The sequence below is a fragment of the Thamnophis sirtalis genome, unplaced genomic scaffold (genome assembly GCF_051295495.1).
Source record: "Thamnophis sirtalis isolate CommonGarterSnake01/CBP01778 unplaced genomic scaffold, rThaSir2_p1.2 scaffold_2, whole genome shotgun sequence".
NCBI lineage: Eukaryota > Metazoa > Chordata > Lepidosauria > Squamata > Natricidae > Thamnophis > Thamnophis sirtalis.
Genome location: NW_028261382.1, coordinates 159,099,426 through 159,676,141, shown reverse-complemented (window position 1 = coordinate 159,676,141; position 576,716 = coordinate 159,099,426). Strand labels below are relative to the sequence as shown.

At 37.9% G+C, this 576,716-nt stretch overlaps 4 protein-coding genes across 4 annotated transcripts; 2 read left to right on the top strand and 2 right to left on the bottom strand.

Moving 5' to 3' along the window:
- Window positions 1-162,948: 162,948 nt before the first annotated feature.
- Window positions 162,949-186,766, bottom strand: SOCS6 (suppressor of cytokine signaling 6). Its single transcript, XM_014051628.2, has 2 exons — window positions 185,473-186,766; window positions 162,949-166,861 (listed from the first exon to the last, which is right to left on the bottom strand). The coding sequence occupies exon 2, from the start codon at window positions 166,726-166,728 to the stop codon at window positions 165,127-165,129; it is 1,602 nt and encodes a 533-aa protein (XP_013907103.1). The 5' UTR covers window positions 166,729-166,861; window positions 185,473-186,766; the 3' UTR covers window positions 162,949-165,126.
- A 12,593-nt stretch (window positions 186,767-199,359) lies between these two features.
- RTTN (rotatin) lies at window positions 199,360-300,233 on the top strand. Its single transcript, XM_087707317.1, has 50 exons — window positions 199,360-199,666; window positions 200,745-200,932; window positions 202,490-202,679; window positions 203,211-203,301; window positions 203,774-203,862; window positions 208,028-208,118; window positions 209,048-209,162; window positions 211,027-211,177; window positions 213,214-213,379; window positions 214,754-214,935; window positions 217,261-217,376; window positions 218,327-218,497; window positions 221,458-221,670; window positions 221,984-222,096; window positions 223,851-223,977; window positions 224,697-224,822; window positions 225,674-225,790; window positions 227,252-227,388; window positions 228,513-228,684; window positions 229,753-229,852; window positions 230,651-230,739; window positions 232,155-232,272; window positions 232,560-232,656; window positions 235,162-235,230; window positions 235,744-235,932; window positions 236,563-236,802; window positions 237,491-237,635; window positions 239,203-239,357; window positions 239,825-240,044; window positions 241,405-241,533; window positions 243,178-243,285; window positions 249,735-249,893; window positions 250,882-250,953; window positions 261,753-261,945; window positions 263,366-263,448; window positions 265,701-265,806; window positions 266,849-267,047; window positions 269,814-269,904; window positions 274,998-275,154; window positions 276,186-276,323; window positions 277,976-278,184; window positions 281,844-281,949; window positions 282,925-283,022; window positions 285,442-285,519; window positions 286,184-286,310; window positions 289,081-289,283; window positions 292,677-292,944; window positions 294,668-294,771; window positions 297,657-297,726; window positions 299,830-300,233. The coding sequence occupies exons 1-50, from the start codon at window positions 199,600-199,602 to the stop codon at window positions 299,910-299,912; spliced, it is 6,825 nt and encodes a 2,274-aa protein (XP_087563443.1). The 5' UTR covers window positions 199,360-199,599; the 3' UTR covers window positions 299,913-300,233.
- Window positions 300,234-305,883: 5,650 nt separating this feature from the next.
- On the top strand, window positions 305,884-328,820 carry CD226 (CD226 molecule). The gene is made up of 6 exons (XM_014064239.2): window positions 305,884-305,963; window positions 306,342-306,686; window positions 315,022-315,357; window positions 322,987-323,074; window positions 323,913-323,979; window positions 328,035-328,820. The coding sequence occupies exons 1-6, from the start codon at window positions 305,912-305,914 to the stop codon at window positions 328,146-328,148; spliced, it is 1,002 nt and encodes a 333-aa protein (XP_013919714.2). The 5' UTR covers window positions 305,884-305,911; the 3' UTR covers window positions 328,149-328,820.
- Window positions 328,821-334,227: 5,407 nt separating this feature from the next.
- On the bottom strand, window positions 334,228-514,805 carry DOK6 (docking protein 6). The gene is made up of 8 exons (XM_014064247.2): window positions 514,579-514,805; window positions 431,988-432,095; window positions 406,637-406,751; window positions 388,205-388,324; window positions 379,633-379,822; window positions 375,837-375,975; window positions 364,012-364,129; window positions 334,228-336,941 (listed from the first exon to the last, which is right to left on the bottom strand). Exons 1-8 carry the CDS (start codon window positions 514,642-514,644, stop codon window positions 336,808-336,810), a joined length of 990 nt encoding a protein of 329 aa, XP_013919722.1. The 5' UTR covers window positions 514,645-514,805; the 3' UTR covers window positions 334,228-336,807.
- Between the last annotated feature and the right edge of the window lie 61,911 nt (window positions 514,806-576,716).

Sequence of the window (576,716 nt, the reverse complement as noted above, 5' to 3'; positions counted from 1 at the left end):
TTCAAAACAGAGTCAAGATAGCAAGTGTACTTGCAGAAATAAAGGCAAGAGAGGAAGCATCTTGAATCAGTAGTTTCATAAAGAGCAAGCAAAATAAAAGGTGTGCAAGGAACACTGGGGAAATTTCTTATTGTTTACCCCTTGTGGTTACTAGGTAATATGGCACTGGGAACTGGGACAATGACATGATACTTCCAGAAAAGAATATTAACAGATATTTCCTCTTCTGCAAATAGCACTAGACTCTCTCAAATACACCAGTACCATTCAGTGCGTTTGTGATGTGTAGGAAGTCAGCTTCTATCATTCTCAGCCTGTGCAGATACTCATAATGTATTACCATAATGGAGCCTGCTCCTTATTGTCATAAGTCATGATGGTTGTAAAACAGGTCACCCACACAATTAAACTGATTTTATGATCTTTTTTGTGGTGGTTGTTAAGCCAATGCCATGGTTGTTAAGAAAATGTTGCAGTCATAAAGTGAACACCACAGTCATTAAGTGAACCAATTGTTCAGTGCCAATCAGGTTTGCTGAAAACTGCAAGCAAATGCCAGTTTTTGGCAGAACTGTTGTAAAACATGATCATGTGATCACAGGATATTACAAACAGCTGCAAATACTGTCCGATTGCCAAGTGCCTGAAATGCAGTCATGTGACTGTGTTGGGGATGGCAGCCATCAGAACTTCAGTTCCAGATCATAAGTACCTCCAAGAAGATCTGCTGTAACTTTGAACAGCTGCTTAAATGACTGGTTGTAAATCAAAGACCGCCTGTATGGGCAAATACTTTTCCATTGGCAGTATTGAGTTTCTGGAATTTAATGGCATCAGAAAAATATAAATATGAAATAGCATAATCAGTAACTATTGAAATCTCCTGCAACAAAGCCCATCAATGCAGACTAAAAACCATAAGAGACTCCTTTGGTCTACCTTCTCATAGACATTATTTGTCCTCTTGGACTGCCGAGAAAAAAACAGATTACTTCAGAAACATTCTTGTTTGCGCAAAAGTCCACCGTGCATATTTCTAGTAAGCAAGAAAGGGCAAACCTACCTTCTGATTTATCTACTGGTGAAATTGATTTCAGATTTCCAACCCAACTCAACAAGAAAATAATCTCTAAATGTTGGCTTTTGCAGAAAAGTCAGAAGAAACAAGAAATCAGGGATGAAGCTTTACCCTCAAAAAGAATCATACATGCAAGTGGGAAAGATAGGAAAGTAATAGGAATAACTCTGTTGCATCATTGAGCTGATTCCTCTTCAGTGATGGTGGATGAGCAATGTAGTCATGGCTAATACAAACCACCAATGTCAGATTCCTCCTGTTGATGGTATTGCTTCCCCTGATAAAGAGATGAGAACAATTCCATACACCTTTCCATTTAGGACTAAAAACTGAATTAGAGACAGGGTGACAGATGGGAGATGATGGGCAAAGTGTTCTGAAGGACTCTTTGTGTTGCCATTTTGGATTTTATTCATTTAATTTTAATTGGAAAAAGTGGAAGCACCACTGTAGTGCTGCTTTCCAAATGAAAATGGTCTGTGTCATTGACATCTGAGGTCCTGGATGTGACAGAGAAGATTAGACATTATCTTGTGTATCAAAACCACTCTCTGGCCTCCAATTTAACAGGTACTGTTGACCGAATGGTCTATCCACCCCTTTCACTTCAATTCCGTTTCCCCTCAACTGGAGCAAGAGAAAAAAGGAAAGAGACATCTGAATTGTGAATAAACATTTGCTCTCGTAGTGTTGAAACTCCCAAGTTTGTAAAGTGTCAATAAAATATTATGTAGAATAATATCAGCCAAAACCATTTCCAAGCTGGATTCTTTCAAATTTAAATAGTGAAAAAAATATTCTCTTCCTGTCAGATGGACTAAACTATTGTTTTCTTAAAAACTTACTTGCAAAATGTTTATTTCAAAACCATATAAGAAAGAAGCACAGGAAAAAAGGGGAGGAATCTTTATGGTAAGTTTAAAAAATGATAACGGTTCCCAAATGTAATGAGATGCTAGAGAAAACAGCTCTTCAGATTTCTCTTGGGAGCTCTAGTTGCCATAGACAGACATAATATTTCCTCATTATTAGCTCTTCAACAAAAGAAAACATGGTATCGTGTTTTGATTTGGTTTTTTTTTCTCCCGTCACTGAGAAGAAGGGGCATTTTCCACAAGTAATTTAGAGAAGAAAATATGAAGGCACAGTGGCTTTACAACTCATTGTGATGCATAATTGTCTTAGCAAAATAGACAGGCTGTGAAGAACACTGTTGATTTCACCATAGTTAGAAAGCTCCAGAGAAATCAAATTTAGGTGGGTAGAAGATGAAGGGATGGTTCCACAGATGACGTGCTGCCAATATAACTTCAGCCCTTCAGGCAAAATATTTGCATGTAGGTCTCAAACCTGAGTAGCATGTCTCCTTTCCAAGTCTTACCATTGATGTTATGGTACAGGACATTTACTTGCAGTGAGGAGCCTTCAGTCATTTCCCCCAAATAAGTATACAGCTGAAATGGCTAAAGACTCCCTACTGCATGTAATTACTGTATGCAAGTTTTCTCTAGCTTTATCAATTCTTGTATTCATAGAACAGTATTTAATAGGAATGGGCTTTACATTTTCTCAGTGATGGCTGGATAATGTTAGAAGATCGTCTAGGACGGTGATTAATAAGAAAACTAATAAGCAAATATTTAGTTCATACAGGAACCTTCACAATAAGGAAATCTATTGTAAACAAGTGGGCTTGTACCCATTCTTCCCCATGACCAACATGATTTGGAATGGAGGAGTGACTCATAGCAATAGCATTTAGACTTATATACCACTCCATAGTGCTTTACAGCACTCTGCGCAGTTTATAAATGTCAGCATATTACCCCCAATAATCTAGGTTCTCATTTTACCAACCTCAGAAGGATGGAAGACTGAGTCAACCTTGAGCTGGTCAGGATCAAACTCCTGACTGTAGGCAGAGTTGACCTGCAATACTGCACTTTAACCCACTGTGCTGCTATGGCTCATGGCAACAATAACGTTGTGCCCAGGACTATTGTTTGAACAGTATTGTGTCCACATCTCTGATCTGCTTTACTCCAACAGTTAATATTTACTCACATTTACTCACTCACTGATGATATAAGGCCATGACTCTTGGAATTAAGAGTTTAGAAGTTGCAGACAAAAGTTTTAAATAGATGAGGTAATTTCAATTTGAAGAAGGAAGATCCCATAAGACTAATAAAACCAGTGTCTAAAAATATTCAACAGGACTATTTTAAATGAGGGGTTAAATGTTCATTCCAACTGTTATGTACTTTTCTAATTATAATGTTCTTAAAATGAAATGAGATTTATTTCAGAGTTTAAAATGGAAACTTGTTCTCAAAAAACAATCTGCTAAAGAACATTCTTGTGGAATTACCCTTTTTCTTTAAATCACAGGCATTTGGTATAATCTGCCATAAATCCTTCCAACTTACCTTTAGACTTTAATATCTCCCCAAGGACACCAAGCCCAAGAAGAATTAGAGCCGAGGAGGAGGAGGAGGAGGAGGAGGAGGAGGAGGAGGAGGAGGAGGAGGAGGAGGAGGAGGAGGAGGAGGAGGTGGTGGAGGAGGAGGAGGAGGAGGAGGAGGAGGAGGAGGAGGAGGAAGAGGAGGGTGGGGGGGATTCTATATGTTACAATTTTTGCATATAAAATGGACATACAGTATTAGGGGTAGAGGAAACTTCTCCCAAATTTAAAAAACAATTTATTTAAATAAGTAAAGCCTTAGAAACCAATGGAGCAGGCAAAAAATTAGATTAAGGATGAAGGAGAAAGGAGGGGAAAGGGAGGGAGGAAAGAAGGTGTCAATAGCAACACAACTGAGTGAAGTAAATAAAATAGACACATCAGATTCAGTCTATTGGTCTTTAAAATAATATTTTGAGTAAATAAGATTCTTAATTTTTTATAAAATGGCAAACAAACTTATGGAAGGAAGTATTAAGCAACCACTATCAGAAAAAGCTTCTCAAGTTAAATAGCAATTAAAGTATACAGTATATATGATTGGCTTTCTACTCCACTTAGTTTTAACTCTTCGTTTATTTACTTTTACTTTATTTTACTTTACTTTATTGTCATTGTACATATATACACAGTTTACACATACAACAAAATTCACATAAGTCCAGGCCCAACATACATAACAATCCCCAAAACATCCCCACCCACCAAAAAAATTCCCCACCCCTAAACCACCCAAGCATCCACACAGCAGACCAAGTAGTGCTGTCCAATAGCTCACTGATGGTGGCCCTTTAGTTCATTGTTGAGTGCAATTATAGCTCTGGGATAAAAGCTGATTCAGAAGATGTGTGGTCCTAGTTTTAATTGTTCTGTATCCTCTGCCAGAAGGCAACAGTCTAAAAAGATTGTAAGCAGGATGGGAAGACACTTTGAGAATGTTATGCAACTTACTCAAACAGCAAGATGTGAAGATGTCATCCAGGGCTGGTAGCTGGAGCCCGGTGATATTCTGGCCAGTTTTAATGATTCTCTGTAGAGCTTTTTGGTCCACTGCAGAGCTGCTCCCATACCATGCAAGAATGTCCTATGTCAGGACACTCTCAATAGTGCTGCAATAGTAGGACAGAAGTAGATGCTGAGATAGATTTATCTTCCTTAGCATTCTCAGGAAGTACAGCCTCTTCTCTGCCTTCTTCACAAGCATGTTAGCATTCATCGTCCATGAAAGGTTACTGGGGTTGCCCACCAATTGGGATACAATCCCAACAGATTACTGATGGAAAAGGTGACCCTTAAAGAGAAAATTATTTCCCAATTGCTAAATTAAATGACAGTGCACAAGATTATAATGTAAATTCTACAAAATGAACAAAGAAGAACAAATATGCTTTCAGTTAATCATAATTATTGTCATCATGCTAGCCTTTGGCATGCAAGTACATTTTCTCCATTTCAATAGATGTGATTGGTAAGAATGATTGAATACAACAGAATGTTTTGGAGGGAAAGAATAAAGTAAACAGATATTTTTCACAATGTCTAATGGCATTAGAGGTGAGAGAAAGTTTCAACTAGCTATGCTATTAAGCAGGTGGAGGTAAACATGCAATAAATAATTGGACCTCAAGAAAAAGTCCATTCCTGATCCCTCCTGGTCATTCCATTCTTATTTACTCTCCAATGATTAATTAATGGAAATAGGAAGCTTAGACCCACATAAAACACCCATGTTTGGGCTATGGAGCTATAGAAGAGGAAAAGAAGAAAAGATGAACATTTGGAACTAGCAAAGCACAGTATTCCCTTACTCCAGAAAGACTACTTCTGAGTAAGAGGTAGAAGGAGAAAAATTCTTTCTCATGCAGCATTTTGCCTACTTGGGATTCTATTTCCTACAGTTAACAAAGGTAGAGGGCAACTTGAAGTAAGCAAAAGATCCAGTTAAAGGAGTCTTTAATAACTTAGCTAATTAGCTATAGATAGTGAGAGAAACTGGAAGCTTCACCAATGAGGACATTGCCCATTGAAAGGAAAGGAAAGTTTCAACAGCCAAGAAGAGGAGAAATAGAATAAGCTCAGGCAGTCCAGAGAGCTTGAAGACCTGAGTCTATTGGAAGGTCTTAGTAGACAGAGAAAACAAACTACCTGATTTTTTACAGTGTTTGTTGTTTCAATATATCTGTTTTTGACCATTAAGGAAAAGGATTCAGTCTGGGACATGAAAGAGAGTACTCTGAGGTTTCAGCAAACCTCCCTGAAGGATGTTGTAGACACTTCCAGTTTCAGTTTTCAGTTTCAGTTTTCACTTTATTTGTATGCCGCCCTTTTCCCTGGGGGGACTCAGGGCGGCTCACAGTTCAAAGGGGGGGGGGGGAAGGACAAACAATTTACAACATAAAGGCACAACATCATTTAAGAACTCAACAGTCATACAATTCGAGTAGGGGTTAGAGTCTTTAACCCCAGGCCAGCCGGGACAGCCAGATTTTAAGGGCGGCGCGGAAGGTCTGGAGGGTGGTGAGGGTCCGGATCTCCACGAGGAGTTCGTTCCAGAGGGTCGGAGCAGCCACCGAGAAGGCTCTCCTCCGGGTAGTTGCCAGTCTACACTAGCTGGCTGATGGAATTCGGAGGAGGCCTAATCTATGCGATCTTATCGGTCTAGTGGAGGTAATTGGCAGTAGGCGGTCTCTCAAGTACCCAGATCCAATACCATGAAGGGCTTTGTAGGTGACAAGTAGCACCTTGAAGCGCACCCGGAGACCAACAGGCAGCCAGTGCAGCTCGCGGAGGATAGGTGTTACGTGGGTGAATCGAGGTGCACCCACGATCGCTCGCGCGGCCGCATTCTGGACCAGCTGAAGTCGCCGAATACTCTTCAAGGGCAGCCCCATGTAGAGCACATTGCAGTATCCAGCCTAGAGGTCACAAGGGCACGAGTGACTGTTGTGAGGGCCTCCCGGTTCAGGTAGGGGCGCAACTGGTGCACCAGGCGAACCTGGGCAAATGCCCCCCTGGTTACAGCTGACAAATGGTGTTCAAAAGTCAGCTGAGGGTCCAGGAGGACTCCCAAGTTGCGAACCCTATCTGAGGGGCGTACAATTTGACCCCCCAGCCTGAGAGATGGAACACTTGGCCAATTCGTGGGAGGGAAGCACAACAGCCACTCGGTCTTTTCTGGATTGAGCACAAGCTTGTTAGCCCCCATCCAGTCTCTAACAGCCTCAAGACCCTGGCTCATCACGTCCATCGCTTCATTGAGTTGGCACGGGGCGGACAGATACAACTGTGTATCGTCCGCATACTGATGGTATTTTATCCCGTGCCGTCGGATGATCTCACCCAGCGGTTTCATGTAGATATTGAAAAGAAGGGGGGACAGGACCGAACCCTGCGGCACCCCATGCGTTAGGGGCCTAGGGGTCGATCTCTGCCCTCCGACTAACACCGACTGCGACCTGTCCGAGAGGTAAGAGGAGAACCACCGTAAAACAGTGCCTCCCACCCCCACCTCCCGCAGTCGTCGCAGAAGGATACCATGGTCGATGGTATCGAAAGCCGCCGAGAGGTCAAGGAGCACCAGGATGGAGGCATGGCCTCCATCCCTGGCTCTCCAGAGATCATCAGTCAACGCGACCAAAGCGGTTTCTGTGCTGTAGCCAGGTCTGAAGCCGGACTGGAATGGATCAAGATACATTACATTCAATAGCTTTATAGCCCTTTCTAATGGGAGATTAGGCTTAATGAAAATAAATTCTGGAAGAACTGAAAAGTATCCTGCATGGGGGAATTTGTGGACAAGTTAGTTCTCAAAATCATGGCCAGCTACTGTGTTACAGCATAACATGTTAAGAAGACAAAGTTGGACAATCTGCCAATATTTGCATTGGTTAGAAATGTTACAAAATTAGTACAAGGAAGGGGAATTAAGAAAATCATGGTAAAAGTTCCCAATGGATCACCCAAGTTGGAGAAGAAAATTTACTGATGGTTTCTAACTGAAACTTATTGGGTTTTATATAAACAAGTTACAGTGGTGTTCTTTTTCTTTTGTTACTAAGAAATATTGTTTTTTTCTTCTTTGAGGATTTTTTTTCCTTAATAACTTTTACAGCCGTCAAAATAAAGCCACAAACCATTATGTGTGTTTACAATACAAATACAGGAAGGGCAATGGCTATCTAACTGTCAAATGCTTAATTAGCCCAGTTCTTCTATTTACAGTACAATACTGTTGTCTAAGTATGGTGACAAAAAAAGTCACTCAAAGAACTTTTGCTTGACTTAATGAGCTGAGTTTTAAAAATTGAAATTTGCAGAAGGAAAAAAAACCCTGTTTAGGACTTGAAATTGAAAATAATTATGTTTGATTCTGCAGTTCCAATTCATTTTATTCATGCTATAAAAACATATATGATATAAGTTGGGTAGTTGTAGTATGTGGTATACTTAGGGAAAAGAAAGGGAGAGGGGAGGATGAGGAGGAGGAGGAGGAGGAGGAGGAGAAGAAGAAGAAGAAGAAGAAGAAGAAGAAGAAGAAGAAGAAGAAGAAGAAGAAGAAGAAGAAGAAGAAGAAGAAGAATTATTTTACATCTTCAGTGACTTCTTGGATATATAAGAAGTCAGTTAAAATTTTGTGGTTTATGCAATTAAGGCAGAGAGGAGTATTAACTCTGATACAGATGTTCAGTTAATGCTTGAGGGAAGGACTATAATTCAAGAAAAACTGGGAAGCCAGAAAAAAATGTCCCTATCATGAGAAATTTGACTTTCATTAATCTACTCAGAAAGCTGACGAGTGAAAATCAGTAGCTTTCAGAATATTTGAAGTTAGTGAAGAAATAGGAATCACAACAGAAAATTGCAAGCTAAGAAGATGGTAATACAAAATAATTTTAGTTCAAGTTGTTCAGATGACAAATCCAAAAAAGAGATGGGGAGAAAACACAGAATAATAAGACTGGGAACAAAATATCACTCTTAGTTTCATAGAACATTTCTAGTTACAGATCTCCATGTACTTTGGTTTTTTAGATCTGACGCTGAAGTTGAAGAGACTCAGCTCATTCTGGAATACTTACAATACTGAGAAAGTAGGATATAAATATTAAAATCCCTGCACATTTTTTAAACATTGCAGATGAATATAGAGACAGGATGAAAGAGATTAACCATGCAGTAACTATGGAGAAATAATTAGGACTGTCTTGTTATTAACATGTTGTTGTTGTCTAACTGGATAACTTGTTCTTGAAATATTGTTTACTTGGTTCGTGACCAGCAAAATTTAAAAATTAAGCAGGCTTTTGAGTAAGACTACTATTCTATCTGCCTCCTATCATTTTTCAATTGCAAAAGGCTTTCTAAGCACAAATATGTAGCATTTCTCCCCACTAAACTCCCTAAAATGCTACTGAACCTAAAGTTTGTTGCATGCAAAGTGTATACTCAGATGCCATACCACTGGCTGTAGGCTTTATTTCATTACTCTATTTTTAAAAAGCAATATTTTTATTTTGTATCTGAGGACAAATCTCCTCTTCACACCCAGCTAAGCCAGCAGGGAATTCTATGTGCCTATTAAAGGAAAAACTGCAGAGAAAAATCATAGTGGCACTTTAAAAGCAATGTGTACTCTTCACTCATAGCAGTTCTAATTTCCTTCATGGGGTTTGATGTGCACCGCATTAGTAGCACAATAATTGTATTGTATCTCACATTCTCCAGCTTTAACTCGATTTCTGAAAATTAACCCAGTTCCAATGGAAAAGTCATTTCCCATTTTCCTGCCTCATCTTATTGAAACCTTTCTTAAATGAACTTGCCGAAGGATAAAAGACGTGCTTTTTTCACTCTGACTTCACTGATTTTGTTTATCTTCCTGAGAAAGTAAATTTAAGAATAATTTTAGACAAGAAAGAAATTAGACCTCATACCTGAGAACAATTTAATCTGACAGCAGTGACACCTCGAAGTAGGAAATTGCACCAGTCATTTTTAATACTCTGTCAAAATTTATTAGCTTTTGACGAATAACTTGTTTAACATTTATAAATGCAACTTCTAGCCCAGAATACAAGGTGGCTGCTCAAACTGCTGGAAAGAAATATTTTATATTAGGTTCAAGAACTGGTTGTTAGAGCTTAATTATGACCCCCATGCACTAGAAAATCTTGGAGAAAAATAAAACAAAAAACAAGCTGAAACCTTAACTTTATCTACTTGCATGGCATAAGACTTCTAAGATTTTTACTTATTTATTTAGGAAGTCATAATTTTATATGTGACAGGAACTCTTCGGAAAAATGTCCAAGTCAGCGTTTCTACTGATGGCCTACTCAGACTTGACACATTGTACTAGCTCTCAGGTTCTTTGAAACTTTTCAGTTACAAAAAAAAAATCCTAGAAGTATATAACCTCTGCCATCTGCCAACCACTTGCTATAATTTTATAAGTCAAATCTTGAGCTTTCCCTTAGGAAACTCCATAATTCATTTGATTTTGACATTTTATATGCCATCTTCTTCTCTCAACTTAGGCCCCTGCTTTGGAATTCCAAAATGTTCCTTCTAGTTCTAATTTCAGATGTATTTGCTCCCAATTTAAATTCAGTTTTGTAACTTAAAAGGTCAGCATTAATTTTTTCCCATATCATATAAGTGGCACATATTTTTTTTAAAAAACTAGAAATAACACTAACCATATTTGTAGACCTCCAAGAAGTTTTGAAAATATGGCTAGACCTGCCCCAAAGTATTGTGTTAATTCACACTATCTTAAAAATATAGGCAGTTTATTCTGTCATAAATGAAGAGTGGCACAGTGGCCTAGAGGTAAAGATGCTCACTTCCCACCCGGAATGTTGAGAGTTCTATCTTAGGCAGCAACAGATGTTTCTCTATTAGAGTGCAATGGGAAGATATCTGCTGGGATCTCCACATAGGCATAAGAAAATATTCATGATTGAGAATAGCAATAGCAGTTAGACTTATATACCGCTTCATAGGGCTTTCAGCCCTCTCTAAGCAGTTTACAGAGTCAGCATATTGCCCCCAACAACAATCCGGGTCCTCATTTTACCCACCTCAGAAGGATGGAAGGCTGAGTCAACCCTGAGCCGGTGAGATTTGAACAGCCGAACTGCAGAACTGCAGTCAGCTGAAGTAGCCTGCAGTGCTGCATTTAACCACTGCGCCACCTCGGCTCGGAAAGACATGAGAACAAGGTCAGCCAATGCCAACTTAAACAGATCTGAATCTGTGCAAAGAATTGAAACAGAAACTAAAGGAGTCTGCTGTTCTGAGAAGTAAACTAGCAGTCTGTCTGGGCGTGTCTGCTGAAATGAAGCTAACTGCTTGTGTTTGCCTGTAATTCTCTTGCCTTGTGTTTACCTGGAAGAACCACCTGTTGGTATTGCACATTTATTCATCTATTCTTATGTATGTAAAAAAAAAGTTAATGAATCCAGCTGAATCAGTTATCTGTATGTGCTTTCTGGATTTGATTGTATGCAACAAACTCTGACAGGAAGGGCATCCAGCCAGTAAATGTTCAGCTCCATTCAGTTGTCCCAAATCAAGGGATTGCAGGATCATAAAAAGAAAAGAAAAATCTGTCATGAATTAGAGGTCTATGTGGTTAAGGAAAACATCTGCAATTAAAGATGTCTGAGCAGTATTTCTTATAACAGCTACAACCTTTAAACACTGCTGTTTCTTCCTATTTGTGTTTGAATTGTGCACGGACACTTCCTGGTCCATAGAAATAATTCAACTAATATTTGAGAGGGAAGACAAAAATCAGATAATAGAACAACTCAACTCTTCAAAAACTCAACAGCACTCATGGCAAAGCGGAAGGACTGTGCAGATGATTACTACAAATCATTTCAACAGCATGAATGAACCCAAAGAAATACATTGTCTTCAAATTATCTGGCCAAATTTCTATTGACTTCAGACTTGCTGTGTCAGCCCATACTAATGCACTTTACATGCAGTAAGTTTTTTTTTTAATTAAAAGAGTATATTAGCTCGATACATAGGATGTTCGGAATTTTATTGCTTATTCAAGTTCCAATGCCTGAGCCAAACTCCCTATAACTATAGAGGAAATTCCTTTTTCTGAAATGCCTGCTGCTTCTTGATTTCAAAAGTGCAATTATGCAAAATGGTTTATCATCCAAGCAATGCCTTTCTCACTCCCTCCTGCTTTTATTTTAAGTCCAGAAGTAATATTACTTGATGCTACAAATCCACTGAACAGATTACACAGGTGTGCGACTAAAAAGCTGTTTGATTATTTTCATCTAATTTCCATGTATTTTGGTGTGCTGAAAACAAATAAAATATTGAAAAAACTCCTAGACATCATGATTTGCCACAACATGCAAAATTATCTTCAAATTTATCATTTTTTTAAAAAAAAATTGTATTTTTTATATTATGAGTTTTTAACCAAATTTAAAGTCCAAATTACTATTAATTAATTCACATAAGTGCATTTAAGATATAAAATGCCAAAAAAAACCTTAAAGGGTTTGTCTGAGTTACTTAAAAAAATATAGCACTGTAAATCTGATGGTCAGCAATATATACATAAGCTAAGCAAGTTTTAAGTCTGTGCTTCTAATGGTAGAAGGGGTTAATCTTTCCTGAAGACTCCAGTGGGAGGGAGACAAAGGGCAGATAGCAGCATCTCCGGTCAGTGCAGGGGGCGTAGCCAGCACTGTGACATCTTGTGTACAGACAGAGAGCTGCTCTCTCCTGCATGCCACACTTGTGCATGAATCATCATCAGGTTCTTGGTTCTAGGTTGTTCACACTTTTTCATCACAATTCATGTTAGCTCGTCATTCTTCAACCGTTATGTTATAGCTCTGCGAAAGTGTATTAATTTGCCAGACAGTTTCTGTTTCATCTGTGGTGAATATACAGTGTTGCAGCAACAGCAGAATATTACAGACTTTGTGAAAAAAGTATACTTTGCATACTTTGGACTAAAAATTGGAGATCAAGATAAAGTTTGGGTGTCTCATAAAGTGTGCAAACAGTGTGTTGAGGACCTCCGAAACTGGTTCAAGGGTAAGAAAAAATCATTCTGTTATGGGATTCCTATGGTATGGTGAGAGCAAAAGAACCATAATGATGACTTACTTTTGTTCATGCAATGTGAAAGGGTTTAATTCCAAATTGAAGCATTCCATTTCATACCCCAATCTTCACTCAGCAATTCGTCCTATCCCCCATGGCACAGATATACCCAAGCCCCCTGCTACCTTGGAAGAGATACCTAGCTCCGATGAAGGTGAAGTCATACCTGAACCAGATGACGAATCAAGTTCTGACTTTGAAGATGATACAAGACCAAAATTGTTTTCTCAGGAGGAGATGAATGATTTGGTAAGAGACTTGAATTTTTCCAAAAGTGCCCCTCAGATCAAGGCTGAAAAGCAGGAATTTATTGTTGCCAGGAGTGTCATCTTCATGGTTCAGACATCATGAAAAGGAGTTCATTCCTTACTTCGCCCAGGAAGACAAGTTGGTTTATTGCATCGATGTCGAAGGTCTGATGGGTCAATTTAAAATCCAATATGATTCAGAGCAATGGCGTCTTTTTATAGATTCTTCAAAAAGAAGTCTCAAAGCAGTTTTACTCCACAACGGTTTTTACACTTCCATACCTGTAGGTCATTCCGTAGACTTGAAGGAAACCTTCGAGAACTTGGAATTGGTTCTTCGTAAACTTAAATATGAAGACCATGGTTGGCAAGTGTGTGGGGACTTGAAGGTCTTGTGCATGCTGCTTGGGCAACAAGCTGGGTATGCCAAATACCCTTGTTTCTGTGTCTATGGGACAGTCGAGACCGACAAAATCACTGGACCAAGAAGAGTTGGCAGCCGAGGGTTACCTTCCCATAAAGTTCTTCTACTACCTCTCCACATAAAATTGGGATTGATGAAGCAATTTGTAAAATCACTTCCAAGAGATGAAGAATGCTTCAAATACTTGGTCACCAAGTTTCCATGCCTGTCGGAGGCAAAATTGAAGGAAGGTGTGTTCGTCGGACCAGACATTAGAAGACTTATAGTTGATCAAGAGTTTGTCAATACCATAACGGATCCTCAAAAAGAAGAGTGGATTGCATTTAAAGAAGTCATACAGAAATTTTTAGGCAATAACAAAGATACTTACTACAAAAAGATCATTGGAAGAATGCTGAAAGCATTTCAAGCTTTAGGTTGCCTGATGAGTTTGAAAGTGCATTTCCTCCAGTCCCACCTTGACTACTTTCCTGAAAATTTGGGGGCTGTGAGTGAGGAACAAGGTGAACGATTCCACCAAGACATTAAAGAGATGGAAAGGAGATACCAGGGAAAATAAAACATTACAATGATGGCAGACTACTGTTGGATGCTTTAGAGAGACATTCCAGATGCTACTCACAAGCGTAAATGCACCAAGAGGAGCCTCACAAGAAAGAAGAATTGAGTTTAGTGTGTGAAGGTGAGCTCATTTCAGTTCAAAAAAGGATTTTCATGAAAATATTGTAATAAAAATTTAATTTTATAAGTCTATTTCCATTTATTTTGAGGTATTGTCTTATTTAACATAGTTACCTAAATTGTCAGGAAATGTGATGTCCTATGACAAAATGGAGGTCATTTTTTGATTCAGCGCACCAAAAAACATAAAGATTACGTGGAATAACCAAAACAGCTCTCAAAAAAATTTAAACTAGCTGTCGGCATTGATAGCTAGAAAACTAATTTTACTGAGGCATCTGATATTTCATGTTCATTTTAAAAGGAGCAATAGAACAAATAAACACCATGCCAGATGTTCAGTGTCAAAGCAACTGAGTTGTTTTCAGCTGAGCCTAGCAATTCTCGCAGGGTATCATGGGAGTTGACATCTCTTGCAGGGCAGCAGATGAAATCAGGTGTTGAGCACAGAGGGAGCACAATTTACTATAAACAGTTTTATCAGTCTCAGCAAAAAGTTTGTTTCTTGAAGAATTAAAAGAAAAACCACCCTCCCTACAAACAAAGATGTTAATATCTACACAAGATAAATGCTTGCCCTTCTGTAGACATTAAGCCATTTTTTGTGCAGTCTTTGCAGAATTTGTAAAGTGAATTATAGAACAATTTGCTGTGTCTTTGATGTAATAACTTTAAAGTTGCACTCAAAGATCACATAGATCTGCAGGGGAGGTACAAACATGACTGGTTTTAATTGGCAAACAGTAGAGATGGCATTCAGAGAAATATTGCTTTTCGTTAGACAGGGCCTTGGTTGAATTCATTTCTCCATGGGCATTTGCCAAGAAAAGCTGACATAACTTGAAAAAACGTAATTGCAAGATCCACTGATAGACAAGATAGTTAGCATGCTGCGTAAATGCCCACATTGTTAATTCAAACATCCAAGGAAAAAAAACCTTTCAGTTAATCTTAGCCGCATTTGCCCTGAGCTAAATTGTACAGTATTGTATTTACCCTGAGCTAAGTTGTCAATAGTATTTCATTCCAGGTTGTCATATTTATAGGATTATCATCTTTATCTTCATTGTAATGCCCATAAATTCCCTTCAAGGTATGCTAGCCATCAAATCATTGAGCAAACACATTCATTCTATTTCAGGAATGCAAGAAGCGGTATAATTTTGCAAAATAGTTTATCTTAGTTAGTTGACCTTTAATGTATGAAAGTTTGACAACTGTTCAATGTTTTGTGTCCTGTGACACCAACATAAGCAATGTCTTCAGGCTTTTAAATTGTAGTCCTACTTTCTATAATTTATCACAGTAAAGAATACTTAGCATTTGAACCATACTTATAATTTATCATGGAAATCTTACCAGAAATGTCACAGGAAGCTAGAAAGGTACTTTAATGTTTCTTTCAAAATAAACTTAAAACAAAAGAAATAGGTATAGGGCACTCTTGACTTCCTGATTCAAATGTTTAACAACCCTAACTATACAGCTGCCTTTAAATAAATAAATAAATCACACTTTTTCAAAATGGACCCTATTACCAGTTTTACATTGCTAAATTTCAATGGTTTCCAAATAGGTTGAGCAAAGAAAATAAAGATTTCAACAACAATATTGTGTTTTGATATTTTTTTGTGATTGCTTTGATAGAATCCCTTCAAAAGCATCTTTGATTTAGCTAGTTATTTTCTTACAGAATCCTACAGTTGAAAGACGCAATGAAGTCCTGCCTCCTACTTGATGAGGGACCCAGTTTAAAGCAAGTCCAGCAGCATTTTCCAGCATTTCTCTGAACAGTTCCAGCAAAGTGAAGCCCACCATCAATCTGGATAACTGGTTCCATCGTTGAATTGCTTTTGCTATTATAAAGATTTTTTGGGGGGGTATAGCATTGGGTTAGATGCTGTCGCCTTCTTACTTAAAAATTTTGTTTTGTGGCCTGCCTAAAATGATAGAAAATGAATTTTGAACTTTATGACATCTTTTCAGGCATTTGGAGTGTTATCATATCACCCCTTCAGTCATCTCTTCTCAAATTGAGTTCCATCTCTTTCCATCTCTTTCTTTATAGGACTTGACTTCAAGTCCCTTGACTATTTCCTTTGCTATTTTCTGAAACATTCCAGTTTATTCTGTAACTTTTTGATAGTGTGGTTTCCAGAATAGGACAGAGCATGCAGATTAATGTGAGTGAATAATAAGTAAAACTTTCATTTCCTAAGATTCTGATCATTCCCTACATTTTAGTTGATAAAGTTTAAAATTGCATTAGTTAATGTATTTTCCTCTCTGCTTGTTATTTCATGATCTACTATTACCAAACTATGTTTCCATCACCTACAACTGTGCATTTCATCTCTGTGAAGAACTTTTCATTTGTCTATAATATTTTTTATTCTACTATTTTCCACCTATTTGTTTTCTAAAATGTTATCATTTTGAATGTAGCTACGCATGCTCTCCTACCCATGTTTATACTAAGTTGCACCCATTCTTAGACTGAGAGGCCCTGCTTATGGTTTAAGCCACACTTTAGTCACTTCCTGACTGGACTATTACAATGTAATCTATATGGGACTTCAATTGGTTCAGAATACAACACTGTGGGTAATTATGGGTTTATCTCATTATGCCCATATAATGCTATTCTGACAGCTGCACTGGCTCCTGATAGACTTCCATATGCAATTTAAAGTGTTGGTGGTTACACTGACAGCCCTACATGGCCAAGGACCAGGTTATTTGAGGGACTGCCAACTCCCAAAAATATCTGCCTGTCTACACACTCCCACATGGACAGCATTCTCCAGATTCCTTCCTTTCAAACTTTTCATTGTACGGCTCTAGGAAGTGTGACTTTTCAGTGATTACTCTGAACAATTTCCCCCAACCAATATACAAGAGACCCAACTCTGCTTGCCTTTAAGAAAGTCCTTAAGATCTTGCTTTCCCACAGGATTAGGGAATCAATTAATTGGGATCCCCCCCATGAGGTTTGCTTACTTCTGTGCTTAGTCACCATTTTATACCTTAGCATTTACTTGTTGCATTGATAGATCAACTGCTTGTTGTTAGTTATTACTAATGTCATTATTACTGTGTGCCAGTGAATCACATTGTCTGAGTTGAGTGACCTTGTAAATTTAAAATAAATACATAGATAAGTTTTCTAGATATTTCCTTAAATTTGTTATGCAAGTCATTAATAAACACATTGAACAATATATGACTCAAGGCTAAAAACTGTCACATGGTGGTAGGCCAGTGCTGAGGCAGCTAAGGTTATAATGCCAGTATTTTTTTTATGTTATCCCCATCCAGATGGCTATCACAAAATCACATCTGGAAGCATCCTGGTCCCTTGTAGCATGGCACCTCTGCCCTTTCATATAAATCTTTAAAGTTCCAAGTATATTTTTTACACACACTCCTACTTAGAGGTACTGTCCATTTGAACTGAAGCTAAGTTGCAAAACAATGAAGAAAACAAGACAACTGATCCAGGAACATGGGCAAAGGAACACCAGAGATGGTGATGGACGGAGAACCAGGGGTGGAAGTAGAAAGCATCTGTAAAGTTGCAAATTGTACTATAGTAGAGGTTCTAGTTGATGAACTAGTGACAATTGGCTTGTGAATGAGCCTGAAAAATGGCAGCATGGAAAATGCAAAACTTCAGAATGGTGAGCTGAGAACCAGTATTTCTGAAGAAGCAGTTCCACTCCAAAGAGAGAAGAAACCTATGAAAGGTGACTGAGGTGCTGGTTTTCAATAAGGGAAAGGAATCTAGGCTACTTTAGTAGAGAAGATACTCCAGGCAAAAGTGATGGAGGTTTTTTTCCTATTTCCTTTCCCCTTTTTTACCAAATCTGGGGAAGCAATTAGATGAAGGGAGCCGTGGTGGATTTGTACTGGTTTTACTACCAGTTTGCTCAGGTATGCACACTCTCGCACGTACGCGATGCTTCTGCACATGCGTCCCGCTGCTGCCACTACCAGTTCAGCTGAACTAGGCCGAACCGGGAGAAGCCCACCACTGGAAGAGAGTGGATAGAAAAGTGAAAAGACCTGAGAAAAAAGGGGAAGGTGTCAGAGAAAAAGAGAAAGTTTCTAGAACTTAGAAAAATAAGTTATCAAAAATAAGTGCATGGAAAGAAATAGGACTAAAAATATAGACTGTTTTGAAAACTGGAGATTAGACATTGAAAACAAAACTGCAAATCTCAAAACTTAAGGAATAGGAAATGATTCAGAATTAAAGATTCACAACATTGTAATGTTACAAAATGGTTTATTCTTTAGTGCCGTGATAGTTTTTGCTGATTTTCTTTTGGGGTGAGAAACACCTTTTTCTTTTGATTAAAACAAAAGTATATTCTTTATATCTGTTGCCATCCATGAGCCTACATCAGGTATCTCACTCAATGCTTTACTTCACCTTGATAATGAACTACCAATGAGACTGTTGGAGAAATTTGAGTGAGATATGTAACCATTTAATTTTCATGCGTTTCAACTCATGCTTAACTTGCTTGCTAATCAGAATGTCGTGGAATGCTAAATTAAAAATTGTGCTGAAGTCAAGATATAGTCTAATCTACATCAAGGGAGTTTGCCAATCAAAACATGATTAATCATTAATCGGGAAAGGCCTCTTCTTGATAAATCCATGTTGACTGCTGATCATTATCATTGTTTTCAAAATGCTTGCACACTGATTTCTTCCTACTTATTCATGTGTTTGATAAGGCTATACAGCACTTAATAACTGCTTCTAAAGAACCTTCAAAATAAATGTGAATATAATATATATTTACAACTCTTTAAAGTAGATCTGTTTGTAGTTTGGGAAAAGATGGATGGTGGCTCAACATTTTTCTATGGATACAGAGTATTTATAAAGAACAAAAAACCTAAAATAAAAGTAAATGTCTCTTTATTACAACGTTATATTGAAAAGGACAAGACAGACTTGTCTCCTTTTCCCCTCTTAATAATTATTGGCATTAGACTCTTTTGAAATCCAACTATTTTAAGAAAATAAAATTCCAGGAGTCAAACTAGTAATGCAAGAACATAAATTGAAATGATTTCCTGACACCATTATTGTTACAATTACTCAACCTGAAGACTAACACCATTAATGGAACATGTAATTTTGTTTCAGGCTACCTGATTAATTTTTTAAAACAAACACTGATCTGACAGAAACAAAAACAATACTTGTGTCAAATAACATACTGTAACTGCTGTAAAGAAGATCAAATATTTGGGAATTTATTTGAACAAAACACATATTTTTTTTAAAAAATCAGATTAATGAAGTAATGGAAAGTATGATAGCAGATATTTCTAGATGAGAAAAAAATCTAAATTTATTCTGATTGCAAAGAATTGCAGTAATTAAAGTGAGCATTCTGCCAAGGTTAACTTCCTCATTCAAATGAGTTCAATTCGTGTTAAACATAATTTAGTAAGTAACAAGGAGACACAAGTAATAAACTGTGGTTCAATAAAGAACCAAGGATTAAATTCAAGATATAGCAGGAGAGCTAAAGGCTACTATAAACAGCAGTTTTAAATTGTACTACAGTGCTACTTGATTAATATAGATTTTGAAATAGTTTAGATCACCTTATGTTATTTCTATGGAAGGAAACAGAAGTGAGAAGTTAGTAATTTGTTTAGATTGCAAGACTTAATTATTAAAAAATATCAAGGTGAACTCTGATAAGATTCTTTCACACATTAATCCAGTCTACCTGGTTCAGTACTTTCAAATAAGTAGCAGAGCATTAAAGAACTGAAGAAACAAGGTATAATAATGAGGTAAGGTAAAAGTAAAGGTTCCCCTCGCACATATGTACTAGTCATTCCCTACTCTACGGGACGGTGCTCATCCCTGTTTCAAAGCTGAAGAGCCAGCGCTGTCCAAAGACATCTCCGTGGTCATGTGGCCGGCATGACTAAACACTGAAGGTGCATGGAATGCTGTTACCTTCCTATCAAAGGTGATTCCTATTTTTCTACTTGCATTTTTACATGCTTTTGAACTACTAGGTTGGCAGAAGCTGGGACAAGTAACGGGAGCTCACTCAGTTATGCAGCGCTAGGGATTCGAACCAGCGAACTACTGAACTTTCTGATCAGCAAGTCAGTGTTTTAGCAACTGAACCACTGTGTCTCTGAATAATAATGAGAGACTTAGTTAAATTTTAGAATCTTTTAACATACTATTCCAAACATTTATAGGGTTTAATTTAGAAACTGTTAACAAAATGCAGCTGAACAATGTATGATTAAATGAATGCAGAACAATAACAGATATTCAACAATAACAATGTCAATTGAAGAGCTTTAAATTTACTTGGAATATTATACAATTCAGTTGTAAGTAGAAACCATTCCTGGAAAATAGCTTAATATACATATTTGTACCATATCCCAAATTTGGATTTTTCTAAAGTTTGTAATTCATTTTCATGGGAAATTAAATTTTCATTACTGTTACAATTTCTTGCAGTTGCAATTTAAATTAGTAGTGTATACATAGTTAACCAGGTATTCTTTGCTCAAAGCTTATTGGTGATTTTTAGATCTTCCTTGAAAAAGTGATGCAATACATCTGATAAATTATGAATAACTAAATGTCAGGCATGAAAGACCAGATCCACATGTGAAGTAACAATTAATCTGATTTGTTGCTAAATAGCCTTTCCATTGGAATCTTCTCAAATAACGGTTACCACCTGCTAGGAGTTAGATAAGGATCTGTGGAATTCAAGGTGGGTTGGATTTAGTCTGCTTGAGGCTATTAGGGATTATAGGCTGATACCCATTTTAACTCCATTCCTGGGTTCTGCCACTCCTTCTCCTACATCAATGCTATATTGAAAAATATACTTTCCATGGCGGTTCCACCACAAAAGCGTGTAGGACAAAATCGTGCTCGACAAAAGCGCGCTGTGACGTCATCACAGCGCGACGAAAAAGTTCGAAAAATGTAAAAATAAAGCGAAAACCTTACCCTAAGCCCCCCAAACCTAACCCCAAACCTAACCCTCAACCTAACCCTAAACCTAACCCTAAACCTAACCCTAAACCTAACTGTTAAAGTAACGAAAAACCTAACGCTAACCCTTAACCTAACGCTAACGCTAACGCTCTAAAGCTAACCCTAACCCTTAACCTAACCCTAACCCTAACCCTAAACCTAACCCTTACCTTTATGTGAATCGGCTTGCTTTAATTTAATTTTTATTTGAATTTTTCGATCTTTTTCGTCGCGCTGTGATGACGTCAAAGGCGCGATTTTGTCGATCGCGCTTTTGCCGTCCGTGCTTTTGACAGGTCACGTCCATGGCATTTCAGATTCCACATTTACTTTTTTTTTCAATTTTTCATTGAAAATTACTTATTTCTCTTCGCTTCAGTATCAGCATTCTGCTCATAAGGAGTTGGCAGCTAGAATATATACATATTATTGGAGAAGACAGTCAAAATAAAGGTTTAATAACTTGATTCATTCTTTATAATCAATGAGCATTTTGCAAGATTCACTCAATATTGAAAATATTATTTTTCCCTTTTTATTTTACTAATGTATCTTCTCTGTCATTCTTCACCAACTAGTTCTTTGTGAACTTTAGTTTTCCTGATACTCTGTTTCTTTCTGTCAGTCTATTTTCTGTCTGTCTGTCTATTGTTAGGCCATCTGTGCACACACAGTACTCTCTCTACATAACTGGTATCTCTTTTTTGGGGGGGGGGTCTGTTTTCAGTTTTCCAGTAACCCCACTGACATCTATTTCTTTTCAATTTAATTTGCCATTGTGCTTTTAGTGCATCCATTGTTTAAACCCCTAACCTTCTTGACCTCCTTTGGTCTTTAGTACTTTCTATCTTGGACTTTTATGTAATGGTTTGTTTGTTTGCTTAATTGTTTTAAAAACTCTGAGCAGCAAAAAAAGGTAAATAAATGTATTTACTATTGACTGTTGCTTGTTTATTTAGTTTTATTTACTATTGCACAGTTTTCATGAGCTTTAAGAGTTCACATCTACAAAGCATTAAAGACAACTATATAAAACCAAACCAATCAATACTGCATATGTGCCCTGACAGAATGTGCTAGCGGTGTTTTACAAGTTCTAGAAGGAAGAATCTTCCAGATAAGTTGTTTTATGTTGCAGAAACCATGACAAAACACAGTCACATGTCTATGAGACACATGTCTATGGAACACATTAACCTGTTGTTAATGTGAGCCACTTTCCAAGTGCCTGAAATGCAATTGTGTGACTGGGGGAAACAGTGCGACATTTTACAATGGCCAGAAGTGCATTACAGGCCATAAACATACAGTTTCTGCAGTCTGTTGTAACTTCAAACAGTTGTTAAATGTCCAGTCATCAGTCAAGGATTATCTGTAGTTATAGAAATAAGATTTCTTTGATGAATACTGAATCTCACTACATTTACTTTCAACAGACATAACCTACATTCTAATTAATGATGGAGAATACATCCACAATAGCTATGATTTTCTATCACTCCCTTTTATTTTTTTATTTTTTTTAAAAAAAAACAAATACCCACTTCTCATTCTTCTACTGAGATATATCTTAGAAATGTTTCTTTTGTTCAAACTCTGAATCTAGGAATCAATGTGAATGCCTCTGTCTGCCACCCATAATACAATGGGAAAGCTGCAGTATATTCTATTTCACAGGATTAAAATAAAAATGTCCATTTGTTATCATGTCATGGCCAATATACAAGGTTCCCCTAGAATCCATTTTACCCATTCAAAGTATTTAGATGGATATTCATGTCCTTGGCATAATTTTTTTAGAACTTGTGAGGCCATCCATAATAATGAACCAATTCATACAATTTCCAAAGAAATTTACAAAACTATCTGTTATGCTGCTTTCTCTGCCTACTCATTGATTTTAATAAAGACCACTTTGAAAGATGCTGTCAATGACTTCCTTGAGCCAGAGTTTTCTGTATTGTTCTGGGAGGTTTGGTAACCTTGGCACCAAAGCAACTTCGTATCCTTGTTCAGAATTTCACATCGATCATTTAATTGGGCTATTGCTCCTGGAACTGAATGCGTTGATGCTTCTATTCTCTAAGCTATTTGCCAAGGCATTAGGCTTGTTCTTTTGAAGATATTTCATTCTACCTGACTTTCACTTTAAAGTTTCTGTATGTGTATTTTCAAGCAAGTCCTCTTGCTCGGTAGACAAGTTTGCATATTTTTTCATTGCTATATACATCATATATGGTTGCTATATGTTATAGTCTAAAGCAGAGTTGTCAAACTCCCGGCCCATGGACCAGATGCATCCTCCGCTAGCCACGCCCAGTTTAGCGAAGGGGGAAATGTCCCAATATATCAGGTGACACTGCCATGATGATGTATTCTGACCCAGCTCCCCAAACATGACAAGCTCTGGAGTTAACTCAAAAATTCCTTTATTAGGAGTGCCAGCAGCCCCAGCAAAAAGTTTCTCTCTCACCACAGGCTAACAAGTCCATCTGGCCAGAAGATGAATGGTTGTCTGCCACATCTATTCATATCCGCCCCCTGCCTTTTATCCCCAGAGCTAGGTTGGGGCTTTGCTAGCAGCGGAGATTCTTCCTTCCCAAGGATCGACCCACAGATTTCCACTGCTCTCCTCTCCTCTGCCTTCTGTATTTAACATAAAAAAACCAGATCTGGAAATGTGATATAAAACATAAATGAATGTTTACATACTTTTGTTAATTTTTGCCTATATACAATACAATAAAAACACTCACTATATCATGAATCTTAAGAAAAAGAGAAAGTATTATAATAGGGAGGAAAATCAACCAAAACATTAAGTATGATAGCTACCAAAATTTAACCCAACAGAGACTTCAAAATCAGACATCAAAAAAGTTCCAATATTTAGACAGAGAACAAAACATATGCTGACATTTCTCTATTATATTCTATGGGTGAGGGAATAGTTTGTCCAGACGGTAATCATATGTATATAGTCCTCAATTTATGACTGGTTGGTTAACAAGTGTCCACATTTGCAACTGCCTTAGAACAGTGCTTTATGGCCCATAAAACACTTTCAGTCATCATAAAACATCACACATACACCCAATCCCATGATCACATTTTGGATGCAGGGCAACATGTTCACATTTATGATCAGTAGACAGATGCTTTGCAATCATGTGATTGCTGTTTGAAATATGTTCCCTCAGAAAGTCAATGGGGAAGCCTGCATAGGAGGTAGCAATGGGTTTAAGATTGATTTCCCCAGCACTCTGAGGCATTTCCCCTACCTTCTTTTCAGGAGGAAAAAAAAACACTAGTGAATACCATTCCAAAGGGATTTGCTAGCCAATGCCAGTGTTCTGAAGGGAGAGTGACTGGATCTCATGGTTGTGGTGGGAAGCCTCTCACTGCTCCACCACACATGGGAGACTCAGGACATCTCTCCAGCATGACCCACATGTTCACTTAACAACCACCATGGGACAGCTGGGATTACAATCATTAAGCCAAGCGGTCACATGGCAACTCATTTAATAATCACTCAATGACCAAGATTCCAACCCAGTTATGGCATAAGTAGAGGGTTATCTGTGCATTTATAAAGCACGACAAATAGAAAATGTTGTCCACCTACTAACATTTATTTTGCTAGAGTAATCTATAGTTTCCCAGTCAAATGGAATCTTTAGTTACTCTATATTTTAGTTGGATCCAGATTGAGTCATGCTTCAAGCAGACTGTAAAAGAATGCACATTTTCACATATGTGTGCAGGGATGTGGTGATTTAGAGTCTCAGGATGGAGTCCCTGGCTTTTCACCATATTGTTGCAACACTTAGTATCTTCTTGTATGTATTTACTACCATCTCCACTCTTCTGAAGATATTTGCCTTCTGAACTTTCTTTCAAGAAGCAAAAAGTAGGTCTTTCTTTCTTTCTTTCTTTCAGTTCTTGATTTTTGTTAGGAGGCAGAGTGGTTAAGATGCAAAGTAACCTCTCTGTCATAATGCAATTATTAAGGTCATAATAAAATACAAGTTATTTACCGTGGAAACTAAGATTAGGGAAATAATTGAGGACTGAAGGCAGAGAAAGAGACAGAAAAATCATAACTTCTGTCTTTGTTTTTTTTAAAACTTACAGCTAATCTTCCAGGCGTATAACACACAGTAGACATAGCCATAATGAAGGCAAAACTAAACAAAACAAAGGCCAAAGAAACAAAGAAAGCATTCTGATCATTCAATCGTATTACTAAACAGAAGATCACAATTTATATCTAATTCTACATTTTTCTAGATCACAGGTCAGCAAATGTCAGCCTTACCAGGCAAACCAGGCAGGAAACATGACCAGATATGCTAATTCTACTTCATTGTAAAGCTACATTAACAGAATCTTGCAAGTCTGAAGGTTCAATTTCCTCCTGTCTTCTTTACAGCCCAAGAAACTAAAGGAGGAGGTTTCCTTCTAATTCTCTTGCCCTGTCCGGTATCTAGCTGTAGGCTATGCAGTCTCTTATCTGACCAATCCCCATGGTGGTTGTTAAGTGAACATGTGGGTCATGCTGGAGAGATGTCCTGAGTCTCTCATGTGTGCAGTGAGAGGGAGCAGTGAGAGGTTCCAGGCATCTTTTTACCTTGTCTCCCAAAGTCTTCCCCTCATACCACTACAGAAAACTATAGGCTGCAGGCCAAATTTGAGCCATTATGTATCCATAAGCTAGGAATGGATGGTTAGATGAGTAGATAGTAGATCATCAGGCCTAAGCATCAGCTAAGCTCCCAGGATAAGGCATATGCTGAGGATTGGGGGAAGGGGTTTCCTGGGTGATAACTTCTCAGCGGTCTTCTTACTGGTGGGATAGCCCCATCCAATAGCTATCACTTACTTGACTTGCAGAACTGCACCAGTGGTCAGAAAAAGGGGAAGGATCCAATCCTTTTCAGAAAAAGTTTGCTACTATCTACCCTAGATGATTATTTTCTAGTTCTCCAACCCTTGTCCATGCCAGGGCTCATGTTTACCAATCAGGAGACAGAGTGGAAAGCCATATGTCTTCCCATGGTAAAATTCAAAAGAACAAAGACAAGCTGGAGCTGGTTTCCTCCATTTTTAAATGTGTACCTGAGAATAAAGGAAAGCATCTTGCTCCTCATTGATTGTCAGAGTTGAGTTTCCTATATTTTACTCATCTCTATCTAATTAGATGATTCCATTTTGATTGATTAGCTCTTTGATTTTGATAGTTTTGATTAACTTTCATGGTCTCATCTCCCTTTCATTGAAGAGAGAAATTAAAAACATAGCTTTTATTTTTTTTCATATCTATGATTTCTCCAAATATGGCTAAATCTCAATTGAACTTTATCTACTTTATTGCTTCCCCTTCCAGTTTTTATTTCCAATTATTGAATTCACGCTTTATCCTAAACCAAGATTCATTCCAACAGTATTTTGTTTGTATTTTATCTGTGGCTTTGCCTGACATGTAAATCCAATCATTGTGAACAATTATGTGAAATTAGAGCCTGCTTTTATTCTTCTTTCACTCTGGAGTTTTTATAACAAGTTCCAGTTCCAGAAATTATTCAAAAAAATAAATTTGGATAGGTTGATGAATGCTCAAAACAAAATGTCAGTAGTATTTGAGAAATATTTAAGCTACAAATTGCTCCCTTGATAATGGTGGTTGTTTACTTTACATAATCATCCATTGAGTTGGGGCTCTAATGGCATTTTTCTAATTAAAAGAAGTTGGAACAGTTTATATTTTCCAGTCCCAGTCGCAAATCCTATGGCAGGCAGTATTGAATAGTTGAAAGAGATGTAGCTGAATTATTAACTTAAACCAAGAGATGGACTAGCAAGCCACAGCTGACTAACTGCCTCAGAATAAAAGCTGGCTACTTAATTTGCCTGCCTCAATATATTAAACAGAAGCTAAGGATATTAAACAGAATAGTCTTTCTTAAACTGAGCTCCAAGCTTTCTTCAGAATATAAGGGGAAAAAAACATTTGGGCAAAATAGGGGGGGAGGGTTAAGCTTTTCCATGGTTAATATTTCGTTTTGGACAGGAGGTCTTTACTACTAATCTCGTAAAAAAAGGATTGTTTCATGGTTTTCTGGAGAAAACAAAATTTCAGAATAAATTTAAGTTTCATGCTTTTCATTCTGGATACTATCAGGCTCCAAGCTGCTTATTCACTTCTGTGTCAGATGTCCTATTCAGTTTAAAATCTCTGTCATACACTAACGCTCAGAGAAAACGTGCCTAACCACACTCTATTCCCAGAAAGCTGCTGTTTCATTTGAACATAGCTGTATTTTCTTTGGGTGAGATAATAATGTTATTGAAAATAATATCTCCCCATTGTACAGCTCGAGGAGAATAGAATAGAGAGTGACCAGATCGTCTTGTCTTAGTAACATTTAAGAGTAGTTTGCTTTTAGCATTCTCTACTGCCTACCTTGCTATAATTTCGTGACCTACCATAAAAAGACCTTATAACTTTTTTTTCTACCATTAAAAAATAGCATTCTCTCACATAAAATTGTAACTGAGCAGTGAGCCTGGAGGCATGATAAATGTAGAACATTCTTAAATATTTAAAGTTCAAAGCCACATTTTCATTTCTGGCTCCAAGCACTTCTTTATGGTTGCCAGTTCTGCATTTCTTCCTTAGAGTTCAGCACGAGCAGATCTTAAGAAAAATAACGAAATCCATTTGAATCCAAAAATACATTACATTACATACAGCATTGAATTGCTAATGTTTTACCTTCTCAAATTATGCCATGAAGTGATATGGTGCAGCACAAAAATCAAACAAAACTTTGTGAAGCTCAAAAGCCAAAGGTGGTATTCAGCAGGTTTTGATCAGTTCTGGAGAACCGGTAGCGGAAATATTTGAGTAGTTTGGAGAACCAGTAAATACCACCTCTGACTGGCCCCGCCCACATCCATTCTCTGCCCCCTGAGTCCCAGCTGATGGGGAGGGAATGGGGATTTTGCAGTAATCTTCCCCTGGAGTGAGGAGGGAATGAAGATTTTACAGTCTCTTTGAGAGTGGGCGGCATACAAATTAATGAAATAAATAAATAAATAAATAAATAAATACAATATCCTTCCCCTCCCACGCCCACCAAGTCACACCCACCAAACCATGCCATGGCCATCAAGCCACACCCACAGAACTGGTAGTAAAAAAAATTGAATCCCACTACTGTCAAAAGCATATTTAATTCTCTGCATCAGGATTCTGTATCAGATGGACTCAGTTCTATCTCTTGTTTCTCTTTTTTAACTTTTTTAATCAATGATCTACTTTACCTACACTTAAGAGACTAATATGCCTCAAATTAGAATATCTGTACTGTAGTGCCTCTCAGTATTATGAAATCTAACGTGCACTTCATATAAAAGACATGCTTGAAAACCATGTACTGTATTTTTCACCCTATATAATGCACCAAGATTTTGAAGAGGTAAGTAAGAAAAAAAAAGTTTTTGCCTTCTCCCAGTCCCCAGCAGCACTCTGCAGGCTTCAGCAGGGCTGGGAGAAGGCAAAAACGCCCCAGTTTTTGCAAAAAACAGATGGAAAACAAGTCATTTTTCACAAAAATGGAGGTGTTTTTGCCCTCTCCCAGCTGAAGCCTGCAGAGTTCTGCTGGGGGCTGTGGGAAAGGCAAAAACGCCTCAATTTTTGCGAAAAACAGCCTGTCTTTCACCTGTTTTTCGCAAAAATGGGATGCAGGGGGTGAGGCTTCGGGAGGCCAAAAATGACTATATTCAGTATATAAGATGCACGAACATTTCCATGCTCTTTGGGGAGGGGGGAAGGTACAAGGTGGCGCAGTGGTTAAATGCAGCACTGCAGGCTACTGCTAGATCAGCAGGTCAGCGGTTCAAATCTCACCGGCTCAGGGTTGACTCAGCCTTCCATCCTTCCGAGGTGGGCAAAATGAGGACCCAGATTGTTGGGGGCAATATGCTGACTCTCTGTAAACCGCTTAGAGAGGCCTGAAAGGCCTATGAAGCGGTATATAAGTCTACTGCTATTGCTATATTACATTTTATACTCCGAAAAATACAGTATATATTTTTTCTTCAATCATTACATAGAACTATTGTTCTGTTAGGAGAACAGAACCCCAGTTATCCTGCATCTATTATTCAGGAAGTTCATTTGTTCTGTGTCAAAAACTGCTCTTATGCTTTATATAAATATTTAGATTTTATATTATACAGTACATACACACACAGAGAGAAGGTAGATTATATTGAGAGAGAAAGAGGGGAGGGTGTCAAAGATTACCCACCTGAAACAAATAAAATAGTTTTCCCTGAACTTGTTCACTAAAACCTTTCACCTGTTCATCTTGTTAATTTTTGCTGTCTTTCTAGTATTTTAACCTGCTGATCTCAGCATCCTTCTGAAGTCTCCCTGAAAAAAAAAAACCACTTTCTTTGCTGACAGCTTACAGACTTCACCTTCTTAAATTTTTCATTTACCTTCTCCGCTACATTACATATAGCTCATTTTTATGTCTTTCTTTTCCAAGAATAAATTTTGAAATCTGCTATTCTCTAATCAGGTGGGTTGTCCAAGAAAGGACAAGAGATTTTTCATAAACTATCCAGCAAGATTGATATGACACATCAGGGTGAAGAATCACCATAATTACCTATTCAGATTCCAAGCAACAAAAATGAGTTAATTCTGCAAATGTACTTCAGATGTCTATATAAATGCATGAGGGTGTGGAATGGACAAGGGATGAGATTACATACATAAACACAGCCCCCTTCTCTATTCACTCTGAAAGAATATGGCTTTGTAAAGTTTTTTTTAATATTTCAAACAATTTAGGGGTCAAAATTTGGCGTGGCACGACATAACCGCGATGTCAAAAGCGCACCGACAACAGCGGGCCGACAACAGCGTGCCGACAGAAGCGTGATTTAACTTAAGGTAAGATTTAGGGTTAGGTTTAGGGTTAGGTTTAGGGTTAGGTTTAGGGTTAGGTTTAGGGTAGGTTTAGCGTTAGGTTTAGGGTTATTTTTAGTATTATGTTACAGCGCGCTTCTGTCGGCGCGCTGTTGTCGGCGCGCTGTTGTCGCGCGGTTTTGATGGTGCGGTTTTGTCACCGCGCTTTAGTCACACGTGCTTTAGTCTACCGCGGTTTTGTGGTGGAACCAAAATTTGGGATATTTAACCACTATGCATGGCATTTTGGCAAGTCAGAAGACTATAGAATTGTTTTCCAGAAGCCAGCTATATAATGGACAGTGAATTCAAGCCATAATTTCAAAGTCATTTATTTTTATCATCTTTTATATTTTGCAGAAAGCACTCTAATCCATTCACAACACATCTAAAATAAACTTGAGTGTAGAAGAATATTTGCCTGTCTCAAACATTTTCACAGGGAGGTCAGGCTCCAAGTTCCTGCTTTTAAGTCTTATCATCTTATATATGCCTTTTCTAGGTTGCCTCTGCTATCTGGAATGGTCTTTCCTTTTCCCATATATAACAGACCCCCCACTCTCTTTATATTTAGGATGTGATTTTTGCCTCACTCTGAGAGATTAGAAATTCCCCCTCTGGGCTTGGTTACCACTTTAAATTTGGGCTTTTAGCTTTTGTACTGTATTTGGGTATTGGTTGTTTGTTATTATTTGCTTTTTATTTGTCATTGTTTTTGGTCACAGTGTCAGCCAGATGTTTAGGCTGGATTTGTCCTTAAAGGGTAGATAAAAATGCCAATTCTATTGTTATGTGGTAGCTTAGAATTAGAATGACATTCTAAAGTAGTCTAGAAAGGAGCATGTTCTGGTCAGGGACTCTGCACTTAAAGATCATGATGATACCTTCTCTGTTTTTCCTGCTTGCTTTCTTTGACTGTGTACCTGCCCTCTTTATACACTGTGACCAGTGACGTGCAGTCAGGGGAGGCAGGGAAGGCAAAGCCTCACCACTGTCACCATGAAAAGAAAAAAAATGTAAAAGAAAAAAGGCTAAGGTAGTTGCTGCCAGATCACAGTGGATGACTCTGCTTAGTGCTTAACTGTTTAAAAAAGCCTCTAAAAGTGCCCTCTACAGGAGGAGGCGAGAGAACCACGTGCCTCATTTAGTCTGACTTTATGATCACTCGAGCAGAGTTAAGCAAGGGTTAAAAGTCAAAAAATCCCTTATGTAGATGAGGCACATGGTTCTCTTGCCTCCTCCTGTAGAGGGTGTTTTTTTAGAAGTTTTTTTAAACAGTTAAGCAGAGTCATCCATTGGGGACTCTGGCAGCAGCTAACTCAGCCTGACCTCAGCAACTCTTGCCTTTTTCCTTTTATATTTTTACATTTTCATGATGGCAGGCAAGAGCAGAGTTGAAATCCTCTGTGATTGTGAAACAGATGGAAAAGGTATGTGGGTTGGAGGCAGGGGGAGAAATTCAAAATTAATGTAATTTGTAAGTAATTGTAAGTAATTTGTGTTTGTGTGTGTGTGTGTGTTTATTTCTTCACTCAGAGGAAAGCGGGTAGGAGAGGCAGGGAGGGCAGCCCATCAGCTTTCTTTCTCTGTGTCGGGGCAGCCCGCCAGCAGAGGTGGGTCTTTTACCCACCTCTGCTGGTGGGCTGGCGCTTTCTTTCTTTTGCTGCAAAAGAAAGAAAGTGGCTTTTGGCCGCCCCAACGCTATGTCCAACATGCCTCTATGCCTCTATGTCGAACATAGCAGTGCGGCGGCCAAAAGCCGCTTTCTTGACATAGAGGCGTCCAACATAGAGGCATCCCGTCGGGGCAGTGTTTGTTTCTTCACTTAGAGTGAAGGGGGTAAGAGAGGCAGGGAGGGCAGCCCAGCAGCTTTCTTTCTCTGTGTCGGGGCAGCCCACCAGCAGAGACGGGTCTTTTACCCGCCTCTGCTGGCGGGCTGGTGCTTTCTTTCTTTTTGACATAGAGGCGTCCCGCTTTCTTTCTGGCGCTTTCTTTTTTTTTGCTGCAAAAGAAAGAAAGTGGCTTTTGCCCACGGGGCTCCTCTATGTCGGACATAGCAGTGGGGCGGCCAAAAGCTGCTTTCTTTCTTTTTGCCTCACCAGCCATAAACCTCACCGCATGTCACTGACTGTGACCTATGATGTAATCAAAGTGAGGCAGCCATATCTTTAACCATAACTCTTTATATCTTTTCCAAGAGCTTATACTATCCTTTCAAAAGAAACCAAAATTCTGTGGATCTCTAGCTTATTAGGGAAAAGTAATTTTTGGACTTACAGCAATGGGTTACACATTAATGATCTGAAAATATTTCTCTTTTCTTCAAAGATAGGAATCAGATGTCATTTCATTGGGTTGGAACCATTAGATGCAATTAGATCCCAAGAAAATATTTTTCATAGTACATTTTAAGTATGAGATTTGAAATTACGTGTAAACTCTTGAGACACTGAAAACTTTGGAAATATATTTATTTTTGCTACCTACAATGGAAGAATGATTGGTGAAGATAGAATTTGCTGAGATGGCCAAATTGACCTGTTTGATTAAGGAAAAGACACATTGACATTTATTGCTGACTGGAAACCCTTCATGGACTTTTAATGTAAAATAGAAAAAATGAATTCATTATCTATAATTTTGATTAGATTAGATATATTATAGAAATAATTCATGATGTTCTGAAGAACTGAACAATTGAAGAAGCTTCTTGGATGACAAGTGAAATGTCTTCAAGGAAAAACAAAGTCCAGTTACCTTTTGAAAAAGCACTTTTGGGCCAGATAAACCTACCATTGTACTTACAACTGCTGTAAAGATCAGAAGCTACTTTTATTTTTTGTTCTCTTCTTTTTTCCTTTTCTTCTTTTTATTTTGCATATCAGTGATAGATCCCTGAAGGCATAGAAGTATATGCTTATAGATTAACCTACTTCAATGATATATGTAGTGAGACAGTCAAATATTTTTTGTAAAAAGGGATGAACTTGATTGTTGGATTTGACTCATGATAGTTTTTATTTGGGCAGTTAAAAGAACCAGAGTTTTTTCCCCCTGGATTGGATGGCAGTTGGCCAATTCTCTTGGTACAATGTTTGGCTCCCATATTCACTTTCGATATAGTAAAAGTCAACCCAAGATTATTTTACACTGCTAATGTCATGTGGTGAATATTCCTTATGAATGCAATCTGTGCAGTAACAGCTGATGTTTACTATGCCAGAGAAGAGGAATTAAAGCTCCTAATATGGTAAATACCAGCTGTCAGCATTGAGGATATATTCGTAAGCAATAATCACCAGGAAATATTGATACTAAGATTATTTACAGACAATTTCAGCAGATCAAAAGCAAATAGAAGATTTGGGAGTTAGCCAACTGATTAGTCTCATGACTACAATCATACGATGAAAAGGGTTTATGAATAAACATATTTACAAGTCAAATTTGAATGCACCCAGCTGTTCAAATCTTGTGATGCCTAATTTATTGTCCTTGGATTAGATGTCTGTGGTGGCAGTTTTAGGTTTATTTGCCTGGGAGTAAGATCTCTTGGTCAAAGTACAGTGTGAATCTAAGCACATTTTGTAGATCCACTTAGGTGCAAAATACCAAGTATTGGATGATCTCTGTTATAGGAAATAACCAGGTAATAGGTTGGATTTAAAAATAAAAAAGAAAGAAAAAGATGAAGTCAATGGCAAACATTTTTTCCCTTGCCAAGCAAACAACATGAATTTATTTGTCTATGAAGTTACCATAAAATGAGTTCCACTTAAAAAGAAAATTTACCATACTTCTCTAAATACCATAGAATTGGCCTCTAACATGAAGTGAATTTATTCCCTTATCAGAAGAAATTTCAAATCCTCTTCAATTGAAAGACTCCCCTGCACTGCTTTCTGCGATGTGACAATTGGCAGTGCAGATTTTCTGCAAAAAAAACCCCGCTCTATATATCTTATGGGTTTAAAGTATTCTTCCAGACACCTGTTTACGTTATTGAATACAGAAATGTTTGTGAAACAATAACAAATATACTGTAATATCTCTTAAAAATTAAAAAAATGGCACAATGAACTTTCCCACTTTATATAAAAAAAGAATTATCTAATCATCAAATTTAATAATACTGAAAAAAATATGACTTATTCTAGCACCAAAGATGTTACCTAGTCAGGCAAATGAAATAACTGCAAGCAAAACTAAGCTCAGAGAGCACCAAGAACTCCACAGGTCAATGCTGAGCTACATATATATATTACCTTCTATTGGTAAAAACATGTGAACCAATCAAATGCTGATGCTGTTTTGTGTGGAGGCAGCCAATAAAATTATTGGGGGAATAATAATATGTCCCTGTAATTTCATATATTCATTGGCATTGCTGTCTTCCAAAAAATTAGTTCAGCTGCCTGAAGTTTGTTGGGTATAAATATATAAATTTGGTGTAGAAATATAGGTAGTCCTCATTTAACAACTGGTCTCATAATAACCAAAGTTACAATGGCCTCAATAAGGGTGGACATTACTGGATGTGTACATTCTGTAAAGCACTTCCGATCATCCAATAACATCTCACCCATCCCCTCTCAATCACATGACCACGTTTTCTGACATTTTTGTCATTTTCCATTGCAAAAATGATCATAACATTGAATCATGTCACATGGAGATCTGCTTAAGGACTGCCCAACAACAACCAAAATTGAAGACTATGTGAATTCCATTATAATGACATTTCTATTTCTGTAGCACTAAGTGTTAACAATAAAGGAAACAGTAGAAACCATGTGGAAGGCAGGAATAAGAAGCCCTTGTTAATCACATGTAAAAGCAAGTAGTAAAAACAATTAAATAAGGAAAGGCATTTCACACTTTCTGTTTATATGTCTTATAGGCATTTCTAGCAACTGCTTTGATAAAAAGAAGAAAATCACTAGCTTTACAGAATAAAAGAAAACCTATATGGCTAATCTCAGCCTGAAAGACAGCTTTAGGTCCTGGATTTTTAAATTCAAATCTAGAGCCTGTTTTTTTTTTAATTACCTAGCAATTAATTTAAATTTACTCAGAGACAAATATTCTATTTCATTTAGGGAAGGCTTAAAAACAGTTTGGACAAATCCAATTGCTTACAGCAGGAGTGTCAAACTAAAGGTCTGTGGACCAGATCTGGTCCACGATGTAGCTAGATATGGCCCAAGGGGCTGTCCTGGAGAAAATGAAGGACCGGCCCCTGGTGCCTCAGCCCTGGCCCAGGCCAGCTGGGTGCAGATCTATAACTTGATGGCCGCCATCCAGGCCAGAATGTGGTCAGCCTTAGATCTGTGGGGCCACTCTGGAGCCAAGGAACCACCCCGCCATCTCAGTCCTACCCCTGGGCAGTTGCCACCTATGTGCACTCCCAGGGTGCGAGGCCAAGGCAGTGGGGATGGATCTAAGGCTGGATGGCCACCATCCAGTTATAGATGAGCGCCATGCCCATCACCAGCGCCTCCATGGCTGCTCACCAGCCTGGCCTTGAAGCCCATGTGGCTTCCCTTTCACTGGGACCGCTCCTACCCTGCCTCCATGAGAAAGCCATAGATGCCGTAAGCACGACCACCACCAGCACTGCCAATCTCTCCCCCCCCTCCCCTTGTCCCTCCCTGAGTGCGAAGGAAGGAACTCAGATACGAATGAGAAGAAGGCAGGCAGGAACTCAGATTTAATAAGAAGAAGCCAGGCCACACCCACCCTGGCCATGTCCATCCCAGCCACATCCACTTCAGCCATGCCTATCCAGTCTCCAAGGTCAAACGCAACCCTGATGCAGCCCTCAATCAGGTTTGACACCCTTGGCTTGCACTAATTCAAGATAGTAAGTGTAGAATAAATACATCTATAAAATTAAAAAAATGAATGTTTACACAGCCTAACCTGTGCCCTTGCACCAAGGGTTCGAGTGTCTACCCTGCCATTGTCCACCATTGCTCTGTTTTCCAGATCAGGCAAACCACTGCTCTTTATATTTTGTATGAAAATGATTCATTTAGGGTTCCTAATCATGTGTTCGTGAGATGAAATAAGTGTTTTTTTTCCTCATTATTTAATGTTCTTAAATGAAAGTGCCCTCTATACCTGGAACAATGCCCTTCACCTCTGTTTAAGATTGTAGTACATTTACATGTATTTGGGTGGCACATAATCACAATAGTACTGAACAAAGTCATTGCTTTTGTCAAGCCAGCATCTCAGTTTTGCCCTAATATTTATAAATTGCTTGAATTCTTTTCTGGATTTCCCTTTGCTTCAGGTTTACTAGTTCCCGCTAACGATTACCAGATTATTCAGCAGTGCTTGTCTATTATAAATAATATCTTACCATTTATAGTATCTTCTAGGTTTTATTGATTTATTGGTATGATTTGAACGCTAGGAAGTATTAACTATTACATATTAATCTATGCTTTAAATCAGGGGTCTCCAAATTCAGAAACTTTAAGACTTGCAGATTTCAATTGGAACTGCTGGCTGAGGATTTCTAGGTGTTGAAGTCCACAAGACTTGAAGTTCCCAAATTTGGAGACCCCTGATTTAAATCACTGAATAGCGGAGTAAAACAATACGATATTTAAAGAAGAAATATTAAATTTCTGGAAAACGTTTTTCCCTTCTGGGAACAAGATATAAACTTGTTGGTAAGAAATAATATGAGAGGATCCATTTTCACATCAAACAGTAAGAAAATTGGTTTTTCCTCAGCTTTAAAAGAGAAGCAGATGATGTATTTTAAGGTGCATAAAATATTTTCTTACTTTCATCATTTAACACAAAAATAGTTGCTTAAAAGTTTTCATTTATAAGAAGCTGTAAGTACTTTGCAAAATTACTTATTGACTTAGTTGTTGCAACTTTTTTGAATTTCTGCTGTCATATATCAGATTTTTTTAAAAAAAATATTGTTTTACGGTAATATTGCGAGATGGCCTAGCATTGCTAAAAAATAGCAATCCCATATTAAACACACAGCTATTTCCAAAGCTATTTTCCTTCAGAAATCAAAGCCATTAGCTACCTTTAGTCCTCATGAATGATCACATAAATGGCATTTGATTTATTGTTAGTAGTATTAGTATGTATTGATGTTTAAATGTTTAAATTGCCCTCATCCTGAGAGGTTGCAAGTTTTTGAAAAATAATAAATGTATGTAATAAAAACATCAACTTCCAAATAACAAAAAAAATTGAATCAGAACAATTAAACTATGCAATAAAACCAATGTAACATGCCAAGACAAATTAGAAGATCTTGAGCAGAATCCACAAATAATGTAATGTCTCTGCTAGACCAAAATGGTACACTTAAGTCAAAGTGCCCCTTCTTTTGATAATAAACCACGAGTTTTCTTAGTGCAACATGTTATGCCTACCACAGATGTTTATCAAAAATGATTTCATCAAATAACTTTATATTATGGCTTGTATAGTATATTTACTGGGGAAAGAAGTATCTTTAAAAAAACACCTCTATCTTCCAAGTATTTTTCAGAAATAGCAAATTTGGATTAGTTTCCATTCTTCTACACAGTCATTATTATCTTTTTGTTTAGGTCTGCTTAGGTAATGTTCCACAGTTCCTTTCACCAAAATATTCCATATATACCAGAAGTAATGGACAATTATTTAGATAACTACTCAGTCAAAAAAGTGAACAATAGATGTTCAGACAGCAAAGTGGCTGGTTGGCAGGCCAATTTCTCCATGGGTTTCCTCCCCAACACATTATGTAAATTTCAAAAGAGAAGGTGACTTTAGAATTTTATATCACACAATAATTTTGGACTGATACTCTATGGTTTTCTGAACCAGGAAAATAGATTCTGCTTTGACCACGTCAAATCTACTATTGTTATCAATATTGTTGTGCATGAGCTGGCTCTTATCAAGAGTACACGCTCATTTATATCAGATAAAACACCCACATTACCAAATGCCATCAGAAATTAATGTAAAGAGGTTTGTATGCAATTAGAAGCAAAACTTTTCCACCTGATATGGAGTCCTGAATCATTTTTGAATAGGCACACAAGACGCTTCTTCCCAAAAACCTATACATGCTATATCTATTCCATCTTTTAGAATTTCCCCCAAAATTTTCTTTTTCCACTGGATCGCAAGTGCTCCTTCTTTAGCTACCATAATTCAGACCAGCAACTCAGTTGTTAAGTAAAGTGATCCGGTGATTGTGCTTATGACCTTACTTCAGCTTCATTCGCTTGTCCCGAAACCAGGAGACTGTGAGCTGTAGGCCTACTTTAGGCATGAAAGCTGGCTGGATGATTTGGGCCATTCGCACACTCCCTCAGCTACACCCACCTGGTAGGGTTGTTGATGTGGGAAAAATAGGAGCAGGAATGAGCTCCTTGAGTTATAAAGGCTGACCTCCTTGAGTTATAAAGGTGAGATAAAAATCTAATAAATGAAATAAATGAATAAAGTTGTAAATATGAGGATTTGTCATAAAATTACTACTTTATCGTTGTTGTAACTTTGAACAGTTGCTAAATGAGGACTACCTGTATTTCTTTGTGCCTCATTCATACGAACTTTTAACTAGAGAGGAAAGTCTATTGAAATCAAGGTGGCTTGTTTCTGGCCACAATATATGTTTTTATTTCTGACTTTAGATGTAATTTTAAAAGTGTTCATCTTTTCTTGTTATCATTTTCCAATGGTAAAATATTTGACATGTGCATTTTATCTGAGTGCCTCTGCAATCATATCTTTCCCAGGCTGTTGCTCATTAGGACTGCTGCAGTTACTATGCCAGGAATCCCCCAACTAGCTTCAATTCCCTAGTTAAAGAGCTACAGATTGGAAAAAGCTACTAGGAAGTATAATATCACATACCTTTAATTAGCAATAGTTGGAGTGATAGCAGCAACTGCAGCAGTAACCGCAGAGAGAAATGCAACTTGCTTGCATTGTTTTGGCTCGGCTCTATTTCCTGCTGAGCTGCTAGTTAATGTGCATCTGCTGACAAGAGTTTTCTTTCAACATCTTTTTCCTGCCTTTTGTTGCACTCAGAAAAAAACCCAACCAGCCTGCTCGTAAAATATGTTACTTTTATGTTCCTTGTGAAAAATAACAGAGGGGACTAGAAAGCCTTGGCTCAGATAGGAGAGGAATGAAATCAACAAATGTGTGACGAAGGCTCTTCCTGACAAATATTTGAAGTAATCATGAGTGGCCTCCCATAGAACAATTAACAAGAAAGCAGCTAATGGACAAGACAAGACAGGCTGGTGCTCTTTTTTTCCCACAGCACCCCTCCCTACATTGTATACATAAACACAACAAACAAATCTTTCTTGAAGCAGGAGCATAAAACGACCTCACCACTATTTCAGCTAGTCTATTACCATATGGTGTCATGCATTACTGTTCCTCGAGAGAATAGCAGTGTGGCAGGAACATTACATTCCTAAATAATACATCAAAGCAGGGCTTGTCATTTATGGCTATTATTGAGCCTCTGGGTAGATGAGTTATATCTCTATCGTCTTATTAATTTAGAATCCCAATAGCCGTGTTAAGTAAGTTGCGAAATACAGGAGGCAGAAATGAAAGGAATCACACAGGGGAATCTGTCTCGGGGAAGGCATCCATTAAACACAAGCGTCTGAAATCAACCAAGAGCTGTACAAGAATTTGGAGGCAGAGGAAAGGAGCCTCCTTGCCATGATCATGATGAATTATACCTCCACTTCAGGGTAACCTGGGTAATCTAATGGAAATGCATCCCTTGAATTCATGCCACCCCTTTACAGAAAAGTGGAGAGGATGACGCACAGGTTTGGGCAAAAAATAAATAAGAGAAACACACCTGCAGAAATGTCAGTCACCAGGGGGAGAGAGAGAAAGATGTTTCTCTAAAAATAACTATGATGGGAGAAAGCCACGATCGGAATAAGAGATTGTTTTGTGAAGACAAGAAACACAACCTTTGCAAGTTTGGAGGCCATGGAAACCTTTTTGAATAATCCTTAATGGGGGTGGAGGGTGTTAATTAAATTGTTTAGTTATGGAGAAATATGTGGAACCAGGGATCCTATCAGATATTCATGGATTCAAATGTGCCTGCCGATCCATCCCTCTGCGTGCAAGGCTTTCTATACACTTGATGTAAAGAAAGAGAAGTGGGAGGCTGCATTGCGGTGGTTAATATATCGATGGACTCCCAGGGTCTAGGCCAAAAGTAGCAGCAGCATTCTGGTAAATGGCATTGGGGAGGGGGGGAAACTAACTCTACAATTTCTGATAGCTGAGAAGGCTTTCAGGCAGCCATTTTGAAAGGGCACTGGCAATATTTCTTCTAAATGTGTTGTAAATGAATCCATCCTTGCAAAATGGTTTGTATTCCTTCTGTAAATGGTTACATTAAATTGACTTTATAACTATTAACATCATGCTACTGATTTAATATGCATGTATCCCTTAAGAAATTTCTTTCTTTATTGGCTGGGGAAGGAAGGAAGGCAAGAAGGAAAGAAAATACATTTTATTTATTTGTAAAGCCTTCTCAAGTTTTTACATATAAATCAATACCTTATTTCTGGATATGTAATGCAACATAACATTTATCCTACAAGAACAACAGTTTCCAAATCCTTGAACAATAAAAAAAATGTTTCTTATTTCAGCAGGAATACATAACACATATAAACTGGCCATGCTACATAAGAACTGAATTTGAGCATCATTTGAAGGACTGTATATATTATCCATGCCTCTTTTAGTGGGATTTCCAATCAAGGAGGTTTTTTTAATATGTTCTGATATTTTTCATATATATACACCATATATATATATGGTATATTTCAAAACTGATTTTTCACATAGGCCCAGATATTATATTTGATATCTTCTATAGACAGAGAAATGGTGAAGGGATTAACTTCACCTATTCTTCACTTCAGAGGATGGGTGGAGAAGGCTGGATTCAGATTGGCACCTTGTAAGCTTCTGCCTCTTTCATCAAAATGATGAAAGCAATGTCATGCTACAAGCAAGCTCCATCCCTTTTGATTATGTATAGGATGTCATATAATGAAGTTCCTTTTCACAGATGCATTTGTTTGACATAGACATGTGCTCTACGGATGTCACTGAGTATCTGTACTTTTACATTAGAGTTTAAACATTTAAACAAAACAGAAAGTAATCTTTCAAATAATATGCAGTATGAATTTTAGAAGTCACAGAATAATAAAAAAGGATGCTTTTATACTGTATGCAGTGGTACAACTTTGACTTACTTTTCAGAAGATAAAAGAATCTTAAAGGCATGATCAAACTTCACTTGTATAAAGATAAAGGTTCCCTTCGCACATATGTGCTAGTCGTTCCCGACTCTAGTGCTCATCTCTGTTTCAAATCCGAAGAGCCAGCGCTGTCCAAAAACGTCTCCGTGATCATGTGGCTGGCATGACTAACACCCAAGGTACACAGAACGCTGTTACCTTCCCACCAAAGGTGGTTCCTATTTTTCTACTTGCATTTTTACATGTTTTTAAACTGCTAGATTGGCAGAAGCAAGGACAAATAATGGGAGCTCACTCCGTTACGTGACGCTAGGGATTCGAACCGCTGAACTGATGACCTTTCTGATCGATCAGCATCTTAGCCACTGTATAATGTCTTTAAAAATCGCCATCCATAGAATGTCGTATGGATAGGTGTTGGGTGAAGTTGCTAAACAGAATCTGTTTAATTTCTAAACATATTTTAGTGTTCAGAATAACAAATGACCTGTAAAAAGAAGTCTCAAATATTGTTTCTTTCATTCTAAATACAGATACAAGTTCTCGAAAAATCATAAGTAAACCAAAATTCTAGTAAAGTAATAATACGTTAAGATGCACCACTTCTCTCTGCTCCCTTAGCTGCAGAATAAAAGTTGTACACAGCAGGAAGCAGAAAAGTTAATCAAATGGTTCTGCTGTCTCTGCTAGGTTGGGAAAATAATAACATTTGGTGAACCTAGGAAAGAGCCTTTTTCTTCCTCCCATATCTTTTCCTGTGACCCAAACTTCATTTCCACAGCCTCCACCCACCCACTCCCACCTCCAGTTTTAGCTTCTGTAGAGGCTGGTTACCAAATTGAGGAGTGAGGCTTCAAATAAGAAAGCACCTACCACCCTTACTAGGTAGGGACTTTGGATGAAATGCCAATTCAGTTAGGAGACATACAGAGCACTGTGTTTGTATCAGAAATTCCATCTGATGTTATTTGCTTGGGATGCTTGCAATGTCGAGATTCTTCTCATGCTACCATCCATCTGTGTCTCTTAGAATAGGCCGATAAGATGGAGAAGAGATACTGTGAGATTAAAAGAAAGTTAAAAGAACAAGAAACTAGGCTTGAGGCAAATGAGAAATTGCAACATTAATTGCTTGAGACATAGTAAGTAAAGAGCTAGTAGCCTGTAGAATGTTTTGAGTTATATCCAAGCGGAACTATGAGAGAATTTGTCCTCTCAGATTCACTTATCTAGAATATAAATAGGCTCTAACAGAAGTTACAATTAAAAAGCCTTTTGGATCTGTTTCAGATAAATGACTGGATTTATTGGGGGCAATTATAACATGCGTCATTGATATTGGCCCCATAATTTCCTGATCTTGTTGCTATTGAATTTCTTTGGATCAACATTAAATATTGCAAGCAGCTAGAATGCCAACAAATGTGAATGTGAAGAAAAATAACTTACTGTATTTTTCAGAGTATAAGATGCTCCGAAGTATAAGACGCACCTACTTTTTCGGGAGGAAAATAAGAAAAAAATCTACTTCTGCCTCCCAGAAATTTGCTTCCTTGCAGCAACAGCAAACAGCCTGTTTCAGTTTCAGTTAAGCCTGATTAGCACAAGGAAAAAAATTGCCTCCCAGCAATTTGCCTCTTGCAGCAAACAGAAAACAACATGTTTCAGTTTCCATTTCAGCACAGCCTGATTAGCATAAGCAGCAGTTTGTCAGTTGGATTGGCCTCCCGATGATCAGCTGTCCCGCTCATTTCAGGCAGCGGAGATCAGAATGGGCGGAAAATGGGGCATGCGGAGGCCAAAAATGGAGCACGCAGAGGTGGCAATAGTCAATGGCAATCCATGCAGCCTGAAACAGCCGATCGAGGTCGATCCAATCTCCTGATGATATCAACTAATCAAACTGTGCACTAATCAAGCTGCACTAAGCCAGCTGTGCTGAAGCTGAAACTGAAACAGGCTGTTTGCTGTTTGTAGCAAGGAGACAAATTGCTAGAAGGCAGAGACCAAAGGGTGGGGGCAGGACTACATTCGGTGTAGAGGTTTAGAGGTTTTATTTGCATTTGTAGGCCGCCCTTTTCCCTGAGGGGACTCAGGGCGGCTCACAGAAAACCAAGGGAGGGGGGAATACAACATTGAGATTACAACACATAATAAAATAGCAAACAACATGCATACAACATTCGGGCGGGGTAACAGTCCTTATCCCCAGGCCTGACGGGCGAGCCAGTTCTTCAAGGCTATGCGGAAGGCTTGGACGGTGGAGAGAGTACGAATCTCTACGGGGAGCTCGTTCCAAAGGGTCGGGGCCACTGCTGAGAAGGCCCTCCTCCTTGTGGTTGCCAGCCGACACTGGCTGGCCGATGGAATGCGGAGGAGGCCTAATCTATGGGATCTTATAGGTCGTAGGGAGGTAATTGGCAGAAGGCGGTCTCTCAAGTATCCAGATCCACTGCCATGTAGGGCTTTATGGGTGATCAATAGCACCTTGAAGCGCATCCGGAGACCGACAGGTAGCCAGCGCAGCTCGCGGAGGATAGGTGTAATGCGGGTGAAGACACACCCAAATTTTAACCCTCTTTTAGGGGGGGAAGTGTGTCTTATATTCTGAAAAATACGGTATATTGTTTTCAGTTCTATAGTGTGAAACAGATTTCCACCAAGCATGCTTAATGGATGGCCAACAAAAGATTAAAAAAAATATTTTTATAGCATAAAGTATTTGGCTTATTTTTGGATGCTGTCATAAGGAAATTTTATGATACAAAAAATGGCTGTTCATTTAAAAAAGCAAAGGCAGCCATAGAAATATCACAAATCACAAATGATTCATTGGTTTGGAGGTCTGATGGATCTATTAATCATAAAGGATTATTTCTTTTACTTCTCTTCCCTCCCTTCCCCCTACCCCCATTCTATCTCAGCTTCTGAAATGTTTCAATTTCAGAAGGAGGAATCTGAGTCCTCTCCCTACCAAGATATCTGATGTTTACAACATTTTTTTTGTTTTTTTTTAAATTAATTTTATTTTTAATACATGTCTATTTAGGATTTTCAGTAAGCAGTTTAATTGGAAGGAATAATTTCTTTTCTAGGGTTCATATCAGGCTCATATCAAAATAATTCAAAGTTTAATTACACACACACACACACAGTGCATATATCACAATGCAACACATACAGGATGCTTTTTATGATATTAAGATATGCAACACCTTTTTATGATCAAGTATAAACAATTAGTTTGTTCATGTTTAATTCTATAATTTTTTTTTTACTTTCCTAATAAGGCAGAGCCAAATTTCTCAAGTTGAACTCTGAAATCAGAATACAGCTGGAAGGGAACTTGGAGGTCTTCTAGCCCAACCCCCTGCTTAAGCAGGAAAGCCTATATCTTTTTAGGCAGGTGGCTGTCCAGTCTTTTCTTACAAGCCTTCAGGGTTGAATCACCTACAATTTCTGAAGGCAAGCTGTTCCATTGTTTAATTGTTCTCACTGTTAGAAAGTTCCTCATTGATTCCAGGCTGCTTCTCTCCTTGATTAGTTTCCATCCATTGCTTCTTGTCTTGCCTCCTGGTGCTTTGGAAAATAAATTGACCCCTTCTTCTTTGTTGCAGCCCCTCATATACTGGAATACTGCTTTCATGTCACCCATAGTCCTTCTTTTCTCTAGACATAGAGAACAGAGAGACATAGGCATAGAGAATATAATTGGCACATCTTATCTCTGTTGCTAGAAGCATAAACAGTTTCTTCTCGTTCCTTTCCCAGCTTTTGCACCTCTATAATGGTGAAACATCTAAGCCTTTGCAGAAGGTTGTGTTGGGGGATAAGCACCACTCTCTATAGTTATTTTTATAATCACCATACAATTCATCCTTATGATAAGACACATTTTTTCCATAAAAGATATGAACATACATGAAAAGGAAATTCAGCTCTCTAATAACTACTTTCAAGCCTTTTAAAGAAACATCTTTTAAAGGCTCACCTTGTCTTTATACTTATCATCAATTTTCTACTTAATTTCCTGAGTCTTCCTGTGTTTAAAGATAGCAAGTTTAGCAGCACACACTTTGCAAAATTTTAAAAAGTTGGGATGATTGGTAGGCAAATTATGTCCACACTGAAAACAAGAAGAATCCAAAGTACAAATGATTATTCATAGAAAAGTGATGTCTTTTAGGGTTTTTTTTAAAAAAAAATTATTTTAAACACATAAACACATCAATAGAAACAGACACATGACTTAAAACAACATAGGAACAAGAAGTTCCATCATATATCATACAGCAGTTCCGTATGGGTTTCTTTGCAGTTAGTGTTTTCCCTTCTATACATTTCTGTCTTGCATTCATAATCTCCTTATTCGTTATCCATTTTTATGTACAATTCTATATTTATTTATATTTAACTATTTATAACCAAATATTGTTTACCTATATTGTGCTTTATTTACTGTCATTTATTCTCTTACATACAATTATAGGTATACATTCACATAATTATTCCTTTTCTTTGCCATTCTTATACTATTGTTATTCCATTTAAAAAGTTATAAGGAATAGTTTGGATTGCTTTGTTTACCATCCCTAGCGCCTGTTGTAATACCACCTTATTTTCCCTTTCTTTTCTTTTCTCCCTCCCTTCCTTCTCTACTTCCTTCCTTCCTCCTCTCCTTCCCCTTCTTCCTTCCCTTACCTCTCTCCTACCCTCTCTCTTCTCCTTCCTACCCTCTCTCCTTCTTTTTCTCTCCCTTCCACCCACCTCTCCTTACCTCTTTCTTCTTCCCTTACCTCTCCTCCACTCTTCCTCTTCCTTTCCTAATATCTCTCCTTCTCTTTCTCTCCCTTCCACCCTCCATTCCTTTCCCTTCCTTCGTCCGTCCCTTCTCTACTTCCTTCCTCCTCTCCTTTCCTTCCTTCTTCCCTCCCTTTCTTTTTCTATTGTTATAGGTGTCTCTTTCAAATCCCAGTTTATGTTTTCTTGGGGATGGTATTTCCACAAGCCCATATAGTTTCATATCATTTCCTTTTTTTCTCTTTCGTTCTACAGTCTATATGCCAGCTATCGTCCTGATTTGATTTCACCAATATTAACCCTCTTGTTTTACTCATAACTATTATTTTTGAGTGTTGTTATATTCTTTCATTGCTTTTTGTTTCTTTCCTCCATCCATCTATACCATTTATCCCATATCTGGTAGAATTCTGATTCTTCAGGGTTTTTAAGCAGCCTAGATATGAAAACCACAAACTGAGCTTTCCCCACCATGAAGCAAGGCTCCAGCTGGTATCATCCATGGGTACATGATGGAGATTAGATGCCAACTGCTGGATCTTATGGGTCTTTTTGTATCTTGGAGCGAAGGGAAGGACGCGACAAGAGATATGAGGAAGTGACTTTATTCAGCTCATAATAAACTGCGATTCAACGTGGCGTGGTTCGCGCCAAACATTTATACCCCCGGGTTTGAACGAGGAGCCAATGGGGCGTCGAGTAGCTCGACCAATCAGGGCGAAGATTGAACCGGCTCCGCCCGGGAACCAATCAGGAAAGAGTCCTTTGTTCGCGCGCTTGTATTTCCCGCGCTAGTATTCAACACCCCTCCCCCCCCAGTCAAAGAGTTCCTTTATGAAGGGCAAACATAGTCTTGTAGGTAGGCGGGACGGTGGCGTTCTCGTCCCGATCTTCGTGGCTCCCCGGCGGTCGTCGACGGGGGGGAACCGCCGGCGGAGGCGTGTCCGTGGTGGGGCGGTGAACCTGCGGCGCGGCCCCGTGAGAGAGCGCTAGCCCCAGGTCCCGTGCCCGATGTCCATCTGTCCGGGGCGGTGTTTCCGTGGCAGCCGGAGTGTCCGGTAGCGGCCCCGTGCAGTCCGGTAGGGGTGTAGGTTCAGAGTCTCGATAAGGGCTTCGAGGAAGGGAGTAGCCGGGTGAGGCGCGCCTGTCCGGAAAGTTCGCATCGGCTTGTCTCCCGTTCCCCGGGTGGAAACGGTCCGTAGGGAAAAGTGTCAACGAGGGTGGCTCCTGCCGAGAGCGGGTGTCTGAGGGGCTCGGGCCGTCTGTTTCCGTGGGAAGGCGTCGCCTTAATTGGTCCATGTGGCGCCTCCATTGTGTTCCGTCGGCCAGGCCGACCCTGAAGGAACAGGGGCCGGTCAGAGCTGTGATGGTTGCGGGAGCCCACCGTGGATCCCCAGAAAAGGAGCGGGCCCATACAGGATCCCCTAGCTTAAACGCGTGGGAAGGAAGGGCCCCCAGGTTGCTTGGCGGATCTCCCGCGTAAAGTGGATGGAGCCTGTCTAGGGGGGTTCGCAATCTCCTACCCATCAAGAGCTCCGCGGGACTTTTATTTGTCGTAGGGCAGGGTATGGAGTGCTGGCTCAAGAGGTAGGCCGCTACTCTTTCTTGCCAGTCGCCCTGGCCCATGCGGCCCAAGGCTTCTTTCGCTGAGCGAACTGCGCGCTCCGCCCGGCCATTACTAGCTGGGTGATAGGGGGCTGTGGCCGCGTGTCTGATTCCTTGCTCGGCCAGGAATTCTTGGAACGTGGTGGAGGTAAACTGGGGCCCGTTATCGGAAACTATCACATCCGGTAACCCATGGGTAGCGAACATCTTACGGAGGGCCCTCACTGTACTCTCTGCTGTGGTGGAGGTCATGATTACCAGCTCCACCCACTTGGAGTAAGCATCGACTACTATCATGAAGTTCCGGCCGTGGAAGGGGCCGGCAAAGTCGATGTGTAAACGGGACCATGGGCCTCTAGGGATCTCCCACTCACGAGGGGCGGCTGTGGGGGGATTCGGCCTAGAGTTTTGGCAGATCCTGCATCGGCCTACGTAGTCTGCAATTTCCGAGTCTAACAAGGGCCACCACACGTAGCTACGGGCTAAGGCTTTCATTCGCGCTATGCCTGGGTGGTTTTTATGGAGTGCGGGTAGGATTCGTGCCCGCAAGGCCGTGGGGATCACTACCCTATCCCCCCAGACAAGACACCCCCCGTGAAGGGCGAGTTCGGCTTGTCGCACTTTAAATGGACGGAATTCTTCCGCTACCTTTTCCATGGGCCACCCCCTCAAAACCCATGAAGCAACCTGAGATAGGACGGGGTCAGCCTTTGTGCAGGCTGCAATGTCCGCGGCCGAGACGGGGAGGTCGGATTCGGCAATGGACAGAACAGAGAGCGCGGGCACGTGGGCTGTGTCCGTCTCTGGCAGAGGGCAACGGCTCAGCGCGTCTGCGTGCCCTAGCTGTTTGCCCGGACGGTATAACAGCGTATACAAATACGCCGTTAGGAACTCTGTCCACCGAGTCATGCGGGGGGACAAAATGGGGGGAGTTGGCTTGTCACCCGCCAGTAGCCCCAGGAGGGGCTTGTGATCCGTGACCAGGGTGAATTTCCTACCGTAGAGGTAGTCATGGAACCGCTTAATGCCGGACACTGCAGCCAGGGCCTCTTTATCGATTTGGCTGTAGTTCCGCTCCGTGGAGGAGAGTGTCCGGGAATAGAAGGCTATGGGGGCTTCTGAGCCGTTCGGGAGGACGTGGCTCAGGACCGCCCCTACGCCATAGGGGGAGGCGTCGCACGTTAGAATTAGAGGCATCCTATCGCTGTACTGGATTAGGACTGCCGCTGAAGTTAAAATATCCTTTATAGCCGCGAACGCGTGTGCTTCACGGCCACCCCATTTCCAGGCCGCTGACCGGTCAAGTAGTCGGTGTAGCGGCTCAGCTAGTGACGCCTTGTGGGGGATAAAAGGGGCGTAGAAGTTTAAAAGCCCCAGGAACGCCTGTAATTCTGCCCTAGAGGTGGGTGCGGGTGCGTTTTTGATGGCGGCAACTTTGGACGGAGTGGGGTGGATGCCTTGGGCATCAATGAGGAACCCCAAGAACTCAACTTTGGGAACAGCAATTTCGCATTTGCTGCGCTTTAATTTCAGTCCTGCCTCCCTAAAACGTGTGAGGACCTCCCGCAGTGTTTTCAGGAGTTCCGAGTGGCTGGGGGCTGCGACCAGGACGTCGTTGAAGTAGGGAACGACGCCTGGGAGCCCATGGAGCAACCGCTCCATGAGGCTCTGGAAAATCCCAGGGGCAACCGAGACGCCGAATTGTAGGCGGCGGCAACGGAAGGCCCCGCGGTGGGTGACGATGGTCTGGGCTGTAGCCGCATCGTCGTCTACGGGAAGCTGCTGGTAGGCCTGTGCCATGTCTAGCTTGGCGAAAATGCGGCCCTGTCCTAAAGAGTGGAGTAGGTGCTGCACTACGGGAACAGGATACGGGTTTGCCTGCAGGGCCAAATTGATGGTCGACTTGTAGTCGGCACATATCCTCACCGATCCGTCGGGTTTGACCGGGAGGACTATGGGGGTTTCCCAACGGGCGTGATCTACGGGCTCGAGTACCCCCTGCTCGATAAGTTTATCCAGTTCAGCGTCTACCTTTGCTCTCAGTGCGAAGGGGACCTTGCGTGCCTTCAGCCTAACGGGAGCGACCTGGGGATCAAGGCAGAGGGAAATGGGGGTGCCCTTGTAACAACCCAGTTTCCCATCGAACACATCCGCGAACTCATCTAGGACGCTATCTGCGGAGAGGGGAACTACCCTATGCACCCCTTCTATGGTGAGGCCCAAGGCAGGAAACCATTCCAACCCCAGGAGAGCGGGCAGGTCGTTCCTGACGATTAGGACTGGGAGTTTCCCCTTAAAATTCCCGTATTCCACCCGGATGTGGAATATCCCTGCTGTGGGAATCCCATTTCCCTGGTAGTCTAGGAGGGAGACCCCGACGGGGCGCAATCTGCTCTGGGGAACCCCGGGGCAAAGGCGGGAAAACAAAGCCCAGGATAGGAGAGAACGGGAAGACCCGGAGTCCACCTCCATTTGACAAAGCTGACCTTCGAGTCGGACGGCGGTGCTTATCTTGCGGCTCCCAGCGGGAATGTGGGATGCCTGGTAGACCACGCAGTCGGCGCTGGAGGGCTGGTAGGTTGAATGGCAGTCCTCAGCTCGCCTCGCGGAACGTGGCTGTTGGCGGCGTTGCGGTTGCGATGCCTGGCGCTGATCGCTGGGCTGCATAAACGATGGGGCTGGCAGGAGAGCCCGGCAGACCCTGGCGAGGTGCCCTTCTCCTCGGCAGCGGCGGCAGACGGCAGAACGGAACGGGCAGGCTGCGCGGCTGTGGCGGCCGCCGCATCCGCGGCAAGGTGCGCTTGCGGCTGGCTGAGCGGGCGTCGGTGGTTGATGAGGTGGCCTCCGCTTCGGCTGCGTCCTCATTTGCCCGACGGTTTCCTCCTCCTCCTCCTCCTCGTCTTCGGCAGGGGAGAGGTCGTCGACGAGGTTCGTCTGGGTGGACGGCCCCGCGGCGGCTTGCGCAGGGGGGTTCAGCTGGAGGCGTTCCATGTCGGCCGTGGATTGTTCGGAAAGTTCGGCTGCTCGCGCTGTCTCCACGGCTTGCAACAGGGTGATTTTGTGGTTCCGGAGCATGCGGCTGCGCAATTGCACGTCGCGGACCCCGCACACAAACTGCTCCGCGAGGTTCTCCTCCAGGTCTGCAAAATCACACTGGGCGGCCACTGTGCGCAAAGCCTCCAGGAACTGGCTGATGGATTCGTTGGGCTTTTGCACTCGGCGGCGGAAAGCGAAACGGCGTGCAAATAGAGAGGGTGAGGGAGCGTAGTGGTTCCTCAGCCTGGACATCAGCTCGTCCCACCCAAGTTTGTAGGCTGGCCTCGGGGCGGCCAGGGCTCTCGCAGAGGCGAACATGGAAGGCTCACAGCAGGACAGGAAGAAACTGCATTTCTCCTCGTCGGTCTGGGCCTGGTTCTTCGAGGCGATCAGGTAACACTCGAACCGCTCCATGAACCCGTCCCAGGATTCTCCGGTGGCTACGCCGAATGGCGCGAAAGGAGGAAGCGACGATGCCATCGTGGTGTGGAGGCGGAGAGAGAGAGAGGAAAGGCGGAGGAAATTTCGCGTTCGCTGCCGGGGTTCTCAGTCTGAAGATAGCGTTCGAGCTGGTTCAGACGCGGTGGCAGCTGGCTGTTCTTCTCCGTGGTCGCGGGAATCGGAATCCCACCTTCGTCGCCAGTTTTGTATCTTGGAGCGAAGGGAAGGACGCGACAAGAGATATGAGGAAGTGACTTTATTCAGCTCATAATAAACTGCGATTCAACGTGGCGTGGTTCGCGCCAAACATTTATACCCCCGGGTTTGAACGAGGAGCCAATGGGGCGTCGAGTAGCTCGACCAATCAGGGCGAAGATTGAACCGGCTCCGCCCGGGAACCAATCAGGAAAGAGTCCTTTGTTCGCGCGCTTGTATTTCCCGCGCTAGTATTCAACAGGTCTCTTCTAACATGCCATCATTTCTTTCCACATATGTACAGCAGCAGAGGTCATGTTCGGCAGGTTCTGACCAGTTCTGGAGAACTGGTAGCAGAAATTTTGAGCAGTTCGGAGAACCGGTAAATACCACCTCTGACTGGCCCCACCCCCATCTATTCTCTGCCTCTTGAGTACCAGCTGATCAGGAGGGAATAGAGATTTTGCAGTAACCTTCCAATGGAGTAGGGACGGAATGGAAATTTTACAGTATCCTTCCCTGCCATGCCCACCAAGCCACACCATGCCCAAGCCAAGCCCACAGAACCAATAGTAAAAAAATCTGAATCCCACCATTGAACAGCAGGAATCAAAGAACATGCCCCATCTTGCCATGCAGATCTAAGGCCATACACAATTCTGAAGGACAATATGTGAGACATAGATTGTTTTATTCTGTAATTTCAAGAAAGCATTGCCACTAGTACTTGCAAAAAGTTCTAGAGTTGATTACATTTTTATCAGTGAGTTTTTATGTCCTGCTACCCCACATGGGGGAATCAGCCAGAAAACTAAGGAATGCAAATTGCTCAACCTCTCAATTAAAGGATTGGCTCCAGTTTAGAATCTATAAGGTCTTCAACTCGTATTTGGAATGACAGGTTATGATGGAAATTACAGTGCCCATAGTACCATATCAAGATGTAAGCAAGTGTTAAAAGGTGAAAGCAAAAATTTATATGAAATTATCAGGATGACTTTCAACAATGGAAGCATTTGTTCACCCAAATTTAGTAAATCTGAAGAAAATCTTAACATATAAAATATAACACATATATTAATTGTGTAAGGGAAACTAAAAACCAAACAAGAGTTACAGAGAAAGTGTGTTAATTTATCATGGTGGACACAAATGCAATTGAGACATGAAAAAGATGTCAAGAGTTACAGTTTTTATAAAGAGCAAACAACATTTGATCAAATACTGTTAGTGGTGGATGAAAAGTTAATTAAGAAGCTATATAATTTCCTATTATGCCTAAACATACTACCACATGTGGTGGACATGTCCAAAAGCAAAAAAAAAAAATATATGAACAAAAATACATACATAGTTGGGAAAAATGTAAAAAATTGAAAAAGACATTATTTTGTCAGGCATATCCGAAAATGATAAAGGGAATGTATATTTAATATTACATGTTTTGATAGCAACAAGAATGTATTTGTACAATATTGGAAAAATGAGGAAACACCCACAGAAGAAAAGATAATGAAAAAAATATTAGACCATTTTTGGATTATTTGCTTGAACCTGAAAACAATGAAACTTTAATCTTTGAATTGATTGACTAGAACAGTTTATGATTGTTGAAGTATGGTATCCTATAATCAGTGACGTGCAGTCAGGGGAGGCAGGGGAGCAAGGGCTTCACCACTGTCATCATGAAAAGAAAAGAAAATTAAAAGGAAAAAGGCTGAGCTAGTTGCTGTGAGAGTCACAGTGGATGACTCTGCTTAGTGCTTAACTGTTTAAAAAAGCCTCTAAAAAAGTGCCCTCTGCAGGACGAGGTGAGAGAACCACGTGCCTCATTTAGTCTATCTTTATGACCACTCAAGCAGAGTTAAGCAAGGGTTAAAAGCCGAAAAATTCCTTATGTAGATGAGGCACTTGGTTCTCTTGCCTCCTCCTGTAGAGGGCACTTTTTTAGAGGCTTTTTTAAAACAGTTAAGCAGAGTCATCCATTGGAGACTCTGGCAGCAGCTAACCCAGCCTGACCTCAGCAGCTCTTGCCTTTTTCTTTTTACATTTTTTACATTTTCATCAAGGCAGAAAAGAGCAGAGTTGAAATCCTCTGTGACACAGCTGGAAAAGGTATGTGGGTCAGAGGGGGGGGGAGGAATTCAAAATTAATGTAATTAATTTTTGATTATTGTAAGTAGTGTGTGTGTGTGTGTGTGTGTGTGTGTGTGTGTTTTACCTGCCTCTGCTGGTGCGCGGGCTGGCACTTTATTTTTTATGTGGGACATAGCAGCTGTCAGGGCTTTTGGACATAGCGGCAGGGCGGCTTTTGCCTCTAGCGCCGGAGCAGCAGGGTGGCTTTGGTTCCATCCAGCATTGATTCTTTGAAGCTTTCCATAGATCCTCTCTGCTTTTAAAGTCTTCCGTTGGTCTAAGGAGGTTTTTCCTCTATGGTGGACACGGCGCCGGGGCTTTAAAGGCCTGCCGCCGTGTCCGCCATAGAGCGGGACACGGCGGCAGGCCTTTAAAGCCCCAGCGCCGTGTCCATCATAAAGCGGGATAGGTCCCGCTCTATGGTGGACATGGCGCCAGGGCATACAAACACCCTGCCTCTGTGTCCAACATGCCCGCTTGCCTCACCAGCCATAAACCTCACCGCACGTCACTGCCTATAATATATTCTATCTCAATTAAGGTTTATTGCTTCTTATGCTTGTATCTGTAACAAAGAAAGTTGGATGTTACTTTTTTCCCTTTTCTTTTTGTACACCCAGTTTTCCTTTTTTCTTATTTCAATTTTCCCCCTTTTAACTCTTTTTGCTTTGTATTCTAGCTTAAAAAAACTAAATAAAGCTTTGTGAAAAAATACATATAATATCTACAATAAATTAGAGTGAAACATTTTATTTCAATTAGGAAAAAAAATCTGGCTGATGTTAAGTTTTAGTTGTTGTCTCAAGTCTATTAAACCTCCATTATGCCCATGTAAATATTCCTCTTAATGGACAAGAATTGTTTAACATGAGTTACTCAGATGAAACAGCATACTATGTGATAGATAAAAATTCCTCTAAATTTGTGGAAAAGAATTACTGCTGTAAAAGTTAATTTTACATCAGGCTAATATATATTTTGTAATCAGTGCCTAAATTTGTTCATAGAACATAGAATGACAGAATTGGAAGGGAACTTGGCAGTCCAACACCCCGCTCAAGCAAGAGACTCTATACCAGAGGTGGGTTCCTACCAGTTCGCACCTATTCGGTAGAACCGGTTCGTCAAATCTACCGAACCGGTTAGAAGAGGTTCCACCAGTGGACCCGGAAAGCAGGCCACACCTACAGAAGAGGTTCCAAAATGTTTTGAAACCCACCACTGGTCCTTGGATATGTTTATTCTACACTATCATGCTCATATTTATAAAACTCAGTGCCTCTGTGGAAGGTAAGGATGACTACTGCGTTTGTGGTACAATCAGAATATTGCATGTGTTGAAGTTGTTTTAACGCAAACCAAAGATGCCTTTTAAAAAACAAGTTTACATCATATTCTTATGCATGCCAGTGCCATGTGTGAGGTAATTTAAGGTGGTTCTGACAAGTGTCGTCGGCATCTTCATATCCGGTCACATGGGCGGCAAGCCACTCCCATCCGGTCACATGGGTGGCAAGCCACTCCCACAAAGGAGGCCACACCCACAGAGTAGGTTCAAACAATTTTTGAAACCCACCACTGCTCTATACCATACTAAAAAAAGTGGCTGTCCAGTCTTTTCTTATTTAAAAGCTTCCAGTGATGGAGCATCCACAACTTCTGAAGGCAAGCCATTCCACTGGTTAATTGTTCTCACTGTTAGGAAATTTCTCCTTAATTCTAGGTCACTTGTCTCAACAGCTTCTGAAGGCAAGCAATTCTACTGGTTAATTGGTCTCATTTAAGAAATTTCTCCTTAGTTCTAGGTCACTTCTCTCCTTAATTAGTTTCCATTGTTTCTTGTCTTGCATTCTGTGCTTTGGAAAATAGGCTGACCCCTCCTCATCTTTGTGTTAGCCTCTCAAATATTGGAACACTGTTGTCATGTCTCTCCTAGTCCTTCTTTTCAGTAAACTAGACATACCTAATTCCTGCAACTATTCTTCATAATTTTTAGCTTTCAGCCCCCTAATCATCCTCGTTGCTCTTCCCTGCACTCTTTCCAGTGTCTCAACATCTTTTTTGTATTGTGGTGACCAAAAGTGGATGTAGTATTCCAAGTGATCTTCCAAGACTTTGGAAAGTAGTACTAGAGCTTCACGTGATCTTGATTCTATCCCTCTATTAATGCAGCCTAGGGTTGCCTTGACTTTTTTGGGCTGCTGCTACATACTACTGGCTCATAGTTAAATGTTTGTCCACTAGAACTCCAAGATTGTGCCAAGTTTCACTTAATTGTACCTGTACCAATGGTTTTTCTTGCCTAAGTATAAAATCATACTTTTATCCAAATTGAATTTGTTAGATAGAGCCCAGTGTTCAAGTCTATCAAGATCTTGAGCATATCTTCTGGGGTGTTGACTATTCCTGCCAGTTAAGTGTCATCTGTAAATTTGATGAGGTCCCCTTCTAAATCGTTTGTGAAGATATTTAAGAGAAATGGGCCTAAAATGTAACACATGTATTCTGTTTTAGGCCCAATACTTTTTTATATATATTCCCCTCAAATATTTCAATAAATCAGTTAATGTTTGGTCAAATCAGTCATGAAATAAACAAATATGCAGTAACTTCTTGTTAACATTAAAGTTACAGCTCTAATAGTGATGGTGCTTTTAGTTTTCCTGATTTTAAACAGTACCACTGAATGTATGCATTAATCTCAATCTTATTAGGCCGGGGGGAAAAATGATTCCCTTCACATGCAAAACTGACAGTTTTTATACTGTACATATATTTAAATTTGCACCTTTAATAAACAACTAAAAATGATAATCCAAATGCTTCATATTTTATTAATGGAGTTTACTATAATTTAGCTGAAATGGCCAAATGGCAATACTTGTAGTACTTAGACCTGTTTTTTTCTGGTCCAATGTCCTTGTGTCTTTTGAAGGAATTGTAATTTGGATTGTGATGTGTTTACAGTGTGTACATTTTAAAATGCATTTATGGAAATAGGGTACAGGAGCTGCTCAGAATCAGAAATAGTGGAACATGAACCCAGTAAAATAAATAAATACAATGATTCTGAAAATGCTTCAGCTATTTAATTTCTGTACTTCAGTCAGGTATAAAATATACATGAAAGAAATGAAAATTTGGCACTGTGGTATTGCATAGAAAATACAGCTTTTGAAAAGACTCACATGTTCATTTCTAATTAATTCTTCAAATTCATGAATGAAGGAAAATCCATCTGAAACTATCTAGGAAATGAAACATATCTACACAGGTATATTTGTTCTTTTGAGATTTTTCTCCCAGAAGAGCTTTATGTAAGGCATCATTTGAGTTGAGTAAATGGTTTCTTTTGGGAAAAAAAAGTTTTTGGAAAAATATGAGTTGAGATGTACACTTCAAATGATTGGAAGTTTGATACTGTTAAGAATTTCACAAATAGCCTTTCAATAATAGTATCATTGACTATTTAAGTACCGTATTTTTCAGAGCATAAAACATACCAAGATTTGAAGAGGCAAATTAGAAAAAAAGTTTTTGCACTTTTCAGACCTCCCAAAAATGGGCCTGTTTTTTATTTCAAAAAAGGGGCATGAATAGCCTTTAGGAGGCTTGTAGAGTGTTCCTGGGGGATGCCCCCCCCCAAAAAAATGAGCAAAAAACAGGCCCCTTTTTGTCAAAAAAAAGGGCATGCATATCCTTTAGGAGGCTTATAGAGTGCTCCTGGGTGCTGGGGGGGGGGCAAAATTGAACAAAAAACAGCCCATTTTTCACTCATTTCTGCCCTCCCCAACCCCCAGGAGCACTCCGAAAGCTCCTAAAGGCTATGTACAGCCATTTTGGTGAAGGGGGTGGGGTTTCAGGAGGCAAAACATGCTGTATTCAGTGTATAAGACGCACCCAGATTTTCAGCCTCTTTTTTCAGGGAAAAAGGTCCGTCCTATATTCTGAAAAACTGGTAGCTATGGTTATTATTATTATTTATACATGACAAAAATAAATAAATCTTCTGATGAGTATACAAATATCCACAGCATGCAGAGATTAACCCCTTTCTTTGAATTCAAGAGCCAATGGAACACAAACTCTATATTAAAGTCAGCAGTAAATTAGATAATGTTGTGCTTTATATTCAGGCTATTTCTACTGTTCAGTTAATTTATCTTGGCTGCCAGACAGGTTGACTAATTAACAGATGTTCAAGCATTAAATAAAATTGCTTTCAAACATTCAAGGAAACCATCTAAACCATCAAGAGAGAAGCAGGAGAACAGCCAAGGTTATATGCAATTTTGTTAAAAGAAAAACATGGACTGCTTTGTGATAATGTATTAGACTGGATCAGCCTATGATCAGGCTACAGGAGTTGTAAATACACAAAAATGAAGGAAAGAAAACACATTCCAAGAAAAGAAAATCAGTATTGGTTAAAAAAAGATGGTTTATATACAGTTTATTTCCTTTATTCATTTCATCGTTCAGTGCTACATGTACAGTTACTGAACTGTACTGAACACTGAAACTTTGCAACCTTCCTTATGACTTTCTTGGAAACATTTAGTTGATTGATGTACCCAAACATAGACTAAGTAGAATTTTGACCTGGAAAAAAAGGTTTATTTTCCTATTTTCACATGCAAGGAAAAGCAATTTTACTGACAATTGTTCCATACAATAATAAATGTGGAAACTATATGATAAACCTGTATTAGGTATGGAAAGCATTGTCTAATGCTACTGAAAGAAGTTAGGCAAATAAAGAGACACTAAATAATAATAAAATGATCAGATCACTACTGTGATCTACAGATCACATTTTCTAATATAACAATAAACTAGACTAGGTTACAATCCTAGATTAGCAACCCTAGCAGATTATTTAATTCGCTATAGTCATAATTAATAATCATGTTTCAGGATATAATGAAGTTCAGGAAAAGAAGTTCAAGAAGGAGCATTTACAAAATATCCCCTCCCATAAATTGCTTGTTCTTGTGCACCTAGTTAGGAATGCTACTTTAATAAATACAATATTATTATTATATATACTTGATTCATTAAACATGAAACTCAGCCAACTGAACATTCAAAAATGCATCACAAATACCATTGACTGGTGCTAATGGTTGATACCGGTTGCTGCCACGTATCCTAGGTATCAACCAAGTACCTTCTTAAAATATACAATGTTCTGAGCAGCGCAGTTTTTTGCAGTTCTACTGGCGTTATTGCAGGAAGCAATAACAATTTGTTGTATCTTAAAATTATTATTATACAATTGTACCACAGCGGCCAGTTGTTTCACCAGATTTGGCATTGGTTACTAGTCGGGCCCCATCCAGGCGCCTAGGACGTCATAACGTATTTTCATAATATGCGAGCAGATCCAAGCAGTGCGGCTTTTTGCATTTGACTGATGGTGATTTTGTCAATTTTTAACTGTTTTAAATGTAATTCCAGTGTTTTGGGAATAGCACCCAGTGTGCCAATTACCACTGGAATTACCACTGCTGGTTTGTGCCATAGTCGTTGAATTTCGATTTTTAAATCCTGGTATTTTACGGTTTTTTCATGTTCCTTCTCAGCGACCCTGCTATCACCTGGTATTGCGATGTCTATGATTGTGACCTTATTTTTCTCAACCAGTGTGATGTCTGGTGTATTATGCGCCAGTACTTTGTCTGTTTGTATGCAAAAATCCCACAAGATCTTGACCATCTGATTTTCGGTGACTTTTTCAGGCTGATGTTCCCACCAGTTTGTTGCTGTTTTAATATTATAATTTTTGCACAAATTCCAATGGATCATTTGTGCTACTGAATTATGCCGCAATTTATAATCAGTCTGCGTGATTTTTTTTATAGCAGCTGAGTATGTGATCAACCGTTTCATCAGCTTCTTTGCAAAGTCTGCATTTGGCATCATCAGAGGATTTTTCGATTTTGGCCTTAATGGCATTTGTGCGGATAGCTTGTTCTTGCGCAGCCAGGATTAGTGACTCTGTTTCTTTCTTTAATGTACCTGTTGTTAACCGTAACCAAGTTTGTTCACTGTCCACTTTATCTTTTATTTTTTCCAGAAATTGGCCATGCAGTGCTTTGTTCTGCCAACTCTCCATTCTTGATTTTATCACATCTTTTCTGTATTCTTGTTTCGTCTGTTGGGCCTTCAGTAGTTTTTTCTTCTTTACTTCAATTAATAGATGTTCTTGACTTTCTTTTAAATAATCAGCCAGTGCATGTTTTTCTTCTTCAACTGTTTGCTTCACTTGTAATAATCCTCTGCCACCTGATTTTCGGGGCAGATATAGTCTATCAGTATCACCACGTGGATGTAAACTGTAGTGCATTGTCATTAGTTTCCTGGTTTCTCGGTCCAAAATGTCCAAATCAGCTTATGTCCAGTTAACTATACCAGCTGTGTATCTTATAACTGGTACTGCCCAGGTATTTATGGCCTTGATTGTATTTCCACCATTCAATTTAGATTTCAAAATTTTCCTAATTCTGTTGGTGTACTCTCGTCTGACAATAGTTTTTACTTCTCCATACTTGATATTATCCAACTGCAGAATGCCTAAGTATTTGTAGGCTTCATTTTCATTGCATTTAATTAGTTGGCCATTGGGCATTTCAATTCATCATCATCATCATCATCATCATCATCATCATCATTATTATTATTATTATTATTTTATTCATTAAAGATGAAACTCAGTCAACTGAATATTTAAAAATATATTACAAATATTGTTGACTTGTTGTTATTTTGTTTATTTTATATTATTTATTTAAATCAATGGACTTAACTCTGTATATTTGAATGTCTGGCATGTGATTTGGAAGAGGTTACTGGGGAAAATTTACTGGGAAATGCAGAGATAAAACTATTCTGTATTCATAGAGTGATTATTTTTTTTAAAATACCCTCCCTTTGTAAGTAGTCTTTTATAAAAAGTAAGACAAAGTATTAGGCTATGCATTAAGTGTAACATATAGCTTGATCCTAAGAGCCCTAAATGCATTAGACTCAGTCCCACTTGGTTCATGATATGTGCTCTTAAACACTTCTGTTCATTGTCAGAAGATTTCTAAATATGCTGCAAAACAAAGCTCATTTCCTGGTGAATGGCTCCCTAAAGACACTAAGGACTTAGAGCACTTTCTAATGTCATCCAACCATTGTTGAGCCAAAATAACAGTAAGTACAGCAGGCTTTCTATCACATAGCTGAAGGCTGGGTAATGCTATGAAGATGCTAAAAGTCACTCCTGGGGAAATGATGAATTCCTGCAGATACTTTGTTTTCTACTGCAGTATAAGTGTACTGTAATATATGGCTGTTTGTCATGAATGTATATGGATCCTCCACATCACGCAGTCATAGTGAATATCCATTGCCAGCAAATAACAGAAGACTGAAACCTTGCACTCTTCCGTATGACTTTCTTCAAAACATTTAGTTGACTGATGCAGCCAAACGGAAACTAAGTAGAATTTTGACCTGAAGAAGAAAGCTTTCTTTCCTATTTTCATATTCCAGGAAAAGCAATTTTACTGGCAATTGTTCCATACAACAACAGATATGGGAACTATGTGATAAGTCTATGTTAGCTGTGGAAAGCATTGCCTAATGCTAGACCAGCCCAAGTACAAAGAACTTGTTGGGTACAACTAGGTCATTCAGTATCTCTCTCCTCTGCTACAAATATCAAAACCTCATTTTGGCTATGAAGTGTTAAACTAATTCATTGTCCTAGTGGAAAGATGTTCTCAAAGAGAACATCAAAGCATGGAAAATTGACTTGTTTGGTCCACTGGAGTGAAGTTGCCACAACAAATTCCATTCTTTGTTCTGCTGTACACTTTATGATTGTAGCATTTATCTCAATTTACCCTGTCATAACAGTGGGAAGATTTTGTCCCATCGATATATTTGAGTCTAAAAATTATTTATGCCTTGTTGCTGAAACAGTATTATTTTTTCAAAGCCGGTAAAATGAGGTTGGTCCCATTTTTCTTGGATGATGAATGGGAAAGAAACAGAAAATGGAAATGAAAGACTATCCAGAAGTTTATGGAGTTTATAGAGATGACCACAGAGCTCTCTGGAGGATCAATTCTCTAATAAAATATAATTGAGGTCACCAAATATGTAGAACAGCATGTAATTATTCAGAGCTCTCGTTCTCTGCTTATCAGATGGAAATTAATATTAAAATGACCATTTTTCTGCCCATATTAGGTCCAAGACTAGATGAAGAACTTTACTTATGAGAAGAAAAAGCTACCTGTCGGCATGGGGAAGAGTAAAGAAGAACTTGGTGTCCATATCTATCTCTTCTCCATGAAAGAAAATTGCCAATGCTTCAATAGTTTTCTTGTAAGATCGAAACAACAATCCTTTACTGACTTCCATGCAACCTTGTTGCATTTTTTGGAACTCACTTCTGCACAAAATATCTCAATTGATGGGGGATGCCAATCTAAAGGTAAAGAAAAATAGTATTAGGTTTATATAGTACATTTTTTCATGTATAAAATTGTTGTGCATTTCAAATTGAAAGAAGCAGTGGCTCATAATAGTTAAAAAAAATCATACTCATCAAGGAGAAATAGCAAAACTCAAGGGGTAAAACCCTATCCTGTTGTCCCATTTTTTATTTGATGAACCTGAATGCGAAGCAGGTACTTCTAGAGCAAATGATAAGGTATTCTTTTCTCGGCTGGACTGTTCAGAAGTTAATTTAAGATGACATGGAAGATAAGCTACTAAGTAACAGCAACTATGGGTTAATTAGGTTCAGCATCCTAAGGGAAAGCAAATTACTGGAAGAGTCACAGTGCCACTAATTTTTATTATTGATGGATTCAATGAAGTGGATGGGAAAAACAAAATGATTTATCATCTTTGCGTGGAGAAAGATTTACTAATCTTTGGAGCATTTCAGAAGCTGCGCGTACATTTTAGCTCTTCATCTCCAAAATGAAAATTAACGGAGAATGGAAATACTACAATACAAGCAGGAATACGTCACGCAGACTTTCTCAGGTCTGTATTGTTACATGGGACTGGGCGTTGCGCAGGTTGGACAGAGGTCTTTTTATGTTTCTTGACAAACAATGACTGAATTGTGTTGGTGAATTGTGGTAGAAGAGGGGTTTTGAAGGCTTACAGATGTAAAGGATGCAACCTTCAAAAACATCCAGGTTTTGATTAGCAGCCACTGCTCATCCCAAACTATATCTGTATCTATTAATGAGCTTTTCTTTTTTTTAATTTTTTTTTCTTTCTCCCAGAAATGTAGAAAAAGAAGAGGGGGAAGAACAGACCTATTTGTTCCCATCCATATGAAAATCCTTTCCTTGTCTCCAGCCTCAGATACATACCATGTAGGAGTAATAAGTTATCAAAATTATTATTCTGGCAGTCAGAAGTAAAGAGAATGAATCACTCCGTAGCTTATCTTCAAAGAAGACCTGCTGACTTTTTCCCCAGTATAGTCCACACTGGAGAAATATTTTATCGGTTTCTCTCTTTTCCCAGCATTAAGATTTCATGGATTTCTGGTCTGAATAAATTTAGTATTGGCAGCTTAGGTATCCCATGCATTAATCCCTCAACCATCTTTTCTTCTCTCAGGTTAAATGTATTTATTCTCTACCTAAAATCCAAAGCACAGTTGGGAACCCTTTCATTTGCCATTTGCCATCTAGCCAAGCACCTCCTCTGATCTCCAAAAATATCTTTCATATGTCTTGCTACTGATCTTTTAAATTGGAAATCTTCCGCTTGAAGATAGGGGCTTTACAGGTAGTCCTCAAACAATCACAATTGGGCCTGGGATTTTGGCCATAAGTCAGGGCAGTTATTAAACAGATCAACATGTGACCTGACTCAATTTTTATGACAATCGTAAAAGAAAGTCACCATGGGTATTAAGTGAGCCACATGGTTGTTAAGCAAATTCAGTATATCCATGTGCTTTTTTGCTATTTTCGGAGGGAGGGACAAGTTTTGGTCACATGACTGTCATATCATATATCTGAGCCAATTGCTAAGCACCTGAATGCAGTCATGTGACTAGGGAGGCAATATTTTATAATGGTCAAAATAGTACCCCACAGCCATGATGTATCATTTCCATGGCTGACTATCAAATAAATGAAACTAGAAATGACATATTCAGAGTGAAAAGTGTACTGTTGCTTGCCTATATACTGGAATCTTGCCTGCATAACTATTAGATAAATTCTGCAATGTTTTAGGGAGGCTCACTTGTCAGCTACTTCCCCCCCCCCAAAAAGGAACTCAAAGCTGCTCCACTCCTCCCTTCAACTCAGTCCGGATTCTACCACATTATTGTGGTTTCCAGTTGCTCCTTTAGATGGAACTATCTACACCACCAGCTACATTTTTTTTCTTCTTAGCATTTTCCTGCAAATTCAGGGTTTGCTTTTTTGTGGGGGTGGGATCAACCAAGTGTTGAGGCATTGGTTGCAACAGGAATTGACCAACCAGCATGCTCCCAAGCCTGACATCATCATGGGCTCAGAGAGTGTGACTGGCCCAAAATCACTTTCCTGGCTTTCATGTCTAAGACTGGAGTAGAGCATACAGTCTACTGATTTCTAAACTTTAATTATGAGACCAAACTGGCTCTCCAATGAAGTATAATATACACATTCAAATAATCTTGACCAAAGTGGGATGTGGCGAGAAGAGTTAGGTTTTCAAGCAGTGATGAGCTTTTAGGTTAAATGACCAGATCTACTTTTTTGTTATCCCAATGTTTGTTATGACAATCGTAAAAGAAAGTCACCATGGGTATTAAGTACCCATGGTACTTAATACCCATGGTGACTTCTAATGGTAGAAGCCATTTTAAGGCACACCCTGAGCAGTGTTAAGGGTGTCTTACCCCTACAGTATTTGTTTCCAGAGAGTAAGTAATCTGTCTGCCAAGTTTGGTTGAAATTGCTTGAGGTATTCCAGAGTTATGCTGGAACATACACACATAGCCATTTATAGATAGCTAGATAGCTAGAGAGAGGGGGGAGGGAGGGAGGGGGTGATGGATGGATGGATGGATGGATGGATGGATGGATGGATGGATGGATGGATGGATGGATGGATAGATAGATAGATAGATAGATAGATAGATAGATAGATAGATAGATAGATAGATAGATAGATAGATAGATAGATAGATAGATATGGATGGCTAGATGGCTAGATGGCTAGATGGCTAGATGGCTAGATGGCTAGATGGCTATGGATATGGATATGGATATGGATATGGATATGGATATGGATATGGATATGGATATGGATATGGATATGGATAGATGTAGATGTAGATGTAGATGTAGATGTAGATGTAGATGTAGATGTAGATGTAGATAGAGATAGAGATAGAGATAGAGATAGAGATAGAGATAGAGATAGAGATAGAGATAGAGATAGAGATAGAGATAGAGATAGAGATAGAGATAGAGATAGAGATAGAGATAGAGATAGAGATAGATATATACAAAATTTATATGAAGAATTTTTTTTTCAGTTCTGTTCCTAAATCTTTCTAATCTAAAATCTCCCTTTTTCTATAGTTAACACATTTCACTGAAACTTTCATTGAAAATGACATGCCATTTTCATAATACTTAGTCAGGTAACTGTAACTCAGTAAATTATTCAGGAACCCCCATGAGGTCTCTTTTCATTTCCCACAAGCAAAGCACTGACCCTTCATTTTAACTACAGTCACCAAGACTGCATTCTTTATTCTGGCACTGATAACAGGACGTTTATTCTATTTGGTAATTGTATTGCTGTTCTCTCTCTATTATAATAATTACTCATTTGGTTTTCAGCCCTGGTCCTTGAGACAATGTCCCCATGACAACTTCCCCGCACCCCATGTAATCTGTCATTGAACACACATTGTTATGTGTGTTTTCTTTCACTTGAACAGACTTGCTCTTTTCTTCAATTAACCAGAGACACTAGTTAAATATAACACCTGATTCCATTACCAAAAGCAATCTAAACCATGATAATGTGTAAAGTGACTATGTTCAGGGCGGCCTCCCTCAGTAACCAAGAAAGAAACCACTCAACTCCATTTTGAAGAATTAAGAGTACTTTTACTGGTTATGAGTAGATAGTAGCTAAGCAAAGCAAGATCTAAGGCAAAAGCACGCGTAATCATAGATATCAATATGTGACCCAATCCCCTCCCCTTGGTAACCCCATCCCATAGTCCAATCCATACACCCCACAGGTGTCATGTGGGAGACATCTTCAAAAAGCATCATCAGGTTGGTTATGCCGGACAGTTGGTCCTGGCGGCAAAACCTCTATCTGCAACATGCGCAGTAGATGGTGAGAACAACTCCCTTTTTACAGTCACTCCTGCACTGAACACTTCCCCACCCATGCCCCTCTCCCCATTTCAATGGCAGCCAACAGCAAGCAGCAAAACAGAGGCTGACGCTATGTAAACCAAGTCTCAGTCTATGCCTCCTTGTCACTCTGCCCATCTTAGTTTTGTTGGACTATTTAAGGACTAAAGACAGCCTCATTTTTAATTTTCAATTGTACAATTCAATAATGATTGCCCCATTATCTTGTCTACCATGATGAAAATGTAAAAATGTAAAAGGAAAAAGGCAAGAGCTGCTGAGGTCAGGCTGGCTTAGCTTCTGCCAGAATCCCCAATGGATGACTCTGCTTAACTGTTTAAAAAAGCCTCTAAAAAACGCCCTCTACAGGAGGAGGCAAGAGAACCAAGTGCCTCATCTACATAAGGAATTTTTTGGCTTTTAACCCTTGCTTAACTCTGCTTGAGTGATCATAAAGATAGACTAAATGAGGCACGTGGTTCTCCCGCCTCCTCCTGTAGAGGGCACTTTTTTAGAGGCTTTTTTAAACAGTTAAGCACTAAGCAGAGTCATCCACTGTGACTCTGGCAGCAACTACCTCAGCCTTTTTCCTTTTACAATTTTTTTTCTTTTCATGATGACAGTGGTGAGGCCCTGCCTCCCCTTCCTCCCCTGCCTCCCCTGACTGCATGTCACTGGTGTTTAGTCTGCTTAATGGTTAATACACCACTGAAGTTGAAGAATGACTGGATCATAGAAAACAACAACAGCTGCAACACTTCTCCACTGCATCACAATAATAAATGAACATGTTATGTTATCAACATAAATTTCAGAGTCATTCCAAAGCAACTTGAAAATGAGATAGAAACATAGATTGTTTGGTAGGAAAAAATTGAGGGTGGATTTTTAAGGAATATTAGTGCACACTGTATGATCAAAGATGTAGGACTTATGAAGTGGGAGACCATTATATCAACTACCTCTCCTTCACACCACAGAAGAAACCTACTTTCTACTTTCTTTTCTCTTTCTCTCTCTCTGTGGGTCTCTTATGCCTTGGGTGTTGTTTAATTCTGTTAGCTTCAGCAAATCCAAGCGAAATGGCAGAGATACATTATTCAATGCCAATCTTTTAGGACATGTTTTAGTGTAGAAAACTAGTCTTTGACAGCACTTTGTGGCTTATAAAAGAATCCTACAATAAATGTACAAAGTAATACAGAAAATTATATTTTGTAGAATGAACTATAAGGGTGACTACATAGAAGTTCCAAGCTAGTTCTATTTGTAGGCATCATTCTTCTTCTTCTTCTTGTCTAATTTGAGAGATTTGTTGCAACCTATCTTTGTCAAAGAAGGTTTTTGTAATAGCCACAGGAGAGGAAGGAAGGAAGGAAGGAAGGAAGGAAGGAAGGAAGGAAGGAAGGAAGGAAGGAAGGAAGGAAGGAAGGAAGGAAGGTATTACAAGCTGCCCAAGACATAACAAGGATAATAATGTTTGATATACCTGGGCAATGCAAAAAGCAAAAAGAAGTGATGCATTTTTAAAAGTATTGTCAGTCCCATTTGAGACTGAAGCAACAGTTGTTCAGAGAACTCTGTCACTAAAATGTCTGTCATTAATGATGATTTATAGATATGGATATTTGCAACAGCTGTGTCTTCACCTTTAAGTACTTCATGCAATATTTAGAAAGAACTGGGAGATACTGCAGCAGGGAACCAGCTAAATTGCTAGATTGCTAGAAGGCACTGCTGGCTTAAATCGTTTAATGTGTCTCCTCAAAGAGAGTACACCAACTTTTCTTTTTCCTTTTTTTACTCTAGAATGAACATTTATTTTCTGGCAGAAATTCTAAAGCAAACAAAAGACAAGAAGATTATCTAGCCTGTTGTCTTTTGGGAAAATTCCAGATTTCTGACCATTAATGGGATAGATAAGAACTTCAAACCATGTGAACCATCTATAAATCTAGTACTTTGCTATAGCTCAGTATGTTTTGTAGTATGCTGAACAACAACAACAACAACAACAACAACAAATCCCATGTATGTTTATATGTAGAAAAATACAGCTGTTTTCCTACTGCACCTCCATTTCCCTGACTCCATTGCTCTCTTTGCTTGCTTTGTGGCTACAGTTTTGAGTTTAGTTCCCCACCCATCCCAAATCTGCTGACAACTACTGTGCATCAGTATTTGATCACTTTTTCCTTATGGGAATTTATGATAAGAAATATCTTGGCAAGAACTTTTAGAGTGAAAAATAGGAGAGGGGGTTAGAAGCTGGCATGCACTGGCTGCAGACTTTTCAGACTGAAATCAAGTCTTGATTCTGTGACTAGCATTAGACCACACAAAAATGTGTGTTGCTTTTCATCTTCAAAGTATTTCAGGACTGCTTCAAAGTGAAACCATTCATACCTTTGAAGCTAAAGACATTTTACAGCTCTGAAATAGACTGTGATAAACTGGCTCAGCCACTTGATCCTTAGGCCGTGGGGTCACTGTGAAGAATCCTGACCTAAGCATAGAATTAGCATTAAAAATGAAATGATGGGCTTTTCCAGTTTATTTTTGAAATCTTGGGGGAGGGGAAAACTGAATATAACCTAAAGAATATCACACTTTTTATTAAAGCATATTTTGCCATCAAACATTGATGAGATTTGCTTAATGTCCGTTAGGTTTCCCTAAAATTACATATATCAGCATAACATCTTGCAGAGTTTGGAGAGAAAGTGTTGGACTCAGATCGCATCAATTAGAAGAGACTTAATTTGGTTGTGATTTAAGTCTTATAAATATCAATAGTCCTGGATATTTTCAATGTTTCAATATTGGATTATTTAATAGACACTGCTGAAAATCATCAAATTAATCCCAGGGACAAATTATACATACCAGCCATAATATAAGTAGACTATTGAAGTAGTGAACAGCATATACAGTGTTTATTTGTCAAATATTCTTTTATGTTGTAAAGCTGGGCTTTAAAAGGTTTTTCCTTGTTTAACTGCCCTTTTTCTTTACTATTATTATTAATCTGATACAAAGTTATATAATTAGAATATTTTTTTAAAAAAATTACTAGATAAGAAACTTCATTGTCTACCCTGTGTTAGAACAGGATTTATATAATACAATTTTGATCAGAGTCCTGCTGAACTAAATAAGCATAGTTAGGTTTTAAAAATTGCAAACTTTTTATTCAAACTTGAGAAACTTGAAATTTTTCATTCATAACTATTACAATTATGTTTATCATTTTCCATCAACATCAATACGTCAAAAGAAGTTAAATTCTTTATAGAGCCAAAGTTGGACAGCATCCTTTCTCTTCTACTTGGATAAGCCAACTTCTTCAGATGGAGGAGGGAAATGTGACTTTTTAGTTTAGCTGTAACAATTAAACAACAGCCTCTCACAAACTGGACCAAAGAAAGAAAGAAAATTGTCCTAGAAATATTAAAACATGTACACAATTAACTGACTTAATTTCTTATAGCAAACAAGAACCTAGATCCATGTACAATTTCGTTTACTTGAAAAAATATGGAAAGAAGATAGATAAGTTTAATTAAACTTGGTAAACTTTCTTAAAACTTTCCCAGAAGACTTATAGAAAGCCTTTAAATAACAAAATATCAACTTTTGACTATTTTGCTTCATTTTTTAAAGGTCTCTTGCTTGGGTCAAACATACTGCCTCTCAAAGTTAAAAAGATGACTTAGAATACCATTTAGACATCTTCCTATTATCCAAGACTCTTCTTAAAGTTGGCTAAATTTGTCCAACTTAAGCTTCTAAATGAACCCACTAGTCAAGAAAGGTCAGGACCAACAAACTAAGTTGTATAAACATTTAAAATTCTTGTTCAAATTTGATGGTGAAGCTTCTTTCTGATTATTTATGAAAAATGTTCATATTGATTTAAGCTCAATATTTAAGTATTTGGCTAAAAAGGATTGGAATATGCAACTAGGCACTATCAATAAATTTAGGGTCTAAGAGTAGGAAAACCAAGACCCAAATGCATACTAAAAAGTATAAAGCTAGATCCCCAACATGGAGAAATGATATATACTCATCTTCACCTCTTTTCAGTCCCTCAGTTGACATTTTACCTTTTTAAAAAAATCATTTTAAAAATGGTTGTAACAAAAAATGCCAACTTGTGGCATAATTTTTCAAAACTGGCTCTGGGCTTCATATGGCCCAATGAGCTTCCTCAAACTATAAAAATGATGGATGGCTGAGACTTCCTTTCCACCAAGGATGGCAGTCAAGATTGCCCTACAGTCGCCAAACATTGATATCCTTCACTATCCTACAGTATTGATAAGTATGTTGATAAGTATTTATTACTTCTTTTTTGGGTACCATCAGAATGCGAAACAGGTGGTTCCTTTGCATTTTGATGGGCTGAGGGGGCTCGTTTGTTATTCATTATTGGACAACACCCAATAAAATTCTGTCACCATCTTCCCACACACAGTCAAGGTGTTCAAGATACAGACAAGATTTCTGCAGCTACTGAGATAGATGTGGTACTTATTCACTTAACAATGAGACAGTATATTAGAAAGCTATTAAGCAGACTTTTAACACTATAAGCACCAGATAAGATATGACTGAAATGAACAATTCAACTGGAAAACTAGAAATCAGTGCATACACTTATATGTATGCAGGCAATTAATATTCTTCAGGATGAAATAACATTCCCAGAATTTTATTGCTATCAGGTCAATTCATACCCATTGGAACGCCAGAAGAATCTGAGACAGTTCATTTAATGGAAACTCCAATACAAGTTTCTTTATTGGATTTAGTGAAAGTTATCAGCTAGACATCAAGCGTACTCACCAGGCTTTCACTTCTTCTTGTACAGCTAAGCCGTACCAAAAGCCACTTGTTGTGAATTGTCTGAAATTTGCCCCAAGCAAAGACAGTTTACAAAAGCCCAATGTGCCTGTGTAAGTAACTGAGGAGGATAAAAGTCTCGCTTTCTTTCAGTTTCCATTAAAGATGTTGGATGGCATAGTTGTTGTTTTTTCTTCAATATTTTTGTCTCATATTTCTACCCATCTTTATTTTGAAATGATCAAATGGCAGTCAGGGTCCATATCATAATAGTGTAGAAGTGGAAGACCATCCCTGAAAGACCCTATTGAATGAGGGGGGATATTTTAAAAATCATGCGTTGCTATTATTCCTGCTTGTTTCCAAGCTGTTAAACTTCTTTAGTTCTTAATTGCACATTACTTGTATGACCTTGGCCAGCCAAGAGAAAGATTTCAAACTGCAGTTTTCTTTTATAGCTAGGCTGTCTTTCTTTTTCTCTACTCACTTCTCTCTTATTTTTCCTTTTTATTTTTCTCTAAGTTAGCCCGCATTAAAGATACATATATATTTCAACAGATTGATCAGTAGAACTTATTTCTCTTTCCTCCCACTACTTGTTTGTATAATATTATCAATCATAATTAATTGATTTTAGTAGTAGCAAGGTTATTTAGTATGTTTTATTACCAGTGTTTGGGATTTATAGATTTTAATTTAAACACTATATATGGTTATTTTATGGGGACGTGGTGGGTCAGTGGCTAAGATGCTGAGCTTGTCAACAATTCAATGGTTTGAATCCCTAGTGCTGTGTAATGGAGTGATCTCCCATTACTTGTCCCAGCTTCTGCCAACTCAGCAGTTCGAAAGCATGTAAAAAATGCAAGTAGAATAATAGGGACCACTTTGGTGGGAAGGTAACATTCCATGTGCCTTTGGCATTGAGTCATGCCAGCCACATGACTATGGAAGATGTCGTCAGACAGCACTAGTTCTTCGGCTTTGAAGTGGAGATGAGCACCACCCCTAGAGCCAGAAACAACAAGCATGCATGTGTGGGGGAACCTTTACCTTTATCTATGGTAATTTTTGCAAATACTCCTTTTTCATTATGGTTCAGATATTCATTAATGGATATGGTATATGCCATTTTCCCTACCTTTCCACAGAGTTTGATATGACTAATATATAATGGCAGTTTCCTTTCTAATATGGAATGCTCTAGAGAAATTTTAAGTAAAACATATTACAATATTACATTAATATAATATTTTAATAAAAATATTAAAATATTACATTAATAAAAGAAACTGAAATCTTTTTTTCCAAAAGAACTTTTTCATTTATGACCAACAGCTTATCTAGAAAGTTTGCCTGCAAAAAAAAAATTATGTACGTCATCATATGTTGTGATTTAAATTAAGTTTTCTAAATGGATTGTTTTTTTAAAAAAAAATCATATGGAAATAGTTATATTTTAATTCTTATTATTACGCCAAGGACAGGAGACCACATAACATTACTGAATTGATATGGTCTGACCAAAGATTTGCCAAGTTATTTTAACATTTTATATTAAATCCATAAAGCATACAAGTTCTTGGAGGTGATTTGAATAAAGTTTTTGTCCCTTTCATATCTTAACATTTTATGTCAACCAAAATAAATTCCAGATTATTTGTATAAATTTAATTTAATGGATTATTTTTTATTTTAATTTAGCATACAATAGGTTCTTCGAATGCCAATATGCTTTTCTTTCTTCATATGTACATACCACTTGTTTTGATCTAGATTATTTCCTGATACTTTCTTCTTTATTATCCAAAGTTAAAATTATCCAAACAGTGAGACTGGTATTATTAATTCTATTCCATGCTCCTGTGACACTAATTGCTTTGTTTGATTAAAATTTAAATATACTCATTAAGGTGTTCTTGAAAGTCTCTTTGCTGAACAATAAAATTTTATTAAACAGATGGAACAGGAAATAGCTTTTTTTCCCCATTTTAACACTGACTCCTTTCCATCATTGTCTTTGGTATGGGACATGGCCAAACCATTTACTGAAGATCAAAGGATCGCATATGCTCCTCATAAAAAGAAACAATGTTAAAGTTAAACTTTAGAGAGGAAAATTGAAGAATGATTAGCACTCCATCTCCTGTCAGATGTAGATATCTGGATCTGCTAAATATGAAAAAAATGTTATGTTTCCCAAATAGATTGCATCAGACCACAATGCTGGAAAAAGAGGAAAAGTGAAAGAAGTCAAATAAGTTATAGATCTTCAAATTCAAACCAAGCAATATTAAGTACCTGTTGGATCCATAAGACACACAGGACAAATAATCTGAATAGATCCAGCCTTGCAAAGACAATGGGTGGCCATCATTCATATCCAGGCCAAGAAATAATGTGCCCATGATAAAATAAAAATGATAATATCTTCCACGTCGAGAAGATATGGGGACTGAAATGATGCTTGTGATCACTTCGATAGCCATTCTCAATGGAAGTCTCAGGCAGGGAATAGTCACACAATCACAATTTATACCAGAGAGTTTCTTTTTCACAATTGTGCTGAGAAACATTAGCAGGAACTGAAAATTCAAGAGTCTAGAGGTACACAAAAGGGAAGGGAGTAAAACTTGAGTGGTAACACAACCACCGCTGCAAAAAATGGAATTGCTGTAGCTGTGCATGCAGCCCTTCTCTGAAATTAAAACGAGGAATCTTGGAGTTAAAGACTTCAGGAAACAGAACTGTAAAAAATTGCATCATGAGAAAGAAAGGAAGGAAGGAAGGAAAGAAAGGAAAAGAAAAGAAAATAGAAAAGAAAAGAAAAGCCCTTGGAGAAGCTTGGGGATAGAGAGATATGCTTATTTTATAAAATGGATGACATGATCCCTTTTTCAATCTTATAAAAGCTATCCACTAATAGCAATGCTGTTTTATTTACAGGGAGGGACAAGGACTCCTTTGTTTTTCCAATCTTTCTTGGATTAATCATACACTATATAATCCAAAAAATCACCTCAAAGAGGTAGCTCATGTATTTATATTCCTTACTCACATTACTATAGAACAGAGTCAGAGGTGGGTTCCTACCAGTTCGCACTTATTTGGTAGAACCGGTTCGTCAAATCTATTGAACCAGTTAGAAGAGGTTCCACCAGTGGACCTGGAAAGCAGGCCACACCTACAGACGAGGTTCCAAAAAAATTTGAAACCCACCACTGGTCCTTGGATATGATTATTCTACACTATCATGCTCATATTTATAAAACTCAGTGCCTCTGTGAAAGGTAGGATGACTACTGCATTTGTGGTGCAATCAGAACATTCCGTGTGTTGAAGTTGTTTTAATGAAAACCAAAGATGCCTTTTTAAAAACAAGTTTACATCATATTCTTATGTATGCCAGTGCTGTGTGTGAGGTAATTTAAGATGGTTCTGACAAGTGTCTTCATATCCAGTCACATGGGTGGCAAGCCACTCCCACAAAGGAGGCCACACCCACAGAGTAGGTTCAAACAATTTTTGAAACCCACCACTGAACAGAGTGCATGTTCAGGATCTTCACATTTGTGTTCAGGATATAAATTACACACAGAACTGAAATAGATTATTTGTAAGAAGTAAAACTGTGCAGCAGTCAACATTTAGTTAATAAATAACAAACTAAGATTTAGTTAATAAGTAACAAACAAACAAAGAAACAATAACAACAATATTCAGGAACCATTCTCTTCTTCCACTTCCATCTGTTCTCTTCCATTTTCACCCTAAACTTGTAATGGGCTATAAGAGTAACCACGAGAAACAAGAGGAAGACAATGGTCAGATTTTTAAAAAAAACTTTGCAGCAGAAATCTAATTTTAAAAAATGTTTCATACCTGACCCTCACCAATTCTCATAAAGATAAAGAGAAGTGGGCATGCATTCAGATTTGCAGGACTGATGTCAATCCTTTAAGGTAGACCAGACCAGCAAATCAAAGTTATGAATGCCAATGCTGCTTTTATTACAAGGTTATAGTAACAGACTCTTTCCCTCAATCTTTATTATGGTCAGAGACCAGCAAATAAAAGCATTAAAACAACAATAATAGTAAAAATAAAAATAGAAGGCAGACATATTAATACATTGAGATTGGTGGTAGATTAATACTGGGCAGTTAAAGTTTGCCTAATTTCACATACAGCATAGCAGAATTTGCCCAAATTCAAAGAAACTACTTCTTACTGATCTAATAACAGCTACATGTAAAAAACAAAATATTTCCCAGATAGTTTATTAGGTAAGGTGTTATAAATTGATTCCCTGAGTCCTTAGAGATGATGCAGTGTAGCAGGACATGAATCCACACCAGAGGCTCTGACCCTTCTCATTGCATATCTGACTCTATTTATCAATTTATAATGCTGTCCTACAGCCAGATTGAAACATGTCTAATTACCTTTTGTGACTGGAAATCCATCCTTCCAGATTTGTTCAAATTTGTTCTATTTTATTTTTTAAAGGAACAAATGACATGCGAAATACAAGCTGATTGTTTGCCCTGGAAAAAAGCCAGCTGGCATGGTAAAGTGTCAGAGTTCCAATATACAAAACAGAAACATGTTGTTTTATTGACACAAAATGTGATCCTCATTGGCAGCACAATGAGAGGAAAAACCTATGACCAGAATTAGTTCTGGTCAATTTAGCCATGTTCAAACATAGAAGGAAACTATTAGATTGAGAGCTAGTTCCCCATGGTTACATGTACCTACCAGGCTGTTTAAATTATAAATGAGAGTAATTAGCGCTATGAGGTACAAGAAAAAATATGGCCACTAGTCTTGCTTACCTGCCTTGGGGAGTGTAGGAAACAAAATTGAAACCATCCATAAAAACTATTTAGAGCCTATATTTTACTATTAGAGATTATGCAGATGCGTAAATAGTCCATGGATCAGTAGTTCATATTATTCATATTATCCAGTCATTATTATTCATATTATAGTCAAAACTCATGCCTGGTTTAATCTGTGAATTCCAGAATTCATTATGAAAAATAAAAGTAGATTCCTCCATTGTGCTTTTCAGTGATGCTGCTGAAATCTTGTTTAAGCCGGAGTTCACTAGCTGATTCTGAGTTCTATTTGTGCAGGATTTATCAGAAAACTTTTGCAAGGAAGCATCTTAAAGTATGCAATGACCTTTCTCTGATTTAATGGTTTGGATTGGATCCAATACACAATGGAGACCAATTTCCTGAGGTACACTACAAGTGAAAGCTCCTCTGAACACAGACCAGGCTTTTGTGGCAGGCTTTCAACATACATACACTAATGAATGTCAACAAGAAAGCACATTGCCGACAAAATTTAGCTTCATGCCCTGAAATATAATATATAAAATGTTCCCAATAAGCAATTGGCAATTCATAGATAATTCATAGCCTTCTGGCTACATGTGAATCTGAACTCTTTTTTTTAAATCCCTACAACTACCAGAATTTCATACAATCACATAACATTTCCAGTGCACTTTCTCGTAGAAAAAAGAATATAGCTATCCTGTGAAAGGAAGAAGAAAAATTTAAAATCCGAGCTGTGCTCATTTGTATAACATAACTTCACCAACGGATTTCTTTTTGCTCCTGGCCATTTAAAGTAATGCTATTTTTAAAAAAAAAATGTTTTTACTCGTTAACTGGAAAAATGTGTCCAGGAAATACTATAGGAATAAGCAAGGAAGTATAAACTATGAAGCTACCATATGACTATAGAGAGGAAAGAGAGATATAGAAACTGAAGATTGTTGTAAAGTAACTTGGGCAGCATTAATAGTATATTCCTTAAGGTGAAAGGAAAAGGTTTTAGGACAGTGTTTCCCATTCTTGTACATGTCAACACCCCCAAATTTTCATTGCTTGCTGATAATACTGGGAGTTGAAGTCAACACATCTGAAAGTCTATGGAGCTGCTAAATGTGTTAGCTGGATTGGCAGTTGATTTCCCCAGGTTTATGATCCTGGGGGATTTCAATCTGCCTTCCATTGGCGAGACATCCGAGTCAGCTCAGGAGTGCAGGGCTTCCATGACAGCTATGGACCTAACTCAGTTAATTCAAGACCCCACCCATAATGGGGGACACATGCTCAGCCTGATTTTTGTCTCTGGGTGGTGGATGAATGATCTAGATTTAGGGGATATTTCTATCCAACCCTTGTCATGGTCGGAACATTTCCTCATCAGGCTTGACTTCCATACTGCTACCCCTCACCGCAGGGAGGAGAAACTGACTAGATGGTTCCGCCCCAGGAGCCTGATGGACCCTGAAAGGTTTCTGATGGAGCTTGGGACTTTTCCTGAATCCCTTGCTCACAACTCGACCAAAGCCCTAGTGGAAGCCTGGGATAGGGCGGCCATGGGGGCCTTGGGTCGTGTTATGCCTTTGCGGCCTCTGACCTGGTGACAATCCCGGGTAGCTCCCTGGTTTACCAAGGAGCTTTGGGAGATGAAACACCAGAAAAGACGCCTAGAGAGTGGTTGGAGGGCCAGCCGGTCCGAATCTGATCGAACACTAGTAAGAATTCATATTAAATCCTACTTAGTGGCAATAAAAGTGGCAAAACAGCAACATTTTTTCACTCTTATCATGTCCACAGATAACTGCCCAGCCACCTTGTTTAGGGTGACCCGCTCCTTACTCAGCCAAGGAACTGGGAAAGACCCCTTGCAGGATAGGGCTGAAGAATTTGTTCAGTATCTGCAGGATAAAATCATTCAGATCTGGACAGGCTTGGACTCTGACTGGGTAAATTTGGGTGAGTTGACGGGGATGAATTTTGTGGAGACCATCTGGGATGAGTTTGACCCTGTGACCCCTGAGGGCATGGACAGGATTATGGGGAGACTCAGTGCTGCCACTTGTGTGCTGGACCCATGTCCCTCTTGGTTAGTCTCGGCTTCCCGGGAAGTGACACGAGGCTGGCTCCAGGCGATTACCAGCATTTCGTTGAGAGAGGGGTTCTTTCCCACCGCCTTGAAGGAGGCGGTGGTGAGGCCCTCCTTAAGAAGCCTTCCCTGGACCCAGCTTCTTTAGTCAACTATCGTCCAGTCTCCAACCTTTGCTTTGTAGCGAAGGTTGTTGACAGTGCGGTAGCACGTCAGCTTCCCCAGTACCTGGATGAAGCTGTCTACCTGGATCCATTTTAGTCGGAGACGGCATTGGTCGCATTGGTTGATGATCTCTGGCGGGCCTAGGACAGGGACTGTTCCTCTGTCCTGGTCCTATTAGACCTCTTGGCGGCTTTCGATACCATCAACCATGGTATCCTACTGCGACGACTTGGGGGGTTGGGAGTGGGGGGCACCGTTTTACCGTGGTTCTCCTCCTACCTGTTGGTCACAGTTTGTGTTGACTGAAGGGCAGGGATTGACCCCGAGGCACATCACTTGTGGGGTGCCCCAGGGGTCGGCTCTCTCACCCCTCCTGTTCAACATATATATATGAAACCACTGGGTGAGATCATCCATCAATATGCTGATGATACCCAACTTTTCATCTCTACCCCAAACCACCCAAACGATGCCCTCGACGTGATGTCCCAATGCCTGGAGGCTGTGCAGATCTGGATGGGGAGGAACAGGCTCAAGCTCAATTCCTCCAAGACTGAGTGGCTGTGGTTTCCGTCATTTGTGCATCTTGTTCCATCTTTGATGATAGAGGGAGAAATTTTAGCCCCCTCAGAGAGGGCCCGCAATCTGGGAGTCCTCCTGGATACACGGCTTAATTTAGAAGAACACCTGATGGCCATGACCAGGGGGGCCTTTTACCAGGTTCGCCTGGTACGTCAGTTGTGCCTCTTCCTGGATCGGGATGCTCTGTGCACAGTCACTCATGCCCTCGTCCTTTCTCGCCTGGACTACTGTAATGCTCTCTACATGAGGCTGCCCTTGAAGAGCACCCGGAGGCTTCAACTGGTCCAGAATGTGGCTGCGCGGGTTATCATGGGGGTACCCAGGTGCTCCCATGTTGCGCCCCTTTTAGACGGCCTGCACTGGTTGCCGGTTGTCTTCCGGGTGCAATTCAAGGTACTAATTATGACCTTTAAAGCGCTCCATGGCTTAGGCCCAGGATACCTGCGAGACCAGCTACTCCCACTGGTAGCCTCCCACTGTCCAGTGCAATCCCACACAGTTGGCCTCCTCAGGGTGCAGTCGGCCAGACAGTGTTGGCTAGTGACCCCCAGAGGGAGACCCTTCTCTGTGGGAGCGCCTTCCCTCTGGAATGAGCTGCCCCCAGAGCTTCGTATAATCCCCAACCTCCGGTCGTTCCGATGTGCCCTAAACAGTTGGCTTTTCCAGCAAGCCGGCCTGGCCTGAACAAAATAAAATAAATGATTGATTATTGTTAATTTTAATCGAATTTTAAATGTTATTGTTAATCTTAATTGGGTTTGTTTTTTGGATACTCTATCTAATTTTTTTTAACTTTTGTAATATGTGTTTTTTTTTTAATGTTGTACGCCGCCCTGAATCCTTGGAAAAAGGGTGGCATATAAATCCAATAAATAAGCAACAAACATTAAACTGCAACAGAATCAATAGTTTTCAACAGCCTCCTATTTTTGTCCTCAATTACTTTTGGGTTAACCACATTAATGCTAATGGGATATGCACAAATGAAAGATAAAATATCATGTTTTCTCATTTTAAATAATATGGTGCTGAACTCTTTTTTCAAGATGTAATTGAAAAACACTTCTCTCAAATCCTATGCACTTGTTCCTTTTTGTGAGATCTGAGCATTTACAATTCCCTCAGGCTACCTATTACCATGATGAGAATTTTTTTTTTCCATCTGCAGATTTGTGGGATGAAGAAACAATGTAAAAAACTTGGCCTGGTTTTAAATCAGTTACTTTATAAAAACTAAATCATTTTCTTTTGGGTCTGTAATGTATTACAGGGAGGGGGGGTGAATATTCTGTGCTTCTTTGAGAAATGGTCTTAACTCTTACCTTGTCTGTTCTATTTTATTAATCTTATTGCATTGGACTTAAAATTGGGTAGAGTTTAAAAGCCTGATATCAAACAGGGGCATCTGATGGGGCTTGTCAAGATGATAGCCACAACTGCACAATCAAAGCCTCACCCATTTTCATGTAATAGATATATGAAAAGGTAAGCGTTGTTCATATAGTCACCATTTGAGCTTTGGCTACTTCCCTTGTAGACTCTTGGTATAAAAATAGATGGCGGTTACCAGTTTGGGATAAACTGAGTTAGTTGTACTATATGTTGTACTACGGACATCATTCTTCCTGAAATAGTTGTGTTGATGGGCGTTACTTTAATGCTATTAATAACAACACAGCCAGAGTTAGCACTGTTTTTTCTGCAACAATGTATATTGAGGATCTGAATAGTTAGAAATTAAAAATCCAGTGATTTTAATTCACAGAATTGGAATGCTCTTATGGTGCGGGAATGCTGTAAACTTTCCAAAAGTGTACACAAAATATCAAGAGAAATTGGAGCTTCTCCATAGCTTTTTGAAAATCTACACAGACTTTTATACACTCTCTTTTCTTCAGTATTATAGATGACAGGCTTACTTCAGAGAAGAGCTATGGTCTCTTTGCTTCAACATCAGTTCCAAACTCCAGTATTCACTTGTTAGTGTTCAAGAGTTGAGGAGGGGTGTTGTTTTTTTCTGGTTCATCATCACTTTATCCAAAACTAGACTAAAGCTATATGTTTTTTGTTTATTTGTTAGTTTGTTTGCAGTTCTGCAGAGTTTGTGCATAGGAACTCTTGACTCATTCCAGTTGCTTTCTGTGGGGGTCAGAATCCTATTCCAAACACCATCAATGCAGTAAACATATGGATAGGAGTACTAGCAACCTATTTTATTTCCCATTTGTTTTGCATTTATTATCTCTCAAAAATGTCAGTTCAGGAAGAAGAAAGCTGATTGGATGACTTTTCACACTCCCCACTTCTTAGTTGGAGGTGAACATTGATTGGCCCTGTTATCTATATTTCTTCTTTCAGAATTGGCAGAAGGAAAGATGAATACGGCTTGGCTTTGGTGAGATTAGGAGCAGGGGATGGGGGATAGTGGTGTTGAAATGTGAATTAATCTAAAAATGGAGACATCATTTCTTAGTGAACAGGCATAATGTGCTAAGGCATAGCTCATATTACTATGGTCTACTGAATTCACTCAATTGGCTGGATTCTCATTTAACCTACTTAATAACCATAAGGACTGCAATCATACAATACACTGATTTACAAACCCAATTTTTAGCTGAGTATGATATAGAAACCTAGTCTCTATCTTGACATTTGAAAATCAGCAGTTTTCTATAGCTTCTTTCACATGGATAGCTTTTGGTGTTTTTATCATAGTAAGCTATGAAACAGAATTTCATAGTATATAACTTATCCTGTTGAGTTCCTTCCAAAGTCAATTGCTCTGCTTGGGCCCACATGAAGCTCAGATTCATTTGTTATTTACTCCTTTTTTTAAAAAAACAACAACCCATTTTTAAAATAATCTTTTAATTAGTGCTAAAATATTGTTCCTGTTATGTTTATTTTTTTAATCAAAATAGGTATGATTCCATAACACCATAATGCTATAACACTATTTTTATATAATGGTGTTACAGTGTTATTGCACAGCACTATAGTTCTGATTATTGAAGAAAAATGCTAAAACAACTTAATGCATAATAAAACCTGTAGCACTCATGAACTGAATGTTATAGCTTTTCTTCCTTCCCATATTATTCTATGGAGATCTATTTCCTATAGACTTTCAAGTGCTAGACATAAATACAGTATGTGAGTGTTGGCATGGTATAGTAATGATGATTAAGGTGTTATTGTAGGCCCGGAGAGACCAGTGTTCAAGTCTACCTGTAGCCATGGAAACACACTGGATATTTTGGGGCCAGTTACTCTCTCTATATAAAATTGTGGGAATAAAATGAACAAAGATATCCATGAGCCCTTAAAAGACAGGAGGGCTATAAATCTAAGAAAGAAAGAAATGGATTCGATAAATACTTGTGTCTCTATGCAACTTTTCTCTAGTGCTCCCAAATCTGTCCTCAGCCTCTTCAGAGGTCTTTTAAAGTTCTCATCCAATATGATTCAATCACATATATTTCATTTTTGAGTAAGGCCATTGAGAAAGTTATGGCCTTGTAGATCCAGATGCATCTTGTCCTTTGGGGTTGAATTTTGACTTGATTGTAATCGCAGCAATTTTATTGCAATGTTTTCTACGCTGTATTTTGGTATTATTATTATTATCACCCACCTTAAGCATCGAATTAAGATTTTAAAGAATAAGATATAAATACAGAAATAAAATAATTCTGTCTAAATGGGTGATCTTTAGATTTCTTAAAATTATATGCTCCTTTTTAAACTATAGTGTAGTCAAAAATATTTTATACAGTTGTAGTCAATGAGCACATTCCATCTCAGGAGGGTCAATGATGAAGGAATGACAGGAAAAGCTAGCTTTTATCTGTCAATCTAGGCACTGGTAGATACAAAGCTCAGGAAAACCAAACATTAAAGAGCTGATCAGGAACAAAATATTCCTTCTCAAGTGAGGTTTCAAGGCGGGGGAGACAGAGCTATATTTTGCTTTGCTCTATGCTTTAGTCTCAAGGGGGGGGTGTGTTCTCCTTGTTGACTTCAAGCCAGATAAACCACATCCTAATTTTCCCCAAGAGAAAATTGAAACTGGTTGAAACTTCCCCATCTATCAGAGATGATAGATGGATGGATGGATGGATGGATGGATGGATGGATGGATGGATGGATGGATGGATGGATGGATGGACGGACGGACAGATAATGATAAATAATAGATAGATAAAGAGAAAGAAAGAGACAAAAAGTCAGAAAGGAAGGAGGGAGGGAGGGAGGGAGGGAGAGAGAGAATGAAATCTTATTTTGGTCCTATGAAAATGCAGGATATTTGTTTTCCTTTGTTGGCCTTGTATTTCTTCCTGGAAGAGCAACCATTAAGATAAACCTTGTAGATGTTAAATTTATTTCCCTTTCACCCCTTGACTTTGACTCCCATTTCGTTCCCTATATTTGATATACATAACAAAGTCTGCAGTTTGTTCCTGAATCAGTCCTTTCATTTGGAATCTTTTTTCTTTAGTGTGTAATCCTGTTCAGTTAAGCTACCAAAAAGAAAGGAAAGCAAAGATCTTTGCTATTTTTCTCCTGACTATACCAGTTTGGAGAAGGACTTTCCTGTGTGATTAAGTAGATGGGAACAATACAGGCAATCCTTGACCTACAGCAGTTCGTTGAACGACCATTTGAAGTTACGCTGAAAAAAGTGACCTGATCATTTTTCCCACTTGCAACCATTGCAGCATCCTCATGGTCACGTGATCAAAACTCAGATACTAGTTCTGAGCGGGCTTCCCAAGAGCATGAAGCAAACTCCTTGTCCCGACAAAAAAATCTCTTTTTATTAATTTACTGTGAATTCTGCTCATTCACACCCAGCAAAGTGGGAGGATTTATAATCACAGACCTTATCTGGCTTGGAGAGCTGACAGGCCGATACCTGCAAAACTTGGCAAGAAGTCTCAGAGAGTCGCGAGCCCATTAAGCAAACTAATTATCTCCTGCAAACTCCACTCCCCTTTCTCTCTTTTTTGATTTCCTCTGGGAGGGGCTGTTCATTGTCCACCTATGGTAAGGTGACCAGATTTTAATATTGGTAAAGCGGGACACCATAGATCGGGAGGGGGTGTTCTTGATTAATTTTTTTTTAAAAAAATGGGACTTTTTAAAAATGCTGTGGGACGCGGGACAAATTGTTAAAAATTGGGACTGTCCCGCCAAAAGCGGGACACCTGGTCACCTTAACCTATGGCATTACTCTCAAGTCGACCCCTGTTCTTTAGCTGTTCCCTTCGTCAGGCAACTCTGCACATGCACACACTGGGAACAGGCTCCAGCTGTTCATCTGCCTCAGTGATTTCTGACTCTGAAGGCAGCTGATCACTGGTATACGGCTCTGGCCCTCTCTCTGCCTCTAACACACAGCCCACATCAGAGCCTTCCCTAGATTCCAGGACTGTCCTATGTTCCTTCCCAATCTCCTCACTGTCCAAATTTGCTGACAGCTCCCCTGACGGGCCACAACAATGCTTGGCAACTGATTTGTATTGCTGACAGTAGCGGCGATCACCTTTTGCCACCTTTCTGACAAACAAAGAGGAAGCCAGATTCATTTAACAACATGTTACTAACTGAACAACTGCAGTGATTCACTTAACAACTGTGATAAGAAATGTTGTAAAATGAGGCAAAATTCACTTAACAACTGTCTTGCTTAGCAACAGCAATTTTGGGTTCAGTTGTAATCATAAGTTGAGGACTAACTGTACTGTCTAAGTAGGCTATGGGAACTGTAGGAGAATGCAGGAGAATTGTAAATGCAGGATTTCTCAATCCTTTATAATGAAGCTGGTGGGTGGCCATTGGATACGGTTACAAATGTCATTTTCTATCCACAGATATTGAGATCTACAAATGACTATAATGTAAGTCATAGACTTTTGCATTAAACTTATTTTACAGAATTTTACAGAAACGAACTCCATCACCATTAGATTTTTCCCTCCACAACTCCAACAATGCTAGGAATACGAAGAATGGGTTGGCGTGAATTGAAAAATGCATTGGATCCAAAATCCTCTCAATTTCAATTTATGTTCCAATACCTAGGGGGGTGGAATGATGACTGATGCTTTATAAGTGGCAACACGGAAGAACAAGGGAGTTTTATAAGTTTTGCTGGGATTTTGACAGTTTTTCAGAGTTTGCCTTGCTAAGTGGCAGCACTTATCATACCTTGGCTAATTTTTGAAATGTTAAGCAGGATTATGTTTGGAACTTGCAAAGGACTTCAGCAAGGATATAAATCTGACTAAGAAGTTGAAAAATATCCTAGAACAAAGGAGTAGCAAACATTTTCCTATTGTTGCCAAGGAAACACAGAGACATATGTGTTTTCTCCAAATACATTTTTGAGACATAAACTAATAATCTCATGACAATAACCCATTATTCAGATAACTCAGACCAAGTAGCTCCACACATGAATGAGCAACTTGCTCTCTTTAGAGGCACAGGGTAGGTTTCAACGTCAAAATAAGAAGGGGTCTTGTGGTTTTGTGCTCAGATTGAAAATACAGAATTCCTTCACAGAAATTCCTCCCAATTAGCAGCAAGACTGTAATTTAGCTCTGACTACTTCTTCAGATAAAAAGTAATGAAGAAAAGCAATCATATCCCTTTGAGGGGTGGGTGGGTTTTAAGATAACAGAATAATGGAGTTGGAAGGGACTTTGGAGATCTAACCTCTATACCAGTGATGGCTAACCTTTTCAACACCAAGTGCCAAAACTGAAGTGTACACACGCGCACATGGTAGAGTGCCAGAACCCTGAAGAGAGCAGCTGGCTGGTGCACATGCGTGCGGCGGCCAGCTGCTCTGGCACGCATGCGCACCAGCCAGCTGCTGTCTTCCAGGTTCCAGCGTATATATGGTGAAACCAGCTGGCCAATGTACATGCGCACGATGGAACCCACATGGAGCCATGGTGGCACAGTGTTTAGAATGAGGTATTGCATGCTAACTCACTGCTTGCTCACTGACAGGAGTTCTATTCTGGCTGGCTTAAGTTGGTAAAATGAGGACCCATATTGTTGGGGGCAATATACAGGTTCTGTAAACCACTTAGAGAGGGCTCTAAAAGCCCTTTGAAGTGGTATATAACTCTAAGTGCTATTGCTAGTGAAATTGTTAAATTCATGATTTAAAACTGATGCTATATATAACAGCGCAGATTTTACCCTGCTACTTTGTGCCCCAACGTGGTCGTGAACTGCTAGGTTGGCAGGAACAGGGACAAGTGTGTATATATATATATATATATATATATATATATATATATATATATATATATATATATATATATATATATATATATATATATATATATATATATATATATATATATATATATATATATATATATATATTACTGGGATTCGAATATATATATATATATATATATATATATATATATATATATATATATATATATATATATATATATATATATATATATATATATATATATATATATATATATATATATATATATATATATATATTCGAATCCCAGTAAGGATATGGCTAGCTGATGAGAGCTAAATAGCTTGAAATAGATCTATACTAGTCTTCCTTTATTTATTTATCAGCACAAATAAAAACACACATATATATATATATATATATATATATATATATATATATATATATATATATATATATATATATATATATATATATATATATATATATATATATATATATATATATAATTTAATTTTGCAGTGACCATCCCAGCATGGCCATTGGCCAGCTTCCTGTCCATTCTCCCCCTCTTCCTATCACAATGCATCAAGTACTTACCAAACACTGAGAACTGGATCAACATTTTTGTGTGAAAATGTGTTGAGTATTAAATTTAATGAGTTTGAAGCAGTCAAGTACCAAGGTACCACTGTATCTCTGATTTATATTTTAACAAAGAATCATAGTTGCCTCTTAATTTTGGAGAAAGGTTTCAAATTCTCTCATCTCTCTTAAGTTTCCTCTTTCTTTCTTAAAATAGCATTTTATTCCTCCAGTAATTTATAAACACATTAGCTCCTAATGTTCCTACCTTCACTGAAGTAGATCAAGGTATATCCCCTGCCAAGAAAATATATTTCATTGGATAAATATTATCATAACTTTAATCTTTCTTAATCTGAAAATATCATATTGACATATGTGATTAAATTTATCTTGATATAATTATCCTTATAATAAGAAACATTCCCTAGTGATGCTAGTGATGAAATTACTGGACTTATTGTCAGAAGATCCCAAATTTTTAATAGACCTTATTTTATAATATGCTCTTTTTATCAGAGCTGAAGAAGCTTCTCGGATGAGAAGCAAAACGTCTTCAAAGAAAAACCAGAAAGTCCAGTTGCCTCTTGAAAAAAGCACCTTTTATTTATTTTTATTTATTTGCTCCTTTGTACCATAACACCACTCTAATGATGTGACCCAGTGCTGGTGATATTACCAATGAGGTATCATCATCAGTGCTGATGATGGGCATCATGATATTACCTAGTCAGGTAATGAAACATCTTCAAGGAAACAATCAAGCTCATAATGTACTGAGGACTCCACGGATACTTTAATTCTTTGCTGTCCTGTAGACCTCACTGAAGCTACAGGTAGTCATCATTTAGCAATTACATTTGGGACCAGCAACTTGGTCATTAAGGAAAGTGGCCACTAAGCAAAACTGTGGTTATGTTTACAATCTCACTTTAACTTTGCAAATCTGTAAAGATGATAAATGCAAAAATTGCACATTTACTTTTTACAGCTGAGAACAGTAGCTAAATGTGGACTATTATTATAGTACCTATAGTATAGCTATAGCAGTATAGCTATAATAGTATAGCTGCTGCATCAGAGGTGGTATTCAGCAGGTTATGACCAGTTCTGAAGAACCAGTAGCGGAAATTTTGGGTAGTTGGGAAAACTGGTAAATACCACCTCTGACTGGCCCTGGCCCCATCTATTATCTGCCTCCCAAATCCCAGCTGATCGGAAAGGAATGGAGATTTTATAGTATCCTTCCCCTGGAATGGGGTGGGAATAGACATTTTACAGTATCCTTCCGCTGCCATGCCCACCAAGCCATGCCCACCAAGACATACCATGCCCACCAACCCACGGCCACAAAACCGGTGGAAATTTTTTTGAATCGCCTAAGAAGCCCCAATATTCATCTTTTATCTTTAAAAATGTGTTTGTCTGTTTAACAATATTAAAAAAGCAATATAAAATAATATTGGCCAAGGAATAGAACAGAACAGAACAGAACAGAACAGAACAGAACAGAACAGAATAGAATAGAATAGAATAGAATAGAATAGCAGAATTGGAAGGGACCTTGGAATTCTTCTAGTCCAACCCCTGCCTAGGCAGGAAACCCTACACTACTTCAGACAAATGGTTATCCAACATCTTCTTAAAGACTTCCAGTATTGGAGCATTTACAACTTCTGGAGGCAAGTTGTTCCGCAGATTAATTGTTCTGTCAGGGAATTTCTCCTCAGTTCTAAGTTGCTTCTCTCCTTGATTAGTTTCCACCCATTGCTTCTTGTTCTATCCTCAGGTGCTTTGGTGATTAGTTTGACTCCCTCTTCTTTATGGCAACCCCTGAGATATTGGAACACAGCTATCATGTCTCCCCTAGTCCTTCTTTTCATTAAACTAGACATACCCAGTTCTTGCAACCGTTCTTCATATGTTTTAGCCTCCAGTCCCCTAATCATCCTTGTTGCTCTTCTCTGCATTCTTTTTAGAGTCTTCACATTTTTTCTATAGTGTGGTGGCCAAAACTGAATGCAGTATTCAATGTGGCCTTACCAAGGCATTATAAAGTGGTATTAACACTTCACGTGATCTTGACTCTATCCCTCTGTTTATGCAACCTAGAACTGTGTTGGCTTTTTTGGCAGCGGATACACACTGCTGGCTCATATTTAAATGGTTGTCCACTAGGATTCCAAGATTCCTCTCACAGTTACTACTATTGAGCAAGATACCACATATACTGTACCTGTGCATTTTGTTTTTCTTGCCTAAATGTAGAGACTTGCTTTTTTCACCATTAAATTTCATTTTGTTAGTGCCCAATGTTCAAGTTTGTCAAGATTTTTCTGTATCTTAAGCCTATCTTCTGGAGTGTTGTCTATTCCTGCCAGCTTGGTGTCATCTGCAAATTTGATGAGTTCCCCTCATCCAAATCGTTGATGAAGATGTTGAAGAGTACTGGGTCTAAAACAGAGTCTTGGGATACTCCACTGCATACTTCCCTCCATGTAGATGCAGTTCCATTGTAGAATACATGTTGAGTGTGGTTGGTCAGCCAGGAATTCTAAGAGATGGTGTGATTTGGCTGCTAGCAAGTATAGTGATTTTTTTCTGATAGAATATTATTTTCAAATAAAAGCTAAACATACAAGCAACAAAAAAGCAGAACGCATATGATAATACAACAGGACTGATTCACTGAAAATAGTCAAACTCTTGTTAATTTTAGTGAGTACTTATCTTAGTTTAGTTTCTAGGAATAGTAATGGAAGATTCAATATAATGGCATGCTTCTCCCAGGAGATATCTCAAAAATAAATTAGATTCTAAAGGGAAAACAGTCCAGTTGTTAAGTTTTCTTATCTTATCTTCTTTCAATCAATATTGCTTACAAAATAATTTGGCTTTCTTTCAAAGTATGGACAAGAAACTTAATGGTTTGACTTAATGGTTTAGATTAATGTCAAATTTTCCTTATCTCCTCCTCCTTTTCCTTATATACCTCCAAACACATTCTGGTATTATAACTCTGAATACTGGATAAATTTGTAAGTTATCTTAGATGATATATCTGTATTGTACCCTCAGTCTATAGTGGTATTATGAGGAGATTTTAATGCTAGGTTGCATCCTTCTTTGTATGAGTTCACCCAGAAGAATGGAGTTCCAAGGGAATTTTTCTATATAGCCTACTTTAGAAAGTTAAAGTTCCAAGAGGTGGGGCTGACGTCATGATGATACGATGTACTATCTTGGAGCTCCAGGATCACTGTCGATATCTCTGCCACTGGACGGTCCTTTTGGACCTAAACCGTCCAGTAGAGACGATGATAGAGAAGGGCACATCCTGCCAATCCCAGGGACATTGCAAAGTCCCTGGCAGATCCAGGAGAAGCCTTTTTTTCCGGCCACAGAGAAGCAGCCATTGAAGCTGCTGAAAGTTGGGACAGCTCCAGAACGGAAGGAAAGCGGGAGAGAAAGTGTGTCGAATTGGTGAGATAAATTTTATTATTAGAGAACACCCAAGAAGATCAAAAGTAAAGTTAAAATTGAAGACAGAAGAGAGTAAGCGGCGAGATTAAGCCTGAATCAAACTTAGTGTGTTATTTTTAAAAAAATCTTTTTATTGATGGAATTTGTACAAACGCTTCTTATTTTTTAAACTGGACTGATTTTTCTTCTTCTATTTTTCCTTTTTTAATACTTATTGATTAAGACTTTCTTTTTCTTTTCTCAATGCTCTATTGCATTTTCTCTTTAAGAACTTTTCTTTTTCTTCTTAAATTTGGAATATAAAGAGGGGAGTAAAAATAGAAGAAAAGAAGTAATACTGCCACTTAGAGGCTTTATTTTCTTTCTTTGAACATTTGATTGACATTTCAAGGTCTTTAAGCTTATTTATTGAAATGATAGCGGGAGGAGCATGGATTGTTTATACAGGTGCTCTTCTGGAATACTATCAGTAGCTGGACTGGAGTGAAAAGAAAGCCTTGATTTAAAAGAGAGAAGATTGCAGTGAACTTGTTTGGAACTTAATAAAAAAAGCTTTGGATTCTATATAGTGGCGGTGTTTACTACCTGGAGGAATGTTGCAGCATGAAAAGAAAAGGAAGTGACATTACAGATGATTATGCAAGAAATTCAAAAAATACAAGAACAGAGAGCATTGAAAATAGAATTGAGAATATTGAACAAAGAACAGAAAAAATAGATGAAAAAATTGAGAATATTTACCAAATGATGATGAAATATGAGGACAGATTTCAAAAAATTGAAGAAAAAGATGAACAAAAAGATAAGAAAATTGGTGATATTAACTGCAGATTGAGCATGGATGGAAAAGACAAGAATGGAATATTGGAATGGGAGATTAACAGATTAGAATTTTACCTCAGATTCCAGAATATAGAAGAAGAAAAAGGAGAAAATTTGGCAGAAGTAATGATAGAAATTTTGGCAGAAGCATCGGTGATAACCAAAGGGAAGTTGATGGAAGGAACAGATGAGGGTTCTCGAGTCTTTACAAGATATGCAATGGAAAACAAGTTTATAGCAATAACAGTAGACTTATATACCGCTTCATAGGCCTTTCAGGCCTCTCTAAGCGGTTTACAGAGAGTCAGCATATTGCCCCCAACAATCTGGGTCCTCATTTTACCCACCTCGGAAGGATGGAAGGCTGAGTCAACCCTGAGCCGGTGAGATTTGAACCGCTGACCTGCTGATCTAGCAGTAGCCTGCAGTGCTGCATTTAACCACTGCGCCACCTTGGTTGCCAAGAGTTGTCCATATAAGATCTACCAAGAAAGCAATTAGAACACAAATACTACAAATGGCAAGAGATATAAGATTGCACTACTATTGGAAAGATACAGGGTGATGTAATGAAATGCTATAACAAAAACTAATTTAAATTTAGTTAAACTTAGAATATTATGCATAAAATGAAGTAATAATAGTTATAGTCAAATAAATGGTTAACAATGATAATAATGCACACACACACACACACAGATAGATAGATAGATATACATACATACACACACACACACACATACATAGAGACATATATACACATACTAGATTGATACTATGAAATTTTATATAAATTGTAAGTGAGGACTATGGAGAGGATGCACAAAAGTTTTGTAACCAAAGATAAACAATTTCATATAGAATATAATATAAAGATGTAATATTACTGGATGGTTTTAGGATGATGTAATAAAATGCCATAATATAAATTTATTCTAAATTTAGAATATTTCACATAAAACAAAGTACTAATAGTTATAGTCAAATAAATGTTTAATAATGATAATAATTCACAAGACATTTTCTAAGAGGCTAAGCAGAATTCTCCTTCTGTTGCCCTTTGACAGAATCTAGAGAACTGGAGTATGCATCTCTCATCTTTCTTTTGAGTTGACCAAGGCTGTGTCTTTTGAACCATTTACTGTGATAACTATCTTAAATTTAATTTTTTCCTACTTTGCTTTGAAATCATTATTCTACATAACCATTTTATTGATTTAAGTATGTTTAATATTAAATATGGACTTTTCTAAACTAAGTCAAGGAGTTTTAACAGAAGGAAAGAAAGTCAAAAGCAGATCAAATATTTTTGGGGCAACAAGAAGAATGTACAGGTATTTTTTAAAAACAATGGATGCCATTGGCATTATTATTCCTTTGTAACACAGGTCCCAAACTGAAGTGTACAACTACAGTATGTTCCTAAAGAAATTTTGAGACATGGAACTCATTCAATCCAAGCATTAAGGCTTCTAGACAATAAAAATAATATGAAACACTTCTTTTTTATGTCTAACAATAATTTACATATGATTCCATGGCAGAACTAAATGGGAAGTGAAGTGTCAAAATGTCCATAATGGTTTCATCATGCAAGTTCCATGACTTATGTAATGGCAGTGTTTCATTAGGATGTCACCAGACATTTTGAAAGTTTACAATGCTATATAGAAAACCAATACATAATCTTATATTGATTAGCAATGTAATATATAGTCCTCCCACCACAACAACCCCATGCGACAAATTGAGCTTTATAGATGGCAGAGAGAATGGTCGTAAGGGACAAGGCTAGAGCTGCTACCAAGGCAGATAACAGGACTGTGAGTCTTGTGCTAGAATGTAAAATGAGTAATTCCAAAGGTCCTTTTTTCAAAAGACAAATGGACTTTGTTTTTCCTTAAAAACATTTCACTTCTCATCCAAGAAGCCTCTTCAGTTCTCAAGTTCCTTGGATGGGAAGAGACGTTCATAAGAAGAGAAAGGGAAGGTAGGAAAAATACATTCAGATTTGCAAGATCCTGTTACTATAGCTTTGCAATAGAAGTAGCATTGCCTACTACTTGACATTGGTTTCCTAATCTGATCTATCTTGAAAGGTTAACAAGTTGAGAGAAATGATTCAGCCAAAATCACCCACTGAAGTCCATGATCAAGTTAACAGTGAAATCTACCTAGTCTCTTTCTGGTCCAAACCCAACATTTTAGCTATTACAGGACTGATGGAAAGAAGCCATAGACTAAAATAAGTATTAACCCCAGAAGCAATTTATCTGTTTGGAAAAGGCCCAAAATGAATTTGTTTTCCTTAATATTCAATTGCGGTTGAATATGACTGAGAGCTTTATGTTCCTTCAAAGGTGAAAGACAGAAAAAGAACAAGATATCATTCCCTTCCCTCTAATTTTCACTGAACTTGGGTGTGATCCCCTCCCCAAGTCTATCTCATTAGTTTTATCTTAGTGGCAAGGTAACCTACATATAGATGCAGAGAAGCCAAGCAGTTTGTTTGCAAGCAATATTAATAACATACATATATAACAGCGTCTTGCTACTCCTAGGGGAGTGATCAGTCTAGAACCCAATTGTTTTACTATACATGTTATTATGGAGAAACAGCAGTAATTAAGTCCTGACACCTAAGGGACAAGGGTGATCAGCTAGCAGACTAAGAAAGCAAGGAAAGATCCCACTTCTCTCTTATTTAGGGGCTTTTTATATTTGCTTAAAAGGTTTTTCTGAAAAACAGAAGTGTGTGGTATTTCTCAGTGCAATTAGTTATGTACTTGAAAGGTCAATAATTTAAATCTAAAAATACCCAATTTAGAATCCTAACTCACATAAGAAACTATAGCTCGTATGCCTTCAGTAACTTGCTTGCTTTGAGGAAATTTAAATCCAATTTAAATGCCAATAGTTTTCCACTTGTCTATGTATTTTTATCATTGCTATTATTATTTATGTTTGTTTTGCAGTAAATTCAATACTCTGGAAATGGAATATCTCAGAATGTCCCATTCAGTCTTGCTCACCCTGTGAAAAACAGAGGAAAAACAAAGCTTATATCTTCCTTTAAAAGTAGCAGCAGCTACAGTTCAGGATTCCACTACCTATTATGTCACATCAATCCATGTAAAATAAAGCAAAGTGTTTGACTATAGGGAACTATAATTCTAGACTGATGCTGTAGGTGCATAGATCTACTAAACAAGTAGACCTAGGCTTCATCATTGGGTGACTTGTAATAGTGTATAGGTTTTAGTTTAGTCATAGACATACTACAACAATTATACACTTGTCACATGCAATTATTGCAGAAAATCAATTTGATATAGCAATTAAGGTGTTGGCCTAGAAACCAGGAGACCATGAGTTCTAGTCCCACTTTAGGCATGAAGGCTGGATGACTTTGAGGCAGTCAGCCCAACCCATCTCATAAGGTGGTTGTTGTGCAGAAAATAGAGAGAGGAAAGAGTATTAGATATGTTTGCTACTTTCAGTCATTTAAAAAAGTAATAAGGACAGTAAAATAAATAAATAATAAAATAGATTATATACACAATTCATTCCGAAAACTCCATCAACATATTATTAAGGGCCACGTCTGTGCAGTGGTTAAAGTGCAGAAATGCAGGCTACTTCTGCTGACTGCCCGCTGCCAGCAATTTGGCAGATCAAATCTCGCTAGGCTCAAGGTTGACTCAGCCTTCCATTCTTCCAAGGTCGGTAAAATGAGGACCCAGATTATTGGGGGCAATATGTTGCTTCTGTAAACTGCTAGAGAGAGCTGTAAAGCACTGTGAGGTGGTATGTAAGTCTAAGTGCTGTAGCTATTTCTATTTCTGGGTTATATTCTGAAATAATCGGTGACAAAAGGAAGAATTATGTATTTCTAGATTAGCATGAGCATGGCACATAATTTGAAACACAGGGATCTATTCATGTGCTCCAAATTTTAGAATCTTGTCTTACTAAACATTAGGCCCTTTTGGTTAAATTGTCTCCCTTAGCAACAGAAAGTTTGGGCTCAATTGTAGTCATAAATTGAGGACTATCTATAATCTGAGGCCCAAATTGAAGCTGAAGTCTATGGGTTTATAGGTTTCCCATCCTTTTTTAAGCAATTGTACTGAGATTCTTAAATATTTTTGGTTCTACCTATATTGATCATCCTTTCTGTCTGCCCTCTGCCTACCATTATTACAGTTATTATGATCCAATAAAAGGCTTTCTGCTCTGCTTGATCCATCCTTGCTTAGCCTTGGGAAAGCTTAATGTGTTTCCACAGGATATGCTAGGGCACGAGTAGCAATGCAACCTTTTGACATTGCCCATATTTATTTCCAGCTGGATAAGTCATCTTATGAAATGATGAGGGTGTCTGGGAAATGCCTCTCTCTCCCCAGGAGCCTTCCTTTCCAATTCCTCCCAATACAGAGACTCAGAGGAATACTACAAGAATGTACTAATTTACTTTTACTGCTTATGTAGCAAAGCTAAGTGTGTGGCAAATGGCCCTGTCAGTCTTAAGAACCACATTAATGCTTGATACTTAGCTGCCCTTTTAATAGTCCAGTGGTATCTAATTAGTACAGGAAGGGCTTCTTCTAAAGTTAAGCTGCTCATGTATTGAGGAAAAGGTTATTTCAGACATAAGAAATGGTAACTGATATTAAACCCAGTATTTGTATGTTGATTGCACCTATTTTCTCATATGCCAATGAAATACTATTCTTCGGATGGGGTAAATATTGCAAAATAAAATCTGGGAAGTATTATTCTACTCCTTTTTAAAAATGTAATAATGGCCATTACACTTATTAGGCAATATAATAATTACCCCAGACTTTGGAGCATGAATCAGGAACAAGCGAGCTGCATTCTCCCATTATTCAGTGGGAAGAAAACATAAAATATCTTACAGAGCTGCCAACCTTTTTGCTTTTCATCAGTGGGGTGAAAATGAAATGAATGTTAGAATGTTATATGCAGATAAAGCAGGTTAAGTTTTATATGAATCAATCCAGGCTCCTTCATGTTGAAATGCAATTTTGTGTATTTATTGATCAGTTTTTTATAGCTGCTCATCTCACCACAAGCAACTGTGGGTGGTGCACAACAGTAGGATACAGACCACAAATGACATACAAGTTGTCCTTGACTTACAACCACAACTGAGCCTTGGAATTATACTTGTAAGTTGTGTCAGTTATTAAGGGTCTCTCGGCATTCCAAGTAATGCACCCTTCGAAAGCAGAATTCCGAGGCAGGTGTATTCCTCAATGAACAATTTATTGGATACATTATATTGGCACAACTGGTGAAAACCAACTCTGATATTTCCCATGATTTTCACCTAGTTAAAAAGTTAAGCTCTTCCTTTCACCTTCCCCAGACATCAGTCACATTGTCCAATAGAATTGGTGGTCAGCTATGCAGCTACTCTGTTCCTCCTCTTCCCCACCACCTGTTGAAATGTCCTTGATTCCCACAAGAAAACTTTTTGTTTTGACTACAAAAACCCAGCTAACTATTCCCCCCCCCCCTTTCCCTCTCTTGTGGCAAATTTGAAGCCATAAAAATGACCTTACCCAGGTTTGCTTCAGGATTGACAGGGTCACCGTGTGACTGTGCCTAATGTTACAACATTTGTGGTGGTGGTCTTTAAGCAAAAGTGATAGTCAATCTGATTTCCAGCAAAAAATGCTGGTATATGACTGTGGGACAGGACAAAACGCCATATACATGGGCTGGTTACTAAGCGTCCAAAATGTGATGATCTGACAGTGGTGGGACTTGTCTCCCACCACAGATGTTTCAACACCAGGCTCTTACACATGTCCATATACCCTGTTTCCCTGAAAATAAGACCTCTCAAGACAATAAGATCTATCGGGCTTTTGAGCGCATGTGTTAAAATAAGCCCTCCCCCCCAAAATAAGACCTCCCTGAAAATATTGCAACACAGCAGCAGCCATGAGGTAACCATGCTCACTGCCTCCTGCACATCAAAAATAATAAGACCTTCCTGAAAATAAGGCCAAGTGCTTATTTTAGAGGTCAAAAGAAAATAAGACCCTGTCTTATTTTCGAGGAAACACGGTACATGCACACCTATCACCTACCATAAACAAAACCAGATGCAAGTGAATATAATGCTTATAAGGCCCAAAGACAGGAAAAAAGACTTATAAAATACATCCCTCGTGCAGACATTAAAAAGGCATTCCCACTGTCTTCTCACTAAGATTTTTAAAGGTCATATTAAATGCTATCTAGAACTTATTTGATGTTAATATCCACTCTGCCATGCATTTAACAAAATACCCATATTTGCTCCCAGGAGAATCCAAGGAAGAATTATTTTATCATCCTAATGAAGAATGATAAAATATATATAGTAATGTAGAGTTGCTGAACATACTGACTCTCAAGTATTCTACAGTATTTGACTGTAACAAATCTCTATCCTTCTGTGTACAGCCATGATCTAGAGAGGTAATCCTTGACATATGACCACAATTGAGTCAAAAATTTCTATTGTTAAGTGAGACAGTTGTTAAGTGAGTTTTGCCCCATTTTACAACTTTTCTTGCCATGGTTGTTAAGTGAATCACTGTAGTGGTTAAATAAGAAACATGGTTGTTAAGCGAATCTTGATTCCCTCTTGACTTTAATTGTCTGAAGATTGCAAAAGATGATCTTATGACCCCAAGACATTGCAACCGTCATAAATATAAATCAAGTTGCCAACCATCTGAATTTTGATCATAAGGGACGCTTTAATGGTCACACGTGTGAAAAATGCCCATAAGTCTCTTTTTTCAATGCCACTATAACTTTGAACCATCATTAAGTGAACTATTGTAAGTCAAGAACTACTGTACACACATTTCAGTACACATCAGAGGTGGCATTCAGCAGGTTCTGACAGGTCTGGAAAACTGGTAGTGGAAATTTTGAGTAGTTCGACGAACCTGTAAATACCACCTCTGACTGGCTCTGCTCCCATCTTTTCTCTGACTCCTGAGTCCCAGCTGATTGGTAGGAAATGGGGATTTTGCAGTAACCTTCCCCTGGAGTCGGGAGGGGATGGAGATTTTACAGTATCCTTTCCCTGCCACACTCATCAAGCCGCGCCCACCAATCTATGACCTCAGAACTGGTAGTAAGGATTTTTTAATCTGACCACTGGTACACATCATAGGTGGGTTGCTGCCGGTTCGGCCTAGTTTAGCCGAACCGGTAGTAGAAGTCAGGCCTGGGTCGCAGAATTGGCAGCAACCCAGGCCTGCCAAGCCCCCAAACCGGTTCTCTGCTGCCACTGGGCTGCTGTCATTTTATATTTCAGTGACTGCGCATGCGCACTTCACTATAAATTGTTCTGCGCATGTACGCAGAAGAATTTACATTGCATGGGTGCACGCAGAGTGCACGGGTGCATGCAAAGTGTGTGGGTTGTGAACTGGTAGTAAAACCGGCAGCAACCCACCCCTGGTATACATGTGGTATTTCCACAAACAGCATGAAAGCATATATTAGAGTCCAAAAAGAAACATGGACCATTCATTTTTCATACATCCACATCAATAAATAGAACTACACAAAAGAAGCAAAATATATTTTCCTTTGGTAATAAATTATAGAAATGGATGGTATTATTCTCCTGCACATATTCCTATAAAACTCTGGGGAAATAGGCACTGCTCTATTTTTTTTGTTCCACTAGCTCTGTATTGATGTGTGTGTGTGTGTGTGTGTGTGTGTGTGTGTGTGTGTGTGTGAATTGACAAAAAGAAAGAATGAGAAATGAATTGGCAAAACAGAAATATAATATTAGCTGTGATACATTTTTAGTCTTCCAATTCTGTTTGCTTTAGTTCATCTTTAATGGAAAATAAGACACAAAAAATAAATCGAAGGTGGATGTTTAACAAGTCATAATTCTTCATTTGAAACATGGGTCCTTTCCAGAAATATGAAATGATTCGCCTTAGGAAATATCAGAGGCTTAACCCTGATATCAGCCCAAAATGACATTTATATCTCTGAATGATAATCAGTTTGTAAATATATTTTCACTTCAGTGCAAGTTAATTAATTTTCAATGTACATTTTATAAACAGGTCAAGTTGCAGCATAACAATGTGTAGGTCATAACTGAATGCTGCTCAATGGGTGGTTTTCTTGTGTGAAAATACCTTGTGGAAATGAAATGTAGGAGGAAAAATATCATTTTTTTTCCTGTTTGACACAAAGACCTTGCAAGCGAAAGCGGGGGAAAGAGTGTATAAATATCAAACAATTCCCTTATTTGTTGCTTTAGGAGACTGGCAGCCATATTTGATGCATTAGGTGGACCACTGACAGCCCTGCAGCAAAAGGTTGAGATAAAAGAAGGACCTTCGTCCTACTCAATATGCATTTATAGAGCCTCTTGCAAGTAATAGGCGGTAATGGAAAGTTGCACCATTCATTAGGGTAAAATGTGTGCTACAGATGGGATACCACGGTGACCTTTTTCAATGGTTTTTGGTGCATTTCTTACATGATATATTGAGTCAACACAAGAACATAAACTATAGCTCCGACCTGGTTGTCTTTATCCCTAACATTAAATCTTTCAGCCTTAGACCTACCGCTGTGAGCCACACTTATTTTCACTGTTCAGCAAGAATTCCATCCTATAAAGCCACAGACATAAATCTGTGTTGGGCTTCCATAATAATAACTCTCCATCCAATGTGCCCAGCAGATTCCATGAATGCTTCTCTTACCCTTATGGTAATCAAAGCCAGATCCTTGCCTACCTTCCATTTACCTGGCCCTGTACTATTACAACAGGATGCATTGGGTTTTTTTTTTCATTTCTTTTTTCTTTTCTTTTCTTTTCTTTCCATGATGGTGTTGTAGCTACTATTACAACAGGATGCATTGCTTTTTTATTTCTTTTTTCTTTTCTTTTCTTTTGTTTTCTTTCCATGATGGTGTTGTAGCTACTATTACAACAGGATGCATTGCTTTTTTTTATTTCTTTTTTCTTTTCTTTTCTTTTCTTTTCTTTTCTTTCCATGATGGTGTTGTAGCTACTATTACAACAGGATGCATTGCTTTTTTATTTCTTTTTTCTTTTCTTTTCTTTTGTTTTCTTTCCATGATGGTGCTGTAGCTACTATTACAACAGGATGCATTGCTTTTTTTTCATTTCTTTTTTCTTTTCTTTTCTTTTCTTTCCTTTCCATGATGGTGTTGTAGCTACCATTACAACAGGACGCATTGCTTTTTTTTTCCATTTCTTTTTTCTTTTCTTTTCTTTCCATGATGGTGTTGTAGCTACAAATGTATCCCTCTTTGGATCCCCATCCAGAGTGTCAGAAACTTGAGCACACAGTATGTGTTTTTCACAAGGTTTGTGATGGACAGGTGTCACTTATTGTTGAACTGAGTTCTGAAATACCTAAATCGTATTTCCAGAAATTTAGAAACATATCTATTCAAAGAAGAAGAAAAAATAGGCACCTTCTATTGAAGATCTATTTATGGCTAATATAAACACAAAAAGGGAGAATTCAAAAGCATCCTATTGATTGTTGTTTTTTTTTTTTCTGGAGGAAGATTGATGCTTTATTTATGAGGCAAATATACAGAGGAAGGAAGGTGGATTTATATGCTCTGATTGAAAAGAGGCTGATATGAACTAGCAATAATTTCACTACTATTAGGGCAGTGGCCACTTCAAAAAATAACTTGTAAGAATCCTTTGGACATCTGCACACAGTGTATTACAGCAATGTTACAGTTTCCGAACTTCTATGTATATTTGGTGGAAAAATACCACTGTTTCAGAAGTCAGGTTATTCAATTTAATTGCTATTCTTAAATTACAAATCTCCTTTTTAAGCTTCCATAAAAAGACAAAATGCCTGAATGAATAGCACCTGTCCTAGGTGCTTAGGAAGGACTTGATAGGTGGATAAAAATGCCAATCCTAGTCTAAACATCTGGCTGACTGTGCGACTAACTATAATAATAATAATTAAAAAATAGCAGCCATACAGCTAGTATCTATTGTTTGTTCCTTTAGAAATTAAGAAGAAATCTGCTTAGAAAATTGGATGTTTGAGAAGAGATGCAACACAAGTCTTTCCAAATTTATCCAGGTGTGCTATTTGCAAATAATCTTTTATGCATCAGTCCAGTAGAGTTTTAGACAACTAAAACTGCAAGGGAAGAAGGAAGAACGGGAGTTGAAAATGAGAACCTCAACTATCATTATATTATATTAATAGTGCCTAAAGGCCGAAGAGGAAAACTTCTCCACAAAGCAATTTTGCTCCCATTTTGCCTCCAAAATCATATATTCATTCTCCTGCCCGTTGTGAAAAACTGCAGGAGACAAACAGCTGGGATTCTTCATCATTCAATCTATATTCAGCACATTAAAAGCTCCACGTACCTCAGAGTGGATGCTGAAAGTTTTAATCACTGTCACTTCTTCTTGGCGTGTATCTGGAGCATACTGTGGAGACTTTAATAAATATTTTATGGATACCTTCAGAAGCTTATCATTTTCACCCCTGAAATGCCCATCGGCAAGTGTTTTATTATGCCTCCCTTTATTAAAGAGACCTACCGACAGGTGCACTAAACATCTTAGAAAAAGTAAATTCAGCTGGTGCATTTTTTAATAAAGTAACGTAAGTGAGAAGAGCATCATCAAAGTGTGATTTAAATAACATTTAGGAGCCACAAATACATTTTCTTAATTAGATTGGCATAAGAATGTAAGAAATTGCCTTATTCTGAGTCAAGACCATCAATCTCAATATTGTTAACAGCAAGTGGCAGCAGGGCTCTAGACTTTTACACAGCATTTTCTAAGAAGTTCCCAGCAATGGGTCAAACTACTCATTGTCCTTCTACCAAAAGGTACATACAAATGAATGAGGGGTGTATGAGGTGTTCAGGGCGGGATAGCATCTCTGGTGTAGGGGCATGCCATGTCCTTTTAGGGCAGCTCCTTTTAGGGCAGCTTTTGGGACAGCTCGTCCACTTTTGGTCCCCACCTATCATTCAGCTATCACATGTGGCTCCTAGTAGCTGTAGCATGTGCAGCAGCCACACCCTGAGCAACAGCTTCGACAGGCTGGCCAAACCAAGTTGAGAGTAGCTGTTGAGTCATTGATCTTCGATGAGATAGGGACTTGTCTAACCCAAGCATGTGAAGACAGATTCCAGCGGATTGAGCAGATGAAACCTACTGGAATAGGACAACGGTCATGAAGGCGGTCTCTCCAAGCAATGTGGTATACTAAGAGCATTACATAGGTGTGTGTAGTCAGTCAGATTACCTTTCCATTGATCTTTTCTTTTATATAATTACTAATCATAGTATCCAGTGGGGCGGGTCTTGATGTCACAACGACACGACATGCAATCTTGGAGCTCCAGGATTGCTGTCGATATCTCTGCTGCTGGATGGTCCTTCTGGACCTAAACCGTCCCATAGAGGCGATTATAGAGAAGGGCACGTCCTGCTGATCTCAGAGACATTGCAAAGTCCCTAATTGATCCAGGAAATGCCCTTCTTTCCAGCCAGAGAGAAACAGCCATTGAAGCTGTAGAAGATTGGGACAGCCCCTAAATGTAAGAAAAGCAGGAGAGAGAGTGTGAATCATGCAGCGAATCGTGGCTTGTTGGCAGTTGAGCACACTTATGTTGGGTGGGTTATTTTGGAGGGCGTGCTTCAGAGGAGAGAGAAGTGGGGGAGAAGGAGGAGGCTTGCTCTTCACTGCAACATGTATGTATTATTTGATTGGTTCACTAGTTGAAACAGAAATAGTTCCCTGAATCCCTGAAGAATATTTAAAGTGGTAAAAAGAAGCTGACTTCTTCAAATGAGGAGCCCACAGCCCAGAGGAGGCTGGAGCAAGAGCCGCAGAGGTGAAAGGCAAGGAGGGGTGGGGTGGGTGTTCCAAGAGGCCCCCTCCCCTTTTGGCACTCTGCAAGCCAGGCCTGCAGCGGCAAGAGGCTCAGCTCTGGTTCTATCCTCCCCCTCTGCTCCAGAGAAGCCGGCCGCGGGTGGGTCTCCACAGCCCCGGTTCCCTCTCCAAGCAGCCCCAGGAGGAAACGGGCCAGCCCCGCTTCCCTCCCTAGACTTTCCGGCAGCGGAGGACCCGCATTCCGCTCCCCCTTCCAAGCCCCGAGTGGCCAGCTTCTTTCAGAGCTCTGGCAGGCCTGCTGAGAAGGAGCCCAGACAAGGCTGGAGCGAGAGCTGCAGAGGCGAAAGGCGAAGATGGATGGGTGGTTGTTCCAAGAGGCCCCCTCCCCTTTTTGCACTCCACAAGCCAGGCCCACAGCAGCAAGAGGCTCAGCTCCACTTCTATCCCCCCCTCCACCCCAGAGAAGCCAGCCGTGGGCGAGTCTCCACAGCCCCGGTTCCCTCTCCAAGCAGCCCCAGGAGGAAATGGGCCAGTTTCACCTCCACGGCTCTCGCTCCAGCCTTGTCTGGGTTCCTCCTCGGCAGGCCTGCCGGAGCTCTGGAAAAAAGTGGCGGGAGCCGAGGCTGGCCACTCGAATCTGGTAGCAACTACCTTGGCTTTAATTATTTTTAAAAAATTATTTAAAATTCCTTCCTTTTCCTGAGGAGACTGGTGAGGCCCTGCCTCCCTTGCCTCTAGTGACTGCACATCCCTGGTATACATATATATTAGATTGATGATATGAGACTATGTAAATTGCAAGTGAAGACTATAGTGAGAAGGCACAAAAGCTTGGTAACCAACCGACACACTGTAGGAAATTGGAGGATGGTTTTTATATTTTGTGTGTTTCTATGTTTGTTTGTTTTATGATTGTTTAAAAATATAAACTTTTTAAAAAAACAAATACATATCCAATTCCTACCTATCACACATTCTTAACACCAAAATTTTCCAATTCTTAACTTGTCTGTGTTTTTCTGCCCCGGCCTTTTTCCCTCATTTCTAACCATCGGTACCATTATACAAATGTATTTTCATGGAGTTTAATCTCCGTTTATTTTCACCTTTATATATTTATATAAAATTGAAAGTTCAGTGGTGAAAAGTCTAACCCACTTGAGGAAATAGTTTTGCATTGTCCAACTGTTCTCATAATCAAGTAATAAGTATTTTGCCCCCAAAGTGGTGCGAAAAGCAAAGCATTCATGTTCAGCCATTCTACCTTGGAAATGCAACAGCCTGTTCCAAAGAGGCTCAAAGATTCTGGGAGTTGAAGTCCACAGGTTGTAAAGGGGCCTCAGTTGTCCATCCCTGCACTGGACCAAACTGTCTTTTATCATTTGTAACCCATGACTCTCAGAACACTGGAGAATGAGTGACACAAAGAGAACAACATGTTTCAATTGTAGTCTTTCTAAAAGACTTGGAAAGATTTGGAAAATATATATATAATTGAATTAAATGAAAAAATTCACATCATTGTTAATGGGCCAGTAATTTTTTCCAATTAATGGGCTGAAAAAAATGGCATGTGATGTAATGATATTCTACCTAAAGCCGTTTGTTTCAGCTACTACCCATCATTTAGCCAAAATATTCTGCATATTTGTGTGTAATTTTTTCAGAACAGTCAACTATTAGAATGTCAATAAATAAACAAAGCCAATAATAAATTATAAAGCACCATTGAAACGAAATGGAAAGGAAAAAATGAAAAAGTAGATGGAAACTTCTTAGCTTTAGAAATAACCAAAAAAAAGTACATACTATATACAGTTACTGTATTACAGTAAGATGTTTGATACATTTGACTGCTAACATTTCAGTCCTTTTGTAGCAGAAAATGAGATTCTTACATTTAGGAGCTGTCAGGATAAGATGTTTACCACATTGTTTCAGAAATGTGAAATGTTAGAATATATCTTCCTGCCATGGAAGACTTGATGGAGTAAATGGATAAAAATTATGAACACAGAAAAAAGCTGCAGTATACTAAATAGTCAACTTCTGCCCTCCTTCTGCCCTCCTTTCAGCCAAAACTCATTCAGGATATCAAAGCCATTATGTATTCATTCACTCAAAAAAGTGAGAGGGAAACGTCTAGAAATTAAACCCGGAATATAAATGTACTATATGTAATAACTTTGATTTCTGTGCACTTCATTGAATGTTCTGCATGTTTGCAGTGTATCTACAATAAAAAGACCTAAAGGTCAATTCCTGAATAAGGGCTTAAGTGACTGGACAGCTGAGATTTAGCTCTGAGCCAGTGGTGGGTTCCGGATCCCGTTGCAACTGGTACAAGTGCAGCACGTGTGCACGTGCACACGGAGGCTTGCGTCCTTACCTCCGTGATGCCTCCGTAACACTCCAGCTGCTTGGCGGAAGGTCGCGCAGGCACCATAGGTCCCGTGCACGTGTGCAGAAGCACCGAAGAGCTCAAATAGTACCTGGTGCTCCCAGCAGGCACTGGTATGCCCGTACCGGGACGTGCCACCTGCAACTCACCACTGCTCTGAGCCTGCTGTGAAGCTTGGTATCTAAGTGTTCCAGGGGTAGGTTTATGCCTGTATTACTGCTGGTTCGGTGCACGTGTGTGCACAGTTGCCTGTAAATAGATCTGCACATGTGCAGAACATTAAAAATGTCAAAAATACATGCCACGGCAAACAGAAAACTGGTTCAGAGGCGTGGCAAGCCTGCCATCCCTACCGGTTCGGCAACCCAGTTGCAATTTCCACTACCAGTTCGCCTGAACTGGTGTGAACTGGTAACAACCCACCTCCGAACTGTACATACCTACTACTATAGGAGAAGCAGTGGCACAACCTGGTGGCAGAGTTAAAAGGGGAATCAGCCTAGAATCCTTATGTAGTCATAAGTGAACCAAGTCAAACCACTATTACTTCTATTGACCTTTATTTAACTCCAAGCAGATGCTAACCATTAATTGAGAAGATTACTGTGCATAAGCTGTTTACCAATAAATCCCTTAAATTGGACCTTCACATGTGGAATTGGACTTTCACACCTGAAAACAACTTACCTGTCTGTCTATCTACCTAGCAGGAGTCACAATCCTATCCCCAAAAATTGTGAGGATAAAGCAAAGAAAATCTACTAATTCAATTAATTACCACTGATTAATTGTTATTGATTAGCACTGACTGTTTACAATTCCATTAATAAAAGTAATTGATCTATACATCTATCCCAATGATTTGCTCTCACAAACAAAACACAAAAGTACATGTCCACACACAAAGCAGCAAATGAATAAATTAAAGCAGATGATGCGTATGAGTCTAGGGGACCAGAGAAAGAAAGAACAAAGGAATTACAAAAAATAATTAAGTTTAGCCAACAAAACTTTGTCCAAACAAAGACAATCATCTAAGGTATATACATTTGGCTAGCATTTGCAGCTTCCATGCATTGTCTGTTTTCCACAACATTTTCTATTCTTCTCTAGGAATTCTTCTTCCCCACTGTTTCAAATATACACTCACAGGTAATTTTTGTTTGGGAAACAGGAAATGTTCAATCATATAGAAGTGATTTTTTTTTTCATCCTGAGAGTTATACACTATACCATGTGTATGTGTATCCTGTTCATCAGGTGATTTTAGAATCAGTTCTTAATACAAAATGATGCTTTATGTTGCATTCTTGTTTTTAAAATGTTGTTATCCAGTTTGAGTACTTGCTGTAAGAGAAAGACTGGGAATAAATCAAATCAATAAATGTAATAAATTGAAGCCAGTGCTTTTTCTGCAAACTGCTAGGTTCTCTTAAAAAACAAAACTTAAGACTAATGGGAGATGGAGGCTAATAGGTGGAAAAGATGAATCATCTGGCCATGAGTATTACTTATTTTGTGTATTATTTTTAAACCTTTGTATGATACCAATTAAACCAAATTATCCCAGGAGAATTACAGCACACCAATAGCTCAATATTCCAAAAATATTAAGATGCCCAATAAAATACGGTCATTTAAATACATGAAACACTAACCAGCTTGATTATTTTCTAAACTGCAATTTTTTCAATGACTCAACACCTGGATTAGTTAAAATGATTTCAATGCCTAAGAGAATAATTATATGCCTTTCCGGGAAAATATGAGCCACTACTAAAAAGGGCCATCCTAGCACCCAAGGCAGGACCTTAAAATTTTATATGTTAGATGTATATCATGCCACTTCCTGCAAAAATTCAACCTTCTCCTCCTGTCCAGAGTTTCAGTCCAGAAGAGGGTTGCTGCTGGTTTGGCCCGGTTCGACTGAACCGGTAATGGAATTCAGGCATGGGTCGCAGAACCATTAGTGATCCAGACCTGTCACGCCCCCAAACCATTTCCCTCACTGCTGCTTGGATACTGCCATTTTGGATTTTAGGGACTTCAGGTGTACAGTTGACTGTAAATTGTTCTGCACATGCACGCAGAACAATTTACATTGAGCAGCACACATGCGTGCGCAAAGTGCACAGGTTGTGAACTGGTAGTAAAACCGGCAGCAACCCAACCCTGGTACACATGTGGTATTTCCACAAACAATGCATGCGTGCACACGCACATTGCATGCAGGTTGCGAACCGGTAGTAACACCGGCAGCAACCCACCCCTGTTTCAGTCCTAAAACATACACTGAGTTGAGAGAGAATGGATTGCTGGAAATCAATTGAGAGCTACCATAGTTGTTAGGAAATGTCCTCTTATGATGAGCATGGGGTAAATCAGGGGCATTCAGAAACAGTATGGCTGTTAGCTATTAACATGGGTAATTACAGAAGTGATGGGACCAATGATTCCACTCTGGTTGATGCAGATCCAGCAAGCCCCAAGGGCTCTTTGATGGCATCCACTGACCAATCCTCAGACTCTGACGTTTAGCCACCTAGTCCTACTTAGAGGTGTATAAGAAATTAAAGAACAGAGAGCAGAACTCTGTAGATCTCAGAGCCTTTCCAAAAAACAAAACCACAGCGCTGAATAAACTGCCATGGCTGTGTATTTGATAGAGGCTCAACTTATTTATTGGTCTCACTGCTTGAGAGCAGATGCTGAGAACAAATTTTTCAAACTTAATTTCTATCATTTTTACCTTTCCAAACTCTTGATTCCACCTCACTGTTTCTCCTGGCTTTTTCCTTGGATTCATTGCTTGTTTACTGGATTCCTTGTCTCAATCTATGCCAGGCCTGTCAACTATATTTACAATTGCCCTCTTAAGATACCAGACCAGTGTGGGTTCCTACCAGTTTAGACACGTTCTTCCGAACTGGTAGTGCTGCCTTCAAGCAAGAGCGAACTGGTTCTCGGTTCCCTTGAAAGTGGGCCCATCCATCCACCCCTGGGTTATACTTACCTTTGTTTCAGCTTCTGAAGCCCAACTGATCCATGGCGGCAGCTTCAATTACTGCTTCTCAGCTATTTTCCTTTTTTGCTCAGTATTTTTCATTCAATTGCTCAAGAGGACGATCACCAAACCAGTAATGCCGGTAGGAACCCACCACTGTACCAGACACTTTTCCTCCAAAGATTCTGTCTGAGTATTACCTAACATTGGACTATTGCAGGTATCCCCTTTCTTTCTTGTTGGCTAGCAACTAGCCAGCAGTGCCAGCAGAGAAAACTAGGAAAGATTATATAAAACTGGAATATTATTCCTGCATAACACAGTTTCAGCTATTATTCTTGCTGCTAAGTTAAAAAAACAAACAAAGTTAGTTCCATGTATTGCAGAAATGTAAAAGAAACTTACCTAGAATGTTTACTATATTGCAATACTTCTATGAAATAGGATTTAACTGGCCCTTTAGCTTTAGTTAATGCTTTAAAAGCCCCACTAATGTCTTTAAACTTTGGAGGTGCTTTAGGTTTAGAGCTACACATCTGATCATATAGAGGACTATAACTTCTTCTAAAAAGGACTGAACACTATTCAGTTTAAGAAACTGTTGAACATTAAAAACAATTATGTTCTACCTAGGTGGAACTTTAACCCTTTAGCCCCCATCCAATATACCACAATGACAAAGAACTAATGCAGCATTTCACTGCCTCACTAAAGGGTCAAGTTGGATGTCATTGTGCATACTGATAATACTGCATTGTAATCCCTGAATGATCTCATTTATGAACAATAAAATGAAACCACAGGAAAAATGCCATCGTGTTTAGTTGAAACTCCCAACATTGGCTTCTGAAGCAGTCATCTATGCATGAGTAGAGCCATTGCAGAGCTGAACCATCCACATTCTAACTCAGGCAAACTTAGCAGAATACCATGGTTGATGGTTTCCATGCCAATTGTCAACTTTGAAATGACTTTGGCTAAAGCCATGTTTACTTTCACTTCATTTCTTAGTTGCCACTTTTTTGGGGGGGAGTTGGGAATTAGAATGGACTAGAATGTGGTGCCTTAATCCACTAGACAAAACATCGACCAGAAGCAGTGTGAGAACCAAGATCATGGCAACGAACATCTGCTGAGATCGAGGGGGAAGCTACTACTGAATTGATTGATTAACATGACCTGGGACACCTGAGAGGGGTGGGACGTTTCTTTTCTTTTTATTATTCAGAAGCATGGGAAATACTCAGAGCTAGCTTCACCTTTCTAAGTGCCGATATGATGTACTTAATAAAAGGTTTTTCAAGCCTGAATGGCGCTTCTGGGTTCTGATTGAATTGGGTTCATTGCTCAGAACTATGACAGCATTATTGAGAAGTCCTGGAAAAATCAGTTCTCCCTTTCTTTCTCCCACCAAAGAGAATCCTATGGCGAGTCAGAGGTTGCAAAATCCACTCCTCAACTTTAAATGAAATACATTAGCTATGACCTAATCAGCTGTCACTTACAGGAGCACCCTGCCCAGGAAAAGAATATTACCACCAGTTCTACATCTGATTTTCTGTTCACAGAGTTTCTGTTTTCAGGAATGGTTTCGTATTGACCTTCTTTAATCAGATTAGACTCACTCCTGTGTATAAGAAGAACCAAATGCCTTTATACTCTTAAATATATATAAAAAAACCATGATAGCCATCAATTAGCCAGGTTTAATGCTGAACCTACTGAAAGGCACTGGCAAGCTGCTAAGAGGATATTAAGATATCTCAAGCAAACGATGCATTATGCATTGTATTTAGAACCTAAGGATGATCTGAGTTTAACTGCATATGCTGATGCAAGTTTTGCTACAAATGTGTCTACACGGAAATCAACATCAGGGTTTGTTGTATTCCTGGGAAAAGCACTAATTGGATGGCATCTATTAGACAAAAACATTTAAATCTATCAACTATGGAGGCTGAATTCTCATGTTTGTCATTATTATGTACAGATTTGGTTTTTTATAAACAACTCCTACTTGACATATGAGAGCCTATTGTTGTTTATGAAGACAATCAAGCAGCAATTCAGATGGCATCCAATCTTGCTGTAAAAACTAGGTCAAAACACACTGATATAAAATATATAAATGTAAGGCAAAGTGTGAATGGTAAATTAGTTTCACTGGAGTACTGCATGTCTGAACATAACATTGCAGACCATTTTACTACGACCCAAGGTAATATAAAGCATAAACATTGTTGCAAGGAATACAGATTAAGATTGTAAGATTTATATATTGTCCTACCCAAAGGGGAGAATGTTAGGAATATAATCTAATGGTTGGGTTGGCAATATATAAATCATGTAACAATGCTGTACCTGATTCTTTAAATCATGCTGTAAATGTGATTTGTTGCTGTTTCCTCAATCGGCCATAAGATGGAGCCAGAATCACTATTAGATGCTGATCTGATCTGAGTGTTTGGAAGCTGGCTGTTAGAAGTGCCGTATATTGATCAGCATGAGCTATTGTAAGTTTTGCAACTGCTAGCAAACTTTGTGTACCAAACTGTTTGTATGATTATGGACTATGGTATTTGGATTATCCCTTAACTGAAAGACGTTAGACTGTCTTAACTGTGTATGACTTGGACTGTTTGATGGACTCTATTTCCACGAAAGTAAAGCCTATTTAAACTGCAGTGTCTCTGTATGCTGGTTTGTGTGTTCTCCAACAACACTCTCACAATGTTTCTCTGAACGCACTTGCTCTCCCAACGAGGAGCTTACCTAACAGGCATTAACATGATAGATAAGTTAAACAAAAAGATGGTTGGACTTCACCAAGCACTTCATCCACGTTCCTTGGATCTTAATAACAGAAAGCTATTCAAAACCATTTCAATAGGCAGTGCTTTGAACACTGTTATATATTGAACTGCCAAAACTGCAGAAGCTAAGTCATAACTAATATGATCTCAGCCCAAAGGCTGAAAAGTGATACTGATAAGATCAATATTATCCTCAAAGCATCTTGTCAACATATAAGATGAAGTAACTGAGCTTTCTATATGATCTCATGTTTGACCAGATCTTGGAAATCTCCAAGCCATTTGTAAAGCTATACTGAGGATGCTGAAGGGACTTATGTCTCTTTTACTTCTCTGTGTGCAACAGACAGGGGTGGGTTTCAACCGGTTCGCGGCGGTCCCCGTGGACCGGTTGGTTGGTGAATCCAGAAGTAAGTAACTTCCGGGAACACTGAAGGGCCCACCCGCCCGCCCACACTCCTTACTGGTCTTTGAAGGCTTCTGCGCTTCCACACAGGCGCATGGCACATACAGCGCCTGTGCAATTCTCTGCAAAGACGCATGCATGAACTGTGCGCATGCACGAGGACGCCGCCAGCCCCATTCCAACCATACCAGTTGGAACGGGATGAGCAACCCACCATTGGCAACAGAACACATTTGGGAGTAAGCTGTTACTTACTTCCAGACAGATTCCAGATGTATTTACTTCCAGCAGTTTTTTAGGTGTCCTTCCACTTCCTTCAATGTTGTGAAGTGGCATATGTATCAAGCATAGTGACAACATCAGGACAAGCCTTGTTTAACTACTGCCCACAATGGACAAAGTTTTCATAAAAGGAGTCCCCATCTAAGAGGGACATGCCTGACTCTTTGGAACATTATATACAAGACAAGTAAAGACAATCCACGGTTTGGCGTAGGCAAAACAAAAACAAGAATCAACAGGCTAGGCCAAGCTAGATCTGTAGCATGTTGACAGATGATGGGGTATGTGTCCTTTTTATAATTCCCTGAAGCTAGAAAACTTGCAAAAATGGTGTTCCCCCTAAGAGTCAGGAAACTCACTTTCACACAAAGTTTTCATCCCTACTTTCTAGTTCTTTTGTCCTTCACATCATTTCTTAAAAAGTTTTCTCTTAAGGAAGGCTAGTTTTCTCTTTGCTTCAACAAACACCCACATTTTAAATGCAAGCCCATTTTCTCATAACTCAGACTAGGCATCTGTTTAAAAAGCACGAGTTTTCCTTTATCCTTGCAAAGAAACAAAAAGAAAGCAAGAAAAAGAAGAAGGCAAAAGTTGGATGGAATGATGAGTCATACACAGCAAGAGAAAAAAAGTATTTAACAATACAGATTTCTTTCTTTAAGTTAGGAAAGTTAGCAGAACAGACATTTTGCCTATCCTTTTTTGTTTCTTTTTAAAGCTTAAAGAAAGCAATATCTACTTTGTTACAAAACAGAAAGCAGGCAATATTTTATATTGCTGCTGTCAATTACGTGATCCTATGTAACCTTTTCCAGCTATTATATTCTTCAAATCTTTCTGCACAAATATTGCCAACAGAATACAGAAAAAAGCTTCAAAGCATCTTGGAAGTATTGGAGATGGGCGACAGCTGGCATTGCTTAGAAACTTAAAATGAGATGACCAGATTTCTAATTTATAAAACTGGGACAGCACATGTCAGGAAAACATCATGAGGGGTTTTGTGAAGCTATACCTCTTCCTGTCATCCTGAACTGAATAGCCTCAAAGTTAGATAACAAGCTAACACTAAAAGCAGATTGCTTAGTTTATGTACCTTCACACATGTCTTAGACATTTCACAAGAATGCACAAATACTTGTGAATGTCTCGGAAATGTATCACAATGCATCAGAATTATTATTTTTTTCATTATGCACAAGGCTAATATTAAATGTGGCTGTGGGAATCAAGCTCACCATGACCTCCTATAAAGAAGGGAAAATAAAATAGCTGTACAGTTATGAGGTATGAAATAAATGGAAACCCTGTTGAGGTGAAGTCATTGTTTCAGGTAGCAGATGGAGAAGAACAGCAAATTATCAGGATCAGCTTCATCACTCCATTTACATAGCTCCATAGCTTCCTTGCTGAGCAGTTTGATGGTAGCAGTCCTATTACTTTCCCTGCCCAGCCCAGCCCAAGTGTCCCTTTCTATCAGTGATGGGTTGCCAATTTTTTACTACCGGTCCAGGTAGCGTAAGCGCAGAAGCATCCAGGCAGGTGAGCGGAGCATCCTGCCACCATTACTACTGGTTCGCCCAATCCACGCCAAACAGGGGGCAACACACTTCTGCTTTCTGTTGTGGCCCACCAGGAGCCGTTGGAGCTGCCACCAGACTCCAACAGTGAGGGGCCCTATGAGTTGGGCCTGGAGGATGTGGAGGATCCTGGACAGGGTTCTGACTCCGAGCAGGGCACAGAAAGACTGGTTGGACCACCAGGTGGCGCCTGAGCCTTGGATCAATGGGGAGGAGGCAAGGGAGAGTGATCCAGAAACCAACAGTGAGTTGTTCCAGGATGCACGCCGTCAAAGAGCTACTCCACGGCAAGAACAACTACGTAATTACAGGAGGTAATTACACTCAGCTGATGGTCATTAGGCTCCTCTCCAGACTATATAAATGACTGCTTGTGCCACGCCCTTCTTGCAGAAGTCAATGCTTTGACTAAAGAGAAACTAACTTGGCAGGCTGGATTGCTGCCAGAGTTAGTCTGAATTTCTGCCAAGGTTTGTCGGCCTTGCTGCCAAGGTCCTTATCTGTTTGTTTACTTGGCTTTCAGCCACCGAGATTCTGGTCTTGTTATTAAAGGACATTCTCATTAAGCATGTCTCGGCTTTTGTTACTGGACGGAGGAGGAGGTCAGAACAGCTTTCTATGTATCCAAGGTCTTCTTTATCACTGTTAAATCTGCTATACCATCAGTTGAAATCTCTTATCAATTTGCAAATCTATAAGAATGGGCCCATTAAAATCAAAGTCAAAAAGAAATATAAATTCATAGCATTAACCTCTTCCCATTTTCCTATGTAGGTAGATTGAGTTGACAGAAAGAAAAGAAAGCATAGTCAGGAAGGAATTTCCATGGATGAGGGTGGATTTGAATCTGGATTTCCCTCAGCCCATCAACACCTTGCCCATCAGAGCAAATGTGGTTTTAATATGTTGTGGAGAAGGTCATATAGTGTAAAAACATAATCTAAATACAAGCCAGAAACTTTACGTACTAACCCATTTTATTTTAAATTCTATAGAATATGGAATAGATTACCGTATATACTCAAGTATAAGCCGAGTTTTTCAGCCCACTTTTTGGGCTGAAAAAAGCCGCCTCGGCTTATACTCGAGTCAGTGAAAAATTTGCCCGAAATGGAGGAGAAAAAGGGGTGGGGCCATGCCGCTGGGTGACGCTCATGAATGGCCCGGCGCCCCTGTGGGTTTCCCCTCCCTCTGTGTCAGTTTGCCGCGCAGCGCGCACCGCACCGCACCATCCCCCCTCCTCACGTTCTAATGTAATGCAGGGCTGTCTTATGATTCCCCTTCCTCCCCCTCCTGCCGCTCTGCAACGATGTCCCACCTCCTCCTTGTTATGGCAAGCAGCCACATAGCGATGTCCCACCTCCTCTGGTACAGTGATCCAATGATAGGAATCACTGTGCCGTGTGTCATAGGAGGCGGGATATCGCTCCCGCGGCTGCACGGGACATCATCATCACAGCGGGACATCAGCATCATGAGGTGAGTAAAGTATTTCATTGAATACACCGCTAGTTTACTGTTTTTCTTTGAAATAAATATTCAAAAACATTATTGGTATCTATTTTTATTTTTGAAATTTACCGGTAGCTGCTGCATTTTCCACCCTAGGCTTATACTCAAGTCAATAACTTTTCCAGGTTTTTGTGGTAAAATTAGGTGCCTCGGCTTATATTCGGGTCGGCCTATACTCGAGTATATACGGTAGTTAGATGGAATAGGGTTAGGGTGTCTTATAAGTAAATAAGAGGATGGAATAGACAGATTTGCTCAGATAGAATTAGCCAATAGTCATAAAGAAATCGTAGAATATCCTGGGTTAACTTAAACTGTAGTCAATCTATTATCATATGGATTTTTAGCCCTGAAAAGAAATATGTTTGAGGAAGAACTAGTGATGGGGGACAGTGAGATGCAATATGTAGAGTGCAAAGAAAATCTGATTCATGAGAAACAGTATTAAAACATTTTAAAAATTCAGGTCATCTGTTCTACAATAAAATCGGAGGTGGTATTCAGCAGGTTCTGACCAGTTCTGGAAAACCGGTAGTGAAAATTTTGAATATTTCGGGGAACTGGTAAATACCACCTCTGACTGGCCCCGCCCCCATCTATTCTCTGCCTCCCGAGTCCCAGCTGATTAGGAAGGAATGGGGATTTTGCAGTAACCTTTCCCTGGAGAGAAACAGGAATGCAGCTTTTACAGTATCCTTCCCCTGGAGTGGGGTGGGAATGCAGATTTTACGGTATCCTTCTCCTGCCATGCCCACCAAGCTATGCCCACCAAGCCATGCCCACAGAACCATTAGTAAAAAGATTTGAATCCCACCACTGATTCAAATCTGTTTCTTGTTCTTTACTTCAAGCACTGCCATTTTGATGGAATGTTCTAAGGAATGAATGTTCCCCATGACTAAACCCTAATTAATATCCCTTTTTTGTATAAAATCAACCTATATTCCCCTGCCAGCATATATGACATTATTACATCCATTGGTAGTGTTGCTAGAACAGATATAAGAACAGTGTTAATTTGCCACTGGGCTCAGTTCCTGTTACTACGTTGTGAATTGTCACTGTTGTTGGTCAGTAATTGCTTTACATTAAGCGACTTGCCTTTAAGCAAGCTGATCTGCACTGATCTGCAAAATGAATGTTAGATCTATTTCTGTGTCTCTTGGCAGAAGGTGTATAGATATAGTAGTGTCATACTGCCCGATTATACAAAATGGTGCCCTTTGCCTTCCAGGTCCTACATGTCATTGCAAAGTATGAAGACTTTCAGAGGGGAAGGTCAGTGTGTGTGTGAGAGAGTTTGTGTGTGTGTGTGTGTGTGTGTGTGTGTGTGTGTGTGTGTGTGTGTTTTCAAAGGCATGCATACACACACACACACAGACATACCAGTAGTGGGTTCCAATTTTTTTACTATTGGTTTGTTCATATACACGTGTGTGCGCGCACAATACTTCTGCGCATGTGCAGAAGCATCCAGGTGGCTGGGTGGAACCTCCCGCCCTCACCACTACCGGTTCGCCTGATCTGGGCCGAACTGGCAGAAAACCACCTCTGACACATACACACACACACAGGGCAGATACTTTAGACTAACCTTATTATAAGTATTCATTGGCCCACCACTTAATTTTGCCCACAATTATATTCATTTATATCATCTGTCTCGTGTTTTTTTCCCCCTCTGCTGATGGGTTAGGGTTAGGATTAGGGCTATTGATTGATGGTTGACTATTACAGTGGTGGGTTTCAAAAATTTTTGGAACCTCTTCTGTAGGTGTGGCCTGCTTTCCGGGTCCACTAGTGAAACCTCTTCTAACCGATTCGGTAGATTTGACGAACTGGTTCTACCGAACTGGTGCAAACTGGTAGGAACCCACCTCTGGACTATTACCTCTGAAAATCTATGTACCCATGTCATATTTACCACAAGGACATTTTATATTTGTGGCCAGCAAAAACATTTTGGATATGAGATTTTAACACTAATGGTGATCAAGAAAGAAAGTCCCGAATTCTATCACCTTCATGCTCCTTCTCAAGTTCAGGGTCCAGAGATCTGGACTGCAAAAATACTTACTATTATTAAGTGGCAGCAACCGAATAAAATTTTTCTGTATCACTTGCTGTTGCTTGTTGTTCAGCCAGATTTCTGCAGCTCAAATCTAGGTTTTGCTACTCCAAAAGCCATTGTAAATAACAAAAAACAACAAGCAAATTCATTAAAGAGAGTCAGACATATCTAGTTTTGCTCTTAAAAATGTTTGGCCTCTGCACCACAAACCAACTAGGCAACAGTTGGGGCGTGCCAAAAGTTTGTTGTGACCTGAACTTTATTTGCAAGCTACAAAAAGCATCTTTCTTTGAACACTTCATTTGTAAGCGGTAAGTAATCCCATGACACTCGCCACTGAAAACACAGTGTGTGCCTCATGCATCATTTCAAGATGTTTTGCCAAAGGGGAAATCCTACTGTGGTTCAATATTAAAATGTTGGGTTTATGGAGAAAAATGTTCTAAAATTGAAGCAGATGGATTGAGTTTGTTTTGGTGGTGTTTTGTATTTAATGCTCCATACAGCTTTATTGTTTGGTAAGTAGCTTGGATCAGCCATTCTCAACAACGCTTCAGTGTGGTTCCAGATCATGTATCCCCTTTTCCTACTTTTTTCTCATCTCTTTTTCTGTTTAATCAGATGCAAATGGAGCTGTGAAGATGCTTACCAATCTGTATATCAGATGAAACAGTTATTTAAACCTATTCTCAGCAAAGTTAAAATACTCCTGGTAAATGGGTTATCTGTGACAGGTCATAACTAGTTTGTTTTTCCTTATGTCTACATTTTAGTTGTGCTTAGAAACATATGTTGACCAGTTTCATAATCTAACACAGTAATATCATCAGACCCAATCCTTTGAGCCTCAAGCTCAGTGGCCCGAAGCACCTTTTACCAGCTATTATGGTTGGTTGCACAGTGAGTCAGATGTTTATACTGGATTTGGCATTTTTTATCCCCTATGAGTCCTTCACATGGATTTGGGATAGGCAGATGTTGTTGTTTAATAATTAAAGATATTGTTGCAGGATGTAAGCTGTTCCAAGTACAGATGCCTTTTGCAATTGACTGGTGGTGATTTTGTTAAGTCTGGACTCTTATCTGGCAGTTACTTGCCTGTTTGAATTCCAGAGTCCCAAAGTACTTTAGCTTCTTCATTTTTGGTTACTTTGTCTATTTTGTGGTCCCGCTAGTTCTTGCTTGTAGACAAGTGGTATTGCTTGCAATTCCAATGGACCCTTGTTGCTACTTTGCCATAGCGCTGTTTGTAGTCAGTCTGTGTGATCTTGCAGCAGCTAACTAGGTGGTTCACTGTTTCCTCAGCTCAGAGTTGCTATTCAGCAGGTTCTGAACAGTTCTGGACAACTGGTAGCAAAAATTTTGAGTAGTTCGGAGAACCAATAAATACCACCTCTGATTGGCCCCGCCCCCATCCATTATCTGCCTCCCGAGTCCCAGCTGATCAGGAGGAAATGGGGATTTTGCAGTAACTTTCCCCTGGAGTGGGAAGAAAATGGAGATTTTACAGTATCCTTCCCCTGCCACACCCACCAAGCCACGCCTACAGAATCAGTAGTAAAAAAAATTAATCCCACCACTGCTTCAACTTCTTTGGAGAAGCTCTCTTCTCCATTCTGGCTTTGTGTACATTTGTTTTTAAAGGTTGGTCTTAGAAATATTGGGAAGGAATAATCTAAAGCAGGTAAAAACCCTGCCCATTTGTCTTCTCCTAGAGTCCTCTAGCTATCAACAACCACTTTATCATGTATAATATCCAAACCTAAAATTTCAAGTCACATGCTGGACTCACTCCAATTTATTCCAAATAGCTCCTCCCTGGACATCTACCAGTCATCATGCGACAGGTTAAAATGGATGCATTTTGTCTCATTTTTATTTCTTTGGCATGTTTATTGCAATGCTCTTATGGCCTTACAACATTTTCATTGACTTAAGCCTGCAGCTGTTGATAAAGCTATGTCTTGAAGGATATTGTAATAACCTGATAGATATTGATGCAGCTTGGATTCAAATAGGTTCTCAAATAGACAGATTCCCTCCTGCCTCGAAAATACCTTTGAACTGATGGAGGGTTAAATTGACAAAGGGAAAGAGGGTTATTTTTTTGCCTAGGTATTCTTTCCTTATATAGCCCCTCCAGGTATATTCTATATTAACAACCTTCCAGTGAAAATTTCATAGAAATAGGCTATGCAATCGAACGAGAAACTATCAGCAAAAATAGTGCTTTTTCACTATTGCCAGCCAAAGCATTCCATTACCAAAATTTTCTCTTATAGGATTTCTGGATCCATGTCATTATTATAATAAATTTCCATAATAATGATTTGGTTAATTTTTATTTTGTAGACTGCCTTGAACCTAAATTGAATGGCCACAAAATAATAAACCAAATAAATGAAATTAAGCTATACTGCTACAATATGTTTAATTACGAACAGCAGGCATTCTATTATTCTATTGTATGCTAAAATGTACACTCTTATCACTAACTAGCAATTCGTGCACAAACATATGCAGACCTGTAAAAAAACATCATCCTTTCAAAGTAAATTCTTTCCTTCTTTCCTTGCCTTTCTCCCTCCTTCTCTCCCTTCTATGTGAGACAAATACAGATTTTTTAAAAAATCAGATTGTTATTTTATCTATTCAAAGCTTCCTTTCCTTTACAGAGGCTTCATGTACATTGACCCAGCACTACAATAAATACTGAAAAGAATGGAGCTTTTCAGTGGAGCCCTTGGAGAAATGCACTTCGTGGTTATCCACAGCTTAGAAAAATAGATCATGATCAACCGGAGGTGTATGGCCAACCTCTCAGGTGGCTTTCCACCAAGAAATGTTTTAAATTTATCCACTTTCTTAAGAGATTGTTCTGAAGATAAGACTTCTACAGGGGGGAAAGCAGGTACATAGCAATAGATATATAAACTTCTGAAAGTGACAATGGATTTAAAAGCCGGTGCTATGAATAAAAGGGGAGGGGGGGAAGATATTCAAAATTCTAGGTCTGCTACCTGATATTGATCTTAATATTAACTATCAAAACCAAACAGATGTTCAAATGCACTGCAATATTTTTTCCCCAGATAAAATACTTTTGTTTGTTATTAACAAAGTCTTTGATACCACTCGCAAATATTGTGTGTAAGGTCTCTCCATTCTACAAGTCATCCTCTTTTCTTCCAGAAGGATAGAACCCTACATCAAGATCAATAATAGAATGAAACTCTGATGGCACAGTGGTTAGAAGGCAGTATTACATGCTTCCTCTGCTCACAGACTGGAGTTCAATCCTGATGGGTATAAGCAGGGATGGTATTCACTTACTTTCCCTACCGGTTCGCAAATGTGCACGTCTATACATGTGCTCGGTCTTTGGCTTGAAAATGTGCCTAAATAGGGTGAACTGGTCCAACCGCAATTTCCACTACTGGTTCCAGTGAACCAATCCGAACCAGCTGAATACCACCTCTGGGCACAAGGTTGATTCAGCCTTCCATCCTTCTGAGATTGGAAAACTGAGGACCCAGATTGTTGAGGGAAATATGCTGATTCTGAAAACAGAGAGTATTGTAAAGCACTATGGGGCACTCTATAAGCCTAAGAGCTATTGCTATTGCTAAAACCCATCCTCTTATGATTCAGTAACATCATGTCCATATGTCCGTTGATGGCTGATTTGTCAGAATGTCCTAGGATTCTGAGGTGTTCACATACAATTCATTTTCATTTTAAAAAATAATTCTTGGATGTTCTCCATTACATATCTTGTAGTACATTTCTCACTTCAGTAAAACCTCCTGGTGACATGCAACCATCCACTTGGTTTGATTGAAAAATGTGTAAATGTCTGTTACATCTGGAGCCTCCAGAATATGTTAATTCAATATCATGACAGGCAAGGTCATAAAATTATGATAGTATAGTATGCAAATATATACAGTATATTTAGATCAAATGACATAAACCATTTCTGGATGCTTTGAAACAGGCTTCTCTCTCCAGGTACTAAATGAAAAAAAAAGTGAATTGAGTTCTTTTCTTACAATTGTTTTTTAAAATGTAAATGTATTAAATCAATTAAACTGTTTGACCCAATTGTTCTTTTTCTCAGACTCAAAATAATGTCATTATCTCCATCAAACAAAAAAATCCCACAAAAACAGTTTTTGTTGTTTAATAAAAACATCTTGGCAATCCCAAATTGGATCTTTGGCTCACAAACAAGCATTTACAAACTACTCCAATACTCTCAGGATATGGACAGATTATTTTGCCCCCAGTTTAAGAACTATTGTATTAAATCATTTGTAACCTAGAAAAGTCTAGTAAATGCCATTTCTTGCTGAAATGGAATTATATTAGACAACATAATTTTCTTTGGCTTTTTTACTTTTTTATTTATTCATTAAATTTGCATGCCACCCATATTACTATTAAATGACTCTGGATGACAGGATTAAATTTCAAGATTAAAACATAACGCATTAAAAGTTAAAACATTAAAATTAATGTTGAAACAGATAAAAAGAACCAATGCATAGATGGAGAGGACATGGGACCCACTGCCAAAATGGGATGCGTCATTTAAAAATAGTCTTTCTTTCTTTTAATAAAATAATTTTAACCTTAAAGAAAAAATATTTTTAAATATTTTTTAAATCTTTGACCTTAAGGAGAAAAATCTTTTATTGTAGATCTTTTAAAAAAAGTAAAAGTACAAGCTAAGAAAATAAAATAAAGGGGGAAAAATATCTTATTATTTATACTTACCAATGGTCACTAGTTTATCAATTAATTCACAATTCTAATATGAATAATATTTCTGGAAAAATTAAAACCTTTTTTCTGGAAAGAAAAATAACAGTAAAAATGATAAAGAATAACCAGAGGATCACAGATTGAGTCCAACTTCATCTTCCAACCTCATAAAATTCAGAAAACTGCGTGTCTGATTGGGCAATAAAAAATTTCCCTGGCGATATCTTATGTGATAAAGAATAATTCACTTCAAGTAGTCAATTTAGCTTCAGCTTATACAGTTTGACTCCTCCAGCTATATTACTGCAGAGTAAAGCAAATAAATTTTGAATATTTTTAGATACATGAAAAATGTGCTGCTATATTACTGAGGATCATGCTGTACAGACTTGGTAGACAATAGTTAGTGGTTTTGAAAGGCATGTTTAGATAGTTGATGGTTAAAAAAAGGAAAGGGATGAGATCACACGCAGAAACAAAGCCTCAATTATGTTTTCTGAGTTTTGTAGAGAATAAAGGAGATGACCTTGTCAGAAGACCTGTGCAAGAACTATTACCTAGGCAAAGAGGTGAAATATTATTCAAGTCTTGAGAAACAAGATAATATTTGGAAGCAGGTATGGCAAATGCCTCCCTGATTCAATGGGGTATAAAAAGAAGAAGTAAAGCATACTTGCCATATTCGGTTAATTATATCTTAAACTCAATATAATTCTAGTCTTCCTGGGAAGCTGATTGTCTATTCTGGTCTCCTAATTGGAACTCACAGGTTTTAATTGGCAATGGTGAGCTGCTACAGGTTTGCCCAGGTTCGGGAGAACCCATAGCTAACGTTATGGCCAGTTCGGAGAACCTCCAAATCCCATCGCTGGCTGGCCCCACCCACCCCTCCCCTCTCACCCTGTTCCATCCTTCCCAGGAGTCTCCATGCAGCCTATTTTGGCTACAAGGTAAGTGCAGGGCCCACGTGGAGGCTTGGGAAGGGGGTAAAATGGGCCTCCCGAAAGTTCCAGAAGGCTTTGAAAACTGAAGGCAGTTTTTTGCTCTCCCAGAGGCTCAAGGAAAGCCACAGGCACCTGGGGAAGGCAAAAACTCCCCCCCCCCATCGCCATGGTGTAGGAGGCTGAGTAGGCCACGCCCACCTAGCAACCAGGCAGAGAACCCATTGCTGAAAGTTTGAATCCCTGTTAATTAGGTAAGTTTTTAAAAGGGAGGCTATGTGTGACTTTTTACTATCAACAAGAATTTGAAGAAGGTGAGGCCTACACTGAAAATTCAAAAGGCTTAAAGAAAACATTATAATGTGAAAAGCTTTTACGTGCCATAACTGTTCATGCCAACAAGATATAGAAGCAAATGCTTCTAAATAAGATAACAGAAGCTGCATTAAACTTTTAATGAAAAATACACAGACATAAAATAACTAAATTCTACCCATGTGTATGCAAGGAAATACTATAAAGTGAAGTCATTCAATATTTATTTTTTGGTTGATTGATTGATGTTATTATTCATTTTATATTTATTTTAGACATCACCCCATTCTGATTTTTATTGAGTATCTGTCCCATTTTTCCATTTATTAGTTTTCAAGCTAAAGACTTTGGAACCATTGAAAGGAAATAATCTATTTAAGTTAAAACACATTATTAATGAACACCATCCTGCATTTAAAACCATATTGGCTGGAAGAAGCAAAACCAGCTCTGGGCTTCCCATGCAAAAGCAAATCTAGTTCATTCTCCCTTTCCTCACAGGCCACCCAACAATCCATTACATCCACCAATCACTTCTGTTAAGGGAACCAGACAGACATGTTGTTTCCTCTGTTTGCGGTGTCCTTAAAGTGGGAACAATATCTCACAGGAACCGTTGATTCTTGGATGCCATTCCCACTACCCTCACATTCCATTCCACTCCCTCCCTTTTCTTTGTCAAGCTGTGAGCGAAGCAGAATATTGGTGAAAGTGTGAGTCAGTCTTGACATAAACAGACGTTTGCAATCTTAGTGCTCGATCACCAAAAGCCTATACCAGCCTTATTGAAAGTTCCATGCAGCAGTGTCATTAAAGTATGCTGAAAATCATCACACCAGGCAGCAAAATAAAAGTCAGAGTCACCTTGTCATGGCACAGAGAATGCACAAATTAAGAATGAAATAGATTAGAACTCAAAAGAAGACTGAAAAGAAAGTATAACCAACACTAAGTTTTCTGACTCATAGGAGACAACATGAAGAAATGGATATAAAGATGGTTGTGATTCATACACCATTAGCAAGACTGAGCTACTGTAGGTACTCCCTATGGTAATTTAAAAAGTGTTTTGTAGTCATACAATTTGTCAGTTCCAGTATTTTTTTCTTTATTAATAGAATGCATAATGGTTTTTAAAGGGCCTACATATAAAACTATAGAAGGAAAGCTCTTGGTATAAATTTATTTAATCAATTTTGTGTTCTGACCCCCTCCTCCATCCAGTAACGAAAGCCGAGACAAGCGTAAAATGGAATGTCTTTTAATAACAAGACCAGACTCTCGGTGGCTGAAAGCTAAATAAACAAACAGATAAGGACTTTGGCAGCAAGTCCGACAAACCTTGGCAGCAATGCAAACAAACTCTGGCAGCAATCCAGCCTGCAAAGTTTGTTTCTCTTTAGTCAAACGTTGACTTCTGCAAGAAGGGCGTGGCACAGGCAGTCTCTTTTATAGTCTGGGAGAGGAGCTTAATGACCATCAGCTGAGCGTAATTACCTCCTGTAATTACGTAGTTGTTCTTGACGCTGAGTAGCCCTTCAACGGTGTGCATCCTGAAACAACTCACAGGTGGTTTCTCGATCACTCTCTCTTGTCTCCTCCCCACTGATCCAAGGCTCAGGCACCACCTGGTGGCCAACCAGTCTCTCTGCGCCCTGCTCAGAGTCGGAACCCTGTCCAGGGTCCTCCGCGTCCTTCAGGGCCGACTCAAAGGGCCTCTCGCTGTCAGAGTCTGGTGGCAGCTCCAACGGCTCCTGCCAGGCCACAACAATTTTGTATGTAAATGATCATGATGAAATACTGGAATCCCACAAGGCTACCAAAATCATGTAAAAAGAAAAGGAAGTTCAATATCAGTCAAAAATTAATCATTGATTCATGATTTGGTCAATGCAAATATTTTAAAACAGGAAAAATGCCATGAAATCAGTGGTGGGTTTCAATTTATTTTACTACTGGTTAGCTCGTGCATAGGTCCTTGGTTAGGAATTGAGCTGTTGAACTACCAACCAACTCCAAAGGCTGTGAATCTCATCAAAGATTAACCAATAACAACAACAACAACAACAACAACAACAACAACAACAACAACAACAACAACAAGTGAAATTGGGGGCAACTTGAATAAATACAATGTTTTCTAAAAAATGGGGCAGGGGGCAGATTCAGACCCAAAATTCAAGAAATACATGGGTGCTTTCTCGAGTCACTAGAAAGTCAGATGAGGAAATCAAATGGGACATGTATACTTTCCTTGTGAAATAAGTATCTTATAAGCATACTTTATGCCATTAGATTATTTATCTAACTCAAAAATGCCTGCCAATTAGTGACATTTTATGCTCTGAAAACATTACATTATATTATTAATTTTATATTAAATGAAATTTCTTGACATTGAATATGGGATATAATGCACCCAAAATTCTACCAATAAATTATCACCTTATCCCCTGTATTTTACTAAGGTTGGGCTTCAATAAATTATCAAAGTGAAATATCTCCAGGGTTTTAAATTAAATGAAGTTCCAAAAATAAAAGAAAGAATATGCAATCACGTTACTCTTGATTATTAATGCTACCAGAACTATGTTTCAAACAATCTGTTTTGTTTCCCATTTCTTTTTCTCTCATGTTACTTTTTAAACTTACCCATCCCGATTATAACTGGGATGACAGAACCAATATTCTGCAGTTCTAAAGATGTTTGAATCATCAGGACTCTCCTTAAAATAAAACCAAGGAGACATGAAAATCGGTGCACAGTGCCCTCTGCTGGTCATTTGATTTCAAAAGCATTACTGTTTTACATTTTTGTGAGAAAACCAGCTGGCCTTTCCATCTTAAAAAAAATAATAGTAGAGTTATGGTATGATTAAAGAGCAACAGAACTCTGTGCTGCTATTGCCATTGTGTCTTTCATCCCTGCCTTCATGGAAGTTTTAATGAGAAATATTCTAAATAAACTAAAAATGCTAAGTGATGGTAGTAGAAAAGTCCTGGGAAAATGCTAATGTTTGATGCAGAGAGCAAACTTCTCCATTCACTAGTGACTAATCACATATCCAAACAACCTGTTAGATATGTAGATGCTTCCATCACCAGACGGGAGACAGACAAATTACTCCAATCATCTTCCCTTTCTGTTTCCTTTCTGCTTCAGTTCTTAGTGTTCTTCTGAGATCCAGGTTTCTGATTCACCAATCAGAAAGGGACATTACTTATATAGCCCAATGTATTAGTATGAATATACTGGACTATATATAATAGTGCTTCTTTTTCTATGTTTTTTCAACCATAGAAAATCAGTTTGATTAAACCTAGTGGTTAAAGCAAAAAAAAAGGAGAAAGTAAATTTTAACCATACTTGGGCATACACCCAGATGGCTGACCTTGGGTTAGGCATAATTATTACATTACTATATTAAATAATGGTATTGAAAATGACGTAGACACTGGAATTTGGCAAAGTAGCTTGCAAACTTCAGAATTAATTGATACTTTTGGTAATAATAATAATAATAATAATAATAATAATAATAATAATAATAATCCGCACAAATGCCATTAAGGCCAAAATCGAAAAATCCTCTGATGATGCCAAATGCAGACTTTGCAAAGAAGCTGATGAAACTGTTGATCACATACTCAGCTGCTGGAAAAAAATCGCGCAGACTGATTATAAATTGGGGCACAATTCAGTAGCACAAATGATCCATTGGAATTTGTGCAAAAATTATAATATTAAAACAGCAACAAACTGGTGGGAACATCAGCCTGAAAAAGTCACCGAAAATCAGATGGTCAAGATCTTGTGGGATTTCCATATACAAACTGACAAAATACTGGCGCATAATACACCAGACATCACACTGGTTGAGAAAAATAAGGTCACAATCATAGACATCGCAATACCAGGTGATAGCAGGGTCGCCGAGAAGGAACATGAAAAAATCGCAAGATACCAGGACTTAAAAATCGAAATTCAACGACTATGGCACAAACCAGCAGTGATAATTCCAGTGGTAATTGGCACACTGGGTGCTATTCCAAAAGCACTGGAATTACATTTAAAACAGTTAAAAATTGACAAAATCACCATCAGTCAAATGCAAAAAGCCGCACTGCTTGGATCTGCACGCATATTACGAAAATACATTACGACGTCCTAGGCCCCTGGGTGGGGCCCGACTAGTAACCAATGCCAAATCCGGCGAAACAACTGGCCGCTGTGATACAATTGTATAATAATAATAATAATAATAATAATAATAATAATAATAATAATAATAATAATTACTACTACTACTACTACTACTACTACTACTACTACTACTACTACTACTACTACTACTACTCAAATTGTGCCAGAAGTTTGGATTTGAGTACAGCAAAAACCACTGGGAACATCAGTAGTTGATGAAAACTACAGACCAATAACACGCTTGCCAACAACCTTCAAATTACTCACAGGCATTATTGCAGATAACATTATGGATTATTTGGAAACTAACAACATCTTGCCAGTAGAGCAAAAAGGCAACAAAAGAAGGATCAGGGGCACAAAAGATCAGCTCCTAATTGATAAAATGATATTAGAAAATTGTAAGAACAGAAAAACGAACTTGAATATGGTCTGGATTGATTACAAAAAGGCATTTGACTCACTGCCACATAGTTGGATCATAAAATGCTTAGAAACAACTGGCATTAGCAAAAATATTACATCCTTTACTGAAAAGGCGATGAAACAATGGAGAACTGAGTTGGCAGTAGGGAATGAGAACTATGGAATGGTTAATATCAAGCAAGGAATTTTCCAGGGTGATTCACTTTCACCTCTTCTCTTCATCATCGCAATGATCCCACTATCAGTAATCTTTAAAAAAATGAAATTAGGCTACCAAACAGCCAAAGAAGCTGAAAAAATTTCGCATTTATTATATATGTATGATTTGAAACTCTATGGAAAGTCAGAAATAGAAATCCAATCACTGACAAACACAGTCCGAGTATTCACCACTGATATTTCAATGCAGTTTGGCATGGAAAAATGTGCCGCTGTATCCATAAAAAGGGGCAAAATCACTGCATGTGAGGGAATTGAAATGCCCAATGGCCAACTAATTAAATGCAACGGAAATGAAGCCTACAAATACTTAGGCATTCTGCAGTTGGATAACATCAAGCATGGAGAAGTAAAAACTATTGTCAGGCGAGAGTACACCAACAGAGTTAGGAAAATTTTGAAATCTAAACTGAATGGTGGAAATACAATCAAGGCCATAAATACCTGGGCAATACCAGTTATAAGATACACAGCTGGTATAGTTATCTGGACACAAGCTGATTTGGACCTTTTGGATTGAAAAACCAGGAAACTAATGACAATGCACTACAGTTTACATCCACGTGGTGATACTGATAGACTGTACCTGCCCCGAAAATCAGGTGGCAGAGGATTATTACAACTGAAGCAAATAGTTGAAGAAGAAAAACATGCACTGGCTGATTATTTAAAAGAAAGTCAAGAACATCTATTAATCAAAGTAAAGAACAAAAATCTATTGAAGGTCCAACAGACGAAACAAGAATACAGAAAAGATGTGATAAAATCAAGAATGGAGAGTTGGCAGAATAAAGCATTGCATGGCCAATTTCTGGAAAAAATAAAAGATAAAGTGGACAGTGAAAAAACTTGGTTATGGTTAACAGCAGGTACAGTAAAGAAAGAAAGAGAGTCACTAATCCTGGCTGCGCAAGAACAAGCTATCCGCACAAATGCCATTAAGGCCAAAATTGAAAAATCCTCTGATGATGCCAAATGCAGACTTTGCAAAGAAGCTGATGAAACTGTTGATCACATACTCAGCTGCTGTAAAAAAAATCGTGCAGACTGATTATAAATTGGGGCACAATTCAGTAGCACAAATGATCCATTGGAATTTGTGCAAAAATTATAATATTAAAACAGCAACAAACTGGTGGGAACATCAGCCTGAAAAAGTCACCGAGGATCAGATGGTCAAGATCTTCTGGGATTTTCGCATACAAACAGACAAAATACTGGCGCATAATACACCAGACATCACACTGGTTGAGAAAAATAAGGTTACAATCATAGACATCGCAATACCAGGTGATAGCAGGGTCGATGAGAAGGAATATGAAAAAATCACAAAATACCAGGACTTAAAAATCAAAATTCAACGATTATGACATAAAACAGCAGTGGTAATTCCAATGCTAATTGGCACACTGAGTGCTATTCCAAAAGCACTGGAATTACATTTAAAACAGTTAAAAATTGACAAAATCACCATCAGTCAAATGCAAGCAAACTGCTTGGATACGAAAATACGTTATGACGTCCTAGGCCCCTGGGTGGGGCCCGACTAGTAACCAATGCCAAATCTGGCAAAACAACTGGCCGCTGTGATACAATTGTATACTAATAATAATAATAATAATAATATATAAGAAAGGCAAAAGGAGTCTTCATAGGAGACATTATAGTACTTAAAGACAAGAGAATATATTAAAAAGAACTGGAGAAGATCACAAAATACAAAGACCTGCAAATAAAAATAGAATGACTGTGGCAGAAGAAAGCAATGGTAGTACCAGAGGTGGATTCCTACCACTTTGCACCTATTCGGTAGAACCAGTTCGTCAAATCTACCAAACCGGTTAGAAGAGGTTCCTCCAATGGACCCAGAAAGCAGGCCACACCTACAGAAGAGGTTCCAAATTTTTTTGAAACCCACCACTGATCCTTGGATATGATTATTCTACACTATCATGCTCATATTTATAAAACTCAGAGCCTCTGTGAAAGGTAAGGATGACTACTGTGTTTGTGGTGCAATCAGAACATTGCGTGTGTTGAAGTTGTTTTAACGCAAACCAAAGATGCCTTTTAAAAAACAAGTTTACATCATATTCTTATGCATGCCAGTGCTGTGTGTGATGTAATTTAAGGTGATTCTGACAAGTGTCATCAGCATCTTCATATCCGGTCACATGGGCAGCAAGCCACTCCCATCCGGTCACATGGGTGGCAAGCCACTCCCACAAAGGAGGCCACACCCACAGAGTATGTTCGAACAATTTTTGAAACCCACCACTGGGTAGTACCAATATTAATAGGTGCCTTGGGTGCAACCTCAAAATATCTGGAGTACCATTTCAACATCATAGGTCCGTGATGGTGAACCTATGGCACGTGTGCCACAGGTGACATGCGGAGCCTTCTCTGCGGGCACATGAGCTGGCACCCAGTTCAACTCCAGCATGCAAGTGCGTGCATCTCCTGCCGGCCAGCTGATTTCCAGGTCTCCCGCATGTCACGCATGTGGGAGATGCACACGTGTGCACAGGGGGGCAGGGGGTTCACATGCGTGGGGGCAGGGGAAGCATGAGGGGTGCAATGTCCCCCACACACTCCATTTTTGATCCCAGGAGGATTCAGGTAAGTGCAGGGTCCACGTGGAGGCTCTGGGAGGGTGAAAAATGGGCATCCCAGAAGTCCAGAAACATCCTGTTTCCAGGCTCCAGAGAGCCTCCAGAGCCCAGGGGAGGCCGTTTTTGCCCTCCTGGAGGCTCAAGGAAAGCAGAAGGCCAAGTAGGCTGCACAGGAGGGATTGTGCGCATTGACAGCAGGGAGGGGTGCATTGCATTATGGGTGTGCACAATTTCAGCAAGCAAGGAAAAAAAGGTTAGCCATCACTGCCATAGGCATTGACAAAATCACCATCAATCGATTGCAAAATGCAGCTTATATCCTGTGATGATACTTTTAACACCATGAAACCACACCATCTGCTCATCCATGTCATTGGCAAGGGCTTGCTAAGTAGACAAAAGAAAATGCCAAATGTTGTCTAAAGATATGGCTGATTGTGCAGCCAACCATAACAACAACAACAACAGCAGCAACAACAGCAACAACTACAACACTAGAAGAATATAAAAAGAGAAGCTGATAAAAACCCTACATAGAGTTGATTAAGATCAGGTTTTCAAAGAAAAAAGCTAAAAACTTTATTTTAGCAGCTCAAGAAGAAGCTTTGCAAGCTAATTGCATGAAAGCGAAAACTGAACATGTATCAAACTACAGCAAATGTCACCTTTGTGTTTTGAATAAATGAAACAATTAACCATTAGATCAGTGACTGAAGCAAAATTTCACAAGCTGACTGTAAGCGACATCATGACCAAATTGCCCAAATTATCCATTGGAAACTTTACCAGAGGTTTGGGTGTGAATGTCATAAAAACTACTGGATGTGTGAAGTTGAAAAAGTTTGGGAAAATAAGCAGATTAAGATGTTGCGAGACCTTAAGATCCAAAACGACAGACATCTTGTTCATAATTTGCCTGATATAATGTTATTGTTATAACTGATATAAAGTTAATGAAAATAAGGAAGTCTGGTTCCTTTATGTTACTATACTGGGCAACGGTAGAATTGAGGAAAAACAACTGGAAAAACATTACAAAATATCGGGACTTGCAAAGTGGAACCCTCACGGAAAAAAGAAATCCATTCTTATACCAATTATGATTGGAGTCCTCGGAGCAATACCTAAAGGACTCCCTCAATATCTGGAAATATTGAATGTATTGGATCCGAATACCCCAATTTTACCAAAAAAACAAATCCTAGCTTAGAATTGCCTGTATTCTTAGATGCTGTTGTAATCATTCTTCGTCCTTGGTTAGAACTTGAATTATTAAGTTTCTACCAGTCTTGCACTTATTGCCAAGAGTGTATTTAAAGGCTTATTGATCAGGGGTGGGATTGAAAATTTTTAGCAACCATTTCTCCCACCCGGTTGCTGGATGGGCGTGGCCATGGTAGGTGTGGCCTACTTGGCCTCCTGCACCATGGTGGGGAGGGGGTATTTTCCATGGCGGTGCCAGCCAGTCCTTGCAACTACCAGTTCGGTGAATCAGATGTAAAATTAGCATCCTGTTCGCCCCGGCCAGTCTGAACCGGCTGAATTCCACCCCTGATATTGATGCATATAGGTTTCAGCATGCTTTCTTTTCTGTATTATCCCTGCAAGGTAGCTATTGGCTTAAAAGAAGCTCCATTTGACTTTCCTATCTGGAAATAGAGGGATACAAGAGACATAAATAGGGATTTCATGTCTCAAAAGAGAAGAAATCACGGGATAACTTTGGAAGCCTTTCTTCCCTCTTTTTCTTTCTTAAAATTTAATGACACCTGACAGAAGAATAATCTCTCTCTCCTATGTTCAGACAGTAAGACTACCACCATCACACCTGACACCCTAAAGAACAGTATTTTTTTATTTCCTCTGATGGATTTCAACATCTTTCAGTCCATTATGAACATTTAGTTCTGAAACTGATCTGATTTATTGCAGATGAAGATCATCCAGTGGCTGCATGGTTTGTGAGCAGCGAAGTCTCTCATTTTTTGCCTCCGTGTTGGAGCTGCCAAAGTTTCATATGGGAATTTATATAGACTATGATATTATTAGTTGTTGCCTGGAAGCGAGAGTCTCAGCAAGGCATTTTGGGAGGAAAGACACATCATGATTCATTAAATGATGTTTTATTACTTGAAAGAGTTTCTAGAGGTGCTTTCCTCCTTTCCCAAATGAGTGAACTTTGTCCTCTCTCTCTGTCTCTGTCTCTGTCTCTGTCTCTCTCTCTCTCTCTCTCTCTCTCTCTCTCTCTCTCTGTGTGTGTGTGTGTCTCTCCCTCTCTCTCTGTGTCCTTCTCTGTCTGTGTGTGTGTGTTTGTGTGTCTGCCTCTCTCTGTCTCTGACTCTGTGTGTGTGTGTGTGTTTGTGTCTGTCTGTCTTTCTCTGTCTCTCCCTCTTTGCCTCTCTCTTTCACACACACACATACACAAACACACACCTCTGACAAATAAAAAGAGTTATAATAATAAAGTTCTTACCGTATTTATCGGCGTATAACACGCAGTTTTAAAACTAAAATTGGAAGCTTAAACCCTGCCTGCGTGTTATACGCCGATCTCAGCCTGGCGGCAGCGTCACACAAACTGTGGAAGGAGGGGGAGGAGGAGGGAACCAAAGAGAGCTTTTACCGAGTCTGCGCCCCACAGCCAGGACCGTCCTGGCGCCTCCAGCCGCGTTTCTTCCTGCAAAGCCCTTCGGGCAACCCGAGAGTTCCGCTTGACGGCCTCCCCCCAGCCGCCGGAGAAGTTCCCTGCGCGGGGAAGCCGGTGCGCGCCGCTGGCTGCCTGGCCGCGCTTGGCTGAGCTCGCCGCCTTCCTTCGGTTTTTAATTTGCGAGGCCGTTGCGGATTGGCGGAGGGCGCCGGCTAATGGGGAAAGTCGCTCCTTTTCCAGCTGGCTCCGGCGGCTTTTGAACTTTTCTCCCCCTCGGTTTCTGAACGGCGGGAGCGGCATTCCCGGGGACCGGGTTGTGTGGGTGGGGGTTAGGCGTCGTTCCCGTCCCCCTCTCCCCCCCACCCCGGCTTCTCAAAGGCGCAGCAGTCCTGCAAGGTGTAGAGGTTGGGGATGGCGGAGACAGACAGACAGACACACACACACACACACACACACACACACAAGAAACGCGGCGTTTCTTCCTGCAAAGCCCTTCTGGCGTCAAGCGGAACTCTCGGGTTGCCCGAAGGGCTTTGCGGGGAAGAAACGCGGCTGGAGGCGCAAGGACGGTCCTGGCTGTGGGGCGCAGACTCGGTAAAAGCCTCTCTTTGGTTCCCTCCTCCTCCTCCTCCTCCTCCTTCTTTCTGGAGCCCCTTCCTCAAAGATTTGGTACCAAAGCAATGGCGGTGAGGAAGTTGTGTCTTTTGGATTTTGCACTGTTGTCTTTTCAATGGTTCTCAGACTGGTTGAACCTTTAGCAGCTGGGGTGATATTCTTTACTGTTAAGGTTACAATTGGATGTGTTGGACAAATCTTAAAAGATGAAACTTTTATTAAAACGTTTGACTTAACTAAAAACGTCTTCCTTTTTCTTCTTCTTCTTAAATATGATTTATTTATTTATTTTTACTTCAGAAGTTTGATGACCGTTGTACAAACTAATCCAACCTAAATGTAGAGGAGGAGAAGAAGGGGGGGGGATTTAAAAAGAGCAGAGGAAAAAGAAAAGAAAGCATGAAGAAAACATAAAGAAAGGGATGGGAGGGAGGGAAGGAAGGAAGGCACTTTATGTTGAAACAGAAAATATTATATAAGGAAGAAAATGGAAATAACTTTTTGCTCAAAGAGGTGTTTTTTCATTTCATATTTGCCTTTTAAGAGGAGTTAATGTTATAATTCATGTTCTAATGTTATAAATTTTAATCCAACATTAAGTTCCGAGCTTCCAAGTCATTTATTTTTAATGAAAAAAAATTTTACTAAAATTTTTGTGTTAAAATGGGGGATGCGTGTTATACGCCGGTGCGTGTTATACGCCGATAAATACGGTACTTTGAAAACAACTGGAAAGCAATTCTAAGAATATCTTGTCTGACAGGCGAATGTCAGCTTTGCATGTGAAAATCTCTGCCTAATTGACAGCAACTGTATGTATAAATGTAAAAAAAAAATCTTCTCATTTTTTCCAATCCTTCCCGATCTGGTGTCAATTGGATTATTGAGATACAAGCATCCTTCTGCTGAAAAGCATTTTCAATACCTAGACAGATATCACTTTACCATACAGGATATATCAAGTGATACATAAAAAAATTGTGTGTGTGCGTGTGTGTGTGTGTGTGTGTGTGTGTGTGTGTTGCATGTGTATATTGCATGTGTAATGATTAAGGTACTGGACTGGGATGGAGACTCAACTTCAAAGGCTTCCATAGGCATGCTAGCTACCCAGATGACTTTTGGGAAAGTAAAAATATCATTACCAACTTATATCAGACTTATATCTCAGTATAATTGTGAAAGTAGGACTATATTAAATTTCCATTGCAAAATGAAGGTGTGAATTAAAAGTTATGGATCATAATCGATCATGTTATTTCAATGTGGATTTAAAAATTGGAACTAACGTGGTCGATTATGATCAGTGGTGTGTTTCAAAAATTGTTCTAACTACTCTGTGAGTATGGCCTCCTTTGTGGGAGTGGCTTGCTGCCCATGTGACCAGATGGGAGTGGCTTGCCGCCCATGTGACCGGATATGAAGATGCCAACGACACTTGTCAGAACCACCTTAAATTACCTCACACACAGCACTGGCATGCATAAGAATATGATGTAAACTTGTTTTTTAAAAAGCATCTTTGGTTTGCGTTAAAACAACTTCAACACACGCAATGTTCTGATTGCACCACAAACGCAGTAGTCATCCTTACCTTTCACAGAGGCACTGAGTTTTATAAATATGAGCATGATAGTGTAGAATAATCATATCCAAGGACCAGTGGTGGGTTTCAAAAAAATTTGGAACCTCTTCTGTAGGTGTGGCCTGCTTTCCGGGTCCACTGGTGGAACCTCTTCTAACCGGTTCGGTAGATTTGACGAACCAGTTCTACCAAATAGGTGCGAACTGGTAGGAACCCACCTCTGATTATGATCCATAGCCTTCAGTAAAGACACCTTCATCCTGCAGTGGAGATACATATACATGTATTTTTCCAATCTTATTCAGAAATATCATTAATTCACTAATTCTCCCTTTTGTGTGGTTTGAGAAATAATAAGATATCCAGTGCTGTAGAGCTGAAAAGGCATTTAAACCCAAAAGGTTCAGATCTAAAGCATTTCTCTTTATATAGAAACAGAGGGTAAATCAGATGAATATTAAAGCTTGACATTAATGCAGAATCATCCTATCTTCAGAAAAATTTATTGATAGTTTCATGAACACTGAACTCTGGGCATAGGTAGGGTTTCAGAGACCACCAGTTCACCTGGAGCAGTGGTTCCCAAACTTGGCAACTTTAAGACTTGTGGACTTCAACTCCCAGAATTCTCCAGCCAGCAGAGCTTGGGAACCACTGACCTAGAGCCATGGCAGCACAGTAGTTAGAATGCAGTACTGCAGGGCTAACTCAGTGCTCACTCCGGGAGATCGATCCTGACAGGCTCAAGATTGATTCAGTCTTCCATCCTTCTGAGGTGGTAAAATGAGGCCCCAGATTGTTGGGGACAATATGCTGACCCTGTAAACTACTTAAAGAGGGCTATAAAACACTGTGAAGCAGTATATAAGTCTAAGTGCTATTGCTAGCTCAGGTTAAGTCCTGGGAGAACACGAACAGGAAGGATATAATAAATGACTAGACTAGACTAGACTAGACTAGACTAGAATAGAATAGAATAGAATAGAATAGAATAGAATAGAATAGAATAGAATAGAATAGAATAGAATAGAATAGAATAGAATAGAATGTCAGAGTTGGAAGAGACCTTGGAAGTCTTCTAGTCCAACCCCCTGCCTAGACAGGAAACCCTATACCCGGGATGGCAAATCTATGGCACACGTGCCACAGGTGGCACACGGAGCCATTTGTCAGGGCATGCGAGGCATTGCCCTGTCAGCTGGCCAGCTGAGTTCAGCCTTTTTAAAAGCCATTTTTCGCCCTCCCCAGGCTCCAGAGGCTTTATCCTGAAGCCTCCAGAGCGCAAAAAAATGGCCCCATGGGCAGCTGATTTTCGGGTCTCTGCTTGCATGCATTGGGGTTGGGGGATGCAGTGCCCCCCTACTCACGCCCCAATTTTTGGTTCCAGGAGGCTTCAGGAGGCCTGCTAGCACCAAAACAGGGGTCACAAACACAAATGCGGGGCAGGGCGGAGCAAGGGGGCGTCGCATGTGCATGCATGGGGGTGGGGCCTGCAGAGGTCATTGCATTATGGGTGTTGGCACATGCTATCATGCGCACCTGCACTTTTGGCACCCAAGGGAAAAAAAGGTTCACCATCACTGGTATAAAGGAATGTGATTCTCTCCATCCCTCCCTCCCGCTTTTTGTTAATGTTTCATTCTCCTAAATCAGTGTTTCTCAACCTTGGCAACTTGAAGATGTTCGGACTTCAACTTCCAGAATTCCCCAGCCAGCATTCGCTGGCTGGGGAATTCTGGGAGTTGAAGTCCAGACATCTTCAAGTTGCCAACGTTGAGAAACACTGTCCTAAATCTATCCCTATTTCCCCCCTACTGTCAAAACAGGTGAGGTTCTGCTCCAAATAGTAATATGAAAAATGAACTTGGTAAAATTGTTTGTTCCAGGGGCACCCTTTATGCGAGTCCTGCAGTTAAACGACTATAACAAATAGTGATAGCCTTCAAAGCCCATTACAAAAGGACTCTCGCCTACGTTTTATTGACTGTCAGAAAACAATCCCCATTTTGTACGACAATAAAATCATATTAGTACAAATTTTCTCAAGGTTAGAGCCTGTAACGTTCTAACATCAGACGTGGAGGGTGCCATAGGCCCTTTTTTTTTTTTTAGCTCCCCTTAACCCAGCTTGAAAAGAAACCTGAACTTCTGTCATAAGTTCTGTTTTAGAAAAAGATGTTTTGCAACATTCTGATGTATGACCATCTAGCAATACACAGGCATGGCCTCAGAAAACACTTCCAAGTGCTGGTTTCCATTCATCTGACACATTGCAACTCACTGGGGGAAACTGAAAAATGACACTCTTATACCAATGAAGCTCCCCTCCACCCTTCTCTAAGTAAAAAAGTCAAGATGTAAAGAAAATGACAGCATAAAAAGTCCCTTTCTTCCCAGTGAATGATTTTTTTTAAAAAAAATGCTGTTAAGGGGGCAGAAAGTGTTTATGTAATAGCTAGCAAGTCACCGCCAAGCTTAATTTAATTGTTTTTTTTTAATCCTTTAAAATCTTGTTCATTACTGAACAATTATATCCTGAACTTACTTCTAAACAACTGTTATACCAAGAATGAAAAATATTAAATAGAATCAATTTGGTTTTATTAAGTTGTTACTTATGTATAATACCTAGTTTTTCATGATGTGGAAGCTAAGAACATAATGAATAAACCTGTGGTGGAATGTAGTCTGGAGGCCCAATAGGGAGAGGCAAAATGACAGCAGAGCTTGGAATGTCTGGTAGACAGGAAGAGGACAAAGATGGTTCACAGAATATGTCTCTAGTTATGCGGATACTGATAGTTGCTTTAGGCAGTGGTGGGTTCCGGACCCCATCGCAGCCGGTACACTGTGCTTGGTGCCAGGCATCCTAGTTGGGCACGTGCTCTGTTTAGTGTATTGGTGGATGGAAGACGCAGGAGCCATGGATGCAAAGTCAAGATGTTTATTGAATACAGATGACAGCGATTCAAAATGCCCGGTAACGCGCCAGGGTATTCATACCATCAACAGTAACTGTCAGAACTTAAAAACCAATCAGGTTAGACCTGACATAACCAATCAGGGGCTGGTAACTGGCTAGCAACAGGCTATGCTGCGTCCCAGCCAATCAGGGCACAGCATAGGCTGTTGCTGGCCTTTTAATAATATCCTGGATATTCAACACTCTGCACACGCATATGCCTGCCACTTCCCTGCAATACCCAGCTGCTCGGCAGAGGTTGCGCAGGTGCCATACACTGTGCGTGTGTGTGCTCAATTGGCCCATCATGTTATAAACAGCCATGGAATGCAGGCAGGCGGGCAGGTGGGTGGACCAAACGAGCCACTGTACTGGTACAGTGGCCGCTGCTCCTGGTTACTACCAGTATGGCTGTTCTGGGCTGTACCGCCCACAACCCACCACTGCTTTAGAGCCATAGTGGCGCAGCGGTTAGAGTATAGTACTACAGGCTACTTCTACTGACTGCAGGCTGACTGCAATTTGCAGTTCGAATCTCACCAGGCTCAGGGTTGACTCAGCCTTCCATCCTTCCGAGGTGAGTAAAATGAGGACCCAGATTATTGAGGGAAATATGATCAACAATTAAAAAAAATTACTCAAAATTAACTCCCAGTGCTATTCTTGATTCTTGGACCTGACAAAATCTTTCGGATGAAAAGATAAAGACATGAAAGATTGATTTGTTTATTGTTTATTTATGAAATTTCTGATTTCTGAAACTAGCTTCTTAGCAACCAAAGCATTTCTTTTTCTGAATAATGAGATAACATGGAAATTTATTTAAATGGGCTCATTGACACAGGTAGTCCTCAACTTACAGACAATTGCTTAGTGATCATTCAAAGTTACAATGGACCTTCACAAAGCTACTTATGACCCTGTTTTACAGTTCTAACATTGCCTCCCCCCCACCCCGGTGATCCCATCATCTCATTTTGAGTTCTTGGCAACTGGTCTGAATTTGGGGACTGTTTGCAGTGCCCTACAATCATGCAATTGCAATTTATGAACATTTTCTTGAAAACCAATATTTATTTCTTGTTTCCAGCATATCTGCCCCACAGAGAACTTAACAATTCTGGTATTCACTTAATGGCCACCACAAAAAAGGTCATAAAATCTGATCCAGTCATGTGATGATAATGAGAACCCGGATTGTTGTTGGGGGCAATATGCTGACTCTGTAAACCGCTTAGAGGGGGCTGAAAGCCCTATGAAGCAGTATATAAGTCTAACTGCTATTGCTATTGCTATTTATGACCATCATGACTTCCAATTTTAATTGCCAGGCTCAGTTACAGTCATAGATCAAATACTACCTAATATTTGAATTACACTAAATTTAATCCGCAGTATTGTGTTTGTTGTGGCCAACCAGTGGCCAGCAGAGCTGGCAGCAGTGAGGAGGTTGGGGAAGAGCATGAGCCAGTCCTGGAAGCTAGGGAAGGCTCAGACAAGGCATTAGCAGCAGAGGCAGAGATGGGGCGGAGGCCGTCTGACAGTGATCAGGTGCCTACGTAGTTAGACAGCAGTGAGGCAGAGGAACAGCTAGAGCCTGTTCCCAGTGTGCGCATGTGCAGAGCTGCCAAAAGAAAAGAATAACTCAGAAATCAGGGTTGACTTGGGAGTAAAGTCACAGGTGGAAGGTGATTGGCCCCTTCCATAGAAAATAAAAGAGGAGCAAAAAGGGAGTGGGCTTTTGCAGGAAACAGTTCATTCATTCAGTCATTAGATTATGTTTCAGAAGTATGAAAATCTGTCCGTGAATCTCATAGACTCTGGGCCCAGTCTTTCCTTGCACAGCACCACATTTGGAAAATATTTACATGGCCGCTTTCCAAGATAGATAAGGTCTGTAGTCACAATTACTCCTTTGAAAGACTGTTTGCCAGGCCTTTGCTGAATATGAATGAGAGGAATTCACATTTGTTTAATAAAAGGGGTTTGTCGGGACAGGAGTCTGCTTCGTACTTCTTGGGGAAGCCTAGGTCAGACAATATTTGCCTTCTATAAAGCATTATACACTAATAATAGATCAATATGAGAGGACAACATATGTTGATTTTGTGTGTGTGTGTGTGTGTGTGTGTGTGTGTGTGTGTGTGTGTGTATGTATGTATGTATGTTTATATATATATTTGTTTTCTGATATATATACTGTATATGATCATATATAAAGACACACACAGTATATATACAATGACCCATTCATTTTCTTTTGCAATCTGCAAAGAACCTTGTTTTTAATATGCACAGAGACATATTGTATCTTACAATGAGTATTACATGAAAATGACTGCATATCTATCAATACCATTCCCAATTCCTGCATGCAGTATGTCTTCTAGTCATTAAGCAGAAATAATGTAAAACTCCACTGCTGTAATACCTAGTCTATAGCATTTAAAAAATAAATCTCACTTATGGCTTCTTGTCTTTCCCACTAATGAAAAATAGAGAAATGTGGGTATTTGGAATTCTAAGCAGATACATTATAGAAGGTTTATAAAGGATATTGCACGTTACTTATGTTTATTTTTAGTAATTACATACTTGTATTTTTCCACAAACTTGTCATAAGTCCCCCTTCTTCAACACCTTTTGTAACTTTGAATGGTCACTGAATTAATAATTGACAGATACTGAAACTGAAGCTCACATACTTTGGCCACCAAATGAGAAGAGAAGACTCATTGGAAAAGACTCTGATGATGGGAAAGACTGAAGGCAAAAGGAGAGGATGAGATGGTTAGACAGTGCCTGTCAGCCTCTGCTTTGCTGTTGAAACGGGGAGGGAGGGCATGGTATTTGGGAGGGGTTACTAATTGTGCTGGAGGAAGGTTCTGGAGCTCAGCTGCCTGTCGGACTACGCATGCGTAGGAGATTCCCGCCAGGACTAACGGCACCGACATTCCATCTTCGTGATGCCTTTTGAAGTTATCTCACACCTGACACTTGGGAGAATTATGATTGGACTGTAACTGTGATCAGTCAAGGGGTGGGGAATGGGTTATTCTATATATCAATCGTTTTCGCGCCTAAATAATCAGTCTTCGCTTCGCTATGCCTTTAATCGTTTATAATTAGTAAAAGTACACTTGATTTCTACACACGGAGTCTCATGGTCTTCTTTCCTAATTATCTAATGGAGAGGTTCTGACAGTGCCATTGAGGCAATGAACATGAATTTGGGCAAACTCTGGAGATATTGAAGAACAGGTGGCATGGTGTTCTCTAGTCCATGGGGTTGAGAGAAGTAGGACACGACTTAGTGACACAACAACAACAACAACAACAACAACAAAACACACATGTATACCCTAGAAACTGAATCTAAAGAGAAATCTTCCAGTTTCCATCACATGCACACGTACACACTCCCGTTTCGGCACTCGGTGCCAAAAAGGTTCGCCAATACTGTTATATAACAGTATCTCCCCTCCCCCAAGCATGGAAGTTGTTTATTATTAGTCCTATAAAAATCAATTTTAAAAGATTTTCACTAGTACAGTTAAAAGGTTTCAGTAATTCATGGACAAGCCAGTCCAAGCACAAAATCTTGACTTTTCTCAGAAAGAGATCACAACATTTAAACTGGCTCATATCATGTGCCATAATCACACATTACACACTACATTTGCAGCCAAAACAGAGGTCATGTCACATATTCATTTATTTCCGGAAGACTAGTGATGCCTAGTTTTTTGGAATGATAAACCAGCCACCTGGAAACCACATGATGCCATGGTCTCCAAGAGGTTAATTTTGATTCCCTGCCTTTATCCTGCTGCATTTTGGCAGATATTTGACTAGCGTGCAATGAAATCAAATCCCATTCCAACTATAATAACCATTTTTATCTTATCCTGTTTTTGGCATTGGAGGTGTTTACCTAAATAATGAATAAAGGAGACCACAACAACAGAATATAGCCAGGAAAGGAAAGTAGGAAGCCTGGTTATGATAATAAAAACACTCCAATGAGCAATTTAGGCCAGAGAGTCTGTCAGTTTTATTCTCTCAGCCATCAGGACACTTCTCAGGGTAAAGAATGTCAGTTTGGTTCCTTCCAAACACAGTGTCTTGTGATGGAGTTGTGTCATTTCAATCACCCAGGACCACGTGCTGAGTAGTATTGGAATCCTTTGAGCATGGATACTTATGTAGAAAGAGTGTGATGATCCAGGGCAAGGCACGGAAGCAACACAGCCAGCTGATAGTTTGAACTCCTCTTTATTGTTCCAACTTTCCCACAAATGCTCCCACATTTAAGGCAAGTCCTGGACCAAAGCACTCGCACACACCTCCAGCAGCTTCTGTCTGCCAGTAATCCAGCAAAACTCTGTTAGCACAACGGCTTCAAAGCAAGAAGTCCAATGAGGCAAAGGAACAAGGCAGTAATAAGGTAAAAAGTCTGGCAAACTAGATGTCAGCAATGGCATATAAAACTCCACAAAGTCAGCCCTTATTCCTGACAAGGGCCCCTCCCCACAGTGTCTCCTTAAGATTCAGGCCCCAGGTATGCCTTGTGAGGAGGGGCAGGGTGCTCTCCTCGGAGTCATCAGGTTGTTCTGCGCTGCTCCTGCCTCCTCTTCACTCTCTGTGCTCGCGATCAGGAGGGGGTGGTCCTTGTTCCTCATCTGAGCTCCATCGCTTCTCATCACCACTGCCTGCCCTTTCTTCCCTCCTCTCTTGGTTGTCCTGTCCCCATTTTTACCTGCTGGCAAGGCATCCCAAGCCCAAGGCTGCCTCGTCCTGCTCCTCCCCATGTTCCTCTGAAGCCAACGAGGCCACCCTCTTGCCCTCCATCGGCAACAGATTTTAAAGCAATTTTCATGCTTCATTTATTTTCTCACGTGACGTAAGGCACTTCTTTCACTTGCTTGGCACAACCAGAATATTTAAGCTATCCCTAAATTTGTTCCAAAGCTGAGCATCTTGCCTGACAGAACAATAGCACCAACTTGCTACTACCAGTTGCATCAATTCCTTTTAACCTCTGTCTCGGCTGCTGACTTTTCTTCTCATTGATTTTATTTCAACTGCTTGCTCTTGTCTTGCTCCCATTTCTGACCTTCAGCCGATATTCTCATTATGATTTCTGCCTTTGGGCAATTTAATTGCCTGCCGTTAGTTACAGGCAATGCACAGCTGAGCTCCAGGCCTAATAACCCTTTCAGTGCTTCGGAAAAAATCAGGATCACCATGCATATTTGAACTGTACTGTGGTCTTTGAAATCCTTTTGTTCATTTCAACATCTTTTAATATTATCAAAATGCAAACATACCATGAAAATATTGGATGTAATGTTGTTTCATGTTAGATTGCAACCTTCCAAAAAGAGAATGGTTTGAAAAAGTTAGGTTTTTTAGGAAAAATTAGTAAAATGTTAGCTTCATGTAACACATAGATTGTGTTAATAAAGAAAAGTTATGTTGGATCTCATTCTAAATTTGAACTATCAGACTCAATTTAAGGAATTATAATCTATAAGTGTTAAAATTATCAATATAAAAAATATATTATTTTTAAAATAAAAATTTAAATGCATTACTAGTTACAGTTGAATTTCAGAGTATCCCTTTTAAGAAGGATATTTTGAAATGCTGTACTGTATTTAAGGCTATGAAAGTGGGAGTTTTAAGACAAGAAATAATATAGTTTACCACTAGAGGGCGCCTTTAGTAAACAAATCTGCACCACAGATGGGAGTTTTATATTTTTGTGTGCATTTGTGTGTAATGTGACACTAGTAGCATTTCATGCACATGCTGTATATGGACATGTATATCAAGGCTTCTGATCTACACATCTGTATAGCAATGCAGTTGTAACACGATGTACATGCAGGTTGCTCTCTTTTACCTGCATCAGTATAAAAATTTCCAGAATATAAATATTCTGATTAATACAAGGAAATTTTATTATATGTGAATGTGCAATCCAGGTGTTTCCAAATGTGCATGTGTTTGCTATATTTTAATAATTGTTTTATGTATTTATTTTTTAAAAGAGTTTTAGAAATCGGTTTTATGATATTATATTTCTTGTGGTAGAATGCATATCAGTTTAAAACATTTAGTAATTATTTATCATGCTATGGAAAGTATTAGTACAAGCATTGGTGTTTATCACCAATTATCAATTACTTTTTGAGACTTTATTCCACATGGACACTTTGCATTAGCTTTAAGACCCCTCCACTACTGGAGGAAGAAGATCACATTTTACTGAAACAATGGTTGTTGGATTCTAGATTATTAAGGAAGAAGAACAGATCTTCTCAAAACATTTTTTAAATATCATTTTTAAATTGTGGATGGAAAATTCTAGGGCTCTGATTTGCTGTCAGTGTCTTGGGATCATTTAAGAGAAAACAGGATCGGTTTGATGGTGCTTCTGTAAGGAGGACCATTTTATTCTTAAAAAGCACTGTGTGTTTTAGATGTGACAGGGCGCTGGAAATAGCCAGGTTCTTGTTAGCAGGTAGAGAAATATTGAAAGGATAAGCTGCTTACCTCCCAGTTATTTTGGCTTCTTTTGTTATTAGATTTGGCTTATCCACAGGCATCTTTGCTGCCTCTATACAATTTCATTCCGCCTTTGTTAATAGTAAGAGGTGCTTCTTTCTTTTCAGCACTGTTGGTTATAGCAGTTTCATTTAGAGGCAGAATAATTCCTTTGCACCTGACAGGTTATTTGTAAGGTGGGGAACTGAACCTGGTTCCAGTCGTGTTTTCAAGATCAGGGGAAACTGTCTTGGGGATAAACTATCATCTCATCCATAACAGACTTTTAGTTCATCAAGAAAGTATCTTCCTAATTTGTGTTTCAGAAAGCAGTTAAGTACTATAGAACCACTATGGTGCAGCAGTTAAGGCTGTGACCCGTCAAAACCACGCTCGACTAAACTGCGCCCAATTAAACCGTGTCGCTGATGTCATCAACAGGGCGACAACAGCCAGCGCGGAGAAAGAAGGGCGCTTTAAATAGTGCTTTGAAAGCAAGCCGATTCAACTTAAGGTAAGGGTTAGGTTTAGGGTTAGGTTTAGGGTTAGCTTTAGGGTTAGGTTAAGGGTTAGGGTTAGGTTTAGGGTTAGTTTAAGTGTTAGGGTTAGGTTTAGGTTTAGGTTAAGGGTTAGGATTAGGTTTAGGGTTAGGTTAAGGGTTAGGTTTAGGGTTAGGTTAAAGGTTAGGTTTAGGGTAGGTTTAGGATTAGGTTTAGGGGGGTTAGGTTTAGGTTTAGGGGTTAATTTTAGGTTTAGGGTTTACAGTGTGCTTCTGTCTCCGCGCTGTTGTCGCCCTGTTGATGACGTCAGCGACGCGATATATTCGGGCGTGGTTTAGTCAGGCGCGGTTTTGTGGGTGAGGCGTTAAGGCAACAGGCTAGAAAACAGGAGAATGTGAGTTCTAGTCCTGCTTTAGGCTTGAAAGCTGGCTGGGTGACTTTAGGCCAGTCACTTTCTCTCAGCCCAAACTATCTCACAGCAAGGGAGATATTCACTTACCTTGCCTACTGGTTCACAAATGTGAGCATGTGGACGTCCGTGTATGCGCTCAGTCTTCTATGCATGCGCTTTGGCTAAAGAAAGTGCCTAAATGGGATGCCGTAGAGCCAGGGCAGGTAGGTGGGGCCACCCGTGATTTCTGCTACCGGTTCAGGCGAACTGAGCCGAAACGGCAGAATACCACCTCTGCCTCACAGGGTTGTTGTTGTTGTGAAGGAGGGGAAAAGGAACACTATGCATGTACCTTTACTAACTTGAGTTACTTATAAAGTAATAAAGACTGCATAAAAATCTAATAAATCATATAAATTATGTAACAAAAATGAAGAAGTAATCATTACATACTAATACTTAATGGAAATAAATTTAAGGAGGTTTATCCTTTATCTTGAGAATCCACTCTTGGGGAATTAAGTATGGAAACATGAAAAATAGGGAAGATTTATTTGCATTTTAATCAAATCTTTAATTATCAAGATGCCAATTTACACTGACTTCTATATTTTAGTTGTTGCCAATGTATAAGAATGTCCTTTAGTTTTGACACAATATGCAGATTGTGCTGAAAAACATAATAAATGATAATAAAACTGTAGTTTTACTGCATATGGTTTCACTATCCAAGCTGGAAATCCGATTTCTATTTCCCTGTGTTATATCCATATTTATACTTTTTCTTACTTTTGTTTATAAAGCTAGAGAAAGTGCAATTCTAATCATAACCCAAATTCTTATCATTTAATGCTTGCTTGGAACATTGTGAAAGGATGTAGTCTGTTCATAATATCACTATGCAAGTTTCAGCAGTGTGGTTAGCTGTGGACATTTCTGAATGAATAAAAAAACACACCTCTGTATTAAAAGTTACTTCAGTTACTTCAAATTTCTGTTGAGAATTGGTGCAAAGCAATGCCTTGATGAGTTGTTATGGCCACAGAAAGAATATTTTCTATGGTCATGGCCTCTCAGCTCCGGCGGTCCTTGGATGAAACCGATTATGTAGACTCCTTTCAGTCTGGATTCAGGCCTGGCTACAGCACGGAAACTGCTTTGGTTGTGCTGACCGATGATCTCTGGAGAGCCAGGGACGGGGGTCATGCCTCCGTCCTAGTGCTCCTTGACCTCTCAGCGGCCTTCGATACCATCGACCATGGTATCCTTCTGCGATGGTTGCGAGAGGTGGGGGTGGGAGGCACCATCCTTTGGTGGTTCTCCTCCTACCTCTCGGACAGGTCGCAGTCGGTGTGGGTTGGAGGGCAGAGGTCTACCCCTAGGCCCCTTAAGTATGGGGTGCCGCAGGGTTCGGTCCTGTCCCCCCTCCTGTTTAACATCTACATGAAGCTGCTGGGTGAGATCATTTGGCGGCATGGGATAAAATATCACCAGTACGCGGACGATACACAGCTGTATCTGTCCGCCCCGTGCCAACTCAACGAAGCGGTTGACGTGATGTGTCAGTGCCTGGAGGCTGTTAGGGTCTGGATGGGGGTAAACAAGCTTGCACTCAATCCAGACAAGACCGAGTGGCTTGTGTTTTTCCTTCCCAACAATTGGCCATGTATTCCATCTCTCAGGCTGGGGGGTGAAATTATACGCCCCTCAGACAGGGTTCGCAATTTGGGAGTCCTCCTGGACCCACAGCTGACTTTAGAACACCATTTGTCGGCTGTGACCAGGGGGGCATTTGCCCAGGTTTGCCTGGTGCACCAATTGCGTCCCTACCTGAACTGGGAGGCTCTTGCAACAGTCACTCACGCCCTTGTGACCTCAAGACTGGACCACTGCAATGCGCTCTACATGGGGCAGCCGTTGAAGAGCATTCGGAGACTCCAGCTTGTCCAGAATGCAGCTGCGCGAGCAATTGTGAGTGCACCTCAGTACATCCACGTTACACCACTGGCTGCCTATTGGTCTCCGGATAGGCTTCAAGGTGCTAGTCGTCACTTCTAAAGCCCTTCATGGTATTGGACCTGGGTACTTGAGAGACCGCCTGCCGCCAATTACCTCCCAAAGACCTATCAGATCCCACAGACTAGGCCTCCTCCGAATTCCATCCGCCGGCCAATGCCAATTGTTGACCACTAGGAGGAGGGCCTTCTCTGTGGCTGCTCCAGCCCTCTGGAACGATCTCCCCGTGGAGATCCGGACCCTCACCACCCTTCAGGCTTTCCGCAAAGCTGTCAAAACCTGGCTGTTCCAACAGGCCTGGGGCTGATGAGTTCCCAGCCCCACTCGAATTGTGTGGCTGTTGACTGTTCTTAAATTGTTTCCGTATTTTGTTTGTTTGTTTTTTATTGCTTTTTGTCTGTATTATTCCCTTCCCCTTTGGTTTGTTAGCCGCCCTGAGTCCCTACGGGAATAGGGCGGCATACAAGTGTAATAAACCTTGAACCTTGAACCTTGAAGAAGAAAAGGTGTTAGAACACAGCGAAGTATTTTCATTTTTTTCTCATTCCCCCAGTACAGAAATAACCTATTAAGTGACCCAGGCCAGGCAAAAAGAGATCAGATATGAAGACACTTTCCACGCAGATAAATTTCAGGTGGCAAAAGCAACTGAAGTTTGATGGGTTTTTTTTAGATAATTCATATACTGAGAATTAATTTTCTGCTGATGGAATTTTTTTTTCTTCAAAAGGAGTGTTGTGAATTCACAGAACATGGCATTACTGAAAAATTTCCACCAGATGGTGTAATCCTCAAGAGACTGAAACTGATTTTTCTCTTAGCCCCTTGTTCAGAACTTCAGAAATATACATACAATAGCAAGAAAAATAAACATCTAATTACTGAAAGATTCAAAACGAAAAAAAGTTCATGCACTTAAAGTCTTTTCCTTAAATGTTTAAAAATATAGTACAGGTGAGGGGGGGGGGGAATCCTACATTGGAAGGGGAAGGAGAGTGGGAGGAAAAAGAAAAGAGAAATGGAATAGCAAATTTTAACAAGTGATGAAGGCGATATAATATTTCACTGTTTATTGTCTTTCAGTTCAATATTATTTTTTTTAAAAAAACCACCAGTAACATTTGTAAGAAGCAAATTATGGAATCCACATCCCAAATCTTGCCATAAATAAAGCTACATTTAGACTAGAAGGAAAACCGATATGAACATACGTCAGATAAAATAGCTTGTCCTCCAGTTATGCACTATTCTTAACATTTAGGAAATGGTCTTAGCCAAGGGATCGTTTCCCAAGCTTTCCTAGGAGTGATTAATTAAATCGAACTATTGTAACCTTTGTACGGTTGGCATAATATATGGAAGCAGTGCACACCCATGATATAATACAAATTTGGAATCAGGTGGGCATTCTTTGTCCTCCCTCGAGATCCATGGAATGACTGTGCTGAACATTTTTAGACTGAATAAAAAATTATAATGTAAAAGCAAGATTCTACATTTAGTCAGGAAAAACAAAATGCACATGTATAGTATAGGTCAGTGATGGCTAACCTTTTTTTCATTGTGTGCCCAAAGTGTGCAACCCTCTGTGCATGTGCCCATGACCACCATCCCCCACTGCCCATTTTTGGCTTCCAGATTGGTGCAGGAGGCTTTCCAGACATAAAACAGGTCGTGGGGGGGGCACCCCCATGCCCTATTTTGGGCCTGGAAGGCCTCCTGAACCAACCTGAAAGCCAAAACAGGGCATGGGGGCACTGTGCGAGGCCCCAAAATGCAGTGCATGCATCCCCCCTTGTGAATGCACCCCCACTTCCTGCACATGCACAGCAGAGACCTAGACCAGGAGGAGCATGTGCATGCATGGTGGACCTGGGCTGGGGCGATAGCTGGCATGCCTGCGGAGAGGGCTCTGTGTGAGAGGGCTCTGCGGAGAGGGCTCTGTGGCACTCATGCCATAAGTTCGCCATCACGGGTATAGGTGATACCTGGCTCAATAGTGTTAACTGTGAAGGGATCTTGAAATTCTAGTGGACAATTACTTAAATATGAGCCAGCAGTGTGCTGCAGTTGCCCCAAAAAACTCCCAAGGCAGTTCTAGGCTGCATTAACAGAGAGATAGAATCAAGATCACATGAAGTATTAATGCCATTTTATAATGGTTTGCTAAGACCACATCTTGCTTCAAACTGTTGTGCCTCATTATTGCTCTTAGCTTAAACTGCCCCCTTTATTAGCCACTTTATCAAGGATTCATAGATGTGTCAGCCATGTCATTTCATTTCCTATACAAAGGTCTGAAGCACTTTGTAGGCAGATGAGGCAGTAACCGGTATACTTTTCAGTGCCTTGAATCTACGCAATGCCACTTTTCCCCTCTATTTGGGGGAGAATGCTAAACAATTAAATCCATTACATCTCTGGTTTCTTCCTCAGCAGTATGTCCAAGCCCTTCCTCTTCTACTCTGAGTTTTTTTTTAGCATTTGATTATGGAGATAGATGGACTTCACAATTTATTCCCAACTGATTAGCAGTGTTATAAATACTAACTGCTTGTCCATAGTCCTCTCCTGCTTCCTCTCTTTCAGTGAGGGGTAGATGTGCCTATCTCTGAAAACCTGGATAGAGAGTACGACATTAACAGTTCTGAGGGAATCTTCTTCTCTCTCTATTCTGTAGCACTGCACTCTTCAAGATGGATACGGTTTTTTTAATGAGCAAGCTACATAGAGCACAGTGATAAGGCACAACATTGGAATACTTTTAAATGGTTTTATTTTAAATTATTGTGTATAGAATATTTTTAAATGGTTGTTAAGGATTTTTTTATTAGTTATAGAATATCTTTTTTAAAAAATTATTTTTAGGGAAATTTTTATTTATTTATTCTTTATAGAATATATTTATTACAAGAAATGTTATTCCTTTTTGCAAATGTTTTATTTGTGATGCAATACGTTGCTTTTAAGTATGCAGGTTGATGCATGGTTTATATGTCTCAAACTGGCTGCTTTTCTATGGGCAGGCCAGGTTGGTGCAAGGCAGCTTTGCCAGATTTTGTGTGTTTCTGTGTGATACCTGGTTGTTTAGGTAATTGTGGTTCCTGGTTCTGTGAGCTTCTTGGCACTGTCCTTTACAATTTGCCACAATGCCTTGATGGTTTTTATTCCAGTGGCTTTGTCTTAGGGTTAGGGGAAAAAACTGATTTCATCTGCAGTCTTTTGGGGGGAAATTGTTATTTTTTGGTGTTTTCCTGGCACTGTCATAGTTTGTGTTTGTGGGGTTGTAATGTCCCGCAGTTATCTACATATTAATAATGATCAAGTACTCTTAATATTTCCTTATACAGTTTAGTGACCTTTCCTTACATAATTGGTGTTTTCTTTCATACTTTTAGATTTCTAATTTCTGTTTCTGTAGTTAGCAATTGATAAAACAAATGTCACGTGAAAAAATATTCGAAGCCTTCTTGATTTTAATTGTCAATTTATTTATTCCTGCACATTCTAATATTTATTCATTTTCATATCTTTGTTTTTCCACTGTTGTGCAAACACAATTCCAGCAGCTGTTAACATGTGTAAAATTAAATATGTATTGTATTCCCTTTGAAATGCCCAACCAAATATTACTGGTTTTAAATCCATATCTTGCTTTACCGTTGCTTCTAATCATGACACCACTAACTCTTAAATAGCTACTTGGTTTGTCCTAAGTACTGAACCTAATTCATATATTCCTGTTTTTTGAACTGAGAAATACATTTCAGAAAAAGAAATCTGTATTGCTCTGTGAATCTACCTATGACATTCATTCTTGATCTAACTTCTTAGATGAAAAACTATATCTTTCCTGTTTGTTAGGGGACATGCTTCCTGAAAAGACTGTATATTGTTGGGTGAAAACAGAGGTCCCTTCTGTTACCTGTAGTGTAGTCCTCAGCTTACAACCACAATCGAGTCCAATATTGTTTTATTTCTTCTGCAGTTACTATTATTTAACAAGATGAAGAGGCAACAGAGTATGACCGCTAGGACAGTCATCTTTCCTATGTAAGTAGCTGTTTTATAGCTTTGCGTGCTTGTTTCATCCTTAATATAGTAGTGCAAACAATTAAAGTTTTCCTTTCTGTTTCTCTTTGTGCAGGCCATTCATTGGAGCAAGGTGGTCAGTGGGTGACTTCAACACACAAAAGGACAGTAATCTTCTTTTTCTATTATTTTGTGTGCTGGTTTCATCCTAATGCAATGCATGCAATGAAAGAGTTCATTTCTGTGTCTCTTCTTTGTGCAGGCCATTCATTGGAGTCAGTGATATTGAAGACTGGCAAGGACAGTCATCTTCCTTCTGTAAGTAGCTCTTTTATTGTTTTGTGTACTTATTTTAATCTTATTTAAGTAGTAAGTACAGAAAATAATAAATTTCCTTTTTTATATCTTTTTGAAGGTCATCCATTGGAGCAAAGAATTCAGTGACATCGTCTTGGCCACTCCCACCCGGTCACATGACTGACAAGCCACTCCCATCCGGTCACATGACTGCCAAACTACTCCCATCTGGTCACATGACTGCCAAGCCACTCCCACCAAGTCACATGGCCAGCAAGCCACTCCCACAAAGCAAGCCACACCTACAGAAGAGGTTCCCAAAAATTTTGAAACCCACCACTCATATGTATGTATGTATGTATGTATGTATGTGTGTTTATGTATGTATGTATTTATGTATATAAATATATGCTGGTATTGTGTATTCTGGTCTTTTCCTGTGTAAGATTGTTACAATCTTACAATCTTACATGGGAAAAGACCCGAATACAACAAGACCAGATACCTACACCTGTGAAAATCTACAAAAATCTATGAAAACAAATAAATATATATTTATTGTCATTGTACAAAATAAATACAACGAAATTGGTTATGCCACATATTAAATCAGAGAGCATTCCAGATAATTCCTTTGAAGGGTGAATTGCTTTGTCATGTACTGTATTTACAAAATAGTATTTATTTTAGTTATTTAATGTGATGGTTGCAAAAATTAAAACAACCCAAGGAATGTGACATACTGAGGTTGCAGAAAATTCTCCTGACCAATTCCAAGATTAATGTTTAGAAAGAACTATGGAAATAAGGAAATCAAGTCTGATCTTTGATTTCCTTATTTCCAGAGCAGAAAAGAGGAGGGATTTTTTTTATTTAAAAAAAGAAGTTGTTTCCAATTAACCCTGGACATAAACAACAACAGCCACAATACATTTCAGTGAAAGCAAATTCAAAACTGGAGAGATCTTCCATTTCAAGCAGTTTTTGCTTTGTTTCTTTATTTCTTCTTGCCTTCTTTGCTTTCTCATTCATTCTTTCACTGACTGAGAAACATAACTAGCTTTCCTGCTAGTTAATGTCCATCTCAATCTTCTTGCTGATAAGAAAGGAAACATTAAGAACAGGAAGCTCATTACAGCTCCTAAAAGTAATTTTAGCTCAATAGATTTTTAAACTAGCAGCTGAAAAGAAGGTACAGCCAGCATAGAAAATACAGTGGCCTTTCACCAGAAAATAATACAGTGAATCACAAGATTCGTTAACTGTGGGCCTTATCTTTGGTACTCCTTATACTGCAAGCAACTACACTTTAATAATTAAATCTTGCTGCATTGTCAAATGATAAAACAAACTATAGTTGTTGTTCTATGCATTGCCAGATGGGCTTGTAAAGAATCAAAACTTTATGATTGGCATCCCAATTATGCTGAGGAGTAAAACATTCTACTTTAACACTACCCTTTTTTTTTACATCCTAGGAAAGTAGCAAATATAACATTAAAAAAAACCATACATTGGATTTAAAAAAAATAGGCACATCTGAATGGCACTGGTGTAATCAGCACTCGTTAATTGGAGACAATCTCCCCATATTGATATAGATTAAATGGAGGTATGAACTAAAATTGAATTACTGTACAGAAACACACAGCAGCGGAGTGCCATATAGCTGCTTATACAAATATACACAGTTATTAGCTCTTCAAGCCCCAAAAGGTGCTTTTTCAGGAGGCAACTGGACTTTCTTGTTTTTCTATTTTAAAGATGTTTCACTTTTCATCCAAGAAGCTTCTTCGTGTCAATCCCAATTCGCTAAGGAAATTGAAATATTTCATTGGATTAAAAGATGAGGGATTGCAAAGAGCCATTAAGAGAAGTAAAATGAAAACAAGAATTCAGTATACAGTATACTGTATAGGTATGTATGTTTGTGTGCAAAAAGTGATGAAATTTAGAACAGAAAAAAATATCCACATACTGTATGCTTATAGGATTTAAGTCAGCAGCAATTAATTAGGAAAGGGATTTAGGAAGATGTGCTCATTTAAAATCAAAAGATGATACTTGTTAAACCAAAACTTTTAAGAAGGAGACTAGAAATGAAACAATGAAAATGTAATTGCTAAATTTCAGATAGGTTAACTTGGGAAAAGACAATCAAAATTATTCATGGAATATAAAAACTCTCTTGTGAGAAGCAGTTGGAATATGGGAGAAGCATACAATTTACACAATGATGTATCATAAAGAAAAAAGGGATAAGGATTATTTTTTGATTGTGTCAGAGGGACAGCGGACTGATAAATCACCAAGTATACAGTGGATGCCTACCAAAGAAGCTTTTTAAAAAGAATTGGATAACTTTAATGGAAGATGATAAGAAGGACTCTAGAAAGTGTGCAGAGAAGAGCAACAAAGATGATTAGAGGACTGGAGGCTAAAAGATATGAAGAACGGTTGCAGGAACTGGGTATGCTTAGTTTAATGAAAAGAAGGACCAGGGGTGACATGATTTCAGTGGTCCAATATCTCAGCCACAAAGAAGAGGGAGTCAAGCTATTCTCCAAAGCAAATGAAGGTAGAACAAGAATGGATGGAAACTAATCAAGGAGAGAAGCAATCTAGAACTGAGGAGAAATTTCTTGACAGTTAGAACAATTAATCAGTGGAACAACTTGCCTCCAGAAGTTGTGAATGTTCCAACACTGGAAGTTTTTAAGAAGCTGTTGGATAACCATTTGTCTGAAGTGGTGTAGGGTTTCCTGCCTAGGCAGGGAGTTGGGCTAGAAGACCTCGAAGGACCCTTCCAACTCTGTTATTATGTTCTGTTATAAGCCTAACCATAACTATTACCTTGAAAATCCTTTAATCTTATTGCTGCTATTCAGTATCCTTATTCTTTCAGTGACTACAGAACACTGTATGGGAACGCCATAAGCAGGCCATGAAGTCAGTAAACCCTTTTCTCTTTTGGTTCTCCAGCAATATGCTTCTCTCCTGCTAGAAACAGCATTAGGCATTATGACTAATATCTGCTAATTGTCACATAATCTAGAAACCAGCCTAATCTCTGCTCGAGATGTTTATTCATACTGATTGCATACAAAAAAAAAACCTTTATGACAAACAGCCTATTAGAAGTCATCGGAAAAATAACAAAAAAGCAAGAAGTTTAATTGTTTCTATCTGCAGTGTATCACCTACTCTTTGCCTAGTATTTTCAGGGAGATTTGTATAATGACTTCCTTGAAAGCCTGTAAGAAATTTATTAGTCAGCCCATCTGAATGTGTTTTGCCAATACCCACTTAAGATTAAATTTCATTTTAACTAGGGCTACAGGTTCTGGTTTTCAGAAATCAAGTTAGCAGTAGAGATATTTTTTTTAAAAAAAAACCTTAACACGTTTTTGCGGCCCAGATCTGAATCTATTTATTTGACATTTTATTGCTTGTTATTTTAAGTGGGAGGGAGGGAGGCTAGAAGTTTAACAGCCTACATGTATATTCAATTAATTATACACTTTTTTTCTCCCAGCTGAGTGCTGTTCAGATACCACAGATCAAATAAGAGTGTCCATACTAATTCTTGAATTAACAAGTATTTTAAAGAGGAAATGAAATGGCTTTCCTTTTACCCTCATATGCTATCCTATAATTCATCCTGAATAATGTAGATAACTATGACTGTTTGAAGGCTTTTGTGCTAATTCAGTTTTGGCTTCACCTCACTGCATACCATAGCAGTCCCAGAAGAATGGAGAAAAAAACAGGATCCTTTGAGTGTTCCACCTTTTCTCAAACTGTGAGAAGAGATTATTTGTGCCTGCTCGGCTTATCTTTCATCTTGTTCTTAACCATGTACAGGAACTATTGTTTACACCATAAATTCATTTCAGTTTTTTTAAAAAAAGAATATTTCCCGTGAATTGGCAAGTTTGGGGCCCAGAAACCAAATGTAGAATCCCAGGATTTTGAGATGAAAAGTTGTTGTTAGATTCATAAACTTAATTTTCAAACGTATCCATATTACTTAACCTGACAGATGTTAATATTTTTCATATGCCCCAACTGGGATTAATTGTGACCTTGTTCTTTATCTTTGAATTTATAAAAGATTTCATTGAAAGACAATCTGTTTTATGGATGTTTGTAAAACATACACAGTTAGACCTCTGTCTGTCTTAGAAGTAGGCCGAAAATACTTTGGAGTGTGTATAGAGTAGCCTCCCTCAAACACTGCAGTCCAAATATGTTGGAATGAATGCCTGGCTGAGGATTCTGGGAGCTGTAGTTCCCACACTTCATACAACTGGCATCTGGAGGATGTTTAGATGTAGGTGAGCAAAATAAGAATATAGGTAGTCCTTGACTTACAATCACAATTGACCCCCAAATTTCTTTTGCTAAGTGAGTCATTTGTTAAGTGAATTTTGTCTCATTTTGTGACATTTCTGCTGCTGTTGTTAAGTGAATTGTTGCAGTGGTTAAGTTAGTGACACAGTTGTTAAGTGAATCTGGCTTCCCCATTCACTTTGCTTGTCAGAAAATCACAAATCTTCACATGAGCCCAGGACACTGCAACTGTCATATGAGTCAGTTGCCAAGCATTTGAATTTTGATTGTGACCATGGGGATGCTGCAACAGTCATAAGTGTGAAAAATGGTCATATGCCACTTTTTTTCAGAGCCTTTGTAAGTCCAGAACTATTGGTACTAGTTGCTGGGGTTTGCAAAATTGCTGAGATTCCAAAACCTTATTTTGTGGTCAGTGTCTTGAAAATACTATCAGTTTTTCAACTTGTGCAGGAATGTTCCAGGGTTTACTGAAAAATTATCATAATTCCTTGAATGGCTAAAAGAGCATTTTCCCTTTGACAATAAATATCCATACTTCACCATTTTGATGCCCATTTATCGTAGTGATTCTCTGAAGGGCTAAATAGAGAAGACACTGCCACAAACATATAAGAATAGAATTCTGTTCTGTTCAAGAATGTTTGAAAGCTACATTTGAGGCCATGAACATGCTGTTTCTCATGGGACAGAGCTGCAGGATAATCTCCAAGTATGTTGAAGCTTTGCGGTTCTTTTCTTCTTGGTTGGGACATGGTGAGCAGAAATTAAAAACGGAAAGGAGAATATGTTGCCTCCTGGAGGCCTCATATGCTCCTCCCTGTCCCTTCTCCAAATGAGCTGAGAATTGCAATTTTGAATGATGCCTGAATTTATGCATGAGGTTTTTTGGAGTGCTTCAGGACCTACAAAAGGACTATCTTAATATTTCCTCTTTATGGCAGTTGTTGCACTCAAAAGAAGCCCCTTGTTATTTTTCTGTTTGAATGATACAATAGATCAATTCTAGCTTTGGTTTTCTTTTTCTAGTAGAGTAGAAAAAAGCTTCAGCATCCATTTTGAGATGAGAATGAGCGCAAGTCTAGCATGTACAAAGCATTTTCATTTCTTATCATCTCTCCTGTTGAGTAAAAAGAAGAAAAGTTCAAAGCAGGTGCTCGGTGAGTAAAAAAACTGGAAAAAATTAGTGGGGATAAAGCTAAGATTATATTTAATGCAGAGCATGCTGCTTTCCCTTTTCATTAATTCAAGTCATCAGTTTTGGGAGTTGTCACTGCACATAGGCAAAATGGCTTTATCCATTGTTTTCTAGCTTGATGCTTTTAGAATCCGAGTTGGCATTACACAGTGTTTTATAAGAATCATATAGTCAAGAATCACATGCCAAAAATATCATTTTTAATTGGTTTAAAAAGAAATTTACAAGTTCAGCATTAAGCTGGATATCGAATTATTCAAAAAGAAGAAATAAGTGGGACAAAGTAGTCCCGATTGCCTATTTTCACACAAAAAAATACTTTTGGTACCAATGGGGGGATGTGAACAGGGGAAGCCATCCCAATTAGACAAATTGGAGTTGCTCCATATTGAACTGCATCCATTCCCACAGCACTTGGCAGCTTCCCGACTATAAGTTGCTTTGTTATTTAACTCTGAAGCAGGAATATGAAGGTCTGGTTCCAAAATGTGGACACAACCTCTAGATGTCAGTAAAGTAAAACCCAAAAGCTCAAAATCCAATATCTTGTTTGTTTGTTTATAATAAATGCATACTAAAATTTGTACACTGATATGTTGACACGGTTACTTAGTTGCAATTGGATTCCTTTCTGGATTCCTTTTTTGTCCTTTAACCTTTCTTAATCTTTTCACCGCTTTTACCATTGTGTTGTATTTTTCTTAGCAAAGTTTTCACCCTCAAATTCTGTTTGGGAGAAGCAATTTTCCAATGAACTGGTTTTGTTCAGTCTTTTTCCAGGCACTTGCTCCTTAAACTAAGGAGCAAGGGTGCATAAAAGTAGTTTGCTCAGCCTTTTTTTTCAAAGAGGAGCAGCTTAAAACGGTTGCTAAGTCAAAAGCTAGCTTTTCAAAAAGCATAACAAGATGACAAGCCAATTTTGCAATTTTAATTTGAGGTAATTCTCAATAAATAGTAATAGAAAGAGCCCCTAGACTTACCTCTTCACATTTTCTACAGTCCTCTTGAAGTGATTTAGAGTAGGCATATGGAAGACCCAACAATCTAGATCTTCATTTTACCGATCTCAGAAGTAAGGCTGAGTAAGGAAAATTAGCTAAGAGTGAGGCCCAAACAAATTGAATTTGGCTCACACACTGCAGAATCTTCATACTTTTCTCAGGTTTTGGGAAATGGCTCTAATTTTGGCATAATTTTAATGCCAACCATTTTCCCTAGGATACTAAGAATCTGCAGAGGTTAAAACTCAGTAAATGAATCCATTGTGAAGCAGAACAATTTTTTTCCACCATCTATCGGAGGCAGAGGAGGGACCTAGGCAATCTTTGACATTTCATTAAAATATCCACCAAAGATTTTTGTGAATTTTTTTTTATTTACACACTGTATCTAGAAGCAGATACATAAATTCTTATACAATTCTTTTCAAAAAATGTGCAAGAAATTATTATAATCTTTTTAACAAACCAAAACACATTTAAAATCAATGGACTTTGGATAATTCATTCTGTTGTGTGCTTAATACAAATAGTGCACACATTATTGAAACAAACAGAAAAGTGTAAACTACAGCAATCTGGATTTTAAGTATTATTTTCATGGCACTCCACCACCACTATAAAAATCCCCCCCCCAATACACGGTAATACAAAATGTGATAAGAATTTCCCCTCCCACCCTATTATTGGCATAAAGAGTTTGGATCATTTTCCAAATACTTCAAACTTTACAGTATTTTTTTAGGAACTATCCCAACTTTTGTCAACAAATGTTTAATTCACATTTTATAACATTTTACAATACTAGTGATTGCTGATGTAATAATCTTTTTAGCTTATTAAAAATTTCAGTTATGTGGCTGAAGACCATTCCTTACTGGAATTCACAGTCAGTATATTGCTGGTATTTTGGTTTTATTTAACAATTCCAATATTTACATATTAAGAAATGCATTTCTCTGAAAAACAGCATGTTTTGTAAAAGTCACCAATTAGGCTTCATAAGGAGATAAGCACCTTGATAAACAATAGATACCTGTGGCTTTTTTTATCCCATTCTTGGATTTACAATATTTTATCTCCAGAACTAAACATTGACCACAGGACGGAGATAAGTAAAGTCCATTTTAATCCCTTTTTCCAGAAGATCACTTGGATAAAATTAGAGTAGATCATTATACAAAGCGTATATGGAAAAATATTTCTAAACATCATCTGAATCTCCAGCTTTATCAAACTTCCTTTCTACTCAATGATCTTAGTAGTAAATTTAGGGAAAGTAGTAAATTATCTGATAATAAATTTACAGATAATAGTAGCTGTAACCTGCATTCCCTTTCTCTTGAGCAATCCAATCTAAAAGAAATTGCTTTGTAAAAGGCAAGTACTATTTTTGCAGTTACAGATGTTATGGAATATATTGAGATCTTCACTACTTTTAATTCAAATTCTACGATATGTAAGATTTTCCATTGGAAAAATGGAAATTTCCCACATCAAAGACCTGGATTTAGGTGAAACATCCTTTGAAGTTTATCATGATACTCTTTACAAGCTGCTACAAGATCCTTGAAATATGAAAACCATTGTTTTGGCTCTATTCAATGAATTCCTGTAAGACATTATGTCCAGTGCTAAGAATCAGAGAAGGCATGAGCTGCATGTAAAAGTCTTATACTAGGTGTTTAAGATTTATGGATTAAGTATGTATCTTTGCCTCATGAATAGACAATAAGAAATATCCCTTTGTGTGGTTTGGGGAAGTACTGAAACAAGTAACATTTGAGACTCTGGTGCTCTATTTATAGAACAAATGTAAAGCATTGGCTAATATAGATATATATGGAAAAAGACAAACAGAAACTTGCTGCTTGTCCATGAACCAATGTACCAGAATTTCTGCCTCACAGATAAGTATATATAACACACACATTCTTCCTGATAGATAGATCAGTTTTTCATCGCTATTGCCTTGCATGTTATTTCTGAAAAAAATTAATTCAAAATTATTTTCTAATTTATTAGATAACAGCTAGATAAGACAGACAGATACATGTCAGCAACACTGAAAATATCTGTTGCTTCTAACAATTTAATCTATTAAAAGATTTGGCTAATTTCTAAAGAAAGATTCTCTTATTTTTCAAGAATTCAATCTGAATTCTTCTACCTAAGTGTGCATGTTGGTTCACATGGCCATTTACAAAAAATGATCACTGTAGACTTTTTTTACTGCAGCTTTTTTTAAAAAACTTTTTTGATCTTTGAACACAGAGAAATGCAATCAGAAAAGCAACTTTTGCTATTGCCTTATTTTTGTGATTAACTTTGTAACAGAGTGATTTTTTGTTATTTTTATGTTAAATCTCCTGAAACCTTTTAAAAAAAAATTATATTACTAATATTTTCCAATTGCATTTATTAATTTAAACTATGTTAACATGCAGGTTGTAGTAATTTTGTTTTAATTAATCAAATTTTGGTTTATATCAATACTGTCAGATGGGACTTGTTTCTTCTATCAACATTTCAATAGCATAAAAACTTCCACATAATCTAAATTTCTCATTGTGTTACAAGAAATGTTAGGCAACCAAGAGCTTCCCGTTTTGAGGATGCCCATTTTCTTTTTCTTAAAATGTACTAAACATAAATATGTAACAGCCTTTGTGTTCCCCAACATGAGCTGTGTATTTGCTCAAGTGATGTAATATTTGGGAGAAAAATACCATTTTGTTGCAGCACTTTTTGTAAACAGGTATTTCCATGTTTCAGTTGTTGTTCTGAATTGTCACACTGAATAAGGGAGCACTCACTAACAGAAATGTGCAGAAGAAAAAAAAAGCAGCATATAATTATGCATGGCAAAATATGTGCTTTCTACAATGAGTACACAAGCAAGAAATTTTGTGATGAAATTTTCAATCAAGCCATTGCAGAATTTTCCATTCTTTTTTAAATCCAATATGCAACATACCACTTATTGACACACACACGCAGAGAGAGATACAGCAAAGATCTTAATTGGCACAATGAAGATTAGGTTGTTCAAAACAATTATCAATAGCTATTTGTCTTACTACCTTAAAGAGCTGCCGCCCAGAAGACCTAAGTGGATTATTTCTCAAGTTCTTCCAACCTTCTACCTAACCAGCCGCTGCCATAGCCAACCAAAGCAGAAAACAAAGATAGCACTGCCTTTCCTAGGTTGTCTCTTCATAAGCTAGAATGGAGGTGTCAAACTCAAGGCCCAGGGGCTGGATCCAGCCCTTGGGGTGCTTAGATCTTGCCCATGGAACCACCCTAGAAACAGCAAAGGACTGGCCTGCTGCCCACTGCCAGTAAAAACGAATGTTGGGGGGAACACCCCCACAAGCTCAGTTTTCACTGGCAGAGGGCAGCAGAAGGCTGTCATGACTGAAAATGGAGCTCGGGGGCCTGTTTTTGTTAGCAGAGCAGTTGGGCCACCACAGACGCCAACATGAGTGATGCCCATCCTGGCCCACAACGCTGGTGAGTTTGACACCCCTGGCCTAGAAGATCAAAGCAGATTTGCTCCTATTGGTGAACAATTCTTGCTGGGCCAAATGTAGGTGACTCAGGGCTCATTTCTGCTTCTGATTTTATTTGTTATTGTTCAGTGAATGAGGGACTAGTGCATGACATTGGCTATAGCTATTCTAATCTGGCTCTCTGGAAAATGAAGGGCAGAGAGAAAGGTTAAGGAGGGTACTGAAGAAGGACCTTCTCATTCACATGGCCATTTGCTAATGTATGGTGTCTTTCCTAGTTCTATATAATGAGAAAAACTTGTTTGTTCTGTGAGGGATAGGACTAGGCGTGCAATACAAGCACGTATTTTTAATATTAATGAACTGAAGATGTAAAAAGATGGCGACAAATGTAGTAAGTGGGTTCAGAGTCTACCATATAGCTGAAAATAGGATTGGGCTATTAAAAATCTAAATATGGAATTGTAATACCATCATAGTCCCTCAAATCATTCTTTGTTAAACACTGGGACTTTTTGTCATAATATACATTAGTTACTCCAGAGAACTTTCTTCATCTACCACTAATTAAACAGTCCTTATTTGACATTTCTTAGAGACAAGGATTATACTCTAACATGTACTTTCCTACTGTAGAAAATAATTCCTTTTCTTCATTAGACAAAACATGGTACCGTCATATATCATTGTGCCTTTTATATATAAAATTTGTAATCTTGCTTGGGAGTAAAAATTAAGAAACAAAAATGAAGATTTTGCATAAATATCAGAATGGCAAAGCTAAGATACACACATATATAGAAACATTTTGCGCAGGAATTTAAGAACATCTCTCTTTATATAATTTAGTTTTCAAAATCTATTATTCTGTAATTTGGTAAGAGAGCTGTTTCCCCCTCTATATCCCAGAACAAAAGACATACTTTGTCTCTGATACTCTTAAACATTATGATCTAAAAATATGTTTTTTAAAAATAGAAATTTAGCATATTGACTCACACAACCCAAGATGTCAGGCCACTGCAGCACCTCCATAATATTAATTATATAAATTCATTCAGAAAAATCACAAAACAGGTAGAAGAAGCAAGAGTGAAGTATCCCAAAATAAAGATTTCTCAAATTTTCATCACCCTTTAAATGTTTTAATAATCAGTAAAATATTCAGTATTCAAATTAGAAAAATGCAAACAAAAACAAATGAGACACATTGCAGTGGCACAAACTAATTTCTGTAACTTTAAAACCACTCTCTCAAATTGCATGATTTTATTCAGAAATTTCAGAATACAGTTTCCTACTTGTTAAGATTTTGGTTCACAGAAACTCTTATAAACATAAAAATACTTTGCTTCCATAGTATAATGTTCATCATGGAACAACTTGCAGAAAAAGTCTTTTGACCACAAATATTTTTAAACAGTTAGGCTCTAATTTCTTTATAAACCTATTGGCATTTTTTTTCTACAAAAACATACACAAAACAACACCATCAGACTTAAAGCCTATTGAAGGCAATGGAGCCAATTAACATCAACTTTTTCCAATTTTTCATCAAAAGAGGTGAAGGTGTTCGTCAAAATTGGGTTTAGGCTATAGGGCTTTGAAGTCATTGGAAATTTCTCCTATGCAGACCTCACTAAAGTGAGAAAAAACAATATACTGAGGCTATGGAAATCTTCTTGTTCCTGGCAGATTATCCCATTATAAGTATCCAAAATTGTATAGATTTTCCTCTTTTTTTTTCCAAATAAGAATTTATTTGAATGAAAGTGGCAATGCACTTGAATATTTCCTATGGCGACTATTTTGCTATTTAATGTCACAGTCTTCAATTTTAAAACACGAATTTTTATTTCAAGAATAATATTTGAGGTTAATTTTGGTTCTCTTTATTTGCCAATTAAACTAAATGATAATGATGATAAATTAATGCTGAACAATAAAAGGAAAGGACATTTAAAACTAAGGCCAAAATTAAGTACTTCTTAATCTTTTTATTTTCCATGGGAAAAGATTATACATGTGGTTACCTCATCCAAGGAAATTAATGGAATTTAAATCCCTATTGTTTAAGGTCCAATTGTTGTATTAACTACAGGATACAGGTAGTGCTCAACTTACGACCACAACTGGAATCAGAATTTCTGTTACTAATCCGTCCAACGTCATTATTTTTTTTGCAATGGTTATTAAGAGAATCACTGTAGTTAAGTGTGTGGTCATTAACTGAATCTGGTCCATGACTTTTGCTTGTCAAAAGCTAGCTGGGTGGATCACATGACCCCAGGATGCTCCAACTGTCAGGAATACATGCCAAGCAACTGAATTTTGATCATGTGACCATGGGGATGCTATGGTGGTCCTAACTTCAAGGACTAACTAGTCAGGATTTTCAGGGTCATAACTTCAAACAAATGCTTGACAAATGGTTATAAGTTGAGGACTACCTGTATTTTTAAATTCAATGCTACATCATTTTAAAAAAAATTCTGTTGAGACAAATCTCAGAGTTCTGAAATTACCTGAATAGTTTTATTTAAATCCGATTTCTATAACCCCTTCAAAACATTTTAAATGTTTTAAGTATATTTAACTTTTTGTTTGAATATTATTAATGACTTCCAGTATTCATTTTCAAAGGCTATTTTCAAATTTAAAAATGCTTAAGAATGAACAAAAGAAACAAAGCAACATCTGCAATTATGGAACTGCTTAGGAGATAGGAAGCTTTCAAAATGTATGATGCATAACTGTATTGGATCACATATTCCCTCCAACCCACAGTTATATGTTTTTAATTAGATATTAGGGGATCATTTTAAGCATGTATCCAAATTTGGTACACCAGTATTATTTTACCCCAAACTTTTTTTAAAATTAAGAAAAAAAAAACTATTTGAAAATGACAAAATATATCCCATCAAGTTTCAATTTTTTACGTATGGTTGAAAACACAAGAAATGTGCTTCAAATGCATAAAAATCACAGTGGATTAGCAGCAAAGGAAATGGGGAGTTTAAGGACAATATTTATCATTCACATTGTGATTATTTTGCACACTGAATGAAATATAGTTATTTTACTCTTCTAAAAAATGCTTTGAGATCGTTTAAAAAAAAAGAAAACCCCCAAATATCCATTAAACTCAAAATGCATTTTTTTCTTTATGCACAAAAATGAAATTATGGCAGCAAAAAAATCCCTAGTAATAATTAAGTTTGTAAACTGTGTATCAACCACTCTTTTATTTGTTGTTGTTGTTATTCCCAAAGTGCAAGCTGCAAGTTTCCCATAAGCTTCAGTAGTGCTTTTCTTGTAAATAATCCTTCATTTTGTTTGGCAAAGGCAGTTTCTGAATCAGATCTATTCTGGTATACTGACGTATAACAAAGCGACAGAGATACTGCAAGGAACGCACTTGCATGAAACGAGATACTGGATTAGTTAGTCTGACTGGGTAAGTTGTAGATCCAGGTAATCGAGATCTCGAATAGCAAAATGCACCATTTTCAGAGTCTCTAATCGAGTGTTCAATTAGATCAACTATAGAAGTATGTCCTTCCACATCGGGCTGTTCATAAAAGCTAAACCTACCATTTGAATGCTCAATTCTAGTATGAAGTGTTTTACCATGAGAACGGAAACTCAGACTTAAAAGGTAACGGTCATCAGAGCTGTCTCGTACAAGAAATGAACCGTCGGGAACATTCGCTAATTTCCCCTCTGCTTCCCATCGTGTGATTGGACCCCAGTACCATCCTTGTTTCGCCAGTTTTTTAAGTTCCTCTGTGAGACTTGTTACAACCATCGGGCCACTATTTTGTACAGAATCATAGACTCTTGCAACTCCTGGTGCAGAGTTAGGATCAAAATTCAAATGGCAGCGCATACTTTCAGCCACATGGACATCTGTGCCATTCAGGCTGCTAAAGTTCCTTTGGATTTGATTATTCTGTATTGGAGGTAGCAATGGCGAGAGTGGGGGAACTTCATTAACTCTTGGACTTTGCAACATGATTCCTGTTGTACCAATCAATAAACCGTTTACTGCTTGGTCCACAAAGATATCTGGAGCAACTACTACGTCTTGATTCACTGAAACCTCTTCTTCATGAAACGTACTACTACCCATTTGAGAAGAAACTGTCGAAACCTCCATGGGTGAGGAACTATCCAGACAGTAACTACGTGATCCTTCCAAAGGATACATTCCCTCATCTAAAGGCACAGTGTACTGAATGTAGTCCTGAGGCATAAGTCCAATAACTACAGGCACGTGTTCATCAATATGAAGATGCAAATCTCCATTCTGAGATTCTGTACTTTTGAATGCACTGTTTTGTTCATGGAACCTGCTGTCTGGCTGCAAGTCATGGAAATCTTTGCGTACACCATTCAGTGCAGGGCTTGGGTTTGTCGAGTGGACCAAGGCCTTTACTTTCACTTCCATTTTTATACATGTTTCTTCTGAGTTTGTTGGCCGAAGAGGCCATGGTGTTGGACTATAGTGGTGGTTTCGGAGGGATGTGGACCGAAGAGGTCTTTGAGCTCTTACCTCTTTGAAAGTTATTGGAGCAGAAGAAGAAGAAAAGGTATCTTCATCAGCAGAGCTCACAGATGGTGTGCTGCCCTTTCCACCTTTTTGTTTCTGTTTTGCTGAAAGTCGTCTTTTTAATGTACCCATTAAGCTTTCGCTCTTTGATCTGTTTTTGCCACCTTTCTCATCTTCGCCGTTCATGTCACAGGTAGCCAAATCTTTACCATAACAGCCTGCAAACAAGGAGTCATCTTTTCCAAAATCATTTAATGATGGCTGTGCAACCACAACAAAGTCACTGTCATCTTTGCTTTTATTTAAGTTAAAAGATTTACGAATGGTCTTGAGACTAATTTTCTTCATTATGAAATGCAGCAATTCTGGTAGGGATTGTTTATTCTTGAGTGTACCACAGATCTGTCCCTAAAACGTATGAAACTGATGCTTCCACATTGATGCACCTTATCCAGACTCATTAACTTTCAAGACCCATTTCCTGAAAACAAACAAACAAACAATAAATTTCATGCAGGACATGATGTGTAAAGAAAATGAATAACTAAAATGTAAACTAACAAAATCAACATTAATAATAATGTTAATATCAACATTACTACTGATCAATAATAGGCTATTCTGCTTCCCTGAAAATAAGACCTCCCTGGATAATAAGCCCAATTGGGCTTTTGAGTGCATGCACTAAAATAAGCTCTCCCCTGAAAATAAGCCCTCCATGAAAATATTGCAACACAGCAACAGCCATGAGGTGACCATGCTCGCTGCCTCCTGCACCTTAAAAACAATAAGACCTCCTCGAAAATAAGGCCAAGTGCTTATTTCACTGTCTTATTTTTGGAGAAACACGATAATTTATTGAGCAGAGTTTATTTCATGCATTATGTTAAACTTTGTTCTGTTGTCTTATTTTTGTATAACATATTTTGGGTTAGGATACATTATAGTTCAGACAGTTGCCATCAAACTGTACATTCACATATTTTATAGCTATTCTTCTGCATAATCTTTCTTCTATTTCTATTAATTTTAATATTATTGTGCTAAAATAACTAAAGTGGCAAATTTCAGTTAGTGCCTGTATAATAAATTGAATTTAAAAATATGCTATTTATTCTTCTTAAAATCTGAAAGAAGATAACCACTTCATTCTGTTTCAACCACTCATTAAACTTGGCAAGCATTTTCTGTAATCATCCCAAACTGAAGAGCCTTATGATTAAAAACGTTAGCCCATAATTTGTTTGTATGCCCAAGCTGATAGGCCTCGCTAAGAAAAAATGAGGCAAAGAATAAAGTCCAATAACAAAAAGGAAATGCAACTTGGTGATTGACAATTTTGCTTCCAATAAGCAAATTACTTTACACAAGCTCTCTTTTTCACGTCCAACAACCATGTTCTCTGGAATAATGTAGAGAAATGCAGTAATAAGAACTGTAGAAAATATATTAAAGGAACACTGTATGTTAATACAAAACCAAATCAAATCACACTATAGATCCAAAATTCTAAGACATGCTGTTATTCTGGTTTTAAACCCTTTTTCTATATACAGGTAGTCCTTGACTTACAACAGTTTGTTTAGTAACAACAGCACTGAAAAAAGTGACATGACCATTTTCCACACCTATGACCATCACAGTACCCCCATGGTCATGTGATTTACATTCGAATATTTGCTAATTGTTTCATATTTATGATGGTTCCAGTGTCCCGGGGTCATGGGATCACTTTTTGTGACCTTTTGACAAAGTCAATGGGGAAGCCAGATTCACTTAACAACTGCTACTAATTTAATAACTGCAGCCATTCACTTAATGGTGATAAGAAAAGTCATAAAATGAGGCAAAACTCACTTAAGAAATTTCTCACTTAGCAACATAAATTTTGGGCTCAACTGTGGTCGTAAATTGAGGACTACCTGTGTTCCCTTGCTAACCTCAGCGTGCCCCTCCAATGTACTCCAAAACAAGGTACTGAGAGGGAATTACATAATTATGAAATGTAAAAAAGTAGCAGTCATGGAGATAAAAGAGTCGATTACAGTATGTAGGAAGAAGATTAATACTTTTTCTTTGTGCCAGGCTCCTTTTGAAAACTTCTTTCTCAAAGCTGGTATTGTGTCAGGAAAAAAAATGTAGCTATTGATACAGCTTTCCTCCTGCATAAACAGCTTTAGGGAAAAAGCCTGACAAGTCAAGGCATGGCATGATATAAAAACTTACTTCCTTTTTTTTATTATTATCGACCACTTTAGAGTTGCAATTTCTTTTTGAAAATACAAGACTTGTGAAACATAAATGAAACATGTCTCATGTGATCCAGTGTAACCCTGAAAAAAAAATCAAGAAGTTTCTGAAAAGGAAGAACATTCCTGAAAAGGAAGAACACGTGAAAAGAAAGAATAGCATATATGCAAGTCTGTAGCTCACATTAACCCTAAAGGAAAAAAAAAAACCTATTCTGAACAATTGAGTAAAATGGAGACTTATTTTAAAAAGCAAAACGAGGTCAGATTGGGTTAGCACTTAAACAAGATACTATCATAAAAATCAGGGTTAAGAAATTACAGAAGGTATAATTGCAGAGATCCGTGTGTTTTCTCCCCCAACTACATGCAAATAGTCTTTGATTTATGGCTTTTCATTTAACAATGAAGTTACAATGGCCGTAGAAAAAGTGACTTATAAGCCATCCTCAAAGTTCCAATAATTGCACTAGCCCGACAATCACATGATCATAATTCAGGCACTTGGCAACTAGCTCATATTTACAACAGTTGTCCCTAAGGTGCTTTTTCAGGAGGCACCTGGGCAACTGGAGAAAGCACCTTTGGGACAACCATGACCTGGATGACTGAGAATCTCTGCAGACATTTACAATAGTTGCAGCATTTTGTGATTGAGGGATTGTGGTTTGCAACCTTCCCAACCAGCTTCCGATAAGCAAAGTCAATTAAAGAAATGCGTTTCACTTAATGACATGATTTATTAACAACTATTGTAATCCACTTAATGGCCATGGTAAAAATGGTTAAATGATGAGTTGCTTAACGACTGTTTTCGCTTAGGGATCGAAATTCCAATTCCAATTATGGTTATAAGTTGAGAACTACCTATACCCATTAAATGGAAGCTGACTGCTTGAGAATAGAAGTAGGTCAGTTGTGTCCTTGTTACTGTTAATAAAATAATGTTAGTAATGAAAACACATTTTAAGACCCCCAAATGACTCAGTGTATTGAAGACTTGAGGTTACTTGCAGCTTATGAACAAGTTGCTTGTAGGCATAGATTTAGTGTGGGCAGTTATAATGAAGTGTGTGTGTGTGAGAGAGAGAGAGGGGGGTGTGTGTGTGGAGGGGAAGAAATGGAAAAAGAAATGTTCAGAGGTAAGACCATAGTCACCAGTGAAGCTCAACCTGAAGAAGGCTTTTCGAATTTTGTAAATATAGCAGTAAAGAGGCAAACTGTAATTAGAGTTAGTAAATTCTGATTACAACTCATTTAACATTTCTGTCAACTATACTATTGCTATACTTGAATTAACAGACCAAGCAGGGATATCTGACATGGCATTCCATTAATCCATTAAATCATGGATATGTGAGCCATGTTAAACCATGTTAATGCTAAGTCAAAGTATCTTTTTTGGGATATTAGTTTTACTGCAATTGTACCAATTTATTTAAGGAATATAGAAAATACCAAACTGATTTCTAATTCAATTCACAGTGTGAATCACAATATGAAACACATACACTTATCTTATTTTTTAATGGCTCTAAAGTGACCCAAGAGCAAGTATTCACTATATCATTATCTGCAGAGCAACCTCGTATATGCCATGAAGTTTGGATTATCTCTGAGAAACAATGTAAGTAATTTCAGCCCTAATCCAAAAACCACTGATAAGATACCACTGAAAAACAAACAAATAAACAAACCTATAGTAATTGGATTTGGCTTTCTCTTTGCAAGTATCAGTTTACACATTTAGTAATAACATGACTTTGTAAATAACATTAAGAGCCCAATGATTTTCCAAATATGCCGAAATGAAAACTTTATGTTTGTATGAAAACAGCTAGCTACATTGCAAAAAAATAATCAATACTTTCCTATTTAAAGTCAATGCAATGATGGTGAAAAATATCACACACAAAACTTCAGAAAAGTTTCAGGAGAATTTTAATGGGTTAGGAAAAATTCTTCACTTTCACATAATCACTAATAGATTACAAATCTGGGCTGCCCATCATACTAAACTGTGGTTTAGGGAAGGGGTCAGTAAACATTTGGAACCCTCTGGCTACCTTTAGTCATTCCCATATTAAGTCCTAGATTATATACAGCAGGACTGTCCAACCTTGACAATTTTATGACCAGTGGACTTCAACTCCCAAAATTCCACAGCTAGCCGTGAGGTACATCCGTGATATAGAGTGCATTAATTTTAGAAGCTCTCTAGCAGGGGTGGGTTGCTTCCAGCATTACTGCCGGTTCGGTGCACGCAAAAATTTTAAGATTTTTAAAACAATTGCTCAAAAATGCAAGAATATTCAAAATTCTGCAAATCCCATTCTGAATTTATGCAAGCCTGCAGAAAATATATGGCATGCTAGAGTGGTCATGCAATAGATTGTGGTTCACATGAGAGTTTAGCCACATTTAAATTTTCAGTTTTTAAAAATATTTAAGCAACATCCATCCATCCATCCAGTGTGCTGGTCTCATTTGCCAGAAAATAAAATCCTAGAAGTAAGAGAACAAATTAAAGTCACACTGTTGACAAAACAAATAGCTATTTCAATATAGTTCCCAAGACTGAACAGGTAGTCCTTGACTTATGACAGTTCAATTAACTATGTTTCAAAGTTACAAACTCCTTGGAAAAATAAATGACTTATGACATCTATTTGCACGTATGATCATCACACCAACCCCACAGTCACATGACTGCAATTTGGGCACTTGGCAACTAGCTCACTATTTGCTGTATTTGCTGTAGTCATGTGATTACAACGTATGGCAAAAATACCCATTAGTGAAGCTAGATTCATTTAACAACAATATTTAATCCCGTGCTGAATTGTCTTTACTTAGCAATCACCATGAAGTTGTTGTAAAATTTGGTCCAATTCATCTTATGACCACAACATAAGTGGTGGAACTTCAAGTCTAATTGTGGTTGTAAGCTGACGATAAGCCATAGCTTGACGTACCGCATTGTGATAGCACACAGCAGAATAAGACTAGTTTACTATTTGGGTTGAAGGCTACCAGGAAATCACAAAATTATAGCCCAGACCAGAAGGTTAAAAACAATCCTGAAGAAAATTCCATATTTTTGCCAGGATAAATAAGTGGAGGTGTAATTTACTGATTGAATTGCATGTTGCCTTCATTACCACATTAACGCTAGGCAGGAAGCATGCATTTATTTTATTTATCTGTCAAATTTATATAGCTGTCCATCTCACAAACAACTTGTTTCTGACACTTTTGGTATCAAAATTAGGCTTGAACTTGGAAGTTGAAAACTTGAAGGCTGTATTCCAGAAAGATAATAATAAATAAAAATAAAGTAGAAATCTAAATTTAATCTGAAATGAATTAAAAGTAAATTCATACAGTTAAAATGATTGCTCTTATTGTATTTAAAAAATATCCCCATATCTGGGGCGTGTATTCAAGACTCTGTGGGTCCTTTGATTGTGTCTCTTTGTTCTATCCGTCTTTATCTGTTTTGAATACTGAATATGCAACTTAAAATATTCATCTTTAAAATATTGTCAATTAACAGATATTGTTACATATTCCATGAAAGCACAATGCTTGAAAAATTGTCTTGCTGTTCATTTGTCATCTATTTGACTGGTGACAGTTAAATGACTTTTATAAATGTCCGGAGTACGCTTTGTTTTATCATAAAATACCAATGCAATTATAACTTCTTTTTTTTTAAAAAAAAAGGTCAACTAATTAAAAAGGAAGAAATTTAATGAGCCATTTGGATATTTCCATGTGGTTCTATATAAGAACCATCAGCAAATATAAGTGGACATTGTTCACAAACAGCATTATCAGCATATTTCACTGCATAATTTAGAAACAACCCAGTTGGGATAATTGTCACCCACAGTTCGGGAAAGCTGGTTCAAAAACAGGAATAAATAATAGGGTAAAATGCTTCTTCCCTCTTATCCTTCCATTATGACTTGTATCTGACTAAGATTGCCAATTACATCAAACAGGAGAACTCCGAATTGGATAAATGACTGTCTTTTTCCACAATGGGAGATGGCAAAGAAAACCATTTATGACACCATGAGGAACATACATTTCTTAAAACTGAAAACCAAAACTTGTGTTTAACGTTGCAGGAGCATTTTTATCAAGATAATTTATGCTCACATCCTCTTCTCACAACACATACACACATAACCCACTTTCTCATGGATAGAAGAGGTGTTACAATTTTAATCTGTAAACTATTCCTGGTACAGAAAGACTTGATAGGGATGTGCAATCTGCTGCTTTTCAGATGCTGATATGGCCATGCTGGTGGGCACTTGGGAATATATTTCAACAATTCTGGAGGGCCATGTTTTTATGCTTCACCAGCCTTCCTCTAATCAAGCTTGTAAATCTTACAGGAGTAAAAAAATAGAAAGACATTCAGAATGCAATTTTGTTAGCTATAGTATATACAATAATGCTGGATTAAATGTACAGTAAAACTAACCACCACTAAGGTCATTCCTGAATAGTGGAAGGCTAAACAATTGACATAAGGGTCACAAGCGCCAAGGAAAGGAGGAAGCTAGAATTTGGCGCTCAAAGGCTTATCACGTGCTCGCGGCTGCCCCCCCTGCCTCCACCCCTGTGGGCTGGCCTGGCAGGGCAAGGCTTCTGGGGTCGAAAGGAACAGGGTCCTGGCCTTTGGGAACATGTGGCACCCAATGCACCACCTGGGGAAGATGGCCAAGGCGCTGGGAGCACCCGGGGGTCCGAGAGGGAGCCCATGCTGCCTTCTCTGTGGCTGCTCCGGCCCTCTGGAACGAGCTCCCCATGGAGATTCGGACCCTCACCACCCTTCAGGCTTTCTGCAAAGCCGTTAAAACCTGGCTGTTCCGGCAGGCCTCGGGCTGATGAGTTCCCATCCCCGCTCGAATTGTGTGGCTGTTGACTGCTTTTAAATTGTCTCTGTTGTTTGTTTGTTGTCTCTTCCTTTTGTCTGTATTCCCTCCCCTGGGTTTGTTAGCCGCCCTGAGTCCCTCCGAGAATAGGGCGGCATACAAGTGAAATAAACCTTCCTTTGGGTCCAAGTGGGAAGAAATTCCACAGGAAACCTCAACTGGCCCGTTACTTGGGTAACTCCATGGGCACGTTCGACTTCTGAACAGGGAAGATGCTAATGAGCAAGGTGAACAAAAACCAGCAAAGGATGCACTATGACTGTTCATGCCAAGGGCCATTTTAAGCAACTTTTTGAAACTCTTGAAAAAAGAGAGGTCTTTGGTTTTGTTCTAATGTTCCGTATTAAATCTATACCTTTTCAGAAAGCCAAAGAGGCTAACCAGATATTAGAAATTGAGCCCTATGAAGAGAGTCTGAAAGAGCTGATATATTTAACATTGCAAAAAGAGAACAGAGGAATTGGCTAGCACGGTTCAAATATCTAAACAGGTGTCACCTCAAAAAGGCCAGGACCTATTTTTATCATGGAATAATAGATTTAAATTGTAGAAAATGAATTCAAATAGAATGCTAGAGGGGAATCCTCTCAAGAGTAAATACATTTCAACAGGGGAATTACACAGACTCCTTAATCAGCGTCTCTTTACTACATGCATTCAAGGAGAGATTTGATAACCATCTCTTGGAACTTTGATATCTAGATTGATTCTTGCCATCAACAGATGATTACATTTTAGCTTAAATGGCTATTTCTTTTTAAGGATTCTACTTCACCTTTTATAGAAAAATAATAATTGAAAGTACCATTAACAGAAATTCATTCTCTGACACTTGACTTGAAAGCTATTAATATGGATGCCTTCCCATACCCAATTCTCTTTACTCCTGCTGCAAATAAAGCAAATATGAGAGAGTAAATAAGACTCAGAAGGCTGATAACTCTTTTTTCTCTCTCTTTTTGTGTGGCACTTTTTAAAAGAGCCACACAAAATAGTTTTTAGTTTGCTATTACATAATACATAATACATAATACATCATAATTTCATAAGAATAAATAGCAGTAGCAATAGCAGTAGCAGTAGCAATAGCAATAAAAACTGTGAGTTGGGCAGCCATAGATATTTAATAGACAAACAAATAAAATTATTGGATTATCTGATCCTATATGTGCCTACCCTCCTGGATTATCCAAATAATATATAATAATAACTCTTGAATTGTCTGCAGTGATCCTTAAAAAAAACCCAGTACTTTGGTACTTAAAGGAACAATTCAGAGGAGTGTTTCACAAAGCATCCTTCCAAATGATTCACATAGCCCTAATATTTAATTTGAGATTCTGGCAAAACTCAACCAACTCAAACTCAAAAATAATGATCATCAAACAACACAGAAATCTATTGTTAGGTGCATACAGAAGTAACTGAAAAGTTAAAGTAAAAACCTCTGGCTTAAGCTCGAATCTGGTGAAATTCAGAGCAGCCCTGATTAACAACTATTATGAAACTGATGAAAAGCATACAAATACATTAGTTTCCTTAATTTATCTGAATGAAAACAAATACTTCCATGGATTGTCCTAAAGAAACTTCTAACAAAAATATTTCCAATCTTATCTTTCATTTTTTTTCCTTCCTAAATGACCTTGTGTCACAGCAGATGGATGATCTTGAAAAAGTGATGTGACATTTGACGTTATCCATGGCTTTGTATCCAAGTTAAAATAGATACTTGGCTAAAGTGTTTGATTCTGATGAAATTCCAACTCAGTTGCAAAGCTCGATAGCGTGACCTAAAATAAACTCTATTTTGTACACCTCTGCTCCACTACTTTACTGTAACAATATATTAGGGCACTGGCATAGAAATGGACATTTATGTTTCTTTATATATGGTAAAAAAAAAGAAAGGAAATAAAAAGGAATGGTAATAGTATATGGCAAGAACTTGAGAGACAGGGCAAAGAGATGCTGCCTAGGAAATGGTCAAATAAAGAAACAACATAGCCCACAGATAGTAAGTGGGTAGGGCAAGAGACTCAGAAGGGACCCTCCCTAGTATCTCAACATGTAAAGGAGGCAGACAGCATGAAAATAACCCTTCCAGACTTGCAAGATTCTGTTAATGTAGCTTTATAATAAAATAGGATTAGGTTATCTGGTCATGTTTCCTATTACTGGTTGACAGGAGTAGAAATATTTTTAAGTATTAACAGAGATTTCTAAAGAAACAGCATAGTGTACTCATGTTTTCTGCCTATACAAATTGTACCCAGATTGTAGACAATTTGCATATAACAACAAATACTGACTTATTGTGTTTGAATTAGCAGGCTGAAGCATGCTCACTATTTTTTTGTATGTCTTCTACTACCAGCAGGGAATAGTTATAAAAAACAGCATTTGTTGTGTACTACACATAAGCCAAGATACTAAGGTGGCGCAGTGGTTAAATGCAGCACTGCAGGCTACTGCTAGATCAGCAGGTCAGCGGTTCAAATCTCACCGGCTCAGGGTTGACTCAGCCTTCCATCCTTCCGAGGTGGGTAAAATGAGGACCCAGATTGTTGGGGGCAATATGCTGACTCTCTGTAAACCGCTTAGAGAGGCCTGAAAGGCCTATGAAGCGGTATATAAGTCTACTGCTATTGCTATTGCTATTGCTATTCTTAAAAGAAGCCAAGATGAAGCCTGGTTTTAAATTCCAACATGTCAAGAGAGGGGCCTTGATCCTTGTAGAAGGCTAAACAAAGTATACTTACAGTATGAATTTCCAATTAGTTGTGCCAAAGAAGGAGTTAAGTGTGGATCAGTATGCTTAACCACAACAAACATATACGACTCATGTAACTATAAATCTTAGTTTCTCCAGAGGATATCGCCTTAAAGTTCAATAAATTAGGCAACAATGCAGAATCTAAACCAAATTAGATAGCAAAGCAAAAAAAAAATCTGTTTCTGCATGCAAATAATTTTAAAAGGCCCCTATACAAATCAATTTATAGCATACTGCTTCACCTCTTACCCCATCTAAATCAGATACAACCACTATACTGAATCTGCCTATTGAATGCCTAGATTATTCCATTTCAAATAGCTGTAGGATATTGCAACTGATGCAGTGACTCACCGAGGGAAGACACTATACTCGTAGAGATTTGAATCTATGAAAATTAGTGAGTAATATATGGACAACTCTTTGTTCCTCTTCCATTCACTTGTTTTTATTCTGGCTAGGAAGGAAAGCTTACCCATCTTTAGCTTTACAGACTAAGAGGTTAGATTAGGTTAGGTTTATTGGTTTTGTATGCCGCCCACTCCCAAAGGACTCCGGGCGGCTCACAAGAAACAGGGGAGGGAATAAATAAGACAACACAACAATTTTAAAATCCACAACAGTCACAATTAAGATGGGGCTGGGTGCTTTAACAGCCTCCAGCCTGCCGAAACAGCCAGGACTTAGTAGCTTTACGCAAGGCCGGGAGGGTAATAAGGGTCTGGATCTCCACGGGGAGCTCGTTCCAGAGGGCCAAAGCAGCAACAGAGAAGGCTCTCCCCCGGGGGGTCGCCAGCCAGCATTGGCTGGCAGATGGAACCCGGAGAAGGCCAAGCCTGTGCGATCGAATTGGTCTTTGGGAGGTAATTGGCAGGAGGCAGTCTCTCAGGTACCCAGGTCCGATGCCATGTAGGGCTTTATAAGTAACAACTAGCACCTTGAAGCGAGTCCGGAGACCAATGGGCAGCCAGTGCAGCTCGCAGAGGATAGGTGTAACGTGGGTGTACCTAGGTGCACCCACAATCGCTCGCGCGGCTGCATTCTGGACTAGCTGAAGTCTTCGAACATTTTTCAAGGGCAGCCCCATGTAAAGCACATTAGAGTAGTCCAGTCTTGAGGTCACGAGGGCGTGAGTGACTATCTGAAGTGCCTCCCGGAAACACAAGCTTTTCAGAAATGCAAGCAAGCTACTATCTTTTAAAAATTATTTACAAGCCGTCTTAATTTCTAAGAACATCATCTTAAACACACTACTCAGTGAAGAGATAAACAATCTGGATCCTTTAGAAGTGTAAGAACTCTCAGAATTCCTAACTGCTAATGCTGCTGTATTATGATTCAAAACCAGGATGCTTAGACTGCACTAGAGTTAACTGAACAAAAATAATATTTTTAAATACTGTGCAGCACATTTGCATAAATTATTGCTATTATTTAAAAATAATTATAACTTGTTTGTAAAGCCATCAGACTTTAATCATTTGTTAATCGAATTTATATAGCCTCCTATCTCATAAGAAGTGACTCCGGGCAGTATACAATCATGATAAAAATAATATTGTACGTATATAAAAAGCCATTTAATAGAAAAATCAGCATTAAAATGAAAATGATTAAAACATTACAACCCCCCCCCCACACACACACACCATTTGTCTGAAGAGGTGTAGGGTTTCCTGCCTAGGCATGGGGATTGGACTAGAAGACCTCCAAGGTCCCTTCCAACTCTGTTATTCTATTCTATTCCATTCCATTCCATCCCATCCCATCCCATTCTATTCTAAACAAATCCCTGACTCCTTGGGAACATGAGGCCTGATAGCATAATCGGGTCTTGAGGGATTTCTGCAACAATAAAAGGGTGGAACTACCCAATGTCCAGGGTGAAAATGCTCCAAATGGTGAGAGTCACAGCAGAGAAAGCATGCCACCTGGGACTCGCAAAATATAGGTACCTAGTAGCATACCCTCTCTGCCAGATCTAATGGCCCAACCTGATATAACTGGAAGGAGGCAGTCCCTCAGATAATCCAGTCCTATGTCACAAAGGACTTTATGGATTAAAACCCTTGAAGTGCCTGGAATTGTGTCTGGAAGCAAATTGGCAACCAAAGTCGCACACAGAAATGGAACAAACGTGTAACATGAGCTGTCCAAGGAGCACACATAACTGCCCATTTCATTGCATCATGCACATTCCAAATGCTCTTCAAGGGCAGCCCAACAACAGTCCAATCTGGAGTTGACTAGGGCATGGGCATGGGCCCCTACTGCACAATTCCAAGCTGTGCAAGGGTCCTCCTAGGCACTACTGCCACTTGCTACTCAAGTAGAAATTGTTTTAGGAAAATTTAGACTGCACACTGGGTCTGTCCAGGATAGTGTGACCCCCATCCAGCACAAAAGATGGCATAGTCCTACAACCAGATCCTCATAGCCTCCAGACACCAGGTTAAAACATTCTCAGCATCGCTTAAGGGCTGAGCTATGTAGTTGGGTATCATCAACATACTGATAATCCTTCACCCCCATAGCCTCATGTAAATTTTAAGATATGTGCAAAGAGGCTTCATCACTATAATTCTTTTCCGATTTTTTATTTTTATTTTTTGCGAAGGAATGCATGGATAACTTTGAGGAAAAGGGAATGCTATTGCAGTGCTATTGCCTAGGAACCATCATACAAGAGAGCAAAGCCCATAATAGTTTAACCATCAAAAGAAAAAGAAAAAAAAAACTTAAGGGGGACCTGCCCTAATGGATCTAGCAGTTAAAAGTGGCAGGCGGGAAGTTGGCAATTTCAGATTTGCGATTCTGTTAATGTAGCCTTACAATAAATGTAGGTCATCCAGTCATGCTTACTATCCAATTTACATGGGAAAGTTTCAAATGAACTGAGAATTAATGACATAACAGAAAGCAATAGAGAAATATAAATTGGGTGAACAGGTCTATGAGCAGTTATTTAACGACGATTCAAGTTATGATGGCCTTGGAAAGGATGTCTCCTGGACTGTAAAGCACTTTTGACCATAGTTAAAAGTTCCTGATAGCTTGCTCCCCCATCACACAACCATTTCAAACACTTGGAAACCTGCTTGAACTTATCAACTTCAAGAGCCCTGAAGTCATGTGCTCACCATTTGTAATCTTCTTTGCTGGCCTACCCAGAAAGCCATTGGGGAAGTTGGCAGGGAAGGTTACATGCTGCTAATCCAAGGATACTTCCAACTCTGTTATTTTGTTATCTGCCAAGAGGACACCGTCTCATCTCTAGGGGCTGGCTGAAAGAGCTGCCTACCAAGTCGAGCTCAGCCCTTCCACCAGGCTGCAGAAAGGAGCTGGGATCCCAAAGAAGGCTAAGCAATCACCATAGTTCTTGTGATAGTTTGATAGGTCCTTTCTCTAAATTGCCTTATGACCTTTCCAATGATTGCAAGAACCTGCCTGGAGAACACTACAAGGAGGCCTCACTAGCAAGGCCATCTTCACATTGACTGGACACGCCTACAGCTGCAAAGGTGAGTGGATCTGGTTATTGTGGGGCGGGGAGAGAGCTCAGGTTTTGCAGCATGGTGAAGCATGGAGAGGGCTTAAACATCACTTTGCTCATGGAGAATTTGGTTACAGTTGTGACTGTAACTTGAGCACCACCTGTATATTCTAGATGGAGAACCTATGGCACGCAGAACCATTTGTTAGGGCACGTGAGGCGTTGCCCTGTCAGCTCCAGTGCATATGTGCACGCTGGCCAGCTGACTTCACCCTGGAAACTGAAAATCTGTTCCTGAACTTCTGGTTTGCCCGTAGAACCAGTTTTTTTGGCCTCTGGAGGCTTCAGGGAAGCTCCTGAAGCCTCCGAAAAGCCGCAGGGGGGGGTCTGTTTTCGCCCTCCCCAGGCTCCTAGAAAGCCTCTGGAGCCTGGGAAGGGTGAAAAAAGCGCACCAAAAGCAGGGGAGGGGGAGTTCTGGTTGTGCACGCATGCGCGTGAGGGGCAGTCACATGTATGTGCGTGGGGGCGCACATAGCATTATGGGTGTGGACACGCCCACGCATGACCCCCCCCCTGCGCTCCTTCCACTTTTGGCACACAATCCAAAAAAGGTTAGCCATCACTATTCTACGACATGCAATCAGTTGTATTTTTATCATTCCAGATGCCCTGATTTAGTTAAAATACATTATCCTGCAATCTAGTAACTAATGTTTGTAGAGTTGCAAATAAAATTATAGATGAAAGTAAGCATCTATAAAATTTGTATTGCACAGTAAGTATCTTATAAATAATTATATAAAAAAGGAAGAACGTTTCTTGGCAAATGGAGTTTATGATCTTGTAATATGCTTAACTTCATGGTACCTTTGAACAACTTTCTATATTTCACTGAACTAGTTTACAATATTTCTTACCATTAATAATGGCAATCTGTTGTAAACACTGGAAACATCCATTTTTTTTATTTTACACACACAGCATAACTATCAATTATGGTTTATAAAGATTTTTTTGAAAAACAATTCAAACATCTAAAGCAACACCACCACATACACAGACAGAGAGTACACATTATTTTAGTGTTCAATTTCTCCATTGCTTTCCCCACCTATTATTAATTCCATAATTGTCACATGCAGAATCAAAACAATTGCAATGATTACCGTATATACGGTAGCTTTCTATTCCAAAAGTTGAGGCACAAGGGTAACTTTTAACCTGCAGTTCAGCATTTTGTAAGTGAAATACTTTGGTGTTTAATGAATGATCACAGATCAAGGACCACACCTAGAAATTTCTATTAGTTCACATACAATTGGTTTTTCTACATTAAGCTGAATATTCAAGTAGTTAAGTAAACAAACAATATTCATGCAGTATTCTTTTAATTGTTTATGAATGCATTTTCCCCAAAGAAGAAAAAGATATTATTTAACGCATGCGTCCTTGCCGGAACATTTTAGCACGCTCTATAATACACAGGAACAGGGTGTTTAAATTAAAGGTAATTTTAATGTTTTATCAAATCCTTTGGATGGTCACAAGACAAAAAAAGTCACGCAACTCTGTTCTTGCATCATTTATTATGTAGAAATGTATCAATAGGAGTGTATAATATTGCTAGACTGGTCTTCCTGTAGTTATTTGACTCAAATTTATGCCTCCCACCGAATTAAGTTACTTATAGCAACTTCATAGTATAAAACTATCACCCTCCGACTTTTTAGTTTGAAATGTTTTCACAGAAACAATTTTTATTATTTGAATAAAGTATCAAAGTATTTACCTGCCAGAAGTTCAAAGGGATGCATTTTAAAAATAACACAATTGCCTTAGTTCAACATAACAAATGATTATTTCTTTTAAGTAGCTCAACCTAAGTATACTATGTTAAAGGTCATGCAGTTGTCACCAGATAGCATTTACATGATGCTAGGTGCCCTTCCCTTTAAGGTAATTTTATTGTTTGATGTTACTATGGATATAAACATTACATACATCAACAGATAATGGCTGACCTTTAAAAAGATAAAAAGTCTTGAACTTGATTAGTTCTTGGATTGAAAACCACAAAGAAATCCTGGACACTAGAATATAGTAGGCCAGATGGTTAAACAGATCAATAGCAAATCATTATCTTATTGTTGCCAGGAAAGCAACATAGATCTGTCCACGCAGTCACCATGGATTGAGCCTGACTCCAGGAACCTTAACTTACTTCAACTAAAATGATGGTTGAATAATTAACCAATAAGTTGTTTTATAACATATCAACTTATGTATTTTCCAGATGAATCATTCCCTTGAAGTGCTATTTCAATAAGGTTTGATAAAATTATATTGATTCTACATCCACATCAAGAATAAGATCTACATCTCATTCTTTCATATCAATAAATGAGAAATATTAAACACATTTGAGTACTTAAGTCTATTTCTAAAGCAATTCTACCTATGCCCAATAAAATCTTCTCTAAAGAAGGTGCATATAGAACAGTACAATTAGAAAAAAGGTTGTGTCAACTAAGTTCAGGAAGGCTAAAGGCTGCATCTTGAGTTTTCTGCTATTTAAATAAAGGAAGGTAAAAATCAATCCATAATCTTAAATTTACTACATGAACCATTTCTAGTCTTTAATTAGAAACACTTAATATTAAATTTAAATAGCATTCTACTATCAATATAAAACTATCAAATAGCATAACGTCTAGCTTCTTCTGAAGGTAAGTATATTCTAGTCGTCTTCTTTTATTTTTACAATTATGCTACGACAGTCAATATTATTTAGTTGCTTTGTATCTTCAAACTAACAATTAAAAGAATTGAAAAAAATTATGTCCAATTACTAAAATGTAATAAAGGACGGGAATTTAGGAAGAAAAAACCCTGAAAGTTTACATAAAAGTCCTTTGGTATTAAAGGTGTAGTATTAAAATATTTAATAAATGATAAATGCATAAATAAACAAATGCAGCCAAAGAAAAAGCAATTCATATATAAATATAAATCATGATAGTGGGAAAGTGATTTATAGAACAGAATACTCATTTTTGCTAAATGCAGGAAGTGTAAGAAAACATGAAAGAAACTAATTCTGAAGGCAGGCAGCATGCAATTGCTATTCAGGAATGAAAGAGTATATATTATGAAAAGAAATCCAAGTGCACTTTTAGCATCTTTTTAAATAACTATTTACCAGATAATAGAGAGACAACTGTTATTCGGTTTTTTGAAGAGAACTGAAACTACAACATTTTGTAATTGGAAAAAATATGTTTCCTCCGTTCATGCTCATATATAGCTTTTGGGTGCGCCACTTGTGCTGACATCACAGGAAATCAGGACTTTTTGCTAACCAAAATTATCCAAAGTTACTTTTAAGTTATTTTAAACTTTACTTTTTAAACGAATCAATGTCCCAACAATAGGAGAGCCTCATTCAGTATGTAAGACTAAAGTAAGGATGAAATTAATCACCACCAAATGAACTTTACTTCTGCATAAACTCATTTCCATTTATTATATCTTCATTTAATGTAGTTTACCTTTAATTGTGGATTTTATTCAGTCTTTCCATCTTTGAACTGTATGATAATAAAAAAAGACAACTAGGCTACCCATGATGCAACAAAAGATACCTTACATATGTCATGGAAGCAGAATGGGAAAAATTCTCCACTACAGTTTTCTGTGGCTTGGTGCCTCCATACTTATTAAATTATAATGGCCATACTAACTGGACTAGAATCACTGTTACCTGGGAATTCCCATGCAACTCAACTGGAAGATAGACAATTCAGACAGGTTATTGTCTCAACACTGATTTCAGCTAACTCTATAATACTGTGGTCCTTTACCAGGTAAATAATTTGACACAATTTTTTTACAGATCCAAAAAACAGTATCATTATATCTGCAAATGATATTTTTAAGTTCAAAATAAGCATTACTGTAGTAAGTTGAGGAAGAAAATGGTTAGATGAAGAATCTATGTTAAACATTAAAAACCAAACTGATCAATGAAGTTATCTGGAACTGTTTCTTAGAATTGTATGGTCCCGAAATGGATGAATTTGTTGAACATATTGACACAATTTTGTTTTTAAAAATATTTAAACTGATTTAAATATTGAACGGAAGCAAAACATCTATTCCAGTACTAGTTTTGAAAGTTAACTAAAATCCATACTGTATCACTTGTATGCTTACAATAGCAACATGTAACATTATTTTAGAATAATTATTAGAATGTAGAGATGAATCGTGGCAATATATAGTATTCAGACTGCAAACACACCTACCCTAAAATATTTGTATGTTCACATTATTATTAGGTTTAACTGCAAACAATACACATAGAAATGAAGCAAGAAGCTAAACAAGACCTAAGTTATGTTCTATATAGACCATTTTATACATAACTCTCACCATACTATTTTAGTTTCACTAGAAGTCTTCCTCCTGTTAAAATTACATCAGCACATGAACTTTTGATATACCGTGGGGGGAAAAAACTTTGGTAAAAGTGGAAATACAAATTTAGGATCACCTTCCATGTATTTTATGCATGTTTACACAAAGAAAATAATATAGTTTCACTGAATTTTGTACCATTTGGTACACCAGCCTTACAGCCAACTGTCTCAACTAACAAGTTAAATACACTTTTTCAAGATGGAAGTGAGTGACATATAATGTGCTGTTAATGAATGTTTACTTCAGAGAGATCACTGGGCTGGGATTGTAAGAGGCCTACTTTAGAACAAAATTAATTGTCTAGACTTCATTGTTTCTGATGTGTGAAAGAAGAAAGGAGGCTGGCGTGGGGTTATGCTTTGGATTCACAGGAGTTCTTCAGATCCTTCCACCATCAATCTCAGTCTTTCCCTGTTCTCCCTGCCTTTTCTCCCTGCAGTTCAAAGGGGGTTCTCCAAACTAATGAAAAAGCTAAAAGCACACCCAAGTTTTTTTCTGTCTCTCTCTTTTCTTTGGCGCCTTATACCAGTGCCTGGAACTTGAGAGGGTGGAGGAAGGAACATCAGGATGGTGTTGAAAAAACAAAAAAAAGTGCTTAGAAGGCAAGGACGAAGTTTATAAACCAGACTTTTCCAGGTGGCCCCAAAGTCCAAAGGGAACCCAATTCCAACCCCACCTCTTGGGGGGGGGGGTGATTCAACTCCTTATAGCTCTGGCGCAGCCACCCTGATTTTGGCTGGGGACGGGGGTATTAGGAAGGTGGAGGCTGCCACACGGAGCCGGAATAAAACTGCAGGACGGTCCTCCTTTCCTTGGATGACCACGCTGCGCCTCCCCATCCCCTCTCGAGCGCTAGCGGAGCTCCTTTTTCTTCTTCTTCTCTCCAGGCCTCGGCTGTGTAGCTGCAAGCCCCCGACAGAACAAAAGGGGAACGAACGGGGGCTGAGGAGGGATGGGCGAACTGAGGCCGAGTCAGGCCAAGCAGGAAGACTTCCATGCTGGAGGCCGCCGCTTGGCTTCATCGGGGCCTGAATCCCCCCCTCTTCCCCGCCAATCAACCCAGGCCCGGATTCCCTTTCTTGCACCGCACGAGCGCGCGGCTCTCGGACAAGAGGCGTAAGAACGGCGCAGAAGGCGACTCACCGAAGGCAGCCAAATGCTGCTGCTGCTGCTGCTGCCGGTGGCGGCCGTCGTAATGAACCGAGTGCAGGCCGGCCGGGCTCAAGCGCCGGCTCCGCCTCCGCCAAGCTCCCTTCTCGTCGGTCGCCGCTACTTCCTCCTCCTCCTCCTCCTCCTCCTGCTCCTGGCGTTGCAGTTTCCCCCCGCCTCCTCGTCCTCCTTCCTTCTCCTGCGCCCTCCGTCTCCGCAGGGGCGCGAGGGGGGATAGCGAGGGCGCTACCGCCGCCGTCAGTTCACGTACGAGAAAAGCTTCTCCACACGCGCCTGCCGTCGCAGGGCTGAAGCGAGGACAGAGTCCAGGCCGGCCGTCTCCCCTTGGCGTGTTTGTTGTTTCGCCGTCCGTGTGACACCCGGCCGCATTCTTTACGCCCCCGCTCCCTCTGGTGCCCTGCTTGCCCTCAGACGCTCGCCTTTTTCTTTTCGGTCAGTTTTACCCTTTTCGAGCAGCTTCGTTTCATTCCAACGCTGTGCACCTTAACTGGGCAAAACATGCTTGTATACTGTTCGGTTTTCTTTCCTCAGTTAAGAGTTGAGACGCTGTCCGTGAAAGGGTTAGGAAGATGCACAGTACTCCATTCCTGTATATGCGTGTCAATTCCCCCCCCCCCAACATTTCAGTGGGGTTTGCCCCCTTTGCCAATCTTCGCTGGAAATAATAAAAAAGTACGCCTCTCTAGCTGTTTCCTCTGCAAGTCAAGAAACGACCGTTTCAAAGCTGGGCGAATTGACAGGATTGCGAAATGTTTTTGTAAACTATTAGTTTTTTTGATGGGACGCATCATGCATGATTTGAAAGGGGGGGGGGAATACCAGGAGCTTTTTAACTATTCCTTCCTTGTCCGGGTTGGCTGACCTTCTCTAGATAGACGTAGTGGCTGTATAAGGAATTGCGCGATGTTGTTTCCCATTCGCTGCAAGCATGAACTACGCTTTACGGTGGTATCTGTGGCAGCCTTTCTCAGGCTGATGCTCTCCAGTGGATTTTGACTACAATTCCCAGAATTCAACGTAAACATAGCTGTTACTGAAGGTTTAAAATTTTGGTACTTCTAATCAATGTTAGGAGTCTGCCAGGTTCAAAAAGGCTATCTATCCTGAATATTTATTAGAAACAAAACAAAAACTCTCAAAGCCAGCAGGGCTATCTGTTATTAACTGTTCCTTTTGTCACTATGTTGGCCAAGGTAAAGGCAAACCAGAGTTAAAAATTATGGGCTGTATATAAAGTTTGAGATCTGATTCCTGCCATCTTTGTGCCCATCTGTTTCCATAAAAACTTTAAAAGGTTGAAATCTGAAAGTTTTCCTGTAATTCTACTCCTCTATCAGCTGCAATTTTAACTCAAAAAAGTTTAGTTGTGGAATTAATGTTTTGGTTTGACTCTTAAATCCTTCTGTTCATGTCTTTGCATGAATGTATCTTTTTTTCAGAGTTCTCTAATTTTAGCTGGTTTCAGCATTTAAAAATAGATTTTGGTGTTGTTTTTATTCCAACTCAGGCATGGTCCTACTCAATTTGGGAAGACTAAAGAGCTCAAAGAGAAGTAGTGGATAGTTTGGAAGAAAATAACCATGTAATGCTGGATTTCTTGATTTTGAAGGAGATGAATTGAGTTTAGTCAGATGTGTTCTTAAGAAGCTAGATTTTAATAAACATTAATTATTTAGTAAGATTCCATTACAGAGGAGCTAATAAGGAGCTCAATTATCTGGAGTTTCTAAAAAAGAAATTATCTTTTCTAGAAAGCTGTATGATCCATAGGTAGTTGGGGAAATTGGTCTGAAAGATTAATATTCTGTTTTGAGCTTGACAGAAACTCAATTGAGGAGTGCATGACCTTGGATGAATCCTAATCTCCAAGAGTAGGATTGAACTTAAAGTACTAAAGGAACTTGAAGAACAAAGATTCCTCATTTTCATGAAAGTATTGAGGGGGGGAATGGGAAAAGGGAAAAAAGTCTGCATTCCAATCAATGTAATATCTGAACGTATAGAGATTAATTTACAACATATAATAAAATTATTGAATTGTAGGCACTTTGAAAACAATATTCAACCAACCAATATGTATTCTGTTGTGGAGATATCTATCAACAAAGTGTCTTTTAATGGCATACACAACTACAGTGATCACTGGACTCTTTGCCAATGAAAGCATAAGAATCCCAAAGGCCACAAGACTACAGGTTAGACACCTTCTAAAAACGGTATGGAATATTATAAAAGGAGTATAAGGTATGACATGACCTTTATTGCAGGAATATGGGATGAGAAAAACATGGGTTAATGTTCTTCAGTGCTTTTTGAAATCAAGCTATATTAGATCTACAGTACATATTCCACAAATCCACTAAGGAAGTTAACCATTAAAAAAAGATTAAATCAGCAAATTGTGGGATATAAATAATATCATAGATACTAGGTATAGTTCTAATATAGCTTGATTTCAGCAGAACATTTGACAAAGTATCTGAGTGGCTTGCTGGTTGACTATATTGTTTGCAAACTATTCAAGAAGTTCATCAACAGTTGTATTCAAATAATGCTAATCAAATTGGGAAAAGATAATAAGTAGGATTATTATCAGATGATTTGTATTCTTCAACATTTTAATAATATAGATGAAAAAGTGTGATTGACTGAAAATATAAAATGAAATTGGCTACAGACATATAAGAAAAGGAGGGGATTAGGAACTAAATTGTGTACCAAGTGACTGAGGAAAATTGGTATGTGTAGTTTAAGAAAAAGCGATTGAGGTGAAATATGAAAGTATTCTTCAAGGCCCACCATAAAGAAAGACATATTAAAATAAATTTATGTTAGAGAAAGGTAATTGCCAATCAAGTATCAGAGAGCTTATCGTTGTGGAAAAATTTTCATAGTACAATATATCACATAGGCTATTGGATGTGATCAAGTTGACTGGAAAACTATTTATTAAATTTATATGTCACTCACCTCACTATTAAGCAACTCTGGGTGGCTTTTAAGCTATACATTAGACATTTTAAACCACCCATTATGGTTGTAAGACATGATGGTTGGAAAGCAAACCATCATATAACTGCTCCAATTTTATTTTTGTGATGGTCATTAAATCAGAGTCATATGGCCATATGCTACTCATGGTCCAGACATAGACCTACTTACCGTATTTATCGGCGTATAACACGCACCGGCGTATAACACGCATCCCCCATTTTAACACAAAAATTTGAGTAAAAATTTTTTTCATTAAAAATAAATGATTGGAAGCTCGGAACTTAATGTTGGATTAAAATTTATAACATTAGAACATGAATTATAACATTAACTCCTCTTAAAAGGCAAATATGAAATGAAAAAACACCTCTTTGAGCAAAAAGTTATTTCCATTTTCTTCCTTATATAATATTTTCTGTTTCAACATAAAGTGCCTTCCTTCCTTCCCTCCCTCCCATCCCTTTCTTTATGTTTTCTTCATGCTTTCTTTTCTTTTTCCTCTGCTCTTTTTAAATCCCCCCCCTTCTTCTCCTCCTCTACATTTAGGTTGGATTAGTTTGTACAACGGTCATCAAACTTCTGAAGTAAAAATAAATAAATAAATCATATTTAAGAAGAAGAAGAAAAAGGAAGACGTTTTTAGTTAAGTCAAACGTTTTAATAAAAGTTTCATCTTTTAAGATTTGTCCAACACATCCAATTGTAACCTTAACAGTAAAGAATATCACCCCAGCTGCTAAAGGTTCAACCAGTCTGAGAACCATTGAAAAGACAACAGTGCAAAATCCAAAAGACACAACTTCCTCACCGCCATTGCTTTGGTACCAAATCTTTGAGGAAGGGGCTCCAGAAAGAAGGAGGAGGAGGAGGGAACCAAAGAGAGCTTTTACCGAGTCTGCGCCCCACAGCCAGGACCGTCCTTGCGCCCCTCAAGCCGCGTTTCTTCCCCGCAAAGCCCTTCGGGCAACCCGAGAGTTCCGCTTGACGCCAGAAGGGCTTTGCAGGAAGAAACGCCGCGTTTCTTCCTGCAAAGCCCTTCTGGCGTCAAGCGGAACTCTCGGGTTGCCCGAAGGGCTTTGCGGGGAAGAAACGCGGCTGGAGGCGCCAGGACGGTCCTGGCTGTGGGGCGCAGACTCGGTAAAAGCTCTCTTTGGTTCCCTCCTCCTCCCCCTCCTTCCACAGTCTGTGTGACGCTGCCGCCAGGCTGAGAGCTGCCGCTGAAACAAGTTTGGGGAGGTCCTTTGCAGCCAGCCAGTTCTAGCTGCCTGCAAAGGACTTCCCCACGTTTGCTTTGAAAGAAACCTCTGCGCGGGAGTTAGAAACCTCTGCGCGGGGGTTTCTTGCCATGTGCGCGGCCGCGCGGCCGCGCACCTTAGAGGGAACAGTGGACCCGGCGTATAACACGCAGTATCGGCGTATAACACGCAGGCAGGGTTTAAGCTTGCAATTTTAGTTTTAAAACTGCGTGTTATACGCCGATAAATACGGTATATTTAACACTGAAACCTACTTTGGAAAGTTATCACAGGATGTACGTATAGATTTTTGTTGAGTTTAATTTCAAGGACAGCCAAATCCAAGATGAATCTGGGTAATTTACAAATTAAAAAGAAAATAAGTCACATCAGGAAAAAAAAGGAAAAAACTAACCAGAGGAAAAATGTAAAGAATCTAGCAGGAAAAAAACAACAACTAAAGGGAGTCAACTACCTGGGAGAATAATCAGGTCTTTAGCAGTGTGTATGTATGTATATATTTCCCACCTTTATTACTTTTACTATCAGTTTCATCTATATACAGTAGTTATCTATTCAAAAGAAATGAGATAGTTTGTGATCATTTTGAAAAGATATGAGATAAAATATTGATAAGATTACACATTTTAAGATTCATTATGGTGTGTCTGTAAATAAAGTAAATGGTTCACCAACAAATGTGCGCTCGACAAAAGCGCGCCGACGAAACCGCAGCGAGAAAACCGTGAGGTCAAAATTGCGCTGACGAATGAGCACAGAAGCATGCCGACAACAGCGCGCCGACAAAAGTGTGCCTTCAACAAAGAACTAATAACAACCTAATAACCCTAAACCTAACCCTAAACCTAACCCTGAACCTAACCCTAACCTTAACCCTTACCTTAACTTAAATCGCGCTTCCCTTATCTTAACTTAAATCGTGCTTCCCTTACCTTAACTTAAATCACGCTTTTGTGGGCACGGTTTTGTCGGCGTGTTGTTGGTGCATTTATGACATTGCAGTTTTCTCGCCACAGTTTTGTCGCCGCGGTTTTTTCGTGCGCGCATTTGTCAGGTCACGAAATAAATAAATGTGAGTACCTATATGATTTTTAAATACCGTACCATATTGGCAATGCCCCTTTTAAAAGTCATGTTTAAAATGATCCTTGACCTCTATTTTCACTTAATTGACTAGAGGCTAGAGAACCATGTGTAACATTCATTCATCATTATGCCAATGCCATTACTTTATATTCCCATCTGCATTATCCAGCTGTTTTTTTCTTGTAGTATTTGGATTGCAAATTTGCTGAAATGAATTATTGTAAATTTACATCAGGATGTGAATGCAATTTGTCTGAAAACATGTAAGCAATCATGCACATTTGAGAAAATGTCTAGGTGAAGCAAATTCATAGGATGCTTTCTTTATTTAGACCAACTAAAGCATCAAATTTGTATAATCACCCAGCTATCAAAATGTAATCTGTTAATGTAATTTTAAATTGCATTTAATAAGTAAGAAGCATGATATTCAATGCTAACTTTTACTCCAATCTTATTACATTGTGATTTCCAAGGTTACTTAGACATTTTAAAGAAATACAACTTAATTAGATCAAAAATATTTTCTAATGAGAATGAAACACAGAAAGAAGAATCTTCCCAATAAATCATCATTAAAACATCAATTGTCAATGCAAATTTAATGTGTTGAAGTAGACTGAACACTACAATACACTGGACATTAATTTACAATTTTATATTTAGAAAAACTATCATACCTAGACATTCTTAGTGGGAAATCACCATAACTTACAATTTATAAGAGGTAGCATGCAAACCTTGAAAGAAAGTTGAAAGAAATCATTTCCAAAGCTAAAATTTCCTAAATACAAAATTGTTATAGAAAAGAAAAAAATGAGCCAAGCTTTAGGTAGTTTTTAACTTACAAACATTCATTTAGTGACCATTTGAAGTTACACGGGTACTAAAAAAGTGAACTGTGACCTTTTTTCACACTTACTATCATTGCAGCAACCCCATGGTCATGTGATCAAAATTCAGACAATTGACAACTTGCATACATTTATGGCAATTACAGTATCCCAGGGCCATGTGATCATCCTTTGCATCCTTCTGATGAGCAAAGTCAGATTCACTTAACAACTGTGTTACTAACTTAGCAACTGCACTGATTCATTTAACAATTGTATCATAAAATGGGGCAAAATTCACAACAATAAAAATGTTGGGCTCAATCATGGTTGTAAACCAAGGACATACTGTACAAAAAAACCCTACAAAGGTAGAATGGATAAACATATATAAAAAGGCTATTCAATTATAATGTTGCAAGGTCTACTGGTATCTTTTGATATCTTCAAAAATAATTATTTTCAAAACATGCATCTAAAATTCCATCAGTGTAATTTCATATTCTTCAATGTTTAGGTCCCCAAGAAATAAAAATGTGGGGATTCTTTCTGATAAGGAAAACAAGAATTTGTGCAAATTTCACTTTCACTGTTATGTCTTATTTTTTTTATTTATTTCAAATATCCACATGTTGTTTCATTTCAAGACTCTTTATCATGCCAGGAATATGAATACAAGTAAGTAATATAATAATTTCACTGTAATATTCTCAATGCATGGACTATAAAAGCTATCATATGAAAATCCATTAAAACCACATGTAACTTTGTGTTTCAGGAAAGAATACAAACTAGAAGTCTTGCATGGATTAGCCTAAAACTAAAATTAAAACATGTGGTGCTCTTTACCTACAATGTTTCCAGATGAGAGATTTAATAAGCTATCATCATGTCTTATGAAATTTTATAGACTATCAGAGTGGTTTGGCCTGGATTGGACGAATCAGTAGTAGTGGCAGCGGGAGGCTCTGCCCACCCACCTGGACGCTTCTGCACATGCAGGAGCATGCACAAACTGGTAGTAAAAAAAATTGGCAACCCACCACTGGACTCTATATAACATCACTGTTATATTTTGTGTGTGTGTATCCCTTCCTATTTTTGTAAAGGATGAAGCCAGCAAAGCTGGAAGTCTGAAATCAAACAAACTTATTATTAGAACATTATAAAAGTTCCCTCAAAACCCAAAGCTGAAAAGCAGCAAAAGTATGGTGCCATGTAAGGAAGAAGACAGGCAGGATTTAAATCCTGAAGATGGATAAGACAGACAGTAACTCCTTTTATTTCAGTTACTATTATTTGAACCTCCTTATACAATATTTATTATAAATTCATAAGTGCATGTCTGTGTTTCCAGAGGAAAAAAATTGTTGTGGCCAGTTTTTTCTACATTTTTCATGTATAATTTTAATGGGGATAAATTCATCAAAAGTATGAGTAGATGACAGTGCTGTCTTTCAGAACATTGGTGGGATGTAGTTATGTATACTATGGCTTTATGAAGAGTGTTTTAAGCATTATGCCTCCTAATTTTAGTTTGTCCATACCTGTATAATGTTGTTCCTTGTAACAACCTTTTATTTTGCATTATAAATAGGGCTAATGAAAGGGCTGCCATGGAACCAGCAAGAGATTTTGCATTTCCAGAAAATTTTTTAGGGTACACAAAAATAAAAAGCGCTAATGAAACAATATTCTATGATGGTGACACATGGAGTATTTGTGCAGGTTCTCTATTTCCATGGGATCCCCAAGTTAGCTGGAAAAATCATGTTTTAGGGGTTTTCCAGAAGACTGGTAGGGATGGGGCTAACTTTATTTTGAGGGAATGATATTCCAGAAGGCAAGAGCCACAACAGAAAAGGCATGTCTTCTGGATCCCATCAGATGGAGCTTTTTAGCAGACAGGACTCATAACATGCACTCCTCTTCCTGATCTGGTGGGGCAGGTAGTTGTAATTGGGAAGAGGTAGCCTTTCAAATAACGTGATCCCATGCTATGTATGGCTTTAAAAGGTATATGATTGATCACATACTTTTACCAGTAAGATGAATAATGCAACTGTAGAACTGAGGGATTAATGATCCAGCATCAACACTTGATGCCATTAGCTAGCCTCTTTAGCACTACTGAATCACATATCCACACACTGTGGATTAGGTTCCCATAAGCACTTCCTTGTATTAATGCAGATTCAGTTTATGTCTTTGTTCAAGGTTTTTGGAGCTGGAAGGTAGGACAACTCATGGAAGCAAATCTATTAAGGTGATTTATGCAAATATATTTTGCCTTTGAAAAAGCAAGATAAATACAATGCTTATTTTAATACCAGCATACAAGGATTCATATTATACTTATTTTATCGAGGTGCTTTCAAAAGTTTTTAGGTGTTATTTTAAATATATTTAGAAGAACAATGTTCTATCATTACAATTTAAGTGTGTCATAATAGAATACATATTCAAATGTCTATCTCCTGGCGAAATACAAATTTCTAAGTTTTATCCTTGAGCTAAAAATTGGCATCTATTTTGTAATTACATTTATCTTACAAGGGCAGGATGTGTCATTGGCTAATTTCCCTCTGCTTCAATTTTAGTTTGGAGGATAACAGCAACTATTTTTCAGTAAGCAATGTTGCAACACTGAAATTGAGTTTTGGAAAAAAAAATCAGATAAACAAAGAAATGAAGAACAAGCTGTTCTTTTAGAAATAATCATTTAACAGCAGTTTTAGTTTATGTGTGGATCTTTTGTTTCTGGTTCTGGGAATGGCATATGGACAATTCCTCTTACCCTTAGAGGTCAGATTCCATTATATGTGACTGCCACATTACAAATTAACAAACAATGCTATTTGTGAGCATTCACTACTCTTCTTTGTTAGTCATGCAAATGATTCTGCAGTGATGCTATTTCAGCTTTCTAAGATGATTGTTGTTTCAAAAACAAAATGTAAATAAAAATAAAAACCCAAAGCAGTTAAAGAGTATTAAATGTGAGCAAGGTAATATAATTCAACAATAGTAATGGGTAATTAAATATACAATGCCATATTTTTGTTCTATTATTATGTTGGAATATATTGCAATTGAAATTCAGAAATTAATTCTTGATTCTTGAATGTAAAATTCACAAAAGTGCAAAGAAAGCCTTATCCATCTGTAGCAAACAATTCTGCTCACATAATTTAGCCAATAAGACCATGAAAGCATCAAATGAATTTCTATATTCTGGGGAAGTAAGCTATATAATTGGTATCTCACATCATCACAGCTTAATTATGGTTTGAAATACACTGCATTTATACAATTCACTAAACCACAAACCATGGTTTCGGTAACAACCCAGGTGATACTATGTTGTGTGAATCTGTCTCTAAGTATGATAAAGTAGGCTTCGGTTGCTCCAAATGAAGATTTACTGATATGTTCGAAGTTCTCAACCTATTCTTTCTTTCACCCTGGATATATTTATTGTAACTGTTTTTGTTAATGGCCATTAGATACTTCTTTTAATGGAAGCCCTTTTCATTTATGGAACTAGAAGGGAAAACGTTTCTCTAGCTGCATTCCTCATATGCTTTACTTATATAGGTGAACTTCCTATTGCATTAATCCACTGGCATAAATCTACTGGCATATGCTGGATGCCATCCTTAATGTTTTAAATACCAGTAAAATACATACATACATACATACATACATGTTGTGATGTAATCTTGCTTTTTTTTGAATTCATGGGTCATTTTTACATTTATTTTGGATCAATAAAAATAATATAGTGATCAGTTTTATTGTCAATAATATGAATTGTATAGGAATTGTGCTATTTACTGGTTAGGTCTTCGTTCAGAAAGTAATCTTAGTTTGGGATAGTATGTATGTATGTATGTATGTATGTATGTATGTATGTATGTATGTATATATATATTGCATACATACATAAGCAAGCCATGAAGCAAACAAGCTATCCCAAACTAAGATTACTTTCTGAACGAAGACCTAACTAGTAAATAGCACAATTCCTATACAATTCAGATTATTGACAATAAAACTGATCACTGTATTATTTTTATTGATCCAAAATAAATGTAAAAATGACCCATGAATTAAAAAAAAGCAAGATTACATCACAACTTAAATCTTTGTCTATAAAAATGCTGAAACTATGCCATGATAATACTATACAAATATACAGAAAATAAATAATTTAGGCAACAGATGTTATTATCTTACCCTACAAAATATCTTAAACTTAACTTACATTTACCATAGAGTACATTTATGGCCATTCAGAACTTTCAGAGGATAAAAGGGCAATCAAATTCAACTATTCAAGACAATTAATAATGAAATCACAAGACTTCAGTTGCCTTATGGCTCTCTGCTAGATCTGGCTTTATGTCCTGGATCTGCTGAATCATCATCTGACTGGCAGCTGATAGCAAACAGCACTGCTCTTAAAACACAGAACATTCAGTCTCATATGACTATAGTGTTTCTAGCAAAACAATAAGATTAATTCATACATAACTACAAAATTACATTTTCACGGCAACTTACGGAAACTTCTATCTAGTGGGACAAATGCCCTTTGACAGGTTGTACAGAAGTCTGGCTGTTTTTGATTCAGACCCTGAATAATCATATTCTAACAAAGTCAATCATCCCCTTTATTTGCATCATCACATTGCTTTTATCTTATCCCAGTCCATCAATAAGATACTCTATAAGTTCAGTATTTACCTCTTTAAGTCAACACTACCCCTGTTCAGATTCATGATATATAAAGTCTGTTAATGTTTTATCACTTCGTATTCTGGATACAAAGCTATGAGACTTGGATTTTCATACATAATATACCTGCAAGATGTAGAAGTATAAGCTACCAATATCATACAAATTGAAGTATTTGGTCTTAAATACTGCAGATAGTTTAGAGTAAACATAGGACTGCAAGATGTGGGTGTTTACTTTACACTTAGAGCTCTTCTGCAGGCATGTGTGTATCCTTCCCATACATGCCCTCTACCCTTCCCTAAAGATAGAAAAGGGTGACAGGAAGAGAATACTGCTCAACTTTGCTTTGCAGTGAACTGTTTTCTGGATACATGAATGTTTAGACAAAATATAACAAAAAATCTCATCACATGATTAGCAATCAGCAATCTCTAAATTCAGTGATTTAGAGATATGAAATTATTTTGTTACAATAACAGTATTTTACTTTCATTCAAAAATTTACTGTTGCTTCTAAAATGTTTGCTTTGCACAATCCAAAGAGTTATTCCAATGGTATATTTGTATTGTTTAACTAGAAACTCTTTTCCTCTGATTATATCACCCACTACATAACAAACTACTTTTGAAACCCAATTTTGAAGTTCATTTGAGTACAATTGGTAAAGAACAGTTTGCTGTTCAAATAAACATTTTATAACTCTTGAATATTAAGAACTAGATAAATACTGCTTGGAATCCTGGCAATTTCTAGAAAAGAAAACTTTTAATGAAGCTTGGTACCCACTAAATATACTAGATTATACTAGATTATACTTCCCATAATTCCAGTCAAGAAGTTGAAAATTATGACAATTAATGTTCTCATTAAAATGCCCCTCTTGTATTCATTCTCTAACATAAATAACATAAAGTTTAAAAGCTATTCATAACTAGTGTGGCAATTCTTATCAGATTTAGTGGGGAAAAAACTGCCTGTGTCTATGAGTCAGAAACAACCCAATAAAATACGTCTTTTCTTTCTACAGAAATTTATGAAATTATTAAAATGTGGGAAATATTATTGCATATGAGATTCCAGCTGATTTTGTTGTTTCAGTTCAACTTCCTTTGAACTTAAAACAACTGCTTTTGCGAGGATCCAGATTTCAAGTCATCAGCATACGAAATGAATAACATATTTCCCATTTTCTGAGCTTTGCATTATGTAAAGGAAACAAAAAAATTTAGCCATGGATTCCACTAATACAGATAATCTTCAACTTGAAGAATACTGAAATACAACTGAAAAAAGCACTAAAAAAGTGACTTAAAACCATTTTTCATAGGTATGACCGTTACAGCATGCTCATGGTCATTTGATCAAAATTCAGACATTTGGCAACTGACTCATATTTATAACAGTTGTAGTATCCCAGGATCATGTGATCACCTTTTGCAACCATCTGATAAACAAAGTCAGTGGAGATAGATTCACTTAGTAACGTGTTACTAACTTAACAATGCAATGATTAACAACTGTGGGAAGAAAGGTTATAAAAGGGACAAAATTCATTTTTGAATTAAGCTGTTCCTGACATTCAACCCAAATATTCCCTGTAACTTAAAACCATTATTCCATGTGCCACCATTATTTATTGTGGAATGCTTCTAAAGAGAGATCACAGAGAAAACAGCTATTATTTCCCCTTTCTGTTATATTTTATAAGTGCTAAAGATTTTCAGCTCCCTTAAGTCTCTCTTTGCAAGACTGATGCTTAATCTTCAAATTTGTATTTGGATGACTCACTTAGTCACTGTTAATCCAGTTTTGTGGCTTTCTAAGGTGCATACATTCAGAGAGAAATGTAGGGGGGGGGGGAAATAATCATCCAAGATTATTTAGCTGACCTCTTACTTCAAGTGGGCCTTTAATTTTAACACTTCTGTGGAAAGGATCCTAAGAAGTTTATTGTTTAATTACATTTGTTACATTTTTACTTACAACTGTTTATATAAACTTCTCTGAAATGATTATTCTGACATGTGACAAGTAAATAATTGCAGCTAATAATAAACTTACCCCATGAATTGGATTTGTATACTATACTAGGCTAGAAATAAGGTCGATTAGCTTGTGATTCAATGTGTTGAGTGATCACAGCCAAGAACTGGAGTAAAATGCATATACACACACAAGTAAATGTGCACGTCGAAGTATTTCCAGCCGTACATTTGATTCCAACGCACGCTTCAGTGCTGCTTGGAGTCATGGACATGCACAAAAAAAAACCCACTACTGGAAGCACTCCGCTGCCCGAATGAATGCTACTGCCAGAAATTGAAAGTAAAAAAATTGATTATGGTGGAAATGTTCCATCTGCTATATATTAATATATGCAGTGTTTCTTTTTACCATGTGCAATGACAATAAGTTAAAGTAAAGCCCAATTGGGATATATATTTATTTATGTTTATTTATTTCGTTTGTCAAAGATGTACGAGATAACAGGTATAAGTATAAGCATGGACACGAGCACATGTAATGAGTACAAACATGTTTTGTACTCATTTCATGTGCTCATGTCCATGTTTATACTTATACCTGTTATCTCGTACATCTTTGACAAACTAAATAAATAAAAATAAATAAATATTAAGCGTTATAGACTTCTGCGGTACACTAGATTGCCGCAACTACAACTCTCAGAATTCCCAGTCAGTCTAGAAAATAGAACCAACTTCATAACACGTTATTCTATATTGTTAATTGTGATCCAAAGTCTTAGGTTTAGTGACGGTTCAGAAAAGGTGTTTCATTGGCTTGCCTAGAAGAGACCCCGCTGGCCGCTGAAACAATTGTGGCAGAGATTTCGCCATTGAGAAGACTTAAGTTGAAAGCCGGGCGAATTCATTGAAAAAGGCCGAAGCGGGAAAAGCGGCGCTTCCAAAAGGCGAGAGGAGAAAACCTTGTTCTCTAGGCAACTAGGAAGACTCGGGTCAAAACTCGCGAGAATTACCCAACCACTCGATCTCCAGTATAGTACTCTCTGGTCTGAGAATAATCAGAACGGGTGGGCGGGGAGTCACAGACGGAACTACATTTCCCAGCGGCCTCTTGAAAAAATAGCCTCCCGCTTTTTCCGAGCGCATTCGCGTTCCCTACGGCGCGGCGGTTGAACCTGGGCCGCTCTGGGAAAGCGGTCGCGATGGCTGGCTGCAATGTTAATGCGGCTTCTCCCCCAATCGAGTTGACTCCGCTTATCCGGAAACTTCGTAAGTGGTTGGTTTGTCCGCAACGATAGCCAGTGAGCCTACTCAGAAGCTGGGGTCTTTTGTTTTTTGTTTTGCTTTTGGATCCCTAAAAGTTGATAATGGCTTTGCTTTGGGGATGAAAAAAAGTAACCCCAAATCACTGCTTAACTGCACAAAACATCCCAAACCAGGATTCTCAGAATGTACAAACCCCAGTGTGAATCTGTTTATTGCACGCAGAAAAGTAGCATATTCCGCCCCTATTTCTCTACTTTTGGTGTTGAGTTTGGTAGATTCTCAATACGACCCCCTTTTCAAAGTCGCATCTATTTTTATACGTATTGATTGATTGGTTGACTGTGTCATCCCATCAGTGTCAACTCTTAACGATCCCGCAAAATAAATAAATGTTCTTCACAATCTATACAAAGGGAATACCAAAAAGAGGAAAATTTGATAAAGAGGGTAGGTATGTTAACATTGTTGCAGCAGAACTGCACAAAACTGGCTAGAATGTAGTAAAAGGAGATGGAGTGGAAAACTAAAAAGGAATATTGACACCGTCAGGAAATGGAAAGAATGCAAGTGACAAAAACAGTAATAGAAGCTTTTAACAATAAAGATGATTATTCCTGATACTAAAAGAAGAAGAAAAATGCTTAGAATAATAGATTATATGAGATCATGATTGAAAGATAATGAACAGTCACATGTATTGTCCTCCCTAAGAAAGTATCCTAAATTTTCAGTGTGATGTTTTAACAAAATCAATTCACTGGCTAATTTTGAATATGTATGTGGTATCACATGTACAAGAATAGATATGAGGAGGCACAGTCTCTAATAATCCAACCATAGATACAGAAGCTCATTGGGTAATTTTGGACCAATCACTCTCTCTCAGCCCTAGACTAGGAAGTTAAAAACATCTGCCTGTCACCTGCACTGTGCTAAATTATGGTCTGTAATGTACAGGGAAGAAATTGTTTACTCCACCGCAGATTGTTTGGAATTTATAAAATGTGTATGTGTGTATATATATATGTAAAAAATAACTTTTTTTTTGCAATATTTCCCCCCTTTTTAAAAAAATAAACAGGTCACGAGCTGTGTGAAATTAGAGAAAGAGCGCTTAAGAATATTTTATCTAAATTAAACCATAATTTGATTACGTATGACGATTTGGTTCAAGAAAAGCTACTATTTATCAGTCTTTTAGAATGGTTCAACTTTCCTGTAGTACCAATGAAGGAAGAAGTTTTGAATTTAATGACCAACTTGTTAAAGGTATTGCCATCCGTATTCCTTTATTTCTGAAAGAGTAATAGAAATAGTTAATAATTAATGTCTACTACATTTTTAAAAAAATCACAGCATTACTCAATTTAATTTAAGCATTCTTTTGGAACAAAAACCTTAAAATATACACTTTGGTATATTTTAAAATTTTGCCAACAGAGGTCGTCCTCGATTAATAATGGTATTTGGGTCTGGAATTTCCATCACCAAGAAATATGGTCATAGAGTACAACATCACAGTACTGCATTGGTCAGTGACAGTACAGGTAGTCCTCGACTTACGACCACAATTGAGCCCCACATTTCTGTGGCTAAGCGAGACATTTGTTAAATGAGTTTCGCTCCATTTTATGACTTTGCTTGCCACAGTTGTTAAGTGAATCTGGCTTCTCCATTTGACTTCGTTTATCTTAAGGTTACAAAAGGTGATCATGTGAGCCCGGGTCCTGGCAACTATCATAAATATGAATCAGTTGCCAAGCATCTGGATTTTGATCATGTCACCATGGGGATGCTGCCATGCTCCAAAATGTGAAAAATGATCCTAAGTCACTTTTTTTCCAGTGCATTTGTAACGTTGAACAGTCACTAAATGAACTGTTGTAAATCGAGAACTATCTATAGTCCTTGCACTCCTTGTTGCCATTATTAAGTAATAATCATGAGTTGTTAATCAAGTCCCAGGCCGCTTACAAGTAGGCTGTCTATTAGGAAAGTGGGTACTTTTGAGTGTGAGAAGGTGGATGGTTGCTGAGAAGGGAAGGTTTCATGTTGCATTCATATATGCAACAGGGCTGGGTGTGGCTGCTTCTGGGTGAGAATTTGTGTGAGCAACTTATTTGGAGCAACTTGTGACCTTCCCTTCCCTATTGACTTTACTTATGGCAAACCATCAGAGAAAGTCGCAAAGGCAGTCATGTGACTGCAGGACATTGTAACTATGGTAACTAATCCAATTGCCTAGCACACAGTTTGGATAGCCAAAACTTAGAGAACTGATCCTAAGTAACGCTATTCAGATCCCTTGTAACTTCAAATGGTTGCTAAATGAGGACTACCTGAACAGCATATTCAGAATATGTCTATCAACAAAACTTTGGACACTAATATTCTAGATTACTTTTTAAATTTGTTCATTTGTAAGGCTTTAAACTACCTCTACTGTAACTAAGTTTAATCGATTCAAAATTCTGCACTATAAAGAGCAAAATAATGTTACTATATGCTTATACTCTCTACTATATAGTACACATAGTGAATGTACTATATGTAGTTTAAATCTATGTGCTTGTGTGTTAATAATGTATAAATGTAGAGATGAGTATTAAAATATAATAACAAGGGGGCAAATACTACACAAGACAGTCCAAATATGATACCATGCCCCTGATTCTATATTTGCAACTGGGTTTTTGTTATTGTTGTTTGGCTCCCCCCCCCCAAAAAAAAGGTTTCTTTAATTAAATAGCAAGTACTTATTTTACTCAGAAGAGATTAGTCACTTTTCTGATAATTTTAAATTCAATATTTCATTTATAATTTTAGTGTCCTTCTGTTGTGGAACAATTGGTTGGGATTGGGGCAGTAGAGTTCTTCACTCAGCTTCGTCCCAATGTGGATTGTAGTCTTCAAGCAGTGATTGATGGGATTCTAGATGGTCTGTTTGTGTTACCTTCAGACGTTATGTTGGATTATCACACAAATCTCTCTGAAGCTGGACCAGAAGCTAATTCAGGTAATTTATTTATTAGGGGTCCTTGATGCTCTCTAAGCTTGCTTGTTTTTTTGCAGATGTTTCATTACCCTAATTAGGTAACATCATCAGTGCTAGTAAGGAGTATCAGTTTATATTCTGGTGTCTTGCCTGTCATATTTGGTTGGGGGTGGTCTTAGAGATTCTTTGGCTGGGCTATTTACTTATGGCTCTTTGGCAATTTCTTAATTGGGGTACTGCTTACTTGATTGTTGGTCTGACGTTAACCTTGGAGTTAATCTATGCTGATCTGAGTGCTGATTACTGGTGGAGAGGGCTGGATCTTTTCCTCTTTTGGGCTGGTGGATTGTCCCTTTTCCATAGTCTGTAGATGTTATTGTCTATGTGTCTATTGATGACTGATTTAGAGTACCAGGCTTCGAGAAATTCCTTGACATTTATTTGTTATTTATTTATATATTTTATTTATTTATTATTCACAGTATGTTATTAAGCAAATTTTACTGAATGTAATGCTGTTTGTGTTCATCATTGTTGATCCTTTAAGTACAGGTAGTCATCAACTTACAATCATTTGTTTAGAGATGGTTCAATGTTATGAGATTGAAGAAAGTGATTTACAACCAAATCTCATGCTTGCAACAGCTGCAGCATATCCACAGTCACATGATCAAAATTTGAGTTCTTGGCAACCAGCATACATTTAGGATAGCCCCAGCATCTTGGGGTCCTGTGATTACTATTTGCAGCCTTCCCAGCTGCCTGTCAGATTCAAATAACCAGGAGCATTTGTTGAGTTCAAAGCACAGACAAGTAAGCCAGATTCACTTAACGGCTGTGTGATTCACTTAATGACAGTGATTTGCTTAACAACCAGAGGGGAAAGTGTTGCAAAATTTGGTGTGATTCACTTAACAACCATTTTGCTCAGCAGTAGGAATTCTCATCCCAGACGTGGTTGTAGGTTGAGGTCTACCTGTAATTCTAAGAAGAAAAAAACTAATCTGACAATGTAAAACATTCTTGATAAATAGTGTCACTGGAGATCTGGACTAAAACAATAATAAAAAAGAGGAAATGCTGATATATATATACTATTGTTTTATGTCTTGTTAAGTAATTCTCAAAGAACCTCATGCTGGATATTTTCATCAAGGGAAAAATCATTCACAAGAGTCAGAAATGCCACCCAAACAGCCAACTGGTAGGTAATTGCAATATTTATTTGAAAATATTCTCTTTGTAATTTATAATTTATCAACACAGAAATCCTAGAACATAGTAGCAGATGTTTACAGAGCTGATGTGTAAACAATTGGTTTATCCACTAAGCATGTTTTGTCTCAATATTTAACTATTTCTGCCACTAGCCGCCTAATAAGAAACGATGTAATATTTCTGTATCCATCCAGGAGACTTAGCTAAGAGAAGCTGTTTCTAATTATAGCCCTGTTCTATAAGTATTAGGACAGCAGATGAGCTATTGATTCAGCTTCATCAGCACCAAATAGGTAGATGTGATCCAAATATATAATATATAGTCTATATTGGACACTGCTGCTCAGGGTCAAGAGTAAGTGTATTAAAATGTGCAGATGTGAAAACTGTTCTCTTGAATTTCTCAATTTAGATGGGTAAGCTACTTAACTGTAGCAATGATGTCTCTGGAAGTGCTAGTATAAATCAGGCACTGACTCCTAATAATTGGGATGTTATCAACTGTTATTTGCTGGTTAAAGGTTTTCTCAACTTTAGTAAATCCCAATCACATCACAGAATTCAGGGCAATTGTAGTAGCTTGTAACTTGTCCTCTACTATTTTGCTGCCAACTAGACTAATGGTTTATTTTATGTGTCAAAAGAACCAAAAACAAAGAGGGAGCAAGTAATTTCAACCAGAATTTTTAAAAATACTGTAAACTCAGGCTCTTACCTGAATTGTGTGTCATCTTGTTTTCATCTTGTTATAAAGCTGCATTTAGGACACATTAGATATACCATGCTTAGTAATGCCTTAACATTTGTATATGTACATAATTTGGAGCTATATAGTAGTTGGGTCATCTGCCTGAAATATGTTAAAAGCTAAGATAAAATAATGGCCCTCTACCATGTGAAGTAATTTAAGTAATATGTTGTTTCAGTCCAATTGATCATATATTCTAAATATAAGTAGTCCTTGACTTGTGACCATTCATTTAAGGACAGTTCAAAATATGATGGTCTTGAAAAAGATGACTTATGGCTTGTAATTGCACCTATGACCATCAAGCCCAATGGTGGGTTTCAAAGTTTTAGAACCTCTTCTGTAGGTGTGGTCTGCTTTGTGGCTTGCTGGCCATGTGACCGAGTGGGAGTGGCTTGGCAGTCATGTGACTGGGTGGGCGTGGCAAACTTGTGAAATGTGGTGAAACACACTTAACAACCCTCTTGCTTAGCAACCAAAATGTTGGCTCAGAAACTCTGGCATTTGAAGCACACAAGTCTTAAAGCTGTCAAGTTACAAGACCCTTGCGTGGCACGACAAAACCGCGCTAGACTAAAGCGCACCCGATTAAACCGCGTCGCTGACATCATCAACAGGGCAACAAAAGCGAGCACGGAGAAAGAAGGGCGCTTTAAATAGCGCTTTGAAAGCAAGCCGATTCAAGTTAAGGTAAGGGTTAGGTTTAGGGTTAGCTTTAGGGTTAGGTTAAGGGTTAGGGTTAGGTTTAGGGTTAGGTTAAGGGTTAGGGTTAGGGTTAGGTTAAGGGTTAGGTTTAGGGTTAGGTTAAGGGTTAGGTTTAGGGTTAGGATTAGGTTTAGGGGGGGTTAGGGTTAGGTTTAGGGGTTAATTTTAGGTTTAACTTTTACAGCGTGCTTCTGTCTCCGCGCTGTTGTTGCCCTGTGATGACGTCAGCTACGCGGTTTCGTCGAGCGCGCTTTAGCCGAATGCGGTTTTGTGGTGGAACCAGACCCTTGCACCCCTAACCCTTATAAAAAACCCAGGGGTGTTCAAACTTGACAGCTTTAAGACTTTAAGATTTAGATAGGATTCTTAGAGGTGGATGGTACAATTGGTGAGCCAGCCAATCAGTAAGCAGCAGGCGGGGCAAGCGTAGTGCGGATGGGCAGGGGGAGGGAGCTGGAACCGGTTCTAAACGGCACAGTAGATTTGTAGAATCTCTTCTATAGAAGAGGTTAGAACTGGCAGGAAGCCACCCCTGATCAAGCCACTCCATGGTCAGGTGATTGAAATCTGATGCTTGGTAACTAGCTCTCATTTAGGACTGGTTGCAATCTAAATGCAGTCAAATGATCTCTGTTTGCTATCTTTTTTGCGTATTTCCAGCAAAAGACATCCACTAGGGCAGGGGTGTTAAACTCCCAGGCCGCAGGCCGGATGCGTCACATTTTGGCCCTGGCTCCGCCCGGATTAAGGAAGGGGGAAAAAAGTCCTGATATGTCATGTGACAATGCAAGTTTGACACCTCTGCACTAGGGAGACTGGATTTGCCAAATGACAGTGTGATTTGGTTAAAGACTGTGGTGAATTGTTTAAACCATTATCATAAAACTGGTTCTGACTCAACTTACGATTGCAATAACGTAAGACAGAAATTCTGCTCCCAATTGTACCTGTAAATTGAAGACAACCTGTATGTCCTCCAGGGTATATTAAACCTCCATTCATTATTCAGCAGACAAATTCTTTTAGCAAAGAACATTGTTCTTGCTTTATATTAATTACTTTGCAGTCCTTATTCTGAGTAATACAGAACAAGCTTCTCTAAGCTTCTCAACTCCATTGGAGAGATAAGGACTGTTGCATTCTCAGCATATTAAAAAATCAATATATGAGTTTCTGCTTTGAGGAGAAGTAGATATTAACGATCAGATTGATTCTTTTAAACATGACAAGGAGTGATAAGTTTACTTAATTTTCTTTTAGTTTATTGCTAACACTGAGCTTCAGTGTCACTTTTTTCTCTGTTAGGGGTTTTGTGTGTTCCATTGTTATGGCAGTGAGATCTGTCTGTGACACGGTGGATTGAATGTTTTGATGCAAATAGATTTTTAATGAAAATTTTAAATACCTTTCGAATTAACCTTTGCTTAAAAAAATGGGAGGTTTGGATAAAATTAAAGTTTATGTAAAAAAGGAGACTAGTGTAAGTGTTGATTAAGCGGTGTAACATCTGAATAGAATTAAAGAAATGAGGAACCTGTGGGCAGATATATTTCAGTGTTGTTTAAAAAAACTACTTAGTAAAGCAGTGAACTGAATATGAAAAGATAAGTATTTTGAACAAAAAGGGAAGAATGAAAGAATCTAGACCTTATGTTTGGAAGGAACAGGAATAACTGAATCATTAAGAGAGGAATTGATCCAAGAAAGGAAAAAGCCTGAGAACAAAATCAAAATAATTTCGGATTGATTTTATTTGGCGCAAGATAGAGCAGAGAGTAACTCTCTCAAGTCCTGAAGATTCTGTTCTTCTGACCTATCACAATGAAGAGCATTGTTGGAATCCTGGCTGTGCCTCTTTCCTAACTTTGCCTGACTCAAAAGCTAAAAACAGAAGAGCATTGAATTATGTGGACATTGAGGTAACTTCTAAATAAACAAATAAATATTGAACTATGAAGTGGGAGTATTGAGCTGTGATATGCAGTATGTCAACAATCACCCGTCATCCAGCTCCAAGGTCAAAAGTCCAATTCTAAAAGTCTGTTAAACTATGAGAAAAAAAGGGAAAAAGAAGTTACAGAATTAATGTAAATGGAAGATCGGTGGTGGCGCAGTGGTTAGAATGAAGTATTTCAGGCTAACTCTGCCCACTGCCAGGAGTTCAGTCCTGAGCGGCTCAAGGTTGACTCAGCCTTCCATCCTTCCGAGGTTGATAAGATTGTTGGGGGCAATAAGCTGACATTGTAAACCGCTTAAAGAGGGATGTAAAGCACTGTGAAGCATTATATAAGTCTTATATAAGAGGCCAATGAATTGTTTTGTGGATTCCCCTTAGTATTCCCCATGCTATGTTAGATATTTGAGTGAATTCATCTGAGGTTGAGCCATGCTGAGTTGTGTCTCAGAATTTATGCTAATAGCATAAGCCATCCATTTGTAGGTTTACCAGCATATTTTTCATTCCTGTATTTAAAAGCTGTTCTATAGCAAAATAAGTAATAAATATTTAAAATATAGCTTCAAACTCAATTTCAAATTACATTATTTTTGATGTAGAATTATGAAATTGAGCATTAGTCGTACTAGATTATTTTTTTAAAAAAAATATGTAGGGTGTTGGGTAAACACTGTCTGTTCCTGTAAGGAAAGCACTTGAGAATTTACACATACAGAATTCTTTGTTTTTTTTTTCTTCCAGTGAAACATGTAGTGAAATGTCTGAGGTTTTCTACATTTCCTTGGTTATCCCTGACCACCACAGATAGACATGTTCTTTCATCAAGTGAAAGGTAATATAAAATTAACACTTAATTTATTTCAGAAGAATAAGTATATTTTGCCTCAGCTTATGAATGATTTTGAAGAGTGTAACTTTAGCAAAACTATGACAAAATAAACTAATACCCCCCCCTCCCAGCTTAATTGGAGAAAAGTTCACACCACAATTGGTTTTTATATTCTTCCCAATTCTAGCCCTCTAATTGATGCTCTTGCTGAAGCTACATTTTCCCAACTTGGCTTGATTTCATTGGCAAAACATTAATCTCCTTAATGGTAAGCTCCCATTGATTAATCTTACAGTATGCATTTAAAAGCCTGTGGTGTACTGAAATGAATGGGGCTTAAAAAGATCCTAGATTTGCCTGAATTGTGCTCAGTAGCAGCTACCTGTATTGTAATGTTAGCTACAGTCTATAACACTATATATTGTTTATACAAACAATACAGTACTGGAGAGCCTCAAGACATGGAAATTAGCTCTCACAGATCACCAAGGACTGTTAAGTTACACTATAGGTGGTAAGAAAGCTTGTTAGGAAGAAGAAACAAGGCAATATTTGAAGGTTCCCAGCGGCTAGAAATTCAATAACTTTATACTGTACTAAAAACAGCAAAATAAACATGCTAGTAATTATGTGAGTCAGTGCAGGGGGCTTATTCTTTTTGCATAATATCCTAGACCCATTTCTAGAAAAACTCATGAGTAACAAACAGCAGAGATACCATGTTATAAAGTGATGATTGCTGGAAAGCCCATGGGATACTGAGACAAAACTCTATTCTCAAGCTATGTTTTATGTCTCAACAGTTAAACTATGTGGATCCAAACTATTGATGTTGTTGGTTTATTATCCATTCCAAAACTAAATTAATGAGAAAGATTTAAATAAGTTTGCTAAGCAAATGCCTAGCGTCATCATTTACATGTATTTTTCAGTTCACTGAGAAGCAAAAACTCCAAGTTAATTTGGAATACTTGTGAGCTTCTGCGAGATGTTATCATGCAAGACTTTCCTGCTGAGATCTTTTTACAGAGGCCAAAGATTGTTCAGGTTAGAATGTTTTCATTTAATTAAAATATTTCATTGGTTCCTTTGGGTAAAGTCATATTTGGAAACCTTGAAGTTGTCAGGATCACTGGTTTGAAATACATCATGACAGCAAGACATTTTTCTACACTCAAGCCAATATATTCAAAAGTGAACCTTTCACTCTTACTAACTCCAGATGTAGATCTTAGATTCCCCTGATGATGCTTCCGATGAGAAGGATTTTGCAAAATCACCATCAGTTGATTGCAAAAAGCAGTGCTACTTAGAAAAAGCTTGCATCCTGTAACAATATCTTTAACACCATCAAACATCATCTGCCTATTCAAGATCTTGGGAAAGACTTGATAGTTGGATAAAAATACTAAATTCAAGTCTAACCATCTGGCTGAGTAATATTGTCCTGCATGATTTTGGTTTCATTGGACTAGAGGGGTTTTTTTCCTCCCAAAAGTTTCGCTTCCTGAAAAAGTTGGTTACACCCTTTCAACTAAACAGCAAAGATAGTTTCAGAATGACTATATTACACAGGAATCTTGAGGAATAGGAAATTAACTTTTAATAATTACTATGCTCCATGAGTTCAACAAGGCTAAAAATGTTTTGCTGCTGATTTTCAGTATCAGTACCATATTTTCCCCAAAATAAGGTGTTATTTTCTTTTTACTCCCGAAATAAGGACTTGGCCTTATTTTCAGGGAGGTCTTAATATTTTTGAGGTGCGAGGGGCTGCGAGTGGGGTCACCTCATGGCTGCTTCTGTGTTGCAATATTTTCAGAGAGGGCTTATTTTCAGAGGAGGGCTTATTTTAGCGCATGCACTCAAAAGCCCAATTGGGCTTATTATTCGGGGAGGTCTTACTTTTGGGGAAATGGTATCTGATGTATCTCACTGCAGTATCCAACAATGGTCAGCCACCATTGATAGATTCCAGTTGCCCATTCTTCCATTGTGGCAATGTCCTTGTGAAAGCTTTCACCATGTTCACCAATAGATTCCAGTTGCCCATTCTTCCATTGTGGCAATGTCCTTGTGAAAGCTTTCACCATGTTCACCAATGGCTGCACCTAGATTTTCAGGAAAGAAGTTCACGTGTGAATGCAGAAAATGAATCTTCAGTGACATGTTGCACTGCATGGTCTTGTCTGCTGTAAGAAATGTGTCAACCAGCTGAATGTATTTTTATACTCTGTAGTTGCCAAAACAAATTCTCAACAGCTTCTTTGAATGCTTTCCATACATCTCTGAACCATCTTAAGTCTTCAATTGGAAATGGGAAATAGTGGTTGTCTTCTTAAGCCTGACAAATCTGACATTTGATATTATAAGTAATATGGGAAACAAAGGTAATGTTTGCCTGATACAGGCCCGAGGTTCATCTAAAATAAGAATTGCTTTGATTATATGGATATGATTCCATTTAATGTATAGCCTATAATTTAGTGTATTTATATAGAACTCCAGGGATAGATGTTTATACTCGCATAGAAAATTGCAATCCCTAAGGATGTTTACAAGAGAGTTCATTTCCTGAACAAAATAAAAATCATCCTCCTGGGATATGGTTTCTGAAAAATAAATGTTTTATAGTCAGTCCTTTATATCATGGATGATGACCAAAATCCAAATGTTTTATATTGAAATAATCTATTGAAAAGTACAACTATAAAAGTCCTGAATGTTTGCACTGCATGAATTCCATGGACTCGTGTTTGTCTCTGATTTGCAATATTTTGGCAAGAAATATTTAGGAAAGAAGCTTCAGCAATAAATATTTAGGGTACACTGAATATATTAACCAGGCAGATATGTATAATATTAAAAGTATTTTGCTGAAGTCAACAAAATGTACTTGTGTTTATTTTAGAGTCTTCTGTGTCTAACAACGCTAGGCCTTGCAAAAGATGGACAACACCATTTGGCATTGCAAGCTCTCTTATGTCTAGAGCAACTGTGTGTTTTCTTAAGGAACAGACTGAACTTCCATAGAGATCCAAGTTTTGTCTCAAGTGATACAGGTCTGCATATAGCTCATCAGGATAACCTGAAGTCTGTTTTATTCACTGTGAACTTAATGATTTCTTCTCCCCCACCCTCCCCTGTTTTAAGTAAGATGTAGAAGTGTATTGCTCAAATGGCTTTTACTATGGGAGGTTTAAAAAAAAAGTTGTGGAGAAGAGTGTGAGGATTCAAATTCAATTTACTTCCTGTGGCTAAGGAGTCTGTTCTATCTAAAAATGCTAATAAGAAAATGAAATGGTGGCTTGTAACAGTTAAAATAGTGAAAAGAAAATAGCAGTGTTGGGAAGTAATCGTTTCAAGCAGTTTAATAATGGAATTATAAATATTATCTCCAGGATACCATATATTATCCAATGGAACCTGGATCTGTCTTTATTTTAGCTTTCCCCCCCCCCCCAGGATTTCCTTCACAAATGACAGAGTGACAAGTGGTTCTGGATATGTTGATTGTACAGGTAGTCCCCAACTTACAACTACCGTTGAGACAGTTGCTACATGAATTTTGCCCTATTTTACGACTTTCCTTTCCACAGTTGTTAAGTGAATCACCGCAGTTGTTAAGTTAGTAACAGGTTCATTAAGTAAATCCGGTTTCCCCATTGGCTTTGCTTGTCAGAAGATCACAAAGAGGATTATATGGCCCCAGGACATTGCAGCTGTCATAAATATGGATCCTACTATGACCCTCCTTGTATACAGTGAGAGTATTCAATCCAGTAAAGTATTGCTAAACTTAAAATGGCTTTTTGTTAATTAGCTTTCAGACTATTGTGAAGTCTCAGTAAAATAATTTCACAGAAGGGAGCAAGGAGTAGTAAATATAAAGCAAATTAAGAGATGCCAGAACCTCAAGAGTAAGGTAACCAAGCTTTAGGAGCTGATGAACATTTAGTTGTCCTTCATGATCTATATCCGTGTTGGCGAACTTTTTCAGCACCAAGTGCTGAAACGGAAGTGTACGCGTGCATCCGCAGGTGCAAGTGCCGGAAACCAGTAGAGCAGTCGGCCAGTACGCATGTGTCCACCAGGAAGATGATCTTCCGGTTTCTGGCATGCATGCACACATCAAGATCAGCTGGCCAGTGCACATGCACGTACCGGAAACTGGAAGATCATCTTCCTGGCGCGCTGCTCTTCCAGTTTCCGGCACTCCCATGCATGTGAAGACCAGCTGGCCAGAGTGCCGGAATACGGAAGAGCAACGGGCAATGGCTTGCATGCCTGGAGAGATGGCTCTGTGTGCTACTTCCGGCACACGTTCCATAGGTTTGCCATCACGGATCTATGTGATGAAGACCATCTTCGCTTCTGGATTGAACTTGAAGGTCTGGAAGTTTTCAAAAAGAGATTGGACAATCAATTGTTCGAAATGATGGAGGGCCTCCTGTTCAAGCAGGGGTTGGACCAGAAGACCTCCAAGGTCCCTTCCAACTCTATTATTCTATGTTCTATGAGTCAGTTGCCAATCATCTAAATTTTGATTGAATGACCAACCATGAGAGATGCTGCAATGGTCATGTTACTTTTTCCAGTGCCACTGTAACTTTAAACAATCACTAAATGTTGTAAGTCGAGGACTACTTGTAGCTATTCTCCACACATAGGAAAAGTCTATAGCTATTGCAGCAAGGACTTTATTTGAAGCTCCTTAGCTAATCCCGTAGATCACACCAGCAATTTCTCATTGTGTTTTATCAGTTGGGGTCCGGCTTAGGTATGCATTAATCCTGCCCTATTTTTACACTCATTGTTTTTTTTTCCTTTTTCCATATTTTTTCATCCTCCTCTCCCTCATTTTTTTTGCTGCATTTTGTAGTTTTAGCAAAAGGGAAAGGAATTTTTCCAGCTGAATTTCAAATATCTGAAACACCAAAATCTTCTGAGCATTTTAGTACAGCCCGACAGCAAGGATCATGCCTTCCACGCGTATTTTTTTCCTACGCAGAAAGAAATAGATTTTTCCTTTTAAGTAAAAGTATGTGTTAGTGATATGACAGAGGTGATATCTACATATCTATGTGTGTTCTGAAAGGTACCATTTCCCAGAATTCGTCAATGTCATATTGCCAAGATGCCCGAAGATTTCCTCATTCGCAGAATCCATCTCCTGGAAGCAGTAGCCCTCGACCTTCTGTAATAGGACGTATAGGCCAGCGTCCAAGGGGTGATGGTCAGGATTGGGATGCAGAATCTTCCAAGTAAGAAGACATCTGGGAATATTATGATTATTACAAAAGGAACATGTTCCTCCTCCTCCTCCTCCTCCCCCCTTCCTGATTTACATTATTTAGTTATTGATTTGTAGGTCCTTCAACAATAGTTTAAATGAAATTATATCTAAACTATAAATATAGTTTATCCGAAACACCAAATCTTCTGAGCATTCTTTGTCCTTGTTCTTATTTGTATCAATTATATTGGTGAAACAACACAGTGAAATAGTTAAATACTTGAACAACACAGTGAAACAGAACATACCTGTAAGTTTGGAGTAATTAAAACTTCCTTCTGCTGCCATTGGATTAGGCTAGGATTCACAAATGAAGACCGACAGACATGTCCCAGGATAATGTTGCAGGATCCTATCTGGGCTGGTCATGGGTTTAATCTTCTGAGCTTTTGGACCCATACTGGAGCCCATCCTCAGGGAACTTCTCTCTCACCAGAATGCTCAGAAGCCTAAACCTCTGGTTCCAGATTGTAAAATAAGATTATTTGGAATGGTATTATTTCCTTTAATATAAGTATTTCAGTGTTGCTATTCCAGAAAATAATAAAAAATTGCACAAAAGGCAATTCTATTTTTTAAGATTTCATAAAAACAAGTATTCTCTTGTATGCAATTACACCCTTTTCCAGAAATTTGTATCATTGCATCTACAAGCACGCAGTGAATTCCTATTCTTGACCACATAGGTAGTATAAACAACTTGGGCATACAACGGAGCAAAATGTAGGATGAGCTATATAAAAGCTTAGTAGTGGAAGATGTAGATAAATCATTATGTACCCAATGAATGTGATGATCTTGACTATGAAATCCTAATTGGGTTGGGCAAATGTAGAAGTCTTTGAAGTTGCAGTTATCTCAAGAAGCTTTATAGCCCAACACCAAAAAAAGGGTGGGAATAAGAGGGGAATAAGATTGTCCTGTGGCAGCATCCTAAATATGGAATTATCTTGCCCCAATGGATAAATTAGCTACAATACTAATATAATTTTATGCAGGCAGAAAGAAGGCTTTTGATTCTTCCTTGCCTTCAGTGGCAGTCAATTCTAACCTCTCCATTTTCTTTGACTTGTTAAGGTCTGTTTTCAATTCTATTTGATACATCTGTTTTTTAGGAGGCTTTATAGTATTATAAACCATTTATAAAGATTGTTTTATCCACAGGGGAAGGAACTCGGATGGAATTACATTAGATCCATCAATTGTAGTTTGAATAGAATAAAAAAATTTTAGGCCAGTTTTCCCATTCAGCCTGATTATTGGTTATTTTTATAATATAATACTGGCTATAGAAACATAGCGCCTTTTTTATATATATCATTGTTTTGTTTTGTTTTCATAGTGGAGGCAGTGCTCACGGTAATGTAACTTCTAGAATATCCAATCCATCACCTTTGGATATGGGTCATGTTGACCTGCCAGAACTGGAAAATGTGGACACTTTGGAGTTACAGTTTCAACAATTTAGTCTTCCTCAGTTCTGTGTAGCCATTTTGGAACATGTGATACCTCTTCTTAAAACAGGTAACGTTTATTTTTAAAGGAATTTTTGCTTACAGTAATCATATTTTACTTCCAACCATTCTTTTTCTACCACACAAAGAATAGGCTTGACATGGCAATCTGAACGCTTTAGTTGTGAATCTAAGCACTCCCATTTGCATTTTTCATATCTGTCTAACAGTCGGTGTGAAAACTGTAGTGTTTTGGAAAATTTAAAACTTGTGTTTTGGGGCTCTGCCTTATATTCAGCTTATCTCCTTTTAGTTTATGATTCTTTCTGCACAAAGGGAAGCTCAAAAGCAAGATAGAATAGCAACAGTTTTATTGTCTGTTTCAAACTTTTGTTTATAAAGGTGACTGATGCACCCAATATGATTGTATGGCATCTTTCCTTCATGTTGATTAGGACATTCTGCATGGTTCTTCCTTCCCTCTGCTTCTTTCCTTGTAGCAACCAATGAGCTTCACTTTGACAGATAGTTTATAGTTTATAAAGCTGGTTGAGGTTACTGTTTTATTTTAACATCGAGCTGTCTAGTTTTATTGTCTTTTACCATTTTACTTTAAGATTAAAAGAAAATATTTTGACAAATGGGATAGGGGAGATAGGGGAGCCGTTGGAGGGAATGGACTGGAAGAACATGTGGGATTTAATGGCTCCACTTTCTTGCGGCGTTGCAGGAAAAAATGCCCTCTTTACAAGATGTAATTTGTAACTAGCTGTTTGATAAAGTGGTAGCTGTTTATAATGTATTTTCATGTGGAGAGAAGAACCGAAGAAAGTAGCAGACTTGGTCAGAAGAATTTTCATACTGTTTTCAGCAGGAAGGGACTATCTCAAAAATTTAGAAACTTTAGAAGTTCCAGAACTGAGCAGTAAGATTGAGGCAATGGTTGATACCAATGGGTTTTTCGTTGTTGTAACGCCACTCTGTTTCTAAGGCTAGTTTGAAGAGTTGTTACTGATACTTAAAACTGTCCCCAAGCATTCAATATCTGAAGTGCAGTCTTCTTTCGGAATAACACTTCCTGAATTGCCTCTGAAGCTTTATTCTGGCTGCACACACAAAATGAAATTAGACAGAGAACTGTGAGTAGTTTATAGTGTGGATACTATTTATGGAATGCCTTTGTCCAATTATTACATATAGGCATTCAGATTAAATGTTGATAGCTTGATTTTGAAATGTCGAGTGCCTAATTGGGTTTGAAAGGAAGGTTTTATATACACCCTTCTATTATTTACTGATGTATGCTATTTTTTATTTCTCTTTTTACTTCTTCTAATGGCACGGTACCCTATACTGAAAGCCTTTGTTAAAATATACACATGACCCTCATTTAACATCTATTCATTCAACAATAATTCAAAAGTTACAGCACTGACAAAAATTGACTTGTGACTGGTTCTTCCACTTACGACTGTCGCAGCGCTCCTGTGGTCATATGATAAAAATTCAAGCCAGCTCTTATTTACGGCTGCCCGCCCCCTCCTGCTGACCTTTGTCATCTTTACCTACCTTCTGCTACTCGTCACCCATAAAGCCCTCCATGGTAGTGGATCTGGGTACTTGAGAGACCGCCTACTGCCAATTACCTCCACACGACCTATTAGATCTCATCGATTAGGCCTCCTCCGAGTTCCATCTGCTGGTCAATGCCGACTGGCAACCACGCGGAGGAGAGCCTTCTCGGTGGTAGCTCCGACCCTATGGAACGATCTCCCCGTGGAGATTCGTACCCTCACCACCCTCCAGACCTTCCGCACAGCCCTTAGAATCTGGCTATCCCGTCAGGCCTGGGGGGGAACGTTGTAACCCGCCCGAATGGTATGAATGTTGTGTTTTAATTATGTATTGTCTTATATGTAAAAAGTCTGTTTCCCCCCTTTCCTTTTTGGATTGTGAGCCGCCCTGAGTCCCCCCAGGGAAAAGGGCGGCATATAAATAAACCATCTAAATCTAAATCTAATTCTCTCTCCTGGAGGTCACCATCCTGGTCTTGCCCAAAGAAATGCGTTCTTACTGCATTGCTCAGTCCCAATTGCTGTTATTAACTGAGCACTACTTGTAGTAGTATTGTATAACAGTGTTTCATTTAGGAAATATTAAACATCTAAACGGACTTTGGCAAGAAAAATGTTTAAGACTTCTAAGGTGCTGCTGGACATTTAGTATAGTGCAGTTTCATCTGAGCAACCAGCACCACAACGCATGGAGGGGAAATCTGTAATGATCCTTCTTTTAATACTTCTTTATTTAAGAAATCCTTACCAATTAACATATTGCATTATTCAGCAGGAAGGAACATGACTGCTTCAATCCTTCTCTGTTTATCAATTCTCAGGTAGTAGGAGAATAACCATAAAAGTGTTGGAATTGGTTGCCGAAGACCTGCTACTTATTGTTGATGCTGTGTCTGAAGATGTTTGGGAAGACGAAAGTCTCTTTGGTCAAGAATTTGTGAGAATTTAAAATTATTCTATTTTAACCAGAATAATTTGCTTATTTATTTGTTTGCTAGTTATAGTTATGCATCACCATAATCAAGGACCAATTCCATGCAGTGATTGTAAGCTTATCTTAAATGTGTCATCTTTTTATCTTTAAGATAAAAAATATTATGTCTATTTTATCTCTGTTTTAAGCCTACCATTATGATGAAGGGTTTATAAACAATAATTTTTAAAAATTGAATGATACATTCTGTATTCTTTTTTTAACATCCAGTCATGAGTAAAAGTAAAATTACATAAAAAGTCATTGAGGGAGTTAAGAGTGATCATTCTCTCCGTGGTCCTCTTCAATTTCCTCTCCATTGTACTCTTGCAAGGTCCTCCATGGTCCTCTTGCATGGTCCTCCATTCCATCTCTGTGGTCCTCTTCAATTTCTTCAATACTCTTCTTAAGAGTAGGAATATGCAAATAAATATGCAAGTTATGACAAAGTTGATTTTTTTTGTCTAGTTATCTAAAAAACTCCTTGAAACATAAAGTAACAAAGAACAAAAGAACATTCTTAATGGAAAACATCATAAACTAATGCATAAAATGCATTAGAAGTCCACATCACCTCAGCAATTGCGCTGACATGGTATTTAAAAAAAATAGGTTGGAACATACTTTCTTTGTAGATTTGTAATGATTAAAAAAAATCAATTGTTCAGGAATTTATTTTGGCATGAAATCAAAATAGAGCTCGGAGAAATACATGTTTGTGACTTTTATTTTGGTTAGCCAGCATAAATGCTATTCATTGATGGGAATATGAGATAGAAATTAAATAACTAAATTAAACAATGAATGAATTCTCCAGGGAAGCTTTATCTTCAAACAGTCCCTGCATTAGCAAGTGACTATTCCTGGCACCTGTTGGGAGTATTGATTTGCAACTTTTTTTGTTTCATCTACAGAAAGAAAAACTGACTGGAGTCCTAGATGCATTAGGTGAAATCATTACCTATCACAAAATTAACACTAGCTCAGAAAAACCTGAGCTTGCAGTAGTGCACCACAGGATGGCATTTGTTAGCGTTTCGCTTTTCACAGTTCGACTTCTGCAAGTATTGCTACCTGTAGAGAAGGTGAGATGTGCCCATTTCTTTACAGCTCAAGGTTATGTTGGGAAAAATGCTTAAGATAGCATGCATTTAAATGATAATGTTTCAAACCGGTCAGTCCTAGAGGAGATCAACCCCGACTGCTCTTTGGAAGGCCAGATCCTGAAGATGAAACTCAAATACTTTGGTCACCTAATGAGAAGGAGGGACTCACTGGAGAAGAGCCTAATGCTGGGAATGATTGAGGGCAAAAGAAAAAGGGGACGACAGAGAATGAGGTGGCTGGATGGAGTCACCAAAGCAGGAGGTGTGAGCTTAAATGGACTCCGGGGGATGGTAGAGGACAGGAAGGCCTGGAGGAATGTTGTCCATGGGGTCGCAATGGGTCGGACACGAATTCGCAACTAAGAACAACAAAATTCAATTAGACACAGATAAAGGGAAATACAGTGCAGAACTCTTAAAAACAAGCAAGAGCCCTCTTTCTTAGGGAAAGGTTTTTCCCTATTTCCCTCCAGGTCATCTCCCTGACTCTCTACAATATCAAACAACCTATAGCGGTGATGGTGAACCTATGGCACGTATGCCCATAGTGGCACGCTAAGCCATGTCGCCCGGCATGGACAGCCTTGCCTATTTGTCTTCCGGGCTTATAGTGCACATGCACATGCGATGATCAGCTGTCCTTCACATGCGTTGCATTGCCCAAAACCAGTGTGTGCATGTGCTCCGGCCAACTGATTATTGGGTGCATATGCGTGCCAGAACCCGGAAATTCGGCTTATCCGGAGTGCAATTCCTTCATGTACACAGCAGTGTCAAAAACTGGTATGTGCATGCATGCCGGCCAGCTGATTGTCTGGGCGCACATGTGTGCTACAAGCCAGAAATTCGGCTTTTCCCAAGTGCGGCTCTGACAAGTGTGTACATGGGGGACATTTCCCCACAACCTTTTTGGCACTCGGTGCTAAAAAGGTTTGCCATCACTGACCTATAGCATCTAATATATTACTAGAGGTAGTTGATGCTCTGTTTAGCTTTGAAACATAGTCATCAGTATCTGGTCTTCATTGTTTTGCTTTTGTCATGCTAAGCTGTTGCTTTGACTTAGTGTTCAAATTTTGTACTCCTTATAGTGATGTTTTCAATTGCAGTTGTCAAAGAAAAGCCACTTGATGTTGCTGTTCATGCAGAATAGATTTTTGGTCTGACTTACAGACCTTGTATTGGTGATGTATACATGTATGAATAAATAAGTGGAATGTATTGCAAAACAGCATTTTAAAGGAACAAGTATAAAAATGACAAGTGCATTGTCTGCCCCCTAGTGGCTGGATAGGAATTTTACATCTTAAATGACTGCTACTAATCTTGAGATTTTTCTGATAATTGTCAATTCTGTTGTGTCTGAGAGGTTATTCTTCCGTCTGATTTCAATTAGAAATTAGTACAGATCATCTTTGACATGCAACCATTCATTTAGCAACTATTCAAAGTTAAAGTAGCATTTCGAATTGGGTTAGGACTTTCGACCCATCCTCGCACTTACGACTGTTACAACCTCCTCACTGTCTCACAGGTGCTTGGAAAACGGCATATATTTCTGGTGGTTGCAGTGTCTCAAGGTGATATGATTGCAATTTCCAATCTTCCCAGATGGCTTCCACCAAGCAAAGGCAATGGGGAAGCTGAATTCATTTAACAATCATGATTCACTTAAGAACGGCAATGATTCACTTAACAATTGCATAAAAAGTCATAAAGCCATGTGCAATGTCCTTCCTTAGCAATGCAAGTTTTTGTCCCAATTGTGGTCAAAAATCAAGAACTATTTATAATGTTAAAAAACATTGATGGTCACTTGTGTAATTTTACTGCTCTATATTCCTGCTTAAAAATTGCTTTGCTGCATTGCGAACGTCAGCTGTTATAGATATCATTTGTATGTTTGTAAAATATATAATCATTCTTTTTTCCTTTACAGAACCGTTTAAAATAATATGTACAGGTAGTCCTCAACTTATAACCACAGTTGAGCCCAACATTTCTGTTGCTAAAGGAAGCATTTGTTAAGTGAAATTTGCCTCATTTTATGACCTTTCTTGGCACAGTCCTTAAGTGAATAATTCCAGCTGTTACACTAGTAACACGATTGTTAAGTGAATCTGGCTTCCCCATTGATTTTGCTCGTCAGAAGGTCGGAAAAGGTGATCACATGACTCCAAAACACTGCAACTGTCAGAAATATGAGTCAGTTGCCAAGCATGTGAATTTGATCATGTGGCCATGAGGATTCCGCAAAAACGCTGAGATACTTTTTTCAATGCCTTGTAACTTTGAATGTCATTGAATGAACTGCTGTAACTGCTGTATTTGTGATGATAAATTCATTCCATTTGATGACACAATATAATTGATGAAGCAGCTGAAATAGTTAAGAAAAGAAGGCCAAAATAGAGATTTACCTGGTGGGCGCAGAAATAAGCAAAATGTAAATATTTCTTGGGGGGGGGATTATTAAAATCGCTTTTTGGGGTAAGAGAACTCAGTTCCCAAGAGATAGATTTTAGACCTTTAAAATAATCTAGAAGAAAGCAATAAGAGATTAAAGATCCTGGCATATGCCTGTCCCAGGAAATCGAATAATTACCTTCTTAAATTAAGCATAGTTTATTGGGTTGTTTTTTTTTTTTTGCAAACATTCCACATAAAACCTGGGTTACTACCTTAGCTGGAGGTGCTGAATTCTAAATGTATTTTTAATTCTTTTATCTCATATTAACTATTTTAACAGTAGTTAAAAATTCCCAAGAGATTTACCATCACTTTGATATAATTTGATGTAATATCTCTGCAAATTAAACATAATTTTGTTTGAAGAAATTATGTTGGTCACATATTCAAAATAATCAAAAGTTAAGACTAATATTTATTATATAGGTTGACGTTTAGAGCCTAAGCCTTTTTTCTTTTATTCCCTCCAGGCCACTAGTGTTTTACCAGAGACTTTAGTGACAGCTTTGTTTGTCCTTTCCGTGGACATGCCATTTTCCTTAGAATATCCAAATATACATGAGTCAGTCATCGCTTATTTGGAACAAATGAATTCAGAAAACTACAGTATTTATAAACAAGCTGCAGAAGCTGCCCATTCAATGGAGTGTGCTTGTAATTTTATGCTGGATGTTCGCAAAAAGGTAAGACATTCAGCTTAAGTGAACTTCAATTGGGGGGGGAGTGTAAAATGTCATGTATGCCTCCCTAGACCTAGTTAAATGTTGTAAGAGTACTTCTGATCATCAGCATTTTCAATATTTAATAATTTGATATCGTTATTGATAATTCTACTGGTAAACTGACTTGTCTTGTCTATAGAAGTTTTGAGAGTTGCTGCTACTTATTACATTCATCTTTACTAGATAATTATTTTTGTTGATCGTATGAGTGCAAGTTAATCATTAATTCATCTGTCTATTCTTTAAAATGAAATATGTTTTACTTTTTTAAAAGGGAGAAAAAAATCTTCTTGATTTACTTGAACTGGCGGAACAAGCCATGAAAAGTCTTCCATTTCACCATTATTTTGTTCTACTTAAGGAATACCTCAACATTTGCTCAGATATGTAAGTTGGGCAATTTGCATGCCATATGAAAATCTTATATTAGGATTCTGTGATGACGTTTTCAGCTATTACATACATAAATTGTTCTTTTGACTGAATAAAAATATTGGATAAATTATTTATGTTTTGTTGCTTTTAAAATAATAATAGAAAAGGAGAAAAAGAAATGAATAAAACGCAAAAATACAAGTGGTCTTTGATTTACAACCACAAATGAACCCAAAATATGTTGCTGAGTTTGCCCCATTTTACAACTTTTGTTGTTACATTAAGAGCCGTGGTGGCACAGTGGTTAGAATGCAGTACTGCAGGCTACTTCAGCTGACTACCTGTTGCTTGCAATTTGGCAGTTCAAATCTCACTAGGCTCAAAGTTGACTCAGCCTTCCATCCTTCCGAGGTGGGTAAAATGAGGACCCAGATTGTTGGGGGCAATATGCTGACTCTGTAAACAGCTTAGAGAGGGCTGTAAAGCACTGTGAAGTGGTATATGAGTCCTAAGTGCTGTTGCTATTGTTAAGTGAATCAATGCAGTCATTAAATTAGTAATAGCAATAGCAATAGCAGTAGACTTATATACCGCTTCATAGGGCTTTCAGCCCTCTCTAAGCGGTTTACAGAGAGTCAGCATATTGCCCCCAACAATCTGGGTTCTCATTTTACCCACCTCGGAAGGATGGAAGGCTGAGTCAACCCTGAGCCGGTGAGATTTGAACCGCTGAACTGCTGATCTAGCAGTAGCCTGCAGTGCTGCATTTAACCACTGCGCCACCTTGGCTCTTGGTAACACGGTTGTTAAGGGAATCTGGTTTCCCCACTGACTTTGCTTTTTAGAAGGTTGCACCAGGTGATCACATGACCCCAGGGCTCTGCAACTGGCCTAAATGTGAGACAGTTGTCAAGCCTCCAAATGTAAATTACACGACCATGGGGATACTGCAATGGCCGTAAGTGTAAAAAATGACAAGTCACTTTTTTCAGTGCTGTTGTGGTCACAAAGCAAACTGTTGTAAGTTGGGGACTACCCATATATATTATTTAAAATATATATATGGTGAGTCCGTAAAAATAAATGAAAAAATACAATAGCAAAAAATAATTAAAATATATAATATAATATGTTCTTGCAACAATACACAGTTGCAATTTTATACATACAGTAATTATTTAATTGAAAGATGATGCATATATACATATATAGGTGCATAATCTTTGAATTAAATAATATACATGTATTTTACTATATTAGGCATACAAAATCTGTATCTGTAGAGAATATTGGACAAATTTAAGATAGTATTATTTTGATAATGAAATGGGAAATTTTCACTATATGGTGCCATGTATGTGGTAACATGTTGCAGCTAGGTATAGATGAATACACACATCTGTTTAATGAAAATACATCTTACAATTTACAAAGAGATTTAAGCAAACAATGATCACAAACTTTCCCAAACTTTCCTACCTTGACAATGGTGACATCCACAAATGTGTCAGGAAGAGCTAACAGCGTTAAAGTAAAACTTCTTTCATTTTTCTTCAGAATAAAAGACTACAAGTTCAGTTTAACTGCTGAAATTACCCCAAATCTCTTAGCTTGCCAAGTTTCATCTTCTTGGGGATTTACCCAGGAATGGCAGCGAATAAATAACTCAATAATAATCCAAGGCCTCTGCGGGTCTTGAGTGGAGAGAATTTGCTATCTAAGCCTTGAAGCCATTTCGGTTATTCTCTGTTTTTTTCTGGTTGTAGCTGGAAATCTGCTGGAGCTGACCCACTGCTGCAGAATGAGAGTCAGAAGACGCTTCTCCATCTGTTGTCTCATCCTGTGCCAAATATTAGAACAGAAGCCTATCGCTGCTGCCTTGACATTGTTAAGGTTAGCATTTAACAAGCCCCGTGGTTTCTTCAGAATCCAGGAGTTACTCTTCCCTCCACCCCCGTCTCTTCCATCTAAATTCCCCTCTTTTTCATTTAATAACCTCACAGGTATTTTAGTCAGGTTGAAAAAGCTCAATCTTTTACTATGTAAACTTGAGATTGCCTGATGTGAATTAATTCTGAGGTGGTGTTTTTTTTTTAATTTGCTGAGTTTCAAAGAGGAAGGGATATCTGTTTGAATTTTTCATGTTAAAAGGTGTTATGATTTAATGATATCATTGCCTTATGGAAATAAATTAACTGCATGATGTACTTTTGGTCTTTATCAATTGTCAGGGTTCCCTTGTGTTCTTGCTGTTTTCTTCTCATTCTCTCCCAGCAACCTTAAAGAAGGTTGGCAGGTGGGACCCAGCAGAAAGGTTTTTGCTTATTCCAAGTTATTCTGCTTGCAGATCACTGATTTCTTGCTGTGAGAAACTAGCAGTTTTGAGCTAGATGACAGGATGTATTAGCAATAGGAAACCAGCAGTATTGTGCCCAGTTGTAAGCTTCAAAAGTTTGCAGTTTTAGCGATATGGATGTGTGTGTGTGTGAGTGTGTGTGTGAGTGTGTATTCCAGTCTAAAGGTTGGTGGTTGCTCTATCTTAACTGAGTAGATTTAAGTATTTTTCATGTGTTGTCAGGTTAACATTTAAACATCTTTTATCTTTGTTTTAGGAATGTTTAGGCATTCATAATGCTGTTAAGTCTATTTCTTCACTGAGTTGTGGTGTACATTTTCTCCTTCATCCCAAAGTTCTTTATGAAATATGCACTTTTGGCCTTCAGGATTCCCAGCATGAGGTACATCATTCTAAATATGATACCACTTCCAGAATTAATCTGTAAATTAAATGAAATTAGTAGATCTAAAGCTTTGTAACTTTGTAAACTTCACCCTGTTTGGCTTTTTAATTAATATATAGATTACAAACCTGCATTATATTTATTATCTTTACTACAATTAATGGAACTTGCTTTTGTTTTCAATATGCTTAGGATTGCAACAAGTTTGAGAATTTTCAAAAGTATAAAAATAATTTTAAGTAATGCAGAAAATGACTAAAGTGCAATTAGTCATTTGGCAGCACCAGGCTTACTTTTGATTTTTATACAGTATAATTCTCATTTGTTTCCCTCCCTCCCTCTCCTTCCTCCCCTCCCTCTCTCTCTCTCTCTCTCTTTCTCTCTCTCTCTCTCTCTCTCTCTCTCTCTCTCTCACACACACACACACACACACACACACACACACACACACGTGTCCTAAGATTCAAGTTCAGGTAGTATGTCAAGATCTTTTTCTAATATGCTCTGCTTTTTCTGTGGGTAATAAGCAAACCAATCTTAAGTTGTGAAGATTTCCTAAATGCTTAGGAATAAGAGCACTAGTTTTAAAAGTCTTCTTCGGTGCTTTATTGAAAGCATTTCTTGACCTGAATCACACTCTCTGCTTGAAGACTGTTCAGTGCTAACAGGCAGTAGATTCTTGACAGTATTTTATCGCTTTCTGGTTTTTTTAAAAAAAGAAAAAGAAAACAAACACAAAAGCTATTTGGTGCAATGTCCCAAGGCAAAGCCTAATTTCCATTTCTGACACCAGCAAATTGGTTTGAACACACTTTATTGCGCTATTGTATCTTCTCTCATTAAAACAGGTGTGCTCAGCTGCCACATTTCTACTGATGTATCTTCTTCAGGGCCGATTGATGATGGCAGCAGAGACTTGGAACAAGTTTATTGAAACCCTCTATCCTGTTATTCCAATTCTTCAGGTAATCTCATCTTCTTGAAAAGTAGTTTATCTTCAGATAAGCTTAATTGCTTTGCTGAAAAAGCAGTACTGACATTACACAATAGGGGAAAATATGTAAACACGGTAACCAGAAATAAGAGGGGTCGCCACTGGAGTTGTGGCTTGAATGCTTGTAACTAAAGCTGAATGAATAAGTAACATTAGACTTTTTCAATAGGAAGTATCATCTTGAAATTGGTGATGTGACAGTTTTCTAGAGGAATATCTACTGTTCAGAATTATCTTGAATTTTTGAATGAGAAATGGCTTGTGGGATATAAATGAACTATTTAATATAATCATACCATCAGGAAACTTCTTGCCTAACCATTGCCTAAATCCTTTTCAAATAAAATTCCAAACTCACCTTATTGTGAGATCATTTTGCTTGTTTCGCTTGCCAATATGGTGCTGCCAATCCATCTTTTTTGGCTTTTATGATAGAAGAGAATATTGTGTAACTCAAGGTTGAACCGTGGGTTCCTTGGTGATCTCTGAGCTTGTTTGCTTTCTTGCAGATATTTTATTATCAAACCAGGTAACACTGATGATGTTACCTAGTTTGGTAATGAATGTTGAGAATATTTATTTATTCATTTATTTGTTAAATTCATTTTCAAGTTATCTCTCTGTGGAGCTACTCTAGATACTTGCATTTTTTTTACACCATTGATGTTGATGGGAGACAATTTGTCAATGTCAAAATGGCCACAGTGGCAGACACAATCAGGGAACCCTGTTTCCCTGAAAATAACACCTCCCTGGACAGTAAGCCCAATCAGGCTTTTGAGCACATGCACTAAAATAAGCCCTCCCCTGAAAATAAGCCCTCCCTCAAAATATTGCAACACAGCAGAAGCCATGAGGTGACCATGCTCACTGCCTCCCGCACCTCAAAAATAATAAGACCTCCCTGAAGATAAGGCCAAGCGCTTATTTCAGGGGTCAAAAGAAAATAAGATCCTGTCTTATTTTCGGGGAAACAGTACAAAGCACTAACTTAGTCCCTCTTCTAGTTTCCCCATCACCACTACTCTTCCTATTAAGGTTTCCTTTACTTGGAATCAGAAGTCTTATGTGCACAAAGGGAAAGTTAATGAACCTGAGCATTACATAGGGGACTCTCACTATAGATTGTGCTGGAACCTTTTTTGCTGTATTTCTGGTGGGCAGTGATGGTACCAGGCAACCCTACAAGGCAACATTGCTGAGAAAATTGAACCGCGGTTGGCCAGAAGCTGTCTCCCCAAATTGGAACTTCTCCAACAAACAATGTATGTTTGAAAAACAAATGGCAATTGCCTATCAATTGGTCTATTAACTTCCTGTTGCCAATTACGGAGACAGTTTTCTTGGTAATAAAGCAATGATGTCTCTTTTGGAGCATGATATTTACTTATGGTAATTAACTGCCTGTGTTAACTTGTAAGTATTTATTTAGGGTTATGCAAACACAGAAGAACCTCTAGGTAACTGTGTGCTCACCCTGAGTGAAACAACGACTGAAAATGAAGGGATTTTCCCAAAAACTACGAGGCTGAGAGCTTCTGTTCGTCTTCTCTTCTCAAAAAAGCCACTGTGAGTAAATTAGCAATCAAATTTCAGCCCGGGAAGGGTTATTATCTGTACCCCAGCCTCCATGGAATATAGTTTTGAAGATACAGCCACAAAGAAGAGAGAGTCAAACTATTCTCCAAAGCACCTGAGGGTAGAACAAGAAGCAATGGGTGGAAACTAATCAAGGAGAGAAGCAACTTAGAACTGAGGAGAAATTTCCTGACAGTTAAAACAATTCATCAGTGGAACAACTTGCCTGCAGAAGTTGTGAATGCTCCAACACTGGAAGTTTTTAAGAAGATGTTGGATGTTCAGATATTTGTCTGAATGGTATAGGGTTTCCTGTCTAGGCGGGGTTGGACTAGAAGACCTCCAAGGTCCCTTCCAACTCTTATCCTATCCTATTTTATTCTATACGGTACGTTAATTTGTGTTTAGAATAGAAAAGGCAGATGAAGGCATAGTACTTCCTTTACATGTACTTGCAGGTGATACAACTTTTTCAGCTGCACGTCAATTTAGCCAATTTGCAAAAAGATAGAAAATGGCACACAGCCCAAGTGACAACCCTCCACTTAGATAAATCATTTTAGAGTGAATTAGCACATCCTTGAGGTGCTGGAAACTCTGCCAATCCTTAGAAGGCTGTGAAATGGCTGAAATACACTAATTTGAAAAAAGCAGAGGATTGTAGAAATTGATTATGACTGACTGGGCTGAAAAAGTAGTGACAAGATTGTTTTACTGTTGGGAAAGTGGAGTACAGAAATTATGATGCTGATTGAGGTGACAAGGAAATCAACTTGTAAAACATTGGTATTGAAATCTCATCTACTGCATTTTTATACATTAACATTGAGTTGATATTGGACTATTTGATTTTTTGATAACATAAAATTATTAACTAGCAGCCAGTGTTGTCTGGTGTCATGCATCGAAAAAATTTGATCAGATTTAATTCAGCCAACATGTCTTTTAACAGGAACAACTTGGCTATGGTCATAAAAATGTTCGAGAAGTTAAGAATTATGTGTAAAATCAGAGTGATCCAAAAAAACATGTGGTATGAGATTTAGATTTTTGTGCACCTATTTCTTCAGTAAAAGTTTGGGAACCTTCTAAGGAAATGCTTTGTTCCCCCCCAGAGTTCGTTCTGTGGCACTCAAACAGTTAATGTTTTATCTTATGGAAGAAGAAGAGTCCCATCTGAAACGTCCACTGTTGCATGGCAGCATTCTCTCAAGTATTTCTAACATCCTTATTGTGGAAAAGCCTATTGAACTCAAGCTGGATGACACACGAGAATCTGTTTTTAAGGTGAACGGAGAAAACTTTGCACAAGATTGATAACCAGAGGGATTTCCTAAGCAAGGAAATGCAGTGCAGGTGATAGCAATAGCAATAGCAATAGCAATAGCAGTTAGACTTATATACCGCTTCATAGGGCTTTCCGCCCTCTCTAAGCGGTTTACAGAGTCAGCATATTGCCCCCAACAACAATCTGGGTCCTCATTTTACCCACCTCGGAAGGATGGAAGGCTGAGTCAACCTTGAGCCGGTGAGATTGAACAGCCGAACTGCAGAACTGCAGTCAGCTGAAGTAGCCTGCAGTGCTGCATTTAACCACTGCGCCACCTTGGCTCTTGATACTGTTGAAGTATAAAAGGGCACTGAAAGAAGGGATTAATGAACATTTTTCACACTACCATTCTAGCATCTCCATGGTCATATGATTAAAGTTCAGAATCTTGGCAACTAACTCATATTTATGATGGTTGCAGTTTCCCAGAGTCATGTGATCACCTTTTGCGACCTTCTTACAAGCAAAGTCAATCGGAGAAGCCAAATTCACTTAAGAGCTGTACAATTAACTTAATAACTGCAGTGATTCACTTAACAACTGTGGCAAGAAAGGTCGTAAAATGGGACAAAACTCACCTAACAAATATCTCAGCAATAGAAATTTTGGGCTCAATTGTCGTCATAAATCAAGGATTACCTGTATAAAGCAATTATCTCATATTCTATTAGAGATGATACAGTCACACAATAGGAAGCCCTAGAAGCTCCCCAATTCTCTATAAACCCCTGAAAATGAAATTGGGAAGATTATAAAGCAGCACAGATGAATCAGTTTGTGAGATATCTGGCTCAAAAATGGATATTTGGGCTTTAAAACTTAGAGGCAATAATATTCTAGCTTTATCTGGGGAGTATTCAGTTGTTTGATCTGTTGTGAGAGAAAATTGAAGCCCAAGGTCGTGTTATGTATATTGCTGTTCCTTCTTGGTGACATTAGACTTGAAGTGGCTTTTTCCCCATAAGTGATGATATGGAAAAATAGGTGAACAGATAAATAAGAGGATATGTTTGTTTTGCTTTTAGGCTGACACAGTTGAAAAATTGTACAATATCTTTATATCGGACACCGTTGATTTGACTTTGAGGAAGTCAGCAGCTGAGCAATTAGTCATAATCATGCAAGGTAAAATTCTTCAAAATACAATTTACCATTGAGACACAGAGTTGTTCCAACATGGGGAAAGTCATGACATGATGGGTAATTCAGGTGATTATTTTTCTCTTGTAATAAAATCTGAATCCCCTTAGCCACTTTTTATCTATTGTGTATGTTCTTGCTGCTTAATATGTCAATAGTGTGACCTCCTAATTCATTTTCCTTAAAACCTGTATAAAAGAAGTAATATGAGAAAGGGATGAGCCTGCTGGCTAGAAAGATGAATTGAAACATTTCACTCTGCAACATTTTGTGGCAGATTTCATGCATATTTCTAGTTCCTCTTTCAATTCTCCCAGAGCTGGTTCGAAATACCCATCTTCAAGTATATCAGCATATCCAGAAGGTAGTCAGAATCATAGCAAAAATACTAAAAAGCTGGGGGGGATTCCTATACCAGCAATTCCCACTATGTCCTCTTTACCTCAAAATGGACCAAGGATTTGTCACTGAAGAGTACATTCAATGCATTATTGTTGGCAGAGCAGGGGAGTGGGGTGGTAATTAAAAAGCTATAGTGGCAGGAATTAAGATGGGAATATTTGAAAGATTGACAGGGAATTGAAATTGACCAAAAATCAGGGTTTTGATTCACTATTTAAATGTATTTAATGATTGCAGGAAGGAGACACAAGTACTAATCCATACCTAGTTTATCTAATACCCAGTGCCTATTTAAAGATAAAGCAATTTTGAATCAATCTGAATTCAGTGTTATATGTTGTTGTAAAGTGTGTATATGGAAAGTTATTTTTTTTCTTCCAGATTCTAAATTGCATCCAATTATCAAAAATATGGGGGCAGTGGAAAGAATTCTTGCTTATTTTACTAAGTGTGTTGCTCAGGATGGCAAGGTAAATCTACTTGGATTTTTCTTTCGGAAGAACCATCCCAAGCCTCCAAATATTGTATGTTCAGTCAAATAATTTTAGATAGGAATTAAATATTTTCTGTTTGGAATATGAGGATTATTATCTCAAGATGGTGACTTAAACATGTGGAGTGCAATGAAAGGCAACTGCAGTGTCTAATTCTTTGATTCTATTATCACTTCCAGCTTGTAAAAAAAAGCTAAATAAATGCTCATATAGAAACTTGCCATTTAAAACAGCATGTTTAAATAAGCAGAAGAAGAAAGGAGCTAATATGGAACCCCAGACTCATGTGTCTTCCTCTTCCCTCTCCTCTTTCTATTTGATTAGGAAGCAGAATAGTTTGTTATAATTTAGCTGATCTCCAAGTTTAAAAAGTAGCAGTCATAAGTGGCTATATCACAAATGGCTAAAGACCATTCCAAATTGTTACCTTATTTAGGAATTTATTCATTAAAAATGCTAGGATTTCATTTCTTTTTCTAAAATACCACATATACGAGGTCCATTTTCCTCATAGAAAGCTATATATATATATAAAAAAAAAACCCATCAGCTTACCTTCCAGGCAGGAAGTGAAGAATGATGAAAATTAGGAAAATACTATTTTTTTTTCTTGTCTACACTGGTACACTGTAATATCATTAGTAGCCATGTGCAAAGATAGGTGGGTCATGGCAGTGGGCTGAAGAAAAGTGAGGAGCTCAGAAAGGAATGATGGTTAAATCCTATTGAAATTCAGATGGTACAGGGACTAGATAAATTTATGTGGTGATTCTCAACTCATTGTGGCTCAAGGACTGCAGGAGTAGCCAAATTAGCGCCCTCATTTATTAAATATTGAATAAAGTGTTTAGTTTTTCTTCATGATTTAAATGATGCCAAAACCGATCAAGCCCAGCTTCAGAGATCTTAGAACGATATTACTTGTATATATAAAAATGGTTTGTTCAGTTTCATGATTACAATACAATTTGCCCAGCAGAAACTAATTTTGTAAATAAATTTAGAAGGGTTTTAATTAAAACATTAATAGAAACCCTCATTTAATTTAATTCTATTTATCTGTGAATTGGGGTAAAATATTAAAAGTCCTTGCAAATTTTAATCTATATTTGATGGTTTGTGCCATAAAAGCAAACAAAGAGGCTTGCTTCAAAAATGTGTCACAGATTATTTCTATTGCCTTCCTGTCTTTGGAATTAAATATTAAAATATGGGCTTTTTATGAGAAGTACATTCTCTGGATTTGTGAAAAATGGACTAAAATAACGTACTAAAAGACATTACTGTAACCTTCCAAGGAGTGTTGATTTCAGAGAAGTTTCAGAATGCTTACTCAGTAGGATGCTACTACAGATTTTGCTTAACAAACCATAATTTCTTTTGTTTGACAGATCATGGATTGTATGATGTTGCCATGTCTTGCACTTTTGCGGAAACTTCTCTCTGCTGATCCAGTCAAACGTCTGTCATTGGCTTACCAGCCTTCTGTCTTGCTTGTTTTATTTAGAGGTAACATCATAAAAGCAAAATAAAAAAGTGTAAAAAACATTTGTTTTTATACCTTTGAATTAAGCAATTAAATATCAGGAGGAGTATTTTGTTTCTAAAAAGCTGGATAGATTTGCATTTCCCAGCCTGCAGATTTAGGAGAAAAAATAATATTTCCCATATATCTTGTTGATAGATAAAAAGAGTAAATACTTAATTTTGTTGTTCTTTGAAAATTTGATATTTAGAGTCCTGAAAGTCTTTATGCTGTTAGAAAAAAAACATGTAAATGTCTCTTCTGTTTTCAGTTGCCTTGATATTCCAAGATTATGGTGCTATCAGGAGTGAAACTTCAGTATTACTTTGTCTACTACTTTTTGATGAAGCAGCAAGGAAAGAGATGTGGTAGGGTAATTTGTAGTGATTGGTTCTGTGCTACTTCATTATTCCTGCAAGCAAACTATCCCTTTTATTGCCAGCTACAATATATGTAAATTATAGACAACATTTATGCTTGTATATCATATGCATTCTCTCCCTTCCTCCCTGTCTCCCCCTCTCTTTCTCTCTTTTGCTTGTATTTATCAGATAGTAGACTATAAAGCAGTCGCTGATTGTGTCCTTGCCTTTCACTATAGCACTATTTTAAATTATATGGATGCACACATAATAGTAACATGGTGACCTGCTGACATCTTCGAATAATCAAAACCCTATCATTGCTAGAAATATAATCAGACCTACTTTTCTGCTCACATTAGAGGAAATGTTTCAGGACCTTTTATCCAAAAAAAATCCATCGGTTGCAAGGTGACTAATTAAGATGTGCTAAGGTAATAAATGCAGAACAGAAAGATGTAGCAGATGTTTCCATCCCATGTTAATTGCTGATGGATTAATAAAACATTTGTACTAGAAACTCTTGCCACTAAGGTGTTGTTAAGGGTAATATCTATATTTTTAGTAATGCCGTTATTGCAAAATAGTTTTAGATAACATTGAAATAATAACTCTTCAAATGAAGAGTTGATCCAGATATTCAAACTCGCGTTCTCTTTCCAGTCCTAAGAATCATATTTAAGTCTTTTAGTTAAAATAAATTGTAGTTCTTTTTATAACCGGAAAATTGACCACTTTATTTTAGATAATCTTGCTGGTGTGATTGTTTCAAATACCTTTGGCAGAAATCACTTGATGTTCTATTTCAAGGTGGTCTATTTTATTAGCATCTTGTTCTTTCAGTTCGATACCCCCTCCCCCGAGTTGTTTTTGAAGAGGCACCTATACATTTTATACAAGAAATATTTTAAAAGTTATTTGAAAACAGGATTTTTTTAAAAAAATATTTGTTTACTTAGAGATTTTGTCAGATGTGCATATTCTAGCTTACTGCTTACAAACACTTCTGCTTTGGGATGTTGTATGGAAAGGGGTTTTGCAAGCGAAGAAGCAGGAGGGCACCCAGTGGCAATGAGTGGCAATCTATCTGGTCTTTCATGACCAGACAGCCATATTGTGATTCTTTACGTTTTTCTTCTATCCTGCCTCCTGCTTCCCGGCTTTATATTGCTGATATTACAATACAATACAATACAATACAATACAATAGCAGAGTTGGAAGGGACCATGGAGTCTTCTAGTCTAACCCCCTGCGTGGCAGGAAACCCTATACCGATCCAGACAAATGGCTATCCAACATCTTCTTAAAGACTTCCAATGTTGGGGCATTCACAACTTCTGGAGGCAACCTGTTCCACTGATTAATTGTTCTAACTGTCAGGAAATTTCTCCTCAGTTCTAAGTTGCTTCTCTCCTTGATTAGTTTCCACCCATTGCTTCTTGTTCTACTTCTTCAGGTGCTTTGGTGATTAGTTTGACTCCCTCTTCTTTATGGCAACCCCTGAGATATTGGAACACTGCTATCATGTCCCCCCTAGTCCTTCTTTTCATTAAACTAGACATACCCAGTTCCTGCAACCGTTCTCCATATGTTTTAGTCTCCAATCCCCTAATCATCTTTGTTGCTCTTCTCTGCACTCTTTCTAGAGTCTCCACATCTTTTCTACATCTAGGCGACCAAAACTGAATGCAGTATTCCAAGTGTGGCCTTACCAAGGCATTATAAAGTGGCATTAACCTTTCACAATTACTACTGTTGTGCAAGATACCACCTATACTGTACCTGTGCATTTCGTTTTTGTTGCCTAAATGTAGAACCTTACGCTTTTCACCATTGAATTTCATTTTATTAGATAGTGCCCAATGTTCAAGTTTGTCAAGATCCTTCTGTGTCTTTAGCCTATCTTCTGGAATGTTGGCTATTCCTGCCAGCTTGGTGTCATCTGCAAATTTTATGAGTTCCCCATTTATTCCCAATTTATATGATATTGTAAGGCCTGCAGCTGATGAGATGGAAACCAGAATTTCCCAGGCTAGAAAGCATCCTTATTTCAGTGTTTATCAGCTGTCTTCCAAGATCGTCAAAGAGTAGTTACATAGCTGTCAAATGAGAATGATAAGAGGGAAGAAACCCCGAGAGTTTTCGTTTGGGAGACCCCTATCTTTAAAAAAAGCCTTTGATACTTTTATTCTGGAGATGGTTAAAATCCTCTTTGTGTATCAGGCTTCATTCTCGTCTGGAATGAGAAGTCATGTCAAAGAATCATCTGCTTCTAATTTAGCCACTTCCTGAATAAGAAGAGAGCTAAGGACTTGGATTTGGTACTGAGCCCCAGTGTGAAAGCTGACAGACATAAAGCTGAAATGCAGCTTTCCTTCACTACACTTGAGCATTGCCCTGGGTAGATATGACAGTGCTTAGCTAAACATATATGACATTTAATGCATGTCCTGATTAACAGCAAGTGTCTTCTTTGGTTTTGTTTGAATTCATTTGTTCGTTTTATGCAGGGCTGATACTGTTTCCTGTGATCCTTGTACCATTTCCCACTTCACCTTGCCTGTTGCTGTTGTAAGGAGGTAAAGTTATTATTCATATTAAGAGTTACCCATGCAGAAATACTGGTTTTTGCACTGTTAGGGAAATATTTTAAATAATATGAATGCTAGGCTGGCATTAATTAGAATTATGTGTGAATCTCTATCACTATATTTTGTTAAAAACCATGATTAAAACAAACTTATTCCTTAATTCATTGTGCATATTCAATCAATACACAGAGTGCAAATTATAAATGTTCCTGTTAATTGTTGCTGTTTGTTCAAGGTATAACAAGATGGGGCATAAGAACATTATTTTTAAATTGGATTCTCGTTTATGATGAACTGATTCTACATAATTGATAGATGTAAAGTTGATGTGGGGTACTGTCAGTAACTTGAATAGGAACTCATTTAATATGCCATGTAACAGTAGTGTATAAAGAAATATTTCAGAAGTCTTAAACCCTGACTATAATCAAATAGTCAACAATACAAGTTTTGTTCTCCAAAACTAGTGTCATTTCAATTTGTCCCTTTTTATTCCTAAAGGTATCATCTACCTATTAAAGTCTCTGCATATCATGCTGTCAGTCCTAACTCGGTGGTGTTACCTTTTTCTTGTGAATTCTGGGCCTCGAAACACGTGTCAGATATGCTAAAAATGGCTTGGAACTTGTCTTGGTTCCATGGAGCAGATAATTTAGTTGCGATTGCCAGTTATGAGACAGCAGCAGAACAGTAAGCCATTCATTTTGTTGTTCCAGTTCTGATGTTTCTTCCAATTTATATTTAACAAAGAGCAATCCTGACTTAGTTTTCGGTCTTCACTTGGAAATGTTTATACTTTTGTTTTAATGAATGAAACCATACCATAAAACACTGAAACTCCGGTTGGGAATAGGGTTGGCAATCTTAGATTTCAAATTCTGTCATCTCCAGCTAGTATGATTAATGATCAGGGAGGGAGAAAACAGGAACCCAATAATGTTTTAAAGTCAGCGATTCCTAACAAAGCTTCTAGCCAGTGGTCCGTTCTCCAAATTTTTAGCAAACAATTACACAGGCAGTTCATTTCTACCATATCCTTAGTTTTTCCTTAAACTTTCCATAGCTTCTGATCTTGATTGGGTATATGTTTGTGGTAGTCTTTGTGTATCCAGTGTAAACTTATGAAAAACACAATAGTGAAAGATTTCTTCATGAACTGCCCCATAGAACAAGAAGATCAAATTCTATTTGATGGTTCCAAAAAGATAAAACTTTAAATCAATGTGATGAAAGAAGAAAAAATGAATATGCTATATTGGTTGGTTACTTTAAAATAAATCTTTTAGTTGCCATTTTAATGTTCTTTTTTTTTAATTCCAGATTTTCCAGCACTTTAAAGCTCTCCTCAGAAGATATTATTATCCTTAAGTTAACATGTGCAACCTTCGGTCTACAGGATTGTCTTAATGCCATCACTCAAGCAGCATCTCACGGGGAAGTTAGAGCTGCTGTCACAAAAATGAATTTTTATATTTTGAACGATAGGCTGGCATTAATGTGCAGTGGTAGTCCTTGTGGAGCCACTTTCAAGTCCTTGGCTTGGCAAACAGCATTAAGCAGGTTGGTGTGTAAGAACAAGCTACCTAACTGACTACAAAGCCATCTGTCACTGTAGATTTAGCTTCGACATTTTCAAAGATAGCCAGTTTCTTTAGAATGTTCCCAAACATTTTCCGCAGCAAGAAATGCTTTTGAAAACGGTAAATCAGTTGTATTTAGCAACCAAAAAGGCAGAAGTTTCCACATTCACAGGCTGGCTAAGGATAAAGCAGTGCTAGAAAATATGTTTGGCCCTTTCGCCCTTCCTACTGTAAGCACTGCATTCATCTGCCTGCCAGCATATTGTGAGGCATGCCTAGATCAGTGAGACGTCTGATTTTGGCAATTTTCTGAATATATGATTTGTAAATACAGATGGTTCATGGAGGCTAAATGCATAAAGAATAGGAAAAAAAGATAAAGGCAATACATTTCTTCTTTGACCATTCCTTCTGCTATGTTTTTTTTAAAGTATGGTGTTTAATGGTTGAAACCTTTTGATGTTTATTATTTGTATTATTATGAAAAAAGACCTCTTGCATTCATCTGCTTTGTATTTCTGACATTTATATTTAGCATCAGCACATTGCTGTTTTCAATCTCTTTAAGTTTAACTTTATATTTCACCAAACTACATTAATCATGTAATGCTAGTAACAGGATACTGCTACAAAATGACATGCACGATATCATGGTTTATGCCTAACAGGTTTCTTCAAGTGCTTCCAGCATCTTCAGAGGATGAAAAACTTTTGGCTGATGTCATATGTTTTTTAAACAAGTTTATAAAGGAACAGAAGAATATTTCAGAGTTTGAACACCTAAAATGGATCCTGGATGTGGTCCTGAAGCATGTAAGGATCTTGGGTAACACCTGATTATGTATTTTCACATACAGTGGTAGCTTGGTATTCCACTGCTCTGAAACTTATCAAATCTGGTACTTAGAGCATTTTGATACAAACATTTTGTTCCAATTCTCAACATTTGTTTGGTACTCAGACTTGTTGGTATCGGCTGCCTTGTGACTCACTCACTACATTATTCCTCATGGAAAACATTTGTTTAGTATTCATCATTTTAGGTAGTCAACACATTTCTCGTAACCAATTCACAATGAGTACCAAGGTACTTTCCTGTACTTACATATTTGTGCCTTTGCACTTGTCTCAAAGGACTCTTTATCTCTACTTACTATCTCTACTTACTATACTTACTATGTGTGCATAATAAGTATTAGAAGCAGTTGATAATTTTGTATTTTTTTCTTTTTCTTTTTGGATGGAGCAATCTGTATTGGTAATATAGCTGTCAGTTTCCATTCAGGCAAAGAAAACAAACAAGACGAATAAGCAGGTAGTTCATGGTAAATGTAATCTTTATAAGCCTGTTCCGATACTTCCAACAAAGACACAATGCAAAACACGAGTGAATTAAAGTCAAGCCTGTAATTCCTTACTTCCCTCCACCATTTAAACCCTCCTGTGCCCCACCCTTCTGTGGCCCGCCCTCTCCTATGTGCGCGCAATACACCCAATATACTCCAATGATGTGACAGACCATGCTGGTTTACATTGTCACACGTGTACTGATGCCGTTCCGTATGAAAGTCACTGCAGGATCCGAAGGTCCTTCAAGCTCTCGGTATGGCAGGGAAACAAATGTGGCACAACAGCGATCCAAGTCACAAAGCACTCCAATCACGAATCTCCCCACCAGCAGAATGGCACCAGGACTGACACTAACTTAGGAAATGATAGTTTCTTCCCATAGTATGGTCTCAAATCATGACACTGCATACTGGAATGAATTGGAGGAGAAGGACCCTGATCTTCTGCAGAAAAAAAGACTTTGTCCCATTAGTCATGCATTCATTTATTAGATTTTTATCCCACCATTATTAAAAGTTATCTCATATAAAAATAAGATGCACAAGACTTTCCACAATGAAAAGCACATGCATTAGAAACAATCATGTTTTTTTCTGAATAAAAACCGATTTTAGATCAGGAGAAATGTATGCTTGCCATAGAATGACTATTGTGACAGGAAGTACATTTAAATATATTCACCAAAAGAAAACTCTTCACAAAGTCACTGAATCTGGTAGGTTGTAGCCAAGGAGTTAGTGTCAATTAATAAACCATTTGGTAAATTTGTCTTGTCTCTGCCAGGAAACTCTTACCATCTGCTTGCTTGAATTTTTATATCATTGAAATTAGTTTACTGAATAACTGGTGATCTCCGTCATGCAGCATATTAATTCTGTATAAATTGTTCAGAAAATTTATTCATAAATAGCTTCTTTCTAGTACGAAAAAGCATGTCAACTGCTAGCTTCAAACTGAGTTTTATGCTCTGTTGGAGAATAGACAGTGAAACATGTTCTTTATTGATGTTATGCCTTGATCTCCTGTGCAGAATCCAAAATCTCTATTAGATCTTGTGGTCCCGCCAGAATCTCCGGTCCAAGATGAAGCTGATGAGCTAAAGACAGCTGTAAGACAACAATTGCAGAAAGAATTGATTGCTTTCTTTAACACACTTCTACTCAGGTTCATGTCTGTTACTGACAGGTATGGCATAAAACGAGATACCCAGCAATATAAATCACTAGTATAATTAGTTGATTTTTGAAGTGCAAGATGTGATGTCCCAGGACCACAATCAGCTGCCTCAAAGCTTAATTAGAACCTCAGAAGTCTTTCAGAAGTTTCCTCCTGATTTCTTATCAAGATTTCTGAAGTTGTTTGCAATTGTCTACTTCCTAGGTCTGAGTGGCAATGATTGGCCCAAAGTTACCCAGATAGCTTCCTACCTAAAGTATGACTAGAAATCCTGGTCTCCTGGATACTAGCCTTATGTCTTTACCACTAGACAATCACGTCATGTGATGTAACACAACCTTTTTGCGGAACTGGGGTGGGCGTGGCCTGCACGTGACGCATCTGGCCTGTGGGCCACCAGTTTGACACTCCTGCACTAGACCAAACTGGCTCTCTAATACCCTTTCTTACCATTTTCTCTATTTTTTTTTTAATAGAAAAGATTTGGAACTTACTGGCTATTTCCGAACAGAACTAGCCTTGAAGCTTCTGCAGTATTTGCGAGTAACAGATGCCCCTCATTTCTATGGATTACCTTTCTTGGAAAGGACATTAAATAGTATGGTTCATGTCACAGCACTGCCAGGCTGGAGTTCATACTCTGTCACAGTGGAGCCATTCATGATTTGCAAGAAATACTTAGCTGGGCTTCTTGAGGTAAACAAACAATGGTATTTTTTTTTAATGGTTGGGAAATAAAAAGAGTGGATTGATCCTGCTTTAAACAGAATGGTTGACACTCCAGCCAAGATTTCACCAGAGGGAAGGGGGACAGGTTTCACTATATCCTGTACAATTGGAAGTTTTTCTAGGGAGCTCATCTTTTGAAAACATTTAGTATAGTATTTTATCAGGTTCTGGTCAATGAATAGTTTCATTAATAATTGTTGTATCTTTACATCTCTCATTACTGTAGACTACAAATATGTATCTATAACTAATTTTGAAAACTACACTTGCCATATAATAGTTACCCTTCTGAAGATGAATTAGATATAAAATAGCATATATTGAATAATGCATATTACTTGGTTAATTTCTTTTTAAAAAGCCTAATCCTCAGATCATTTGCTTTGTGAGAGCACCACAAATTGACTCTAAGATTTTAACATAGAGCCCAGCAGAATAGAATATTTTTAATTGTTATGTGTAATTTAAATATTATATGTTCATCATTGTGTTAAAAAAAACCAAACTCACAGCTGAAAAAAGTCTTAGAGCAACTTGTGTGTTATTAATAAGAAAAAGATCTTCCTGCTGGACTGCAGTCTAAATGAGAGATCAGGAAAGAATGGAGACTTACAATGTGAGAAGGGATTTTGTAGCAGTTTTTAGGTTAGTATACTTAATTGCAACAAAATGAGTAAGGGGGTGAGTGAATTAGCTTTTCTCAGCCATAATTCATTTGATCAGATCCATTTCCTGCTACACCTGTTATCTATCCCTTAAAAATAACAGAAATTTTTATTAAAGGCATCCTATGTCACATCTAATTTGAGTTTATGCAGAGTTTAGAAAGTGAACTTAACGATAATTTTAAATAAGCAGAATAAAATTATCACACTCCAGATCTTTAGACATACATTATGCAGGCATAATTCTTTCAAAGGAAATATTATCTCTCACAGTTTATATACCCAGATATATTGCACGATAGCTGTCAGCTCTTCAGGCCTTGATTAAAATTCTACAGGCTTTTAAACTCTTCCACTTTTTGCATATCCCCAAAGTGACACAATTAATACATTTTTTTTGCATCTTACATCTGGCCAGCGTCCAGTAAGGACAAGAATTTATAATTGCTGAATGTATGCGTTGAGAGAGCCGAAACTATTTCCGAATTCAGAAAGAACAGAATTTGCATGTAAACGAAGTTTCATTTCCCCAAGCAGCCGTCAAAACTGTTCCAGAGTTTAACTTTAAGGATTGATAAGCTGATATTTGTGACAAAGTTGTGATGCCTTTGAATAGCAGGTTTTTGTGTTGTTGTTGATGTTTTTTTTGCTTCTCCTGTCAGGTCATCTCATCTTTTTATGTTGAGTGGGGAGGCAATGCCATGTCTTTCATGGGAAAAGGAGTTACCAAGAGTGCTGTCCTTTGTTTGCTTCACTTGTCCCATGAAATGAGTATTCAGGCTCAAGATGAGGTATGAAAACAATAAAATAAACTTCTCTTTGATTAGTACATTGCTTAGTACAGGCCTGTTTGGAACAGGGCCATGCAACAGGTCTATTTGGAACAACAAGCCTGTTTGGAACAGGGCCACGCAAGTGGCGGGTCAGTGTCTGCGTGCACGCAATACTCCCCTCATACCAGTGGTGGCCACTCACACAAATGGAACTATGTGGGCAGGGAACTATCTCCTCTTCTACCACCTGCCCTCCCCCCAAGCGAGAAAGGGTGGGCAATGGGCACCGCTGGCTCAGTATAACTTTTTTCACACCTCACTATTCTTGATACTATTTTTTACATTGCAGCATGAATATTTTATTTTTGGCTTGTAAGAAGTGGAACCATTTAGTATTTAAGAAGGACCATTGCCCTCAGTACTGATGATTGACTAAATATATAGTAAAGTTTAAAATAATGTATGGAGGTTATAGGACTAGATACTTAAAATTGATTGGTTGGTAAATTTTAGTTTTTTTTTTTTTCCTTTTTCCCCTTTAGACACTGATAAACATTTTTAATGCATAACAGTTTATTGTAATTGTCCACTTTATGCATTCAGTGGAATAAAAGTCAGCATACCTATAACTTGAAATTTGACTATGCAACATCTGATCAGTTTGTTCATCTTATATGCTTATATGCAAATTAAATTTTAGTTCTAGACAGCTGCGCCTGTTTGCTTTGGTGCTATATTATAATAGAGATATGAGTATTCTCTGACCCTTGGGCCATATATGGGCTCCATCTAATATCAAAAGTCCTCTATCAGTGATAAGTCCAGTTTTCTAGTAAGAGTAATGTATTATTTCAGCCTTTTGATGATGAGAAGGAGAACTGTCAAAAAGTAAGGTGAACTGATATCTTCATTTGTTTTTTGAAGTCTGCTTTTGTTACATTGATGTGTAACCACCACTATATTTAAAGGAATGTAACTGAACTAAAAATAACAGTGTCCATAATTGTTGGGAGAAACTGAAAGTAAGAAGAATGAGAAGAACATACCTAGAAATTAAGCTTTTCTCCAGTAAAAAAGTTCCAGAAACCTATTATATAGAACCTTTTTGTTCAGTTTCAGAGCTATTTCCTCCAGTGAATAAATATACTGTAAGGACTCTTTTCCAACTAGGCTAGATGAAGTAGAGTTAGTTACATTCCTACAAAAGATATAGACTCTATTTTTTGTTTTGTATTCAATGTTCCTTAGGTTTTTAACTGTATATTCAGCTTAATTTAATAAACAATAACCTTTAATAAAACTTTAGTATTAAATTAGCATAACTTTTTCATACATTTATAACGCCAAATATAAAATGCAATTTTGTAAAGGAAGTGAAATTAGTTCCTGGTTTTATTTTTACGATACCTCCATTTTTCCTAACTTTACTACATTATTCGGTGATCTTTTCCCCTGTGCTTTTAATATACAAAATATACTAGTATTCTTTTATTATGTGTGCTTTTAAGCACTGGTTTAGGATATGCATTTCACTGACTCAAAAAGTTCATAGGTATAAATGGTTGGAAAATATATAAACAATTTGTAGTATATGTAAACTGAGTTCAGAGAGAATCCGAAAATTGTTTGTTTGGTTTTTAATAGAAATAATTTCTTTCATAGGATTGGGTTTCACTCTGGTTCTTGCCATATGATACCAGTGAAGAACAAGGTCAATTTCGACAAGGCTTAGCATGGCTCATTCCATTATGGGTAGACAGAGACCCCGAGGTTAGTAAAAATCACATCTTTTATTGCGTATTTTTCCATTGTCATGGCCATAATAGTGTTGTTCTTCTAGTGAAAATATTATTTACCAACTTGGCTCCCAGGCTTGTAACTGCAGAGGTAGGAAATAATGATCTTAGCAATTGTGTGGTTATTTCTTGATTCAGCATCAACCGTGGAAAGAACTTTAGATTGTTTCGTCCTTGTGTTACTGTTTATCTGTACCACAACCACAGCATACAAAGGAGAAACTTTCCTTTTGTTGCTTTGCAAGCCCAAAGAACAAATGAATTCTCCGTAACCTTTCCTGGCCATATAACATGGGTCCTCAAACTATGGCCCAAGGGCCACCTGCGGCCTGCCGAAGCCATTAATCTGGCCCGCACAGGATCATGAGGCTGCCCTGCCTACATCGCCCCACCCACTCTTTGGTCCCAGAAGCCCAAAAACGGGCTGTTTTCACCCATTTTTTGTCTGCAGAATGCTTCTGGAGTGGAAAATGGAGTGCACAGATGCCCCGGGAGGCCAAAAAACAGGCCTGTTTTTTACCTTCCCCACATTCAGAAGATAGAGAAAGAGAGAGAGAAAGACAGAGAGAGACTTGTTGATTGTAAGCTCCTGTTGGCTAAGAAGAATTGCTGCAAAACTGAATTTCCTGAGTTGGACCATTAGACTCCTAAACAAATGAAAAAATAATCTAGTAAAAAGAAAAGTCAACCTAAAGAGCAACATGCAACAAAAGCAAATAAAACATCCCCAGGAGCAAAACAAATTAAAGTTTAATTTGTGTGCATTGTTTAATGGATTGCTAAATTGGCCACACCCACCTAGTCACATGACCTAGCCACACCCACCCAGTCACATGACCACCTAGCCACACCCATCCAGTCAGTCCGGCCCCCCAACAGTCTGAGGAACCGTGAATTGGCCCCGTTTGTAAAGTTTGAGGACCCCTGCCATACAACATCGGATTAATGCCAATAGAGGCAGGATCTTTTAAAGCAAAACTGATGGCGATCATTTTTTCTTACCCTTTCATTGACATGTACACAAATGATTATTAATAAACTAGCTGCTTTTTTCTGCCTTGAATTTTGGAAAGAAATCAAATGGGAATTTGCTGCATTTAAGGCTTCCCAATTAACAGAAGTATTTCATCTTTTTGAAGAGGCTTCAGAAATCACCTACTTGTTCTTAAAATATTTAAATAACATTGTTTGCTCTGCCGTAGGCCTCAATCACTTGTGAGATGCTTTTCTTTTTTATTTGGGATAGTTAGGGAAAGAATCAGAAGTCTGTAACATAGTCACCATTATGATCAAATTCTAAATTGTTCTGGCAATTGTCAGCTACTGGATAAATAAGGAAGGCAGATGTTTTGCTTGTGTGCAAAGATTAGCATACAAAATGACACAGCTTTTGAAAAACAAGAACTAAAATTAGATAGAAATTATTCCTTTGCACTGCCCTAATCTAACTTCTGCTGCAGAATAAGAATTTTCATTGTGTTTTGCCTGGTATCCAGTGCCTGGTATCCTAAGCTGTTATAGTGTGTGTGTGTGTGTGTGTGTGTGTGTGTGTGTGTGTGTACGCGCGCACACACACACACACTCCATTTAATTGAATGTGTGGATTGGATATCTGGTTCACACTGGCTTTTTGATGTGCTCTTTAGTACTGAAAATGTTCACTCAAAGCTTTTGAACAAGGAGGGAATGGGTATGGAGTTCTTTTTTTCAGTGGTTGTGGATAAATTGAATGAGAGAGAAAAAAGAGAAGGAGTAATTGAAGGGAAACAGTTATTATTATAGCTAAATAATTACAGTAAAAATAAAGGAAGGAACTGGATTAAATAATTTTGACTTTCTGAAGTTATATTGTCCACTTATAAACTAAGATGGCAGTTGGAAGAACAGCTGTTCTAACAATTTCCTTCTTGTCTCTCTGCATTGGTCAATATGAAAAGTATGAATTACAGAAGAAAATCCCATAAGGAATACTGTATTTCTGGTTTCAATTGTATGTTAATCTTTAAGATCTTCTGAATTAATGTATGTATTTGAATCCAATTTTTTTAGCTGTTTTACATGGCCACCAAGGATGATAAAAACTCCCTTGTTGTTCACATTTCCAACATACAGTTGAGGTATCTCTATACATTTAAGATTATGTTTCTAGTGGCAAATACCAAGGATGCATAATTTAATTTTTTTTAAAAAAAATCTTAAGAATATATATGTAAGTTGATGATGGCTAATCATGGATTCAAATCTGTTTATTAGATAAAGTTATAATTTTCTCTATTTTATGTTCTAGTGCAGTGGTTCCCAAAGTGGGCGGTACCGCCCCCTGGGGGGATGACTTAGGGGGGTGCTAAGAGGCAAGGGAGGTGGCAGAGGAGTGTTGGAGGTGTTCTGCTGTACTGTACTCCCGACTCGCCTACCTTAGCGTGTAGGTGCTGAAGAGAATGCGATAGGACCGAAAGCGATAGTCCTTCCCTGCACGGCTTGTGTGGAGGTGGCGGCTCAGTCTTGTCTCACCAGGAACTGGCGATGCCACGCCTTTGGGAAGGGTTGGGTCTCGCACGCACCTTCAATGGGTGGAAGGGCTGGGTTCTTCTTCATCGCACGAGACTGGCAGTTAAAACTGCTCCTCCAGCTGTGGGGGGGGCAGCAGCCGTGAACCCCTAAATGTAGCGATGGAGTTGTCTTCCCTGCTTTTCGCCGGCTTTGCCACCTTCCTTCTCCGCGGCCCCCTGTTATTTAACGAATGGGCATGTGGGTGAACAGCTTCACAAGAGCCGAAGGTCCTGTCCCACCCGACATGAGCGCATGGAGACCCTCAGCCGGTCTGTCATGCTGGTTAGAAACTGAGCTGCCTCCGTAAAAAATTGCAGAGGAAGCTGAAATTTTGGGATGTGATTCTAAGAGGAAGAGCATCTAGGATTGAACAGCGTACAAAAGAGGTTGTGGATTGTAATCCTTTCATGCTGGGGCAGGGCATGATTTTGCAACTACTTCATAGATGCATGTTTTTTTCTATATTATTAGTATTGTTAATAGGGTTCTTTTTAAAATCATCTGGATTAATAAACAATCTTAGTCTTGTCCACTGCTGGAAATACTCCAGAAAATGTGTTTTAAATGTGCCGAGGTGGCGCAGTGGTTAAATGCAGCACTGCAGGCTACTTCAGCTGACTGCAGTTCTGCAGTTCGGCTGTTCAAATCTCACCGGCTCAAGGTTGACTCAGCCTTCCATCCTTCCGAGGTGGGTAAAATGAGGACCCGGATTGTTGTTGGGGGCAATATGCTGACTCTGTAAACCGCTTAGAGAGGGCTGAAAGCCCTATGAAGCAGTATATAAGTCTAACTGCTATTGCTATAAATTAGTAATAATTTTTATAGCATTAGCTGGCTGGCTGATCTGCTGAAAGAGGGAGGCACATTTTGTTCAGAATAGTTTGTGGAATTGAGACAAGTGGTTCTCAAGCATTGACATACCTAATAAAAATAGTTTACAGTGCACTTTAACATCATGTCCTGACTACATCCTTGTGTTCCCCCCCCCAAAATGAATTGTCATTGCCCTGATCTCATTCCCAGTAATGAGTGAAATATCTTTAATCATTAGTTGTACTAGCTATAAAGTGGCATTTGTATCCTTTCCTATTGACTTTGCTTGTCAGAAGGTCACAAAAATGATCAACATGACCCTGGGACACTGCAACCATCATAAATATGAGTAAGTTGCCAAGTATCTGAATTTTCATCACATGGGCATGGGAATGGTGCAACTGTTATAAGTGTGAAAAACAGTCATAACTCAATTCTTTCAGTGCCATTGTAACTTCATACTGCCACTAAACTAACAGTTGTAAGATAAGGACCACCTTTATTTCACAAATTGCTAGGGAAGATATAAACTTGCTCTCTTCCTGCTTACATTCCAAACTCTGCTATCTCTTTACGCTCTGAAAAGCCTTTTCCCCCCTGCTGCAGACTACAGGTAGTTCTCAGATTATGACTATAATTGAGCCCAAAATTTATTTTGTTAAGTGAATTTTACCCTATTTTATTATCTTTCTTGCCACTTGTTAAATGAATCATTGCACTTGTTACTAACGTTGTTAAGCGAATCTGGCTTCTCCACTGACTTTGCCTTGTCAGAAGGTTGCAAAAGATGATCATATGACCTCGGGACACTGCAACCACCATAAATACAGTGTGAGTCAGTTGCCAAGCACCCAAATTTTGATCTTACGACCATGGGGATGCCACAGTGGTCATAACTGTCAAAAATGGTCATAAGTCACTTTTTCAATACCTTTTCAATGATGAAAATTTTGATCATTTGCTGCTTCATACAGAAGTTCGTTGGCTATCAAAAGGCAACTCTGTGAGACGTTTTTACAATTTTTTTGACATTATTGTGGAGTTTTTTAAAGACAAGAATGCCTTGCTCAGTGGTGAACTCAAAGAGATCAGGCATGACATTGCTTATTTATCAGAACTATTTGCAAAGTTCAATGAAGTGAATTTGCAGTTGCAAGGAAATTAGGTCAATTCTTATTAAGGCCAAATCTGTCATCTCTATGTTTATTTCAAAGTTAACTCTATTCAAGCGCAATATAGGCCGTGCCGAGCTATACCAATTTCTGAGTTTCTCTGAGCTAGAAGAGAAAGGTGGGATACAAGATGATGATCTTCAAGTTTTTTGTGACCATTTGGACATGCTACATAAAGATATGTCTGAGCGATACCAGGATCTTCTTTTGATGGAAATTCCAGATTGGGTGATAAATCCATTTTCAGATACTGAGGAAGATGGGGTAGTGGAGGAACAACTCATAAAGCTGCACAATGACATTGAGCTGAAGCCAAAGTTTAAGAAATCATACCAAGAGTTTTGGTTACAGAAAGAAATTTCTGATCACTATCCTGCACTATAGACAGTGGTTAAGAAGTTCCTTGTTGCATTTCCAACATCATATTTGGTGGAACGTAGCTTCAGTGTGGTCATCCAACTTCTCTCCAAGCAAAGAAATCAACTCCAGATTACTGAATGTGGTGATTTAAGACTCCTGCTAAGTGACTTAAAACCAGACTTTGGGAAACTGGTATCACTTCATCAAGCCCATCCATCACATTAAGAATTTACTGAACAGTGAAGTAGTTACCAAATTTTACTGAGTTTACCAAGTTACTAGTCACTAAGGTTCTTGATAAATGACTATCAGACTTTGAAAACCTGGTATCACTGGATCATGTTCAACAATTTTGTTGAATTAACATTAACTGAAAGGTTTTTAAATAGGATTTTGAATAAATGTGCAATTAATTGTTACAGTTTTGAATTTTACTCTTACTATCTTCCTTCCATCGTGCAAACAGCCCAGTCACATGACGCCCACCAAGCCACACCCACAGAAGCGGTAGAAAAAAAATTGAATTCCACCACCGGGTGGGGGGCACTGAGGATCAGTTTGTAGCACCAAGGGGGCGGTAGACTGAAAAAGTTTGGGAACCACTGTTCTAGTGCATAAAATGTTTTCATACATATGATTGTTAGATTTAGAAATATTTCTTTTTGCTGTTTTAAGCATATTGTGGGGGAAGAGAAAAAAAAGATAAAATTAAATTTAATTTACTGAGATTTTAAATTTGGATTTTTTTTAAATTCTCTTGGGTTTAGGATAAAAAGTTTGTCTTCATGCCATGATATGTGCTACTATAGTTTTGTAGGAAAATGATTAGTTTCTTATGTTTGAAAATATTTATCCTATAAGATTTTGTATATGGACTTTGTATGCTCCATTAATTCCATTAATTTCTAAAAGCATATGTTTAATATTAGCAACTAGGTCAGTGTTGGCAAACCTTTTCAGCATCAGGTGATGAAATGAGAGCATGCACACACAGGAGAGCGCTGGAAACCAAAAGAACAGCTGCCAAGTACACATGTGTGGGAGAACTGAAAACTGGAAGAGCAGTTCCACAGTGCACATGCGCTCAGTAGGAAGCAGAGCTTCCGAGTTCCAGAATGTGCATGCGTGCTGGTCATCTGGTCTTCTGGTTTCTGGCGCTCATGCACCCCAGGGAGCTGCTCTTCCGGTTTCTGATGCTCCCATGTACATGAAGACCAGCTGGCCGGAACCAGGAAGAGCAACGTACTACCGTGCCCAGCGAGATTGCTCTGTGTGCCACTTCTGACATGCATGCCATAGGTTCACCAACACTGAACTAGGTTGAGGCAAATAATTTAAAAATGATACTATTAAAGCAGTACTTAATTTAAACAGTTACTTATAAATCATCAACATGCTATATAAAATGCATTAAAAAGTTTAGTGGGAAGATGAGTTATAATACATAGCATCCAGATGTGTGCTTTAAGATAAGCAGCCACACAAATATTTAAATAAATTTAATGTGTTCTTTTTTCATTGCTATTAGGTAAAGTTCACTTCACTTGCAATAGGATCAGCACTTACATCACTAGACGTGGGCTGCTTCGCTTTAGCAGAAAGTTGCCAGAACATATCAGGAGGATTATGGGGAACTGTAATTAACATCCTTCTGGATAAATCCGAATGCAGCATGGTGCGAAGAGAGGTTTGTAAATCCCAGAAATGTAAACATGAATTTTCAACTGATTATAACTTGGTACTTGCTTGGGTTGAATCAAGTGCCTAGGTCATTTATCTAGAAGAGCATGGACTGTGCCCTTAGCTTTTGCCTGTCTCCCTTTCTCTTCTGAAAAGATTATCCAAGAAATAGTGAACAATGAAAACAAGTACAGTGTGGAATTAAAGGCAAAACTTTGTCAGTGGATTATTCTTATATGAATAGTGCTAGATCTGCTACATTAGATAATATTTCTCCAAATCCTAGGTAATCAGATCCCGAACCTGGGCTGTCACCTCTCCTGACAAGACAATGGCTGAGCGATTGCCCCTCCCCCTTACACACACACACACACACACACACACATATTTATTCCTATATCCAATAGGTTCACTGCATCAATTTTTGAATTTGAGTAAGACCTTTCTTACTCCTATTTTTCATAGAGCATAAGATGCCTTTAGACAGGCCATCTAGGTGTTCTGGGATTGCAGTTTCCCAGGAGGGAAATGTAAAATAATGAAACCCATTTTTCATAATAATTTTAAGGGATACCTCATTTTCTCCACAGCGTAAACCAATAAAGTTAGCCATTATGAAAAATTAAGCAACATGAAGCAATTTTCAGACTGAACTGTAACAATTAAAACATTAGCACTAAAAATAAGTTTAATTGTAGCTGAATTACAAATACTTTCATCTTTTTAAACTGTCAATCTGTGTAAGAACTTGTTAGAAAAATTACATTACAGAGAAAGGAAATTTTCCATCTCTGCTTCAATTCTACTAAAGAATGCAAAATTTGATTCCTTTTTAAATAATCCACTCCATGGCCAAAAGCTTAAAACAGAAAAATTATGACGTATTAATTTAATGTATCCTTTGCATTGCATTGATTCAGTATGTACTAGCCTAGATTCTTTTAAATGCAGCCAGATGGCACTGTTGATGTTTGTCTTCTTTTTTTTCTTTGTAGGCTGCATTTATTCTTCAGAATCTTTTGGTTATCCCACTGCCCAGTGAAGAGGCTAAAGACTCCAATTGGCAGGTGACTGGTTGACTTTATATGTTATTACTGCTCATCAATAGGATTATGCACAGCAATTTGTAATTTAGCAAGAGTACAAGCTGTTTTAGATGTACCTAGATGTGAAATTGTACATAATTTAACAAATACCTTGTTAATAGAGAAGCAAAAGGTTTTTTCTCCTAGTCTTGTTGTCCCTCAAACAAAGCTTTCTATATTAGACGAAAACAAAAACTTGGTGGTTTTCAAGTTAAGCTAACTTTAAAAGTAGATTTAGAAATGTCTTGAAAATAGACCCATCATTCAAATAAGATTCACAAGTATTTTCATTTTAAAAAAACATAACTGAATTCAGTTTCCCTGATAAATGTAATTTAGTTGTAATTTACTATCATAGAAGCAGTGTTCCAAGGCCATAGAATTACATGGTTTTTTTCATATAAGGTCAAAGATACAAGTGTGATCTCTGAGAGGAAAATCCACCATCACATTCCTTCTTCCTTGCTCTTAAACTGATTGGATTGAATTTGCTTTATGTATTTTATGTTACAAATATTTGTCAAGATTTTCCCATCAAAATGCTTTCCACAGTGGTTCAGAATTAATTTATGGGTTGATGATGGCCCAAAACAGGGATGGGGAACTATGGCCCTTTTACAATCTGTGAACTTCAAGTCCCAGAATTCCTGAGCAACATGAGATCATGCTGCTTGAGAATTGTAGTGGGGGGGAATTTATGAAACAAAATGTAACACAGCTTTTTAAAGCTGCCTTTGGAATGCCTGATACTGTTGATATAATATGATAGTATCATATTCGCCCTGTCTCTGTTCTCCTCAAAGTTGGACTTAGAAAAGGGGAAGTACTAATAAGCGGGTATTCTTTTTTCAATGATTTTATTACAGTTTATATTATATAGGTCAAACTTATACAACTACAAAATATATACATTAAAGAAAAACAAGTAAAAAATAAGGTGCAGAAGAAAATTAACCGAGATAAAAGGTAAAAATAAAAATAAAAAATCCTCCCCTTCATCCCGAGCAAGTATAATCAATGTTAAGAATTTACCACTGTTGGTTAAAATCAAACAGCTCTTCATTCCATAACTTTCCCCAGTATCTATAAAGCCATCTTTAAAACCTCATCCCTCACTATTTAAACAGTAAAAGTCCAGCAGGGGTTATCAGAAATGACAACCTAAGTATCACAAATTATCTGTTGCACCCAGATGAACCCATCCTTTCTCTTTAAATAAATCTCATCTCTCTTGAAATAATAAAAATTCCACCCCACTCAAAAATAATTAAGCATTGCCAGAAATAGCCATCATAATCCAGTCCTAATCAAGAAGCTTTTCAACATTCCTCAAAATAATCTTTTAACCTTAGTCAAATAAATTAATTTTATATACTTTCTGTGGACAGTCTTTTAAAATCCTCAAAGAAAGTTCTAGAATCAGTCTTTGCATACACTTTTCCTCTCTGAGTTGTTTTCTTCATTTTTATCAAGCCCTCTTTATACTTCCAATGTAGCAACCCCAGCAAACCCCTCTTGTAAATTCAGTGTAAGGGAATAATCCAAATAACTTGTCTGGTTTATTATTTGTTTGTTTTTTTCAATTTTGAATAATCATCTTTCATTTTTTTGTTTCCATCTCTTACAAACTCTGATTTTTAATTCCATCTATAAATCAATTTCAGTTTTATTCAGTGGGGCTGAATCCTCCGTAATTACACCAGCACTGCTAATTAAGAGTTAAATTGGTCAAAAACTTCATGTTACCATGAATGAAATAGAATTCTTTCAAAGTAGACTTCTGGTGCCCTCTAATGTCTAATCTTCAAAGTCTTTTGAATCAGCACAGATTATAAACAGAACATTTTTCCCCAAGGGAGAGAATCCTTTCAATCAATGTCCAAATCTTAAATCTGTTTGAAACTTTCCAAAGCCAAGGGTAATCACCCTCTTGCTGTATATTCCAGAAAATACAGGTCTTTATACTTGTAGTTAAACTGCTTTTTAAAGAAGAAGGAGGCCCTTTGGAACGAGCTCCCCGTGGAGATTCGTACCCTCTCCACCGTCCAAGCCTTCCGCATAGCCTTGAAGAACTGGCTCGCCCGTCAGGCCTGGGGATAAGGATAGTTACCCCTCCCGAATGATGAATGTATGTTGCCTACCATTTTATTATATGTTTCTATCTTGATGTTTGTATTCCCCCCTTCCCAGTTTTATGTGAGCCGCCCTGAGTCCCCTCAGGGAAAAGGGCGGCCTACAAATTCTAATAAAACTCAAAAAAAAAAACTCTAAAGTTGGATGAAGAGTTGGACCAGCGATTTTCATAAAAGTTGCCAGTCTGAAAGTTCTTAATCTTTAAAGAAAGCTAAATACATTTTAAATAAATATTTATTTAACAAATAAATACAATTCAAAGTGATTTTAGAGTTGAATTTAAAGTCCTTATAGGCAATATTAGTGGCTGTATACACAATGTAATGTTGTGACTCCCAGTTGATAGCAAGCCTACTGCAAAAACACAGTTCCTGCCATCCCCTCACAAAAAAAAGCAGCTACATGGAGCACATATGGATGAGCAGATTATCTCTCTTTAACGCCAGATAAATTTCAGCTGCCCTGTTTCTCCAGTTGGGCATTTTCTTTACCACTCACTGGAAGTTTAAGTCCGCATTCTTCAGTCCTCCTTCAAAAATCACTAATATTCTTACTTCCCTCCCTGCTGAAACTCTATAAACAGACTAGAATGGCCTTTGTTGGCAGTGGGAGACTGTCTTTTTGGTTTAGTAATAAAAGTTATAGAGCCAGAAAACTTTTTTCACAGTTAAAGGAACAAAGGAATCTCCATGACAGCAAGACTCGCTACTTGGACTGATGTTTTACTCTGTTACCCTCAAAGGTAGTGGCATCAAAGAGAGACACGTGAAAGCAGGCATTGACAGAAACTTGGTGTTATTCAAACAGTTGTTTGCGAAATTAATTTTAAAACAACTTAATATAGCTACTTGAAGGACATGCAGATGAAAATGGAATTCCTGCTTTGGGGAACAGTGCCAACCCAGATTAATAATAGACAGTTTGGCAAGCTGCCTACTTGAGGCTTGTCAGTGTGAAGCTGTTATCTTAATGCTTTTTAGTATGCTTGTGATTAACTTTTTAAATTTTTCATGGATGCTTAAGAACTCTCTTTCAACAGTAAATCTGTGCTTTTTAAATAAATCTTATTGGATTGGACCCAGTGAGGGGTGGGGGGGGGGTTTAAGAGCAAGTAGCAGTAATCAGCATATGGTGGAAAACGCTAGTTGAAAAATTCACAAAAGGTGTAATAGGTTTTCTAGCCATTCTTCTTTTCTCTTCAGTGAAATTGAAGCAGTATTTTATTTTGTTTTTCCAAGTTCATTGCACTAGTATAAATGTAAAATAATATTACAACACAGAGCTCTTCTCTTTTTTTTTACACACACACACACACACACACACACACACACTGTGTTTCCCAAAAAGAAGATCCTGTTTTATTTTTTTGCCACAAAAAAAGCACAGGGTCTTATTTTTGGTGTGGGGATGGGATGTTGTTCCCTGACTCACCTAATTTGTGTGCATCACCCCCAGCCTCCTTTTTGCTGTCAGAGGCCTTCAGGAACACCTGTGGTCGGCAAGGCTTTTCTGAAGGCCTCTGCAGCTGATAACAGAGCTCCAGATCGATTCGAAACTCTGTTATTGGCTGCAGATGCCTTCAGGAAAGCCTTGCCGGCTGCAGAAGAAATGAGCTGCCAAGGCAGGTGTAGGGGTGTGCGAGGCTTGGTTGCAACAATCCGAAGGTAAGTAGTACGACAGATCCCCCCATCCCCCCCAGCTTAAATTTTACCCATATATCCTGGAGTGGGCAGGGTCTTAATTAGGGCTTATTTTGGCTGTAGGACCTATATTGGGCACATGGGTTAAAATCATCCTAGGACTTACTTTGGGGGTAGGTTGTATTTTTGGGGAATCATGGTATATGATTCAGAGAGAAAGTGGGGGAGGGAGAGAGAGAGAGAGAATGAGAATGTGCATGTACTGTATATATGTATACATATATATTTTAGAGAACTACGTATTGCATCAGCAGACTGTCTGTATCCAACAGAGTCGAAATAGATTGGGTCAACAATTAGTTCAAGTTTCTTAAGTCACTGGTAGAAGAATGGAAATCAGCATCAAAAGGAGACGTACACGTCAGAATTGGCAGAGCCACTGCTTTTCTTTGAATTGTTAATGTGGTGCCTCATTTCACTGAAAACAGATGCAGATCTTGCAGGCACGGTCCTGCTAATCTTGCTCAAATCTTACAGATATGAGACATGGGCACGGTTAAATGCAGGCCTGAACAATCTTGATGATTTCCTAATGTGACACCAACAACATCCTCTGGAATCTCCCTCCACAACTGTCTGAAGATACTATAAGAATGAGATTCAGTAAATAACCTACAAGAGAGGTTGAAAGACAAACATGCGTATTAAGATGGTTTGGGCATGTATGCAGAATGGAAGAACATCACCTTTATAGACCTCAGTGGAAAAAGTAATTCACACAAGGGAAGTTTCAGTGAATAGCACCAACAAAAATATGGCCAAAGCAAATTGAAGATGTACTGGGAAAAAAAACCTAAGACTCTACTTACATGATGCAAAATAAGCTGCCCACAATTGGAAAACATGCAAAACCAGTGTAACAGCAACATACTGATTCTGAGATTATCATTGTCCAGATGCTGACTAAAGAAATGAAAATCAAATCTAAAATTTATGATGGCTCTTTACAACCTAAGGGATATATTGATAGTCTAGACTTTATGACTGATAGCATAAGAATGAGTTTGGCAAGAGTCTTTAGAACAGATTTCCATTTATTGAATGAAAGATATCAGAGTTGTCTGCCAGTTCTATATTGGGATTAATACAATTTTAGAGGCCACTGAGAAAGTGGTGTAAAGATAATATAATTTTAGGTGCTACTATATTGCTAGTGTAAAGAACCGTATTGGCCCAGTGGTTAGAATGCAGTACTGCAGATTACTTCTGCTGACTGCTGGCTGTCAGTAGTTTGGCATTTCGATTCTCACCGGCTCAAGGTTGATTCAGCCTTCCATCCTTCTGAGGTGGGTAAAATGAGGACTCTGATTGTTGAGGGCAAAATGCTGACTCTGTAAGCCACTTAGAGAAGGTTGTAAAGCACTATGAAGCGGTATATAAGTTTCAGTGCTATTGCTATTGCTAAAAATACTATTGCCACTTAAAACAGATGCAACTCTGACAAACTATATTAAACATGTTTAAACAACTGAAACCACATAGGTTTTTCTTAAATGAGGGTAAGAGAACTGAAAAATGAACCCCAGCCATATTTTTTTCAGTTCATTTCTTTTAAAAGATTAAAAGAAAAATTGAATGTTATTTGACTATCCTGAAGCAACCAACCTGAGGTTCTCACCCAGATTTCTGATATCTGACTCATTTTTAAGCTGGTCTGTAATGCAAGAAACTTTATAGAATTCTAGGATGCTGTAATCATTTCATTTTGTACTAATACATTTTGCAGCACCGTGTTCACCTGCCAACATACACAGTCAATCCCAAATTTGCTGAAGTCTTCAATTGCAATTAAGAAGCATTCACCTAGCAATTAAATTTGCTATTTCAAATGGGAAGTAACTAACTATTAATGTACTATTCACCTGGAAAGATGTTGATCGAATTTCTGAGTTTTTAAACAAATTTTATTGATCCAATAGTGTAAGATGATTTTGCAAAAAGCCAATTAGTTAACCATTTTTTTTATTGAGTCTGACGCTAAACAATTCCTCTCAAGGTATCATCACTTTTCAAAGAATGCACCAAATTCTGTAAAAGTCACAGTTGCAACTTTTCAAATAAGGAGTCAATTGTTTTCATCCCACATCATTCAGAACTACATATAATACAATTTTTCAATCATGAAATGAATGCACCCATGTCACAGTTTCTCTGAATCATGCAAGGAGCCCACAGTGGGAGAATATGTGGTGGTTTGGGAGGCAGAACATATATTACATGTAGTCATGCATTCATGATTGAGAATTGGCCTAAGAATTGCAATGATTATTTAAATTATATATTTTATTAAATGTTTGAAGCACTAGAAAGAACAACATCTATGGTGAACACTGCAAAAATAAAATATTATTATAAAGAAGAGCAGATTGAGTAGTGCAGAAGATTAAGATTCATTGTGTTATTATCAGAACAATTAATTTACTAGGGTGATTATTTGGTGGGTTAGTATTTTCTTCTCATACAAACAATATTTTTGAAGTCAATAATTACCACATTTAGTTCCAGTTCAGTGGATCACAAATGTTATATAGTTTCAAGGTGTTTGGTATCATTTCACACCAAGAGTGGGTTCCTGCCAGTTCTAACCTCTTCTATAGAAGGGGTTCCACAAATCTACAGTGCCGTTTAGAACCGGTTCCAGCTCCCTGCCCCTGCCCGTCTGCACATCATCAAGATGAAGAGCGAGAGGAGGAATTCTGGGAGTTGAAGTCCACAAAGCTGTCAAGTTTGAACCCCCTCTAGGGTTTTTTTTCTAAAGGGTTTGGGGTGCAAGGGTCTTGTAACTTGACAGCTTTAAGGCTTGCGTGCTTCAAATGCCAGAGTTTCTGACCTAACATTTTGGTTGCTAAGCAAGAGTGTTGTTAAGAGAGTTTCACCACATTTTACAAGTTGGCCACGCCCACCCAGTCACATGGTTGGCAAGCCACTCCCACCCAGTCACATGGCCTGCAAGCCACTCCCACCCAGTCACATGGCTGGCAAGCCATTCCCACCTGGTCACATGGCCAGCAAGCCACTCCCACAAAGCAGGCAACACCTACAGAAGAGGTTCTAAAAAAATTTGAAACCCACTACTATTTCACACACATGATTATGACTCCAGTGGCTTTAATATACCTTTGAGACTTTAAACTACCAGGCATAAAAATCTAAAATTGGACTCAGTTGAATCAAGTATTTTTAAAAAATTGACTCAATGTGATGATCATTCTTAGCATCTGCAAAGCTGTCGTGCTTGATTTGGTCAGTACATCGTGCTTGGATAGTCAGCACTTGAATTCCCATTTTCTATGGTAGAATTAAAGCACACATGCCCAGATAATTAAGCAAATTCTTTCCTGGGGGCTCATTTGGAACAAAAGTAGTGACAAATATTTTGTATTAGTAAAGATTGGAAGGGGGAAACAAAGGATTTCCATAAATGGGTGTTTATAAATTCCTTTTTTTCAATATCTTATATATATATTTTGAATAAACACAAATAAACACCTTAAAATCATCTTCCATTACAAATTGTAGAAAGTGTGTCAATTGGTTACAAAGAACTTTCGTGCATCCCTTCCACAGTCATCACCTATGATTCATATCAAGTTATATATTTTACATCAAATATATTTATATATATTGCTATCATCATAACTCATACTTCATATGACTATAGTTGTTTTAACGTCTCTTTATAACAAACATTCCAAAATTTTAAACAAAACCACATAATGGCATTCCCTTATCTATTTTCAGTATCATCCAGCCACATTATATCTTTATAACACATTCAAAATAAAAATTGATTATGTTTAATAACAAAATTTTAGACCTCTTTTCTTAATCATTGTTTACCATTTATATCCAATTTCCCTTTTATGTCAATACAAATTATTACATTATTATCATTTTCAGTCATTTATTTAACAATAGTTTGACTAAGTTTAACTTACTTTTTCCCCTTTTTTCACCATTTAAAATTTATACCAAATTTCCTCTTAACAAACCCATACATATGTATACATTGTTATCATTATCAATCATTTATCTAACTTTATCCATTATCACTACATTTTTAACATAATGCTCTAATTTTAACTAAATTTAGCTAGTGTTTTATTATTAATTTTCATATCTCAAACTGTGTCTTTCCAGTAATAGTGTAGTCCTATTTCTTTTGCCATTTGTGGAATTAGTCTTCTGGTTATTTCCTTAATCAAATTTGTTTGGACTTCTCTTCGCAACTTGTTGCTTGTTACATATCTTGTAAAATCTCAAAACCCTCCAACAGCTTCTTTAATCAGCTTATCTTTGGTTATTAATAGTGTTTTTTGTCAAAGTTTCTCTCCTTAAGTCCATAAATTCTTGTTTTTTTTCTTCTATATCTTGAAATCTGGAGTAATGCACCTTTCCATCTATCTTCCCTTTCCTTGTTCCCCTCTTTCCATCTCCAACCACACTCAGTTCACTGTCAATATCCACAGTTATCTTGTCTCTTTGTTCCTTTTTCCCTTGGGTTTTTAGGACTCTAGCCTCCACTTTTTTCATTTGCTGGATATCTTCCATTTTCCCATCAGGTTTTACCACATTACAATTTATATTTTCAATATTTTCCCATCTCTCCTCAATTCTCTCTGTTGTTTCTAATAATATTTGAATTCCAAACATAATCTGTTGTAATGTTATGGTTTCTTTTTAATGTTGTGCCATCCTTCCAATTATTAAACACTGCCACTCTTAAAACAAATGGTTTAAAAACAAATCTTTGTTTTCACTTCTTTCCAGCTACCAACAAGCATCCAAAGAGCACCTTTGTTCTTCTCCTTATTTCTTCTATAAACAAGATGAAACCTTTGAATTTCAAGGTCAAAATGATCAAAGGGAAAAAAGAAAAAGCAATGTTTCCAGGTCTCAACCTCCAACCTCCAAGTGGCAGTGTAACTTCTTTTCCCTCTAAGATTAATATCCTCTTTATATTCCTTTTATATCTTCTTTATGTTTCAGGCTTAGAAGAAACAAAATTCTTAAGTGAAACAAAATAAAAATTCCATCCCAACCAGTATTGTAGAAATAAAGGAAACGATTTAATCCAAAGGTAAAAAAAGAAATAGAAGAAGAAAATCCAATACTTTCACTTTAAAAAGTTTTTAAAAAATGTTTACAAAACTTCCATCCATAGAAAAAAAAAGATAACACACTGTCCAATAATGCTTAATTTCAGCGCTTATTTCCTTTTCTTTACCAGTTTAATTTAACTTCAATCTTTTTTGGACAGTCTTTTATAAAAATAAGATTTCGTCACCAGATGGACACACTTTCTCTTTCCTCTTTCCTCCTGTTGCGGAGCTATCCCGACTTCAGCAGCTTGAGGCTGTGCTTATTGTCGCTGGCAAGAAGAGATTCTCTTGGATCAATCAGGGACTTTGCGGTGTCCCAGAGATCAGCAAGATGTACTCTTCCCTGTCACCGTCTCTTCGGGATGGTTTAGGTCCGAATGGACCATCCAGTAGCAAGTGTTGACTGCGATCTCGGAGACGTCATCTCCTTTCTCCCCAACATCTTGAAAAGTTTTAATAATCAGTTGTGGCCACTGAATTCACCAATCCTTTTTGGGGGATAAGGTCTGTTAAAATTAAGTTATAAATATTTTGTGAACTAAAATAAAGAGTGTAGGGAAGAACAGAGTAAGGAGAACCAAAAATAGTGTTTAACTTATTAATTAAATCCTCTAGATTATAACAAATGTTAAAGTTTGTTTGAATTCTGTAATTACAATTGTATCACAATTAAGAGCTTGGAAGTTAGTTTAAAAAAAAAATGAAGATCCATGAGGAGGAACCCCCCCCCCCGCCCCAATAAGCTATAAATTGCAGTTTACCTGCATTTTCATGGATTTACAATTTATGGATTCTTGCTGACATTTGCTGTGAGAAGAAAAACATGAGAGTTGCCTAATTTGACATCAGATTATTAACAATCAGAGGCCCAGTTTTCTACTTAAGAAGTACAAGTAGACTTTTACTTAAGTAGCTGTTTAGCGACCATTCAAAGTTACAATGGCCCTGAAAAAAGTAACTTTACAACCAGTCCTCACATTTACAACTGTCATAATCTCCCATGACCACATAATTTCCATTTGCATGTTTCACAGCTGGCCTCTGACAAACAAAGTCAATGGAGAAGCCCCAGTAAAATCACAAGTCATGTGATCTTTCATTTAATGACCTGTGGTGACTTGTGTAATGATCAAATGGGAAGTGATGTAAGTCAGACATAGTCATGGGATGTTTTGCTTAGTGTCTGTGTTGCTTAGCAATAAAGGTGCCAATCCCAGTTCTGGTCAATCAGCGAGGACTGCCTGTAAACACAGTCCTCAAAACTGAAAAAAAGTAACATGATTGCACTTGTATACTGTTGCTCTTTAATTTTAGTGTAAAAATAGGACAAGCTGAATATATTGATAGATAGTAGAAATACACCGAAGGGAGGAGTAGAGGGAAAGAAGAAAGAGGGGTAGAGAGGGTGGGAGAGAGGATTGGAGGGAGGATGAGAAGGAAGGGAGGGAGTATATTGGGAGAGAGGAGTGATAGAGGGGAGGGGAAGTAGGGTAGAGGGGAATGTTGGAGGGAAGAACGAAAGTTGGAGGGGGGCGAAAGAAAGGGTGTATGGTGGGTCGAAGTGGTATATTGGGTTTGTATTTTGGGGGGTATTGTTGACAAGAGGGAGGGCTGTGTTTATTGTTCAATGTTATATGCCCCGGTTATGCACAGTATATATGTGACTGTACGAAATGAAATGGAAATAAAACATATTTACACACAAAACTGAAAAAAAGGAGGGGAGGAGGAAATTTCATTTTTGGTACCCTATCTTTGAGACACAGGATAAGAAGCTGTAATGTAAGGAGGAGAACATTTTCACTTCCTTCCTTCCATCCTTCCTTCCTTGCTTCCTTCCTTCCAGGGGCCTTGCGTACATGATGAAGCAACTGGTCTATCCCTGTCTGGAAAACCTGCACTGCAGGCCTTGCTCTATCATTGCCACTTCTATGAGCATTTGAATGAGATGGTGAAGCTATGCTACCTGGGTCGGTATACATTTGATGTGGATTTTTCCTTGGGAGATCAGCTGGTATCCCCAAAGAATGGCATGAATGGTAAGTGATATTTCCAAGAATTCACGTAGTGTGAATTTCACTGCTCTTTCCCATGTTTTCAATAATTTCTCCTCATGATCACAGTTTTAATTGAAAGTATTGTCCTCTATGAATATGTAACACGGCAATACTTGTGCATTTCTAAACTAAACAAAACTTTGCTCCTTAATCTAGTTCAGTGTTTGGGGTGCAGTTAAATTAAAAAAAAATGTATTGGAGATAGAAAAGGAAGGGTTTATTTTTAGTAAAGGTTATTCTTTCTCATTATGAAAAAGAATAATTGAATGTGTTGGATTTCTAAAATGTATATATTAATTAAAACCTTAAAGAGAATACATCTGTAATGTAAAGAAAGGAAGAGGCTGAAAAAACGGCAAGATACTGCCTACAAGAAACAGAATGGCAGTTTATTTCTCTTTGTGACTGTGTTAATGATGTCCTGTGAGAAATTCCATACTGGGTTTATGAAATACTTTTTCATTTCATGAGAATTGTTGGCAGCAGTCCATAGTGCGCAAGGGCCACTTCATATGTATTCTTTGAAGGGAATGTAGTGGAAACTATCAATTCTCAGTGCGTCATGGAGATTTGTTTGGCAGACAATTAGGTTGGATACACGAAGTAAACAGTTGGTGGCTTATTGCTGTCTCTTGTATAAAATGATAGGGAACTTGTTGTGGCTGCGTTTTTTGCAATCAGCATTCCCCCTCTTCTCCATCCTGCTAAATCAAGTGTACCTTCACCTTAAGTCTATTCACTGTTGGGTAAATCAATATCTCAGAGCGTAAAATTATACACAACAGTTTGTCATCAATTTTATGGCATAAAATGCTTATTAGTGAAGATTAATTACTATGCCCACACTTCAGCTTCACAATTCAAGGCGCAGAATATGGAAACTATTGGAAAAAAAACCCATTGAAAACATTTCTATATTTATAAACAAAAAAACTTTCTAAGCATTTCACAAACTGTTGACTTTTGCATACTGGATAATGAAAGGGGCTATTTAAAGGTTAAAAATAATTAAGTAGGGAGGCCTTGTTAGGTCAGTTGTGTGTTTCTTGGTGTTATCAACCAAACCACAAACTGTGGTTGCCTGGATGAGGCTTAGGGATGACCAAGTTATTCTTTGATATCTTGGACACCACAGCTCACTACTACTGAATAATTATGACCTTTATGACTTGTGAACTTCAACTCTCAGAATTCCTGAGCCAGCCATGGTGGCTCAGGGATTCTGGGAGTTGAAGTCCACAAGTCATAAAAGGGCCACAGCTACCCACCTCTGATCTACAGGGAAGTAAACCTATGCCCAGATTTACTCTTGCTTTTGAAATTATGGAGAAAGTGTGGCTCATGTAATGGTGGAAAGAGTAAACTTTTATAAGCATGGAATTTCTCTGTCTCCCTTTTCCAGACTTTGAAGATTCTCTTTCTGCTTGGGGAGTCCAGAATGGTGGGAACCGATCTCCAAGTACTCAGTCAACTACTGATACTTGGGTAAGTTGAACATACTGTGAAATGGAATTGTCTGGAGAACTAGGATTCCATTATACTAGCTGTGTTTCTTCTTGAGTTACTTAATACAGTTTAGTATTTCTTCTGCTTTTTTAGTCCTCTTTTACTCACATTCAGAACCTTTCACCTTCCAACAACCAATGTTACAAATACTTGTGGATGTTTTCAGTGTAGAAGGCATCCGGTCAGTTTTGTTAGGAAAAGTAAAAAATACTTTCGTTTCCAAAAATGGAACTCTGTCTAAAACAATGTTACTGCACACCACAATATTTTCTGTTATGAGAACTGTTTCTACTAATAATTTCTAGGATTGTTTCTATATCTTACATTAGACAAATTAGCATTAGCTATTGATGGTCGGGAAAACCAAATTTTTTCTTCTCCCAAGAACATTGACTCATGTAATTATTTTATATTAAGAAAGTCTGTAGTCTTATGGTGACCAGTGGCAATTAATTTATTCCCATTTCATTTTTTTCAAGAACAAGCCATTAATACAGAAACAATATTCAAACTGTCTTGAGCTTTACTTTGCTCCTGTACCTTGGAATTGGAAAAAAAAAACATGGCCGCTCTCCTGAATGGACTGGTTTCCATTTTGCAATGACTAGATCATACTGTTTTTCACCAACTATATTAGAACTAACTCCCACACTAGCTAGTGAGTGTTCTTGAATCACAGAGGTTAATGAAAATTCCTTCCCTGTGGCTTTTAACTTTTTTCAATACATTTTAATTATTTGGTATTCTTGTGAGCTCTCCTAAGTGGTAGGGCGAAGCCTGACAGGTAGGTTCTCTGTAGTAACCTTGCCATGTTCTCTGGAACAAAAATGTGCCTATGACCACCAGGGTGCACACAAATCTTTGTGTTTGACTAGCTCTGTGCTAGATTCATTAATTTCATCATTGTCATCATCGCTGAGAAGTTCGTGTGCTGAAAAGGAAAACAAAAAGCTTTAGCATCTTTTGTTATTTATAGTATGCTTCTGGGCCCTTCATAGGCTGCTCAGATAGTAGAAATGAAAACCTCTTATTTCCCATGTGTAACAAAATGGGAAAGGAAAAAGGAAGTGCTTTAAATGGCATAGTGCTTAATGGGCACAAGTTATTAATTAAATTGAAAGTGCCTTAAATGACTCTCTTGTTCTTTGTTGCACACTTAGCAAAGAGGAGGAGGCATTTGGATTGCATTGTGTTATAAAGGAATTCCCATCCACTCTGTAAGGCTGTAGAAATACAGTCAAGCTTAAGTTAGAGGTTTTATTACAAATCCTTATCCCTTGTTCTATGAAGGAGACTCAGTTTAAATGTCAATAGAACTGGTTGAGTTTGGCCTCCATGATGACCCTGGATATGAGTCTCAATGTCCCATGTGTAAGATGAAGTTTTTATAGGTCAATTCTATTAAGATTACATAACCCAACATCATGTTTCATGTATACTCGCCATCTGTTTCTAAATACAGTTCAATATGGTGATTATGACATATAGAGGCTTGTAGACTATTTGAAAGAGTCAGTTTGGTATAGCGTTTAAAGTACTGGAGACCATTAATTCTAGTCCTGCCTTAGGCATGAAGTCAACAAGGTGAATTGAAGTGAGTATGTCTTTTTTAGACCCAGGAAGAAGAACATAGTAGCAAATCACTTCTAAAAAAATCTTGCCAAGAAAACTGCAGGGCATTCACCAGGAATCAACCTGGCCCAAAGGCATGTGTGATTCACATGACACACTGCACACGCACATCACATACAATATTTGAAGCATCGTATTTCCTGGAATGGTCTTCAGAAAATACCTTCCCCTTTGCCTCCTTAGCATGCCAAATGTATCAAATGTATTTGGTGGGAACAGGAAAGTGGCAGTGGAGAAGGGGATGGCAGGATTCTCCCCCGCCCTCATGTCTGTTCTCAGACTTTCAAACACATTGCTACGAGAGGCAAGACTCTTACCTGCCTTACTTTTTTCCCTACCAGTAAAAACAATATTTGGCTACAGAAATTTTGTTGAGATGATTTACTTGACTGAATCCCATGCAATTTTCTTTCTTTGTTTACTCCATGGTTTGAATTCCTTTACAGTAGTCTGAATTTATTTGACAATAGTCCCAATTTTAGCATTTTGTATTGCTGCTAGGCACTGTGAGCACCATTTGGGCGAAAAGATGGGGTACCTCAGTTAAAAAGCAAACAAAAATGCATATTAAATAAAGTGATCATGTTGGTTCTTTTTAGATAATTTCAGCACCATCGTCACCAGGATGTGCTATGGACATAGAAGCACCCTCTTTGCCAGCTAGTCTTATTCATGATGCATCATTGAACCGACTTGTAACTCAAGGTTGGATACTCTTGCAACACAGTGCATGCTAGAAATTTTGGAATTGATTTGTTCTGACCAAGCTTCCCAAGAGCATGAAGCAAACTCCTTGACCGGACAAAAACCCCTTTTATTAATTTACTGTGAATTCTTCCCGTTCATATCCAGCAAAATCTTTCAAGAGAGGATTTACAGTCACAGACCTTATTTGACTTGGAGAGCTGCCAGGCCGATATCTGCAAAACTTGGCAAGGAGTCTTGGAGAGTCACAAACCAATGAAGTGAACTAAATGTCTCCTGCAAACTCCACTCCCCTTTCACTCCTCTTTTATTTCCTCTGGGAGGGGCCAATCATCATCCCCCTGTGGCTTTACTCCCAAGTTGACTCCTGTTCTTTAACTGTTCCTTTCATCTGGCAACTCTATGGATGCACACACTGGGAACAGGGTCCAGCTGTTCCTCTGCCTTACTAATCTCTGACTCTGAAAGCAGCTGATAAGCATATAGCTCTGAGCCCCTCTCTGATACAGAGCCCCCATCAGAGCCAGATTCCAGGACTAGCCCATGTTCCTCCCCAATCTCCTCACTGTCCGAATCTGCTGCCAGCTCTGCTGGTCGCTGGTGGGCCACAATAGGATTGTCCAAACAGCAGCCATCACCTGGTAGCTTATTTCTGAAACTCTCAGGTGTTCAAGGTATAGGGTGGAAAAGCAGAAAGATTAGCTCTGCACACCTTTCAGATATCAGCAGCTCTGTTTTGAAATACAGTATGTTTTACCATTTTAAATATTCCGAATTGACAAAACTCTCTTTGGGCCTGTATTGCCCTAGTCTGATGATTCTTATTGGACTGTTGCATATTGTTCTATTTATCCAAACAGAGAATGTTCAGTTTAAGAAACAGCAAGCGACAGGTTGGTTTTTTATGGAAACAATCAGCACAAGAGTAGTTTTGAAGCTTCATGTAGCTAATAGAATTGATTGATTCTCTATGATTCATGTCAGAGTGAGGAATATATCTTATATTTCATGGAGCTTATTTCTTTTGAATGTTATGTTCTAGGTCAGAGTGACAGAACCACAACAGCATCTTCAAGTCCACATGTTTTCCCAGAGTCTGACATTAGACCTAATCAGTGTATGGCAGTCACGCCTCCTCTCCTTTCAGCTGTGTGTGGCGTGTTGGACAACCTGCTTGTTGTTACTCCAGTAGAGACGACAATTGCTCTTCGGAGAGCACAGACACTAACTGCTCTCAGTAGGTAAGAGATCAATAATGAGAGAGCTTGCAAATAGACTGTGACAAATGATATCCCAAGCTTTGTTACATATATTGATAAACTGTTGAGTGTTCTAAGAATTCAAAAGTAACAAACTGGAAGAATCCCTCCCTTCCTGAAAATGGAGCAAATCTAGAACATCTCAAAGGGCTGAAATTGATGGGTTTAGGGCCAGTGTGTGTTCAGGACAGAAAGAAATGTTGTGTACACATTGGAAGCCTCTTAATCTGGTCTGGAGAAAAAAACAAAATCCATTGAGTTGAAAGTGAAAAGAAAAAAAAAGGAGGAAAAAAAGTTAAGGATTTAAAAGAAAGAGAGAGCTATTTCTGGGGATAGGTATATTTTGTATTAAATAAATAAATATTATTTATTAAACTTACATGCTGCCTGAACAGCTTTCTCTATATGACCTCTTGCTTGCTTGCAGTAATGAAACTCCTCTAAGCCATGATAAATTGAGTGAAACTGATACTTTGGGGGTGGGTGGCTGGGTTTGAGATTTATTGTCTATATGGTATGACATTTGACAGTTTTTAACAATTCCATATCTATTGAATTAGGAGTTGGTCAAAATAAAAAGTAACTGTTGTTTTAGTTGAAGCTAACTAAAAGCACACCATTTTCACCTTATTTATGACTTCTTAAGACCTGCATACAAAAAGTAAAACATAGTCTTCTAACTCAGTCATATACACTAAATTTGCATCATCCTTAAATAGTGTACTATATTTTCTAAACTTCCACACCAAGGAAATGTTTAAAATGCACAGTGAAATACATTTCTATATTAAATCTACTTGAGACATGCTTTTACTCTTATTAGCCAATGACTACAAAAGTAAAATAAAATAAAATATATTAATATTAATAAAAGAGTTATTATACATGTATCAAATCAACATCAATAATGCGTCAACATAAATAAAATAGCTGTTGATGTTAAAATTAGTTTTGTTAAAAGTATGAGTTTGGAAGTTCTAAACTTATCTCTGTCAACCACAGAGTCCTAAGATGACTAGGTATCTTGATGCAAATAGTTTTGCTATTTTTGTTAACCAGACTTTGTATATAATCGTTTGCAGTTTGTTTCCAATGAGGCTACTTCCCACTGTTAATTTCAGTAGCCTAACCCACATAACATGAAACTAAAAATGAACTACTTACTTATTCCTTTAAAAATTAATTCCTTACTTTTTCATTCATTGTCAATAGTCTTGGTTTGACATTCAAGAATCATTTCTAGAATCCGAATCCTCTAATGAGGACTAAAGACTAAGAAATTGTGTCCTAACTTAAATAAAAACCTTTTTTAACTACCCTAATCCTAACCTTACAGATGGTCCAATGTCAAATGTAGTAGAATATTTAGCTGGGCTCCCAAACGTTAAGTAGAGCCCAATTGTTGGGTGGGGATGGGAGGAAGGTTTTTTTCCCCATTCTTTTCCCTGCATGTTTCCTACAGTATCCGCCCTCTATTAATTTTATCTTTAACATTCCCTGAAAGTAATGCTTTAGTACTATCATGTCCCTAGACAAAAGGAATACCTGGTTATTTTGCTGGGACAGGGAGAACCTCATAATAGCAATAGCACTTAGACTTATATACTGCTTCATAGTGCTTTTACAGCCCTCTGTAAGCGGTTTGCAGAGTCAGCATATTGCCCTCAACAATCTGGGTCCTCATTTTACCCATATCGGAAAGATGGAAGGCTGAGTCAACTTTGGGACCTTCAGAATTGAACTCCTGCAATGAACAGTGAGTTAGCCCTGCAGTATTGCCTTCTATCCACTGTGCCACCATTGTTGATGGTACACCTATGCTTTCTAAGAAGGCATAGAAACTACTGGATGTGACTGGACTGGTTGTGTGCAAACAGACACTGACTTCAGCTAGACAAATCAGTAGTGCGGTACTCCTAAAATGGGAATTAAAATGTGCCCCGCCCCTCCCAAGTTTTGACTAAGGCATCACTTAAATGTCCTCCAATGGAGAAATTAATCTGGTCACAGAATTCCATATCTCTATCCTTCTGTATCTAGCTAACTATATGAAATGGCCACATCTTTAGAAAATTCGGAATATGCAATTGCAGTATTCAGGTTGCTTTTATGGTATGCATTTTATAGGCAATAAACTGTGAATCTCAGGGCTCCCACACTCAGTTTATATGCAAATCCAGCTCATATCTGCTGCTGGTTCTTACCTGCAGATCCCCAACGTCTAAGGCAGTGCATCTGTGATGATGCCCGCTTTCCTCTGAATCTGATCCAACTGCAAGTTATGTGTCCCACATTCTAGCAAAGGGAAACGTGATGAGTTCGTAGCTCATCTGTGTATAGCAGCAACCAGGACGTGGAACTTCTTTCATAACAAAATAAGAGTATTGTTATTGTTATTTGTTTTTTTAGGCAGCTAAAGAAAACACCATCTTTCTTTCCATATAATTTTAATTGCTTATGCTGCTTTCTGGGTTTATTATTATTTCCTCTTTTTTGTCGCTTCTATATTTTAATGCCCTTGTTATATGTACCCTTTTATTGACTGGGGCGAAATCCTGTTGGTTTCTAAATAAATGTATGCTGGTGATTTCCCCTTTATAGTGGAAAAGGTGCCCTCATGTTCATACTAAACAACAACTTGCCTCTTATTAATGCAAGCCACGGTGTGAGTAACCAAGACCATTTTTTATGATCTGTGCTGGAGTTCATATTTATTTCTTTTAATGTATATGTCTTTGTTTTTGTTAGTCTTGTAAATTCTGCCTTGCTGGAGAGATACATCTTTGAAATGAAAGCTCTTCTGCCTTGGCCATCTCATAAGGAATATTCCAAAATGCAGGTTGGTTGTGGGTGCTTGGTTCCTGTTCCTTTCTATTGAACGGCTAAATTTGTCTGATGGTTTAATCTCTGTTTTTGAATTTAATTAATTGGCACTCTATTGTTCATTTTAATAAAGATGTCAGGTTACCCAGACTTTATTGGTGTTTATTCTGAAAGCTGAGCATAATGTCTCCTAAGGGAGAGCTATGGTTCTCTTCAGTTGATGAGAATCTAGGCTATAGAATATTACTTACTGTAGAAATAAAGTTTAACTACTTGATTGTACCTTGAATGTGTCTCTGCATGTGGAAAGACGCATAATTGTGGAGGAGAAAAGTAAGAGTAATGAGAAAAATGTTTCTTCAGAGGAATAAATGCTTCTTCCTTTTACCTGCCCCTTTCAGCATACTTCTGTTTCACCACAATCCAGGCAAGGTGGCTTTCGATAACCGTAACAAGTTTTCTTTTCCTATTAAAAATGTTGTAGCTCATACAGCTGTTCCAGAGCTATCAAACTGCCTGAGCTGTTAAAGTTAGTGGTAGAATCCAGAATATAAGTATATTGAGCTTGGTGACTTTGCCTCCTGGGGGGAAAATGTCACGCACAAAAGCGCGCGCGCACACACACACAAATAAAGCAGTCTGGTCCATCTATCAGATATAAAGATACTGCTTGGTCAAGTGCCTGTTTTCTCTTTTACCTGAGTTTTTTTCCTTGCCCTTTCTGTAATATCCCTTCAGTTTTGACTCTGTGGGCAGGTACTACCCTACTTTTTGATATATATGGAATGGTGTAGTTTAGAAAAAAAGGACATGTTAATGATAACACTTTTGTTCCTTTCCTATCAATATGCATGTCCTCTAAACGAGGGGTCTCAAACTTGATTTCATTGAGGGCCGCATCAGGGTTGTGTTTGACCTCAAGGGATGGGAGTGGCCAGCTGAACATCACTTGTGTCGGGGGTGCCTGTGGTGGCCCAAGTGCTCTGCCAGAGAAAATGTGCTCTCGATCTCTGTTTTTGGCTCCAATGGCCGCCTTCAACCCCCTGCCAGCGAAAACGGAGCTCGCATGCAGCCCTCCTGAGGTCTGTTTTTGCTGACAGAGGCACTGCGGGCCGGTCCGTCACCTTTTCCAGGACGGCCCGCAGGCCAGATCTAAGTATCCCTGCTCTAAATCATCTTTTTTCAAGCTGGGCTTCAAGATGTGTGGACTACAACTCCTTAAATTCTCAATTTCTCTAAACCAAATTGTCTCCCACCTTTTCCCCTTCCCTTTAGCCCTATTCCCAGTCAGCCCTATATTTTACTAGCCTATACTGATCTCAGCCATAGTTAAGCTTGGTGTCAGTTCAGATAACAAATGTCCTTTCTCAATATTTCTCACTGAAATATTCATTCAGGGTATACTTTCCTTCACATTCACCAACAGGATATTTTAGAATTAGAGGCGAAGTAGACCGTGGCAAGCAGCATGGTGCAAGAGATGGATCACTTCCAATTTGATGAAACCATGTCTCTCTTGATTTCTAGCCTGAAGTCGTTCCATCAGGTTATTTATCTGAACTATAAGATACTTCAGTGTGCTGGTTTCCTTCTTCCTACAAAGCGATCAGGTATAGAGTTTGGCTCGAGTGGAGTAAAACTCCCTTGAATAAATAAAATCCTGCTATTGGAAGCTGCTGTCATTTAAGCAATACAAGCCACAGCATCTTATTCCTTGGAATCTTGCAGAACAAAATTGGTGTTTTAAAATAGTATGTTTAGGTGCTACATCTGTTTTACGAAAGATAGTGGTTTAAAACAATAAATGGTTAATTTTTATTAGCATTATTACTTACTAAACTTAAATTAAATTTGCCCAAGGTGCTACAATTACGAAGAGGGCAAAAAATAATTTCATGGGTTTTTTGTTTTGTTTTTTTTGCTGTAGCTGAGAACTAAGGAATGGGGGGTGAATAGCAAAGTGCAGAAAAGAAAGTGCTTGCCTGCTTAGGGATCTGTGTGCCGTAACATCTCGCTCCATCAATTATTCAGGACCTGCAGTGCCTTAGTTGATTGCTGTGTAGTTGTAAAACTCAGGTAACTGAATTACGTTGTGCAACTGAATACAGAAAAGTGACATCAAAGCTCCTTTGATCTCCCTTCCCCATGTGAATCTTCTTGTGAATGGAAAGGAAGATAAAGTGTGAGCAAGATCAATAATATGCTCAATGAGCGTTTTCTTTTAAGAAAGAAGATGTGTCCTTTTCCCTAGGTCTCTATTAAATCTGGTTCAAAGTGTGTCCACTTGCAAAACTTTGGATATCTGAGACGCAAGCAACAGTTATGCCATAAAAATACTGAAATAATTTCTTTACTCCCACCTTCCACCCCGAGGCAAAAACCTCTGTTTTTAATGGTCTTTACAAGTGGTGCAGCTTTATGCTCATGAGGGCAGGCATCAGGTAGAAAATGTTCCAATTTCAATGGCAATCAGATCATTTCTCCCTCTTCCACTTCCTCAGTTGCTGAACAAAGTGAAGCAGAATATCTGCATTCAGGTGCCCCTCCCAGATAAACAGAACAAGATCTGATAACTTTTCCAGGCAGTAAGACACAATTTTGCAAGCACGAGTATTAAGAATCATTTTAAATGGCTAAAGCCACGTGACAATTTTGAAAATCTATAGATTTTTGCCTTTTTCAATGTTTTTTCTGCTAACTTTCTACTGTTATATACTGTCTTGTGCACAGATGTCAAACTTGATCGTGTCACGTGATGTAGCGAGATGTATCACAACATTTTTTGCCTTTGCAGAGCTGGGATGGGCATGAAGCATCTGGCCTGCAGGCCGCCAGTTTGATACCCATGGACTTGACTATATGAAATATGTTAAATAATTTATTTTACTTTTTACTTTGATACTCTTCTGTGCACAGATGAGTGTTTGTGTAATGTATGGCTGCCATGTTGCCCACTCTGCCCATTCTCCTCCTGACTGTCAATGCTTGATTAATTGGAGTAATTAGGGGCCAGAATTAGAGAGCCAGTTTGGGGTAATGGTTATGGCATCAAGCTAGAAACTGGGAGACCATGTATTCTAGTTCTACCTTGGACACAAAGCTGGCTGGGTTATTTTGGGCCAGCCACTTTTTCTCAACCCTAAAAAGGAGGCAGTGGCAAACTACTTTGGAATCCCTTTGTCAGACCTGAAAGCTATCTTTTACATAGGGCCACATTTTCTACTGTGGGAAAATGGGAGGGGGGATTATATAGACGAGGGGTGATAAATAGTCAAAATAACATTCTTTTTTCAGAGAGTCAAGGACACCTTGCCCTGCAGCTGCGATGATGTAACTGGAAGGCATCTCCAATTTTGGATGGTGCCTGATTGGATCATGTGATGGATATGTGGGTGCTGGGCAGGGACTTGAACTTTCTTTTGGGTGGGGAAAACCTGGAAACTCTCAGATTCGGGTTTTCCCAGATGTGCCAATATGACATCTGTAATAAAATGGAACTTTGAAGAAACTCAAGCCTCTTTCGTTAGGGTTGTTCCTTGGAACCCTGACCCCCTTGATAAGAAAACTTGTCCACAAACTTCCAAGAGTCAGACATGACTGAATGGAAGAAAAAATAACTAAAGGGATGGGGAAGAATGGGCAAAGAAGCTTGCAGATGATCTAGTCATAAATTTATCATATTTATCTCCTAGGAAACCAAGGAAAGTTGCATGTTTGCATCGGGGTCACGGTTCCTTGGCCATATGCATCCATATTCAAAGTGTTTGAATATATTTGATTGCTTTGGGTATACATATTGATGCATCTATGAAATGTTCATGTTTTATGCTAGATTTGGATTCTCTGATTTGTTGATTAAAGAATGAAAAAGAGGGAGGCATAATAAAAGAAATTAATTATGTTTTAGATGTCTAGTACAAAGATTTGGCGTGCACCAAGCAATTTGGCCCAGAATTAGAGAATCAGCTTTAATAGATTAGTTCTGTACAGTTTTTAAATACATGATATGGGGGGAAAATACTATGGCTTTCTACATGGAAGGGATTTTCTATTGAAAAATAGAAGAAATGTATCTTTTTGTTCTCGGTGATTAATGATAATTATGACAATTTTATGCATGCTAATATTTTCAATTTACATAATTCCTTACTAAACAAGCAAACACTTTAATGAGGTAGTAATGCCAGGCTCTGATGCTATCTTCTATTTAATTGTTAGTTTAACAGCATTTCTAGTTAACTTCAATTCAAAATGCTATAAAACTTTCCAAACTTTCTTTTTACAGGACCTTTAATGTGAGTGCCAAGCAAATGAAGTTCAATAACTCTCACACATAAATATCTCTATGTATAGAGAGACAGAAAATTAAAAAGAGATATGTTCTTGTGTCAGGATTTACATGTTGATATTATGTACATTACCAAAGTCTTGTGATAGAAGAGTATGAAAGTTGTTTATATTAGTAAATAAGCAGTCTTAGTGGATATCAATTCCAAATATATTCTGGATTAGAGGCTTACTTTTTAAAGGTAGAATGCTAGCCTTATAGTGCTTTAAGGATTATTTAAAAATGTTTGGATTAAGGCATCAGATGTTTGGTTAAAGCATCAGGCTAGAAACCAGGTGCCTGAGTTCTACTCCCATCTTTGACATGAAAGCCAGTTGGGTGATTTTGGATCAGTCACTCTCAGTCCAATTCACCTTGTACGGTTGTGTATGGAGATTCTCAATCATCCAGATCATAATTGTCCCTTTCAAGAGACAACTGGAATTTCTGATTTTTCTTTTCTTGAAAGACATGTCCCTTTTCATCCAAGAAGCTTCTTCAGCTCTGACCCCCCACCATCCAGTCAGAGCTGAAGAAGTGTCTTGGATGAAAAGCAAAATGTCTTCTAAGGAAAAAAAAACCAAAAAGTTCAGTTGCCTCTTGAAAAAAACACTTTTGGGACACCTTCTAGAGTTGTTATTGTGAAGGAGATAGAAGAAAGAAGGTCTGTTGGATATGTTCGCCGCCTTGACCTGTGTAAAAATAATAAAGGCAGAATAATTTTTTAAAAAAAAAATATTATCCAAATATCAGAATCTAATAATTTTGTGTTTTTTTTAAAGCAGATTTTATTTCTACTGGAATTTGTTTCATCCTTTTCTCAACTGTTGAGGACATGTTTGTTGGTGGACACTCATCTTGTGCTGCAAGATGAGCTATTGAAGCCTCTTTTGGAAAAGTTCTTTGTGATTCTTTCTTTTAGTTCCAAGGACAGCATAGGTAAGGAACAAACATTTGAAAAGGTTGTATAAAAGTTGTATGAGTTGATGTCAACGTTTTGTTTTCTACAGTCTGGAAGCAAAGCAAAGTCTCACTGTAATTCGGAGATAATTGTTGAAGGTTCAATATTTCCAAATAGAAATGGAAACATTTCTACCTGAAAGATTATCTATACAGACAGTACAGGGCTGGATGGAATAATGATCTGGAAAGCTGATGGGACACACACACACATCCCAACCCCCACCCCCTCCAGAATTCATGGTCTCCTCAAGAAAACAATCATTTTTTAAAAAATCTGATCTTCTGAAGTTTCAGGAAACTTTCAAGAAAACGCTTTTTGCACTAGGACCTTCATGGCAGCTAAAGGGAAGAAACAATTTCTAATAGAAATATTCTGATCTCAAATATGGATTGTTTCAAACTCAGAACTCTTTCGGAAGGACTTGAGTTTTCCAATAAAGTCATAGCAATCCGTTTTAAATGTTTTTCCAGTTCTTTGCTCACCCTTGTTTGCAAAGTTATTTTTGCTAGTGCTTCTTGCTTTGTGTTAATTAAGTGGGAATAGCACCGAGAGTGCCATTTAATTTCTGGGAAACAAAGCACGATTTTAAGTCCCAGGTAGGCCTGTTGCTTCCCATTGTTACCATATATTGTACAAAACTATCAAGAACTTAAAAATGCAGTAATACGCGTACTTACTTTGAAGATATCTCTTGAAGATATTAATCTGTGAATACAGTCATAGTCTATGAATGTGAAACACAAAAAATTGAATAAATATAAAGACAGACATAAAAAAGCAAATATTAGAAACAGATTATATCCAACTTCATTTGCATATATTTTATTAATTGTGGCTTCATAATTTAATTTTGGAATATCCATATGTAATATTTGTCATCTCCCTGCCTCTAGGATAGTGTACAAGTCTTGACCTTCTGGTGGAATGGATAGTTTCTTGTCTTTAGCTATACTTAAACATGTTAAGCTGAGCTTACCTTTTTTTCCCCCTTATGTTTACGTGGCAGGACCTGAATTATCATCTGCAGTTCATCAAACATGGGAAGATCTGCTTGTTTTTTTAGCTACACTGTTCAGAAAATGTGGCCAAAGTGCACTACCATTTGTATCTCTTGCGTTAGCAAAGCATTGGGCTTCTGTAATAGGTAATACCTGGTTTTAAAACAATGTTCTGCATAACAGTGTAAATTGTTTGACTTCTTGTTACCAGTTTTGATATCATGGATTATAGTATACTTCAGGAATGCCAGTCAGAGATGAGACTGTGAAGAATTGGGTTTGTGTTCCTATTCTTAATTGGGTAGATCATTGAAAGGTTTTCTCTCTTTAGGTACCATGTAATTTCCCTATCCCGAAATAAGCCCCGGCCTGATTGTTCAGCATGTGCCTAATATAAACCCTATCCCAAAATAAGCCCTAGCTAAGAGCCCATCCCTCCATCCCACTGTCTGTGGAGTGGATTCACTACAACTTCCTGAAACCTACAGGAAAATCAATCCCCTCTTGTCGAGTTGGCATTTTGGTACAGCAACCAACTGAGCCTTGGAGCCTCAAGTGGGTTTCTTGCCTCGTTCCCATTGCAGGAGTAAACTGAATAAGAATGGATGGGCAAAGCTGAAGGATGATGTAGGACGATAAGGGCAAAGCCACCCCCACCCAACCTCCTGCCTCATCTTGTGGTGGCACCAGTTTGCTGGACATGCTATGCAGCCTCCTGTGTGGAAAAAATAAGACATCCCCCAAAATACATCCCCTAGTACTTATTTTGAAGCCCAAAAGAAAATAAGACTGGGTCTTATTTCGGTAGATCATTCAGAGGTTTCGTTTCTTGGATTGAACGATAGCAGAGATGAAGGTTCTTTTAATGTCCAAGAGCCACTTTGTGGTTGAGATAATGATGAAAAGCAGATGGAGCCATGGCTTTATTCTTCTTGGATACAAGACTGGGTTTTCATGTACTCATTCCAAGATGTGAAGAAATTATGCCGCCAATTTCCAAGATGGCTTTGTGACTTGAAAAAATTGCCTGGTGGGCTTTATGCAAACTTGAGGCCTCAGGTTCCCTGCCTTTGCTTTAATGAGTCTCTTACCCTTAAATTATTGGTATAAAACCCAATTATTGTGCTGTTTCATGTAAAGAGTATAGGACACAAAAAGCTTACAGTGAGATAAGTTTATAGGTGAGCACCATCCTACTAACTAAGGATTTTTTCCTTCAATTTATGCAAATCATTAACATACATATATGCATACATAACAGAAGGCTAATGTCAGCGTTCCAAATATCATGCAGAATTAAATCAGAGTCCAAGGCTGACAGCTAACATGTAGAAGAAGTAGTGATAGCACCTGCAATTTTCATGGACATTTTCCAAGAGACATCTGAGTTGGCACACCTTATCAATTGCTTTTTTGAATAATTCAGTGTCACTATTATGGATCCTTTGCTGAGGTTAAAAAAAAATTTCTGTCAGAACCAAAGGTTTTATTCCCCCAAATAACTTAGAAATGCTTCTTCTCTTTCTGATTCTCCAAACAGACATGCAGACTTGGAATAACCCATTTTTAGAGAATTTGTTTCAGCTTTAATGGCTTCTATTTCAGTTCAAAGTTTACTTAAATTAATGTTTTAAATAAAATATGGGTGGTTGAGCATATTCTGAGGTAAAGTCAACATAATCATCCTGTTATCTATTACCTGGTATTTGTTTCTATTGGTTCATTTCATATCCTAACACATCATTTAATATTTATGAAACTGCTGCATCATAAAAGTTTACTCTCTTTGACCTTTTAGATACACTATGTGAATGTATCCATCTTTCTACCAGACAACCAAGTTTGTGTACAGCCTCCTTATATTTCTTAGCCCTTCTTTTTGCTGAAGAAGGGAAAAGAGAGTTCAACAATAAAGAGGACACTTGCTACCAGCCAACAGTGTCTTTCCTTCTTGATGAAAAGAAAAACCAATCATCTGTAACCAAGCTATGTGAATTACTCATTCAGGTAAATGTATAAACTAGTGGTACCCACATACATTTTCCTACAAGTTTAATCACTGTGAATGCATGTCAAGATAGATTAAGGAAGTGTTTGTCAGATGTTTTGTTAAAAAGTGAATAGGGGCACAATTAGGAGCCCAATAAGTTCAGAGTTGTTTAAGACATTTACATCCCAGAGTATTAGAGGCATTTTAGGACTTATATGTATAATTTATAGGAATGTAAGCCAGTGGTTTCCAATTTTTGTTTCACCATGGACGTTTGCTTTAAATATTTTTGTGGCCACAAACTCTCAAGACTTAATTCAAGATTTAAATCATAACATTTCTTCAAGCCTTTGCACAGCCCCTGTGATGATATCGTGCACCCCCCCCCCGGGTCTGCGGACCACATGTTGAGAAGCACCAGTATAAGCAAAATGCAAGTGAGGAAACATTCAAGCGTTTTGGAAGAAAACAGTTTCTAGGGATGATGGATGGATGCAAACTGGTCCTGTAAAGGAGAGGAAAAACTCTGGGAAAGGAGCAGGGGGGGAAAAAAACCCAAACCAAAAATCCAGCAGCTCTAGAACTGGTAGAGGAAAAAAAATGTTTTAAATGTACTGTCAACTAAACCCATGACCCGACAAAAGGGCGAACGTCAAAACTGCGCCTGACTAAACCACATTGCTAAAACTGCGACGTCATCAACGTGGCGACAGCGCGGAGACAGAAGGGCGCTTTACAACAGCGCTTATAACTTAAGGTAAGGGTTAGGTTAAGGGTTAGGTTTAGGGTTAGGTTAAGGGTTAGGTTAAGGTCATTCGTCGGAGCGCTTTAGAACACGCGGTTTTATCACCGCCGCTTAGTCGGGCGCGGTTTTGTCGTTTGCCCTTAAACCTTCATTTAGCTACTCCTTTTCTGCTCTTAATTCTATTAATAGGATGGTTAGTGCGATTTGTAATTTCCATTTTATAAGCAATTATATTTGGTTTCTAATACTATCGGCTGATGCTTGTACTTGCAATCTGACTTCTTTAATTGATTATTTAAACCAGATGAGTAGAATATAGGTCAAAAAGATAAGTAAATCTTACTTAAGATCTTGCATTTCTCAACTAGCTATGGCCTCAAGACTCTTCTTAAGTTTTCTCTCTCTCTTGGTATCAACTGCTAATAGCTTCCTCAGATTCTATTTTACTATTAATGTAACCTTTATTTTTTTTATCACATATACAGTATGTACTATTTCAGTCTAATTATGGTGTTAATTATTCTGGAAGAGAACCTCTCTAACGGATTATTATAATGAAAATAGTTATTTTAGCTGCTGGCCTGGAACAGCATCATATATTGAAAATGTATTTTAACCTAGGAATTCACTTCATAGTAAGAAAGACAATCAATGAGAATGTAAAGGCCAAGGTTTGCACCCTACATTTCAATTTGTATATATAAAGGCGTGCAATGAGGAAATGCTGGATCACAGTAATAAATGAATGAAAAAACAAGAAATCACAGGAATAATAGACGAAATGTTAAGCTACAATGTATTCTTGCTAGAATAGTGGGGTTTTTTTTTTAAATTAAAAGCTTCATACAGCTTAATTTTTTCCCACCGTATCATTATAGTGAATGTCACCATTTCATCTTATGTGCCTTTTGAACTGGCGTGTCTTAGAATTGAGATTTGATGTTGTTACCATTTAACTGCTTAGAAATGTATTCATGATGACATTTCAACAAATCAATTGCAGAATGTGTGGAGAACTGAGAGGTTGGAAAGAAATTTTGAGGAAGCAATGAAAGCGTTGTTTATCACACCAACAATTTGGTAATAAATCTTAGCTGTGTAAAAGAAGGATCCTGGAAAGGGCATGTCAATACTACTGGAGCAGATGGATTCACTTGCTAGTTTTTAAAACACATACAATTGCAAGGGGGGAGGATGAGAGTAGCAAAATCAAAACAGAAATCAGAAGCAGGTACCTAAAATAAAGGAGACAAAATAACTTCTAAAATTCAATATTAAGTGTGGGAAATAATTGAGTGTGTCTCTAAAATGTATTCAGTCAAACCTGTCAGTGTATAAAGGGAGAAAAGAATCTGCTTTCCTTTTCCCTATAATATAGTAGTAAGTAAACCATAATAACATATAAACAGTTTGGGGGCCAGCAATATTTTAACTGTAGAAATAATATTATATGTCTATCAAGGTATCATTGCATAAGAGAAATATTTTATATTTTGAATTGTAATAGAGCTGGCTAAAAACAGTTTTCAATTTTCAATGCATCTGGATCTTAAAGCCAGTCTTTCTCATTTATTTTGCTCTGATAATGAAAAAGTGTCCTTGCCTGTTAAATGTTAAAAAGAAGAGGAAGAAGATGACAAAGAGCTGCGGTGGCTTAAAAAAAATATGTGGAACTTTCTTGAGTGTCTACACCACACGAAAGGCAACTTGCTGTGGCCAATTCACCATGGTAAACTCACCACAGTCAACTTGCCATGGCCATCTCGCTGTGGGACAACTTGACATGGACAACTAGTTACAGGACAATTCAACAATTTAATTTAATTATTTAAAATAATGTAAAAAATATTTTCTTTTTTGTCATTCACTCGTCATTTTATCATCCTTTGTTTAATGATTCTATGCCAATTTTTTTTTTAATTTTAGTGTACAGTATTTTTCAGAGTATAAGACGCACTGGAGTATAAGACGCACCAAGGTTTTGAAGAGGCAAATTTTTTTTAAAAAGGTTTTGCACTCTGCAGACCTCCCAAAACGGCCCGTTTTTCATGAAAATGGGCCCATGTTTTCCACAAAAGGCATAAATAGCCTTTAGGGGGCTTGCAGAGTGCTCCTGGGGGGGGGGGCGGTAGTCGATTTTTCGCAAAAACGGGCCCGTTTTTTGTAAAAAAAAAAAAAGCATGCATAGCCTTTAGGAGGCTTATAGAGTACTCCTGGGGGCTGGGAAGGCAAAATTGAGCAAAAAATGGCCCGCCTTTCACTCATTTCTGCCTTCTCAAGCCCCCAGGAAATCCTTTCACAGGCTCTGCATGGCCATTTTGGTGAAGGGGCAGGGTTTCAGGAAGCAAAAAATGCTGTGTTCAGTATATAAGACGCACCCAGATTTTCAGCCTCTTTTTTGAGGGAAACAGGTGTGTCTTATACTCCGAAAAATACGATAACTCTTGTTCCATGGTGAGTTGTCCCGCAGCAAGTTGGCTAAGGCGAGTTGTCCTCGTAGAGCCCCTACACCAGGGGTGTCAAATTCAAATTGTCATCACATGACATATCGTGACATTTTCCCCCTTTGCTAAACTGGGGGTGAGGGTGGCCAGCATGTGACGCATCCAGCCCATAAGCCACGAGGTTGACACCCCTGCCCTATACACCATGTGCTAAGTTACAGGAATTTAACACAATCCATGTTTTTATTTTTGGTTTATTTAATCAAATTTAGAGAATTCCCACCTCACCCATATAGCAATAGTTGATTATTATGTTTCACTTGCATGTCTATTATTTTTTGTGTACTCCTAAATGTTTCATTTAAATGTAGATGATGATCAATAAAGGGAATTCCAATATATTCTTGCAAAAGCATAATGTGGAAATGTCTGTATGTTGGGATCTTATATTTATTTTTGATAACCCATTCTGCTTTTTTTTTTGCAGACCTATGAAGTAAACTCTTTTCAAGATGTGGTAAAAAGAGTTGCTGCCAGTGCCTTACTTCCCTTTTTAGCTGTTAGTAGAAATGCCCAGAAATGTGCCCTAGAAGGTGAGATGTTATCTATAAAATTAGGGATTTTAAAGCAGGTGTCATTCATTGTGTCATTAAATAGAATGAATGACCCCATAGTAACAGCTGTTGTTGGGTTTATTTCCTGTGATGTCGATGATGGCTTGCTAGTTATGTTCAATGTCAGGCAAATTAAGAACGTGGGAGTCAACAGCAGGTTCTTGTTTTGCCAGGTATGTTCTTGCTGTGTGCACTGAACAGATTCTCATTTCCACCATTATGGCCCATTTTCAACCGATGGTGTCTTAAGTGAGATTAGTGATGAGAAGCTGATGATTCCTATTACAGCTTCTTTTAGATTTATGCATCTTAACAACTGACCAGGATATATGTGTCCTTCTTTTCTACTCTGGTATTAGCTTTTTATAGATATGGGGTAATACTGACTGCAGGAAGCAATGCCAATAGAATGCTTTTGATATTTGGAGTAAGATCATCATGGAAAACCTGACAATTGCAAAATGTTACAGAAATCATGTCCTCAAGAGGCCTGGCCAGTTGTAGAAAGAAAGGGAAGGGAAGGGAGAGGGGAAAGAAAGAAAGAAAGAAAGAAAGAAAGAAAGAAAGAAAGAAAGAAAGAAAGAAAGAAAGAAAGAAAGAAAGAAAAAAGAAATTTGAAAAATGTCCATAAACTTTCTTTCTTTATCTACAATTAAGTGATACTGGCTGGAAAGATGCCAGTGAAGTGAAGAAAATGTTTTGATTCTTTCAAAACAATTAATGTATCCCCAGGTCAAGTATTTTATGTTTCAGAATCAAAATAAAGAAGCAAATCTAAATGTAACACATATTTACATTTGTCAAAGTTTTACGAATGAATAATTCAGCTTATACAATATCAGTTCTTCAATCTATCGTCCAAATTGGCTCATTGGCCCAGTATGCATTTGACCATTGCACATTTGGAGCAGATTGACTAATAGAATGCTTCCCCCCCCCCCCCCCACTTTATAGCCAACCTCATAGAGACCGGCTTGGAACAGATGAAACATGTTTACACAGAACTGAATCTCGCTTCCTTGAAACTTGGAAAAGCAAACCAAAGAAAAAAGGTATTTTACCATATTGCTATAAAAATTGTTGAATATCTGAATGATGTTCTTCCTATGCATTTTATATCCTTCTTTTTTTTACATATGAGTTAGTGAGACTTACTCTCTTGTATATTTAGGTTTTAATAGGCTGGGGATGATGAGATTCCAACACTTCTGGAAAAACAGAATGGTCAATTTTTTGTGGGGGGGAGAGAGCACCTTGTATCATCATCAATGGATGGACTTTGTGGTTTAGGAAGATGAGAGTTGTGGTTCACTTTGTCTGGAGGGCTGCAGGTGCTGTATACTTACTAAGAATGCTTCCTTAAGAATTATTTTTCTCTCCGGGATTTCTTAGCTTGTAGCATTACCAAGGCATGATATCACAATTTCAAATGTTTTGCTTTCAAAGGAGTGCATATTCAAACTTCCATTTGATTCTGAATATCAAGCACTAAAGGTTAACTGTTACATTATGGGGCAACTGCTTTGAAAAATGGCAATAATAGATGGCACAGAAGATGCTTATATTCCCTTTTAGCTACTACTTCACCTAGGTGGCCCTCTAAGGTAGGTTTGAACATAAGTGGGAGAAAGCACAGAATCTGCCTGCAAGGCATTCTCAGGCATGGAAAAGTTAAGTAGCCTCTTCCCCTGCCTTACATTATATTATATCAGTAATCAAGGGCTGGCTAGAAATATTTACATGGTGTTTTACTTTCCCAAATCTTACACAGTATCCTGTATGCTTCAGAGGGGAAAGAAGAGGGATGGAGGAAATAACTTATCTTAAGGACATCTATTAAAATCTTGCACTTCTCACTCTCAAAATTCTCATTCTGATATTGATTATGTGACGGTCTAAATCGACACATAAGATGCTCGCTACAAAGTGTATACCTGTCCATAAATAGGCTCTTATTGACAAAGGGAGTGGATAAGTGGGTGAGAGTAGTTTTTAGTTCAACTGAATATCTTTAAAACGTAACTTGCTAATTAGCATTTCTCAAGTGATATGTGCCACTCTGTGAAATGATTAGAATGCCATTCAACCCAATCTTCCTCCGTGAACCTTTTAATCAGTTATTTTGTAGTCTTTGGGCAAAGAGGAAGGATGAATCCTAATTGGAAAGATATGCCACCTTGTTATGTCAACAAGTTTTTTTAGATGGTATTCAATATTTTAATTTTAAATTTGTTTGGTCTAATTAGAAAAGTCTTTATCTTAGTATGTCCTTCTATAATTATGTCAATAGAAAGAGCAGACCTCTGGCGAGCCTTTTACAATGAGGGTATTTATATTGTTCCATTCATCATATTGCTTTAGTTTCTTTGTTTTAGTGCTCTTTTGAGAGCAAATTATTTTATTGTCAGCCATTAGCTTTGTTCTGGTTGAAAAGATGAAATCCAAAATAGATGTTGGGTAGCATTTGTCTTTCGAATGGTCTCTTCCTGTATTGGAATAGTGTCTCCCTGTGGTCTCTTTGGAATGATCTCTCCCTGTGTTGGAATAGTGTCTCCCTGTGGTCTCTTTGGAATGGTCTCTCCCTGTGTTGGAATAGTGTCTCCCTGTGGTCTCTTTGGAATGGTCTCTCCCTGTGTTGGAATAGTGCTCCCCTGTGGTCTCTTTGGAATGGTCTCTCCCTGTGTTGGATGGCCACTAAAGCTCAAAGGGTTTCCACTGCCCATGAAAGGCAAATCTTGTTTTCTTGATACTGGTGGTATCCATTCTTGTATTCATTAAGATTACGATAACCTTTGTTGTATGACATACATTAAAATGAAATTCTGATGCACGCTCTCAAAAGAAAAAAACATCACCCACCAAACAATGTCACCAACCCAAGTATAACCATAATAATATAATAATAGCAGTGGCATCCAAAAGTGCCAAGTTATACAAAATGGCGGCAAAACGTGCATACATAAATCATTGTCCTGTATGTGTTATATAAACCAGATTCTGCTTATATATTGATCCAAACCTGGGTACTTGAGAGACCGCCTACTGCCAATTACCTCCAATAGACCGATTAGATCCCACAGATTAGGCCTCCTCCGAATTCCATCCACGGGCCAATGCCGACTGGTGACCACCTGGAGGAGGGCCTTCTCTGTGGCTGCTCCGGCCCTTTGGAATGAGCTCCCCGTGGAGATTCGGACCCTCACCACCCTCCAGGCCTTCCGCAAAGCCCTGAAAACCTGGCTGTTCCGACAGGCCTGGGGCTAATGAGTTTTTGTCCCCCCCTCGAATGGTATGGTTGTTGAGTGTTTTAAATTGTGGTATTGTTCTGTTCGTGTTCTTTTTTTCCTATTTGTACACCCACCCACCCCTACTTGGTTGTGAGCCGCCCTGAGTCCCTCCGGGGAATAGGGCGGCATAGAAATATAATAAACTCAACTCAACTCAACTCAAACCAATTTTTTGTTCTTCCAGGAAGACAACCTCAGCAGAGAATTAAAACTTGCCATGCAGCTCCTAAGAAATTGTTTATTTCGAAATGAATCCTGCAAAGTAAGAGACAAGGGAACTGTCTAACCTCCACAGCTAAAATGTGCGGAAGGCCTGTCTTGCTGGAGATGTAATCGTTTGCAATATGGGGAGCAATCTACTGATGACCTTCCTATGACCGTCATTTTTCAATTTCTGCTAATCCAACTGTTATAGAGATGCCTAGCAGTGGTGATGGAAAGGAATTACTTAGAAACACAAAGAAAAAAATTGACATTCTTATTTTATTTCTCTTCCAAATTGTTATTTATTTTCCGGATTGTGTCATAATTACTGTTTAGGGATAAGCAAAGGGTTAAGTACGTGAGTGATAGTTTGGTCCCTTGTTATATTTTAATATAACTGAACTTGTATTCTGTTTGGGATTGGTATGTTTATTGTGGGACATTAGTTAAACAATTTTCACGTCACAAGAGGAAATAATATTTTCTCCCAAGTACTGTTTACACCTCTCTTTCTACCTTTCCAAATTGGACCCTTCCAGATTCATAGATTCCAACTTCCAAAATGGTCAGTTCATCGAAGTTGACATACATGTATATTTGGAGGACGTGGAGGTTGGAAAAGATCCATCTGTGGTCAATGAGCCCTTAGATTTTGTGTTGGCTTCACAGTCACATTTACAAAAGCTCTTTCAGTATTGCAACATCTTCTTGTTATTTGACAGGCAGCAGCCCTTGGAACTCACCTCATTTCTATTTTGCATTCTTTGTGGTCTTGGCTTCTAATGGACGATTCCTTGATGCAAGCAGCCTTGCATTTGCTTTGTGTCTATTCTGCAAACTATCCTTCGGGTGAGTGATGTTTCAAGCATTACTGCATATGGTAGGTGACCATTAGAGCTGGAAGGGAGGGTGGGAGGGAGGAAGGAAGGACCTAACTACCGTTGAGTTAGTCTTTATTCCAAACTCACTTTTCCAGGTCCTTGTGTCACGATAGTTGTATCCCCCTCTCCCGATTTATTTTAGGTAGTCATGTTTAGCAACTGACTCATTCTGCAACCATTCACACTTACAACAAATTATGACAAATTTACGGTTAGGGGCAAATCTTCCAAGCAAAGGAAAGCTGAAGGAAGATTGTAAGCACAGTTGCAGTTTCACTTTGCTTCACAACCAAGTTGCCAGTTCCAATTGTGGTCACTAAATGAGGACTATCTATATTTCAGCAGAAATGGAAACATTTGTGCCTTCCTACCTCTGTAAACAGTTGATTGTACTTATGCATGTGTGAGAGAAAAAGAGTTACTATTCACTTTTTCTAGCATGTTTTTATTCTTTCCCTCTTAGCAAATATAGTCCTTTTCTATGAAGGCTGGCATAAAATACCATAAGCAATTATTTACCGATAACATATTAAAATTTCTTAATATTTAGATGGCTGCCCTTGTTGAAAGATGCAGGTTCTTGGTGACAGCATCTGAGTGCACTAAACATTTCATTTGAAAGAAGCTGATTTTTCATAGTTAATCAGTGGGCAACCTTAGGTAAAAACGTTTCAGGGCTTATTTTTTTAATAAATCGGTAGTTAAGGTGGGTGGATAGTTCATGAATCTTCTGTATCTACAGAATGTGAATAATCTTAGTTCAATCATTCTCTGTAATTTGCAATAGAAATTACATGTTAGCAGTGTTCCGTGGAGAAACTTTTGCAAGTTCTTTTGTGGGAGTATATCGACATCAAAAATGTAACGGAGGAGAGTGCAAAATTTAATTCAAAGCATGACGAGTTATAATAGAAAGCAAATGAGTTTGTATTTAAAAATAGCTTTGGAAGTCTTCAGGAATGCCTTAATTCCTCTTCATCGAAAAACTGAAAAAGTTAATGTGTGCATCCTTACAGTCCTCAATTTCATCAAAGTTGAATTCAGTTTAAATTATATTCCATTTTAAATTATACATCTGTATGATAATCTAAATACTTCTGCATATCCAAGGTTGTACGTGTACATGGCATGTTTTCAGTTTTCAAACTGACTATATTCAAAAGCAGCTTATACTGTGATGTAATATATTCCAGAGAAAAAGCTCCATCAGTTCCATTACACACGTCAAATCCTTGGAAAGGCTTCCAGTAGATTTTTGGGTTACCGCCATGGCTGAGATCTGTGTCTGCAAACCAAATTTTGTTTATCCCTCAAACTAAATTAAGTTCCTTGTGGCTCCCAGCAAATGCTTGTTCCTGTGTAAAAATACATCAGTGAGAAGTCATTAATAGTAGGGAAGCTTTCACATTTCACTATCTCTTGACACAGAATTTGAACTTGGAATTATTTCACTTGAAAGATCAAGCAAGCATTACAGCCCCAAAATTCTTCTCTAACTTGGATTTTATAATCTGATCATAAAAAAAAGTCAACTCCCATATATGCATCCAAATATCCACCACTTAACTTTTTTGGTAACATCCAGAAATGTTTTAAAGTATGAAAATGCTGGTTTAAAAGAAGTAGGAACTCATGCCAGATAATTTTGAGTTCTTGTCATTCCTAAACTGATGTTAGAGATTATTACATGTCTTATTGCATGACTTAATATATGCCATATTCTTCAAAATATTACACATTACTTTAAAAATGCACCATAATAGGCTTCTAATGTCTGGGTTTCCATCATTAAATGATGCAAATTTATTCATATTATGTTTTGTCATTGTTTTATGAAGATGAATGATCAAGCTGTTGGTGGATGTGTCTTCATAGATAATGTTATGCCAATGAATTCTATCACTTTATGTTTTAAAGAAGAAAGCTCTCCTTTCTTCACTTCTTTTAATCATCATGAATCACTCTCTCTAATAGTACATTTAGATGATAAATGCCAACATGCCTCTAGTTAGAATACGGCTAGAAGAGCTGGAGTTGAAAGCCAGTGAAAAAACAAAAGAAATATCCTGCTTGGAAAAAAACCAGATGATGGAATCTAAAATGGGGGAACCAGTGATTTATAACTGTAGCTTTTTCTCAGTTGATTACTTTTAAAACAAACAAAAAATAGTGTAGGTTGAAGGAAATTAGTACACATGAAAGGGAAACTGCATAAACTATTTATTCCCATAAGCCTGGGCATGGGAGAAGGATGGATTTCATATGAGAAAAAGCTTGAAACAAGATTCCTTTGTCTAATCAACATTGTATTCTTGTAGCAGTTGATAAAACGAAGTGTGTTCTGTGATATTTAATGGTTTATATTCGTTTTCTTGAGTTCTTGATGATCTCTTAAGCTTGGTTGTTTGCTTGTAGACGTTTTATTACACACTAGATTTTTTTAAAAAAAAGAATCAATGTGAGTTTGCACTGATGATATTACCTAGTTGAACAATGAAACATCTGCAAGTTCAAAGAGCATCAAGAACTCCATAGTATAATCCTGAGCAAAAAAATACTTTTTTATCTGAGTTTAATTGAAGAGGTTTTTTTAATGTAATTTTAACATGAAACGAAGGTTTTCAAAAACTCTAATTTTAACATGGTATGAGATTGTTTACCGGCAAACAGGCAACTTAATAAAAAGTTCTTTCCCCTCCCTCTCATATTTACCTATAACAATATTTTGATCTTTAAAGGCTGTGCTTCCCTATGTGTGGCAAGTAGCAGCATGTGCTCTTTCCAGACAACCCAAAGAACGGCAGCTGGGAACTCATTTATGCATAACATCATGAAGTTAGCAACTCAAACTCTGTCTGAGAACAGCATCATTCAGCAGATGACCTTTAATCTTCTGGCAAACCTGGTTGTATCTCAAGATTGCAAAGGGGTTCTTCAGAAGGTAGGCATTCAGCGTTCTGAATGTAGTGATAAAATTCAGGAAGTGGTTTTTGTTTTGTTCAGTGCTCAGGGAAGATGTTAAGGTAATCTGGGTCAAGCAGAAAAAAATGTGAATGGAAGATTGAGGTTTATAATTAAGAATTATAATACAAGCAAATGCAAAGTGTGGGGAACACAATTTGTGTGTGTATGTGTGTGTGTACATGCATTCATATGTAAGTATATGTAGATACTGCATCTATGGAATCTTAATGAATCATCTTTCTTACCTTTGAATACTCAATATTCGCAATTATAGAGATTATTACTGCAGCGTTGGCTCAGTTGTAGTCCCTGATTAAAGATATAAATACAAGTGTGTATAATTATAATTTATATTTATAATTTATATAATTATAAATATATATAGTTTTTCCATTACTGATTTCTGTGGAAGAACCTTGCAGATATTATCACATCCAAATACATGTTTTAATCGGCCAGATTACTGGCCCATAAAAGAGTAATAGAAAAACTGTTTTGTCTGTTCTGTTTTTTAGTTAATATTTCTGCTTCTTAGCTCAGCAAAACGTCCATTCCTGCATGTTTAATGTAAGCATCTTGGCATCGTTTGTACATGACTTATGTTTTAGGGATAAATTATATGCATTGTCAGTATAATTTGTCATATGTCAGAAGTGCCTTTTGTGGGGAAATATCTCCTCTGTTCTTTGCTTCTTTTCTTCATGACATGGTGGTTATCCTGAGATGAAATTGTGAAATAAAACTCTGCCCAGAAATGATTGGTTGTATTGAGGCAGAAATTCTTCCTTGAATGGCAAAGTCACTTCCTGCATGTCAGAAACTCTCCCTTTATTTTTAAAACTCCCAAATGCATGGCAAAAACTCTGCCCTTTTTGTAAAAAACAAAAACAAAAACCCAAGCCAGAGATTTCTGTATGGGTATGAATAATACTGTAATGTAGATAGCTAAATGTGACGTCAAAAAGGAAAGAGCATGGGGGAACAAAGGGAAGTAACCAACAAGATAGTGGTGGTGGATGTTTTGTTGTTATTATAGCTGCTCATTGTGATGGAAATGGGCTGCTCACAGAAACAGAGGACACCATCTAGCTCCAGAGCCATGTGTCTTGTTGCTGGGGCTCTGAAGAAAGAGGAACCCCTCTCCTCAGATTGGGCACACCAACTGGAGAAGGCAGATCCTCACCCTCTGTTTCTTCACACCACCGTTTTCCATAGGCATAGAAACACTGTATAAAAAGTTAAAGCTGCTCAGATGAAAAGAAATGAGGACAATTGCAGTAGCTTTTCAATGTGTGGGATTGATTGAGATGTTAACATTTATATTTTGCAATGTAAAATATTGCAAAATGCTGTGTGTGTGAGAGAGAGAGAGAGACTGAAACTTTAAATTTCAAGTTAAGAGATGCATGAGCAACGTAAGTATAAAGCAGTAAATCATTAGATGACAAGTTTTTTTTTAAAAAAAATCATGTAAGTGCTTTAAATTGAAAAGATGCAATGCTGGGAGAATAAAAAGGTCTTTTGCTAGTCTTAAAAGGAGCAATGTAGGAGTTTTAAAAGGTGACAACCATTGCTAGAAAGAATGAATTAGATTTAGACTTCCATAATAATGCAGGTTGTTAATATTTTAATCACTAATTCAGAAATGACTGAATTATTTTCTACCAGATTTTCCTTCCTTCCTTCCTTCCTTCCTTCCTTCCTTCCTTCCTTCCTTCCTTCCTTCCTTCCTTCCTTCCTTCCATATCCTACCCTATTCTAGCCTAGCCTACCCTACCCTACCCAAAAAGCTTTGGTTCAGTTTCCAGTCCTGCAGTTAGAAAGTGAACTTTTCACAACTTTCATAACTGCTTTACATTTGGTCTATAACCTTAGGTAATAAAATTATCTAGAAAGCTATTTCATTTCATTTGTAACCATCTAGCATTTAGAATAGCTGATAGATGGGAAAAAATATGGGTTGCTTTTTGATTTTCTAGCAGAAAATTGAGTTGTTGAGCAAATGGCTTGTGTGCAAGAAATCCCTCAGTTCAGCTCTTTGGCAGCTCCAAGTAGAGCCAAGACATATCGAAAGCCCAGAGATTTGCTTGTAGTTTGATGGAGCAGTCGCCTATCTGTATACATAGCTTTTCCTGACAGCAGCTTAATATACATGCTTATATCTGAAGGAAGTTTCCTTTTGGAGGCTTTTAAATTAATTAATGAATGTTTAATTTTGCATGTCTGACAGGCTCAGGACACATATATTCCTGAAGATAGCTGGCCTTATATATCTACCGGAAGCATCTGGCAATGTAGAGCTTCTACATTTTGTGTATTATTGAGGTTTTTTTTCCTGTAGTTGGAATAGGCAACTTTATGCACAGTTGCAGAAGCTATAATAAGGTCCGTTTGCAGCACATGAGTGTATGTTATGGCTTCTGTATTGCCCAGTGCTCTTTTGCCGGTGGTCCGCTTCTCTTAGCCAAAGCAGTCTTTCAGAAGTGTACTTCCTTTTCCTAAGAGCTTCCTGTGCAAGCTCTTCAAAGGTCTTGTAGCACACCAGAGTTGGCACACTGTCTCTCCTTACTGACAGTATTTCTTCAACTGAAATGTTTCTCTGACAAATTGTTACATTGTGCATGAGGAAAAAAATACAGCATCTTGCAGAAAAAAAAAATCTCGAATTGTTTTTACAATTTTCATATGGGTATCAGTTACTACTAAAATAAAAATGATGGCATACAACTTTTTGTATACAACTCTATAAATAAGCCAACTAATTATATTTCCAGATTACTATACAGTGATAGAAGACAGAGGATTTCTTTTCAGTTTATAAATGACTAAGGTCTTTTGTGTAGGCCTGGATTTTCAGTTGAAGTTCTGACTAGGGTAACACAAAAATGAGTTATTAATTCTCCTCAGATGTTGCTGAACTACAGTTCCCAATATCCATTGCCAGCAACTAGTCAGATTATTGGAAGATCTAGTTTAGCAACTGGATGTTCCTCATCTCAACAGTGGAAAGAAAACGTTCTACAGTTAGAAGGATAATTAAGAACAAAGGGAGCTAATTTATTCAAATGTAACAAGAAAATTTATGCCTTATTCAATATTGAGGGGTGCTTGGTGCTCTCTAAGCTTGATTGCTTTCTTGCAGACATTTCATTACCCAACCTGATGATGATATCTAGTTTGGATAATGAAACGTCTGCAGGAAAACAATCAAGCTCAGAGAGCATCAAGGACCCCGAATTTCAACCCTGAGCTACAAATATTCTCCTTTATTGGTTATTCAATATTTTCAGAGGTGGGAAGTAACATGTTTTGTTAATGGGTTGTGAAAAATAATTTCTTAATAACCACATCTTTTTCTCTCCTACTTTAGAACAATTTTCTGCAGAATTTTTTATCACTATCATTGCCAAAAGGAGGAAATAAAAGCCTCAGCATGCTGGCTGTTGCTTGGATAAAACTCTTACTGAATTTATCATTTGGAGAAGATGGGCAGCAAATGATTGTTAAATTGAATGGTGGCTTGGATCAACTTATAGAGATGGCCAAATATAAACACAAAACCAATCCAGACATGATCCTTCTGATTCTGCACAATATCTGCTTTAGTCCAGCCAACAAACCCAAGATATTAGCAAATGGTAAATACCTATTGTCCGGCTTTTAAGTCATTCTTCCCAATTAAGTGCCTTTTAGACATACAGGATCGCATTATAACTAGTCAGAGTATTTAGTTGAGAATAGTTAGAGTTGGAGCTTATAAAATAACCCTAGTAAAAAATTTCAGGCTCAGAACTACTATGTAAAGTATAGTAATATGTAAAGGTTTTACATATTATTGTGGGCATTGTTCCTTCAATGCCCATATAAGATTCAATTTTAAAAGCAGATAATCCTAGATTTTCTTTGCTTGACTATTTTGGTAGACTATCACACAAGATTTTCTGCAAGGAGTCCTCTTAATCACTCAGCATATGTTGAAGGTGAGAAGGAGGGAGGAAAGACCTATAAATAAAGACAGTGGATGGAAAAATGTACGGTGCTGGCCAAGAAAGGAAAATTTGTATTACCCAGTTACAAAATCTTTTAAAGATAGCTATACGGAAGGTCAATAATTGATGCTCTGAACAAAATCATACTAAGAACTCAAGTGCAATAGACAGTAATTTTTGGAGGCACAATCAGAAACCTTGCAGGAAAGCAGAATTATAGGACTTTTTTTAATACTGAGAAGGGCTAATCAGCATCTTAATCATTGCCCTCAATATATAATAATTGTAATAGAAAATGTAGATTATGTGTAATATAGGATATTTATAGGATAATTAGTACAAGAAGATAGCCAGTAACTTAAGTTCTGAAAACTTGGCATAATTCCTTACATTTAGATTTATTTTAAAACAACTTTTAATAGGGATCTAAAGCAGCCTAGATCTAAAGGGGGAAAGGTAATCCATGGAATACCTCTGGGCATCTTTTTAAAGAAACTGACACATCTGAGTGGAAAAGTTGCCAACTGATGCTGCATGTGTGTTCCATGTCACATTTTCTCCTTCACATCTGGAGCTCTGTGTCTTTTTTAAACACCAATGCAATAGAAGAAGTTACTGTTCCAACCATGATGGCAAACCTATGGCATGCATGCCACAAGTGGCACACAGAGCCATTTTTTCTGGCATGCCAGTCATGAGCTCCAGCGTGCATGCACTTGTCGGCCAGTTGATTTTTGGGCTTCTGGAGGGACAGGAGAGGCTGTTTTTGTCCTCCCCAGACTTCAGGAAAGCCTCCAGAGGCTGGGGAAGGCAAAAACCAGGCCCCACCAGCCAACTGGAAGTTCGTTCCCAAACTTACAATTGGCTTGTTGGGACTGTTTTCTGCCCTCCCCAGCCTCCGGAGGCTTTCCTGAAGTCTGGGGAGGGGCAAAAAGTGCCCCCAATGAGCCAACCGGAAGTTTGGAAACAATCCGTTTCCGGGGGGGGGGGGGACAAGGGAGGCCGTTTTTGCCCTCCCCAGGCTTCAGGAAAACCTCCAGAACCTGGGGGGGGGGGGTGTCATGTTTGCACACACGGGAGAGGGTGTCATGTCATGCATGCATGCGCAGGTGGGTAGGGAGGATTAAATTGGTGTGGGCATGCGAGCAAGCGCGATAGCGTGCACACACACAATTTTGCCACGCCATAAGAAAAAGGTTCGCAATCACTGGTTTAGAGGTTTCTTGAAATGAAATTGTTGTGGCTTTTACAAGCCTATGCATTGCCATAATATTTATCACAGGAAGTGGGAAATTACTGACAAGAATGCATTGGGGAAGCTGAAACTGTGATATTGGTTAGATACATGTGTGGTCTTTTGTCTTCCTCCTAGATAAAGCTGTTGCATTGCTATCTGCCTGTCTGGAAAGTGATAGCCTTACAGCTCAGAGAATAGGAGCATCTGCAATTTGGGCTTTGCTTCACAACTATCAGAAGGTTAGTGTTTTAAAGGCATGAGGATTTTGTTTCTGCTGTATTCATACAGAAGTATTGCAATTTTCAATGAGGCACTAATCCCTTAGTCTGCATATGTATAGTAATGCATACACAAATACATCAGTCTCTCTATACACATAAGGACACATCCACCTAGCCTACATTTTCATAATATGGTCAGTAATACAGTTGATTGCCATTGAATATAATCAGTGAAATCGTTGACAAAAATCAAAGAATCTAAGAATTGGAAACATCCAGTTGCGTCTGCAGCAAACTGCATGTTGAAGTGATGACACTTATGTGATTATGATATGATAGAAATCCCCCATTATGTACTTACACCCAACATCTGAAACAAGTGCATAAATTGCAGCGTCCATCATATGCATATGATAACACAATAATCGAGTTGGAAGGGGCCTTGGAGGTCTTCTAGTCCAATTCCCTGCTCAGGCAGAAAGTCCTATACCATTTCAGACAAATGGTTGTCCAACCTCTTTTTAAAAACTTGGAGTGTTGGAGCATTCACAACTTCTGGAGGCAAGTCATTCCATTAATTAATTGTTCTAACTGTCAGGAAATTTTTTCTTAGTTCTAGCTTGCTTCTCTCTTTGACTAGCTTCCATCCATTACTTCTTGTCCTGCCCTCTGGTTCTTTGGAGAATAGCTTAACCTTCTCTTCTTTGTGGCCGCCCTTCACATATTAGAACACTGCTATCATGTCACCCCAGTTCTTCTTTTTATTAATCTAGACATACCCAATTCTAGCAATCATTCTTTATATATTTTAGCCTCCAGTCCCCTAATCATCTTTGCTGCTCTTCTCTGCACTCTTTATAGACTCAACATCTTTTTTACATCATGGCAACCAAAACTGGATGCAGTATTCCAAGTGTGGCCTTACCAAGGCATTGTAAAGTGGCATTAACACTTCACGTGATCTTGATTCTATCCCTCTGTTAATGCGGCTAGGACTGTGTTGGCTTTTTTGGCAGCTGCTGCACACTACTGGGTCATATTTAAGTTATTGTCCACTAGGACTTCAAGAGTACTACTATTAAACCAAGTAGCACCTATACTATATCTGTGCATTTAGTTTTTCTTGCCTAAATATAGAACCTTCCTTTTTTACCATTACATTTCATTTCGTTAGATAGGGCCCAACATTCAAGTCTTTCAAGATCCCTTTTGTATCTTAAGCCTATATTCTGGAGTGTTGGCTATTCTTACCAGCTTGGTCTTGTCTGCAATTTGATGAGTTCCCCATAATACATCAAGAATTTATGATGCCATGTGTCTGCCATTAGCCCTTTTCTCACTAATCTAAGCACAATGTTGCAGCAGATGAAAGCATGCAGCAAAAATGGCGGGTCCTATTTCAGTCAAAAACATACTATTTAAAATTATTTTGGTTCTTCAGTATAAGTACACTATTTTTTAGAAAGGAAATTTTTTGAGACAGTCTCCTTGTATTTGCTGGGTTCAAATGTTTATTATTAAAAAAGGTCACAGATTTTTTTTTACTTTATGTAATGCAGTGGTTCCCAAACTTGGCAACTTTAAGACTTGTGGACTTCAACTCTCAGAATTCTCCAGCCAGCTCTGCTCTGCTGGCTGGAGAATTCTGGGAATTGAAGTCCACAAGTCTTAAAGTTGCCAAGTTTGGGAACCACTGATGTAATGCATGAAAGAACATCATCTTTAAGTCTGGCAAATAAGCTGTTCTTTTCTTCCATGAATTTCAGGTTATGTTTTTTTTTCTCCTCTAGTTTGATCTGTTTTCCACTCATTCTCTCATTTCTAACTCTGCCGTCTCTTCTTCAGCAATTTCTTACAAAAAAGAAGAATGTTTGTCAATATTTTGTTACACTCTAGAGCTAAAACAACCAAAAAACCCCAAACCCAGTTCAGTCTTCTCTAGCTTTCAAGATGGAAAAAGCACAGGTCACTTGTCCCTGAAAAGCACTGACTGCATAACAATAAGATTATGGCTGTGGTTCAAAATGATTAAAGCTCCATTTAATAGATGAAAGATATATATCCTATTCTTCAGCTTTGATATTATATTTCTCTCACTCTCTCCAACCCTTACTCATTACTGAATGTCAAAATCCAGGTTTGGCATTGTCTGGTTTACATTAGAGCAGTGTTTCTCAACCTTGGCAGCTTAAAGATGTGTGAACTTCAACTCCCAGAATTCCCTAGTCAGTAGTGCTGGCTGGTGTATTCTGGGAGTTGAAGTTCACATGTCTTCAGGTTACCAAGGTTAAAAAAACCACTGCAGTAGACTATGATAGAAATCTCCTTTAATATTCATTTTTCTTGTTGCTACAATCTTGTTCTGAATATAGTTTATGAAGCTCTTACCATTATGAATGCAAGTGATTGTTAGGATATGTCTGATTAAACCATATATTTTTCTTTTCCTTTGCACTAAGTTTCTGAATTATACATTCATTCAGCAAATTAACATGGGTATATCACATCATAAGACTATCTTTAAAACACAATGTTTGTTACAATGTAAAAAAGCACCCTATGCTTGTTCTGGAGTACTGACTGGCTGTAAAGCAGGTTCATATTCAATAGGGAGCATTCTGTTGTGCTGAGCATTGCAAACAGCTATTTTTGAAAAAAAAAAAGCTTCTCCTTTTTATTGTGTTATTTCATTGAACCTGTTCTACCCTGCACTCACCACCACCCACATCAAACAATTCACAGAAGTACCTCCATGTTTTGCATTCTTAAGTTTTTGAATGTCATAGCCTTATGGCCCGCTGCCAAGGAAGGAGTAAGACGAAGAAATGATTTGAAGAGCATCAGCACAGGGGAATTAACAAACATTGAATTATTCTTTTGTTGTCTGTGTGTGTGTTCTACAGGCAAAAGTGACTTTGAAGAATCCATCAATAAAAAGAAGGGTGGATGAAGCTTTGATGTCAGGAAAGAAATGTATGTTATTAACAAGTTCGGTTTCCATCTCAAACAAACAGCATTTGATATGTGAATATGTGTTCAATGTTCAACTTTACCCAAGAATACAATATTGAGATTGGATGAGTGGTGTGTTTGTGTGTGTGTGTGTGTAGACGGGATATTCTCAAAGAAAAGTTAACTTTCTAAAAATTTTATGAGTTCTGGATACTACTTTTTAAAGTCCATTTGCTTGCATGGAGGAATAGATGGACAGGTGGATGGAGAGAAATATGCATGATTTGGAAATTACTTTTTTAGGGAAATGGCACTGGTATACTCTACAGGCAAGATGTTAGTGGGTTAGGGAAAATAAGCAAGGCAGTTGAATCATTGGGTCCAAAATTTTAGCTATAAATTTCACCGTTCTTTGAAGTTAATAATAAAACAAAAATTGTAGGTAGAATGCATTTGTTAGTGATAGGCATCAGGATTATCCAGCTGCACTTATTATTCAAGTACAACAACAACAAAATGGTTGCTTCCTGGCTCTTGCCAGCGGGTGAGGTTCCTATCTGGCAGACAGTAAACATAAAGGAAATTGCCAGGCTAATATCAGCACAGCTGGAAAGTAATTTTGGATAATTCACTAGATAAAAAGCCAATTAAGCTTTCCCCTATGTTTTTCCAGGAAAAACGTTACATTATACTAGATGAGCTGAATATTACAGATGTTTTCATAGTTTAATGAGATTTTTCTTTACAATATATTGATTAAACTTTTAGAGAAATGCAGTCTATAATTGAAAAACAAAAAATAGGTGTATCATGAGCACATTGTATTTTAGAGAGAGAGAAATCTGTAATGTTTCCCATGGATATTCCTGAGCATTATGATTTGGTTGGTGTATATGCTTTAGAAGTATTCCATCTTCTGAGACATTCTTGATTTATTTTCACATCTATTTCTTGATTCAACCATAAAACATTCAGTAAAAGAAAAAAAATAGGATATCAAAATAATCATTTCAAAAGCCAGCTTGTATAGCCTTCTCTAGAGAACCAATTGTGGATTATCTTGATTTACATCCAAGCTAGTTACAAAGTGAAAGAGCTATATAGTGAAGCAAAAAATAAATAAATAACAGGTATAATTAGCACAAGCAGCACTCTCATTAAATCATAATGAGTTGTACAAAAGTTTGTGCACACAAAGTCAATTTAATGCCTGTGCAAGGAAGAAAATAGAATTTCCATGCACAGTGAGATTTAATTCTAGGAAAAGAGCAATTGCCATTTAAAAATTAACATTTTAAAAAAATGTAAGAATTAAGCATGTGTTAAATCTCTTTTATAAAAATACTTTTTAAAAATGTTGATTTGTGCCCTATTTCATATACTAAATGTATAATACTGTACAAATCAATAGTGAGTTAAGAGTTTGCAAACTATAAACAAATCATGGAATGTTTGGTTGTTGGGATAGCCAAAAGTACTTCTGTTCTAGAAAAGATAGATTTCAAACATGGACCATTCTATGTGCAATATAATCTGTATGTTTAGAAACAACAGGAATCAGAGATGTCCAATCTTGGCAACTTTAAAATTTGTGGGCTTCAAGTCCCAGAATTCCCCAGCCAGCTCTGGAAGTTGAAGTCCACAGGTCTTAAAAGTTTCCAGGCTTGGACACCCCTGCTCTAAACGATAGAAGGGAATATTGAACGAGGCATTGTTTGGTTGAAAGACCAATGCAGTCCTCACCCATTCAAATAGATTTGTAAGGCTCTATTTATTATATAATATATTGTAACATTGTCTAAATGTTTTGAATAATAAAGAAAGGTCTGTAGAATAGTGTGGCCCCTCAGTTTAAACTTTAGCATAACCAGATAGGACCGGGAACACCAATGTTAGAAACTCGGGGGAGGCATTGCTAGTTAATGTAGGCGTTCCTGGATCAAGTTCAAACTCAGCTGCCAGATTTTGATGGAAATGTATTTTAATTTAATATGACTAAATAATGGACTATCAGAATTGCAACTATTCACAACAAAATGACAATGTAACAGGTTTGGGTTTTATGTCTCTTTTCAATTCAGACATTAAGCTGTTATTTTAAAAGTTAATGCATTTCCCTTTTAGGTCTTCAACAGCCACAAGAAAGTCAAGAAGAAACGTATCACATAAAGTGCCTGGAAACACTTGTACAGCTTCTCAGCAGTTGATAGACACCATGTTAACAGAGGGCATATCAATTGGACTAGATTTTCCAAAAGGCACGAGAACTAAAATGGCATATTAAATATTAAATCCCTCTTATTGGATTATCTATCAAGAAAAGGAACATTTGCACAGTTTTTGACTTAACAGTAGATGATGTCAATCTGAAGAATGTATAGTAAATGCCACCATGGAAATGCTATCTAGCATTATGGTGTTACAGACTGATATAAGGAAGTAATGAAGCAGCTAATTGTAAATTGTAATTATGTGAATATATATTTTTGCAATGTTTGAGCTTGTATTAATAAATATGTTTTAATAATGAGATTGTAGAAAGAAGTGTTGTTTCTTTAGGGCAATGGCCCAGTTTTGAGATAAAAAGAATGGGTGCTGCATTCCAGCCAGCTTCTCAGATGCTGGAGGACCATGGAGACATGAGCAATTGTCAAATGTTTCTAGAGGAATTTTGAGGATGAACAAATCATGACAGGAAAAAAAAGTCTGAGATGTAAATTATATTAATGCATGTTTAGCCTGTTACATAGTTTGCTCTTTAAAAAAAAGCAGAGCAGGATTGTTTGACCATACTTAAGATGCCAAGTCAAGTAATCCCATCCTTCATTTTTCTATTGATTCATTTTCTGGGAAGATGAGAAGAGACCAAGGAAACGTCATGAGTTCTCTTATAGCAGTTAGAGTTATATACCGCTTCATAGGGCTTTCGGCCCTCTCTAAGCGGTTTACAGAGTCAGCATATCGCCCCCACAATCTGGGTCCTCATTTTACCCACCTCGGAAGGATGTTACCCTGAGCCGGTGAGATTTGAACCGCTGAACTGCAGATGGCAGTCAGCTGAAGTGGCCTGCAGTACTGCACTCTACCCACTGCGCCACCTCGGCTCTTCATCCAATCACATTCTGTCTTCCAAGGTCACATTATTGAATGCCTTGCTTTACATAAATAATATTTTTAAATTATTATTTTTAACCCTGTTTCCTAGCACAATAAGCATCGCTTATTAGTTTTTTAACTTCTCTAAGGTAGAATTTAGGTCACTTTCAAAGACTTCATTTGATTTACCTCCCCCCCCCAAAAAAAATAAGTAGAAACTGGAAAAAAGAAAAGAAAAGAAACTGAAAAGAAAGATTAAATGAAAGATCATTGTCTAAACCAAATGCTTAATTTCTTGCTTGTTCCCTTGATTGATTGATTGTGTTTTGACTGCCACATCTAATAATTTCTATTTGATCATATTCCCACAATCAAACACTGAAGTGAAAGTTTAAAACAAATAGATATAGCTATTGTAAGAAATAGTTTTATAAAAAAAAATATATCAGCATCATATGCAAGACCATAAATGTTGGTGGTGTTTACTTGGTACTGTATAGAAATTGATGCCCGAGATGTACATTTTTGCTACAATAGAGCACCAGAAAATTTACCTCAAACTATTTTTTAACAAGAGATTATTCTCTTTATTTCTTAATACAGTCAAACCATTTTACAGGAAGCTTAGACCATGTTTAGCATCTCTTAATAATTCACCAGTTAATGCTAATCAATCGCAGTCGATTATGTGAATGGATTCCTTTGGAAGATAATGTGCCCTTGATAACAGTTGTACATATAGGATGAACCATCTTTTAAATTTCAGGTTATCTTCATTGGAGATTTTAATGGAATGAAAATCATTTTAAAAATATAAATGAGAGAAAAAGACCTAATAGTAACATGGCATTTTTTATAATAATTGCTGTTGGAAAAAAAATGCAAGTGTCGTGACTACTGTGTTTGAGAGATCTATAATTCTGTGGGTTGTGGAGGAAATTTCTTGCATAGTGGAAATAGCAAGTAACATCTGTGGGTTGTGTGCTGAAAACCATAGATTTAAAGATAATTCGTCAGTTACAACTGTGACAAAGCAAAGGGCAATATAGCAGCTGCAAAACATTGCCCAGAGGCACCAGACAGCATGTCATACGTTAGCCAAATTACTATATTTTTCCCATATAGGAATTAAACATATATATCAGCATTTAGGTCAGAAATGAGTTAGTGACAGGAGTGGCAATCCGCCCCCCTCCCCCCCACACACATGGGAGGTGGAGTCAAAAAATGATACTGGACAAAACATCTCACTTGGAGCCCCAGTTCTTTTTAGCATGCATAACATGGATATAAAAAGTGCAAGCTTTGGCCATGCTCCACTCTCACCTTCTAATACAGGTAGTCCTTGACTTGCGACCACAATTGAGCCCCAAATTTCTGTTGTTAAATGAGACATTTATTAAGTCAGGTTTGCCCCATTTTACAACCTTTCTTGCCACAGTTGTTAAATGAATCACTGCAGTTGATACATTAGTTACCCAATTGTTAAATGAATCTGGATTCTGGACTTTGTTTGTCCGAAGGTCAAAAAGTTTATCAAAAGACCCTGGAACACAGCAATGATCCTAAATATGAGTCAATTGCCAAGCATCTGAATTTTGATCACTTGATCATGGTTCCACCACAAAACTGCGAAGCCCTTATCCGAGCCGACATAAGTGCGGAGGGCAAATCCGCGCCATCCGAAGCGCTAAGGAAAAACGCAACCCTACCGCGATGACATAACCGCGGAGGGCAAATCCGCGCCTTCCGAAGCACTCAGCACCCTAAACCTAACCCTAAACCTAACCCTAAATCTAACCCTAAACCTAAACCTAACCCTAAAGCAAACCCCTAAACCTAATCCTAACCCTTACCTTAATTTAAATCGGCTTTCTGCCGCCACGCTGTTTTAAAGCGCCCTTCTGCTGCCGCGCTGTTGTCGCGGCGGTGATGACATCGCGGTGATAATGTCACGGCTTTAGCGACACGGTTTTATCACCGCTATTTTGACTAGCGCGGTTTTGTCGTGCCACGCTTGATCATGAGGATGCTGCATAGGTTGGAACTGAAGAATGGTCATAAATCACTTTTTTCAGTGCTGTTGTAACCTTGGATGGTCACTAAATGAACTGTTGTAAACTGAGGACTACCTGAATCATCTTGGATTCACTTGTTTGATGAAGGGCTAAGCACTCAAATTTAAAATAAACTTTTCAGATCAACTTAAACCCCAATTCATTAAAATTCCAGAACCCCCGTGTTAATGTTCAAATTAGAACCTTGGAAATTTGATGCTTAACTATTTGGTTTATGTTAACAGATTAACAGAAGTCTGACTCATAATCAGCCTAGATTAAATCAACAACAGTATCTGCAATTTCTACATTTCTCTTTCAATATTAAATGATTAAATATGGATTTTATCAGAAACGTTTTTCAGGAATGTTTACAAGCCACACTTAAAAACAAAAAAAACAAAACTCACGATGGTTGTGGCAATGTGATAAAACCCATCTTTCTCCCTACGGTCAGAGCTTCAACCACATTTCAATTTATTGAACTGCAAAAGCAGTTGCAACTGCCATTTCAATTTATTTTCCTGTTACAGATACCACCAAAACTGTTTTTACTCTCTGCAGTGCACTGAATTCTTGTTTATTGGAACTGTTGGTCTAACTACAAAGATGTTTTAAAGAATCTCTTTAGAGAACTCACCACAATGGTGCAATCAAGCCAGGCCGAGCTTTGATTAGAGTGTCATCATCACCATTTTGATTTTTTTTTTCAGCCATACCCTGCTAATGCCTCTGTATTTTCCCCCCCAATGTTGTGTCAAGATTATATTGCTTTCATTACTCTTGTTTGTATGCTAATGGATGCTTTTGCATATTCTGGAAAAGATAATTCCTGAATTGAAGTATCTTTCATTCTGTGAAGAAGAGTCAAGCTCATATAGCAATGCTCTTGCAAAGAAAGCTTTCCTTGATGCTCCTGGTAAATATGGATAATTATGAAACTCCCCTCATCCATTGATGCCAAATTTAACAAAAATGTCATTTAGATGGAAAAACAATGCACCAAAAAGGATGAGGCACTTATTGTAAAGACTGTTCGTTTGACAAAGCAAGGTAAATTAATGTCCTCAGGAAAAAAAATGCAACAAAACTTATATATTGAGCTGTGTCTTTTGTAGGAACGGGTTGACTATTCTTCACTTAAGACAAAGCTGTGGTTTTCATCAAATAGCAATTTTATTGCCTGCTGTTCTGAAAAATCTGTCAAATATGAGGTCAATCCCATAAACTTTTCCTTCTCAGAATTTCTGCAGCTTCCAGTCAGGGTTCTTTGCCAGTTTCAGTCAAGATTTTACAGAGAGAAATTAAAATCCAGAATAGCTACCTGATTAAGAAGGATAAAATATCAATAATAAGGTTAATCAGATGAAATGTGCAGTTCCAAATGCTGAAACGTTACCGTCATATCCTTCTGCTGCTGCTGTCTCTGGCTCATCCTGTCCTGAGTTTAAATCAAAACAGCTATCTACCTCGGGTGGCAGAATAGTGCAAGGTGTAATTTATCTTGGCACACTGCTTTGCAGCCCTTAGATAATACATCCGATATCAGAAAGCGCATTGTGCTGCTGTCCTGAGTGGAGTCTTTCATGTGGCATTTTACTGAGTAATTTTAAATTAAATATGATGGAATTTCTGTTCAGTATCATCCTTGGAACTTTGCAACCGGGAACAATGAAATGCTTATCTTGTTTCCCAGTATCTCCATTTCACAGCTAGGTGATACAGCCTGAGAAATTATGTTTCAACCAATGTCATTTCTTATAACACTGTTAAGATTGTCTTCTGACTTGATGGGCTATGCTTGCCGTGTGATATACAGCTTTTGTCTGTTGGATTAAAATAGAAGTATTTGTTTGTTTACATGATTGACACAGCCACCCATCACACAAGCAACTGGGCAGCTTACAAGGATTAAAACCACAGAGAAAAACTAACAACCTATAATCCCAGTGTACAAGGATAAAGAATAACCCTACTCATTTGACATTATATGAATCAAGAAAGCTCATGTTGACAACAGGAGAGCTCATCTAGCCACTTGGCCCAATGAAAGACTATCAAGGTCAGGATCATCTAGATATCCAGGGAAATGCTGTTTCACATGCAGCTGCTGTTGCTGAAAAAGCATGACTCTGGGGTCCAACAAGATGACATTGTTTAATAGGGGAGACCTGGTGAACGCCCTCCCTGAGCAAAAGCAATTGGGGAACTCTAACAGATTTACATCTGTTGAAATAACTATGAACTTTCCTATGTTGGAGATTGGGAATGTATTAATAATTCTAAAACAATGGAATGGGAGATATAAAACTCCACCCATAAACCGTGGTAGTGCAGTGGTTAGAATGCAGTATTGCAGGCTAATTCTGCTGACTGCCAGAGTTCGATTCCCACCGGGTGAAGGCTGACTTCTATCCTTCCGAGATCACTAAAATGAGGACCCAGATTGTTGGGGGCAATATGTTGACTCTGTAAACTCTGTAGACCTGAAACTAAGGGAAGGCTTTATTTGTTCCCTGGCAAAGAGATTCCTTTGCACAACGAAGGAAGGAAGGAAGGAAGGAAGGAAGGAAGGAAGGAAGGAAGGAAGGAAGGAAGGAAGGAAGGAAGGACATAAGAATCAGTAAGCATAATTTTACAGATGGCAACAAAGTGCTGCCAATGCTTCCATTCAAAACACTAAGACAGAGAAATTCAACTGTGAGAAAAGAAGGAGCCAATTCAGGAAGGTCAATCAATCAATCAATCATCAATCAATCATCAACCAATCAATTTTCTTAGCACAAACTTAGAGTACAAAAGTAATATTGGAATTGATCTAAGGGGGGAGGCTAGCCTGTAGTGTCCTAAATTGTCATGGAATACATGACAACTTGTGTAAATGAGCTTCCTGTGTCGCTTTACAGCCACCCCTGCACTACAAGAGCTCCTGAAAGTGATGTAGCCCTTTTGTCTTGCTAGTTCAGATAAAAATACCATCCTCCCTACCATGTGACTAGGAAACACAGAAAGCATAGATGAAGCTCTCTCAGTCCTTTTTTGCTGTGCTGAAGATGAATTGCCTTGTGTTCTTCTTGGTGATGGCTTTTCTACAGTCCTATCAAAGTAAGATTCATTTCTTAACTAAAACATTTCTTTCTTGTTGCTGTTTTGCCTTAAAAATCTATGAAGTTTTGAAGTAATTTATTCCAATAAAAGTAAGACCGCTGCTATTTGTTTCTAGTGTCGCAATCCTATGGATGTTTAACTCATTCGTGAATCTGACTATATTCAAAATGAATTGGATAATGGAGAAATTGTAGTCAATATTATAACCTCCTTGTAATATTATTAGTAATAACTTTGGAGATGGGTTTCCAGAGCTTGCTGTGCAACTATAAAGAGTTTGGGTTGAGGAAAAGACTTTGTTTGATCAGTGGCCACGTGTCAAATGGATATTTTTTGTGACTCACTTTTTAACAAAATAAAAATGTTTTGTTTTAGGCAATGTATCTTTAATGGCAGAGGGAAAACATGTGGATTCGATTGTGAGACTCTCCAGTACCATGGCTCTTAAATGTGTCTGCCCAATGAATGCATCTATTTCTCAGATGGTATGGGAGAAGGAAGAGAATCAAACAAAACAGCTCATTGCCGCTTTCAGGCTGCCTTATGATCTACATATAGAAAGCAACTATAAGGCCAGAGTCCTGGTCACTAATTTTACCTCAGACAATAAGACTTTGATTTTCAGCAACGCCACTGAGAAAGATGTTGGTTTTTACCTATGTTCCTTTCATACTTTTCCACACGGGATCTTGGAAAAGACAATACACGTTGTTCAATCTGGTAAGGTAAATCTGTTTATTTTCATTTTATAAGCTACTGGTAAATTCAAATTCTGGATATTTGCTTTCAGAGTTGAAAGGAAATCAAATTTCAGTGAAGATCAGAGGTCGGTTGCTCCCGGTTTTACTACCGGTTCACTTTGTGTGCACTTTGCATGCGCAGAACAATTTACAGTGAACTGCGCACATGCACGTACCACTAAACAACATGCTGGCAACAGCAGCAGTGACCGATGAACCAGTTCAGGGGCATGGCCAGCCTGGGTTGCTGCCGGTTCTGCGACCCAGGCCAAAATACTCCTACCGGTTTGGTTGAACCAGGCCGAACCAGTAGCAACCCACCTCTGTTGAAGATGCTCTCAGATGAGTTTTTCCTACCTTCCCATTGATGTTACAGTGAGTTTCAGGCAGCTCCTTCCTCACCCAAAGCCACTGATAGTCGATATCTTCTAAAGGAGAAAGAACAGAGGTAGATTTTTAAAGCTGGGATGCTGCCAAGGAAAAAGAAGATCTTACCTTTGTCTTCACATTCTTAATTAGTTAACTGACCAGGGATTAGACTAAGTAATATTCAATGTTACTTTTAACTCATTAGTTCTATCAAACAACAAGTGTAAATTTTGGAAAAGCATAACAAAACATCACCTGTCAGATACACTGTTCCTTTACAGATATGGTCACCATCTCTGCCTGGGTTCACACCTAGTGCAAATAATAAGCATAGTTTATTTGGTTTGGTTTTGTGGGTCTTGGGAATGCCATGGTTTGCAAACTAGGTTTATTCATCATATTTTAAAAGTACCCTTCTCCCAGACAGAGGAAGACTTCATGACTTTATGACTTCATTCAGTGCGTGAATTCAGGCTACTGTGCTTTATTCTACAATGGTGGCATAGAATAAAACATAAAGCAGTCTCTTTCTTTTGCACACACCACATCCCCCCACTTTGGAGCCTCGCAACACTTGTATGAAACAGGAAGAGATTATTTTACGGGAAAGAGAACATTGAAAGAAATGGAGGAAGCTATTCCTGGTTCACCTGCCCATCAGTTTTGTACTCTAAAATGAGTCCTTATTTCTTCACTGCATGGAATTCTGACTTCTTTTTTGCTAGGAAAAACATTCCTTTGCAACATCATTAAAAAAGGGAGGGAGAAGAAATTTGTGAGAAGAAGGTTCAAATGGAAAATTCAAGAGACTTCACCTCCCTGTTACGTGATTTTTTTTATTATAGTTTTTTTGTTTATTCATTTTCATAACATATAATCACATGTATATTATTACATAGCCAACATCATATTGTATTATTAAATGTTTACATCAATTCATCTTACCATCAACTCCCAAAACAATTATTAGTTCTTCTGCTCTCCATACACCATATTTGTACCTTGTCCATCACTTTCTTCTCTCTCTCCCCTCCCCCTCCCTATCTCCTTTCTTCCCTCTGTCATCCTTCTCTACTTCCCCTTCCTCTCTCCTTCTCCTCTCTCCCTTTTCCACTCCTCATTTCTCTCCTCCTCTTCCCCCCCTTGCCCCCACTCCTATCCCTCTCTTCTTCCCTTACCCTACTCTACTTCACACTCTTCATCTCATTTACTTGGTGTATTTTAGCTTCTGAGAGAGCTCCATTTTATGTTGATGGTATTTATAATTCCTTTTCAATATACATATTTAATTTTAACATGTATTCTCCTCCTTTAAAAAAAATAGAACAAGAAAGTATACATATAGAGTCATTGTGCTTTTAACACCCCACCCCCCCAGCCTATTTTTGGTCAAGATGTAGACCTGGTTACAATTCCCAGCTATTCCCATCATTATCTTTATATAATTATACATCCTTACATGCCCCCAATTTGTCTTTAAATCTCAATAGTTTCCCATTGTAGGTTTATTTCATGTTCCTTCTCCATTTTCCATATTTTGGATTAGATTACCCTTAATTGTCTATAAATGGCAATCCTTGCTGCTCAATGTTCTTTACAATTCCCTTAATCCATTATATAGAATAACAAGCAGTAAACATCTCACTTTATTGATCATCTTAAAAGTTCTATATATGTCCATGTTTCATATATTTTAACCCATTATGTGATCTTGAAAGGATTTTTCTGAGAAGAAAAAATCTTCTGCATTTATACATAGCAGGAGATGTTGAAACACAGTGGTAACAAAAACAAGAAAAGAAATGTTCTTTCTTCCATTCTTCTGTTTATTTATTTAAAAAAATTAAAAATTCTGCATTATGCTTTCACAGCACTTGCAATATTTTCTATCGCCTTCAACCAAAAATGTCATATTAAAACTATATTAATTTTCCTCTTTAGCAATGAACAATTTTGCACTTAAATCTATTGCTGGTGGGTTTAGAGAATGAGTCAAAAGCTCTTGAGATGTACTTTTCGCAGGTACATCTTTATCTAAAAAGAAAAGGTACCAAAGGAATCATTGCTTTTCTTTATAGATGCTGTAGATTATTGTACTCACTACTGTTTATTCCATCCATTGTTAGAAGCCTTTAATTTTGGAAGCTGCCACTGTATGCACATGGAAGTAGAAGACTGTATCCCTGGCACCCTTTTATTCATGAACCTTCTCCCAGCTGAAATTTTAATTGCTGCTCGGTTGGGACTTTGATTATGCTAATATCTCATTCAATGTTTCTCAACTTCAACAACTTTAAGAAGTGTGAACCTCAACTCCCAGAATTCCCTGGCCTGCATTGCCAGTTGGGGAATTCTGGGAGTTGGAAGTCCACACATCTTCAAACTGCCAAGATTCAGAAACAGTGTTCTGGTTCCTTGCCCATTCAGAATACTCTCCTGAGATGTGAATTTTAATTCTCAAAATTCCCCAAATAGCCGTATAGAATAGAATAGAATAGAATAGAATAGAACAGAACAGAACAGAATAGAATTCTTTATTGGCCAAGTGTGGTTGGACACACAAGGAATTTGTCTTTGGTGCATATGCTCAGTGTACATAAAGAAAAATAAAATACAACACTTAATGATAGTCATAGGTTACTAATAAGCAATCAAATTGTTCTAGGAAACAAAACAATATAAATTATAAAGATATAAGCAACATGGTTATAGTCATAAGAGGGAAGAGATAGATACTAGGAAGGATGAGAAGAAGAATAGTAATACAGTCTTAGTAAATAATTTGACAGTGCTGTGGGAATTAGTTGTTTAGCAGAGTGATGGCATTTGGGAAAAAGCTGTCCTTGTGTCTAATTGTTCTGGTGTGCAGTGCCCTATAGTGTCGTTTTGAGAGTAGAAGTTGAAACAATTTATGTCCAGGATGTGAGGGGTCTGTAGATATTTTCACAGCCCTCTTTTTGACTCATGCAGTATACACTCCTCAATGGAAAGAAGGTTGGTAGCCATTTTACAGAGAATACTCAGACTAGGGATGGCTATTTTAAAGTCCCCAGTTTAAATTCTGAACAAATGCTAATGAAGAATAGAATAGGAAGGTTCAGGCTTAGAAAGTCCTCTATTCCAGCAAGAAGGATAAAATATAATTAGAAGTACAATTTCTGAAATTGATGAGGAACTAGACATTTGCCTTCTATAGCTGATATCAAGGCTGAACCTAAATATTTGTAAGTTTGGCTGAGACAAGAAATAAGAGATTTAATTCAAATTATTTCATTTTAAAAAATCTGTGACCAGTAATTTGTTTCTAATGAATATACAACATTTTAGATAAATATTTTGAGTACATATTTGGTCCTTCTTATAACACTCCGGAACAACCAAAGATGTGTATGTGATAAAAGGAGCTTTTTTTTTGGAGACACTGATGTTCATCAGATAATTGTAAATCAGTGACTGTGACTACAGTTTTGACACATTTTTTAGCCCCTGTCTATTGTTGTCATTCATTGTAACATGAGTATACTTCAAGATTATCTGGAATAGCACAACATCAGAAATGTGAGGTTTCCTTTCCTCCACTTTTAAGAGTTCTTTGTTGCAACTCAGAAAGTACACTTTTCAGAAGATGTCAATCTTCTTGATCATCATTAGGAACAAGTTTTTCTTCCTTAGTTCTGTTCTCACCACAGAACAAAGTTTCCTTAAGATCTTATCAAGAATCATAAATCCATGAAGTTTAATGACAAAAAACTATAAACTCTGAATTTCCCAATCTGGCTACTGAGTCACAGATTGTGCTACTGAACACAATCTATGGCTAATCCAACTAAGGATTATGGAAATTGATGAAACTATTTCTGGAGGTCACTAATAAGCCACCAAGCATAATTAGGCAATATGAAAATAGTTTTTAAAAGGGCTACTGAAAATTAAAGAGCAATATGGCCATATTTTTTCATGCATGGACATGTGTTATGTGATGGAAAATAATTTTAAACAACTATGGCTTATGTATCATGTGTCAACTCAAGTCTGTTACAATCAACCAAAAGGCAGTTTAAATTATAAAAACATGAGATGGTTGTAGGGCAGGAAGAAAACCAAAGGCAAATCGGTAGCTTAAGAAGCCATAAATTTGAAAGTAGGCAATTCAGTGAAAGGTAGCCATAAAACGATATGCATGCTTTCACATCAATGAAGGGGGTTGACATGATTCTTTTTTTCTATTGTAACTATCTGCTGATGAAAAACAAGAGTAGATGAATAAAGTAAAAATACGTGCTTAGAATTGTGTTTCTTTAAGGTAATTGTGTCTCAATTACCTCCAATAGACCGATTAGATCCCACAGATTAGGCCTCCTCCGAATTCCATCCGCCGGCCAATGCCGACCGGCGACTACCCGGAGGAGAGCCTTCTCTGTAACTGCTCCGACCCTCTGGAACGAGCTCCCCATGGAGATTCGAACCCTCACCACCCTCCAGGCCTTCCGCAAAGCCCTTAAAACCTGGCTGTTCTGACAGGCCTGGGGCTAAAGAGCTTTTGCCCCCCCCCCTTCGAATGGTATGGTTGTTGTGTGCTTTTAAATTGTGTATTGTTCTGTTTGTCTTTTTATCCCTTATCTGTACCCCCTTCCCTGACTTGGATTGTGAGCCGCCCTGAGTCCCCTTCGGGGAAAAGGGCGGCATATAAATGCAATAAATTCAATTCAATTCAATTCAATTCTTGTAAATATAAAAAATTGCAAGAAAGTCTAGGGAAAAAAAGCTGAAAGCTCCATTAGATCCACCAAACTTCTTTCTTAGAAGCACCCAATTTTCTTTGGCCCAAATCATTCTTTTAGACATTTTCTTCACTTCTGTTTTGCTAAAAGTGGAAAATGTCTGACATGATTTACAGTCACACTAGGTAAATACGTTTTAAGAAATGTTTCTGTCCCACCAAAGTAAAGGACAAAACAGTCAGAAGGGCAGAGCTTTAATGATGCAGTTGCAGCTGTCAACTTGACTTTTTTTTATTCCTCTGTCGACACCCCTGAGTGATCAAACACATTTAACTTCTTCTCCTGTAATAACACTTCTCATTTTAGAAAATAAAACAAAATGATTAATTTTTCCGCTGCTTTTATTTATTGTATAGATCAGTGTTTTTCAACCTTGGCAACTTGAAGATGTCTGGACTTCAACTCCCAGAATTCCCCAGCCAGCATTCGCTGGCTGGGGAATTCTGGGAGTTGAAGTCCAGACATCTTCAAGTTGCCAAGGTTGAAAAACACTGGTATAGATTATGCCCAACAGCCAAAAGTAAACAGCCCAACCAAAGAACTTCTAAGACACCCCCACCAAAAATGACAAGGCAAGCCACTAGAACAGTGGTTCCCAAACTTTTTCAGTCCACCGCCTCCTTGGTGCTACAAACTGATCCTCAGTGCCCCCCACCCAGTGGTGGAATTCAATTTTTTTTACTACCGGTTCTGTGGGCGTGGCTTGGTGGGCGTGGCTGGGGGTTATGTGACTGGGCAGTTTGCACGATGGAAGGAAGATAGTAATAGTAAAATTCAAAACTGTAACAATTAATTGCACATTTATTCAAAATCCAATTTAAAAACATTTTTAGTTAATGTTAATTCAACAAAATTATTGAACATGATCCAGTGATACCAGGTTTTCAAAGTCTGATAGTCATTTATCAAGAACCTTAGTAACTAGTAACTTAGTAAACTCAGTAAAATTTAGTAATTACTTCACTGTCCAGTAAATTCTGTGTAATACAGTACATGCCTGATCATTCACACATACACTGCTGCCTTTTGTTTTTTTCAAAATAACAGGATGGGGTGGGGGTAGAGAAGGAAGAAGGCTTTGTTCTGTGGTATCTGCCATTTCAGAAATACTCATTATACTGCTCCACGTGATCAGTCTTTCCGTATTCCTCAATATATTGGTACCCAGCAGATGGTCAAAACCCTAGTAGTACTTTTGAGTCATTTTATTAAGACTTATAGGCCGCCCTTCTCCCTGAGGGGACTCAGGGCGGCTTACAATCATAATGGTAATACTTATGGAGCTGTAGATGATACTGTGGCAAAATACAAGCCTTGCAGCTCATGTATACTCATACTACATAAGAGTGATGCCATTATTCAGGTTTATCTGTGACAAAAGTCTCACTGTGTATAAATATCAAGATGGGAAGGGCACTTTATTTAAAAAAACTGCAGTGTTTTTACTCCATTTGGTTATAAAACATCTTGTTTGACATACTGGGAACATTTAGACAGCATTTTCTTCTAATATGGGACGTTGTTCTATCATAATTTTGTTTTGCTTTGCTTTTTCCTGTATGTGACAATATCCAACTTTAGACAGTAATTAGACCACTTTTTTATTTACTTTTTAAAAAACAGTATATGTTGGAAATGCTTATCCCTTTTCCACAATCTCCCCTATATTTCAGCCTTCAATGAGATTACTTTGCAACTCAAAGTTTGAGAAACCACCCCAAGTGCCCTTCCTCCCGTTCCTCGCTTTTTAAGGCCACCTCTACGAATGGAGCGAGGAGGCAGAGGGGGGCTAGACTTCCCCCCACCGCATGTTTACCTATGTTGCATTTCTAAGGTGGGAGGGGTAGAAATAGGCAAGAGTGGCGCGTTCATGTGGAGCGGGTGCAAGAGGAATTGGGGAGTGGCTCCGTTGCACAGGCACGCCACAGCGCAATCCTTGCAGAGGCGGCTCACAGCGCAGCCCCGGAAAGGGAGTCAGAAGTAAAGCCATTTATAAAAGTGCGAGAGGCAGGCAGGCAGGCAGGCAGGCGAGCGCTCTTGTGCAGTGACATCGGATTTGCTGCAGGGCCAATTCCCAATCCCTGAAATGCAGGCCCAAGGACAGCCCTGTTCAGTCCTGCATCTCTGCTCCATGCACAGCACATGCAGAGTCGTATCAGAGGAGAAATGCAGGCAAAAGGCTCTTCTCTTCTTTCTCTGGCCCCTCTTTGCCCCCCACCCAGCCTGACATGCTTGTATGCCTCTTGAATGAGCAACTGAGTGAGTGAGCGAGCGAAAAATCCTTCCACTCTGTGGGACGTTAGATTGAATTTCACCCCTGCTGGAAGTGCTCAGTTGACTGGCAGCCAACAGAGCCCCAGGCAGAATTGCGCCCTGCGAGGGGGCCACCTCCAGCACTCCTCTGCCACCTCCCTTGCCTCTTAGCACCCCCTGCTGCCCCCTTGCCTCTTAGCACTCCCCTGCTGCCCCGCTTGCCTCTTAGCGCCCCCCTAGGTCATCCCACCACCACCCCGGGGGTGGTACCGCCCACTTTGGGAATCACTGCACTAGAATGTAAACTGAGAGCAAACCTCACTCCTTACTAGCACTGATGATGTTACCTAGTTTGGGCAATGAAATGTCTGCAAGGAAACAACGAAAGTCAGAGAGTACAAAGGACCCCTCATTTCAACCCTGAGCTACAAATATTCTCTTTTATAAATTATGCCTTTCAATTATTAGGAACCTGGTGTAATTATAATTAAAAATAATCATTAGCAGCATGTCATATTAAATAAAAAATAAAGACAACAGAGGTATAATAAATTGTAAGAGTCAAATCACAATGACAATCCATCATTTAGTTTCTAAAGCCCAAATTAGGAAACAATATTTTACTCACTATCTGAAATATAGTAAGGATCAAGTGGCATTTCTCAAAAATCTAATTGATTCTCACCTTTCTGATCAATTGATGTTATAATCATGTAGAATATTGTAAATGGTGGTTTTAAATGTTACTTGTGTTTATTTTACTGCTTTATATTACTGTTTTTAATTCACTTGTCAGCTGTTTCCAGGGCTTCTAAAGCAGACAAGGCATGTAACATTTTTGAACAGAAATACATTATGCATGACATTATCCCTATCTCTCCCACTTACTTTTATCATTTTTTTTCAAAACAGGAGCATTTGAATTTTCAAACTTGTCAATTCATCATTTGATTACTAAACCAGGAGAAAATGTCACTTTTAAATATCCGTTTAATTCTGATGTAGCAGTGAATCAAATGACATGGGAAAGAGTGCAACCCGACTGTATAGATCTTATAATCCAGTGTGCAGATTCTGAAATGCCAATCTATGGTTCGGATTATCAAAACCGTGTAGACTGTATCTCCGAAAGTTCAATTGTACTTTTGGATGTCACAGCTTCTGACTATGGAATGTATCGCTTTTCTTACGACAAGGTGAATGGAGAAAATGGAACTGGCTGGATAAAACTGTCCTCTAATAACTTTGGTAAGTTAAAGGGAAGCATATAACGATGATAATGATGGTGCTGAGTCACATAGCCAGCCAGATGTTTGGTCTGGATTTGGCATTTTTGTCCATCTGTCGAGTCTTTCCCAATGTCCTGAGACAGGAGATGTTGTCATTTAATAATTTTAAAAGTATTGTTGCAGGATGTAAACTGTTCCTAGTAAAGCTGCATTTTGCAATTGACTGATTCTGATTTTGTCAATTTCTGATGGTGTTCAAGTAGATGTTTTGGAATTGCACCCGAGGAACCTATTACTATTGGTCCTATCTTTGGTTTCATTTGCTACAGTCATTCTATCTGCAGGTCTTTATATATTTTGTGATTTTTTCTCCTGTTCTCTCTCTTCTATGCTGCTGTCTCCAAACATAGAAATGTCTATTAACCAGATTTTTTAATATTCCTTATCAACAGTTAAGTCTGGAGTGTTGTGTGGCATGCAATTGTTTGAATTCTAAAGTCCCAGAGCCCTTTAGCTGCTTCATGTTCTTATTACTTTGTCTCTTTTGTGGTCCTACCAGTTCTTGCTTTTGGGCAAGTGGTATTTCTTGCAGATCTTCCAATGCACCATTGTTGCTACTTGGTCATGCCGTTGTTTGTAGTCAGTCTGTGTGATCTTCTTGCAGCAACTAACTAGGTGGTCCACTTTTTCTTCAGCTTCTTTGCAGAGGTGGCATTTGCTGTCTATAGCTGTCTTTTCAGTTCTGGCATTGTAGGTGTTTGTTCTTGCGGCTTGGTCTTGTGCAGCCCTTTAGTTTGACACTTCTCACCTTTGCAATATTTATTTCTTAACAACATTTCACCTTTGCAACATTTCCTTTCCTGCCTACTTTTTAACCATTCAGTCGAAGATAATGGGTTCAACCTTTTTCATGCCCTTTCGTTTTTCAGATGTTTACCAGTCACAGTACAATTTAACATATATTTATTTAAGAGCAATGTAAGGAGTGCGCGCGCACACACACACACACACATTATATATGTAATGTAATATATATAAAATTATTATAAAGAGGAATCCTAGGTTCTTGGGAACAACTCAATGTGTATGATGGCCAACCAACTCCAGCTAAAGAACCACTGGCTGTGAGACCAAACTAAAGACCAAGCTGGCCTACAAGAAAGAGCAAATGAAGAATAGAAAGGAGACTTAGCAAAGCAAAGTCTTACATGGCCAATGCATTAAAAATGCAGCAGGCAAAACGGATAACGAAACCTGGCAATAATTAAGAGCAAGAAAATTGAAAAGACTAAACTAAAGTGTCAAACTAAATAAAAACTAAATTACTGCATCCTACTGGAAAAAAAACCCACCAGGTTAAGCAATGAAGACTAAAGAACCAGATCTGTGTCCTAGAATAACACAGAAGACCACAAGTCAAACTGATGGAAATTCCCATTAAAAAAAGAGAACAAAATCCCTTTTGCATTTGTAGAGCACTGTCTTTTGAATCTTAGACATCATATTAAGAAAAGGCCAAAATGGTTACATCCATGTTTAATTTGTTCATAGAAATAAACTTCTCATGGCTCTCCTGGGTCAGGTAACAATTTGCTTAATATATATTAAAAAAAATTACGACAATACCTTCTATCACAGTCTATTCAGAGGGTATTGTTTTGATGCCACTTGGACACATTTTCCAAAACATCAGGTAGAGGTTTTTCATTGCTATGATTCTTTCCGATTACCAGCAGATGCCACAAACTGAACACATTGCAAAGCTCAGTCTGAATTCTGGCTCAGACCCAAGAATGCATCCAACAATCAGGAAAATATATCTTCCCTTCTTCCGGCTTACAAGTTTAAGCTCTTTTCTTACAAGATCTCTTTGCAAGAATATCTCCCTATTTTTGCTGCCCCTCTATTGATTTCCCTTTAGAACTGTTCCCATTGAAGCTGAATGGGCAACTTCAAACCTGAGGTCCAGGTATCTTATTCACAGAGCTTAAGTGATAACAGACTGGTCCTTTCTCCACTCTTCTATATCTTCTTCTGTCCTTCTAGCTTTCTTTCACTTTTCTTGTTTGTATTTACCCTCATTTCTGCTTCTACATGTTTCCCAGCAGTTTTGGCAAAAGAGGAAAGTTGCTAGCTAGTCAAAGTTGATAAGAAAGTAATCAAGAGAAATAATGCATTTCCCAGGATAGAATAGAATAACAGAGTTGGAAGAGACCTTGGAGGTCTTCTGGTCCAACCCTCTGCCTAGGCAGGAAACCCTACACCACTTCAGACAAATGGTTATCCAACATCTTCTTAAAAACGTCCAGTGTTGGAGCATTCACAACTTCTAGAGGCAAGTTGTTCCACTGATTAATTGTTCTGACTTCAGGAAATTTCTCCTCAGTTCTAAGTTGTTTTTCTCCTTGATTAGTTTCCACCCATTGCTTCATGTCCTACCCTCAGGTACTTTGGAGAATAGTTTGACTCCCTCTTCTTTGTGGCAAGCCTTGAGATATTGGAACACTGCTATCATGTCTCCCCTAGTCCTCCTTTTCATTAAACTAGACATACCCAGTTCCTGCAACCGTTTTTCATATGTTTTAGTCTCTAGTCCCCTAATCATCTTTGTTGCTCTTCTCTGCACTCTTTCTAGAGTCTCCACATCTTTTTTCATCGTGGCGACCAAAACTGATACAGTATTCCAAGTGTGGCCTTACCAAGGCATTATAAAGTGGTATTAACACTTCACATGATCTTGAGTCTATCCCTCTGTTTATGTAGTCTAGAACTGCATTGGCTTTTTTGGCAGTTGCTCCACACTTCTGACTCATATTTAAATGGTTGTCCACTAGGATCCTTCTTACAGTTACTACTATTGAGCAAGGTACCATATACTGTACTTGTACATTTTGTTTTTCTTGCCTAAATGTAGAACCTAATTTTTTTCACCACTGAATTTCATTTTCTTAGATGGTGTACAGAAGATAGTCCTTCTGTATCTTAACAAACTTGAACATTAACAAAACTAAATTCAATGGTGAAAAAAATAAGGTTCTATCTTTAGGATCGAGAAAAGATACCGAAAACCTTGTGCAGAAAACTAAATGAATATGAACGTAGCAATTTAAATATTAGTAGCAATAGCAGACAGACATTGACAATAAAGCCATAAGTCCCTCGTAAGTATTTTTGTTTATTGAGCCACAAAATGTTTGTTTGTTTGTTTGTTTGTTTGTTTTAAAAATCAGAATGCATTCCAATCAGAATGAAATGGCTGGTACAGAAAATTGAGGCAGAGGCCTCTTTTCACAGGCTGCTCCTTTGCAACTCTGATGCTTTTTCCCTGTCGTCAGCCACAGCCATTCTTCGATGTGGCTTTTTTCATTTTTTACATGCCTCATTTATCACTTTAATAGAATCAGTTTCATTGTTTGCCAGCAGTGACCTTTTGGAGGTTTTTTTGCTCTCTGCTTGGATTTTGGGACTTTTGTTTGCTACCTGTGCTGCCGATCCTGATTCCAGACAATATGACTGCTAATCCTCAAACCTGCAAAGTCAATTAATAGCATTTAAAAAAAAAATTAAAGCAGCCGTAGCTGGTTCAGGAACGCCAGTGTTGTTGTTCCTGAGCAAATGACATAGCAAAGGGCCAGATTTCCAACAGGAATCTTGGCTACTTGAAGGTGGTGTTACTGGATGCATCTCTTTTTTACAAGAAAAACGCAGGAGAGGAAATCATACAGAGGTGGACCTGATGATGCTTAAGCACTCCACACCTTTGCTTCGTCTTCCACAAGGCTCAGTGCTGTCACAGACCTGTTCTTACACTTTGTGTGCTTAGCAAACATTGCAAACCTTTTAGTAGCGAAGCACCTAACAAGCGGCTCTACCGTCTACCTGCTTGTTTGGATTGAGCGTGTTGGAACTGACAAGCTGTCAGTGTTTCTTTTAGAGAACTGCAGTCGAGGGGCAGTGAAGGTTGAAATCACCCACCTACATGTTTCTAGGGCTAAACTTCAAAGCAGGCTTAATAAGTATTTCCTCTCCTTGGAGATGGGAGGGTTGTCAGAACATGCGATTTGTCTCTGCTGTCCACATCTTGCTTCTAGGAAATAGGCTGATACATTAAAACTGGTGGAAGTTTATGCCTGACTTGAAATCCTGAGAAAAAAAGAAAAGAAAAAGAAACAGACCGTTTTTGTTTGCATCTCAGTCACTACAAAGAAATAAAGAACACCCAGGCATTAGTTGTTCTTATTTTTAAAAGAGATTCTGAATTAAATAAAATAAATAAGGACAAAACCATGATCATTCTGAAACTAGATTACCTCATCAGCTCTTATTAGCCAAATAACAGAGAGCTGGCAGATTTCTGAATGCTCCTGATATGCAGTCCAAGTTGTATTGTGTTTGCAACTTTCTTATTGGCTTTGGGTCAAAACTGACCATTTTGTTTGCAGAGTTTGGTTGTGGGGAAGGTTGAAACCATTTTTTTGTATACCATGTCTTCATTCCAAATCATGGATGCTTCAGAACACTGGTGAAGATACTTTGATAAATTTCAATTGACTGCTGAACTTAAGCGAACTCTCTGTAATGATTGAAGGGTTAAGGGTATGAAGGACTCTGAAGAAGATACCATACATAGGGTTAGGTACTATCCAGCCCTAACCTTGTGAATTCAGGCCAGGTGATCAGTCAGCCAATCTTCTTCCTCCATGCCAATTCTGAAGAAGTGCTTTGAAAACTGGAGGTGTGACAGAAAAGATGTCATCCAGCTTAACAAAGTGCTTTTTAATTAATTAGCACCTGGACCAATCTCAAAGTCTCCCAGGGTCATTTGAAAACCCTGGACTGTACAGTTTTAGGCAGGGAGGTCGTGGAATAAGACAAGAGGGGGCTGGAATCTGAAGTCCCCAATAGCACTTAAATTTGTCTAAGATTTGTTGCATTTTTGAAGGGGACACTTAGGGCCAGAACCACTAATAAAATGCACATTCTATCTTCATCCTATCTTCATTCTTCTGAAATGATTCTGTGGATCAGGACATCTCAACCTTGGTTTTAGATCCATGCATCTCAAAGCTACCAAGGTTAAGAGACATTGTTGTAGATTCTTCTGCCTAGATCTGTGATGGCAAACATATGGCACGCGTGCCAGAAGTGGTACACAGAGCCATCACTCCGGGCATGTGAGCTGTCACCAATTGCTCTTCCGGGTTCTGGTGCATCAGCCAGCTGGTCTTCATGCATGCGGGAGCACCAGAAGATCATCTTCCCAGCATGTCCATGCGCACCAGGTGGCTGCTGTTCTGATTTCCGGCATGTGTGCAGGCGCACAGGCACCCTCCCGTTTTGGCACTTGGTGCTGAAAAGGTTCACCAATATTGGCCTAGATTAAGTGAAGGACATTGTTTAGTTGTGGTAGACTTAACAAGAACCGTGGTGGCACAGAGATTAGAATGCAGTCCTGCAGGCTACTTCTGCTGACTGCCGGCTGTCTGCACTTTGGCAGTTCGAATCTCACCTGGTTAAGGTTGACTGAGACTTCCAACCTTCCGAGGGGTGTGTGTGTAAAATGAGGACCCAGATTGTTGGGGGAAAATATGCTGACTCTGTAAACCACTTAGAGATGGCTGTAAAGCACTGTGAAGTGTATAAGTGCTTTTGCTATTGCTATTAGATTTGCAAAACACAGGTAATCGGTACTTTATTATTTTTGAGACTCATTCATTGCAGCAAATATAGTCTCAAAAACAGATCGGGAAATATAACCTATTATAGGATTTTATAAGCAGCAATTCCCATCTGATGATAGTTATAACTCCATTAAATCACATTTTCATAGGCTGAGAAGTATTCCAACAGAGTGTGTTGGCTCTTTCAGCTTTTGAAGTCACACATCAGTGACATGCTTTATTCCCAAGCATAGCTTTGAGAAATAGGCTAGAAACACAGTCTTTCAGTTTTATGCCTCAGACAGTAGCATAGAAAGTTAATAATCAGCTTTACCTGGTCTTTTTAGAAGATCAGTTTGATAAGGTTCTTCAAGACAATTGTTATCTTCCTCAGCCTTTGAGATTTGAATTTATATGGAATATAACATAAAGACTACTTTCACATAGGCTTTCTGTTTTTTTTATTTAAAGAAACTAATCCTTTTAAAAGTGTCATAGATTCTCTAGGAGTTCTTATTATGTGATAGTATCTAAAGCCTGTCTTAACATAGTAAAGCAGAAATTTTACTATTTGCTAACAATACAAAAATGGAACATCCATAATATCCGATTCTCAGATAACTATCTTGGAAGGTTTCTTATTTGCGAGAGTCCTTGATACAGTGTTGGAAACAAAGTCCCCACCCCTCTTAATGCCTCTTGAAATAAAACGTAAAGAACATGTTTTGAAAGCTATCTGTGATTGATAAACTGTCACTCATGATAACTTCATATTGTAAGGTGGGGAAAAGGAACTGATCATTGTACAGAATTCCTTCCAATGGCCCATACTCTCTCAGCACTACAGGGAGCAACCTGAAGTTACATTTAGAGAGCCACAAGCTTCCACAGCTCTGCTGACCTCTAATGGTCTATGACAGTGCTTCTTAACTTGACAACTTTAAGATGTGTAGACTTCAATCGCAGAATTCCCCAGCCAAGGTTTCTTAAAGTTGCCAAGATTGACAAAACTTTGGTCTAGGTTTATCAAATCCAATTACCTAATAGGAGCATGTGCCAGGAGCTGCCTATAGAAGCCTATAATGATTCCTTATCAACAAAATACAATGCAGTTTTAATCTTTTCATTGTATTGGATGCCAACAAATTATTTCTCTTTGTACTTAGAATTCTTTGCCCACAAAAGTGCATATAGTCAAGGCTATGATTTTCCCAGTTGCAATGTATGGCTGTGAAAGTTGGACCATAAGAAACACTGAATGCCAAAGAATTGAGGCTTTTGAACTATGGTGCTGGATAAGACTCCTGTGGATCCCTTGGACTGCAAGGTGATCAGTTGACCGGTTGGTCAGTTCTAGGGGAGATCAACCCTGACTGCTCTTTAGAAGGCCAGATCCTGAAGATGAAACCTAAATACTTTGGCAACCTAATAGAAGGAAGGACTCACTGGAGAAGAATGCTGAGAAAGATTGAGGGCAAAAGAAAAAGGGACGACAGAGAATGAGGTGGCTGCATGGAGTCACCGAAGAAGTAGGCATGAGCTTAAATGGACTCCAGAGGATGGGAGAGGACAGGAAGGCCTTGAGGAACACTGTCCATGGGGTCATGATGGGTTGGACATGACTTCGCAACTAACAACAACTTATAATTCATATACAGAAACTGATTCATGGAATGTCTTCTATAAGCACTACGTGGAGGCAAACATGATACCATTTATGCTCAAAATAAAGTCAGCTAATGTGGATTAACTTGACTTTCTAAATTGATTACAATTACAATGAGATAATTACAACAATCTCAGAAGAGAAGTAATTTTTCTGGATTCCATGCACTCTACTATGGTCTTCTTGTCCTTCTCATTTCTTCTCATATATTTAATACTTCCATATGCATAGTATAAGTTATTTGAAGTGTCTTCTGATGATTCATTGTTCAGAAAATCAACATTTCATCTTATTGATTATATTTACCGTATTTCCTTTTTAGAACCTTTATTTACTAAGCTGCATATAATTTTTATTGGAAGCGGTGCCTTTTTAATCCTGATTATTATGATCATACTTATATACAGAAGGTAAGATATGATTTGATATTATAGTAGAATGCATCCAGTTTACTATGTTCCAAAAATTTGTATGTTGTCATGATATCTAAAGCTTTTTTTGTAGCTTTATCAAGTTAATGTTGTGCTGATCTTCATACAAGGAGAGAGGGTTAACTATGTGGTCTTTGCTGCAAGTTGTTACAGTTGGCATGGAAGCATTAAGGGGAACCTATCTTGCTGATTTCTGCCAAGGAAAAGAGTTTTTTCATGCCTCAGTCTGTAGCAATTGGTTGAAAATGTTCAATTACAAGGTAGTTAATGGACCTTTGCAAACACATAAAAATGTGGTTTTTGTTCCAGGCTTATCTCTTTCCGAATCTCATTCTGAATATCACTAAGAGTCTAAAATGGTTCTTGTATATTTTTATTAGAATGTTTCAATATAATAAAAAATACAAACCAAACCAAACAAAAGGAGATATAAAATAAGATAAAGAGAAAAGAAATAATAAAACCATACTTTCCCTCTCTGTCAAGTAATTGTCCTCTCAATATTTTCCTCATTCTCGTCATCTGTTTTTAATCCTTGAATCCCCAAATCATCAATTAAGTGTTTTCTTACTTCACCAAAAAGTCCATATAAAATTTCCAGGTTTTTTTTTTAAATAAGAAGAATCTTTGTAGGAAAGTATGACATTCTTGATGGGAGGGAAACTACTGTGCCACATATTTCAGTTAAATTTATTTGCATAACATTTTATTCAGCTGCACATCCTGATTTAGTTGTGCAATTTAAAATAATTTAAGTTTTAATCATGATAAAAAGAATTAATAGTTAACAACCACCAAATTATTTTTGTTCATTTAGTTTTTGTGTCACCAAAAAGAGAAAAAGAATTAAGAAGATGAGAGACTACAAAGCTACTTGCAGACAGGTACGTGCAAATGGCAAATTGTTTTATTGGTGGATTTTAAAAAAATCAATACTCTCACTGGGGTCAAAGGATCCAAACCATACAGAAACAGTATTTTTAATAACCGTACCAGTTACAATGACAAAATTCCAACAGTAGTACATGACTAAGGGAGTGTCTTATTAATCAGTGTTATTGAAGGAAAAATGGGTTAGATAAGTATATGGATTAGATCGGTACACATTACTGATTACATTAAGGCAAGGTTCTCTTGATGTTTTTTTCCCACGGTCTTCTGAAAAGATGACCTTGCTAAAGGGGTAAGGTTGAAATGTTCATGTGGTCCTTATATATCACGTTTAGTAAACATCCCTTTTCTTTCTGAGATTCAGAGAATTCCATTAGTCCATTCTATTACATCAGGTGTGTGGATAAAGAGGGACTTCACAGGGGTATCCAACTTAGGATAGATTGTTGTGTCAGAAAAGTAGCTGTGCATTTTGGGTTCAATTAGTATCTCATTGGGGGAAGCATGTCTAGAGATACTTGTTGCAGGAAACAATGGCAAGAGTGGATATGTTTTCAATTTCTACTCCTGACAATCAGAAGTATCTGGATGACATCATGGACCAAGGTGGGCCTTGGCCTGGTCCAGCACAGTTGTTCTTGTGGTCTTAGGATAAGACTTTGTAAAATAAACAATTGCCTTGGCGAAACTCTGACACTCTTCAAACTGCTTCGGGGCAATTTACATAAGATACTCACAAAGCACAAAGTCTTTATTTACTTATTTCTAGAATGGCATTATAACTGAGAATCTATAAGTCATACAAGAACATCATATATTCTATTCAGAATTATCTTGTTTCTCCATAATAGCCATTAGCTGAGCTGATTCTGTTTTATTCCTATTAGGTAACTAATATTCAGCTTTTCATGGTTTGCCAGCTTGGTAGCTTCACAACTCTACCAGCCTGAAAGGCTGAGGATTTGGCTTTCTTTGTTTAGCTTTCTTTGTTCCTTTTCTACGGAGGGAAAAAAATAATAGAAGAATCAGTTGCAACGGAATCTTTCTTCCATTCTTGGAGCAAAAAAAATATTAAGTTGGATGATTTCCATGCACTGGCACAGCAATGATAATGCAGGACGCAGGCAGTAGAAGGGTGGCTTGATGAGATTAAGTCATTTGAAAGAATATTTCCAATAGCATGTTTGACAGCATTTTCATAGAAGATGTTGCATTTCAAAGAACCAGGAAGAGACATATGGTTTATTTAGACAGCTAGTCCTCACTGAACAACCCTCGTTCAGCAACTGGTCCTTGAAGTTGCAGCCATTGCAACATTCCTGTAGTCACATTCATCACTACCCGTGTCTCCCTGAAAATAAGATTAGGTCTTATTTTCTTTTGGGCCCCAAAATAAGCATGAGGGCTTATTTTTGGTGTGTCTTATTTCTTTTTCTATGAACAGGAGGTCCACTTCTTCTGCTTGCTCGTGGCATGGCAGGGGGCTACGTAGTGTGCCAGTCTGCTGCCACAAGGCAGAGGGGATGAAGCTGTCTCCCATGCCCCCACACTGGTTTACTTCAGGGCCCCCACAGCCAGGACATCCATGCACCAATACCTTCTTCACCTCACGACCATGGCACCAGCTCACTGCTTGGCCTCCTGTTCCATTTTGGCCATGAGCAAACAGACAAAGTGAACTGGCAGCCACATGAGCTCCTGCTGCACATGGATGCTGGTGCTGCCGCTGCAAGGCAGGTATTAGGGTGTGGATGGTCAGGCAGCGGGGCCCTGAGTTAAGCAGGTGCAGGGAGCATGGGGCAGCTCCACCATCACCCCGCCTCGTGGCCGCAGCACTGGGAGCAACCAGACAAAATGGGCGAGCAGGCGGCTGCACAGCCTCTTAAGTAGGGCTTATTTTGGGGGTAGGGCTTATATTAGGCATACATGTAAAACATGTGAGGGCTTACTTTTTTGAGTAAGCCCTTATCTTTGGGAAGACAGGGAATAGGAACTTGGTAACTGACCCACATTTCTTACCATCACAGTCAGTGCCTCCCAGGATCATGATTTGTGACCTTCCATGCTGGCTTCCTACAAATAAAATGAATGGGGAAGCCAGAAGGAAATCAAAGGCATGATCACATGAGATCTTTGCTTAGTGACCTGCATTAATTTGCTTAACAACAGCAACCAGGAATTGCTGGTACTGCCATTGCTAGGTGGCACAGTCATGGGATATCACATTTTATGACTCTACCGATTTGTTTTGGTGACTGAAATCTCAGTCCCAATTGCCATTGTTAAGTGCTTGTAGGCATAAATAAATATATATATTTGCTAATAACATATTTGAATGAGCATACAGGCTATGGATCACCAGCATTGTGGAATACCTCCACAATTGTGTGATTGCTTGTCTAGGCAAACCACATTTTTAAAATTCACCATAAATCTCATGCAGAAAGCTCTGGAATGAGACTGCTGAAATGTCATGACATTTGTAGCCATTTTAATTCCAAAATACATTTATTTAATTTGTAACATAGGCAGGTACAAGACCTGGTATGTACTGGGAATATGTGCAAGCTATAGCATTTTAAGCCTTTTAAAAATTTCCTCCAACAATAAGAATTACGGTTAAGTCAACTTTTAATTTGCTGTGATGCTGCTCTGTAACTCTTCTGAGATTGAACACAGGGAGTTCTACAGTTTTTTCTAAATAATACTCTTTATTTGAGTATGTGGTGTGGATTGGAAGGTTGGATAATTATTTGGCTGGGGTAATGCATCAAGTTACATCACGTGATTGATTTGGTCTTGGTTTAATATGTTGTGTTAACTCAGCTAATTATGGATTATATAAACCTCAATTACACAAATTACGGCTTAGCAGTAGATGTGAATTAGTCTATACCTCAACTAATTTTCTTTAATTGTTTGTTTGTTTGTTTGTAGTTTATTTATAGGCCGCCCTTTTCCCTGAGGGGACTCAGGGCGGCTTACAATCAAAAAAGGAAGGGGAGTGTAGGACAATACAAAAAAAGAAATGTGCACAAAGTAAATTAAACTATAAAACTCAACATTCACTCAGCATTCGGGAGGGGCAAAATAAGATTATCCCCAGGCCTGACGGGTTAGCCAGTTCTTGAGGGCTGTACGGAAGGCCTGGACGGTGGTGAGGGTACGAATCTCCACGGGGAGATTGTTCCATAGTGTCGGAGCCGCAACAGAGAAGGCTCTCCTCCGAGTAGTCGCCAGTCGGCACTGACTGGCGGATGGAATACGGAGGAGGCCAACTCTATGCGATCTGATGGGACGCAGGGAGGTAATTGGCAGAAGGCGGTCTCCCAAATAGCCAGATCCACTACCATGGAGCGCTTTATAGGTGGTGAGTAAGACCTTGAAGTGCACCCGGAGACCAACAGGTAGCCAGTGCAGCTCACGGAGGATCGGTGTTATGTGGGCGAACCGTGGTGCGCCCACGATCACTCGCGCGGCCGCATTCTGGACTAGCTGAAGTCTTCGGATGCTCTTCAAGGGCAGCCCCATGTAGAGCACATTACAGTATTCCAGCCTAGAGATCACAAGGGCTCGAGTGACTGTTGTGAGGGCCTCCCGATTCAGGTAGGGCCGCAACTGGCGCACCAGGCGAACCTGGGCAAATGCCCCCCTGGTCACAGCTGAGAGATGGTGGTCAAAAGTTAGCTGTGAATCCAGGAGGACTCCCAAGTTGCGGGCCCTTTCTGAGGGGTTTAAATTTTGTCCCCCCAGCCTGAGTGATGGTATGGTGGTCAAATTTTTGGGAGGGAAACACAACAGCCACTCGGTCTTGTCTGGGTTGAGTATCAGCTTGTTCGCTCTCATCCAGTCTTTAACGGCTTCCAGTCCCCGGTTCATGCCTACCACATCTGCAATAACATCATTTGCAGTGTATTAATGTTTTGATCCTAACTCTTAAAAGTGCAACATGGAAAGTTTGCCTCCGTTGTGAGCATTTGTGTTTGAAGGACAGTCTTTTTTCACTATTTTTTTCCCCATTACTGTCTTCTTCTTCTTTCTTTTATAGTCCCAGCACCAGTACAAAAACTGGGCTGGCCAGCGCTCAGCAAATTCAAGTCAAAGTCCTACTGCAACAGAGGATCCAGTCTATGCCAACTGGGAACAGGTTATGAAAAAGTGAACTTACTGCCTTTTATATCAATGAACTACCTCAACTCATCCCATTGATCTCTGGGATTAGAATCAGAATAGAGCAAGATAACCAATGGTTTTGTTTTTACCTAATAAATCAGGAAATTAAAAAATAGATTTTCTTCTTCTTAGATGCATTGATTTGTAGTGGTATATCTGAACTGTTTTTGTATATGAGACAGAATGAAAACCTACTGTGCTAAATAGAACTGGCAGGACCCAGCCCTTCCGAAGTATGCTCAGGACATAGGATATGTGTTCACAGAATATAAAACAATAGAGCTGGAAGGGACTTCAGAGGTCTTCTAGTCCAACCCACTGCTCAAGCGGGAGATAGTGGCCTTCTTGAGTCTAAATATAATGCTTTTCCTCCTTTCCTAACCCTAACTGGTAAAATGCCACTTACAAATCTCTGCCATTTGCAAAGTGCAGTTCTCATAATTATTTTCTATAATTCACCCAGAAGGCAACCCAGAATGGATACAAATTTGTCATAGTTTGTGCAGTATTCCTGGTGTACATATCTGCAAAACTTGGCTAGAGTCAGTAGGTATACAAACAAGCAATTTAGTTAAAAGAAATTCATGCAGTGATGATGCAACTATTTGTGAATATTTTTGTTTTAACTTATATATTAATAAATGATTCTATGTAAGATCAATTGGCTATTACTTTAACATGGTGTAATTTTGTTTTCTCATTCATAGCATAACACTGAAACAAAAACTTACTTTTGTACAAAGGGAGCTTTCAAATGGGGTGCTGTCAAATATATGGTAACTTTGATTCAGCAGATCTGTCAACAAGATAATGTTATGTGAGAACCATGGTTGAAGTCTGTATCTGAGGGGAAGGAAGAGAAATCTCATCTCCAAAGATTTATGAGGGCAAATGACAAAGTTAATCAATATAAATTCAATCCAGTCATTCTAGATAGTCAGGCAAATGCCTGCAAAAACCAGGAAATTCATATAGATGACTCAATCAGGAGCAAGTTTCCCTTTCAGTTGGGCCTTAAAAGAAGATGGGAAAACCTCCAATTTGTGTTGGTTTTTGATGTTCTACCCTGAGATGACTTTTCTTCTTGGATTGGCATCCCAACCAAAAGAGATCTGGAGAATAAGAAGGAACTAACCTTTTGGGAAATATAGAGATAGATGTACATTAGATTCTTTAAACAAAAATACATTCTGGATTTATCTTGTGTCTTTATATTCTTGGTATGATACACACCCACTCCCCCCTTTATTATGCATGCATATTCCCGCTGACAAGATTAAAGTCTGCAAGATTTTTCCCATTGTCTACAATTCTCAATTAGCTCTAAACTTAATCTACATAACAAATTACCTGTATCTTCTGTGGAATCAGTAGTCTCATGCTGACACGGAATTTATTGTACCTTGCATTCCAGCCACTCTGGTAACTCAAAAAATGAATTTACAAAGGCTAAAACTGATTTCTTCTCTGGAAAAGTGTGGTAGTATCAGGCTTTGCCCAGGATTTTGAGACGGCGTAAATGTATGGATTATGGATTAAGACATTCTCACTGGGGGAGCCAGAAGGGCTAATATGGTATGTACCAATGCATGTATGTGCAAGCACACACTCTATTACAATATCACTAAGATCACATCAGATACAAAGCAAGATTCAGAATAGTTTCTTTCTACCTGAGAAAATAAATTACCACTTCTAGGCACTGTCATTACTGGTTATGTTCTTGGCATGAACGGAGGACATTCCCTAGATCAAAAAGGGATTGCACGCAATTCTGGAAGCTGCAGGGCCATAGCTGATTTGGTCTTGTGAAGTTAGTGTAGACAATGCCTGGATAAATATTTGGTCTAATCCTGGACATTTTCATTTAACCAGTGTCATGCAACATGTCTGAGTCCTGTGCTCTGAAGGGAAGGGAAGGCCCCCAAGAAAAGTTAATTTAATGGAATTAAAATTAAAAATGATTGGGTCCCATATTATTCAAGATTTTGTCCGCTAGTACAGTAAAATTAGTTTGCAGTCACGTTGGAGCCAAGGTGGCGCAGTGGTTAGAGTGCAGTACTGCAGGCTATTTCAGCTGACTGCTAGCTGCAGTTCAGCAGTTCAAATCTGATAGGTTCAAGGTTGATTCAGCCTTCCATCATTTGGAGGTGGGTAAAATGAGGACACAGATTGTTGGGGGCAATATGCTGAATCTGTAAACTGCTTAGAGAGGGTTGTAAAGCACTGTGAAGCGGTATAAAAGTCTAAGTGCTGTTACTATTGGGATCACAGCAGACATTTTGAGTGGTCACAAATGCACTATGTTATCATGCTCAATATGAATAATATAAATAATATAAACAATTGTGGCATGACATTGTAAGAATTCTCAGAATTTCTTGTCTGGCTTTCAGAACTTCATAGTGACACAGCAATACAGACACTTCTTCATATGCAGCCTTTTCCAACCCGTGCTCTGTTGAGCACATTAAGAATTGGATTCTTACCAACCTATGACCATTCTTTGCCTAATGTAGTTCTATTTTGTTTGATGGATGACTTTTGTTCCAAAATTTTGAGCTTTGTGGAGAGGGCAAATTACACACTACATCTTGGTACTTGTTTAATCTGATTTAATTCAAATTTCATAGATGGTTTGGTTCACAGGGAAAACTGGATCATCACATCACACAGAGCAGAAGAGCAGTGTATTTAACTCTTTCCATTAATAGAACAAGAAACAACAGTAAATGTATCATTCTGCCAAGATAGCACATCAGTGAACAGTAGCTGAATGCCATTTTAAGCCACACAAAACCTGCTTCTGCCCTAAATACCCTTAAAACAACTTTCATTCACCCAAGGTGGCAGAAGCTTCTGTTAAAGAATCAACAACATCTTAAGAGAAATATACTGTATATGGCTCATAATTTTCCCTTCCTCCAAAATGATTTAACTTTATTGACATTTTACATTGTGAATTTTCAAGTGTGAGAGTCTTAGTTTAGCTTCTCCGGGGAAAATGAAATGGTTGAAAAGCAGATCAACATGGGAAAGGAGAAAGTAAAGGTTGATTGATGATCTTAGTATTCATCGTTATTTTGAGAACTCCATCTGGGAAACAAGCTGGGAAACGTGGATAACAACTAGGTTCGCTCTGTATCAAATAATAGCAAAAACTGAGTAAAGAGGTAGGAAGGCAGGTCGTGTTAATCCTACTTGATTCCAGTATTCAAACTTCACAGCATCATTGAAAACCAAAAACTAAATTACTAGACTGGACCAATTAATTGTGAATAAACAATCATTCTAAAATGCCTGTAGTCACTGACAAAAATGTAGAGATCAAGGCATATCTTACAGGTGCCATAAAATTCTTCTGACAGGGGATCTAATTTAGATGGAGACCAAAACCTTCTCTTCCATTTCTATCAGAATGATGATGGAATATTGGTGCAAAGCAATCCATTTCTTTCAGTAACTCAGATTTACAACTTCGGGATGACATAAAATGATCGTTGTTAATTTCAGTATTTAGATTCCCTTTTATAGACCTTTCATTTTTTATGTTTTGGTTTGATCAGCATTTGGCTTCGGTGGTCACTACAGAAAGCTGTGTGAACTCGCCATTCTGTGAAACCATTAAATCAGCCATGCAGAGATGCACTTCACATATGATGCAGTATACAGGTGGTCCTTGACTTATGACTACAATTGATCCCACAACTGCTATTGCTAAGCAAGACAGTTGTTAAGTGAATTGCATCTCATTTTACAACTTTTTGCCACAGTTGCTAAGTGAATCACTGCAGTTCTTAAATGAATCTTGTGGTCATTAAGTGAATCTGGCTTTCCCCATTGTCTTTGCTTGTCAGCCGCCAACTGGGAAGGTGGCAAATGATTACCTGACCTCAAAAAAGTGCAATTGTCACAAATATTTGCCAGTTGCTAAGCACTCAAATTTTGATTCAATGACCATGGGGATGCTTTAATGGTCGGAAGTCACTTTTTCCCAGTGCCACTGTAACTTTGATTACTAAATGAATGGTTGTAAGTCGAGGATTACCTGTAATTTAATTCATGTACATGAAATGGGGAAAAATGTTCTCTACCAAGACTATCCTGTCTCAGAACCCCACTGGGGTCTTTAAGAATTCTTTGAAAAGAAATGTACAACCAAATTAATCTTGAGAGCATTCTTCTTCTTGAATTAGAATAGTCTTGCAGGTCAAGTACAAAGAATTCTAACAGGGTCCTCAGTCAATAGATCTACCTGCCTATTAAGTAGGAAACTGTGCAGTGGAAAAGCTTGTTTCCCTTGGGTGAATGGGAAACGGCAAGACCATTTAGACATGCAAGGCTGTACGCTCTACTAAACCCATTCTTTAATTTGAGCCATTGCTTTGCCTTACTCATCTGGATACCCCTCCCCATTGATTAGATCCAAGTACACATAATTGTTTCCTTTTAACAATTTAGCTCATTTAAGGGTATTTCAAAGTATGGCCATCCCTGTAGATTTTCTAGAAATTGTACATTTTGTGAAATGTTGCTCTCGCAGGAGATGCTATGAACAAGTAAATTATGACATTACTCGAAGGGCTATTACTATCAAGCAGACATTCAGGGGTTTGTGAATAGCTTGCACTAGGTTGATCTTCCTTAATTGGCATTGTATAGGAGTGTTAGAACTGCAGCCCTTAAGCAATATAGGAATGCTAGCTGGGAAGGTTAGAAATTAATATATGAAAGACACTTTACTGAAAAAAAAATTGCATTCATAGTATTTGTATACTGTAGTTCTCTGCCTGTTGAATTATTCTTTGTTGGACTCTAGCTGAAGTTCACCATCCTAGCGATTCTGAGAAGGATGGGTAATGGATAAATGAAAGCAGGTTCTGACAAGGAAACTTCACAGAATAATGTACTGGGAATACAGGAGCCTTTTCTGAGTGTTATTTTCTCATGGGAAAATAAAGAACAGTAGTATGGATTATTTCAAAAACGTATCTAGAGGCAATTCTGGTTTGGGACATGAGATCATTTTTAGTCATTTTGAAATCATTCAGTGGAAATAATTCTGTGTATTTACCCCCCTTTTAAGTTCAAGGAAAACTTGTTTGGATGAATATAATTTATATATAGTGACATTGACTAATACCCTACTTAATACAGAAGAGTGTGATTTCATATTGAAATTGTCAAAATGGATGACCAGAGCTACAGCAAGAGAATGCTTGCATGTTAGCACAACCAGGAACAGTAATTTTGCATTGTTGTAGTAGGTAGCTTATCATTCTCCTGCAGAGGAAGTCGCTCTCTAGTTAGTGGAAACATGGTGAGCAAGATAAAAGAAAATAAGGGGGAAGAGATGCTGGCATGGAGGGAAGAGTGATTAATTTCATCAGATCACACACTAGTTTCATTCAGCAGCTCTTCACTGAGGTGTATAAGCCTGCAAGGGATTAGACTGCAAGAAAAGCTTGGGTAAGAAAAATCTTCCACTGTAATGTATTAATAAATGTTTAATTGAAGTAGATATTTCCTTCACATTGTTTACAAAAGGAATAAAAGTAAAATTCTTTCCCTCCAACTGTGGTAAATAAAACTTCATCTTTTAGCGGAATGGGAAACTCGGTTCTCTTCCTTTCAACATGTTCTGTGCTGGTTTGACAAAACAATGAAAAGCAGAAACTTCAACGATGGAGCTGTCTTCTGGCAGTAAATAATTTCTGATGATTGCTTTCTATATGTTTGTTTTGACAACATTTATGAAGGCTGAAAGATACTGGATGGGAAAATCTCCTTTTGCTTTCAACTGATCTCAACTGATTTCTTATATATAGCAATAGCAATAGCAGTAGACTTATATACCGCTTCATAGGCCTTTCAGGCCTCTCTAAGCGGTTTACAGAGAGTCAGCATATTGCCCCCAACAATCTGGGTCCTCATTTTACCCACCTCGGAAGGATGGAAGGCTGAGTCAACCCTGAGCCAGTGAGATTTGAACCGCTGACCTGCTGATCTAGCAGTAGCCTGCAGTGCTGCATTTTAACCACTGCGCCACCTTGGCTCATCTCATATCTCATTTTATGGCCAGCGTGAGTGCTATTTCATCTCATACATGGGTGGGGACCCTATTTGATTTCTTTCTGTGCAATTTATTTGCAAGTCACAACATTTAGCAAAAATCCAGGCCTTCTCAAAAATAAAATTCTTGAGTATATGCCTGTGGAGGAGAAGATCCATATGTTGGATGTGCTCTAACACAAAGCTTTATTTTAGTTCTTCTGGCCTTATTCTACCATGGAAATGACTTCAAGGTTGATATCTTAGATAAATTACACATGAGCCTTTACCACCACTGTGACTGTTATTTTATTTTAATCTGTTTAGAATTGGACTATAGGCAAAAATGAAGAAAGGACTTCTTTTACCATGGAGGGTGATACCAGACATTCAAACATTGTATGGAATGCAGAATAACATTGCCAGGTTCTTTTGGCCACGTGGATTACTATATGAAGCATGGGTTTCAAGTTTCAATGTTTCTTTGATCTAATTTAGTTTGTTTCTAAATTCAATTCAAAGTAGTTAAAAATGCCACTCTAAGTAGTTTGCATTCCAAACGGCCAGATTTGCTTTAGAGATTAACTGCACAAGACCATTTTTGCGTTCCTTTTCTTTAGTGCTTAAAGATAATCAGTGATAATGTTTTCGATGCTGACATCCTCAGTTTGCAAGATTTTGATTTTGGTATGGAATAATATTCAATGTAACAAATGATGGGTGACAGAGGTGGTAACAAATGATATTGTATTGATGAAAAAGACTGAATAAATGGAGTTAAATCTGACAAATTGGTATAACCACGACCCAGGTGGGATTTCGAAAATATTGTTCTGAAAAACTTATTCAGATCTTCAATAGTTTCACCTCTTCTACTCATGGCTATCACTGTTCATTTTATATAGTTGTTGGAAAAATTTGAAACAGGCGAAATATGCCAATAAAAGACTCTACAGTTTGAAACAATCCAGTTCCATGCAATTGACTGTAGGAAGGACTAACAAGACATTGTTTACAGATAAGCCTCACTTAACAAGTGCTCTGTTTAATGACCATTCAAAGTTGTAACAGCACTGAACAAATAACCTTATGACCACACACACACTCGCCACATGCTTGTGACTGTTACAGCATTCCTACGATCATTGTGTACTGCTATTTGTTCACTTCACAAGCCGACAAGCAGAGTCAATGGAAAAGCTAGCAGGAAATTGCAAGTTGCAGTCACACATGCTTCGCTTAAAGGTGGCATCAGTTAGTAATAGACTTGCTTTTCCCAACAGTGGTTGTTAAGTGAGGACTACCTATAATGAAATGTAAGTGCAAAATGGATCTGTACATATGACCAGGGTAAAACTGAGTAAGATATTAGTACACAGAATCCACCACAAAAAGAATGCTGTAGAACAGGGATGTCAAACTGGCGGCCCACGGGCCACATGGATCATGTACGCCCACCCAGCTCCGCAAAGGGGAAAATGTTGTGATATGTCACGTGACAGCAACATGATGCCACAAGTTTGACGCCCATGCTGTATAAGGAAGAGAGAAAATCCATTTTGTTGCCTAAAAGACCTCCGTAAAAACAACTGCTCTTGAAATTATTCTACCTGCCAGGCATCTTGCTGTGTAAAACTATGGAATGTTGGGCTGCCATTAAGTCATGTGATGTCAATTCTTACCTGCACAGTATACAGGGTTAAAAGTATACTGACTACAAATTCAATTATCCAAAAATTATCTACAAAAGGAAGACTTTGACAAGTGCATTGTAAACACGGTCTTCCTTGACATCTATAACCACTGTTCCCAGTAGAAAGCTGTGGATTATTAGGTTCAGAATGCACATAGATAAGAGCAAATCTGGGCATACAAATTCAGTGTGGCAAATATTCTAGGCAAATTACCTCTTAATAACACGACACAATCTATTTTCTGAAAGGCTACTAAGCATCACCATGCCATCCCATTGACAGTATCTATCTATTATCTATCTTGGGTATTAATTTGAATAATGAGAATCTGATTAAGAGTCACTGGCTTCTTCTCACAAGTGAAACTTTAGGCTATTGTCCTAAAGATAGACATGCATACATCCCATGGAAGTTAATGGGACTAAAATGTGCATAATTATCGGAAGGAAGCCTTCCAACCCTTTGAAGTTTTGTAACATGTAAGAATGAGCCAGGCTGATGCCTTGGAGATAAAAGTGGTTACTGTCATGGACAAGCAGATCTGATGGCAGAGTTGATCAAAAGCCTAATATTGCAAACATGACATCCACCCTCTTAGAGCACATAATGTTTGTGGTTATGCAGAAACATCGACTGCATACATCCATGATTTTCAAGGGAATTCTTCTTTTAAAAAAACATGGACAAAAACAACTATAAAATTTAAATAAATAAAAGACTTAGACTTCTGCCTCAAGGAAGCAGTGATCCAAGCTTTCACTTCCACTGTCATCAGGCGGGAGACTTCTCGGTTTTCACTACCAACTGTCTTCTCTGGATACCCAAGGAAAGATCAATGGCTTCCAGGGCCTGCAGGTAGGTTCCACGTTAAGAGTGTTTCTTTGTTCAAACACCAGATGTGTGTCATTGCACAAGGTCCGAGCTGTAGCTAAATCCATAGCTGCTGGAAAGGGACAGGCGTGGCTCATGCTCCTCACCTTGTTCTGAGGTGTAGCTGGGAAATGTCTGTGCACGAGCCACCTTTGCAAGACTGTGCCCTGGGAAGGAAGGAGACAGAGTTTATGAATATTCATTCATTCATTCATTCATTCATTCATTTTCTTTCTTTCTTTCTTTCTTTCTTTCCTTCCTTTCTTCACTTTTAATAATTGAAACCATTGCTCTATCTTTCTTTTGCTTTAAACAATTAGCCAACATTTTACCAAATCTTTCACCATTCTCCCAATATTTCTATATTCGTAACATATTTGTAAATATGTTGATGTGAATTCTGTCTTCTGTGCTATTATAGTATTTAGTTTGCATTTCTTCTTTAGTTTTTCTCTGTACAAGTTAATAGATGGACATTTAATCATCTGTGCCCATTTAATTCACCTTTCAGGTCATTTTCCCTTTCATTTTTAAGCTTATTTTTGTACAACTCATAAGCAAGAATTCAACCTCGGATATAAGATTTATGTGCTGTACATTGAATAATTCAAGCATTTGGTGTTTCTGAATTCAAATCAAAGTATTGCAAAGTCTCTATCCACATTTCCTGTACAAATTATACAATAAGGAGACACTGCACTATAGATTTCAGCCATTTTAACTGATTTTCCTGTTATTTAGAGAGGTCTGCAAAAGCACTATGAAGTGGTATATAAGTTTAAGTGCCATTGCTATTTTTTATTTTCTATATTGCTTTTCAGTATCAACCAATCAATAACAACAAATAAGAATGTTTCTAATAGCAGCAGGGACAACAACCATGGGCAATTAGTGTTTAAAGCCATTTTTAATGAACCAGTTGAATGCAAAGGAACAGACCAATCAAAAAATGTTATGAGTAACAACAGAATGAATGAAGGCAGAATGGAGAGTAGACTATGAATTTGTAAACTGCATTTTCAAGGGCAATATAATCATTAGATAATTGACTTCATGACATCTAATGTGAGAAAGCATATATAGCTTTATAACTTACTTATTAGAGTCTGTCAATTTGTTGACTCAGAATGTAATGTCACAGTTTAGATATCTTTCAGCTTCAAGAAGTTAATGCATAATTGTATTAAATGCAAGGTGGCAGCCAAATAATGAAAAGAGTGCATCAGTATACACTGTTAGTTAGAATATTAGAGACAGTCATTATCATCCACGAGATTCCAGCTGATGATCTTATAATAAATCAGAGGTTCAACAAAGTGCCCTGTTAAATTAAAGTTGCCCTTTTTATAAAATACAGTTGCCTTGAGGCAGGAGGGGGAGAACGGGTAAATACCCCAATGCTTTCTAAGGGTATAAGACCCCAGCTTATACAGTATAAATTAATGTTGCATACTTAATATGGCACTTTGATTTCTTACTTCCTCATAAGTGTTACAAATCTTAATGGAACAGTGTGGCAAGATGTTGTACAAGGAAGGGCACAGGAAACTAACCGTAGGTGTCAGATAGTGCAAGGATAAAATTGCATAAAACTGTTTGTACTATTTTAAATATGTTGGAACTTTTCTTTTTGTAACTTTCCTATTAACTTCTTCTTTTGTATTTTTCCAAAATATACTTCTCTGTTTTAATAAGGGACTTTACTTTTTGTATGAAAACGCCTTATAGTAACACCTTCAAATGATCAAGTTTGAATCAAGGTATAAAAACCAATGTCCTGGGTGGAGCCCAGCAGTTCAGATTTTGGTGTGTGAACACGCTGAACTAGATGCATCAATAAACCTGTCTCTCTTGCACCTTCGTGGTCTCATGTCCTGTTTTTCTTAAGCTTTGTGGCGAAAGCCTCAATCTGCTGCAACAGCCTGATCTTAATGTTGTGCTATTGTTATTGTAATGTTATTGCAGATATGCCAGAATTCCTTTGAAAGCATAAACTTAATCCCCATATACTCTGCCTTTTAATTACCCAGTAGATCTCTAAAAGAGACATCTTATTTGGAGTGTGAAGATCCACAAGGAAATGAAGCAACTTTCTTTCTTTCCTTTCTTAGTCATAAAGGCAAAGCATGTAATAAAGAACTTAGAGAGAAATCTGTGTCTATCAAATTCCTTTCCTGGGGTGCCCAATACTATGAAGCAAGTAAGGTTACATTTTACATTCAGCACTCCTCTAAAGAATGAGGGGTGTCAAACCCGCTGACCAGATGCGTCACGTGCTGACTACGTCCACCCCTATTTTGGCAAAGGGAAAAAAGTCATGATACGTCATGTGATGACAACATGGCACCACGAGTTTGAATCCTTGCCCTAAAGAATGTAGGGTGTCAAACTCATAGCCCACAGGCTGGATGTGTCATGCACTGACCATGCCCACCCCCATTTTAGCAAAGGGAAAAAAAGTCATGATATGTCACGTGATGACAATGTGGCACCACAAGTTTAACACCCCTGCTCTAAAAAATGAGGGAAAGGTTCAGTAAATGTAAATCTAAATATATAGCCCAAGCCAGAAGATGGACTTTACAATTTACTGCTAAACATAAGATTCTGATTTTGTAATACTGATTAATGAAAGTACAAAGGGAAAGGAAAAAAACAAGAAATAATCATAATATTGCACATTTCCCCTCCAAACCCATCCCTAGTTCTATGCCCATATTCACTGGGCTATAACATGCCACTGTCACCAAACTATGGACTAGATGATCCCAATCCATTCTTTATGACAGATATGTTTGCCTTTTCATTCATAATTAAACTATAGCTTCCTTTCCTTTGTGCATTCATTAGCTCTATAAATCATTTAGAATCATTCTATCCTTCTCTTTCTCTTGGTTTTGTGGATACAGTACATTTTACTGTATTTGTTAATTAATGCTCTTTAGCATTTACTATTCCTACACCTATGTCATTAACTAATTTATGCCTTGGTAGCCTTCAGCTATGCTCATTGATGCAGTATTGAACTTTATCATCCTCTTCACCAAGGGTGTCAAACTTGTGATGGCACGTTGTCATCATGTGACATATCACAACTTTTTCCCCCATCATTAAATCAGGGTAGGTGTAACCAGCTTGGGACACATCCAGCCCATGGGCCATGACTTTGACACCCCTGCTCTATGCCTTTGGTCAATCAAGGCCTTCACATATTATAATGTATTTTAGTAAGACAGAGGCAGATTACTTCACTAGTCTTGGTAGCACTCTTGTCATATTATAGTTAATCTTAACTATAATATTAGTTAATTTTGGCATATTTTGGTCAGTAAGTCCAAGGTATTCCAATTCAGGAGCTGTACTTCTCAGGATGTGAAATCTAGGGACTCATATGTGTGACTTTAAAGATCAAATACTCCCACCAAAACCTGCCGATCACTAACACTTAATGAATGAAAACCATAATGCATTGGAGTCATGTTGCATGATTCCAACTCATATATTCAACTTGATGCTAAATAAATAACCAGTGTGTATTGAATTGAGTTCTTACTTCTTTATAATCTAGCAAAATAAACAAGCAGACAAGCAAATCATATATCCTTATGTAGAAAGATATTGCTTCAAGATTACATTGTGATATTGGCCTGGTTCTGACTGTTGCATTATGAAGATAATTTAGCATCCAAGAAAATCCCCTTTATTTTCTATCACATTTGGTTTCTTAAAAAAATTCTGATGGTTTAATGTTGCTTCAATCATGCTGACTCTTAGGAGCTCAGAAACAGAAATATAATACAACATACTACAAACTTAACACAAGTAACAATGATCATACATAATAATATATTTTTTAGGATCAACTGTCAACAGTAAAGGAACCAGGAGCCAAGGGGAACCTAGTTGTATGCTACTATCTAGAAAGATAGTCATTGCTACTTAGGCCTTAGGAAAAAATACTGCAGAGACAAAGTTACTGATATCAAGAAAAAAAATGCAGCTAAGCCACTTGGTCTTATCCAGTCCTGAACAACTGCAGGTATTGGACCAGAAACTTGACAGCATCATTTGGTTGGCCAGGAATTGAAATATACTGCTGAGTATCATCAGAATACTGATGGTACCTGATGGGTAAAAGATGACATCTCCTAACCATTTTATGTATTAAATAGCTTATTAAACAGAAAGGTAAGAGTATCAATCCCTGAGATACCCAGAAAATCAGGGATCTGATTGGGATGGCCTATCAACACTGCCCATGACTGGAACTTCCCATTCAAAAAAGAGAAGTCTTGTAACATTGTGCTTCCCACTCCTTAGCTCCTGTGCGTGTTAATCCTTCAATAAGTTGAGTCAGATCCATAATGGCCATGAACTCTGCAGCCACATTGGATTATGCACATCAGAATTCTCTCTCTTGGAGATTCCACAGCCAACTCAGGAATGAAATCAAGCAGAGCCATTGCAAAGGAAAAGACGATAAATGCAATTTCCGTGAGGGAAATCAATTTCAAGTCTGTTGAAATCCAATCAAAAGATGGCAAAAGTTCCAAGGCTGCATATGCATGACAGCTGCGGGCTACAGACTGCTCCTCTCCGAAATAGTTTAATTCATATTACAAAGGATATGTAGTTTGAGCAGCAATTACATAAAGGCACTGTGGTATCAGTCCCTAACCATTCCCACACAGTTTTAGTCAGCAGTCACAAAGTATAACCATGTTAGAGAAGTTCATTTCTCCAGTACAATAGCATTTCAGTGAGTCATTCAGCAACTAATTGCAGGGTTGCCTGAGCTATGTAACTCCATAAAGCTCCATAGCTACTGTTTTATGAAATCAACACTTAAGAAGCAACTGCAACAGTCTTCGGTGTCTTTATTATGAAATCCTGTTTATGTCAATGAACAAAAATAGTTTGATTCAGGCAAGGATTGGAGAGATTACTTTTCTTTTCTTCTCCTTTTTTGAAGTGATTACTAGCTTGAGATGGGTTTTAAGACACAAGTCAACGTTGAGTATTGCCATGCTCTCTCTCCCTGTCTGGAAAGTTCATCTGGCATTACCCCAATCAAGTGATGCAAGAGAAAGTAGCTTACAACTGATTTGTCTGTCACCTAGACATATATGCTGTAATGTAACAAATCGGTTTAAGCATAGGTATAAAGTTTGTGTAAATATCCAAGAAAAGGTAATGCTGTAGCTGTAGCTGCTTGGCTTTTTCCATCATCCAAATCTGTTTCAGTCAATGCTATATTCACAAAAGATTCACTATAGAATAGTTTTCTTCTACAGATATGAGACATTACATCTATACATTGATATGTCATTATATCTATACACTGAAAAGAAATGCAGAAGTAAGCTTGTAAATTAGTATGATTTAATTCTGATAAGACATGCATAATATTGCTCTCTGAATCACCTAAAACCAGTGACTTGAGCACTGAGATGTTATTAAAAATATTAACAATCTTTAGGCATGGTACTTTAAAAAAATAATCTTTAATTCTTAAGAATACCTAGAAAATATGGAAACACTGATATGGGGCATATCATGGGGGCATAACTTCCACTGACAGTCTGAACGAAAGCAACCTTCTGCAGTAGATGAAAATGAAGTGGACATAATTCTACAAACATAGTATATTGCTTCCTGTTCCAAATAACACTTGGTTTTAAACCCAAAACATACATTTCTTTCTGCTACACAAAAGATTGCCCATGCCCTATAGTACTTAGTAAGAACTTCTTAATTCATCCTTTGCCAATGCAATTCACAATTCAGAATATTTAGTACATTTTATAGACATCTGCAAAGCCGAAAAATAAATAAATAAAGAGACGATCATTTAATGAGCATAAGGGTGACAAGTTATGAAGAAGAGAAACAGTAAACAATCACGCATCACCATGAGCCAGAGTTGCACTTACAGTTTGTCTTCCTGGATAATAAGGTTGTCTAAAAGTAATTTAGCAATTATGGCGATAGCTCACTTTTAGTTAATGCCAAATCAATTGGATAGCAAAGTTAAAGTGGTGTGTTCAGTTGAATGCATCAGGCTGAATATGAAACAGCCAATGCCACTAATGACCATGTGCAAATGATTACTTCTGAAACAACGTTTAGAATTTATTATAATGGTGCTCAGTCCAATAATGTCTAAATCGCCTTGATTACTCAGGAGAAAACCATACCGTTTTCATCCTTTTACTATTTAAATAGTTGTTCCTAACTCTGCTTCCAGTAGGATACTTTGCTCCTTAACTCTTAGATAAGTAAATAGGGCACATGCTGCATGGTGCAGTGATTATCCTGTTCTTTTCTAATTACAAAGAAGTGCCTATAGATTAGAAATATATACTTTGCAGATAAACTATTGTGTAAGAACCCCAGATCACTGCAACAGAGAATAAACTACAATACATTTTTAATTTAAAATCTGAATATTAAATGAAGGGATTTTTAAGAGTGAGAGATTCGGATCCATATGGTAACCTCATTGTCTAGACCTGGGGTCACCAAACTTTCGGATCTCAGGGACCACTAAATTCATAATTTTAATCCATTTCTTAAATATTCATGCATTAAATACTGATGTAAATATTGATGGGGACTACCTATTTCTAGAATGATGCCTATTCCACAGGTACATGGACCTCCAGGCATCCCAACCCTCTTCTTTAAGCTATTCCCACAAAGCTCCATTTTGCCCATTTATTTCTTCCTCCATGAATAAGGAACTATTATCTATTTCATCCTGTATGAAGAAAAGCTTCTATTGTCCCACACAGAAAAGACGTCATTGTACCCTGGAATTTTCTTTTGAAAGAATGAGGAAAGACAAATTTTACTGAAGAGGTCTTCATCCTGCCTCAAATTGGGGTGACAGTAGTTATTTATTTATTTGGAAAAGTAACTATTTTTTATACACCTGGAACTTAAATTGAATCTTGTTTTTTGAGGTGGTGGACAATATTTTCAAGTATTATAGATAACAGTGAATTGATAAAATCCTGTGAAATACAGAAAGGAACAAAGAAAGGACATCCATTTTTGCCGCTGTTATTCATTCTGGCTTTTGAATTTTTAAAAATATTTGTATTATATGTTATAATGCAATACAGTATTCACTATTGTATTATAGAGATGTGAAACACTATGGAAGAATAGATGGATTGAAAATTAAAACAGAAATATACAAGCTAAGGCCATTTGTGAATGATGGTTTCAACCGTTTTAAAATTAATAATGAGAAAAGATGTTCACAAAACATGACAATGGAAGAGCAAAAAGAATTGATGGTGAAGATTTCTCAGATTGAGAAAAAGTCAAATACTGTGGCATTACTATGACAAATATGAATTGTATGGCATTTCAAAATATATAAAAATTATGTCAAGGTATGGAGTGGAATTAACACAGATTTACTCAGAAAACATACAGTTATTGTTTGGAAGAATTTATGTGGTAAAAATAAAATAGATTACCTAGAATAATGCTTTTATTTGAAACAATATCTATTTTGAAAAATGATGCACCTCTAAGCAATGTCAAAAAAGTATATATCTAGATCTATGTGGTAAGGAAAAAACTAAGGGTTGAATATAAAATTCTTCAACATGCAAAGGAAAGAGGAGAACAAGGCCTGTCTGATTTTAAATTGTATGTTGGAGTCTGCTTTTTGGTTTGGATGAAAGAGTGCATTTGAGAAATAAGATAATGTTAGAATTAGAACATGGCCTGAATTTGGATGGCTGGTTATAGTTATGCAAAGCTGAGTTTAATATAGATTTCAAAAACTAACCCAATGATCTTCATGCTTAAGTATTTGAACTCAGTATTCTCTGTTCCTAATCTAGGAGGCTAATTATTCAACATACTAATTTGCATGACTGACTATATAGGCAGGTAAAATGAGTCATAAGGAAGTCCAAATTAGGCCAATTAGCCAATTAGTGTGTGTTTCCCTCCTACTAATTGGCCACGTTTTCCATCTCTCAGGCTGGGGGGTCAAACAGTACGCCCCTCAGACAGGGTTCACAATTTGGGAGTCCTCCTGGACCCACAGCTGACTTTTGAACACCACTTGTCGGCTGTGACCAGGGGGGCATTTGCCCAGGTTCGCCTGGTGCACCAGTTGCGTCCCTACCTGAACCGGGAGGCCCTCACAACAGTCACTCGTGCCCTTGTGACCTCTAGACTGGACTACTGTAACGTGCTCTACATGGGGCAGCCCTTGAAGAGCATTCGGAGACTTCAGCTTGTCCAGAATGCAGCCGCGCGAGCGATCGTGGGTGCACCTCGGTTCACCCACGTAACACCTATCCTCCGCAAGCTGCACTGGCTGCCTATTGGTCTCCGGATATGCTTCAAGGCGCTAGTCGTCACTTATAAAGCCCTTCATGGTATTGGACCTGGGTACTTGAGAGACCGCCTGCTGCCAATCACCTCCACTAGACCGATTAGATCCCACAGATTAGGCCTCCTCCGAATTCCATCTGCCGGCCAGTGCCGACTGGCGACTACCCGGAGGAGAGCCTTCTCTGTGGCTGCTCCGACCCTCTGGAACGAACTCCCCGTGGAGATTCAAACCCTCACCACCCTCCAGGCCTTCCGCAAAGCCGTTAAAACCTGGCTGTTCCGACAGGCCTGGGGCTAAAGAGCTGTTGCCCCCGTCTCAAATGGTATGACTGTTGTGTGTTTTTAAATTATGTATTGTTATGTTTCGTCTTTTATTTTTTGTCTGTACTCCCCTTCCCTGATTTGAATTGTGAGCCGCCCTGAGTCCCCTTCGGGGGAAAAGGGCGGCATATAAATATAATCAAATCAAATCAAATCAATCAAATTGTTATTTTGTAACAAGTATGCTATAGTGTACTTAGAATATTAAATATAATTTCTATACTTAGAAAATAGAAATTATGAACAAACTTAAATACTTGATTCATGGATACAAGACATATATTTTCATTTAGACACAAACAGAAATGCCTAAGGAAAATCATGACATGTAGAGATTGGAAGACATTTTAGAGATAATCTAGTCTAATCTAGAATGAATGAATCCAATACTTAAAACCACAGAATTAATTCTATGAAAAGTCAGAATTCAGATTGCTGGGATCTTTAATACTTTGAATATAGAAGTTAAAATATCTGGCTTAACAATTTATGGCAGCTTCACAGAAGAACATACATCAAAAACCATTTGAAAAAATTAGGAAGTGCTGGTGTGGATATTATGCCTGGCACCGATGAGTTTTTGGGATACATGGCTCTGGTCTATGAAAATGCCTTCGATTGCTTATGTGATGGGAAGAGCTACACCACAAAGTAGCTTGCTCCAGTTATGAAGATGCCTGTTACAATTGCTGGTGAAATGTCCCAACAACATAAAATTAGATCATGGCCATTTATCCTGAAAGCTCACCATTGCTTTCTTAGGACAATGTTTTTAAAAAGACATTTTCACTTTCCAGAAATATAACCCAACTCTATATTTTCAGATTGATGCCTGAAAGGAAAATAATAAACTTACATCAATCAATCAATCAAATCTGGATTATGTGGTTCTGCCCTACAATTTTAGTTAAATGTAAAGGATTAACACTATCCATACTATGTTTCATGAACTAAAGCACTATCATAATTTTAAAAGATATTTCCAATTTCTGAGAGTAAATTTCTAAAAAAAAATATTGCCACTCTCTTTTGCCACCTTCTTCTTTCAAATGAACTTGATGATGGTTCTGTTTAGTCCTTTTCTTCCAAACTATTGACAAGATGTGGAAAAGCATATGGGGAATGTTTTACAGCAATGCTTACTAGCTAATGTTTATCATGTAGCCATTCACTGATTATGCAGCAATTTGCGAACATCATTATTTTAACTTAAGTATTCAGCAATTAGAAATGTAATTACATGTAAAATAACTTTGCTATTAACATTGCACTTCACCATGCTGTACTTTCCTTAATATTTACTACAAGAGTAAAACATGAGATAAGTTTTAAGCACAACAACTTCCAAACTGGTAGGATATCAGAAAAGGTTATTTGTACTTTGATTCGTCTTTCCTAAAGAGGACAGGAACCAGCATTGCTGCCCTGATTTTAATATTGACATAACCACTTTAGGGTAGAAAGAAACTCTTACTTATATATCTATTTTGTAGAAGCAAAATCTCTTGCTCTAGTATTATAGTACAGTAATGCCTTCCAAAAATAACATCTTTGAAGAGTTGCAACCTACTACAACTTTCAATTTACCTCACCATTAGTGTTGCGGGAGCTGTAATTCAGCAACATTTGGACTGAACGTAAGTTTGCTATCATAATGTACAACAAATTACAATAATAACTCAGTTGCCCAAAGATTTGGAAATGCTACCTCATTTTTACTAAAAGGGTTTTTAAGTGCTTGCATCATCCCCAAGCCCACCTAACTAAAATCCTGCCAAGTTTTGAGTTTTGATGATGTAAAGTATTTGAGGATGCTATGAGTAGTTCATATTTTCTTTCTTATATAAGGTGAAACGTGTAACTAAAGAGGTCTATTTTCCTTAGTAATTTACTTTCAAATATTTGGGACAGTAACTGATTCCTTCTACATACAGCGCAGCTGTCATGTATTTAGTATTAAGTAAGATTTCATATAATTTTATAGTCATCTGCCATCAACCGACGTAACAGCTGAGTTACTATGGGATACAAATACCAGCTTTCAAGCAATACAACTTGAGATGATGAAATATGTAGCTCTATCATATGAAGGTTTATATTCAAAATACTGTACACTTGGAGTCAAAGCTGATTTATTTCTAAGTGTGTTCAATCCACCAGCACAGAAGAAGCATGACAGCAGAGCAAAACAACAGTGGATGAGCTCTGCCTAATACAGTAAGTGAGACTCCAGCTACTGGTAGAAAAAAAAAACCAATGTCAAGCCCAGCCCAAGAATAACATAGAACAATCCAGCCAAAGTCTTTATGCTCACAACAGTAGACAGAATCTTGCCAGACTAAACCTTTACTATTCTCACCCTAACAGATATACCCTGGGAAATTCTAGGGAGTGGCTATCCTAACTATCTTCCTCTACCCTGTGTTGTCTTTTGTTTCATTCTCTTCCTTAGAACGTGTTCCCTCTTTCTTGGAAAACTTGTTATTTCACTGAAGTCCATTACAGCCTACTTTTCTTTACAATGTCCACACATGTTTTAATTAACATGGCATTTTATTTCCTCCATTATGCACTCTGATATATAACATGGAAGCCAATGCCTTTGCATCTTGCTATATGGAAACAATAACAGTTGCACATTGCAAAACAAAATCTGGGTACCTGCATTTACTGCATTTATATTTATTTATTACTACTGCTGGATTCTCCCAATAAAGTTATGAGTAGTGACTTCAAAGAAATAGCTACATAGTTTTCTCATCAATAAAGTAATATAGAATGACAGGTGAAAATGGCCTTGGGAAACAAAAGGAAAAGCCACAGACTGAACAATAGGAATGTAAAAAATATTTCAGCCCACAGAAGGAAAGGCTACATGGGAAATGTTTTGGAAGATACCTTCCCTAGTTCTTTGGAGACTAAAAGCAAAGGAGGAGCAAAATATTTCCAGTCTTGCAATTTTCTTTTAATGTAACCTATTCTTGTGCTTCTTATGTGAACTACCTTGAAAGGCTTATTCAGGGTCATTTCACCTATTACTGGTCTAGACCACACATTTGGTATTCCCTGGTGGTTATCATCCAAATAATAACCAGGCTTTTTCCCTGCTTAGCTTCCAAGACCAGAAACACTGATTTTTCTCCCTGTTTCCAGATTACACATAAAAAATTGAATGGTGAAATGCCTGGATTTACTTTCCAAAGTAATATATTCCATACAATAAAACAACACATAGTATAATATGCATTGAGACATTTACTGTTGTCTGGTTGTGAGTCTATTGAAGAATGTTGAATTAAGGCTTACTTGTACATAAAATGGTTTACTTGAATAGAGATAAATAGCAGCAGCTGTGTGTGTAATTCAGATGCCTGCTGACTTAGATCAGCAAAAGTATTTTATGATATGTTATATTCTGCTGTGGTTTTTAAAAAAATATCTGTATATTTTCTGTGAGATAACAAACATGAAAATCTTGAGAAGAGATCAAAAGAAGAAAGGAAAATTGTCTTCATGTACTTCAGAGGCTGTCACAAAGAAAATGGAGCAGGGCTACAAAAAGAAGAGATTAGTTTCAATGGGTGGAAATTGCAGGGAATTTTCATTGCAGACAAGGTGCAAAAACAGTGCACTTACATTGGCTTATATTGTTTTCATTTTGGTTATGAAATGTTCTGTATAGTGTGATACCTATACAGTTTCAAATGGTGTCATATTCAAGAGAAGGTGCAAAAAACGTGCTGTCTGATAATGTGATTATAACACTCAACTTTATTTATAGTAGATGTCTTCGGGCAACTCTAATCAAAATATATCACCATGCAGTGGGGGCAAGAAACAGCTGGCTGAATCTATAGTTTCAAGAAAACTATTTGATCCACACTGCATAGTATTTGGAACTTACATTCTTTTTGCCTAAGTGCCGCATTGAAAGAAATGGTTTTTGATTCGTACAACAATTCTGAGGGATTCCTTGGCTTTGGGGTCTATAGTTACCATTCTGAAACTGTACCAGGGGGAGAAATATTTATTTTAACAAATCGTAAACAATGTAGAGGTTAATTTAATGCAGTTGCCTATATCAACAGAAGACACATCAATTCATGATATAGTAACAACTTTATTTGTGTTAGAAATGAGCATCATTTTGCTCGGAAGCAAAAACAGGTTGGTAATCATGTCTGTCAAGTCGTTTACCGTGACTTAACCCATATAGTTTTTGTTTCCTAGAATCCCACTTCAGCTGCAGAGGTAGTCATATGAATCTGGACACAGATTATTTTAAGTGATTTGCAATACTCTTCTTAATGTGCCACACCCATGCACCCAAAAGCATCTTTTCATTCTGAATACAAAGCACTGTGTAAGCTTGTTATGCTTAATATTTTCTTTATGTAATCTTTGAATTTTGCTGTATTATTTCAGTTCAAATAAAAAAAACTATGAAGCCTAGGGTTAATTTATAGTTAAAAACAATGTTTTATTAAAAGTACTTTACATATTCTACTATTAAAAATAACTTCTATCATACCAAAAAAAAATCTAGTTATAACAGAAGAAATGTTACAATCAACCACAGTGTAATGCTGTGTAGGAATCACTAAAGATGCTCAAGTTTGAAATAGAATATTTTTAGTAATAATTTAGACAACTAGTCCACCAAATGAAATAATTTGGCCAGTGGCAAAACCAGAAGAAAAGATCTCCCTTAATTCATGAATTATCACAAAGATTGGGTTCTAGTAATACTCTTATATTGTTAAGGTTTGTAAGTGTATCCTATCCTTCACTGTGCAATCTTCATTCTCTTGACTTCCTTTGTTTTTGTTAATTCCCAAGAAAGGGAATCATCTGGAACATGTTCAAGGGGGTATTTGTTCCATGGGGTATTTGTGAACAAGAGTGTGGACAGGCAGCCGAACAATGGTCTTATATGTCACAGAATAAAGAAGAAGAATCACTCTAAGGATTATCTTACAGTAATAAAGCTCAACAATCCTTCAAAAGAAAGTCAGAAGCGCAGTGAAGCCTTTTTTTTGCAACAGGAAAAAAAGAATTGTACCATTGGAAGGCCCATGTAGGTAGTGCTAGTGATTTGGGATGGAAGAAAGAGAAAACTTGCACATCAGAATTCAATACGGTTCTATATTAAAAATGTATTCATAATAATGAGAAAAAGTTCAGACAATGGGAGCAATCTATGTAAAAGCAATGTAAATATTCTGAACTCTTTTGAAAGGAGGAGTGAGATTTAATTTACACAGTAAAATAGGATTTAAAAATGCTCATTCTTTGTCTTTGTCTGTGAATTCTTTATCTGCAATGGGAGGGGGATTTTTTTTGCCAGAAACTGGCAAATGCTACTTTCTGGCAAAAAAGGATCATAAATCATGGTCATGTGACTGTGGGACACTGCAAATGATCTTATGGCCAATGTGGGCAGTTGCAAAGTAACAAAAAAGTCATCATGCGACATGTGTGCATATGCGCCTGGCAGTCAGAACTTTGAGCCTGGGTCCTAAGTACCCTTTGAAAGGTCTGTCGTAACTTCAAATTATCTCAAAGCAACCAGTCATAGGTTAAGTACTACCTGTATGGCAAAAGTCTAAATGGAAAAACAAACAAATAAATTGCTAAATTGTTTGCCTAATTCGAATTAAAAAGCATTTTTTTTAAAATCCTATTTCTTTATTTGGGCTTCTGCCTTTCTTTCATTTAACCACTACTGTCTTCTAAGTCAACTTTCTTGTTTTACTGATCGTTCAGCAGGCCAAGCTCCTCCAGATATCTGGAGTCATATAAAGATCTGTGAGAACAGTCTAAATGTAAAGTATCTTTGACAGGAAAGCAATATTTCAGCTGATGATACCCGATTTCCTATGACTACCTAATACATCAAGATAGGCCAAAGTCAGATTAGGTCTTGGCAAACACCAGGAGGAAAACAAACTGGGTTATATGGATGTTTTGTGAAGAATACAGATGCTGTGAACAGTAAGAAATATGTTTCCCCTTTATTAAACACATATAGTATGAAATACTCTCGTATGCTATTAGTCTAATCCTTTAAAATGTGGCAAAAGATGAAAAAGTACCCTTTCAGAAAAACTGTTTCCAGCTTATTCTGTTTTATTCCAGAATATTACATGTAGTGAGGTCTACTACCAAATTGTACAGTTTTTCCCCATTGTATATACATTAAATATACAGCTTTTGGGAGAAGGAACACATTTGCTTTCGTTGCATTTTTGTTGCGATTTACCAGATGACTTGCAAGCAGCAATATATAACAATAGAGAATGAAATCCTTTAAGTCTTGTAAAGTGATCCTATGGAGACCACTCTCTATATATACTCAAGATACTCTATTGAGCAGATTATCTCTTAACTATTGGATCCATCTGATCAACCTTAATATGCCCCTTTAGTATTCATGATAAATTGCCAGCATGGCCATCCCTTGAGCAAAATTTGACTACCATTTTTTTTCTAAGCAGTTTGCTATTCAGCCCTTGAGAACTATAACCAACATGCTTCAAGAAGCCAGCACAATATTTAGGCAACATTTATGACTGAACTCTAAAAAATCTTGATGACTAGCTATAATCTTAAAACACTTTGGGGATTGTTACTTACTCTCATATCAGTTTTAGTATTTCAAGATGGTGAAGATGAAGTATATAAAGTGAAGTATTACAAAGAACTAAAAAAGCAATGTTTGGGAGGGCTAAATAGAAGGAAACCAATATTAAACCTTCTAATGCCATTGCTTCAATACAGTAGATCAATTGTTGACTGTGAAGGCCCCAACCAAATTAGAATTTTCTAAAATTTCAAAAAAACCATATAACAATCACAATCATAATAAATACCAAGCATTTTCCCTATGTTTGTTCTATTAGAACATATAAGCACATGAGAAAATTAACAAAAATAATTATTTAAAATGATAATTTACAGTTGACCCTTGATTTATGACTGATTGTTTAGCAATCTTACAAAGTTTACACCCAAAAGGTACTTACTGGTTCCAAAGTTCTGACTGTTACGTCCCTCAAGCCAGTATTTTGGGTATTTGGCAACAAGCCCACATTTATGGTCATGTGCAGTGATTGACTAAACATTAAACCTATGTAGCCAAAATGGCACCAAGAAGCACAAAAGTGCCAGTGAATTTAAAATGTAATCTTGCAATGGTACAAAAGTCTTTGTGAGATAACCGAGATGACTGTAGGAAAGTAAAATAATTCAAAAGGGAATAATATTCATTGGGTGCCCTGCACACTCAAAACATTAAAAGGAGAAAGAGATACCCACAGAGGTTTATTTCTATGCTGAAATAATTATGAGGAGATTCAAGGTGGATATAGCCTCATTGTCTACTGAAAAGAAAGTTGCCCTTGACTTCATTAGGAAAACTTGTTTTCTCTCTTCTCCAACTTGAAAACTTAAGAGTTATCTTTATGGGCAGGGATGGTAAAGAATAGTAGAAATGATATTTATAGTTTGTTGGTGTATATTTGTGCAGGTAGGACTAAGAATAAAAATTCATGCAAAAGCAATGAAGGGAAAATAGCACGAACTTTGTGAAAACTTTGGGTGGTTTGTGAAAACTCTACTTTTCTATGGCAAAAAAGAGGACACAGTACATCCTATAAATAATTTTAAAAATGATTTTAAATTATAGTACAAGCAAAATGCACACTTTATCACACTTATTAAGCACATTAAGGACTTTAGTAATGCTAAAAAAATTCACTCATATATTTTCACGTTCTGCATTAATTTCTACACATCCATACATTCTATACACTTCTTTGTATAACACTTTAAAAATTATGTAGTGCAAAGTAATTGATCATAAGCTGTTTTATGGGTAATGACAATAATTAACCTTTTATAAGAATTCCCCAAGGTTACTTTCTTCCCAACCATTCCCTTTTATTCTGAAATACAGACCAGGTTTTGTGTATTAACAAAGCTCCATCAAAGCTACTTGCATTTTATGTATTTCAAAGTTTGAAGTTGATCTAATTCTTTTTCTCTCTGAACATTCAGGTCAGGAAGCACATAAATCTGTCTGTCTGTCTGTCTGTCTCCCAAATTTATACCCTCTCCATTTCATTGTCTGAGTGATTCTGGGCAGTTTATAGATAAAAGCCATAAAACCAAATAAAAAGACACAGCTAAAAAAACAGTTAAAAACAAAGTTAATGAAATAATGCCCACTGTCAACCATCATCAAGAATGCATACTATTCTTAGATCCCCATGCCAGTTGGCAGAGTCATATCTTCATGTTCTTTCAGAATGCGGTAAGAATGGTAAGTAGCTTCACATCTGGGTGCAAGATTTCTATAGGGCAGAGGCAATGGCAAGGATAATCTCTTCTTAGACCCACCAGTTGAAATACGTAATCAATGAGGTCTGCAACATATCCTTCCTACCAATCCATGGTGGGATGGATTGATGTAACTGGGACAAGATAGGTAGCCGGGTCCCATGCTGTGAAGGGCTTTAAAAATCCCATACCATGAAGGGCTTAAATTGGACCCAGAAGCACACTGGCATCCAGCTCACACAGCAAAGGTGTTACATTAGAGCATCCAAGATTGCTCACCTGGCTTCACTCTTTACCAGTTGTAGCTTCTGGATACTCTACAAGGATAGTCCCATGTAGAACACATTGCAGTAGTCCATATGAGAGATGACCAGAGCATGAGTGACTGAAAGAAGAGTTTGTGGTCCAGGAAGTGGTGCAACTGATTCACAACATGAAGTTGAGCAAAGATCCTCCTAGCCATAACTGCCATAACTGTTCGTAAAACACGGGTCCAGGAGAAACCCAGGATTATACACTGGGTCTATTTGGGCCAGAGTAACTCCATCCAAGACCAAAGATGATAAACCCCCAGATACAAAGAAGCCCTCCCCCCAACCACAGTCACTTTATCACTCAATCACTAATGAGAAGCTTCTTCAGCTCTGATAGGATAGTGAGAAATGGAAGGATTTATATTCCTTGTATTTAATGACCTTCTAAAAGGATGCAAATGACCAGCTGTCTGCAAGGAATATAAATCCTTCCATTCCCCACTATCCTGTCAGAGCTGAGGAAGTTTCTTGGATGAGAAGCAAAACATCTTCAAAAGAAACACAAGAAAGTCCAGTTGCCTCCTGAAAAAGTACCTTTGTGTCTCTGAATGAAACTTTTAACAGTGAAGTAATATTTGAGAAAATTATTAGGTGCTGTGTACCACATACATATCTCTCATTTGGATGCTGGTATATAATTTCAAAGTATACAGCAGGCTGCTTTTTCCCCAACCAGTCAAATCAGGCAAAACAGATAATTCCTTTAAAAAAGAAAAGTAGATTGCAAAGCTACAAGAACAGTCAAAAGAGAGTTTGGAGGAAAAGAAAGGCAGAGTGTAACTTCTCAGAAAACTCTTTCTGGCAATTAGAGGAATGGACGAATCTTTTGTTTCTTTTTGCTTCTTTATGTTTTTTAAAAATACCACTTAAAAACAAGTTAACAGCCCATTTGGAAATCGTGTTTATTATATGGAAACTGTAACTTTTCTTTTAACAAAATGTATATGCAGACATGCATGATTGCAAAAGATTAAGACATTTTTGCTAAAGCTATAACATTAGCAAAAGGGAAGAAATAATTTTTATTTTTAGTTGGCTATTAGCATCAGCAAACGAAGTACTGCAATACTGAAAAAAAATGTTTTCAGAGAGATAATGGTCTCCTGCTGCCTAAGAAGAATATTATATTATATTATTGACTTTTAATGTAAGCATCTTCCTATATTTGCCTGTCCATGTTGGAAACTTAGCAATTGATGGTCTTTTATTTCCTTGCTGGTAAATGATGGGAAGGAAAAAAAAAGCCGATCACATTTTTAAATTTATCCTGCATTAAAATAATCAGATCAACTTCATTTGTCACCCTGGGCACAATATGATCACTACCAAAGGCAGCGCAATGTATGCCACCCTATTTTTTTTTTTTGCCAGCTTTAATGTGGCCACCTGGATGGGCGCAGAGGCTCACTGTAGTTTACTACTATCATGGTAAGCTGTGGTTCATCTTGCTGTCTAAACAAAGCCATAGTGCAATATATTTTATATTCTTTTCATTGTTTCAGTTCATAGTGAGATGAAAGAATACACTTAGGAGAATTATTTAAATATGAACGTAACTGTGGATATGCCAAAATGATGAATGCCCCAGCAATTTCTTTTAACATACTTTAATTTGCAGATAGTTATACGGGTACAAAGGAAATGCCTGCAGGATTAACCTAAAAAAACAACAGCTGAGTAAAATGATTCAGAAAATTCTTTTAATGTTCCGTACATGACTTTTTTTGTACAATTGTGCAATGTATTTTATTTTGCTTCTAAACTCTGTGTATTTTGCGTTTGAATGAAATTATTATTGTCTTTTTTTCCTCTTTAATGCTAAAATATCTTAAGGGTATTGGTAAAATATTAAGAGTATTTTTCCTAATGACTTTTGAAATATATAGCAATAAATTAATATCTAGAACAGTAATAGCATCTTAAGGACTGAACAATAATAAGTATCATTAAAAAATAAACCAAAACTTTTAAAAAGTCTGAACACCATTTGAAAACATCTGTAAGAAACATGCACATAATTTCTATATTAAAGATTTCAGTTGAGTATTTGAGTTGGTTTTTTTTATTTTGGTAACTTTTTTATTTTTTCATTTTCATAACATATAATCACATGTATACTATTACATAGCCAGCACCGTTTTGTATTATTAAAAGTTTTATATCAATTCATCTTACCATCAACTCCAAAAACACAATTAGCTCTTCTGCTCTCCATACACCATACTTGTCCTTATCCATCACTTTCTTCTCTCTCTCCTTCCCCCTCTACTATCTTTCTTCCCTCTGTCCTCCTTCCCTAATCTACCTCCCCTTCCTCTCTCCTTTTCCTCTCTCCCTTTCCACTCCTCATTTCTCTCCTCCTCTTCCCCCCTCCTTGCCCTCTCTCCTATTCCTCTCTTCTTCCCTTACCTCTTTCCTTTTCTTCCCACTCTTCATCTCATTTACTTGATGTATTTCAGCTTCTGCGCAAGCTCCATTTTATGTTGATGGTATTTATAGTTTCCTTTTCGATATACATATTTAATTTTAACATATATTCTCCTCCTATCTTAAAAAATATAGAACAAGAAAATATACATATATAGTCATTATGCTTTTAATCCCCCCCAGCTTAATTTTGGTCGAGATGTAGACCTGGTTACAATTCCCGCCTATTCTCATCATTATCTTTATATAATTATACATCCTTACACGCCCCCAATTTGCGATTCTGTCTTTAAATCTCAATAGTTTCCCATTGTAGATATATTCCATGTTTCCTCTCCATTTTTCCGTATCTTGCATTGGATTATCCTTAAATTGTCTATAAATGACAACCTCGCTGTTCAATATTCTTTACAATTCCCTTAATCTAGTATGTAAAATAACAAGCAGTAAGCATCTCACTTTATTCATCATCTTAAAAGTTCTATATATATCCATGTTTCATATATTTTAACCCATGTTTAGTTATCTTTCTGTTGTCATTTTCAGTCAATTCGCAACTCAGTTTAATTATCATATATAAAAGTGAAACACAAACCTCTGCTTTACAACCTCCCCATATCAGTTTCATATTTATCCATATTCCATATATTTTGGGCTTTTTTAGTTATCTTTCCATTATTATCTTTAACCAGTTAGCAACTCCATTTTATTGTCATATTTAGGAATAAAATCCTTATCTTGCTTTATATTTCCCCATATCTAGATATCTGATTTTTTCCTAGTAAGTCTTTTGTCCCACTTCTCTGTTCCTGTCTTCTCCCTTTTCTTTGTTTTAACACTTCCACTCCCATCAATTTTCCCCAGGCCACCCTCACATTTCTCTTTGTTGGGGCATAGTCTCCTATTTCAGCTTTCCTTATGCCACTAGCAACCTCCAAAACCACTTTTGTCTGCTTTTTATTCCCTTTTGTTGGGACACCTCCTCTTTTTACAGTTTTTCCTATACCACTGCCAAGACTGATAGAGATTTTTTGTCTGCTTTTTATTTTCCTCCATTTCTCCCCCTTCGTTGCTTGCCCCACTCCTTGTTCTTTGAATTCTTCTTTAGTTCTCTGATTTCTTGGGTTCAGAATACTATTTAGGCTTGATTTTAATCATTTAGGCATATTTTTTATAATTTCACATAGTTCTTCTAATTCCCAGTTTTCCATGATGTCCAGTTCCAAAGTTATAGTTAGTTATACAATTCTTGCTTCAGCTTATATTTATCTACTTCAATTGCTGTGGGGAAAAGCAATGGGAGCCATTCGTCTTTTGTTCTTCCTTAATATCCAGTTCCAAGGTTGCAGTTAGTTATACAAATCTTATTTCAAAATTCTGGTCACCTTAAATTTAGTTAATCTAACTACTTTGAAACCGGAAAAGAAGCTGACAACATCTTAAACTTTTGCAGAAGAGAGAAAAAAAAAAGAAGAGAGAGGAGAAAAAAAGCCCTTCTATTTCTCAGGTCTTGAGTCCGATATTTATTCTTTCCTTTAATAACTGCTCATATATGGTGGACTTGTAGAAAGGTTAAAGCATTTTGGATAAAAATATGGTGGATTATGCAAAATATTCTTAAAAAGGATAAAGTTTACTCCTCAGTTATTCCTGTTAGGTATAATTACAGACTGTATAGTTATAGAGACTAATATGATTTTGAACCTTACAACAGGAGCAAGACTATTGGTCCCACAGTACTGGAAGAAGGAAGAATTACCTACTATTCAAGAATGGACACTAAAAGTAACAAACTTAGCAGAGGTGGCTAAAATATCAGCATATCTTAAGGACCATTCAGATGAGAAATATAAGCTGGAATGGAGAAAATGGATTGAGTATATTCAGAATAAATATGGGACTAAGAAATTCCAGATAGCTTATGAGTGAATGAGCAAGGAAGGATACAATTTTCTTAAAGCTAGCTTTACAAAAGGGGAGTTAAAGTACAAGTGAGGGATGATGCTAAAGTCAGTTAGCTTATTTTAGAATATGGCTGTTAATGTTTATACCCTGTATTTCCTCTGGGAGGTTGGGGTGGGTTGGTGGGGGAGTTCGGCTTGGTGGGGGAGGGGAGGCATATATTTGTAAAACTGTTTTCTTTAAAATTTTCAATAAAAAAACTGCTCAAAATAAATCACTTGTAACAAGCTTGCAATCAGCCAGAAGTTTCTCTTTGCCTCCTACTTTTCCAAATTCTGATTTATGGCAGTTGGATAATTAAAACTTCCCGCACAGTCAAGGTTAAGTTATCCGTTATCAGTGAGAAGACTTGCTTTTTTCTTGATTATATTAGCTGGAAGGAATTCAAACAAAGTAAAAGTAAACCCTTCGGGATATTGGTTTCTATTTCAAATCCAAAACCAAATTTAGAGTTTATAATTGAATGGGTTTGTCACTTCTCTGCTTTCTATCCTTCTGTCAGAAAACATTTCAAACAAAGAGCTTCTGGGGGGGCTGGTGTTACAACACTTCCTTTCTTCCTTTTCTTTTGGAAAAAGAAAGTCGCGATCTGACCATCCATATTATTTATGTTTTCAGGATTTCTTTGCCTTTTCCAGGTTTAATTTATGGCTGTGGGTTAGATAAATTTTCCTACCCGGTCTTTCATCTCTTCCACTCCCCTCCTGTTCCATTTGCTTTGACAAAAAGCCAGCATCTTGTCAGCCATGTTGAAGGCTGCTGCCCCGACTCCAATTCATAGGCAAATCTCTGACCTACGAGCGACCTGTTTCTTCCCTCTAGGTCTGATGAGACGCTGCCCTTCTTTGTCCCTGTCTCCAGTGGGGGTTGTGATCCAAAGGATCTCAGAGATGGTTTGTCAGACAGGGTTCATGTGAGACTCTTAAGAGTCTACATCCCCACATGTCTGTCCAGTTTGAGAATTTCCTGTTGAATCGAGTATTTGAGTTGTTAATTATTGCTATCATCTAGATTTTTTTAGTAAACATACTGGATGGAATTTGGAAAGAGTTTTATTAATTGGCAGCTGCCAAGAGTACAATAATATAGCTTCCTCCAAATAACTGCATTGATTATATATTTGATAATTATTTTAAGATTTTTTTTCTTGATGTTTCAAAGCAACCAGGCTTAAGAATTGTATATGCATTTAATGGATTGTGGGTAATCCTCAATTTATAACAGTTTGCTTAGTGACCATTCGAAGTTACAACGGCACTGGAAAAAGTGACTTATGACCATTTGACTGTTGCAACAGCGCCATGGTCACATGATTTACCTGTCAGCATTCTGAGTAACATATCCAAAGAAATCGGAACTCTGAGACAGGGACATTGCTCAAAGAACATGTTCATTGGATACATTATATCGGCACAGCCAATGAAAACCAACCCCCCAAAATTCCCATGGTTACAGTGTAATTATAAGAGTGAAAGTTTCCCTCCCCAAATGTCTCAGGTCACATTGTCCAATAGAAGTGGTTGGCAGGCTCCTTGGTCACTCCTGTTCCTCCTTAATGGCCACCTGTTTGGATGACCTTGGTTTTCAAGGCAGAGCTCTTTATTATGTCTGTGAGACAGTTTAGTTATTTCTCCCTCTTCCCTTAGTATGTGGCAACTATGAGTGAAGCAAAAGATGGCTTCAGCCAGGTTCAATTCAGAGTTGACGATGCAACATGCCAGAGCCTAGATCAAGTACTGCATCAAGTACTTCATCAATCACTTCTTCTACAAGTTTGGCTTTGAAATTTGCTTTCTAGTGATGTTCTAATGATGTTTGGATACTTGACAATTGATTCACATTTATTAAGGTTGCAGTGCTCTGGGGTCATATGACCCCTTTTTGCTACCTTTTGCCAAGCAAAGTCAATGGGCAAACCAGATTCACTTAACAACCATGTTTGTGATTCAACTGCAGTGATTCACTTAACAAATTTGGCAAGAAAAGTAATAAAATGGGGCAAAACTCACTTTACAAATTTCTTACTTAGCAACCTAAATTTTGGGCTCAATTGTGGTTGTAAGTTGAAGACTACCTGTATTTACCAGTGGGTGCAGTTGTTAATGTTATAAGACTTTTGTCTTGTTTAATGCCATTTACTAACCACCCATCATAGTTATGTGTAATCTACTTCATTCTTAAAACCTAGACTGCAACTATTTATTTTGGCATATAAAATTGAGATTTGGCTTTAATTTATTTTAGGTATGGTGTTTGTATTTTACACTTGCTAACTGTTCTGAGATATTTTAAATCAAAAAGTGGGTTATACATGAAATAGATTACCCATTTTAAATTTCCAAATATGCAGGAGCAAAAAATTTGGTGTCAGTGTCCATAATTATTGCACAAAAGTATATTACATAAATAAAAACCAGAAGAAATCTATCTATAAGGGCTGTTGATGTCCTTTTCCCCCATGCTATGTTAACATTTCTCTTATATATTACAATAAGATAGCTAAGCCAATTTTCTTACGCAAAATTTGTTGAAAAGAGACAATAGGATAAGTTCATATGTCCTGCTAATCTATGAATGGCTATACATGATTTATAAATAGTTTAGAAACTGTACAAACATTGTGTATTGGTTTAGGCGATGTATTAAGCCCAAAGTAAGTAAATCATATTATAGTTTAATGCAATACATGAATCATTCATTGGGAAGTTCTGCAACCTTTGTCATGTTGGAGAGGAGTTTTACAAGAGGGGAAAAACAACCAATTTTATGTTCCATTGGCTATGTGGTTGGATTACTCATTAATGACTTGCACCTTAGGCTTCAGCAAAAACAAATGTTTTTTCCTAACGTCTAAGGAAAAAGTATGAGATGCTGATCTATAAAACTGTATTCATTTTACATAAAATATATTTACTCTAGCACCTCTTAATACATACATTTTATAGGAATTGAACAAACTTTTGTATATCTCAACATACAGTATATAATTTTTTGTAACTAGTATTTCATAGTCATCCATTCTATAATCAGGAATAATGAGAAACTATAATTAAGCTCTATATTACTGCTTATCCCTTATATTTCCAAGAGCTGCCCACCTGCTGATGTTAATTTAAGAATAGAAGTATTTTTTAAGAGAACTAAACATTTCATTTCTTATTTTCCTTACTTCACATTGTTCTAGCTTAATCAAAAACAGTTAAATATTCTCTTAGGCAATACAGTCTGTAGGCTTTGTTATTTTCTAAACCTGATTCCTGGTTTTCAAAGAGATTATATAAACATATATTCAAAGGTATGCGTATCATTGTAGCTAATAACAGGAAATAGTGCGTAAACCATATCATTGTCAATTAAAAAAAACTTCTTTAGGCCTTCTTAATCCGTTCTTACCTAGAAAATGGCCAAGTTAACAACTGAGAAAAATACAGATAAGAAATAAGGATGCCCACAATTCAATGTGATTTGGAATAAGTTCTTCAGAATCTATATGAACATCAATATAGCATCAGTCATTCACTAAAACTGTCCAACATTTTAGGCTTTTATGGCAGCGTGATGAAATCTTATGATTGGATTAGATATTTAACATGGTTCTTAAGGCAGAAGCTAACTTTTTCTTTAGACACACACACAAAAAGATAAAAAATGATGGACTGCTTTAATAAATAGAAGAGAGATGCTGAGAACTTTAGAATAGAATAAAATAGAATAACTTTATTGTCACTTGGAATGTACACTAATTGGCATATATTAAAATGAAATTTCATTGCATACAGCTCTTAAAGGGTAACCACCTTCAATATACACTACATAAACATGACAAAATATATACATAATACATACATAATTATGTACATACTCACATATATTATATGACATGGAGAAACAATGCAATCTAGTTTGGATGTAAACATAGCGGGAAAAACTAATCCTGCGAGTTTAGAAGATGGGTGGCATAGGGTACAAAACTGTTACAGAATCTGGTAGGTCTGCTAGAAAGACTTTGAAACCTCTTCCCAGAGGGGAGCAACATAACCAGACTGTGAAGTAGCTGTGTAGGATCTTTAACAATACTTTGAGCTCTAAGCATATAGTGCTTATAAGCAGTAACCTGAATGACAGGAAGCGAGCTTCCTATAATCTTCTTGGCTATCCTTATCACTCTCTGAAAGGACTTTCTCTCTGAGGCACTGCAGCCACCAAACCAATACGTACGTACACATATTCCACAATTTACCAAAATTTCTCCAACTTTGTATCTTAAGAATCAAGTAGAGACACTGAGGGAGATTCCATTCAGCTCTATTTTTCTATTCTTTTAAGCAGAATTGTATTTAAGAAACACAAGGCAGTCACCAAAAATGACCTTGTACTAGAAGCATTTAATTCTTCATGGTATGTTTTTATTTCATCAAATTATGAATGTCCCTGATGATTTAAGGCTGTAGAGAGCTGCACAGGAAGAGAATCTGACCTAAAGACATTGCTTCTGACAGTCCATCACTCTCTTGTAACACATAATTTCATTTTTTTCCTACAAGACATCAGCAAAGAGCCATCTCAATTGAGGATTAACAGCATATTAACTCTCAATCTCTGTACTTTGATTTATATACATAATTGCAATCCCACTTATTAATATACCATGAATATTATACCAGAAGTATATTGTTTGGCAGGTGTTATCAACTGTAATAATTTTTTATTGTGCCAATGTTGGTAAGTTAATAATTACACATGTGTGTTTCAGTGAACTACTCAGATAGCAGACCGAAATGATGATAAAGGCAAAAGATAATAATAAAGTAACCAGAAGTCATGTAGGCATAAAATGATAATAATTTTGGTAACTAAACTGGACCTTATGTACAGTCCAACCTATAGTTTTTACCTCTATCTGATTTGAGTGAATGAAGACATATATAGAAGAAGCTGCATATGTGCCTATATTTCTCTCATTTTTCAAACACAAACACCATCATTGTTGTTGGGTGTTTTTGATAAAAATACAACTAGCAGTAAATAATTCCTCTGGTAAATTCCAAATAACCCTTCCACATTAGTTGCCAAGGCTCAATATGTCTGTCCATCTGTTCATCCATCTGCCTTAGTAATCTAAATGGTAAGAAAAACAATTTATGACGTGACCCTAATGCAGGGATCAGCAACCTGCAGCTCTGGAGCAGCATGTGGCTCTTTCATCCCTCTGCTGCAGCTCCCTGTTGCTGCACCACAATTGATAGGGCTAACGCTATCCCTAACCCTTTTCCTTTTTGGTAGAGGAAAAAGGATGCCGTGCTAGAAGAAGACTCTATGGTGGGGGAACCAGACTTCCAGTCAGCAGAGGAAAAAGGATGCTGTGCTAGGACACTTTATGATGGACTTCCAATTGGCTCTAGAGTTGAAGGGGGGGCTTCCGTTTAGGACCTTTGTGGCTCTTTGAGTGTTTAAAGTTGCCGACCCCCTGCCCTAATGGACATACCTTTTCACTGTTCAAGCATCTTACCTTGTAAACTATATATTTCTCCCACGCTGTTCTGCCGAGTGATGTGATGCCAGTATGCACTACGAGGAAGTGAGATTGACTTAGGTAATGTCATTGGTTCAGTCAAACTGGTCTGAAGCTGCAAAGATAAAGTAAATACACCATAGCATGTTTTTCAGTAATTTGCCATATGTGTTTCAGGATAACATTATCACAATCAATTTATTAAACTGATATACTTAACTCACAATCAATTATATTTTATTGTGTCCACTAATGCTGAAAAAAGTTTGATGAAAATCAACAAATCAATACCTTGTTCCTTACATTTTCAAAAAAAAAAAGCCAATTTGCTATAGTGGTTAAGGTTTTGGTTTAGAAAGCTGGAGACTGTGAGTTCTAGGCCTTCCTTAGGCATGAGAAGCTGGTTAGTGAGTTTGAGCCAGTCACAGTCTCAGCCCTACCTATGTCACTTTGTTGTTATTATGAGGTAAATAGAAGGCAAGAATATTAGGTATTTTCGCTGCCTTGAACTGTTCAAAATATATGAAAAGGCAGAAGATCATCATCATCACCACCTTCAGTCCAAACTCAGCAGGTAACAAGCAATTAATATCCGGGCAAATCCAATTACTACATACATAGCTGGAACAGTGAAGTCAAGCAGAACTAAAAGCCTTTCATAGGAAGATCAGAAAAATAATCGCAATGAATCATGCCCTGCCTCCACGCAGCAATGTTGATGGACTCTACTTACCAATGGGCACAGGTGGCTGTGGAATGTTGCAAATAATTGAAGAGAAAGAAGAAAATATATTGGAAGACTATCTGAAGGACAATGAATCTGATTCCCTGAGACTAGTACACCATGATGGCTTATTGAGAACGAGACCAACCCTTAAGCACTAGTGAATACAAGGATTGAGAAGACAGCAAAAGAAAGCAAATTCCTCTAAAAAGAAGCTGAAGAAACAGTGAGCCACCTAGTTGGTTGCTGTAAAAAGACCACGCAGATGGATTACAAACAATGACACAAAAAAGCACCAACAATGGCACATTGAAATACCGAAAAGAAACACCACTTGCCTACAAGCAAGAACTGATGGGACTACCAATGGACAAAGTAATAGAAAATGAAGTAGCTAAAGTATTCTGGGACTTTAGAATTGAAACATAAGAAAGACCAACCCCCCCCCCCCCAAAAAAAAAACCTCTGGTACTAGAGACAGCAAAATAGAACAGGAAGAACTTGAGAAAATAGAAAAAAATAGAAAAAAATGAGCAAATGGAATTAGAACAACTGCGGCAAAAGAAAGCAAAGGAAGTAGCAACCGTAACAGGCACCTTGGTTTCAATCCCAAAACATCTGGAGCACCACTTGAGCACTGACAAAATCACCATCAGCCAATTTCAAAAAGCAACTCTACATAGAACATGCGATGATACCTTTATCATCATCAAACATTCAGATCCTTAGGAAGGACTTGATAGGTGGATAAAGGGCCAAATCCAGTCCAAACATTTGGCTGATGGTGTGATGAACCATAATAATAATAATAATTGTACTTCCTCTTTGTAGCAAGATACTTGCTACTGTAGTTGCATTTCAAAAAGCAACCTGGCAGGCAAACAAAAGAGAGTTTGCCTTTCCAGTCATAGTTACTTTCAAACCTGTTCAGAAACGTGATGTGTTTTTTAACCCAAGAAATAGAACCGTTAACTACCCATATATTTAGCTGCCTTAATAGCTGTAAGCGAGCAAAATTGCAGATATTGTTCAAGGGATGGGAATTTGAATATAGGGATCTCCAGAACACTATAAACTCCCTATCTGCTCCAAGAACAAGGATATGTGATGTACTAAGAACAATGTCTTTGGTATAACCAGCTCCTAAGATAAATTGTGAGCTATGCACAAAGGTTTGCTCTCTACATATTTATTGTCTTGCTGAAATAGTGGCAGATGGACTTTAGTTGACAGATTTGTTGGTAACAAATAACAAGGAGCATGCTAATCAAATGAAGTAGTGACTAAAGATGAAGGTGAATGAAAGTTACATGGTGTAAAAGCGATCAATTAAGAAGGAACGTGGCACAATATTTTCCAATAGGCATCTCGTGCAATTAGTAGAAAAGGTTTTTTTTTTATAGTGTGAGTTGTGAGAACTGATGTTGAGATCTATGCTTTTCATAGCTACTTTTGGTGACAAGGAAGACTATGAAGAGCTGGAGTCAAGAGGTTATGAATATTTCTTTCAGAAAAGATGCAGTTCCATAAATCCTGAAAGAGGTGGTAATGCATTGTCTTCTGAAGAAGCTTGACAACCTTTGACCAATACCAAACTTTTCCTTTCTGGGGGAGACTCTGGAGAAAGTGATGAGAAATCAGCTTCAGAGGATGATAATATAGGAATCCTTTCCAGCATGGATTTTTATCTTGCAAGTTTCTTAACTCAGTTTTAATCTGTATTTTTATTCATTGTTTTTATTGTTTTATTTTGTTATTGTAAACCACCAAAACTCACTTAGGTGAGATGGACAGTGTAGAAACTTAATAAATGAAAAAAATGATTTGGCCTCCAATTCAACCACCGCAGAAGTGAATCGCCATCCTTGCACTTGCATGCTTTAAAATCTTACAATGGCTGCAATACTCTTCTGTGCCTTTGAAATGGAATAAGCATTTTGAGCTTTTAATTAATGTAAAGGCATCAAAAGATCAGAGGATAACTCCTTCCACTAATTTCTTTTGAGCCACCAGAGCAGCTAGGAGGGGGAGATGTGAAAATTGACCCCACTCTCCATTATTGTAAGGCTCTTCTCTACCTGTTGCTTAATGATTATAAACCTTGCAACATATTTTAGAGGAACCTATCTTTCTAGGATTAGTTCCAAAATTTCAACTAAACTTTACGGTTCCTATATCTGTGAAAGAGACCCCAGACATCTTTTCACTGAAAAGAAAAAAAAGTGAATTGTAGATTTTGTCCAAGCCAGACTGGATTTGTGAGTAAGGCTGAGTAAAACTGGCTTACTACAGCAGCTCTAAAAGGCAGCGTTCTGTGTAAAGTTCATGGACTTGCAAGCAGCAATCTCATTAGGAGGTAATGATTCCGAAAAACAGCATTAATTCTCATGTGGTCTTTCTACTGCAGCCATTGTACAATGATTAAAGGACATCAAGGACGGGACCGAAAAGAACTTATAAGGCTATACGGTCTGCATCTCACAGCCATGCTGCCCTACCACCCTAATTTAAAAAATATATAAAAATACTGTAGATGAATACATGCAGACATGACAATCATTTCAACAACTTTGAGAAGTAGTAGTAATTTACTGATTAGTCTTGTGGCCTTATCAATAAAATACAATAACAATAAAATACAGCATATAGTCTATTTCTGGAGTAAGGTAGGAGGAAACAGTTATAAAATACATATGTGCATAACAAGGTGTCATAATCAGTTAAATAAATCTCCTTTACAGGGTACTATAATGCAATGTACAGGATTCTGAGAACCACTGCTTTAGTTATAAACTTAGCACGTCTATATACAGTATGTATATTTGAGCCCTGGAGTAAATATGAGAATCTGGACTGGATACCCAGTCCCTGGCTGTCGTTTCCAGTAGGGATGATAATTATTTAAGACTAATGGACACATACAATTGACACTTGAACAAAATCTGAGAAATATTTTCAATAGCTGGGGTATTGAGGTTCTCTTGATATATGGCAAGTGGTAGAAGTGATCATATTTAACCAGAGAATCTAACAACTCAAATCTTGCTCTAGAATGGGCCCTTGTTAAAATTTATGTCTGACTCAATGACAGGCATTTTCATGACAGGAATAAAGATCACTTTATTCTTAGCCAACCAACCTAGGAGCTATTTTTAACCAATAATCCTATGTTGTGTTGAACATTAATATCCAGGAGTCTTTATTTAAAAATTTCCTTTGCTGGGAGGCCATTGAAAGTAAATGCTGCATAGAAAACCCACACTGTGAAATAACTGTGAAAAGCTGGGCCATGCTTTTCTATTCTGTTAAGCATATTTTGGGAAGTCTATCAAGGTAACAATATTTAGAATTCTTGTGTATTTTACATTTGATCAATTTCTTTTCAGAAGAAAGCCTCATTTATGAAATTTCTATAAATCAAAGACAACTGCTCCAGAGTAAATTAGATGCACTGGACAGGTATTTTGAGGATTCCAAGGTCTCTTTCTAAAAGTTTCATTTTTTGTCTCAGTTATTCTACTATTTGCACTCAATCCTGACAAGACCGAGTGGCTATGGATGTTGCCTCCCAAGGACAGTTTGATTAGTCCATCCTTATGCCTGGGGGGGTGAAAACCTACTCCCCTCAGAGAGGGCCCATAACTTGGGAGTCCTCCTGGACCCACAGCTGACATTAGAACATCACCTCTCGGCTGTGACCAGGGGGGCCTTTGCCCAGGTTCGCCTGGTGCACCAGTTGCGGCCCTATCTGGATCGGGAGGCACTTCACACGGTCACTCACGCCCTTGTTACCTCGAGGCTTGACTACTGTAACGCGCTCTACATGGGGCTGCCTCTGAAAAGTGTTCGGAGACTACAACTAGTACAGAATGCAGCCGCGCAAGCGATATTGGGTGTACCTTGGTACATCACACCTATCCTCCGCGAGCTGCACTGGCTTCCCATTGGTTTCCGGGCGCAATTCAAGGTGCTGGTTATCACCTTTAAAGCCCTACATGGCCTGCGAGACCGTCTTCTGTCACATACTTCCCAACAACCAATAAGATCGCACAGGGAGGGCCTTCTCCGGGTGCCATCAGCCAGACAATGTTGGCTGGCAACTACCCGGGGGAGGGCCTTCTCTGTAGCCGCTCCGACCCTCTGGAATAAACTGCCCCCAGAGATCCGGACCCTACCCACTCTCATGGCCTTCCGTAAGGCTCTTAAGACCTGGCTATTCTGGCAGGCCACGGGCTGTTGAGCTCACAATTGAGTTCTAGCCCTGATCAGACTGGGTGTATGTTGTGGTCTTTTTAATCAATGTTTTTGTGTTTTTAACTTCTATTTTTAAATGTATTGTTGTAAGCCGCCCGGAGTCCTTCGGGATTGGGCGGCCTATAAATTTATTAAACATCAACATAAACATCAACATATTCTGTGACTGGCTTGCTCATTTAAAAATAAAAATCCCTAATCATAGAGATTATGGCAATATATTAGCCAACAAAGCGCACAACAGATTCTATCCATGGTGCTAATAGCTGGCACTAGGGATATGTCAGTAAATTTCATTTTCAGAAACTGGGAAAAACATGTGGGACATAAAAATTATCTACTTTCCTGGTAGATAGCACTTCTTTTTTTGCTACAGGCAAGGTAAAAATAAATGAGATAAACTATAATCCCTGTATCTTCTCTTGTGCTTCCATTTGGAACAATGTGCACTATGCATGTGCAATACAGATATTGCTATAGTGCTGAATTTTCAGTTTGTAAACACAAAGTTTCAGTAGTTTTGTTGCATAGCATATTTTCCCTGTTGTTCGCAAACTCTGCTGAAGTGAATCTAACAGATTGTTCTTTACTTCACTGATGACATCAGTTCTGTGGATATTTATTCGGACATATTCTAAGAGGTCACACAAAGAATGTTTACATGTTGTTTCCTTATTTCCAATATGACTTTAAAACATATTTTTCCACTAAATCTTCTCTTTTGCAGTTTTCAATACATTGGATAATTGTTTTACCTTCATGGTTCTAGAATGAAAATTATTGTTCCCTAATTCACATGACCTAACTTCACTTTCTATTTTGTGAAAATCAAGATTATTTACATAATCTCAAATTTTGGGATTAATAATGAATATGCATTATAGATGATAGATAGATGATAGATAGATAAGACAAACAGACAGACAGGATGGATGATAGACAGACAGACATAGACAAACTGTATGTAGATATATATCCGTTTCAATTTATCATCAAGTATATAGTGATCCAAAGTATATTATAGAGATGGATTTTCAAAAACGTTTGAAACTCCCTCTCCTAATAGAAGCGCTTATAGATTGGTAAATAGTTATTTTACAAAGTAAAAATAAACAGGCAATTTTCACTTAGGGAAGATATGAAAAATGAAGTCCCCCATAAACCAGTCCACACTGGATAGTGAGAAATTCTGAATCAAGACAAGTACATACTTTTCACAGTATAGTTGAACTGTGAATTCACTAGCAGCTGTTGGGGTAAAGGCAACCAGTTTGTGTGGTTTTAAAAAGAAACTGTGCAGGATCATGGAGGATTAGCTTATTAATAAGAATTAATGTTATGCACTACCTCTTGAATCACAGGCGATGTTTTAAATGCGGATTGCTAGAAGCAACAGTTAAAGAGTTATCTCTATTTCCTGTGAGTTCAAATTTGTGAGCTCCGCAAAGCCATCTAGTTGTCCACTGGGTGACACATAATTCTGGATTATGTTCCAAATATTTCATGGCAGTGTTCCGGATCATTTTATCTCTTTCTGTGTGTGAATGTGTGTGTTCGCATACACAGTCTTAACATATACACAGTCTCTCTCTTATCCACAAGCCGTTTTGGAACTCATACTGAGAGTTCTGCGAGCATTGGTACTACTGTTCATGGATACTTTTTCAGTTTCAGTTCAAATAAGAAAAACTACTTCAACCTCCAAAGTTGCTTTTGAAGTTTTAAAAGCTTCAGTGCTACTGGATACAGGCTATTTGATCTCATACATTACCTAAATGATATCTGAGATCAAAAGATCTTTTTACTGCAAAAGAAAAAAGCTTTTCTTCCTTCAGAAGAAGCAATGGAGGAAATTTTACCTTGAGATGAATAGAATTCTCCCTCAGAAACAAATGTATCCCATATAATGGCACCATTTCTTGCTACTGAAATTGTAGCATTTATTTATACAAAGGACTTGGTCTAAATGGTAAAAGATAAAAGCGGGCCCTTGAAAATTAAAGGTCAGTATAGTAATATTCCATATTTGCCTTAATGTATCATCAGGGAGATTGACATGGTGCATGGTTTAATCTCCAATAAACATACATTAATGTAACTTTTCACAGTTGCCTCTTTTTAGTTAATTTATTCTGGGTTTTTTTTCTATGTTCTCTTATTTTGGCTCCTCAAAGTATTTATTTAAATGTTCCTTTAAAGCTGTAAGGTCTTTAGGGCAGAGACTGTCTTTTGCTTATGTTGCCCTATGAAGAGCATATTGACAGCTGGCTATTTATCACCTTAGCAACAGAATGCACCCTGCTCTGTTTTGTTTCAGTACTATAAATATTCTGCATCAGATGGTAGCAAATTGAAGTGCATCCTCCTCCCTTGCAAATAATTTGTGCCATCTTGGGTAATACAATATTAATATTTGCATCATTGAACACATTTCAAAATTCTAAAATATCACTTGATTTATTAGGAAAGATACTACTGATGACTTGTTTGACATAATGTATCCTTCATCACTGTATTATATAATACAATCTCTTTAGGTCATCATTGACATATCCTTTCAAGTAGAGGTGGGCAACACCTGCAGGCTGCATTCACTCAGAGCTAAGCTACTTGAGGCTATGATTAGTGGGAAAAGTACCACTGATGAATCAAAAGAGGACAGGTACCAAGACAATTATTTCTTGTTGACAAATCTTTTTTCTCTCCTTTTCTCCCTTCCTTCTGGATCATTCTTGCCCAGAGATTTGAACAGACATTTTCCAGAGGGTTTTAAAATCAAGGGCCACAATTGTCCAGTCTGCTTTAAAAAAAAGAATAGGTGTCAGCGTCAGAATGGATCTAGGCTGCCGCAGCCATCTTTTCATTTCTCAGTTTACCAGACTGTATGGCGGAGAGAAGATGCTTGGAATGTCAGACTACACAATAACAACAGATCGTCCCATGGGAACCAAGGTCATCTCAATAGGTGCTGGCCAGCAACTGGAAGGAGTTGCCAGAGAGATGCCAGAACACATGATTGGACAATGTGACCTGTGACAAGGAGGAAGGGGAATATCTATTCTTTAATTATACTAAAACCATGGGAAATAGTTCATTTTGCTTTCATACGTGCAGAAATGATGTATTCAATAAAATAGTTCTTTGAGAAATCTGATCGTCTCAGAGTGCTCAGTTGGGTTTGTCAGTCGGAACCTTGACAATAATCTTGTCAAGAAATGAGAATTTACCTCTAATAAAATAGTTGCTAATTGAGACCAATTCAAAGGCAGCATGGAATGCAAAGAATAACTCCACTAGGCAAGGCTGTGTAAATAAAAATTCCAAAGGAAATTAATTATAGAACACATAAGATGCTACTTCATCAGTTCTGTACTTCCTTTTTGTTGCTCCAAATGTGTTTGCTATTATCAAAATCTATCACTTGATGACTCATGTGATCAGTCATATTCTGGCTCAAGAGAAGAATATGCAATATCATAATGGTTTTGCACATTGTACAACTATCCAATTTCCTGCCTGAGGCAAGGATCAGATAGATCAGTCAAACAGGATGATCTCTCAGTCATCCAGATCATGGTTGTCCAAAAGATGCTTTTTGAAGAGGCAACTGGACTTTTTCTTTGAAGACATTTTACTTCTCATCCAAGAAATGTCTTCAGATCTAACTGGATGGTGGGAATAGAAGGATTTATATTGCAGACAGCTCGTCATTTCCATTCTTTTAGACAGTCATTGAGGCCACTTGGAGATTTATATGTGTTCTCAGGGTCACCTGAGTAATGCAAAAGGGTGTGGAGCCTTCTTGGAACTGCTAAAAGGACTGTGTTGTAATAGCAGTAGACTTATATACCGCTTCATAGGCCTTTCAGGCCTCTCTAAGCGGTTTACAGAGAGTCAGCATATTGCCCCCAACAATCTGGGTCCTCATTTTACCCACCTCGGAAGGATGGAAGGCTGAGTCAACCCTGAGCTGGTGAGATTTGAACCGCTGAACTGCTGATCTAGCAGTCAGCCTGCAGTGCTGCATTTAACCACTGTGCCACCTTGGCTTACTTACAGGTACTTACACAGTGTAAGTACATGATGTCTACAACACAGTCCTTTTGAGAAAGGGCTGTTCAATTTTGACATTAGATGGCCTCTTTACCCCCTCTTGTTTGAAAATAACTTTTTATAGTAACCTTTGTTGCTAAACAAATAGACATAACTCAAGGACTACCTGTGTATCTTTATTTGCAGATAAATGCATAGCTGTTAAAACTATAAGGAATCCATAATATGCAAAGACAGACTTCCTATATCAGCTATGCAGAAATGTTCCAGCAAATAAACTCTAATATGTACCTTGTATATGATTTGGAATGCAACTGCTTATGCATCAACTGTGGATTACATATGAAGAACATATTAGGATAGTAACGTTATCTTGCCATGTTCTTATCAGGTAAAATTTCCACTTATTGCATAATTTAAATATTAAAACAAATCCATTTTTTTTAAAAAAATAAGACAAATAAAATCTAAAGTGTTACTTTTGTTTTAGGAAAACTTAAAATATCCCTTCTTGATTGACCTTCAAGGTTTTTAAATCAAAGAAAGAAAAAAATCATACAGTACAAAACAAACAAGATTTATTGCTGCCTTGGTAGTTGGTATTTTATAAATAAGTCTGCCCACTTGTGCTGTTTGCATTATTTATACAAAATGAAATAACAGATTTTCTTGTGTGAATATATAAACTGGTAAGATTGTATTAATTAAATAAATCCAGCTATGGCTAAATCTTATGCCTTGCAAACCTTAGGCATTTGGCACAATTCAGTTTGTCTACTATAATGATTCCAAATATTTTCCAAGCACAATTCAGATAATAAAATCAGATTTTTAACATTTGAGTAAGATAAGATGCAAGCATTAGAAATGGAAAAGCTTTTTTCTCTGTTCCCTCTTCCTTCATCTCTTCTCCTTACACCTACAATATTCAACAAGAGAGAACCTTGTTGTTTTTGTTGTGGATGATGGACGACCTCTCCCCCTTTCTTTTAATGTAAGATACAATATGATTATTGACATAAAGTATGTCGAAAAATATTTGTTTTCAACCACTTACTGATCAATAGGAAGTCTACATTAACCTGTGTGCTCCTTGTACTTAGCTGTATAACCATAGCAGATATGGCTGAGAGAAGACAAATTCCATTATTAAAAGAATGCAAAGGAAGTAGGTTAAAGGCAAGAAGGTGATTACATAAGAAAAAACTGGCAAGATTAATCTTCCATGAAGAGAAGATATTATTAAGGAAGGGGAGGTTTGCTACTTGTTTTATATATATTTTTAAATTTTTATTCTTATTTTTAAGCACTAGTTATATATTTTCTCTGATAAACAATAAAAAAATTATGAAAAAAAAACACTTGTGACTTTGTTTTAAATTATGTCTGCACAGAACACAATCCTGAAGTCGTTAAAATATCCTTTCCTGTATATATTAATGCAAATATTTATAAATAAATATGGGAAATGAGCACATTATATATACAGCAAATTGAAGTTTTATGTCACATTAGTTATATCTGCCAACCTATACCGAACATCTTAAATTTGTACAAAATTTCCATGTTTCCTCAAATTCATTACATTTTTGCTGTCCCTCCACTACATTAATAAAGATTTATAATAATGACACTACACATATTTCATCTTTCTTGCATCCAACTCTTTCAGTATGTCACATGAATAGTTATTGTGGCTTATTCTAAAATAAAAATTGGACAAAGAAAGGAAGAAATTAGGCTAACACAAAACCTCATAGCAGGTTGTGTGTTGCCTTAATAGTTGATTTGTGGTGAATGAAACTTAAGATTCCATAACATATTTAATTTCAAGCAATATTTGAGTTCTATGGACTAAATTATAATTCACTACAAATCTCCTCCAAGGGTGACTTGGTTTCAACTATTAACTTGTGTAATTTATGGGAATTGTGATGTAAGTAATATGGAAGCTAACTGGAACATTATGATTTATAATAGGTTTTTGGAGAGACCTTGTTAGTTACTTTCAAACCATATTTAATATATCAGAAATGTCATAGAATGTAAGTTCAATTAGTAAGATAAATTTCACATCAGAACTATTCTTCTGATCAACAGATTTGAAAAGGGTACTTGGCCATACTTTTTTCTCCTTTCTTTTAGAACACTTTAGATCAACTCTCATAACTGGCCAGAGAAAAACTAAAAGGAAATACACAGTAATTTAATGTGCGATAACATATAGCTGCTCTGAAAGTATTGACTTTACCCTAAATGGACTTTTCTATTGAAAGTACCTTGGTCTCCTAGAATTAAACACTTAAGTCAAATTTAGTAGAAGAGAAAAGATCTATGTGAGTCAGTCAGAAAGACAAATTACCTTCTCAATTTGCTGCAAGGCTGCTTGATGAAACGTGATGTAATAAGGCTAGTTACCTAGCAATTCAGAAGTTTATAATACAAAGCCTACATGATTTAAACATTTTCATTACCTTTCTCCTTCTTGATACCATTTTTAAAAACCAAATAAAAATAAAGAACACTGTGATGTCTTAGGTCAGGTGTGTCAAACTCATGGCGTCACATTGTCATGATGTGACATTTTGTGATTTTTTTTTCCTCCTTTGCTAAACAGGGGGTGACTGTGGCCAGCATGTGACACATCTGGCACATCCAGTTTGACACCCCTGTCTTAGATGGTTAATATATACAATAGCAAATTGGTAAGGATTGGCTTGTGGAAGGCCTTCATTTTTAAACTATTACCTGAAATAACTAGGTAATTACCGTAAGGAAGATCTGGTCTTACCCGTGCTTTCTGTTCCATCTCCATCATCAATCTTTCATGTTGCTCAGCTATTGCCAGTGTTGCAGAGTGGACTTTCTGATAGATCATCTCACCTTCTCTTGTCTGAAAGGTAAATAGCCCTTCTCCTGTGTCACACATCCTGAAAAATGTATATACATGCACATTTATATTAAGATGAGTTTCTGTTTTAAAGAATAAAGAAATAACTGAAATACTTTCAAGAAATATCTCACAAATTTCTATGCTTAAATTTGTAGGTGTGTGTTTGTGTGTGTGTATGTGTGTGTGTACACTCATATATACAAACAAGATTATGAGAATAATCAAGAATCTTCTTTAGAGATGCACATATTAAAATATTGAAGGAAATGTCCAAGCCATCACCTTATTTATAACCCCACCCCCACCCCCCAATACCTCAGTAATCACTCCTCATGTTTCTATGTTAGGTCCTGGATTTGGAAACAATAGTTTCACTGTTTGGCAACAGTCCAAAATGAGTTAAGGGCATTAGTTATACCATCCAATATGACAACATCCCATAAAGTTTTGCCTCAGCATATTGTACAGACATGCCAATAAATCCTGATTTAGTGCTAACTGGATATACTGGCCAATTCATGATTAGGGAAATCATGGCTTAGGATGCTGCGTGATGTCCCAATTAATGAGATTTAGGTTAACTGCCTATAGGAGGAAATGCAGAACATGGAGGCAGAGTCAAGAGAAGAATTTTGTTGTTATATTCCCACAAGCAGTGCAGGTCCAGCTCCTTTTGAATTCTGCTAACTCTTATCTAGCACAAATTTAGTACTGATTGTTAATTGATTAGATTCTTGTATATAAGCATGAATAATAAATCAGCTTAACGGGAACTTAACACTTAGTCCTGATTCTCCACACCTGACACTGCCTACAATTATGTTATAAGATTTAGATAACAAAAATCAAGTCTATATAATTTATAATATAGAGATACAGGATTGAAGAAACACACTGTATTCTCAAGAACAGCTTTTCTTTCAACTGTAAAGCAGCTGTTCTATTTCTAATATATAACAGTTAACTTCCTGTGGAACCCATCACATCCCTTCAGTTCCCAAACACAAGTTTATATTCAATATGTGAATCTCAGAGAACAACATATTTGTGAGCCCAAAATTATGGTCACCAGACATACATCATTGTGATTAAATACTGTAGGTCACCATGTAACGGCTCACAATTTTACAAACTTTTTTGCAGCAATTATGAGAACGTGATGGACATTAAACACACGTGGCAGTTATTAAGTAAATCTGTTTTATCCAAGTGCCATTTTTTGTTGGAAACCCAAAATAAACTCTAGAAACAGGCAAAAATCAACAAAAAACATGGTGGTATTACTGTGAGACACTGTGAACATCCATAACTATGCTCCAATTGCCAAGTACCCAAAACACTGTATGACTACTGGAACAAGGTGTAGGAATTTGGACATTGGGCCTTGAGCACCTATTAGGGGATCTGCATAACTCTGATCAACCACTAAGTCACCGGTCATTAAGCAAGGACTGCACTGTAGGAAAGATAATTCTGGTGCATAGAAATATACAAATATATAACCATGAACATTGTTTTAAAAGTTTCTTCAAAAGTTCACTTAAAAAGTTTATATGCAACAGTGGCATGAAATCAAAGTTATTTACTTAGAGGTAGACTGTTGCAATGCAGGAAAAATACAGAAATGTTTGAGAAAAATAAAAACACAGTATATAACCCTATGGATCTAATTTTAGGATGGGATAGTCAATAAACTAAAGGTTAAAGCCATGAAAGATCATAGTTAAAGTTAGCAAAGGTTAACCAATAAAAATGAAACTGAAGCCCAGAAAGCTATTAATCAGTTGACAAGCCCTAAAGGTGAAAAAGGATCACAGAAGTAAAGAAGTCTGTAAATCAAAATGAAGATTAATCTATTTAAAAGTGAACAAAAAGCTCCAAGCAAAACAGATCAACTTGTGAAGATTTTATTCAGCTCTTATCAGTTGCCTTTATCTTTTATTCAAACCAAGGAATCTTCTCTACAAAAATAAAATCATTATTACCTTATGAGTGTACTTTGTGGACATGATTCATATTTGAAATTTGAAAAAAAGAAGAAGTGATAATCTTGGATATGGACCAGTTCACTATGAGTGGCTTATTTTTTTTTTATTATTCCTTCCTGCTTTAACGGATTACTCATAATACCTGTTTTCATAATCTATCATTCTGTGAGATTTTGTTTGCCATGTATAAATGGCTCAGTGCATTGCTTTCCTTCAGAGTAATTCTGTCTACATCTGTTACATTCCTGTGAGACTGAAACTCAATATACAGATACTGGACAGAAAACTAAGGCAACTCAAAACTTAATTGGCTTGGATTAAGCACAAAATGATGCTGATTGATCAGCTGCTCTGTATATTTGGCTACTGAACAGGAACAATCCTTTTTTTTTCATCAGTTCCCATCTGAATAATTGGAGGAATAACATCCCAAATAGTGTTTCAAATTAGGAACAGCCAAAAGAAATAAGGCACAACAGTTTAAATACCAGCTTCTGTGATCAACAGAAGTATGGTTGATCATGGAAGCTCCATCCTTTGTGTGTGTGTGTGTGTGTGAGAAGTACAGTAAACCTTTGATTCTCCAGTCCAGGCCTTCATGTGGTAGACTTAATTGGATTGTACCCCCAAACATAGGAGAAAAGCCCACACTTTCCAAAGCAGCCAGAATAATTGTCATTTGCCTTAAATGGTGCAGCTGATATAAACAATCTATGATGACTTGATGGAATATCTAATATGTCAATTAACCAACTGATATTATCGGATGCCTGACGCCCTTTCATGAAACCAGATTGTGTGCGAAAGATTACTGAAGTAATGCATTTTGAAAACTTTATGCCAAGGCTGCTGTCAACATTTTAGCAAGTATATTTAGAGCTAAATTTAGGATCTGGAGAAGAACTCTTGTCACTTTTCATTGATTTAATAGAATTAATTACTGAAGAGAATACCATGCTGTTAAAGAGACATCTCAGTCACAGTAATCTTTGGATGTTTTATCTAAAAAAAATTTTAGTTTATTCCATGAAGATGCTTGAATCTAGATTATGCAGTTGACTATAAAAATATAAAGTATTACTAGTTTTTTTATTGCTTTTATCCTGAAAAATCATTTATTGCAGGAGTATCATTTGTTGGTATAGTTTCAACCTAGAAGGCTATTTATTAATCAAATTTGTATACTGCCATAATTCACAAGCACTCACATACTCTCACATATCCTCCACAACCTGTACCTCTTATGCACCCTTTGTCTGTTTTTTTTGTAGATCTTTACTTATTATTTCCCTCTATCCATCATGAATTAATTTATTTGATAGGTTTGTCAATCACAAATCAATACAAAATAATAAAAATTCTATAAGAATTACAGTGTGCCTAATAAGGCATTTCTGAGTTTAGGATATTAAAAATACAGTCAACATTTTATTAAAAACTGATATTCTACTAATTCTTCACCAGACAAACCCAAATGCTTAAAACCAGGATGTAATGTCACATAACTATAGTTTGTAGACCTGAAATGCAAATTAATTAAAACAACAACAAAAACTTAAACATATAGAAACAATTTTGTTGAAAATAGGTAAAGCAAATATTCTTCGTACTATACTGTACCATGCATGACAAGGCTGACCTTGGCAATAACACACAATTATTTGAATGTAAAGTATGTTATTTGAGTTCTATGAACTGGTACTTACCTTCCAGATTCAAAAGTGAACCATGTTGAATCACGCCCATATCTTCTCAAAGAACTGAGAGGCCACATGACCAGTTTAACCTTAGCATTATGGATATCCCAGAGATAAATGTTTTCATGTGTGATCTGCATCGTACATTCACCGTAGATATCTAAATTTGGTGTAGGCATAAGATATACATTGAATCGTTCTGGAAGACAGAAACAGAAACAATACAATCGTAGTAAAAGGTGTGAACTGGCTTGAATTATGACCACAATTTCCATTTTGCCTATTGACTGAAGCATTATTAAAATAAACTTATTTAAAGGAGGGCATAATGGATTTAGAGGACAGGGTTGTATTTTATTCCTACCTCATATGAAAGAAGAGTTGAGACCCTGTTGATGAAATAAACTTTTCCTGTTTTTATGACCTTTATAAAATCATATAATCACTTTCCTTTTTTAGCATTTATAATTTCAATTAGTGCCTTTAGTTAGGAAGATGCACCTGTTTCCCAGATTTAAAGAACTTGGCACATTTTAGTAACAGACTTGTAATACATACTTTAAGCTTTGAAAACTATAGTTAAATAAAAGAAAATATTGGAATTAAACTCTGTTTTTGTCAAGCATTCAGTTTCCATGTTTTCTTTGTATAGATGAAGAAAGACAGATAAAATATATTTCTCAAGTTGTTTTATTACATCACCTCCTAATTAATCTCTCAAAAAAGTGATAGGTAAGCAACTTTTTGTAGATAAACAAAGTGCTCTGTCCAAAGCCATTTATTTAGTAAGCCATTTATTTAAGCCATTTAATTTATTCTTATTGACTAGATGCCTGCTATTATATGAATTTATAATTTCAAATTATATAATACTAAAGTTCTAGACCCAAAGGTGCTTTTTCAAAAGGCAACTGGACTTATTTGCTTTGAACACTAAGCTGGAAATACACATCAGAATGTGAAATATTAGACACTGAACAGGAACGAAAATTTGAAAAAAAAAGCAATTAATGAACAATTCCATGTACAATAATAATATTAAAGATTTCAAGCTAGGACTAAAGTTGCATATATTAATACAACATATACAAATATTTGTCCCTCAGCCTCAATATGTATATATTGTCCCTTAGCCTATTTGATTGTACTTTATTGAAAAGTTCTGATGTTAATTCACTCAGTGTTATACTTTCTATATAGATGTCCATATAGATGTTTTTCTCACTAACCACATTAATGATGTACCGGGCCTGTAAATAAAAAACACCTGTGGTGATTATGAGAATATATTTTGGTTTTTTATAGTTTTCAAAATCTTAATATATTGCCACCAAGTAAGGCTTCTTCCATTACTTAAGTATACTGTGCAACCACTCCAGTTTTTGTGAGGTTTGTTTAAAAAAAAAAACCCAATGCAAACACTACTTAAAAAAAGTGAGTCCATTCATAATTCCTACTCACATTTTCATAAACATAACCTGTGGATTATATTACTAAAGCTATGTGGTCCTACCATGTATATAGATGATATTAAAGCTATTAAAGCTTGTTAATTATGGAAAGCTGATTGAAGTATATTCTGATTACAATATTAACTGGAATTAACTTAATCCACTAATCTATTTATTTTACTGTATCTGTAGACTATTGTAAGAGATTAAGAATTAACAATTTGTATAATTCTATAAAATACTTGGTTTTTGCATTTTTTCAAAGTTAATCACAATATGTTGCATTAAATACTTTCAAATGTTTGGATGGAGCTTCGAAAGACATAACTTGACAGTTAAAAATACTATTGGGTCTTTTGGATAGGATTAATGTTGCTAAAATGTGTTTTATGTCAAGATTAATATATATTTTAAGAGACATCCAAAATATTAGATATTTCACATATAGTTTAACTTAATTAGATTTTTTTTTACAGCAGGAGATTTGTTTTAAAAAATTGCAGTCACTTTGTAAGGATTTTCAACTATATAATTGGGCTTTTATTTTTATTTATTAGACTACACATTACAATTGTTTTCCTCTTTCCGTCTATTTGAAAGGAAATATGTAAAGTCTTTGAATCTCTGCAAGCATTAGGGAATGTGTATTCTAAACTAGGATTTTATTATAATTTGAAAAATGCTAAGCCTATTTGGTTATTTATAGGTAAGTGGCAAGTTTTGATCACAAATTACATATGAAGAGAGCAATGGAATAACTGAATTTTAAAAATAATGGGACAGGTTTTCAGTTGGAATGTTTGGGCTAACAAGGGATTAACATTTTAAATCAGTTGATTCTTAATAGTTGGTTTAAAGTTTTCAGGTCTAATTTGCTTTCAATATACACACGATAATGTATGCAACTGAAAGAGGTATTAACTAAACTGCACGGCCTAGGTCCGTGATGGTGAACCTATGCCATCAACTCCAGCACGCATCGGCCAGCTGATTTTCAGCCTTCCAGAGGGCTGGGGGACGCCATTTTCAACCTCCACAGGCTTCAGGAAAGTCTACCAGAAGTTCAGAAACAATCCATTTCCAGCTGCCGGAGGGCCTGTGGGGGGGGGGGGCAGGGGAGGCCGTTTTCGCCTCCCCATGCTCCAGAAGCTTTCCTGGAGCCTGTGGATGGTGAAAATGCCCCCTCGGGCTCCCCAGAGGAAATACCAAGCTCAGCTTGGAGGTGAGCAGTGCAGTGCGTGTGGGGAGAAGTGTGTGTGGGATTCTACATGCATACGCATGCGGGGGTGCACTTTGCATTATGGGTGCCGGCATGCATGCATGCTATGACATGCATGCACTTGCATTTTTGTCACCCAACAATAAAAAGGTTAGTATCACTGGCCTAGGAGCTTTAACATGCTCTGGGTCCCTTGCAACTTTGGTTTCTTTCAGAGAGGCTGCACTTTAACAGAAACTCACAATCTTTTTAAAAATTATTAAAAATTCAAATGAAAGGTAAAAATCAATTATTTATCTGCTCTGTTGCAGAAAGAGTTGGAATAGTAAATTTTGGAAAATCAATCGATTATTTCAGGAAAATACTTTTTTTGAAAAAAAAATGTTTGTTTTGAGGCATGGCCAGTGCTCTTTGAGAACACTAAAAGCTCTTTAAAAACTTACAAAATGTATATTGATAAACTAGATCAACTTTTTGTGGAATTCAAAATCATAACACAGTAGTCTGAGTGGAGACTACTCTGTCAATGTCCTATATATTTTATTTCACAGTTGTGACTGCAATTAACTCCCAGATGGCATCTGTTAATTTTTGTGAATAGTTTAATTTCAGAATGAAGTATTTTATGAACAGTCTTTGATACATCAAATCAAATTAAATTAATCTTTATTACAGGTTTAGTCCAAGATATATCAATTAGTATGATAGGGAGGGTTTTTGATATCTTTTTCCTTAAAATTTGATTCAGTAAATCAGGGAAAAATATTTATTGCCATGTTAAATTATTTGAGATTATTATTAGAAAAGAACATTCGGGAAACACAGTTTGCTCAAAATGTCAAGATACAATTGTTGAACATCAGTGTCTTAAGCTGAGTTGTCCTTAAAAAGAAAAAGTCCTGATTAGACTGAACATCAGCTGCGAAACAAAGAAACAGAATCAATAGTAATTATCCAAGTGGATAAGAGTGGAAGACAAATAAAAAGTATGCAGTGAAATTTAGAAGAATTAGAACTACTGATAAAAAAAAACCTAGAAGTTTCATATACCAAGCCACTGGGTAAACATGACTATCACAAAGAGATCTTGCAGTAAATCATTTTATTATATTCTTGTTTTGTAACACTAATGGCATTAAACATACAAAAAAACCCCCAACAATACTCCTACTCCAGATCAATTCCAATTTTATTCATTGTAATCCAGAACAGAGTAAAATATACAAGAGTGGTAAAAAAAAGAAAAGAAATACAGATGTACATATCCTGACTTGTTCAAAAACCTTGCTGAGAAAGCACAGTCATAAGGTGAATCCTTTATGCTATGAAGCAAAATGTGAATTTAAGAATCAGCTAAAGGAATTGAAATGTAAAATTAATGTGAATTAATAGAAGCTGAAATAAATGGGAGTAAATGTGACAGCGTAGAAGAACATGTTCGATCTCATCCAGTTCACAAAGGCAAAACCCCTGAGAGATTTTACAAAACTAGCATTGTAAAAGAGCCAATGATAAAATACCTAACCAGAATTCAAGTATGCTCCTAATGTTTGGGAGATTTAGACAAATACATATAAATTGCTGGACTAGAGCTTTAGGAATTCCTGAATAGTAAATGCATCTCTGAGGTTTGACTCCATTCATTTTCAATACTGAATGTACGGAACCCGCCACCCTTTTATTTTTTTTTATTTTTTTTAGCAAAATGGTTGTTTTGACTCAGCTCAGAAATGTAATTATATCTTAAAGAAAAAGAAGAAAATGCAGATAAAATTCAAATGACAGGCAAGCCTTAATGTGATAGTATGTGATAGTGAATGACATTCATAAATAAATATAATTAATAGAAGAGGCATATAAGCATGAAAAACAAAATATTCTTGACAACTCTGCACTGGCTTTAAGATTCTGATTCCATAATATGAGCTCATTCATAATAAATGAGTAATTTAATGGGTTAGTTGGCAACCTAGTCATACATATTTGCAAATGAGATTTTAGGAATAATCCAAGAAATAAACTATAAAAGAACAGGCATCATCATCTGTTCTCCAGATGGTTTGGGCTATAATTCCATCACTTGCTGCCCAGGGCTGACGAAAATTGTAATTCCAAACATAAGAAATATACTTGGTTGTACAATCTGGTTTTGTAAGAACAATATTCTTGTTTAGATGACCTACCTAATCTGTGACTGTTCTGCAATATGGATGAGTTTGAAGAGTAACTAATCAAGAAATATTCATATGAAAATGAATGGAATTATGTTAACTAACTTTGGTTAGAATAAAAGCATTCTCTGAATTTATAATTACACAGAATTGAATTTGCTATAAATCAGAGAACGATCTATTTATTCCTTTTTTTTCTTTCAGTACAATATGTTATGTACAATTTTAATACTTTTTGCAACCTTCATTTCCTCTGTTCAAGAGCTATATTGCACAGAACTTTTTTTTAAATATGGATATTAGCATACAATTATTTTACATTTCCTGATTCATATGAACACCTATCTATCTATATAAAAATAACTCTGTGTGTGTGTGTGTGTGTGTGTGTGTGTGTGTGTATGTGTATTCCAGCATAACTCTGGAACGCCTCAAGCAATTTCAACCAAACTTGGTACACACATGACTTACTCTCTGGAAACAAATACTGTGGGGATAAGACACCCCTAACACCTCTCAGGCTGTGTGTTCTGTTAAGATACAGCCCGGTGTGCCTTAAAATGGCTTCTACTGTACTGCTGTAAAATGGCTTCTACTTTACAGTGCAGTGGAGTTCCCATGGTAACGTCTTCACAGTACTACACAAGGGGAAATTATGTTTGATTATTTTCGAGGACAAATGTATGGATTAGGATAAATAAATACCCAGGCAATGCCGGGTTATCAATTAGTTAAAAATAAATTGAAGAAATTTCTTTTTCCTTTAAATTTGTGTGAATAATATGAATTAGAAAAAGGGTGTACTCCATTAATGATATCAGACTAGTTTTGGCTGGCTCTAATTTGACTGAGTGGTATGTGAAGATAGCTACAGATAGTTTATTAGTAGTTTAAATTGAGACATGGACGGTTCCTCCTGTGCTGGATTTCAGAAAGGCCATCACAATTTAGATTCTTCAGCAGACCTTTGGGCTAAGAAAGTGAGCTGTGCTTTCTGTACAGTAATGTGGATTATAAATAATAAACATAAAGTTTATCTCTGCAAAATTGTTATCTGTGTAGAAAACCTTTTGTGTATATATGATAGCTTATGTAAGCCACTCACAGTTGGTTTCAACTGAAGTGACAGATCAGTTGCATAAAAGCTCTGCAAAGAAATATTAAATTTGATCCTCTGCCAAGAAAATAATAACATTCAAGCTAACAATTAAAATAGTAGTTAAAAAGCAGACTAACCCTTGTCCGCCTCTTTGAATTATTTCGCACATAAAACTGATGAATTGTATTAAAATCTGATCTAGTGGTTTGGTCTAGTGATTAAGCACCAAATTGGAAACTGTGAGAATGTGAGTTCTAGTCCTGCCTTAGGTGAAGAAACTGGCTGGATGATTTGGAGCAATCATTCAACCCAACTCAGTTCACAGGTTTGTAGTTGTGAAAAAAAAGGAGGAGTAAGGAGTAGTAGGCCTTGAATTACTTATAAATAAACTATAATTTAAACCATGATTTTTTTAAAAAAAAGAATAAGTTATCTGTGATTGTGAGTTTCTTAAATACAATTCTGACTTCAGGCTAGGACACCATTTAGTTGTCAGAAGCCCTTTTTGCAATGAAAAATTCATCAAATGCATCCTAAGTATTATTGAATAAAAGGGAAAACATTTCTAAACTAAATTATTTCATTAAATAAAATCTCATGAAACTCATGAATATTTTATCCAATCCTCTGAATGTGCATTTATATCTTGTTTTTTCTTGATAGAGGTAGCAAAGCACAGCTAGGTTTCCATGAATGTTGCATTACAACTTTTGCTTTGATGTGCAAGTAAGAAGTGAGTTGCAGCAATTTTTTTAAAAAAAATATGTGTTTGCAAAAAAAAAAAAAAAGATATTTCAATGCATTTGCTAATGCTCCTGTTATAGATGGTTTATCCAGTCCTGATACCTGATTTAAATTTATTAATAAATATTTTGCATTGTGTCTTGCTGTGTGTAGCAACCGTAATGCCTGCTTTTCTTTTTAGAGTTAAGGTGACAGCTAGCTTTAGCTCTGCTAATTTAAATGCAAATTTCAGCACTGGGGGATATTTATCAAAATTGCAATGTCTGGGGTAGTGAAACTAATGATTCAATTCTGCATATTACTAAAACATCCATTTGTTCAGGTCTTGAATTTAAATGCTGCTGTTAATTATGGCTACTTGGAGTCTTACGGGTAGATTATGAATGGAGAACCTGGGGACAGTGTCCTAAATAGATTCGTTTCAAACCAGTTGTTTAATCCAAAACAATAAATATGTTTTATTTATCTATACTGAATACATAAATAGGATAAACAAATTTTAGTTTCTTTATTTTGACTGTGGTCTATTGGCAATTTAAAATCGCCAATTCTAACCTGATGCATCAATTGACATTTGTGCATATATATTCTCTGACCTGACTTGGCTCAAGGGAGTCCTACAAAAAACTCAGAAATATTTCAGCCTAGTGTCCCAAAGGTGCTTTTTCAAGAGGCAACTGGACTTTCTGTTTTTTCTTTGAAGATATTTCACTTCTCTTGGATGAGAAACAAAATGTTTTCAAAGGAAATCCAGTTGCCTCTTGGAAAGACACCTCTGGGATAACCATGACCTGAATGGCTGAATCCCCATAGACATTTCAGCCTGCTCTATGCCAAATTATGATTTTGCTTATAGCATGAATAAAACTGTGTTAGGTACCTAAAGGTACTTCTGGGAAGTCCTACACGAAATTTTCAAAAGTTCCATACTGGAATTTCAGAAACTAGAGAGTTCCATTCTAGTTTTAGTGAAACCCATTGACACTGCTTGCTTTGCACTCCAAATTTGTCCCTAAATATTTAATAGTGATTATTCTTTATGTAGTAATGTCTGTATTATCAGAATATGACAAAAAAACTTTGACACCATCCTTTCCTGGTAAATCTAGATATCTATCTATATCATCTATATCATCTATATCATCTATATCATCTATATCATCTATATATCTATATATCTATATATCTATATATCTATATATCTATATATCTATATATCTATATATCTATATATCTATATATATATCTATATATCTATATATCTATCTAACTATCTAACTATCTAACTATCTAACTATCTATCTATCTAACTAACTAACTAACTAACTAACTAACTAACTAACTAACTAACTAACTAACTATCATCTATCTATCTAGCCTACTACCACTCATTCATCACGAAATCTCAGAACAGTAAAGCCTATAAACTTCAAATTTGACACATATGTTCCTCTTTGCTTCTAGGTGCTCACTAAGAAAGGATTTTTTGAAATGACCATCAGATCATCAGTATTCCTTATACAGTATTATATATACTTTATATATGCTAAGGAGTTAGATATTGTTCTCCCCCACTTAGACTGGGCATGGCCATGGCCAGCGCATGATTAATCCGGCCTGCAGGATTTACATGTCAATTTATCAAGCCCGATCACATAGTTTCATAGAGAAGCGCAAGTGTCTAGCTAGTTACTCATAAATCACAACTTACTTTAGTCCATAGTCTTGAAGGAAGTCAAACCTCCATAATAAATTTTACTGACCTTATCTGAACTCTACCCATTAGTAAAATCAACTATTTATATGCAACATAAACATTCCAATAAGCCTAACCTATACAATTTGACAATGAGCTTCTGATTTTTAAGTAGGTTAGGTAGATTAGCTAAACACATACCATTTTGCTCTCTTTGAACTCCAGCAGCAAGTAGATCAGGTTCACCAAGGCTTATATCATTAAGTCTAGTTCCAAGACATTCTATGCAAAGATGTTTGCACCACTCTTCTGCCTCAAGCTCTGAAAGACAAAAAAAAAATGCACCAGGAATCTTATTAATAGAATAAAATTATTCACAGGGATTGTGGAATAAATCAAGTACAATAAGTTGTTAATGATGAATGTGAGAAGAGGCTGCAAAAAAAATCAAGGAAAAGAAAACACAACTGGGTGTCAGAGAAGATGGTGGGAAGCCAAAGCCAAGAAAATAAAAGATTTTAGAAAGGAACTTGACAAAGAATTTCAGTGAGCTATTAGAATAAATAAGATTCAGTGATATAGCTACATCTCCACTAGTTTTCAAAAGAATTCTCTATATTCAGGAAGTTTCAATCTCAAAATGGTGTAGTAAAGGATTTTTTTTTTTTACTTTTTGTAAATGTGTTTTTTATTTTCCATTTTCATTTTCGTACAGTCACATATATACTATGCATAACCGGGGTCATATAACATTAAACAATAAACACAGCCATTCCTCTTGTCAACAAAACCCCCCAAAATAAATAAAGATCCAATGTACCTCTTTGACCCTCCATACACCCTTTCTTTCGCCCCCCTCCAACTTTCCATCTTCCCTCCATCCTTCCCCTCTATCCTACTTCCTCTCCCCCTCTACGATATTTGAAGACCCTTTAACTCATATGATTTAGTCACGTGTTCGGGTTTTTCCATTTTTATTGAACAGACAATATTGTGAATAGAGTTTTAGTAAAGAAGTTAAAATTTAGGGATAAAATGGTTAGATAATAATTGGGATGGGAAGAATAGGAAGAACTCTGGATTGACTATTCCTGGAAAATTGCAAAGAAGATCTTAGAAAATGATTTGGTCTGTTATCAAAGGCTGGCTTGGCAAAACACAAATATTTAATGATAAGATTCAATGACAATAAAATGTAATTAGTATTTTAAAAGTTGAATTATTACCCTTTTCAATACATATGATTGTTTATTTTATTCAGTTACTTTTTTGTTTCTTCTACTCATATGTCTAGGTTTCATTTTGTTATTGGATTAAACAGTTCACACAAGAAAAGAAAATAATGAATGAATTATTGTTGGGGACTAAACCCCAAATTTTAATATCAGATAAATTTTAGCATAAATGCATTTAACTTTATTATATTTAAAATAACATTAAATATAATTAGTACAACCACTTTACTATTCATTTAAACATATTAAATGTACAAGTCATTGCTGCAAATCAGATTTAGATTTCTGTCTTCTACTTTTGAATAATTCTTTTAATCAAATAACTTACAATTCTTTGTATGTATCAAGATGTCTTGATACATTTCAAATACTATGGTTATAGTCAAAATATAAAACTTCCCAAAAATCTCAATCAAAAACCTCCTAAAAAATGTACATAAAACTCTCCATAGTAAATGTTTTCTCACCATAAAAAGCAATTATAATTGTAAAAACATTTTCTACTTTGAGAAAGATGCAAAAAATATTATAGCATTGATGGATCTTCTCCATCATTTCCACAAACAGAATACCTGGAACAAAGTTTCTTGAGAGGAATTTGAAGATGCAATAAAAGCAGATGAAACACTTGCTTCATCAAGCTTTTTACCATTATGTAGTGAGAAATCCATCTCCTTACCAACATTTGGTTATTTTCAATGTGATTTACCCACCACCATTAATCTAGGAATCTTTTCATTTGCTTCATTTCTTGGAGCTCCTTTGAAAACCTGCTTTTCCCTGCTTGGCAATCTACTAGAGCTCAAACAGGTACAAAACAGAGCTTCATTCCTTATCACTGGTACATTTGCAAGCACACTCAGGAAACCATCAAGATTCATCAGTTCCTCTGATGGATTATTATAAAGTTATTTGCCATTTCAGAGATCCCAGATTCTGACAATGTGTAGCTAGATTAAAAAAAAGAATCTGTTCTTAGATGATAAAGGACAAAACTATAAGCTGCCCAGAGTCAACTTATAGGGTAGATGGGCAGCATAAAAATTAATAAGTAAATAAACATACACGCCTTCCATATTGTTCCATATCCTCAAAAGTAGAAATCCAGAATGTGGAAAATTGGAAAAGAGGAATGTTACTGAACGAAGGCATGTTATAAGAAAGGGTACTCAATCTTGAGGAATGTATAACGATGGCAAAATTTACACACATATTCACAACAGAAGTTTAACCCAATTTAAGCAACAATGGCTTTGATATAAACTATCTATCTATCTATCTATCTATCTATCTATCTATCTATCTATCTATCTATCTATCTATCTATCTATCATCTATCTATCTATCTTCAGCAAGCAAGGCAAATCTAAGTATTTAGAATATGACTTTTAACAACTAATTAAAGAAGTGAAATAACAAAAGGTTAAATATGTATAAATATTGTGCATTAGTTGAAATAGACCAAAGAGGAAGAAGCTAATTATCTATAACGTTTTCTGTAGTGTTTCATTTTTTATTCTTAAATAACAAATAGTGGAGATTTTGGAACATCACTCAAGAGACTCAAATCCTTTCTCACATAATTTAATCTGCATAATGTGCTTTATGGATAATTTCTCATAAACAAAATGAGCACTAACTATATCATCACAGTATTTCCCTTATCTACTTACTGAATATTGTTTTTCTGTACAATTTATTTTTTGTTTTCTCCCTTGCTAGTGCTCTTTTTAATGATTAATGAATAAATTTAATGAAAAGGTTACCTGGGATAAGTTTATGGTAATATTGAGGACATGAATCTCTAGGCCACTTTACTTCCTTTCCTCCACCAGAAGCATTGATGTTGAAGTACCCTGCTCCAAAGGCCAGAGATAGTCCAATACTAGCTTTGCAATGAAGCTCCAGGAGAGTTTCATGTATACTTTCATACAGCTCCATGGACAGTATTCATACAGTTTCATCCAGCCATTTCCTGTGTAATGTTGCCTTCTGAAAGGGCCTGAAAATCTGAGTCTGCCAATTGGCTTAAAGCTCCAATGTGGGCATGTCATACTGGAGATGATGAATGGACTGATATAAGACTATATCTCTACTTCGTGTGTATATCTTAAAGAGCAGTGGTAGTCCAGTGGTTAAAATGCAGTATTGCAGGCTAATTCTGCTGATTGCTCATTACCAGAAGTTTGGCGGTTTGATCCTGACAGGCTCAAAGTTGATTCAGCCTTCCATCCTTCTGAGATTGGTAAAAAAAATTTGGGGGGGCAATATGCTGACTCTGTAAATTGCTTAGAGAGGGTTGTAAATACGTGGTATATAAGGCTAAGTGCTGCTGTTATCTTGTTTCTTTTCTTACCATCTTTCTTAATTTTACATCAATGTTAATATTTATTATTTTAACAGTTTAATGTTTATCTTGTTGCTTTTATTTGGTTATAGTCACTTAGAGTCACCTCTAGGCAAGATGGATGGCATATAAATTTAATAAATAAAAATAATATATAACTCAGCTTAAAGATTTCAATATGCAGGGGCACTTCTCTAGGCCCAATGAAGCAAATTTCCTCTATTTAATCAAGTCCCACGGGAATAGGGCGGCATACAAGTGTAATAAACAAACAAGTCAAAGCTCACTACCATGAATATAACTACTCACTCTCAGTTAAGGATAACTGTTAAAGTGCAATGTCTAAAACTCTCATGAAGCAGTTTTAAGTTATATTTTCTTTTGGAATTTGAATTGAGGTCCTTCTAAGAAATAATAAAAAATGTATTTCTTTATCTTACATCAACCAAAATTGTCATCATGTAAAAGAATGAAGTCACATATTATAGGATCCTAGAATAAAATATTCTTTATTCTTAATATTAAAAAGAAGCAGAATAGAATATTTCCCATGAAGGAGAACAGGAGAGACATCTTCTTAAAGTCAGAAAGCAGCCCTAGTCTTCCTGCTATAGGAGAGCAGTCCTCAAGCAGGCTAAAGAGGCTAATATTTAGAAATGGATATTTTATATCCATTCAGAAAGCTGGCCCACTCTATTCATAAGCAAAGAGCAGCCAGAAACTCCAAATAAGCAACACAATAGGCAAGGAGCAGAAACTAACAAGATTAGCTCAGACAAAGAAAACAACTAGGATTTGTATTTTCTTTGCCTGTAAGGCAGCCATGATCCCTACATGACCCCATAGAAATCTGGCAACAGCCTTTAAAATATTAAAGGAATATTCTTGCACAGGAACAGGCATCTCTATTACAAAGCCCCAAAGAATGTATAAAAGCTCACCTACTCTAAATCCCATTTTGTCAGCACCCCAGAAACATGCTGTTGTCACTAGTTTCTGGCTGCCAAATAAAGAGAAACCTCCTTTCCTGCAGTTTGCCTCCATTTTATTTCCAGCATCTTTCTCCCAGCTTGAACTGGGCCTTATACTTAGAAGTGACACTGCCAAGGACAAGAAAACTATGGTACTTAGATGTTATCAAGGAAAGGAGTTCTGGGAATTTCCACTCCTGATCTTTATGAATAAATTTTACCAAAAGTTCTTTTTATTTTTTATCTGTGGTACGCATTGGGGATGATGTTTGATGTCTTTGTCCATTCCTGCAACTGACAACACAAACTGAGATCTTGAAGGGGGCAGATCTATGGGATTGTGGACTTGCAACATTATTTGTAAAGACTTCATAAGAAGCTACTTGAAGGAAGAAGAGAGATTCAGCAAAGGCTCTGGAGACAGTGTCTGCATAGTGAATGAAATTGGGAAATATAAATTCTACTTTCTTCTTCTTGAATCTCTTGTCATCAATACCTTCTCAGTGCAGTGAGAAATCAATAGTCTCACGATAGGCTCTAGCCATCAAAATCTTCTGTTCTCCAATTAGAAAGCCTCAGTAGCTAAGGTTAGCTACAGCTCAACATAAATCCTCTTTCATACTCTTTAAATTATTATATTTTCAGGTTAATGTTTTTGCTCTTTTAATTAAAAATACAGTCTTACAAAACTGAGTGTACTATTTCAGGTTTCCGCCACAAAGATGGTTACTCAGAGATTATCAATTTTACTTCAAGGCTGAAGAAAATGACTGTAAGAAAAGAAAAAGTCTTGGCTGAAAAGTTTTATTTGAAATACTAGTGCAAAATAGTTGTCTAAAGTTTCTCCAAATTTCAGAAAGCCATGTCAAGGTTGTCAGCCAGTTCAAAGATCAGATGCCCAAGAGCAGAATCTACACATGGGTAGAAAATCAGATGTTGTTTGCAGCAAAGAGAACCTAAGTCATAGATTTTTCTTAAGGCAGTAGCTCGCTATCACTAGTCATGACAGGTCTTTGGTGCTCTCTTGAGCTTTCTTGTTTTCTTGCAGATGTTTCATTACCCAAACTAGGTAACATCATTGGTGCTAGTTATCTAGTTTGCTTAATGAAATGTCTGCAAGAAAACAAACTAGCTCAGAGGGCACTAAGAACCCTTCATGTTAACCCTGAGCTACAAATATTCTCCTTTATTAATATCATCAGTCAGAAAGTTTACTCCTTTGCTTAATGAGGAAGTTAAGAAAAGTTCAATGTTTTGCTGTCTTTTCTTCTCTTGTCTGATGGGGAAGCTAGGAGTGTTACATCATCCTCATCTGACTTTCCCAGTTGCTCAGATGATAACTGTGTTTGTTCAACCTGATAGGATTCCTGGCTTTGTGCTCCCCGAGGCTGACATTCCACAGACCCACCTGGAAGAGCTTCTTCAGGGCCAGAAACTTAGAAACACTAAGAAGTTTAGTTGCACTCATCGCAGTAACAGAAAAGAAACTTGTAATATCCTGGCCTTTATCATCTTCAGCTGAATAATGTTTTTTTCACTTAAACCTAGTTATTATTGTCACCTTATATATGAGTTGTAAAGCATTACAGAAAATCTTTCCCTGGATTCAGTATAAAATTGGAATTTGACAATTTTTTTGGACATGGATGAATATAAATCTGACCTTGGATAAGCCTGTATACAACAAACTTTCCACATTAGAGCTTTAAAAAAGTAAAGGTAAAAGTTCCCCTTGCGCATACTGTATTTTTTGGAGTATAAGGCTCCAAAATAAGACTTTTTCCCCTAAAAAAGAGGGAGAAATTTTGGGTGCGTCTTACACACCGAATGTCCCGCCCCCACCAGAGGCCAAAAATGTGAGGCATGGAGGCAGTGATGGTCTGTGGCAATCCCTAAAGCCTGGAACAGCTGATTGGGGGTATTCTGGCAGTCTGATCCACCCACCAATCAGCTGTGCTGAATCAGACTGCAATAAGTGCTTAAGCTGACCTGGCTGGTCAGAATTTGCAGCAGTAATCACATTCAGAAGTAACTGATTCAGCAGGATTCAAAATAATAATAATATACAATACATTACCAAAAGCAGGCTTTCCAAGGTAGCAGTAAATACAAGCAAACACAAGAAGCTTCGCTTTCAGTTCTCGGCTAAGCTAGCCAACACAGCAAATTTCAGAGTCCAAATAGCCCTCATTGGCTGACTTAGTTGCTATGCCTATTCATTGGCTGACCTTGTTACCATGGATGCTGGTAGGCAGAGGCAGAATTTTTCTTCTTATTTTCTTCCCAAAAATTAAGGTACGTCTTATATTCTGGAGCGTCTTATCCTCGAAAAATACAGTATGTGCTAGTCGTTCATGACTCTAGGGAGTAGTGCTCATCTCAGTTTCAAAGCCAAAGAGCCAGCACTGTTCGAAGATGTCTCCATGGTCATGTGGCTGGCATGACTAAACGCCAAAGGTGCACGGAACGCTGTTACCTTACCATCAAAGGTGGTCCCTATTTTCCTACTTGCATTTTTACATGCTTTTGAACAGTTAGGTTGGCAGAAGCTGGGACAAGTAATGGGAGCTCACTCCATTATGTGGCGCTAGGGATTCAAACTCCTGAACTGCCGATGTTTCAGTGGCATCTTAGCCACTGAGTCACCACATCCCTAGAGCTTTATTGGGGTGCAATTAGGCATTTTTTTAAAAAGGCATAGGAGAACCTGTTCACATTAAAATATGAAACCAGAATATAACATGAATACAATGTGTATGAATCCCAATGGATATTTTACTAATACAAATGTTATCAATATTGCACAATGTGTTTATATCTACATGGCCTCACTGATTTAAAAATGACAATGCTTAGATAATTATTTCCTTTCAAAATACTATTTTGCCAAGAAGTGAGCATATTTTAGAATATCATCTGTCGGCTGTGACCACAGGGACCTTTGCCCAGGTTCACCTGGTGCACCAATTGTGGCCCTACCTGGACCTGGAGGCCCTTCGGATAGTCACTCATGCCCTCGTCACCTCAAGACTGGACTACTGTAACGTGCTCTACATGGGGCTGCCCTTGAAGAGTGTTCAAAGACTTCAGCTTGTCCAGAACGCAGCCGCACGAGCGATCATGGGTGCACCTCGGTACACCCATGTTACACCTATCCTCCGTGAGCTGCACTGGCTGCATTGGTCTCCGGACACACTTCAAGGTGCTAGTCATTACTTTTAAAGCCCTACATAGTATCGGACCTGGGTACTTGAGAGACCGCCTTCTGCCAGTCACCTCCGAAAGACCTATCAGATCCCACAGACTAGGCCTCCTCCGAATTCCATCTGCCGGCCAATGTCGGCTGGCGACCCCTTGGGGGAGGGCCTTCTCTGTGGCTGCTCCGGCCCTCTGGAACAATCTTCCCGTTGAGATCCAGACCCTTACTACCCTTCCGGCCTTCCGCAAAGCAATTAAGACCTGGCTGTTCCGGCAGGCTTGGGGCTGTTGAACTATCCAGTCCCATTCGAGGTTACGACTGTTGTGACTTTTAAACTGCTGTTTTTATTTTATTTCTGTATCCCCTCCCCTTTTTATTGTGAGCCACCCTGAGTCTCTCAGGAATAGGGCGGCATACAAACCAAACCAAACCAAATCAAATCAATTAGACAAAATGGAAAAAACAGTACTTGGCAGTTTTTTTGCATGTCTTTGGAAAGTAGGTTAGCTCTTTGAAGAATTTGGTAAAAGTATGACCCATAGAATAGTGTCACATGACTACCACAAATTCAGGACTCCTCTGAGAATAATACACATTTAGTGATAACACACAAAAATGACATAAATTTATATATGGAATTTAAGCTATTGACAGATGATGTATGAGTTTCTGGGTTTGGAGAGATTTCAGTGAATAATATGGTAATTTACTGCACCTAACCTGAAATACCAGATCTATTTTTCATTTTCTGTTTTCTGTCACTGTTTGGTCTCACTTGCATTTGGCTATTTATGTTGTATTTGCAGTACAGGCAGCTGTAAATAGATTAATCATTTGGGGACTTTTTCTGAAATTCAGCCTCCTTTACTGGCTGAAAGTCTGCTAAAATGACTGGAATACTTAATTCTAATACACAGTACAATAACTTATCTAACGGTGAGCTCTTGTGCTGAAGGCAATATAGTCAAAATAATGCTACTGAGAAATGGGAGTGAGTTATTAGCACGCCTTGGGATAACAGGTATAACTTTAAAAGAAATAAACACACACATATAAGGGAACAATCCTAAACCTGCAAAACGAAATCTAAAAGCACAATATATATTTGCAATAGGACATCTTGCTATGAAAAGACAGGAAGGGAAGAAGGGAGTGAAAAATAAAATGGAGTGCTATAGAATAAAGCCAAGATGGTCAATAACCAGAATAGAAGCATTACATATTCAGGGCTTTTTTTTTTTAAGCGTTCACCTTATATTTGAGCCTGCCATTAAGAAAAAAATGTGACGAATCCTTTTTGGTTTATTCCCCCTCCCCCCAATGTTAGAAACCATTCTGTAAAACATCTCAAATGGAACAATGTCTTTGTGTTTACCTATCTCCACTAAAACAACTCTCAATTATAAATATAAATTTCAGTGCACATTAATATAGAGTAGATATTTAAGTCTCTACTTAGCAATCAAGATAAAATAAAATAGAATTTAAATCTGTAAACAAGTTAGCAAAAATATTATTTTGTTTCTTTTCATATATGTGTTCTTTTTTCCACGAAAAAGTATCCTTGTTTTGTTTTGTCCTGAATTGTTCAGAAAATCCTTACCTATTTTCTAAAAGCATGAATTATAAATAACAAGTTATTGATGATATAATGCTGATAATAAACAAATAGCATAATTGCTTCTGTGTATAGCTCTTTAAGTTGTTTTTACCCACTGATCAATCTTGATCCTAAAAGGCTACTACCACCTAGCAATAGATTCTGACCAGTTCATATGCAGCAGAAGTAAGACAATATCTTCTTTTAGCCCCTTGTTTGCTCATTGGAGAACCACTTATGGTGCCTACCTACCCCTGGCTCCAGCAATATGCACTTGGAAAAGTGGAAATAAGAGGAGTTTCTTAATTCAGGTCTTTGTCTAGGAAAGCTTAAGACGCTATGTAGCTCTGAGCTCGATTGGGGATGTGGAAAGAGGTAAGTCGGCGGGGATCGTCGTGATTGCATGGGCGTCGGAACTCCGACCCACACGCCTCTGTCGACAGCTGCCTGCAGCCTTGCAGCACCTGGGTGAGCCCAGGACACCGGCGAGGCTGGGGAAGGTGAAGAAAAGCAAAAAGGACAAAAAAACCTCAGCGAGGGAAAAGCAAATAATTTCACCAAGCCTGCTCTCCAAGGAAGGAAGGAAGGTAAAAGAAAAGGCAAAAATAAGCTACCAAGCTATGTATCTGCAAGGATGAAGAGAAACATGAAGCGCATTGACTGGGCTGACTGAATTGAAAAAAAACTGGAGACTGGTCAGCACCAGAGGCGTGACTAAAAGTTTCAATTCAGTCCTGGGCAGATTGGCTGTATTTAACCCACGCTTGGACTTTCCAAGCAACGCACAGGAAAATAGAGAAATTAATTAACTGAGTATGTTCATTATGTCATCACAGAAAAAATGGAATATTAGGACAATATAATACAGAACCCACCAAATTAATATACTGTATCCAAAGATAGACCCCAAGACAGAATATATTGAATGAAATGGCTTGTGTAAACACATTTTGCAGTTTTGAATCAATGCTCAAAGTTTCAGCAGGTTCTGATATATAAAAACTGTTCAAGTTATGCATTTATAATAAGCCATTTTAAAGCTAATATATCACTATCACTGTTTTCTAAAGATTCTATAAAAGAGAAAATCAACAATATTGTGCTCATCCTTAGTAACTATTCATTGAACAAATCAGGTGTGAGGGCAGATCATGACAAAATCCTTTGCACTGTTCCTAATTTTATGAAAGAACAAAAGAGTGTTTGTTCACTTGAACAGAATGAAGACAACACAAGAGTATGTATTCTGAATTTCTGTATACCATTTTCATTGCATGATTTGCCATTTGCTAAGTCTTTAAACCCAGCATTTTAAAAAACATTAAAATCAAGTGGACCAATAGTTTCACTATAATGTTAACAAATATTGGCAAATACTGTGAAATGTTGGTAGTCTGCTCTTTTAAAGGTCAACAATGAAATCTGAGCAGCCGCAAGGTTTGAGACCATTATAGATTTTAGTCAAAGTGATGGGTAAAAATTATTGACTTTGCTGAGAAATATGGTGACTCCCCATTTTTAAAATTAGATTAAACTAATCATATTTGAAATTCACTTGACCAATATCCAGATGCCAAAGAATATTCTAATTAATAAACTGGAATAGCTAAAATGAAAAAAATATTCTTATTAGATGTGATATATTCATTTGCAATAGATCTGCAAGATGTATTGAAATCGCCTCCCTCTTTTTTAAAATTTGAGCTTAAGTAAAATATTTCTACCTGTTTTCTGCATCATCTACAAAACATCAGTTGCCATTAATGTAGTATAGCATTAATTTCTATGGGCACTGCCATCCTAAATAGGTATTACATAGAAAAGACAGGATAGAATTGTAAAGCACCCTAAAGAATTAAAAAAATAATAAAACCCTCATGAAATTAGCTCCAGGACAGGAATTTTGTGACTCTTCAGAAGTTGCTGAACTACAATTTTTATCATCCTTGATATTCAAGATTGGTCTGAGGAAACATCTGGAGCATGCCACACCTGATATAGACCAATAAGCTGCATTTTTAAAAAAAAAATATTTTCCCCCACATAACCTTAGTTTAAGTTAAGCTGATTTGGCCTGGGTTTGTACTTTTATAGGGACCTCCAAGGGATTTCTGGGCTGTATGCCATACTAGGAAGAAAAGAACGAACAAACAACATTTTGGAAGAAAGCAATTAGATAACTTTACTTGAATACTATTAAGAAAATTGTATGTCATGATTTCAGCTCAAGGCTTTTTAAAAATGTAATATAAATCAAACATTCTAAACAGTCAATGTTATGAATGACTATATGCTCATAATCATATTATTTGTAAAACTTGGGTTTCAAAGTTCATCAGCAATGTTTTCTTTTAAAATATTTTTATATTTTTTTGTATTATAAAACAATGTTGATCTGCTAGTCTCTGTTTAATTATTTCTCATTCTAGACGTTATTCTTTCCAAACTGGTGCATTTTTTTCAGATATTCTCACTGAACTGAATAGCAAATCATTCTTTTATTTCTGTTTTCATTCTTATTGTATTTGTGATGAATAACCAACTTTTCTTCCAGTGGTCCTGCAGCTGCTAGCTCTGGTTGCTCAGCAAACAGTCTGGAGTCCTGTGGCTCAGAGGTTCTTGAACTCCAAAATCTTGCATGTCAGTGTAGGTTTAGACAAATTATGTCTCACCATATTGCTTATGGGAGAGTTATTTTTCATCTGGCTCCTCCTCTTCCAGTATGGTTGAACTCCTGGCATAGTATGCAAGCCCCACAATTATGTCGATGTCACTAGGGTATTATTATTATTGTTGGTTGCATAGTCAGATTTTTAGACTTGTTTTATCATTTTATCCATCTGATAAATAGATAGGATATGTTATTTGGTGGTGATGATGACAAATTTCTGTATTTGTGAAAGTTATGCAATCTGGTCTAGGTCAGCATTACCCAGGTCTGCCTAACTAGTGTACTTTCTAGTGTATTTTTTGGTAATTTTGTTGTTTCTATTCTCTTGTATTCTTATCCAAACATTCCTGTCTAGATATTTACACTCAAATTTCTGGATTTTAATATATATATATGAGCTTACTTCACATTTAATGTCATTCCCTTTTTGTTTTTGTCTGGCCTATTCCTTTTGATATGTGCTGCTATTCAATGTTTGCATTCTTCAAAAATTTCATTCTTTCATTCCACAAGGTATCTGTGAAACCTACAAATTCATATTTGTCTTCTTGTGTTAAAATGTCTATATTTTTTCTCTTTTTGCTGCCCATATTTTGTGCATTTGTAATAAGTTCTTGGGTTGTGTAATTTGTCCTCTGGCTCCTGCATTTTTTTTTTTTTGCTTAACTTTGCATTCTCCATGTCCTGCATATCACTACTTGTTCCATTATCAACACTTGGCATTTAATTATTGGTGGGCCTTTTTTGCCCCATCTTCTGGCTCAGGTTTATAAACCACCTCCCAAATACCTACAGTATTTTCCAGCTCTTGTGGCAAATTCATATAATGCATAAGTATGTATGTATGTATGTATGTACGTACGTATGTATACAGTATATGTATTTTGTCACGTTTATGTAGTGTACATTAGAGGACCCTTTAAGAACTGTATGCAATGAAAATTCATTTTAATGTATGCCGATCAGTATACATTCAAAGTGACAATAAAGTTATTATTAAGTCTAAGTCAGGGATCAAATTCCTAACCAAAAGCTCCCTGTTCAATTCTGGAGCCGACCAGAAGTCCAATTCCCAAACCATAGTGTCTCCTCCGAGTGTAGTGTCATTTTTCTTCTGCTGACCAGAAATCCAGTTCCCGCCATCACCACCATAGAGTCTCCTAAGATGATGTTTTTCCTTTGCCGACCAGTAGTCTGCTTCCCCCCACCATAAAGTCTCCTTCTAGCGTGGTGTCCTTTTCCCTCTACCTGTCCTAAACAAAAGCCCTAATAATTGTGGAGCCGACCGGTGACAGGGAGCCACAGCAGAGGGATGAAAGAGCCACATACAGCTCCGACCCATGGTCTAAGTCTCTATATTTTGTCAGAATCCCTCTTTTGGGAAACATATCCCTATAAATGAATTCAAATTGCCCTTGTTAGCATTACTTGTGTAGCTAATAGTTTGCTCTCTTTTCTTGGGCCACTTCCTCTGATACAAAGGAGCAAAAAAAAAACCCCACCACTTCCTATCCCCTAATTGTTGTCCTTCTTCCCAGTGTTTCTGAGTCCCTTGTGATATATTCAAGGCTATGTTTGGCTGTATCGTATGTTCTCACATGGATCAGTAGGATAGATATTTCTTAATGAGCTTAAAGAGTCTTGGGATTCTTTCCGTCACATCCCAGATGTGTGTCAAGGGACAGCAACTTATTTCTCTTGACAAACTATTTAGCCAAAAATTGCTTTTTCAGTCTCTGTCAGTAGGGAAACTCATCACCACCCACTCTTCTACTTTTTTGGGGCAAATGGAATTTTATTTAAATGCTATTTATCCTGCTGCAAATGCCAAGTGGTCTATCTATCTTTATTCTGGTGAATAGTCATGCACACACTTTACATTTCTAAGCAAAATAGTTAACTCTTAGAAGGCATGAGAAACAAGAAAAATGTTTTAGAAAAAAAACAGTCAATGGTCCAAACTGGGTTAGTATCATAAAATAGTTGTCAACCCTGAAGCTGGAGCTGAGGGATAGGAAGGGGAGGAATAGAAATAGCTGGGGTTTTGTAGCCAAAACAAAATACATTCTCTTGGGAACCAAGGACATTCCCACAGGTGGCCAGAGAGAGGAGGAGTGAAGATACCAGGCAACCAGATGGCACTTCGGAGTTCTGTTTGCTATATTACTTGGAACCCGGACAGTAGTGCACATCGTCAGGTAAGCCAAATCTCTCTCCATAGTTCCTTTGTTTTGAAAAATAAACCCATGGATCGAAGAAATCTTTTTAATTTTAATTTTATTTATTTATTTATTATTTTTCTTTGAACATCCCTGCATCAGCATGTATAACAGTTACAACCATTCATTTAGTGACCGTTTGAAGTTACAACGGGACTGGAAAAAATGACTTATGACCAGTTTTTACACTTATGACTGTTGTACCATCCCCATGGTCACATGATCAATTTTTGGGTGCTGGGCTAATAGCATGTATTTATGACAGTTGCACTGTTCCATGTTCAGGTGATGATCATTTGTAACCTTTCCAAATGACTTCTGACAAGCAAAGTCAATGGGGGGGTGGGGGTGGTAGAAATCAGATTTGCTTATCAATCACATAATTCACTTAACAAGTGCAGTGATTCACTTAACAACTGTGGCAAAGAAGGTTGTAAAATGGGACAACACTCCTTTAACAACTGACTTGCTTAGCAACAGGTATGCTGGTTTCAACTATGGTCGTAAGTGGAAGATTACCTTATATGCAATTTTTTTGCATTGCATAAAAATTGTATTACAAACAAAAGGAGGGATATAAATGGAATGAAATAATGAATAAAACAAATTCACCATTCTCAGCTTATATGAAGAAGGGGAAAATATTATGTAACATTGTTATATTTGTTTCTGACAATCTTTTATTTGAAATTTATTAGATCCGAGACTACCAAAACTCACTTATTTTTGTTTGATTCTGTGACAGTATTAACACTATAGAAAACAGATAGTTCTTCTGTGTCAAAGATAGTTCAATAAAAATACAGCAATGCTATAGAGGCATATTATACCCTGTATGCTTCCATGCACTGCATACCCTGTTCTTTCATATTTTACTGGCATAATACAAGGATGTAGCTTTGGAATTTTTAGAACGTCAATAAGTCCAAAGGTAATTTGGTTAATGAAACGTTGCTTGCTTTAATCCTTATTATGTTAAGTCCCGAAACCCTTACCTCCACCTCTTAGTCTACCTCCTACGTTTCAAAGGGTGCCTCACTGAGCATCCAACCTTGAAGTGTATTTTGGTTTCTCAATTGTTACATTACTAGCAATTAAAGGGTTAAAATATAAAAATATTCTATAATACCACTTCTTAACCAAATAACATATTCACAGTTGGCTAGAGGAGTCAGTTCTTACCCTTTTTCTTTGTGAAATAATTATTGATTATAACCAATCTCTTAAAATGAATTTTTTTATAAACTTGCTTTTATTTATTAGGTTAACATTTTGACATCCCAGTGTTTAAAGAGAAATTCATAATGCTATTCCGCTCATGAGACTTATGTATAAAAAGTATAGTTTGTAAAAGAAAAATACCATGCTCCAAACAGAAACCAGAAGGTGCTAGTCAGTTTTGTAAAGATATGAATTAAAGAGTTTGAAATTAATATTCATAAAACTGTACGAAATAGATTCTACAGAACAAACAATATTTTTCGAACCCAGAAATTTATAGTAAGGGTGTAATACAATAATAATAAAAAGAATACCAGCCAAATTTATTTTATTTATTGTATTTCTTTAAATAATTAGTGTTATTATTTGCTTATACATTATATGACACGATTTTGTTTACTGTTTTAATGATGAAGATATATGACTGATGCTTCTAACATAAAGCCAAATACTCTTTAAATAAATACAAAAGGTCTATAGTAAGGACTAATTATTAACTATTAAAATTGCAGCGCTATGAATAATGTATTTATAGTTGTGCATATTATACAATTTGAAAATATTATGATTATTTGTTCTTTACATATTTTCTATGATGCATGGCATCATTTCTTTTTATTTCCTTTTCTTCTTGGCTAATTATGAAGCCACTTTATGAAATCATGTGGAAATATCAAAACTGTTTAAGATCAATTTGCTGATTAAGCTTGGCTCTAAATAACAAAAATGGAATTGATGATGGTTGGCAAAATCCTTAATGCAGAAAGGAAACCAATCACTTGATTCAGCCTTCAAATACTCATTACTATATTTTGGCCTTTAAATTGGTTCTAATTTAAGGATCTAAATCCTCTTTTTTTTGGTGTTCTACTACAATTTCATACAATTTTCTCAGTTATTTCATTTGAACCACAATATGCTTTTGTGACACTACATTTCTCACTGTATGTTTTAAATTTTGTATTGTTGTAATTGTGATTATTTGTTTTTGTTTTTTAGCCTCCCAGAGTCAGTTGTTGAGATGGTGACTATAAAAATTGAATAAATAAAATAAAAAGAGAGATCCCACAAGGGGGAGCAGTGAGGCAGTCACTTTTCTGAATGACCTTTAGCTATTGAAGATAGTAAAATTAGGGATTATGAAGACTCCCAATACTGGGAGAACAAACATACGGGTAGAATCCTATCTGAAATACGTGATGTGATGAATATGAAAAGGTATGGAATTTGAGTTATAGTAAATATCTGAGTAGATGCAAAAATTCAGCTGCTGTGAAAAATACACCAAAATACTATAGGTGTATTTCATACCAGTAGTATGTATGCATTCTATAATGCATCACTGGCTAGATAATTCAGTGTAATTTTGTTCATGGTATTTCAAAATAAAATAAATCTAAAGAAACCTTATATAGCAATAGCAATAGCAGTTAGACTTATATACCGCTTCATAGGGCTTTCAGCCCTCTCTAAGCGGTTTACAGAGTCAGCATATCGCCCTCACAGTCTGGGTCCTCATTTCACCCACCTCGGAAGGATGGAAGGCTGAGTCAACCTTGAGCCGGTGAGATTAGAACCGCTGAACTGCAGATAACAGTCAGCTGAAGTGGCCTGCAGTACTGCACCCTAACCACTGCACCACCTCAGCTCTTGAGTATATGGGTAATCAGTATATGAGGTGGGAGCTAAAAGCTTTATTCCCAACATTGCCTTTGACACACATGTCACTGGGTTGAATTCTGGTCCATACATCTTAAAACTGCAGAGGTCGAGAAACACTGCTTTACTCTAATGGATTTTCAAATAAATGAAAACCTAAGTTCTGAGGCACAACATTAGGTGGATATTAGATTTTGATAAGGTATCTATCCTTTTGACTAGTGCCACTGCACTATATATTTTGCTTTTCAATGTTCCACAACTGTTAACCTTTCTTCTTTGTTGTACACTGCTTACTGGCAGCATAGAAATGTGAGAAACAGAGTTCTACAACATAAGCGCTTTAAATGAGGATAAACGATAACAGATTTAGATCCTTAAAAAGCCAGTACAATTTAGCATAGTCCATAATAAAACAATGCTATTTGTGTCCTCAAAATATGGTGACAGCCACCAGCTTAGTTTTAGAATTAATGAAGGAGAAGGGAATTGATAGTCCGGACATCATGCTGGGAAACATGTTTTTGATTCTATGGGAGAACAAAATGAGTTCTGTTTAAGGACCAAGAGAAGAGAGAGCTATTACTACTACCCATAGGCCTACTACCCATATCCATTCACTGGGAAGATAGAGAAGAGGGAGTGGGAGAGGGAGGGAGGGAGGGAGGGAGGGAGGGAGGGAGGGAGAGAGAATGCAAGAGTCTATTATGATATAATTTATTTCCAATGAATACTGTAATTTTAAAAATAGAAAATTTTCTCCAATGAGAAAGGTTTTTTTCCTCATGAATCATATGGTTTTTTTTGTAATATTGGAAAACTAAAGTAGCCACCAATAAAATGAAACTGAAGGTGAATTTAACCTGGAATTGGAACAGATCTTTGTACTCCTCTTACACACATGGGATTTTTAGTATTCTAGCATGTGTCTGTAACAAGCTTAGCAACCAACAAAAATGTAAGAGAGCCATGGTGGCGCAGTGGTTAGGGTGCAGTACTGCAGGCCACTTTAGCTGGCTGTTATCTGCAGTTCAGCGGTTCAAATCTCACCGGCTCAAGGTTGACTCAGCCTTCCATCCTTCCGAGGTGGGTGAAATGAGGACCCAGACTGTGGGGGCAATATGCTGACTCTGTAAACCGCTTAGAGAGGGCTGAAAGCCCTATGAAGCGGTATATAAGTCTAACTGCTATTGCTAACTGCTATTGCTACATCACTGCTTCTCTTATAGCTTCCATGAGACAATGTTTATTTAGCTCTAAAAGTTGCACTAGAAACTTGAAAGGGACCTTTCGTCCACCTGGGGGACAAATAACAAAAATGATAAGCAATAAATAAGAACAGAAGGTTCTTTAAAATACTAAAAGGGGGAGATATACCACACCATCCTGCAACAAACAAACAGTTATGGCACATTCCTATTAAGATGAATGATGTAACTTAATCCAGATGAAGTACTGTTTCATAAGTAGCAAAATTTACTTAAGTTAAAGATATGGTAATAACTGCTTACCTGACTCACAGGCAAATGTTTTTGATGTCTTATCATGAAAGATAATTGCTACTGCATGCTTCTTGGTTTCTCGAGGCAGTCTGGTTATGTTTTTGATGTTGTGTAACTCTGTTACCTTAAAATTAAGGGATACAGAACATAGTCTTGTTTATAAATAGCAGAATAAACAAATAATGCCCCCTCTATTTCATTATCATATTTTCCATCCATCAGAGTGGACTTAATTGTAAAGTAACAGTGTATCACTGTAGGAGTGTACAACCCATTTGCTCTAGCCTATGCAATTACTTGTTTTTTTATAAGAGAATTTTTGGAAATATAACAGATAACCCTATCAATTTTCGCAACCTTGATTTGGAAATTGTTCACAGTATAAAGTGCTTGTCAAAATTTCTAAAGTAGCAAATTTGTTGTGGAAGTAACACCAAATAGCTTCTGTATTCTGAAAGTCTACAGAAAAATAAAGAGAGCATATCTTTCTGTTATCCATCACACAAATTAACATGACACAGAGATTGGCTTTTTTTCGCTTTAAAGGGAATTGCTTGTTCTATTGACAGCCAAGCTTGACTCAAAGTACACAAATTTAACTTTTATCTTGAGCATTTCAATATCAGCTATTCTACTAATTCCCACAAAGTTTTTCTCCATCTGCTGAAGAAATAAGCTATCAATATATAATAATAACTGGCACGGTCAGACAAATAGAACTGAAAACATATTTTTCATTTATAGTTACAAAACTATATTTACAAAAGAGGTAGAGAAAAATACAATCAACATATGTTCAATAATTTGATTAAGGAATCATTCCAAAATGGGGTGTTTAACTGCTGTAATTATTATAATATATCCTACCTTTTTAAAGCATAACTCAAGGCAGTAATACTTTAGCCTCTTATTCACTGTATATTGGATTCAGCATAAACAGAAAACAGGTTGAAATATTTTTCTTTATTGCTTTCCACTCAGTACAGAGCATCCTCACTTTACAATGCTAATTGGAACCAGAATATTCATGACTAAATGAAGTGGTTGTTAGACAGAACATCACATGACTGCAATGCTAAATGACAGCAGTTGTGGTAGTCCCGGTTGCAATCATTAGAATAACTTTTAACTTTATAACTTTATTGTCACTTTAAATGGACACTAATCGGCATACATTAAAATGAAATTTCATTGCATACAACTCTCAAAGGACAGCCACATTGTTAGGTGAGGCCACGTGCTTCTTTTCCCTTGTTGGGCTTGCCTCCACTTCAACTCGCAGTCTGACTATCTCCACCCCACAACCTCAGGGAGCTGCCTTGGCCAGGTGAAGGAGGAAGAAGAGGAGGAAGAAGTTGGGGACGGCATCTGGGATAGGAAAGGGTAGGCAGCAGTGGTAAGGCAGTCAAAAGGACAGATTTGTGGAGAGACAGGCAGGAGGAACTGAAGCACATGCTGCAATCCTAAATGTGAGAAGGCTGGCAAATGTTAGAAATTGGGTCATAGGGACAGCAACTGTAACTTCAAGGACTTCTTGTAACTATCATTCATTCAGCACCATTGTAACTTTGAATGGTCATTGAATGAATGGTCATTAAGTGAGGACTACCTGTTTCTTGAAACAAAATCATTTCAACAATGAAAGCCTTTTTACTTAAAATTGAACTTAACAGGATTCATTTTTTATAACATAGAATTGCTCATTTTGTTCATGTGATATAATAAAAATAACTTCAATGTATTTTACATGGACAAGAGTCAAAACCAATGGCCCATTCATTGTGGATTGTCACTTCCCCCCAGGGATCTGGAAGGCATACTCTACATGGATACCTCTACTGGAACTGAAGAGACTAGCCAAACTATAGAAATTCTGCCATTATGACAAACATCAAAGTTTTTGCTGCTCAAGAGTCCCTTGTCTGGAACAAGAAAACATACTTGCAGAGGAGCAAGCTGATTTTATAAAAGGCAGTTCCACCATTTATCAATGCTTAATTCTCCGCATCTCATCAAAAAATAATCCTCCTGAACACAAACTTCATTTATGCTACCTTCACATACTTCAAAGCAGCTTTTGTTTCTACAGGTGAAACTCAAAAAATTAGAATATCGTGCAAACGTTCATTTATTTCAGTAATGCAACTTAAAGACTCGTTACATGCAAAGCAAGATAATTCAAGTCGTGATTTGTCATAATTGTGATGATTATGGTGTACAGCTCATGAAAACCCCAAATCTACCATCTCAGAAATTAGAATATTACATGCAATCAATAAAACAAGGATTGTACATAGAACAATGTCCTGCCCCCCCTCCGTCCGGTAATGAACGCAGACCCAGGCTTAGCTGTTTGCCACTCTTTATTCACAGCAATTATAATCCTGTTGGCTGAAAGCCCAGACACGACTCACTGGCAAGAAGTTGGCAGCAACCCAGACTCCAACAGACACGGGAACACAAGGCAGACCAGACAAGGAGTTCTCCAGATTATTATGAATGGTTGTGTCCTGCAAAAGAACTCCTCCCAAAGTCTCTTCTTATATATACTCTCTTGGAAAGGGCCAAGCCACAACCACCTGGGCTGGATTATCTCTTATGAGTCTGCCTCCATTTCTCCACCCTCCGTTGCCTGGTGTCATTGACAAACTCCCTTTGATCTTCCCCACTGCTCCATGCCTCAGGCGCCTCCTGGTGGCCAACCAGCCTCTCTGGTCCCTGCTCTGAGTCTGAACCCTGCTCAGGGTCCTCCACATCTTCCATAGCAGACTCATAGGGTTCCTTGCTATCGGAGTCCAGCGGCAGCTCTAACGGCTCCTGCTGGGCCACAACAGAACAATATTAGACCTCTGAAAAGTATAAGCATGCATATGTACTCAGTACTTGGTTTGGGTCCCTTTTGCAGCAATTACTGCCTCAATGCGGCGTGGCATGGAAACTATCAACCTGTGGCACTGCTGAGGTGTTATGGAAGACCAGGATGCTTCAATAGCGGCCTTCAGCTCTTCTGCATTGTTCGGTCTCATGTCTCTCATCTTTCTTTTGCCAATGCCCCATAGATTCTCTATGAGGTTCAAATCAGACGAGTTTGCTGGCCAATCAAGCACAATAATCCCACAGTCATTGAATGCAACTTTTGCATCTCATTTGGAAACCAAGGACCCAGAATGTGGAAGAAGAATGGAGAGGCTAATCAAGCACAGTAATCCCACGGTCATTGAACCAGTTTTTGGTGCTTTTGGCAAAAGTTGCTCTCATCAGAAAAGAGGACTTTGGACCACTGAGCAACAGGACTTTGGACTACTGTGTTTCATTAAGACCAGGGTCAACGCAGCCATCTACCAGGAGATTTTGGAGCACTTCATGCTTCCTTCCGCAGACAAGCTTTATGGGGATGCTGACTTCATTTTCCAGCTGCCCAAAAGCACCAAAACCTGGTTCAATGACTGTGGGATTACTGTGCTTGATTGGCCAGCAAACTCGTCTGACCTGAACCTCATAGACAATCTATGGGGCATTGCCAAGAGAAAGATGAGAGACATGAGACCGAACAATGCAGAAGAGTTGAAGGCCACTATTGAAGCATCCTGGTCTTCCATAACACCTCAGCAGTGCCACAGGCTGATATCTTCCATGCCATGCCGCACTGAGGCAGTAATTGCTGCAAAAGGGGCCCAAGCCAAGTACATATGCATGCTAATAGTTTTCAGAGGTCCGATATTGTTCTATGTACAATCCTTGTTTTATTGATTGCATGTAATATTCTAATTTTCTGAGATGGTGGATTTGGGGTTTTCATGAGCTGTACGCCATAATCATCACAATTATGACAAATCACGGCTTGAATTATCTTGCTTTGCATGTAATGAGTCTTATCTCATATATTAGTTTCACCTTTTAAGTTGCATTACTGAAATAAATGAACTTTTGCACGATATTCTAATTTTTTGAGTTTCACTTGTATATACCAACTTAAACTATGGGAAAAACAGGATATCTCGATTTATTGATGTTTACTTCATCTAACATGTGTGCTTTATGAAGGGACCTTAGTCAAAATAAGATGAAACTCCCAGGGCCATCTTACCACTGTGATTGAAACTAAGAAAGGTGTCAAGCAAGGTTGCCTATTAGCCCCAGTCCTATTCAACTTCTATATCAATTCCCTGGTAGCTTAACACAAACTTTCACTCCCTAAAAGTGGCTAGAAGACACATCTTTGTTGTAGTGTAGATGGACAATGCAGCAATACTTTCAAGAATACTTCCAAGTCCTAAAAGAATACTGAGAGCTCTAACACGGTATTTCAAGGAAGAAAGACTAGCTAGAGTTCAATTATCATAAAAGTAAAATCATGGCATATGCCAAAACCCAAAAGCCACTCATAGAGCATAGATGGCTACAAGACTGAGCAAGTCTCCTATTTCAAGTACCTGGGAGTGTACCGCCAACAGCATGAAACCCATGGGGACTACATTACTGAAAATATACAGAGAAGCTCATCTGCCATTCTTAAATTCCTCAGGACAAGAGATGGTGACTAATATCTAAAGCATTCAAATTATTCCAATCAATAGCACAACTTTATTATGATATTTAGCTAGAATTTTTCTTTAATTTTGCACTGTTAGAATTTATTCATTCCAACTCTCTTAAGATTGACCCTTCAAGTTCCAAAATGTGTCTCTAATGCCACCCTGAGACTAGAGATGAGTCTCATGAAAGTAGAGGCTAGAATGTGGGCCACACACTCAACCATAGCCTCAGGCTATCCTTTTTTGCCCTCAGCACTTCTGATGGAATTAAGTATGGAATTAATTATGGGAAATGATTTTCAGACCAAATGAAAAAAGGCAGTGGCAACTTAAAATTTCATCCTTGGGTTTCCCTGCAAGTTTTCTACTCAGCATGGGATATGTTCAGGGCAAGGCCCTTCATGGTATTGGACCTGGGTACTTGCGAGACCGCCTGCTGCCAATTACCTCCTCTAGACCGATTAGATCCCACAGATTAGGCCTCCTCCGAATTCCATCCGCCGGCCAGTGTTGACTGGCGACTACTCAGAGGAGAGCCTTCTCTGTGGCCGCTCCAACCCTCTGGAACGAACTCCCCGTGGAGATTCGAACCCTCACCACCCTACAGACCTTCCGCAAAGCCCTCAAAACCTGGCTATTCCGACAGGCCTGGGGCTAAAAAGCTTCTACCCTCTTCTCGAATGGTATGACTGTTGTGTGTTTTAAATTATGTATTGTTGCGCGTTGTTTTAATTTTTGTCTGTATCCCCCTCCCTTAGTTGAGTTGTGAGCCGCCCTGAGTCCCCTTCGGGGGAAAAGGGCGGCATATAAATGAGAGATAAATGAGAGCCAAGGTGGCGCAGTGGTTAAAAGCAGCACTGCAGGCTACTGCTAGATCAGCAGGTCAGCGGTTCAAATCTCACCGGCTCAGGGTTGACTCAGCCTTCCATCCTTCCGAGGTGGGTAAAATGAGGACCCAGATTGTTGGGGGCAATATGCTGACTCTCTGTAAACCGCTTAGAGAGGCCTGAAAGGCCTATGAAGCGGTATATAAGTCTACTGCTATTGCTATTGCTATTGCTATTGCTATTGCTATATAAATAAAATAAACATCAACATCAACATCAAGGCACTCATTAAACCATGTGTAGCAGATGGGGTGCCACTTGGATCTAACTAGGTCTTCAACCTTTATTGCTAGTGAATCTAACAAATATTATGCCTCCCCCTAGGACACATGTAACTAAATTCAAATTGCCCACTACTACTATTGCCATGATATCAGATCCTCTCCTCAACTCTCCTTGAAGGCCGGTACAGGAAGATTCCCTAATTGGAGATAAAATGCCACTGTGACTCTGAATATACAGAAAGCATATGATTTGCCATTGTCTGTATTGTAGAGTCATTTGTACTAGCCTCACTTCACCACTATTGCATAAATACCCACCCAAGCAGTAGCAAGGTAATTCAATACCTTGCTGCTGCTTTTATATTAGATAAATATATGCTGCTTTTATATTAGATATTAACCATGCTATAATGTAATATTACCAAGTTCTATGCAGCAGTCCATCATATGATGACCTGTGTCATAAATTAGGCTTAGTGCGTATCTAAATTCATCATGACCATCATACTAGGGTACAGTACAGTGTGTTGTGTGATACACTTATTCTGCTCAACTTTTATGCTTTCTCTATACCCATCTAATGCTATTTCTCATTTTGGATTTATTTTATGCTTTGTTTTTTATCTACATTTTGTATTTTATAATTGTGATTATTTTTAAGACTGTACACCACACTTCCTATGCTTGTCTTTGTAATAAATATATGACTTGATTATAATATGGACAAGTCACACAAGGACTTCAGACTATTAGATACCTAGAATAGTTCTACATCCCCCAGCACTGTTATTATACATTTTGCTATTTGTTGGACATAAAGCTGCTTCTGGGCTTAAATTACTATGATTATAATGTCTAGTCAGTTTGACAGCACTAGTCTCCTTTATAAACAATCATTATTTTTCACAGCACTAAAGCAGGCAACTCTTAGTTTGGAGGCAATCTACTTTACCGGATATGTATATTGTTGCTTAAATCCATTTGCTAGAATTATGGCTATATAAGGTTTCCAGGCTATGAACCCTTGCATTCATCAACCTTTACAACAAATATTTAAATAAATACCAAATATATTTAAGTTATCATAATTTTTTTCAGGTCTATGCTGGTACTCAAAGTACTACAGAATCACAGGTATGTCTCTAATTTTTTTTTGCAAGTCTACAGCTTGCACAGAACTTAAACCAGTTTATGTTTATTCTAGCTCCTTCTAAAGTGACAAAATAGCTAGGTATCTCTTGGGAATTCACAAGGTTGCAGAAATTCACTGAGTTGTGAATTAAAATCTTTATTTATCCTACCTTTATCCCAATCCCCAAATCCTAAGAGACTGTTCTTTTCTATTACAAGATAAGAGAACTTCACGTGTTTTTTTTTAAATCAAATGAATAGATCTAGAGTTGATAGATCTATATTAAGGGCTGTGTATTGGCAAACCGGAATACAAAAGCCCCTTAGAACAGCAAGAATGTGAAATAAAAGAAAGATACACAAATACTAAGACATTGGAAGTACCATGTTCAAGGCATTAATCTCACATGTGAGGGCATGTGGTTTTAGACAGAAAAGAAATGCTGTTAAAGTATTAGAGGCATAGATTGATTGGGGATAAATCCCTCTTATAAAAATCATTTTGCTTTCCTGGAACATAGAAATGCAAAGATTACTGATATAAAAACAATGCTGGTTACATTGTCTATTTCAAAGAAAAGCTATCATATCACTATTTCTGAAAATTCCAAGGTCGGTAAGAAAATAAGATTATATACAGAAAAGTTCTGAATTATAAAAATCATCAGCAGGCAAATAGTATCAAAAAAAGTTGCCTGGAACTCTTGTATTTTTTTTTCTGAAATAAGTTGTGTTGTCCCAAGTTACTCAAAAGTAACTTCTTTTAATTTTGAGTCTTCCTAACTCCTTCCTGAAGACATGTCTTTATCAACTTTTTAGTGAAATTCTTTGCTACTGTACCATACAAGATATGTGAACATAACTAACAATTCAAATGGCAACTATTTCATGAGAATTAAACATGTATTAGTCATGCTCCAAATTTGAAAGGAATAATGAATTAATCCATAACACTTTTATATTTGTACGAGCATGGCAATATCCCCAGAGTGGGCATGACAAGGAGTTACAAGTTTACAAAGAAAAATATATTTTGAAGACTTCAGAACATGGCAGGCAGTATTTTACAGTAACAAAATGGATAGGTCCATTTTGGAAGTATCGGGGGATTATCGTAGCAAAATGATTGTTTTAATAAGATGCTCATGTTGTTCTTTAATATGGAAAAAAATCATATCAATGAAAATCAATAACACAATTTGTGGAAATTCTGGGAATGGTGGCTTTCCAATGGTAATATATGAAGTCAACAATGGCCAGTATTATCTAATGCATTCTTGAGCTGGTAAATGAAATGGTATCAACATATGAAGTATCTTCTATTCTGGTTTCTCACTAATTCCCATGAAAGACCTTTGTAGCTGCTCACGTAAGATATTTATTTAGGATGGGTAGGTTAATTAGGTTAGGTAACAGCCTACATCCTTGTCTCATTCATTCACTGACATGAAGTCAATTTGTTTCAACACATTTCATCCATATTGCAGCTTTCTGTGCTGTGTACAGGTTATCAGATGAAGACAATGGGATGTTCTGGGGTTCCATAGAACTGAGAGCCTTTGTGCAATTAATGAAGTATATAGAGCCTATTCTTTGCCATTACATTGACATTTCAGGAATATTTACTTGTGATCCCATATGAATGTACTACATCTCTTATTGCCTCTCCTGGTAAACTGTAATTGAATGGATGCTAAACTTTACCTATTCTTACCATGTGATTTCATTACATAAATCTTATTTCTATTAAAGTTATAAACATGATTCACTAACACTTGCTCATGTAGACTTCCATTCTTAATAAAAACATGCTACAAAAAGTACAAGGTTAAATAAGACCAAAATGCTCTCCTAAACAGACAATATTGTTCCAAATCAGTAGTACTATTCCTGGCCCACAGGGACAAACTATATGCTCAACCAAGTTTCTTGGTTTATTAGTCTATAATTTCTTATGAAAGCTGGACAAAAAGAATTTACTACAAAAATAAGTTTAAAACTAGGATGAAATGTGTTTGCAATACTACAGAAACAATATTTTTAATTAAGCTAGAAATCATGGGAAATGGGGGTTTAATAACTGTGAAAATCACTTATATTGGTCATTAATAACAGATCCAAGATATCTAGGATTAGAAACACTACAGTTAAAACCAGCTATGTTATCACTGTACATGAAGTCATACTTTGCTATCTAATCCTAAACCTATCACTGAGTAATTTCTGTGTTAATTGTCTTATCCATTTTAAGCCATTTAAACACTATTATAATATATTATAAATCTATAAATTAATTGCATAGCACATGAAAGGGTAGGGTTTTTTTCTTTCATTCAGACTCTGATCTCTTTTAATCCTTTTACTTGGCTTTGTATTTGTTTCTAGCTCCACAACATATAATGTGATAAAATTCTTTAAAGTCATTAGAATATTTTCAAATGGTTATCACAGTTTTCTATTAAGGATCAACGAAAGCCTCAATCTTACTTCAGATTAACTCAGAAATATCTGAAAATAATTAAACCCTCAAAAATACCCTTCATAATAATCAGCAAAAGAAAAGAAACTATTAAATAAAATTTAGAAGACAACAATAGTACAGATAAATTGATAAACCTTTGTTTTATGTCTAGAACAGTGATGGCTAACCTTATTCTCCTTGCAAGCCAAAATTGTACACATGTGCACAACTTGTACATGAGTAATCACACCCGTAATGCAATGCGCCCCATCCCCTCTGCATGCATGACCCCTCCCCTGCTCACTGCGCAATGTATGGGACCCCCACACCCCATTTTGGGCCTCCCTGAAGCCTCCTAAAACCAAAAATGAGGTGTGCAGGGCGCCCTGACCCCCTGTACATGCAGGCACACCCCACCCCCATGCATGCATGCACATCTTCCACATGCACAGCAGAGACCTGAAAATCAGCTAGCTAGTGGGAGGCACGCACACATGCGTGGTGGAGCTGAGTTGGACAATGGCTCACGTGCCCACTTAGAGGGCTCAGTGTGCCACCAGTAGCATGCGTGCCATAGATTCACCATCATGGGTCTAGTAGAATATAGAGTATTTTTGTACTCATATTTTAATATAGTCTCTGAATTGTGCCTTTTTAAAAAAAAAATGGTAGAAGTGACTAAATATGAACGCAGGGTTAAATGGCAAATGTTTTTTTGTTAACCAATCAGAGCACAATGGAAGCAGAATTGGGGAGCGGGGTCCAACTCTTCCTTGAAGCAAGTATTTATACACTCCTGAAATGTCTAAAAAGTTTAAGAATTTTCCAAGCCATTTGAATTTAGGATTTTATGTGAGGCTAGTATAAAAATGTGAGATTTAATGGCAGAAAACATAGTTTCAATTTTCTTTTAAAATAACTGACACATGTAACTTGGCAACTTAATTGTTCAGCCTTGATTGTAAATATTTTATAGACAAACACCATGGTGTGTTATGAAAACTACTGATTTATTCAGCAGTGTCTGCAGGGGAAGCAAGGTGTAATTGTTCTTTTCCCCTCCTCCTTTGGTAAGTGTGCTGATGTGGCATAGAGGGGATAGGAATTCAATTATGCTGCCATGCCCATCATCTTGTTTTTTTGTGCCCCCAGGATGCTGCTGGATTTATTTCTACAAATGTTTTGAATATGAACAGTCTGGTGTGCAACTATGAAATTCAACCTGTTTTTTTCTGGAAAAATTATAACCCTCAGGCAGTAGCCAATTTGATAGCAAGACCTACATTTTTAATAGTTCAAATGTGGTCTGTTATAATAGTTTTCCAACTAACTTGATTAACTAACAAGGCCAGCTATATATATGAATCTCTTAAGTCAAAATAATGCTTACTTTTTCTTAATGAAAATTGTTGTTGAAGTGAAGCATATTTAAATATTCTTACATATTCCTGCACATCACAAAAACAATGCTGCCATTTTGTTTTGAATCCTTTTTCTGGTTGATAATTGGTTCATGTATTTATAAAGTAGGTTGATGAAACAAGCATTTGCATTTGGTGAACATCAGCTTTACATTTTACAAAATGGCAGAAATGTGTGAAATTAAACTTATTCTAAAACCATATAGCCAAACATCTAACTTGGCAAAGAATGGAAAAGATCTCCTATTGAAGCAGAATATGAAACAATAGTAAGTTGGAAGTTTTTCATTATTGTAATCCATACCTCTGAATGCATCTAATTCAATTCAATTTAAATGCGTATCATGCGATGTCTTATTCAAATCTAAATATAAATGAATAAGCATAAGAATATATGAGATATATGATTACTGATATTATGGTTCATCAAACAGCTAGCTACATGTTTAGAATTTTTGTCCACCTACAGCCATGATGGCAAACCTATGGCACATGTGCCAGAGGTGGCACACAGAGCCCTCTCTGTAGGCACGTACGATGTCATCAACTGCTCTTCTGGTTTCCGGTGTTTTTTGGGCCATTTTCATGGCTTTTGGAGTCATTTTTGCATCGTTTTCAGGCTGTTTCTTGGCCATTTTATGGGCCATTTTCAGGCTGTTTTCGGGCTGAAAACAGTTTGGAAAATGGCCAGCTGGTCTTTGGATTTCCGGTGCTCTGGCATGCATGAAGACCAGCTGGCCGCACTGGACACACAGGGCCGAAAAGGTTCACCATCACTGACCAATAGAGTTCTTCCCAAGGACCAAGATAGGGAAATATTTTGTTAAAGATATTGTGGCAAGATATAAATTGTTCTGAGTAAAATAGGCTTTTGCAATTGGACTGATGGTAATTCTATTAATGCTGATAGTATTTGAGTGGTACTCCAAACTCTCATGGGTTGCACACACTGCACCTATCACTGCTGATACTATTGTTGAATTGTTATTATTCCCTTCTCATAACAATATGAAGTCACAGCTGTAAGTTCTTTAGCTTGTCTTCATGCACATGGAGTTTTTTAAGGACCTAGGATGTCAACCTAGAACATGTGCAGATATGAGCAATGTGGCCTTTTTCAATTGAGAGATGAAATTTTGTCAAGGCACTGATTTTCTAAGTGCCTTCCAAGATTTTTTATATTGTCAACCAGTGCACTAAGAACCAGTGGGATTTTTCAGTTTTGACTTTCAATCCTCATACTTTGTTATTATCTACAATTCTTTGTCTTCTATTCTACTATCCCTGATATTGCCACATCAATTTCTTTTTTTCAACCACAGTTATATCTGGGGTGTTAGGAGCCAATAATTAAGAGTTTGTATTCAGAAATCCCAACATATTTTAGCCTGCTCCTTTTCAACTACTTTGTCAACTCTACGTTGCCAGCAATTTTTCATTACTGGTACATGATAGTTTTTACAGATGTTCCAGTGAATCATTTTGGTGACTGTGTTGTATTCTTGTTATATAATCAGTTTGTGCGATCTTGCACAAACTGAGCATATTATTTACACTTATTATTATTAAACAAATTTATATAGCCTCTCACCTCACACACAGATGACTCTGGATTGCTTATAACATTAAAATCCACAACAAAAAAACCATAGCACAATATAAAAACAACACATACAAATCACAACATAAATAGCACTACATACATCCTGAGAAGCAACTATATGACTTCTTGTCACTATAGAAGTGATTGGGTTTAGCTACAAATTTAAAAGAGTTAATTGCCACTTTCACTTAATTATTACAAAAGTGAAAAGCAATTAAAGCCTCAAATTAATGAGATTTTTCTTAAGGAAAGACAGAAACTCAAATATTAGTTCCTAAGGTCCCAAACACGCTTTTGCATTTTCTTTACTATCAAGCTCTGAAAAAATCTTTTCCGTATTCAATAGAAAATATTTAGTGATCATAATATAATATTAAATATGTGCATCTGCAAATCTATACTCTGAATAGATACATGTGAAAAGATAATGAAGGAATGAAACCAGCTTTTCAGATCTTAAAAAAAGAAATTTAAATATTTAACAGAGCTATCAATGAAATATTTCTATATGGTTGAAGAATGGAATACTCCTAAATGGTCATTTCAGAATCAATTCAATTCAAACTAAAAGCAGGACGCAACTGGTTGATTTGGTTCCTGGCTATCTGATAGGAGAACTCAGAGTTCTCCTAGGTGCTGCTTGGAGTGTCCAAGAATGGGTTAACTTCAGCTTGAGGACTGAACTTCAGGACTGAGTTTAACATATTTTTGAAGCTCTGCCTCCTGCTCTCCTGAGAGGCTCAGTTTCAAAAAACTCAGTCGCTCTACAGGATGCATTTTGGGGAGATACAGCCCTTGTGCAGCAAGCTGGTTCCCCTAGTCAGTGTAGTGTAGCTCCTAGAATTTTATTTTTACTGTGGGTAGTTAGCTTAGACCTTCTGTTTTCCCCTTTAATTTCTCCTCCGTTCTAATTGAGAGACCGCCTGCTGCCAATTACCTCCCAAAGACCCATTAGATCACACAGGGTTGGCCTCCTCCGGGTTCCGTCTACCAGCCAATGCCATCTGACTACTACCCGGGGAGGGCCTTCTCTGTGGCAGCGCCGGCCCTTTGGAACGAACTCCCCGCCGAGATTCGGACCCTCACCTCTCTCCAGGCCTTCCGAAAAGCTGTTAAAACCTGGCTGTGTCCCTTCCCCTCTTGATTGTGTGTCTGTTGGTTATTTTAAATGCTTGTATTTGTAGTTCTTGTGTTTCCCTTTACCTCTTGGGTTTGTGAGCCGCCCTGAGGAATAGGGCGGCATATAAATAAAATGAAACCTGAAACCTGAAACCTAATTCGGCTTTTCGTTCACTTTAAAATCAGCTGTTTGGCGCGAGGCAGGCTTCCTGGAGCAAGGCTGCCTTTCTCTATTGTAAAGGCTCCTGGTTGCCGTGGGGAGGCTCGTTAGCTCCTGCTAACGAGCCCAGGGGACGGATAGGGAGGTAGGGTTCCCAGCGCGGAGTATTAGGCTCTCCAGCTTCCCCCGGTGTCGCTCCAGGCATGTGTGTGAGTTGCGGCCGCCATTTTGAATCCAATTTGGCACGCTCTTTCTCTGAGGCTCTGACCATTACCACGCTGCCTGTCCTCACTCGCAGATCGCCGCAGAGAGCACTTAATGCAAGAGCCTAGTTTTGGGTTGCCAGGCAGCCTCACCTATCCCCTGGACTGTTCCAAGCGGCTGCGGGGGTTTTCTGGCTTCAATCAGGCCATTCTCCCTTGCTAAAGCACAGATCTGCAGGCTTCCGGCCTTTCCTCAGCCGGGGCCATTATTCCAGCTCCACCTGTTCATAGCCTTCAATTACCACCTGGCCTGGCTCCTGCAAGACTCATCTTCTCTCCAGGAGGTTGCCTTTCTGAGCCATTTCTGCAGCTGTTACTCTCCTGAGACAGACGATGGAGCAGCAGGTGGAACAACAAGCTGGGGCCACCTCTTCCAAGCACAGCAGGCCCAATCCTGCTGCCAAAGGTGATGGGGTGGGGTGTCCAACCAAGGGAAAGCGCCCCAGAGTCAGCAAGGCCTCTAAGGCAGATGAGAAACATGCTGAAAGACGCCAGAAGGCACTTGAAAAGCAATTTCAGAAGGCCCAGGCTGCTCAGCAACAACACCAGGCAGGCCCCAATCCCAGGGATGTTAAGGCAGGGCCTTCCTTTCCCACTTCCCAGCCAGAGGTCTCCCTCTCCTTGCCGGCTGAAGAGAACTTCTTCTAGGGCTTCCATGGGGTCCCCCTGCCATTCTTTGGTTGAAGATTCCCTTGATGATGGTAAGTTCCTTGCTAGGGAGGAATCCTTGGCTCCCTCTGAAGCTGAGCTTATTCTGCCTCAGGCCCAGTTGTCCAAATCCGTTCAGGATGTGGTGGCATGTGCAATCTCTCAGGGTATTATGGATGGGATCCAGCATTTGGCCACTAAATTACCCTTTGCCACTGGAATCGCCTCACCTGCTCCTAGGAACCCTGGCAGTTCCAACAAACCTCGTGTCACTCGCTCTCAGGAGCCCCTGGTTAGGGAGGCTTCCCCGGCCCCTACTGGGATCAGTGAAGTATCCAATGGGGAGGAGGTGGAGCAAGACGCTCCGGACCTCTCAGAAGATGAGAATTCCACCCCCGAGGTGCCTGCATCTTCGGGTCTTTTCAACCCCTCCATGTTTAGGGCTATCCTAACCAAGGCTAGGGCAGCGGCACCCCAAATGGGTCTGCCGGTGCCAGCTGAGAAGGCACCTTCAGCTCAGGGTACCAAGGACACCGTTGGGCCCCAGGTGCGGGATTTTTCAAGGAGGCTTCCTCTCCTCTGGATCTGGTCCCAGCTACTCAGCTGTTTTTAGACATCATTCAGCATCAATGGGCCCAGCCGGGCACCATGGACAATCCTAGTGGTACGGACAAGAAGCTCTATTCCATGGAGGCCCATCTGGAGGAGTTGCTTAAGCTTCCCCAGGTAGATGACCCCATTGTCTCCCTCACACCTAATTCTGCCCTTCCGGCTGATTTACTGGAGGGCTTAAAGGTGGAAGACAAGAAGGCAGAGTCGGTCTCCCATAAGACCCAGCAGGCCATGGCATGGGGCATGAAGGCTTCGGCGTCCTCATATTTTGGTAGAGCGGCTCTGTTCTGGTTACGTAAATTGTTGGCCGGCCTCCCTGCAGGCGATACCAGAGCTAGGCAAGACGTTAATAAAATCATAGCGGCCATAGAATATTCTGCCGACGCCTCCCTTGCCGCCACCAGGTTCTCTTCTAGAGCACTGGCCTCCAATGTAACTTCACGCTGTCTGCTATGGCTTTGCCACTGGCAGGTGGACGTGAAAGCCAAGTGGAAACTAGCTTCCGCTCTGTTTAAGGGAGAAAAATTGTTCAGAGAGGCCTTGGACCTCTTTCTAGTGGAGTCCAAGGACAAGCGCAAGGTTCTGCCCCCGGTCACCAAGAAGGCGGACTGCAAGGGACAGCCCTTTCACTGCAGTTCTTTTCAAAGCCCTGAACCTGCCACCTCCTCGGGGGGGGGGAGGGGAACAATCGGTCCTACCCTCAGTCCCAGGACCGCTCCCAGGACAAATCCTCCTTCAGAGATAGGAACAGACAGCAGGGCTTCCGCAAACCATTCCGCGGGGAGTGTTCCAACCGTCCCTTCTGGACGTCGAAGTGATAGTCAGCGGGATCCTCCCATTGGCAGCCGTCTCCAGCTTTACGCCAACCAGTGGGAGGAGACCACGACGGACACCTGGATTCTGAACACGGTCTGCCACGGCTTGACCCTGGAATTCCTTTCCTTCCCCCCAAGGACCTTTGTCCATTGCCCTACTCCCAGGTCGGCCCACAAGTTCCAGCTCATGAGAGATCTGGACATCACCATCCGAGTCCTCCAACTACACGGGTTCTTGGTAAATCTTGCCAAGAGCCATCTGACCCCTACCTGCAGAATTCAACACCTCGGCACGGTGTTCGACTCCAGGGACTGCAAGGTCTTTCTCACACAGGAGAGAATAGACAGCATCAGGTCTCTGGTGAGGTCCATCCGGTTGGCGGGATCAGCATCGGTAGTTTCCCTCTCCCAGCTGCCTCGGAAAACTCGTGTCGTGCATCTCAGTGGTTCCGTGGGCATGCTGCATATGCGGGTGCTACAGTGGTTTCCGCTGCTGCTCCAGAGGCACAAGGCCAGCAACTCCAAGAGGAGAGTGAGTCTACCTCCGAAGGTTCTACAATCCCTCAGGTGGTGGCAGACGGATGCTCTTCTGAAGGGCTGCTGCTTCAAAGAACCGGAGCACCTGGTCGTAACAACGGATGCCAGCCTCTTTGGCTGGGGCGCTCACCTCCAGACTCAGGTGGTCCAGGGCCGGTGGTTGCAGGCGGAGCTCGTCCACAACATAAACTGGCTGAAGCTCCGGGCTGCCAGGCTAGCCATGCGCCATTTCCGCAGTCAGATCAAGGGCCACGACATGCTGATCCTAACAGACAACATCGCCACAAAAGCACATATCAAACATCAGGGTGGCACGCGGTCTCTGGCCCTGATGTCAGAAGCGGAGGTGCTAGGCCACTGGGCAGAAAGGTTCCTGACCTCCCTCCGGGCAGACCACATTTTGTGGGAGGACAACGTGACCGCAGACTGGTTGATCAGGACCACCATCCAGAGCTCAGAATGGCGTCTTCATCCAGCCTTATTCTGCCAGCTGGCGCGGAGGTTCGGCTGCCCGCAGGTTGACTTGTTCACAACTCGAGCCAACACCCAGCTTCCACGGTACTTCACCAGGTTCCGTTGCCCGGGGCAGAGGGGACGGACGCTCTTTGGTCACCGTGGCCACCAGGACTCTTGTACGGGTTTTCACCTCTTCCTCTGATTCCCCTGGTGGTCAGGAAGATCCTATCAGAGAGAGCGGAAGTGCTGCTTGTAGTGCCCCACTGGCCCAGGAGGTCCTGGTTCACTGATCTGGTCAGTTTGTTTGTTAGTCAACCTTGGTGCATACCTTAGGATCAGATCTCCCTCAGCCAGGGGGCCGTTCATCATCTGGAGCCCAGTGGCTGCAGCTGGCCGTCTGGCACTTGAAGGGGACATCCTAAAACTCATCAGGTTCTCCGACAAAGTCATCCGTACCATCCAGGCGTCCAGGCGGCCCTCCACTGTCAGAATCTATGAGGCTACTTGGGCTTCCTTCTCTCGCTGGTGCGACACTCATCAGATTGTGGCCTCTTCTGCCACCATTCCGCAGATCCTGGACTTCCTGCAGGAGGGTTTGGACAAAGGCCTCACCCCTAACAGCCTCAGGCATCAGACTGCGGCTCTGGCCACCATCCTGTCCACGGACTCTCAATTGTCACTTACCAGACACCTGCAGATCCGTAGCTTCCTCAAGAGAGCTACCAATCCTCCTGTCATCCACAGGTACCCAACCTGGGACTTGTCGGTCGTGCTACAAGCTCTGTCCGCACCTCCCTTTGAACCGCTTCGAACCGTTGGTCTCCAACATCTGACCCTTAAAACGGCCTTCCTGGTTGCCATCACCTTGGCCTGCAGGATATCCGAGATGGCCGCCCTCTCGGTCAGGGGTGACCTTTGCATTGTGCATTTGGACAGAGTAGTCCTCAGATTGGACCCGGCATTTGGGCCAAAAGTTAACAGCGTTTTCCATAGGTCACAGGAAATTGTTCTCCCAGACTTTTGTCCGGGCCCCAGACATCCAAGAGACCGGCAGTGGCATAAGCTTGATGTCCGTCGAGCGGTCCATATTTACATGAAACAGACGGCTTCCTTCCGCAAATCGGAGGGATTCTTCATATCTTTCCAACCAGTCTCTATGGGCAGGAAGGTCACCTCCCCCACCATAGGACAATGGATACGTGTTTGCATCAAGATAACCTTTGAACAGCGGGCCAGGACACTCCATCCTGGCATCACAGTGCACTCAACGAGGAGCGCCGCAACTTCGGCTGCGTGGGCTACGCAAACATCCATTGAGGAGATATGTCGAGCCGCTACGTGGTCCAGTCCATCTCCATTCATCAAGAATTACAGACTTAATGTCTTTGCCTCCACTGAAGCATCCTTTGGGAGAAGAGTTCTGCAGCAGATCATCATGACTCCCGCGGGCTTGGGCAATTCTTCTTCCCTCCCCGGGACAGCATAGCTTTGGCATGTCCTGTGCTTGGACACTCCAAGCAGCACCTAGGAGAATGACCGTTGGCTTACCTGAATGGTCATTCTCTAGGCGCTGTGGGAGTGTCCAACCCCGCCTGAATAAGTGCCCGTGGGGTTCTGTACTGCAGTGGGGGATATTCTACATCTCTATCTATGACCTTTTTGGACTCTCTTTCGTTTTTTTGAAACTGAGCTTCTTAGGAAAGCAGGAGGCGGAGCTACAAAAATATGTTAAACTCAGTCCTCGGATAGCAAGCTGAAGTTAACCCATGCTTGGACACTCCAGCAGCGCCTAGAGAACGCCCATTCAGGTAAGCCAACGGTCAATCTTAACCAAGAAGAATTTTGACAGCTGATTTATAGCATCTTAAAGACAATTTTACTCAACTTTTTACACCTAAAACTCTACATCATTCCAAAAAGTAGAGTCAATTTTATGAATGCTTATACCATTATAGCTCTATTAGTCATTAAGGTGTCAAATTATTACCTAGCACAGGGGTATCAAACTCACAGTGTCACGTTTTTATCATGTGACGTATTGTAACTTTCCCCCCTTCGCTAAAACGGGTGGGCATGGCCAGCACATGACGCATCCATTCCGCAACGGTGAGTTTGACACCCCTGGTCTAGCACTATAGAAATCAAAAAATAAAATAAGATAATTCTGAAAGTTAATCCTTACTTTTATTTTGTTTTTGTTAATCATTTTAAATGTTTTTAATACCATACATTTCTTTTACTGTACTATGCAATACCATTCTGATAAAGGAAGAGCAGAAATACACTTGATCCTTCAATTTTACATGGAGCCCAAAGCTGGGAGGGGGGGGGAGAGCACATTTTAAAAGACTGCACTGTTTATATTACTTAAGAACATACTTAAGCATGACACTGTCTTTTTCAGCCAACACAATCAATCTACTTGATCATCGCAAATTATACATATTGGTAGCTTCATCAGGCAATAAGGCAGTATCATTAAGCCAGGATATTTCACTTTGTTTCCCAAAACACATACCAGTAGCACTGCCAGAACTGCAGAACTGCTGCCTAATCCATAAAGGCTGCCAGCAGAATAAAATTACATTCTCTATGCCAACAGCACAGTGGAAAAACCAAAACATAATGTATGACTGCGATGCAGGGTTTCTAAAAAACTGAGAATGAAAAAGGTGTTCATATATCAAACCTCACTGTACAGTTTAACTGCTATTTAAAGACTAATATTCACCATTTTAATAATACATTAAAATTACCCAGATAGCATTGAAAAATGATTTCACCAGCTGTTATGTTAATGAAAAAGAGGTAAAACTGAAGCAATATACCATAAAACAAAACTGTCAGAACATTTTCCTTTGTCACCAATGATGCCATAAAAATCTGTTTGTTCACTAATAATGAGAAAATATCACCCACACTTCTATGCCTCCCCTTATCTTTAACCATTGAAGATAAAACATTTTCCAATCGGCATCGTAGTTTAAGTCTTATATGGCTTTTATAATATACTGAATATATGTACATGTTTGTAATTATTGCTTCAAAAATCTGGACGGACCTGACATGGAAAATATCATGAATACAGCAGACTGCAATTTTAATGTAATTTTGGAAAGAAGGAGGCAGAGAAATATTCATCCTGTAAATTCATTTTTAGAAATATTAAGTAAGAATAAACTATGTCTAATTTTAATATATTTCTAGCCAACTTTTTATCTGCTCTTATTGTTGTAGTGGTACATTGGTATCTTTGAATGTTGTTTAACTACATTTTATGGTAATTATAATAAATTCTATTTCATATAAATTATTGGTAATTTTTAATGGTTTGTGTGTGTGTGTGTGAATTTCTGGTTAATTATGCTTTTCTGTTTTTAACCTTATGATTTTAAAAATAAATTTTTTGTAGGCCCAAACCTCACCATGTGGATTGCGTACAAATATTGTATAATCTGTAAATAAATGTAAAACAAATGTTAAATATACATCAAATGATAATGTGCTTCCCTATAAAGTCATCTCTTGCTGAATGAGAAACCAATGAGTTAACTCAGAAAGGCAAGAGGAAAATATAGAACAGACCTGCACAACTTGTAGAGGGGAAAGGGCCACATTGATAAATGTAAAATCTTTGTGGGCTGCAAAGGAATGCTGGTGGGCTAATTAACGATTTGATTAAGAGGAGCATCTACAGTGTTCGAGTGGATGGTCATGGTAAATAAGACACTAGGCAACATGACTTTCAGGGAAGTGGTGGTGATTGTATTACTTAAAAAAAGAGAATGTGCTCTTCCCAAGGGTGCTTGGTGGGATATATGCACAGGTCTGGCCTAAAGTTTGTTTTAGAGCATTTCAACTATTTAGAGACATCCATTTTTTGCACTGGAAAGGGCCTTTCAACTTTTGTGTATATGATTTTATCTTCCATGCAAAAAAAAAAAAAGATTCTAAATTAATTGAGTCATGTCCTGATGGGAAGTCTGACAGCTTGAGTTAAAGAGCCTATAAAATATCAAATCACTCCTGTTGTTTTGTTCAAGTATGCTAATGTTCTAAAGTAAATATTATTCATACTATATAATATCCATATGAGCACTTCGGTAGCATGTGGTAGTTCTATGAGATATAGTGGGCTTCCTAATTTGTTGACTGAAGAAACCCACCATGCCATATGTATATATGCAACCGTATTATTTTTCAAGCTACATTAATTGAACACATGGCACACATCACAAATCAGATTCCTCTTTAATGCACTATTCCTTTGCATGACCGTGGGACATTTAGAAACTCAATTACATTCTTATGCTTCCAAAGCATTCTTCCTTATCTTCCTGGTACATTAATCACCATAAAAACACTCAAGGTCTCTCAGGATAAGAATATGGTATTTAAGGAATGCAATAGAAAGAATTCACAATGCACAATATATTTAAATTTCATTTTGTTTGAGGCAACTTCTTATAAATTGCCATTAATTTCTTTTAATAAAATGATTTAAATTGCTTCTACTTTCACCTGATTTCAAGTTAAATGAATTATATTGGTTGGCAATGAGATTTTTTTTAATACAATTGTCAAGTGCATTAAAGGTGTTTTAGATATATTATGTGTGCACTAATTATTTGAACACCAATATATTTTAGCAACATATTCTATTTGTAAATGAATGCAAATGCAAATTGTACATTTTTTTGTACAAAAATAAAACAAAATAACAGATTTAAGAGCTGTTATCATTGCTTATCATTAGATAAAAAAAATCCATCCTTCAAAACGCTGTTATATTAAATGAACAGATGCTTTGGGGTTAAAAAAAAAGAGACTGACTTCATTTCATTATGCATTACCATGGCATTAAAACAAAATTTGAACAGCGTATGGAAAAATAAAGGTGCCCTAAACCTCTGTTGGTGATATTCATGCATATTTCTTGGCAGCACTCTATTGCCTTCTTTTCAGCATTTTTTTCAAGTTCCCAGTTTAGCCAACAATTATGGAATGCTTATGTTGTTCCCCATTCAACAGGCCAACTCTGCTTAGTTTCTAAGATCAGTCAAAGTTAGCTATGGGTTACATCTGCTGTTGCAAAAACTATTTTTGTGCCAATACTATGGAAGAGCTTTGACATTACAGTACCTGTTTTGGTTTCTAAACCTGCCCTTCTAATTCCCTGGTAGTCTTCCAACCAAATTCTAGTCAGGATTTGCTTTTTTAGTTTTCTGAGTTCAGACAGGTTTGATTAGCATTGCCATCTAAGACCTGAAAATTCAAGTACTTACTTTCTTTTTCTTTAAAAAAAAACGCTTCCATTTTATCTCTAAATGAATAACTAAATAAAGAGTTCTCTCTTTATCCCACTATTTCTCCCTTTTAATAAGCCTTGATGCGGGAAAAGAAGCCAGCAAAAGAAAAGAAAAAAGGTTTCAAGTCTGAAAATAGAGGGAGGAGGAGGAGGAGGAGAAGAGGAAGAGGAAGAGGAAGAAGAAGAAGAAGAAGAAGAAGAAGAAGAAGAAGAAGAAGAAGAAGAAGAAGAAGAAGAAGAAGAAGAAGAAGAAGAAGAAGAAGGCCCCAGTGCAGAACACTGGTGGCAGCTTCATTTTCAATCATATCACTACCTTGTTACATACAAGACAATTCAAATAATTTGGATGATGACTGTTCCTAAAAGGATGGAAAGGGTTCAAACAAATTCAAAAAGCCATGCTCTGTATGCCTTCCCTATTCTGTTTTAACAATGTCAATGGGAGAAAATTAACGAAATTACATTTTTAAAAGAAGAATAGATTCTATGGGTACAAGAGTTAGAACTGTATGAAAGAAAGGAATCTTGCTGAGAATGGAGTGGAATATCTGGTTAACTTCCTCCAAAATCCTGTTGCTTTTAAACAATCCCACCTTCTTATGCTGATGAAGCTGCATAAACAAAAGCAGAATTATATAGCAATGTTGTGGGACTGTAACAAAGATGCAAGATAAATGCTCCCCCAAAACCAAAGAGTGGGAAAAGGCATAGGTAAAATTTTCTTTCAATTTGAAGCTGAACTTTCTTTTTAAGAGATCAGGAAAGGCAATAGAACAGCCATTGAAAAAGCCCTACAGCAGACCAAGTGAGGGGGTATAGTCTTCTAAGAGGCTCTTAAGAGAACATGTAGACCTCCACTGAGGACCACAATTGAGAGTAGAATTTCCATTGCCAAGTAAAGAGGATTGTTAAGTGAGTCATGCCCAATTTTGTAACCTTGTTGTCATGGCTGTTAAGCATATCACTACAATTGTAAAGTGAATCATATGGGCTTCCCCTATGGTCTTTGTTTGTCAGAAGCCAGGTGGGAAGATCACAAATGGTGATTACATGCTCAGGATGCTGCAGCTATCCTAAATAAATGCCAGTTGCCAAGTGCCCAAATTTTGATCACGTAACCATGGGGATGCTTTGATGGTGATAAATATGAGGACCAATTGTAAGTCACTTTTTTTAGTGCCATTGTAACTTTGAACAGTCATAAACAAATGGTTATAAGTTGCGAATTACCTGTTTAAGACCTACCAAATATTTCCAGGAGGAAGGACCTAGCAAAGAGACTAAAGTGGCAGGCGAGCAAAGAAAGACTCTAAGGTACATAAAGGTTGCCAGCTACTAAACAAACTGAGTAGACTATAGTGGGCATAATGCCAGGAAGAAGTCCTAAACAATAGATCTGTCATATATTTCATGATAATGATCTGCATTTTTATTTCTGCCTTAGGCACAGAATAAAATCTTTGCCAACCGAGCATAACAACATTGCTTGATATTGCTGTCAGCAACAATGCTTCGTCTTAAAAAAATGTATCTGCTGGGGATAAAAAAAACTAGGACCCAAGGTTCAATAAAACATGAATTTAATTTATATACTACCTAACAAAAACACCAGTAAAACACTTAGAAAAACAACCATCTGCTTTTTAATCAGGATATTACGTATAAATTAAATTTATGAATTAAGTAACAATTAACAAACGTCTAATGACTGCTGAGATTAAGGTCCAACTTTGAATTAATATTTAATAATAATACCCATACTTGTCCTTGAAGCTAATTTGGATTCTTTTTCAGCTCAAGTAGGCAGTAGTCCCAGACAATAAGAAATATATTTTATAAAAAATTGAAAGAAGTTTACCAAAATCCTGGTGATAGTTACAAATCTATGCAATCCTTTAAAAATGGGTTTTGATGAAATATCTTATCTCAGCTATATTCTTTCTGAATGAAAGCCAAGGACTATAAGGAAGTTCTACCAACTTTCTTTTATTCAAAATTCAGACAAGAGGTTGAAGTCAAACCCTAAGCAATGCTATTTAATAAATTTCCTAGTGTCACTTTTTAATTTGTGTGACATGTATGCCCTCCATCAAAAACAATCCACGTCCTTCAAATTCAGTAGGTAATTATTCTAGGAGGAAGATGACAGTTTATTTATTTATTTATTTGTTAAATTTCTAGGCTGCCCAATCCTGGAGAACTTCCAAACAAAATATAGCATTTTTGTATATCTATAAAATGTGTAACTTTTTCTTGGAAATAATTTCCAAATTTCAGCAAAAATGTAAAGATAACGTAGTTCATAAATGTAGATCCTTAATTTTTTTCTGTTAAAAGTCTGGCACACTTATTAGAATATATATGTTTGTAGGCAGTAGTACATAGAAGTAAAATGCCTTCTTCTAAGTGGTTACTATAAAACTTTACTTCATTCTAAGAGGGCATTTCATCCAATCTGTCTTAAAGGGTTGATCAGATAGTGTTTTTTCTAGGCAACTTTCAGCTTCCATGAACCATACCCCTGAAAAAAACTATCATATAAAAATAGAAAAAAGTTATAATGTAACACTTTCACTATTATATTTAATTCATAGGAAGCTCACTATAAGACATCCACTCAAATATGCAGCCATTCAATTCTATTGAGCTGCTATACTGTATAAATTATACTTGCTGTTTTTTGCTTAAAATCACTATAATATATTACTGTAGCTCAACCTTAAGAATATTAAAAGCAAACATAGGCTAAAGAGAATATTGAATGAATTACAGTACTTTTGATGATATACAAGTGGAAGGAAAATTTCCATCTGTAGAATGGCAGACAGTAGATAGTAAACGTCCAATATCTAAACTATGGTACTTTTATACATGAATTTTCACAAAATCTTTTCAGTCCCAGGCAGGTGTTTAAATTTCTTTGTTAGCCTCTTAAGAAAATGGCTTCAGATATTTAAATGCACTGATATTTTGTGTTTAAACTGTGTATTGAATTACAGATAATTAGTGTAGATTACAAACTTGATCATTAATTAATTGTGCACTGTTACAGAAAGGATGGAAAGAAGGCAATCATGTTTCATTATCTGAGTCTATATCAACAGCGTCCAAGTAATGTTGCTTCCACTTCAAATGTGTCAAAAATGGTTTAGCTTTCTGCCTAATATGGTTGCTACTTACCTTGTGAAAATTTCTGAAATACGCTGCCTTCTCATCTGGAAATTTTTCTAGCCTTCGAGGTCCTTTACTTGAAGCTTTCTTGAAGACCAGCCAACATCTTCTGAAAATCTACACACACAAACACAAAAAGAAAAATTATCATCCTTAGAAAACTCATTGCAGACACTTGAATATAACAACACTACTTTGATATTGCAAGGTTTCCCTCATTTTATTTAGAAATATTTATTTGTTTCATGTATGATATAGAATAGTGGGAAACATTCATAGTTTTTAAAGTATTTTGTGTCTCCGATTTCATTCTTAATCTCAAAAACACCTGAATAGTTTGGACAAGAAAAAATTAGCAATTTTTTAGTGCTAAATTATTTTTCAAGATCAAGTGAAATTGGTTTGAGTACACATAACATCTTCACTGATAACCATATCTTGGGCATGCTTATTCTGAAGTAGAATACATTAAATCAATAGGCTTTATTCTAAAATAAGCCAGCCTATATGTTCTTAAAATATATCTTGTATAAGAAAAATAAATTTTAGGCAGTGGAATATCAGTTTTAGCCATGTTTTAGGTATTAAAGTAAAACTGACAAGATTTTCTTTGGTATTCCTCCAGCCCCCCTTTAGCATTTGCAACTGGTTTAACATCAGTCTGCTAATTATCTCAATGACATATTCACTAACCAACTTGATCCTAGCCCCTAAGAGAACATAAATTATTTCAGTGTGGGAACTGCAAGAGGTGTTCAGGAACAGGCAGATGTTCAGATGAGATGAAAATTGAGCTAGGAGACTTGCACTGAGTTACTTTTAACAGCAGCTTTATCTTACATTATCTCTAGAAATAATGTTACAATGTGGCAGACTTCCAATAAACCTAGTAAAAAGTAAATACCCAGAGGTAGTGCTTTTCATGTTCTTTGATATCTAGTGTTTTAATGAATACCTAATTTACAATGGTTTCACTTTCTGGTCCTTGAGTAACAAGAGGCTCTTTTGTGTTCTGCATCTCCAAGGTATTAGAATCTGTTTCTTTCTTCTTTGTTAATTTCTCTCGCTATTGTTAATGTTGATCAATGTATTCAATGTCTGTTCTTTTTAATCTAATTTACACCTACTCCTTTTATTTGAATATTTGAAACAGGAGATACTTTAAAATGTACAATATTGAATTAGGCCTCCAATATTTTTACAGAGGCTACTTTTTTATAAATTATCTAGTTTCTTTTGCCCTGAACTTAAAGTTTTTAAAAAGAATTTTTAAAAAATCCTTCTGTGCAACAATAAAATATCCAATTATTAGTTAAAAGAAAGCTGCTCATTTATTTCTTTAACTACGAACAATGACAGGCATGAATTCTTTTCAAGAAGCTTGCATGGAGTACTGTATCAAATTATAATAAAAACAGGAGGGCCTTTTGTGAAAAATATAACATTTTAATGATTTTTTTTTAAAAAAACCTGATTATTATTTCCATCCTCAATTCAAAGGCTAATTCCGTCCTCAACTCCATAGCTATTTTTCTGAAAATAAAATTTTGAAAGTGTTCAACGAGATATACAATAGGAAAGAAGGAAGGAATGAACTTAAAACTTTTCCTTGTCAACTGTTAGCTATTTCAAACTCCCCCTCGAAGTTTTTAAATACCTGATATCTTTCCTAACTGACTCTCAATGTTAATGACAAAATCCCTGTTGACTGAATCGCCAAACTAATTCATTATTCAATCACTTAAATGATAGTTGAGATAAACACTGTGAACTAAATTGAATGACTTTTGATTTTTATCAGTGAATGAAAAAGTCTGAGCACAATAAGCCTACCCACATACAATTTATAATGAGCAAACTATCATGGGTTAAGTATTACTTAGACTGTGTGAATTCAGATTTTAAAGCACAATGCTTTCACAAAGCTCTCCTTGGGCCACTCGCTAACTCTGAGACTAATTTATTTCAGAGGTTTGCTGTAAAGTTAAAATAAAATAAACAATTTATGCTTTCCTAAGCTGCTTGGAGGAAAAATACAATATCAATGAAAGAAATCACTGTCAATTCAGTGTGTGCTGAAATTATTAAATCTGTTGAAAGCAATGCCATTTGGACAATCTAACTTAGTTAAATGTATTTGCAGCTGGGTGAGCAGCTAAAGTAAATTGTAGGCTTTTAGCATTTATTTCAGCTGATAAACAAATCCAACAGCTTTTGTTGTTTGTTCCAGGGTTCTATTTTTGTTTTTAGTTTAGTCTGTAAACAATCAAATAGGCAATCTTTGTAAAGGGGAATAAATAAGTAATAAGATCAAGAAGATATCATGCATTACAAATGAATGTATATTTACCCAAGTCATCTTGTCCAACGGAAACACAGTTAACTATTCAGGTACAGTTAGATCATAATACAATAACTAACTACAGTTAGTTATTGTATTATATCTGATCTACTGTCAGTTGCACGAATTTCTCAAACTTTCTCAGTTCACAACACCCTTACCATCCCTGTAATCTTTTCATGGCACTCCTAGGCCAAAACTGTGATCAATCTTGAGTTTGCAGTTTGCTATTTACAATCCGATAGGTTCCTCCTATATTGTGATCCTGTAGAAATGGACTCCAGCACCATGGACAGAGTTTGGAAACAGAGGTCCTACTGCTGCTGTGAAAAATTCACTCAGATCCACTCATAGTTCAATATCACCTGAGCAGCTCCAATGTCAGAAGATGACTGAGATCCATACTGTGATGTTATATGAAATGAGTTGGATCTTGTAACTTCTGAAGAAGTGGACAAAATCCTCTGCAATATTCCTATAGGATGGACTGACCCCTGGTGAATGAAAGCCTCCAGAGATGTGACTGGAGCTTCATCAGAAAAGCAATCAATGTTTCTTTGGGAGATAAACTGTAATGGGCAAATAGAAATTGTTACACCTGTTTTTGCAAGTGGCACCTTCATAGGAAGCTAAAATTTACTCCACAGTTATTCAATTGTCTCCAATCTCTGCTTTGGATGGGCAGAAGCTGTAGAGAAAGTGATTGAACTGAAATGGCAGAGAGCTCTGGATGAAACATTATCTGGACCAGCTTTAGGATAGTCAAAAATCTAGAGAAGTGAGCCAAAAGGTCTGAGTTATAGGTTGAGGATCAGAGATCTATAATGAATTTGTCAGAAAGCAGCAGAGTTCCCACAGGCAGAGGTTCAGGGCAAAAATTTTCAGATATTCTGATAAATGGAGCAGTTATTCCTATTGAGAGACAGACTATTAAACAGAGCCTAGGCTGCTCAATTAAGGCTGGGAATGATCCTGGTGTACAAAGAGACATGCCAAATGCCATTACTCAGTTCTCCATTGTACACAGCATGCTCTGGACCCGAGTGGTCTTTCCAGCTATGGTTCTTCGTTCTCTGACAATGGATGCAGCTGAACCTGGTGATTTTTAGGGTAGCCTCAGGTGTCTGGATGCTCAAAACTTCCTCAGGCTGAGATCCAAACAGCTCTCCAAAGCATGCTCAGTTGTGTTAGACCCCTCTGAGTCAAAGTTGGTCATGACTTATAATGCATGGATAATCTGATGGATATTCTGCTTGCCAATTGGCTTCTGGAGCAATTCCAGGGGTGCTTTTCATAATTTGGTGCCTAGGTATTTGTGCAACTGCCTTTTCACTGCTCCACCAGTCAAAAAGAGGTTGTAGACACATACTCTCTATGTGTCTCATCAGGGCTCCCCTGCTCACTGGAATATTGCCACCTGATACTCAATTGGATCATTTTAGGAAGCTGGTGGAAAACTGGCTATTTCATCAAGTCAGGAAGGCTGGATTGTTTTAACTGTCTCTTGGATGGGAAAGTAGGTTTCTTTTTATTATTCTTAATACTTTTAGTTATGACTCTCAGTTCTACTAGGAATACTTCTAGTAGTTGTTTTTAATTCACTGTATATTTTAATCCCAATTATACATTGGGATGGTCTATTGCTCAATTGGCAAAATGGAGAGTCCCATCAATCAATCTTGCTCTACAGAATGTTTCCTGCAGGAATCCATCCAGTTGATGATGCAGTGACTTGGTGCCTCTTATTATATGTGTATGTGTATGTATGTATGTATGTATGTATGTATGTATGTATGTATGTATGTATGTGTATGTACATGTATATGTGTGTACGTGTGTGTGTGTGCATGTGTGTCCCTGTTTATTTTATAATTAGATAAATGTTTCCCTACTTACAGTATCTAGCTGACTGGAAATATTCCATACCTAACAATTATGTCTAGGAATTCTATCACAAGGGGATTCCCTTGTGTTTATTTTATGTTCTGTTAAACCTGTAAATGTTATTGTACAGGTATTTCAAAATATATATAAACTGACCCAGAACGATTAGGTTAGGTTAATTTATTACATTTGATTTTCAACAGACCAACACAATATCTATTTGTTACAAAACAAGCAGGTAAGATCTTCTGAATTGTTTCATTAGAAGATAGATTTTGATATCTATCTAAGGTGGCATCTTAGAGATCATTCTATCTGTTTATTCCTCTCTGAATCAGAACAATAAACAGGACAGAGAGGTGTGGCACATGGTGGTATAAAAACAGATTAATCAAATATTGTGAGAATAGGATAGAAAAGTAGATAAAATCAACTGTCCAATCTTCACTTCAGTGTGCACATAATCTGCTTTATGTGCTTCAATTAAAGCATTTGGTATAGCACACAAACCTACTTTTTGCCACTTCATGTTCCCTATTCTCTTATTTATATCGTGCACCAAATTTGGGGTTTCCACAACCCTTTTTTCTCCATCTTGTTTTGGTCTGAATGAAGTTCATCATTAGAAGGCATGGGTGTCTATTACATATCTGTATCTTGTCCATCTTTTATAAGGATACATTATATTAATTTATATATGCAGTGAAAGCTACACAATGATCAGCAGACATCAAATAAAACTAAGAGATGAAATTGCACAGAAACTATCCTTCCTTTGGTTTAAAGTATACCATATAAAACAACTTTTATATGCATTTCATATATTGCTTACAATTATTCCCCATAATAATAGAGGAAATTCAGACACTGATAAAGTAAATGTAATTTTCTTGCATATAGTTTTAATTAAAATAGTTTTACTGATATACTGGGGATATATTACAGATACACACAAGCAAATAAGAGCTTGCCAGAACGAATAAAGAGATATATAGATATTCATGACTCCATATGGAGTATGGAGGTATGTGAATAAACTAAATAAAGGAAATTAGAAAGACTTCCTAAAACTGTGATTAGACATTCCATTTACAATAAATGTATCGGTATGGTTTATTTCATCACTGAAAAACTAATATTGTATTATTATATATATATATATATATATATATATATATATATATATATATATATATATATATATATATATATATATATATATATATATATATATATATGATATCATACAGTGTATATACTGTATATACGTATATATATACTGTGTGATATCTTACATTACACATACACACACACATATATACATATACATATACATATACATATACACACATACACACATACATACATACATATATGTAAGATATAATTTTTTCATTAAATTTTTTTGTCAAAATTAGTATGCTGTACCCCAAAGCTAATTTCCTTAAAGCAGCCAAGGATAATTTCAAAATCACAAACTTTAATCTACTAGTCTGAATGAGGCAATATTATTTTTATTTTCTTTTTTAGTTCCTCACATAGAGAAATAGCAGGCAAGTTTCTCATATCCTGCTGAGTCACTACTGACTCTTGGCACCTTCATAACCAGTAAGTGATGTACTCCAGATTGTGTTTTGTGTGGCAAATTACAACCAATAATGCAAGTGAGTCATAAAGTAAACAATTGACTGGTAAGGCTGCATATTATGGTTCTTCCTATGTACTTTATAAAATCATGATTGACTATTTCATAGAGCAGTACTATCACTATACTCAATATTGTAGGAGGACAAGGCATTAGTCTCTGATAGTCTGGTAGCATCTTTTCGAAGTAACAAATGTTATTAATAAGCATAATCTTTCATGAACTCTCTTAACTGATACAGAGTCCAGAAAAAGGGTTGATCTGCAAAGGCACTACCAGGTTCCTTGATATTTTACACTCAATATTATAAATCAGTGTGAAGAATATACACCGCAGTAGCACAAATAAATATTCTACATGCAGAATACAGAATTTTACTCTACAACTTTTGTATAACAAATGAACTCATTACGTAGAAGCCATAATGGGTGATACCTTGCACAGAATAGTGTGTTTCAACTTCCTTAAAAAAAAATAAAGCTTTAATGTTATACTTACATATTGGGCTATGAATCTAATTAAATTCAGTATGCCCCACTTTGAGTAGTCACACTGAATTTAATTAAATTCATGCCCCAATATATAAGTACAGTGGTACAATATAAGTACAGCTTCTAAACTCATCAAATTTGGTCTTCGATGCATTTTGACATGAAAATGTTTTCCCAGTACTCATCATTGTTTTGGTACTATATGTTCAGCAAACGGAAATGGGGGACAGCAGCAGAGGGTGGAACGGAAGTCAACCATGCTGGGAAAGTCACTGCAAAAGGAAGCAGTGGACAACTACAGATGGCAGGACAGGAAGTCAGCCATGCTGGGAAGATTACTGACATAGGAAAAGGGACAGATAGGAAGCCCTTCCTGGCTGAAACAAAGGGGTACGTGGTTTGTTTGATACTAATCCTTTTTAGTATTCATGCCTCCCAGACCAAATTAAGGACATGTACTGAAGTATTACTATATAATGTTCACACACTCACACACGAAAATGCATTATGAGATATATAAAATATTGAATTGATGGATAATAAAATAGTCAGAATAATGGCCTTTTAGTAGTTTTTCAACTTTTACTATTGCTTCAACTTCTCCTCCTTCAACTATAGAACACTGCATTCCAAAACATGCAATGTCTGTCTGTCTGTCTGTCTGTCTGTCTATCTATAACTCATTTCTATATATATTTTACTCATGTAGTATGGCTGTAATATTATCATTTATACTTATTATCTCAGACCTCTTATTGGTATGATGATGATGTTGATGATGATGATAGTTATTCTGTTGCTTTGCATGTACACTGAAACCTTCTGCACTGAAGACAAAATTCCTGTGTGTCTAATCCAGTGGTGGGTTTCAAATTTTTTTAGAACTTCTTCTGTGGGTGTGGCTTGCTTTGTGGGAGTGGCTTGCCAGCCATGTGACTGAGTAGGAGTGGCTTGGCAGTCATGTGACTGGGTGGGCATGGTCAACTTGTAAAATGTGGTGAAACTCACTTAACAACGCTCTTGCTTAGCAACCAAAATGTTGGTTCAGAAACTCTGGCATTTGAAGCACGCAAGTCTTAAAGCTGTCAAGTTACAAGACCCTTGCACTCCTAACCCTTTAGAAAAAAACCCCCAGGGGTGTTCAAATTTGACAGCTTTAAGACTTTAAGATTTAGATAGGACTTTTAGAGGTGGGCAGGGCAATTGGTGAGCCAGCCAATCAGTGAGTGGCAGGTGGGGCAAGTGTGGTGTGGACGGGCGGGGGGAGGGAGCTGGAACCGGTTCTAAACGGCACGATAGATTTGTGAAACCTCTTCTATAAAAGAGGTTAGAACTGCCAGGAACCCACCTCTGATCTAATCACACTTAGCCAAATGATGTATATCAGTGATGCTCAACCTTTTCTTTACCACAAGATCACTTTAAATACCTTTTGTGGTCATGGACCATGGCCACAGACCACCAAGATATAACTCAAGATTTAAATAATAACATTTCCCTGTGATGACATTACAGCCCCTAGAGGTATACAGACCACAGGTTGAGAATCACTGAACTCTCCTCTCCATTCCATTCTTACTATCATTTGTATTTGAAACTGAAAGTAAAGGTACTTGGGAGACCGCCTCCTGCCGATTACCTCCTCGAGACCGATTAGATCTCATAGATTAGGCCTCCTCCGAGTGCCATCTGCCAGCCAGTGCCGGCTGGCTACTACGCGGAGGAGAGCCTTTTCAGTGGCAGCTCCGACCCTCTGGAACGATCTCCCTGTGGAGATTCGTACCCTCACCACCCTTCAGACCTTCCGCGCAGCCCTCAAGAACTGGCTATCCCGCCAGGCCTGGGGGTAAAGATTTGATCTGCCCCCACCCGAATGTTGAATGAATGTTGTTTACTTTTTAACTATGTGTTATGTTATATGTTATTGTTTGTATCCCCCTCCCTATAAGTTGTTAGCCGCCCTGAGTCCCCTCAGGGAAAAGGGCGGCCTATAAATAAACTTATTCCTAAATAAACTTATTCCTAAATTTAATATATGATTTTTATATTTGTTCATTTTTATTTTATTACATCTGGACTTTTCAAAATAACCAATGGATTTTTTTAAAATACACTAGTAATCCATTGGTTGCATTCACATACTGTTTGCATACATTTAATACTGTTACTATACAAGTATAAAAAATAATGAGGAACACTTACAAATCAATACAAAATAGTATCAGGTATAATAAGAGATTTCTATATCATGCCCACTGGATTTTCTCACTATAATGCTGTTCCTGGTGTACTAATCAGTTCCTGGTATTCTAATCAGTTTTAGTAGGAGACATATAATTCCACTGACAAAAGTTAAAGATTAAAAAGCACAGGACCATTTTTGATACTCCAACACAATACCAACAACTTTTTCAACTCGCGAATGTGTTGCTTGGGCTATTCAATGTTGTCTTACAGTTGTCCATTTCAGCAGTATAAACTGAAGTAAATATTTATTGATTTAAACTTCTAGTGTTCAGCATGGTTTCCAGAAAAATAGCAAATGGTTCAGTTACATCAGTAATTAACAACAATGCATTTAAGACTTCACACTATAGTATGGGCTTCCAAATCCAGTTGAAATAAACAGTCTGACTGCTATACTCATTTAATGACTTTTTATCAAGGTTTCATGCAACACAGGAGCACACGGAACATTATCAATTGATAGTAAAGGTAAAGGTAAAGGTTCCCTCGCACATAGGTGCTAATCGTTCCTTACTCTAGGGGGTGGTGCTCATCTCCGTTTCAAAGCCAAAGAGCTAGCAGTGTCCGTGATCATGTGGCTGGCATGACTAAACGCCAAAGGCATAGGGAACACTGTTACCTTTCCCCCAAAGGTGGTTCCTATTTTTCTAATTACATTTTTACATGCTTTTGAACTGTTAGGTTGGCAGAAGCTGAGACAAATTAACGGGCGCTCACTCCGTTATGCGGCGCTAGGGATTCAAACTGCCAACCTTTCTGAACGACAAGCTTAGTGTCTTAGCCACTGAGCCACCACGTCTGTTATTTCAATTGGTAGTATTCCCACATAATATCAATGTCTATAGAGAAAACTACAGTATCTTATTTAATATAACTAAGATGTTTATTTTCTCATTACAAATGCCTCTCTGAAAAACATCTGAAACAGGGTTTAGTTTTTATTTTACACATTCACTGGGACTGTGGAACAATTACATGTTAGAAGAACCTTATTTCTCCCAACTCAATTGCAGCCAAATCAATGTGATAGAAATGGTGGAAAAATAGTTGGAAGGCTAGGCAGGAAGAAATATTACCATTCTAAATAACCAATGTCCTCTATTAAATCTACTGGAGAAAATCAGAAAAAAAATCTGATAAGCTTGAAGCTGACAATACTGTTTTGCTGTTTCTTTTAGGTTTGGTTGGTTTTGGACTGTCTGGTAATTAGTCTGTGTCTAGCTATCCAATACACCAATTTGCCAAGTAACTTGAAGGTCACAATCCTGAGCTTTTATTAAAAACCATCAGCTTGAGGGCTTCAAAATCATTTTTAGTAAGCCAAGTAATAATTAAAAATGGCAATTATACTTTTTATTGTTAAAATATACAGATAAATCTTCTCTTTGTATCAATTTGTCTTATTTCTTACTTAGGAGAAATTAGTTTTACAAGGAATTCTTTGGAAAGGAATTTGAAATACACCCAAAAATTGATTGGAGAAATAGAAGCAACATCTTCCATATGTTAATTCCTTTAGTAGTGCCTTTAAGCAGACACCCATAAAGGAAACTTCCCCCGACTCCAATTCTAGCATTAATTCTAGCAAATCATATTTGGTCAGTTAGAAGTAACCGAATTTATCCAATTTGATCCTTAATTTCATATATGTCATTTTCCTTGGGAAAATATTGTCATTTTTTAAGTTCCTTGCCTGGCTTTGCAGAAATCAAAGACAGAAAACAAAGGCTCATTAGAGTGAAGTTTCTTCTTTTCACCCCATTGTCGGTAATACTAACACATTAGGGATATGCAAAATATTCTAGGCACAAGCCATTTCGTGAATGAAACAGCTATCTGGAGACAATATAGTCCAAACCAAAAGATGCTCATATGAAACAAGCAATGCTATTTTGTAAAGGATAAAAATCAAAATGTCGTTCCAACAAGTGGTTTACAGGAAAAAAAAAAAAATCAAGGCTGGGGAGTGAGCTTGGTGAAAGAATCAGCAGCAGAAGTAAGATAGCAAAGGAAAAATGAATGTAGATAAGGGAGTATGGTAGCCATACAGCAGAAGAGAAATAGGGAGCCACACACACACACCCGCCTTCTTCTGCAGGTAGTCCTCAACTTACAACCCCAATTGAGCCCAAAATGTATCTTGTTAAGTGAGAATTTGTTAAGTGAGTTTTGTCCCATTTTATGACATTTCTTGCCACAGTTCTTAAGTGAATCACTGCAGTTGATAAGTTAATAACCTAGTTGTTAAACAAATCTGCCTTCTCCACTAACTTTGCTTGTCAGAAGGTCGCAAAAGGGGACACAGCAACAGTCATAAATTAGAATCAGTTGCCAAGCATTTGAATTTTGATCACATGATCATGGGGATGCTGTAAAAAATGGTCATGAGTCACTTTATTCAGTGCCCTTGTAACTTTGAAAGGTCACTAAATGAGCTGTTGTAAATCGAGGATTACTGTATGTGTGCCACCAAATTACTCTAGGATCCCTCTGGATGTTTTTTACCTAGTCAAAAGCTGGAACAAAACATTCTGACCTTTATTTCTCCTGCTCTGTAGATCTGAGATGATTTAGCAGAATTTCCACAGAACAATAATTTGTTTTGGATTCAAAATAAAAGATCTCCATGTTGTGTAAAATCATGAAAACTATGCATTTGCATATATGGAAATGACAGTTGGTCTTACCTGAATTGTTATTTTGGGAGGTTTGCAGGATTAGCCAGGATTGGGTATTTTGATGTCTAATTGGCCTCGAGACAGAGTTAAAACTGAAGCCACGCCTCTGTGTTCCTTGCTTCTGGTTCCCAGTTTCAACGAGTCAAGTCCACTGAAAAACACCTGAAAACAACTCATAAGGGGATGCCCCCTACCCCCTGAACTCCCCAACCCCATGGACCAATTCTAGGGCGGGAACCTTGCTAATCCTGAAAACCTCCCAAAATAACAGTTCAGTTGACACCAACTGTCATTTTCTGGAGGAATTTGCAGGATTAGCCAGGATTGGGACATACCCAAGTTAACGTCCCCCAAGGGGGGCACTATTGGTCCTTGGTTCTTCATGTGCTACCACCTGTTGTAACACCCTACACCCAAATGCCGCATCAGCCAATGCATAAGCGTCTAACCTATAGTGCCTGATAAAGGGAGATGGGGATGCCCACATAGCGTCCCTACAAATCTCCACAATAGGCGCTGGGATGCCCTGGAGAACCAGTAGATGCAATGGCCAATTTGATCCACCTCCCTAAGGCAGAGGAGGACACCCTCTTCCCCAAGGAAGACGGGTAAAAGGAAACGAAAAGTGCCTCAGATTTCCCGAGGCTCTCCATGCGCCTCAGATAAATGTGCAAGGCACGCCTGACATCCAGCCTGTGCCAAAGGCATTCCCTATCGCGTGACGGGTCTGGGCAAAAATCTGGCAAAACACCTCCTGTGATCTGTGAAAAAAGGAATTTACCTTGGGGAGGAAGGTCGGATCCAGTCGCAGGATGACCCGATTATTATGGAATATGCAAAGATCTGACCTGGAGGACAATGACCCCAGTTTGGAGAGGCAACGGGCCGAAGTGACTGCCACGAGAAACACTACCTTAAGGGTTATGAACTTCAGGTCAACCATCCACAATGGTTCGAATAGTGCCCCAGTCATGGCTTGGAGAACCGTAATGAGGCGCCAAGTTGGAAATCTGTGGACTACCGGGGGGCAGAGGTTGCCCACACCCCTCAGGAACCTCTTAATTAATGGAAGCTGGGAAAGTGGAAGGAGCCCTTCTCTCTGAATGATCATGGATAGGGCTGCTACCTGTCTCCTAAGGGTGCCATGTGAGAGCCCCTTATCTTGGAGGAACTCCAAGTAGTGCAGTACTGAAGCCTCGCAGGGATCCGCTCCCGGGGCCTGGCACCTCTCTGCAAAGATCTGCCAGGTGGAATCATAGATCCTGGTGGAACCCCTACGTGAGGGCTCAATGGTGATTATTCTCTGGGAAAGCTGGGTGTCCTCAGGCGTTCCTGCTCAATCTTCATGTGGCTTGTTGAAGCTACTGTGGCTTGGGATGGACCAGGCTTCCCTGCTTGAGTCTACATCCCTCCCCGGGAACCTCCATGGATGTGACACTGACAGGCACATGAGGTCCGCAAACCATGCCTGGCGCGGCCAGTAAGGGGCCACTAAGATGAGCTCTGCCTTCTCTGAGATCACCTTCCGAACTACCCCAGGGAGAAGGGGAAGGGGAGGGAAAGCATAGAGCAGGCCCTCCGGCCATGGAGTCCGAAGAGCATCGACCCCTTCCATCCCCCGAGTCGGGAACCGAGAGAAGAAACATTCCACTGGGTTCTGCGGTGTGGCAAACAGGTCCACCTCTGGATGGCCGAACCTGGAGCAGATGGTCTGAAACAGCTCCGGAAAAAGACTCCACTCTCCATGATCGGGGACTGACTGAGCCAGTCAGCTTGATGATTGCTCACTCCCATGATGTGCTCCACCCTGAGCGATCGAAGATGCCTCTCCGCCCAGGCGCCGAGTGCCATCACCTCAGTACAAAGAGCTTTGGAGTGTGTGCTGCCTTGCCGGTTGACATGGGCCTTCACTGCCATGTTGTCGGCTAATACCAGGACGTCTCAGTCTCGAATATGGTCCTTGAAGTGCCGCAGTGCCAAGTGAATAGCAAGCCGGAATCCATTGACAGGATGAGTCGCTCCGGCTCCCTGAACTCGCAGCCCTTGTGTAGTGCCGGGGAGAGCCACCACCTCAATGACAACTGAACCTGCGGCGTCATTGGAACCCTGGCCTCAGAGTTGCTGGAGTTGGGCCTCTGTTGTGGCAGGAGATGCCATTGAAGTGGCCTTGTGTGCAGGCAAGCCCAAGGCACCACATCTATGCAAGAAATGAATTTCCCCAGCAAGCTGGAGAGAGAGCACTACTACAGGAACAAAATGCTGATGTCTAACTTGTCTAACTAAAGCTAACAAACCAATCTTGCGATCATGGGACAGGAACACCTTCCCCAACCTGGAATCTATGAGAGTCCCCAGGTGAAGAATCCTGGTGCCGGGGACCAGGGAACTCTTATCCAAGTTCACTGAAAAACGTAACTGTTGGAGCATAGACACTACTAACGAAATGTCCTCCCTCACACGTTCAAATGACGCCGCCTGGACCAAAATGTCATCGAGATAACATTGGATCCTGATGGAGTGCTCTCGGAGGAAAGCCACCACCACAGCCAGGACCTTAGTGAAGCTCTGAGGTGTGGACACCAGTCCAAATGGTAAAGTCCTATACTGATAATGCCTACCTAAATAGGAGAACCTGAGGTATTTACGATGGCCAGGGAATATGGGGATATGGAGATAAGCCTCCGTCAGATCAATGGAGGCCATGAAGTCATTACGCCTGATCCCCACCAAAATTGATTTAAGGGAAGCCATCTTGAATCTCCTATAGACCAGGTGAAAATGTAGAAGTTTTAGATCTTGTATCGCCCTCCATCCCCCCCCCAAACTTTTCAGAACAACAAAGAGATTAGAATAGAATCCTGACCCTACTTGGTCCAGTGGAACCAGTTCCACTACCCCGATAGCCAAGAAGTGTTGGAGCACCTGTCTCATGAGATTGTGTTTATCCCTACTCTTGGTGACTGAAAACATCCAAAAGTGGTTCGGAAGAATGGAGAGGACCTCCAGGCGCAGGCAAATCTGATGGTGTTCAGAACCCAGGCATCTGTAGTAAGCTCAGCCCAGGCATCGGCAAACAGGATCAGTCTGCCACCTATGGGTGGGGTCGCCATTGAACTATCTGCCCCAGTGGTAGGGACAGCCACATCCCCCCAAAAGGGCCTCTTTCCCTGGCGTTGGAACCTAGACCTATCCCTCATGTAGTGTCTATCCGACTGCCTATCTGATCTTGAAAAATACCTGCTTTGTTGAATTTCCTGATCTAACTGACGATAGGGCTGCTTCCGAAAATAAGGTGCAGACTTCTGCTCTGACTTCTTTGCGGGCATGGGCATTATCTTCTTCTTATTCTTGTCCTCAACGAGAATTGGGTCCAACGGGGCACCGAAAAGGGAGTCCCCAGCATAAGGTGATGAGGCCAGGTGCTACTCCTCCATGTTCTCAGCTTGCCACCCCTGCAGCCACAGGAGGCATCTGGAGGTCACCGAGGAGGCCATCACCTGGGAGGCATACTTTATGGCATGCAGAGTGGCATCAGAAAATTGAGCGACAGCAACCAGCTTGTTGAGATCCTGATGAGTACACACCTCCTCTGGCGGAATCCGCTCCTGCATCTGTTGGAGCCAAAAGATAGCTGTGCGGCTGAAGAATGATGCTGAGGCAGCTGCCTTTATGGCCCATGGGGAAGACTGGAATGTTTTGTGAAGAGTCAGCTCCACCTTCTTGTCATCAGTCTTCAAGTAGTCAGCCACATCGCCGGACAACACCGTAGACGTGGAAGCCAAGGCCACCACTGGAGGGTCAATTGTGGGCCCCTGCAAAGCCTCAGAAAAACTAGGCTCTGTGTTAAAGAATCTCCTATCACTGCTACTAGGGTTAAGAAATGTCCCTGGCTTTTCCCACTGCTTCTTAACTACTTCCAAGAATAGCTTAGGGGCAGGGATTTCCTCCTTTGCTGGAGGAGGCTCTGAGTAAACCCGGCCCTCCGGTTTCGTTTCCGGGCCACCTTCCTTGGCACTCTCCATCTCACCCAGCTGTGCTGTGGCCCTAGCCTTGTGCAGCAGAGATTTGAACAAATCTGGGGGAAACAAGCCTGAGAATGATGGTGCTTCAGGCTTTGAGGGATCCTCATCATCTGACATATCTACTTCTCTCTGAACTTGATCCCCAGCCATAGAACCTTAGCTAGCCAGAGAAGGCGAAATTTGTTCAGTGCACTCCTGAGGGGGAGGGCCTACGCCTGGCCTGAGCAGTGTTTCCCCCTCTCCAGTGACCTTTGCCACAGTTGCAGGGCTTGCAGTCCACTCCTGCAATCCAGTAACAATTCCATGTGAAATTGCAGAGGAAATAAACCTCTCAATGCTTGCAGGAAGCTGCTCCATGTCTCTAATGAAGGAATCCTCCTCCCCAGCCTGTTCACAGTCATCGGTCTGTGGAGCCAAGGATGGCCTAATGGGGCTATCCCCGCTGCAATGAAAAGGATCCCTCAGATAGGGGGCCTGTTCTACTATGGAGGCGGGAAGGGGATATGTTCCCTTGCATATAAAGGGGAATCCCCCCTGGGAGGAGTCCTAGACCTTGATCTAATAGGTGATCTGGAACTCAGGGGAGAACTAGGCCTACTCCTCTGTTCCATGACCCGTCAAAAGCGCGAACGTCATAAGCGCGCCGACAACACCGCGGCGCTAAAACCGCGATTTCGAAAGCGCACCGACAACAGCGCGCCGACAGAAGCGCGATTTCATTTAAGGTAAGATTTACAGTTAGGTTTAGGGTTAGGTTTAGGGTTAGGTTTAGGGTTAGGTTTAGGGTTACGTTACAGCGCGCTTCTGTTGGCGCGCTTTTGTCGGCGCGCTTTAGGGCTAATTAGTTGCTCATTCATCGCACGGTTTTGTCACCGCGCTTTAGACACCGCGGTTTAGTCAGGCGCGCTTTTGTTGTGCGCGCATTTGTGGTGGAACCCTCTGTTCAGCCCTGGACACCTGCTTTTCCAGGCCCTGTGCCTCCCCTCTTCATCCCTCTGTAAAGCCTTGGAAGGCTTCCCAGCAGCCATGGTCTTGTGCAGCCTTGCATAGGCTATGGGCCTTTCTCGAGCCCCACTGGAAGGCCCCTCCCCAGGGGACAATGGGAGGAATCAGGCCTCTCTTCTCCATTCGCCATGGTACCAGGTCGGGCCTCCTTCAGGCTCACTCCACCCTACCAGCAGCAAAAAAGAGTTTCCCCCAGTCACTCACAGCGTCCGTGCGATGATCGCAGCTGCTGGTAGACCTTTCCAGCCCCTTTCCAAGCCACGCGGTGGCCAGCAGCACCATGCAGCACGGCGCACAATCCTCGACATCCCGCGCCGCTCCGGGCCTCCTGGCCTCGCCCTGGGTCCGCAGGGCCTTGCCACAGCTGTAGAAGGGATTTCCCCCCAGGATGGCAGGTATGAGATCGAGGCTCCGTAGCAGTCTCTGCCTCAGCCCATGCGGCCCGCCGGAACGCGAGGCCCAAAATGGACATCGGAATGGCATCCAACCTCTAATAGCCCCAACAAACAATTTTCAAAACCCTTACCGGCAGTCGGGAGCGAGCCACACCAAGGGGAGGCTTCCAGGAAGCAGATGGAGGCAAAAGGGGGAAGGCAGGTAGGAAGAAATTGCAGGATGGGACTGGATTGTGTTTGGGCATCTCTGAAACCAAAAGCAATTTGTCCTTCTTCGGCCAGACAGAGTTGAAACTGGAAACCAGAAGCAAGGAGCACAGAGGTGTGGCTTCAGTTTTAACTCTGTCTCCAGGCCAATCGGACATCATAATACCCAATCCTGGCTAATCCTGCAAATTCATCCAGAAAATAACCTAAGAAAACAGATGAAACAGGGAGTGATGTATAAAACAGTAAAGCAGTAGTGCAATAACAGGTAAAATGAATAAAAATAATACAAGGCTAAAAAAATAAGGAAGAGCTAGATATGGCAGCAGCTGCATGCTGGATACCATCTTGCAATTTAATATTAGCAGCAGCACTAAATTACAAATCTTGTTAGTTAAGCCCCAGATCCTTTAAAACAACAGGCAACTGATAGGAAGCATAAGAGAGAAAAGGACATACACAGCAAGCAAACATTTAGGAAGTAATTTCCTTCCATACAAGGAAGCTGAATTATCAAAGCTTGACATACAGCTGTAATTAGAGAAGGAAGTTCCAAAAATCAATCTCTGAAACTATTATTTATCTCTCTAGATATGCTAAACATAAGCCACAGTTAGACTTACTTATCATTTCCAATAATAATAGTAATAACAACAACAACCTACACAGGACAATTTCATATTTTCCTTATGAAGAGATTTACGAACATAGTTTGGAGTAGAATATCTCCATCTTGAAATGCCACGATAGCCAAATTTTTCAAGTCCACTTTTCAAGCCTAAAATTGTCATCAGTTAGCAAAACATCACAAGGTAAAAGAGAGCCTAGGCCCAATGAAGAACAGGTGAGGAGAAGGTCTGGTTTTTACATTTCTAAGGCTGGAAAAGGAAGATCTCTGTATAAATATTTCACTTTTGTATTTGGTTTGCTTATTTGACAACTGCTGTCTGGAAATGAATCTTTCTGCTCAGTAAACAGCATATATCAAGAAATAAAAATCAATGTTCTCTGCTACATACACTATTTATTGAGTTTTGAGTAATCCCTCTGCAACTATAATGCTATATTTTCCTCTCTGCAATGTCACTTACATTCCACTGAAATAGCATTTTCTATTACAGATGCTTAATACATTTGCATGCTATTGGGCACCTGTTACTTGACAAGATAAATGTTGTTTACCACAATGAAAGTGTGTGTCATACTATGAGAACACGTAATTACTAAAATGTGTTTGAGGTTTTAGAATTGAAGATTCTGACCTTCACATACAACATAAAACATAATATTTATGCTGAAAGACAGAGACTCTCTATTTAAATCTCAAGTATTGCATGTTAAGGGAAAAGGGAATTGTCAAAATAAATATTACATTATCCAAATCATGTAACAGAGTATATTTGGTTTAAGCAGAGATTCTGAATGGAATAATAATCACCACCACCTGTTCTAAGTCACTGAAGGACAAATTCAATCATTTTTACTGCTCTAATTGAGAGTGCTACAAGCTTAAAATGAGCCCTGGGAGCAATAAAACTATTTTTATATTAAAAATAGCTGATATTAGAATGCTTTACACAGCTAACCTTATTTGGGCTAATGCTATTGTATGGCACATGTCTATCAATGATAACACTCTTAGTGTCATAACGCACTTGGTGTCACACAGTCTTCAACTATGTAGAATGGGAAGAAAGACAGATTATTTTGTGAAGCTCCTAGTACATACAATGAATCCTTAATTCATATCCAGATCTCAGTTTCATATTTGTTTGTGAGTGCATACATATACACGCATTAATTCAAATCTAGAGATTTGAATTAATAACTTTATTAATAACACTTTTGGGTGTTGAAGTAAAACATTCTCCACTGTTTGTCTTCAAGGTACAAAATAATTATACCTTAATTACTGACAGGAAAGTTTTAACTTCCAGGGTGAATTCTATTTATTTATGCTCATAAGATAATTATAAATTACCAAGATAATTTTCCAGGTATTTTACAGATAAAGACATCAGAGTGAAATATTTACTGACAGGAAAGTTTCAATTGGCACTTTGACAGGGTGAATTTTATTTATTTATGGTTAGTGTTTTTTTAAAAGATAGAGTATAGAATATAGAACACATAAAGATTCTTTGGGCACAAAGAATGCTTCACTGTCTAATATGTTTAATGGGAAGTGTAGTTTTTCACAAGTGAAAGAAGAACAAAAATGAAGATGCTGAAGAAATTAAATTAAGTTATCGGTAACAAAATCTGAAACAGAAGAAAAGCAAAGCGTATTTACTTATTGCTCATTTTTCATTCCCAGCACCAAAATTGCACACATAAATAACTATCATGCTAATCCCTTTTAGGGTAAGCATCATTATTCAAAGCACAGAAAATAGTAAGTCATAGCAAGCAGAACGATTTGGGGGCAGGTGTTTAAGAGAAAAGAAAAAAGAAATTTGACTAAATCTGATTTATGCCATTCACTATTCCTTCCATAGCTCCTTATTCTTGTTCCTACCATTCCCCTATGCCTATCCATATCTCATCCTTTTTTCTTTAAAATTCCACCTCTGTCTTTTTCATCAGGGTTTGAGGATCTATTACTCCATCTAATCAGAGAGAGGGGGGGAGGGAGGGAGGGAGGGAGGGAGAAGGAGTGAGCATACACAAATTTGATCTTCATTCAATCTATTCAAGCTACCTTCAAGTATTTCTTTTGAACTAACACTAATTTCTATACAGAACTCAACTCATATTCATTTATCATGTGTTCATTTTTGACCTTAGCTCTTTTAGACCACACAAGTAAACAATTTGCAAGGCATTCAACTGTTTTGCTTCACCTTTCATATGCAGCTCTAATTTCTGTATAACAAAATGGACAGAAGCATGTCCCTATACACAGCCATTTTTGCTTTTTTTCAACAATAGCTATTCCTCGCAACAATGCACATATAGCCCACTATCTTCTACCAGCATCTGCATGTGTTAAATGTCACCATGCATTTTCTTAATTTAGTACGTGCCAGATGTTCAAGCAGACTGGTGGCACTCATGACCATATTGCAAATCTACACTGGATCATGGCAAAAATCTCAAGAATAACAAAAATCTACATCTGCTTTACTGACTACAAACAAGCCTTAGAAGACCGGGGAGAGTGCAAACACATCTGGTCAAGTTGTGCAGTCACTGTACAAAAATCAGGAAGCCATTGTCCAAATCATAGGGAAACCTTAGGGAGTCACTGAGAGAGGAATACAACAAACTTGTGTTCTTACTTCTTTCTTATTCAACTTGAATGCTGAAGTTGTCATGAAGCAGTTGAAACATGAAGAATCAAAAATTGGAGTAAACACAAGAGGAAGAAACATCAACAATTCTTCAATATGCTGATGACACAATTCTCCTCCTGGAAACCAAAGACATCTGATCAAAAGTATTACAGAAAAATAGTGAGATCAAGTTCACAATCACTATGAGGAATGGAAATATCAAAATCACAATCAACAATGAAGAAATTGAATGCGTGCAAGAATTTATTGTCATAGGATTGCAGATTGATCAAACCAGTGAACGCAGGCCAGAAACAGAGCATTGAGTTGCTCTGGGCCACACAGCAATGATGACCATAAATCATGTATGGAAAAGCAAGGACATCTGCCTAGCAACTAAATGCAGGTTATCCACACTATTGTATTTCCCAAAGCTACCTACTATTGCAAACGGTGGACCATAAAAAACTAGGCAGAAGGAAAATCAACTCAAAGGAACTTAGCAGAATCCTGAGTTGTAAAATGGTGCAGCAGAAATTCAGATTCATTTTTTCCTCAAGAAAAAAAATATTTAACTTTTATTTATCAAAATGTTATAATTTTTGAAAATAGAAGTCTGGAAATTCTTTACAGGCCATAAAGCATCCTTTCTGAAGCTGTTGTAATTCCGAACTGTCATTAAGCGATTGGTTGTAAATCAAGGATTAGCTCCAATATGCGAGCTTATGTTCTAAGACACTAATTGTTCATTATCGATTTTAAATAGCATGCTACTTAATCTTCATTTAACAGCCAACAATCCTATATGAAAAGCATTTCCAAGTTGACAACCCACTTATGTAAGAGCATCAATAAATAAATAAATAAATCTGGTTGCACAAAGGACACAACATAAATGAATTTCTTTGGCTGAAGCTATAAAAATATCCCTAAAATTGTTTTTCCCCAAAATATTTGATAACTCTATCTTAATGTGACTCTCAAGTCCATCAGCAGAGAATCCAAGTATTAGCAATAAAAAAGCTCACACATTATAGTTACCCCATGCAATAAAGTATAAATGGTTCCATATGGCAGTAGCCATGCAAAACCCATTAAAATACAGCTTCTTGCAACAGAGAATAGAAAAAGTTGCAGTGTTCCAAGAAAAATCTAAGAAAAAAAACTGCTATATTAACCAGTTAAACTGAACTAGAAAACTGGTATAAACTCACTATATGGACTGCACCCTGCTTTGGAGCACATAGAATTGCAAAAAGCACTGTCCTCTGCATCATCAAAGGAACCTGCATTAAGATATTATAAATAGTTACCGCTTTTGTGCTCCTGCATGCTCCAGGGCACGCTATGGAGGCTGAATCCAAACTGTTGCAGAGCCCTAGTTCATTTTCCATACCAATTTTTAAAATGTAAACATGGATGTGCAGAGAAAGCAGAGAAAATCACAACTAATTAAATCACTCTTCCCTGATACACGTAAGTAGTCATTATGCTTCTGCCTGTATTCATTAGATTTAGGGACCCTACAATAAAGATACAGGTATACAACAAATAGGATCAAGTTTGACTATTAACACCATAAGAAGCATGATAGAAGCACAGAATTGGCATGAAAAATGAATACATTTTTATTCAATACAAAATTGTGTTCTGGAAGAGTTCTCGCAGTCTAAATTTAAGTCTTCAATATTCCATGACTAATCCTTTGAGCCAACCATTCCCTCTAATTATATTCCTTTTATACTAGAACAGCATTCAGCACAGGTAGTCCTTGACTTACAACCAAAACTGATCCCAAAATTATTGCTGCTAAGCAAGGCAGCTATTAAGTGAGTCACACCCCATTTTATAACCTTTCTTGCTATGGTTATTAAGTGAATCACTGCAGTTAAGGGAATCATGAAGTATTAAGCTAATCTGGCTTCTCCCACTAACTTTCCTTGTCCAAAGCTCCCTAAATAAGTTGCAAATGAGAATCCCAGGATCCCAAATTGCTACAATCATTGTAAATACATGCTGTCTGCCAAGTGTCCAAATTCTGGTCATGTGTTTATGGAGATACTGCAACAGATGTAAATGTGAGAACTGGTCATGTCACTTTTTCAGTGCCATTCATTGTAACTTTGAACAATTGCCAAATGAATGGTTACAAGTCAAGAATTATTGATGAGCTAATTCTCCCAATCAGTACATTATTTCCCAAATTGAGACATTTACATACTAGCTCCTTAAAATAAGTATCAATAACAGGAACTTGAGGGGTTTTTCAGTTCTCTCCAGCTACAAACAAAAGACAGATATACAAAGTTGATAAACTCTAAGTTGGGAGAAGGAAAGGTCAGCAGTCTCTTATAACTCTACAGCCTTATGATTTTATACAATCATTCACAATAAACCATGTTGTGGAATGAAATTATGCTATAGATTCTAAAGTTCAGAAGAATAAGTACAGAGAAATCCATGTTCATAAAACTTTAAAAAAATAGCCAAAGACTTAATAGGTGGCAGAGAACTTAAAATAACCCAAATTACAGTTTTCTCTTACTCTGCCCTCAAAATGTTAGCAATTACTCATTCTGAAGGAGAAAAAAAATGGAATAAAGATATTTCTGCACCGGTAACTTACAATGTCTTTTAGCGTCAGTCAGCCATTGCCAAAGTGATATAAAGCTTGTCTTCATTACTTTATTTTGGCCCAGGAATGTAAGGATGAAATTAGAAGATACTTTAAGTCTCTGATGGAAAAATGACCAAAGTCATTTACATTTTTTCATCTAATGTCCCGTAACTCTTTTTACATATTAATCACATTCCTTATAGTAATCTCACATGACTCTGATCTTTGTCAGGATGTACACATCATGGCATTTGAAACTCTTTTCCAAAGTTTTTAAGGCGGCTCTGTAAAGTGCTGTAGCAAATTACTTGACTTTTTGTTCTTTTTTGTTGATGGTTCCTTTTTGTTCTTTTATTGTTAATGGTTGATCCTAAGAGACAGAAGCTATTTATCATTTTCTTCATTGCCAGTTCTAAAGCTGATTGTGGATACCTGTTGTCATTAGCTTTGTCTTCTTTATATTCTTAGTTTCTCACTGTGGTTCTTGCTTTTCATTACCACAGTTACAGATTCTTTGCATTTTCACCTATCAGAGTAGCATTATCAGCATAATTCTGGTTTTATGCGATTGATGTATCTTTCTCCAATTTTAAAACCACATCCATCTTCCCTTAATATATATTTAGCATATAGATTGAATAAATAAAGGGAGAGTGTACAACCTTGTTTCACTCCTTTGCCAATCTGGAGCCAATATGTTTCTTCATGTTCTGACCACTGTAGCTTCCTGGTATAGGTTTCCCATGAGTACAATGCCTGGTATTCTATCAGTATTATATCATTATATGTGTGGTGTGCGGTCCAAGATACTAATATTTCTCTTTCTTAAACAACTGCTACTCAAATATAATATATGAATTATGTCTTTTATCTCTAAGGCTCTGCAACTAGCAAGTACATTCATTGTAAGGAGCCAAGACTTTCATCTAGCCACATCACAAACACCATTAGTATTCCAAAAGATCTTTGGCTCTTTGTCAGTAGAATGTTGAGTGCCATCCAACTTGATGGGCTTATCATCCAACATTATATTGTCAATCATTCTACATTTTATATCCACATGTCTTGCTTGGTAAAAATACAGGAGTAATTTATATTGCCTACACATTGATGCTTTTGCCATTGTAACTAAAGTGATGATCTGTCTCCAGCATCTGCCTTTATCATTGCTATCCAATAAAAGTGTCTGTTTCCTTTAGCTGAGTAGCAGGATGATCTTCACACTTTTAGCAATCCTGCTGGGAATTATATTCTTGGTATATGCTTTCAATCTTCTTGACTTATCCAGGAACACTCACATCCCTGGTAAGATGAGGTAGGACACAGAAGGCAGGATAAGGATCCTGGGTCCCTTGAATCTCACTGGCAGAATCACAAAAATGAGACAGCCCATTAGTCTCATTAGCACTTGAGTTATTAGGAAAATCTAGGGGGGAAGGGGGAAACACATTGTAGAGGAAATCTATGGAGGGGGTCACAAAACTGTAATATTATTGCATAGCCATATTTTACACATCTGGATCTTCTTGAGGATTATTCCCCCTTTGGTGGATTGGAGGGAAAAAATGCAGATTTTGCTTAAGGTTTCTTAACTGCCCAATCTACATTTTGATCTGGTAGAAATGATACAATAAATTAACTCAATATTGGCTTCCCTTAGCTAGCATTTTTAATTCACTGGCATATGGACAAAATGTATTTGATGATGGAATAAAGTACCCTTTCTGTTTCTTTGTTTTGGTCTAACTTTGACATTTTCATATTAAAATGTTTGAGATCATAAGAAAACAAATATAAATAGTGGAGTATTATACCCTAACCTGAATACACTGAGGAAGATTTAATTACAATTTTAAGTGCTTAATCAGTATAACTACATGCATGACATCAAGATATTACAATTAAGGATGAGACTACTTGCCTATAACTACAAATGAATTATTTACAACTTGTAAAAATATATGTTCCTAGCACAATTCATCACAAATATTAACAATATGAAAACTATGAGTCTGAAAGTCCATAATGTATTCATATTTAGATAAAATTTACTAATATGTTGCCCTATTTCTTCACATAAGTACAGTTATGTTTATCGAGCATACTAATAGACCTCAGATTTCCACATCTGATATCCTTTAGATATGTTGGAATAGTAAAGTACCCTATCAAGTTGAGCTTAACTCTTGATGGTACTGTATAGACCCCATTCAGGATGTTTTCCAGACAACAAACCTTACAATTGCTGGTTTCAGAATATTCTTGCCAGTCTAGACCTGGTGGTCTCCACGTACGGTACTAACAAAATGCAACCCTGCTGTTGTTCTTTGTTTGTACTCCTGCTTTTATTGCATTTATATTGCTTTCAAATATTAAAAGCCTTGTACATAAGTTATCAAGTTGTAAACTTTAGCTAGTAGAGATATAGTGGGCCATTTTGGACTGGCCTAGTTAATTATACAGATAGACTAGGAGAACAAAATAATGAGCACTAAGCATCGATGTCATCACAGTGTATTTAGTATTTAGTATTTTATTGGTCTTGTATGCCGCCCACTCCCGAAGGACTCCAGGCGGCTTACAATAAACAAAGAAAGGGGATAAATAGACAAACAACAATTTAAAATACACAACACTCATAGTTCCCGTGGGGCTGGCTATTTCAACAGCCCCCCAGCCTGCCTGAACAGCCAGATCTTCATGGTCTTGCGGAAGGCCAGAAGAGTAGTAAGGGTCTGGATCTCCACGGGGAGCTCGTTCCAGAGGGCTGGAGCTGCAACAGAGAAGGCTCTCCCCCGGGGACTCGCCAGCCGACACTGGCTGGCAGATGGGATCTGGCAGTGTGAGTAGTATCAGGATCTGTCAGTATTATAATGCTTTATATTCTGTGCGTTTGTGGCAGTGGTGGGTTTCCAGGTTTTTTTACTTCTGCATGCGCAGAAGCGTCCTGGTTGGTGGGTGGAGTCTCCTGCCACCACCACTACTGGTTCACCTGATCCGGTGTGAACTGGCAGAAACCCACCTCTGGTGTGTGTGTGTGTGTGTGTGTGTGTGTGTGTGTGTGTAAGAGAGAGGGGGGAGGGAGAAAGAGAGAGATAAATGCCACATTTGAATTTTGAATCTCTTAATCTAAGGCTCAATTCCTTATATAATCTACTTTATCAGCACATATACTTTTCCTTCCTTCGTTTCTTTCTCTCTCTCTCCCTCCCTCCTTTTTTTCCTCTCTTATTTGCCAAATCATATCCATACTCATAGTAAATCATATTGGAAGATGTTTTGTACAAATATGTATATATGTACGTATATATGTATGTAACTATATGGAACATGTGGGTATTATAATAGCTATATCATATCAAAAACAGTATTCCAACATAAAGGTGGAAAGTTGGTCCTTCATTAGAGTAATAATATGTTAACTATCTGGTTCAATATCCCTGAGGACGTGGACAAGACCATGAGAGCTGTAGGTGCCTCCACATGTGTGCTGGACCCGTGCCCCTCCTGGCTGGCTGTCAACAGCAGGGAGGTGACACGGGGCTGGATCCAGGCGGTTGTTACCGCCTCCCTTCGGGAGGGGGTCTTTCCCCCCGCTCTTAAGGCGGCGGTGGTGAGACCTCTCCTGAAGAAACCATCCTTGGATCCAGCTGTTTTAAACAACTATCGTCCAGTCTCCAACCTCCCCTTTGTAGGGAAGGTTGTTGAGAAGGTGGTGGCCTTTCAACTCCAGCAGTCCTTGGAGGAAGCTAGTTATCTTGATCCATTCCAGTCTGGCTTCAGGCCCGGCTACAGCACAGAAACCGCTTTGGTCGCATTGACCGATGATCTCTGGAGAGCCAGGGATGGAGGCCATGCCTCCATCCTGGTACTCCTGGACCTCTCGGCAGCTTTCGATACCATCGACCATGGTATCCTTCTGCGACGACTGCGGGAGGTGGGGGTGGGAGGCACTGTTCTACGGTGGTTCTCCTCTTACCTCTCAGACAGGTCGCAGTCGGTGTTAGTCGGAGGGCAGAGATCGACCCCTAGGCCCCTAACATATGGGGTGCCGCAAGGCTCGGTCCTGTCCCCCCTACTCTTTAATATCTACATGAAACTGCTGGGCGAGATCATTCAACGGCACGGGATAAAATACCACCAGTATGCGGACGATACTCAGATGTATCTGTCCATCCCATGCCAACTCAATGAAGCGATGGACGTGATGAGTCAGGGCCTTGAGGCTGTTAGAGACTGGATGGGGGTTAACAAGCTTGTGCTCAATCCGGATAAGACCGAGTGGCTGCTGTGCTTCCCTCCCACTAATTGGCCAAGTGTTCCATCTCTCAGGCTGGGGGGTCAAATACTACGCCCCCTCAGACAGGGTCCGCAACTTGGGAGTCCTCCTGGACCCACAGCTGACTTTTGAACACCATTTGTCAGCTGTGACCAGGGGGGCATTTGCCCAGGTTCGCCTGGTGCACCAGTTGCATCCCTACCTGAACCGGGAGGCTCTCACAACAGTCACTGTTGTGAGTATTGTTGTTGAATATTCGGCAACTTCAGCTAGTCCAGAATGTGGCCACGCGAGTGATTGTGGGTGCACCTCGTTTCACCCACATAACACCTATCCTCCGCGAGCTGCACTGGCTACCTGTTGATCTCCGGATACGCTTCAAGGTGCTAGTTGTCACCTATAAAGCCCTTCATGGTATTGGATCTGGGTACTTGAGAGACCGCCTACTGCCAATTACCTCCACTCGACCAATTAGATCCCACAGGTTAGGCCTCCTCCGAGTTCCATCAGCCAGTCAATGTCGACTGGCAACTACGCGGAGGAGAGCCTTCTCTGTGGCAGCTCCGACCCTATGGAACGAACTCCCCGTGGAGATTCGTACCCTCACCACCCTCCAGACCTTCCGCATAGCACTTAAAACCTGGCTGTCCCGACAGGCCTGGGACTAAAGACCTTCACCGTACCCGAATTGTATGAATGTTGTGCTTATAATGATGTATTGTCCTATATGTAACTCAGTTTGTCTCCCCCTCCCCTTGAATTGTGAGCTGCCCTGAGTTCCCTTGGGGAAAAGGGCGGCATACAAATATTAATAAATACAAAAATATAAATACAATTATAGCAGCCGTATTAAGTGAGATGCACTAGTGTAGTTCACAAGGACAAAGAGAAAGTAAATAATACTCTTCTACTGCCACTTCTCAGCAGTCAAATGCAAAGAGAAATAATCAGCCATCATGAGGCATGTTAATAGATTTTACCATTATGTATTTGCTAAAACATCTAAATTGGTAGTTATCTTACATTTTATGACAGTGAATTGTAGCTCCTGTAGTATTATAGTTTGAAAGAGAAAAAGTAATGTGCCCCTCTCATCTAAATTATTACTGTAAGAACTACAAATTCCAGAATTCTAAAAGTTGTCTTGTTATTCTATTAAAGGGCAGGGGTGACAACATGATGTAATCTATATTACCATTAAGACCAGTTCTTCCTGTACAATTGAAGAACATGAAAATAAATGCCCTGAGTCTCTATTTCCAAAATATACAAAAGGGGCAACACTAGATCAGTTGGAAATAAGAAAAAAAAAATGATTTAAAGAAAAGGAATATTGGAGATAGAACTCCCTTTAGAAAATTGTACTATCTCTACAGGTCACTTCACTTAAGATCACAAATGCGACAAGAATCTCTCTCAATGAGTAAAGTGCTTGTTAAGTAAGGCGCCATGTGACTGCTTTGGCTTAACTACCACAATCCTGGTTCTTCCAGTTTCAGTTGTTAAATGACTGGAAAAACCAAGACATACCTGGGTGGTCTGGACCCTTTACTCATCCCACTGGGGATAATGATCACAACAACAACATTCATTAATATTTTTTGCCAACATTTTCCATCCTGCATGGACAATCTCTTATCACACTGGGGAAACTGACCTCAAATACATCTGCTCTAATTAAAACCTTGCCTGCAAACTTAGCCATTGACCTTCTGGGGAAGCCAAAACTGAAAATTGCAAATCATGTGGTCGTAGAACAGATGGCAACTAGTTGTAAAAGAAAACCGCCAAGAACCTGAAATGTGGTCATGTGATCTCAAGTTGGGCAATGTGACGTTTTATGCTGGAAGTGCTTATGGTTGAGGTCATCATTATAGCAATTAAACAATCAATTTTAAGTTGAAGACTACATGAAGAAAATGTATGCTTGACAAAAGACACTGCTCCAACAATGGTAACCTAATAACTAACTAGGAGCAAGGGATACTTTTTAAATAATAATTCTTTATTGTCAGTGCACAAAATATGTGCAAAGAGATTGGTTGAGCTCCTGATTTGGTTTTAGCAAAACCAAATTGCCAAACTAAACCAAATTTAGTTTGTGACAAACTATTCTACATTTAACAGGTAAAGATGCAACTCCCATTTCATATTTCTCCCATTTCTGATTAGAATTAAAAGGATGCATTAGTCCTTATATATTTCAAGCTAATACTCCTTTCTTGTAAAGGGGACATTCTCTTTTCAGCTTAGATAACAGAAAATGAAATTGGCAAGTGTTTTACCCCTTCACTATATTTGAAATAAAATGCCAGACACTCTGTTATTTATCAAATCAAAATAATCTAGTTGTTTACACTCCATGAAACTGTGCCAATGAGGTTATTTTATTTCAAATTTTGATTAAGTTCTTGCTAGTAGTGCCTCCATACTAAGTATGCCAATTATTTGAAAGGTATAGCCTTATTTCCCCATTATTTTCTATGAAGCCCATAAGACTGACATTTGAACACTCCATGCAAAAGCACTCAAATTATCTGAGCTAAGCCTATTTCCCTGGCTCTGTTTATGCAGGGAATGTGTATTAGTGTCTATCCAACACAATTTTAATTGCCATTTACAATTCTGTAAAGAAAATTATTTTGTTAAATTGGGTGGAAATTCCTTCCAATAAAATCCAAATGGCTCCCTATATAAATGCATCCCAACAATTTAATCTCCCTTCTTTAATACTCCTTTTCTAAAATGAAAATAAGTGTTCCTTTATATTTCTGATGTTTAGAAGGAAGAAGAAAGAAAGGATACATATATAAATATTTTAGAAGCACAGAAATACATAACAATTGATGTCACATTTTTTTATCTAAATGTTTTTTTAATGCTTCTTTTCACAAATTGTTGTACTGTTTCACAGTTAGCTTTCCTGGAGGGGTTCTTTAAGGAAGAAGCAGTAGATCAACATTCCAAACACTTTTCTGCATAGTTTGTGCCTTAAGGTCAAGGCTTCCCTTTTTTAATAGTGGGCCTATTTAATGTTACAAAAATGCATCAAGGATATTGTTATAGTGGATTTTACTATAAAATATTTACCAGAAGAAAAACCAATAAGGTAAAGGAACTGAATTCTGAATTAAGACGTGATGATGACAAAGCCATAAACAACATTAAAAATCCTATTTCACAAAACCTCTGACACAAATAGAAAGACATGTGGAAAGAGGAAGAACTGATAAAATATTGGATTATTGCCATGCACTCTACGTGAAGCTGCCTTTGAAAACTTTGGAAGCTACAACTGGTCCAAAATGCCATGACATGGCCTGGCAGTAACATTACTGTTTGATGAGCTGCACTGGCCTCTACTGCGCATCAGGGTGCAATTTAAGGTTCTGGTTGTAAGATTTTTTTGTGCCTCTTTGGCAAAGTGGATATTCTCCAAAGCATTTCAATTAAATAATGTCATCTACTATGATTGAAGAAGCGTGCCTTCTCTGCCCCCAATACTTGTCCTTTGAAAGAGTGGCCCCATGAATTTACCCCCGGATGATGTACAGAAAGTATTTGGGTAAGTGTTCTGACCTACTCCTCCATCCAGTAACGAAAGCCAAGACAAGCTTAACTAGAATGTGCTTTAATAGCAAGACCAAAATCTTGGTGGCTGAAAGCCAAGCAAACAAACAGATAAGGACCTTGGCAGCAACTCAGACAAACCTTGGCAGCAACTCAGACAAACCTTGGCAGCAATCCAGCCTGCCAAGTTAGTTACAACAGTTCTCTTTAGTCAATGCGTTGACTTCTGCAAGAGGGGCTTGTGCACAAGCAGTCTTTTTTATAGTCTGGAGAGGAGCCTAATGACCACCAGCTGAGCGCAATTACCTCCTGTAATTGCGTAATTGTTCCTGACGCCTAGTAGCTCTTCGATGGCATGCATCCAGGAACAACTCACTGCTGGCTTCTGGATCACTCTCCCTTGTCTCCTCCCCACTGATCCAAGGCTCAGGCGCCACCTGGTGGCCAACCAGTCTCTCTGCACCCTGCTCGGAGTCGGAACCGTGTCCAGGGTCCTTCATATCCTCCAGAGCTGACTCATAGGGCCCCTCGCTGTCGGAGTCTGGTGGCAGCTCCAACGACTCCTGCTGGGCCACAACAGGTAAGTAATAGGAGTGGGTTCCTTACGCACTCGTTTTGCTCACTTTGTGTGCGCGCCGGCTACACATTGCTTACCCATGCACAGTTTGCTGTAAATGGTTGTGTGCATGTGTGAAGACCACTAAAAGCTAATAAACAATATGTCAGCAATGGCAATAGAGACCAGGGAACCAGTTCGGGGACGTGGCCAGCCTGGGTCACTGCCGGTTCTGCGACTCAGGCCAGATTATCACTACCGGTTCAGCCGAACCGGGAGCAACCCACCTCTGGTAAGTAAGTGACTGAGTCTTTATTTGTTGTTCTTTCCTGTTATGTACAGTTTTGTCTTTTGGATATGCAGGGTTTATTTCTTTTTTTTTTTTCCTTGCTTGTAAAATGTGAGCTACCCAGAACTATTTGGAATCAGATGACTTCATTATTTAAGTAAATAAATGCACTATGTAGTTACCACACAAGCACTGGGGTTTGTATATGTGCATGTGATGTTGGGGGAAGAAATTTTCAGCATGATGTTATCTTCACTTCATGTTTTATTGTTAGTAGCCACCTTGAACTAGCTCTATCCTGTTACTTGCTAAGCAATATATAAACTAGATTACTACTTCTATACTTTTGAATAAGTAACACATTGAATGGAATGTAACAACCTAATTACTTGAATAGCAACTTTTCTCAACATCACATCCTTAGATAAATTGAAATATAAAATTTATCATCAGTAGCACACTCAATATTACAGAGGCTGTATCTAATACATTTGGATTAGATACGGCTTTGAGGGCCTGGACCATGCTAGACATTCATGTAACAAAAATAGGAAATAGGAACAAATGTCTGAAATTTTCAGATTTTTTATTTACTCTTAAGTTTTGAGTATTTAAAATATTTTCTTTCAAGAACTATCATTTTAAGTCAATGAAGAAATTATAATTTACTTTGCATTGTACCTTCATGTTATATATGACCAAGGCTGATAGCAACAGGAATTAATAATTCTCTGAACCCAATCCTGCTCCAAAAATCACTTATATAAAATTTGAAATAATTATTTTCTAGCCTGCAACATGTAAATTTGATATATTTTATAAACTGTTCAATAGCTCAATGTAATAGCTTGTATATCTCAAGTATTCCTGATTTTTTTTAAAAAAAATACATACAATACATACTGCATGAATGAACTTATAAGACTGAAAATCATAATGAAATAATATTAATTAAAATTCAGGATTCTTTATAATTAAATCACACAAGACATAGAATAATCTTCTTGTAGGGTACACATCTGTGATAGATTTTCAGCTATTGATATATGCCACAAGTGTACAGACAGACTGAAACTTCCATCTTGAAGAAACTCATAATTTGATTTACTTCAACTGATTAGCAATAATTTGTGGAATTCCCTATTAATAATTTAAGTATTTGCTTTTTTACCCTCAAAGAGAACACTTTTTGGTGAGAATTTCCCAAAAAACATTTTTTATTTAATAGACACAAACATAATAGACATAAAAGAATAAAATGTATTTGAGAAAAATTAGTGAATGAATGAATCCCACCCAGAATCTGATGTCTGTGATTTATTTCCAGGCTTATCAGAATAAGATTTGTATTCTGCATAGAGGTTACACACATTTTCTCTGTTAAAATTAAGGAAATATTAATAACTTGAGTAATTTACCATTCCAAAATTATCAGCCTTAGGCTCTGTATCTAAATAAATTTATTTCTTAATGTTTTATGTTGTGTGCTGTCATGCCAAAGTTTACTGGAGTCGCAGCAAACACATTTGTCATAAACATTATGGAAATTATGTTTCCAAGTTGAAAATATGTGTGACCATAAATAAAAGTCACTTAAAGCAATAATTCTTAAACCGTTTTTTCCCTCTCGGGACCCTTTCCCACTTTTAAAAATTATGAAGGACCCTAAAAGAACTTTTGTTTATATGTGTTGTATTTATTATATTAAAAATTAAAATGCATTCATTGCCACTGCTGCTTTGCAAGATTTTTGAATTTTTTTAATATTGCATTATTTTTCAACATAGGACAGCAAATAATTCCCTGTGAGGATAGTGGGGGACCCCCAGAGTCCTAGAGCCACTGGATTTTGGTTGAATAATAGCATATTTAATATTTACACATTATCTTTCTATAATTAAAAATGTATTGAAAATATATAACAATAAATGCACACCCTGTTTTCCCGAAAATAAGACCTCCCCAAATAATAAGCCCAATCAGGCTTTTGAGCGCATGTGCTAAAATAAACCCTTATCAGAAAATAAGCCCTCCCCGTCATTTCCTGGGAGGAGGAAGGAATATGCTCGAGGTGCCTCACATGCACCTGCCAACCACATGGAATGGCCTTGCAGAGGCCGTTCCCGCAAACCCTAGCTACCACACCCCTTCTCTCAGTGGCGGCCACAAAAAGAGCGGATGGCCCAGTGACACTAGGGCAAGAGTGTGCAGAAACAAAGACAAAATGTCCAGCCCTCTCTGGACAGCTGATCTGTGGGCTGTGGTTAAGGGGCTTCCTGCACCTCAAAAATAATAAGACCTCCCCAAAAATAAGGCCAAGCATTTATTTCCGGGTCAAAAGAAAATAAGACCCTCTCTTATTTTCAGGGAAACACAGTACTTGTTTGTTTATGTAAGAAAGAATAAGAAGAGTAAATCTGATTGGGGCAACAAAATGCAGCAGAATTAAGAAATAATTCAGAAGCAAAATGACTATTAAAATGAAAGAGGTATCACTCTTATGTCCCCCTTCATAAAAAAAAAGAAAGGGAAGGTATATTCCATAGAAACAAGAACTTAATGTATCAATGTTTTATTATTTTGTTGTTTTCATTATTCCCCATATAATGAGATAGCATCATCCCTTCTATCAAGCTCTCTCTCATCCATTCTGTTTAATGTGTACTTTAGTTTAAAGTCATCTATAATAAAATACCAAGGAAAGCAGAAAATGAAGCCTTAATTTGCTAGTAGAAATAGTTCAAATCAAATCAGAACAATAATCAGAACACTAATTGGCATTTACACTTCAGTAGATAGTAGATAGACAGGCAGACACTATTAGAAATAAGGGCAATATCATAATAGTTGTTTACTAGTGATGTTCCTCTGAATTCAATCTAGATATGCCCATGCTTTGGGCTCCTTATATACAATGGTATATTAATCTTCTGGAAAACCACACAATCTGTTATTAAATATGTGTTCTACGGTCTTTTGAAAGACCAATAGGCTTGTCTACTATTGTGAGGAAGCAAAACAAAAGGGGGAGGAGGGATAAAGCCTGCTATTTATTTTAAATTGGCAAAGAGGTGTCTTTATGATTCTTTCCCAAATGAATACATTAAAAGTTTTCTTTAGCATTTATTCATTTGAGATTGTTGGCAATTAGGATTCAATTGACAAAGTTCTTCCATTTAGGATGAGAAGAAAGTAAACTTATTTACCAGTCTTATATAAAACTAAACAACCTTCTATCCAAAAGCAGCCCAGCTTAATAAGATAATGGCCTAGAGGATGAAATGGTAGGAACGTCTTACAATCATTGTAACAATTCCCCCTCACTTCATCCTGCACCCAGCCTAAACTATTTTTGACAAAGGTCTGCTAGTATTTTTTTTTAAAAAAACCAATACACACATTTTTAGAAATAGCACTTTCTTTTGTTCGATATGTATCATCCTATCAGTGGAACAATTTGAGTAAAGCTTCTATCTAACTAAGCAACCACCCATACTCAACCAAGTCTGCTCCCACTTCAAGGAAAACAACTGAAGGTACTTTTTCCTGATAGTTGCTGATATGGAAACAAAGACAGGGAAAAGTTTTACTGATCACTGTCTTTCAATTACTTGCAACAGAACAGATCTTTGATGTGGGACCAGTGTATATTATGCTGGCAAGACTAGAAAAATATACATCAATATGCTGTTTAGAAGAACCCCACAGCCATGTCCCAAATCTTTCAACATGATTGGCTTAAGTCATTGAGGAAAGAAATGACAACTTACGTAACAACAGTAACAATTACCACAACAGTTAATATATTAATTGTACTATGACAATTATATAAAAGCCCAACTCTAGCCTATTAGAAAATGCCCTAAAAATTTAACAATATGAAACATCTCAATAAAAAGAATATATTTTTCTAAACTTGTTTCTTTTAGTATTACATAAAAGACATGGCTTCATTATAGAATCCTTGTTCAGTACTAGGTTGCAATAATAAAACAGCAACAAGGGTTTACGACATTTATCTTAATTCCTAAAGGACACTACTTGTTGCTACTTCAGAATCAAGGGTATTTTTCAATTGGAACAATGTAAATATATTCAGAATGATTTCTGGCACAATTTCTTCAAAATGAGATGACAAAAAACAAATAAAAGAACCAATAAAAAAACCAAACAACAGCATTTGCCCAAGTCCTATCTCTTTTGATGATCTCTTATTTATAAATTCAACTACTCAAATAGGATGATTAAATATGCAAAATGTTTTTGTGATACTAGTATTTATGAGATATTTTTTTTAAATTACCCACAAGCAATATGAGCAGGTTTTGGCTAGAAAATCTAGGAGCAGCTATATTTATATAAATGTGTACTGGTGAAAGATGGGTTAGACCCTATAAAGAAGAGAAAAGCATATTCAGAAAATAAGCTTTTCTGGCAATTATTTCTTTCTTTCTATGATAGCTTTTCTTTTCAATAATTCAACAGTACAGTTTTCTGCTTCTCTTCGATGAATTGTTTATGAATTGTCTAATGCTGCATAGGGCCATTCCATTTTAAGGCATTAGAATTCAAACGATTCAGTTATCATTACTATTATGTGGCAAATGTAGTTGACTGGATTGAATCAGCCTGTATGGAGAAGGAAGGATATTGCTTCATTTTCTTATTAATGAAAAAGGAGTAGACAGTTTATTTTCCAGTTTCTGTGAATTTTAAAGAAATATGTAAGATTCTAAACACAAAAGCTGTGGGCCAAACTTTCTGTTCATTTGAATTTTAAAGCACTGTTACTCTAACAATTTTTATCTACATAAACATGACCTTTTTTATGTTACTCTCTTTTCTATAATTTTAGCTGCAACAAATAAACTGCTTGAAGAAACTTAACATGTGCAGCCAAACTTTGCTGCTGTAATCAACTAAGAAATGGATTAGAGAACAATCTCTTAATACAGTGTGATGCACATTACAAGGACATCGTGAACACAAAAGTAGGCAATCACAGTTGAGGTTCTCTTTATATATTTCAATGGCAGTAGGAATACATAATATAGAAGCTGCCTTTCTACTAGTGAAAATGTTTGGGTAATATGACAGTAGCACTCACTTCTATGCCAGCATTATTATTTCTAGAATTGGGATAATTAGTACTTTATAATTTAACAGTAAAATGTAAGAAGGGAATACACAGAAGGGACCTGGGAGGTCTTCAAGTCCAACCCTCTGCTCCAGCAGGAGGCTCTATACTATTTCAGACAAACGGTTGTCCAATCTCTTCTTAAAAACTTCTAGTAATGAACCCACAACTTTTAAAGGCAAACAGTTCCACTGATTAATTAATGTTAATTAATTACTGCTCTTGATAACAGGAAACAGTTGAGCAAGCTATTTCCATTAGAAATATATTTGACATACTTACAGATTTCTCAGAAGATGAAACATAAACATATATCAGAAGATGAAACATAAACATATATAAGAAAATGGAATTTTCAGAAGAAATGTAGAAATGTACATTCGAGAAAGGCAGAAATGTAATTTGAGAAAGCATTTCAGACATGACCCTCCTTAGTTCTCATGAAGATAAAGGGAGGGAAGGGGAAGCACATTCAAACTTGCAACATTCTGTTACCATAATTTTATAATAAAAGTAATATTAAGTTTGACTTTGGTTTTCTAGTTGAACCTGCTGTGGAAGGCTAACATGTACTGCTTAACACATCAGCTGCTCTAGTTTCTAAATGGTCTACAAAGGCAGCTCAATGTAGAAGGTATTGTAGTAAACTAATTGAGAGCTTGCATTGCTGAATTACTGTATATTGGAGAAAATCCTTTCTACTTACAATAGTATCTGTGCTCAATCCACAAATTGCAAGCCAACTTCTGATAGCATGCAAAAAATTTTTTCTACAAGTGGAAGTTACCAGAAGTCTTGAAGGTGACTGGAAATTCTAGACATGTTAGTCCTAACATATTTATATGGGATAAGGTTGGAGAAGGCTAATCTAATCAATTCCCATTATGCTAATACTGCATACTCAGATTTATACAGATCCAAATAAAGAGGTACTGCATAGATTTATGGCTTTTACTCATTGATCTGTCCAACAGATACATGTCTACATATGATAAAACTCCTACCCTTTTGATATATGTTTTTGTTCAAATTCTTACACGTTATTTTTGAACAGCATATTAAATCTACAGCAATAAACTAGAACTATAAATCTAGAACCATTCATATCATATTGCCAATAGGATCTAATTGATAATCTTCACAGAACTCCAGCCATTTCCCTCTATCTAGCAAAACAATATTGAATTTTCACACCATCTCCCATTCCTCTTATTGAACAATAAATCAATTAGCACCAAATTCTACAAAGATATTGATTAGAATCTTTCAGCCCTGGAGGCCAGGAGTAAATTAAATATGTTTTACAAGCAGGACAGTTAATTTTGAATCATTTTAAAATGTTGAAAAGTACACATTTTCTTATTGCTGTATAATCTTCTAGGCATACAAATATTTATTTTTGCAGTCATTCCTAAAATTAGCACACATGTGAATACTAAAATTTCATGTTACCTTCCTATTTGTTCTGAGGTTTTCTTTGCCATATAACTAATATAAATGTATGGAATATATTAATGTAGTTAAATATTATAAATAGATACCACATATTATTAGGAGTTAGTTTGGTTTAATGATTAAGAGTCATGGACAAATAACAAGGAAATCCTCCTTTAGGCATAAAAACCAACTCAATACAGTTGGGCACACTTTCTTTCAGTCCATCCCACTTCACAAGATTATTGTTGTGAAGTAAATAGGGATAGGAAGGATTATGCACCTCACCATGTGCTGTACTAAATAAATATAGGATATATAACTCAAATAAATATTTTTATTTCTTTTAATGATCCTTGCATTGGGGTAGAGTCAGGGTGACTGAATGGAGCTGAGCATTTACTGGCCAGATGCCCTTCCTGATGTCTATGCAAAGTTCACAGCAAATATTTTTTCTTTGTGCTTAGAGAGAGAAAAATATTTGCCACTATCTAGGATCAAATGCACAGCTCCTGATTGTGAGGCGAGAGCTCCACCTCTAGGCCACCATGGCGCTCAAACTCGAATAAATAAAATAGGTATGTATATAAAAACTGAATCAGAGAGCTGAATCTAAAGACAGATTTCAAATTACAAAGCTCACGTGAAGGGTGATGTGATAAAGCATTTTTCCTATTTTGTCTTGCAGTTCATTTGCATAAATATACTTATTTTGCCTTGTTACTGTTTCATAAGATACAATGAGAAGATATTGCCTTGTTACTGTTTCATTTAGAACTGATTGTTTCTTTTTAAAATCAAAGCAATTACTTTTAAAACAAATGTTGGATTTGGATGGGGGGGATTCTAAAGTAGAATACTCAGGGTCATAATATATTTGAAAAGCAATTGTTGTCCAAGTTGCCCGTACATTTTTGAAGGGTTTTTAACTGTTTATATTTTGAAGAAGAATCTCAGCAGGCTTTGCCGTATGTGGTTGTAGAATCTAATGTGCCACAGCAGTGACTCAGTGTCTGAAAAGGTCATGGAGCTTTGAGTATTGTTTTGTTTTATGTTTTGGGTGAGTACAAGTCTTCAGACAGCACAGATAGCCTGAGTCATTTAAGATCTTTTATTTTCAATTAATTTTGCAGCACCATTACTAGATGAAAACTTTTGAAGTGATGTTTCTCTCCTAATAGTTGGGTGGTTAAAGATTTGACTGATGATCAAGATTGGCTGTTTCTGAACTTAGTTTGAAACTGGAATAATTTATATTTCTCACTCTCTGTTCAGGTACTGTATTATCATACTGATATTTTCCATCAGGTCCTTTGTCTGTTTTGGGGGCACTGTAAACCTGTGCACTTTTATCTAATTCTCATAGCTAACATGAGTGGATTGTCTCTGAAGCTTTCTTGGAAAGTTTTCAGAATGCCATTTCCTCTTTGCCGGGGCTGAGAGAGAGTGACTGGCCCAAGGTCAGCAGCTGCCTTAGTGTCAGTTCTTCACTCTCCGGTTTAGGAAAAAGGCAAATAGCAAATCACTTCTGAAAATCTTGCCAAGAAAATCTAGTTCGGGCAGTTGGCAGGAATCAACACTGACTCAAAGACACAAATAAATGAATAATTAAATAAATACATTACACAGAATAAATCTTTAGTAATATGGCCTGAACTTAATATAGTGTACAATTCCATTTGGTAATCCAAATTGTATAGATAGATCATGGTTTTTATACTCATTTTTTGGCTTAAGTTCTACAGTAATTCTTAACTGCATAATGTAATAGTTCAAGTAATTATATTTAACGAAGTCACAACTATGAAATTTGAAAAACCTGTGTTTTATTTATACATGTACTTTATATTCTTTTTTCATGTTTTCTCTTGAGTGTGTGTGTGTGTGTACAAAGTGTTTGACTAAAAAAAACAAATATTAAAAATGAGGTTTCTTAACTGAACCTGATGCTATAGAGCACTGCACACCAAGACAACTAGACACAAGAACAGTTTTTCCCCAAATGCCATCACTCTGCTAAACAAACAATTCCCTCACTACTGTCAAACCATTCACTAAGGCCGCATTACTATTATTATTAGTCTTCTCATCATTCCTATCACTCATCCCCTCCCTCTTATGACTGCAGGACTGTAACTTTGTTGCTTGTATCCTTACGATTTATATTGATCTTGTCTTTTTAGGTACACTGAGAGCATAGGCACCAAAGACAAATTCCTTGTGTGTCCAATCACACTTGACTAATAAAGAATTCTATTCTATTCTATTCTATTCTATTCTATTTTGTAGCTCATGGAGATCATCTTAAGCTCTATATTATGATCCTAACGGGGGGGGGGGGAGCTAATCATATTTTCATTCCATTACATTTAGGATGATATCTTGGAGCAAAACCAAACCAAAACAACCCAGTGAGAGCTCCACATTACTATTTGTTTCTTTTCTTTTTCTTTCAGGAATATGATAGGTATCAGAAAAAGTCTCTGACCATCAATAAGGACCCAAATTGTTGATTCACTGTGATAATTTCATTTCTCAAGTTATTATTATGACTCATTATATCACAAGTAAAGTCAAAGTCCAGCCCATGCAATAGCTAATGCAAACTCGGCTAAATAAATGGAAAAGCAAGTAGGACCAAGTCAAGGGTTGATAACATCTTCTAGCGAACCTATGGCAAGCGTGCCACAGGTGGCACATGGAGCTATTTGTTAGGGCACGCCAGGCATTGCCCTGTCAGCTCCAGCATGCATGTGTGTGCTGGACAGCTGATTTCAGCCTTCCTTTTTGGCTGTTTTTTGCTTTCCAGAGGCTTCCCTAAAGTCTCCCGAGGGGAAAAACCATCCAACGTGCAAACTGGGAATGGACTTCAGGTTTGCATGTTGGGGCATTTTTCACCCTCTGGAAGCTTCAGGGAAGCTTCCTGAAGGCTCCGGAGGGCAAAAAATGGTCATATGAGCAACCCAGAAGTTCGGGAACGGTGATTTCCGGTTTGTCCGTAGTGCTGTTTTTCATACTCTGGTAGTTTCAGAAAGAGCAACCTAAAAGTTCAGGAATAAAGCCTCCTGAGCACGAAAAACGTCCCTAAAATCACTGTTCCCGAACTTCTGAGTTGCTCTTTCTGAAGCCTGGTCCTAGAAAGCCTCTGGAGCCTGGGGAGGGCGAAAAAAGCATGCCAAAAGTGGGGGGAAGTGCTGGGGCCACACACATAGCATTATGGGTTTGACACAACTGCGCACGACCTCCCCTGTGCTCCCCTGCTTTTGGCACACAATCCCAAAAAGGTTAGCTGTTGTAGCCTATTGAAACCAAGGGCACAAACAAGGCTGTGGGTGCTGAAACTTGAAAGATATCTGGTATAAAGAATAAGGGAAATGGCCTTGATGGAGATTTTTATAGCCAATGTCAGTATAAGTTGTTGTAGACATTCTATGGAGTTGATTTTATGGTCTGGTCTACCTAATGAGATTGTCATATGACTCTGAAATTTCCAAAGGAGAGCTCTTTATTAGTGAAGCCTTTCAAATTCCAAAGCTTAATGAGAAATTAATCAAAGAAATGGAAAGGTTATCTGTTTAATATTCACTAGCTTTTGTTAACATTTGTAACAGTTGCCTTGATTAAAAATTAAGTGTACAATATACCTCAAAGAAGTTTTCCCCCCACAAAGAATTTAATCACTGCCACTCTCTGGTCTCCCTTTTAAGAAACACGCTATTATGGGACATAAATTACATTAAATGTAATGGAATTAATACTGATAACCTCTCTTTAATGATAAAAATTCAGGCCCATGAAATGTAATCTCTTATGTATTTGTTAGTAAGTCATCAGACAATGAAATTTTTGCTTAATATCCCATGGCTAGAGAGAAATAGATAAAGATAAGAAATATAACTAAACACTACAACCTTAGGTTCAATTGCACGTGAACATGATTAATTTTTTTCAGATTTGCAAAACTGTCGTAAAATATTCCTAGCAGTTTGTTTAGAAACTGTTCCTTCTATCTGAACAGTATAGGAAAATGGTCAGAATGACTAGACAGAAATACACAACACCACCAGATTCAGCTGCAGTCAATATTTGTTGCTAACGGAACAAAACAGCTTTGAAATGAGAAGGGAGTGTGTGGGGATAATTGCTTTTCTCAGTGGCTGGCAAACCACGCTGAGGATGCAACGTCAGCACAATGATCCTTCCTTAATAAGTATGAAGCCTGAGGAATGCAACTCAGCATAATGATCATTAACCTGATCCTTCCTTAATAAGTGTGGGCACGTAGGTAGGCACATATCATCGCTTGCAGCAGGAAAACATAAGCTGTTTATTAACCTTCTCAACCATAGTTTGGACTCTGTCTAGCTAATCCAATCAGTACAAAGTGAACTTTGATCAATGTTTCAGTTTCTGCCACGATAGCTGTTTTATGACAATAAAAAGGGAGCTCTCACGAGCTGTTCGGGGTGCCTTCCCATTAAGCTTCTTCCTGCCTGTGCATCTTTCTTCTTCATCGCAACAACAGAGTGAAAGTGCAACAGTCAGCGAGGAAGAAGCAAGATTTTTCAAAAGCTTTCAGACTCTGTAATTTTTAATCTTGAAATATAATTTTGCAAAGATATAAATCTACTCATATATATGTTCCTAACAGAGTGACAGAATGAACATCAGAAAACTTTGTAACAAAAAGCATATTCAGATCCTTGATGGCAGTTTTATCTATTGTTCAGAAATAGAGGCACCTGCCACTGGATTGCAGGGAAGAGACAAAATATCCCTAAATAATTTGATGCTTTTTATATAACAATGAGGATATTATGAATTGATTTATAATCCAAACCCAATAATAAAAGTAAAGTATAGCAAATAATGTAAATTAAATAAAAAAGTAAAATAAAATTACTGAACCAGCTGATAAAGTTAAGGAAGCACCAGGTGGTTTCTGATAGCCATAAATAAGACTTTTGCAACCTTCTTTAGAAATTTCTGATCACAAAGATTCAGCAGGTTCTCACCAGTTCTGGAGAACCGGTAGCGGAAATTATGAGTAGTTCAGATAACCATTCAATACCACCTCTGACTGGCCTGCCCCCATCTATTCTCTCCCTCCTGAGTCCCAGCTGATTGGAAGGAAATGGGGATTTTGCAGTATTCTTCCCCTGCCATGCTCAATAAGCCACGCCCACAGAACCAGTAGTAAAAAATGTTGAATCCCATCACTGATTGATCATTTAGGAAAGCAGTAATCTCATTTTTGAAAAAGGCTATATTTTATGCACTGCAACTGCAAACAATAAATTATTTGCACACTAAATAATCAGATTTTCTTTCTTTCTTTTTAAAAAAAGTTCGTTTGCATCCCCAAATACATATGTTTTTTCACTGGCTAATTTGAAAGAAAAGCTCATTATCTAAAATCCTACTTTATCTGCCCTTCCTTCTTCATACTATTCCATCCTAATTCCCTATCAAACTAACTTGATGGATCAGTGTTCCACAGCAGGTGACAAAGGGCTCATCAGAATAGAAGATGCAACACTGAGCATCTGGCTAGCTGGTAAATGATGCACAGAAGCCTTTTCTGTTCCCTGGGACTCAAGAAGATTGACTACAATTCTCTTGAGATCTCTTGGTGAGATATGGTGCCCTACTTAATGTCTGCTGCCAGTGGGAGCCCTGGCAGAGAATATCTTGGTAGATAAGGCCACATGGGGCATCACCTCCTGTATGGAATCAAAGTCAATGTAGTCTAAGGCCAGAACATCTGGCAGAGAATGAAGTCCCATGCTTTATTTACTGTCAAAGAAAGGCTGATGAGTCCCCTATTTGTCTGATGAAAATTCTGCCACATTTTAATTTTGATAAGAAAGGTTTTTCCCTTGGGAAAAATATGGGTAGTGTGAATGCTGACACAGAAAGTTAGGCCTGGAGTAAATCTCACTGATGTCTGGTATACTTGGCAGCCACATGAATTCATATATGTATATATTATATAACTATTTGTGCTGAGACGGAGTGGAGCTTGCATCTCTCTTAGATCCATTTTAAATAATCACACTTCCTTGTATTTCTATTTGACCAAAAGATGTTTTTAAAGTTATTAGAACATGCTGAAATGCTTAGGTTATTTTTTTACCATAATCTTTAATATAGTCAAGAATGTCTGTTTAAAGATGAAATAAAATTGCACTCCAGGGCAGTTTTAGCTTGCAACAGGCTGGAGGGAAATTGAATACTAAAATGTTTTGCTGTAAACAGAGGTCTTCTTGTGCATTTCTCTGAAGTAAAGTTTCTAAATACTAAGGAATAATCAAGATGTTTGCAGAGGCACCTTATTACAGAAATGTGGAAAGCTATTGTTTTCAGGGGAAAACAGCTGTGTTATATTTGAGATGGAATCTTTTGATAAGTTCGTAAGTATTTTGAGCTTGAAACATAATTTCAACATCCCCATTCCATTAGTCTGTCCCATCAGGCAGGGAGTTCTGAGGAAGATGGACAATTAAGAAGTGTGAGGGGAAGAAAGAAGGGAGAGGGGGGGAGGAAGAGGAGAAAGAAAGAAAGAAAGAAAGAAAGAAAGAAAGAAAGAAGGAAGGAAGGAAGGAAGGAAGGAAGGAAGGAAGGAAGGAAGGAAGGAAGGAAGGAAGGAAGGAAGGAAGGAAGGAGAGAAAATAAAACATTTAGGCTAGTATTTCCATTCCAATCATTGTATACACTACTATTGCATGGTACTTAGTGTTACAAATGCATTGATGTGACTAATTCCAAAATACCCAATAATTTTTAGAGCAAGTTCTAGTCAACATCAGCTAATTCTTAAAGTTCTACATATTATCCTTCTTTCTTTCTATCTATCTATCTATCTATCTATCTATCTATCTATCTATCTATCTATCTATCATCTATCTATCTATCTATCTATCTATCTATCTATCTATCTATCTATCTATCTATCTATCTATCGTCCTGCAAGAATTTGTGTAAATATATGAGCACATATCTTTCATTATCCTCAACTTTCATATTTATAAAGTAATCATACTTTTTTTAACAAAACCTAAAAACCCGTATTTTTTAAAAAATAAAATCCTATAAGATAACCTTTATTTTTTATTTCTTAAATATATGTACAATTATGGTACAGTAGATAAAATTTTGATTATTCAACCCCCAAAGAGCTCACAGGTTTTCAAAAACTGCATAAAAGAGAACTGATGACAAATTCTTTATCATCAATGTTCACATGTATAAAAGACTAGTTGGTACAAATAGCAATATTTGAATGTACTACTCTTAATATTTTTCTTTATGTTCTTTTATCTATGTTTATTAACCTAGATAACTAAACTAAGCTTTTTAGATATGCATTTCTTGTAATAAGAGAGTGTGCTTGTTACATCTATCATAAGTGAAAGCAATCCAAATTATTGACTTGTGCTTCAGGGAGAAAAAAGGGTTCAAACAGTAATATAATTAAGAATCAGAGGTCTGGCCTGGAAGGGATATTATAAATTGTCCATTCCATAGTTAATGTAGTTGTAGTTCTACTCTCTAGAAAACAAGGTTTTTTCATCCTTACATGAAAGAACTTCAGATATTTGCAGATCATATTACTCTGTTGTGTTTTGCTTCTAAAGGACAAATGTATGCATTTCCTTCAATTATTCAACTTCAGACAGCGAGTTTGGGAGGCAGCATGCAAGGGAAGCAAGGTACCTGCCTCAGGTACACTTACAGGTCCTAAAATGCATCTAACCTCCAAAGTCAACCAAAATATTCTTAGAAAATAAAATGGTGACTGGCTGAAATCCAATGCTTTTTTTTTTTTTTGCTTTACAAGTTGTTTGTTTTTTGGTGGCTGGATACCATAGCATTATGTAAACGTACTCATAAAATCAAGTAATATAAGTGCAGCCTGACCAAACTAGATTAGGAATGAATTATTATCTATGTATCATTCAAAAGAAGTGGAAAAACCTATCAATTAAAAAGCAGAAATTCTTGTTTAAGAGCCGAGGTGGCGCAGTGGTTAGAGTGCAGTACTGCAGCCACTTCAGCTGACTGTTAGCTGCAGTTCGGCGGTTCAAATCTCACCAGCTCAAGGTTGACTCAGCCTTCCATCCTTCCGTGGTGGGTAAAATGAGGACCCAGACTGTGGGGGCGATATGCTGACTCTGTAAACCGCTTAGAGAGGGCTGAAAGCCCTATGAAGCGGTATATAAGTCTAACTGCTATTGCTATCTTAAAAGAATGTGGTGTGTGTGTGTGTGTGTGTGAATGGCCACAGTGATGTAACATATTCTCAAAATATCATGAAAGTTTAATGTTTGGAAAGATGTTTATTGCCATGTGGGAGAATTTTATTTCTTGGAAGAGGTTCCAAGAAGTTAAATCTAGCAATTTAACAGAGTTGGAAGGGACCTTGGAAGGTCATCTAGTCCCAGGATGGCGAACGCGTGCCACAGGTGGTACGCAGAGCCATTTGTCAGGGCACGTGAGTCATTGCCCTGTCAGCTGGCCAGTGCACATGTGCGCGCTGGCCAACTGAGTTCAGCGTTTTTTAAAGCCATTTTTTGCCCTCCCCACGCTCCAGAGGCTTTATAGGAGCCTGGGGACGGCGAAACAGCCTCCCCCACCCCACCCCCGGAGACTTCAGGAGCTTCCCTGAAGCCTCCAGAGCGCAAAAAAACGGAAGTCACTTTTTAGTCATTTTTAGTCCTCTGGAGCCTTCAGGAAAGCCTTGGTCCCCGAAGGCTCCAGAGGGCATCCAGGGGGGCAGGGAGACTTTTTTTTGCCCACCCCAGGCTCCTATAAAGCCTCTGGAAAGTGGGGAGGGCAAAAAAAGCATGCAAAAAATGGGGGAACGCCTGTAATGCGCGCATGCGCACTGGGGGAGCACGTGCATTGCATTATCGGTGCGGCACACCCACGCACGACCTCCCTGAGCTCCCCCGCTTATTGTACGTGAGCCAAAAACGGTTTGCCATCGCTGATCTAGTCCAACCCCCTGCCCAAGCAGGAGACCCTACATCTACCTCTACCTAGGATCAAACTCACAACCTCCTGATTTGTTAGGCGAGAGCTCCACCTCTAGGCCACAGAGTTCCCCTGATTTAACATCATAAAAAGCCAAAAACAGTGATAAGCATATTAAAGAAGAGGCCTAAAGTTTCAGGAAGTTAAGGATATATTTCCAAACACTACTAGAATTTTGTTGCTTTAAAAAGTCTACTGATTAAAATCTAAATTGCTAGGAATATGTCTATTCACCTAAATTTGATAAAAAGATGTTGATGCCAGTTCATCAGCTGAATACTCCCCCCCCCCCATCAAGCTACAGTAGTCAGTGGCATAAATTTTTAATTGGTACCTAATTTATGTATTTTTGATCCTATTTTTCATATTTCAGAACCTGCTGAAACTGTACTAGCTAGAACAAAACTACCGACTATATACGCTATCTGAAGATTGCTATTGAATTCCAATATATTGAAACAATTCTTATTCTTCGCATAAGATCACTGAAATTCAAAACAAATGGCTATTGCTAGCTAAATCCAGACAGTGCTTAATACAGATTTGCATTTGGTTTAAATGAAAGGACAAAAATATAAGGAAAAGTTTACAATAACTAATACTTAGTTGCACTGGTGTATACAATACAAAACATAATTAAAGTTGTCTAGACTGTCAGCATGAGGAGTATAAGAATCTGTGTGCAGTTTTCTTAAAAATAAAATTCTCAGTTTTGGCAGCAGCTCTGATTTTCTACACAATGAAGAACTTTGCAACATAATTTCATTCCTATTTAATACAACTAATAATAATGTAATGAACTGAAAAGTAATTCTTCCCTTTAAAAATCCTATGTAAATCCTACAGAACTAATCCTCAAATAATATCCTCAGAAGATTGATATTTATAAAAAGAAAACCTTTTATTAAAACACAGTATTTTTTATTCTATGGATTCTTGGATGACCCTAAACCTAACCTACATTGAGCCTGGAATTTCCATTGTTAGGCAAAGTGTCATTGTAAGTTAAAGAGTTTCTGGGCAAACGTTTGTAACTCAAGGACTACCTTCAGTATAAACTGTGTATGGTATATTTATGTTGTCTACATACACCATTGATAACACAACCCATTAGAAATAAACTACATAACTAAATCTGAAAAAAGATGCTTTTTTTGGTCAACTGTAATACTCTATTACTCGCTGAGTATGTAATACAAAGTATAATTAAAGATGTCTAGAATGCCACTATAAATTTGCTTACATTTTTCAAAAGTGGCAATAACAATGGCGATATGTAAGCAGGAAACAGATCATTAACAGAAGTTACTGTATTAATACATTCTAATACCCTTTTAATCTTTCAACAACTAAATTAATTAGCTACTACAATCTGTACAATGAAATCTTCCTACTGAGTAAATTCAGTTGCGAAAAAATTGCTGGTGTCTTGTTTTAAGAAAATCATATTCTCAGAGTTAATCATGGTAGATCATCTTCATCTTCTTTGTAGCAGTTTCTTTGTCGCAAAAATATGCTTAGGAAGATCTCTTTAGGGGACACTTGAATGGGATCTAATTTAAAGGGCTGAAAGGAACAGCTTCTACACCCACCATCATTTTCACAAGATATATAAACTCTTACTACTCCAAGCTTTTTGGACCTGCAAATTTATAGAGTTAAATCATAGGAGCAGCTTGGGAAACAAAATACTATAAATAATATATCCCACAAATAATTTTTGGATAATAAAAAATAGCATTTATTATGACTCAACTTTGTTTATCTCTATAATTAGTCTTTTGGAAATTCTCCTTTTCAGACTTGCAATGAAGATGCATGCATATGCATATACCAACATGCCTATACTGGAGAGTTAAATAATCATTTTGTTTATCTGATGTCTATTCAGGCAAATAAAGATGTCTATTCAAAAAAAATATAGGTGTCTTTTCAGAAAAATAGTTTGGTTGAATAATGGGCTATAATGTTTTAAGCCACTATTCGTAGGATATATAGACAGTTTAAAAGCAAAAAACAAACAAAAATTGCACAAGTAACAAAACTAGGAAATATAGATTTTTTAAGAAGTCAATTGTTTTATAGATGACTATAAATTTGGGGTTAAGCTCAGAAATTAAATGAGATGTGAACCATTTTTTATGTTAAAGTTTTCATTTCCTCCTCTGCATAGTACATTCTATTTTCACCAGGTTAATCAAGGTTAATTCAATCTTCCATCTTTCAAGGTCAGTAAATAGAGGACCTAGATTGTTGGGGGCAATATGCTGACTTTGTAAACCACTTAGAGAGGCCAGTAAAGCACTATGAAGTGGTATATAAGTCTAAGTGCTATTACTATTGCTATAGGAAAAATAATACATCATTAACCAATCAGAAATTGCCAACTTAGAGTAGCACTGGAACAAGCTGTTGCACAACAACAATGTTTAAGGTGACTTGGAATAAGAAGATTTTGAGATAAAGAAACAGACTTGTCATTAAGCTTACAACACTGCTTCTTTTTTGTTACATCATGTGGTGGTGTTTTTTTTATAATGGCAAAACCATAGAAGAGAGTTTATATGTCATATTGAGGCACAGTTTATTTAAATCACACTCTAATGGAAAGCCACACTATGTTCAAGAGTCTCTTAATATACTCTGTGAATTAGTCCAGTCATGCTTCTATTGTGCCTTCCTAGATTCCTCTCTCCCTGGTAGACATCTTGCAAGAAGAATCTCTTATGAAAATGAGCCATGAGAATTGCCATCTTGGGGCAGACAGTATATTGTCATTCAGTTGCTTTAGATTGTAATTTCCCCTGGCTTTAGGGTGATGCTGGCTTTGGTTGATAGAACAGAAACCCAAAATACTGGGAAGCCACTTAATTCCCTTGCCCTGCTGACTTGTAAAACTCAGCCTAATTAAACTGTTTTCTGTAATACAGAGGTAACACAATAAATTCAACTGTGCTGATATAATTATAAAAACATTTCCCCCACAGAATTATATTTCTAAGGCTGTCTAAAAGGTCCAGCCAGCAACACACCAGGTTTCTCTTCACTCTCCCAGACTTTTGGAAGTGCTTAAGTGGCAGCACTAATTCTTTCAGCGCTTTTTGATACTGATTATCAGAATATCATTCTGGACTGGCTGTAACGGTGGGTTGGTGCCGGTTTTATTGACAGTTCGCAATCCGCACGCAACCTGTGCACGTATTCAATGGAAATTGTTCTGAGCACATGTGCAGAACAATTTACAGTGAACTGTGCACACACAGTCACTAAAATCCAACATGGCGGGGACATCAGCAGCGGTGAGGGAACCAGTTTGGGGGTGTGTCAGGCCTGGGTCACTGCCAGTTCTGCTACCCAGGCCTGAATTCCACTACAGTTTAGCCGAACCAGGCTCAACCGGCAGCAACCCACCACTAGGCCATAAGACTCGGAGCTTCAGGCAGACTGTTACAATGGTTTCTACTCCTCTCTTGGCAGTTAGATCAGAAAATGGTTGTGGGAAAGAGAGGTTGGCCCCTCGGTTCTGCATATAGAGTGCCTCAAGGTTCAGTTCTCTTTCAGTTCATCTTTTAATAAAATCATGGGAGAGGTTTTCATTTCCGGGTAAATTATCATCATTATAGAAAGGATACTCAATTATTTATCTTCATCCTGGCCCCACTGGAAGTTACAATGGAAATCATGACCCAGTGTCTGTAGGCTGTGTTTCATTGGAAAACTCAAACTGAACTTATAAATAGCATGGTGGATACTGATTCAAAATCCAACCTATGCCAGTACATACCATCTCTTGATCAGATTGTGTCTGTCAGAATGAGCAGTTTTGTAATCTGGAGGTTGTTCTAATTCATAGCTTCAGTTCGAAGAGGTGGACATCGTGACCAAGATGGCTTTTGCAAAACTTCAGCTAATGGATGAGCTCAGGCCTTATCTAAAACAGGATGCAGTAAAGATGGTCACCCAGATCCTTGTCATCTCTATATTAGACTAATGTAGATTAATAATAAGATCACTGTAATCCACATGATCACCTGGAAACTTTAGCTGGTCCAGAATGCACAGCATTTGTGCTGTAGTGTCACATTACACTTCCATTGCATATGCTGTGCTGGTCATTTCCGTTATTCAAACTACACTGTCACACAAGTGAGTTGTACCCAGAGTGCCATTCACGGTGGTAGTCACTACCTATAAAATCTTATATGGTTTGGAGTTGGGTAACTTTTGGACAGTCTTTTGCTAGCAGTCTTTATCAATCCTACTCAAATACCCACTAACATTCCCCATCCAGATGAAGATATGGCATAGGATATAAGTGTTACAATGACATAGTATCTCCTTTCCTCTGGAACAGCTTACTTCTGAAGTGCAGATGAGATCCCACCTTCATGACTTTTTGAAGAGAAAATATACAACTCTTCTAAAAAGCCTGTGGGGATTAACTCTAGCAATACCGCTATTTACAGTTTTATTTAACTTCCCAGTTTTATATTCCCAGATACTATCGAAATAACTTTATTTCTGATTTGTATTCCGTTTTTAAAATGTAAATTTTGTAAGCCACTTGGAGCCTGTCTGGTTTCACATAGTAAAATTCATAAATAAATAAATACAAAGCAAATAGTCTAAGAAGAGTGGTCATGATCAGATAACAGACAGATTCCAAGAAAATTCCAATCTGACTGTTGGAAAAGAGGCTGAAAAGTATTAATGATATTATTTTGTGGGAATGTACTATATAAATAAAAAACTGAACATTCCATGCTACATCATTTTATTACATTGTATATTTCATAAATGTTATAAGCCTTTATATACCATGCATCCGTTTTCAATCTACAACTAAGATATGACTAAAACAGGAAAAATAATGCCAATAATACATGTTTGGTGAAGAATTAAAGCATAAATGTCTTTTCCTGGAAGGATTTAAAAAGCAATGTCACAAGCAACTTTCATTAATTCTTCTTAAAAGGGATTTAATGTAGGAATTCTCCAGAATATACACATGATTTGTTGAAGGTCAATATGATTTAACACTTGACTAGTACTGAAGAAGGAGTGAAGCCATCATTTGTAAACTGTCATAGCTATGTGACAGCAAATATGTCACATGAGAATAATAAATAAAGGGTGTAGGAAATAAGCTAATTTCAGGATATACACATTTTTATATATCTCATATATATATATATATATATATATATATATATATATATATATTATATGAGATATATAAATATTATATACATATTTTTATGTACTATTGTGCTGCTGAGGTAAAGTTGAAGAGCTTTAATGAATTATTGTATGTCTATTATTCCACATATAATAACATTAATTATTAAATTATCTTTAATACCATTTCTGTCATTGAAAAGAAAAGCTATAAAGAAAATAATTACTAAGATGATATATTATATAATTAACACTCATTAAACAAAACACGTGTCAGTTGACCCTTCAATCTCTTATTAATTTTATTGCATTTCTAGGCCATCTTCGGATAACTAGATAGCATTTTTGTGTATAATCCATATTAAGCATCAATATCATAGAAGCAAAGCTATACATTAATGAGTAACTAATAAAGCCATAATAAAGCTGAAACACACTTTACAAGATGAGACCATCAAACAAACAAACAGTCCAAACTGGAACCTGTCACATATTATTCTGTCAATTTTAAATTTTTAGAGAAATGACCCTTAATTTTCAACTACTAAAATTAACATTGGAAATGTTTCTTTCCTGAAGACAAACTGGGGCTGAAATTTCTGTCACTAAACAAAGTGGTTGTTAAGGAAAACATAAATTCAGGCCAGTTGCCAAGCAACCAAATTTTGATCATGTGACCAGGGGTGACTTAAAAAGACCGGTTGTAATAGGGTTGTTGTTATTGTGGGGGAAAATAGGAGGACGAGGAAGGACTATTGGGTATGTTCACTGCCTAGAATTATTTATAAAAAAATAATAAAGGTGGGATAAAAATCTAAAAAAAACCTAAATAAATACTGAACCTTGCTTAAATATTAACACCTGTAATGATTCCTTTTCAGAAAATAGCAATTTTGGTCCATCACAAAACACTGCCTTTTAATGAAGCATTATTGTTATTGAAAATAATGTGCATACTTAACCATTTCTAGAAATAGTTTAAACATCTGTTGCCTATAAATCACCATTTGAGGTGCCTCTTCTATATACACCTGCCAATCACCGAGCTTCTCTGTTACTGACACTTCCAAAAAAATAGGGAAAGTATTTTCTGTCCTTATTGTTTTAGATCAACTGTTGTACCTTGTAATTACTCCAAGCTGCATCTAGTTAATGACTTCCCTGAGGTATTCAATTATTTATATACTTTTTCCAGATAACATTCGTGCAATCAAGTTTATTTAAGCAATCATCTACAAAATCTTTTGGAATAAAAACAGAGAAGATATTAGAAGACTGCAGTTATTATCTGTCAGAACATTGATAAGATAATGGATGTTCTAAATTGTTTTGCAAAATCTGCAAGGCAAACTGTGGCTCTGGCAAAGTCAAAATGGAGATAGTAATACTAGAAACACAGAGCGTACATAAATTCTGTTGGTTTTACCCCTTTGATGAATGTATTTTTTTAAAAAAAGATTCTCATAACACAATGCTATAGAACAACAGTATACATTTAAACCAAACTGCTGAAATAGTAAATATTCTTTTTGGGAACAAAGAAAAAAGGATAGTGGTAGTCTATAGGAGAACTCTGGGATGTCAAATATGTCATAGTAATAACATGAAATAATGTGGGGAGAAAAACAAGATAGCAGAAAAATACACAGTTGGGAGATTTTAAATTGAAAGCTCACATATTTTCAACTGAAAGCAGTTTTTACAAAGCTCTTGGTTTGTAAATGTGCAGTTTTAAGTACATATTGACTTTAAGCACAAAGATGGGCTAAAATACGCTGTGGATAATATGATGTGACAACAGACAGAGAGTGTCCATATCATGTTTGAAGTACCCTTGCCTGCTTCAGATTCAAGAATTATACACTTCTAATAAAGAACTTAATTGCAAACTAGAATGAAGTCCTATTGAACAGCTAGTAGTCCTCTTTTAGTGAAAAAGTACAGTTTTCACTTGTATCCATGCTAATTTAAACCCACTTTTTCTTTCAGCCGTACATTTCATGGCCTTGAAGCTAAACAACTATTAGTAGTTTACATAGCCTACACTTCTGTACTGTGAATCTGGACTCATCCTTCACACCCACAGCTGTCTGAGATCATTCACAAGTCAGAAAATAAGTGGGTGTAGTAGGAACGTGTAGTTTTAACATATAATAAATCTTTCCTGATAATACTATGTAACTTCAATAGAAAAAAAAAACTTTTCTAGAAAAAAAAGTCAAACTATCTGTTTCAATGTATTTTTAAGTCTGTTATAAAATTCAATATATATAATTTTATTGGGTCTGGAGAACATTGTATCATTCGTGTTGTACAGCTTGAAATATTGTCAAAAAGGCTAAATTATTAATAATCAGGGTATGGCTAAACATTATTTGTCTGCAAAGCATTTGTATATAATCATTTTGTTATATTTACAGTTTAAGAAAGAAAAATGCTGTTCGGCACTGAAAAATACAAAAGAAATGTGTATTATTCTATCAAAACACTAATATGATCTCAAAACCCAGCTTTCAATGTCTATTTTTAATTTAAAAAATAATAAAAATGTATACCCTATCCCAACAATACATTAGACTGAATAAACAAAAGGTTATAGAGACCCTCCTAAAAATATTTAAAAGTAAATCCCTGTTCTTTAGACGTGTTATGCGTGACATGCTGAAACACTATTCTATTGTAGCTAGTGAATCTTCAAAGTCAAGTACGAATCCAAAATATGCATTTTAAAAAAGTACCAGAATAATATAAAGAAAAAAAGTTCCAAAGCAGTTTATTATAGTCATCCCTAAATCCCAATTACTGCTCAGAATAAAATAAATAAATAAATACAATCTATTAAATGTTTCAAAGATAATGGAATAGAATAGAACCGGGATGGCAAACTTGTGGCACGCGGAGCCATTTGTCAGGGCACGCGAGGCGTTGCCCTGTCAGCTGAATTCAGCCTTTTTAAAAGCCTTTTTGTGCCCTCCCCAGGCTCCAGAGGGTTTATAGGAGCCTGGGGAGGGCGAAAACAGCTCCCCACCCCATCCCAGAGGCTCTCCGGAGGCTTCAGGAGCTTCCCTGAAGCCTCCGGAGCGCAAAAAAACCGGCCCTATGGACAAACAGGAAGTTCGGGAATGGACTTCCAGTTTGCTTGGAGGGTTGGTTTAAGCCCTCCGGAGGCTTCAGGGACGTTCAGGAGGCTTCCCTGAAGCCTCCGGAGGACTAAGAAGGACCCTATGAGCAAACTGGAAGTGACTTCCAGTTTGCTCGTATAGTCGGTTTAAGCTCTCCGGAGGCTTCAGGGACCTTCAGGAGGCTTTCCTGAAGCCTCCGGAGAACTAAAAAGGACCCTACGAGCAAACCGGAAATCACTTCTGGTTTGCTCGGAGGCTCCTTTTTAGTCCTCCAGAAGCTTCAGGAAAGCCTCCTGAAGGTCCCTGAAGCTTCCGGAGGGGGAGGCTGTTTTCGCCCTCCCGAGGCTCCTATAAAGCCTATGGAAACATGGAAATTGGGGGAAGTGCCTCTCATGTGCGAATGCTCACTGAAGGGCTCACACGTTGCATTATGGGTGCAACACGCTCACGCACGACTCCCCTGCACTCCCTCCTTTATGGCACGTGAACCAAAAAAGGTTCACCATCACTGGAATAGAATATGAATTAGGACTATCCTAGCCTATCCTAGCCTAGAAATAGAACAGAACAGAATATGAATTAGGACTATAGCCTAGCCTAGCCTAACCTAGCCTATCTTAGCCTGGCCTGGCCTGGCCTGGCCTGGCCTGGCCTGGCCTGGCCTGGCCTGGCCTGGCCTGGCCTAGCCTAGAACAGAACAGAACAGAACAGAATTATTTATGGGCTAAGTCTGATTGGACACACAAGGAATTTGTTTCTGGTGCATAAGCTGTCTGTGTACATGCAAAATAACAACATAATAATCATAATAACAAAGTAGTAACAACAACAACAACAGCAAGAAGGTAGTAGAGCAGATGTAAAGGATAATAGTAAAGCAGTCGTATTACATGGGAAATTTTTAAAAGATAGTAGACAATCTGTGATTCCTTGTATCACTGTTTAAGAGATAATTCCTTATCTAAACAGAGGAAAGAGACAAAAGATAGTGGGAGGGGGTGTGACTTACAATTTCCTGCCAGCTTCCCCATTGACTTCCCTATAGGATTTTGGATGCATTCTGTAATTTACCTCATTTGAGGTACATTGATTCAAAAACTGTTGCCCTTTGATGGGTTATTTTACCCAAATTGCAGGTTATATACAATCAAACAGACATGAGAGTTTTAGCAGTAAATAAATCTAAGAGATGATGGTATTGGGACTAATGTATTAAAGAAATAGGTTTTTGGATTTGTTGTTGTTGTTGTTGTTGTTGTTTTGCAGAAGATAAGTACCTCTATGGATAAGGCCTTCTTCATGCCACACAATTTTATTTTGCAGTAAATGAAATGTTTTCTCAATTTTACTGTTCTATTTACTGTACAGTTTTTTTAATGCAATTCTGTGACTACTGCACTATATGCTTCTCCATTGTCTTAAGTCTGTATTCCAAAGATATAGTTTACTCTGCACACATAATCTGAGCTTTTGTAACTTTTCATCTTTATTTTTGGGAACGTATGTGAAAATATATTTTGAAAAATTATCTATGAAGATTATGGGGTGAAAAAATCTTCCAGCTGTGTTTTTGGGGTAGTATCCATCAAATTAAATCAGGGTAAATCTACAAATTGTCTTGTTTTTAATGTGTATAGTAAGTACCTTGCTCAGAGTGCATTCCATTTAATACAATCAGTATATTTGAATTCAGTTAAGTGAGATATAATCTTAAAACTCTGTTAATTGTTTTCTCCATCAACTTTCACTGTTTCTGTGACTCAAGCTTGATGCCAAATCCCCATAAAATCTTTATGAAAATGCTCCCTTGCAGTATAGGCCTTTGTTGTCATACATTCTGCTTTACAAAGATCCTCATTTAAAATTTGCTTCAGGGTCTTTGTTTTTATAAAGAAAATAACAATTATTTGGTGTTTTCCTTCAGCCATTTCATTTCTTCTGTTTCTTCCCAGATTCATTTGGTATAGGTTTCTTTAGGATATGGCCCACACCAAGATATTCAACAGTATTTTTTCTGGAAAGGATTGCAGCTTAATGTAATCAAGTTTTTTGCCTGGATCATAGTAAACGCTCTTATCTTAACTAATCTTCTCTCTGACAAATGTAATTGCATCAAAAACCCAAAACCTTGGGAGGGGCTAGCTGCCAGCACGAATGGCTGCTTCAACAAAGAGCTCCGTGAATCTCTATGAAGAGCAGCTGGATTTGGTGTCTGGAGTGGTTTCTGGAAAGATTTTTGTAAACCGAAGGTCTCCTGTAGGGTAGGTTCGCAGTCATAAAAATGAACATATTAGCAAAATTTCTTTTACTATTTCAGAATATTCCCATCAAATTAGAAAAAGGTTTTTTTAAGGATTTGAATCAACTGGTTTTGAAATTTATTTGGCAGGGAAGAAAACCAAGAATAAAACTCCAGGGCATGCAAGACACTAAGGAAAAAGGAGGATTTGGCGTACCAGATTGGGAACTTTATTATACTGCAGCCACTCTAACATGGCTAAGAGAATGGATAATGTTGAGAAATAAAAGATTACTCAAATTGGAAGGCCATGACCTCCAAGTAGGATGGCATGCTTTCCTTTGGTATGAAAAAGGACCTGTACATAAATATTTCAGTAGACATTATATCAGACAGTCCCTGTTATTAATATGGAACCAAACTAAACATGACCACTACACCAAAATACCCATTTGGCTATCTACAATGGAATTATACATACATCCAAATTTAATTAATATGGAAAATATAGTTACATATAAAGAATTGGTTACAATGTGGAATTGGCTAAGTGGGAAAAACTATGGATACTTAATCAGAAATTAACAATGGCTACGGCGTATAAAGAAAACCTTTATAAGATTTTCTACAGATGGCATCTCCCTCCAGCACAAAATGTTTAAAATCTGGACCCAAATTGTTGGAAGGGTAAAAAAAAACCAGGCACTTTTTATCATATGTGGTGGACGTACAATGAGGCAAAAAATTATTGGAAAATGATTCAATCATGGTTAGAACAAATGGGGGGAGACCAAATCTTGTTTAAACCGGAAATTTTTCTCCTAGGTATAATACCAGAGGGGTTTAAGAAAGATACACTTTATTTAATTATTATGTACTAACTGTGGCGCGCATAACCTATGCACAATATTGGAAAAAAGAAAATAAACCATCAGAGCTAGATATAATCAGAAAAGTGTTGCCTGTGCGGAAGCAGATAGGCTCACCCTTGAACTTAAAAATAAAGGGGAATCAGAATATTTTGAAGTATGGAATAGATTTTATGACTGGTATAAGACAAGGTGACAAGACTGGAACAAACTGTATATACTGTGATTGGACAGAAGGATTGGTAATGTATTATGTAGGCTAACTGTCAATAGTTGTGACTAGCTGTATATAATGTGACTGCATAGTCACTCCGACTTCACGGTACTGCATTGTTTTAAAAATAATAAAAATATATTGAAAAAAAAACCCAAAACCTTCTTTTAAAAAAAGCTTGCATATAATTAAATCTGCTTTTGAGCTGGTCAAATATATGGGAATCAGCATGCTTTTCACAAAGCATAATATTCATGTAGAGAAAAATGCAAATAATACACTAATTTACATAAATACTTCTGAAGACTGATTTAAAAAACCTTTAAAAATAATATCTTAACTGGAAAATTAAATTTAGGTAGAAGACCTGAATACTGGATCTAGCTGCATCTGAAGTAAAAGAATGAAATACCACTTACTTTGGTAGACAGAGTCTGGCATGATATCTATAGGTAGACCTCGCTTCACACCTGTAAAGTGTGAATGTTTTGAGGTAACTTTATGTTGAGTAATCACATTTATAACTGCTGCAGTGTCCCTCTGTTCATGTAAACAAAATTTGAGCGCTTACAAATTAAACATTCTATTATTTTAGATAAATATAAATGTAAAAGACCTTCTGGTATCTTTTTATTCTTGTTGTTTTGCTGAAAATGGGCATTGGTTCTTACCTGAAATGCCCGTTCTCTGGGCAGGTGGAGATAGCATCCAGGAATAACCCATTAACTTTGTCTGTACCAAATCGGACTCAGTCTGTATTTTTTCCAATACTTCTTTCTCCACTTCTCCAGCTTTTGACTAAGTTGGTACTGCAGACTGACGTGTGATGAAAACGGTCTCTCCTCGTTGACACCAGACCGCCTTCAGGGCAGGGCTGGATGCTATCTCCACCTGTCCAGAGAACGGGCATCTGAGGTAACAACAAATGCCCATTCTCCACTATTGATGGAGATAGCATCCAGGAATGGGACATACCAAAGCCTGGACTGTCCTTATGAGTGGGTCAAGGTCTGGGCTGAAGTCCCCTGCGCCTCGTGAACTCTTTGCAAAACCCGCCTGCCAATTGCTGCCTCCGCAGCCGCATAACTGTCAATTTTGTAATGGTGGATAAACGGAAAAGGCGAGGTCCAGGTGATCGCACAACAAACCGCTTCAAGTGAAGCCTGCATAGCTTCATAACTACTGAAGTTGCTGCAGTCCTGGTAGAGCGGACCAAGATGTGACCTGGAGGTGTCTGGGATTGCAGATCATATGCTTTCACAATGCAGGCACAGATCCAATGACCCAAGGATGAAGGAGTCGCCCTGTGCCCCATGGAAGTCGGCTGATAAGAGATAAAGAGCGCCGCCATGCATCTCAATGAAGATGTTTGACTGAGGCAGATCCGGAGGGCCCTCCGGACATCCAGCGTGTACCACTGACGTTCTAGTTGGTGGACAGGTGTCGGACAAATGTTTGGTAGAATTATTTCCTAGGCGCGATGGAATTTGATGTTAATCTTGGAAAAAAGGATCAAGTCTCAAAATGACTCTGTCCGAGTGAAAAATGCACAAATCTTGTCTTACCAACAGGGCAGCCAGCTCTGAAATTCTCCTGGTGGAGGTGATAGCCACCAGGAACGCTACCTTAAGAGAAAGGTAATGCAGAGATGTGTCCCTCAAGCGTTTGAAAGGGAGCCCCCATGAGGGCGAGCAGCACCTTGGTTAAGACCCATGTTGGATAGCAATGTCTGAGTGGTGAGGGAAGGCTAGTAGCCCTCTAAAGAAAATGATAAACCAAGGGATGGTGAGCTAAGGAAGTGAATGCTCCACAAACTGTTTCGTATAGGGTCACCTGGGCCCTTTCCAGCTTGCAAGGCTCTCATGGGCCTGTTAAATAAGAAGGCTTGGCTTCTGCTGCAAAGGAGTCCTCCAAAATAGCGCCTGCAACATTTGTGCCAAATGCAGCCAAAACCAAAATGGCAGCCAGCTCGATGAGGGGCTCAAAATGGCGCTATAATAAAAGGACGAAGGCTCTGGGAACCATCCTGGGCTATGCCACTCTGCGCCGCATCCATTACCTCCTTGGAGCCACACGGAGCACAGCTGACAAGGCAGACGGTGGCGAGCAAGAATTAGCCCTTGCCTCAGTGGTGCAGCCACTGCCCCACGGATCGCTGCATTCCGGAGCCCAGGAATACTAAAAGGCTACTCAACGTGCATTCTATAAAAGGGAGCAAGCTCTTTGTTCTCACTTTTGGAACAAAACTAAGAGGAGAGAAACAAACTCACATCCAGTCCCAAGGGAGACTGAGTCTAAAGCTGGGAGGGCTCAGTGGAGGAAAGCAGGATATTGGAAAAAATGCAGACTCAGTCCGATTGGGTACAGACAAAGTTAACCCATTCCTGGATGCTATCTCCACCAACAATGGAGAAGATACATTTTCTTTTCAATCATGGACTATATTTAAATCCTTCCATTTCTGGGTAAAAAAACAATTTTTTCCCCTAAAGTTTTTCATTCAAGTCCATTTTTTTCCCCAACCAAGAGTCGAATGAGTACTTATCTGGATCAACCAAGTGTTAGATCCATGGCTTACAAAGGAATTAACTGACAATTTGTCACCGGATCCTGATGCCATGGGGCTGAGAGAGAGATTGACTAGGCCAAAGTCACCCAACTGCTTCCATGCCTAAAGGGGAATTAGAATTTACAGTCTGCTGGTTTCTAACCTAGTGCCTTAAGCATTAGTTCAAACTGGTTCTCCAATAAAACAAATATTATAGCAGGATTAAAATCTGCTATATAATCTTTAATTGTAATTTCTTATTTTTTAACATTTTTGTTTAAATAAAACATGCACACAAGAAGAAAAAGGGAAGGGAAGGGAAAGAACACAGGCATACATAAGTAAGAGTTATAAAAAATTTGGAATTTTTTAAAAGTAAGATTAAAACAAAAGGCACTCTAGTATCCTTCCCTTCCCTCCATTTCTTTACCCAAGCAAATTCTTGCTTGAGTATGTTTATACTATAGTTTGCATATCTGCCATTTTTTTTCTCATTTCTACTTGGATCATTCTACAGCTTTTTTTAAGTTTCTCTTTTTCTTCAAAAACCATATTCTTAGTTTGCCTTGCTGTGCAATATTTTATATATATGAGAACTATTCCTCATGATTTATCACAGAGTACCACAAGCTCCACAATTCAACTCTGAGCTACAGATATTCTCTTCAATTGAAACTATTCCTGATGAATGTAATTAGACCTCTGCCATTTTTCCATTGTAGCATTTAAGTGATATATTCTTTATTCTTCCAGTAACTCTTCAGATCATCCATAGTATCCACCTATTCCTTATCTCAGGGAATGTCATCAGAGAGGACTGCAATCAGGTTTTCCTAATTCCACTTCCTTTTCTTGGAAGCAGCATTTTTCCTGAATCCTGATTGCCCACTCCCCTCCCAATCCTGCTGGGATTTAGAAAAGCCATTAAAACCTAGCTGCTTCAGCAGGTCAGTAGGCCTTGGAGGCTGATAAGTTATGAGATAGATTTTTCCCAAGTCTAAATGTCTATCTGAAGTATTACTACTATTATGCTTTTTTCTATAGCTATTATTGTTTTGATCTTGTATATGGATTATGGGTATGTAAACTGCTGAGTCAGTTAACAGCAGGAGTGGCATAGAAAAGCAAACAGACTGAAACGAATCATTATACAGCTTTTGAAAATTCAGCTACAAGATGAATAAAGGGCTTGTTTCACACAGACACCACACTATTCTTTTAATATATGAACCTATAATTCTAAAACTGTTCACCTGAGGCTTATTTGCAAACCACAATTTGTATTGTCATATACCATTATTTATAAATTATAGTTATGTAAAGCCATGTTGAATATAATTATACCTTCTCGATTGTCATTTGTTTCATTAAATTAGAATGGGCAATGCAGTGGTAGGTTGTAGGCGGTACGCCCCAGTACGTGCGTACCAGAGCCAGTCCGGAGCACCGGATACTGTTCCGGTACGGTACTTCAGAGGACCCACCCACCCGCCTGAGCTCCTTACCAGTGTTTAAAGACTTCTGCGCTTCCACGCAGGCGCATGGCGCATACAGCGCCTGTGCGATGCTCCGTGGAGCAGCTGTAGCGTTGCAGAGGCACTAAGATGCATGCGCGCATCCATGAGGATGCCGTCAGCCCCTTTCCAACTGTACCAGTTGGAACGGGATTTGAAACCCACCACTGAGGGAATGAGTTAAAAAAGTATAGATGTTTGTTGTGTATGTGAAAATCCAAACTATGCTGTGGTCCCTAAAAATGATTCTAATGAACTATAACTTAATGTGTTAAGTTATGAAGTGAACTATACCTTAATATGATAGTCTATTCATTTCTATTTGACTTCTCCAATAACTTGTATCTGTGATGACCAGCAACATTTTAGTGTCAAACCCAATTGTCAAAATTTATGACCAATTTCAAACAAAATCATTTTTGTGTATTCCCCAAACAGTGGTTGTCTAAGTTCTGAATATCCTCTTCCAGTTCCAGCAATTTATATTTGAAGAAATAACATTAATTGTAAAAATGGTAAGATGCACTCAAAGGCTACTGTTAAAGAGCTGTCAATAATGACACAAGAACTAAAACCCTTACCCACGTGTTTAACAATATAGAGGCGACTTATAATGTAAGCTTGATATGACAAGACTCTATATCTTATGACTGGAGGAATGTAATGTAATTTTCACATTAACTTTGTGGGCAGACCATAGTACAGCAATCAATAAAAGGTAGTTATAGGAACATTTTAGTCTCATTTAGTTTCATTTCAGAGGTTACAAGGAATTTTTTTTTACATCTTCAGAAAGTGGAAAGGAGTAGAAAGAAAACTCTGCAAGTCTAGCTTTATAATACAACTCTCTGCTGTCCTCTTCTAGACTAAAGGTGCAATGGGATAATAAATTAGCTGAAGTTATTGTTCCAACAGCCTCAAGGCAGTTCATTCTCCACGCCCTTAATTAGTGTTTTTAGATTTTAAAAGATCTAGACACTGCATTTTGATTTAGGTCATTTCAACGATTTTAGAATTTTAAAATCTACATCTTTAGCCCATAATGGCAGCATCCTTCCAACAATAATACAGCTTAGCAGTGGGGAAATGCAGTTCAGAGGCCCATTGCTGACTGTCTATGAAAGCTTTCCCATTCTGATGATGCTTGATATGGAGGGAATAAAGGAGAAACAGAAAAGTGTATCATTTGTTCTCCCTCCCCTACTTATTGAATGGCACTTAAGTTTTGTTTTAAATGCTAGGCAGCAGAGACAACCAGTTTTAGCAAAGTCCCATCCTAATTTGCATCTTTATTTGATTGAGTAGGCATCCAAACGGGAATCTATTGTCCTTCTCTTTGTAATTGAGGGTGAGGAGGGCCTAGATAATCAATACATTATCTTACAGGTTCACCTTCCTCTGGTTAAGCAAATAATCTACTTTCAATTATTTTAAGACTCAGTAAAACTAAAATTTAAAATTACTCAAATAAGACCAGTTCTTATAAAAATAAGACCAGTTCTTATATTAATTTTTGCTCCAAAATACATATTAAGCTTATTTTCCCTAAAAATCCTAAATGTGTCCATCTGGCTAACGACCTTAACTGGGTCTTATTTTGGGAGTAGGGTTTATATTAATTACAACCATCTTGAAAAATCATGCTAGGGCTTATTTCTGGTTGGGTCTTATTGCTATTCTCTTTTTAAAAATAACTGGGTGATTATTTATAATCATATGTCAACATATATTACTGGTTAGGTATGATATTCAAATGATTCTAGTAGAATCTTAATATTCTTTGTGGAATATTACAGACATTTAAATAAATCTGTAACCCTAAGCACAAATACTTGAATAGGAACCTCACTGCAACAACTGGCTTATTTCTATGTAAGAATAGGGATAGATGATATATTTTTGGCATATAAATGCTTATTTGCTTGCTAATACCAAATAATTGTTTACACTTGGCAGAATGAAATGTTTTAAAAATACTAAAAGTTCAAGACCAACTTAAATTACAAACTAGAAAGAGATAGCAACAATATTGAAATACAGGATTCTTGGCTTCCAAAATATTTGCAGTTTCTTGAAAACAAGATGACATTAAATGATAAAATGTTAAGAAAAAAATGACTGGTTTAGGCAGCCTGCCTTCCAGAACAACTCATAAACACCAAGTCTCTGATTTAAGATGCTAACCCAAAATCCTTGTGATTGGATTATTGCAATGTGCAGAACATGAGACAACCTCTGAAGATCATGTGGAAACTATAGCTGGTTCAAAATGCAATGGCACAACAATAATAGGCACCATTGATGATCTCTCTAAGATATTATATATTATATACTACTACAATTTTAAAAAATTAAAGAGCAACAGAGAAATTACTTTTTTAAAATATAACACATATTTTGATCCATGCTCAAAGCTTCTGATTAAATTCAGGATATAATCCTTCTTTTCCTGATCTTTTCCAGTCTGTCTTCAGTTACTTTCTTGGACTTACTTTCTTTCAATGAGGCTCCACTTGGTGTTTTTAAGGATGTTTTAATCACACTTTCAGATATGTCCCAGATGGTTAGTTCCCAGAAGATATTTAAGTTCTTCATCACATGGCCCTTTTTTATCTTACTTCATATCCCAACAGGATTCACATTGAAACCACTTTTTTAAACAGAAGAATTGTTCAGAAAGCAAGAATCCAACCTTACAGATCTATCTGATATGGGAAAACCTCCAACTACTTTTCCATATCAGATATTCTCATTTCTGTATTCCTCTGATTATATTAAAAAGTAAAGATAAAGGAGTTCATATGCATTTTATTCTGCTGGTCCTAGCCAACTTTAGAGAGCAATGCTCATCTCCATTTCTAGACCATTGAGCTGTGTATGTATGTCCATAGCATGTGTATGACACATAGCATACACTGTATGTTTTTTAAAAGATTCTTTTATTTATTATATTTATAAATGACTGAAGGCAGAAAACGTATTTAAACTTCCCCCTCCTGCCCCACAACTCTATGTGATGAGAAGAGATGAGACTGTGATCAGTTGGCATTGATGTCTAAGGCAGGACTAGAACTTACAGTCTCCTGGATTCTAGCCTGGCGCCTTCACCATTATCACCAAAAATCAATCCACAGTAGTATAATGCCCTTTGTAATGAAGAACACTGAGATTTCACATTTCAACCCCAGCTCTCTCTTAGTTGAAACAGCTGAAGGTGTTGGAAATGGTGGTGGTAGATGATAAAGAAAATGTGCTAGGGATTGAGACAGAAAAAAGAGTTCCATATCTTCTCAAAGGAGAAGTTGAGGAAAAAAACATATTATAAAATCGATTCTATGGTTTTGAAACCATTTCCACCCTCACTGGAAATCAATATACTTTGATAACTTTTAAAAACAACAATCATCATGAGGTTGACAAAAACATTATGTACTATGGAAATGATCCAGAAATCACAGAATCGGTAAGAAGGGCTACTTGAAATATTCCCAAACTGAAAAATACAGGTGGCAGGAATAGGAAAATGAATATGGTTTCTTTTCATTTTTATTTTTTTAGCATAAATGCATCAAAGTAATATTCAAATGAAGATCTAAAAAACTGGGAAATTACTAAGAATGGGTGAAACAGAGAGAAACAACGTGAAGACTGGATTGAACAAATTAATGGAATTATGGTATACTGTGAAGGCATGTTCAAAATAATGGATGAATTTAATAGATATGGGGGAAGGGAGGGAGCTAAGGGTATCTAAAAAACTTCTGCTGATGACCAGCTGCCAGCAGTTTGGCAGATCGAATCTCACCAGGCTCAAGGTTGACTCAGCTTTCCATCCTTGCAAGGTCGGTAAAATGAGGACCCAGATTGTTGTGGGCAATATGCTGACTCTGTAAACCGTTTAGAGAGGCCTGTAAAGCACTATGAAGTAATATATAGTCTAAGTGCTATTGCTATTGCTATTAAAAAGGAGTATGATACCAAAAGTTTTGAAATCCCTTTGCTAGTATAAATAAGCATTAAGAATCTATATTTTTAAATACCCATCCTCCCCAATACTGGGAAATTATGACTCCTTCAATCAAAAAATACCCACCTGACCTTTTTCTAGAAAAAAAACAGTGCCATGTTTTCTACCTGAATATATTTTTCCACTTCAAAATATGGATTTGGCTATTATACTGGATACAATAAATCAAACTGAAGAATTAGAACTAATTTCTTCAAAATATGATTAAGGCAATATATGATGTATTTTAACTGCTATACTTAGAAAATTATAAATTACATGTTCTCTACACCTTCAAAGATAGCAAATCTCACCAAACAAAAGCAACGTTAAATACTATTGCTCATGGATAAAGGGGGCAATGAGGCAGAATGACCCTTTGATAAGGTCCCCTTAAGTTTGGATCATCTTCTTTCAACTTGGAGAAATTAGGAACTTGGAATTTTTATGTACAAGAATAATAAGCTCTGCCTCCAGCTTCCTAGGCTTTGCTAGTTCCTCACAGCGGGGATGCATAATAATCGTATTCTGAATTGAATATGAAATTTCAGAGGGAAAAAAAAGCATTCTGGACCATAGCATTTGAAAACGAACACATTTTTATTTCTGATGACATAATTTTGAGAGTACTAATCCTGCAACAAGTAACAAAACTTTTTTCAAGAATAGAGAAATAAAAAATATATAATAGTTATTGCAACAATTTGATATTGGCCATGTGATTAATTCCAAAAAAGAATTATACATGGTGAATAACTTAATTTTATTTTTTTTACTGTAGCAACAATTTGCTTAAAGGCAATTTCTTATGATATCACCAGAAGAACACATCTGCTTAAATTTGGGTGTTTGTATCCTGACAATAGAAAAATAAATACTTCTCATCAAAGTATGCTACATTTCAAATCTGTAAAAACTTGGTCTATATAATTATTTGCTGTTAATATATTTTTTTCTTGACAGAAATTAAATGCTGAACTATATTCAAGTATTTTTATTTTGGAAATAATGAAGCAACTCAGATTCCTTTAAACTACCTTATTATTAATACATGAATGGTGGGAAGAAGAACCAACTTAAGACTGGCAACCCTGAGATATTTTTTTAATGCTAACTGGAGATATGAATATTAATGTGCACATGCAAGCAGGAAGTGCCACATTCAGCAGCAGTTGCAACTGTGAATAAAACTTTATTAATTACACATTCAAAATAGCCTCATACTTGCAGCTGGAGTATCAGTATAAGGATTTTATCAAATATCAGGTTATTATCCAAATAATTTAAAGGATATTATAACAGACATAGGATTTTGCATTTCAACTCAGTGATTTTGTGTTTCTTAAAATTCTTTATCAGGCTAACAAACAAGCAAATGAATTTATTACGATCTGGAACAGTGTATAGATATAAGATGCTTTGTCATTCATAATATCCAGCTACCAGTGAGAACATAGTGAAAAGTCTTTAATGGAACATTATATGGACAGACTTAACCATAGTTTCAAAAGGGAAGCTATGCACATCCTAAACCAAGCTAGGTCCAAAAAACCCACTAGAGAATTCCTGGAAGTCTGGCACTCTGATAAATTGGCTACCAACAGGCACAATAAACAATATCTAAATACCGTTCAAAAAAGATAATCAAAAAGCCATAAAAGAAACAAAAAGACCAAAACACCTCCCGGCCAGCAATCAACATTCAGATAAGCAGAGATTGACACCAAAATTAACATTAGACCAACAATCAAGAAACAAACAATACCCTAATCAAAGACCTGCCAAATAAGCTAACACTAAACAACAGCCCAATCAAAGAACCACCAAGACAACTCCCATCAACACTGACAGGGCAAGCTACTGTATATAAATGAGACCAAACCCCATTCTCTACTAGCACTAATGATGTTGCCTAGTTTGGTAATGAAATGTCTGCAAGAAAACAACCAAACTCATCAAGGACCCTGAAGTTTAATCCTAAATTACAAATATTCTCTTCTAATGATATAACAGTTTCGGTTTAATGTTGGTTTGCTGTGTCTTAACACTTTTATATATTTTTACAGAAGAAAAGGTACGTAGGTTTTCACCGCATTAAAATTCTTTTGTTATTGAGATGTTGCAGAAATGGAATAGGGGACACAAAATGATATCTGTAGTCTTAGAAATCCCCTAGCAATATAAAGTTCTAATGGTTTCCCCCCCTTTGTTAACCCTACAGATCCTTTCACTTGTAATCACTAATTTACCTGACATATAGTATTCCAACTGAGAAACAGGCCTAAACTTGTCTGCTATTTCAGAAAGCAAAATAAATCACTTTCACTGGAATGAAAACCACAGAAAAGAAAGATTTATCAAAGTTCAAAATAAGCAATTTTCCCCTTCCCTTCTGTTTTCAATTATCATAGTTCCTGGCTTCATCTAAACTATTGTACCATCATCTGTGGAAGCATATTTTTGACTGCTTAACAAATATATGCTGAAAAGAAGTAAAATATCACTAGTATTTTTGACTATAGTGTATATTCCTGCCTACTTTAATTCACTGGATTAAGTTCTCAAACTCAGGCTCACTAAGAAAACATGTGTTTCTAAAGTTTTCTGCCACTTTCAGGACCCCAAACAAGATTCAATGGGAAACAAAGATCTTTCTGACATCCATTTTCTACCTCTCACTTCCTCAAATCCTATCTTGTCTGTAACAATAACAGAGCAATATACGATTACAAAGGAGTTGTAGCTAACTAGTCTGTAGATGACTAAGTTAAGAGTCATCCATTATCTGCAGGCTCTAGATCTACTACAAACAGAACAAAATACATTAGAAGATAAAATACATAATACAAAAAATGCAAACAGGTAGCTATCTTCCTTTTATGGAGTTGGCTGAAACACTGTTAGGCAAAAATATTTTCATAGTACAATTACATTATGTGTTGCACTGTACAACCCTGAGACATTAATAATGTTGATTTGGTAATAAAATTATGCATGCACATAATACGCCTTTGATGTGCACAGAGTAGAAATAATCTGGCGTCTATGAAAAGCTTTTCACAGATCTTTCCAATATAGAAGCAGCAAAAAAATTCCAAGGGAAGATTTTTGCTCCTTAAATGAGTAGAAACTTACACTATTAAAAGTAACTTAAACTGAAACACTTTGCAATAACCAAGGCTTCTAATTACTTTACTATTTAATCCATTTAATTTAAGACTTAATTGATTTTCTTTTGATTAGGCAACTAAGTCCCAAAGAAACTGTACCATGAACTAGCAAACCAGTTGAAGAATTTCCTTAAGTCAGAACTGTACTGTATTCTAACATTTGTGCAGTATTTTTTTCAGATGCAATTAATTCCGATTTATATTTCTCATAAATATCTTTGTAAATTAGTGCATGCAAAATTACTAGCTTTACAGCACAAAAACTGGAGAAGAGTTCAGTTGGAACTTTCCATTCTAGGCTATGCTCTGAGAACAACATATTACTACTACTACTACTAGTAGTAGTAGTAGTAGTAGTAGTAGTAGTAGTAGTAGTGACTGGTGCTAATGGTTGATACGGTTGACTGCCAGCGTCCTAGGTATCAACCAAGTATCTTCTTAAAATATAAGATGTACCGAGTAGCGCAGTTTTTTGCAGTTCTGCTGAAGCTGCAATTTGTTGATGTATCTTGTAAAATTCTTGGACATGGTGCCAAGTGCCCCCATGACAATGGGTATTACTGTTGCATGCTTCATCTATAGCCATGTAGTTTCGATGGCCAGGTCGCGATATTTCATGATTTTTTCTAGTTCTTTTTCTTTGACTCTGGCATCTCCAGGAGCAGCGATATCAATAAACTGTACACTTTGGCCCTCTACAACCGTGATATCTGGCATGTTGTGCTCCAAATGACGATCCATTTGTATTCGAAAGTCCCACAAGATCTTCACCTTCTCATTTTTGATAACGTTTTCCACTTTATGTTTCCATGACTTTCTGGATACAAGCAAATCATATTTTTTACATAATGACAGTGAATTAATTTAGCAACTCGATCATGTCTAGCTTTGTAATCAGTTTGTGCGATTTTGCTGCATTCACATATTAAATGTGAAATAGTTTCGACTTTGTTATTAAAAATCGGCAGTTTGGGTTGTCAGTGGATTTTTGTATCTTCGCTTTCATGGCATTAGTTTGTAGTGCTTGCTCTTGAGCAACAAGTATTAAACCTTCTGTTTATGTCTTGACAGTTCCCATCTTAAGCCATGTACATGTCAAGTTCTCATCACATTTTCCTTCAATGTAAGTACTGTCCATGCAAAGCTTTGGTTTTCCATCTATTTAATCTGTCATCCAGCTGTTTTTCCTTATATTCTGCCTTTATTTCTATTGTTTTTATGCTGTTCTCTGTTTTCACAGCCTACAACAATTTTTCTGTACTTTGGGTCACATAATGATTCTTATTATTATAAGAATGACTATAATCATCATCATCATCATCATCATCATCATCATTATTATTATATGAATTATAAAAAAACAAAACCAGAATTACTTAAACAAAATTTCAAATCTTCTTTTCAATCCCTGATGTCCTTAAGATCGTTCATCAAAATCTGACAGTAAACCATCTGAGAACAGTTCTAGTTTTGAAAGAAAGATGGAAGAAATTAGTACCCCCATGTTTATGCATTACATTAAGATGTAACACAATTCGTTTCATTTCGGCCTGACAAATATATAAACCCAACCACCTTGATGTGGTTTGTCAAAATCCCCAAATGCATACCGTCAGCTCGTTTTATATGTGATATCATAATACACATTACAAAGGAGGCAGAACCTGAGTACAATGCTATTTCATAATTCACCTTCCCTTAACCCATCATAGAAACACTTCAAAGGAAGAAAAGTCTCTTAGTGGAGTCATGACCTCTGAACTTATATACCTCTTATGGAGTCCATTTGATAAAAAGTGTCCACAAAAGAGACCTAAAGCAAGATGGATTGATGACATCAGCAAATATTGTGGGCCCAATTTGCAAAGGAAAGCTCAGGACTGTATTGGTTGGAAACATGTAGACGAGGCCTTCATCTTGCAGTGGATAGACAATGGCTAAAACGATGATGATGATGATGATGATGATGATGATGATGATGATGATGATGATGATGATGATACCTCTTATGTAACAAATCTGTAGTATAATATTTGTATTTCCATTTCTAGCTGTAATAGTGTAACATCCACTCTGAGCTAGCAAACCATACTAACAAAAGCCACAGTTTTTGATAAAAGCATGCAAGCATAATTAATGTTGACACACTGGAGAGGGCTGTCTATTTAACACTGGTTAAATTATTTTCCTGAGAAAAGAACAGATGTTGGAAGAGTAATACTGTCATGTGATATTGCTGAAATACCATTGATATGTGAGAAGTTTTATGTAGCTGATGGGCAGCTCCAAAGGCAAGACATGCAAGCTCATAATACTCATAATACAGTAGCTACCATCTGTATCAGAAGACTGTTAAAAAACAATGATAAGGCAATCACAGCTCGATATAGCTCCAGCCAAGATATATCTAAAGCATTTGCTCAAAGATTGGGTCCATCTAGGGCAGGGTTAAAACATACTGTGACTGCTTGGTACCATATAATGTTCAGCTGTTCCACTACAAACAAAAACATTCCTTGGCTCTTTTATTTTTGTTTTTGAAACAGTTGCTGTGAAAAAACCCAATTATTGAAATTATGTTAATATGGCAAAAATAAAAAATATTTATGAAAAATGCTAATAATTTCATTTGAAGCTAATTATTATTGGAGGCCAATACAATTATTTTTACAGGACTTGCTTATAAATGTATTCAATTAAAATCTTGAGAATACTAGTTAGGTTACATAACCAAATATTTAAAACACCAATACATAAATGCCAGTTGAAATATAATAAATGAAACACAATATGTACATATAGATGTGTGTACAATACAGATGCATGCATACATGCTCAGAATTTTGAAACTTTAAAATAAAATCACATGATTAACATGTAAACATGCCAGTTTCTAAGAAAGGAAATGCAAAATATTTAAAAATTATCACATGGCAATGAAATATTACTTTTCTTGTGAGAGATATTTGCAACTCCATGTAATATTTATGTTCATAAATAGTACATAATACGTGATCCAAAAATAGATGATTGATTAATCCATCAATATAGTGTTATGTATCATTTAGGCTTATAATACAAGGTGATAAAAATATATTTCTTGATTGACAGTAATTTAATTCGTGCTCAGGGCATTGGTACAAGATATCACAAGCTCTGCCTTTAAGCAAAACCAAATTTTATCAGGACAATTTAACTCAAAACTACATTATTGTTGCACATTCAGTCAAATATATTTTCATTTAGCTTATCTGGTTAAATGTTTGCCTAGTTTACCAGAAGGAAGACATGTTACTACATCCATGCAACTTTTTCTGTCTATATTCTTAAATGACTACGCCCACAGAAAAGTTAGCTATTTAGTCAGATTTGTGTTCCAGCTAGATAGTGACAGTGTTCAATTAACCTCATGACTGAGTTCACACACTAGGCTTTGACTGAAAAATGCCACTTTTCATGGCACAATCTCAGGCAATATTTGTGGAGGCTAAAACTGAAATGGAAGGGATTTATCTTTTAGAAGCTTCCCATTGTTTGTTTGTTTGTTTGTTTGTGTGTGTGTGTGTCTGTGTGTCTATGTATGTATGTATGTACACAAATGTAACAAAGGCAACAGTAAAATACTGGGCTTTCTGTCTGGATGGTCTTCTCTTGTGACGAGCCGACGGACAGAGAATGGAAGCAGTTAGCTTCCTCCCATAATTGGGGCATACCAGGGGTTGTGACTTTATATATATATAAGTTGTTTTTTTTTTACAACCCCCGGTATGCCCAAATATGGGAGGAAGATCACTACTTCCATTCTCTGTCCTTCGGCTCGTCACAAGAGACCCTCCAGACAGAAACCCAATATTTTTACTGTTGCCTTTTTGTTACATTTTGTTGTATTTGTGCTGATAAATAATATCATGCATCATATCCTGCATCATGCATCATATCCCTAGAATTGGCTTTTAATTACTGAATTTCAGCAATCCTGTTTCAGGATGAGGGTAACCACAAATAGTGTGTTACATGTTGCATGAGAATTGCAGTTTATCCTGGTTACATATTAGTATGAAGTGTGACTGAAGATTAATTAGTGCAATCAAAAACAGTATTAACTCTTAGTTAATATTAAAGATACTTAGTTGGATTCTGACTTACTGACACTCCATAATCTTTTTGAAGCTAAAGAGAAACAGAATAAAACTATGAAGAACTTATTTAAGAATAATATTCATATCAAGATAAGCCCATTGCCCTTCTGTACTGCTGGCTATCCTCTTCCCTTTTCTTCAATCTTCCCAGCATTATGTGCTTCTCCAGAGAGCTAAAGTGTCACATGATGTTTCCAAAACATGGTAATTTTGATCATTTGATCCTTTACTGAATTCTTAATTGATTTGTTCACTGATATATTTGTTTCTTTGATCTGTGGTATTCTTAGAAGCCTTCTCCCACACCAAAATTGAAAAGGATCAATACTCTATCCAGCTTCTTCAAATGCAACTTTCACTTTTCATAAAGTGTCACAGGAAAAATCACTGCCTGAATGATTTTGATCTTCTTAGACAGATTGTGACACTTGAATTATCTTTTCTAACGCCTTAATTGCTGTCCAATCAATTTCTAGTTTGCTGCATATTTCTTGACTGTTGCTTCCTTTAATATTGACATAATTCTAAAAAGTAAACACTATTTACCACTTGACTATTTCATTGTCAATTCTAAAGCTGATTGCTGTAGCCATTAATATTTGTTTGGTTTTATATTTAATCTTATCTCCATTTTTTTTACAATGCTGTTAATTTTCATTGCGAGACTTCCAGAACATTTGCATTTTCAGCTATCAGAATAGCTGAACACACACACACACAAACACACACACAGACAAAAACATATATATATATATATATATATATGTTATATATATATATATATATATGTTATATATATATATATATATGTTATATATATATATATATATATATATATATATATATATATATATATATATATATATATATATATTACTCGAATATGATTTATTAAAGAAACTCCAGTTAACTACATTATAACTTACTACCATTTGTTGCAACACAGACAAAATTGTTGATTGCTAACATCTCCAGATCAGATAGCTAATAATGTGCCAAGATCTCAGATAACTTCTCCCAGTTACAACAGAAAATACTATGCTGATTTACAAATAAGTTTTCCAAATATACAAGACAGATTCTGCAGTGATTTCTTTTGCTGCAGCTATGGATATATTTTAAGCCAGTATTGCAACCAGATATTTCTTACTTTCATTCAAGCTATTTTAATATCAATTTTTATCCTACTTGAGAAAACCTATTCACTTAGTTACTATGGTCACTAAGAGTCAATACCGATTTGATGGCATATAATCAATCAACCAACTTATTCTGTTGAAAGGGAAGAGAAAGCAAATATTGCTTAATTTGCTTCTGTTAAAAGATATACAATCCCATCAGCAAATCATATTCCAAAATGAAAGTCAGAGATCTTCTTTTAAAAATTATAGCATATTTGGGAGGAGGGGGGAAGAAATATGAGTGACTTTTACGTATTTTATGATTAAAATGACATTGGAAGTAATCAGCCAGCTTTAAATATAAATGAGTTGATTTGGAGTCAAATCAATGGTACTTTTGTTTTCTTGCTCGTAAAGACATTAAATACTGAAAATAAAAATAATGTTCCACATCACAGTAATTTTTCATTTGAAAATAGATATTTAAAGTGGGACAAATATTTTATACTCCATCATGGCTTTTGCCAACAAAAGCACTTCAATTAGTTATTCGATCAGCTTACATTATAATGAATACACCTCCTTCTAAATGATATTTTAACCACTTTAAAATTGGCTTAAAATCAGTGGCATGCATCTATGAAATATAAAAACTTGACTGAAAATTCAATGACATATATTCCTAATAGTACTTGTACATATAAATCTTGAATTTTAATACAAATGCTTCCCAGTACTCAAAGTTTCATACAAGTACAGATAGTCATCGACTTACAACAGTTCACTTAGTGACCATTCAAAGTTACAACATCCCTGAAAAAAGTGACTTAGGACCATTTTTCACACATATGACATTGCAGCGTCCCCATGGTCACATGATCAAAATTAGGATGTTAGGCAACTGGTTCATATTTATGATAGTTGCAGTGTCCCAAGGTTATGTGATCACCTTTTGTGGTCTTTTGACAAGCAAAATCAATGGGGAAAGCCAGATTCACTTAACAACCCTGTTAATAATTTATTAACTGCAGTGATTCACTTAACAACTGTGGTAAGAGAAAATGGGGCAAAACTCACTACACAACGGTCTCACTTAGCAACATAAATTTTGGGCTGAATGGTGGTCCTATGTTAAGAACTACCTGTAGTTGTTATTAGTACTACTATAATAATATTAGTATTTTATTATTAGAATGCAGCCAATAAAATAATAATAAACATTTTCTCTCCCAAATTTTCTCATTTTTCATGCTCTGACCCAGGCTCCTGCCTTTCAGGGTAAAACCTTATAGGTCATTCTGTCATCTTTAGGGAGACATGAAAATTCAACTTACTTAGAACTTCAACTAAGCTAACCTTCACCTACGCTAACCCTATCTTCACATTCCATGCTGGCTTTCTGGCAAATAAAAGAAAATAAGAACATTTCTGTAATACAATGAGCCAGCCTTGTTTCAAACGGCATGACTATGAGTTTTAGCACTTCTTCCCTTTTGCAACACAGGTTCCAAAATACAGCTTCCCCCCCCCCCCCAAATTAAGCTGTTATCTTAAAAACAAAAACATACATCCCATAACAAAAATATTGAAGATTCTGTAGCAGGGATTCCAGCAAGGTTAATGCTTTTATTCAGAAGTAAAGGACATGTCAAGAAAACATGTTTCAAAGGTCAGTTTGCATTAGATTTGCCTTAGTCTTGAACTCCCTTTTTGCAAAGAAAAGCACACCCAAGCAGAGATAATATATGCTATCAGTATGATAAGCTTTCAGTCGCTTACAGAACAATTTGAAATTTCTCAGGCCTCCCCCTTACCTCTCTTGAAAGGGAAATGCATTCATGTAATATATTAAGTACATATACCGTAATTCCTTGAGATAATAACAATTTTAACTACACAGCTCTCTTCCCAATGCAGATTATGAAAACAGTGAAAGTTTTATCTAACTCAAGGCAGAAATGAAAATTCCAGATGTTATAGTTATATTCCAAAAATATAGAATATAGACTTTATATGCTATTATAATTCTCAATGTCATGGCCTTTAACTGGGTAAAATGGTGCAATGTGGGGCAACAAATTTTGAATCAAGGTACCTTAAATGGGCTAACTTATAGAATACATTCAAAATCTGGGACCCCTAACTTCCAATGGGGAAGCCAGCAGGAAGTCAGAAGGTGCTCCTACTGCCACCACTTTTTTTGCCTTCCCTTGTTATTTCTGTTTCTGTTGTTTCTTCTTCTTCTTGAATGATACCCCAATCTCAATAACCAGGTGAATAATAAAAAAAAATCATCAACCTACCCTGACAAAAAAGTACACTATACTTCCTAACTTTGGTTTGTTGTCATTTTTGCCCCCAAAAATCCTAGGCATATTTACAAACAAATCCTCTTGTATTATCATATTTCCTTTTGTCACTTTTCCTTTTCCATAGGGGAATAATCCTCTTCCTCCTCCTCCTCCTTGCGATGTGATCAGCCCATTTCCATTGAAATTCTTTTACTCTCTTGGTGATATTCTATGCTTTTGTTTGTTCTCTAATTCATGTGCAGATTTTTCTATCTTGCCTTGTAGTGCTGAGCATGTATCTTTCCATGGCTCTTTACCAACTCGTAGTTTTTGTATTGATTGTGAGGTTAGTGTCCATATTTCACTAGTATATATTAGAGCAAGTAGCGCACACTGATTGAAAACTTTTCTCATCAGGCATGGAGGGAGGTTGTTCTTGAAAATTATGCTTAGCTTGCCAAATGCCTACCAACCACATTTAACATGCCGTTCAATTTCCTTTATTGTATCACCGTCTATGGAGATCCATTGCCCAAGTATATGTAGTGGTCTACTATGTGTAGTTTTTCTTCATATATATAATTTTTCTTTCTTTGGTGAATTTATTAAACATAACAGGTTGTCTAGTTCAACCACATCAAACCATATGCATTTCCAGAAACATCTTAAGGCCTAAAACTAGTGGAGGCTTTATTGTGGCATAACAATAGACATTAAAGAGATACTAAAGAGTGGATCACTTAGGTCAATAATTTTATCAGGGCAAGTGAATCCAGCCAACAATGTTGTACAGATCAACATGAACAATCAAAACTATAAAGTACAACAGACCAATACATGCTGATCATTGAGATTATTAAATGTGTTCCAACTCCAATTTGGTAATATAATTGGCAATTTTTAGCAAAATCTAATTAACATATTAATTCTGTACACCAGATCTTGTGACAAAAATCCATTTATCTATTGTTTTTCAAAAGGAAGTAACATTTCATAACATCGTAGCCATTATCATTGAATGTTTAAAATTCACTTACATCATCTTAAAATGAAAATATGTATTATAGAAAGAAATGGAATCACTGATAAGTGATCAGGTGTTGGTCAGTTGTTTTGTTTTAGATCAATGACTATCAACTTCAGCTTACATGGAAAGGGACCGAATGAATTCAGCAAAAATATGGAAAGCATCAGTGTACATATCACTGCTCTATATCAATGGTGTAGGGATGGAAAAGTATTTGACATTAGTCATTTCCCATGCTAAAGTCACAGAAACAAGGAAAAATATATTGCATTACATGGAGCATGACAAAACCCCTTTCTAAATAACTCCTATGTCATTATTGGACTTAGTGGCAATCCTATATGTCCAATCTGATGTTGTACTATCTTTCCAATGTTGAAGAATTCTTTGCTAACCATCATGCTAAAAACCAGATTAGATAAACCAAGTTAGATAATACAGCAGGTTAAAAAGATAAATCAATAACCGTGATGGCAAACCTATGGCATGCGTGCCAGAAGTGGCATACAGAGCCATCTCTCCAGGAACACAAGCCATCATGCATTGCTCTTCTGTGTTCCGGCACACCACCAGCTGGTCTTCGCATACGTGGGAGGGCCAGAAACAGGAAGAGCAGCAGCTCGGTGCGAATGTGCATGCCAGGAAGATTATCTTCCGGTTTCTGGCGCATAAATGCACACTGGCCATGGTCTTTGTGCACCCCTGCACACCAGAAACCAGAAGACCAGGCAGCCAGTGTGCATGCACACACTGGAAACCAGAAGATCATCTTCCTGGCATGTGCATGCACACTGGATGGCTGCTCTTCCAATTTCTGGCATGCACGCACACTCCCGTTTCGGCACTCGGTGCTGAAAAGATTCGCCAGCACTAGTCTAGAAAGTTGTCTTTTCCATACAAAATGTTATCTGTTGAAAACAATTCAAATATATTAGCATGAAAAAAATCTCTAATTAAATATTTAGGCATTTGTTTAGCCTATAAATTGTTTTGTCTTTAAGTAATATTTACATCAATTTTGAGAGATTTTTTAAAAAAATGATAGAGTTATATCTTCAAATTTAAAAACTTTAATTGGAAGGGTCAAAAATGACTAGGTACTGAATGAATATGGATTGGGTACTTATGTTTATATAAAAAGAATTAATGAAGACTGAACGAGAAAACAAATAAATAAAGTCAGGGATAACTGACACAATTATTGGTTGGATGAAGTTGATGAGATCATGAAAAAATAGAGAGACGATAAGCTTAAAGAACAAAATGTATGAAGTAGTACCGTATTTTTCGGACTTTAAGACGCACCGGTGGATAAGGCGCACCAAGATTTTAAAGAGGTAAGTAAGAAAAAAAAGTTTTTGTCTTTCCCAGCCCCCAGCAGCACTCTAGAGGCTTTAGAAAGGCTGGGGTAAGGCAAAAACACCCCCATTTTTCACCAAAACGGGGGCATTTTTCCTTCCCCCAGCCCTGCTGAAGCCTCCAGAGTGCTGCTGGGAGGTGGGTGAAGGCAAAAACACCATTTTGGTAAAAAATGGCCCATTTTTCACAAAAATGGGATGCAGGGGTGGGGCTTTGGAAGGCCAAAAATGGCGGTATTCAGTGTATAAGATGCGCCAACATTTCCACACTCTTTTAAGGGGGAAAAAGGTGTGTCTTATACTCTGAAAAATACAGTATATGGTTCTGAATAGTTTGCAAAACCAAATAATATGATGGTTATGGATAAACAGGTATATGTAACTACTTATTCTGTTTTTATGGCAGCTATATTTATTTTTCAAACTTAAATAAATAAAAGAACTGTCATTTTGAATAGCTGTGGCCTATCTTTAAAATTTGTTAGTCTGATAAGCAAGAAGCATAATTTTAGACCACTCCTTAAAAATGCTTATTACCTTTTTCACATTAAAGATATGAGGAGGTTAAGGGATGTAAAAGAATTTAACATGTTGTGATTTGAAAAAGAACACTCTTTCCAAACAAAGAAATAACCTTGATTATCATTAAAATAAATACAAATACATCATGATAATCAGCAGCATTTTTGTACTCACTTTTTCAATTATGTATAGTGTTTTCAAGTATGTATAGAGCAACTAATTGTAGACAATCTGTTTCTGATATTGTTTGACAAGTACGATGTAAACTATTCAGTTCACAGCAAGCAGCAGATAACTATGAAAAGCAAACAATAATTCCCCAGGAATCATAACACTTTTTAAATTGAAAATTGAATTTATTGATTGTATTATATCTTTTATCATTTAAAACATCTAGTAATTGGTCAGGTTACAATAATAAATAAACATTTATTTGACTTTTAGTGGGATAAAATTCTTATAACGTTCAACAAGAGCAAATATCTCCATCTGGTTATACACAAGACTTTGTATACTATTTGCTGTCAACCTGTCAAATACTCTCAGAACAGCCATATTTCCTAACAAATTCCTAAAGAACTTTCTATTCTGGGTAAGTATGATGACAGCATTCAGTAAGAGCTACAGCTTTTTTTTGACTCCTGATAGCCAGCCAAATTCAGAAGCAGAGGATAGTGCCAAAAATTAGGTGAATCCCTTTTCATTACTTATCATCATTCTAAGTGACAGTAATGTTTTCTTTAAAGCCATAAATCTTCCTTTTGCAAGCCTATACAATCTTTCAGCTGAAGTGAAGAGAAAGCAACTGCCACCTGCCAATTCCTAGACCATCTGCCCTGTGCAATGAATCTGCATATTTTCCACCAGTGGTGTTGAGCCTTAGCTACCTGAGTAAAAGTAAAAGTCTTAAGTTGCATTCTACCTCTGCCAACTACATACAGAGACAGTAAATTTTTGGCAACAAAAAAAAGAGATTTGCTGTGCTTCCTCCCATGTTTTTAAATTTTTTCCAGGGTAGAATCCAGGTATTGTCTAGTGGATTTTCATTCAAAGCATAAGTAGATTCAACCCTGCTTATCTTCTAAGCTTTTCCAAGGTCAGCCAGGTGCTGCCACCTGCAGAGAGCCTTAGCTAACTGGGGTTCCCCTGTTGTCCTATCAATCCAGTATCAGACAGCTCCACCCAGGAGACCTTTTGTGCATTTTTGCATTTTTGTGCATTTTTCCCGCTTGCCTTCTCACTGGACTTGTTCAAGTTGAAATCTCATCAGCTCTGTCAAGCTTTCTCCTGGTGGGTGGAGGAGGAGGAGGAAGAGGAGGAAATGTTTCTGCACAAAGTTTATAACAAAGTCCTGACCTTTGACCCAGTCACACTCCAACCTGTTAATCGCTGCTATCGGAACCAGAGAGGGAAACATCAGGGGAGTCTCTCTGCTTCCCATTCCCCCACTGCTCAGTCCTATACAATCTTTCTCCTGAAACCTCATTATCTTCTGCGGGGATTTATTCACTGGTCAAAATCATTTAGGATTTCAGCCTAAAAGGGTTGCCTTTTTTAAAGATACACAGAGAGAAAAAGGAAGTTTAAATACGTGGACGACTCCACTCAATCTCGCCACGCAAAAAAAATCTTCCACCCACCTCCCAGAAAAAACCCAGGTCGAGTGAAAAGGACAATCCTCCCGGATGAATTCAGTCAGATTTCTAGTCAAAGCACAGCCCAGCGGCATCTAATGCCAGCCGCGGTCCTAGCCACATTTTGGTCGAGATCAATTCCGACTTGACATTCGCGGGGCTTTCTCCCCGAGCAAACCCCGATGCCTGCCTTCACGCCTCCCGAGATGCCAACACTGCGAGCTGCCTTCCTCGCGGGAAGCGGGCAAGGCAGGCGCGCTATGCACGGAGGAAAAAGAAAGAAAGGAAAAAAAACCCCAGGCACGCCGAAGTCAAGAGCGGGCAGCTCCGAGGCAAGCGATCGGGGAAGCCGAGGCAAAGCGCGAGCCCTGGCCCCCCGCACCTGACCACCCTGACCACCCCTCTCGGCAAGCCAGACCCAACGTCCCTTTAGCTCCGAAGACTGCCTGTCTTTCCACCTCCGCCACCCAGCCCGGGAGATGACGGCGGGGAAGGGGGGGGGAGGAGAAACAAAGCGCTCGGCTCCCCGTTCTCACTCACCCCGAGCTTCCTGCTGCGGATTTTCACGTAGCCTTGCTTGACTATATCGTTAAAGTTGGAGGCCATGGCCAGGACCAGGTTGCCCCGGAAAGGCCCCCCGCTCCGCGCCCGGGATCGTCGCCCTCTTCTTCTTCCTCCTCCTCCTCTTCGTCTTCTTCCTCCTCCAGCTGCCGCTGAGTGCCCTTGGCCGCCGGCTCCCGGGGAGCCTCTGGCATCCAGGCGGCGGCGGCGGCTGTGCAGGACCTCTGGCGCGCGCCGGGCACACACCGGCCCAGCGCAGCCCGCCCACTCCGCCTGCGGGGCGCCGCGCTCAGCGCTCAGGAACCTTCCCGGCCGCCCTAAACGAAACGAGCGGCTTGCCTTGGACCTCAGCGGTTTCAAACGCTACCAAGCGGGAGGAGGCATTCGCCGCGCCATCATTGCCTGAAGCGCAGAAGAAGAAGCCGCTTCCCCGGCTCTTCCTGCAGCTCCCCCCCACTCCCTCCGCAGCCAGCGTCGCTCCTCCGGCACCTAGAGGCTCTGGAGCTGCTCCCGCCGCACCAGCTTCCCTCCAGCGCGAAGGAGAAAATGGGGGGAGGGAGGAGGAGGAGGGCTTCCCGCACGCTTCCTCCTTTTTTCGTCGTCTTTCCTACTAAGGCGCATCTCGCCCTCCGAGGAGGGTGGCTAGGAAAATGTCAGCCTTGCTCTTCATGCCCGAGCGCATCTTTCCTTTTTATTTCTTCTTTTTCTTTTTCTCTTTCTCTCTCTTTCTCACCCACCCACTCTCCTCCCCTCGCGCTTTCTCCCCCCCCCCCAAAAAAAGCTTGTGGGCCTAGCGAGTCACTTCTTCCCACCTCAATCTGGACTATGGCTCTGGGAAATGTCTTTTGGGCAGTTGATCAGACTTGGAAAACTGAGGATGATTTTACACACCAGCAGAGACACAAACGTAGATAAGGGAAAGGGTGCTTACTTTTTTTCTCACATTGATATGAGGAGATTTCTATATAAAACAGACCAGTCCATAGCAATGCTCCTCTATTTTCATTGCTGGGATTTGGATGCAAATGTCATTGATAGTCATTTGCTGATAAATTCGCTTGTCATTAAAAGAGGATAAAATGCCCTAGCAAGCAATTTTGAAACAACTTTTCCAGGATGGTGTCCTTCAGAGATGTGGAGGTTCGACACCATTATGGGAGCTAAATTCCAACATACCTATAAGGCCTCAAGCCACTGCTTTATATTCTGAAGTCCTTTTAGGTTTAGAATAGTTTATTTAAATAAATTATTGTCAGAATTTCACCTTTAGACTCTTGGAGTGTGCGATGTAATATTGAGGAGTTTTACCTCTACAGTTATGCTAGTAATAATTGCCGTACCCAATAAAAAACATTTGCTCAAAAGTAAATCCCATTCATTCAGTGGGCTTAATTAAATCCAAATAAGTATGCATAAGATTGCATGCTTCATTCTTGAAACTGCAGGGAAGAAAGCCTGGGTCATTCTGCTATCAGAAAAAATAGCTTTTGTATAAGAATGTACAAAATAAACCCCTCTCCTAATTAAAAGATGGACGTTTGAGGAATCCTTTCTACATCATTTTATATTCCACAGAAGAAACCCTGAATCTGTCTGAAAAAAAACCTGTAATCCATATTTCTGATCACTATAGCTCACATGGTAGTTATACCACAAAACAATTAGCATACAGAATATATAAAAAAGCAAATGAAACTGTGGCTCACAAATTAAAATTAAGCCTATATTAGTTTCTGACAGGTTTTATTTACTTATTTCAAGAGTGTATAGAAAGCTCATAACAAGTTCTTAGGGTGACTGAAAATTACCAAATAATTAGGCAATCCGGAATGATACTGGTTTTAAAGAGAGATCTTGAAATTTTGATTAAACCCAAGAATCTCTCATCCAAATTATCAAAGCCTTCTCCATATGAATATCAGGGGATGTGAATTCTGTCAAGATCAGGAAAACTTTGCATTTTGAAGAAATGTACAATTAAGCAAAAAGTTCTCCAAGGACAAGGGATTTTCTTCTATCATAAAGCATTGATTAATAACATTGCAGTCCATCAGAAATAAGTTATTACTAGCTTTTACTTATCTTGTGTCTTCCAGATGCTACATCAACTCTGTGCAATATAATGTAGATTTTCCGTATAAATACCACGCTGTCTGATTATTAAAGGGGAGTCCAATGGAACATACAATGTTGGGGAGCAAGGAAAGAAGTATATGTCTGCTGTGCTTGTGCCTCTACATATATATGTAGATGGATACCCCGAATGGAAAAAAGGATTGCAATGATTTCATTATAGCATAATCTAAAGCATACAACTGACCAAAATCCAATGAATCAGCTAGAGTTGAAGCCCAGCATTATTTTCATTGAATTGATCCATATCTCAATGAATTTGAGCTTCACTGAATTGAGTAGGTTTGCTCAGCAAGACTATTGGCACTATTCACTATGGTAACGAAATTAAGCCTTATTGGAAGCTTAATCAAAAATGCGTCCAGAATCTACAAATGTAGAAAAGCTGGGTTGTTTCTTCCTTTGACAATTGAGTCCTAATTTTATTGATTCGATTTGATGCATGCATGAGTGCATAATAGTTCCCTTCATGAAACATCTCCAAGCCCTCCATCAGTTAAACAAACTGTCTTTAATTGCAATGCAACTTAAGGCAGCTTTAGAGATAATTATTTTTCCAACAATCCTAGGTAATATATTTTGAAAAAGCTAAGGAAGTGTGTCTGTGTTTGTGTGTGTGTGTATGTGTGTGTGTGTTACATTTGTGCTGATAAATAAATAAAGGGAGACTAGTATAGATCTATTTAAAGCTATTTAGCTCTCATCAGCTAGCCATACCCTTACTGGGATTTGAACCTGTGCTGTATTACATATTAGGCAGTTGTGTTAGCCACTAAGCCACAGGTTCTCCTCCTTTATCAGCTGAGCCAGGGAAATAGGTATGTAATTTTGTGTCACAACCCCTGGTATGCCCAAATATGGGAGGAAGCATAATGCTTTCCTTTCTCTGTCTATTGGCTCATCTCAAGAGACCATCCAGACAGAAAGCCATTATTTTTACTGTTGCCTTTTTGTTACATTTGTTTTACATTTGTGCTGATAAATAAATAAAGGGAGACTAGTATAGATCTATTTCAAGCTATATATAGGTGGCAGGGGGGCACCAAGAGGCAAGGGACTAGATCACTAGATAAACTATAAGGCCCCTTCCAAGTCTGTCATGAGTTTGTAGCAGAGGTGGGTTCCTACCAGTTTGCACCTATTCGGTAGAACCGGTTCGTCAAATCTACTGAACCGGTTAGAAGAGGTTCCACCAGTGGACCCGGAAAGCAGGCCACACCTACAGAAGAGGTTCCACTGGTCCTTGGATATGATTATTCTACACTATCATGCTCATATTTATAAAACTCAGTGCCTCTGTGAAAGGTAAGGATAACTACTGTGTTTGTGGTGCAATCAGAACATTGCGTGTGTTGAAGTTGTTTTAACGCAAACCAAAGATGCCTTTTAAAAAACAAGTTTACATCATATTCTTATGCAATCCAGTGCTGTGTGTGAGGTAATTTAGGGTGGTTCTGACAAGTGTCATCGGCATCTTCATATCCGGTCACATGGGTGGCAAGCCACTCCCATCCAGTCACATGGGGGCAAGCCACTCCCACAAAGGAGGCCACACCCACAGTGTAGGTTCGAACAATTTTTGAAATCCACCACTGGTTTGTAGGGTAGGAGGCGGGCAGCTGCCCGAGGCCACGGGTCTTATTCCCAAGCCCCGTCCCTCCCTTTCCTGACTGCTCACCTGGAGCGGTGGGTTGCCGGACTGGACGGCTAGCCACAGCCCTTCCCCACGGAGTTCTGTCCCGCAGATGCTGCCCTGTGTCAGCCGTCCTGCTTCCTCGCCCAATTTGTCTTTCTCTTCATTTGTTCCATAACAAGTGGCGGATTGCGCAGCTTGGGCTCTGTCTCCTCCCGCCGCCTCTCCTGGCCAGCAGTGGGCGAGGCAGCAGCTCCACTGGACACCCTTCGGGGACCCGGACAAGCCTTAGCGCAGGGACCAGGAGGGTGGGGGGCATGCGGTCCAAGGCCGAGTTAGGACATGCGTCTCTTGGCCCTGAATTCTCCACACCCTGCGGAGCCCCAGTTGGAACACTCGACCAATGCAGAGGGTCGTGAAGCCCCCCCCACCCCTCCCGTCTCCTAGGCAATGAGCGCCGCCCACCAATCTCGCCTGCTGAAATTTCCCAGTCTAAGGGGGGAGGACTCCAATGAGGACGTGCAGGAGGCAAGAGGGACACTGCTGCTTCCTGCAGGCTCGGACTTAGCCTGGGGACGATGGGGTCCTAGATGTGTGACTGCTCCGAGCATCCAGGAGAGACTCGCTGCTGGGGCGGTGATCTCCTGTGTCTCCCTGGCATTCCACAGGGAAAAGCTGGTTCTGGGCACCTGGAGGAATGTGCGCCCCCCCCACACTCTCCCCAGGGACTGGAGATAAACGTTAGGGATGAATTTCTGAAACCCATCTGACCCCCCCTCTCCCCCAGGCTCACTGAGAGGCAGCCAGCACTTATGGTCACAACTGAGGCCATTTTTTTTGTTGTTGAGTTAAACATTTGTTAAGTGAATTTTACAACCTTTTGTGCCATAGTTACAGTGAATCTCTGCAGTTGTTAAATGAGTCACATGGTTGTTAAATGAATCTGGCTTCCTCATTGTCTTTGCTTGTCAGAAATCACAAAAGGGGATCACATGACCCTTGAAACCTTCGTAAAATGACCCAGTTGACAAGCATCCCAATTTTGATCATGTGACCCCAGGAATGGTGCAATAGTTTTAAGTGTGAAAAACAGTCATAAGTCACTTTTTCAGTGCTGTTGTAATTTTGAACATTTACTAAATCAAAATGCTGAGCTTGTCGATCGAAAGGTTGGCAGTTCGGCGGTTCGAATCCCTAGCACCATGTAACGGAGTGAGCTCCTGTTACTTGTCCCAGCTTCTGCCAACCTAGCAGCTCGAAAGCACATAAACAATTCAAGTAGAAAAATAGGGACCACCTTTGGTGGGAAGGTAACAGTGTTCCATGTACTTTGGAAGATTTTGGAAGAACTGCAAAGAAGAGCAACTAAGATGTTTAAAGGCCTGAGGACTAAAACAGGAAAAACAGTTGCAAGAATTGGGAATGGCCAGTCTAGAGAAAAGGATTGGGGAGGGGACATCTGATAGCAGTCTTCCATTATTTGAGGGGCTGCCACAGAGAAGAGGGAGTCAACCTGTTCTGCAAAGCAGGATAAGAAACTATGGATGGAAACTAATCAAGGAGAGAAGCAACCTAGAACTAAGGAGTAACTTCCTAATTGTGAGGACAATTAATCAGTGGAACAGAAGTTTCCCCCAGAGGTTGTGGGTGCTCCATCACTGAAGGCTTTCAAGAAGAGACTGGACAGCCACTTGTCTGAAATTGTATAGGATTGCTCCTGGTTGAGCAGGGGTTGGACTAGAAGACCTCCAAGGTCTCTTCCACCTATATTCTGATTGAGTAATTGAGGTCTCTGGCTGTTGTTATGCTGCTCCTTCCCTTCCTAGAATTTTGATTGTTTGCTGCTTCATACAGAAGTTCGTTGGCTATCAAAATGCAACTGTGTGAGATGTTTTTACAATCTTTTTGACACGATTGTGGAATTTTTTGAAGACAAGAATGCTTTGCTCAGTAGTGAACTCAAAGAGATCAGGCATGACATTGCTTATTTATCAGAACTATTTGCAAAGTTCAATGAAGTGAATTTGCAGTTGCAAGGAAATGAGGTCAATCTTATTAAGGCCAAATCTGTCATCTCTACATTTATTTCAAAGTTAACTCTATTCAAGCGCAATATAGGCCGTCGCGAGCTATACCAATTTCTGAGCATGTCTGAGCTAGAAGAGAAAGGTGAGATACAAGATGATGATCTTAAAGTTTTTTGATACCATTTGGGCATGCTGCATAAAGATATGTCTGAGTGATATCAAGATCTTCTTTTGATGGAAATTCCAGATTGGGTGATAAATCCATTTTCAGATACTGAGGAAGATGGGGTAGTGGAGGAACATCTCATAGAGCTGAAGCCAAAGTTTAAGAAATCGTACCAAAAGTTTTGGTTACAGAAAGAAAATTCTGATCGCTACCCTGCACTATGGAGAGTGGTTAAGAAGCTCCTTGTTGCATTTCCAACATCATATTTGGTGGAACATGGCTTCAGTGTAGTCATCCAACTTCTCTCCAAGCAAAGAAATCGACTCCAGATTACTGAACATGGTGATTTAATTTTTTTAATTGAAAATTTTAAAAAGCTTTTACAAATATTTATCTCCCTCCCCCACCCTCCCCACCTGAGCCCATCTCCCCTCCCAACCTCCCCCACCCCGACTTCCCAGAGCAAATACAGGGTATAAATCTTTAACAATCATATTAAAATAAACTAAAAGAAACTTGGCTTCATCTTTCATTTGTGCTTTAACTCCTCTTTTGTTAAACTAACTATAAACAAATTATATCATTCCTTGCTTTTTCAGTCATAAGCTATCTGGAATTTTTTAGTCCCATATTTATTTTGAATGTAGTCAATCCATCTTCTCCATTCCAGTTTATATTTCTCATCTGAATGATCCTTAAGATATGCTGATATTTTAGCCATCTCTGCTACGTTTGTTACTTTTAATGTCCATTCTTGAATAGTAGGCAAATCTTCCTTCTTCCAGTATTGTGCCACCAACAATCTCACTGCTGTTGTTAGGTTCAAAAACAAATTAGTCTCTACAACAGTACAATCAGTAGTTATACCTAACAAGAATAACTGAGGGATAAATTTTATCCTCTTTTAAAAAATATTTTGCATAATCCACCATATTTTTATCCAAAATGCTTTAATCTTTTTGCAAGTCCACCATATATGGTAATATGTAGCATCAACACAATCACATCTCCAGCAGTTAGGTTGTAAATTCGGATCCATGCAAGCCAATTTTTTAGGATCTAAGTGCCATCTATAAAACATCTTATAAAAGTTCTCTTTCAGGTTTTGGGCTTGTGTAAATTTTACATTTCTTACCCATATCTTTTCCCAAGTGTCCAACATTATTGGTTCTTCAAAATTTTGTGCCCACTTTATCATAGAGTCTTTAACTAATTCTGTTTCAGAATCCATTTCTATTAGAACATTATATAACCTTTTTATGTGCATTTGACTTTGATTCCTGATTTGTTTTAGTAGATCGTCCTCATTTTGCAAGATACCAATTTTCTGATCTTTTTTCCATCTGGCCTGCAACTGTCCATACTGAAATCATGTTTGGATTACCTTCTCCTCTTTTAGAACATTCAAGGGTTTTAACTATAATACATCTCTTTCTATAGTAAGAAGCTGTCTATATGTAATTACATCATGTTTTTGTGCTATACTTACATTCTCTATTGCATGTCTGGGAATTGCCCAGATAGATATCTTATCATTTAATTTATATTGATATTTTTTCCAGACACACAATAAAGCATTCCTTAATATATGACTTTTGAATGTCTTATCCACCTTCTTGTCGTATATCAAATAAGCATGCCAGCCGTATATCAAGTCATGCCCCTCAATATTCAGTAGTCTATCCTCTGTTGAATTAAACCAGTCACTAATTATTGATAAAACTACTGCTTCATAGTATAGTTTTAAATTTGGCATTTTCAAGCCTCCTCTCTCACATACGTCTTGCATTATTTTAAGTTTTATTCTGGGTTTTTTCCCTACCCAAACAAATTTGTTAATACCCTTCTGCCATTCAAGCAGATTTGTGTCTTTTTTAAGTATTGGTGTCATTTGAAAAAGAAATAGAAACTTAGGCAAGATATTCATTTTCACTGCTGCTATTCTTCTCAACAAGGATAATTGTAATTTTTCCCAATTTTTCATTTCTACTTGCATTCTATGCCATAATGGTTCATAATTATACTTATATAGTTTCCCATTTGAAGTTGAGATATAAATTCCTAGATATTTAACCTTTTTAACTATTTCACATCCTGTTATTTTTTCTAAGTTTTCCCTTTGATTAGTGTTAAAATTTTTACTAACATCTTTGTTTTCCCTAGATTTATTTTAAACCCAGATACTTGGCCATATTGATTAAATGTATTCATTAAAACCTTAGTAGATTCCCCTGGTTGGGTTAAAGTTATAACCAAGTCATCCACAAATGCATGTAATCTATATTCTTGGTGCCTAATCTTGATTCCCTGTAAATCATCTGACCCCCGTATTTTATCCAGCAATATCTCCAGGGTTATAATAAACAATAATGGTGATAGGGGGCAACCCTGTCTTGTACCTTTGTCGATTTTAAAAGATTCTGTTAAACTTCCATTGACTATAATTTGTGCTGTTTGTTCCTGATATATTGCGTTGATTGATTGTAGAAAACACTCTCCAATTTGCATCTTTTGCATTGTTTTGATTAAAAATTGCCAATTCACTCGATCAAATGCTTTTTCGACATCTAGAAATATAAGCGCTGCGGGGACTTGGTTATTCTTTCCCAAATATTCCAATATATTAACAATTTGTCTTACATTATTTCTCATTTGTCTCCCTTGTATAAAACTGGTTTGATCATTATGAATCAGTTGCTGAGCAACAAACACCAACCTATTCGCTAGTATTTTAGCAAAAATTTTATAATCTGTTTTGAGTAGTGATATAGTTTTTTGGTTGACTAAGATCTTGATCTTCTTTAGGTATCAAGGATATGAAAGCTGTTCTCCAAGATGGAGGTGCCTTTCCTTCCACTTGGATTTTGTTAAATAATTCCTTAAGGGGTTCTACCATTTCTAATTGTAAATTTTTATAATAAACCATTAACAAATTGTCTGTGCCCGGTGCTTTCTCAGCCTTTAACTGTTTAATTACCTGGAGGATTTCCCCCGAAGTTACTGGTTGATTCAATCTCTCCCTTTGCTCATCCTTAACTATAGGTATTTTTTCTTTGTCCAAGTATCTATCTATATCTAAGCCTTGTATTTTATTACCCTCTTTCAAGACTCTTCGGTGCCATCTTTATCTTTCTGCCATGTAGTTTAATAGAAGGAATTTTTAGAAAAATTGAGTTAAAGTCTGTTTATACATACAATTGGAAGTTCTCTGGTATTTCTCTGCCTGTCTTGGATTCAGGTATAAATCAAACATTGAGCAAGGGGCGAATGTGTGTCTTAGTTTCTGCAAAAAAGCAGAATGAATCCCGGGCGCAGAGTTCGCTGAGTTGCAGAGTGGCTCACACCTTTCACATCCCAGATTTATCTCCTGGGGGGGTTAGTGGGGGTTAGTGGAGCACTTCCCAAGCCCAACTACTCACCCACTCCTTCTTTGCCCAAAGAAGAGGTAATCAATCTGTGAAACAGCTGATGAATGCTGTTTAGACAGCGGAACACAATCTTGGGACTGGAGCTGCTTAAAAAAAAGCAGCTTCTTCAGACGACACGTCCAAACTGGAAGCGAATGTGGTGATTTAAGACTCCTGCTAAGTGACTTAAAACCAGACATTGGGAAACTGGTATCACTTCAAAACTTCTTTTTGTGATTGTTTACATATTTGTTTTGATTCCAGTCATTACTCATGGTTACTAATGATTTTGAGTGCTTAAAGCAGATGATAGCTAATAAAATGGAAAGCACAATTTTAAAAAAATTAAAGCTGCAAATTTAAACAAATTCAAATATTAAGTAACAAATGGTGATGAAAGAGATGTGTTTTAATTGCATTTCTGAAATCAGAAAGCATAACGGCCAAACACCACTTTTAAGGGAAAACATTCCCTATGAATTATTTAGAAAAAAGTTCCCCACTCCATGTGTCACACAAGCAAGTGTCCAAAAGCAGGAACTTCTTCAGATGGGCTTCTCTTGTGGACCTTAAAAACAGGACAAGTTCATAACAAAAAAGTGGAATTATTCTCAATTCCTTTACAGTAACATTTCTATACCTATCTCAGATTTGCCTGTTGTGTTCAAAGAAAATATTATCTGGATTTTGAGATCTGGGGAGAAATTGGAAGGATTATGTAATATAATCTTTCTTTGCAGAAGACAGCAAAGAAATATATTAGGTTTATGAGAAGGTTCAATAGGCTGATTGTTATGAGAGAAATATTTTTGGTGGGGAGTGTCCACATACTTATATACGTTGCTTCTTAAAAAAAGAAATGTATAGTCCTATCAGTATTCATCTTTAAATGAGCTATGACAACTATCATACTGAGTTAACAATCCTTTAATACATTTTTTAATGAAAACAGATATCTATGGCATTCTCTATGATCACATAAAAATTGAATTGTTCCTCATTTGTTCCTCACATGAGAGAACGTATGAGCCTTGAACACTCTGCAACTTTTAAAAGCAAGTTTTGAAGGAACATGAAAATCAGTCAGCTGGTCAATCACTCATTTTATTTTGGACACTGACCAGAAAAACAAAAGGGTCCCAGTTGATTGGAGTAAAACAAGCTATAAAATTATATAAAACTATAAGCAAAATGTAAATTAAAATTTAAGAGTTTGGGACATTACAATATATATAGTAAAGTATGATACAATTTATATAGGACAATCAAATAATTGTTTTGAATAACAAAATAGTAAAATATATGTAGAACTATTATAATATTAAAGGATGGAAAAGTTGTTAATTTTTATCCAATCTAAAAAATACAGTGATATATTAAGAAATATAATACATAAGGAATGATTATGTCTTCAAAACTAAAAGTTAGAGTCTCATTATAGTGATTATTATCTATATTGGCAGCTAATGAAATTAAAACTGAAATAACATTGAGTTAATAGTAGGGATAAAAAATATTAGAAAAAATCAGGGACATGCAGTCAGGGGAGGCAGGGGAGACGGTGCCTCACCAGTGTCATGAGTAAAAGAAAAGAAAAATTAAAAGGAAAAAGGCTAAGGTAGTTGCTGCCAGACTCCAGAGTCACAGTGACTCTGAGTCTGCTTAGTGCTAACTGTAGTGGGAGGCGAGAGAACTATGGGCCTCCTTTGCATAAGGAATTTTTCGCCTTTTAACCCTTGCTCAGAGTTAAACAAGGGTTAAAAGGTGAAAAATTCCTTATGCAAAGAAGGCACGTGGTTCTATGCCTCCTGATCTGGCAGCAGCAAATCTTGCCTAAGTTGCCTTTTTATTTTTACATTTTTTTACATTTTCATCATGGTGGGCGGTCAAGAAGAGAGTTGAAATCCACAGCTGGAAAATGTATGTGGATCGGACGGAGGGAGGGGGGAATTCAAAATTATTGTAATTTAATTTGTAATTTTTTATTGTGAGTAATTTATGTGTGTGTGCGTGTGTGTGAATGTGTTTCTTTATTCACTTCATCAAACAAACTCTCCCTCAATTTGAGAGAGAGTTTGTTTGAGAAGAGAGGGGCAACCCTCTCCCCCCCCACTGGGAGCCCCATCCTGCTCCCCTCTCCCTTTTCTCTTCCTCCTCTCCCTTTTCTTTGTCAGCTGCCACTTTGCCCCCTGCCTCCTCCATCCCCGCCACTGTGTTCGACAGGCCAGGCGTCTTGCGTTTATGTCTGCCATAAACGCGAGACGACTGGCCTGTCGGATCCAGCGGTGGGGTCAGAGGAGGCGGGGGGCGAGGCAGAAGAGCACGGCAGTGGCAGGGGTGTCCCCGCCACTGTGTCTGACAGGCCAGGCATCTCGCATTTATGTCCACCATAAAAACGAGACGCCTGGCCTGTCGGACACAGCGGTGGGTCGGAGGAGGCGGGGGTGAGGTGGCAGAGCGCAGCAGGAGCAGGGATGTTCTCGCCGCTGTGTCCGACAGGCGTCTCACGTTTATGTCCGGACACAGCGACGGGGACGTTGCTTCTTGCCGCTGCCGCGCTCTTCGCTCACCAACCATAATCCTCACTGCACATCACTGGAAAAAATAGAAAGTAAAAGGATAGCTTCATTATTTCAAAACAGAAAATACCTAACCTTTGAAGAGAAATTACTGTATATTGAATTTGGGTGTAATCAGCGAAGTATTAGCAGATTGATCTGATAGTAGCAACCTGAGGTAAAAAAAATCAGAGCAACAAGAATGTTTGGTGATGGGTGGAAATAATAATTATAGATCTGTAATGCTGGACAAGAGGACGCAGTTTCTTAAAATAGTGAGTTGTTCCTAAACCTGTTCCTAAACTTAAAGTTAATGTTGGAATAAAGATCCTGTCTGGTTCCAAGCTGGGAGAATGATGCTGGAAATAAAATGGAGGCTAGCTGCAAGAAAAGGAGGTCTTTGTATATATGGATGCCAGAAACTTCAGTGACAGCAGCATGTTTCTGGGATGGCTTTTATACGTTTTTGGGGGCCTGGTGATGGAAATGCCTGATCCTGGGCAAGAACATGTCCTATGATATTCTAATGCCTGTTGCCAGATCCATATGAGTCATGTAGGGGTCATGGCTGGCTCTACAGGTAAGAGGGGAAATGGAAATCTTAGGTGTTTGTCTGATCTAATCTACTCAATCTTGTCAACTTTGGCTCTTTGCTTATGAATAGACTGACCCAATCTTTCTGAATGGATATAAAATCTCCTTAAAGACTGGAGTCTTCATGCTTCTGCTTGAGGCAGTTTTCCTATAGCAGGAACATGGGGGCTGTTTTCTGCCTTTAATATTTTTCTCAATTTCTCCTTTGGGGAAATATTCTATCCTGCCTCTTTTTAATAGTAAGAATATTTTAATCTGGGGAAGGTTTTTCCCCCCCTACAGCAATACTGCATCTAAAACTGTGCTAAGTAAACAATTTGGCAACACTTTATTTCAATATAATTATCTACATGATCCTTATACTTTGCACTGTGAACAGCCTCAACTCATTTTACATTAGTAGCAACTTTCAGACACTTTGAAAGGTGGTCTAGCATTGGTAGCATATTACAAAACATTTTGTAGTGAAAGGAATCACTAATGAAGGTGTGAATAATAATCTCTGTTAAAACTGAAGCAGCTCAGGAAAACTCATAGTTGCTACATTAGGTGTAATTATGTAATGACTTCCTCACCACATTTGCTATCTGTGAATTCAATAATAGTTCCAGATGATGAAGAAATTCTAGTGTCAGCGTTCCAAACAGCATCCAAAAGGCAAAGTATTGCTCAAAGTTCCAATTTATTAAGACAGCCATGTTGCACATCTGGGAAAATGCAAATCTGAAAACTTTCCAGTTTTCCCTACCTACTTGAAAGTTCAAGATCTTGCCCCCACACCCACATCCATCACATGGTCCAATCTCCCACTGCCATGCTGGCAGTTCCACTTATCCAGTTCCGGTCAGGTGCAGAGACAAAGGATGACCTTGGCTTTCTAGAAAGAATTTTGTTATGGCTACATGGTATGTAACTCCTTACAATCACCCCTCCAATTTCCCCACAATAGAAAATGCATAGTAGAATAATAGAAAGTATAGCAGGCCAAAGATACAAAAGAAAAGATGGCTGCAGGCCTGGCACCTAGATTTAAAGATGTTTTTCAACGCAACTGCAACTCCATCAGAAGCAACATGTACTTGGAAACTTGGGAAATTTAATACTTGGGAAACTTAGTTTCCAATTTAGCAATAGCAATAGCAGTTAGACTTATATACCGCTTCATAGGGCTTCCAGCCCTCTCTAGGCGGTTTACAGAGTCAGCATATTGCCCCCAACAACAATCCGGGTCCTCATTTTACCCACCTCGGAAGGATGGAAGGCTGAGTCAACCCTGAGCCGGTGAGATTTGAACAGCCGAACTGCAGAACTGCAGTCAGCTGAAGTAGCCTGCAGTGCTGCATTTAACCACTGCGCCACCTTTATAGGACTTGCTTGGATTTGATTTCAACCTGTTTTTCTTATTCAGCCCATAAGCATACATTTATACATGCATACATACATACATGCATACATACATGTTTACTATGGTTTTTGACCAACAACATAAGAAGAGGAGGAAAAACTGCTAATAATAGAAGAATAAACAGGAATAAACATCTAATCAGAATTTTTTTCAATTGTATATTTTGTATTTTAGTCTGCTTTTTGTAGAGCTATTTTGCTACTTAAAATTGAAGGGAGGGGACAGCTTCCTTTAGAAGAAAATAAATTTTTCCTTCTATGATCCTTAATTGGGGAAAGCAAAGTATATCTTGGGATATCATAGAAAATGAAATACCTAGTCAACAGCTTCCACCTTCCTAGAACCGCTAGAATAAAGCCTCTGAGAATAAAGAGTCTACCTACTAACAGTAAGAAGGGAAAGTGTTTTAAAACAGGCTCTTGAAAAACAAAACATCTGTTTTGTTTATTTGACTGAGAATTAAATTACGGAAATGCCATGTAATAGAACTTAGGTAATATTCAAGAATACAAATAATTCCTTGGGTTTGTATGGTGAGGAGGAATAACATGCTGATAACACTCCACTTTAAAATTCTGACAATTTTTTTCTAGGTTTTTTTATCTAGAAGTTGAACAACATGAGAAATAAATCAAATTCTGTGGGGCCTCATAAGTTAGTTTTCTTTATAAATAGTGTCCCAACAGCCACATTTGGATGCATCCTGATTAGAATGACTGGAAATCTAAATTTCAATTCCACTAGTCAGGTCAGACCGGCACCATAGTTGAGGATACTAAAACTTGATGAGAAATCTAGAATCAGCAGGACCAAATTCCCTAATCCACTTTTTACCACAGGTCACCCAAAAAGGTGATCAATTTCAATATTATATGCCTACCAAAATGCCAGACAAAACTGGATTTTGTTTATTTGAGATGGATTCATTCCTGTAACTTTTTCATTATATTCCAGAAGGGATTATGTTCAAGTACTTTCCATGAAAGTATTGTTCTCTAGCCTGGATGTATTACCAGGATTATATAACAGTTGCTACAGATTCTAAATTGATCATTTTTCACTGCGGGATACTTTACCCTTTACCCATTTCCCATTTTAATATTTGTTCATTTTATACTTGATTGTTTTAAATTAATGGCCTTCCGACTCCGTTTCCTTTCATATTTTAATAAGGTCAGCAGTCAATTTGCTGAGAGAAGAGAGAAACTGCTGATATTCTGGTAGTTGAATCAGAATAAAAACAGTATTTTTTTCACAGCTTCTCATTTTTTTAGTCTGTAATATAAAGCTTGACATCTATAGCAAAGCTTTTGCTCCTGAGTGAAGAATGGATGGAAAACTGTACATAATTCATACTTTCAGTCTCTAATTATATTGCCAAACTTGTCCATCAGAAGAAATTAGGAAATCACTGGAAAGATAGCAATATGTAAATGCAACTCATGGCATTAGGGAATGTAATTTTGTTTATAGGATACAAATGAAGCAATCATACTGAGATATCGTTGTGTGTTATGTGCATATGCACATGCCAAGGGCTAACTTGGAAGAGTTCCATATTATATAATAAATGCTACATTAATCCTTTAAAGTTCTTGAGAGGGAGTGGACTTAATCATGCAACACTTATCATTAATCACTATGGTCCAAGTAGCTAAGCTTTCCATGGGCAACTAAGCTATTTTTTAAAAAAGTCCATAAACATTATATATATATTATTTATAACGACTATCCAATGCTACAATCCCCAGTGATGCGTAACGGAGTGAGTTCCCATTACTTGTCCCAGTTTATGCCAGCCTAGCAGTTCGAAAGCAAGTAAAAATGCAAGTAGAAAAATAAGAAACACCTTTGGTGGGAAGGTAACAACATTCTGTACCCCTTTGGCATTTAGTCATGCCAGCCACATGACCACAGAGACATCTTCGGACAATGCTGGCTCTTTGGCTTTGAAACAGAGATGAGCACCACTCCCTAGAGTGGGGAACAACTAGCACATATGTGCAAGGGGAACCTTTACCTTTAATGCTACAATAGATATTTCATATGTAGGGTTCTGCTAAATACTCACATGTAAATATTTTTAGTGTTAAAAAACAATGCTTGGAATGAAGGAAAAATGAGGCAGCACATTTTGAATGTCATGGAAAGACACCCCCCCCCCCCAAGAAAAGGAGGAAAACACCCATATTTAACTTTTTTGATAAATGTATCTTTTCATTTTCATTCAGGTCAAGGAAGTGGAGCTTCTGTGTTTTTGTTTTTTAAATTTCAGATACTAAAATAATTTAATCAACATAACCAACACTTTCATCATGATGAGAAGAGAGCACCATTTGCTGTTCCAACTCAAAAGTTATCAAAAATCATCTTAGAATAGCCATGAAAGGGGAACAGAGGGAGCAAACCTCCCTGGCACATTATTACCAAGAGCAGTTTTATTACTTTTCATTACTCAAAAGAGTGCAGAGGAAGTACAAAAGGAAAAAGTATATCATATGCTTTAGGCAGTCAGAAAATAAACTTGTCTAAAGTTTCTGATCAGTCAAGAAATCCTGCCTGCTGTTGGAAGAAATATCCATCTGGTTCAGTTCCAAGCCTGAAGGAAGGCACTGGAGACAAAATGGAGGCTGGAGACTGATTGGAAAGAGGGTCCATTTATTGATGAAGCAAAATTACCAAGCACCTGGTAGCTGACCACATGGAGTTGAGAGAGGGTGGCTTTTATACCTTCTCTTGGGCTTTGCACTTGAACTTCCTGTACAAGAACATGTATTCTATTGGCTGTTGTCTGACTCCCATGGGACCATGTGGGGTCATGTTTGTCTGAGATAAGTTTGGTTGAAATTGCTGGGTGATGCAATGTCTTTAGGAGACATTTAGGCTCTGTATCTTCTGATAGGTAATCCTATTATGTCCTGGAGGGTCATGCCTTAATTCCATCACCCTGGAGCTGAAGGTCTTTTATTTTGTGGATAGGATGGCCCAGTCTTTCTTAAAGGGCACCAAATATCTGCTGAGGGCAGGGAACTGGGGCCAAGTTTCTGTCTCCCTTAAGATTTCTATTTCTCTTTTAGGGGAAATATAATATTCTGCTTTTTAAATATTTACGAAAACATTTCATTCTTCTAGGAGAGGGATGGGTGCTAACTTTGTATACTGTGAAATGGGACAGTTGACAATTCTTGTTGGAACGTCTCTTGCCGTCCCCCGTGCCATTCCAAATTAGCCTCCAGAGTAGATTTTTCTAAACTGGGTATATCCACTTGTGAGAAAAATTCTTAGAAATTCCTGCCAGCCTAGCTAGAGCTGATGATACTGGGAGCTGAAGTTTACACATTGGAAATGTAGTAATATCGGGATAGTCAGCTTTAGAAATTGGAGGACTCTTCAGAACAGTAAGAAATGTAGGATGGGAATGTCAGGAAGGCAAAGTTTCATGACAATTCATTTTCTATTTCCTTTTTATTTCTTTTTGCTGGTGGGAAGAATCTTTAAAAAAAATTTATGAAATTGAAACACTTCAGAACGCTAAGAAATGTAATGGTGAGAATGTCAGGAAGGCAAAGTTTGATGACAATTCATTTTCTATTCCCTTTTCATTTCTTTTTGTTGGTGGGAAGAATCTTTTTTTACAAATAATGTCATTAAACTTTTAATTACAATAGTAACGATAATATCAACTAAAAAGAAAATAAAATTTTTAAAAAGAGTAAAAATGGAAAGAAAACAAAAAAGAAAGAAAAAGTACAAAGAGAAAAAACCTAAAAAAGCAACTTTGCACTTGGATCACAACATGTACGTATATTACAGGATGCTCCAACCCCTATGCCACAGACTGACACTGGTCCATGGCCTACCATGACCAGACTGCGCAAGTTGGTGAATCCCCATCCACCCACATGAGGGATCCAGGCAGTGTGCTAAACCACGCACCATGGTCCATGGAAAACCAACTTCCACAGAACCGGTCCCTGGAGCCCAAAGGGTTAGGGGCCACTGATATATTACACAGAACCCTTTTCAATCCACCAGTCTTCCCCAGAAGTAGCCAGTGGAAAGAATCTGAGTGGAATTCAATGTAGGTAAAATGTAGCCATATGAATGCAAGAGGCTGGAGTAATTTATAAAATTTCATAAAATCTCAGTTTATACTGCATGTGATAAAGTCAGGGAACAGAGAGGAATGGTGATTATTTTATATGCAATAGAAAACACAAATAGATAAACACAGGCTTCACAAAGTATATCAGAACTTAAATGAGTAACTGTATCAGCTTGGATTCCAAACTGTTGTGATTGCTCATTATGTCAGATTCATTTAAGAAGGACTTGCAAATTGAAAGCTAAAATTTCTTTGTTCTTTTTTGCTCTCTCAAAAGTTATATGTATTCTTCCACTCCCACGCCACCCCATGTCCCAGCTTTCTTTCTATTCCACTCTTCTCCTTTGTTGCAGTTCTTATATATTTATAAAAAATTATGCATTTGAACGTGACATACGCATCAACTCATCCTCTTATAATGGCTCATTAGCACTCAAGCACACAACAGCAGGTGAAAATGTTCTCAGGTCCATGAAGGTTAAAACAAGGCCCGCAGAGCACCATTAGGGATTCATAAATTTTATCATGCAGCTGGAGGTCTGTTCTGTTCTCAACAAGACATGGACTTGAATTTTATTTGGGATATGTTTGATAAATATCATGGAAGATTATTAGACCATTTCACCCACATCAGGAGTGGGTCTCTGCTGGCATTACTGCCGGTTCAGTGTGTGTGCGATTTTGCACGCACATGTGATTTTGCGCACTTGAGTTGTGCGCATGAGCTTCACTTGCGTGCACCTGACACACTCTGCACGCATGCACAGTTGCCTATAAATACGTCTGTGCATGTGCAGAACACTTAAAAAGATCAAAAAAGGATGTCGTGGTGACTAGGAAACCAGTTCGGGGGAGTATGCCATCCCTACTGGTTCAGAGGGCCAGTCGCCATTTCCACTACTGGTTCCACCAAACCGGTGCGAACTGGTAGGAACCCACCTCTGACTGCCATAAATATGTGTAAATTATCTAACTACGACTGCTGAGTCAAAAGTTATGAGAGGCTGTGGCTACAATTCTGCAGTGCATGTTACAAGTGGTGTATGCAAAGTTTCAGTTTTCCAATTTTACACATGGAAATGAAATAGGTTTGATGAAGTAGTTTTGCCGACCAACTGCTTTGTTAACACGTTTTCTTAAAACTCCTTCTGCATCTCAATTTCAGTTAGTGATACTGCAAATATTTCACAGTAATCCAAAGAAGATGACTACTATATATGGCAGGTTTCTGATAACAATACTACAGTAGTTCAACACCTGTTTTGACATCTTGAGATATTGGCTTTCTAACTTAAGAGAATACATTTATAATTATCTATGTGAGCTGCTGCCTTAATGGCATTAGAACTACAAAATACTCAGTTCTACGGCATAAAAATTACAATCCCATGGATGTTATTAAGCAATTTCTCAGATCACTTTAAAATGTACTTCTTATAACAAGAGAGGCTGTCCCTCAGAAAAAATGTTTCTTTTCTAGCCAGTGGTGCGATTCAATTTTTTTTATTACTGGTTCTGTGGGCGTGGCTTGGTGGGCATGGCATGGCTTGGTGGGCAAGGCAGGGGAAGGATACTGTAAAATCTCTATTCTCTCGCCACTCCAGGACACTGGGACTCAGGAGGCAGAGAATAGATGGGGATAGGGCCAGCCAGAGGTGGTATTTACCAGTTCTCCAACTACTCAAAATTTCTACTACCAGTTCTCCAACTACTCAAAATTTCTACTACCAGTTCTCCAGAACTGGTCAGAACCTGCTGAATACTACTTCTGTTTCTAGCTTAATAACCAACTTATTGAATTATTACTCATTGCAAGAAACTATGATCTTAATTTTCCTGCTATGACATTCTTTATTAGTAAGAACCATGATGTGGAAGAATGTGTACCCACTACTGCAAATTAGGTATGCTTTTTCCTTGCAGTATTGTATAGTAACCCTGTTTAGCCAGTTCTTATGACACAGCTGTTGACTAGACTTGGTACAGTATCTTGATAGATTCCAATTCCTAGGAAAATAGTCAAGAATAGCATATGCATTTTTAACACAGCAATTGATCCCGTCAAATTAACAATCCTAATGATGTTGTTAGGATAAGACCAAATCATATGAGTTATTGTTCCAATTCTAAAATTGTATCTCCAAGAATAAGGTGACTGCAACTATCATTGATACGTTTATTAAACAGTTTATGTAGTGTCCAATATTTAAGCATATTTTGTTCTTGGTAATTTAACTTAATTATAAAATAATTACTTATTTACTTAATTACAAGATCTTGGACACTTAATTTTCTAGTATTTGATGTAATGCTCTGCTGGTTTATCAAAACAGGACATTCAAACTCATTATTTTAGAAAAGGGTTGGAGAACCTTGGCCCTTTTATGACTTGTGGACTTCTGCTCCCAGAATTCTGAGAGTTGAACTTCATAAGTCACAAAAGGACCAATGTTCCTTACCCCTGTTTTAGATGCTACTGTATATAATAAACAGCAGGGTGGGTGAAAACTATTTTAAGGCTGCAAAGGAGGTTATATGGAACATACAGCCCTGCTTTTTAAGCAAATTATCTCTTATTATTTCTTTTTCTAAGTCTTATCTCAATAAGTGCCTTGCTCTGTTGAATTATAGATCCAAAACTAGCCATGTTAGTTTGCAGTGTGTTGCTCAAGAACACATTAATTTTCTGAAGCCATTGAAGTTACAAAGCCAGCTGCTTTTTCAATATGCTAATGTGTATTTATTAAGAAATGGTAGCTGCTGTTTGTAAAGGAACCCAAGTATAAGAACACCGCCTAAGTTGTATAATATTGTGGAATAATAATGTGGAATGTAAGAAAATATCTAGGACTGCAACAAAATTGTATTCCAGTTGAAAAATTAAACATAACAAAAGTTTGTTTTTAAATTTTTGTGGCAGCATTAAAATGCTAATCATAGGAAACAGCAATATAAAATTGCATTATGTTTAACATGTATTTCAGCTCTTCATTGAAAAATGAAAACCTTGTTGTACAGTGCTATAGAAAAGACTTGTGTTTCATCAGAAATAAATAGAAGATTAGATGGACAGAGTTACTGTTTATTTTAAATTTTGATAAGGTCAACACATTCTTAATAATTTTAGAGATTTTAAAAAAGAATGTGAACAGTCTTTCCAAACCCAGCAATGAGACACAACAGGAGATGTTTTACTAGATCATTAATATATGCCTCCAGTACACTGTTAAGTTCAGGACTGTAGTCCCAGGAAGAGCATTCTTTGCTAAATAAATCAAGCCCTGAAGTCCAAAACATTACATTTAATTTAGATTTTCTTGCATTATTTCTTCCCTATTTCCCTACATTTGTATTTCTAATGCAAAACAAACTTGTTTGCAGCAGAGGAGAAGACAATATTGTTTGCAGGTCTTCTGAAAAATTTAATGAAATAGTTTGCTCTACCTATCTTGTTGGATTATCTGCTCCCTTCACTATCCACCACTTTGGACTTTCAACCTCAGGTATAAACAAGATGTATCACTGAAGTAAGCAGAATTTGCACATTAAATCAAAATGATATAATGAGAGATTTGGCAGGGGTGGGAGAGTGATATTTTCAGGACAGAAGATTTGTTAATGGTAAAACTAATTAACCTCTGATTTATTTTTTTTAAATCCAAAATCTTCATTAAGTCAAGCGAAGTTTCACAAAACAATTATGATGGTTTTTGAATTTTCATGAACTTTTTATAAGATTTGACATCCATGGAATAAAGTAGAATTGTTATTAACTGTGATATGTAAATAATACTTCAAATGAAGCCATCTAAAGTCATATTAAGGTTTTTTCACAACCACATTATATTGCTATTCCATATTTAGTAAGAGTATATATTAGGGATTATAACCTGGCAAAAAGAGCAACAAAGCATTACCATTTTTGTTTTGTTTTTATTGTATCTGCAGATAGCCAACCAACAGCCTTTTATAAAGTGAGTCCCCCTGGGAATAGGGCGGCATACAAGTCTAATAAACTCAACTCAACTCAACTATTCTCCAGGGTTGTTGTGAAGAATATTCTAGATGTCTGATGGATAAAGTTGCTCAGGTCTCTTTAGTGGTTAATCCTGACTTGGAAAGTCTGGTCAAAGCGATTAAAGCACAATCTTGCTTGACTAATGGGAAGAGATTGATTTTGTGACTTCTGAGAAATGGACAAAGTCCTTGGAACTATTAAGCCACCAGTCTGTTTATTAGAACCAGGGTTTTCCTGGTTGGTGAAGGCCTTTGGGGAATGTGATTGACAGTAATGAATTCATCATTGAATGAGGGAATGATCCCACCAGCTTTGAAGAAGGTGATGGTAGGTGTACTCTAAAAACTGTGGTTAGACTCAACAGACTTGGATAACTTTCATCTAGTGTCCAACCTCTCCTTTTAAGGAATGTTGTTAAGAAGATGGGTAGCCTAAAACATAATGGGCCAATCTTGTTTTTCAAAAGAACCATGAAGCTCCAGCAGTTTTTCTGCACTTTAGGCTAGGTGAGATATAGAATCCCTCTGAGTGGTTTTACAGATTTTTAATGAATGCTTGTGCCATCAGGAGACTCACCTTCCTTTTCTGTTTTGTTCGATGTTCATATTTTGTTTTTTATTCTGCATACCACTCAGAGTAATAAAAGACTTGGGCAGCCTTTAGAATTCTAAATTAACAAACAAATAATCTCTAGAGTATTTTTCACATGTACAATTGCAAAGCCATGGCCTTCTGGTAATACTGAATATTTTGATCTGTTTTTACATGCTTAAATTTGGGAACATAATCAAATGTTATGATAAATAATCAGTTCCCTTGTATATTAGGAAATATTTAACTTTAAGATATCAAAAGTCTCATCTGTGAAATCTAAAACCTTAAATGTCTACACAATTTAGAATTACAATTATGAATACATTGAAGACAACAATTACATTCATCTTTGAATTGCTACAAGAAACAGAGTTTCCAGAGCAAAGATAACGTACTACATTTTATGGCAAGAGCTAGATTGGCATTTACCATTGCACTTGAGGAAGTGAGCTACCTTAGTTGGCTTAGGACATTGCTTATTTTAAATGTGGAAAAATAAAGTATCATTGAAATATAAATGTAAATACCCAATGCATAATTTTTTGGAATATGCTATTACTTTCAAACATTCCCTTTAAAAAAGATAATGCTGCTGTATTTCTTGCTTTATTAGGTGCCTGCTGTTTATTAAAAATACAATCTCTTTTTATGTGTAACTTGGATAAAGAAAGATTTTGTTCAAATAGATTTTCCTGACATCACAGAGTAATTTATGTTTCAGAATATGTTGTCTCTCCCATCCATGAAATTAAAATATGATTCAGCTGTTTGAGGTAGATATGAACAAAAATGAAAATTTCTATGTAATCGTTTTGATTATGCAATCTTTTTTATTTTAATCTATGTACACCTAAACATGCATTTTCTTTCATTCTAATCTTATAATTTGTCAAGTGTTGTCTTGGAAAGTGCTCAGATTACCCCTATATATTTGTATTTCTCATTACATAAAAAGTTAAATTCTTAAACCAGATATGTTAAATGGTAAGAAAAGACAGATGAAGGAATTTTTTTCTCCATAGAACCTCACCAACTGTGAAAGGCTGTTGAACAAGATTAGAAATAACAGTCTGAAATGAGGCTAGTTTATTACCAACATCACAGTCTGTGAATGGCAGAAAAACACTCAATATTTTCCATCTTTATTTCAGTACAAACGTGGTTTGCATTTGATACATAGCAGTCACATGAGTTCTTTTAAAAAAACTACCTTAGGCTTTTAAAAAATTATAATAAACCTATTTATGAGGAACCAGATTGTTGGGGAAAATATTCTGACTCTGTAAATCATTTAGAGAAGGCTGTAAAGCACTGTGAAGTGGTATATAAGTCTAAGTGCTATTGTAATTGCTATCAGACATCTAGGTCCTTGGATGCCTGAATCTTTCAAAGATGCTGATTTCTTAAAAACATTACAAATTCTGTGTCCATTTCACACCGTGGGTCATTAAATATTATTTATTTAGTTAATGCTTTATTCTCTTGATTCTGTATAAGAAACAATAACATTCAAGGTATATCATCCTAGCCATACTTCCCAGTTCCTTCTGCCTCCCTATCATCCATGCACCACACCCGATGCTTCTGGATATATCTGGTCCCCATATTCAATATAGTTGCAATATACTACGTAATGGAAAGTGGCTTATATATTATATAAGACATATGAAATATTGCATTACTATGCAGTTTGAAAATCCAATTTACATATTTTATCTAGAAACGGCTAACTATTCACTTTTTAATTGGCTAGGAAAAAATGTTTTTCAAAGTCCACCAAAAATAAAAACCACTGCCTTATAAAATGCAGTTGGATTTCTAAATGCAAATGTATATGCTCTTGGTCCAACTTCCCCAACACTAAAGTCAACAAATCTGAGAAGAGCTGGTTAAATTAAATTAGCTGAACAAATGGAACATAGAGCACTACATCAGGTGTACGGTCCATTTTGGTAGGACTACACCAGAACAAATGGTCAATAAATGCACACTTACACTGATAGCAATTTCCATAAATCAACAGAATAAGGTATTGATATTTCTTGGAAGAAGTTCCAAATCTACTTTGCCCACAAAATCACAGTGCTTTTAAAAGTGTTTTGCTAACATAAACATTTCTCCGCAATCTATCATTTTCAGACATTGCTTAAAAAAGGCATCATGTAATTGCTGGAAAACCTTTTTAATCTTAACATACACATTTATTATTTACTTAACCTCAAATGTAAGATAATTTTCAAAAAAAGATAGTGGGGGTGGGGAGAGGGAAAATCCTGCAAAACACCTGCATAATAGAAATTTGCCAACTCCAGCTAAAACCAATTTCTTTTGTAAAATGCATCCAATTTTTTTAAATATATTTATTCATACCTCCCTGAAGGCATACCCACATATTACTTAAAATGTATTGCCTGTAGAATAAGGTACTCCTTTTATAAAATCAATTGAGCTTTATCTACATGTAGATTCTATTCTCACATGAACCAAACTGGATGGAAATGAGTTTTGGACGGAGAAAGTGGTATTTAAACCAATTTGAGGTCCTGGAAAAAACAACGGGTATGATCCAAGAACTGAAGGAGGTGAGGAAAGATTTAATAGGACAGGGTTATAAAGAAGAAACAATGCCTGGTTAGATGGTACAGAAAAGTTAAAACGTATCAGCCATCAACCCCTTCCCAACAACTGCTTACCTGTAAGGCATGCAGGCTTTTCAGCAGGAATGTCTGCAGTCTTTAGCATTTCCAGATATTCCTCTATTCAACAGCTCCTTTTGTTCTTAACCAGGGAATGTAAGATAGCCCTTCAAGTCACATGTGATAAAATACTGTATAGAGTCATGTTACAATGAAATAAATAGCTTGCATTGTTTTGTTGCCATCTGAAAACTTGTTAATTCTGTCAAAATAGGAGCAACATGAGGCAGAAATTCTTTTTTTAGTCATTTAAATCATTCATAGGTAACCGATAGACACCACGGGCCATCACCAACAGTGCCCTCAAGAAAAGCTACACATGCATATTATTCATAAGCGTTCAATGTCTTCATCCACCTTTCCTTATTACTATTCTTGCTTCAATGAAGTGGATAAATTAGGTTCCCAAAGTTCTTGGATTTTTTTCCTCAGATTACATTCTCCAGACATATAATAAGCTCTTTTCTACCAGAGTTTATTGAATGAATGTTGAATGTGGCTTGTTGGCCTTACCTTAAATGTGCCTAAAGACCAGCACCCAAAAATTGCACTACATTGGATACCTTCTGGAGGGAAGAGAAAATGAGGCTGACCTCAAAAAACCCCGGCACCAAACATTTAAGGAAGATTTTAAGATTATTAATGTCCCCTGGGACGATGCCAAAGATGCTGCGAATGACTGAACCTGCTGGAAAACATTTGGTGCCAAATGTGCTCTGCACAGGACCTGATGATGGTGGTGATGATGACAATTTTAGAAGAATGGAAATGCAATGTCAGAAAGCTTGCACCAGATGTTTCTTTGATCAAAAGTTGATCAATAGTACATAACCTTTAAATTAAACAAAAATAACCAGTTTCTTTCTTTTGGCTCCTATTTAAGGACCGTGGCACGACATAAGCGCGAACGTCAAAAGCGCGCCGACAACAGCGCGCCGACAACAGCGCGCCGACAGAAGCGCGATTTAAGTTAGGTTTAGGGTTAGGGTTAGGGTTAGGGTTAGGTTTAGGGTTAGGTTTAGGGTTATTTTTAGGGTTATGTTACAGCGCGCTTCTGTCGGCGCGCTGTGTCGCTGCGCTTCAGCGCTCATTCATCGCCGCGGTTTTGACGGCGCAGTTTTGTCACCGCGGTTTAGTCAGACGCGCTTTTGTCGTTCGCGCATTTGTGGTGGAACCTTTAAGGACTGGCTGAAGATACTTGCTGCTTAAATACTGCACTATGTCAATTCACCTCTCTTTTCATTATGTCCATAACCAGCCAGGTTATATTTGTCATATGAGATGGAGCATCCCATAGGTATCTTTTCTTATCCTAGGCAATGAAAATGCCATAACTAACTAATTACCTAACTGTCAATCTGCTTCCTTCCATATCACCCAGAATCAGCAGCTGGGAGTGCTAATTTCATTTTGCCTAGTGATAGATCTGCCTGCACAATTGAATCTTTAAACTGCAAATGGGGGTAAGCTGTGAGGTTCAGATCCATTTGTCAAAGAAAGGATTTCTATTGCCAGTGCAAATGACCCCATGAGTTGCAGCTAAAAGGGCTTCTAGACTTTTGTCCCATTGATTTAAACCAGAAGGTTAACTCTGCTTCAGCTTCACCATTTTGGTGTTTGCTTGAGTCGTGGAAATCACTATTTAAATATGAGGAATGCACATACATCTTTTTAAAGCTGATATAATCCCATATAAATGTTGCTTTAATATGATGGCTTCCCATTTTTTTATTTCTTTAGAGGGGATATTTATTATACAGATCCATTATCAATGTGCAGTGGGAACCCTATTTAAAATATACTGGGAATATAATGGTCGCCGCTGTAAAATATTTATTCATTTACAGCTTTCATTTAAGTACAGTACATTAAGAAATAATGCATATGAGTCAAACTACAAAGGCTAGGTTGCTAACGCATTTCATCCTCAGTGGCAACCTTCACTGAACTTTTAAATCATACTTGTAATATAGAATTCAGTTCAAAATTTATTATATTACATAAAGGTCTTTGCATACACGATAAGCTGCTTTATAGAGATGGGATGTGATCTTGTTACATTAATGCAAAAAGTAAGCTACTTTTCCATTAAAAGAATAACACAAACATTATAGCTGAAGACATTAAAATGGACATCACACATACAGAACAGAATAACAGAGATTGAAGAGACCTTGAGGTCTTCTAGTCCAACCCTCTGCTTAGGCAGGAAACCCTTCACCACTTCAGACAAATGGTTATCCAACATCTTCTTAAAAACTTCCAGTGTTGGAGCATTCACATCTTCCTGAGGCAAGTTGTTCCACTGATTAATTGTTCTAACTGTCAGGAATATACACTTACAGTATATAAAATAGCATATCTTTTTGAAACTATTTGATTGATTGCAATTCCTTTGCAATTGTCTTTTTGAATGTACTGTTTTCCATTAGGTTTAGCTTTTATATGATCTGTTTGAAAATTATGCCAGTTATACTTTCTTGATACAATGAACATTACATTTTTTCCCCATTTAGGTAGCATCGTGGAATTAAGTTAAACTAGGCATAAACCACTGTACGGTCAGTCACACAACCTTTGTATAGCTTTGTACAGCAGAATCTTTAGCTGTATTGTACTGAACTAGCAATTAGTCATGAATCAAATCACAACTGGCTGAGTTCACACACCAAGCTGAAACAGAACTACTGTTTTACAAAGTATATCTAAAGAAATCTCATGTGTGATCTATGAATTAAGCTCTTATGATTTGTGGTTTCCTATTTTTTCTCTGTCAGTGTGGAAGCAAACACCTCAGATTTGCTTGTGATATAAAAACAGGAGTAAAAGTGTAGAAAATTTCATTTTTGTCTCATTTCCCCTAAATTTAGAGAGATATAGCTAAATTATTATTTCTTTTTCTCCTACCATAAAGATAGCTGTTCAAGCATTGTAGCCAAGCAATTTTCATTTTAAAAGTATTAAACATTAAACCAGTTTTTGTGGCTGTTGTTAGTTAACATACAGTGTTAATACATTAATCATGATAAATAAGATATTGTTTATTGTTTTTTGTTCTTTGAGTAAACTGGCCTACATTAAAAATGAAATACACACACACACACACACACACACACACACACACACACAGAGAGAGAGAGAGAGAGAGAGAGAGAGAGAGAGAGAGAGAGAGAGAGAGAGAGAGAGAGAGAGACTATATAGTTTTCTCACTGACAATGAAAGCAATCAACCAATGGAACAGCAGTTTTCTCACTGACAATGAAAGCAATCAACCAATGGAACAGCTTGCCTTCAGAAGTTGTGGGAGCTTCATCACTAGAAGTTTTCAATAAGAGACTAGATTGCCATCTGTCAGAAATGGTGTAGGATCTTGCGAGAGAGATGACCTACAAGGTCCCTTCCAACTCTACTCATCTGTTAAATCTGTTAAATATATATACATATAGATAGATGATAGATAGATAGATAGATAGATAGATAGATAGATAGATAGATAGATAGATAGATGCGTATTAATCACTGTTCATGTTGACTACATAGTAGAAATAGGACATTTGAGAGTTAACAAGGTTGATGCTGTATGGAACAAAACTGTGACTGAATCTAAATATTCTGCTTCGGTTACCATGAAGCTTCCTCCCAGAAAGTAACAAGGAAAACAAGTCATGAAGAGGATGCATTGCTTATATGCTATGTTCTGGATAGAAGGAAGTGAACTACCAATGATCTTTTCTGCCTCACCACTCTCTGCACTGCCTTCCTGTCTAAAGCAGTAATGTGGTGTCCTTCAGGTATTTCATTCAGAAACCTCCATGGGCTTCAGCGACACAAATCAGTCACTATTACTGCTTTTGTTATATCCAATTTATACAAATGTTACCCTAGGACCAATTTGATAGTGTGGAACGCAGACATTGTGACCCAAACTGAGTTTGTTAACGCCCTGTACTGTGGCTTGCCTAACTGTATTTCATATTTTCGTGTCCCATTTCATTAGCCTTATTTCACCTGTAAGCAGGATGAATGGAACCATGCTTTGTGCTCCTCCAGTGGAAACATTGCTTTGTTAGTGTAAATATTTCCAAATGCAAGTGTTAAACCAGCATCATGTTTAACCAAACAATGCAAATAAAGAAGAATCTACATCAAATGGAAGTTAATGTTGCACAGTCAGATCTCATTAATTAAATTTGTCTTGTAACAGCAACATGAATTATTCTTAGCACAGATGATCCACACAATATGGGGAGCAGCAGCAAAATATTTCAGAATATTGAATAAACAATATTTGTTTGGAGGATTACTGATTAATTACTACAGAACAAAACAGGTACTTTCTTTTTGAAGTTACGATACTGCAGAGCGACATGCCTTGTATTAGCACATGAAGAAATGAAATAAAATTATCTTTTACCCATTGCATTTACTTTTTTTTTTTTTAATCTGGAAGGGTCTCTTTTTCAAGGAGACGAAAAGGAAAGTGATAACAGAATATCATAGCTTGCTTTCATAATTTCTATTTTCAGAGACACATGCTATATACTGTCAGACTTCTCTGTGATCCATAAAGCTCTGGACACAGCCTATAAAATCACCTGTATCCAGAAGGGAAAAAATTCAAAATTATGAAAGAGTATCATGGTGTTGCAATGCAACCCCCCCCCCCCCATGCATTACTGTTTTTCATACAGGTATGGAAAGGGAGGTGCTTACAGCCCAATGCTGCAGTCCTCCTTTTGACAAAAGCAAGGTAATCCTGTGGATTTCTCAGTACAGAAACCCACCAAATATTATTTTAATATGACCACAGATAGACTTAAGCAGCAGTCATATGAATTGTGATTAGGTTTATTTGCTAAGTCTTCTCATCTTTCCTATCACCCATCTCCTTCCATTTATGACTGTATGACTGTAACTTTGTGCTTGTATCCTTACAATTTATATTGTTTCCTAATATGATATAATTGCATATTTGTACCCTATAACTATCATTAAATGTTGTACCTTATGATTCTTGATGAATGTATCTTTTCTTTTATGTACACTGAGAGCATATGCACCAAAGATAAATTCCTTGTGTGTCCAATCACACTTGACCAATAAAGAATTCTATTCTATTCTATTCTATTCTATTCTATTCTATTCTATATTAAATGTTAATTAAATTAGAAGACATTATACATTACGTTACATTTTTAACTTGGCCTCCTTTTGCTTTGTACAGCTCCCAATATATTTAACAAAGGCCAACTGCAGCTTTCAGCCTGATGGCTCTGCAACTATAAATACCGCAATTTTCAAAATATTTTGGAATGATGTTTAAAGATTATTTCCCAAGTCAGATGATTGGAAAGATTGGAAGGTTAAAAAAAAAAGCCTTTTAAAAACACAATTCACATGCTAAGGTAAGGGACTCCCCCTAGCTTTACCAACCTAAATTGAAAGATCGACTTCATTTTTGAAGTCTGAGTTCCTGTGGAGACTGTGGCAGGATGCTTCACAATCATCCATCATGGGAGCTTGTCCCTGTCATGTAGGTTCAAAATATTTGAATTTCATATAGACACTTCTCTATAAGATGAACAGTTGAGTCAAAGAGCTGAGGCAGAGACAGTGTTACTGGGTATTTTTGAGCTGCTGCTTGGAGGAAATGTAGTATAGTGGAGCATTTACAGCTTTGATAAATAAGTCACTGTACATTTGTGGGATAACAAAAAATGCAGAGCTTCAACAGAAATTCTAAAATTTCTAAAGTTTTGGCTATTCAATAAATTAACGACTATGATCAGAAAGGGGACGTGGTGGCTGAATGGCTAAGACACTGAGCTTGTTGATCAGAAATGTCATCAGTTCGGTGGTTCGAATCCCTAGTGTCGCATAATCGAGTGAGCTCCCGTTACTTATCCCAGCTTCTGCCAATCTAGCAGTTCGAAAGCAACTAAAAGTGCAAGTAGAAAAAATAGGAACCACCTTTGGTGGGAAGGTAACAGTGCTCCGTGCACCTTTGGCATTTAGTCATGCCAGCCATATAACCACCAAGACGTGTTTGGATAGCACTGGCTCTTCAGCTTTGAAATGGAGATGAGCACTGTCCCCTAGCATCAGGAATGACTAGCACATATGTGCGAGGGGAACCTTTACCTTATGATCAGGAAAAGATGAGAAGGAAGAAAAAGAAAGAGAGAGTGTCAGCCCTCAGCCTGTCCATCACCATGCTCGCTCAGCCATGCTTACACGCCACTAATGCTGCCATGTTGATGCTGCCTCTCTGATGTCGATTGAGCCTGTAGCTGCATGTGGCTTTTCTACTTGGGTGCAACTGCCTACTCTGATGTAACTCTTTTGCTCGGATGCGGCTAACCAGGAAAGAGGTTATGATGACACTAAGTGGGGGTGTGGCTGAGGATGTGGGTCATGGTGATTGGTGATGGTGGGTGGGTGTCATCTGGGTGGAGTTGTGGGTGGAGCTGGATGGGGTAATGGTATATATCTCTATCTATCTATCTCTCTCTCTCTCTCTCTCTCTCTCTCTCTCTCTCTCTCTCTCTATCATCTATCTATCTATCTATCTATCTATCTATCTATCTATCTATCTATCATCTATCTATCTATCTATCTATCTATATTTAGTGTCACAGCCCCTGGTATGCCCAAATATGGGAGGAAGCAGACTGCTTCCATTCTCTGTCTATTGGCTCGTCACAAGAGACGATCATGACAGAAACCCAATATTTGTATTTGTGCTGATAAATAAATAATATATATATATTAACTTTATATATATATGTGATGGTGTTAACTTGGTTAGAACTGACTTGGATTTGATTACCTTTGTATCATTTAGTGCTGGTTATCACGTAGTTTGTTAGATAGAGATAATTTTTTTCACCAAACAAACTGAATCTCTGTTTGTATGCAATGTGAATGCTGGAACGTGACAGAGATAGAGAGAGAGAAAGAAAGAAAGAAAAAAAGAGGAAGGGAGGGAGGGGGTATTGGATAATAGAGGAAAGATTTCATCATAGTGCAAATATCTGAATATTAAGCAAAGTTACTACTTACATTTGCAGCAATACATGTGTTCCAATGACAAGGATCCCGCACTATCTTTTCACATTCCCTACAGTAAATTTATATACAGTAAATTTATATAATTCATACTCTTACATACATCCAATACTAAACCTTTTTTTGTGGGGAGGTGGTTCTCTCATTCGTTCTCCCTTTCTCACAGAATCATAAATAATTTCTAATTTCTCTGAATAATAAAATCTTCCCCTGGCTGTTCATTAGAAGTTTATACTTTAAATTATTGTTACAGCTTAAAACTGAAACTCAGTTTATGAGGCATGATAAACTGGTTTTATTCTTTTTGCTCAGTTTTTAAAAGTATCCTTACATTCATTACCCCCTTGTACTACTGTCAGGCTCAACGATGTAATGTGTATTTAATTGTTCTCAATTTATGTTCGTTTTAATGTAACTTCATTATTTACTTCATTACAGAAGACTAAGAATGCCATTTGGTACAAATCCTCTCACTTGTACGTACTGTAAAAAGAAATGTATTCTCTTGAGATGAACATGGAAATCCTTTAAGCTTTCTATAAGGTAACTTTATAATGGTTGAAATTAAACTCTAACTCTTTCATAAGAGGGAGACTCAAATTCAGTGTTCATTTTATTTAAGTGTGGTAAAGAATTTGCATACATTAAGTAGAAGGCTTTCTTGGTAAGGAATTGGTTGGGATCCAGAGAGGCTGCCACTTGAAGAAGGAAGAAAGAGGAATTTTCATCAATTTCCTTTCTCTTTGGGATATAATAAAACCATCTCCCATATTGCATCAAGCGTTCCCACTTTCCAGATTATATATTTTCAGGAACTTTACAGAGAAAGAGAATAATTAAAAATGATTTTATATTTCCTTCAGTAATCAGCAATATCAACAGAGGGCAGAAAATGGGAGAGATAGGTCAAGATAATGGAGACCCGGAAGCATTGTGGTGAGAATGGTTGGGGAAATAGTGAGCTCCTCCAAGCTCCGCAAAAACCTAGCCAGCAAACCGCCGTTGAAAGGTCCTTGATGAACCGGAACCATCCTGAAGGGGCAGGGCACAAGAAGAGGCATTTTGGGTGACTGTGGAGAGCGAGGCAAGCTCTCTGATTCAAAGCTCTCTAAAGATTGGTGGTGGGGGTGGTGGCCATCTTCAAATGACCATTCTGGAGCCAGGGCATCTGGAACAAGACTTGTCTGGGAACAGAGGAATAGATGGAGTGTTAGAACAGGTGGAAGATTGGCCAATGTAAGATTAAGAGAAATTACTTTTGGTGCTTAAAAATTTTCCGGAGCTAAGCTAGTGGCTAAACATCACTTGGAACATAGAGGGCAGAAAGAAAGGAGGAATAAGCTCTCAGTGATAAAATACCAAGCCCAAGGAGAATTTGGTTAATAAAACTGGAACTGGAAAAATTCAAAACTATCAAAGGGAAGATTAGGACAATATGAGTTTGGATTTTGAGCTTTTGGTTTGACTTTTGGAAAGTTTCGACAAATTAGTGACCTGATTGTACAGAGAAACAACAAAAGCCACCAACTGGAGAGAAGAAACACAAGACTATTTTGAAACAAAGAAGTCGAAGGAGGGTGTGGTCCATATTTTTTATTTGGCTTCACTTTGTCTGGAAAAAAATAAAGAAATTTAGAAAAGGACTGGACTATTTTGGGACCTGATATTAAAGAGTGGAAATAAGAAGAAGGACTAAATCAATTGTGTTAAAATATAAAAATACTAAAAGCGTATTAAAATTGAACATGGATGGTGGGATGCAAGAAATATAGAAAGAACAAAAAGAGAAAAGAAAATTTAGGAATAGGAGATTAGCAGCTTCCTCCCTTTTCCAGCACCTTAAAGCTACAGGACATGAAATTAATTTTGAAGGAACCAGGTTAATCTCCAAAACAGAACACTTCAACAAGAGAATAATTATGGAAGCTATTGAAATAGAGAAGCACCCCTACAACCTGAATAAACATGATGATACCTCTTGCCTACCAGACATCTGGAAACCAGCCCTAGTCAAGAAACGAGTCCCACCCACCACCCAGGCCGTTACAACATGAAACAACAACAGACACACAGCCAGCACCAATCAGCACCAATCTACCAATCATGATACAACCACACAACCAATCATTCCACTTACTGAAACAGAGCCAGCACTCCACACACATAGACCAAGATTTATAGAAAGACAGCAGCTCCAATCATACTTTAAGCCCAAAACCCAGCCTGAAGATGGCGAGTGAGACCTCGCTGAAACGTTGCCAAGACAATCTCAATCTTACATGGGAAAAGACCCGAATACAATAAGACCAGCATACCTACACCTGTGAAAATCTAAAAAACCACATGTGTGTGTGTGTGTGTTTTCCAGCATAATACTGGAATGCCTTGAGCAATTTCAATCAAACTTGGTACACAGATGACTTACTCTCTGCTAAAAACATACTGCGGTAAGACCAGAGATGGATTCCTCCCTGTACGGTACCGTATGCCAGAAGAGGTAGTGAAAATCTGGTGTACCAGACCATACCAGTGGCAATGGTGGCCTGGCCACGCCTCCGTACCAGTGAAAGAAAGAATATCCTGCCACTGAGGCTGGGAATGGTTGCGCCTGCTTGAGCATGCCTCCCTGGAAAGGTGTGTAATCCTGGAAACAGGCGCGGCAACTCCCACGTGCTGCCTGCCAGTTGCTAGAGCCTCTCTGCACAACCAAGCTGTCAAAATCAATTAAAAATGGCTGCACCTGCTCATGTGCCATCAGAGGCAAGTCCAGTGAAATCGGATTGATGAGCTTCACTCACTGGCCGCAACACCTGGAAAGGCCATGCCTGCTCACTCATGCCTACCGTGGTGTGCCCAACACCTTCAGACACCAGGTCACCCGCCGAGCGGCAGAGAAATTGGGCTTCGGCAAAAGGAAAAAAAGCCATTTGAAATTAGCCCTCTACCACTCTGCTAAAAAGGCAGGAACCACAGCCAGGAGATAACAGGACCACTAACCATATTTAGTTAACCCCCAGAGCAGGAAAAGATTGAATTGGGGGCTCTATGAGTTGGTTTATAGGATATGGATGGCCATGATCATAGGATTAGTTGGGCATCAGTTTTAGTTCACAGAATATACCCATGGATCTGCCCACAATGTCTTCGCCCTGAGAGCATCACTGGCAGCCACTTCCCACAGCTCAGGAGGTTTGCACTCTCACTGCTGCTGCTGCTCGGCCTGAAAACACTTTCCTCCATGATCCTCATGTTTCAGGCCAAGGAGCATCAGTGGGAAGGGCGCAAGAGGGTGGAGCTGCTCTTTTATCTGCAGGGCAGAAGGAGGTGGGGCGGCTTCAGGTGCCATCCAGGGACATCTCCTCAGAAATGTCACTTCTCGGCCCGAAACAAAGCGGCAGCGAGGAAGGAGTCTCTGGTGGCTGCAGCAGCAGCAAAAGCGATGGCGGCGGCTGAAGCACAATCCCGAGCAGTCAGTTCTGGATCTCCCTTCCCCAAGCATGTCCCGTTGCTGCTGGTGCCGCTTTTGGTGAATCCAGTTCAGTGGCAATGGCAAGAAGTGGCTGCCAGCAGCAACGGGACATGCTCGGGGAAGGGAGAGCCAGAACTGACTGCCCGGGATTGTGTTGCTGTTGCAGCCACCAGAGACTCCTTCCTCATTGCCACTTTGTTTCGGGCTGAGAAGCGATGCCTCTGAGGGGCTGTCCCCAGATGGCATCTGAGGCTGCATTGCCTCCTTCTGCCCTGTGGAAAAAAGAGCAGCTCTCCTTTCACTTTCTTCAGCCTACACGCTATTCTGGGGGTGGGGGAAAGTGCCCCTTGGCTGCCCCTCCAGGAGGACCACCACGCTTCCTCCACAGGTGGAGGTTGAAGGGGCGACCAAAGGTGAAGAGCAGTGAGGGATTATGGCAGTGCAAGAGAAAGACTTCAAAGTCAGTGGAGATGGTGTGTGGCTGGTGTGCTTTGTTCCAACTTTCCCTGGGTGCAAAATGCTTTAAAAATAAAGTTTTAGTTTTTGGGAGGTTTGTTTGGTAAAGGGTTAGGAGTGCAAGGGTCTTCTAACTTGACAGCTTTAAGATTTTCACACTTCAAATGCCAGAGTTCCTGAGCCAACATGACTGGAGCAGGAATTCTGAGAGTTGAAGTCCACAAGTCTTAAAGTTGTCAAGTTTGAACACCCCTGGTTTTTTTTTGTAAAGGGTTAAGGGTGCAAGGGTCTTGTAACATGACAGCTTTAAGACTTGCACACTTCAAATGCCAGAGTTCCTGAGCCAACATTTTGGTTGCTAAGCAAGAGCATTGTTAAGTGAGTTTCACCACATTTTACAAATGGGTCACGCCCATCCAATCACATGACTGCCAAGCCATGCCCACAAAATAGGCCACACCCACAGAATAAGTAGTAAAAGTTTTTGAAACCTACCCCTTGGGGGGGGTGTTCTATTAAGATACCTTAAAATGGCTTCTACTGTCCTGGCGTAAAATGGCTTCTACTTGCAGCACAGTGGAGTTGCCATGGTAATGGCTTCATAGTACTCCACAAGGGGGCTCCCTCTGGTAAGGGGGAAAATCCAACATTAGAAATTACATTTGGTCTGGTCATTTTGCCCCTATAAATAAATACCTGGGCAACTCTGGGTTATAAAATAGGCTAAAAACTGGCTAGCTTTCATCTCTTCATTCATATCCTGGCATGATTTCATCTAGAAAATTAATACTTCTTCTTTGCCTCGATTTCTCTTTTGAAAAAAAGAAAATAACTTTAGAAATAGGTTCTAAGAACAAGTATATGAATATACATACGATCAAACTTCTGCCTGTTCTTGTACTATAGGTAAGTAGTTATTGCAGCTAGGCAGAGTTAAGGGCATTAAATAGGGAAGGATTGTTAAACATCACAAATTCTGCAATTGTGTTTGGTATATGATTACAGTCTAACTAGGAATATTGACATTATTATATCAGAGTTTCTTGAAGCCGTACCTGCCAGCATTCTCTGATTTGTTTTTTTTGGTGATTAGTTGCATTTTAAAAAGCATTTTTAAAAAGACATTACTTAATTTCTCCAACCTTGTACCCTCCAGCTTCTGGTAAGGTCATAAGAGCACAGAAAATTGTGTTAGGTACTATGCTCTGGATTTTCAAGCATGGCAATTAAGAATAGATAAGTTTAAATGTCAGAGCAATTTCTAACCACTGAGCTTGCCATCTGTAACTCCACTAGATTAATATATGTAAATGGGTCTGCTGGGGTGGAAGAGACAGATATAATCATAGATGAATGCTAATAAGCATCTTCAACAGCCCAAGTTATATCTAGCTTTTCTCGTTTGAGTGGGCTCAGTCATAAACAAGCTACAGAGGAATTGCAGATGTTCTGAGCCATGTGATAGAAAGTATAACCTTAAACTTACTGGGTTTTTTCTGAGTTAGCAGTGCTATCAAGAGCCAGAATAGAAAAGTATTGTCATGTCTATCTAGGTGACATATTAGAATGTCTACTGAATTGGTTGTAACTCACTGTCAGGTTACTCTGATTCATAAGCTAATAGTGTTGTATTGATACTGTTTGTGGCATTGAACAGTAGTGATACTAGTAAGGATGAATTATGAAATTGTTCTCCATTATCCAGGTTTGTATGGATGGGGGAATATCTCAGGATTTTTGTTTTTGTTGTAACGTTTATTACCCCTATTCTAGGTTTTGTTACATGGAGACAGAGAGAGGGAGAGAGAGGGAAAGAGAGAGAGAGAGAGGGAGGGAGAGAGAGAGAGAGAGAGTGAATCAGCCTTCAGCCACTTGGTGGAATATGCTAGGAAGAAGAAGAATCAGATGGGGCCATAAAAGAGATATATGTTTTGTAACTACCACAGAGGTGGGTTCCTACCAGTTCGGACTGGTTCGGCCGAACCAGTAGTGGTTTGCCGGCCTGGATCATTGGAACCAGCAGTGACCCAGGCCTGCCATGCCTCCAAACCAGTTCCCTGGTCAGCGCAACATTTTTTTCATTTTAAAATGTTCTGCACATGCGCAGACCTATTTATGTACATGCACATGCACAACCGAAGCAAGCATGTGTGTACAAAATTGCGCATGCACTGAACTGGCAGTAATGCCAGCAGCAACCCACCTCTGACTACCACCTATACATTATCCCATTTTTTCCTCAATCTTTCAGATTTTAGACAACATTTAAGATGTATGGACCTTACTCCCACCCCCACCCCAAATCTTCTGCTGGCTGGTGAATTCTGGGAGTTGAAGTCCATATACCTTAAAGGCTTTGAGACTCAGAAACACTGCACTATACAGATCCAGTCTTGGTATCATAAAGAAACTTCAGGACAACTGTATCCATTAGACTATCACATCCTCCCAATTATTATTATAATATTATATCCTAATTATTCCCAATACTCTTATACATGCTATATGACTGGAGCGAGGAGCTACCTGTTTGTTTTTCCTAAGTTCTCCAAAGTTTAGGTGATTCTAAAATCTAGGTGGTTCCCAAAAACCTGCTACTGATAACAGTGCACATGTTGTTTTGTGCTTGTTAGTTTCTGTTGCTGTGAGAAAAACCAGCCAGAAGGTTTACTGCTTCAAATTGTAGTCTTCTAAACCCTTTGAGTGTCAGGATTAGGTCTCATATAGTATAACGAGAAAAGAGGAAGCAGAAAATGGAACAATTTATAGAAGGAAAGGAAGAAGATAGTAGAGTTGACAATGAAAAGCATATCTTAAAAGGTAAAGGTAAATATTTCCCCCATCCAGTAATGTTCAATTCTAAGGGGTGATGCTCATCTCTGTTTCTTAGCCAAGGGAGCCAGGATAATCCAAAGATATTTTCATAGTCATGTGGCAAGCAAAAGCACATGGAATGCTGTTACCTTACAACTGAAGTGGTACCTATTTATCTACTCTCATTTCCATGCTTTTGAACTGCTCAATGAACAGAAGCTGGGGCAAGTAATAGCTCACTCCATCATATGGTGCTCAGGTCTTGAATTCGGGCTGTCAGCTTTTCAGCTGACAAGATCAGCATTTTTTTTTAACTGCTGAGCCATTGCACCCCATATCTTTAAAAAACAGCAAACATTTATTCTTATGTTGAAGTACCATTACTTTTATGGTTGATATTGCTTGGGATAAATCATCCGGTTAAACCTCTCTCTCTCTCTCTCAGCATGTTTATCTCTCTCTCTTTCTTTGTGTGTGCATGTGTGTGTGTGTGTGTGTGTGTGTGTGTGTGCGTTCGTGCGTGTGTATTCAAAAACTGTATTGTCATTTTTGAAAAATTTCCTATCTCAAATAGAAGCAGATGATTGCATTTCATCTCATTTTTTCATAGCACAAGTTTTTGTTTTATATTATATTTTCCAGAAGAGACTGAATCATTATAAAATTAAATGAGATGTTTTAGCTTTATGTTTAGAATGAAATATACTACAGGAAAAATTATTCAACAACCAGATTTCAGTGGCTATAAAAGTAGTAATAAGCAGTTTCATAAATCTAGATAACTGTCCGACTGGTTTGCATTGCCTCATATATTTCGAGAAGTATTCAAAAGTTTAGCTGTATTGATAACATTAAGAGATAGTTGGTGAAAACTTTCAGTGGAATAGTAATTCCCATCACACAATTTACAAGTACCACAATAAATTTCTGTTGCAGTTTATATAAAATAGTTACAAAATTAACACTGTAGAAACTACACATTGATAAAGTTTCAGATATAGTTAGTTGCCCTTTTAGAAGACAACAAATGAAAGGAAAGCACAAATCCTTAGGTCACTTAACCATTCACCATTTTTGTGAGATAAACTCTATATTTCTTCTCTAGTCTTCCCCAAAGAAGGCAGAAATCCTTATAATAAAGACTTGTAGCTATCTGGGTTAATTTTTTTCCTTTGCTTTCTTTGCTAGTTATTTCTGGTTTTCATTCTGTTCTGGACTTCGCTGTTTATTGTTATGTTTTTATTTTTATTTTTGGGATATTGTATAGCATTCACAGTCCTGGGTGGGTTATAAGTACTATAAGATAAATGAATGATTTAAATGAAGCTAATTTTATTCATCTGTCACTGAAAAAAGATATGTAAATATTATTTGTAATATTTTTGATTTCAATATATCTGCACTCCTGAGGTTAGTTAAGATAAATATTTTGGCTATCTGTAAAAATGATGGTAGGTCAATACAATAAGAATCAATAATGTTATCAATCAATAATTGGCTCATTTATTGGTCTCTTATTGGTATCTTATCTAGTCTGATTTGCTTCCTCCCCCATTTTTTGTGAACACATTCCATGTTATTAACCCTAATACCTCTGAAATATTTGCAGAAGCAGGGCTGGTAAAAGGATTTCGTATATTTTTTTAAATTTCCGATTTCTCGGTTGTCTATTTTTTGCTGTGTTAAATTGCCTTGAGAATCTAACTCCAGTCTTTCTTTGACCTTCTAATCTTTGCCCGTTGCTTTGTAAGTGCAAGAAATACTGTAGAGACTTATTAAACTCTGGAGGGAGCTGCAAAGTTTCAGACTGTGTTGAGATCTTCAAAATTTGTTTTTCCAAGGTTTGGTAGGTTTTTTTTTAATATTCAAGAGCCCTTCAATGATTGCTGGAGTTGAGCTTGCATCTTCGAAAGGACAGCATTTGCTTCTTGCTGTCAATGCAATGCCTCTGTCTGATATTTTACTTATCTCTCACTATATGTAACACAAGTCTGCATAAAAAAAAATTTCGAGAGCTGTTTTGGTTATTCCACGTAATCTTTATTTTTTTGGTGCGCTGAATCCGAAAATGACCTCCATTTTGTTATAGGACATCACATTTCCTGACAATTTAGGTAACTATGTTAAATAAGGCAATACCTCAAAATAAATGGAAATAGACTTATAAAAGTAAAGTTTTATTACAATATTTTCATGAAAATCCTTTTTTGAACTGAAATGAGCTCACCTACACACACTAAACTCGATTCTTCTTCCTTGTGAGGTTCCTCTTGGTGCATTTATGCTTGTGAGTAGCATCTGGAATGTCTCTCTGAAGCATCCAACAGTAGTCTGCCATCATTGTAATGCTCCATTTTCCCTGGTATCTCCTTTCCATCTCTTTAATGTCTGGGTGGAATCGTTCACCTTGTTCTTCACTCACAGCTCCCAAATTTTCAGGAAAGTAGTCAAGGTGGGACTGGAGGAAATGCACTTTCAAACTCATCAGGCAACCTAAAGCTTGAAATGCTTTCAGCATTCTTCCGACGATCTTTTTGTAGTGAGGATCTTTGTTATTGCCTAAAAATTTCTGTATGACTTCTTTAAATGCAATCCACCTTTCTTTCTGAGGATCCATCATGGTATTGACAAACTCTTGATCAACTATAAGCCTTCTAATGTCTGGTCCGACGAACACACCTTCCTTCAATTTTGCCTCCAACAGGCATGGAAACTTGGTGACCAAGTTTTTGAAGCATTCTCCATCTCTTGAAAATGATTTTATGAATTGCTTCATCAATCCCAATTTTATGTGGAGAGGTGGTAAAAGAACTTGATGGGAAGGTACCAAAGTTTCTATGAGGACATTTTTTTCACCGACTGTTAGCACCTTCGGCTGCCAACTCTTCTTGGTCCAGTGATTTTGTCGGTCTCGACTGTCCCATAGACACAGAAAACAAGGGTATTTGGTATATCCAGCTTGTTGCCCGAGCAGCATGCACAAGACCTTCAAGTCCCCACACACTTGCTAACCATGGTCTTCATATTTAAGTTTATGAAGAACCAATTCCAAGTTCTCGTAGGTTTCCTTCAAGTGTACGGAATGACCTACAGTTATGGAAGCGTAAAAACCATTGTGGAGTAAAACTGCTTTGATAATTCTTTTTGAAGAATCTATAAAAAACGCCATTGCTCTGAATCATATTGGATTTTAAATTGACCCATCAGACCTTTGGCATCGATGCAATAAACCAACTTGTCTTCCTCGGTGAAGTAAGGAATGAACTCCTTTTCACGATGTCTGAACCATGAAGATGACACTCCTGGCAACAATAAATTCCTGCTTTTCAGCCTTGATCCAAGTAACTCAGTAGCATCTTTGGGAAGATTCAAGTCTCTTACCAAATCATTCATCTCCTCCTGAGAAAACCATTTTGGTCTTGTATCATCTTCAAAGTCAGAACTTGATTCGTCATCTGGTTCAGGTATGACTTCACCTTCATCGGAGCTAGGTATCTCTTCCAAGGTAGCAGGGGGCTTGGGTACTGGTATATCTGTGCCATGGGGGATGGGACGAATTGCTGAATGAAGATTGGGGTATGAAATGGAATGCTTCCATTTGGAATTAAACCCTTTCACATCGCATGAACAAAAGTAAAAGTCATCACTATGGTTCTTTTGCTCTCGCCATACCATAGGAATTCCATAAAGGAAATATTTTTTTCTTACTCTTGAACCAGTTTCGGAGGTCCTCAACACACCGTTTGCACACTTTATGAGGCACCCAAACTTTATCTTGATCTCCAATTTTTAGTCCAAAGTATGCAAAGTATACTTTTTTCACAAAGTCTGTAATATTCTGCTATTGCTTCAATACTGTATATTCACCACAGATGAAACAGAAACTGTCTGGCTAATTAATACACTTTCGTGGAGCCATAACATAACGGTTGAAGAATGACGAGCTAACATGAATTGCGATGAAAAAGTGTGAACAGCCTAGAACCAAGAACCTGATGATGATTCGTGCACAAGTGTGGCATGCAGGAGAGAGCAGCTCTGTGTCTGTACATGAGATGTCACAGTGCGGCCATGCCCCCTGCACTGACCAGAGATGCTGCTATCTGCCCTGTGTCTCCCTCCCACTGGATTCTTCAGGAAAGATTAACCCCTTCTACCATTAGAAGCACAGACTTAAAACTTGCTTAGCTTATGTATATATTGCTCACCATCAGATTTACAGTGCTATTTTTTTTTACATAACTCATACAAACCCTTTAAGGTTTCTTTGGCATTTTATATCTTAAATGCACTTATGTGAATTAATTAATAGTAATTTGGACTTTAAATTTGGTTAAAAACCCATAATATAAAAAAATACCAAAAATTAAAAAAAAATGATAAATTTGAAGACAATTTTGCATGTTGTGGCAAATCATGACATCTAGGAGTTTTTTCAATATTCTATTTGTTTTCAGCACACCAAAATACATGGAAATTAGATGAAAATAATCAAACAGCTTTTTAGTCACAGACCTGTGAATAGTTTCCTCTTGTAAACATGAATAGGGTTTGGGTTTTGAATTGCACTTCACCTGGTCTTTCACTTGCTTGTAGAAGAAAAGCTACATTCACCATCTCATTAGAGACATCTGCTTTGACCTTGGCCTCCAACTCCAGTGGAATAAAGCACCTTGGATTGTTTTAAATTGGAATTCTGCCTCCAAGCTGAAAAAAAAGGTTCCTTACTCCTGTCCTATTATAATAGAATCCTCAGCAATACCAAAACAGCACACTTAATTAGGGCCATCCAATATTCGGCACACACTATGTGGAGATTTCAAGTTATGGCAGCAATGCCCTCAAACAAGGTCCCAGGAGGAAAAAGATAAAGAGAAATGTAAATGTTTTTTAGTCAAAGCCTGACATGGTGCCATGCATATATACTGTTTCAGGCTTCAAAATATTGGGTCAAAATATTTTGTCACTAGAGGCAAAAAGATGAAAATCGCCTTCCCATTTCATGCACAGAAGCTAACTGGACATCTGACTGAGACAGCATTCTGCATTAGATCTGAGTCAGAATTTATCTGCACTGTCTAACTCCTGTCACCAAAATAAGACATCAGTCACTTTTGAGGGTGGAAAGAGATGCTACCTCACACCCTTTCCACACGTGACTTCCAAGCTCATTTTCCTGCTGTGGTTTGAAAATAGTCCTTTCAAATGCTGGAACTCTGTGTTGACTACTACTACTACTACTACTACTACTACTACTACTACTACTACTACTACTACTACTACTACTACTACTTTTTCTTCTTCTTCTTCTTCTTCTTCTTCTTCTTCTTCTTCTTCTTCTTCTTCTTCCTCCTCCTCCTCCTCCTCCTCCTCCTCCTCTTCTTCCTCTTCTTCTTCTTCTTCTTCTCCTCCTCCTCCTCTTCCTCCTCCTCCTCCTCCTCCACCACCACCACCATCATCATCACCACCACCACCACCACCACCCTTCTCCTTCCTCCTCTCTTCCTTTTAAAAAGTAGCTATTAGTTAGGAAAGCTAGATAAATGAAGGAAAGGAAGCAGCAATTAACAGGGATGAGAGAGAATTTAGAAGTTATTAAAAGTGCAAGAGAACTTTGATGCTTTAACTTTATAAATATAAATTTAACTTTAAATATGCTTTTATGCATGAATGCATATTACTATGCATAAAATCATATATATTCAGGAAGATTCACCCACAGGAAGGAAAGCAGCTGACAACTACTGACCTAGAAGAGTAAGATGGAGGCAGAGCAACTGAGGAACAGCCCAGTGGAAGGTAGCATGTATTTCAGACTGACTTCTTTGCAAGTTGATTCCAAGGTATCTCAGTCCAGACATGTTTTTCTTCAGCCCATTTAGACTACAGCTGCCATGAACCCTGGACAAGAGCATCTGAAAAGATAAAGGTGGACATGGCCTCCAGTTGTCTCACTCTGCATAACGGTAGACCTAGTTCTGTGGCAATATGGATGTGAACCTGACGTTTAAATAAGAAATACAACTTACTTACGTAAGTGTATTATGATAACTTAGCAGTTTATTCACTGAAAATGTTGTAGTTTGTTCCACATTAATGTTCTGCATGTCTTTCCCTCCTCCATAACATCTATCTTGTTTTTGAAGGTCAACATATGCATTTTTAATCAAGCAGATCCCACACATTGCCACTCTTCTATGTAAAGTTTGAAATAATGAGGAAGGAACAAAAAATAAATAAATGATGATAATTGACATGAGTAGGATAAAAGAATTGCGCCTACTAATTTAAGGGCACCATTGAAAAAAACTTTATTGCCAAAAGTGGAGGTTTTCTTTAAGTGATGAGTGATATTCTGTATAATTCAGGGAACTAAACAGTTGGTGAACTCTAATCCAGAATGGGAATTTGCAAATTTATTTTACAGGGATAAAAATGCAAAATATGCAGTTTGAATATTTTTAAAGGGATTAGACAAATCAATGGATGAAAATATTGTGGTGGCTGTTTGTAATATTCTGGCATGAAATATATCCCTCAACTGTATTGTATTTTAATGATCATGCTTATTCTGTCTGCTACTTGTTATATAATTCAACAGCATTTGAAGGACTACAATGTTGTGTCTTTCCTACTGGTCAGCAAATGATTCCAAACTCAAAAGTAGGCATTTCTGTTGCTTGCTTTATTGAAATTTCTTGAATAACTAACTCTAAGTTTGCAAAAAATGTAAACAATATAACATATACAAGCACTACAAGGTAACTGATTAACAATACAAGATTGTGTACTGCATATACTTAAACAGTAACAACAATAATAAAGTAATACACTGTCTCTGTCAAGATGCAGACATTATTTATATATATCTGGGCACTGTGGTGAATTCCACATGCAAATAAGATAACATAACTCAACATAAATAAGAATGCTCGGTATGTTCTAATGATCATGGAGCAACAAACAGTTGCCCCTTAATTCTGAATTGGTCTGTAATAAAGCTTGCCTCTTCCATGATTTAAGAGGACTTTGCTTTTGTATGCATTTACGACCTCATACAAAAGGGTAGAGCGGACCTGGCGTGCATTACGGAGACCTGGTTGGGCCATGAGGGGGGTGTTCCCCTTAGTGAATTATGCCCACCAGACTTCCGGGCATTTCACCAACCGAGACCCCATGGCAGGGTTGGGGATGGTGGTGGCAGTGGTTATTAGAAAAAGTCTCGGACCTCAGGAGGTCACTGTGTCTCAGATAGGCGGGTATGAGTCCCTTTTTGTGAAATGGGGCCTTGGAGTTCTCCCTGCTATGTTTCATCGGCCCTGCCGGAGCTGCTACACGTGTTAGCTGGATTTTATATTTTCAAACCTGTCTAATACTTGCTCTTATTTTTGCTAGAGTTACTGCTGAAAGATTTACAATCGGTTAGTTAAACGTCACCAGTCTGCTGTCTGTTTGCCTCACAATCTAAGGCTTACATAGCTTGGGCTGTTTGTTGTATGATGTCGGGCCCATAATTGTGAAGCAAAACTCAACTGAGATTTTTGCTGTGGACTGTATTCTATCTATTCTGGGTTGCTGTGTAGACTTGACACTGTTGTGTCTCTTCTAATTTCTCTTTGAATCATTTTAGCTTTGATAGAAAGACCATTCATCTCTGTGAGAGACAACATGTCAAATCCCTATCTGACATGGATTTTCAGACTGCTTATTCTGTAGAGGTAAACAAGTCAATCTATCTACATTAGCATGATTACACATCCTTTTGAATTCTGTTTTATATCTGCACATGCCAAGGAATGAAGCCCAAAGCTGCACTTGGGCAGCTGCTATTATCAGAATCCCTTTTTGTAGCTGAAAGAGTAACAGTAGTGGCTGATGATCATTGATGAAAGTACACTCCTTCCATACTAGTGGAGGAAACATTTAATTCTCTAAAGCAAACTCAGCACCTTTTTATTGTATGTAGCTTTTTCAGCAGTTGTGAAGACAATGCAAAAGCTGTTAGGCATGTACTGCCATCATCCATGCAGTGCACCATGAGCATGCCATTGCCATATTGTGAACCATCACGAATCATACTCACTTACAGTAAGTGTAGGTTATAATACGCCAGCACCATAATTGATGAGTTTACACTATTTTGTCCATTGCTCCAACCAACCCATTTGCAGCAAAGTATTTGAGCATTCAAGCAGAGTGGCTAAATTTGGCAAGAAGTTTCTAAAATAACAAACTCTGCGAAATATAGAATAGAATTCTTTATTGGCCAAGTGTGCCCAAAACGGGGCGTGAGGGGTATGTGGCAAGCCTCCCATGTGGCCTGTTTTTGGTCCCAGTAGGCTGCAGGGAGGCCTACTAGGCCCAAAATGGGCATGGGGATCGCGTGTGCATGCGCAGGGGGCAAGGTGTGCAAAGGGTGTCATGTGCACATTGCATTATGGGTGCGGGCACATGGACATGCACTGTCACATGTGCGGGCTTTTGGCACACAACAACAAAAAGTTTAGCCATCACTGGCATATATTTTGTTGTTTAAATGCTTGTTTATCCATTTGTTCTCCTGTACTATACCTCGTTGTGCTGCATTTTGTACAGGTTTTTCATTTAAATCCACATTGAGTTGATGTATGTGAATTTTGCCACAATCATAGTACAGTTCATTTCAGCCTGTTCCCTTCTGCCTGTATATGATTGCAACCTTATTTTCATTTGTTTTTACTCCTGACTGCAGCTCTATCATATTTCTAGAAGCAGTTTCCATGGAGATAACAATTCCCATGGACAACAATTTCAAATGCTCCATCTGCCTCTTAAATATTTTTAATTTTTTTTTTCAGAATTCCATATACTTCCTGCCCTTTACTAAAGTGAAATTTTATCATTGTTTTCAAATGTTGAGACAGCTTTTTATCAACAATAGTTATTGCGGTGGATTCACTTTGTCTCTTTTAGTTTGCACACACTAAACTAAAATCATTTTACAAAAGCTAATGTTGGGAACTATGTAAAGGTTTCCACACTGAATTTACTAGAAATTTACTGAATTTTTTAGAAAAGCTGTATTGCAAAGTTTTTTGGGCAGCAGTTTTTTGGGCAGCAGTGAAGCACCTCGACAAGCTGTATCACACAGCAAACATTTTTTTAACCTTGTGAAACTTTCATTTTTATATTTTGTAGCTTTTAAAAAATTATTAATTGTTTGTATCCCATTTTCCATATGCTGGTCTGCGACTGTAATAAAGAGTAGATTGGTAAACTTTGTTTCAACATCACATTTTCATCAAGAATTGTTCACGTCTCCTCAGATAAATGTCCACATCTTTGATACCTCTCCTCCTATATCTTTAATCACTGTAACCAGTTCACCATTATTCTTCATTTATTTATTTGTTCAAACTGCCTTTTCTCCCTTGCTGGAGAAAACGGGTGAGTTGTTAAGATTTCTTTTTAGAAGTCTTCTTTTGTCAATATTGCTGTGTCTTTTTTACTGATCAAAAAAGGCACTGGAGTCAGGAATGCATTTTTTTCAGTTGCTTGACTGAACTTTCTGGAAGACTGGAATGACAGTATATGCGGGCAGTCCAAGGTAATCAAGTGACAATATAAAATTTCAGGCATCAATCAAGAAAACTCTACCCACAACCCACAAATTCCCTATTGTAATCCAGCTCTTAAATGTATAAGTGGTACACTGCTGAAATATCAAGATAGAAAAATATCGTCTCGTGTCTTGCTTGTTTTTATGAGAAGCAGGTGTTTGGCCATTGTGCAAAATGAGATGTTAGACTAAATAGATCCTTGGTTTAATTTAGTAAAGCATTTCTTATGATTGTGTATAACTGGAAGCAGTCTTCTCTCCAACCCACATCACAGGAGAGATTGTTTTGTTTCCAATTTACATATCTATCCTTCCATGTGAATCTCCTCATTAGTCTCCAAAATGCCACTATAATGCATTCCTGTATTAGTCATGTGTTTTCTTGAAGCCTTCTAAGATGGATTTCATTTATTTATGAAGTAATCCTAAATTACCTAATAAATCAACATTTTTTTTCATTTTCATGCTTAGCATCAAAACAATTTAAAAGTGACCAACATTTTCTCCTTGTATTTGCAAACAGATTTGTCTCAGCAAGAGATAAAAGGTTTTTGTTGGTAGCAAATGTCAATTTTTGGCTTTAATTCAATGATTATTTTCTATAAATCTCTACTTTAATTCAATATCTATTTTTTATAAATCTCTATGGGTTTTTTTCTTGGGTAGAGAGGCAAGCTGGAACAAGAAGTGGGGTCAAAATTGTAGTAGCTGTTCCTGGAAACCAACACTTTCCCAAGATTGGGATATGAGTTTAAGGAGATGAACTGAGTGAGGATTTTGGATATTTCAGCATTAAATGTAAAGCCCAAAAGTGTTGAGGAAGAGAAGGTTATAGAACATGGGTGTACACCTGTGGCAACTTTAAGATTTGTGTATTTCAACTCTCAGAATTCACCCAGCCCGAAGTCTTACATTTGCTAAGATTGGACACTCCTGATCAGTGGGGGGATTCAAATTTTTTTACTACTGGTTCTGTAAGCATGGCTTGGTGGGCATTACATGGTTTGTGGGCATGGCAGGGGAACGATACTGTAAAATCTCCATTTCCTTCCGTTCAGCTGGGACTCAGGAGGCAGAGAATAGATGGGGGCGGGACCAGTCAGAGATGGTATTTACCAGTTCTCCGAACTATTCAAATTTTCTGCTACCAGTTCTCCAGAACTGGTCAGAACCTGCTGAATGCCATCTCTGCTTCTGAATAGAAAATTATGGTTGATATTAAAGTCATTTGTTATCACTCCTTTCAACATTACCTCTGATAGACAGTCCTCAACATGCCACATGTTGAAGGTGGCTTGATGCTATCATGAATGCTCATGTAAGTAGCCAAACAATTCCAAAATTCCTTTTAAAATGGAGACATGAAATTTGTCATCATCCCCAAATATTCCTAAATCACAACCCTACCATTTCTCAATATTGGCAAGTGACCATGTTCATATTTGTAATATGACAGTAATGATTTCAAAATGTTAAAAAAGAGTTTCTTGATGGGAAATCTAGCAACTGTGTGCTAGCTTCCTTAAAACCGATTGCTGGTCACACTGCTTACCACCTTAGGACAGATATATGGTCTGACCTCAAAGAACCCATTTTTAGTTCAAGTGGGTTGACAACTAGCACCCCAGATTAATAATCCTCAGACTCTGAGATGTGAAGCATGCCATAAACAATGTCAATTCTGAAATACATACACAGCTGTGGAAGAGATTCTCAGAGCAAGAAACTGAAGAGTTAAATATTATAATGGAAATATGAAAGGAAACTTTCCCCCATCATAGATATTGTTATATTTTACTGTATATTTCATCAGCAGTGGCACTGCAAGACAATCCAACACAACTGACTTCAGGCAGGCTTTGCTTTTGTTGCACATTAGCAATACATTGGCATAACTCAACTATTAGTGATACCAGGAAATTTAGAGGCCAGCATTAAAAGGAAGAGATGCCAATGACAAAGAAAGGCCCTTTCTAAAGGAAGTGAAGGCTCTTAACTTAATTCCACATCTTATAAAGCTTAGAGTTTGAAATCAAAAGTTTATATGTACACTACATGTACAATCATTATTTGTTGATTGAAATCCCCTCCCCACACCTTTTGATAGGTCTACATGCAGCGGTGTAATCCTCTGAAGTCTGCTAACAGTTCAGTGAGTCTGCTATCAAGCGTGTGCTTTGCACGCATGCGCACCTAAGGTGTGTCCACACAATGTTAAAAAAGGAACATTTTGAAGCCTTCTGAGTCTGCAAAGGTAAGTAGAACAGAGAGGGGGGAATCCACTGTACCACGTGATTTAGATTAGCTAGAAAGCAGGAAATCTGTCGATTCTAGCTAATATAAATTGCAAGCCACAGCACAGCTATTCATTATCCAGTTGATCGTCGGAAATACCAGTTCGCCCAAACTGCTAGCATTTTTTACTACCGGTTAGGGCGAACCAGTCCAAACCGGTAGCATTTCACTTCTGTCTACATGTCTGGATGAATCCGCTCTTTTTAAGGGCAACTGCAGCTTCCTTTACTTCCTGTTCTTCAATAAACTGCCAGCTGATTTCATTGCACATTTTCCTGTCAGATGCTGATTATTTTCTGTCTTCCAGTGAGAAAAAAAAGCAACTCCCAGCCTCTGGAAGAGTCATGAAACTTTATTATGTGCTTTATCTGCCTTACTCCCAAATCTCCCCTTTTGTCTTAACTGTTCTTGCCTTCTGGCAGAATGTGCACACTGGGAACAGCTCCCCCCCCCATTTCTCTGCCTCACTGAGATCCGATTCTGGAGGCTCCAGAGGCAGCACATAACTCCCAGATGGCCCTGCCCAACCGCCCTCTGCCTCCGATACAGAACTCTCATCCGAGCCTTCCCCAGACTCCAGGACTGGCCCATGTTCCTCCCCAACCTCCTCACTGTCCAACTCTGCTGCCAGCTCCGGAGGCCACTGGCAGGCCACAACACTAATAAAAAGTCAAGTACAATATTACATATCTCTTCGTTTTGAGACCAAGATTCTGCACTTGCTAATTTTGTAGCATGAAACTGTCAGGTATATATCGTATTATATAGATGAGTTTTCATTATTTAAAAGTAGTTTCACTGTTTTGTTGGTAAGAAGTATTTTCTAATTTGGTTTCAATGAAGAAAACACATTGTAGGCAATTGTTCCTATAATGCTTGTACAATTCACATCAAAACTAAAAAGTTTTCACCTGAAAGATGTGTGCTGTAATTATAATAGAAACTCAGAAGAAATATTTTACTTAAAAAGTATATGCTGGTCTTCAGAACATACTTCCCTTAAGGAACTAAGAGCATTGTAAAAGCATTCTAAAATTAGCTAACATTTTCAGAAAGTGGTGTTCTATTGTATTGGGTGGGTATGCTACACTTTAAAAAGAAAAAGCTGAATTTTCAAGAATGAATACATGAATAATATTTAAGAAAAAGGTTATGCATATATTTGTGTTATGGTGCTATAAAAATCCTTTTTCCCATAAGATGCTGCTTATACATGATGAGAACCAGTTTTTCAATGATGCAGTGGACAGAATGAGCCTGAAAAACTGAGATTCCACATAGGATCAGAACAGTGTTGTTTAACTTTATTACACATGAGTGAGTTCTGTTCTAACAGCTTCACATGGGCTCACATTCTCCAAAACATATATATGGCTGAACACTGTCTTAGAAAGGTAAAAATATCTCTACACTCTATAACAAAGCCATCCTTTAAATGTTTTGAAGATAACTCTTCAAATATCTACTTGCAACATTCAGATTCTGGGGTCCCTTCATATTACTTCAAAGCATAGCTTGTTTGTTACCTCAGCCACCAGATCTAGTTCTTGGTTTTGTCATGGCACTATTCTGATAGGATGGAAAGTTAGTTACTTCCTTAGGTCAAAGGTCTATTTCCATTACTTTACTTTTTCTGAATTGTTAACATTATGGTTAGTTACAAAGGGTGATGAAAATGATGGTGGTGGTGGTGGTGGTGGTGGTGGTGGTGGAGGAGGAGGAGGAGGAGGAGGAGGAGGAGGAGGAGGAGGAGGAGGAGGAGGAGGAGGAGGAGGAGGAGGAAAAAGATGGTGATTATGCTGAAGGTTGTCTGCACAGTCAGCCCAATGTTTAGACTGGATTTTGCATTTTTATCTACCACTTGGGATATGGAGATGTTGTTGTTTGATAGTGTTAAAGGTACTGTCACATAATATAAAGAAAATGCTGCCTTGCACTCAAGTTCTCCTTTAGATTGCACCCATAGTGACTATTACTATTGGTAGTATCTACTTCTATTTGAAGGTCTTGATATTTTTCAGATTTCCTCTAGTTCTTTTTCTTCTCTTCTCTTCTCTCCCAGTACTGCAATGTGCATTATCAATACTTTTTTGTCATTCTTGGTTGTCTGTTTGTATTCCATGAGCACTTTAGCTTCTTCGTTATCTATTACTTGTCTATTTTATGATCTCAACAGAGAGCTGGTCCATGTTTTTCAAATATTCTTTTTGTTGGACTTGATTTGTAATAACAGATTTCCCCCCACAAAATATTTGTGATGGGTAAGCAACTTTTCTTCCAATGATTTTGCAGTTGCAGAGTCTGGTTGCTCAGGTAATCTGTGCATCACTAGATTCGAGGAACAGTAATAACTAACACAATCTTTGTTGATCTGGGCACAACCTATTTAGGATGTGTTTCTATAAATTAGATCTTACCATATTGTTTATCTTAATTTTCTCTGATGAGGCTCCTCTGATGAGACCTGTCCAGGAAGTTTGAACCTTAGCTTTCATGTTCCTCAGAGCATGCAAGCCCCATAACCATGTATTGATGATAACATGAATTATTCCTCTTAGAAGAACTGTAAATAAGGAAGATGGAATTGGACTAAGACTAAAGGTATTGATTTTTATTTTCAGTGTGCCCCATAGAAAGTCACTGGATATTTTTGGTCATTCACTATCTCTCAGTCTAACCCACATCAACAGATTGTTTGAAGGGCAGAAGTTGGAGGAGAATGTAAGGTAGCACCAGCCAAGAAATATATCAGTGAGCTGGCACACTATGGGGCCACTATGGGGTGCTGTGAGCTATTGGAAGAAACACCCCCCCCCAATTTCTGGCATTCCCATAGTGTGCCAACTCACTGATATCTCTCTTAGCTGGTGCTATCTGGACAAATATAGGGTGGCTTGCAATGTGGTTTCTAATTCTATCCTAGCTTGGATAGAATAGAATAGAATAGAATAGGCATAGTTAGACAAAAGTCTACCTTAGTTACAAATGTGACATACTATCTAAAAATATCATTACTGACCACTATTTTTGTTACTACTAACATGGTCATGAAATACAAAGAAGACCAAAATAACAACAGGAAGTACCAGTATAAAACCAGTCTTACAATTGGCAATGATACTGAAGAAGTGGACAACCTCTCCCTTTTAAGTTCAATTATCAATGGTAAAGGCACCAACAGTCAAGAAATACAGCACAGACTAGGACTAGGACTTCATAGCAGCCATGAAGGCAGTTAAAACAATCAATCAGTGCAACGGCTTGCCTCCAGAAGTTGTGAATGCCTCAACACTGGAAGTCTTTAAGAAGATGTTGGATAGCCATTTGTCTGAAATGGTATAGGGTTTCTTGCCTAGGCAGGGGGTTGGAATAGAAGACCTCCAAGGCCTTTTCCAACTCTGCTATTGTATTGTATTGTATTGTATTGTATGGTATGGTATGGTATGGTATGGTATGGTATGGTATGGTATGGTATGGTATGGTATGGTATGGTATGGTATGGTATGGTATGGTAAGGTAAGGTATGGTATGGTATGGTATGGTATGGCATGGTATGGTATTGTATTGTATTGTATGGTATTATATTATAAGCCATGATATTTGCTGTGACAAAGGACAAAGAAACTTGGCCTTTGAAGATGCAAGATAGAAAGAATGTTGAGATGTTTGAACTCTGATGTTAGAGAAGATTCTTGTGAACAGTGGGACAGCCAAGAAGACAAACCAACAAATAATTGAACAAATTAACACAGAGTTCTCACTCAAGGCACAAATGACCAAAATATTTTTTTCTTATTTTGGACACATTATGCAAAAACATAGCTCTCCGGAAAAGGCTCTAATTCTGGGAAATGTAGAAGGAAAGAGAAGAAGAGTCCAACTAGCAGCAAAGAAGATGGATTCAGTTACATTGATGATGAGTGCACCATTAGAAAACTGAAAGCTCAAGTTAGGGATACATAGTTGTGGAGATCTATTATGTAGTTGCTAGGAGTAAAAAATGATTTGATGGCACATAATCAATCAACCATCAATCAAAACATTATATAAAAGATTTTTAATGGGTGGGGTGATAATAATAGGGAGGTCAATGTTAATGTTTATGCACCCATACGTCTAATGATAACAATGTCATATAAAAGATTGCATATTAGAACTTAAGAGTTGTAAATGGTAAGCAGCAAGGATTAATAAATGGAATGAAAAGTAAATAGTCAAGTTGTGTTTTTGAAACTATGTACAAAAAGAAAGGATGTAATATATCTACATGAAGATGCTCTGATCTTCTACAGCAGAAGATGAATTCACACAGGGAAGAGAAGGTGTCTTCCAAATTATAAATAAAATGCTAAATGTTTAATCCAGACTGCTGTGAGTACATAAGAAAATAAGAATTCATATGTTGGTGATAATTACTTGTTATGTTGAAGTGAATAGTGATAATCAGTATAGAAACAGACTCTTTCTATTTCAAACACTATTTGGAGGCACAAGAGAAAAAAAAAGGTTTATTGTGTGTTTGTTCATTTAGAGAAAGCTTATGCCAGAGTGATTAGGCTTCAATTATGGATCATTTTCTGTGTATAAAGAGCTGAAAGAATGTTACTGAAAACAGTAGGAAGAGTATATGATGGACATAAAGTGTACATGATAATAAATTGACTGTTTAGTGAATGAGGCAGGGAATAAGCAGAGCATGTGTTGATTTCTTGGTTGTTTAATGTCTTTGTGGATAAATATATAAGAAATGCTTATGATGATGTTAGAGGTGATGATGTTAGAGGTGTGTTGGTGGGGTATGTGAATATGTGTATACATGTTTATGCAGATGGTGCCAGGCTGAGTACTTGAATATCTTGCAGCAATGTTAGATTGTAGAAACTGTGTGGATCTCAAAATTAATATATCAAAGACCAAGACACTTCTTTAACTGGGAAATGGAGAGAGTCTACAAGTTAAACATACAAAATGAAGAGCTAGAGAAAGCAGATGAATTTGTATACTTTGGTCTAAAATTTACCAAAGGTGGGGAAATGTAGAAATTCTAAGATGTGCAAATGCTAGTAGACATGTGTGGTGATATATGGATGCTTTACTAAGAAGCTAAAAAGGTAAAGATAAAGGTTTCTCCTCTCCAGTTGTATCCAACTTTAAAGGTAATGCTCATCTCTGTTTCTTAGCCAAGAGAGCCAGCATTGTCTGAAGACAGTTTCTGTGGTCATGTGGCCAGCATGATTATACACCAAGGCCAGTGGTGGGTTTCAAAATTTTTTGGAACCTACTCTGTGGGTGTGGCCTCCTTTGTGGGAGTGGCTTGCTGGTCATGTGACCGGGTGGGAGTGGCTTGGCAGTCATGTGACCGGGTGGGAGTGGCCAAGATGATGTCACTGAATTCTTTGCCCCAATGGATGATCTACAAAAAGAAGATATAAAAAGGGAAATTTATTATTTTGTGCACTTACTACTTAAATAAGATTAAAATAAGTACACAAAACAATAAGTAGCTTACTACTTACTACTTGTATTTCAAAGGGAATAAATACATATTTAATTTTACACATGTTAACAGCTGTTGGAATTGTGTTTGCACAACAGTGGAAAAAACAAAGATATGAAAATGAATAAATATTAGAATGTGCAGGAATGAATAAATTGACAAAATCAAGAAGGCTTCGAATACTTTTTCACATGGGATTTGTTTTATCAATTGCTAACTAACAGAAACAGCAATTAGAAATCTAAAAGTATGAAAGAAAACACCAATTATGTAAGGAGGCTTGGCATCTTGGGCACATCTGGGGACCTTGCAAGGGCCTTGTGAGGTCCCCAAACCTGTCCAAGACGCCGGCCGTGCAAGTTCCCCCCCCCATGCCCGTGCCCGTGCTTTTTGGAGGCCTGGCATCTTGGGCAAGTCCGTGGACCTTGCAAAGGCCGTGCGAGGTCCCCGAACTTGTCAAAGACGCCCCCACGCCTTCTGGCAGCCATGCGGCCCTGTGCTATAAGCGAGCTTGGGATCCTTGCAAGGCCACAAAAGGTCACTGGACTAGCTTATAGTTCAGGGCCGTGGCAGGCCGCTCCAGATGGCCTGCCGATGCCCCCCTCTGCCCCGCACTTAGTTACAGCTTACTTACCTCCTCGGAGTCAGCAGGCAGCAACAGAGAGCCAAGCAGGAAAAAAGGTAAGTGGGTTTAGATAGGGTTCTTAGAGGCGGATGGGGCGATTGGTGAGCCAGCCAATCAGTGAGTGGTGGGTGGGGCTAGGATAGTGCAGACGGGCAGGGGGAGCGAACAATGGAGTGGCTTCCAGACAGGTGGGGGCGAATGAGCGAGTGAGGAACAGGGCCGGGGCAGGCATTCCGGAACTTACTTCCGGGTCCAGTGACCAACTAGTTCGCGAGAACCGGTGCGGACTGGCAGCAACCCACCATTGACCAAGGCACACAGAACACTGTTACCTTCGCACCAAAGAGATACCTACTGGTGTTTGCATGATTTCAAACTGCTAGGTTGGTAGGAGCTGGGACAAGGATGGGATCTCACCCCATTGCACAGTGCTCTGGTCTGAAACTCAGGCTGTCAGCTTTCCAGCTGACAAGCTCAGCATCTTTAACAACTGAACCATCGCTTCCCCCAAAGAAGCTAAAATGTCTGTATATTAGTGCAGGTTTTTGGCTGGTGTATTATATGGATGTAAGAATGAATTACGTTAAGACAAATATAAAAGACAAAGGCAGTAGAAATTGGTGTGGGGTAAAAGAAGAGACAGAATAAACGTAACGAGTTGCTGAAAGTGCCCTTGAAGAAAACATTCACAGCAAGCTGATTTGATCCTGAGTAAAACAGGGAGAAGGACCTGTGGCCTAGTACACCAAAATGTTTTTAATCACTAACCATATCTGAAAAGATAGTATACGAATATACTGAGCTAGTAGAAAGAAATACTATAATAAAATCAGATTGGTTTATCTAAAATATTCCAAAAGTATTTAAGGTTCTGCTTTTGCTCACTTAGCAAAGTGTCAAAATTTCCAGTATGTAGTGTATTATTGCTTGCATGCATGCAAATTGTGTGTATCTTCAAAGTGATTTGGTTGCTTTAAGTGAGCCAGTGCCTGAATGAATGGCTGTTGAATGCATATGAACTGAATAAATAGGAATGATTTCTATGAAAAGCTACACTAAGACCAATCCTATAAAGAGAATACACACGTTAAAACAGTTATATGAAGAAAGAATGAATGGATTTGGGCTAAGGGGAAGGCCAAGAAAATGGATGGATGGACTTGATGAAATTCTTGAGAAGATTAAGATATTAATGTGAAGAACAAAAGGCAACATATGAGTAGATGGACATGGTGAAAGTAAGATATTGAGAATTATAGTGAATGTTGCTGGCTTAAAATATTTTTAGTTATAGTTTTTAAAATTTGTCACAACTTTATTTTGCTTAGTAACAAACAAAAACATTTCTTAGCTGAGAATGGGAATGATCAGGTTTTATTACAGGAAAATTTGCTGAGGTCATCTCTGTGGTCATTATTGACTCAGACATAGTTTGAACATTTATGTATTTTTCATTTTATTGATTTATTCAAACTATTATCTATATGTCCAGCGACTCAAATCATTTTTCAGCAATGATAAATTTATATATTCAGAGGTATGGTTTAAAGATATGCAGAGTGTAAATATTCTGACTGCACCCACTGGTTAATTTACAACAAAATTTGTTTTATTGAAGTCTCTCCTGGGAAAACGGTTTTGTGAGGCGATAATGAAAGTAAATTATGGCTGCTTAATCATTAGCATAAATTTCAAATGAACACATTTGCTGGTAACAAGATATAATGTAGAATTAATGTGGGTGTCACTTAATTGCAAATATAGTTCAATTGCAGTTGTTGTTCATTGGAAAGACGGACATGTTGATAGGGCATAGGTTCTACCTCTAGTTTTCTAAAATGTTTAAATGGAACTTAATATAAGCTTTTAAAAATATGACTGCAGTAAAGAACATAATAATGTTTTTCCAGATTAAATAAATTTCAAACAGAACATGATAATGTTTGTCCTCATTGATTTTAATTCAAAAATTAATGCTGGTCGTAAAGAACATTTAAGTTTTCTGTGCCTTAAAATGTCTTTACTTAGCTATATGTTATCCTTTCCACTAACCATAAGAAAGACCAAGTACTCATCCATACCTGCTTCATACTTGGTATTGTACAATAGGCATACATAGTTCATACTGTATATTCATTTGGGATTACAACAGATTTAAAAGAAATTTAAACAAGAAATATAGTATGTTCTGCAGATAGATATTCACAGATTTTCTTGCATTCATCAAAAATCTTTGAAGAAACAAAGAACTTTTTAAAGTCACTCAACAATTACAGAGTTGCTCTCTATTTTCTTTTATGTCTGATCATCAAAATCTTGAATCATTCTTTTTATTGTACCATTACTCCATTAAAATACATTTAATCAAAAATGTTGGCTCTCTTTATATTTTAAACTATTGTTGAATTCCAAAAAAAACCCTACTTATAAATTTGAGAACAAAGCATGGAAATAAAGAAATAGGTAATGACTAATGTTTTCCCTCAAAAGTCTTTTGGCTAAATGGAATGTTTTCATTTTCAGGGGCACTAAAAGATTTTTAACAGGAAAAAGGGCACATTAATTCATTTTGAATTCAAAATACGGAGAGAAGGGAAATACCAAGATTTTAACAATGCTGTCATAGATGTAATATATATTGTTAAATATAAAAGCACAGGCATAAACTCCTTAGAATTTTACTTTATTTTAATGAATGTATTTTTCCTCTCTTTAAAAATGACACCATGCTCAGTGAAGATTAGGCTTCTTGCAACATAGATAAAAAGACTAAATGAGATTCCATTAAACATTTTAAATTCTGATCTCAAATTCCAGAAAGGTTTGAAAATATGTTGATGTTACCATTGTTATTGTTTATTTGCATCTTAACTGGAGGCACTTTAGATTTGGTTACACAGCTTCTTGGAGAAATGGGAATAACTGTTATCTCAATTTAGGAATTATAAATTGTGTACATGCTCTAAACACTATTGTGACTTCTGTTTATTATTTCAGTTTATATGGCTGTTCCTCTCAAATGCATGACTCTGGAAGGCTATAAATAAAAATATAAAACAACAAGGGATCAATAGCAGGCAAATAATCCACAGCCAAGTAAAAAACCATAGCGCCAGTCTTCAAAGCCATTGCACAGGCTAAGATAGAGTGTCCAACCTTGTCAACTTTAAGACTTGTGAACTTCAACTCCCAGACTTCTCCAATTACCAAGAACTATGTTTTAAGGCCATGCACAAATCCAACAGGGCAGTGGTGGGTTTCAAAAATTGTTCGAACCTACTCTGTGGGTGTGGCCTCCTTTGTGGGAGTGGCTTGCCACCCATGTGACCGGATGGGAGTGGCTTGCCGCCCATGTGACCGGATATGAAGATGCCGACGACACTTGTCAGAACCATCTTAAATTACCTCACACACAGCACTGGCATGCATAAGAATATGATGTAAACTTGTTTTTTAAAGGGCATCTTTGGTTTGCATTAAAACAACTTCAACACACGCAATGTTCTGATTGCACCACAAACACAGTAGTCATCCTTACCTTTCACAGACGCACTGAGTTTTATAAATATGAGCTTGATAGTGTAGAATAATCCTATCCAAGGACCAGTGGTGGGTTTCAAAAATTTTTGGAAGCTCTTCTGTAGGTGTGGCCTGTTTTCCGGGTCCACTGGTGGAACCTCTTCTAACCGGTTTGGTAGATTTGACAAACTGGTTCTACTGAATAGGTGCGAACTGATAGGAACCCACCTCTGCAACAGGGTCAAGACCAATCTAATCTCTGGAGGAATGATATCAAAGCCCAGCTGCCATGACAGAAAAGGCTTTTTTCCTGGATCCACTAGATGGCACTCCCTAATAGAGGGGAACAAAAATATACTCTTCCTACCAAACCTAAAGGGTCAGGTAGATTTCACTGAGAAGAAGCTGTCCCTAAAATAAGCTAGTCACAAAATGGTTTTGACCATTGTTCATTGTTTTGTATCAAACAATCATTAAAAAAGCAATATCCCACAGTACGTAATTATATACAATATAGCAGAAGATTAGAAATATTCAAATTAACCCACTTACCGTATTTTTCAGAGTATAAGATGCACTGGAGTATAAGGTGCACCAGGGTTTTGAAGAGGGAAATTGAAAAAAAGTAGGTAGGTAGGTAGAGGGATAGACAGGGAGAGAAAGAGAGAGAAATACAGTAGGTAGGTAGAGAGAGAGAGCAAGCAATTAGGTAGGTAGGTAAAGGGATAGAGAGAGAGAGAAATAGAGAAAGAGAGAGGGAGTGTAGGTAGGTAGGTAGGTAGAAGGATAGAGATAAAGAAATAGAAAGAGATAGACAGGAAGAAATACAGTAGATAGATAGGGAGAGAGAGAATAGGTAGGTTGGTAGGTAGAGAGATAGAGAGAGAAATAGAGAGAGAGAAGTACAGTAATAGGTAGGGAGAGAGAGTTAGGTAGGAAGGTAGGTAGATAAAGGGATAAAGAGAGAGAGAGAAATGCAGTAGGTAGGTAGGGAGAGAGGTAGGTAGGTAGATAAAGGGATAGAGAGAGAGAAATAGAGAGAGATAGAGAAATAAAATAGGTAGGTAGGTAGGGAGCATGTGTATAGGTAGGTAGGTAGGTAGGTAGGTAGGTAGAGGGAAAGAGAGAGAGAAATATATATAGAGAGAAATACAGTAGATAGGTATGTGTTTCTGCTGGCACAGCACTTTAATTCTCATCAATCACTTTAACTAAAGAGCTTTCCAAAAGGAAAAAAAAAAGTTTTTGTACTCTGCAAACCTCCCCCAAACGGCCCGTTTTTCACTTTTCATGCATAGCCTTATGGAGGCTTATAGAGTGCTGCTGGGGGGGCTGGAGGGGCAAAAATGGCCCATTCTTTGCTCATTTCTGCCCTCCCCAGCCCCCAGGAGCCCTCTGAAAGCCTCCATAAGAGTATGCACAGCCATTTTGGTGAAGGGG

Excerpts from the sequence above, each read along its gene's own strand:
- SOCS6 (XM_014051628.2), bottom strand. The coding sequence starts at position 166,728 with ATGAAGAAAATTAGTCTCAAGACCATTCGTAAATCTTTTAACTTAAAT.
- RTTN (XM_087707317.1), top strand. The coding sequence starts at position 199,600 with ATGGCTGGCTGCAATGTTAATGCGGCTTCTCCCCCAATCGAGTTGACT. Across the intron at positions 269,905-274,997 it reads AGGAATATTCCAAAATGCAG|CAGATTTTATTTCTACTGGA; the intron begins GTTGGTTGTGGG and ends TTTTTTTTAAAG. Across the intron at positions 281,950-282,924 it reads CCAGAAATGTGCCCTAGAAG|CCAACCTCATAGAGACCGGC; the intron begins GTGAGATGTTAT and ends CCCACTTTATAG.
- CD226 (XM_014064239.2), top strand. The coding sequence starts at position 305,912 with ATGAATTGCCTTGTGTTCTTCTTGGTGATGGCTTTTCTACAGTCCTAT. Across the intron at positions 306,687-315,021 it reads AATACACGTTGTTCAATCTG|GAGCATTTGAATTTTCAAAC; the intron begins GTAAGGTAAATC and ends TTTTCAAAACAG. Across the intron at positions 315,358-322,986 it reads ACTGTCCTCTAATAACTTTG|AACCTTTATTTACTAAGCTG; the intron begins GTAAGTTAAAGG and ends TTTCCTTTTTAG.
- DOK6 (XM_014064247.2), bottom strand. The coding sequence starts at position 514,644 with ATGGCCTCCAACTTTAACGATATAGTCAAGCAAGGCTACGTGAAAATC. Across the intron at positions 432,096-514,578 it reads TCCGCAGCAGGAAGCTCGGG|ATTTTCAGAAGATGTTGGCT; the intron begins GTGAGTGAGAAC and ends TTGTGTGTGTAG. Across the intron at positions 364,130-375,836 it reads AGATGGAACAGAAAGCACGG|CTTCAGACCAGTTTGACTGA; the intron begins GTAAGACCAGAT and ends TTATCTTTGCAG.